This window comes from Pristiophorus japonicus, chromosome 14 (genome assembly GCF_044704955.1).
Source record: "Pristiophorus japonicus isolate sPriJap1 chromosome 14, sPriJap1.hap1, whole genome shotgun sequence".
In the NCBI taxonomy this organism is placed as follows: Eukaryota; Metazoa; Chordata; class Chondrichthyes; family Pristiophoridae; genus Pristiophorus; species Pristiophorus japonicus.
The window spans coordinates 80,418,768-80,995,483 of NC_091990.1; the positions used below are offsets into that span (position 1 = coordinate 80,418,768).

A 576,716-nucleotide genomic window follows, 5' to 3' on the forward strand; every position below is an offset into this window, starting at 1 on the left:
TTTGACATAAGGCCTTGTGGCTCGTCCCGACACTCTCGTAACACTTGAATGTCTCCTTATTGTCTCACAGAATTGGATGATTACTCAGGTATGGTCTTAACAGAGCACTGTGCAGTTTAATCATAATTTCCTTTGATTTATATTTAACATTCTATTGGCTAACTTCATGAGCTGCTGAAGGCAATTAAAAGTGATGCAGCATGCAATTTCCAGACCCTTCCTCCGAAACCAGAGCTTCCAATTATAAATATCAATACCACCAGGATATGGTCTAAAATGATTAAATTATGTTCACCCTGAAACATTGGATGAGGCCAGCGGCAAATCTGTTGGCAGGTAAAAGTCCTATCCTATCATACGTTTGCTGGTGATCATGCTGGAGAGGAAAATTCAGCTATATAATTTGGTGCTGTAAGAACACAAGAACAAGAGCAGGAGTAGGCCATACAATCCCTTGAGCTTGCTACGCCACTCAGTAAGATCATGGCTGAACTTCTACATCAACTCCACTTTCCCACCCTGTCCCCTTATCCCTTGATTCCTTTAGTAGTCCAAAATCTATCGATCTCAGTCTTGAATATACTCACAGACGGAGCATCCACAGCCCTCTGGGGTAGAGAATTCCAAAGATTCAGAACCTTCTGCGTGAAAAAATTTCTCATCTCAATCTTAAATGGCTGACCCTTTATCCTGAGACTATGTCCTCTAGGTCTACACTCTCCAGCCAGGGGAATCAGCCTCTCAGCTGTCAAGCCCGCTCAGAATCTTACATGTTTAAATGTGATCACCTCTCATTCTTCTAAACTCGAGAATATAGGCCCATTCTACTCAATCTCACCTCATAGGACAGCCCTCTCATCCCAGGAATCAATCTAGTGAACCTTTGTTGCAGCCCCCCTCCTCCACACCGCCCCACCCACCCACCCCAAGGCAAATATGTCCTTCCTTAGCTAAGGAGACCAAACCTGTAAAGAGTACTCGAGGTGTGGTCTCTGATCAAAGCCCTATATAATTGCAGCAAGACTTCCTTACTCTTATACTCCAATCCCCTTGCAATAAAGGCCCATTTACCTTCCTCAGTGCTTGCTGTACTTGCATCTTAACTTTGTGATTCATGAACAAAGAAACCCAAATCTCTCTGAATATCAACATTTATTTATCTCTCACCTTTTAAAAATATTCTGTTTTTCCATAATTCCCATCAAAGTAGATAATGTCACACTTCCTCACATGATACTCCATCTGGCACCTTCTTGCCCAATCACTTAACTGGTCCAGATCCCATTACAGCCTCTTTACATCCTCTGTCGGTAATAAATAGCTGACATTGTCTGACAAATGTGATTTGCGCACTTATTATAAAAATAAATGGCTATATTATCAGCTGGGTGTTAGAGGTGGCAACAATGCATTTGTGTTAAATTGGTGGGAAACCAGATAAAGTGCTGTAGTAGCACCTATTGCTGTTTTACAGTTACTTTGAGTGCTCCAAAGGTTCTAAATGCAACCATTAATAACATTCTGTGGAGGAAAGTAAATATTGCTTTTTAAATCCATTATTATTCCCTTGTTAATGATATGCCACAAAGATGATACCTTTCCCTGTCAGGTCAAATCAGCCCGCTGGTAAGAATTATCTCAGGAGCTAATTTAAAATTCTTCAGGAATGCAACAGCAACAGGTGTCAGCAGAGGGTGATGTATAACATTTGGAAAAATTGATTACGTATATCTTTTAGGCGACCTAGAAGGAACAAGGACATGGCGTGATTTAAACAACAACTTGTATTTATATAGCACCTTTAACGTAGTAAAACGTCCCAAGGCGCTTCACAGGAGTGTTCCAAGAGAAAAAAATAAATTTGACAGAGCCAGATAAGAAGAAATTATAGCAAATGACCTAAAGCTTGGTCGAAGAGGTAGGTTTTAAGGAGCATCTTGAAGGAGGATAGAGGGGTGACGGGGAGTTCCAGAGCTTAGGGCCCAGGCAGCTGAAGGCACGGCCACCGATGGTTGAGCAGTTATAATCAGGGATGCTCAAGAGAGCAGAATTTGAGGAGCGCAGGTATCTTAGGGGGTTCTGAGGCTTAAGGAGATTACAGAGATAGGGAGGACAACAATGAGGCCATGCAGGGCTTTGTAAACAAGGATGAGAATTTTAAAATTGAGATGTTGCTTAACCGGGAACCAATGTAGGTCAGCGAGCACAGGGGTGATGGGTGAGCAGAACCTGGTGCAAGTTAGAACACAGGCTGCTGAGTTTTGGGTGACCTCAAGTTTATGTAGGGTAGAATGTGGGAGGCCAGCCAGGAGTGCATTGGAGTAGTCAAGTCTACAGGTAACAAAGGCATAGATGAGGGTTTCATCAGCAGATGAGCTGAGGCAGGGGTAAGACGGGCGATATTACGGAGGTGGAAATAGACAGAATGTGTGGCCGGAAGCTCATTTCAGGGTCAAATAGGATACCTGGGATGCGAACAGTCTGTCGGCCTCAGACAGATGCTAGGGAGATGGATGGAGTCAGTGGCGAGGGAACACAAGGGTGTAAATTTTACATTTGAGACACTATCGTACTATGAACCACTGTAGATCTGTTAGGACAGGGGTATTGGGTGAGCAGGACTTGGTACAAGATAGGATAAGGGCAGCAGAATTTTGGGTGAGCTGGAGAGGGTGGAAGAACAGAAGAAAAGAAATAGGAGCAGAAGTAGGCCATTTGGCCCCTCGAGCCTGCTACGCCATTCAATAAGATCATGGCTGATCTGATCTTAGCCTCAATCCACTTCCCTGCCAGCTTCCCATAAGGAGGCCGACCTAGAGTGCATTGGAATAATCGAGTCTGGAGGTAACAAAAACATGGATGACGATTTTAGTGGCAGATGAGCAGAGGTGGGTGATGATACAGAGGCAGCAGCAAGAAATTTATGTAATGGAGATGATATTGGGATAGAGGCTCAGCTCAAGTCAAATAGACGCCAAGATTGAAAAAAGTCTTATTCAGCCTGAGATGGTGCCAGCGAGAAGGATGGAATGAGTAATGAGTACGAAGTTGGGGCAGAGACTAAAACTTCAGTCCTCCAATGTTAAGTTGAAGGAAAAGTACTCAAGGCTGGATCAAACAAACAATATGACAGTAGAGAGGCAACAAAGGGGTTGAGAGAAGTAATAGAAAGATAGAGTTGAATGAGGAAGCTGACCCCATCTTTGAAAATTATGTCATCAAGAGGCAGCATGTACATGAAGAGGAGGAGAGGACCAACGATGAATTCTTGGAGGACTTCACAGGTGGGACAAAAAGCCATTTTTAGAGATCCTCCTCTTCTCTTCTCAGGCAACCCTTCAGAGTCGGATCATTTGCTTCCACACTAAAAATGAGTTCTCAGGTGACTGATGAGTCAGATGCAGGAACTACAGTCTCTGTCACAGGTTGAGTAGACGGTGGTTGAAGGGGCGTTGGTTGAAGGACCGGTTTGTTGGAGTGCTTGGGTTGTCATGTGCTCCTTCTGCTATTTGCGCTTGGTCTCGCTTGCTCCCGGTGAAGAGACTCAAGGTGTTTGGCACCTTCCCAGATTATTCTCTTCCACTTTGGGCGGCCTTGGGCCAGGGATTCCCAGGTGACGGTGGGGATGTTGCACTTTTTCAAGGAGGGTGTCCTTGAAGTGTTTACTCTGCCCACATTTTTAGAGATGCCCTACACATGAATGGATACCTACATAAAGATTAGGCTACCTAAACTGGTAGCAATACTGTGGAAGAGGATTTCCTGGAGTGTTTAAGGAATGGTTTTCTAGACCAATATGTCGAGGAACCAACTAGAGAGCAGGCCATCCTAGACTGGGTCTTGTGTAATGAGAGGATTAATTAGCAATCTTGTCGTGCGAGGCCCCTTGGGGAAGAGTGACCATAATATGGTATAATTCTTCATTAAGATGGAGAGCGACACAGTTAATTCAGAGACTAGGGTCCTGAACTTAAAGAAAGGTAACTTCAATGGTATGAGACGTGAATTGGCTAGGATAGACTGGCGAATGATACTTAAAGAGTTGTCGGTAGATAGACAAAGGCAGACATTTAAAGATCACATGGATGAACTAGAACAATCGTACATCCCTGTCTGGTGTAAAAATAAAACGGGGAAGGTGGCTCAACCGTGGCTAACAAGGGAAATTAGGGATAGTGTTAAATCCAAGGAAGAGGCATATAAATTGGCCAGAAAAAGCAACAAACCTCAGGACTGGGATAAATTTAGAATTCAGCAGAGGAGGACAAAGGGTTTAATTAGGAGGGGGAAAATAGAGTATGAGAGTAAACTTGCAGGGAACATAAAAACTGACTGCAAAAGCTTCCACAGATATGTGAAGAGAAAAAGATTAGTGAAGACAAATCTAGGTCCCTTACAGTCAGAATCAGGTGAATTCATAATGGGGAACAAAGAAATGGCAGACCAATTGAACAAGTACTTTGGTTCAGTATTCACTAAGGAGGACACAAACAACCTTCCGGAAATTGATGGGATTGAAGGCCGATAAATCCCCAGGGCCTGATGGACTGCATTCCAGAGTACTTAAGGAGGTGGCCTTGGAAATAGCGGATGCATTGACAGTCATTTTCCAACATTCCATGGACTCTGGATCAGTTCCTATCGAGTGGAGGGTAGCCAATGTAACCCCACTTTTTAAAAAAGGAGGGAGAGAGAAAACAGGGAATTATAGACCGGTCAGCCTGACCTCAGTAGTGGGTAAAATGATGGAATCAATTATTAAGGATGTCATAGCAGCGCATTTGGAAAATGGTGACATGATAGGTCCAAGTCAGCATGGATTTGTGAAAGGGAAATCATGCTTGACAAATCTTCTGGAATTTTTTGAGGATGTTTCCAGTAAAGTGGACAAAGGAGAACCAGTTGATGTGGTATATTTGGACTTTCAGAAGGCTTTCGACAAGGTCCCACACAGGAGATTAATGTGCAAAGTTAAAGCACATGGGATTGGGGGTAGTGTGCTGACGTGGATTGAGAACTGGTTGTCAGACAGGAAGCAAAGAGTAGAAGTAAATGGGTACTTTTCAGAATGGCAGGCAGTGACTAGTGGGATACCGCAGGGTTCTGTGCTGGGGCCCCAGCTGTTTACACTGTACATTAATGATTTAGACGAGGGGATTAAATGTAGTATCTCCAAATTTGCGGATGACCCTAAGTTGGGTGGCAGTGTGAGCTGCGAGGAGGGTGCTATGAGGTTGCAGAGTGACTTGGATAGGTTAGGTGAGTGGGCAAATGCGTGGCAGATGAAGTATAATGTGGATAAATGTGAGGCTATCCACTTTGGTGGTAAAAACAGAGAGACAGACTATTATCTGAATGGTGACAGATTAGGAAAAGGGGAGATGCAACGAGACCTGGGTGTCATGGTACATCAGTCACTGAAGGTTGGCATGCAGGTACAGCAGGCGGTTAAAAAAGCAAATGGCATGTTGGCCTTCATAGCGAGGGGATTTGAGTACAGGGGCAGGGAGGTGTTGCTACAGTTGTACAGGGCCTTGGTGAGGCCACACCTGGAGTATTGTGTACAGTTTTGGTCTCCTAACTTGAGGAAGGACATTCTTGCTATTGAGGGAGTGCAGCGAAGATTCACCAGACTGATTCCCGGGATGGTGGGACTGACCTATCAAGAAAGACTGGATCAACTGGGCTTGTATTCACTGGAGTTCAGAAGAGTGAGAGGAGACCTCATAGAAACGTTTAAAATTCTGACGGGTTTGGACAGATTGGATGCAGGAAGAATGTTCCCAATGTTGGGGAAGTCCAGAACCAGGGGTCACAGTCTAAGGATAAGGGGTAAGCCATTTAGGACCGAGATGAGGAGAAACTTCTTCACCCAGAGAGTGGTGAACCTGTGGAATTCTCTACCACAGAAAGTAGTTGAGGCCAATTCACTAAATATATTCAAAAGGGAGTTAGATGAAGTCCTTACTACTCGGGGGATCAAGGGGTATGGCGAGAAAGCAGGAAGGGGGTACTGAAGTTTCATGTTCAGCCATGAACTCATTGAATGGCGGTGCAGGCTAGAAGGGCTGAATGGCCTGCTCCTGCACCTATTTTCTATGTTCCTATGTTTCTATCTGAATGGTGACAGATTAGTAAAAGGCAAGATGCAACGAGACCTGGGTGTCATGGCACATCAGCCATTGAAAGTAGGCATGCAGGTACAGCAGGCAGTTAAGAAAGCAAATGGCATGTTGGCCTTCATAGCGAGGGGATTTGAGTATAGGAGCAGGGATGTCTTGCTGCAGTTGTACAGGGCCTTCGTGAGATCACACCTTGAGTATTGTGTGCAGTTTTGGTCTCTTGCTATTGAGCGAGTGCAGCGAAGGTTCACCAGATTGATTCCCAGGATGGCAAAGACTGGATCGACTAGGCTTATATTCACTGGAATTTAGAAGAATGAGAGGGGATCTCTCAGAAGCATATAAAATTCTGACAGGACTGGACAGGTTAGATGCAGGAAGAATGTTCCCGATGTTGGGGAAATCCAGAACCAGGGGTCATAGTCTAAGGATAAGGGGTAAGTCATCTAGGACCGAGATGAGGAGAAACTTTTTCACCTAGAGAATTGTGAACCTGTGGAATTCTCTACCACAGAAAGTTGCTGAGTCCAGTTCATTGGATATATTCAAAAGGCAGTTAGATGTGGCCCTTACGGTTAAAGGGATCAGCGGATATGGAGAGAAGGCAGGAGTGAGGTACTGAAGTTGCATGATCAGCCATGATCATATTAAATGGTGGTGTAGGCTCGAAAAGCCGAATGGCCTGCTCCTGCACCTATTTTCTACGTTTCTATAGGTATATCAAAACCAAGTAAAGGTAGTGCTTCACAGCTGGACAACAAAGGAGAGGCGTTGAAGCCATTTACTTCCATTTCCCTATCCTTTTACACGTTTCTTTTTGAATACTTATCCAATTTTCTTTTAAATGGTTTAAATTTAGCAGTGGCGCTGGCCCTGGACATGCAAATATGGAGAGCGTGTCATGCACGCCAACTTACATCCACACTCTGTAAACTTGGATGTTTGTGTTGAGTTCAGCGGTGGATCCTAAACTCGCTCAGTGATGCGGTCAGCCCTTCTTAAATGGACACACACATTTTTCAGGTAAGTTTACATTTAAACTTTTGGACTGGATTTTTTATATTTTATAAAGTTTAAAAGATATTAAAGTGCGCAGGAAGTGCTGTTGGTCACTTACAAGACCTTGGATGGTAAAGGAAGGCCTCTGAGAAGACAGAAAATGCTGGAAATATTCAGCAGGTCAGGCAGCATGTGTGGAGAGTGAAAGTGAGTTAAAGGGCTGGATTTTCACAGATCCCACCTGCAGGTGTAGGGCCACCAGGGAGATGACAGGAAAACCATAAAGGTCGGGTTTCCCGACACGCAACGTGTGTGTGACATCACGGGCGTCTTCCCCGCCTCGAAGTCAGCCTGATTGACAGGGTGGCATCCATTTGTGCAGGGAACTTGGAGGAGACTGTAGCAACAGGTAAGTGCTGGGCCCGGATGGTTGGAGCGGGGGGGAGGGGAGGTGGGAAATCGAAGTCCAGGGGTCTGATGTCTGATTCCCTGGATGGTGGGGGTGGGTGTCCGATATCTGGGGGAAGGTCAGATCATCAACCTCATTATGTGCGGGCTGATAGTGGGGGAGCTTGGTGGGCCAGGAGAAGCACTGCTGCTCCTCCCGGCCCACAAGCATTGCTCCCTGAGGCCGAGGTTGCCTCGTTGCAGACCCGGAATCCCAGGTTAAAGTAGAGGCTTCAGGTCTCATTATAAAAGTTACATTGCCAATCCGCCTCTTAGCAGTGGGTTGGCAGCCCACCCCCTCCCTCCCCCGGCCCACCTGAGTGAAAGGTGAAAGTGGATGGGCTGGAACAGATTGCGGTAGACATTTTTTCAACTTCCACTTCCCCCCATCCCCCACACCTCCAACCCATTTGTTCTTACCTTAGAAAATTCCGGCCCATGTCGCAGGTCGAGATACTGCCTGACCTGTTGAGTATTTCTGATTTCCAGCAACCGCTCGCAGAAGAGAAAGATGCAGAAAAGGAGGAAGCAAAGAAAGGATGCAACCCACACAGCCTCTTTCTAGCCGGGATATCTGGATGGAATCATCCACCTGTAGTACCAGTGACCACAACCCTAATTCACTTTCAACATTTCTCCCACAACCTTACCTTCCCTCTGTTACTGACCATCACAGCAACCCTAATGCTGAAATAAAAACCACCACAAAAGCAAACTTTCCAATCCAACTTTATCCATCTATCCATCCAATTTTACATCAAGAAATCAGCTCATCACCCTTATACATTCCCTTAGTGACTATCTTGTGTGTGCCTTTGCCTATTCTACTGATGCAGTACTACCCCAATGTCCCAATGGCTGCACCTTGGTGGAAGGCTGCTGACTTTCAGTGGGGGCACTGCAAATGGCCTTACTGGTTGACCTGGGTGAATGAAATCAAATGATGGTGTTTCTTCTTCTTCTTCACTCTCCTCTCCCTATTATTGATCAACCACTGGCTGTGCACGCTGCATTTCTTGGGTGTGTGAAATGAGGAAGGCACAAGGCTGCAGTTGTGGTGAGGGGAGGGCAGGAAAGCAAGAGGTGCATGCGAGGAGGATAACATATGATATCAGCATGCTGTATACTTTCAGGCGCGCCGCTGGCCAAGGACTCAGCCATTCCCCTACCAAGAAAGGCCAGCACCATCTCCTCCAAGTGGGTGAGGTGAAGCAAAAATGGAGGTATGCCTCGTGTTTGTAGGTGGTAGATCGTTGGTAGGTGAGTGATTTGCGGGGGGAAGGAGTCATTGTGCATTGTGCAGTGTTCAAGGCTAGTGGTGCAGTTGGTAAGAGACGGCTTTTGAAGATGCATTCACTAACTTTGACCACTGGTCTGCGGTCATGAAGTTTCTTTGGGCACTGGAACCAGATTGTGGGGGCAACACTTCGAACATAAGAACATAAGAATTAGGAACAGCAGTAGGCCATCTAGCTCCGCCATTTAAAAAGATCATGGCTGATCTGGCCGTGGACTCAGCTCCACTTACCCGCCCGCTCCCCATAACCCTTAATTCCCTTATTGGTTAAAAATCTGTCTATCTGTGATTTGAATACATTCAATCAGCTAGCCTCAACTGCTTCCTTGGGCAGAGAATTCCACAGATTCACAACCCTCTGGGAGAAGAAATTCCTTCTCAGCTCAGTTTTAAATTGGCTCCCCCGTATTTTGAGGCTGTGCCCCCTAGTTCTAGTCTCCCCGACCAGTGGAAACAACGTCTCTGCCTCTATCTTGTCGATCCCTTTCATTATTTTGAATGTTTCTATAAGATCACCCCTCATCCTTCTGAACTCCAACGAGTAAAGACCCAGTCTACTCAATCTATCATCATAAGGTAACCCCCTCATCTCAGGAATCAGCCTAGTGAATCATCTCTGTACCCCCTCCAAGGCTAGTATATCCTTCCTTAAGTAAGGTGACCAAAACTGCACGCAGTACTCTGGGTGCAAGGGTCAAGGATGTCTCGGAGTGGGTGCAGGACATTCTGAAAAGGGAGGGTGAACAGCCAGTTGTCGTGGTGCACATTGGTACCAACGATATAGGTAAAAAAAGGGATGAGGTCCTATGAGACGAATTTAAGGAGCTAGGAGCTAAATTAAAACGTAGGACCTCAAAAGTAGTAATCTCGGGATTGCTACCAGTGCCACGTGCTAGTCAGAGTCGGAATTGCAGGATAGCTCAGATGAATACGTGGCTTGAGCAATGGTGCAGCAGGGAGGGATTCAAATTCCTGGGGCATTGGAATCGGTTCTGGGGGAGGTGGGACCAGTACAAACCGGACGGTCTGCACCTAGGCAGGACCGGAACCAATGTCCTAGGGGGAGTGTTTGCTAGTGCTGTTGGGGAGGAGTTAAACTAATATGGCAGGGGGATGGGAACCAATGCAGGGAGACAGAGGGAAACAAAAAGGAGACAAAAGCAAAGGACAGAAAGGAGATGAGTAAAAGTGGAGGGCAGAGAAACCCAAGGCAAAAAACAAAAAGGACCACTGTACATCAAAATTCTAAAGGGTCAAAGTGTAATAAAAAGGCAAGCATGAAAGCTCGGTGCCTCAATGCAAGGAGTATTCGGAAGATAGGAGAGGGCTCTGAGCTAGTTAGAATTGGTGAGAGTAGGATGAACAGGATCCCAAGAAAGAATGCAAAAGGCAGGAGGCAACAGAGCAGAGTAACACTGGGGTAAGTGTAAACCACAAGGTGATAGGAAGAGACAATATGTATGAATATAAAGGGGCTGCAGGAGGGGTCAAAACGAAAAATCATGGTTTAAAAACTAGTATTAAAACACTCTACCTAAACGCACGCAGCATTCGAAATAAAGTAAATGAGTTGACGGCACAAATCATTACAAATGGGTATGATTTGGTGGCCATTACAGAAACGTGGTTGCAGGGTAGCCAAGACTGGGAATTAAACATACAGGGGTATCTGACAACTCGGAAAGATAGACAAGAAGGAAAAGGAGGTGGGGTAGCTCTGTTAATAAAGGATGATATCAGGGCAGTTGTGAGAGACGATATTGGCTCAAATGAACAAAATGTTGAATCATTGTGGGTGGAGATTAGAGATAGTAAGGGGATAAAGTCACTGGTTGGCGTAGTTTATAGGCCCCCAAATAATAACTTCATAGTGGGGCGGGCAATAATCAAGGGAATAATGGAGGGATGTTAAAAAGGAACGGCAGTAATCATGGGGGATTTTAACCTACATATCGATTGGTCAAATCAAATCGCACGGGGTAGCCTGGAGGAGGAATTCATAGAATGCATACGGGATTGTTTCTTAGAACAGTATGTAACAGAACCTACAAGCTATCTTAGATCTGGTCCTGTGTAATGAGACAGGAATAATAAACGATCCCCTAGTGAAAGATCCTCTCGGAATGAGTGATCACAGTATGGTTGAATTTGTAATACAGATTGAGGGTGAGGAAGTAGTGTCTCAAACGAGCGTACTATGCTTAAACAAAGGGGACTACAGTGGGATGAGGGCAGAGTTAGCTAGACTGGGAACACAGACTAAATGGTGGCACAATTGAGGAACAGTGGAGGACTTTTAAGGAGCTCTTTCATCGTGCTCAACAAAAATATATTCCAGTGAAAAAGAAGGGTGGTAAGAGAAGGGATAACCAGCCGTGAATAACCAAGGAAATAAAGGAGAGTATCAAATTAAAAACCAATGCATATAAGGTGGCCAAGGTTAGTGGGAAACTAGAAGACTGGGAACATTTTAAACGACAGCAAAGAATGACTAAGAAAGCAATAAAGAAAGGAAAGATAGATTACGAAAGTAAACTTGTGCAAAACATAAAAACAGATAGTAAAAGCTTTTACTAATATATAAAATGGAAAAGAGTGACTAAAGTAAATGTTGTCCCTTAGAAGATGAGAAGGGGGATTTAATAATGGGAAATGTGGAAATAGCTGAGACTTTAAACAATTATTTTGCTTCGGTCTTCACAGTGGAAGACACAAAAACCATGCCAAAAATTGCTGGTCACAGGGATGTGGGAAGGGAGGACCTTGAGACAATCACTATCACCAGGGGGGTCGTGCTGGACAGGCTAATGGGACTCAAGGTAGACAAGTCCCCTGGTCCTGATGAAATGCATCCCAGGGTATTAAAAGAGATGGCGGAAGTTATAGCAGATGCATTCGTTATAATCTACCAAAATTCTCTGGACTCTGGGGAGGTACCAGCGGATTGGAAAGCAGCTAATGTAACGCCTCTGTTTAAAAAAGGGGGCAGACAAAAGGCAGGTAAGTATAGGCCGGTTAGTTTAACATCTGTAGTGGGGAAAATGCTTGAAACTATCATTAAGGAAGAAATAGCGGGACATCTAGATAGGAATAGTGCAATCAAGCAGACACAACATGGATTCATGAAGGGGAAATCATGTTTAACTAATTTACTGGAATTCTTTGAGGATATTACGAGCATGGTGGATAGAGGTGTACCGATGGATGTGGTATATTTAGATTTCCAAAAGGCATTCGATAAGGTGCCACACAAAAGGTTACTGCAGAAGATAAAGGTATGCGGAGTCAGAGGAAATGTATTAGCATGGATAGAGAAATGGCTGGCTAACAGAAAGCAGAGAGTCGGAATAAATGGGTCCTTTTTGGGTTGGAAACCGGTGGTTAGTGGTGTGCCACAGGGATCGGTGCTGGGACCACAACTGTTTGCAATATACACAGATGACCTGGAAGAGGGGACAGAGTGTAGTGTAACAAAATTTGCAGATGACACAAAGATTAGTGGGAAAGTGGGTTGTGTAGAGGACACAGAGAGGCTGCAGAGAGATTTAGATAGGTTAAGCAAATGGGCTAAGGTTTGGCAGATGGAATACAATGTCGGAAAATGTGAGGTCATTACCTTGGAAAAAAAAAACAGTAAAAGGGAATATTATTTGAATGGGGAGAAATTACAACATGCTGCGGTGCAGAGGGACCTGGGGGTCCTTGTGCATGAAACTCTTTTGAGTTTATCTGTGAAAACATAAAACATTAAACGGTGCCACCCGACCTGGGTGACACAGCAGACATTTGCAAGGCCCTTTTTTTTTTTCCCCCCTTTTTTGTGTTTTTTTTTGTGTTTTTTCTTTTTTTTTTGTTTTTTTTTTTGGGCACTAAAATCACAATTTTTCCCCAGTGCCCCCTATAAAAGGGAAGGGGACACTAAAAGCACCGGCAATTAAAACAAATTAACTTTAAAACGTAAAATCAAATTAAAATTTGGTTGCCGGGCGTGATGATGCACTCCAGTCCCTCCGGTGCCCACCTCTCGCGGAAGGCCGCGAGCGTACCGGTGGACACCGCGTGCTCCATCTCCAAGGACACCCTGGACCGGATGTAAGAGCGGAAGAGAGGCAGGCAGTCAGGTTGAACGACCCCCTCGACCGCCCGCTGCCTGGACCGGCTGATGGCACCCTTGGCCGTGCCCAGGAGCAGTCCTACGAGGAGGCCTTCGGACCTACCCGCTCCCCTCCGCACAGGGTGCCCAAAGATCAGGAGAGTGGGACTGAAGTGCAGCCAGAATTTCAGGAGCAGCCCCTTCAAATAATGGAACAGGGGCTGCAACCTCGTGCACTCCATAAAAACATGGAACACGGACTCCTCCAGACCGCAGAAATTGCAGGCGGCCTGGGAGTCCGTGAACCGGCTTAAAAATTTGTTGCACGGCACTGCTCCGTGCACCACCCTCCAGGCCAAGTCCCCGATGAATAGTGGGAGGACCCCTGCGTAGAGTGCCCTCCATCGGGGACCCCCGCCTCCTCCGGACGGCAAGATGGTACGCCATGGCGTGTCCGGACGGCCGGCGAGGATGGCAAAGTTGAGGGTGTGCAGGAGCAGCCCGTACAGGAAACCCCTCCGCGCGGAACTGAAAAGCACGGAGGGGATTTCCCCGAGGCGGCTCAAGTTGTGAGGCGCCGGCCCCCGAGGGAGGTTCCGGAGTTTGGCGCCGATGAGGAATTCCGTCCGGACGGGGGTCAGTTCGGACGGGATCTCCCCATGTGCTTGAGCCTCCTCGATGCACCTAACGGAGTCAGGGCCCAGAGCTGTTTTTAGCGACTCGATGGCATCGGCCGCGTGGCGGACGTTGGCAGAGTTTAGGCGCCGCGCCAGCGTGTCTGGCGCCATCCAGCCCGCTCCTCCGCCATCGAGCAGGTCCCTGACCCTGGTCACCTCACCAGCCACAGCCCTCTCTTCCGACCGCCACATGAAGCCTCGGCCGTGGAGGTACGGATTCCCGAGCAGCGGCTCTTGCAAGACGGCCGCCACTCCAGCCGGCGGAGAGCTGCGCTTGGTGGAGACTTTGTTCCAGACCCTGATGAGTTCCCTGTAAAAGACAGGCAGCTCCCGGAGGGCGGTCCTGGCACCCCCCAAGTTCACAAACAGGAGCTGCGTGTCATAATTGAGGTCGAGCTGCTGGCGGAAGAAATACCTCGCCAGAGCGCACCACCTAGGAGGGGGCTCGACGTAAAGGTATCTCTGCAGGGTCTGAAGACGGAAAGTCGCGAGCTGGGCGCTGACGCACACCAACGACTGACCGCCCTCCTCAAGCGGGAGACTCAAGACCGCGGCAGAGACCCAGTGCTTCCTGTTGTTCCAGAAGAAGTCCACCAGCTTCTTCTGTATCTTGGCGACAAACGCAGGGGGAGGGGTCAAAGTGACCAGCCGGTACCACAGCATTGCGGCCACCAGCTGGTTTATGACTAGCGCTCGACCCCTGTAGGACAGCACTCGGAGCAGTCCTGTCCAGCGCCCTAGGCGAGCGGCGACCTTGGCCTCCAGCTCCTGCCAGTTCGCCGGCCAGGCTCCCTCGTCGGGGCTAAGGTAGACTCCCAGATAGAGGAGATGGGTCGTGCTCCAGGCAAAAGGCCTGAGCTCCTCCGGCAGGGAGTCCACCCGCCACTGACCCACCAGGAGTCCGGAACATTTCTCCCAGTTGATCCTGGCGGAGGACGCGGCCGAGTAAATCTCCTGGCACTCACGCATCCTCCGCAGGTCAGCGGGATCCTCTATCGCGAGGAGCACGTCATCGGCGTAAGCCGAGAGGACGACCTCCACGCCCGGCCCTTGCAGAGCCAGTCCCGTCAACCTCGTCCGCAAGAGGCGCAGGAAAGGCTCCACGCAAACGGCGTATAACTGGCCGGACATGGGGCATCCCTGGCGCACCCCTCTCCTAAAGCGAAGGGGCGCCGTCAAGGACCCGTTAACCTTAATCAGACACTCCGCGGCGGCGTACAAAAGTCGGATCCGGGCGACGAAATGCGTCCCGAACCCGAAAGCGCGCAGAGTTCCGAGCAGATAGTCGTGATCCACCCTGTCGAATGCCTTCTCTTGGTCGAGGGATAGGAAGGCGACCGACAGACCAGCCTCCTGGGAACAATGGATGAGGTCCCGGACCAGATGGATGTTATCGTGGATTGTCCGGCCCGGGACCGTGTATGACTGGTCGGGGTGGATCATGTGGTCCAGCACGGCACCAAGGCGAGCAGACATCGCCCTGGCGAAGATTTTGTAGTCCGTGCTGAGGAGGGAGACCGGGCGCCAGTTCTTAAGGAGGCGGAGATCGCCCTTCTTAGGCAGCAGGACGATGACTGCCCTGCGCCAAGAGAGGGGCATCTCCCCGGTCGCCAGACTTTCCCCCAGGACCCGCGCGTAGTCGCTCCCCAGGACGTCCCAGAACGCCCTGTGGAACTCCACGGTCAGCCCGTCCAGCCCCGGGGATTTTCCCCTCGAGAGCCGGGCGAGGGCACCGGTCAGCTCCGCCAGGCTTAGCGGAGCTTCCAGATTTTCGGCGCCCTCCGGGCCGACCTTCGGCAGGTCCTCCCACAAAACTCTACGCGCTTCCTCGCTGGACGGATCCGGAGAGAACAGAGCCCCGTAATATTCACGGACCCTGTTGTTGACGCCCTCCGGATCCGAGACGAGAGAGCCGTCGTCGGCCAGCAGCGTCAAGAGCTGCTTACGGACACTCTGCCTTTTTTCCAGCGAGTAGAAGAAGGGGGAGCCGCGGTCCAGATCCCGCAGGAACCGGATCCGCGACCTCACGAACGCGCCTCGGGACCCGACGAGCTGCAGGTCCTTCAGCGCGGCCTTCTTCGCTTCGTACACCGTCCGCAGGGCCGGGTCCTGGACGACTTGACCGAGACGGGCTTCCAGGTCGAGCACCTCTTTTTCTAGGCGCCCGACTCTGGCCGCCCGCCTCTTGGTCGACCCCCTCGCGTACTCTTGACAGAAGACGCGGACGTGAGCCTTGCCCACGTCCCACCATAGCCTCAAGGAGGGGAAGCCCCCCTGCTTCCTTCTCCAGTCGGACCAGAATCGACGGAACGAGTCCTGGAACCGCACGTCCTCCAGCAGCCGGTTGTTAAAGTGCCAGTACGCGGACCCCGTCCCCGCGCGGAGCGAAGCGAGCTCCGCCCACACCAGGTGGTGGTCCGAACACGGCACCGGCCGCATGGAGGCTGCCGGGACGCAGGAAACGTACGCCCGAGACACGTAAAGGCGGTCGACTCTAGACCATCCAACTCCAGGCCTCACCCAAGTAAAGGCGCTGGAGTCGGGGTGGAGATTTCGCCAGACGTCCACCAAGTCGAAGGACCCGACCAGGTCCCTCAACTTCTCCATCGCCGTCATGCACTGCGGGGCACCGGAGCGGTCCCTCGCCTCGAGGGTGCAGTTAAAATCCCCCCCGAGGACAATGCAGTCGCCGACGTCGACGGAGCCAAGAAGAGCGGACACCTCTTCAAAGAAGCGCGTTTGCTGCGGGCCGGGATGAGGGGCGTACACGTTCACGAGATGGAGCGGCACGTCCCCCAGGCGAACCGTTACGTGCAGCAAGCGGCCTGGCACGGGCTCCTCGACCCCCAAGATCTCCGGCTGAAAATGCGGGCCCAGCAAGATGGCCACCCCACTAGAAATGGCGGTGAGGTGGCTCATGCGGACCTCTCCTTGCCATTCCAGGAGCCACGTGGCTTCGTCTCCCGGAACGGTGTGGGTTTCTTGCAGGAAGCACACCGCATATTTCCCCTCCCGCAGGAGCGAAAAATTGTCAAATCTACGGCGTGCCCCTCTGCCGCCGTTGATGTTGAGGCTGGCTATGGTTATCTTCATGGCAAAAGCATAGTGCAACCTCTACCTTAACCTATTGTGGGGGAGGGAGCGGAGTCTTTTGTTGAACTCCGCTCCCTCCGCAGCCCAGCGAGGAGTCCCTCGAGCTCGCGCAGCTCAAGGTGCTGCTCCTTTGTCAAGGGCCCGCCCGCGGCCAAGGTTTTAACGGCGGCGCGGACAGACCCCTTGATCAGCTCCGGCTCGGACCATTTTTCCAGGGCCAGTCGGGCTTGGTCGCGGCGACCCCGGCTCTGGGCCAAAAAGTCCCGGAGTTCCTTTGCAGGAATGAGGAGGGCCTCAGCGGCGGCCGCGAGCAGATCCACCGCCTCACTGGCGGTGGTCTCTAGGTCTTCACCCGCGTCCCCCACCGAGTCCCCGTCCTCCTGCGGGAGGTGGCCGCCAGCAGCCGGCCCATCGACCGCACAAGGTACGGCAAATGAACCGGCCGCTCCAACCGGCCCTGGCACTGCCCCGATCCCACCCCCAGGATCGTCGGCAGAGGAGTCCCCACTGGGCTCTTTTAAAAATGGTGCTGGGTCGGGAAATGACAGCGGAAGGGGTTCCCCCTCCGCCCCAGGAACCGGAGAACAAGGAGAGACCCGGCCATAGGAAATCCCCAGGCCCTCCAAGTGCTCCAGCTCCAAAGTAAGGGGCGAGGGTGGGTGTTCCTCCCCCTCCCCGCTGCCACCCCCCGGCCCAGCATCTACAGTTTCATTAAAATCAATATATTTTGTTTCTGCCGGGTCGAGCAACTCCCGGGGGAAGTTGGGTAATAGCTGGGCGGGCTCAGGTTCGGCCTTTTCGGCCTCGCCCGCCTCAGTCCCCGGGACGCCCGGCCCGGCGGCTACGCATTCCTCCGCGGTCCCCACGCCCCCCACGACAGGCAGATCTTCCACTCCATCCCCGGGAGGCAGAGGCTGGGCAGCCTCAACTGTCTCACCCTCCCCGGGGAAAGACTCCTCGCGCCTGCAGCGCAATTTGGGGGCGCTGGTGGGGGACGCGGGACACGCGGCGGGCACCGAATCCTCCGCGGAGGGATGTTGTTCCCCCTCCGCGTCATTGGGGCGGTGCCTCTTTTTGTTCCTGGGGGCGCGCGGAGTCAGGGAGACCTCCATGTCTGCCGAGGCCTCCCGCTCCGCCCCCCCCTTTTCCTTTTCTTGCCCGCGCCCGGGCCCCTCTGTGGTGTTGTTCAAGGGCTCGGGAACGGGCTCGGGGCACCCCGCGCTCGCCGGTGACGGGGGTGGGCTGAGCGCAGTGGTCAAATTATCCGCCGCACCGAGGGGACCCGCCTCTTGATGTTTTGTCTTCTTCCGCGCCTTCTTTCCGGTCGGACGCTCTCCCTCCCCCCCGCCGGAGGCCCTGAAAACAAAGGCCTCCGACGATGCCCGCGCACCCATGGCTCCCGGCACGCGGACGCAACTAGGGGGAGGGGTGGCGGCAGCGCCAGCCTTGGCCGCCTTCGGTGGTTTGGCGGCCTTGGAGGCGGGGCAGTTCTTGCGAACATGCCCCACCTCCCTGCAGGCATGGCACCGCACGCCGTCCGACGTCCAGAAGACGCGGTAGGCAGTCCCCTCGTGCACCACATTAAAGTGCCCTTCTGTCACGTCCTCCCGCGCCAGCCGGACAAAGAGCTGGCGGCGGAAGGAGAACACGTGGCGCAGGCTGTTCTCCCTGAGGCCGAGCGGTATGGGGTTGATCCCTGACCTTACCTCCCCCAGTTGTTGTAGGTGAGGGAGGAGGAGCCCAGCGGGAACAAAGGGCGGGACGTTCGACACGATGACCCTCTGCGCGGTGGCCTCGAGAGGATCCACCGGCAGGAACGTCCCGCCCACCGTGAGCCCCTTTTCGAGGGCCAGGGACACCGCCCGCTCCGACCCCAGGAAGAAAACAGCCTTCCCAGACATCTTGGAGGCTGCGACAATGGCCGAGGGGCCGACTACCCCAGCCATCGCCCGCACGCACTCCTCGATGCTCATTGTGGGGTGAGTGTAGCTCTTGACCCCGTGTTTTTTTGTTATAAGTGTAAATGGTGGCAGGGCAGCGGGTGGCGCAGGAGGTGCTGTGGAAGCGGTTGCCACCTGCGCATACGTCCTTGCTGGCCCTGCCACCGGCGTGGATGGGGTCGCCATCACGGGGTCCCTTTAAGGGCTACACCCACCCCAAAGTCACAGGCCTTAATGGTCTTTAATGGCCTCGTGTATTTAACTGAGCAGAGGAGCCCTTAACGAGGCACCTCTCCCCTCGTTGACAATTGGGGAGAGGCCTTGCTCCCTCTGCTCAGTTGTCTTAATTGTTTTTTTTTTTAAATTTGGAAGGAAAGGGCTCTCAGAGAGAGAGGGGAGAAACAGAGTAGCAGAGAAAAGAGAGAGGGGGGTGGGAAGGAGAGGGGGGTGGGAAGGGGGGGGGGCTGCGAGGGCAGGTCTCTCCTCGCAGCTGTGGGTGGGTGCACTCCCCAGATGGCAAAACACAAAAGTCTTTGAGGTGGTCTTCAGGTGGGGGGAGAAGATGTCTTCACCTGGGGTAGCTGGAGCCACCAGGCACTCCTAACGATCTTTAATTGGGTGATTGAGAAAAACAACAATCTTCAGCCTGGTAGCTCCAGCTATCCCAGGCTAGGCAAATGTGGGGGGGGGGTTCTCCAATTGTGGGGGGGGGGCCTAGTTGTAAGCAAGGCCCCCACACACACTACCACACACACACACACCCCCCGCGATGTTCCGGCCCTCAGTGGTCTTCTTTCCTCCCCCCACCGATACAACAAAGTCTGTTTGGGGAAATGCACCCACCCCCACCTGTAGAGTAGTTGAGTCTCCCTCCTTCCACACTGGATGGTTGTTGTGGTTTTTCCCCCTCTCTCCAACTCTTTGCAGAAATGGTAAAGATGTTAAAAGAGTTTTCTGCTTTTTCCTCCTCTCCCTCTGGGTTAAAGTTGAAGGTGAAGCCCCTTCCTTCCTTCTATTCCTGGGCTGGTCTCAGGGCTCTCCAGGCAGGAGCTCAAGTTGCTAGCTGCTCTCCTCACTGCTCACAGCTCCAACTGAGCAGGACACGCCTCCACAGCTCCACGATTGGTCCTTGTGCATGAAACTCTTTTTGGAGTTCACCTGCAAAAACATAAAACATGTATCCGTGCCACCCGACCTGGATGACACACACAAGACATTTACAAGGCCCCTTTTTTATTTATTTTTTTGTGTTTTTTTTTTTGGGGCACTAAAATCAAATTTTTCCTTTTTCCAGTGCCCCCTATAAAAGGAGAGGGGGACACTAAAAGCACCGGCAATTAAAACAAATTAAACTTTAAAACGTAAAATCAAATTAAAATTTGGTTGCCGGGCGTGATGATGCACTCCAGTCCCTCCGGTGCCCACCTCTCGCGGAAGGCCGCGAGCGTACCGGTGGACACCGCGTGCTCCATCTCCAAGGACACCCTGGATCAGATGTAAGAGCGGAAGAGAGGCAGGCAGTCAGGTTGAACGACCCCCTCGACCGCCCGCTGCCTGGACCGGCTGATGGCACCCTTGGCCGTGCCCAGGAGCAGTCCTACGAGGAGGCCCTCGGACCTACCCGCTCCCCTCCGCACAGGGTGCCCAAAGATCAGGAGAGTGGGACTGAAGTGCAGCCAGAATTTCAGGAGCAGCCCCTTCAAATAGTGGAACAGGGGCTGCAACCTTGTGCATTCAATAAAAACATGGAACACGGACTCCTCCAGACCGCAGAAATTGCAGGCGGCCTGGGAGTCCGTGAACCGGCTTAAAAATTTGTTGCACGGCACTGCTCCGTGCACCACCCTCCAGGCCAAGTCCCCGATGAATAGTGGGAGGACCCCTGCGTAGAGTGCCCTCCATCGGGGACCCCCGCCTCCTCCGGACGGCAAGATGGTACGCCATGGCGTGTCCGGACGGCCGGCGAGGATGGCAAAGTTGAGGGTGTGCAGGAGCAGCCCGTACAGGAAACCCCTCCGCGCGGAACTGAAAGGCACGGAGGGGATTTCCCCGAGGCGGCTCAAGTTGTGAGGCGCCGGCCCCCGAGGGAGGTTCCGGGGTTTGGCGCCGATGAGGAATTCCGTCCGGACGGGGGTCAGTTCGGACGGGATCTCCCCACGTGCTTGAGCCTCCTCGATACACCTAACGGAGTCAGGGCCCAGAGCTGTTTTTAGCGACTCGATGGCATCGGCCGCGCGGCGGACGTTGGCAGAATTTAGGCGCCGCGCCAGCGTGACTGGCGCCATCCAGCCCGCTCCTCCGCCATCGAGCAGGTCCCTGACCCTGGTCACCTCACCAGCCACAGCCCTCTCTTCCGACCGCCACATGAAGCCTCGGCCGTGGAGGTACGGATTCCCGAGCAGCGGTTCCTGCAGGACGGCCGCCACTCCAGCCGGCGGAGAGCTGCGCTTGGTGGAGACTTTGTTCCAGACCCTGATGAGTTCCCTGTAAAAGACAGGCAGCTCCCGGAGGGCGGTCCTGGCACCCCCCAAGTTCACAAACAGGAGCTGCGTGTCATAATTGAGGTCGAGCTGCTGGCGGAAGAAATACCTCGCCAGAGCACACCACCTAGGAGGGGGCTCGACGTAAAGGTATCTCTGCAGGGTCTGAAGACGGAAAGTCGCGAGCTGGGCGCTGACGCACACCAACGACTGACCGCCCTCCTCAAGCGGGAGACTCAAGACCGCGACAGAGACCCAGTGCTTCCTGTTGTTCCAGAAGAAGTCCACCAGCTTCTTCTGTATCTTGGCGACAAACGCAGGGGGAGGGGTCAAAGTGACCAGCCGGTACCACAGCATTGCGGCCACCAGCTGGTTTATGACTAGCGCTCGACCCCTGTAGGACAGCACTCGGAGCAGTCCTGTCCAGCGCCCTAGGCGAGCGGCGACCTTGGCCTCCAGCTCCTGCCAGTTCGCCGGCCAGGCTTCCTCGTCGGGGCTAAGGTAGACTCCCAGATAGAGGAGATGGGTCGTGCTCCAGGCAAAAGGCCTGAGCTCCTCCGGCAGGGAGTCCACCCGCCACTGACCCACCAGGAGTCCGGAACATTTCTCCCAGTTGATCCTGGCGGAGGACGCGGCCGAGTAAATCTCCTGGCACTCACGCATCCTCCGCAGGTCAGCGGGATCCTCTACCGCGAGGAGCACGTCATCGGCGTAAGCCGAGAGGACGACCTCCACGCCCGGCCCTTGCAGAGCCAGTCCCGTCAACCTCGTCCGCAAGAGGCGCAGGAAAGGCTCCACGCAAACGGCGTATAACTGGCCGGACATGGGGCATCCCTGGCGCACCCCTCTCCTAAAGCGAAGGGGCGCCGTCAAGGACCCGTTAACCTTAATCAGACACTCCGCGGCGGCGTACAAAAGTCGGATCCGGGCGACGAAATGCGTCCCGAACCCGAAAGCGCGCAGAGTTCCGAGCAGATAGTCGTGATCCACCCTGTCGAACGCCTTCTCTTGGTCGAGGGATAGGAAGGCGACCGACAGACCAGCCTCCTGGGAGCAATGGATGAGGTCCCGGACCAGATGGATGTTGTCGTGGATTGTCCGGCCCGGGACCGTGTATGACTGGTCGGGGTGGATCATGTGGTCCAGCACGGCACCAAGGCGAGCAGACATCGCCCTGGCGAAGATTTTGTAGTCCGTGCTGAGGAGGGAGACCGGGCGCCAGTTCTTAAGGAGGCGGAGATCGCCCTTCTTAGGCAGCAGGACGATGACTGCCCTGCGCCAAGAGAGGGGCATCTCCCCGGTCGCCAGACTTTCCCCCAGGACCCGCGCGTAGTCGCTCCCCAGGACGTCCCAGAACGCCCTGTGGAACTCCACGGTCAGCCCGTCCAGCCCCGGGGATTTTTCCCTCGAGAGCCGGGCGAGGGCACCGGTCAGCTCCGCCAGGCTTAGCGGAGCTTCCAGATTTTCGGCGCCCTCCGGGCCGACCTTCGGCAGGTCCTCCCACAAAACTCTACGCGCTTCCTCGCTGGACGGATCCGGAGAGAACAGAGCCCCGTAATATTCACGGACCCTGTTGTTGACGCCCTCCGGATCCGAGACGAGAGAGCCGTCGTCGGCCAGCAGCGTCAAGAGCTGCTTACGGACACTCTGCCTTTTTTCCAGCGAGTAGAAGAAGGGGGAGCCGCGGTCCAGATCCCGCAGGAACCGGATCCGCGACCTCACGAACGCGCCTCGGGACCCGACGAGCTGCAGGTCCTTCAGCGCGGCCTTCTTCGCTTCGTACACCGTCCGCAGGGCCGGGTCCTGGACGACTTGACCGAGACGGGCTTCCAGGTCGAGCACCTCTTTTTCTAGGCGCCCGACTCTGGCCGCCCGCCTCTTGGTCGACCCCCTCGCGTACTCTTGACAGAAGACGCGGACGTGAGCCTTGCCCACGTCCCACCATAGCCTCAAGGAGGGGAAGCCCCCCTGCTTCCTTCTCCAGTCGGACCAGAATCGACGGAACGAGTCCTGGAACCGCACGTCCTCCAGCAGCCGGTTGTTAAAGTGCCAGTACGCGGACCCCGTCCTCGCGCGGAGCGAAGCGAGCTCCGCCCACACCAGGTGGTGGTCCGAACACGGCACCGGCCGCATGGAGGCCGCCGGGACGCAGGAAACGTACGCCCGAGACACGTAAAGGCGGTCGACTCTAGACCATCCAACTCCAGGCCTCACCCAAGTAAAGGCGCTGGAGTCGGGGTGGAGATTTCGCCAGACGTCCACCAAGTCGAAGGACCCGACCAGGTCCCTCAACTTCTCCATCGCCGTCATGCACTGCGGGGCACCGGAGCGGTCCCTCGCCTCGAGGGTGCAGTTAAAATCCCCCCCGAGGACAATGCAGTCGCCGACGTCGACGGAGCCAAGAAGAGCGGACACCTCTTCAAAGAAGCGCGTCTGCTGCGGGCCGGGATGAGGGGCGTACACGTTCACGAGATGGAGCGGCACGTCCCCCAGGCGAACCGTTACGTGCAGCAAGCGGCCTGGCACGGGCTCCTCGACCCCCAAGATCTCCGGCTGAAAATGCGGGCCCAGCAAGATGGCCACCCCACTAGAAATGGCGGTGAGGTGGCTCATGCGGACCTCTCCTTGCCATTCCAGGAGCCACGTGGCTTCGTCTCCCGGAACGGTGTGGGTTTCTTGCAGGAAGCACACCGCATATTTCCCCTCCCGCAGGAGCGAAAAATTGTCAAATCTACGGCGTGCCCCTCTGCCGCCGTTGATGTTGAGGCTGGCTATGGTTATCTTCATGGCAAAAGCATAGTGCAACCTCTACCTTAACCTATTGTGGGGGAGGGAGCGGAGTCTTTTGTTGAACTCCGCTCCCTCCGCAGCCCAGCGAGGAGTCCCTCGAGCTCGCGCAGCTCAAGGTGCTGCTCCTTTGTCAAGGGCCCGCCCGCGGCCAAGGTTTTAACGGCGGCGCGGACGGACCCCTTGATCAGCTCCGGCTCGGACCATTTATCCAGGGCCAGTCGGGCTTGGTCGCGGCGACCCCGGCTCTGGGCCAAAAAGTCCCGGAGTTCCTTTGCAGGAATGAGGAGGGCCTCAGCGGCGGCCGCGAGCAGATCCACCGCCTCACTGGCGGTGGTCTCTAGGTCTTCACCCGCGTCCCCCACCGAGTCCCCGTCCTCCTCCGGGAGGTGGCCGCCAGCAGCCGGCCCATCGACCGCACAAGGTACGGCAAATGAACCGGCCGCTCCAACCGGCCCTGGCACTGCCCCGATCCCACCCCCAGGATCGTCGGCAGAGGAGTCCCCACTGGGCTCTTTTAAAAATGGTGCTGGGTCGGGAAATGACAGCGGAAGGGGTTCCCCCTCCGCCCCAGGAACCGGAGAACAAGGAGAGACCCGGCCATAGGAAATCCCCAGGCCCTCCAAGTGCTCCAGCTCCAAAGTAAGGGGCGAGGGTGGGTGTTCCTCCCCCTCCCCGCTGCCACCCCCCGGCCCAGCATCTACAGTATCATTAAAATCAATTGTTTCATTCTCTGCCGGGTCGAGCAAATCCCGGGGTAAGTTGTGTATTGGCTGGGCGGGCTCAGGTTCGGCCTTTTCGGTCCCGCCCGCCTCAGTCCCCGGGACGCCCGGCCCGGCGGCTACGCATTCCTCCGCGGTCCCCACGCCCCCCACGACAGGCAGATCTTCCACTCCATCCCCGGGAGGCAGAGGCTGGGCAGCCTCAACTGTCTCACCCTCCCCGGGGAAAGACTCCTCGCGCCTGCAGCGCTGCTTGGGGGCGCTGGTGGGGGACGCGGGACACGCGGCGGGCACCGCCTCCTCTGCGGAGGGATGTTGTTCCCCCTCCGCCTCATTGGGGCGGTGCCTCTTTTTGTTCCTGGGGGCGCGCGGAGTCAGGGAGACCTCCATGTCTGCCGAGGCCTCCCGCTCCGCACCCCCCTTTTCCTTTTCTTGCCCGCGCCCGGGCCCCTCTGTGGTGGTATTCAAGGGCCCGGGCACGGGCTCGGGGCACCCCGCGCTCGCCGGTGACTGGGTTGGGCTGAGCGCGGTGGTCAGACTTTCCGGCGCACCGAGGGGACCCGCCTCTAGATGTTTCTCCTTCTTCCGCGCCTTCTTTCCGCTCGGACGCTCTCCCTCCCCCCCGCCGGAGGCCCTGAAAACAAAGGCCTCCGACGATGCCCGCGCACCCATGGCTCCCGGCACGCGGACGCAACTAGGGGGAGGGGTGGCGGCAGCGCCAGCCTTGGCCGCCTTCGGTGGTTTGGCGGCCTTGGAGGCGGGGCAGTTCTTACGAACATGCCCCACCTCCCTGCAGGCATGGCACCGCACGCCGTCCGACGTCCAGAAGACGCGGTAGGCAGTCCCCTCGTGCACCACATTAAAGTGCCCTTCTGTCACGTCCTCCCGCGCCAGCCGGACAAAGAGCTGGCGGCGGAAGGAGAACACGTGGCGCAGGCTGTTCTCCCTGAGGCCGAGCGGTATGGGGTTGATCCCTGACCTTACCTCCCCCAGTTGTTGTAGGTGAGGGAGGAGGAGCTCAGCGGGAACAAAGGGCGGGACGTTCGACACGATGACCCTCTGCGCGGTGGCCTCGAGAGGATCCACCGGCAGGAACGTCCCGCCCACCGTGAGCCCCTTTTCGAGGGCCAGGGACACCGCCCGCTCCGACCCCAGGAAGAAAACAGCCTTCCCAGACATCTTGGAGGCTGCGACAATGGCCGAGGGGCCGACTACCCCAGCCATCGCCCGCACGCACTCCTCAATGCTCATTGTGGGGTGAGTGTAGCTCTTGACCCCGTGTTTTCTAGTAATTAATCTAAATGGTGGCAGGGCAGCGGGTGGCGCAGGAGGTGCTGTGGAAGCGGTTGCCACCTGCGCATACGTCCTTGCTGGCCCTGCCACCGGCGTGGATGGGGTCGCCATCACGGGGTCCCTTTAAGGGCTACACCCACCCCAAAGTCACAGGCCTTAATGGTCTTTAATGGCCTCTTATGTTCACTGAGCAGAGGAGCCCTTAACGAGGCACCTCTCCCCTCGTTGACAATTGGGGAGAGGCCTTGCTCCCTCTGCTCAGTTGTCTTAATTGGTTTTTTTTTAAAATTTGGAAGGAAAGGGTTCTCAGAGAGAGAGGGGAGAAACAGAGTAGCAGAGAAAGAGAGAGGGGGGTGGGAAGGGGGGGGGGCTGCGAGGGCAGGTCTCCCCTCGCAGCTGTGGGTGGGTGCACTCCCCAGATGGCAAAACACAAAAGTCTTTGGGGTGGTCTTCAGGTGGGGGGAGAAGATGTCTTCACCTGGGGTAGCTGGAGCCACCAGGCACTCCTAACGATCCTCAATAGGGTGATTAATGACTCTTCAGCCTGGTAGCTCCAGCTATCCCAGGCTAGGCAAATGTGGGGGGTGGGGGGGGTTCCAATTGTGGGGGGGGGCCTAGTTGTAAGCACGGCCCCCACGCACACTACCACACACACACACACCCCCCGCGATGTTCCGGCCCTCAGTGGTCTTCTTTCCTCCCCCCACCGATACAACAAAGTCTGTTTGGGGAAATGCACCCACACCCACCTGTAGAGTAGTTGAGTCTCCCTCCTTCCACACTGGATGTTGTTGGTCTTTTCCCCCTCTCTCCAACTCCTTGCAGAATGGTAATAAAGATGTTGAAATGTTTTCTGTTCTCCTCCTCTCCCTCTGGGTAAAGTTGGTGGTGAAACCCCTTCCTTCCTTCTCTTCCTGGGCTGGTCTCAGGGCTCTCCAGGCAGGAGCTCAAGTTGCTAGCTCCTTCTCTCACTGCTCACAGCTCCAACTGTGCAGGACACGCCTCCACTGCTTCACGATTGGTCCTTGCGCATGAAACTCTTTTGAGTTTATCTGCGAAAACATAAAACATTAAACGGTGCCACCCGACCTGGGTGACACTCCAGACATTTACAAGGCCCTTTTTTTCCCCCCCTTTTTTTGTTTTTTTTTGTGTTTTTCTTTTTTTGGTTTTTTTTTTGGGCACTAAAATCACAATTTTTCCCCAGTGCCCCCTATAAAAGGGAAGGGGACACTAAAAGCACCGGCAATTAAAACAAATTAACTTTAAAACGTAAAATCAAATTAAAATTTGGTTGCCGGGCGTGATGATGCACTCCAGTCCCTCCGGTGCCCACCTCTCGCGGAAGGCCGCGAGCGTACCGGTGGACACCGCGTGCTCCATCTCCAAGGACACCCTGGACCGGATGTAAGAGCGGAAGAGAGGCAGGCAGTCAGGTTGAACGACCCCCTCGACCGCCCGCTGCCTGAACCGGCTGATGGCACCCTTGGCCGTGCCCAGGAGCAGTCCTACGAGGAGGCCTTCGGACCTACCCGCTCCCCTCCGCACAGGGTGCCCAAAGATCAGGAGAGTGGGACTGAAGTGCAGCCAGAATTTCAGGAGCAGCCCCTTCAAATAATAAAACAGGGGCTGCAACCTCGTGCATTCCATAAAAACATGGAACACGGACTCCTCCAGACCGCAGAAATTGCAGGCGGCCTGGGAGTCCGTGAACCGGCTTAAAAATTTGTTGCACGGCACTGCTCCGTGCACCACCCTCCAGGCCAAGTCCCCGATGAATAGTGGGAGGACCCCTGCGTAGAGGGCCCTCCATCGGGGACCCCCGCCTCCTCCGGACGGCAAGATGGTACGCCATGGCGTGTCCGGACGGCCGGCGAGGATGGCAAAGTTGAGGGTGTGCAGGAGCAGCCCGTACAGGAAACCCCTCCGCGCGGAACTGAAAGGCACGGAGGGGATTTCCCCGAGGCGGCTCAAGTTGTGAGGCGCCGGCCCCCGAGGGAGGTTCCGGGGTTTGGCGCCGATGAGGAATTCCGTCCGGACGGGGGTCAGTTCGGACGGGATCTCCCCACGTGCTTGAGCCTCCTCGATACACCTAACGGAGTCAGGGCCCAGAGCTGTTTTTAGCGACTCGATGGCATCGGCCGCGCGGCGGACGTTGGCAGAATTTAGGCGCCGCGCCAGCGTGACTGGCGCCATCCAGCCCGCTCCTCCGCCATCGAGCAGGTCCCTGACCCTGGTCACCTCACCAGCCACAGCCCTCTCTTCCGACCGCCACATGAAGCCTCGGCCGTGGAGGTACGGATTCCCGAGCAGCGGTTCCTGCAGGACGGCCGCCACTCCAGCCGGCGGAGAGCTGCGCTTGGTGGAGACTTTGTTCCAGACCCTGATGAGTTCCCTGTAAAAGACAGGCAGCTCCCGGAGGGCGGTCCTGGCACCCCCCAAGTTCACAAACAGGAGCTGCGTGTCATAATTGAGGTCGAGCTGCTGGCGGAAGAAATACCTCGCCAGAGCACACCACCTAGGAGGGGGCTCGACGTAAAGGTATCTCTGCAGGGTCTGAAGACGGAAAGTCGCGAGCTGGGCGCTGACGCACACCAACGACTGACCGCCCTCCTCAAGCGGGAGACTCAAGACCGCGACAGAGACCCAGTGCTTCCTGTTGTTCCAGAAGAAGTCCACCAGCTTCTTCTGTATCTTGGCGACAAACGCAGGGGGAGGGGTCAAAGTGACCAGCCGGTACCACAGCATTGCGGCCACCAGCTGGTTTATGACTAGCGCTCGACCCCTGTAGGACAGCACTCGGAGCAGTCCTGTCCAGCGCCCTAGGCGAGCGGCGACCTTGGCCTCCAGCTCCTGCCAGTTCGCCGGCCAGGCTTCCTCGTCGGGGCTAAGGTAGACTCCCAGATAGAGGAGATGGGTCGTGCTCCAGGCAAAAGGCCTGAGCTCCTCCGGCAGGGAGTCCACCCGCCACTGACCCACCAGGAGTCCGGAACATTTCTCCCAGTTGATCCTGGCGGAGGACGCGGCCGAGTAAATCTCCTGGCACTCACGCATCCTCCGCAGGTCAGCGGGATCCTCTACCGCGAGGAGCACGTCATCGGCGTAAGCCGAGAGGACGACCTCCACGCCCGGCCCTTGCAGAGCCAGTCCCGTCAACCTCGTCCGCAAGAGGCGCAGGAAAGGCTCCACGCAAACGGCGTATAACTGGCCGGACATGGGGCATCCCTGGCGCACCCCTCTCCTAAAGCGAAGGGGCGCCGTCAAGGACCCGTTAACCTTAATCAGACACTCCGCGGCGGCGTACAAAAGTCGGATCCGGGCGACGAAATGCGTCCCGAACCCGAAAGCGCGCAGAGTTCCGAGCAGATAGTCGTGATCCACCCTGTCGAACGCCTTCTCTTGGTCGAGGGATAGGAAGGCGACCGACAGACCAGCCTCCTGGGAGCAATGGATGAGGTCCCGGACCAGATGGATGTTGTCGTGGATTGTCCGGCCCGGGACCGTGTATGACTGGTCGGGGTGGATCATGTGGTCCAGCACGGCACCAAGGCGAGCAGACATCGCCCTGGCGAAGATTTTGTAGTCCGTGCTGAGGAGGGAGACCGGGCGCCAGTTCTTAAGGAGGCGGAGATCGCCCTTCTTAGGCAGCAGGACGATGACTGCCCTGCGCCAAGAGAGGGGCATCTCCCCGGTCGCCAGACTTTCCCCCAGGACCCGCGCGTAGTCGCCCCCCAGGACGTCCCAGAACGCCCTGTGGAACTCCACGGTCAGCCCGTCCAGCCCCGGGGATTTTCCCCTCGAGAGCCGGGCGAGGGCACCGGTCAGCTCCGCCAGGCTTAGCGGAGCTTCCAGATTTTCGGCGCCCTCCGGGCCGACCTTCGGCAGGTCCTCCCACAAAACTCTACGCGCTTCCTCGCTGGACGGATCCGGAGAGAACAGAGCCCCGTAATATTCACGGACCCTGTTGTTGACGCCCTCCGGATCCGAGACGAGAGAGCCGTCGTCGGCCAGCAGCGTCAAGAGCTGCTTACGGACACTCTGCCTTTTTTCCAGCGAGTAGAAGAAGGGGGAGCCGCGGTCCAGATCCCGCAGGAACCGGATCCGCGACCTCACGAACGCGCCTCGGGACCCGACGAGCTGCAGGTCCTTCAGCGCGGCCTTCTTCGCTTCGTACACCGTCCGCAGGGCCGGGTCCTGGACGACTTGACCGAGACGGGCTTCCAGGTCGAGCACCTCTTTTTCTAGGCGCCCGACTCTGGCCGCCCGCCTCTTGGTCGACCCCCTCGCGTACTCTTGACAGAAGACGCGGACGTGAGCCTTGCCCACGTCCCACCATAGCCTCAAGGAGGGGAAGCCCCCCTGCTTCCTTCTCCAGTCGGACCAGAATCGACGGAACGAGTCCTGGAACCGCACGTCCTCCAGCAGCCGGTTGTTAAAGTGCCAGTACGCGGACCCCGTCCTCGCGCGGAGCGAAGCGAGCTCCGCCCACACCAGGTGGTGGTCCGAGCACGGCACCGGCCGCATGGAGGCCGCCGGGACGCAGGAAACGTACGCCCGAGACACGTAAAGGCGGTCGACTCTAGACCATCCAACTCCAGGCCTCACCCAAGTAAAGGCGCTGGAGTCGGGGTGGAGATTTCGCCAGACGTCCACCAAGTCGAAGGACCCGACCAGGTCCCTCAACTTCTCCATCGCCGTCATGCACTGCGGGGCACCGGAGCGGTCCCTCGCCTCGAGGGTGCAGTTAAAATCCCCCCCGAGGACAATGCAGTCGCCGACGTCGACGGAGCCAAGAAGAGCGGACACCTCTTCAAAGAAGCGCGTCTGCTGCGGGCCGGGATGAGGGGCGTACACGTTCACGAGATGGAGCGGCACGTCCCCCAGGCGAACCGTTACGTGCAGCAAGCGGCCTGGCACGGGCTCCTCGACCCCCAAGATCTCCGGCTGAAAATGCGGGCCCAGCAAGATGGCCACCCCACTTGAAATGGCGGTGAGGTGGCTCATGCGGACCTCTCCTTGCCATTCCAGGAGCCACGTGGCTTCGTCTCCCGGAACGGTGTGGGTTTCTTGCAGGAAGCACACCGCATATTTCCCCTCCCGCAGGAGCGAAAAATTGTCAAATCTACGGCGTGCCCCTCTGCCGCCGTTGATGTTGAGGCTGGCTATGGTTATCTTCATGGCAAAAGCATAGTGCAACCTCTACCTTAACCTATTGTGGGGGAGGGAGCGAAGTCTTTTGTTGAACTCCGCTCCCTCCGCAGCCCAGCGAGGAGTCCCTCGAGCTCGCGCAGCTCAAGGTGCTGCTCCTTTGTCAAGGGCCCGCCCGCGGCCAAGGTTTTAACGGCGGCGCGGACGGACCCCTTGATCAGCTCCGGCTCGGACCATTTTTCCAGGGCCAGTCGGGCTTGGTCGCGGCGACCCCGGCTCTGGGCCAAAAAGTCCCGGAGTTCCTTTGCAGGAACGAGGAGGGCCTCAGCGGCGGCCGCGAGCAGATCCACCGCCTCCCTGGCGGTGGTCTCTAGGTCTTCACCCGCGTCCCCCACCGAGTCCCCGTCCTCCTCCGGGAGGTGGCCGCCAGCAGCCGGCCCATCGACCGCACAAGGTACGGCAAATGAACCGGCCGCTCCAACCGGCCCTGGCACTGCCCCGATCCCACCCCCAGGATCGTCGGCAGAGGAGTCCCCACTGGGCTCTTTTAAAAATGGTGCTGGGTCGGGAAATGACAGCGGAAGGGGTTCCCCCTCCGCCCCAGGAACCGGAGAACAAGGAGAGACCCGGCCATAGGAAATCCCCAGGCCCTCCAAGTGCTCCAGCTCCAAAGTAAGGGGCGAGGGTGGGTGTTCCTCCCCCTCCCCGCTGCCACCCCCCGGCCCAGCATCTACAGTATCATTAAAATCAATTGTTTCATTCTCTGCCGGGTCGAGCAAATCCCGGGGTAAGTTGTGTATTGGCTGGGCGGGCTCAGGTTCGGCCTTTTCGGCCCCGCCCGCCTCGGTCCCCGGGACGCTCGACCCGGTGGCTACGCATTCTTCCACTGGCCCCACGCCCCCCACGACAGGCAGATCTTCCACGCCCTCCCCAGGAGGCAGCGGCTGGGCAGCCTCGACTGCCTCACCCTCCCCGGGGAAAGACTCCTCGCGCCTGCAGCGCAATTTGGGGGCGCTGGTGGGGGACGCGGGACACGCGGCGGGCACCGCCTCCTCCGCGGAGGGATGTTGTTCCCCCTCCGCCTCATTGGGGCGGTGCCTCTTTTTGTTCCTGGGGGCGCGCGGAGTCAGGGAGACCTCCATGTCTGCCGAGGCCTCCCGCTCCGCCCCCCCCTTTTCCTTTTCTTGCCCGCGCCTGGGCCCCTCTGTGGTGTTATTCAAGGGCCCGGGCACGGGCTCGGGGCACCCCGCGCTCGCCGGTGACTGGGTTGGGCTGAGCGCGGTGGTCAGACTTTCCGGCGCACCGAGGGGACCCGCCTCTAGATGTTTTTCCTTCTTCCGCGCCTTCTTTCCGCTCGGACGCTCTCCCTCCCCCCCGCCGGAGGCCCTGAAAACAAAGGCCTCCGACGATGCCCGCGCACCCATGGCTCCCGGCACGCGGACGCAACTAGGGGGAGGGGTGGCGGCGGCGCCAGCTATGGCCGCCTTCGGTGGTTTGGCGGCCTTGGAGGCGGGGCAGTTCTTGCGAACGTGCCCCACCTCCCTGCAGGCATGGCACCGCACGCCGTCCGACGTCCAGAAGACGCGGTAGGCAGTCCCCTCGTGCACCACATTAAAGTGCCCTTCTGTCAGGTCCTCCCGCGCCAGCCGGACAAAGAGCTGGCGGCGGAAGGAGAACACGTGGCGCAGGCTGTTCTCCCTGAGGCCGAGCGGTATGGGGTTGATCCCCGACCTTACCTCCCCCAGTTGGTGTAGGTGAGGGAGGAGGAGCTCAGCGGGAACAAAGGGCGGGACGTTTGAAATGATGACCCTCTGCGCGGTGGCCTCGAGAGGGTCCACCGGCAGGAACGTCCCGCCCACCGTGAGCCCCTTTTCAAGGGCCAGGGACACCGCCCGCTCCGACCCCAGGAAGAACACGGCCTTCCCAGACATCTTGGAGGCTGCGACAATGGCCGAGGGGCCGACTACCCCAGCCATCGCCCGCACGCACTCCTCGATGGTCATTGTGGGGTGAGTGTAGCTCTTGACCCCGTGTTTTTTCGTAATTAACCTAAATGGTGGCAGGGCAGCGGGTGGCGCAGGAGGGGCCGTGGAAGCGGTTGCCACCTGCGCATACGTCCTTGCTGGCCCTGCCACCGGCGTGGATGGGGTCGCCATCACGGGGTCCCTTTAAGGGCTACACCCACCCCAAAGTCACAGGCCTTAATGGTCTTAATTGGCCTCTTGTATAATGACTGAGCAGAGGAGCCCTTAATGAGGCACACCTCTCCCCTAGTTGGCAATTGGGGAGGGGCCTTGCTCCCTCTGCTCAGTTGTCTTAAATTGTTTGTTTTTTAAATTAAATTTGGAAGGAAGGGCTCTCAGAGAGAGAGGGGAGAAACAGAGTAACAGAGAAAAGAGAGAGGGGGGTGGGAAGGGTGGGAAGGGGGGGGGGCTGCGAGGGCAGGTCTCCCCTCGCAGCTGTGGGTGGGTGCACTCCCCAGATGGCAAAACACAAAAGTCTTTGGGGTGGTCTTCAGGTGGGGGGAGAAGATGTCTTCACCTGGGGTAGCTGGAGCCACCAGGCACTCCTAACGATCCTCAATAGGGTGATTAATGACTCTTCAGCCTGGTAGCTCCAGCTATCCCAGGCTAGGCAAATGTGGGGGGTGGGGGGGGTTCCAATTGTGGGGGGGGGCCTAGTTGTAAGCACGGCCCCCACGCACACTACCACACACACACACACCCCCCGCGATGTTCCGGCCCTCAGTGGTCTTCTTTCCTCCCCCCACCGATACAACAAAGTCTGTTTGGGGAAATGCACCCACACCCACCTGTAGAGTAGTTGAGTCTCCCTCCTTCCACACTGGATGTTGTTGGTCTTTTCCCCCTCTCTCCAACTCCTTGCAGAATGGTAATAAAGATGTTGAAATGTTTTCTGTTCTCCTCCTCTCCCTCTGGGTAAAGTTGGTGGTGAAACCCCTTCCTTCCTTCTCTTCCTGGGCTGGTCTCAGGGCTCTCCAGGCAGGAGCTCAAGTTGCTAGCTCCTTCTCTCACTGCTCACAGCTCCAACTGTGCAGGACACGCCTCCACTGCTTCACGATTGGTCCTTGCGCATGAATGACAGACGGATAGTTTGCAGGTGAAGCAGGCATTCAGGAAGGCGAATGGAATGCTGGCCTTCATTGCGAGAGGGATGGAGTACAAAAGCAGGGAGGTCCTGCATGTTAATGTTAATTAGCAAGCAGCACCAATATATGGGTGCTGCCAGTGCTATTAATTTCAGGGGCCGTTAACTGCGGCACACAGTGCCACCAGTAGGTTTCCAGCACTCTGGAATTTCTACGCCATAGTCTCCAACGCATGCCATGGCAATCCTGTCATGAGCTCTGACAACCCACAGGCTTATGGGCAGAGTGGGCAAAGAAGCTTGGAAAGAAGCAAGGTTGTAACAAACTGAATGTTGGTTTCTCTCGCTCTCTCTTTCTATCCCTTTAAAGTTTTCTCAGAAACTAAAGTTCCTATACCTCATATTTCTTGCTCAGGCCTCAGTGTTCAAAAAGCTTCCTTTTGCTAGCGTCCCCCTTTTCCATGGGTAGCCAACACATCACTTGTGAACAGTGCTGGACAAGAAATTAGGTCATTCTGGAATCAGAAACGCAACAACACTGATTAGTTTGAATACATGCACTTTCTTCAGGTGCAGCACTGCTGGGCCTTCACAGAAGTTTCTATGCAGTCCAACGAAATCCTCCCTGTGGTAAGTGTGATCTGATGCCACCTAAGCCGTATGAACACGGCCAAATGAAGAAGAATCAAAATACACATGGTAGAAGATTAATGGGTGCATATTTTTAATCAGTAAAACTCCATTCAAGTCCTGGCATCAACTGGCAGAAATAGGAGAATGGAGATAACTAAAGGGACAGACATTCTGTGCTCATCAATAAAGTGTTTCTTTGAATCAAAATGCTAAATTAGTCAGGAGTATCTAACACATACCACAACAGGGAAGAAGTTACTGTACTCCCCTTAGGTGTTATCCTTGGCTCAGTGGTAGTAGCCTTGCCTCTGAGTCAGAAAGACTGGAGTTCAGAATCTAAGCTGACACTTCAGCACTGAGGCTGAGGGAGTGCTGCACTGTTCAGCTCAGCTCCCTTCTGCTCTCAGATGGATGTAAAAGATCCCATGGAATTATTTCAAGATAAGGCATTATCCTATATTTATCCCTATACCAATATCGTTAAAACAGATTATCTGGTCATGATCATTATCTTATAAGTAATGGGATCATGCTGTGTGCAAATTGCTGATCACGATTACAAATCAATTGCAAATTTACATTCTGACCCTTTCCATCCAGTTATTTTTAAGCCATCATTTGATTTCAATGGTTACTTGCTACCAGTAGCAATTAGAAAATTCCCCACACAGTAATAAAGGAAAACAATATAGCTTTGATGATGTCTTCATCACTTTCACAACAGATTGATGATTAATCAAGGATCAATTGACACTACTTAATTCACTTTTTAAAAACATTAATGTACCACATACCAAAATATTGAGATTTTTGTCTCCGTTTTTATTACATTTGGCATGACATTTATGTAACCAACTTTACCTTCAACTTTGAAATTATCTCTGAATGATATCTGGTTGGCATCGAACTGTCCACCTGCATTAAAATAATAATGTTATAAAAATAATTAATGACAGACCAGTAAACAGTATTCCTATCACAATCTTCTCTTACCGCTATAAGCTTGGTCCATGAGATGCTCATCACGGAGAAGGCCAGCAAAGCAGAGGTAAAATTCATCTTCTGCTTTTACACTTTATTTGAACATCTATCTTATATGAACATCGAGAAGGGCAGAGTTAGGAAATGGTTCTAGAAAATTAACTGTCACTTATAAAAAGAAATAATACTTCAAATACATTTGTTGGATAGTTTTATAACTAATGTAAATACAGTTACTTTATAGTGTTGTTTGTTTGTTGTCGCCGGACTTCCCAAAACGAGGAATAAAGAAGAGGATTTAGAGAATTCTGTTAGAACCGTTAGTTTTAAATAAAAGTCGAAGTGAGAGATCCAATGTACTGTGATAGACGGACATGGTGCTTAATTGTAAACTCAAAGCTAAGATGGGAAATTCTGCCAGTTATGTTCCTGTGACTGTAAGGAACCATACCGAGCATTAGGTGAAAACAAAAGCAAAGTACAGTGGATGCTGGAGATCCTCCGTCTGTTGTGGTGAACGTTATTTTTTTAATTTGGGACTTGACAGTTATGCGCAGAATGCTGCTGCGCAATTTCTTCCGGTACATTGGCAGGAGTCACTCCGTTAATCTTTACATTTGTAATATATTACATTTTTACAGATTTTGTCATTGTAGATTTTGTTAACAATTCCTAAAAAAGGTATCTGGAGTTCTGCTGAATCCTGTCACGGTGGCCTCAATACAGAAGCACAAAATAGATTAATTACAGCAATATTTTTGCTGAAATCTGAGCAAATTACAGTTATATTGTAACATCTGTTGTATTTCAATAAATACTACTACTGAATATAATGGCCCTGAAATCCCGGCCTTTCCGGATCCGTAGGGAGTGCGTACAGACCCGGTGAGGCCTCGCAAAAGCTGTTTTTCAGCGCACAATGCACATGCGGCAAAAACCGGCTTTTCCGAACTGTCAAGATATCTCTTGACAGATCTTCTGCATCCCCACAGAAAGGACATCCACGCAGGCGAGATCGGGCTATTTACCCATCCCTTGCCCAGCAAATGTCCTTCAAACTTATATGCCTGGTAAAAGCAGCGTAAGAGTTTTAAACACATATAAAAATAAAAATTTAAATACACATTTTTACGTTAAAAACACTACTATTAAGGTAAGTTTATTTTAAATCCTATTAAACACAAAAAAAATCAAAAAATATATATTTTTTTCTAAAACATTTAATTAAACTTTAATTTCAATTAATTTTAAATGTGAGATGTTTTTTTATTTATTATGTTGTGTTTGGGTGTTTCAGGGGCTTTTTCTCAAATAATAATGGGAACTCGTAAATTCGGAGTTCCCATTACTGTCAATGAGAATACTGTACCATGATTGGTTGCCCAAGCCCACGTGACCCCAGCTTCTCCGTCCTTATCTACAAGACGGGGGCACGCTGCGAAGCCTCCGACCAGACCATCAGGTACTTTTGTAGAGAAATTTTGGGTTGGAGGCATTCGTCTGAAAGAAGCCTCCGACAGGAATTTCAGGGCCGACACTCAAGAATGCGGTGAGAATTTAGAACTCGCTGCCACAGGGAGTGGTGAAGCGAACAGTTATAGATACATTTAAGGGGTGTTAGATAAGCATATGAGGGAGAAGGGAATCGAGGGTTATGCTGATAGTTAGATGAGGAAAAACAGGAGTAGACCCGAGTGGAGCATAAACGCCGGCATAGACTGGTTGGGCCGAATGGCCTGTTTCTGTGCTGTATATCCTATATAATGTAATCCTATGTAATGCAATGGGACAATTATGTAGCTTGCTTCTGAAACCTGACCAGACATGCTAAGGGACAGCCTGCATTAGGGGTATGTCTGTAATAGGAAAGATCAGGCGTTTATCTATCAAAGAAATAGAAGGTCCATCAAGCATCCCTGTGAAAGTTACTCTAGATATACCAGAAAGCATGGGCCATAAGGAATTCTGAGGCCAAAAGAATCCTAGCAGGAATTTAGTGCAACCCTGCATCTAGCTAACATGCTTACTCGCTCCAGGGAGAATTATTTAGGTGCTGCACATCATAAAAGGGGAAATCACTTAGAATGGATTGATTTGAGCACTACTGAGCCATTAAGGGGAGTTCTCTCAGTGTTCTGGTCAACACTTATCTCTCAAACATCATCACTAAAATAGCTTAATTGGTCATTTATCTCATTGTTGTTTGTGGGAGTTTGCTGGGTTTCTCTACATTACAACAGTGACTGCACTTCAAAAGAAGCACTTTTTTGGCTGTGGAGCACTTTGGGACTGCTTTTCCCCTTGCTTTTCCTGAAGTGTGATTGTTTAAAATAATGCAGAAGCACAACAAAAGACATCCATTGATAATAATTGAGGCAGACAGAAAAGTGATGCAGGTGTTGGGAGAGGGTGGTTTATTTTGTAAAGGTGAACGAAATGTTTCAGAAGTGGGGCAGTTCAGGAACTTATTAAACGGAATCTTGTAGACTTTATCAGTCTTCCAGCGGACACTGATGTTTTGGCAGCAATTGCTCATTGCCACCACCACACTCCTTCAAGATTTTGTTCCTCATGCTCCATGTCAAGTTTTCTTTGCACAGCAAAGTTATGGAGCATGTAACAAACGTTTCCTTATAGCCACAGGGTGCCCCTTAAAAGTGCCCCTTGATCAATCAGAATATCAAACACAGCTTCAAGTTCTCCAATATATGCTTCCCAGTCACCTTGAAGACAGCAAGAGCTGGCTTCATTACATCTGTGCTTTGCTTCTGTCTGTGATTGACACATAGGCCGCGAATTTGCTGACCTCGGTGGGTCCAGTGCAGGGGGACATCAGTGGCGGGTCCTGACCCCACAGCTGGCTCCATCCCGCTGCCTGAAATTATTTCCCCTTGATTGGTTTGTTAAGCCCGCCCAGTGCATTTCCTGGCCAATTAGAGGAAGCAATTCTGATGATGTAATTTGATGATGCGTCATCAGCCAGTTTTGTTAAAGGAATCATGCCCAAATTTATTTTGACATTTCTGCTGTCAGTGTTCTACTGCATTGAGGTGCTGCAAACATTGACATTCCCTTCCCATGGGCTGTATTAATCTCCCAGGAGATTAATACAGCCCGGTTGCACATTGCAGAGGAGGTAGATCACGAAACATTAATACAAAGCCACACTCAATCTCATCCTGCTGTGCCACTCATCACATCCCCATCACTCTGCTTTCCCTACCCTACTCCTGCACATCCTTACTCACAACAACTTACCTTGCACCTCCACCCATCCCTCTCTATCTATATTATTACATCCCCATCTCAACAGCCACTCCTCACACTCGCCCTCATCCTAGTGCAATCATACCAACTAACAACACATAAGAGTAGGCACTTGTGTGTTTTATGCAATGTCGATATACATTTCTGTTAATGTCATGTCAAACATTGAAACATTTATTTTCAACACTTTGCGTTCTTCGACAGATTTGTGTGTACCTTTGGAAATGGCATAGTGAGCTGCAGTGAATGGTGAGACATAATGGTACCCCCCACAATGGTGATAAATGTGAAAGGGATGGCTGGACATTGTAGGGTTGCTTAATGGAGTTGGTGTGGGGTGATGCCAACCTGGTGCATCATGTGGCAGCCAGGGTGTACAGTGTCAAGTGAAGGAAATCTGGCAATGGTGAGGGCATCCCTGGTCTCCTGGGCAGCAACGTGGTGGGGTACTAATGCCCTGTGTCATATGCAGAATCAGTTGATCGTGGAGAAGGTTGGTGGTGTTAATGCTGCTGGCATGCCTGATGCTGCTGGTGTTGGGGATTATCGTGGTGGGATTCTGAGGACCAAAGTGAGAGAGTATAAAAGGCAACCATGCTGATGGAACAGAGAGAGCAAGAAATCAGGGAGAACTCAAAGATATCTTATAAATACATTAAGAGCAAGAGGATAACTAAAGAGTGGAGCCTTTTAGAGACAATAAAGGAAATGTGTGTGTGGAGGCAGAAGACGTGGGAAAGATTCTACATGACTTTGCATCTGTTTTCACAAATGAGGGGGGCGTGCAGACTTTGCAATGAGGGAGGATGAGTATGAAATATTAGACAAGATAAGCATAGTGAGAGAGTAAGTATTAAGGGGCATAGCAGTTTTGAAATTGGATAAATCCCTAGGGCCGGATGAAATGTATCCCAGGCTGTTAAGAGAAGCAAAAGAGGAAATAGCAGAGGCTCTGACCATCATTTTCCAATACTCTCTGGCTACAGGCGTGGTGCCAGAGGACTGGAGGACTGCTAACATTGTACCTTTGTTTAAAAAGGGAGAAAGGGATAGACCGAGTAATTACAGGCCAGTCAACCTAACCTCAGTGGTGGGAAAATTATTGGAAAAAATCCTGAGGAAAGACATGGATTAATTAAGGACAGTCAGCATGGATTTGTTAAGGGAAGGTCATGTCTGACTAACTTGATTGAATTTTTCGAGGAGGTAACCAGGAGGGTTGATAAGGGCAGAGCGTATGATGCAGTGTATATGGATTTTAGCAAAGCTTTTGATAAAGTCCCACATGGCAGACTGCTCACAAAAGTAAAAGCCCACAGGATCCAGGGCAAAGTGGCAAGTTGGATCCAAAATTGGCTCAGAGACAGGAAGCAACGGCTAATGGTTGATGGGTGTTTTTATAACTGGAAGGCTATATCCAGTGGGGTTCCGCAGGCTCAGTGCTGGATCCCTTGCTTTTTGTGGTACATATCAATGACTTGGACTTGAATATTGGGGGTATGATTAAGAAGTTTGCAGATGACACTAAAATAGGTTGTGTGGTTGATAATGAAGAAAAAAGCTGCGGACTGCAGGAAGATATCAATGTACTGATCAGGTGGGCAGAACAGTGATAAATGGAATTCAATCCAGATAAGTAAATGTGAGGTAATGCCTTTAGGGGGGTCTAACAAGGCAAGGGAATACACATTAAATGGTACGACACTGAAAAGTGTAGAGGAACAAAGGGACCTTGGAGTATAGATTTAAATTAATTGGGGGGAGTTTTAGAGGAGATATATGGGGAGATTTCTTCACCCAGAGGGTGGCGGGGGTGTGGAACTCACTGCCTGAAAGGGTGGTAGAGGCAGAAAGCCTCACCACATTAAAAAAATACTTGGGTGTGCACTTGAAGTACCGTAACCTACAGGGCTACGGACCAAGAGCTGGAGGTTGGATTAGGATAGCTCTTGGTCGGCTGGCGCAGACACGATGGGCCAAAATGGCCTCCTTCCATGCTATAAATGTCTATGATTCTATGGCAGGCGAAGTAGAGATCTGTCAATGGTGAGAGAGGTAATGAGGTTAGACTGGATGCAGACTTGTATAAAAACTTGCAGCATTGTGAATTTGTTGTGGAAATGCAGCGAGGAAGAGCTTGTGGTTGAGGGAAGATATCTCTAAGGTGGGAGCTTTTACTTGACATTTGAAGCTGTCAATTCATCAGCTGATTTAATGGCCACTGACCTCCCACCTCAGCTTTACAGATGTTGTCTAGCAACAGCATGAAACTCATGAACGAGCTCTCAAAATCCAAACGCACTATTAAAATCATCGTTAAGTGGCAGTAAATAAGCCACTAATCATTTAAATTGGCTTCCCGCCACTGCCTGTCGAGTCTGCTCAGCGCTAGCAGACCCGACATCGGGAAAGGCAAGTGAGTGTGATTTGACAGCGCTCCCAACCCACTGTCAATCAATTCACATTTAACTACCGACCCTCCACCGATCCCGAACACTGAGCATCGGCCAATTTCCGGCCATGGTTGTCATCAGCCACGTCTAGACTGTAGCCTTGGTCTCCAAGGAGCCATTCTTCCACATTTCCTTCTTCAAGTAAGGCTGACAGGGATGATTGGCATCATGGAAGCTGCCAATACCAGGGCACCAGAAGATACTGGCATTAGGCTTTGCACCTGGGTTACTGGATAATCTGTTGAAGTCAGGCAGCGAGGCAAGGGAGACTTGCTAAGTGGAACATTCCTTTATTGCCTTCCCACTGATCTTCAGGCCAACAGGCATTCGGACTGTTTTCCAAAAGAAGGCCTGTGTCAAGCATGTGACAGTGTAATGCAAATAACCGAGCTTACCAAATTCAGGTGCACATCTCTCAGTGGATTCTTGGCGTGGATTCGAGCCTCACTCCAGAGACTGGAACACATTATCTAGGCTGACAGTACTGAGAGAGTGCTACAGTGTCAGTGGTACTGTCTTTTGGATTGTAAGAAATTGTGAATTGTAAAAGACAATGATTTTGTAAAAAGCCATGGGTTTGCCTAGTTCAGCAACCAGGATAAGTTGATGACATAGTGAATTTCAGTTATGTCAGATTAAGATTTTCACAGAGAGCTCGTTTACAAGGGCACAATGCAGAAACAGGCCTTCATAAGAGCTCAAGCAAGGAGTCTTGTGATAAACAAACTGTCCAAAATAAGGTAACTAAAGGTTCAAACAAGAGCTAAGCAAAGGAGTGATCTCATGGGACGGTGGAGGGTTTTCATCTGAAGGTTGAGACAAAAAGTTCGACATACCATTGGGCCCCTTGGTTTAGGAAGAGCCTTTACAGGTTAAATGGTCCTGTCCACAATCTACTCCAGGCCCACCCCTAAAAAGAGAATAAAAGAGATATCTAAAGTGCTTTTAGCACAGACGGCGGAGGGAAGAGTTGTTCGCACCCGCCAATCGTCTGTCCAATCGGGATCGATACCAACTGCTTGCACGGTCGTATATCTACTATGTCTAGCCTAAGACCTTTTTGGGTAATCTGTGTGTGACCTGTGATCCAAATCTTACAGGACGAGACATTAAACCAAAGTCCCTTCTGCCCTCTCAGGTGATGTAAAATATCTCATGGCACCATTCAAAGAACAGCAGGAGAGTTCTTACGATGCTCTGAGTAAATTTATCCCTCAACCAACATCACTAAAATAGATTATCAGGTCATTTACCTCATTGCTGTTGGTTGAACCTTGCTATGCGCAGATTGGATGCTGTGTTCTTACATTGCAACAGTGACTAAATAACAAAACATCATTGATTAGATGTGAAGCACTTTGGGATGTCCCGAGGTCTGGAAAGGTATTGTATAAATGCAAGTTCTATCTTCTTTCTTTCACTGAAGCTGGAACAGGTGCAAAATAGTTTCAGCAAACAAATCTCATCTCACCCTCTTCCGGGTAATGGGAAATATCGGGGCTACATAAGATCATAGAATGATACAGAACAGAAGGTGACCATTTGGTCCATCATGCCTGTCCCGGCTCTTTCAAAGAGCTATTCAATTAGTCCCACTCTCCCACTATTTCCCATAGCCCAGCAAATTCTCTTTCCAATTCCCTTTTGAAAGTTATTATTGAATCTGCTTCCACCACTCATTCAGGCAGTTCTTTACAGAGCATCATAACTCCCTGCATATTTTTCACCAGCCCCACCCACCTATGTTGCCTCCAGTTCTTTTGCCAATGACCTTAAATCCGTGTCCTCTAGGTGCCGACCCCTCTGCCTCTGGAAACAATTTCTCCTTATTTGCTCTATCAAAACCCTTCAGCATTTTGAACAACTCTATCAAATCTCCCCTTAACCCTCTCTGCTCTAAGGAGAACAACCCCAATTTCTCTAGTTTCTTCACGTAACTGAAGTCTTTCATCCCTGGTACCATTTTAGTAAAACTCCTCTGCACCTTCTCTAAGGCCGTGACATTCTTCCCAAAGTGTGGTGCCCTGAATTGGCGACAACACTCCAGCTGGGGCCTAACACGTGCTTTATAAAGGTTTACATAACTTCCTTGCTTTTGTACTCGATTCATCAAGCCAAGGAGTCCATATATCTTTTTAACAGCCTTCTTAAATTGTCCTGCGGCCTTCAAAGACGTGTGTACGCCCCCAGGTCTGTCTGTTCCTACAACCCCATTAAAAGTGTACTTTTTTGCTTATATTCCCATACCTCATTCTTCCTATCAAATCAAATCACTTAACACTTCTCTGCATTAAATTTTACCTGCCACATATCTGCCCATTTCACTAATCTGTCTAAGTCCTCCTAAAGTTTGTTACCATCCTGCAAACTTTGAAATTATGCCCAGTATATCCAAATGCGGGTCATTAAATGCACCAAATAGAGCAATGATCCCAGTACTGACTCCTGGGGACAACACTGCACACATCCCTCCAGTCTGAAAACCAACCGTTCCCCACTACTCTGTTATCTGTCCTTTGATTAATTTTCTATCCACATTTCCACAGCCCCTTTATTTGGATGGGCTTTTTGCTAACAAATCTATTATTTGGTACCTTAGCAAACACCTTTTGAAAGTGCATATACACATCAACCACACTACCCTCATCCATCCTCTCCATTACTTCATCAAATAACTCAATTATGTTATTCAAACACAATTTACCTTTAACTGGCTTTCATTTGTCAACCTCTATTTTTCCAAGTTACAATTAATTTTGTCCCAGATTAATGTCTCTAAAAGTTTGCCCACTAATAACATTAAGCTTGGCTTCAGTCATACCCTCTGCCCCCACAAGATGATCTCCTGTTTGGTCCATAATCGGCTCTACCCTTCTTTTGACTATGTTTACAGAGGGCTTTTCGGTTCTCTTTTATGTGACCCACTAATCTATTCTCATGCACATTTCTATCACCGCCTCCCTTCATCAATGGACAGAAAGCAGGTTGTCACGTTTCAGGATTTTAACCATTTTTGTTCCTCAAACTTGGAAAAAGTTCTCTTCAATGCTGATTTTCTTAAAAAATGCATATTCTCAAGTTTTTAAAAAAGGGCGCATAAAGGGAAATGAATATGCTAAACAGAAGTTGTTCTTCCCCTCTGAGACTAATCAAGAAATGATTTGCTAATTTCTCTGGATAATTAGAAAACACCTATCACCCACTGTGTTAGAAAACCATTTCTCTCTCTCTGAAATGGTGGGTGGTGTCGGTAAAGTGGATCGGCACATTCACCATGAAAGATAATCCAGCTTTGACAACAGCAAAGCTGCTGAAGCAAAACATCCAGGGTATTAGAAAATCAGAGGAGCCAAGTCTGTTTAAGTCAAGTAAGATGACCCATTGAAGTTAGGTAGCATAACATGTTCATTATTTTTATGTTATTGCATGGAGATAAGTTATATCAAATAGAACAAAGGGAATTTGATAACTATTGTTGTTGTACGTTCATCTCACTATGGAATAGATTAACTGAAGAATTCGATCCAAGTCTCATTTGAACGAATGTTAACTCAGACCGTCTTGAGAGATTAAAGCCATGTGAAAGAGATGAATATCCAGTTCAAGTCATGAAGGGTTTACTGCTACATACCCCTCTCCCCAGGTCCCATTATTGTACAAGTAAATATAAGGCACAGTGAATCAACGTCGATAAAAATAAGACACAAGCTATGTACAGCCGTAGCCAACACTGAACTGAAAAAGGTATCTATGGCAGACCCAAATTCATAACACTGGCTGACACTACAGCTGCCCTAGAATGGAAAGGGCCAAATGGATAAAAAAAAACTGAAGGCTGTGGTAACCTTTATGGCCACTGGCAGTGCCATAAGGATGCTAAATCCTGTCTGGAGGTGTTCCCACTACAGGTGCAAAAGCATCCAATTTCACAGAGCTGTCTCCCGCACCCCGAAGGCACCTGAAATAGGTCAAACATCATATTGGGTCAGATGATTTTTCAGGCACCCTGCCAGCTGCTTAAAAAAGGCAATAGGCACCTTGGATGTATTAAATGTCCAGCCTGGAGTAGAACAGATACCAAAACCTGCTCCGCTCAGGTTTTCCTGGCGTAGGTGCAGCCCAGGAAGCTTGCTGTAGAGCCTAAATGAGGAATACTCCTCTTGGCTCCACAGCATTCCTTAAGGCCACTACTGGCCCACAATCATTCCTTTTCCCATTCTCCTTCGCCCCCTCCTGGGTCTGATCTGAGGGCTGCTGCTGGCGAGGCAGGCAGTCCAAATTGGAATGCTGGTAATAGCAAGCTGTCCCTGAAGATCACACATGTGCCGGCAGCTCACCCAAATTATTCAAATGAAGCCCGAGGCCCAATTTCAGGCAAGCCTTGGGCCTCCCAGTTGGGGCACGCGCTTTGTGCAGACCATTGGTTATGTGCCTGAAAACAGGGGATAATCAATTTTTACATCCAGATATCTGTGTTCAAAAGATCTATTATGGAGTTCAGCCATCTCACCATACAAATGATGACATGCATCTGCAGCTACACCAAACATATATGCACAAGGAACACATTGCATGTGCAATCTTGTGCCTTTCTCTTAAGTATTCTATGTAAATAAATTCAACACTGTAAAATAGTATAAGCTGCTTTACAACAGAAACCTTCTAGCTTACACATTTCCTGCACTTCATCAGCCCCATCCTAAGTACTACTGGCTCTCTATATCCCAGCAAATTGACTAAGATTCTTATCAAAGCTTTCAAATCCCTCTGTGGCCTCACACACCCTGTCTTGGCAATCTCCTCCAGCCTGGAGTACCCAGATGCACCCTCAGCTCCTCTGATGCCAAATTACTCCTTGCCTCCTGCCCCTGCACACCATCATTGATTGCAGATCGTTCAGCCTCTATGTTGTCCTTTGGAACTCCCTCCCTGGATTCCTCCACCTTGCCACCTCACTCCCTGCATTGGAAAACTTACAGATAATCTTCATCTATGGCCATGTCTTTGGTCTCCTGTTCCAAGTCTCTCCATTTTCCCTTCTCCCTGTTGCTGAAAATGTTCGGAACTCATGGGGCTAGACTTTCCACTTTTGCCACTACAGCTCATGTCTCGGTGGTATCCTGGCGGTATACACATCTCGACTTTTCAATACCGCCAGAATACTGCTAAGATCCAAGCTGCTAGTTTCAGCTTATTTTCCCCGGCGATAGCGGTCGGGTGGTGGCGATATTTTTCCTCATGTAAGGCCGGCGTCCTTGGCAAGGGCCTTACTGTGTATGCGCGTTTTTTTTCTTTATCCCGCGATTCGGGGGTCAGGTGTCAGCTCACGCATGCACAGATGAGGAAGGGAGGTGGAGAGAGAGAGCGAGAGATAGTAGTGAGGATCAATTGATGGTGGAGGCCAAGGTAGGAGGGAGGAAGAGGACAAAATGTTTTATGATGGATGCCCAAGCTGCCTTGGTCCACGAAGTGGAGGCACAGTGGAACCAGTTAACCCGTGATGGCTGTGGGAAACCCTTGTACCAGTGAATATAGGCAGAGATTGCTGAGGCGGTGTCCTCGGTTGCCCAGGTCCGTCGGGGGCCTGGAACGACATTGTTTTGGCTGCGAGAGTAAGTAATAACTTTAATCATGCACTGACTCATGACTTATAATGTAAATCTGCCACATTGTGATGTTGTTAATCTTGATAAGCTTGGTGTCACGCATTATTTACTAACAACGATATTATTATTTTCTTTTCCTGTACTAAGATGTGTTCATCATGCATTATTTGCATGCTAATGGTGCATTAATGGGACATTGTTGAAAGGCATTGGGGGTGGGTAATTGGGGATGTTTATCTGTGTGCTACATACTAGTACCTGGGCAATTATCTTATACCATGCTATTGTCATTGAAAGCAATTTTTTTCTGAAACAATCGCGGTAAGCGTCGGCGCACCGGAGGAGGGCTGGCAGACCTGGAAGAGCTCACTGTGCTTGAGGAGCGGGCCACAGCCCTCACAGGAGCACATGATCGCTCGGCCACCCATTGGGGTGCAGATCCGGTGTTGGCACCACTTAAGTCATGCATAATCCCTGGGCCATGCAACGTTCATGTAATTGAGAGTCATGTGAACATAATGTATAAATGATGCTAAGTGATGCAATGTAATGCTGGGACCATGAAATATTATAATGCCATGCAGTCTCTGTAAATTCTGTTCATGTTCATTGCATGGTCTCTCGTTGATATATGATGCAGTAGTGTTGTTCCTCTACATATGTCTGCGCACTGTAAGCGTTAAAATATCACCCTGATCCTCCCTCTCTTCCCCTTCTGCTTACCTCTTTGGTTATGTTTACTATCTGCCCAGGTGCATGAACATGCAGAGCCTTGTGTGTCATGTATCCTACATGGCTACTATTGGTACTATATCAAGGTGTGCAACCAGAGGGCACAGCAGTGGGAGACTCATAGGTTACCTGTACAGGTGTGCCTGGCCGAGTATAAAAGGCAGGCCACCAGATGTGATCCTCACTCTGGAGTTAACAAATAAAAGACTAAGTTCACTACAGTTCAAGTACAACACATTGCCTCGTGGAGTCATTACTAGACCATCTAAGGACGCAACATTCTGGAGCACCAATTCTTGTACAATTGGTCTTGACCGGAGAGGACACTGAGGAGGATGATGATGATGATGACAAAACCGTCCGACTTTCCGACCTCCTTCAAGATGTGCCGTTGGATGTTGCGGGGGGTGGACAGGAAATGAAGGGTCCATTATACCTGCGACCACCGCTTCCTCAGCCAAATGCATATTTTATATTTTATGGATTCGGTTTGGAGGAAGTAGCGGGACCAAGCGGTGTGAAGCAGGGCACACCAAGTGTTACAGCCCCAGTGCCGAATCCACAGAGGCTGATTCAGCAGGGGAGGCGTGCTCGAAGACAGACGCTGACCTGGACATGGTTGCACCGTCGAGGGCGAGCGTCGACATTGGTAGAGAGCTCCTCTAGGCTATTGGTGGCCCAGCCGGAAACATTGCTACATAGTCAGCACGCCAATCGGAGGACATGGCTGCGCTGATTCTATTGATGCCATGTGGCAGACGCTGGAATCGGTCTATGGCACTGAACCACAAGGTGTCGTACCACCAATGCCAACAGCACATGGGAGTCAGGAGCATGGTAATACTTCTCACTCTGAAGACGGGTCGTCAGTCCTTTCCTTTTCTCCAAATTTCCCACACATGGCGCTGCCACTGTCACCCACCCTACAGCAGCAGCGCTTGGGGCGCCCTGCTGCACAACACACTGGTCTCAACTCAGGCAGAGACAGTGGCAAAAAACAATTGGGGATAAGGTGGAGGGGGGAGAAATGCAGTGCAAATGGTGGCTGCAGGTAGATTTTTTGGCGGGTTGGGCGGGGGGGGGGGGTGAGGGAGGAGGGGTGTTTATTCAAAAATTGTTAATTTTTAATGAAAAATTGTTGACTGTTGTGGGGGGGGAGCATTGTGGGTGTTGTGGGTTTAATATTTTAAATCTTGTTGCTTTGTTTACATTTTGTTGCACCTTTACTTTAAAAGTAATTATTAATTTTAAAAGAATCATTTTTCAAAATTTATAAAATATTTTACTCAACGTAACAATTATTGTATAGTGTCTCACTCACTTTTACAAAATGAGAGGTTAACAATCAATAAAAGGGTTGCAAACAATGGCCAGGCAAGGTTTAAACTTAACTCTCACCGTTCAAGCAAAGCGTTCATTTATGAGCTGCTGACCTAACAGTTTTGCAGCTGTGTAACTACCACAGGGCTTCTCCTGCGGTATAGGGGTGGGTGGTGTCATGGGTTCATCGCCAGACTCTTCCTCGTCCTCTTCCGCTTCTTCCTCTGCCTCGTCCCCTCTATCCTTAGGTGGCACTGCAGTCCCCTGTGGCAATTCCTGTCCCCTTCTGTTTGCTAAATTGTGCAACATGTAACACACCACAATGAACTCTGTGACCTGCTCAGGGTGGTATTGTAGGCTGCCTCCAGAGTGGTCCAGGCATCTGAAGCGCTGCTTCAGCACTCCAATTGTCTTTTCGACTACATTGCGTGTGGCTATGTGGTTGTTATTGTATCGATGCTCGGCATCTGTCTGGGACTTATGGAGGTGGGGTCAAGAGCCAGGTGGCGAGGCTGTACCCTTAGTCACCAAGCATCCAGCATTGACCTTGTGGCTGACTCTTAGAGGTCAGAGACAGTGCTCTCATGCAAGATGTGCGCATCATGAATGCTCCCTGAAAAATTGTCATTTACTGCCATGATTATTTGCTTGTGGTTGACAACGAGCTGCACGTTCAGGGAGTGGAATCCCTTCGGTTCAGAAACACCTCTGCATCCTCTAAAGGTGCTCGCAGGGCGATGTGCGTATGGTCTATTGTATCCTGGACCTTAGGGAAGTTTGCTATTCTCGAAAAACCCAAAGCTCTCTCACTTTGTGCCTCCCTGGTCATGGGAAGTTTATAAAGTCAAACCTTGGTCCGCAAAACGCTTCTATCACCTGCCAAATGCAGCAATGTGTGTCATGCTTAGAGATGCAGCAAATGTCGCCAGCTGATGCCTGAAAGGAGCCTGATGCATAGAATGAAAATGCCGCAGTCACCTTAACCTCACTGGGCAGTACAGTGCGGTCCTGATGGTGCTGGCAGGCTGCAAGTCTCCCTTAATGAGCTGACATATCTCACCGATGACCTCCTTTCGGAAGCGCAGCCTAACACATGCTGTATCGGACAAGTCCAAGTATGACCCTGTAAATGCATTGGGTGTAAGGTCTCCTCCTCCTCAGCAGTCTGCCACCTCTTTGATTGGGCACATAATGCTCTTCAATGAACCTTCTTCCAGCTCTATTCCGCAGCATGTAATTAGTCAGCAATATTGGCTGAGAAATTGCAGACCCCATTCCTTTAAAAGTCCTCTAAACTGTCATATAAATTATTCAATTTTCCTTAAACAGCCAAAAACTTTATCCTGATAAGACTACAATACCCTCAGATTATGAGCATTGATTTCAAACACCCTTAAAATCCACTCACGAATGACTAATGCTCCCACCAACTTGAAGCACCCTTTCCTTCAAGTTCATCCATTTTAAAACATGGCATCCATACCGCTGGGTAAGGTCAGGTGAATGCAGCTTTTTCAGGGCGGTACTTTATTCCGGCGGCAAGTTGGTCAGTATTTGGGTGAACTGCCGAATTTAGCATTCGGCGCTAATTGGGGCGCTGCACGTTGAAGTGTTGGGAAAATCAGCAAAAACAAATGGGCTGGCAGTTTCGTTTACCACCAGCGGTAATAGACTGCCAAGTTTACCACCGGCGATATATGGACAGTAACTGGGTGTTAGTTTCCAGTTTATGCATGAAATGGGCGGTAATGGCTTCCTTAATGGTAAATGGGTGTAATATGGGCGGTAAATGGGCGGAATGTTGCCGAAAGTCTAGCCCATAGAATTTTTGATGTAAAAAACTGAGGTCATCTGCATGGCATTAACTACCTCCTCTAATTCCAACACCAAGCCTGCCCAATCCCCCAAACTCCCATTTTGCACATCTGCATTCCACTTATCCATGACTTTGTCCTTTTTCTGTTCTTTGTAGCTTCTCCCCATCTGTTATCTCATTCATTGACATTACCATTTGCTCCCTCAATCCCCATCATCCCAACTCTTGACAACCAACTCCTTTCCCATAACTGCCAACATAATCAATCGGTTTATCTTATCTGGCACTGTCCCTACCTCTCTCGAAACCACCATCATCATTCTCCTCCTCAAAAAACACAACCTAAACTGAGATTTGAGAACTGAAAAAAGAAATAAGGGTAAAGAGAGTGTAGGAGAATAGATTAGCATGTAACATAATAAAAGAGAACCCAGTAGTCTCTTATAAACAAATAGTAAACGGGTAATCGAGGACGGGTGGGACCGATTAGGGACCAAAAAGATCTTCTTGTGGAGTCAGAGGGCAATGGCTGAGGTATTAAATTAGTACTTTGCAGTGGTCTTCACTAAAGAGGATGCTACCAATGTTACAGTAAAGGAGAAGGTAGTAGAACAATTGGATAGAATAAAAATAGATAAAGAGGAAGTGCTTAAAAGGTTGGCAACATTCAGAGTAGAAAAGTCATCTGGTCAAGATGGGATGCAGATTGAACTTCTGTTCAGTCCACAAGCATGACCTCAAGCTTCCAATCGCTTCCCATGAATTCTTTTAATGTGGGGTGGCTGTTGCACACTAGCTACCACACAGAGCTAGGTCTTGATCCAGTGGCAAGGGGATCCAAGACGACCGGGAACCAGGCTCCACTACATGTGCCGAGTACATACACACAAACATACTCCTACTGTCCTCCTTCCTCCTTCCCACAGGACATCTCTCCCTGGAATTCATAGTACGCAATGTGGGCCTCACAACTTCGCTATTGGCCGGTGCTGCTCTTGGCCTCGACCCCGCTGTTGGTCCACGCTGCTTCAGCTCTGGGCTCTGACCTCTTTGCTCCTCCGCTGCTCGCCGCTTCCGATCATTGCTTCCCTCATTCCTGCTCCTGAGTCCCGACCCCCCCACTGGGCTCCACCATGCTCCAAGAAATGCCACCAATCAGCTGCCTGGATTCCGATGATATAGATTCTTGTTGCTCACTTGGTTTTGTCCTCCTTTCGAGACCGTTGTTGATTCTGCTGCTGCAGTGGCTAGTATTTTTTGATTAGCCGACAGGTCCACGCTCGAGCTGTAACTGACCTCCTGATTAATAAATCTCGACCCCAAGTGACCAACTATTTCAAGAAATAAACTACAGATAACTAACCAATAAATAGATTAATTAATAAAGACGTGGCAGTGCAGGCTGCAGAAAAGAATCTGGAAAGGGATGGGGAGGATCCAGTAGTTGTGGTTCATGTCGGAACCAACAACACAGGTAAGCTTAGGGAAGAGATCCTGCAAAGGGAGTATGAGGAGTTAGGAGCTAAGTTGAGAAGCAGAACCTCACAAGTAATAATCTTGGGTTTATTACCCAAGCCACATGCAAATTGGCATTGAGACAGATTAGGAAAGTTAACATGTGATTAAAGGAGAGGTGTGGGAAGGAGGGGTTCAAGGTAAATGTATTCCACTAAAAGCCCAAAACAATCAAACTAATTATAAGGTACCGTTGATAAATAAAGAACTAATGAGAAGGTTGAATATAAAAAGTTAAGACACAAGAAATACTTAGAAATTAAAGAGGAAGACAAAAAGGGAATTGTGAAGAACTTGAGAGTTTTAAAAAAGCATCAGGAAGGCAGAGAATTTACACAATAAAATTATCAAGGAATATAAAGGCATAATAGTGTTCCAGGCACATAATTAACAAATGAAATTGAAGTAAAGATAAATCCACTAAAGAATGAGCAACATACACTCAAAGGTAATAAGAGAAATGGCAGATGTATTGAATAACTACTTTGCCTCAGTTTTTACTAAAGCAGATAACAAAATAGATATTTCACTAGAAAATGAGCTTAAAAATAATAGAGTTCAGATAGAAAGGGAGAAAATAATTGACAAACTAGCAGAACTAAAGAGGATAAAATCCCAGGTCTGGATGGTATGCACCCACTCAAGGGGCTCAATTTTGCCCAAAGCCTTTTTTTAGCATATTGTCAGAGTTATGCCCGTTTTTGTAGGCCACAACTGCTCCAAAAATAAATGTGCCAAGTTTCCCTGGTCTATTTTTTTAAAATTGGTGCCGTGCAGCCTATCCTGTAACCTCGAGGGATGGAGCCTAATGTCTGCACCGAAAAAACAATGTCACCCCTTCTGTGCATGCGTGGGAAAAAAAGGACGTTTTTGATGTGACTCTTATGGGCGTGCATGCACAGTACAACTCCAGATTTGCAACCGTCCATTTTAAAAGAGCCAGTTGTGTGTGTGAGAATTTTAATTATCATTAGAAAAATCCGAGCTGCAATACAAAATGGAATGTGGTGCAAGGACCAAAAATTTCTTACAGGATGAAGTGGAGGCACTGGTTACTGTGAATGAGGGCAGATGGCACGAGCTGGACACCAGCAGAGGTCACATAAAAGTTCCACCCAAAGAAATGAAGAAACGCTGGAACCAACTTGCAGAAAATTACTGTACAAATGTGACCACCCCGAGGTCTGGAGACCAGTGCAAAAAGAAGTGGCAGGACCTTGGTCAAGTAGTTGGGTAAGTAATATTAAAATTTTTCAATGAAATTGCAATTGTAAATATGACCACCGATATATGTCCCACCCAACAGAAAGACACCCTCTCCAAAAAGTTATATTTTCAGCTTTGCAGAGAAAGTTGCACACAACAAATGAGAAAGAATTCGAACAGGAGGAGGTCCGGCAAATCTGCACCCACTGACAACCTTGGAAGAGAGGATCGCTGCTTTGATGGGTCCTGCTTGGAGAAAAGCAACAAACTGGGCCTACACTCGAAGGAGAGGGTAAGTCCTGCAAATTCCACAGCCTGGCTTTCCGAAATGTTAAGTACTGCACGGGCTAGTCATGCTTCGGTTCATGGGGATATCTCCGTCAGCTACACTTCGGTTGATGCAATGTGCTATCATTCATCGTGGTCCTTCAAATGAGCCTGCTGCCTGCGCTGTGTGAACCTACTCACGCCACCCACCCTGCCCCCTCCTCTGCTGCTAACCATTTGTCTGTTCTGTTATATTTTGCAAAACTTGAGGCTAACCCAAACGATACAGAATAAGATTCAGACAAAGACGAGTTTGAAGAGGAGAACATCTTCCAATCCCACCTTCCAGACCAAGAGCATGAGGGTGCGGGTGAGGGGGAAAGGATGGATGAAGACTGTTGTACTCACATTGGAGGTGGTGCAGGTTCCGCCCATTGAGGTGCTCACCCCTTCCCCGACTGGTTTGAGTGTTGATGGGACATTCCATCGTTTCCCACCGTCCGAGGCTGCGGGTCCCAGTGGAGTGCAGCAAGGCACACTCAGGGCCCCACCGTCCCAGGCTGTGGGTCCCAGTGGAATGCAGCAAGGCACACCCAGGGCCCCACAGTTTGAGCCTGCGGGTTCCACTGGGATGCTGCGAGCCACACCCAGGGTGAGGAGGGGAAGGAGAGCTCGACCGCGCTCTCCTGAGGTGCAGGATCTAACAGAAACAATGTCGGTGCACGAGGGAGGGAATGTCACAGGTAGCTGATGCAGCTTTGCTCAACATGAGGGAGGGCATGTCACAGGTAGGTGAGACGCTGTCAGCAAACATGAAGGAGGGAATGTTGGAGGTAGTTGAGACACTGTCAGGGAACATGAGGAAGGGAATGTTGGCGTCAGCTGCTGCAATAAGGGAACATGCCCAGACCCTGCACCCATTGACAGAAGCAACTGCCACTCCCACTCCAATCCCCAGACCAGCCTCTGAAGAGGCCCAAGCCAGGCCTTCCACATTACCACCTGCCCCCCCGCCCCCCGCCCCCATCAAGAAGTCCGCGTTACCCGAGATGTTCGAAAGAATAAGCTTGGTACCAACCCGAGAAACGCTGTACCACCCCCTTCGGGCAAGGTTGTTGTTACTGCTGTAACTGTTCTCAAATTAAAAGTTTTTTGTAAGCTATGTAAATTTACAAGTTTAAAAGTTAGTAAGTGATCTTAAAGATCTTAAGTGGAAACTTTAAAGTTTCATACAAGAATATGTTTATTAAAGTACAAACAAATGTGTTAAATTTTTGAATAAAATATATTTTAAATTATAACTGAATCATTTACATTATTTGTTCCATTATTAACACAACTTATTGAAGTAAATAAGAATCATTTCCATCATTTAACATAAGAACATAAGAAATAGGAGCATGAGTAGGTCATTGGGCCCCTCGAGTCTGCGCCGCCATTTAATATTATGGCTGATCTGATCATGGACTCAAGTCCACTTTCCTGCCCGCTCCCCATAACCTCTTATCGGTTAAGAAACTGTTTATCTCTGTCTTAAATTTATTCAATGACCCAGCTTCCACAGCTCTCTGAGGCAGAGAATTCCACAGATCCACAACCCTCAGAGAAGAAATTCCTCCTCATCTCAGTTTTAAATGGGCGGCCCTTTATTCTTAGATTACCCCCCCTAGTTTTAGTCTCCCCCATCAGTGAAAACATCCTCTCTGCATCCACCTTGTCAAGACCCCTCATAATCTTATATGTTTCAATAAGATCACCTCTCAATCTTCTGAATTCCAATGAGTAGAGGCCCAACCTACTCAACCTTTCCTCATAAGTCAACCTCCTTATCCCCGGGATCAACCTAGTGAACCTCCTCTGAACTGCCTCCAAAGCAAGTATATCCTTTCTTAAATATGGAAACCAAAACTGTACGCAGTATTCCAGGTGTGGCCTCACCAATACCCTGTATAACTGAAGCAAGACTTCCCCTGCTTTTATACTCCATCCCCTTTGCAATAAAGGCCAAGATTCCATTGGCCTTCCTTATCACATGCTGTACCTGCATACTAACCTTTTGTGTTTCATGCACAAATACTCCCAGGTCCCGCTGTACTGCAGCACTTTAAAATGTTTCTCAATTTAAATAATAACTTGCTCTTGGATTTTTTTTCTGCCAAAATGCATTACCTCACACTTTCCAACGTTGTTCTCCATCTGCTAAATGTTTGCCCACTCACTTAGCCTGTATGTCCTTTTGCAGATTGCTTTTCCTCCCATCTTTGTATCATCAGCAAACTTGGCTACGTTACACTCGGACCCTTCTTCTAAGTCATTAATATAGATGGTAAATAGGTGGGGTCCCAGAACTGATCCCTGCGGCACCCCACTAGTTACTGATTGCCAACCCGAGAATGAATCATTTATCCCAACTCGCTGTTTTCTGTTAGTTAGCCAATCCTATATCCATGCTAATATATTACCCCCAACCCCGTGAACTTTTGTGCAGTAACCTTTTATTTGGTACCTTGTCAAATGCCTTCTGGAAGTCCAAATACACCACATCCACTGGTTCCCCTTTATCCACCCTGTTCATTACATCCTCAAAGAATTCCAGTAAACTTGTCAAACAAGATTTCCCTTTCATAAATCCATGTTGCCTCTGCCTGACTGAATTGTGTTTTTCCAAATGTCCTGCTACTGCTTCTTCAATAATGGACTCCAACATTTTCCCACCCACAGATGTTAGGCTAACTGGTCTATAGTTTCCTGCTTTTTGTCTGCTTCGTTTTTTAAATAGGGGCGTTACATTTGCAGTTTTCCAATCTGCTGGAATCCAGGGAATTTTGGTAAATTACAACCAATGCATCCACAATCCCTGCCGTTGATTCTCTTAAGACCCTAGGATGCAAGCCATCAGGTCCAGGGGATTTATCCGCCTTTAGTCCCATTATCTTACTGAGTACCACCTCCTTCATGATTGTAATTGTGTTAAGTTCCTTCCCCCCTATAGCCCCTTGACTATCCACTGTTGGGATATTTTTAGTGTCCTCTACCATAAAGACTGATCCAAATATTTGTTCAGAATTTCTGCCATCTCCATATTCCCCATTATTAATTCCCCGGTCTCGTCCTCTAAGGGACCAACATTTACTTTTGCCACCCTTTTCCTTTTTATATACCTATCGAAACTCTTGCTATCTGTTTTTATATTTCGTGCTAGTTTACTTTCATAGTCAGTCTTCCCTTTCTTAATCATTTTTTGAGTCATTCTTTGCTGGCTTTTAAAAGCTTCCCAATCTTCTGTCCTCCTAGTAGTTTTAGCCACTTTGTATGCTCTTGTTTTTAATTATATACTGTCCTTTATTTCTTTAGTTAGCCATGGATGATTCTCTTTTCTCTAACACCCTTTCCTCCTCACTGTAATTTATTTTTCTTGAGAGTTGTGAAATATCTCCTTAAATGTACACCACTGTTCATCAACCGTCCTACACTTTAATCTATTTTCCCAGTCCAATTTACCCAACTCTGCCCTTGTGGTTGGATTTTATAAATGATATCAAGGATTTCACATCAATAATATTGGGGGAATGGAGAAGTGGTAAAGATCATTGAGGACACAATGATAGGTGAGCAGGAATTGGAGCATTATGAGATGCAAGCAGCAGAGTTTTTCACAAATTGGATTTCTGTTAGGAGTACAAGAGCCTGATGAGGTGAGATATCGAGTTGGAGGTGACAAAGGGATGGATCAGAGTTTTAGCACCAAAGGGGCAGGGGCAAGAGATATTACATAAATATAAATAGAAGACAGTTTAATCAATCGGTAGGATATGGGGTTCAAAGATCAGCTCAGGGTTAAATAGGACATCAAAGTTGCACATGTCCTGCAATTCTGCCTTTGCTTGCTCCTCCCCACCTGGTGTTCTTGTGCTTCATAAAGTCCTCCCTCCTGTAACTCACTGTGACCAAACCACCCCAAGTGGACACATTTATGCTGTTGTGTGCACTATAGGACAATTTGATGTGTTTAGTTGGGTTGCTCAGTGGGTAGTGACACCACTTTTTCTTCAGTATCTGCAGGAAGAATCTGTAAAGTCTCAAAGGCCAAGTCCTGAATTTAAGCCTACACCAGGATTTTATTCACTGGGGAAAAGGGGCATGAAAGTGCATTTAATAGAGTTCTGATATTTTCATTGGTACAGGGAATTTAGATTAGAGAATTTATTATATTGAGTGAAGGATTTAAAGTTTTGGGGTGGAAACTGAGTTTAAAATTAATATGAAGGAAAATAAATTTGAGGGGAAAAGGCTAAAGGTTGAGAGAGGGCAAGAGGAGAGACAGAGTAAGAGGGGAGAGAGAGAGTGAGAGGGAAGAGATGTGCCAAGTTTTAAGTCTTAACACCTGTTACAGGTTCAATCCAAGAGCAGGAAAAAGGACACACTTCAATCTTTCTGTCTCTGTAACCTCCTCCAGCCCTACATCCCTCCGAGACACAGAGAGTTGCCATGCAGGTACAGCAAGCAATTCGGAAGGCAAGTAGTATGTTGGTCTTTGGAGTACCAGAGTAAGGAAGTCTTACTACAATTGTACAGGACTTTGGCAAGACCACACCAGGTGTACAGTTATGGTCTCCGTACCCAAGGAAGCATATACTTGCCTTCGAGGGACGACAACGAAGGTTCACGAGGTTGATGGGGTGGATGATGACAGCGTTATCTCAGCCCTGTTATATGATCTTAGATCACAACTAATGTCATTTCAAAGGACACCGAACTTGTCGATAAAACAAACTCCCAGTGATAGTAGTAAACCAAGCAAATCGAATAGTCCTCTCCAGAACCAAGAAAACTACACGTAGGCCCAGCCATCCCAATATGCCAACTTAGCAGCGAAGGCATCTCTCATTCAAAATGCAAATACCTCGAAAGGTTACTCAAGAAACACAGCATCAAGGTCCTGGATCTTGAAAAAACACACATCGAACACATCCACCAGTTCGACACATGGGGACATATCACAGGTTTCGACCTAATCGCTTTCAATAACCATCGCAAATATGGCCTGACGTGCTAAGTTAAACAAGGCATCAAAGACTGCACTAAACTCAAGCATACCAGTATTGCCAGAGTTTTCACTCCAGCAATATGCGTAGGAGAGCTCACAATCTCCACTATCTACAAACCACCACTCTAATAGTGGCCTGACCCACTGCTTCCTCCAATCATCAAAGGCGGTCCCTCGAAACGAAGATGACCCGCTTCCACGCCAAGAAAAGGACGAGTTCACAGGTGTTTCAATGAAGGACCCGAACTACGTCCTGAAGGGTGGAAGATGCTCTGCGTGGATTTTTTTAATGTGGGGTGGCCGTTGCACACCAGTCACCACACGGGATTACCCAAGACAACTGGAGACCAGCTCTGCTGCACGGACCTAGTGCGCACACATATCGCAGTGTGGGCTGGCCCGTGCTGCCCCTGGACCCTGGGCCCCTGGCCCCGAACTCGCGCCTCCCCTGGCCCCCAGATCATGTCCCTCCACAGTCTCTCGCCGCTCCTTTGCCACGACCTCGCTGCTCCTGCGGTATCTGCCCATGCTCCAATCACCGACCTAGATCTTGACGATGTCACTCTTCACAGCCGTCGTTCTCCTGCACCAGCTCGCGCTGTAGCTTGTAGTGGCATGCCTCCATGCTGCCCATGGCCGTCGCTTGCCGTTCCTTTTGTGGCCTCGACCTGCCGCTGATGTTCCCTCTGTATGGCCCCTCCGATAGTGCGGCGCTCCCTCAGTACTGCCCCTCCGACAGTGTGGCGCTCCCTCAGTACTGCACCCCCTCAGTACTGTCCCTCCGACAGTGCAGCGCTCCCTCAGTACTGCCCCTCCGACAGTGCGGCGCTCCCTCAGTACTGCCCCCCCTCTGAACAGCCCCTCCGACAGTGCAGCGCTCCCTCAGTACTGCCCCTCCGACAGTGCGGCGCTCCCTCAGTACTGCTCCTCCCATAGTGCGGTGCTCCCTTCGCACTGCACTGGAGTGTCAGCCTAGATCTCCGTGCCCAAGTCCCTGGAATGGGACTTGAACCCACAACCTTCTGATTCAGAGGCGAGTGCTACCCACTGAGCCATGGTTGACACTATTATGTAAATTTCCTACATCCACCAATCCAGCTCAGACTTTAACAGCCATCTCACAATGTGGGGTCATGCCGACGCCAACTATAATGAAGAAGCATTTGTACAGTGGCTTCACTAGAGGATAAATTCCTCCTTTTTGACACCAAAGATCAAGGTACATTTCATTCGTCAAGGTGGCAAAGAGAATATAACCCAGATCTACGTTTCCGTTTCCTCTCTACAGACAGCAAAGGAAACCCATTCATCACCTCCAGAACCATACTTGACGATTTCTCCAACAGTCGACACAGGCTCTCAATCACTAACGTTGGCAATGAAATTCCTGTCATTAGATCAACACCGGAACCAAAAAGCAGACTGGAAAACCTTCCAAAAGTCAGTTGACACCAACGTCAGATGGATCCCACCAACAACTAATGCCTTCAACAGAGTTATAGGAATTATTAAAGCTGCCGTAAAACACACTGAGGCCGAAATTCACTTGTGCAAGAAAGCGGTTGCACTTCTCAATTGTTTGGGGCGATCACCGCCGAATAGCCCAGATTGATATTTAGCCAAAAAAGTTTTTAAAGATGGGTCTCTGCACCTCCAAACGGCATTTTGCAGCAGTGTGGGTGTGTTAATTGAAGCAGGATCAGCACAGAGAAATTCACCATGTTGATAATGTGGATCTAACAAACCAGCTGTTCCCTGACCTTCTTATAGATCAGGGTTTGCAGCTCGGCCCCGAGGAGGAAAGGAGTTTACTTTGAGGATGGCTGGTGTTAGAGAAGCAAGGAGGGCAAACCGCTTCACCGATGCTGAGCTGGAGACCCTTATGCAAGGTGTAGAGGGCAGGAGGAGACAGCTGTATCCAGACATGAGGACACCAACTCGGGAGGTCTTGACTAATTCATGGGAGAGAGAAAGCAGGGGAGGTCTCAGGCACCTCCATTCACGAGAGGATTCCCAGGCAGTGCAGGAAACGATTCCATATCATCTATTTTATGAAAGTGAGTACCTATTCCCCAACTGCTGACCTTGCATCTGCGAGCCTCTCCTTCAACATTCTCTTATTTTCCACCCTCACTGTTTCGTCACTCAAACAGCATTTCATTGTTCACACCTCTATACATGTGTCTGTTCTCGCAATGGAGGCTCCCTTTCATCTCACACTTACAGCTGCATGTCAGGGACAAACACTCGTGTACTCATTTCTGATGTATCATCACAGTGTACTTGAGAATGTGAAAAAGGATTGCGAAAGTGGTAGATGGCTAGAGAAGGTAGCAAAAAGATGGAGATCGGGAATCATGGGAAAATGGCTAAAAGAAAATGTCAAGCTGCGATATTTGCCCTGTCGACACAAACAAAGGATTACTCAGAGTTGTGGTCAAACACGAGTTACGTGAAAAAGCAAAAGTCAGACATGATTCAGACGAGGGGCTGCTATAAACAGCAGTAAAATAGGGAAGTGTGATGAGAATCGAAACAATATACACATCCCTGGAGTCCGCCCTATTTGGAGAGTTGTTAGCCTGCAATTGGGTATGCTATGGGGGAAATCGACCAATGATTGTATAAACTAAGTGTCACTCAAATGTGTTCTGCTGTAACAATGTATAAGTGTTGAGCTTTTGTACTGTTACGGGACTTGTCAGGAGAGAGGAGGACAGGCTCGAACCGAGAGTGTTCCCTTTATTCTAACAGGTCCCGGCCGGAGAATCTACAGAATAAAGGTCTTATGTTGCTAAGACTAAAAGTGTTCGTGTGTCAGTGAATTCGCTGAAACAGATTGAAGGGAAAAGAATCCAGTATCAACATTTGGTGTCAGAAGTGGGATCTCAACGGACGACTGCCGAAAACTTGCGAATTAAGAGCTAGACTAGCCTTGGACGAGACGAGAGGAAAATAGCCACTGGAGTAAGTATAATTTCAATACTGCTCCAGTTTCCTCCGGTTTCAAAAGTCTGAGGAAAGTTTAGCTGGTTCTCAGGTGGTGTCTGAACGAGATCCAAGTCAATCTGGCGAACACGTTTTAAATAGAGAATCGGGAACCTAGAAAAAGTAAAGAGTGGGTTAGAGGCCCAAGTAAAGAATTGCCGTGCGGCGTCACGAACAGGCTGTGTGGGTTCGAGGCCCCAGTAAATAAAGAATCGCGCGAACCGCGTAGGGAAACGCGGAGGTTAGGGAATTACGTAAAATTAAGCTGCGGGACTGCGCGGGACTGTGCAAATTTTAAATTGTACTTACGCCAGGTGCGGTGTCGATCTTGTATATCACTTGGTCCACCTAGGCTCTGAGTAAGCTAAACTGAGATCACCACGGCGCGGCGTGGGGGACGATTCGGATTAATTAGGACCCCGATCCAACGTGCGGCGACACAAGGATGGGTAATTTAGATAAAACTACGAATTCCCTGAAAGGTCATGGATCCAAAAAAAAAGAATCTTGTGAACGTCTGTTTTAAATGCTTGTATGATTTTTACTGTGAATGAGAAAGCTTGTGTTGGGGAAACCGGGGAGTTGTGGTTTGCTTTAGCTCCACCCACTGTTTCAAACAGTGAAAGTTTTTTTTAACCCTTCGTAGTGTTGTCCTGTATGTGGGAAATTTAAGAGTGTGAACCTTATTGAATTACATATAGTCGGATGATAAGTTACGGAGCCAGGAAATGCACAAAGGATAGGTTTGTTGAGTAAAAACAAAATCTATGGACCCGGTGGTTAAAAAAGGGATAAGGATTTAATAGCCAAATGGAGACAGTACTGTCAAAAGCTGAAAGATGAGTCCCTTCTGTCAAGCTGGCAGGAGAACGCCACTAAACTAGGGCTGTCCTTGACAGAAGGAGGACATGTTAAAACTGTAGACGTCTTAAAGAAAGAGTGCGCGCACGAGAAACATACTAAGAGTTCCCCTGGGACCTCTGAGAAGGGTACCGATAGACCACGTGGTCGAATGGTTGGTTTTGCATTGACCGAGGCTGATGATGAATTTGATGAATGGTCACTGATTCGGCGATCAACCCCAACAGCGCCTCCCGCAGCACCGGCCCCCTCACCACGGTTCCCTTCCCGCCGACCTCCACCCTACACTCCGGCGGTAGGAGGTGATGATAACCGTAACCCCACACCAATGAACCGACAAGCCCAGACGGACTCTTCCTCTTCAGATAGTGACTCAAGTCCTCAGTTCACCGACCTTGTGGCCGGTAGGACCAGATCTAAGACTAAAGGACGTAACCTGATCGTTCAGACCCGTAGTCAAGAGAGGCGATGCGGGCACTCTCATCAGCCCCGCTCTCAGTCTGAACCTCGAGGCCATCAGCAACGACCCACTCGTCATAGCCGAAGCTCCAGCATTAGTTCTACAGGCTCGGAGTGCTCTTCAGATAGAGAAACGGCCTCAGGAAATAATACTTCTGTCCAGGAAACTAGGGTAGGAACTAGGCAGTTCCCAGTTCGACCCATGCCTAATCCAGATGCAGCACAGGCTGCGGATCACCCCACCATCAATGTATATGTACCCTGGAAGCCGAATGAGATTATGGCTATCCTGGCTACAATACCAGATCGAAAGAAGGAACCTGTCAAGTTTATAGATCGCCTCCGACTCACCATTGGAGTTTATAATGCAGAATCGAGAGACTTGTGGTCCTTAGTGCAGCAGACCCTGAGCCCGACTGAACACGTCCGGTTCTTAGAAATTTTGAGGCGACCCACCCACAATGAGTTAGTGACTGCTCATCCTTTAGACCCGGATCGTCTAGACGCCATTTTCAATGCTCTCAGCAAGACCCTTCAGAAGCCCATCAGTATGGCAGCAGTATTAGAAACTAAACCCAAACGAGAAGAAACTGCCGACGAATTCATGGAAAGATTTATTGAAATATACGGAGGTCAATCAGGAAATAATGCCTTCAGGGCAGGGGACAATTCACCTCAATTCTGCGCTATTCTACTTCAGTGCCTGCCCTATTCGATTGCTCACGCTATCCGGACAAATAATATGAATTGGGCAGATAACAGTAGAGCCCAAATGGAAAGAGCAATAAAATATTATTGGCGGGAGAAGAAAGGAGGGGAAGGATGAGGCACACCCCTGACCCGGGTCAAAACCGAATATGTGACTAGAAAGGAAGAACCCCCACGGAGAGGACCCTGGTCCGACCCGAGGGGATACCAGATGGAACCACAGTACGGTGTAAAGGGATGGGTGGATAACCAAGGATACGGATATACCCAACACCCAAATGGCCCAGGGCCCTGCTAATTACGGACCGCCCTACTGTCCCCGGCCTGGTATGGGAAGAGGTCGGGGCTGCTGGGAAAGACGAGATGGATGCTTTAATTGTGGGCAAGAAGGACAGTGGAGTAGAGAGTGTCCCTCCCGTCGGCACGAAAGAGGAAGAGGAGGAAGAGGAGGGGGGCAAGGGGGGAGAGGACGGGGATCTTACACTAACTTCTCCCAGAACAACCCCTTTGGCCAACCGTCCCCCGATGACGTAGCTTGATTGTGCAGGGACCCTCCCCGGATGACGAACCAATTTGCCAGTTTCCAGTCCCGAGCACGGCCAAACAGATGCGGCAGTGGTTGGGGATGATCAATTACGGCAGATCCTGGATCCCTAACATTGCCCTGATGACTAAGCACCTTACCCCGTATACAAATAAGGAAGGCAGCTTTGAAATAAAAACTGCAGACGTTCAAGCCTTTAAGGAACTAAAGACAGCCCTGCTGCAAGCTCCGGCTTTGGGCCGACCCCTTTATGACCGGCTCTTTCAACTGTATTGCACAATCTTGAAAGACTGTGCCACTGCTGTGTTAACTCAGAAACACGGGGATAAGCATAGGCCTGTTGCCTACTACTCTTCCAAAATAGACCCCGTTGCCTTGGGGCACCCTGTATGTACCCAAATATTAACCGCTATCTACAATAGCCTTCAATCCGCTGCCAACATCACCCTCCAGCAGGATATTGTTGTGTACACCTCTCACTCCGTAGCTGCCCTCCTGGGCCAACTGCAGACTCAACACCTTACCATGGCCAGGCAAAGCAGATATGAGATCTATCTACTGAATAATCCTAAGCTGACCTTTCGGCACTGTACTGCCATTAATCCGGCCTGTTTTCTTACTGAGCCACCCCAAGATGAGGAAGAACCCAGTCATGATTGTTTATCTTTAATTCAGGAGGCCTCGTCGGTCAGGGAAGATTTAGTTGACGTACCAATGGAAGACCCAGACTGTATTATGTATGTTGACGGAAGTTCTTCTATTAATCCAGAAGGTGCACGAATCTCAGGATACGCCATAGTAAACCAGGAGAATCAGGTCTTGGAATCTGCCGCTTTTGAAACCGCCTATTCTGCCCAACAAGCTGAACTATTCGCCCTCAACCGAGCCTGTATCCTGGCCAAACACCTCAAAGTCAATATCTATACCGATTCTAGGTATGCTTTTGGGGTAGCCCATGATTTCGGACAGTTATGGAAAAATAGGGGATTCCTAACCTCACAGGGGAATGAGATATCCCATAAGCAACTAGTATCAGATTTGTTGCAAGCCCTCATGCTCCCTAAACGTATTGCTATTGTCAAGTGCACTGCCCACACTACCGGAAACTCTCCGGTTGATATAGGAAACCGCTATGCTGACAGAGAGGCTAAAAAGGCCTCTCGTGGACAACAAGTGGTAGTGCCTAGAATGATGAGTCAAACTAAAAATCCTGCCAAGGATAAGTTAGCCTCGGAAAAACCAATGCCAACCATCCAAGATGTCATTAAAGCACAGGAGGACGCTCCTGAAAAAGATAAACTGTTGTGGAAAGATTATGGATGTACTTATGATAATGTTTCTAAACTCTGGACCACTCCCGCGGAACAGACTTGCGTGTCTGACGAGTTGGCTCTATGGGTTATTGTATGCATTTTACTACTCATTGTGGAGCAAGAACAACAAGTGACACGCTTTTGGCTACTTGGTGGCACCCTAGACTCCAGATGATAGCCCAGAACATCAGTAGTCATTGCCTTGTTTGCCAACAGCATAATCCAGGGAAGGGAGTCCCCTGTGATTGGGGTAAGACGCCCCTACCAGAAGGCCCCTTTGAGACCTTACAGTTGGACTACATTGAGTTGCAAAAAGTTCAGTGTTACAATATGTGTTAGGAATAGTAGATGTGTTTAGCAGATGGATTGAAGCCTCCCCTACCCTGGACAATAAGGCTCAAACTTAATGAGGGAAATTGTTCCTAGATATGGTATCCCAGCTCGACTGATGACCACCTATGTTCTTTCTCTGACTCAGGCTCTGCGACTAGCTCACAACCAGGTTCGAGAGGCTCACCTCGACCTCCCAGTTTTACCCGAATCATCCCTCGTGGCACCAGGGAAGTATGTCCTGATTAAGAAATGGATTCGAAAGGGACTAGAGCCACGATGGGAGGGCCCTTTCAGGTGTTACTCACTACCCCCTCCGCAGCTAAGGTTGAAGGGAGAAGTGCCTGGGTTCACTTGCACCACTGTAAACTGGCTACTACATAACCCTATGTTATCAGCCGTCCTAACCCTTGTTTCTGTTCCAGACTTCCTCTCCACCATAGCTGAATAAACCACATCCTTGGGGCAGGAAGAAAAACGCCAAGAACATGGGAAAAGAAAGGAACAAACAGACTTAGCTATTTTTGATTTGTCCTTATCTTATTGTTAACTAATGTATAGTATCGTCTAAAATTATTTAAACATGTGTAAGCTAGCAGGTGTATTTGTGCTATCTTGTGCTATCTTGTGCTATCCCAGCAGAATTAGAAGGGCTACAGGATAACTTATTTTATCAGACCCATACCCGATTGCATGGCAATCGAACTGTGTGTTACCCACTAGCCCAATCAGTAGAGGCCCTGTTCGTGGCCACCCTTGGGTGGACTCCCCGCGACTTATATATGGCAGATACCTCGGACGCACCCTGTGAGAGACAAACGGGCGAATATAGAAAGGGTATACCGGGAAGATGTGTGGAATTAATAGACTCCATGAATCCTGAGTGCAGGGGATCCCAGGGAAAGAACGGAGCGGTATGCTCAGACATCTCATGCTACCCGCTTTGCTTCTCAGGACAAGGGTGGGGTTGTGTATATGCCCTGGTCCCCGGGAACGCCCTGGTCCCCTGTGTGCAGACGCAGTGTGCCCGTCAGCACTGTCGAGTGCGTAAGGGCCAGTTTACCTGTACCTGTAACGAGCAAAGATGCCTGAATGTGACCGCAGGAAGGCAAGTTATCTGCGGTCAGTGTAACGGAACTCATGTCAGCTCAGAAACATGGGCATACCCGTTTGATGCTTACCAATTGGTAGGATCAGGCTCAAATTCAAGGGAACTGAGCAATTGGTGGTATAAGCAGTTCACGAGTGTTAGCAACACTAACGTAAAGTGTTATAGAGCTAAGGAAGGATTTGTGTTCCTCCTTAATGGTACCTTTAAGACAGCCACACCGACCCTCCCGGTCCTCTTTGCAGTAGGAACTATAGGACCACTCACAGTCCCATGCCCCAAAAGGGGGCATACCCGGAGAAGGATAGTAACACGGGCCATCAGAAGGAATTCTGTGCCGATTGGGAGGATCCTATCACGCTAGGATCATCACTCGGCTATGGGTTCCTTGGGGCCCTGTCTGTAGGTGGATCGGCAGGGGTAATTAGTGCCAAAAATAGAAACTACCTTATTTGCGGATTGACCATTTTGGGCAATAGCACATCTAAGGGACTGGATGCCATTAACCGAGAGCTGTCTGAACTAAGATTGTATACGCAGCAAACCCGCTATGCCGTAGATTATCAGCTGGCCCAACAAGGAGGAGTGTGCACCATTATAGGGGACAAATGTATAACACATGTCACGGATGAATCATACAATATTACCCAAGCCATTGATGCCATAAGAAAGCAGCTGGATGAGTTTAGGCAGGGCCCAGAGAAAGGAGATGGTTGGTTAGATTGGTTACTCGGAGGATCATGGGGATCCTATTTACTCGAGAATCAAGAAGAGTATGAGAAACAAGAATGCGAACGGCTGAATGCGATACTCCTGGAATAATCACCAGAGTTATCATAGAATGATAAAAGGGGGGAATGAGAATGTGAAAAAGGATTGCGAAAGTGGTAGATGGCTAGAGAAGGTAGCAAAAAGATGGAGATAGGGAATCATGGGAAAATGGCTAAAAGAAAATGTCAAGCTGCGATATTAGCCCTGTCGACACAAACAAAGGATTACTCAGAGTTGTGGTCAAACACGAGTTACGTGAAAAAGCAAAAGTCAGACATGATTCAGACGAGGGGCTGCTATAAACAGCAGTAAAATAGGGAAGTGTGATGAGAATCGAAACAATAAACACGTCCCTGGAGCCCGCCCTATTTGGAGAATTGCTAGCCTGCAATTGGGTATGCTATGTGGGAAATCGACCAATGATTGTATAAACTAAGTGTCACTCAAATGTGTTCTGCTGTAACAATGTATAAGTGTTGAGCTTTTGTACTGTTACGGGACTTGTCAGGAGAGAGGAGGACAGGCTCGAACCGAGAGTGTTCCCTTTATCCTAACAGGTCCCGGCCGGAGAATCTACAGAATAAAGGTCTTATGTTGCTAAGACTAAAATTGTTCGTGTGTCAGTGAATTCGCTGAAACAGATTGAAGGGAAAAGAATCCAGTATCAACATACTCACCAACCATGCTTTTTGTGCAGCCCAAACTGGCTCACAATAGAACTGAGCAAAGGAGGACTGGTGGTGGCGAGACAAACCCTTGGAGGAGAGGGTTGAGGTGCTCATCGGTGAGCATGGTGCCTTCCCTGTGGGCGAGGGTACTGCTGACACCGATGTGGGTAAGTGAAGGCCCTCCTTTAATGCGCTCTCTCCTTGAATGTGCCAGCGCCTACCGTTCCTTTCCTTCGTGGAAGTCTGCTAGTTGCATCCTCCATGCTTTCATTCCCCACCTCCCCCTCACGGGAGTCCTTCTCCCATTTATGCTTGCAGATGGGACGCCCTCTGTGGCCTGCGGTACTGGCGACGCTGATGTGGGTAGCTTGGGTAAGTGAGGCTTTCCTTGAATGCGCTCTCTACCTGAATGCACCAGCGCCTACTGTGCCTTTCCTTCTGGAAATCTGCTTGTTTGTAGGCTCCATGCGTTAATCCCCCACCTTCCTCTCACAGCAGCCCTTCTCCCATTTATGCTGCAGATGACAGACCGAGTGGCAGCACACCCAGCACAGTCGCCAGTCACGAGAGATGTCGCAGGCAGCTGGAGGCCTGCATCACACCCTCCTCCACAAAAGGCCTGAAATTTCAAGTCGCAGCAGTGAGAACATTGAGTGTTCAAGCCCTGCTGAGAGCATCCACAGCACTATCGTCTGGGGATGCCACTGAGTTGGAAGAGGAAAAGAAGGACACTGATGGCACCAACGCATCACTACTTCCACCCACACGTGCCAGCTCAGATACTGGGAGTGTGTAGTGTGATATAGTTGAGGTAATACAGGGGTCTGCATTGGGTGTTGCACCGGGGGCGAGCGGGCTGCAGCATGGTGACGGGGCTAGGCAACCTCATGTGCCATCTCTCCGAGGGGTGAGTCCATGCCGGAGTTCTCCCTACGAGGACTCAGATGATGCCATCGATGTAGCGGCTTACGAAAGAAGGATGGAGGCCATGCATTCCCAGATGTTGGGGGCACTGACAAGGGTGCTCGAGAGGCTGTCGGAAATGGTGAGGAGTGTGGAGTAGTCCGCCTCCCGCATAGTTGACAGCTCTGCGCACACCATGGAGTCCATCATTGCCAGTGTGCTGGTGACGGTGAACTCCCAGAGTGACCGTGCGGATCCAGCTGTGATGCTGCAACCTGCAGGTGATGTGGCAGATGCCATTTCAGCACAGGCGCAAGTGTTGGAGAGGATGGCCACGGCCCAGGATGCTCAGAATGCTCTTATCCTCTCTGGGCAACAGGCCACGGAGCGTCTTATTGCTGCCATGGAGCGTCAATCTGCTGCCATGTCTGATGGCTTTGAGACTCTGGCTGTTCTCATACAGGCTCAGCTCGATGCCACCCGATACGTGTGTTGCGTCCACGTGGGACTTTCCGGTGTCGCACCACACCACTGACCTGACCTCCCTCAGCTTGATGGTGGTGGTAGTGTGCCGCCCCCGGGGAATGACTCAGATTCCTCGGACCAGAATCCCGATGAAGTGCTCGCTCAAGATCACAAGATTCCTGGTCCCAGACCTGCCACTCGGCCAGTGCCTCCATACATGGCCTCACCCGAGCCACGCCAGACTGCACCCTCCCAGGAAGATGCTGCCCAGTCTGCACCCAGCCCTTCCCGGGCCAAAGGTGTTCGAGGACGTCCAACAAGGACATCTGTAGCTCCGACACAACAACCACAGCAGCCTTCCCAGACCCATGATGCAGCCACATGGGAGACACTTAGGCGTAGTGTTAGGATAGGCACACATAAGAGGTGCAAATGCATGGCAGATGAAGTATAATGTGGATAAATGTGAGGTTATCCACTTTGGTGGTAAAAACAGAGAGACAGACTATTATCTGAATGGTGACAGATTAGGAAAAGGGAAGGTGCAACGAGACCTGGGTGTCATGGTACATCAGTCATTGAAGGTTGGCATGCAGGTACAGCAGGCGGTTAAGAAAGCAAATGGCATGTTGGCCTTCATAGCGAGGGGATTTGAATACAGGGGCAGGGAGGTGTTGCTACAGTTGTACAGGGCCTTGGTGAGGCCACACCTGGAGTATTGTGTACAGTTTTGGTCTCCTAACTTGAGGAAGGACATTCTTGCTATTGAGGGAGTGCAGCGAAGGTTCACCAGACTGATTCCCGGGATGGCGGGACTGACCTATCAAGAAAGATTGGATCAATTGGGCTTGTATTCACTGGAGTTCAGAAGAATGAGAGGGGACCTCATAGAAACGTTTAAAATTCTGACGGGTTTAGACAGGTTAGATGCAGAAAGAATGTTCCCAATGTTGGGGAAGTCCAGAACCAGGGGTCACAGTCTGAGGATAAGGGGTAAGCCATTTAGGACCGAGATGAGGAGAAACTTCTTCACCCAGAGAGTGGTGAACCTGTGGAATTCTCTACCACAGAAAGTAGTTGAGGCCAATTCACTAAATATATTCAAAAGGGAGTTAGATGAAGTCCTTACTACTCGGGGGATCAAGGGTTATGGCGAGAAAGCAGGAAGGGGGTACTGAAGTTTCATGTTCAGCCATGAACTCATTGAATGGCGGTGCAGGCTAGAAGGGCTGAATGGCCTGCTCCTGCACCTATTTTCTATGTTTCTATGTTTCTATGTTATAAGGAGATGCACAGGGGTAAAAATGATGGGACCGAAATTCAGGTGCACCAGAAAGCTGGCGCACCTATGAGTTTTTGACTGGTGCTTACCGCTGGAACTCCTGGTACAGTAAGTAGATCCATTTTCAGGACTTTAAAATTTTTTCAAAGTCCTACAAGAATTGGATCATAATGGGGCCCTTAGATTCAAAGTCTGGCTGAAAATGGGTCGGCTGGAACCTCCACCGCTGTCAATCAGCGGTGGAGTCGTGTGACGTCACAGCGCATGTGCGTCACCACGCTCTCTCCCCTCCGTGAAAGAGGAGAATTCAATCATTTTTTTTTTACTTTGGTCACTGGGTCACCAGGGAGGGTTTCGGCCAGGCCAGCGACCGAGCACCCAAGAGAGGGTGCCAGGCTGCCCGCTGGCGGCCCAGCCGAAAACGGGGGGCAGTATTTTGCCAGCCGATCAGTGAGTCGGCCAGCAAAAATGTTTGCATTGCGGCCGTGACAGTGGGCTCTCCCCTTTAAGGGTGGCCGCACTGCTGGGCCGCACTCAGTGCGGAGATGGCGCAGAAAAACCTGACCGGGGCACCAGGCAGCGGGGATCGAAGGATTCCGCTGGAAATGGCAGGTAAGTATTTTTTTATTCCTTTAAATTGGCGGTCTAACTACTTGGGCGGAATGGGGTCCAGGCCGAAAAATCCCTGATCTGAAATTAGGTCGGGTCGGCCTGTTGACCCCAAAGCGGCGGCCATTCGATTTTTAGGAATGGCCGCCACAAACAGACATTAGCAGGTCTCTCGGTGACCGTGAATTTCGGCCCCGATGTATGTGTGTTAGCTTATGGTAGTCTAATTGGTTCTGTTGTGTTTTTACACTGACTAGCATCATGTCATAAATCTTTATTTTTTGCACATATATCTGGCAGGTGTTTCATTTGGGAGAGGGCAATTCTGTGTGAAGGCACTCATTGCGATGGCCGTGAAAAATAGGAGCTGAAGGGTCATGTGTGGATGAGATTATGTGAATCGAGCAGCTATCAGATGTAGCTGCACCTCCCTTGCAGGGTTGCGATGGCGACGATGCCTCCTGGCTGGGTAGCGAAGGGGATCCTCCTCCTCCTCCTGCGCCTCATCATCAGGTGGTACTGCTGGCTCGACCTCCAGTGGCTGTCCCCTCATGAGGGCTAGGTTGTGCAGCATGCAGACCACCAAAAATATGGTGACCCATTCAGGAGAGTACTGCAAGGCGCCACCAAACCAGTCCAGGCAACGGAAACTCTGCTTGAGGATCCCAAAACAGTGCTCGATGATGCACCTTGTGCCAGAATGAGCATCATTGTAGGCATGCTCTGCCGCTATCCTGGGGTTCCGCAGTGGAGTGAGCAGCCAAGTGGACAGGGGATATCGCTTGTCACCAAGCAGCCATCCACAATCCTGATTGGGACCGGCGAAGAGGGCGGGCACACTGGTCTGGCACAGAATGAATGAATCACGGCTGCTGCCTGGGTACCTCGCATCAACTGCCAGGATCCTACGCTGGTGGTCACACACCAGCTGCACTATGAGGGAGTGGAACCCCTTGCGGTTGACAAAGATCTCAGGGGAGTGTTGTTGCGTCCTCAGCCCAACGTGTGTGTAGTCGATCGCACCCTGCACCTTGGGAAACCCTGTAATGTGGGAAATTCCGGCCTGCCGCTCCACCTGCTTCTCCCTGGTCATCAGGAATAAGATGTACTCCACTCTTCTTCTATACAGTGCATGCCAGATGGAGCGATCTGCAGAGAATTGAGAAATGTTGGCTACGTCTGCAGTTGCAGACTAGAAAGACCCTGTAGCATAGAAGTACAGAGCTATGGTGATCTTGGTCTCAATGGTCAGAGCAGTCCTGAGCCTTGTATGAGGCTCCAGATCTTGGCACAGGACATTGAGCACATGGGATTGGGGGTAGTGTGCTGACATGGATTGAGAACTGGTTGTCAGACAGGAAGCAAAGAGTAGGAGTAAATGGGTACTTTTCAGAATGGCAGGCAGTGACTAGTGGGGTACCGCAAGGTTCTGTGCTGGGGCCCCAGCTGTTTACACTGTAATTTAATGATTTAGATGAGGGGATTAAATGTAGTATCTCCAAATTTGCGGATGACACTAAGTTGGGTGGCAGTGTGAGCTGCGAGGAGGATGCTGTGAGGCTGCAGAGCGACTTGGATAGTCTTAGGTGAGTGGGCAAATGCATGGCAGATGAAGTATAATGTGGATAAATGTGAGGTTATCCACTTTGGTGGTAAAAACAGAGAGACAGACTATTATCTGAATGGTGACAGATTAGGAAAAGGGGAGGTGCAAAGAGACCTGGGTGTCGTGGTACATCAGTCATTGAAGGTTGGCATGCAGGTGCAGCAGGCGGTTAAGAAAGCAAATGGCATGTTGGCCTTCACAGCAAGGGGATTTGAGTACAGGGGCAAGGAGGTGTTGCTACAGTTGTACAGGGCCTTGGTGAGGCCACACCTGGAGTATTGTGTACAGTTTTGGTCTCCTAACCTGAGGAAGGACATTCTTGCTATTGAGGGAGTGCAGCGAAGGTTCACCAGACTGATTCCCGGGATGGCGGGACTGACCTATCAAGAAAGACTGGATCAACTGGGCTTGTATTCACTGGAGTTCAGAAGAATGAGAGGGGACCTCATAGAAACATTTAAAATTCTGACGGGGTTAGACAGGTTAGATGCAGGAAGAATGTTCCCAATGTTGGGGAAGTCCAGAACCAGAGGTCACAGTCTAAGGATAAGGGGTAAGCCATTTAGGACCGAGATGCGGAGGAACTTCTTCACCCAGAGAGTGGTGAACCTGTGGAATTCTCTATCACAGAAAGTTGTTGAGGCCAATTCACTAAATATATTCAAAAAGGAGTTAGATGAGGTCCTTACTATTCGGGGGATCAAGGGGTATGGCGAGAAAGCAGGAATGGGGTACTGAAGTTGAATGTTCAGCCATGAACTCATTGAATGGCGGTGCAGGCTAGAAGGGCCGAATGGCCTACTCCTGCACCTATTTTCTATGTTTCTATGTTTCTATTGCAGAGCTCCCTCAGCAGGTCCTTTCGAAATCTCAGCCTTCACAAGCATTGCTCCAGAAAGGAGAACTGACATCTGTAGACCCTTGGAGGGTAGGGCTTCCTTCCCCCAGGTCTGTGTTGGCCACCTCCCATGGCAACTAGATGGTGGCCTTCTCCCTGGTCCTCCTCATGTTCGTGAGCTTCTGCAGGCCGTGGCTAGCAAGGCTCCTGGCCCAGTATATGGTGGCGGGGGGGGGGGTCAGCGTACCTGACCCTCCTCCTGATGCCATCTCCCTCCTGGCCACCCTCTCTACGTGGAGGTCCACCCACATCTGCAGGCCATTCTGGATGTTGGGCAGCCATGGCTGCTGCTTCCCTTACCCGCTGCCTCTCTGCACTTTGCTGATGACGCTGCCTTCTCCTACATACCGCCTTGCATCTGACAAGGCGTTCCCCTACCAACACTGATCCCATTGTGTGTGAAGGCTGCACCCTGACATGCAGGCCTCTGGAGCACAGAATGAGTTCTACAGGCCTCCATTAATCAGTCAGAGCTAAAAGTCTTGAAAATTTTCAAAAAAATGATCAAGAGCACTCAGCAGGTTAAAGAAATCAACAAAACCAACAGCAAAAGTTTGCAGCAAAAATATCCCCGATCGCGGGAATCCTTTTAAAAAACCCTGTGTTTTTATAGTTGAATATGGGTGGCAAAGCAACGATGCGCACCCTAATGAAGTCACCATGGCCATAAGCCCCTTACCGCGGCAGCAATCGGTAGAAGTCCTCACCGCTGAAAAAACCCTCCCGCCCTGAATATGCGTCGGGGGGACCAATTGACCAGAACACGACGGCCAATCGATTTTGCTGAATGGCCCCTGAAAACCCGCGGTAACGGTCCTTCCTGGGATCCTGAATTTCTGCCCTACTATATCGCGGGGCTTTAGAAAGACAATTATTCCTTGTTGGATGAAAGAAAGCTAGGCTCTCTACCAGGAGTATTCGCTGGACAAGAACTCAGCCACATCCACTGCAATGCTGGTGTTCTTGAAGTCGGTGAGACGTGAAAGGTGGAGGGGCATTGTGGAGAAGACTGACTTCACTCACTCCAGCAGGAAAGCATGGGCCCTGCTCCGTCCATTTGGCGGGACAAACCTCATCTATAAACACAGGACGACCATCAGAGCGGATGCCATTGCATCCCACTTGATACAAATATCAAAGGCTCCAGTGGACAGCGAGTGCTTTCGACAACCTTGTTGGCGGCACCAAGTTTATCAACTATGTCTGATCCATTCACCTTGGACTAAGTAAAAGCAGTCTGTCGACTCAAATCTGGAAAAGCTGCTGGTCCAGATGGCGTTTACCCAGAATTCTTAAAAGCCCTGGGACCCAAAGCAAAGCAATGGTTGACCTCCTTCTTCTGAGGTACTGGTAAAATTCCACCTACCTCGAGGCAGACTAAAATAATTGCCCTCCTGAAGCAGATGAACAATGCTTGTGAAGCCTCCAACTACCGCCCGATCTCCTTACTTTGCACTTAATATAAAGTTCTGGAGAGATTACTACTCCACAGACTAGCCCCCATCGTCGAGCCAACCATTCTTAAGGAGCAAGCGGGCTTCTGGAGTGGCCGCAACTGCTGCGACCAATTGTTAACTTTAACAATGCACATTGAAGCAGGCTTCCACTGCCAGCCCAAGACTGCCGTTGCATTTGTGGACTTGTCAGCGGCATATACTCTCTGGAGTTTAGAAGAATGAGAGGTAATTTCATTGATACATACAAGATTTTGAAGTGTGACAGGGCAGATACTGAGAGGTTGTTTCCCCTGGCTGGAGTGTCTAAAACTAGGGGGCACAGTCTCAGGATAAAGGAGTAAGCCATTTAATACAGAGATGAGGAGGAATTTCTTCACTCAGAGGGTTGTGAATCTTTGAAATTCTCTGCCCCAGAGAGCTGTGGATGTGGAGTCTCTGGATATATTCAAGACTGAGATTTTGGGAGTCTAGGGGAAATCAAGGGATATGGAGATCGGGCAGGAAAATGGAGTTGAGGTTATGATCAACCATATACTCAAGTTGTGCCATATTTTTTGACGGGATGATACAAGGCCAGGAGAATGAATCTAGACTTGTGGAAGTGCAAAGCTCACCTCAGCATTTTTATCTCCTCCAGCAGGCACAATCTTAGAGACACGCTGGAGAGTGTTAAATAAGTTTCAAGTGGGAACACAAAGTGAATCACTGGCCAGGAAGGTGGCTGAAGACTGGCAACTGCTGAGTATGTGGGGCTTAACATGGCCAGGTGTCGAGCTGATTTACCTCACAATTTTGATTTCTCAGAGCCAATGATGAAGTGGTAGATTACTTCACATAGAAACATAGAAACATAGAAAATAGGTGCAGGAGCAGGCCATTCAGCCCTTCTAGCCTGCACCGCCATTCAATGAGTTCATGGCTGAACATGAAACTTCAGTACCCCCTTCCTGCTTTCTCGCCATAACCCTTGATCCCCCGAGTAGTAAGGACTTCATCTAACTCCCTTTTGAATATATTTAGTGAATTGGCCTCAACTACTTTCTGTGGTAGAGAATTCCACAGGTTCACCACTCTCTGGGTGAAGAAGTTTCTCCTCATCTCGGTCCTAAATGGCTTACCCCTTATCCTCAGACTGTGACCCCTGGTTATGGACTTCCCCAACATTGGGAACATTCTTTCTGCATCTAACCTGTCTAAACCCGTCAGAATTTTAAACGTTTCTATGAGGTCCCCTCTCATTCTTCTGAACTCCAGCGAATTCACGAACTAGTGAATGAGTCACTTGTCTCACTGCACACAATGATGCAAGGTGATTTGTATCATTCAGTTGAGCAATGAAATACAGCAAGTTCTTTGCTTGCCAAGCACAGTTTAAGTAGCATTCAATGTCAGTGGCATCTGCAGAGAAGTCAGGAAGCTAGAAATATTCCAACAGTGTTCGCTGCCTTGGCTCAGTCAAATTTTGTTTGCTAACTCTTCTGTGAACTGTCTTGGGATGTCTTACTACATTAAAACCGCTATATTAATACAAGTTATTGTTGTTAGGGTTGAGGTTCATAGTCTAAGAGAAAGGCTGATTTTGAGGTGTACTCAGGGCAACCAAGGAGGAGGAAGGTTCTACTGACAGGGATCAGTGGCACAAGCAGTCTAAGCCTCCAACAACAGAATATTTGGAAAAGCACAGGAACAGGCTTCACATGTCATCACCAGTTCCTTGGCAGCACATGTTTCTGGGCAAGTGCCAAAAGAAATATTGCAAAGCATGTAGCAGGACACTCAGCACAGTACAACTATTTCTGTCTCACAAGTAAAACTATCCAGGTCTGTCAGACATAGAATAACATGGCTTGTGGAATTTCAGATGAGTCCTCATGAGATATTTCATGAATGCTCTATGATCACTTCTTTCGATGAAAGCATTCATTAGTACTTGAGAAAATAAATCACAATACACTAGTACACAGGGATAGTACTGCTCAGTACACACAACGCAAGGGGTTTAGTATGACAGCACATAGTATAAAGCATGTCAAAGCAATGCAAATCTTAAATAACAGCAACTAATTAACACTGCAAATATTCTAAAGGAAATATTAGTCTTGACAAAAAATGGAGACCAGCCAGGCAACTTATACTAATATCATATTTACAATGTTTTGAATTCTGTCTTTCTGTTTGCAGAAAGGAACATGGATGATTGCTCTTTGTACCTGTACCACCTTACAATATAAGAACATAAGAAATAGGAGCAGGAGTAGGCCACACGGCCCCTCGAGCCTGCTCCGCTATTTAATACGATCATGGCTGATCCAATCATGGACTCGGGTCCACTTCCCTGCCCGCTCCCCATAATCCCTTATTCGCTCAGTTAAGAAACTGTCTATCTCTGTCTTAAATTTATTCAATAACCGAGCTTCCACAGCTCTCTGCGGTAGTGAATTCCACAGATTTACAACGCTCTGAAAATAAATTCCTCCTCATCTTAGTTTTAAATGGGCAGCCCCTTATTCTAAGATTATGCCTCCTAGTTTTAATCTCCCCCATCAGTGGAAGCATTCTCTCTGCATCCACTTTGTCAAGCCCCCTCATAATCTTATATGTTTCGATAAGATCACCCCTCAGTCTTCTGAATTCAAATGAGTCGAGGCCCAACCTGCTCAACCTTTCCTCATAGGTCAATCCCCTCATCTCCGGAATCAACCTGTGAACCTTCTCTGAACTGCCTCCAAATCAAGTATATCCTTTCGTAACCAAAACTGCTCGCAGTATTCCAGGTGTGGCCTCACCAATACCTTGTATAACTGTAGGACTTCTCTCCATCCTCTTTGCAATAAAGGCCAAGATTCCATTGGCCTTCCTGATCACTTGCTGTACCTGCATACTTTTGTGTTTCATGCACAAGTACCCCCAGGTCCCGCTGTATTGCAGCACTTTGCAATCTTTCTCCATTTAAATAATAATTTGCTCTTTGATTTTTTTTCTGCCAAAGTGCATGACCTCACACTTTCCAACATTATACGCCATCTGTCAAATTTTTGCCCACTCACTTAGCCTGTCTATGTCCTTTTGCAGATTTTGTGTGTCCTCCTTACACATTGCTTTTCCTCCCATTTCAGCAAACTTGGCTACGTTACACTCGGACCCTTCTTCCAAGTCATTTATATAGATTGTAAATAGTTGGGGTCCCAGCACTGATCCCTGCGGCACCCCACTAGTTACTGATTACCAACCCGAGAATGAACCATTTATCCCGACTCTGTTTGCTGTTAGTTAGCCAATCCTCTATCCATGCTAATATATTGCCCCCAGCCCCGTGAACTTTTATCTTGTGCAGTAACCTTTTATGTGGCACCTTGTCAAAAGCCTTCTGGAAATCCAAATACACCACATCCACTGGTTCCCCTTAATCCACCCTGCTCGTTACATCCTCAAAGAATTCCAGAAAATTTATTAAACATGACTTCCACTTCATAAATCTATGCTAACTCTGCCTGACCAAATTATGCTTTTCCAAATGTCTGCTACTGCTTCTTTAATAATGGACTCTAACATTTTCACAACCACAGATGTTAGGCTAACTGGTCTATAGTTTCCTGCTTAGGTATTGCTGCTGTTCTGCTGAGGATCCTGCTTCCCCCTTATCCTGTTTATAAAGGATGGCTTGCTGCTAGTCCGCTTCAGGAAGCAGGCACATGCATCCTACAATGGCAATATTATGCAGCATATTAAATAATTCTACCAACTCAATCAAGGTCAGACTGAAATGCATACCAAGGTATGCTTGGAATTCACAAGGGCCATAGGAGTTTGGTACAATGGTCAATTCCTTGCCCTGATGAGGTAGAATCTCTTCACACACTGTTTTCGGCTGAAGATCAGGTAACTGGCATAACATACTCCTGCTGATCTGTGTAACAGCTAATCCTAACGGTCCAACTCCTATGCCCCTGAATCCGCGAGGTCCTGATCTACTGCTGGCCCTGCTGCCAGGCATTGCTGCTGGACCAACAAGTGCCTTGTCAATTGCTGCTCAACAGTAACATTTAAAGCGGGTCAATGCGTTAACATTATTTACTGTGGTTCACACCGAGTGGTAAAACAGCGGAACAGAAATTCGTCTTGCGCTGGTGTCACATCGGCCACCCAGTCGGTACATGCCCCGCTCGATATTAGTATCAATGTCATATAAAGGGCAGCCAATGGCGTAACGCCCCAGGACAAATTTCTCCCCCAGAAAATCGATGTGTTTTAATCATCCAACATGTGCAAAGGCGCAGACACAGACCCTCCCATCGTCCTGCCTTGCCTGTGATCTCTCTTTCATGACTCTTGGGTTCGTTGTAGAAACATAGAAATTTACAGCGCAGAAGGAGGCCATTCCGGCCCATTGTGTCCACACCGGCCGGCAAAGAGCCGCACGGCCCTTGATCAGCAGCCCTAAAGGTTACATATAAAGCTATGAACAATGACAGAAAGGCAAAGAGCACCCAGCCGAACCAACCCGCCTCACACAACTACACCACCCCAACCGGAGCCATGTGATCTCCTGGGAGAGGCAAAAACCAGACAAAAACCCAGGCCAATTTAGGGAGAAAAATTCTGGGAAAATTCCTCTCCCACCCACCCAGGTGATCGAAATTAGTCCAGGAGATCACCATGGCCGTATTCGATTCCCTGCAGTACTTACCATTATATCTGCTCCGTCCAACAAAAGGTCATCCAGTTTAATACCAATTACCAGCTCCAATTCCGTAACTCTGCAGGTTACTGCACTTTAAGTGCCCATCCAACCATCTCTTAAAAGTGGTGAGGGTTTCTGCATCCACCACTCTTCCAGGCAGCGAGTTCCAGATCCCCATAACACTCCGCGTAAAGAAGCCCCACCTCAAAATCCCCTCTAAACCTTCCACCAACCATCTTAAAATTATGCCCCCTCGTAATAGACCTTATCCACCAATGGAAATAGACCCTTACTATCCACGATGTGCAGGCCCCTCAATATTTTGTACACCTCAATGAGGTCTCTTCTCAACCTCCTCTGTTCCAATGAGAACAAACCCAGCCTATCCAATCTGTCCTCATAACTAAGATTCTCCATTCCAGGCAGCATCCTAATAAATCTCCTCTGTGCCCTCTCGAGTGGAATCACGTCCTTCCTATAATACGGCGACCAGAACGACACGAAATACTCCAGCTGTGGCCCAAACAAAGTGTTATACAATTTAAGCATAATCTCCCTGTTCTTATATTCTATTCCTCGGCCAATAAATGCAAGCATTCCCTCCCCGTCATTCACTTTCCCTTCCACTCACTCTTCATCTCCCTCCCACTCACCCTCTCCCTCAGACATCCTCCAACTTACACTCCCCCTCCCTCCCTCACTTACACTCACTCTCCCTTCATCACACTCCGTCCCTCTCTCCCTTCCCATCACTCTTTCCCTTACTCCCACCCCCTCACTCACTCTCCCTTCCTCCCTTCCCCTCACCCTCCCTCCACTCTCTCCTACCCTCTTACCTCTCAATCTCCCTCCACGACTCTCCTTCCCCCTCGCCATCCTTACCCCTCGCCCTCTCCCTCCCTCCTTCCTTCCCCCTCGCCCTCGCCCTCCCTCCCCTCGCCCTACCTCCTTCCCCCTCGCTCTCTCCCTCCCTCCTTCCTTCCCCATCGCCCTCTCCCTCCCTCCTTCCCCCTCGCTCTCTCCCTCCCTCCCTCCTTCCCCCTCACCCTCTCCCTCCCTCCTTCCCCCTCGCCCTCTCCCTCCCTCCTTCCCCCTCGCTCTCTCCCTCCCTCCCTCCTCATCGCCCTCTCCCTCCCACCATCCCCCTCACCCTCTCCCTTCCTCCTTCCCACTCGCTCTCTCCCTCCCTCCTTTCCCCTCGCCCTCTCCCTCCTTCCAACCCGCTCACCCTCTCCCTCCCCGTCGCCCTCTCCCTCCCTCCTTCCCCCTCGCTCTCTCCCTCCCTCCCTCCTATCCCCTCAACCTCTCCCCCTCCCCCTCCTTCCCCCTCGCCCTCTCCCCTTCCCCCTCGCTCTCACCCTCCCTCCCTCCCCCTCGCCCTCTCCCTCCCTCCTACCCCCTCACCCTCTTCCCCCCTCGCCCTCTCCCTCACTCCCTCCTTCGCCCTCGCCCTCCCTCCTATCTTCCCCCTCCCCTTCCCTCTCACTCGCCCTCTCCCTCCCTCCTTCCTTCCCCCTCTTCCTCCCTCCTACCTTCCCCCTCGCCCTCCATCCTTCCTTCCCCTTGCCCCTCTCCCTCCCCCTCCTCCCCTTGCCCTCCCTCCTTCCTTCCTTCCCCCTCGCCCTCTCCCTCCTTCCTTCCTTCCCCCTCGCCCTCTCCCTCCCTCCTTCCTTCCCCCTCACACTCTCCCTCCCTCCTTCCCCCTCCCCCTCTCCCTCCCTCCTACCTTCTCCCTCGCCTTCTCCCTCCCTCCTTCCCCCCTCTCCCTCTCCCTCCCTCCTTCCTTCCCCCTCGCCCTCTCCCTCCCTCCTTCCCCCTACCCCTCCCTCCCTCCTTCCTTGCCCCTCGCCCTTTCCCTCCCTCCGACCTTCCTCCCTCCCTCCTTCCCCCTTCCTCTCACTCCCTCCCTCCTTCCCTCCCCCTCGCCCTCTCCCTCCCTCCTTCCTTCCCTCCACCTCGCCCTCTCCCTCCCTCCTTCCTTCCCCCTCGCCCTCTCCCTCCCTCCTACCTTCCCCCTCTCCCTCCCTCCTTCCTTCACACTCGCCTTTTCCCTCCCTCCTTCCCCCTCGCCCTCTCCCCCTACCCCTCTCCATCCCTCCTTCCTTCCCCCTCCCCCCTCGCCCTCTCTCTCTCTCTCTCTCCCTCCCTCTTTACCCTCGCTCTCTCTATCCCTCCCCCTCTCTCTCCCTCCCTCCTCACTCTCTCTCCCTCCCTTCTTCCTTCCCCCTCGCTCTCTCCCTCCCTCCTTCCTTCCCCCTCACTCTCTCCCTCCCTCCTTCCTTCCCCCTCATTCTCTCCCTCCCTCTTTCCTTCCCCCTCGCTCTCTCCCTCCCTCCTTCCCCCTCGCTCTTTCCCTCCCTCCCCTCGCTCTCTCTCCCTCCCTTCTTCCTTCCCCCTCGTTCTCTCTCCCTCCTTCCTTCCCCCTCGCTCTCTCCCTCCCTCCTTCCTTCCCCCTCGCTCTCTGCCTCCCTCCCACCTTCCCCCTCGCTCTCTCCCTCCCTCCCACTCGCTCTCTCCCTCCCTCCCCCTCGCTCTCTCCCTCCCTCCCCCTCGGCTCTCTCCCTCCCTCCACCTCGCTCCCTCCCTCCTACCCCCTTGCCCCCCTCCCCTCTCCCTTCCCCTCCCTCCCCCTCGCCCTATCCCTCCCCCCTCTCCCTCCCTGCCTCCTTCCTTCCCCCTCGCCATCCCTCCTTCCTTCCCCCTCACCCTCTCCCTCCCTCCTTCCTTCCCCCTCACCCTCTCCCTCCCTCCTTCCTTCTCCCTCGCCCTCTCCCTCCCTCCTTCCTTCCCCCTCGCCCTCTCCTTCCCTCCTTCCCCCTCGCCCTCTCCCTCCCTCCTTCCTTCCCCCTCTCCCTCCCTCCTTCCTTCCCCCTCTCCCACCCTCCTTCCTTCCCCCTCGTCCTCTCCCTACCTCCCTCCTTCCCCCTCGCTCTCTCCCTCCTTCCTTCCCCCTCCCTCCTTACCCTCACTCTCGCACTCCTCGCTCCCCCTCGCTCTCCCTCCCTCCTTCCTTCCTTCTCCCTCGCTCTCTCCCCCTCGCTCTCTCTCGCTCCCTCCTTCCTTCCCCCTCGCTCTCTTCCTCCCTCCTTCCTTCCCCCTCGCTCTCTCCCTCCCTCCTTACCCTCACTCTCGCCCCCCTCCCTCCCCCTCGCTCTCTCTCTCCCTCCCCCTCGCTCTCTCCCTCCCTCCTTCCCCCTCGCTCTCTCCCTCCCTCCTTCCTTCCCCCTCGCTCTCCCTCCCTCCTTCCTTCCCCCTCTCTCTCTCTCCCTCCCTCCTTCCTTCCCCCTCGCTCTCTCACTCCCTCCTTCCTTCCCCCTTGCTCTCTCTCCCACCCTCCTTCCCCCTCGCTCTCTCCCTCCTTCCTTCCCCCTCACTCTCTCTCTCTCCTTCCTTCCCCTCGCTCTCTCTCCCTCCCTCCTTCCTTCCCCCTTGCTCTCTCCCTCCCTCCTTACCCTCGCTCTCACCCTCCTCCCTCCCACTCGCCCTCCCTCTCGCTCTCCTCCCTCCCCTTCGCTCTCGCCCTCCCTCCTCCCCCTCACTCTCTCCCTTCCTCCCTCCTCCCCCCCTCCCACCTTCAGTCTCTCTCCCCTCCCTCCCACTCACACCCTCTCTCTCTCTCTCTCTATATCCCCCCCCCGCCGACATCCTCCCCCACACGCACTCCCACCCCCATCAATCACTCTCCCTCCCCTGTCACATTCTCTCCCTCCCTCCCCCACTCTCCTCCTCCCTCACTCGTTCCCATCACTCTTGCCCTCACTCCTTCCGACTCTCCCTACCTCCCCATCACTCTCCCTCCCTCACTCTCACCCCCTCGCTCTCACTTCCCCCCCCCGCTCTCACTCTACCCCCCCACTACTCTCACTCCCCCACCACCCCGCACAACTCTCTCTCACACTCTCCCCCTCATCCCCACGCTTTCCCTCTCTCCCCTCCTCTCTCTCTCTCCCTCCCCCTCCCCACGCTTTCCCTCTCTCCCCTCCTCTCTCTTTCTCTCTCCCGCCCCCCTCCCTCTCTCTCTCTCTCTCTCCCGCCCCCTCTCTCTCTCTCTCTCTCTCCAGCCTCTCTCTCTCTCCCGCCCCCATCTCTCTCTCTCTCTCTTTCTCCCCCCCACCCCCTCTCTCTCTCTCCCGCCCCCTCTCTCTCTCCAGCCTCTCTCTCTCTCTCCCGCCCCCACCTCTCTCTCTCTCTCACCCCCCACCCCTCTCTCTCTCTCTCTCTCCCCACCCCCCTCTCTCTCTCTCTCTCCCCCCCACCCCCCTCTCTCTCTCTCTCCCCCCCACCCCCCTCTCTCTCTCTCTCTCTCCCCCCATCCCCCTCTCTCTCTCTATCTCTCCCCCCCACCCCCTCTCTCTCTCTCCCGCATCTCTCTCTCTCTCCCGCCCCCCCACTCTCTCTCTCTCTCCACCACCCTCCTCTCTCTCTCTCCCCCCCTCACTCTCTCCGTCCCCTCACTCTCACTCTCTCCCCTCCCCCACCCCCACACACTCCCTCCCCCCCACACTCCCTCCCTCCCCACCTTCATTCTCCCCTCCCTCACCCTCTCCCTCCATCCCCCTCACTCTCCCCTCCCTCACTCTCCCCCTCACTCTCCCTCCAACCCCCTCACTCTCCCCTCCTCCCCCTCCCTCTCTCCCCGTCACACTCACCCTCCCTCACACTCTCTTTCCCTCTCCCTCCCTCACACTCTCCTCCTCCCCCATCCCTGACTCTCTCTCCTGCTCACACTCTCCCCTCACTCACTCTCTCCCTCATTCACTCTCTCTCCTCCCCTCACTCTCACCCTCCTGTTTTCCCCATCACTCTCACCCTCTCTTTTCCCCCTCACGCTCCCTCACTCCACCCTCTCTCACTCACTCTCCCCCCTCCTCCACACTCACCCTCTCCCTCACTCCCCCCTCTCTCACTCACTCTTCCCCCTCCCCCACTCTCACTCACTTACTCTCTCCCTCACTCTCCCCCTCCCTGACTCTCACTCACTTACTCTCTCCCTCACTCTCCCCCTCCCTCACTCTCACTTACTCTCTCCCTCACTCTCCCCTTCCCTTTCCTCACTCCCCCACTCACTCCCCCCCACCCCACCCCTACTCACTCTCCCCCCACCCCACCCCCACTCACTCTCCCCCCACCCCACTCCCACTCACCCCACCCCCACCCCCACACCCCCACTCACTCTCCCCCCACCCCCCACTCACTCTCCCCCCACCCCCACTCACTCTCCCCCCACCCCACCCCCACTCCACCCCCACTCACTCTCCCCCCCCATTCACTCTCCCCCCACCCCACCCTCATGCACCCCTCTCCTCCCACCCTCACTCACCCCCTCCCCACCCTCACTCCACGCTCACTCACCCCGCACCCCCCTCCCCTCCCCCACCTCACCCTCCTCCATCACCCCCCTCACTCACCCCCTGCCCCCACCCCACGTTCACTCACTCCCCTCCCCTCACCTCCCTCCACACCCCACCCTCACTCACCCCCTCCTCCCACCCCACCCTCACTCACTCACTCTCTCTCTCCCCTCCCCCATCACTCACTCACTCACTCCCCCTCTCCCCCCGGGCCCGCCGCCCTCCCGTGCGCGCGCTTTAAACCGCTGTCCCAGCGCGACCCCAACCGCCGCCCGGGGCAGGCTCCGCGGGGTGAGCGAGCGCGGATGTGAGCCGCCTGGTGTAATCGATGAAAAGTGCCAGAGTGAAGCTGCGAGGGTTACCTTGGAGAGGTCGCTGTTAAGAACCCTGCTCACACGGGGAGTGTTGTTCAGTGGGCTCCCGGGCGCCGGGCCGGCATGCGGTGGTGCGGTGAGCTGATTGGCCGTTGCCCGTCACATGACCAGCCGGCGGGGCGGGGCGGGGGTGGGTGACAGGGCAATGTCGGGCGGTGGGCCTGTTGTGCCCTTACTATCGCCCCATATCTCGTCCACTCAATTCAACGCAAAATACGTGATGTATAATGAGCGACTGATTCCATATTGCCATTTTGCACCATCACCCAAAATGAAATGGTCCCTCCCAGCGTATGTTCGTGTACTTTATTTACTTTATCCCGCTCACAGCTGTTCCTGCCCGGCTGACCAATGTGGGCCATCAAGCGCCGCTTCTGCTCCAAACTCAGCCTCGTAGCGTCTTGCAAAATCAGAGGCCGAGAAATTGGATTAAGCCTGAAAACAAGCAAAGCCACCGCAGGCCAGGGTTAACGGCCCGGAAAAGGAGCGCAGGGATGTTGGTGCTGCCCGCAGATTTAAATGAGCAATGTGCAACACGTTCTTTCCATCGGCAAAATTAGCAGGAGGCCGAAGGTCGGGTCTAATCTCTCTGTGTGGTGTTCTCAGGAGATCACGATTTCTTAAAGTGAAGTGCAATGTTTCGGGTTATGTTTCTCGGTTGACAAAGAGGGTGTACAAGATAAATGAAAGCATAAAACTAGACTAATGTCATTTTAAGGAATGCAACCAATATTTCCTATTCTACTCCTTAGAATACAAATAAAAGCAAACTATTACTTTAAACATATACATGTAGTAAATATGCTTTATTTTACAGAGGCTTTTCACTGTAAGTATTTTTAGGAGTATATCTCTCTAGAAAGTATCTAGATAATCATTTTGAAAGGGCAATGGTGTACTGGAATTAGATTTGTTTGTAATACTGGATGTCAGCATAGGTGGTCCATGATTCCTCCCTGAATACACCAAGAGACGTGAAAAGTTTACTGGATAAACTGAACACCGGAGTATTGATACGAGGAAATGTTCAGAACAGGAAGATAATCCTCACACGGCCACGTACGGGCTGCCCTGTCAACCTCCTCCCAATCATCAGTTAAATGATATAACAAAATGCTCAGCAAGTCAGGCAGCATCTGTATAGAGAGCAGAGTTAACATTTCCAGTTGATGTCCTTTCATCAGAACGTGAAACTTTAACTTCGTTTCTCTTTCCATAAATGCTGCTTGATTTGCTGTGTGTTTCCAGCAATTTATATCAGATTTCCAACATCTGCAGTATTTTGTTTTTGAATCAGCAGAGTGAAGGTCGGAATCAGCATTGGTGCCATCAGGCAACACCTGCACTGAGCAATGCTAAGTTCAAGCTGGCCAGGGCCCCTTCTAAAAAGTGACCCCATGAACGGGCGATGCAAGATCATGCAGGGTGCTGTAGCCATTTCTCTGAGGCTGAATTTGACAAATCCACAGCATTAACTATTTTACATAATTTGATTTGCAAGGTTGGTTGAGTGAGGCACATTTTATTCAATGAGAACAAGTGAAGATGGCGCCATTGCAAGTGACATCACTAGCAGGAACATAGATTTTTAGCATGTGCTGAGAATGACATAACCATGTGGCCACCAAAAACTGGAAGTGCCCTCACTGTCACTAATCACTCCATCAAACTAACACTCTGGGTGTGTGCTGCGCTGACTGGTGGGGCATTGTGTGAGGGTCACGGATTTTAAACAGGTTTATTGGATACAAAGTGAATAGTGATAGTGTCACTACTTCCGGATTTCGTCCAGTCCAATGATATCACTTGCCACACACGCACCGGACGTTCCAAAATTTCAACTCACTGCCATTCATGGTCAAGAGCGTAATCCAGGTCTAGGGGGGAGGAGAGAGAGAACGTGGTACAGGTGTAAAGTGGGTGGGGTTGGGGTTGGGGTTGGAAAGACGTGATCCACATCTAAAAGAGGGAGCAGCACATGATCCGTCTTCCATCTGGATCATATTCTTGCTCTCATTCCCCCTCTTGTAGATCTGGATCCCGTTCTTCCCCCATCCCCACAGTTCTCTCCATGCTGCCCCCACCTCCCCCATCCCTGAGCTCCTGACCTTCTCTCCCCCAGGGCTCCAATCAGCAAACAAAAGATGTATCTCATTATTTATAACGTAAATGTTACCCACATTAAATCCTGGAAGGCTCTAGTAATGAGGGGTTGTTTTTTTCCTTTCCTCCACTTTCTGAATGGATTTTTTAAGCGTATCCCTCCACATAGATGCAAAAAAAGCCTTCAATGCAGCAATTATTTCCTCTGAACTTTTCAAGGACAATAAATATTTCTTGTGGACAAAATCCTAAAATACTTTAATTTCCGGTCTCATATAGCTTTTAAAATTACTTGGATTTGTCAGGACTCTTACGCTGTACAAACAGGCCCTGTGCCTGTTTGCATCAGCCGTAAATTTTTCAGGCGTAAATTGCTGGGCAGTTAGTAGGCAATTAGCGGTTGGTGTGGATCATCTGTCAAGTCGGAACTTGACAGATTGCAAGTTCGGGATTTAGCACCTGCAAATCCAGAACTTGCTGTCTATTTCGAAGGTGGTATGACAGCATACTCTGAGTACGCCATCATATCCACCGCAAACTCTGGTCCATAGTTCTATGCGTTAAGTACTGTGGAATAAAGCAGTTTATAATTCAAACCAAACTTTGCCTCACCCCGTCTTAGTTCAATCTGCATTTGGAAAAATTGAAGGCATATACATGCCTAAGACATGGACATCCAGTGCAGATAACAAGGGAATTTAATTTTTATGGGCTAGACTTTTCATTTTGCTGGCTATCGCCCAAGAAATGGGCAATGTTCCAGCGATGATCGATGGCTAATGTGGAATCGGTATGGGTGGAGCTGCGGAATACCAAAGGGCAGAAAACGCTAGTGGGAGTTGTGTACAGATGACCAAACAGTAGTAGTAAGGTTGGGGACAGCATCAAACAAGAAATTAGGGATGCATGCAATAAAGGTACAGTAGTTATCATGGGGGACTTTAATCTACATATTGATTGGGCTAACCAAACTGGTAGCAATGCGGTGGAGGAGGATTTCCTGGAGTGTATAAGGGATGGTTTTCTGGACCAATATGTCGAGGAACCAACTAGGGAGCTGGCCTTCCTAGACTGGGTGATATGTAATGAGAAAGGACTAATTAGCAATCTTGTTGTGCGAGGCCCCTTGGGGAAGAGTGACCATAACATGGTAGAATTCTTTATTAAGATGGAGAGTGACACAGTTAATTCAGAAACTAGGGTCCTGAACATAAGGAAAGGTAACTTTGATGGTTTCAGGCATTAATTGGCTAGAATAGACTGGCAAATGATACTTAAAGGGTTGACGGTGGATAGGCAATGGCAAACATTTAAAGATCACATGGATGAACTTCAGCAATTATACATCCCTGTCTGGAGTAAAAATAAAACGGTGAAGGTGGCTCAACCGTGGCTAACAAGGGAAATTAAGGACAGTGTTAAATCCAAGGAAGAGGCATATAAATTGGCCAGAAATAGCAGCAAATCTGAAGACTGGGACAAATTTAGAATTCAGCAGAGGAGGACAAAGGGTTTAATTAAGAAGGGGAAAATAGAGTACGAGAAGAAGCTTGCCGGGAACATAAAAACTGACTGCAAAAGCTTCTATAGATATGTGAAGAGAAAAAGATTAGTGAAGACAAACGTAGGTCCCTTGCAGTCGGATTCAGGTGAATTTATAATGGGGAACAAAGAAATGGCAGACCAATTGAACAAATACTTTGGTTCTGTCTTCACGAAGGAAGACACAAGTAACCTTCCGGAAGTATTAGGGGACCGAGGGTCGAGTGAGAAGGAGGAACTGAAGACTATCCTTATTAGGCGGGGAAATTGTGTTTGAGAAATTGACGGGATTGAAGGCCAAAAAATCCTTGGGGCCTGATAGTCTGCATCCCAGAATACTTAAGGAAGTGGCCCTAGAAATAGTGGATGCATTGGTGATCATTTTCCAACAGTCTATCGACTCTGAATCAGTTCCTATGGACTGGAGGGTAGCTAATGTAACACCACTTTTTAAAAAGGGAGGGAGAGAGAAAGCGGGTAATTATAGACCGGTTAGCCTGACATCAGTAGTGGGGAAAATGTTGAAATCAATTATTAAGGATGAAATAGCAGCGCATTTGGAAAGCAGTGACAGGATCGGTCCAAGTCAGCATGAATTTATGAAGGGGAAATCATGCTTGACGAATCTTCTGGAATTTTTTAAGGATGTAACTAATAGAGTGGACAAGGGAGAACCAGTGGATGTGGTGTATTTGGACTTTCAAAAGGCTTTTGACAAGGTCCCACACAAGAGATTGGTGTGCAAAATCAAAGCACATGGTATTGAGGGTAATGTACTGACGTGGATAGAGAACTGGTTGGCAGACAGGAAGCAGAGAGTCGGGATAAACGGGTCCTTTTCAGAATGGCAGGCAGTGACTAGTGGAGTGACGCAGGGCTCAATGCTGGGACCCCAGCTCTTTATAATATACATCAATGATTTGGATGAAGGAATTGAGTGTAATATCTCCAAGTTTGCAGATGACACTAAGCTGGGTGGCAGTGTGAGCTGTGAGGGGGACGCTAAGAAACTGCAGGTGACTTAGACAGGTTAGGTGAGTGGGCAACTGCATGGCAGATGCAGTATAATGTGGATAAATGTGAGGTTATCCACTTTGGGGGCAAAAACTCGAAGACAGAATATTATCTGAATGGCGGAAGATTAGGAAAAGAGGGAGGTGCAACGAGACCTGGGTGTCATGGTTCATCAGTCATTGAAAGTTGGCATACAGGTACAGCAGGTGGTGAAGAAGGCAAATGGTTTGTTGGCATTCATAGCTAGGGGATTTTAGTATCGAAGCAGGGAGGTCTTACTGCAGTTGTACAGGGCCTTGTTGAGGCCTCACCTGGAATATTGTGTTCAGTTTTGGTCTCCTAATCTGAGGAAGGACGTTCTTGCTATTGAGGGAGTGCAGTGAAGGTTCACCAGACTGATTCACGGGATGGCGGGACTGACATATGAGGAGAGACTGGATCAACTGGGCCTTTATACACTGGAGTTTAGAAGGATGAGAGGGGATCTCATAGAAACATATAAGATTCTGACGGGACGGGACAGGTTCGATGCAGGTAGAATGTTCCCGATATTGGGGAAGTCCAGAACCAGGGGACAGTCTTAGGATAAGGGGTAGGCCATTTAGAACTGAGATGAGGAGAATCTTCTTCACTCAGAGAGTTGTTAACCTGTGGAATTCCCTGCCGCAGCGAGTTGTTGATGCCAGTTCATTGGATATATTCAAGAGGGAGTTAGATTATGGCCCTTACGGCTAAAGGGATCACGGGGTATGGAGAGAAAGCAGGAAAGGGGTACTGAGGGAATGATCAGCCATGATCTTATTGAATGGTGGTGCAGGCTCGAAGGGCCGAATGGCATACTCCAGCACCTATTTTCTATGTTTCTATGTCTCAGCCTTACCGATTGCTGGAACATCACCTGTTTCTTGGAATGCGATTTTCCACTCGGCCATAGGCCATTGATGTGAAGTGGACGGTGCAAAGGTCAGTGATGTAACGTGGGCCCAGCGAACATTACATCATGTGGTTGTGGAAGGCAAAAGCATCCCTAGCAATGGCCTTCTGTGCATGCGGTTTTTTTTGGTGATTGGTTTTCCCGCGTTTCGGGAGATCAGGGGTCATCCACACATGTGCAGAAAGCTATTGGGAAAGAGAGAGTGGAGAGAGAAAGTAGAGGAGAGGAGTAAAGCTGAGATCGAGAGAATAATACTCGTTAATTAATTATAATAAGGCGATGGCTTCCGGAGCAAAGCCCTTTTCCGACGAAGCCAATGAGGCCCTCGTACAAGAGGTTCAATCAAGGTGAGCTGAATTAACTCGGGGTGGCAGTGGGAACCTCCACCCCGGGCCTACAGAAAGATTCGGGCTCAAATAGCTGATGTGGTCTCCTCGGCGTCCCATGAGGCGAGGGGGCCTGACCAGTGCCGCAAAAGCTGGAACAGCCTGGTATCATCAGCAAGAGTAAGTACAGATTTTATATTGTATTGATTTAATTAATTGTTGTAAATGTTGTAAATTATTTACATACATACATACGTACACATATATATATATATATATATATATATATATTCCCTGCATGTGTCTGGACAGGGCTATGAACCTGTGCCCTTTTTAAGTCTCTCTGGCTGCTGCAGTATAGAGAGAAGTATGTGTCAAGCTGTAGCTCCTAAACATGCTGCGCTTTGTTTCAGCCGTGCATGATCCTATCTGCATGTAACGTTTGAACCTGTTGTGTTTCCATGATACTACCTAGTCAATTAGCTTATGCTATGCTCTTTTCTAGTTTGCAGAAGAAGATATCGAACAACTGCAGCGAGCAGAGGCACACCGGAGAGGGCTCTGCTCAGCTTCAACCTTTGACCGACCTGGAGGAGCGTGCAGCCGCGCTGATGGGCCGTGAAAGCCGTTCGGCCATCAGCCGCGGTCTGACGGAGCCCAGCTATGCGTCTCATGAGTAATGTGTCAAACAGTTTTAAAAAGTAATGTAACGTCGTGTAATTATAATGCAATATACGAATGATGTCATGTCATATCATGCATGCAGCCTTTGTGCATAAGAAGCAATAAGAAGCAGGGGATGCAGCCGTTACAGCTTTCTGGGGCAGTGAAATCCATGTATTAATATGTAGCGTCTCTTGTTAATGTGTACCCTTATGTTCTAATAAGCTCTATCATAAGCTCAAATGTGCTTTTAAGGTAACCTGAGACGCTAGTGGAGGTGGTACCTGCATCGAGGATGAGGAGGAGGAGCAACAACTTACGGAGGGGGATGGACCTGCGGTCATCTCAATTGAGACAGAAGAGCACCGGGACCAAGCGGCGTGCAGCCGGCAATGCCAAGGCGCATTATATTGCGCACATCGACCCCACGGAGGCTGGGTCATCGAGATCAGCAATCGCCTCCCTCGGACGATCAGATGGAGGACTTGATTTCCATGTGCTCGGAGATGGTCGCGATAGGTTGTGAGCTTCTCCAGGGTTTTACTCAGTTTACGCGTGACTTTTCAAAGGTGTCTGCTGTGCAAGTCAAACTACTGGAGGTAGCATGGCAGACCCTGAAGGGGTGCGCGAGCAGACCGCCACCATCAATGTCCTGCAGCATGCACTGTTGGCAAAACACAGCGCTACACCCCAAGGTGTCGTGTTGCGTCGGAGTATCATCCCAAGCACTCAAGCGAGTATGGAGGAACCACTTCCTCCTGACTCGAAAGATGATCCGACAGCATCATCTTCCACTCCAACACCCCCACCATGGCAGGAAGTCTTTCCATCGCCCGCTGCACGCCAGCGTTGTCTTGGTCTCTGAGGACCAAAACGGGCAGGTGGGCCTAAGATACGGGGCGGGGAAAGGGTCTGGAGGGAAACATGGGCGCAGGTCCAGGTAGGGAGGGGGGGGGGTGTTTTTGTTAAAATTGTTTATTTTTTTATTGTGTTATTTTACTCCTACTGTTACTGTTAATGTTCGTTTATAGTTGGGGGGGTGCTAAAAATAACAATAACATTCTTGTTAAAGTAATAAATTTTTTATTGAATTTAACAATTGTTGTGCATTGTCTTATAATAACATAAGTTAAGTTTAATTAAGCATTAATGCAACTGTTGTACAACAATGGCCAGGCCAGGGCAGAGCAGGCAAGGCTAAAACATGACTGTCCCCAATGTAAGTTCATGCAAAGTGTTCATTTATGAGCTGCTAGCGCAGCAGCTTTGCAGCCGCATAATTCCCACAGGGTTTCTCCAGTCTTCTGGGGTGGGGGTGGGGGGCAGGGGTTGATGGGACCATGGATTCATTGCCAGGCTGATTGTCCTCCCCGAGGTCCTCACAAGCTTCCTCCTCCTGCTCCTCGTCGTCTGCCTCTTCTGCCTCCACTTCTTCTGGAGGTGGACCTGCAGCCCCCTCTAGCATTTGTTGTCCTCTCCTAGGTTATGCAACATGCAACACACCAAAATAAACTCAGTGACCTGGTCAGGGTGGTACTGTAGGCTGCCACCAGAGTGGTCCAGGCATCTGAATTGCTTGAGCACTCCAATTGTCTTTTCGACGATGTTGCATGTAGCTATGTGGTTTTCGTTGTAACGCTTCTCGGTTTCCATTTGGGGATTACGCAGGGTGGTTATGAGCCAACTGGCAAGGCCTTCTGGCTGATTGACAAACAGGTCAGGGATAGCACTCTCACGCAGGATGTGCGCATCATGGATGCTGCCTAAAATGTAGCATTTACTGTTATGATTATTTGGTTGTGATCGACAACGAGCTGCACATTCAGGAAGTGGAATCCCTTGTTACGAAACACCTCTGGGTTCTGTAAAGGGGCTTTCAGGGTAATGTGCATGCAGTCTATTGCTCCCTGCACCTTGGGGAAGTTTTCTATTCTCGAGAAACCCAAAGCCCTCCCGGTATGTGCCTCCCTGGTCATAGGGAAGTTGATAAAGTCCATCCTGCGAGCGTCAAGGGCTTCAGTCACCTGTCGAATAGAGCAGTGTGTGGCATGCTGAGATATACCACAGATGTCGGCAACTGAAGCCTGAAAAGATCCAGATGCGTAGAAAGACAGTGCCGCAGTAACCTTTACCTCAACGGGCAGTGATGTCCTAATGGTGCTGGTAGACTGAAAATCCCCTTTGGTGAGCTGGCATATCTCATCAATGACCTCCTTTTGGAAGTGCAGCCTCCTAAGACACACGTTTTCAGACAATTTGAGGTAAGATTGTTTTTCCTTGCACCTTCGTTGGCTGTACGTTCGCCTCCTCTGTCTTTGCATTACTTTGCCGCCTCTTCAATTGACCCTTTCAGAAGCCAGCGTGTGAGCAGTTACAAGTAATAACAGAGAAGCCATAGGTCCCATCACTATCAATATTATTTTCACTTGCTATAAATGCACTTTTTAGTAAAAAAAAATGCCTAATCTACTCAGCTAATATTAGTATAATTAAATATAAGTATAAATGTGAGTGAATCTATCTGTAAAAGACCCTTAAATAACTCACAATTTATAAGCTTGAGTTTTATAGCTGCCTCCAACCTTCCTCCGAAAATTAAAATCGCGTCCGTAATGCACAGTTCTGTGAGGAAGGCCACTATTCTCCAGCATTGTTCTTGGCGAGTAATCAGCCTGGCGATGTGCAGGCAATGTGCCGAAAGTTCCACTCGGCGATGTGTGGGCGATCACCTCAACGATCAGCTTGGCGATGTGAGACGAAACTTGGGGGGATAATTTTCCAGCAATGTTGCAGCCTGAATTTCTACTTTTTGGTCAAAATGAGCGATAGCAGGCCATTTGGGTGATATGGTCGATGTTCCAGCGATGTGAAGTGGAAAGTCTAGCCCTAAATTCCTGAGTCCACTGCACAATTAGGAATAGAGTAGTCAGAGTCAACTTCCATAAAAAGTAATCACTCAGATCAGGAGCGCTTGACAACACTGCAACCAAGAAGATTCTTATGGTAGTCCTGAATTTGTAACAGCTACCCTCCATTCCCTTAAAAGAAAGACTTGCAATTATATAGCGCCTTTCACAACCACTGGACATATCAAAGTGCTTTACAGCTAATTTTGGAGTGTAGTCACTGTTTTAATGTGGGAAATGCAGCAGACATTTAGGCACAGCAAGCTCCCACAAACAGCAATGAGATAAGGACCAGATAATCTGTTTTCGTTATGGATTAAAGGATAAATATTGGCAAAGACATCAGGTAGAACTCCCCTGCTCTTCTTCGAAATAGTGTCATGTGATCTTTTACATCCACCTGAGAGAGCAAACGGGGCCTCGGTTTAACGTCTCATTTGAAAGAGGGCACCTCCGACAGTGCAGCACTCCCTCACCACTGCACTGGAGTGTCAGCCTAGAATTATATGTGCTCAAGTTCCTTGAGTGGGACTTGAACCCACCAGCTTCTGACTCAGAGGCAAGTGTGCTACCCACTGAGCCATTTGCCATTGTTTGACCCATTCCCCCCCCAGTGCATCTAAATTGTTTTACAGCAGATTGTACTCCTCGACAGTGTTAACACTCGCACAAAGTTTTGTATCATATGCAAACTTGTTGACCACACCCGTAACACTAATATCCAAGCTGTTAATGAAAATAATGTGAAGTAATGGCCCTAACACTGATCCCTGTGCGATACCACTCGTAACCTGCCTCCAGACTGATCCACAACCATTGACTACAACTTTCTGTCTGCAGGATTGGAGATAATTCTCAATCCGGTGTATCAAATTTCCAATTATACCACAAGATTCTATTGTCGAGTAACCTAGTGTAAGGTGCCTTATCAAAGACTTTCTAAAAATCCAGGTAAATGTCTACCGGATTACCCTTATCCACTTACGCACTAACGTATTCAAAAACTCAAGCAAGTTGGTTAGACATGACCTTCTTTTCCAGAAGCCAGGTTGGGTATCTCTAATGGGCCATTTTCTTTCCCAGATATCATAAAGAACATAAGAAATAGGAGAAGGAGTAGCCATTTGGCTCCTCGAGCCTGCTCCGCAAAGATCATCTCTTAAGATCCCTTCAAGCAGCTTCCCTATAATTGATATCATACTAATAGGCATTTAGTTCCCTGGCTCCAACATCCCCTTTTGTGAAAATCAGAGTGAGCTACCTTCCTATCCAAGGGAACAATGCCTGACTATTGTGTTGTTGAAGATATGGTCAAGGGTCTCCCATAGCACCTGTCCCATATCTTGAAACACTCTTCAGTGGATGTCATGGATGTGTTGGAAACCTATCATCTCAGCCCCAGAACACCTCTGTAGGAGTTCTTGAGGACAGCTTCCTAGGCCCAACCATCTTCAGCTGCTTCATTAATGATTGTTCCTCCATCAGAAGGTCAAAACTGGGGCTGTTCGCTGATGATTGCACAGTGATCAGCTCAATTCGCAATTTGTCAGATAAAGAAGCAGTCCATGGCCGCATAGAGCAAGTTGGATCCAAAATTGGCTCAGAGGCAGGAAGCAAAGGGTAATGGTTGATGGGTGTTTTTGTGACTGGAAGGCTATATCCAGTGGGGTTTCACAGTGCTCAGTGCTGGGTCCCTTGCTTTTTGTGGTATATATCAATGACTTGGACTTAAATGTTGGGGGAATGATTAAGAAGTTTGCAGATGACACTAAAATAGACTGTGTGGGTGATAATGAAGAAGAAAGCTGCGAACCGCAGGAAGACATCAATGTACTGGTCAGGTGGGCAAAAGAGTGGCAAATGGAATTCAATCCAGATAAGTGTGAGGTAATGCATTTGGGGAGGTCTAACAAGTCAAGGGAATACACATTAAATGGTATGACACTGAAAAGTGTCGAGGAACAAAGGGACCTTGGAGTGCAGGTCCACAGATCCCTGAAGGTAGTAGGCCAGGTAGATAAGGTGGTTAAGAAGGCAAATGGAATACTTGCCTTTATTAGGCATAGAGTACAGGAGCAAGGAGGTTATGCTTGAACTGTATAGAACACTAGTTAGGCCACAGCTAGAATACTGTGTGCAGTTCTGGTCACCACATTACAGGCAATATGTGATTGCACTGGAAAAGGTGCAGAGGAAATTTACAAGAATGTTGCCTGGACTGAAGAATTTTTGGCTCTGAGGAAAGATTGGAGATGCTGGTTCTGCTTTCTTTGGAACAGAGGAGGCTGAGAGGAGACCTGATTGAGATGTAGAAAATTATGAGGGGCCTGGATAGAGTGTATAGGAAGGACCTGTTTCCCTTGGCAGAGGGGTCAACAACCAGTGGGGCATAGATTTAAAGTAATTTGGGGGAGGTTTAGAGGAGATATGAGGGGAAATGTCTTCTCCCAGAGGGTGGTGGGGGTCTGGAACTCACTGCCTGAAAGGGTAATAGAGGCAGAAACCCTCACCACATTTAAAAAAGTACTTGGATGTGCACTTAAAGTGCCATAACCTACAGGGCTACAGACCAAGAGCTGGAAAGTGGGATTAGGCTGGATAGCTTTTGGTCGGCTGGCACGGACACGATAGGCCGAAATGGCCTTCTTCCATGCTGTAAATTTCTATGATTCTATGAAGACCTGGACAGGCCCACATCAGATTTAGGCTAATTAACATTTAGGTAAGTAACATTTATGTGCCAAGCAATGACCATCTCCACCAAAAGAAAGCCTAACCACTTCCCCTTGACATTCAATTACATTACCTTCATCGAGTTCCCACACCATCGACATCCTGGGGGTCACCATGGACCAGCAACTCAACTGGAACAGCCACATGAATTCTGTGGCTACCAAAACACATCGGAAGCTGGGTAATCAGCAGCAAGTGGCTCACCACTTGACTCCACAAAGCCTCTCCACCACCTACAAGGCACAAGTCAGGAGTGTGATGAAATACTCTCCACTTGTCTGGACAGGTGCAGTTGCAACAACACAAGATTCTCAACATCATCCAGAACAAAACAGTCCACTTGATCGACGTTCCATCTACTAGCTTAAACATGTACTCCTAGAAATGTTAGGGTTTATTGCCACCAGTTACTGCCAGATTTCGGCAACAAAATGGCGGCTGCTGCTCATCTGCTGCCATTTTCGGATGGCCGGTTTCATGTATTCAACCAGCATTGTAACCCAAGTATAATCTGACCTAAGTTGTACACCATGAGAACAATGACCACTAGGTGGTGAACTTGTGGGAGACACTCCTAACCTGGACCTTCAGATATAAAAGGGGAAGCTCCACCCACTTCCATCACTTGAGTGCTAAGGAATAAAGGACAGGTCACAGACTGACCTTCTCTCAAGCATGGGCCTCGTGTGCATTTATACTGCATAGTAAGGACCTATCAGCCGGAAACACTGCCAATGTCAGCGATCGCTAAAATGATGTAGATGATGCAGATCGTGACATCAGTGAATGTGCAACGTTCACTTGATGCACGATCTGCAAGTTTGGAGTTCGCCGTTCAACCTATCAGCATGCCTTAAATGCGATGAGCTGAGCAAGCATTGACAAGCAGGAAGGAGGCCCTAGAAGTGATATTTAAAAGGATCATCAGCAATTACTTGCACCTTACATGTTTGTTCAGTTTCACTGGCTCTGTGCAAAAATTGAGCCCTGCCCAAAATGGGGCGCACCAACTTTTTTGAAAGTTTTTCTCTGCCCCAGTCCATATCGGAGAAATTCACATCATTGTGTTTTTTTTTGGCTTGGGGCGGAAGTTATGGCGACTGCACTTGCAGCGGGTCCGCCGCCGCGACCAGTCAACAGCAACGCGCTGATGATGTCATGCCGTGTCGCGCTGGCCGTCACAACATTTCCCCCCCCCCCTTCAGTTAAAGGGGACGGTCACTGCAAACTCTGCAGCCACTACAGTCACCAGGGTGGGTTTCGGCCGGGCCAGCAGCTGGGCACCCAAGAGGGGGTGCCAGGCTGCCTGTTGGCGGCAAGGCTGAACCCGCGGCCATAATTGTCAGCCCAAGCTGATAGTCGGCCGACAAAGAAAAATAACATGGCGTCGACGACAGTGACACCTCCCCTTTAAGGGCGGCTGCACTGCCAAGACACAGAGAGTGTACCAACAGCAAAAGCTGTCAGTGGCACCAACCAGCAGTGGGGCCGCTCCCATGGGGCAATTCCGGTAAAAGGGCAATTTTCCGAGGGAAATTTTCGGTAAGGGGTCCCCGCCAGTCAGTAAGAGGCCGATGTATGCAGGCTGAGGTGCGAAAATGGGTGGAACAGTCCCTGACACCTCTCCAAAACTGAGGAAGGGCAACTTTCAAAATGGCGGACCCTCCGCGGAGATGCGGCGGCCATTCGGCACCAATCCATTGCCACTGCTTTCAAGCGGCCTGAGGCATTACACAAAGGGCCAATTTTGGCCCCAGCCACTCCAACAGCTTTAGAAACTTCTTTCAAGGTTTGAAGGTAACAGAGAGCATTGCAAATGCAGAACGACTTCCTTCTTATTTAAAGGCTTCTGCACACAACACTTGCTCAAAGTCATGGGAGCTCTGCTGCCAGTCCACCTCACGCTTGAGTATCTTCTGGAGAGGGAGAGGGAGTTGAGGCAGCGAAAAAAAACAAGGAGATGCGCACAAAGGGAGGAGGATGGCCAGGAGTGCTCTCAAGAGGAGGCCTTAACTGTTATGCATACAACATCTTGTAACCAGCATTCTACCACCACCAGAGGGCGCATCTGTTGGATCCCAGCATCCCTTGGGAGCACTGTATATAAGCAGGCCTCCCATGCTGTGCCAGCACTCTAGAGTCAGAATAAAGAGACTAAGGTCACACTTACTCACGTCTGCAATACTCTATAGGCACATTGCTTTATTTGAGACACAACAACTGGTGACGAGTAATAGATAATGAACCATCATGCGAAAATGCAGAGAACTGTCGGTATCCTGGAGAAATTCTCAGAAGGTGATGATTGGGTAGCCTTCATGGAGCAACTCGACCAATACTTCATGGCCAACGAGCTGGAAGGGAACTGCCAAACGAAGGGCGATCCTCCTCACCGTCTGCGGGGCAACAGTCTATGGCCTCATGATGAATCTTCTTGCTCTGGTGAAACCAACAACCAAATCGTATGAAGAACTGTGTATGCTGGTCCGGGAGCACCTAAATCCAAAGGAGAGCATTCTGATGGCAAAGTATCGATTTTATACATGTCAACGGTCTGAAGGCCAGGAAGTGGTGAGCTACGTCGTCGAACTAAGTCGCCTTGCAGGACATTGCGAATTCGATGGATTCCTGGAGCAACTGCTCAGAGACTTTTCTGTGCTTGGCATTAGCCATGAGATTATCCTTCGCAAACTACTGACTGTTGAAACACCAAATCTGAGCAAACCAATAACGATAGCCCAGGCATTCATGTCCACCAGCGATAACACCAAACAAATTTTGCAGCATAAAGATGCATCGGCAAGTACTGTACACAAAGTAACGTCGTTTTCAGGCAAGAATGCATATGGCAGAACGTACCCGCCTGCAGCTGCACCACCTCAGATGACTCAGAGTCCACCATCAAGCGTGCATGCGAGGCAAGTAACACCTTTTGGCGCTGCGGAGGTGATCATCGAGCCCATTAATGCCGCCTCAAACACTTTGCATGCAAATGTGCAGGCGAGCTGCGAACCCTGCAAACCACCACGTTGCAGGGGAAGACTGATCCATGGTGGATCAAACTGAACTAGGGACTCGAACCAAGGAAGCAGAAGTGTACGGGGTACACACCTTCACCACAAAATGTCCACCGATCATGTTAAAAGTTGAACTGAACGGAATTCCAGTATCCATGGAATTGGACACAGGTGCGAGTCAGTCTATCATAAGCAAAAAGGCCTTCGAGAGGCTGTGGTGCAACAAGGCACAAAGGCCCAAGCTGAACCCTGTTCATACCAAGCTAAGAACTTACACTAAAGAGCTGATCCCTATAATTGGGAGTGCAGCAGTAAAAGTATCCTATGATGGAGTGGTGCACAAACTCCCACTATGGATTGTACCAGGAGATGGCCCCACACTGTTCGGCAGAAGCTGTGTGGGAAAAATCCGCTGGAACTGGGACGACATCCGAGCGTTTTTGTCCGTCGACGCCGCCTCATGTGCCCAGGTTTTGAGCAAGTTCCTGTCATTATTTGAGCCAGGCATCGGAAATTTCTCTGGGGCTGAGGTGCAGATCCACTTGGTTCCCGCTACACGACCCAACCGCCACAAGGCATGTGTGGTGCCATACATGATGCGAGAGAAAGTGGAGATCGAGCTGGACAGGCTGCAACGAGAGGGTATCATCGTGCCGGTTGAGTTTAATGAGTGGGCCAGTCCGATTGTTCTGGTTCTCAAGGGCAATGGCACGGTCAGAATTTGTGGGGACTATAAAGTAACAATTAACCGTTTTTCGCTGCAGGACCAGTACTCGCTACCCAAGACAGACGACCTATTTGCGATACTGGCAGGAGGAAAGACGTTCACCAAGTTGGACCTGACCTCGGCCTACACGATGCAGCAGTTGGTGGAATCTTCGAAAGGCCTCACCTGCATCAACACACACAAAGGTCTGTTCATCTACAACAGATACCCGTTTTGGATTCGATCGGCCGCAGCTATTTTTCAAAGGAACCTGGAGAGTCTGCTAAAGTAGGTTCTGTGCACCGTGGTTTTCCAGGACAACATATTGATCACAGGTCGGGACACCATCGAACACTTACAGAACCTATAAGAGGTTCTAAGTCGGCTAGATCGTGTGGGACTCAGATTAAAATGTTGAAGTGTTTTTTCCTGGCACCAGAGGTTGAGTTCTTAGGGAGAAGAATCGCGGTAGACGGTATCAGACCCACCAACGCCAAGACAGAGGCCATCAAGAACGTGCCAAGACCACAGAATGTGACGAGCTGCGGTCATTACTGGGACTCCTCAATTATTTTGATAATTTTCTACCCGGGTTAAGCACCTTGCTAGAACCTCTACACATGTTGCCAAGCAAGGGAGATGACTGGGTGTGGGGGAAATCACAAGAGACTACTTTTGAAAAAGCCAGAAATCTGTTATGTTCCAACAAATTGCTTGTTCTGTATGACCCATGTAAACGTTCAGGGTTGGTGTGTGTTACAACAAGCAAATGAATCAGGAACATTGCAACTGGCCGCTTATGCGTGCAGGAGTTTGTCCAATGCCGAAAGTGCCTACAAAATGATTGAAAAATAAGTTCTGGCATGTGTTTATAGGGTGAAAAAAATACACCAGTATCTGTTTGGGCTTAAGTTCGAGTTAGAAATTGACCATAAGCCGCTCATATCGCTATTCTCAGAGAGCAAAGGTATCAATACCAATGCCTCTGCTCGCATCCAAAGATGGGCGCTCACACTGTCTGCATATAACTATGTAATTCGCCACAGGCCAGGCACAGAAAACTGTGCTGATGCTCTCAGTCGGCTACCATTGCCCACCACCGGGGTGGAAATGGCACAGCCTGCAGACTTGCTCTTGGTGATGGATGCATTTGAAAACGAAAAGTCACTCGTTACAGCCCGCCAGATCAGGACCTGGACCAGCCAGGCCCCTTTACTGTCCCTTTTAAAAAACTGTGTCCTCCATGGGAGTTGGTCCAGCGTCCCAGCGGAGATGCATGAAGAGATCAAGCCATTCCAGCAGTGCAAAGACGAAATGTCCATATAGGCGGTCTGTCTTTTGTGGGGTAATCGCGTGGTTTTGCCCAAGAAAGGCAGGAAACCGTTTATACGCGATCTACACAGTACCCACGCATGTGTGGTGGCCCGGCATCAACTCAGATTTGGAGTCTTGCATGCGCCAATGCAACACTTGCTCTCAACTGAGCAATGCACCCAGGGAGGCACCGTTAAGTTTGTGGTCATGGCTCTCCAAACCGCGGTCTAAGATCCACGTTGACTTCGCTGGCACATTTCTAGGCAAAATGTTCTTGGTTATTATGGATGCTTATTCAAAATGGATTGAGTGTGTAATAATGTCTGTAAGCACGTCCACTGCCACCATCAAAAACCTATGAGCCATGTTTGCCACGCACGGCCTGCCTGATGTCCTTGTCAGCGACAATGGGCCGTGCTTCACCAGCGCTGAATTCAAGGAATTCATGACCCACAATGGAATCAAGCACGTCACATCTGCCCCATTCAAGCCCACATCTAACGGCCAGGCAGAAAGGGCAGTTCAAACCATCAAGCAAAGCTTGAAACGTGTATCAGAAGGCTCCCTGCAGACTCGCCTGTCCCGAGTCCTGCTCAGCTACTGCACAAGCCCCACTTGTTTACCGGGGTTCCCCCTGCTGAACTGCTCATGAAAAGGGCACTCAAAACAAGGCTCTCTCTAGTCCACCCTGATCTCCATGATCATGTCGAGGGCAGGCAGCACCAACAAAGCATGTACCATGATCGTGCAAATTTGTCACGCGATATTGAAGTCAATGACCCTGTATATGTACTCAACTATGGACATTTTCCCAAATGGGTTGCTTGCACTGTCGTAGCCAAAGAAGGGAGTGGAGTGTTTCAGGTCAAACTTGCAAATGGATTAACTTGCAGAAAGCATTTGGACCAAACCAAACTGCGATTCACAGACAGCCACGAGCAACCTGAAGAGGACACCACCAACTTCGACCCTCCGATACACACACAAGTGGCAACCGACATCACGGTTGACCATGAAGCTGAACTCATCATCCCCAGTAGCCCAGCAAGGCCAGCTGTGCAGCAGCCCAGCGATGGCCCAACCAACTCAGAAAGCCCCAGATCGTCTCACCCTGTAAATAAGTGTACTATTGACTTTGGGGGGGAGTGATGTTATGTATGCAACACCTTGTAACCAGCATTCTACCGCCACCAGAGTGCGCATCTGTTGGAGTCTCCAGGGATCCCAGCATCCCTTGGGAGCACTGTATATAAGCAGGCCTCCCATGTTGTGCCGGCACTCTGGAGTCAGAATCAAGAGACTAAGGTCACACTTACTCAAGTCTACAGTACTCAGTCACGTTGCTTTATTTGAGACACAACATTAACCACCTATGGTCTTCAGATAGAATTTCTCTCATATCCATTTAAGCGAGGGCAGTGTATTAGGAGGCTACACTTCACCAAGGAGGTGGTCACAGAACTCTGACACCTCCTGCAACCAGATATGCAGCCTGAGAGCAGGGCGAGCACGAATCTCCCAGTGGCAGTCAAGGTCAATTTCTCCCACTTTCTTTGCCAACGGATCCTTCCATTCTGCAGCAGGAGACATAGCTAACATCTCACAGTTCGCCGTCCGTTACTACATCCCAGAGGTCACTGAATCTGTCTACATCAGGAGAAGGGACAACATGGTCTTCTCTCTGAGCAGAGAGAAACTGGATAGCGGGCTTCCCCCATGGTGCAGGGTACCATCGATTGCAATCATGTGTCTTTGCGAGCGCCATATAACGATCCTTATACACAAAGGCTACCACTCACTTAATATGTAGTTGGTGTGCGACCCGCCCAGATCTTCTTCATGGTCAATGCCCGTTATGCTGGTGGCAGCCATGACAAGAACATAAGAAATAGGAGCAGGAGTAGGTCACTTGGTCCCTTGAGTCTGCTCCACCATTCAATAAGATCATGGCTGATCTGATTATGGCCTCAACTCTATTTTCCTGTTCCCCATAACCCTTGATTCCACTATGGTTCAAAAATATGTCTATCTCCACCTTAAATATATTCAATGACCCAGCCTCCACAACACTCTAGGGTACAGAATTCCAAAGATTCACGATCCTCTGAGAGAAAAAAATTCCTCCTCATCTCCATTTTAAATGGGTGACCCCTTATTCTGAAACTATGCCCCCTAGTTTTAGATTCCTCCGCGAGGAGAAACACTCCTCTCTGCATCTACCCTGTCATGCCCCCTCAGAATCTTATATGTTTCAATCAGATCACCTCTCATTCTTCTAAACTCCAATGAGTATAGGCCCAACCTGCTCAATCTTTCTTTATCAGACAACCACTTCATCTCAGGAATCAACCTGGTGAACTGCCTACATTGCAAGTATATCCCTCCTTAAATAAGGAGACCAAAACTGTACGCAGAACTCTGGGTGTGATCTCACCAACGCCCTGTAGACTTGTAGCAAGACTTCCCTACTTTTATACTCCATCCCCCTTGCAGTAGAGGCCAACGTTCCATTTGCGTTCCTAATTACTTGCTGTATCTGCATGCTAACTTTTTGTCTTTGTACAAAGGTCCCCAGGTCCCTCTGTACTGCAGCAGTTTGTAGTCTATCTTCATTTAAATAATAATTTACTTTTTTATTCTTCCTACCAAAATGGATAATTTCACATTTTCCCCATTATATTCCATCTGCCAAGTTTTTGCCCACTCACTTAGCCTATCGATATCCCTTTGCAGATTCTTTGTGTCCTCTTCACAATTGCTTTCCCACCTATCTTTGTATCATTAGCAAATTTGGTTATGTTACACTTGGTTCATCCAAGTCATTAATATAGATTGTAAATAGTTGAGGCCCCAGCACCAATCCCTGTGGCACCCCACTAGTTTCCTTGCTATCCTAGCCATGGTCTGGAGTATATCCACGCTCGTCCTGGATAGCTGGATCATCTCCTGAATAGCAGAGAGTCCTCTGCACCCTCAGCTGATTGCTCGGTACTGATGGGTTCAGGCACCTTGGTTGCCTTCGCACCATGGCCTCTGCGCTTGGAAGCACCTTCTTGTGTGGAGTCTGTTTCAAACCTCATGAACTTGGAGCCCGACGCCAAGGTTCTCCGGACAGTTAACACATATGGCAGGAGGCTGGTGTCATCCTCTTCCAGCTCCTCGAGCTCAAGGGGCTCTCCTTTCTCTCGTCTTCTTTGTGGCTCTGGTGGCAGACTTGGGACCGGTGGATATGGGTGATCTGGGTGGGGGGGTGGGGGGAAGTTGTGGATGAAGGAGCCACTGTCTTGGGCTGGGGACGACATCCGGGTGGGAGACATTGGGGTCTGACAGCTCCTTTGCGTGCCAGAGGTGGATGGTGTGCATTGATCTGTGCTGTCCGACATCAACTGCAAGTAGAGGACATTTCCGTCTATGGGGGGGAAGAGGGTGGTGCTGTGCCATCTCACATTGTGCCCGCAAGGAGTTCCACCTTTACATGGGCACACCAATAATGGCTGACAAAGTGTGTGTAAAACCACGATTGCCTTACCATTGCATGACCTTTCATGCCATGAGCGTTACTCACACCGGAGATTAGTATAACCTTACCTTGCTGTAGCATGGGATCTGCAACACCCTTTCTGGTTGCACGGCGGTGGTCACCCACCAATGCTAACGCAAGCTCCTCCAGGCTGCTCAATTCTATGACCTCTGCTGGGCCCCCTCCCATGGCACTCAGGCTTGCTGCCTTGGATGTATTTTTCGTCTGCACTGAGAAACATTGCAGCCTTTCATCCCTTTGCTGATGCTACCGCCCCCCCCACCCCCCACCCCCCGCCCCCCCCCCCCCCGGCCACCTCACACACACACACACACACATCTGGCACAGAACCTTTTTGGAGTTGGACAGGAGGGGTGCAGTAAATTTGCACTCACTCCTGCTAACGTCACCAAATTGTTCCAACGTTTCCTACACTGGTCCCCATCCCGCACAATGTTGCTCGTTGAGGACATGGTCTCACCAATCTCCCTCCAAATGTGTCTGTATTGGGGTGGTGGAGGCTTTCCACGACTATCCCAGGTGAGGTCTTTATAACTGCACTCCACCACTGATAATAGCTCCTCCAGTTCCTCTTCATCAAACCAGCGAGCTCTGGGCCTGGTTTTGACAGCCTTCACTGAAGCTTTTTTCCCACTCATCCTCAATGATTTAAGGAATGGCAGCTGAAGACTTTGTGGCTCTCAATTTACAACACTCTCCCCTCTCCAACTCGCAGGTGCAGGAGCGTGCTGTGCCTTTAAGTGCATGTACAGATGTCCCATGAGCTTCAAACGCGGCCAAACTAACATTAGGTGGGTGAAAAGACTACAAATAAACCCAAATCTTGCGCATGCGCATTGCAGTTCTCCAATTCGAGAGGCCTGCCCCTGCCGCCCACTGATGCTGATGCCCACTCCCATCCACCGACTCCTGCTGCCTGCCACTGTCGCTGCTGCCCACATAACCTCGTCGAAAATGGCTTCCGACAGGACCCAGCGACAGACGGGGACTGCCAAAAAATGGGCGGGCCTTACTTTCAATTTCAGGGCCTTTCTTTCTCACTGGAATATATCTTTGCTGAGAGTTATGAAATATCTCTTGAAATGTCTACCACTGTTTATCTACCGTCTTGCCCTTTAGTCTATTTTCCCAGTCCGCTTTAGCCAACTCTGTCTTCATACCTTTGTAATTGCCTTTATTTAAGTTCAGGACACTAGTTTGAGACCTAAGTTTCTCACCCTCAAACTGAATTGAAATTCTAAAAAACTATGATCACTTTTCCCAAGAGAATCCTTTACTATGAGATCATTAATTAATCCTGTCTCATTACACATCACCAAATCTAAAAAAGTAGGCTTCCTGATTGGTTCCACAACGTATTGTTCTAAGAAACCATCCCGAATACACTCAATGAACTTGCCCTCAATGAACTACCTTTGCCAATTTGATTTGTCCAATCTATATGAAGATTAAAATCGCCCATGATTATTGCAATACCTTTCTTACAATCCCCCATTATTTCTTGATTTATATTCTGTCCTACAGTGCAGCTACTGTTAGGGGGCCTATAGACTACTCCCTTATTATTTCTTATCTCCACCCAAACTGATTCTACATCTTGATCCTCTGAGCCAATATAATTTCTCACTGCTGCACTGATCCCATTATTAACAGAGCTACCCCACCTCCTTTTCCTTTCTGCCTATCCTTTGAAATGTCAAATAACCCTGGCTATTCAGTTCCCAGCCTTGGTCACCTTGCAACCACATCTCTGTAATGGCTATCAGATCATACCCATTTATTTCTATTTGTGCTGTTAACTCAGCTATCCTGTTCACTATCAATCTATGCTTTCATCCTGTGCAGTCCTGATGTGTCTGCAATCTTCCAACCACCACATGAAATTCGAGGGTGGCTGCTTGGAGACAAGGGCTAGCACATGACTCCCCTCCGCAACCTCAACACTCGTGCCAAACATTCAAAATAATGAGAGCCATGCTTCTACCAGGAATGTCATCAAGCAGACCATTGGGCTACTGAAGTAATGGTTCTGCTGCTTTGACCTCTCTGGAGGAGCCCTCCAGTACACACTAAAGTGGGTGTCCCATTTCGTGGTGGTCTGCTGCATGCTTCACAACTTGGCCATCATGAGGGTGCAGCCCTTGGCACCAGGTATTGCGGGACCATTTCAGGAGGAAGATGTGGGAGTGGAAGAGGATGAAGAGAAAGAGGAGCTAGACGAAGAGGATGACAAGGCAGGCAGCCAATTCACCTACCGGATGAGCTGCCTTATCAGACAATGATTCCAATGAATGAAATACCAGACCCCCGTTGCTCACACAGCCCCATCATACCATCCCTGTGTTACGGAATATCACAGCGCCCTGCTGGGCACACAGATGAAATAAGAGGCAACATAAAAGATACCAAACATAATTAATAAATTGATCAAAATTCACTTGTCACAATTTTACACTTATGATATGAACTAATCACCCTTGTGCAATCCCTCAGTGCCTGTCATTTGCATGCCCTTTTCTATCCTTCTGCTCCTAGGAAGTGCTCCCCTAGTAGCTGCACCATGCAGCATGGCTGGTGAAAGTCTGCTGAGCATCCATGGGGGAGATTTTAGATTGCCTTGCAGGATGACCTTGAGCAGCTCTGGCCCTAGAATGCCCGGCTATAGACTGCACCACCTTGGCATGGGTGGCAGCAGTCTAGGCTGGCTTACAGGCAGCAGCAAAGACAATGGCAGAATGGCAGTGGTGCGAACAGGAATGCTGTAATTCTGAGAGTGACTGCAGGGCCCTGCTCCACTGACCCAGTGCTATTCCCCTGGGGTGGCGCCTCATGTGACAGCCTAAAAACATCAGTCAACACTGGTAAACCCAGTCACGATAGCAAAAGTCTTATCTTGGGGGTCAGCAAGCTGAGATTGCATGAGAGTAGTCTGAGCTTGGTTGTTGTCATGTATGCATGCTTGGGTTTACTAGCCACCAGGTGGCGCCACTGTCGAAGGTCATTGGGCTGTGAGCATGTGTGTGCAGCCCAGGTATAAATGGCCAGCCATCTTGTAATGTAATCACTTTGGGCCCTAATAAAGTAGAACTGGGTTTGTACCTGTTCGGAGTTTACAGTATTCAGTCTATTGAGTTATTGCATACACAACATTTGGCGACGAGGTTACAAGATCCTGCACATGCAAAAATGAGCACAATTGGAATTCTGGAGCTATTCGTGGAGGGAGAAGATTGGGCAGACTTTGTAGCCCGCTTGAACCAGTACTTCGTGTCCAACAAAATGGAGACAGAGGAATTTGCAGTTCGATACCGGGCGGTTCTCCTCACGGTTTGCGGTCCGAAAATCTATGGACTCATAAATAATCTCTTCTCGCCCTTAGGTCCAATGGACAAGGACTATGAAACATTGTGTGTTCTGGTGCATGACCATCTCAAACCAGATGAAGGCATCATCATCTCAAGATATCGATTCTATACGCACGTTCGTTCTGAGTGCCAGGATGTATCAGAATTCGTTGCCGACCTAAGACGTCTAGCTGGACCGTGTATGTTCGAAACTGCATTGACAGACATGCTGCGGGACTTCTTTGTAATCGTCATCAACCACGAGATGATCCTGCATAAGCTACTGGATCGGAGATACAGGATTTGAGCAAGGCCATCACGATTGCCCAATCATGCACGACGACGGACAAAAGCTTAAAGCAGATATCATTGAAAAATCGGAACTCGGCAAGTACTGTAAACAAGATAGTATCGTCGTTTGGCAGAGCTGCATATGGCAGGGCCTGCCCAACTGTGTACACAGGGCCTGTGGCTGCTCAAAGTCCGCCAACAGGAATGAATCCAATATCACCGTGTTGGCATTGTGGGGGAAATCATTGGCATCATCAGTGTCAGTTTAAACAGTATAATTGTAAAGGCTGTTCAAGAGTGGGACATCTCCAGCACATGTGTCCGCAACTGAGGAAGCGTGCTGTGACACACCACATGGAGGATGAGGACCAGTCAAGCATGGATCCGGATATGCAATCTGAGGTACCAGAGGAGGAAGTGTATGGACTGTATTCGTTCCTAACAAAGAGCCAACCGATAGTGATTGATGTAAAACTTAATGGTGTGCCGGTATCGATGGAATTAGACACGGGTGTGAGTCAATCAATAATGAGCCAGAGACATTTGACAGGCTGTGAGGCCTAAGCTGAGTCCAGTCAATGCCAAGTTGCATACATACACTAAAGAACTCATAACGGTGATTGGCAGTGCAGTAATCAAGGTGTCGTATGATGGTGCGGTTCACGATATACCATTATGGATTGTTCCAGGCAATGGTCCAATGCAATGGTTCGGCAGAAACTGGTTAGAAAAAATCAAATGGAATTGGAACATTATCAAAGCGTTGTCGTTGGAGGATGATACTCCATGTGCTCAAGTGCTGAGCAATTCCCCCCCGCTGTTTGAACCAGGCATCGGCAATTTCACGAGAGCCAAGGTGCAAATCCACGTGGACTCGGATGCAAGACCCATCCATCATAAAGCTCGGGCAGTTCCGTACATGATGAGGGAGAAGGTCGAAATCGGACTGAACATACTCCAGCATGAAGGGATCATATCACCAGTCGAATTTAACGAATGGGCCAGCCCCATTGTTCCCGTGTTGAAAAGTGATGGCACTGTCAGGATTTGTGGAGACTACAAGGTTACAATCAACCGAGTTTCGAAACAGGATCGATACCCATTACCGAAGGCCGATGACCTGTTTGTAACGTTAGCCGGGGGCACAAAACTGGATCTGACATATAAAATTCTGACACAGGAGCTGGTCGACACATCGAAAAAACTTACGTGCATCAACACTCATAAAGGACTGTTTATCTACAACAGGTGCCCTTTTGGAATTCGCTCGGCTGCAGCCATATTTCAGAGGAACATGGAAAGTCTACTGAAGCCCATCCCCAGAACCGTTCCAAGATGACACACTGGTCAAAGGTCGTGACTCCGCCGAACATCTGAACAATCTGGAAGAGGTTCCACATTGTCCGGACAAAGTGGGACTCAGACTGAAATGCTCGAAGTGCATCTTCATGGCACCGGAAGTTGAATTCCTGGGGAGGAAAATTGCTGCTGATGGTATCAGGCCTATGGACATGAAAACCAAGGCCAGCAAAAATGCACCCAAGCCTCAGAATGTGACAGAGCTGCGTTCGTTCCTGGGTCCACTCAACTACTTCGGTAATTTCGTACTTAGATTGAGCACCTTATTAGAGCCACTGCACATGCTGCTAAGAAAAGGCGACAACTGGGTTTGGGGTTCATAGCTAGGGGATTTGAGTATAGGAGTAGGGAGGTCTTAGTGCAGTTGTACAGGGCCTTGGTGAGGACTCACCTGGAATATTGTGTTCAGTTTTGGTCTCCTAATCTGAGGAAGGACATTCTTGCTGTTGAGGGAGCGCAGCAAAGGTTCACCAGACTGATTCCCGGGATGGCAGCACTCACATATGAGGAGAGACTGGATCGACTGGGCTTGTATTCACTGGAATTTAGAAGAATGAGAGGGGATCTTATAGAAACATATAAAATTCTGACGGGACTGGACAGGTTAGATGCAGGAAGAATGTTACCGATGTTGTGGAAATCCAGAACCAGGGGTCACAGTCTAAGGATAAGGGGTAAGCCATTTAGGACCAAGATGAGGAGAACTTCTTCACTCAGAGAATTGTGAACCTGTGGAATTCTCTACTGCAGAGAGTTGTTGATGCCAGTTCGTCAGATATATTCAAGAGGGAGTTAGATATGGCCCTTATGGCTAAAGGGATCAAGGGGTATGGAGAGAAAGCAGGAAAGGGGTACTGAGGTGAATGATCAGCCATGATCTTATTGAATGGTGGTGCAGGTTCGAAGGGCTGAATGGCCTACTCCTGCACCTATTTTCTATGTTTCTTTGTTTCTATGTCTCAAGATAGAGCTTTTGAGAAAGCTACTAACCTGCTTTGCTCTCACAAGCTGCTGGTACATTATGATCGATGTAAGCGTCTAGTATTGCCCTGTGATGCTTCATCATATGGAGTTGGTTGCGTGTTCCAACAAGCTAATGAGTCGGGTAAACTACAACCTGTTGCAAATGCTTCAAAAAGTTTGTCAAAGGCGGAAAGAGCCTACAGCATGGTAGAGAAATAAGCACTAGCCTGTGTGTATGGGGTTAAAAAGATGCATCAATACGTGTTTGGTCTTCGGTTTGAACCGGAAATAGATCACAAGCCACTCATTTCATTGCTTTCGGAAAACAAAGGTATCAATACCAATGCATCGTCCCACATCCAGAGATGGGCACTCACATTATCTGCCTATGATTATGTAATTCGCCATTACCTGGCACTGAGAATTGTGCCGATGCATTGAGCCGTCTGCAGTTGCCCACACCGGAGGTGGAAACTCCACAACCGGCAGACCTACTGTTAGTCATGGATGCTTTTGTAAGTGAAGGAACCCTTGTCACAGCCCAACAAGTTAAGACCTGGATCAGCCGGGACCTGATATTATCGGTTGTGAAACATTGTATCCTTAGTGGTGATTGGTCTGCCATATGCAAGCAAATATGTGAGGAGAGCAAACCTTACATAGAAACATAGAAACATAGAAAATAGGTGCAGGAGTAGGCCATTCGGCCCTTCGAGCCTGCATCTCCATTCAATAAGATCATGGCTGATCATTCCCTCAGTACCCCTTTCCTGCTTTGTCTCCATACCCCTTGATCTCTTTAGCCGTAAGAGCCATATCTAACTCCCTCTTGAACATATCCAACGAACTGGCATCAACAACTCTCTGCGGTAGGGAATTTCACAGGTTAACAACTCTCTGAGTGAAGAAGTTTCTCCTCATCTCAGTCGTAAATGGCCTACCCCTTATCCTAAGACTATGTCCCCTGGTTCTGGACTTCCCCAACATCGGGAACATTCTTCCTGCATCTAACCTGTCCAGTCCCATCACAATCTTATACGTTTCTATAAGATTCTCTCTCATCCTTCTAAACTCCAGTGAACAAAGGCCCAGTTGATCCAATCTCTCCTCATATGTCAGTCCAGCCATCTCTGGAATCAGTCTGGTGAACCTTCGCTGCACTCTCTCAATAACAAGAACGTCTTTCCTCAGATTAGGAGACCAAAACTGAACAAAATATTCCAGGTGAGTCCTTGCCAAGGCCCTGTACAACTGCAATAAGATCTCCCTGCTCCTATATTCAAATCCTCGAGCTATGAAGGCCAACATACCATTTGCCTTCTTCACTGCCTGCTGTACCTGCATGCCAACTTTCAATGACTGATGAACCATGACACCCAGGTCTCGTTGCACCTCCCCTTTTCCGAATCTGCCGCCATTCAGATAATATTCTGCCTTCGTATTTTTGCACCCAAAATGGATAACCTCACATTTATCCACATTATACTGCATCTGCCATGCATTTGCCCACTCACCTAACCTGTCTAAGTCACCCTGCAGTTTCTTAGCGCCCCCCTCACAGCTCACACCGCCATCCACTTTAGTGTCATCTGCAAACTTGGAGATATTACACTGAATTCCTTCATCTAAATCGTTAATGTATATTGTAAAGAGCTCTGGTCCCAGCACTGAGCCCTGTGGCACTCCACTAGTCACTGCCTGCCATTCTGAAAAGGACCCATTTATCCCGACTCTCTGCTTCCTGTCTGCCAACCAGTTCTCTATCCACATCAGTACATTACCCACAATACCGTGTGCTTTGATTTTGCACACCAATCTCTTGTGTGGGACCTTGTCAAAAACCTATTGAAAGTCCAAATACACCACATCCACTGGTTCTCCCTTGTCCATTCTGCTAGTTACATTCTCAAAAAATTCCAGAAGATTCGTCAAGCATGATTTCCCTTTCATAAATCCATGCTGACTTGGAACGATCCTGTCACTGCTTTCCAAATGCGCTGCTATTTCATCTTTATTGATTGATTCCAACATTTTCCCCACTACTGATGAAAGGCTAACCGGTCTATAATTACCTGTTTTTTCTCTCCCTCCTTTTTTAAAAAGTGGTGTTACATTAGCTACCCTCCAGTCCATAGGAACTGATCCAGAGTCGATAGACTGTTGGAAAATGATCACCAATGCATCCACTATGTCTAGGGTCACTTCCTTAAGTACACTGGGATGCAGACTATCAGGCTCCGAGGATTTATTGGCCTTCAATCCCATCAATTTCCCCAACACAATTTCCCGCTTTATAAGGATAGCCTTCAGTTCCGCCTTCTCACTCGACCCACTGTCCCCTAGTATATTCGGAAGGTTATTTGTGTCTTCCTTCGTGAAGACAGAACCGAAGTATTTGTTCAATTGGCCTGCTCTTTCTTTGTTCCCCATTATAAATTCACCTGAATCCAGCTGCAAGGGACCTACGTTTGTCTTCACTAATCGTTTTCTCTTCACATATTTATAGAAGCTTTTGCAGTCAGTTTTTATGTTCCCGGCAAGCTTCCTCTCGTACTCTATTTTCCCCTTCTTAATTAAACCCTTAGTCCTCCTCTGTTGAATTCTAAATTTCTCCCAGTCCTCAGGTTTGTTGCTTTTTCTAGCCAATTTATATGCCTCTTCCTTGGTTTTAACACTATCCTTAATTTCCCTTGTTAGCCACGGTTAAGCCATCTTCCTCATTTTATTTTTACTCCAGACAGGGATGTACAATTGCTGAAGTTCATCCATGTGATCTTTAAATGTTTGCCATTGCTTATCCACCGTCAACCCTTTAAGTATTCTTTGCCAGTCTATTCTAGCCAATTCACGCCTCATACCGTCGAAGTTACCTTTCCTTAAGTTCAGGACCCTAGTTTCCGAATTAACTGTGTCACTTCCATCATAATAAAGAAATCTACCATATTATGGTCACTCTTCCCCAAGGGGCCTTGCACAACAAGATTGCTAATTAGTCCCTTCTCATTACACATCACCCAGTCTCGGATGGTCAGCTCTCTAGTTGGTTCCTCGACATATTGGTCTAGAAAACCATCCCTATTACACTCCAGGAAATCCTCCTCCACCGCATTGCTACCAGTTTGGTTAGCCCAATCTATATGTCGATTAAAGTCGCCCATGATAACTGCTGTACCTTTATTGCACACATCCCTTATTTCTTGTTTGATGCTGTCCCCAACCTCACTACTACTGTTTGGTGGTCTGTACACAACTCCCACTAGCGTTTTCTGCCCTTTGGTATTCCGCAACTCCACCCATACCGATTCCACATCATCCGGGCTAATGTCCTTCCTTACTATTGCATTAATTTCCTCTTTAACCAGCAGCGCCACCCCACCTCCTTTTCCTTTCTGTCTATCCTTCCTAAATGTTGAATACTCCTAGATGTTGAGTTCCCAGCCTTGGTCACCCTGGAGCCATGTCTCCGTGATGCCAATTACATCATATCCATTAACTGCTATCTGCTATCGTCCACCTTATTCCGAATACTCCTCGCATTGAGGCACAGAGCCTTCAGGCTTGTCTTTTTAACACACTTTGCCCCTTTAGAATGTTGCTGTAATGTGGCCCTTTTTGTTTTTTGCCTTGGGTTTCTCTGCCCTCCACTTATACTTTTCTTCTTTCTATCCTTTGCTTCTGCCTCCATTTTATTTCCCTCTTTCTCCCTGCATAGGTTCCCATCCCCCTGCCATGTTAATTTAACTCCTCCACAACAGCACTAGCAAACACTCCCCCTTGGACATTGGTTCCAGTCCTGCCCAGGTGCAGACCGTCCGGTTTGTACTGGTCCCACCTCCCCCAGAACCGGTTCCAATGTCCCAGGAATTTGAATCCCTCCCTCTTGCACCACTCCTCAAGCCACGTATTCATCTGAGCTATCCTGCGATTCCTACTCTGACTGGCACGTGGCACTGGTAGCAATCCTGAGATTATAACTTTTGAGGTCCTACTTTTTAATTTAGCTCCTAGCTCCCTAAATTCGTCTTGTAGGACCTCATCCCGTTTTGTACATATATCGTTGGTACCTATATGCACCACGACAACTGGCTGTTCACCCTCCCTTTTCAGAATGTCCTGCATCCACTCCGAGACATCCTTGACCCTTGCACCAGGGAGGCAACATACCATCCTGGAGTCTCGGTTGCGGCCGCAGAAACGCCTATCTATTCCCCTTACAATCGAATCCTCTATCACTATAGCTCTCCCACTCTTTTTCCTGCCCTCCTGTGCAGCAGAGCCACAAAGACAAACTATCCATTCAGTCAGATTGTATACTGTGAGGAAATCGTGTTGTTATGCCACGAAAGGCAGAGAGAAATTTGTGCATGATCTACATAGCACACATCCCGATATTGTCATGATGAAAGCCATTCCCAGGTCTCATGTATGGTGGCCTGGAATTGACTCTGATCTGGAATCGTGTGTGCCATCCAAACCATCATTGCATGCACCAGCGGAATCGCCACTGAGTCTGTGGTCGTGGCCATCTAAACCATGGTCCAGGATCCACATCAACTTTGCAGGTCCCTTCCTGGGAAAGATGTTCTTAGTTGTAGTGAATGCTTATTCCAAGTGGATGTGGAAAGAGTGTATAATCATGCCATTCAGTACATCCACAGCTATCGTTGAGAGCCTTCGTGTCATTTTTGCTACGCATGGTCTGCCTGACATCGTTGTAAGCCACAACGGATCTTGCTTCACCTAGTATGGAGTTTCAAGAGTTCATGGTGTCAAATATGTGAGGTCAGCACCATTCAAACCCGCATCCAATGGACATGCAGAGTGTGCAGTCCAAACCATCAAGCAGAGTATGAAACGTGTAACTCAAGGTTCACTGCAAACTCACTTGTCACGCATATTGCTTTGTTACAGGACAAGACCCCATACGCTTACCGGGGTCTCCCCTGCTGAACTATTGATGAAAAGACATCTCAAGACCAGGCTCTCTCTTGTCCACTCTGACTTGAATAATTGTGTCGAATATTGACGTCAAAGTCAGCAAGGCTATCATGATTGCGCTACTGTGTCATGCAACATTTCTATCAATGATCCTGTGTATGTACTGAATTATGGTCAAGGTCCCAAATGGATCGCCGGTATTGTTACGGCCAAGGAGGGTAACAGAGTGTTTATCATCTTGATTTCAGCCCTAATGCTGCTGCACATTGGCTTAACACTCAACAGGTAGGCCAATATCGGGTCCAGTCTAATTCTCAGTCATGTTTGACACAGGCTTAAAGGGAAGGTGCATTGATGCTACAGCACCTCAATGTCATGCCACTCATAACTGCAGCTGGAAGAAAATGGTAGTGCAAACCCATGGCACGGGGAAAGTGCCCGTAGACTCTCAGACATGGCTGTTAACTGTGTAGAGTATTTAGGCTGCTCTCTTCCCACACACTGGCAGGAAGGCCTTGCCACACACCTCTCAAAGGCTCTGGCAGGAAATGGCCACCCATGTGATGACCAGCACTGTGCTCCCAAGGTCGGCCATCAGTGGCGAAAGAAGTTTAATGACTTCACACAGCAGGTCACGGTAAGTGAAGGCTTCCGCAAATGCTATATTTCACCTTCTGCACCACAAGCCTTACATACTACTCAATGCATTACAACCCCAGCACTCACCCAACAATCTCGCCCTATCACCACTCACACTTCACAATCAGAGCTTCACTTCACCCTCACAATGGCAGACAGGCAGGGGGGCAGACTGTGATCCATGACTTCAGCCAGCTGGTGGAGAGATTGCTGGACATCATTGGGTGGCAGATCATAGAAGCTGTGACAACGGTTAAGGTTGAACCCCTTGGGGACAACAATGGTATGGTCATTCCTAATCCTTCTTACATCCCACTTCCCCCTAATCCTATAATCTCTTCTCACTTTCAAGCTGCTGATGCTGTATGCACATATCTTGCTTCCCTCTCCCCTCACCATAACCCAACTCTTGTGCCTTCGTGCTTTGGGATAATCAAGACAAGCATCCAAGCAGCCTGTGCCCAAGATGATGTATGAGAGCAAGTGGGAGATGTAGAAGAAGAAACGGCATTACTGCATCTGTCACTCACAGACACCAACTCAGAAACTGGCACTGCGTGTACTTTAGAGGCTAGTGTAGAAGCAGGATCTGCACAGGGTGAGGCACTGGGCATGAGTGGCCTGCAGCATAGCCAGGATGAAAGGGCAGCTTGGGGGCCAACTCCCTGGAGGGCAAGTTCTGCTGCACAGCACTCAGATGAGGTGCTCAAGGGGGAAGCCGGGTGATGGGCATGCACACCAAATTGCTTGGTACAATGGCAAGCCTGCCAGAGAGCCTCTCGGCAATGTCAAGGAGCATGGAGGGGTCCACCTCCAACATGTGCAGTGCTTGGAGCCCAGGATTTCCAGGCTTGAAATGATGGAAGACTCTCGAAGAGACTGTGTAGACCCAGATGGTACATGATCGTGAGCGATGTCGTGGCTGCCATTGCAGCACAGACAGAAGACACCTGTTCCGCAGTGGAATTGCAGACTGCTCTCATGAGGTGTCAGCTTGATGCAACCCAAGCTCAGACCACTGTCATGCAGTTTCAGCTTTACAACAACTGTTGTGTATGCAATAACTCACCAGACTGAATACTGTAAACTCCGAACAGGTACAAACTTGGCTCTGCTTTATTTGGGCCCAAAGCGATTACATTACTAGATGGCTGGCCTTTCATACCTGGGCTGCACACACCTCCGACAGTGGCGCCACCTGGTGGCTAGTAGACCCAAACATACATACATGACAATATCCCCCTTTAAGATATTAGTAACGGTCTTTTTACAAATTGAGATGGTCCAGAGCTTTCCACTCCCGAGTTGAACGTCTCAGTTCAACTCCAGCCTTGGGCGAGCGTTCTAAGTCTGTTATGACTGGGGGCGAGGTAGTCGATCTGACGGGAGTGGCAATGACCACGTCAGGAATTGAAAGTCCAGATTAATTGACCATGTTAGTGATTGAAAGTCCAGATTCATTGATGACAGCGGAGTCCTCTGATGACTGAGTGTAGGTTACTTGGTCACTGATTGTGTCTTCTTCAAACTGTTCCGGTTCATCCGTGTGCAGCAGCTTTATCTGATCAACATGTTTCCTGCATGTCTGCCCATTCTTGAACTTAACGAGGGTGGCTCTGTTGCACAGGAGGTCAGGAAAAAGAGTGGGAGAGCTATAGTGATAGGGAATTCTACTGCAAGGGGAATAGATAGGCGTTTCTGCAGCCGCAAATGAGACTCAAGGAGGGTATGTTGCCTCCCTGGTGCAAAGGTCAAGGATGTCTTGGAGTGGCTGCAGCGCATTTTGGAGGGGGAGGGCGAACAGCCAGCTGTTGTACATATAGGTACCAACGATATAGGTAAAAAATGGGATGAGGTCCTACAAGCTGAATTTAGGGAGCTAGGAGTTAAATTAAAAAGTAGGACCTCAAAGATAATAATCTCAGGATTGCTACCAGTGCCATGTGCTAGTCAGAGTAGGAATTGCAGGATAGCTAAGATGAATATGTGGCTTGAGGAGTGGTGCAGGAGGGAGGGATTCAAATTCCTGGGGCATTGGAACCGGTTCTGGGGGAGGTGGGACCAGTACAAAACAGATGGTCTGCACCTGGGCAGGACCGGAGCCAATGTCCTAGGGGGAGTGTTTGCTAGTGCTGTTGGGGAGGAGTTAAATTAACATGGCAGGGGGATGGAAACCTATGCAGGAAGACAGAGGGAGGTAAAATGGGGGCAAAAGCAAAAGATAGAAAGAAGAAAAGTAGAGGGCAGAGAAACCCAAGGCAAAAATCAAAAAGGGCCACATTACAGCAAAATTCTAAAAGGACAAAGTGTGTTTAAAAGACAAGTCTGAAGGCTCTGTGCCTCATTGTGAGGAGTATTCGTAATAAGGTGAACAAATTAACTGCACAGGCAACTATTAACGAACATGATATAACTGGGATTACGGAGACATGGCTCCAGGGTGACCAAGGCTGAGAACTCAACATCCAGGGGTATTCAACATTCAGGAAGGATAGACAGAAAGGAAAAGGAGGTGGGGTAGCATTGCTGGTTAAAGAGGAAATTAACACAATCGTAAGGAAGGACATTAGCTTGGATGATGTGGAATTTGTATGGGTAGAGCTGCAGAATACCAAAGGGCAGAAAACGCTAGTGGGAGTTGTATACAGACCACCAAACAGTAGTAGTGAGGTTGGGGACAGCATCAAACAATAAATTAGGGATGTGTGCAATAAAGGTGCAGCAGTTATCATGGGTGACTTTAATCTACATATACATTGGGCTAACCAAACTGGTAGCAATACGGTGGAGGAAGATTTCCTGGAGTAGAAACATAGAAACATAGAAAATAGGTGCAGGAGCAGGCCATTCAGCCCTTCTAGCCTGCACCGCCATTCAATGAGTTCATGGCTGAACATGAAACTTCAGTACCCCCTTCCTGCTTTCTCGCCATAACCCTTGATCCCCTGAGTAGTAAGGACTTCATCTATTAGGGATGGTTTTCTAGACCAGTATGTCAAGGAACCAACTAGAGGGCTGGCCATCCTAGACTGTGTGATGTGTAATGAGAAAGGACTAATTAGTAATCTTGTTGTGCAAGGCCCCTTGGGGAAGAGTGACCATAATATGGTAGAATTCTTTAATAAGATGGAGAGTGACACAGTTAATTCAGCGACTAGGGACCTGAACTTAAGGAAAGGTAACTTCAATGGTATGAGACGTTAATTGGCGAGAATAGACTGGCGAATGATACCGAAAGGGTTGATGGTGGATAGGCAATGGCAAACATTTAAAGATCACATGGATGAACTTCAACATTTGTACATCCCTGTCTGGAGGAAAAACAAAACGGGAAGGTGGCTCAACCGTGGCTAATAAGGGAAATTAGGGATAGTGTTAAATCCAAGGAATTGGCCAGAAAAAGCAGCAAACCTGAGGACTGGGAGAAATTCAATATTCAGCAGAGGAGGACAAAGGGTTTAACTAGAATGGGGAAAATAGAGTATGAGAGGAAGCTTGCTGGGAACATATAAACTGACTGCAAAAGCTTCTATAGATATGTGAAGAGAAAAAGATTAGTGAAGACAAACATAGGTTCCTTGCAGTCAGAATCAGGTGAATTTATAATGGGGAACAAAGAAATGACTGACCAATTGAACAAATACTTTGGTTCTGTCTTCACGAAAGAAGACACATATAACCTCCCGGAAATACTCAGGGACTGAGGGTCTTGCGAGAAGGAGGAACTGAAGGAAATCCTTATTAGTCAGGAAATTGTGTTAGGGAAATTGATGGGATTGAAAGCCGATAAATCTCCAGGGCCTGATAGTCTGCATCCCAGAGTACTTAAGAAGTGGCACCAGAAACAGTGGATGCATTGGTGGTCATTTTCCAACAGTCTATCGACTCTGGATCAGTTCCTGGACTGGAGAGTCGCTTATGTAATACTACTTTTTAAAAAAGGAGGGAGAGAGAAAATGGGGAATTATAGACCGGTTAGCCTGACATCAGCTGTGGGGAAAATGTTGGAATCAATTATTAAAGATGAAATAGCAGCACATTTGGAAAGCAGTGACAGGATTGGTCCAAGTCAGCATGGATTTATGAAGGGGAAGCCATGCTTGAGAAATCTTCTAGAATTTTTTGAGGATGTAACTAGCAGAGTGGACAAGGGAGAACCAGTGGATGTGGTGTATTTGGACTTTCAAAAGACTTTTGACAAGGTTCCACACAAGAGATTAGTGTGCAAAATTAAAGCACATGGTATTGGGGGTAATGTATTGACGTGGATAGAGAACTGGTTGGCAGACAGGAAGCAGAGAGTAGGGATAAACGGGCCCTTCTCAGAATGGCAGGCAGTGACTAGTGGGGTGCCGCAGGGCTCAGTGCTGTGACCCCAGCTATTTACAATATACATCAATGATTTAGATGAAGGAATTCAGTGTAATATCTCCAAGTTTGCAGATGACACTTAGCTGGGTGGCGGTGTGAGCTGTGAGGAGGATGCTAAGAGGCTGCAGGGTGACTTGGACAGGTTAGGTGAGTGGGCAAATGCATTGCAGATGCAGTATAATGTGGATAAATGTGAGATTTGCCACTTTGATGGCAAAAACATGAAGGCAGAATATTATCTGAATGGCGGCGGCAGATTAGGAAAAGGGGAGGTACAACGAGACCTGGGTGTCATGGTACATTAGTCACTGAAAGTTGGCATGCAGGTACAGCAGGCAGTGAAGAAGGCAAATGGCATGTTGGCCTTCAGGGGATTTGAGTATAGGAGAAAGGAGGTCTTACTGCAGTTGTACAGGGCCTTGGTGAGGAATCACCTGGAATATTGTGTTCAGTTTAGGTCTCCTAATCTGAGGAAGGACATTCTTGCTATTGAGGGAGTGCAGCGAAGGTTCACCAGACTGATTCCCGGGATGGCAGCACTGACATATGAGGAGAGACTGGATCGACTGGGCCTGTATTCACTGGAGTTTAGAAGAATGAGAGGGGATCTCATAGAAACATATAAAATTCTGATGGGACTGGACTGGTTAGATATAGGAAGAATGTTCCCAATGTTGAGGGAAGTCCAGAACCAGAGGTCACAGTCTAAGGATAAGGAGTAAGCCATTTAGGACCGAGATGAGGAGAAATTTCTTCACTCAGAGAGTTGTTAACCTGTGGAATTCTCTACCGCAGAGATTTGTTGATGCCAGTTTGTTTGATATATTTAAGAGGGAGTTAGATATAGCCCTGATGTCTAAAGGGATCAAGGGGTATGGATATAAAACAGGAAAGGGGTACTGAGGTGAATGATCAGCCATGATCTTATGGAATGGTGATGCAGGCTCGAAGGCCCGAATGGCCTACTCCTGCACCTATTTTTTTATGTTTCTATGTTTCTAGCTCACAGTACTCAGCCTCATGGAGTTCTTCAATACACCACAACTGGCAACGAGTAACAGAAAACGAACCTTCACGTAAATATGTCTGCCATTGGAATATTAGAGAGATCCGTAGAGGGTGATGATTGGAAAGCCTTCATCCAGTGTCTCGACCAGTACTTCATGGCCAACGAGCTGGAAGGAGACATTAACGCGGCCAAGTGCAGAGCGGTTCTCCTCACCGTCTGTGGGTCTAAAATATACGACCTCATCAAGAATCTGCTCGCACCGACAAAACCAACGGAGAAGGAATATACAGAGTTGTGCTGGTTCGGGACCACCTCAAGCTGAAGGAGAGTATTCTCGTGGCCAGATATTGTTTTTAAGCGCACCATCGCTCTGGGGGCAGGACATGGCGGATTATGAGACGCCTCATGGGGCAAATGCTGCAAGACTTTTTCATGCTCGGCATCAGTCATGAGGTCATTTTTCGAAAGCTGCTGGCTTACGAAACCCTAGACCTGAGCAGGGCCGTCGCGATCGCTCAGGCATGCATGGCCACGGACAATAACACCAAACAGATATCTTCTCAGCATTGAAGCTCACTGACAAGTGCTGTGCATAAAATGATGTCGCTAGCAGGCCGAACTGCATATGGCAGGGCCTATACGTCTGTGGCTGCAAGACCTGATTTGACTCAGAGTCGGCCATTGGGGGTGAATGTGAATCCATTAGCACCATGTTGGCGCTGCGGGGGCAATCATCGGGCCCATCAATGTTGATTCAAGCACTACGTGTGCAAAGGCTGCGCAACGATGGGGCACCTCCAGCGAATGTGCAAACGTGCTGCGACATACCACATGGCAGAGGATGATCGATCCGGCGCGGATCACGCAGCACAGGCAACTCAACCCGAGGAAGAAGTGTATGGGGTACATACCTTCATCACCAAGAGCCCTCCTATAATGCTGAAAGTCAAATTAAATGGAGTTCCAGTATCCGTGGAGTTGGACACAGGTGCGAGTCAGTCAATAATGAGCCAGAAGGCCTTCGAGAAACTGTGGGGCAATAAAGCACAAAGGCCCAAACTGAGCCTGATTAATGCAAAGCTGCGTACCTGCACCAAAGAGTTCATACCAGTCATTGGAAATGCGGCAGTGAAGGTATCATATGATGGAGCTGGGTATGACCTATCATTGTGGATTGTTCCAGGCAATGGCCCAACGCTGTTCAGCAGAAGCTGGCTAGAAAAGATTAGATGGAATTGGAACGACATCAAAGCACTATCTTCAGTGGATGACGCCTCATGTGCTCAAGTGCTGAGCAAGTTTCCCTCGCTATTCGAACCAGGCATCGGCAACTTCACAGGCACCAAGGTACAGATCTATCTATGCCCCGATGCACGGCCCATCCATCACAAGGCTCAGGCAGTTCCATACATGGTCAGGGAGAAAGTTGAGATTGAACTAGACAGACTCCAACGCGAAGGAATCATATCGGCAGTCGAGTTCAACGAGTGGGCCAGTCCAATTGTTCCGGTGTTGAAAAGCGATAGCACGGTCAGAATCTGCGGAGACTACAAGGTAACGATTAACCAAGTCTAACTACAAGATTAACTACAGGACCAGTACCCGCTGCCCAAGGCGGATGACCTGTTTGCAACGTTAGCGGGGCGGTGGGGTGGGGGGAAGTCGTTCACCAAGTTGGACCTAACCTCCGCCTACATGCCACAGGAGCTGGCTGAATCTTCCAAAAGACTGACGTGCATCAACACAAACAAAGAGCTGTTTATATACCACAGGTGCCCTTTCGGGATTCGCTTGGTTGCAGCCATTTTCCAGAGCAACATGGAGAGTTTGCTGAAATCTGTTCCGCGCACCGTTGTGTTTCAAGGCGACATCCTGATCACCGGTCGTGACACCATTGAACATCTACACAACCTGGAAGAGGTTCTAAGTCGCCTAGACAGAGTGAGACTCAGGCTGAAATGCTCCAAGTGTGTTTTCCTGGTGCCAGAAGTCGAATTTTTGGGGAGAAAGATTGCAGCAGACGGCATCAGGCCCACGGACTCAAAGACAGAGGCCATCAAGAATACTCCCAGACCACAGAATGTGACGGAGCTGCGTTTGTTCCTAGGACTCCTCAACTATTTCGATAACTTTCTACCTGTGTTGAGCACATTGTTAGAGCCTTTGCACATGTTGCTACGTAAGGGTGATGACTGGGTTTGGGGCAAATCTCAAGACACAGCCTTTGAGAAGGCCAGGAACCTTCCATGTTCAAATAAGTTACTTGTACACTATGATCCATGTAAATGTTTAGTGTTAACTTGTGATGCCTCATCGTACGGGGTCAGCTGTGTGTTACAGCAAGCCAATGTATCGGGCAACCTCCAACCGGTTGCATACGTGTCTAGAAGTCTGTCTAAGGCTGAGATTACCTATAGTATGGTTGAGAAAGAGGCATTAGCATGTGTATATGGGGTTAAGAAAATGCACCGATACCTATTTGGACTTCGGTTTGAGCTTGAAACTGACCACATGCCACTCATTTCGCAGTTTTTAGAGAGCAAAGGTATAAACACCAACGCTTTGTCCCGCATCCAAAGATGGGCACTAACATTATCCGCTTATGACTATGTTATCCGGCACAGACCAGGCACTGAAAACTGTGCCGATGCTCTCAGCCGGCTACCATTACCCACCACTGGGGTTGAAATGGCGCAGCCGCAGACTTGTTACTGGTCATGGATGCTTTTGAGAGCGAGGGGTCACCCATCACAGCTCGCCAGATCAGGACCTGGACCAGCCAGGATCCTGTGCTATCATTAGTAAAGAGTTGTGTTCTAAATGGGAACTGGTCGGCCGTTCCCAGGGAAATGCAAGATGAAATTAAGCCGTTTCACCGATGCAAAGATAAAATCTCCATCCAGTCGGATTGTCTCTTATGGGGTAATCGCATGGTTTCGTCAAAAAAAGGCATGAAAACATTTATACGCGACCTACACAGTACCCACCCAGGCATTATCATGATGAAGGCAATTGCCAGGTCGCATGTTTGGTGGCCCAGCATTGACTTGGACTTGGAGTCATGCGTGCATCAGTGTAACACTGGCTCGCAACTGAGCAATGCACCAAGGGAGGCTCCACTGAGTCTGTGGTCATGGCCCTCCAATCCGTGGTCCAGGATCCACGTAGATTTTGCCGGCCCCTTTCTAGGAAAGATGTTTTTAGTGGCAGTGGACGCTTACTCCAAATGGATTGAATGCGCAATCATGTCATCCAGCACGTCCACAGCCACCATTGAAAGCCTCCGGGCCATGTTCGCTACCCATGGCTTGCCCGACGTCCTTGTCAGCGACAATGGACCATGTTTCACCAGCTCGGAATTCAATAAGTTTATGATCCATAATGGCATCAAGCATGTCAGGTCTGCTCCGTTTAAGCCCACACCTGACGGTCAAGCGGAGCGGGCAGTCCAAACAATCAAGCAGAGCATGAAATGCATGATGGATGGCTCGCTGCAGACCCGCTTGTCTCGCATTCTGCTCAGTCACCGGACGCGACCCCACTTGCTCACCGGAGTTTCCCCGGAAGAATTGTTAATGAAGAGAGCCCTCAAAATCAGGCTCTCCCAAGTCCACCCGGATTTTAATGATCATATGGAAACCCGGAAACGCCGGCAGAACACATACCACGATCGCACGGCAATTTCACATGACATTGACGTTAACGACCATGTATTTGTCCTGAATTACGGTTATGGTTCCAAGTGGGTTGCTGGTATTGTTTTGGCCAAGGAAGGCAATAGGGTGTTTATAATCAAACTGTTAAATGGCCAAACGTGCAGAAAGCATTTAGATCAAACCAAATTGCGATTTACTGACAACCAGGAACGACTTGAAGAGGACATCGCCATCAACGATCCACCAACACACACCCAACCAGCAATCGACCTTGCTGTCAATCACAAGGATGAACCCACTGTTCCTGACAGTCCAGTCAGACCAGCCACGGTGCAGTGCAGCAATGGTCCGACCAACTCACACATGCCAGGGTTTGAACTTAGACGATCAACCAGGGAGTGAAGGGCTTCGGATCGCCTCAACTTGTAAATAACGTACCGAAGATTTTGGGGGAGGGGGGGGCGGGAGTGATGTTATTTATGTAACTATGTAATACTTGCCAGCAGAGGGCGTGACTGTTGGAGCCCTAATGGTCACCTGCACACACATGAAGGGCCAGTATAAAAGGTTGGCTGCCATGTTGTTTAGGCACTCTGGAGTTGTAATAAAGAAGACCAAGATCACATCAAGTTTAGCTCACAGTACTCAGCCTTGTGGAGTTCTTCTATACACCACAGTACCTATACTATGCTCATGCATAGAGGATCAGGACCTGTCTATAGAATCCTGAGAGTACCTACTAAAATTTCTGATGGAAACCCTCTGCACTCTCCTGCAGCCAGATTTGGAGACCAGTTCCAGCCCAAGGATGATTTTTTCAATAGCTGTCAATTTTAGAGCTGCTTTGAATTTTTATGCTGCACACTCCTTCCAGAGAAATGTAGGAGATCTCTGTGACATTTCCCAACCATCAGTCCACATTATTAGGCAGGTAACTGACAGTGTGGATCACTGGGTGAACTTTCCTACTTTTCTTTGAATAATGCTAAAATTTGGTAGGCAGATAAATCATGAGATTAACGTCTCATCCGAAAGATGGAACCTCTGATACTACATTGCTCCCCGAGTACTGCAATGAAGTGTCAGCATAGATTATGTACTCTAGTTATGGAGTGGGGCTTGAACCTATACCCTTCTAACTCAGAGGCAAGGGTCACAACTGAACCAAGGATGATACTGGCCCTAAGTTTGGGGAAAACACATGAATTCAATCTCCCCCACTCCCTTCATTGCTTCCATGCCCATAATCTTGATGGCCCACTCTTCATGAAAAGTGGATCGTAGCTTTGATGACCGTCCAACACAACTCTGTAAACAATGTTTCCTATTATTTGCAGCTTTCTGCTGCAAGAAGATATAAAAGAGACATATGGAAGAAAGAGGATTGTGAGACAATGTGAATTCTACTAAAATGCCAAGGACAACAGCCCCTTACATAAGTGTGTGAACATGCAGTTGTAATAAACCGTGTGCTGGTACTATACTTGATGCTTCATACATGACCCATTTAATGATCAACATGGTCAGTAATTATGGTATGGTAACTTGACAGTGAAACATAAGAAAATATGCATGCTTATACATTTACAAATATCAGCAGTTTGGCTCTCAAATGGAGGGATGTACCAAAAGTTGGGAATGGGACTTGTGCCAGGACATTGAGCAGACTGGGATTTTGTGAAGGTACCAGGTGCGATTTCAATGTTTCATGGTGGCAAATCTTCATATCTTAGGCTTTTGAGGTGCTTCTCTTTAGCGTTGGCGACGCCTGGGCCTGAGTAGGAGGTAGGTCCCATGAACAAGATTAGCTCAGAGAGGCCTCCAAATACAGCTGTCTTTCTTGATATCTAAAGCCTGGCCACTGAATATGGACCATGGTGACCCAAAGCTGTTTTGCCAAGGAAACAAAAAATATTTTAAAGGCAACAATCAAAATATTTTAAAGGTGATTTTAAGTTGGTGTAGGAAATCTTGTACCCAACGTTGGAGCACTCTCAACATAGAAAATAGGTGCAGGAGTAGGCCATTCGGCCCTTCGAGCCTGCACCACCATTCAATAAGATCATGGCTGATCATGCAACTTCAGTACCCCATTCCTGCTTTCTCTCCATACCCTTTGATCCCTTTAGCCGTAAGAGCCACATCTAACTCCCTTTTGAATATATCTAACAAACTGGCCTCAACAACTTTCTGTGGTAGAGAATTCCACAGGTTCACAATTCTCTGAGTGAAGAATTTTCTCCTCATCTCGGTCCTAAATGGCTTACCCTTTATACTTAGACTGTGACCCCTGGTTCTGGACTTCCCCAACATCGGGAACATTCTTCCTGCATCTAACCTGTCCAATCCAGTCAGAATTTTATGTTTCTACGAGATCCCCTCTCATTCTTCTAAATTAAAGTGAATATAAGCCTAGTCAATCCAGTCTTTCTTCATATGTCAGTCCTGCCATCCTGGGAATCAGTCTAGTGAACCTTCGCTGCACTCCCTCAATAGCAAGAATGTCATTCCTCAGATTAGGAGACCAAAACTGTACACAATATTCAAGGTGTAGCCTCAACCAGGCCCTGAACAACTGCAGTAAGACCTCACTGCTCCTATACTCAAATTCTCTTGCTATAAAGGCCAATATGCCATTTGCCTTCTTCACTGCCTGCTGTACCTGCATGCCAACTTTCAATGACTGATGTACCATGACACCCAGATCTCATTGCACCTCCCCTTTTCCTAATCTGTCACCATTCAGATAATATTCTGCCTCCGTTTTTTCCACCAAAGTGGATAACCTCACATTTATCCACATTATACTGCACCTGCCATGCATTTGCCCACTCACCTAACCTGTCCAAGTCACCCTGCAGCCTCTTAGCATCCTCCTCACAGTTCACACTGCCACCCAGCTTAGTGTCATCTGCAAACTTGGAGATATTACATTCAATTCCTTCGTCCAAATCATTAATGTATATTGTAAATAGCTGGGGGCCCAGCACTGATCCTTGCAGTACCCCACTAGTCACTGCCTACCATTCTGAAAAGGACACGTTTATTCCTACTCTTTGCTTCCTCTCTGCCAACCAGTTCTCTCTCGACATCAATACATTACCCCCAATAGCATGTGCTTTAATTTTGCACACTAATCTCTTGTGTGGGACCTTGTCAAAAGCCTTTTGAAAGTCCAAATACACCACATCCACTGGTTCTCCCTTGTCTACTCTACTAGTTACATCCTCAAAAAATTCTCGAAGATTTGTCAAGCATGACTTCTCTTTTATAAATCCATGCTGACTTGGACCGATCCTGTCACTGCTTTCCAAATGTGCTGCTATTACGTCTTTAATAATTGATTCCAACATTTTCCCCACTACCGATGTCAGGCTAACTGGTCTATAATTCCGTTTTCTCTCCCCCTCCTTTTTTAAAAAGTGAGGTTACATTAGCTACCCTCCAATCCATAGGAACTGATCCAGAGTCTATAGAATGTTGGAAATTGACCACCAATGCATCCACTATTTCTAGGGCCACTTCCTTAAGTACTCTGGGATGCAGACTATCAGGTCCTGGGGATTTATCGGCCTTCAATCCCATCAATTTCCCGAACATAACTTCCTGACTAATAAGGATTTCCTTCAGTTCCTCCTTCTCGCTAGACCCTCGGTCCCCTAGTATTTCTGGAAGGTTATTTGTGTCTTCCTTAGTGAAGACAGAACCCAAGTATTTGTTCAATTGGTCTGCCATTTCCTTGTTCCCCATTATAAATTCACCTGATTCTGACTGCAAGGGACCTACTTTTGTCTTCACTAATCGTTTTCTCTTCACATACCTATAGAAGCTTTTGCAGTCAGTTTTTATGTTCCCTGCAAGTTTGCTCTCATACTCTATTTTCTCCCTCCTAATTAAACCCTTTGTCCTCCTCTGCTGAATTCTAAATTTCTCCCAGTCATCAGGTTTGTTGCTTTTTCTGGCCAATTTATATGCCTCTTCCTTGGATTTAACACAATCCGTACTTTCCCTTGTTAGCCATGGTTAAGCCACCTTCCTCATTTTATTTTTACACCAGACAGGGATGTACAATTGTTGAAGTTCATCCATGTGATCTTTAAATGTCTGCCATTGTCTATCCACCGTCAACCCTTTTGGTATCATTTGCCAGTCTATACTAGCTAATTCACATCTCATACCATCGAAGTTTCCTTTCTTTAAGTTCAGGACCCTAGTCTCTGAATTAACTGTGTCACTCTCCATTTTAATGAAGAATTCTACCATATTATGGTCATTCTTCCCCAAGGGGCCTCGCACAACAAGATTGGCAATTAATCCTCTCTCATTACAGAAGACCCAGTCTGGGATGGCCTGCTCTCTAGTTGGTTCCTCGACATATTGGTCGAGAAAATCATCCCTTATACACTCCAGGAAATCCTCCTCCACCGTATTGCTACCAGTTTGGTTAGCCCAATCTATATGTAGATTAAAGTCACCCATGATAACTGCTGTACCTTTATTGCAAGCATCCCTAATGTGATGTATGTAGCACTCGAATCACTGACTCCACACAGTCTGGTGTTGTAGTAACTGCTATGACCTTGGTCCTTTATTGTGTAACTCCAGAATGCCCCTCAGGTGTGGTGGGCAGCCTTTTATACTCTGTCTCGCAGGTACTTTCGGGTCTCACACCACAGTATACCTTGTGGCGCACCATAGTAACTATACATTTAATGTACATGGACAATACATAACATCTCACTCCGCGACACCCCCCCCCCCCCCCCCCCCAGTTTCAAAAGAAAATTGCCGGTAACCTCGGCCTTGTTCGTCCTGGTTGATTTGTGAGTGTGAGCCCATGACCATCCACTTCCCTCTACCCCCCCATGTAGAGATTATGCTTGCGATCCAGTGCAAGCATGTGGTGTTTGCAGTCCTTACATGGGTGATACAAGTACACAAACATAATCTCCTGTAGAAAGCAGGTACACATGGACAGTACATTTGTATGATACATATAGATGTGTTGAAGAGTTATATCAAAAGGTTGCAGGTACACTGAACAGTTATTAAATCCCAGCTCCACTGGGTGAGGTGTGGTGGCGGCATACTGCCCCTTTTTGCCCGAAGTAATGGGCTGCGCTGAGACAGGGTATGGCAACTAATGTGTTGCCTCTGTTCTCAGAAAATAGTTGCCTTTGCAGCTTGTCTGCAGCTGCTGAACAATTGCATAAATCACATAAAATCAGAAATCGCATTAATTCATTAATCATGTTAGTCACAGATCCATTAACCCATTTAACTGTGTATTTAACTGTGATATTAATTCTTTTCACCCATCATATCAATCATTTTAATCATAGTAATCATTTTAGCATCAAAATATTAACTCTTGTCATAAATCACGACATCATGCAAATCACAGTAATCATTTTGACTCACTCCTTACAAAAGTCTCTTTGTGGGGACCGCCAACGATGTAAGGCCCCTTGAAGACTCCCGGGTACATTTCCCTTTTAAGACGCCATTTTGTTTTTTCCACGAGGTTTCTACTGGGCGCCGCCATTTTAGGTGCTCTGATGGTGCCTGCCTGCCTCTCTCTGCTGCCATGAACTCGCTGTGCTGCTGGCTGCTCTCCCTCTCTCTCTCAGAGCCGCCACACTCTGAACGCACCCGGGAGCCGGAGCGCACCGACCTCCGCATCCTCCGGAGCACCCCACACAGCTGATTTTTTTGCCCGGGAGCCGCCACACACACACACGTCCTCTGGAGCCGACCTCCTCACTGCCGCAGCCGATCCTGGACGAGCCCCGCTCCTCAGAGCACCGGCCCTCACGACATCGCCGAGCGAGTCCCGCTTCCTGAACTACCGATTGACCGCTCCTCCCGCTGCAAGCCCTGCGAACGGCCGCCTCTGCCTGCGGGCCGGTGGTGCCTACTAGAGCAGCCCGTCGAAGCCCTTCTCTCTTCTCCAGCCCGGTCAGCGCTGCTGCTAGTTCCAGCGCCTCTTTCTCACTCTCAGACTTTGCAGGGGGGAGTCGACAGCCACCGCTGCTCTGCCCAACACCACACATGCTTCCTTCGCTGCCATCCGATCCGAAGGTGGAGGCCTGCTCTGCCTGTGAACACGGGGGACAGCGGTCAGTGGAGGAATGAAGTCTTCCCAGCTCCCACGGACCTTCCCCATCCATCTCCTGCCGAGTAGCGTCGGCCCATCACCTGCAATGATCACAAAGGTAAGCCGTGCGTCTCGCCACCGTGGGATACCTGCACATCTGCTCTGCCAAGAACAGTTCCTTAGTGTAGGTGCGCAGCTTCGCCGTGACCGGGACCAGCTTGGGTCGTCCAGCTGGGTTGAACCACAGTTTATCAAAAGTTTCCTGACTCACCAGCGACTGACCCAACCCCGTGTCCACTTCCATACTCACTGGAACTCCATTAATCTTGACTTCCATAATCACTGGGGCCGAATCGTCGGTACACGTATACAGTCCAAACGCATCATTTTCTTCGACCTGGGGCTGGGATGCCCGTCAAGCCAAACCACAATGCTCCTCGTTGGATAGCAGATCATCTACCATCTCCTCAGCCACAGTGAGTCATGTTTCTTTTGCACATATGCTGAAGGTGGCCTTTCGTGTGGCAGGTATACTTCGCAAACCTGCACCAGTGAGCCCCATGGCTTCTTCCGCATCGCCAGCATGGTGCTACTCGATTAGCCCCCATCGGCGGATTCTGAGTTCCAAGACCCGGTGGTCTGTGTTCTCTGCCCTGGGCAGAGCCACGTTCTGCTGTTTTGTCCGTGACAGGCGCTATCCTATGAATAGTACCTGCCGGGTTCGAGACCGTATGGATCATCTGCTTGGTGCTGCAAGTCGAGGTCATAAATACCCGGCTGATGTTGATAGCTTGCTGCAGGCTGACTGTAGGTTCAGTAGATAGCAGCTTGTGAAGGAGACCCTCATGGCCAATCCCCATAACAAAGATATCTCGCAATGCCTCGTTAAGGTGTGTGCCAAAATCGCACAGCACCGCAAGTCTCCTGATATCCGCAACATATTTTGTGACATCCTGGCCCTCAGGTCTGCAGTGGTGGTAGTTGTGCCTGTCCGTGAGGATGCTCTCCTTCGGTTTCAGTTGGTTACGAATGAGTTCAATCAGCTGCTCATATGACTTGTCCTTGGCACTCGCGGGTGCCAGCAAATCCCTGACGAGACGGTAAACCTCATCGCCACAACTGGACAGCAATATAGCCTTACGCATCTCTATCAGTGCATTCGTGTTCCCAGTCAGGTCGTTTGCTATAAACTAGTACTTGAGCCTTTCCGTAAAGGCATCCCAGTCATTACACTCTGTGAAATCCTTTAGCGTGCCCAAAGTAGCCATGGTTGCGTGAAGAGCTCATCCATGTCCTCGTCGCCAATTTGTGATGTATGTAGCACTCGAATCACTGACTCCACACAGTCTGGTGTTGTAGTAACTGCTGTGACCTTGGTCCTTTATTGTGTAACTCCAGAGTGCCCCTCAGATGTGATGGGCAGCCTTTTATACTCTGTCTCGCAGGTACTTTCGGGTCTCCCACCACAGTGCCCCTTGTGGCGCACCATTGTAAGTATACATTTAATGTACATGGATAATACATAACACCTAATTTCCTGTTTGATGCCATCCCCAACCTCACTAACACTGTTTGATGGTCTCTACACAACTCTCACTAGCGTTTTCTGCCCTTTGGTGTTCCGCAGCTCTACCCGTACAGATTCCACATCATCCAAGCTAATGTCCTTCCTTACTGTTGCGTTAATCTCCTCTTTAACCAGCAACGCTACCCCACCTCCTTTTCCTTCCTGTCTATCCTTCCTGAATATTGAATACCCCTGGATGTTGAGTTCTCAGCCTTGGTCACTCTGGAGCCATGTCTCCGTAATCCCAATTATATCATATCCGTTAACATCTATCTGCGCAGTTAATTCATCCACCTTATTGCAAATGCTCCTCGCATTGAGACACAGAGCCTTCAGGCTTGTTTTTTTAACACCTGGTTAAGATTAGTTTTGCTGATAATGGGCAAATTTAAAGAGCCAGTGACCCTGAAAATGATTATCCCCTGTATGAAGATACAGAATAAATGAGGATCCAAATGGGCCGAAATTGCCCACCGCTGGAAACAGGGTGCACCTACCCTGTTTTTGTTGATTTTACCGGCATGGTGGATGTGGTAGTGTCTTGAGCGAAATTCATTCTTTGTTTTTTTTTTCTCGGCGGACTGGAAGTTGGTCATAATGGGGGCAGATATGCAGCAGTAAGCGGAAATTTGCACACTAAAGGGGTGGAAGTTGGGGGTGGGCGGACTGACCTCCACTGTCAGTCATCAGCGTAGCACTGATGATGTCATTACAGCGCTGCGTCACAACGGCTCTCGCCTTCACATAAAGGGGAGAGCCTGCACGATTGTTTAAGTTCGATTTACTGGGCCACCGGGGAAGGTTTCGACCGGGCCAGCGGCCTGGCACTCAAGAGGAGGTGCCAGGCTGCCTGTTGGTGGCCCGGCTGAACCGGAGTATAATTGTTAGCCAACAAAAAAAAATATGGCGGTGCAGCTCCCTTTAATGGGAGCCGAACCGCCATTTTACAAGGACTACAGCCTCACTGCACCGGCAGAAAAATGCAGCTTTTGGCACCGTGCGGCGGGAGCAAGATTTTTTCGGTGGGGAACTTTGGCGATGCACGCTCTAATGAAGCACTTAAGACAGATTGGCAGCAGCGGAGCGGTGGAGGTGCGGGAGAGCGGGTCACCATCAGGATACCACAGGAGTGGAATTTTAAAAATGGCGGCCATTACATAGAAATCGGTGGCCATTGCACTCCACAGCCTGGCCGCTGATATCTGGCGGTAAAAGGCCTTAAGAGAAGAGGCCCCATGGTGTTTAAGTGGTTAATGTCTGATAAATGTTTCAAAACACCAAAACATGGGGCAACAAGTTAACATTTACAGTAATTTTAATAACCTAGAAGTTTACAGATAAACTATTGAGATGTTTATTTATAGAACTATAACAGCACAAATGACTGTAGTGAACAAACCAAAGCCCCTGAGCCAGCGCAATCTTTGTTGGTTCTTCAAAAAAGACAAAAATTGCTGGATTGATCTTATCCTAAATTTATAATCCAGGAGAAAACCAGTCAAAGGAAAATATTTTGGAACTAAGTATGTGATTGTCTTGAAAATTATTACATTGTTCACTTGGAGCCAAAGCCAGCTCCTTCTCGGCTATTGTCTATGTGTACACTTCAAGCAAAGATATCACTATTACAGTTTAAACAAAGTACTAACATTTAAAAAATATTCTCCTTCTTTAAAATTAGTTCTTTCACTGCAGTTTAAAATACACAAAAAATATTTTGGTAAAAAACAAATAATTAGTATACCTCAATATTAAATGTATTTTTCACGGAGTTGGAATTGTATAAATGTGCACCTATTCAGTACACATCACTATATTTCTGCTGTCAATCTGAAAAACACCGTCATCCTTATTTAACGACAGCATTTTTCAACTCTGTAACACTCTTTCGTGTTTTCAGTTAGACACAAGACTTTGCTTTGAAGTATTAGTAATAAAACATAGAGCGTTAATAATAAGCAGCTCACTTGAAGAATTTTTGATCATGTTTGCATAAAGGCATAAAACCAATTTAAAACTTTTAACATGACTAATATACAACAAATCTGCTGAAAATATTTTGGATTCTAGAAGTAGAGATTGGTGTGAAAAGATAAAAACAAACGCAGTTTCTGGTTGTTCTGTAGAAATTACATTGTCCATGAAGAAATGAGTAACATGCACAACACCAATGTAAATGCATTGCATTGGCTCCGCTGAATAGAACCTTCACCTAAAAGAATTGAAAACAAAATGAGGATTGTTGTGAAATAAACCTGAATAACTAAATAATACTTTCTCAATTTATTTTAACATATCAAAAGTCTTCATATCTCACATTCTCTATAAATGTAACACTTACTTCTTGTAACATTCATGCTATTTCCATCATACCTGTCTGTCACATATGTCTGTAATAGTTAAGTTTGCTATTGCTAACCTTATTTCTCACAGTTACCTCTGTTTAACTCATTCTTCCCACTTGACGCAGTTCAGGTCAGGCATCTTGCTGACTTGTCCTGCTGCTGCCTCTCTCTGCTATCCAGCTGGCTTCCTGCTGTGTCCCAGCGAATACATTCTTTGAAGCATCTATTGAACTACATTGCCGCCAATCTGACAACTTACCTGCGACCAAAAAATAAATCCCCAATCATCAAGTTCCCAGTCTCTGCTACTGCTGAGATTCTGGCTACCTCTGGCCATTTTGGGCCTACAATGATGGTGCTGCCATTGCCAACAAATTGACTGTTGGTGACTTTCATGTTTCCACTCATTAGCATTTCCTCCTTCCCTCTGAAAAGTGTTTTCCGGCCATCAGTTTTCAGTCAGTTGAAAGTGCTTACATCAGACTGAGTAATCACTTCCCTATAAGTGACGTATAAATTTACATAGGAATGAGGTCCTGCTGAAATAGTTTGAGGAGTTGGGGTCCAATTAAAAAGCAGAACGCCAAAGGTAATAATCTTTGGATTGTTAACTGAGCCACCCGCCAGTGGGTATAGGGGCACGCAGATTAGAAAGTAAAATGCGTGGCTCAAAAAGTGGTGTGGGAGGCAGGCTATTTGCTTCATGGGGCACTGGTGACAGTACTGGGAAAGAGGGAGCTGTTCCGTTCGGACGGACTCCACATGAACCAGGCTGGAACCAGTGCCCTGGTGAATCGAATAACTAGGGCAGTAGACAGGGCTTTAAACAAATGAAGGGGGGTGGGGGGCGTGGTGGGAGGATTCAGGAAAGAGTAAATTTAAAAGCATCAAGAGAAATGTCAAGACTTTAGAGCAGAGCAGAGTTTTGGGTAAAAATAAGCAGAGTGGGTCAGGAAGGGACAGAGAGAGTTATAGGGCAACACTGACAAAAGTGACATCAGGGAAAAATAGAAAAAAGTCAAAACTAAAGGCACTATATCTGAATGGGCGAAGCATTCACCACAAAATAGATGAATTAATAGTGCAGATAGAAATGAATAGGTTTGATTTAATAGCTATTACGGAGACGTGGTTGCAAAGTGACCAAGGTTGGGAACTAAATATTCCAGGATACTTAACTTTTCGAAGAGATAGGCAAAATGGAAAAGGAGGAGGGGTAGCCCTGATAATAAAGGATGGGATAAATACAGTAGAGTAAAAGGATCTTAGCTCGGTAAATCAAGAAGTAGAATCAGCTTGGGTGGAGCTAAGAAAAAGAATGGGGCAGAAAATATTGGTGAGAGTTGTTTATAGGCCCCCAAACCATTGTGGTAGTGTAGGGCATAGTATAAATCAGAAAATTAGAGGTGCATGTAACAAGGGTAATCATAGGAGACTTTAATCTACATATAGACTGGGCAAACCAAATATGCAGTAATAGTGTAGAGAACGAATTAATGGAATGTATACAAGATGGTTTTCTAGATCAGTATGTTGAAGAACCAACTAGGGAACAGGCTATTTTAGATCTAGTATTGTGAAATGAGAAAGGGTTAATGAATAACCTTGCAGTAAAGGGCCATTTAGGGAAGAGTGACCATAATATGACAGAATTTTATATTGAGTTTGAAAGTGATTTAGTTAAATCTGAAACTAGGGTCTTAAATCTAAACAAAGGAAACTACATAGGTATGAGGGGCGAGTTGGCTAAGGTAGATTGGGAAACTGCATTAAAAGATATGACGGTAGACAAGAAATGGCTAGCATTTAAAGAATTAATAAATAATTTACAACAATGTACATTCCTTTAAGGCACAAAAATCCCACAGGAAAATTGGACCAACCGTGGCTAACAAGAGAAGTTAAAGATTGTATTAGATCGAAGGAAGAGGCTTATAATGTTGCCAAAAAGAGCAGTAAGCCTGAGGATTGGAATGATTTTAGAATTTAGCAAAAGAGGACCAAGAAATTGACAAAGAAAGCGAAAATAGAATATGAGAGTAAACTAGCGAGAGGCATAAAAACAGACTGTAAAAGCTTCTATAGGTATGTAAAAAGGCAAAGATTAGCTAAAGTAAATGTGGGTCCCTTACAGGCTGAAACAAGACAAATTATAATGGGGAATAAGGAAATGGCAGAGAAATTAAACAAATACTTTGTATCTGTCTTCATGGAAGAAGGCACAAAAAATCTTCTGGAAATAGTGGAGAAGCAAGGGTCTAGCGGGAATGAGGAACTGAAAGAAATTAGTATTAGTAAAAAAAAATTGTACTGGAGAAATTAATGGGACTGAAAGCCAATAAATCCTCTGGATCTGATGGCCTACATCCTAAGATTTTGAAAGAGGTGGCAATAGAGACAGTGGATGCATTGGTTGTCAGCTTCCAAAATTGCATAGATTCTAGAACGGTTCCCGCAGATTGGAAGGTAGCTAATCTAACCCCGCTATTTAAGAAAGGAGGGAGAGAGAAAACAGGGAACAACAGAGCAGATAGCCAGACATCAGGGAAAATGCTAGAAATTATTAGTAAGGTTGTTGCAACAGGCATTTAGACAATAATAGGACTGGACAGAGTCAACATAGCTTTTTGAAAGGGAAGTCATGTTTGATAAATCTGCTAGAGGTTTTTGAGATTGTAACTAGTAGAATAGATAAAGGGGAACTAGTGGATGTAGTGTACTTGGATTTTCAGAAGGCATTCAATAAGGTGGCACACAAGAGGCTATTAAACAAAATCAGGGTTCATAGGATTGGGGGTGATATACTAGCGTGGACTGAGGATTGCTTAATGGACAGAAAACAGAGAGTAGGAATAAACGGATCATTAGAAGAGGAGAAGGGGGATTTAATAATGGGAATGTGGGAATGGCTGAGACCTTAAACAATTATTTTGCTTCGGTCTTCACACTGGAAGACACAAAAACCATGCCAAAAATTGCTGGTCACGGGAATGTGGGAAGGGAGGATCTTGAGACAATCACTATCACCAGGGGGGTAGTGCTGGACAGGCTAATGGATCTCAAGGTAGACAAGTCCCCTGGTCCTGATGAAATGCATCCCACGGTATTAAAAGAGATGGCAGAAGTTATAACAGATGCATTCGTTATAATCTACCAAAATTCTCTGGACTCTGGGGAGGTACCAGCGGATTGGAAAGCAGCTAATGTAACACCTCTGTTTACAAAAGGGGGCAGACAAAAGGCAGGTAACTATAGGCCGGTGAGTTTAACATCTGTAGTGGAGAAAATGCTTGAAGCTATCATTAAGGAAGAAATAGCGGGACATCTAGATAGGAATAGTGCAATCAAGCAGACGCAACATGGATTCATGAAGGGGAAATCATGTTTTAACTAATTTACTGGAATTCTTTGAGGATATAACGAGCATGGTGAATAGAGGTGTACCGATGGATGTAGTGTATTTAGATTTCCAAAAGGCATTCGATAAGGTGCCACACAAAAGGTTACTGCAGAAGATAAAGGTACGCGGAGTCAGAGGAAATGTATTAGCATGGATCGAGAATTGGCTGGCTAACAGAAAGCAGAGAGTCAGGATAAATGGGTCCTTTTCGGGTTGGAAATCGGTGGTTAGTGGTGTGCCACAGGGATCTGTGCTGGGACCACAACTGTTTACAATATACATAGATGACCTGGAAGAGGGGACAGAGTGTAGTGTAACAAAATTTGCAGATGACACAAAGATTAGTGGGAAAGCGGGTTGTGTAGAGGATACAGAGAGGCTGCAAAGAGATTTAAATAGGTTAAGCGAATGGGCTAAAGTTTGGCAGATGGAATACAATGTCGGAAAATGTGAGGTCATCCACCTTGGAAAAAAAAACAGTAAAAGGGAATATTATTTGAATGGAGAGAAATTACAACATGCTGCGGTGCAGAGGGACCTGGTGGTCCTTGTGCATGAATCCCAAAAAGTTAGTTTGCAGGTGCAGCATGTAATCAGGAAGGCGAATGGAATGTTGGCCTTCATTGCGAGAGGGATGGAGTACAAAAGCAGGGAGGTCCTGCTGCAACTGTACAGGGTATTGGTGAGGCCGCACCTGGAGTACTGCGTGCAGTTTTGGTCACCTTACTTAAGGAAGGATATACTAGCTTTGGAGGGGGTACAGAGACGATTCACTAGGCTGGTTCCGGAGATGAGGGGGTTACCTTATGATGATAGATTGAGTAGACTGGGTCTTTACTCATTGGAGTTCAGAAGGATGAGGGGTGATCTTATCGAAACATTTAAAATAATGAAAAGGATAGACAGGATAGAGGCAGAGAGGTTGTTTCCACTGGTCGGGGAGACTAGAACTAGGGGGCACAGCCTCAAAATACGGGGGAGCCAATTTAAAACCGAGTTGAGAAGGAATTTCTTCTCCCAGAGGGTTGTGAATCTGTGGAATTCTCTGCCCAGGGAAGCAGTTGAGGCTAGCTCATTGAATGTATTCAAATCACAGATAGATAGATTTTTAACCAATAAGGGAATTAAGGGTTATGGGGAGCGGGTGGGTAAGTAGAGCTGAGTCCACGGCCAGATCAGCCATGATCTTGTTGAGTGGCGGAGCAGGCTCGAGGGGCTAGATGGCCTACTCCTGTTCCTAATTCTTATGCTCTTATGTTCTTTCAGGTTGCAGGCTGTAACCAGTGGGGTGCTGCCAGGATCGGTGTTTGGGCCCCAGATATTCACAATCTATATCAATAATTTGGATGAGGTGACCGAATGTAATATATCCAAGTTTGCTCATGATACAAAACTGGGTGGGAATGTAAGTTGTGAGGAGGATGCAAAGAGACTTCAAGGGGCTATAGACAGTCCAAGTCAGTGGGCAAGAACATGGCAAATGGAATATAATGTGGAGAAATATGAAGTTATCCACTTTGGTAGGAAAAATAGAAAAGCAAGTATTTCTTAAATAGTGAGAGATTGGGAAAGGTTGGTGTTCAGAGGGACCAGGATGTCCTTGTACACGAATCACTGAAAGTTAACATGCAGGTATAGCAAACAATTAAGAAAGCAAATGGTATGTTGGCCTTTATTACAAGAGGATTTGAGTATACAAGTAAAGACATCTTACTGCAATTATATAGGGCCCTGGTGAGACTGCACCTGGAGCATTGTGCACAGTTTTGGTCTCCTTACCTAAGGAAAGATATACTTGCCATTCAGGGAGTGCAACGAAGGTTCACCAGACTGATTCCTGGAATGGGGGGATTGTCCTACGAGGAGAGATTGAGCAAACTAGGTCTATATTCTTTGAGTTTAGAAAAATGAGAGGTGATCTCATTGAAACATCCAAAATACTTACAGGGCTTCACAGGGTAGATGCAGGGAGGATGTTTCTTCTGGCTGGAGAGTCTAGACTCAGGGGTGACAGTCTCGGAATAAGGGGTCGGCCATTTAGGACTGAGATGAGGAGAAACTTCTTCACTCAGGGTGCTGAATCTTTGGAATTCTCGACCTCAGAGGGCTGAGGAGGCTCAGGAGCCGAAATTGCCCACCGCCCAAAATGAGTCGCGCCTACCACTCTTGAAGAGAAATTCAGCACTTTGTGCTTTTTTTTGGAGCGGAGCGGAAGTGGCCTCTTCATCGGGATGAAAGTGGGGGTGGGTCAGAGTAGCTGTCACTAGCAGGGCGAAAGTGGGGGCGCGGGTCGGAGTGACCGATGCTGCAAGGCATCAGCACCACGCTGATGATGTCATCGCGCTAGCGTGTCACAATGTCCCTCCCCTTCAGTTAAAGGGGAGGACCGCTGCAAACTCTGCAGCCACTTCCGTGGCAAACACTGGGCCAACAGGTAGGGTTTCGGCCCGGCCAGCGGCCTGGCACACAAGAGGGGTTGCCAGGCTGCCTGTTTGTGGCCCGGCCGAACTCGCGGGTATCATTGTCGGCCTGATCTGTCAGTCAACTGACAAAAAAAACATGGAGTCGCCGACAGCGCTACCTCCCCTTAAGGGTGGTGCCGCTCCCGAGGGGCAATTTTCAAAAGGGACAATTTACCAAGGGTCAATTTCGGGACGGGGTCTCCGCCAATCGGTAAGGGGTTGGCGCATGCATGACACGGCGGGAAAACCGCTCCAAAACTTAGGAAGGACAATTTATGAAATGGCGGCCCCTCTGGGTGGACCCAGTGGCCAATCCGCACCGACCTGTGGCCTCCGCTTTCAGGCGGCCACGGGCCTTATACAATGGGGAATTTCGCCTCCTCAGTCTTTGAGTATATTCAAGACAGAGATCGATAGATTTTTGAATTTTAAGGGGATCAAGGGATATGGGGACAGTGCAAGAAATTGGAATTGAGGTAGAAGATCAGCTATGATCTTATTGAATGGCAGAGCAGGTTCGAGGAGCCGTATGGCCTACCCCTGCTCCTAATTCTTATGTTCTTACACTGGTTACTTTTCCACTCTGCTGGCAGAACATGAGGTGATGTCTTGGCTTATTGAAAGGACTTTAAATATGTTTCCTTCGATCAAATAATGTTCTGCTGCATCTTGATCATATCAAGCAATGAAAATTTAATAATATTTGGTATAAAAATGGTTTCTAATGATAAGCAATGTTGAATTACTAACATTTACGTGTGATCTTATTAAATTTTAATATAACTTCCACAATCATTGGCTTACCAAGATAGCAAAGGCTTCAGTACTATCTAAAGAAAAGTCTTGGAAGCCAGGCACACCATATTTTGTGGTAGCGCAAAACTGCCGGTATTGCATCAGCAACCCGATCAAGACGAATTTCAGCCCCTTACCAAAACAGTTTGGAGTTGGCTTGGGGAGAGACACCTGAGAGGTACTCTCCCTGTCACCAAAATCAGGATACACAGTTGCTCCAGAGCCTTTTTTTGAAAAATCTTTAATCCTTTGACTGGAGGAAATTGTATTGGACTCAACTAGAAAATATAATTACAGCAAAATAAATAGCAAGCTTTAAACATCATGGACTCAGCTCCACTTCCCTGCCTGCTCCCCATAACCCTTTACTCCCTTATCGTTCAAAAATCTGTTGCTATCTCCGCCTTAAATACATTCAATGACCCAGCCTCCACAGCTCTCTGAATTCCTCATCTCAGTTTTAAGTGGGTGACCCCTTAATCTAAAACTATCCCCCCTAGTTCTAGATTCCCCCATGAGTGAAAACATCCTCTCTGCATCTACCTTGTCGAGCCCCGTCATTATCATATATGTCTCAATAAGATCACCTCTCATTCTTCTGAACTCCAGTGAGTACAGGCCCAACCTGCTGAATCTTTCTTCATAAGACAACCCCTTCATCTCAGGAATCAACTGAGTAAACCTTCTCTGAACTGCCTCCAATGCAAGTATATCCTTCCTTAAATAAGGAGACCAAAACTGTACGCAGTACTCTAGGTGTGGCCTCACCAATACCCTGTACAGTTGTACCAGGACTTCTCTGCTTTTATAATCTATCCCCCTTGCAATAAAGGCCAACATTCCATTTGCCTTTCTGATTACTTGCTGTACCTGCATACTAACTTTTTGTGTTTCATGCACAAGGATCCCCAGGTCCTTCTGTACTGCAGCATTTTGTAATTTTTCTCCATTTAAATAATAATTTGCTTTGTTATTTTTTTCTGCCAAATTGCATAACTTCACACTTTCCCACATTATACTCCATCTGCCAAATTTTTGCCCACTCACTTAGCCTGTCTATATCCCTTTGCAGATTTTTTGTGTCCTCCTCATAATTTGCTTTTCCACCCATCTTTGTATCATTAGCAAACTTGGTTACATTGCACTCAGTCCCTTCATCCATGTCATTAATATAGATTGTAAATAGTTGAGGCCCCAGCACCGATCCCTGTGCTACCCAACTAGTCACTATTTTCCAACCGGAAAATGACCTATTTATCCCGACTCTCTGTTTTCTGTTAGTTAGCCAATCCATGCTAATAGATTACCCCCAATCCCGTGAACTTTCATCTTGTGCAGTAACCTTTTATGTGGTACCTTATCGAATGCTTTCTGGAAATCCAAATACACCACATCCACTGGTTCTCCCTTATGCACCCTGCTCGTTACATCCTCAAAGTTATATCCTCAGTTCTGACGGCATTGCCCTTTTAATTCATTGCCCTTTAAATTACCCACATTTCCAAGCAAACTCCACAGCTTCGCTGCCAGGGTCTGTTAGAAGCTGGAACACCGCTTCAGGTCGGGAACCTCAACTTCCATGCCTCCACTAACACCACAAGGAGGGCATTACACAATAAGTTAGGCTGGGCTAAAAATCCTCAGCACAAATTTTTCTCTGGTAGCACTTCGTGCATTTTCGGTGGCCGTTAACACCTCTTGACCTACCTCTTTTACCAAGGTTTTGGTCATCTGCCCTAATTTCTCCTTATGTGGCTCAGTGACATATTTTTGTCATAATACTCCTGTGAGGTGCCTTGGAAAGTTTTACTACTTTAAAGGCACTATATAAATACAAGTTGTTGTTGTAAATATCTTGCAAATTTTGATCAAATCACCCGTTAATGTTCTAAATTCCGGAGAATATAATCCTAGTTTGTGCAATGAAGAAAGATTTACATTAATATAGCAACTTTCATGACCACCCGACATCTCAAAGCACTTTACAGCCAATGAAGTACTTTTTGAAGTGTAGTCACTGTTGTAATGCAGGAAATGTGGCAGCCAATTTGCCCACAGCAAGCTCCCACAAACAGCAATGTAATAATGACCAGATAATCTTTTAGTGATGCTGAATGAGAGATAAATATTGGCTAGGATACTGGGGATAACTCCTCTTCTCTTCTTTGAAAAAAATACTAAGGCTACCCGCCTGCATACCTCTTGGGGGTAAGTGGCCAATATCGAGAGGCTACTTAAAGGCAGCCCACACCTTTTAAATGAAAGGTGGAACTGGCTGCAAGTGCTCTTCTGTAACTACTTGTAATGGAAATGGCTGAAGCTGAAGGAGAGAGTGGGCACAAAGGTTTTCTGATGCAGCACTGGAAGCCTTGGTGAAGGAAGTGAAGAGGAAGGAAATCCTTTTTCCCCTGGGGACGGGAAGCTCTCCAAACATCTGGTGAGGAGACAATGCTCACAAAGTCAAAGCTAAAAGTTTAATGATTTGACTAGATTTGTCAATATAAGAAACCCTAATCATAGCTACACCACGTACAGCCTCATTAATTGCAACTCTCGCAGCACCATGCAATCAGTACAACACACTTCATTGTATGTAGTCGCAAAGCAGTTTTACTTTCTAGAGAGTGGAATCCCTTTTGATTGATAGATATGTTAGGCTGATTTTCGGGAGTACGCATGACAATGTGTAGTCACTGGCACATTATACCATGGAGAAGTCATGCGGGTGAAACTTTGTGCTCTTTCGCCTGCTTTATTCTGTCAGTAGGGAAGGAGATGTAAGTCCTTCTTCTGGTGTAGAAAGACTCAGTGACCTCTCTGACATATCAATGTACTGCAAACTGTGAGATGTGGCGTGCGACACCTTTGCAGCCTGAAAGGAGCCCGTGGCATAAAAGTTGAGGACGACGATGACCATGACAGCCACAGGCTGTGTTGTCCATGATTTGGTTTGAGGCTGTAGTTGAGGTTGGAGTGGGTGATATAGCTTGGTGACAGCTTTCTTGGTAAGGCAAAGGCGCCATATACATTGCACTTCAGTCAGGTTGAGGTCGGAGAAGTGCTCCCTGCGGATCCTCTGTAGATATGGCCTCCTATTGAGTGTCCTCCTCCTCCTCCCTATTCTGGCAGCTTCTTCTCCTCTGTGGTGTCTTACTTGCTGCTCCCAATCGTGCCCTATACCCAAAAGCAGGCATACCAGACCACCCATGTTTGCAGCCAGACAATTTATGGGGCAAACAACAACAGCTGTGCAAAATCAGCAATGGCTCTCTCTGTGCAAACAAAGTGAACTTTGAAGAGTGCTGGAACTAAGCAGAAAATGCCCAGAAGTCAAACAGTAACCAGAATTAGTAAACAAACAAGTAATCTGTAAGTACTGCATGATCCCTTTAAATACCACTGGCAAGAGGGCCTTCTTGCCAGTTAACATTACGTTGTGCTGAGTGAGGTCAGCACATGGCAGGTAAAGCACTGGGCGGTCAAAAACAGATCCTGTACGAATGCAGACCCTCATTGGGCTCAATTTTCCCCAGTGATTTGCGCCATTTTTTTTAGCAGGTTGCTTTTTTTGGCCTAAGTTAAAAAAACATAGTTTCCCCAATCAATTTGCACCAGTGTAGCTCAGTTAGTTATGATTTTTTTGGTACGTTTTTTTTTCAAAGGGGGCGTAACCTGCCACCCACGCCAATTCTGGCCATTTAGGCAAGTTTGGCCAGCTGAGAGTTACTACAGTTTTGCTTATACCAGCGCATGTGGTCTCTGCAGAAAAACCTTCTGGAGAGTTAAAGAAATCAGCTCTGATAAGGAAATCGGTGCAGGTAAGTGCAGCAGATGCCCGGACAGCAGCAGCAGGAAAGGTAAGAGAGAGAGGGTACGAGAGGGGAAGGAAGCCTTTCGGGTGTAGTTAGGTGCGGGGACCAGGAAGGAGGCCATTTGGCCTGGGCTAGGGGCAGGGGAGCGGACCGGGAGGCCATTTGGCCTGGGCTAGGGAGCGGACAGCGAGGCCATTTGGCCTGGGCTAGGGGCGGGGGAGTGGACCAAGATTCGGCCTGGGCTAGGGAGTGGACTGGCAAGGCACTGGGGGCCAGGGTCGGGCGGGAGAACGGACCGGCAAGCCCTTCGGCAAGGGCTAGGGGCAAGGGAGCGGACCAGCAAGGGACTCAGGGCCATGGTCGGGCAGAGAAACAGACCAGCAAGTCCTTCGGCCAGGGCTAGGGAGCAGACCCGCAAGGCACTCGGAACTGGGGGAGGAGGGGGGAGGACCGGCAAAACACTCGGGGCTGAGGGTACTGGCAAGGCACTCGGGGCTGGGGGGGGGCGGCTTGGCGCTTGGGGCCAGGATCGACGGGGAACGGACCGGCAAGCTCTTCAGCCAGGGTTAGGAGCGGGGGAGCAGACCGGCAAGGCACTCTGGGCTGGGGGGAGGGGAGGGGAAGCTGGAGATGGACCAGCATCTGCAAGGGGCTGATTAGGGAATCAGACTGAATTGGAGGTGAGTTGCTGCAAGATATTTTAATGTGTTTTTAAGTTGATGCAATGTGTTTTAAAGTATTTTTAAGTTAATGCAATGTGTCTTAATGTGTTGGGAGCTGGCTGTATGTTTCACTTTGCAGCCTCAGCTCGCATTGTGCCCTGGTTACCATGTCAACCTGATCTTTTTGGCGTAGATCAAAGTTCCACCCCCAAAACTAAAGGACTAGTTAGGCTGCGCCAAAATGAAGGAATCCAACGGGGAAACTTAGAAATTTTTTTTTTGCCGTACTTGGACCCCAAAAAACGGCGTAACTCTTCAAGTATTCCAAAAGAAAAGCTTTGGGGAAAATTGAGCCCATTATTTTTACTTTAAATGCCACTAGCATGTGATCCTGATGCAAGTGCTTCTTCCTGTATCAATATGGTGGGAAGTGCATTTCAAGTGAGTGTGCATGTGCTTCCTTCTTGCCAGTTTGGGGCCTTAATAGGCCGCATAGCACCTGACAATGGATGCTACATGGCCCAATTTCTAGGCCAATGTCACACAATTGGAAAGCCAAGGAAAATGATAAATCTGTATTTGTTTACTTAACTGAAGATGACTTAAGTTATATAGGATAACTATTGTTGGGGTTCTCATTCCACCGCATGACTCTGAGATCAATGGTATTTTGCTGGTGATTTTCAGGGTATAAGGCTATGAAGAATTAATTTCCGTGTGCTGTTTTTTCTTACCTCTTCTTCCAACTGGACCGATAACACACTTATAGTTAACTTTGAATCCAGGCTGCAACTGTGCCCCGGGATGATTGAATTCTATCAAAAGTGTCGTTCCCTCAATTACAGGCACTGGTGTTCTTCCACAGAATTTTCCTCGACTGACGGGAGGTGCTTCAGAGACATCATGAATTTTCAGGTAGGCGTCTGTACATTTGTCAGATCTTTGAAAGTTGTATGTTGTAACTTCAATAATTACCTGTTGAGGAACAGCAATGTTTGTAGAATATTTAAGATTTTTAGGAATTTTCAAAAATTACTATACATGTAAGATATTTTGGAGACAATTTAGAATTGTATTTAGTTGTGACTTTTAAAAAATAAGGCTCTTTCCCCCAGCGAATGGCATGCATCGTCAGATCTGTTGCCGAGTTTCTTTCCCTGCTTGTATGTCTTTCTTGCCATACAATACTGCTGTCAACAAGATCAGGCATTAACGAAGAGATCCAACACCGCCTCCTGTGTGCCAGTGCAGCCTTCGGCCGCCTGAGGAAAAGGGTGTTTGAAGACTAGGCCTCAAAACTGTCACCAAGCTCATGGTCTATAGGGCCGTAGTAATACCCGCCCTCCTGTATGGCTCAGAAACGTGGACCATGTACAGTAGACATCTCAAGTCGCTGGAGAAATACCACCTGTCATGTATGTAACTTCTATGTAACACCACTACAATACTGTATATACTTAAGCAATGCACACCTTGACCAGAGGGGGTGAACTTGTGGGAGACACTCCTGACCTGGTCATCCAGGTATATAAAGGGAGGTCCCACGCAGGGTCATCACTTCTAGGTCCCGTGAATAAAGGTTCAGGTCATAGAGTGACCTTGTCCATCGAATGTGCCTCGTGTGGGTTTTGTGCCGTTGAGTAAGGACTTTACATTGGCGACGAGAAATGGGAATCAACGAACCATGAGAATGGCCACCGGTAGCACAGAGGAACAGTACTGTGTTGGTGAGGACTGGGACGATTTTATTGAGAGGCTCTAGCAAAGCTTTGTCACGAAAGAATGGCTGGGAGATGCAGCGGCCGACAAGTGAAGGGCCCATCTGCTGACCTAAGACTTACGCGCTCATGAAGGACCTACTAGCACCTGAAAAGCCGGGGGACAAAATCTTTGAAGAGCTCAGCAAACTAATCGGTGAGCACCTCAAACCGGCGAGCAGCATACACATGGCCCGACACAGATTTTATACCCACCGACGTCATTCATTGCAGACCTCCGGCGGTTGGCCAGCCTCTGTAAGTTCACAGACGCTTGCAGGGTGGAGATGTTAAGGGATTTCTTTATTGAGGGCATCGGTCATGTGGGGATTTTCCGAAAGTTAATTGAGACCAAGGACTTGACTTTGGAAGCAGCGGCGTTGATGGCTCAGATTTCATGGTGGGGAAGGAGGAAACCAAAATAATATAGACATAGAAACATAGAAAATAGGTGCAGGAGTAGGCCATTCGGCCCTTCTAGCCTGCACCGTCATTCAATGAGTTCATGGCTGAACATGCAACTTCAGTACCCCATTCCTGCTTTCTCGCCATACCCCTTGATCCCCCTAGTAGTAAGGACTTCATCTAACTCCTTTTTGAATATATTTAGTGAATTGGCCTCAACAACTTTCTGTGGTAGAGAATTCCACAGGTTCACCACTCTCTGGGTGAAGAAGTTCCTCCTCATCTCGGTCCTAAATGGCTTACCCCTTACCCTGAGACTGTGTCCCCTGGTTCTGGACTTCCCCAACATTGGGAACATTCTTCCTGCATCTAACCTGTCTGAACCCATCAGAATTTTAAACGTTTCTATGAGGTCCCCTCTCATTCTTCTGATCTCCAGTGAATACAAGCCCAGTTGATCCAGTCTTTCTTGATAGGTCAGTCCCGTCATCCCGGGAATCAGTCTGGTGAACATTCGCTGCACTCCCTCAATAGCAAGAATGTCCTTCCTCGGGTTAGGAGACCAAAACTGTACACAATACTCCAGGTGTGGCCTCACCAAGGCCCTGTACAACTGTAGCAGCACCTCCCTTCCCCTTTACTCAAATCCTCTCGCTATGAAGGCCAACATGCCAATTGCTTTCTTAACCGCCTGCTGTACCTGCATGCCAACCTTCAATGACTGATGTACCATGACACCCAGGTCTCGTTGCACCTCCCCTTTTCCTAATATGTCACCATTCAGATAATAGTCTGTCTCTCTGTTTTTACCACCAAAGTGGATAACCTCACATTTATCCACATTATACTTCATCTGCCATGCATTTGCCCACTCACCTAACCTATCCAAGTCGCTCTGCAGCCTCATAGCATCCTCCTCGCAGCTCACACTGCCACCCAATTTAGTGTCATCCGCAAATTTGGAGATACTACATTTAATCCCCTCGTCTAAATCATTAATGTACAGTGTAAACAGCTGGGGCCCCAGCACAGAACCTTGCGGTACCCCACTAGTCACTGCCTGCCATTCTGAAAAGTACCCATTTACTCCTACTCTTTGCTTCCTGTCTGACAACCAGTTCTCAATCCATATCAGCACACTACCCCCAATCCCATGTGCTTTAACTTTGCACATTAATCTCTTGTGTGGGACCTTGTCGAAAGCCTTCTGAAAGTCCAAATATACCACATCAACTGGTTCTCCCTTGTCCACTCTACTGGAAACATCCTCAAAAAATTCCAGAAGATTTGTCAAGCATGATTTCCCTTTCACAAATCCATGCTGACTTGGACCTATTATGTCACCTCTTTCCAAATGCACTGCTATGACATCCTTAATAATTGATTCCATCATTTTACCCACTACCGATGTCAGGCTGACCGGTCTATAATTCCCTGTTATCTCTCTCCCTCCTTTTTTAATATACGCGCGCAATTCTGCCACCAACGCGGCGGGGGGATCAGGGAGTCAAGATCATATACGCGACTCAGAGCCCCGCAGGCAGGCAAGGGCAGTTCGACACACCCCAAGCAGCAATAGACCCCAGAGCAGGTTTTCAACAGAGACAATGGCAGGCTGAACGGACATTTACGCCATCATGGTGGACAATGCGGTCCGGGATGGGGCCATTGACACCCACTAACAGGGTACTCAAGGGCAGTGAAAGGGACAATCAGTGAGGAATACCGGGTCATAGCTCCTTTGTTCACAACAATGGGAATCTCGGCTCATGCAGAAGGTGTGGGGGCAAACACTCTGCCAGGATTTGCAGGTTTCAACAATTTGACTGCAGAAATTGCAACCTCAGTGGCCATTTAGCTCGAATGTGCAGGAAGCCTGAAACCAGGCTAATTTACGAGGCGGATGGACCAGAAGAGGGGTCTGTGATGCAGGATGACTCTTGAGGCAAATCAATGGACGCTGAAGTTCAGCGGGTTCATGTGGCAAACATTCACAGCTCATAAACCAAAACGCCACCGATGATGATGAAGATTTTATTAAACGGCATCCCTGTACGCATGGAGCTGGACACGGGGGTCAGCCAGTCACTCATGAGCGTTCAACAATTCGAAAAGCTATGGCCACTCAAAGTCAGTAGACCCAAACTAGAACGCATTGAGACACAACTACGGACGTATACCAAAGAAATCATTCCAGTACTCGGCAGTGCAATGTTGGGGGTCACACACAATGGATCAGTGAACCGGCTGCCGCTCTGGATTGTCCCGGGCAATGGTCCTGCACTGTTGAGAAGGCGCTGGTTAGCTGAGATGAACTGGAAATGAGGGAATGTGCACGCAATGTCATCTGTGGAGCAAAGTTCGTGCTCACAAGTCCTACAACAATTTGAGTCACTATTCCAACCTGGTGTCGGGACGGTCAAAGGTACCAAAGTAGTGATATGCATCACCCCGGACGCCAGACCAGTGTACCACAAAGCCAGAGCGGTGCTGTATGTGATGCGGGAGAAAATTGAGAGCGAATTGGACCGTTTGCTGAGAGAGGGCATCATCTCGCCCATTGAATTCAGCGACTGGACGAGCCCCATCGTTCCCGTCCTAAAAGCGGATGGTTCTATCAGGATCTGTGGTGACTACAAGGCCACTATCAATCGGGTGTCCCTTTAAGACCAATACCCGCTCCCGAGAGCGGAGGATCTTTTCGCCACGCTGGCAGGCGGCAAGTTGGATCTCACTTCAGCCTTCATGACCCAAGAACTGGCTGACGAATCTAAAATACTTGTTAAGTCCTGACTCTAATATACTGACTCACACGAGACACATGCTGAAATCAAGGTCACTCAGGACCTGCACCTTTAATTCCAGCTCTCCAGTGCTGCACTTGCCTGAGACCTCTCTTTATATACTTCAGTGGGACAGGTATGGACAGTGGTAAGGTATGCTTATTGTTACAGGTCATATCCAGCTACAGTCATGTATAGCATGGTAAGATAGTTATATACAGTAGTGTGAGATACATGACATCACCCTCCCCCAAGGTCTTATTGCCTTTATAGCATCAGTTTCGCAAGTGGTCTGCGCTCTCGCGTGGAGTGTCTTAGTTGTGGTTCAGTTGTTTGCCTTGGTGCCTGTTTTTCATTCGGTGTGATTGCTGGTATCTCGCCTGGGCTGTCTGTTTCGTTCGGTGTGATTGCTGGTATCTTGCCTGGGCTGTCTGTTGAGACTGCCCTTTCCTCAGGTTGTTCCACCTGTCTGTCCACCAGGTGTGGTGTGAGTTCCACATTGTAGTCTGTCTCTGGTTCTTCAGTGTTATCAGTGAATCTACTTTTTACTTGGTCTACATGCCTCCGGCAGGTTTGGCCATTGTCCATTTGTACAACCAGTAGCCTGTTTCCCTCTTTGTCTGTTACTGTCCCTGCAAGCCATTTGCAGGCCATAGTTTAGCACAAACACTTTGTCCCCTATCTCATTCCACCTCCCCCTCGAATTTCGGTCATGGTACTCAGTTAGCTTTTGACGCTTAGCCTCAACAATTTCATGCATGTCTGGGAGGATTAACGAGAGCCTGGTCTTTAAGGTTCGTTTCATCAATAGTTGCGCGGGGGGAACCCCAGTCAACAAATGCGGACGCGATCAGTATGCCAGCAGCAGTCGCGACAAGCAGCTCTGCAGCGTGGGATCTTGGATTCTGAGCATGCCTTGTTTAATTGGAGGCCGGCTTGAAAGGTGCCGTCTTAACGTGATTTATACCGTGGTCAACTATAAAATCGTGAAATTCTGCACTGGTGAAGCACGGACCATTATCATTGACCAATATGTCAGGAATGCCGTGCATTGCAAACATGGTTCTAAGGCTCTCCACAGTGGTGGAGGTGGTGCTCGAGTTTACAATGGTGTACTCGATCTATTTTGCAAATGCACCAATGACTACGAGGAACATTTTGCCCATGAATGGGCCCGCATAGTCTACATGCACCCGCGATCACGGTTTGGTGGACCAGGGCCAGGGGCTTAGGGGGGCCTCCCTGGGGCAGTACTGAGTTGGGCACAAATGGTGCACCGACGGACGCAGAGCTCCAAGTCCGTGTCAATGCCAGACCACCAGACATGAGATCTGGCTATGGCCTTCATAAGGACGATCCCCGGGTGCTCGCGATGGAATTCCCGGACAAATGCCTCCCTGCTTCGTAAGGGCATAACTACTCGGCTGCCCCACATCAGGCAGTCTGCCTGTAGTGAGAGTTCATGCATGCACCTATGGAAGGGTTTGACCTCCTCGGGGCAGGCATCGCGAGCCTCTGCCCAGTCACCGGTTAAAACGCTTCTTTTAACTAGAGATAACGTGGGGTCGCTGGTTGTCCAGGCTCTGATTTGGCGAGCTGTCATGGGCAAACCTGTGGATTCAAAGGCATTGATTGCCATGACCATCTCACAGTCCTGTTCGTTGGACCCTTCTGTGGTTGCCAGGGGTAGCCTGCTAAGCGCATCGGCACAGTTGTCTGTGCCTTATTGTGTAGTCGTAAGCTGCCAGCATGAGTGCCCACCGATGAATGAGCGCCAAGGCGTGGCGTTGATTGCCTTGCACTCAGATAGTAGGGACGTGAGGGGTTTGTGGTTTCCAACGCAAACTTGGCCCCGTACACGCACGCGAGCGCCTCCTTCTCAACCATACCGTACCCGCGCTCCGTCCGCGAAAGTGACCTGGAGGCATAAGCAATGGGCTGCAATTTACCCACATCATTGACGTGCTGTAAAACGCACCCGACCCCATACGCTGACGCATCACACGTAAGGACTAACTTTTTACCTGGATTAAAAAAGACTAAAACACTGTTGGAACATAGAAGGTTGCGTGCCTTATTGAAGGCGCGTTCTTGGGCGTGTCCCCCAACCAATCGCACCCTTTTCTGAGTAGCACGTGGAGAGGCTCCAGCAGTGTGCTCAAGTTCTGCATAAAGTTCCCAAAGTAATTGAGTAGCCCGATAAAGGCGCGCAGTTCTGAGACAGTCCGGGGCCTGGGTGCCAGGCGAATCGCTTCGGTTTTGGATTCGGTTGGGCGGATTCTATCAGCGGCAATCCTTCTGCCCAAAAATTCAACCTCAGGTGTGAGAAACAGACACTTGGATTTCTTAACTCTTAGGCCTATCTGATCCAATCGACTTAGTACTTCCTCAAGATTGCGGAGATGAGAGTCGGTGTCCCTGCCCGTGATGAGTATGTCATCTTGAAACACAACCGTCCCCGGGATGGACTTGAGCAGACTCTCCATGTTGCACTGGAATATAGCAGCTGCCGACCTGATGCCGAACGAGCATCGATTGTACACAAAAAGGCCTCGATGTGTGTTGATGGTGGTGAGTAGCTTAGACTCTTCGGTCAGTTCTTGCGTCATATACGCAGATGTGAGGTCAAGTTTCGAGAAAAGTTTTCCTCCAGCCAACGTTGCAAATAGGTCCTCAGCTCTGGGCAGTGGGTATTGGTCCTGTAGGGAGACTCTGTTTATGGTAGACTTGTAATCCCCACAGTTTCGCACAGATCCATCAGGCTTCATGACGGGGACGATGGGGCTTGCCTCATCGCTGAATTTCATGGGAGAAATTATGCCTTCACGCAGAAGCCTGTCCAGTTCATTTTCAATCTTTTCCCTCATCACGTAAGGCACAGCTCTAGCCTTGTGATGGACCGGTCTGGCATTCTGTGTGATTTAGATTCTAACTTTAGCCCCTTTGAAGGTGCCCACACCTGGCTGAAAGAGATGTTCGAAACGGCTTAAAACTGTTGAGCAGGAGGTCCGTTCCTCTGACGACATGGCGTGAACATCATCACATTTCCAATAAAGTTCTGCTAGCCAGCTTCTCCACAACAGGGCTGGGAGATCCCTGGGGACAATCCAGAGAGAAAGTCGGTGCACCATCCCTTTGTGTGTGACTGAGAGAATGGTGCTGCCAAGGACTGGGATGATTTCTTTAGTATCGGTCCTTAGTTTGGTGTCAATCTTTGTGAGTTTTGGTCTGTTGCTTTTGTGCGGCCACAGCTGTTCAAATTGTTGAACGCTCATGAGGGATTGACTGGCCCCCGTGTCCAGTTCCATGTTGAGTAGAACCCTCATCATAATTAGAGTTGACTTGGTGTAAGAACAGTGGACATTGATCGTGTTAACCCGCTGTACCTCGGCGTCCTGTGCACTGTTGCAACCGTCTTCTGGTCCGCTTTCCGACCCTTCCAATTCATATACCAGCCGAGCTGCTGTTTTTCTGCACATGCAAGTCGGATGCCCTGTGTAGTTGCAGTTTCTGCAAATGGCATGCTGAAATCGACACACCCTGGTTGAGTGCCTTCCCCCACATCTACAACACAGACCGTTTCCATTGTTTCCGAAGGATGAGCTACGTCTGGCTGATCTCCCTTGAGCTTCTCTCAATCTGTTGTTGATTGCTCGCATTGTGGGTTGATGAGGTGTGATCGGCCGTTCATGTAGCCCTTGATTTTGATGGCTTCTGGCGCCACTGTCTGCTGTTGAAGGCCTGCTCTCCTGTCTTTGTCTGTGTGTGGAGGTAGCGGTTTGTTTCACAATGTGAACCCCTTGTTCCGATGCCTCGTTGGTTGTCGTACCCGAAGTATAGATCAGCCTCGTTTCTTCTTCGCCTGCCAAGAACGTCTGTGCGACCAGTGCTGCTGCCTCTAGAGTCAAATTCTTAGTCTCTATAAGCTTTCGGAAGGTGCCTGCGTGGCCTATCCCTTCAATATTCAAAAAGGAGTTAGATGAAGTCCTTACTACTAGGGGGATCAAGGGGTATGGCGAGAAAGCAGGAATGGGGTACTGAAGTTGCATGTTCAGCCATGAACTCATTGAATGGCGGTGCAGGCTAGAAGGGCCGAATGGCCTACTCCTGCACCTATTTTCTATGTTTCTATAAAAAAGTCTCCGTACTTCTCTCCTGAGTTCATCGGGGAACTCACATGAACTAGCCAGCCTCCGAAGTTCCGCCACGAAGTCGGATATGCTTTTGCCCACACAGCATCCGTAGTTGTAGAACTTGTGTCTGGCCATGTGTAGGCTGCTCGCTGGCTTCAGGTGGTCTCTCACCAGTGTGCTCAACTCCTCAAATGACTTGCTTGCTGGTTTCTCGGGTGCCAGCAGGTCTTTCATTAAAGCGTATGTTTTCGAGCCACAGCTGGTCAAGAGATGGGCTCTTCTCTTGTCTGCCTTATCGTCGCCCAGCCACAAAGCTTTGCTGGAGCCGTTCTATAAAGTCATCCCAATTGTCTCCAGCATTGTATTTCTCATCTGAGTTGTTGGTAGCCATTCTGTGGATTCTGTGATCCCGTAACTCATCGCCACTGTTAAGTCCTGACTCTAATGTACTGACTCACACGAGACACATGCTGAAGTCAAGGTCACTCAGGACCTGCAACTTTAATTCCAGCTCTCCAGTGCTGCACTTACCTGAGACCTCCCTTTATATACCTCAGTGGGATAGGTATGGAGTGTTTCCTGCAAGTGCACCCCTGGTGGTAAGGTATGCTTATTGTTACAGCTCATATCCAGTTACAGTCATGTATAGCATGATAAGATAGTTATATACAGTAGTGTGAGATACATGACACTACTGACCAACATCACTATGCACAAGGGACTGTTCGTTTACAACAGGTGCCCGTTTGAAAAATCGCGGCTGCTAATCGAATACCAAATATGGAAAGCCTGCTTAAATCCATTCCTGGAACAATCGTATTTCAGGACGACATCCTCATCACGGGTCGTGACACCGAGGAACATCTCCACAACCTGCAGGAGATGCTACGCCGACTGGACTGGATCGGCCTGCGACTCAAGAAGTCTAAATGTGTATTTTTGGCTCCTGAGGTCGAGTTCCTGGGAAGAAGGGTTGCTGCAGATGGGATTCGGCCTACCGAATCCAAAACTGAGGCGATTCGACGAGCGCCCAGGCCCGGCAACACATCGGAGTTGCGTTCATTTCTGGGACTCTTGAACTATTTCGGGAACTTTCTGCCGAACTTAAGCACATTGGTGGAGCCGCTTCACGTGATCCTGCGTAAGGGTTGTGATTGGTTTTGGGGGGACTGTCAAGAACGGGCTTTCAATCGGGCGCGGAACCTACTTTGTTCAAATAAGTTATTGACTCTGTACGACCCCTGTAAGAAATTGGTTCTGACATGTCCTATGGGGTTGGGTGCGTGTTGCAGCAGAGTAATGTTGGGCCAACTACAACCTGTGGCTTATGCTTCCAGGTTGCTCTCTCAAGCAGAGCGGGGATATGGGATGGTTGAGAAGGAGGCACTCCCGTGTGTCTAGGGTGTAAAAAAAATGCATCAGTACCTTTTTGGCAGGAGGTTCGAATTAGAAACGGACCACAAGCCGTTAACATCCCTGTTGTCTGACAGCAAGGCTGTCAATGCCAATGTGTCAGCCCGTATACAGTGACGGGCTCTCACGTTGGCTGCTTATGACTACTCCATCCGGCACCGGCCTGGCACCGAATATTGCGCTGACGTGCTCAGCAGGCTTCCACTGGCCACCACCGAGGGGGCAGCGCTGAGATGGTCATGGCTGTTGATGCCTTTGACAGCGCAGGCTCCCCCATCACAGCCCGCCAGATCAAAATCTGGACAAACAGAGATCCCCTCCTATCTCTGATTAAGAAATGTGTCCTGACTGGGGATTGGGTGCCCGCACATGGAGCATGCCCTGAGGAGGTCAGACCGTTTCACAGGCGGATGGATGAGCTCTCCATTCAAGCTGACTGCTTACTATGGGGCAGCCGAGTAGTCATGCCCCAGAGGGGCAGGGAGGCATTCATCAGGGAACTCCACAGTGAGCATCCAGGCATCGTGCTGATGAAGGCAATTGCCCGGTCACGTTTGGTGGCCGGGAATTGATTCAGACCTGGAACCACTGTGTTCGCAGGTGCACGACGTGTGCCCAGCTGGGTAATGTCCCCAGGGAGGCCCCACTCAGCCCGTGGCCCACTAGGCCATGGTCACGTATTCATGTAGACTACGCGGGCCCGCTCATGGGAAAAATGTTTCTCATTGTGGTAGATGCGTACTCAAAATGGATCGAGTGCATCATTTTGAATTCGTGCACGACATCCATCACTTTGGAGAGTCGTTGTGCGGTCTTTGCAACCCACGGCTTGCCGGACATCCTCGTTAGCGATAATGGCCCATGTTTCACGAGCTACGAATTCCACGAGTTCATGTCGGGCAATGGCATCAACCATGTAAGGACAGCACCGTTCAAGCCGGCCTCCAATGGCCAGGCGGAACGTGCGGTCCAAATCATTAAACAAGGCATGCTCAGGATTCAAGGACCCTCCCTTCAATGCTGCCTATCGCGCCTCCTGCTGGCCTATAGATCCTGACCGCACTCGCTCACGGGGGTCCCTCCCGCTGAGCTACTTATGAAACGAACACTCAAAACTCGGTTGTCCCTCATTCACCCAGTCCTGACCGACATGGTTGAGGGCAAGCGCCAGTCCCAAAATGACCGAAATTCAAGGGGGAGACGTATAGAAATAAATAACCCCGTATTCGTCCTCAATCACGCCATGGGGCCCAAATTGCTTGAGGGTACTGTAATAGACAAAGAGGGGAACAGGGTCATCGTGGTTAAACTTAACAAGGGGCAGATATGCCATAAGCATCTGGACCAAGTAAAAAAAAGGTTTAGCATAGACACTGAGGAACCCAAGGAAGATCATGAGATGGTACCCACACCACCACCAGTGAACGAGCAACAAGAACATTCAGCAGCATGCACAGTCCCGGCCGTCAGCCCAGACAGGCCAGAATCACCACAAGTGACAGATACTCACGCCAAGGCGCAACTGCGGTGCTCCACGAGGGAGCGTAGACCACCTGAAAGACTTAACCTATGATCCCAATAAGACTTTGGGGGGGATGGTGATGTCATGTACATAACCTCTATGTAACACCACTGCAATACTGTATATACTTAAGCAATGCACACCTTGACCACAGGGGGTGAACTTGTGGGAGACACTCCTTACCTGGTCATCCAGGTATCTAAAGGGAGGTCCCATGCAGTGTCATGACTTCTTGGTCCTGTGAATAAAGGTTCAGGTCATAGAGTGACCTTGTCCATAGAATGTGCCTCATTATGGGTTTTGTGCCATTGAGTAAGGACTTTACATCACCAACGATGTCTCCGCAAGATCCCACAAATCCCCTGGGAGGAAAGACGCACCGTTAGCGTCCTTGTCCAGGCAACATCCCCAGCATTGAAGCACTGACCATGTTTGATCAGTTCCACTGGGCAGGCCACATAGTTCGCATGCCAGGCTTGAAACTCCCAAAACAAGCGCTCTACTCGGAACTCGTCCATGGCAAACAAGCCAAAGGTGGGCAGCGGAAATGTTACAAGGACACCCTCAAAGCCTGATAAAGCGCGACATCCCCACTGACACCTGGGAGTCCCTGGCCAAAGACCGCCCTGAGTGAAGGAAGTGCATCCGGGAGGGTGCTGAGCTCGAGTCTCGTCGCCGAGAGCATGCTGAAATCAAGCGCAGGCAGTGGAAGGAGCGTGCGGCAAACCAGACTCCCCGCCCATCCTTTCCTTCAACCACTGACTGTTCCACCTGTGACAGAGACTGTGGTTCTCATATTGGACTGTACAGCCACCTAAGAACTCATGGTAAGAGTGGAAGCAAGTCTTCTTCGATTTCGAGGGACTGCCTATGATGATGACTGCTGTCAATAAGATGAAATGGTACCTGTCCCATATCATGACTAATGCTATTCTTTAGCAGGCCATTAAGAGGCTATTTACCTGCTCCGTGTGTGGGAAGGGATTCAGTCGGTTATCTCACCTTCGAACTCACCAGCGAGTTCACTCTAGGGAAAGACCGTTTAGCTGCTCTGATTGTGGAAGGAATTCACTACCTCATCCGACCTGCTGGTACACCAGCGAGTTCAGACTGTGGAGAGACCGTTCACCTGCTGAGTGTGGGAAGCGATTCACTCGGTCATCCACCCTGCTGGTACACCAGCGAGTTCACACTGGAGAGAGACCGTTCACCTGCTCTGAGTGTGGGGAGGGATTCACTCAATCATCCAGCCTGCTGACACACCAGCAAGTTCACAAGTGATTGCAGAGTTTGGATTTTGCTGTTATTGCTGCTGTTATTCACATTGTACTGAACTGTGTTCATTCTGTTAGTTGGCATTTGTTTCTGCTGATGTTAATAACCCTTCAACTAGGCTGGAGTTTAATATTTTGATATTTCAAGTAACAGTGTTGATATTTGATGTCTCCAAGATAAGAGGAGACTAATTGATGTCCTGTTTCTGACTGCTCCATTTTTGATCGGGGCGGAGGAGCAGTGAAAGAGCGGGGCCCAGGAGAGGCGAGGGCCAGCCCACACTGCGATCTATGGATAGTAGGAGCATGCGTGCGCACTACATCCGTGCAGCAGAGCTTGGTCTCCAGTCATCTTGGTTAACCCTTGCCACTGGATCAAGACCTAGCTCTGTCAAACCCATGTGGTGACTGGTGTGCAACGGCCACCCCACGTTAAAAGAATCCATGCACAGGCATCTTCCACCCTTCAGTATGTAGTTCGGGACCTAGAATGTCAGGTCTCTCATTGACACCTGAAGCAGGTCATCCTCGATACGAGGGACTGCCTAATACTATATTACTATACAAAGAGGTATGGAAAAAGGTCCATTGAGGTAATCTTGCCCAAGTTTCCCCCGGTAGAAAACCCATTCCTATATAGCATGACTCAGATCATGATTCAAACCTATAAACTGGATATTAAAGCTAATTGCTTAGGGTGTATTGAAGAGTCTCATGAAGAATTATTAGATCGTTTACTGTCACATTTCAGAATTTAAAATAATTTTTTCCATATAGAAAGCACTTTGGGATTGAGTTTTTTTTAAAAGGATTGTGTTTTAAAACAAAATGAATTTACACAAGTTTAAAAAGGCCACATGCTGCAGGCATGAAAAATGGATATTAAAGTCAGACTAGCCAATTTGGGGATGTCACGACTCACTGCTGAGTACAAACTGATATGACAAAGATCTGTGTCTCATCTCAGGGTTATTACCAGAATGATAATCCAGACTGACGATGTAGAAGGCAATAACTTCCAAAGGGTCTACCACTGGGCTGCCCGCTCAGGAAAATCGGGGTCCTGCGACATACATAGGACCCTGATTGCCATTTTAGGACACAACTGAGCAAAGCGTATGCTGTGCATGCTCCCACAGATTACATCGAGTCTACAGCACAGAAACAGGCCCATTCAACTACAGCCTACTCTGACCATTATTACAACCCATCCAGCGGATTACCCGGCCTAATTAGAGGGAGCAGATCTGGTGACGTCATTCATGACGCGTTTTAAGCCGGGATCCTTAAAACGGCCTCATTAAATTTAAGTTTAATCTAACATAATGGGTATTGAATCTTTACGATACAATATAATAAAAGTTATATATGACTGACAAAGAAATATTTAAATAATATTATCATTAAGTAATATAACTCCATCTACAAATACGAAAAACATAATTAAAAAAATACAATCATTGTAAACTTATTGGTACTTTATTCACAAATCTATCGACTTTTGTATCAGTAACTGTTACAAGTAAAAGATGCGTGTATATACATAAAAGTTTAAATAATAATAACTTTTATTTATATAGTGCCTTTAACATAGTAAAACGTCCCAAGACGCTTCACAACAATCTTACAACACATTCGATATTGACGAGGGAGGGAAAGAGGGAGAAGGAAGTGTAAAAGAGGTAAAAGGCTCGGGTCTGAAGCGATAGCCAAAATGCGCACGTAGATAGACACAGGCAAATTTTTTTTTAAATAAATTTAAATTACATTGTAAATAATACAATAAGGAGTATACAATAGTAAAATCAGTATAATAAAGATTAATTATAATTAAACAAAATTAAATAACAGTACACTGTGAGAAAAACCTGACTAGAAACACAAACATTTAAATGGTATGTCATTTTTTATTTTTTATAGTGTAATTCACTGCAATTACTGTTCAGTTGGAAGGCAACAGCTGAGAATGGCCAGTGAAAAATTAATATTTACCAATAGCTTTTCAAGCAGAACAGAATCTCCATCAATCTGTTAGCTGATGTAATCAACATGTTTTTATTTTGGCTTGTTTTCATGCTGTGAAGTCATGCTGGAGCAATGGCCACGGACCTCACGCCTCAGGTTGACAGACGTGGATCCAGAGCTGTGTGAATCCCGTGGCCATGCAGGGAAATTTAAAAAGGAAAAACGGCTCTTATGCCTGCAAAGTACCTCATAATGATATCAATTGGGTCCCCTGCCACTGTGGGTTGGGTCGTCTCCACGCTGACAGATGGGACTGTGGGAAAGGCGCATGGGAGCAAGTTGATAGCGAGTTCCCGAACCGCTATAAAAAAAAACAACTTCCCCACCTATTGAGTCCACTACTGCCATGGAAAATTTAGCCCAATATGGTGGGTGACACATTTCTGGAGCATAATGAGTGCAAGCCTGCCATGTTAGATGCTTAGGTGCCCGTTTTGCTCCTGAATAACGGGTGACGTGGCTTCAAAGTTCTAAGCTTAAATCATCATCTGTAATCCGATCTAGATGATTGGATTATTGGAGCTCCTGAATCAAAGGATAATTCTAACCTGACCTCTCTGGTGGGAAACTCAGGATCGGATTGTGCAGCGACCGAAAGTAAAATCAAGCAGGGTTTTGATCAGTTACCCGCCAGACAGGCTAGTTTGCAATTACCCCCATTATATCTGTGGCAACATCACAGACACTTTGTGATGGAAAAACATCCCTGAATGTTTCTTGTAGGGATGTCTGAAATTAACTTGGGTGGCTCATCCTCAACCTTGAACAGAAATTTACAGATAATGTTGATCTCAGCAGAGACTCTTTAGTCACTGTAGGGTCAGAGAGCTCCCCCACATTTTCCAGACAGATCAGATGGTCTTGCTAAAACCACCCAGTGCTGAGGTAAACACAGATTTCAACTCATCGGGGGTAGAATTGGGTGTCTTTGCACCTCCAGTTAGTGCCAAATGGCTTTGCGACTTGGTGTGGTGAGATTAGCGGCTCTCGCTAAATTTGTCAGGAGTTTTGCGGTGGTGGTAAGATGTTGCACCCTAATCTGCTGCGCCCGACAATGCTGACATCATCGCCGTGCGCAGCACCCCGGATGCTAAATTGCCTCCTACACTCTGCTTGTGCGCCTTCCATTAACAACGACAGGTAGAGGAGGCGGCTTTCAGTCATATGTCTGCTGGAGGAGCACTATTTAAAGGCGCCAGCATCCGGTTTATTTTTAGTCGGCCAATATAAACAAACATGCCTTTTGATCGATTTGCAGTTGTAGAAGTGTCCTGGCTCATAAAGATTCGTGACTTTTATTGAGGGCAGATTTGAAAGTCCAACATTTGGATCCTTTCATGGGGGTTGTGCTGTCACTGGACCTTGCCCTCCAGCATCAATGTTAGAGGCAACTGAGGCACAGAGAGAGAGTGCAAAATGTGGCCAGAGGTAGGAGGGCCAACAGGGCTATCAACAGGAGGCCATAGACTCCTAGGGTTTTCCAGCAACAGTTCTCCTACATCAATTTCACTGAGGAAAAGTGTGATCAATGCAGCAGAATACCACAAAATGGGACACCCACTCTGGCATGTACTGGAGGGCGGGTTACACCTTAACAAAGCAGGGACCAATATCCTCGCGGGGGGGGGGGGGGTGGTGGGGGGTTGCTGGCGCTGTTGGGACGGGTTTAAACTAGCTTGGCAGAGGAATGGGGAGAGAAGCAAAGCTGGAATTGGAAAGCAAAGAAGTAGAAAGTTTATTTGGAAGACAGGAAACAAAGGCTAGAAAATAGACAACAAGGAAGTTTGGCAGTGCTAAATGATATATACTTCAATGCAAGCAGTATAGGGAATAAGGCAGATAAGCTGAGAGCACGGATAGACATTGTATGATATTACAGCTATTATTGAGAAATGGCTGAAAGAAGGGCAGGTATGGCAGCTCAACATTCCTGGTTACAGGGTTTTCAGATGAGATAGAGAGGGGGGTAACAAAGGAGAGGGTGTCGCAATATTGATTAGAGAAACAATTACAGCTGTGAGAGAGGGATGATATGTTGGAAGGATCATTAAATGAGGCCACATGGGTTGAATTGAAGAACAAAAAAGGGCGATCACACTACTGGGAGTATACTATAGACGCCCAAACAGTCAGAGGGAGATAGAAGAGCAAATATGTAGGCAAATTTCTCAGAAGTGCAAAAACTATGGGGCAGTAATAGTAGGGGACTTCAACTACCCTAATATTAACAGGGATAAAATTAGTGTTAAAGGTATAGAGGATGCAGAATTCCTAAAATGTATTCAGGAGAACATTTTTAGCCAGTCTGTAGAACCCAACAAGGGAGAGGGCGGTTCTGGACTTAGTTTTAGGGAATGAGGCTGGGCAGGTGGTAAGGGTATCAGTGGGAGAAAATGTTGGTGCTAGTGATCATAATTCAGTTAGATTTAGTGTAGTTACAGAAAAGGACAAAGATAGACCAGGAATAAAAATTCTCAATTGGGGAAAAGCCAATTTTGATAAGCTGAGAGGCGATTTAGCCATGATGGACTGGAAACAGCTACTTAAAGGTAAATCAGTATCAGAGAAGTGGGAGGCATTCAAGGAGGGGATCTGGAGGGTTCACAGCAAGTATGTTCCCTTAAAGAAAAAGGGTGGGACTAACAAATCTAGAGCCCACCAGATGTCAAGGGACATACAGGGAAGGAGAAAGAAAAAAAAGGGAGGCTTACAACAGATACCAAGAGGTCAATACTGTAGAAACTCTAGAGGAGTATAGAAAGTGCAGGGGTAAAATTAAAAAGGAAATTAGGAAAGCAAAGAAAGAGCATGAAAACATTTTGGCAAGTAAAATCAAGGAAAACCCAAAGATGTTTTATTAATACATTAAGAGCAAGAAGATAAGTAAAGAGTAGGGAATTGAGAAGAGAAAGGTAATCTTTGCATGGAGGCAGACGACGTGGGTATTGTTCTTAATGGAATACTTTGTGTCTACTTTCACAAAAGAGAGGGGCGATGCAGACATTGCAATCAGGGAGGAGGAGTGTGAAATATTAGATGAAATAAACATAGTGAGAGAGGAAGTATTAAGGGGTTTAACAGCGTTGAAAGTGGATAAATCCACAAGCTCGGATGTAATTTATCTCAGACTATCATGGGTGACTTTAATCTACATATAGATTGGGCTAACCAAACTGGTAGCAATACGGTGGAGGAGGATTTCCTGGAGTGTATAAGGGATGGTTTTCTAGACCAATATGTCGAACCAACTAAAGAGCAGGCCATCCTAGATTGGGTCTTGTGTAATGAGAGAGGATTAATTGGCAATCTTGTTGTGCGAGGCCTCTTGGGGAAGAGTGACCATAATATGGTAGAGTTCTTCATTAAGATGGAGAGTGACACAGTTAATTCAGAGACCAGGGGCCCAAGTTTCCACATGATTCGCGCCTGATTTTTAGGAGCAACTGGTGGAGAACGGACTATTTTAGAAATCGCAATTCTCCACATTTTTTTTTCTGCAGTTCTAGTCAGGTAGAACAGTTCTAGTTTAGAACAGAATTTTTTCTTCAAAAGGGGGCGTGTCCGGCCACTGACGCCTGATTTGAAAGTTTCCACAGTGAAAATGTACTCCAAACTAAAGTAGAATGGCGCCAGTGAAGATTTTTGTAGAACTGAAAAAACCTGTTCTACACATTAAAAAATCAGGCGCAGGTTACAAATTAGGCGCCCAGAACGAGGTGGGGGGGGTGGGGGAAAGGGAACTCATTAAATTTGACAATAAATCCTTATTTATACTTCTACAAATATTATACAAATAAATCCAACCTGAATAAACATTTATAAGCCAAGAAAAGATTAAATAAACCATCTTCCTACCTGTGTGAAAGTGCTTCAGCCAGGGAGAATTCTGCAGCTGTTCGTGCCGCTGAGCGAGAGAGGGAGAGGGGAGAGAGAGGGAGAGGGAGGGAGGGAGAGGGAGGGGAGAGAGGGGGAGTGAGAGGGGGAGGGGGAGGGAGAGGGGGGGAGGGGAAGCGGGTGTGGGGGGGAGGGGGAGCGGGTGTGGGGGGGAGGGGGGGTCGGGGGAGCGGCTGTCGGGTCGGGGGGGGAGCGGGTCGGGGAGCGGGACTCGGGTCGGGGCGGGGGGGGAGAGCAGGTCTCGGGTCTCTGTCGGGGCGGGGGGGGAGCGGGTGTCGGGTCGGGGCGGGGGGGGGGGAGCGGGTCTCGGGTGTCGGGTCGGGGGGGGTGGGGGGAGAGTGGGTGTCGGGTTGGGTCGGGGCGGGCAGGGGGCGGGTCTCGGGTGTCGGGTCTCGGTCGGGAGCTGGTGTCGGGTCGGGTCTGGTCGGCCGGGGGGGGGGAGCGAATGTCGGGTCTGGTCGGGCGGGGAGCAGGAGCTGGCTGTGGGAGGAGCCTCATTCACGCAGCCCCAGTGAGGCCATTCAGCCAGGGCTAGGGGCTGCGTGCTTCGGGCCCCTCCCACACAGTTCGGCGCCTGGAGCTACTGCACTTGCGTGCCGACTGTAGCGCGCATGTGCAGAGGTCCCGGCACTGTTTTCAGCGCAGGGACCTGGCTCCGCCCCCCCCACAGCTCGTGCCGGCTGCGCCGAGTGCCACAGGACCTGTAAGTCGGTGGAGACTACCGAGGATTTTTTTAGGCGCCGTTTTAGGCGCGAAAAACGGGCGCCCGTTTTTTTTCTTGTGGAAACTTGGGCCCTAGGGAACTGAACTTAAAGAAAGGTAACTTCGATGGTATTAGACGTGAATTGGCTAGGATAGACTGGTGAATGATACTTAAAGGGTTGACTTAAAGGGATACGCAATGGCGGACATTTAAAGATCACATGGGTGAACTTCAACAATTGTACATCCCTGTCTGGCATAAAAATAAAACGGGGAAGGTGGCTCAACCGTGGCTAACAAGGAAAATTAGGGACAGTGTTAAATCCAAGGAAGAGGCATATAAATTGGCCAGAAAAAGCAGCAAACCTGAGGACTGGGAGAAATTTAGAATTCAGCAGAAGAGGACAAAGGGTTTTATTGGGAGGGAGAAAATAGAGCATGAGAGTAAGCTTGCAGGGAACATAAAAACTGACTGCAAAAGCTTCGATAGATACGTGAAGAGAAAACGATTAGTAAAGACAATTGTCGGTCCCTTGCAGTCAGAATCAGGTGAATTTATAATGGGGAACAAAGAAATGGCAGACCAATTGAACAAATACTTTGGTCCTGTCTTCACTAAGGAAGACACAAATAACCTTCTGGAAATACTAGGGGCCCGAAGGTCTCGCGAGAAGGAGGAGTTGAAGGAAATCCTTATTAGACAGGAAACTGTGTTAGGGAATTTGATGGGATTGAAGGCCGATAAATCCCCAGAGCCTGATAGTCTGCATCCCAGGGTACTTAAAGAAGTGGCCCTAGAAATAGTGGGCGCATTGGTGTTCACTTTCCAACATTCTATAGACTCTGGATCAGTTCCGATAGATTGGAGGGTAGCTAATGTAACCTCACTTTTAAAAAAAGGAGGGAGAGAGAAAACAGTTAGCCGGACATCGGTAGTGGGGAAAATGTTGGAATCAATTATTAAAGATGTAATAGCAGCGCATTTGGAAAGCAGTGACAGGATCGGTCCAAGTCAGCATGGATTTATAAAAGGGAAATCATGCTTGACAAATCTTCTCGAGTTTTTTGAGGTTGTAACGAGGAGAGTGTACAAGGGAGAACCAATGGATATAGTGTATTTGGACTTTCAAAAGGCTTTTGACAAGGTCCCACACAAGAGATTAGTGTGCAAAATTAAAGCACATGGTATTGGGGGTAATGTATTGATGTGGAGAGAGAACTGGTTGGCAGACAGGAAGCAAAGAGTAGGAATAAATGGGTCCTTTTCAGAATGGCAGGCAGTGACGAGTGGGGTACCGCAAGGTTCAGTGCTGGGCCCCCAGCTATTTACAATATACATTAATGATTTGGACGAAGGAACTGAATGTAATTATCTCCAAGTTTGCAGATGACACTAAGCTGGGTGGCAGTGTGAGCTGTGAGGAGGATGCTAAGAGGCTACAGGGCAACTTGGTCAGGTTAGGTGAGTGGGCAAATGCATGGCAGATGCAGTATAATGTGGATAAATGTGAGGTTATCCACTTTGTGGGCAAAAACAGGGAGGTAGAATATTATATGAGTGGTGACAGATTAGGAAAAGGGGAGGTGCAACGAGACCTGGTGTCATGGTACATCAGTCATTGAATGTTGGCATGCAGGTACAGTAGGCGGTGAAGAAGGCAAATGGCATATTGGCCTTCATAGCGAGAGGATTTGAGTATAGGATTAGGGAGGTCTTACTGCAGTTGTACAGGGCCTTGGTGAGGCCACACCTTGAATATTGTGTGCAGTTTTGGTTTCCTAATCTGAGGAAGGACATACTTGCTAGTGAGGGAGTGCAGCGAAGGTTCACCAGACTGATTCCCAGGTCTCGTTGCACCTCCCCTTTTCCTAATCTGCTGCCATTCAGATAATATTCTGTCTTCGCGTTTTTGCCCACAAAGCGGATAACCTCACATTTATCCACATTATACTGCATCTGCCATGCATTTGCCCACTCACCTAACCTGACCAAGTTACCCTGCAGACTCCTAGCATCCCCCTCACAGCTCACACTGCCACCCAGTTTAGTGTCATCTGCAAACTTGGAGATATTACACTATGTATTCCATATGCCTTCTTAACCACCTTATCTACTTAGCCAATTCACGTCTCATACCATCGAAGTTACCTTTCTTTAAGTTCAGGACCCTCGGCTCTGAATTAACTGTGTCACTCTCCATCTTAATGAAGAATTCTACTATATTATGGTCACTCTTCCCCAACAAGATTGCTAATTAATCCTCTCTCATTACACAAGACCCAGTCTCGGTTGGCCTGCTCTCTAGTTGGTTCCTCGACATATTGGTTTAGAAAACCATCCCTTATACACTCCAGGAAATCCTCCTCCACCGTGTTGCTACCAGTTTGGTTAGCCCAATCTATATGTAGATTAAATTCACCCATGATAACTGCTGTACCTTTATCGCACGCATCCCTAATTTCCTGTTTGATGCCATCCCCAACTTCACTACCACTTTTTGGTGGTCTGTACACAACTCCTACTAGCGTTTGCTGCCCTTTGGTGTTCCGCAGCTCTACCCATGCAGATTCAATATCATCCAAACTAATGTCTTTCCTTACTATTGTGTTAATCTCCTCTTTAACCAGCAACGCTACCCCACCTCCTTTTCCTTTCTGTCTATCGTTCCTGAATATTGAAAACCCCTGGATGTTGAGTTCCCACTCTTAGTCACCTGGAGCCATGGCTCCGTAATCCCAATTACATCACATCCGATAGGCTGGAGTTGTCTTCTTTGGAACAGAGGAGGCCTTATTGAGGTGTATAAAATTATGAGGAGCCGAGATAGAGTGGATAGGCTGGACCTATTTCTTTAGCAAAGGGGCCAAATTGGTAAAAGATTTAGAGGGGATTTGAGAGGAAATTTCTTCACCAAGAGGATCTGGAACTCACTGCCTGAAAGAGTGGTAAAGGCAGAAACCCTCACCACATTTAAAAAGTACTTGGATGTGTACTTGAAGTGCTATATCCTACAGAGGTAAGAACCAAGAGCTGGAAAGTGGGGTTAGACTGGATAGTTCTTTGTTGGCCGGCGCGGACACGATGGGCCAAAATGGCCTCCTTCCATGCTGTAAACTTGTATGATTCTATGAAGCGGTCAAGGCAGCGGAACCATTGCTTCAGTGGACTGTGGTGGAACCAGCGAAGGTTGCAGCAGTCAGAGCTTGCATGGTATCCAGCGCAGACTGCTTGAGAGTAGTCTGAGCTTCTATGCCAGCAATCATTGTCTGCCTTAACAGCAGTAACACGTTGTGTTGCTTCCATCTATGCTGCAATGGCATCATAAGCGTCCCAACGGTCGCTCTGGGAGTTCACCATCATCTGCAGACTGGAAATGATGGGCTCCATGGTGTGCGCAGAGCTCTGTGCAATGTTGGAGGTGGACTCTTCCACGCTCCTTACCATTGCCGAGAGGCTCTCGGACGCCCTTGCCATTGCACCTATCATCTCGGAATGCATGGCCATCACCCTTCTTATGTACATCTCACCATTGAGCTCCTCATCTGAGTCCTGTGCAGTAGAATTCATGCACAAACTCGCTCTCCGGGGAGCTGGCTCCCAAGGTACCCTTTCCCCTTGGCCTTGCTGCAGCCTACTTGTTCCCTGTGCATCACCCTGTGCAGACTTCTCTCCCATGTAGTGCCAGTCTCTGAGGTGATGCCTGCAAGTGAGAGATGGAGTGACGGGGTGCTTTCCTCCACCTCCTCTTCTCCTTCCTCACTTTCAGTGGGCGGCTCAGGGACAGACTGCTCATCTGGTTGCTGATTACCTAAAAGCATAAAGGCACAAGACTCACATTAAGGTGATGGCGGGAGGCAGGAATGGAGCAAGGAATGCAGACAGTATCAGGAGCTGGAAAGTGATAAAGGCTTCTGGTGTGAGGGGGAATTGGGATGAGAAGAGAGGGAATGAGATAACTGTTGTTGCACCCAACATGGTCCATGACACCAACGGCCATGGTGCCCACCACCTGCTGTCCAATGAGTCGCAACACTCACTCCTCTAGGTCTGAGAGTTGTTGGAGCTAAATATTGCCCCTGTCATCTGCTGGTCCCTCCTATTATAAGCAATCTTGGCCTGCAAAATAAACTAATGTGTGAGTCAGAGTCCCGCTATGTGTCTGGGAGATGTCTCCCATTGTTGAATAGCTGTGATGGTAGGCAAGGCGTAAGATGGTGGATGTGAGTTGCAGTAGGTGCAGATGTTTGCTGGGCGTGTGGTGCTTTGCGCAGTGTGTACAGACAGCAGTTCAGATGCTGCTATGTCGAAACGGTTGAAGTATATATTCACCTTGACCACCCGACTGAGTTTGTTGAATTTTTTCCAACACTATCTGTTGTGTATGGAGAAAGAGTCAGACTGAACACGGTGAGTTCAAAGTAGTGTGACCTTAGTCTTTTATTGCAGGTCTCCAGAGTGCCTCTCCAACCTGTTAAGCCTTCTTAAATTCCTGTGCTCCCAAGGGATTATGGAATCCCTTGGGACGCCAGGGAATGAGCCCACTGGTGGCTATACAGAGTAAATACAAGTCCACATATATAACAACATACCCCCCCAAAGTCAATAGTGTAACTATTTACAATGTGAGTCGATTTGGGGCCCTTCTTGCCCTGGTTGATCGTCTCGGTGTGAAAGCTGGTGTTGTTGAATCATTTGCTGGGCCCTCGCTGGGCTGCTGTGCAGCTGGCCTTGCTGGGCTGCCTGGTGTGTTGGGCCCTGCAGGGCTGCTGTGGATGATGGGTTCTGCCATGGTGTCGGTTGCCAGTGGTGTGTGTGTTGGGGAATCAAAAAAGATAGGGTCCAAGGTGTGTTGCTCAGCATAGTCCGTGAATCTGAGTTTAATTTGGTCCAAGTGTTTCCGGTGAATGAGTCCATTTGAAAGTTTGACCCGAAACACCCTGGCTCCCCTCTTTGGTCGTGACAGTGCCGGGAAGCCACTTGGGACCTTGTCCATAATTTAATATAAATACAGGATCATTGACTTCAATCTCGCGTGACACATTTGCGCTATCATGGTATGCACTTTGTTGAAGCCGCCTGCTCTCTACCTGTTCGTGTATATCAGGGTGAACTAACGAGAGCCTTGTCTTAAGTGCTCTTTTCATGAGCAGTTCAGCAGGTGGGATCCCAGTGAGTGAGTGTGGTCTCGTGCGGTAGCTAAGCAGGACTCAGGATAGGCGAGTCTGCAGCGAGTCTTCAGTTACCCTCTTCAAGCCTTGCTTGATGGTTTGCACTGCTCTCTCTGCCTGACCATTGGACGCTGGTTTAAACGGGGCAGATGTGACATGTTTGATCCCGTTATAGGTCATGAATTCTTTGAACTCAGCACTGGTAAAACATGGCCCGTTGTCGCTCACCAGGATATCGGGTAGGCTGTGTGTAGCAAACATGGCCCGCAGGCTTTCAGTAGTGGCAGGGGACATGCTAGCCGACATTATCTCACATTCAATCCACTTGGAGTACGCGTCGACAACCACGAGGAACAATTTACCCAAGAATGGGCCTGCATAGTCGACGTGTAGCCTAGACCACGGTTTGGAGGGCCAAGACCATAAACTTGGCGACGCTTCCCTGGTATATTGCTTAACTGCAAGCATGTATTACATCTGTGAATACAGGACTCTTAAGTTCACATCGATACTGGGCCACCATATGTGGGATCTGGCTGTCGCTTTCATCATTATGGTGCCTGGGTGAGTACTGTGGAGGTAATCGATGAAGGTGTCTCTGTCCTTCTTGGAGACCACTACTCGATTGCCCCACAGAAGGTGGTCTGCCTGTGGTGCGCCACAGAGGGCGCTAGGGTGGGAGACCTGAAAGTACCTGCAAGACAGAGTATAAAAGGCTGCCCACCACACCTGAGAGGCACTCGGGAGTTACACAATAAAGGACTAAGGTCACAGCAGTTATATCAACATCAGACCGTGTGGAGTCAGTGATTTGTGTGCTACATACACCACATTGGCAACGAGGACGCGGACGAACTCCACGCAACCATGGCTACTCTGGGCTCGCTAAAGGATTTCACGGTGGTAATGATTGGGAGGCCTTTACGAAAAGGCTCAAGTACTACTTCACAGCAAACGACTTGACGGGGCACACGGACGCACTGAGAGAGAAGCGTAAGGCGATATTGCTTTCCAGTTGTGGCGATGAGGTTTACTGTCTCATCAGGGATTTGCTGGCACCCGCGAGCGCCAGAGACAAGTCATATGAGGAGCTGGTCGCACTCATTCGTGACCAGTTGAAACCAAAGGAGAGCCTCCTCACGGCCAGATACAAATTCTACCATCACTGTATACCTGAGGGCCAGGATGTCACCAAATATGCTGCGGACCTCAGGAGACTCATGGCGCCATGTGATTTTGGCGCACACCTTGACGAGGCGTTGTGGGACGTTTTTGTTATGGGGATTGGCCATGAGGACCTCCTTCACAAGCTGCTAGCCATGGAACCCACAGTCACTCTGACAAAAGCCATTACCATCAGCCGGGCATATATGACCTCGACTTGCAGCACCAAGCAAATGATCCACACAGTCTTGAACCTGGCAGGCACTGTTCACAGGATAGCGCCCACCACGGACAAAACTGCAGAACGTGGCTCTGTCCGGGGCAGAGAGCATGGACCTCGGGGTTCTGGAACTCAGAGTCCGCTGAGGGGGGCCAATCAAGCAGCACCATGCTGGCGCTGCGGAGGAAGCCATGGGGCTCACCGATGCAGGTTTGCGGAGTATATGTGCAATACCTGCCACCTGAAAGGCCACCTTCAGCGTATGTGTAAAAGAAATCTGACTCACCGTGTGGCTGAAGAGATGGTGGATGATCCACTGTTCAGTAAGGAGCAGGCAGAAGAAGATGAGGTGTTGGGACTGTATACGAGTACCGACGATTCGTCCCCAGTGATAATGGAAGTAAAAATTGACGGAGTCCCAGTGAGTATGGCAGTGGATCGGGTCCGTCGTTGATGAGTCAGAGAACTTTCGATAAGCTGTGGGTCAACCCAGCTGCATGACCCAAGCTAGTCCCGGTCACGGCTAAGCTGCGTACCTACACCAAGGAACTGATACCTGTTCTTGGCAGAGCGGATGTGCAGGTATCTCACGGGGGCAAGACGGCACGGTTTACCTTTGTGGGTCATTGCAGGCGATGGACTGACGCTCCTCGGCAGAAGATGGATGGGAAAGGTCCGTGCGAGCTGCGAAGACTTCATTTCTCCACAGATCGCTGTCCCCCTGGTTCCCAAAGAGCAGCACCGACCGAGCTGGAGCTGCAGTCTAAATCCACACACAGGCGACGGCAGCCCAGAACTCCTGACCTCAAACAATTCTGCAGCCTCAGCCTCCACAGACGAGCAGACCCTGGAAGAGCAAGTTTGCAGGTGCTGGCCGATTACTGGGGTGCGGGCCGATTACTAGGGTGCGGGCCGGCGGGGCGCTGTGGGCGATGAGCGGGAGGTCCATCGATGGTCGGCGGATCTGGGGGACCCACGCAGAGGAAAAGTCGGGCGGCGGTAGTGGTTGCGGTGGTGGCGGCCACAGCGGCCGCAGGAGAGGTGGCTACAGCGGCCACAGGAGGGGCGGCAAGTGCGGAGACAATGGCGGGAGCGGAGGCGGCTGGCGTGACTTGGGAGAACGCGAGCCAGAACGGCGGATGCGGCAGCAAGTATGGAGGGACTCACAGGGACTGTGACTGATCGAGTCCAGGGAGCCAATTCTGCCAAGATGGGTTGCTCTGGGCCGTTTTTTCCCCTTCCTTTCTTCCTTATCCCTTCTGTTCTTTCTTCGCCAGCGAACTCAAGATGGTGGTGAGCCTCATGGCAACGGAGCTCTGCAGACAAAGGCCAGCAGAGCACCTAAAATGGCAGTGCCCAAGGGAAGCCTCGTGGGAACCACAAGATGGCGTCTTAAAAGGGAAATGCACCCGGGAGTCTTAAAAGGACCTTACACCGTTGGTGGTCCCCACAAAAAGACTTTTGTAAGGCAAGAGCGAGTCTAAATGAGCTATGTGAATGGAGGATGACGGCTTTATGATAAGAATTAATATTTTAATGCTGAATGGTTACTGTGTTTAAAATAATGGATATGAATTACGAATTATGATAAGAGTTAATATTTCAATGCTGAATGGTCACTGTGTTTAAAATTATGGATATGAATTACGGAAAGAGTTAATACCACGAGGTTCAAGTAAAAGTGATATGGATCCGTGACCAACATTACCAATGGGTTAATGCGATTTTCGATTTAGGGGATTCATGCAATGGTTCAGCGGCTGCTAAGGCGACTACTTCATGAGAACAGAGGCAGTTGCGATACCGTCTCAGCGCAGCCCATTACCTTGGGCAAAAAGGGGCTGTGTACCGCCACCGTACCTCACCCAGAGGAGTTGGGATTAAATAACTGTTCAGTATACCTGCAACCTTTTGACATAACATTTGTACCATATATTATATGTACCATACAAATGTACTGTCTATGTATACCTGCTTTCTGTTGGAGGTTATGCTCGTGTACCTTATCACCCATGTAAGGACTGCAAATACTACATGCTTGCACCGGGTCCTCCACATGGGGGAGAAGAGGGAAGTGGATGGTCATGGACTCACACTCACAAATCAACCAAGACGAACAAGGCGAGGTCACCGGCAATGGCTTTTGGAATTGCGGGGGGAGGAGTGAGATGCTATGTATTATCCAGGTACATTAAATGTATAAGTACAATGGTGTGCCACAGAGGGCGCTGGGGTGGGAGACCTGAAAGTACCTGGAAGACAGAGTATAAAAGGCTGCCCACCACACCGGAGAGGCACTCTGGAGTTACACAATAAAGGACTAAGGTCACAGCAGTTATATCAACACCAGACTGTGTGGAGTCAGTGATTTGTGTGCTACATACACCACACATTTATTTCAACATTCAGCATTATCGGGGGACAATTCGTGGTGAATGTATGCACTCCATGTACCTCTGCCTCTTCTATCTGAGGCTCTGGTTCGTAGTGATCCTCCGTGGATCTGTCCTCCTCTGCAACATGGTGGTTTGCAGGTTTAACAGGCTTAGCAGCTCGCCTGCACACTCGTTGGAGGTGTCCCATTGTTCCACAGCCCTTGTAAACGTATCCTTTGAAGCGGCATGAATGAAAACAATGATCACTCCTGCAGCGCCAACAAGGTGTTAATGGCCTTGTATTCATCACCCTGGATGGTGGACTCTGAGACATCTGCGGACGTGTAGCTGCAGGTATGTGTGACCTGCCCTGTACGTTACGATTCGAAAACAACATCACTGTGTTTATAGTACTTGTAGCAGCAGCACTTGTGTGCTGAGAGATTTGCTTCGTATTGTCACTGGTGGCAATGAATGTCTGGGCTATCGCTATGGCCTTACTTAAGGTTGGGGTCTCTTCAGTCAAAAGCTTGCGAAGTATGGTTTTGTGGCCAATGCCAAGTACGAAAAAGTCTCTGAGCATGTGCTCCAAATGTCCTTCAAATTCACAATGTCCTGCAAGGCATCTCAGCTCGACGACATAACTCGCCACTTCCTGGCCTTCAGACCTTTTGTAGGTGTAGAACCGGTACCTCGCCATCAGAACGCTTTCCTTCGGATTCAAATGCTCTCGCACCAGTGTGCACAAATCATCGTATGATTTCTCCGTGGGTTTCGCTGGCGTGAGCAGATTCTTCATGAGGCCATACGTTAGTGCCCCATAGATGGTGAGGAGGATCGTTCTACGTTTGGCAGCGCTCTCTTCCCCATCTAGCTCGTTGGCCATGAAGTATTGGTCGAGCCACTCCACAAAAGTTTCCCATCATCTCCCTCCGAAAATTTCTCCAGGATGCCCGCTGTTCTCTGCATCTTTGGGTTCACTGTCTGTATCTTGTCGCCAGTTGTTGTGTATGGAGAAAGAGTCAGACTGAGCACTGAGCTCAAAGTAAAGTGTGTGACCGTAGTCTTTTATTGCAGGTCTCCAGAGTGCCTCTCCAACTTGTGAAGCCTTCTTAAATACCTTCTTAAAATTATGGGATTCCTTGGGACTCCGGGGAATGAGCCCTCTGGTGGCTGTACAGAGTAAATACATGTCCACATATATAACACTATCAGGCTGCTTTGCACCACACTAGTGGCCGAGACCTCCTTTGCCACTTTCTTCCATATTGCCCTGAAGACCTGGGCAATGACTGGACGGGAACAGCAGTTACCTCCCTTGCTCCACATCATCCACCAATGCCACGTCTGTGTTGTAACTGACTTTAGGATTAGACAATGCCATCACTTCCTCGTAGGTTGCCTTCAGATCTAGCAATCTGTGCTCAAACAGATGGCTAGGAATAAAGAGGTGTCGCCCCGGTAGAGTGGCAGTGGGTCAGTGGAGCAAGAACATACTGTCCTCTCTCAGGACCTACTGTCCTTTCTCTTCCTCCTCCTCCTCTCCCTCAGCCTCCTTCTGAGGTGGTCCTGCAATCCCTGCAGGCAAGGGCTGTGCCCTCATGAAGGTTAAATTGTGAAGCATGCAGCACACCACCATGAAATGGAACACCCACTCTGGCATGTACTGCACGGCTCCTCCCAAGTGGTCAAGGCAGTGGAACCATTGCTTCAGTAGCTGCATGGTCTGCTCGATGAACATCCTCTCATTATATGGGGTTGCAGAGAGGAGTCATGAGCCACGTGCAGGGCAGATAACCCTCGTCTCCAAACAGCTAGCCTCGAGTTACTGTGGTGGCTGGAAGATTGCTGGCACACCGGACTAATGCAGGATGAAGGCACCATGGCTGCTACCAGGATAGTGGGCATTGAACATCGGGAAGTGCTGGACATGGTCGCACACCAACTGCACACTAAGTGAATGGTAGCCCTTCCGGGTACAGAAGATCTCAGGACTGTTATACGGTGCCCACAAAGCCACATGCATGCAGTCGATGGCTCCCTGTACTGTGGGGGAAGCCCGCTATCCCGGCAAAGCCAGATGCGTGCTTTTCCTGCTGGGTGGTCCCTTCTACTGCTGTAGCGAGCCTCAGTGACCTCCCAGCTGTAGCGATGGACGGCGAACTGTGAGATGTTAGCTATGTCTCCTGCTGCAGACCGGAAGGATCTGCTGGCTAAGAAATTGAGGGCCACCGCGACCTTGACTGCCACTGGGAGAGCCGTGGGTGCCCTGATCTCCGGCTGCAGGTCTGGTTGCAGGAAGTGGCAGAGTTCTGTGACCACCTACTTGGTGAAGCTTAGCCTCATAATACACTGCTTCTCGCTTAAATGGATATAAAATAAGTTCTCTCTGAAGACTTTAGCCTCCTGTTGAGAGCCCTCCTGGCCCTCTTCCTCCTCCCTCTGCACCCATCTTATCTTCTTCGCTGCCTTGAAGCACGAGAGGGACTGCCAGTAGAGCCCCAAAGAATGTGAGCAAATGTTGTAAGCACTTGCCTTGAAATAATAATGAAGGCATTCTCCACTTGCAACTACACTCTCTGTTCCTTTAGAACCTTGCAAGAAGTTAGTTAAGTTGCTGGAGCTGCAGAAAGCTGCAGAGCCACTGAAACTATCAGGTGCAAGTGATTACTGATGATCCCTTTAAATACCACTGCTGGAGCCTCCTTTCTACTTGTCAACGCTTGCTCAGCTCACCGTACTTAAGGCGACCACATCTGCAGAAAGTGTTGGCGGCTCGAGGAACTTCGGCTCCAAGTTGATGAGCTGGAGTCCAAGCTTCAGACACTGCCACACATCAGGGAGGGGGAGAGTTACCTGGACACTGCATTCACATTCCAGGAGGCAGTCGCACTCCTTCGGTTAAATAATTAATATTTGGTCCGTTGCCAGGAACATGCAGGAGGATGTGATTACGAGTAAGGCAGGTATGGGAATCCAGGATGCAGGATGGAGGAGCCTCAGCCCTTGCTCTTGTCCAACAGGTATGAGGTTCTTACTCCTTGTGTCGACGAGAGCAGGGACTGCAGGGAAGATGAGCAAACTGACCACTGCACTGTGGTACAGGGGGCCATTCAATTTGGGGGAGTAAAAATAAATGTGGTAGTGGTAGGGAACAAGTATAGTTAGGGGGATAGATACTATTCTCTGCAGCCGAGAGTGTGAGTCCCAAAAGCTGTGTTGCCTGCCCGATACCAGGGTTAAGGACATCTCCTCTGGGCTGGAGAGGAACTTGGAATGGGAGGGGAAAGATCCAGTTGTCATGGTCCACGTTGGTACCAACGACATAGGTAGGATAAAGAAAGAGGTTCTGCTGAGGAAGTATGAGCAGCTGGGGGCTAAATTAAAAATCAGAACCACAAACGTAATCTTCTCTTGGAGCCCCAGAGTCGAGGATGACTTGCTTCTACACTAAAATGAGTTCTCAGATGACTGATGTGACCAATGCTGGCCAGATCCCGAACTTCATTTTAAATGGTGGAAGATACCTGTGCGTGAACTCTTTTAACGTGGGGTGGCTGTTGCACGCCAGCCACCACACGGACTTGACAGAGTTTGTCAAATGCTCTGCAAGGGGATCCAAGACGACTGGAGACCAAGCTCTGCTTACATACACACATAGTCCTATTGACCCCCTCCCTCAGGTCCTCGCTCTCTGGTTTTCAGAGATTGCAGTGAAGGTGAGCTCATTAATCTTGGAGCAGCTTGCATATTTCTGCATAAAAGATGGGCCCCCCAACTCCAGCACACTGCTCTCCATGCGCAGGCTCTGCTGTGCTTTTTCCGCTCTCTCTCCAGCCGCTCACGCTTTGCTCGTTGATTACCACACGTATTCTGGCCTTGTGTCCCTTCTCGCTGCTGGCCTTGGGTCCCGGCCTCGCTCCTGGCCTCGTGATCCGACATTGCTGCGAAACACGTGTCCCGACCTCCCTGCTGGACCATGCTGTACATTCCCTGGATCCCGAACTTGCTGCTGGTCTGTGCTGTATCTTCCCTGGCTCCTGACCTTGCTGTTGGTCTCAGCCTCCCAACTTGCTGCTGGTCCATGCTGCACCTTCCCTGGGTCCCGACCTCGCTGTTGGCCCATGTTGATCGTTTCCTGGGTCCTGGCCACCGCATCCCGTCAGCTGAGATCAGCTCACTCAGCCTCAGCTCATCCTCTGCTGAAACCCTCAGCCGTGCCTTTAGGCACTTACACAGTTGGGTGTCGGTTGGGAGCATGAGTGCTGCTCGAGGATGGTGACGCCAGAAAAGGCGAAACACTGAATACAATGTGAATGGCTCACAGCTCGAGCGAGCGAGCAAAGAGAAGTCAGTGCAGCCTTTCTCCCCCTTTCCTCCTCCTCCTTTTTTCTGCATGTATTTCTTAGTGCTGGTTTGTGGAGTTTCGATGGCGAAGAAGATGACAAAGGTAATAATCTCTGGATTACTACTTGAGCCACAAGGGTAAATGTGATCAGAGAGATGAACGTGTAGTTCAAAGATTGGTGTGGGAGAAATGTGTTTCGATTCATGGGGCACTGGCACCAGTACTGGGATAAGAGGGAGCTGTTTCACTGGAATGGGCTTTACTTGAACCAGGCTGGGACCAGTGTCCTAATGAATCAAATAACTAGGGCTGTAGATAGGGCTTTAAGCTAAATAGTGGAGGAGAGGGATCCAGTGAGTGGAAACTCAAAAAACCAAGAGAAAGGAGAAGGCAATAGTGCACGGCAATGATAGGGGTAATATTAACCAGAGTGTGACAGGAAGGAACAGAGCGTATAAACATAAGAGTGCATCAGAAAGTGGGGTCAGAGTAGGGAAAAATAGTAACAAGACAAAATTAAAAACTCTTGAACTGAATGCATGCAGCATTCGTAACAAGATAGATGAGTTGACGGCACAAATAGAAATAAATGGGCATGATCTGATAGCCATTATAGAGATGTGGTTGCAAGGTGACCAAGGCTGGGAACTGAATATTCAGGATATTTTCCATTTCGGAAGGATAGGCAGAAAGGAAAATGAGGTGGGGTAGTTCCGTTAATAAAGGATGAGATCAGTGCAGTAGTGAGAAATTATATTGGCTCAGAAGATCAAGATGTAGAATCAGCTTGGGTGGAGATAAGAAACAATAACAGAAAGAAGTCACTGGTGGGAGTAGTCTATTGGTCCCCTAACAGTAGCTACCCTGAACGACAGAGTATAAATCAAGAATTAATGGGGACTTATAAGAAAGGTATGGGAATAATCATGGGCAATATTAATCATCGTATTGATTGGACAAATCAAATTGGCAAAGGTAGCCTTGAGGAAGAGCTCATTGAGTGTATTCGGGATGGTTTCTTAGAACAATACATTGCGGAACCAAACAGGGAGAAGCCTATTTTAGATTTGGTAATGTGTAATGAGACTGGATTAATTAATGATCTCATGGTTGTCATGTATCCTGCATGGCTACTGTTGGTACTATCACAAGGTGTGCCACCAGAGGGCACAGCAGTGGGAGACTTGTAGGTTACCTGTATAGGTGTGTCTGGCCTAGTATAAAAGGCAGGCTACCAGGTGTGATCCTTACTCTGGAGGTAACAAATAAAGAACTAAGGTCACTACAGTTCAAGTACAACACATTGCCTCGTGGAGTCATTACTAGAGCATCTAAGGACACAACAATAGTAAATGATCATAATAACATAAGAAATAGGAGCAGGAGTAGGCCATTTGGCCGCTCGAGCCTGCTCCGCTATTCAATAAGATCATGACTGATCTGATCATGGATTCAGCTCCACTTCCCTGTCCGCTCTCCATAACCCTTTACTTCCTTATCGCTCAAAAATCTGTCTATCTCCACCTTAAATATTCAATGATCCAGCCTCCATAGCTCTCTGGGGCAGAGAATTCCATAGATTTACAACCCTCTGAGGGAAGAAATTTCTCCTCATCTCAGTTTTAAATGGACTATATCCTCTAGTTTTAGATTCCCAATGAGTGGAAATATCCTCTCTGCATGTACCTTGTCAAGCCCTCTCATTATCTTATAAGTTGCAATAAGATCATTTCTCAAACTTCTGAACTCCAATGAGTAGAGGCCCAACCTATTTTCATAAGTCAACCTCCTCAACGCCGGAATCAACCTAGTGAACCTTCTCTGAACAGCCTCCAATGCAAGTATATCCTTCCTTAAATACGGAGACCAAAACTGTACGCAGTACTCCAGGTGTGGCCTCACCAATGCCCTGTACAGTTGTTGCAGGACTACTCTGCTTTTATACTCTATCCCCCTTTGCAATTGGGGGTAGTGTGCTGACGTGGATTGAGAACTGGTTGGCAGACAGGAAGCAAAGAGTAGGATTAATTGGTACTTTTCAGAATGGCAGGCAGTGACCAGTGGGGTACCGCAAGGTTCTGAGCTGGGGCCCCAGCTGTTTACATTGTACATTAATGATTTAGACGAGGGGATTAAATGTAGTATCTCCAAATTTGTGGATGACACTAAGTTGGGTGGCAGTGTGAGCTGCGAGGAGGATGCTATGAGGCTGCAGAGTGACTTGGATAGGTTAGGTGAGTGGGCAAATACATGGCAGATGAAGTATAATGTGGATAAATGTGAGGTTATCCACTTTGGTGGTAAAAACAGAGAGACAGACTATTATCTGAATGGTGACAGATTAGGAAAAGGGGAGGTGCAACGAGACCTGGGTGTCATGGTACATCAGTCATTGAAGGTTGACATGCAGGTACAGCAGGCGGTTAAGAAAGCAAATGGCATGTTGGCCTTCATAGCGAGGGGATTTGAGTACAGGGGCAGGGAAGTGTTAATACAGTTGTATAGGGTCTTGGTGAGGCCAAACCTGGAGTATTGTGTACAGTTTTGGTCTCCTAACTTGAGGAAGGACATTCTTGCTATTGAGGGAGTGCAGCGAAGATTCACCAGACTGATTCCCGGGATGGCGGGACTGACATATCAAGAAAGACTGGATCAACTGGGCTTGTATTCACTGGAGTTCAGAAGAATGAGAGGGGATCTCATAGAAACATTTAAAATTCTGACGGGTTTAGACAGGTTCGATGCAGGAAGAATGTTCCCAATGTTGGGGAAGTCCAGAACCAGGGGGTCACAGTCTAAGGATAAGGGGTAAGCCATTTAGGACCGAGATGAGAAACTTCTTCATCCAGAGAGTGGTGAACCTGTGGAATTCTCTACCACAGAAAGTTGTTGAGGCCAATTCACTAAATACATTCAAAAAGGAGTTAGATGTAGTCCTTACTACTAGGGGGATCAAGGGGTATGGCGAGAAAGCAGGAATGGGGTACTGAAGTTGCATGTTCAGCCATGAACTCATTGAATGGTGGTGCAAGCTCGAAGGGCCGAATGGCCTACTCCTGCACCTATTTTCTATGTTTCTAATAAAGGCCAACATTCCATTTACCTTCCTGTTTACTTGTTGTACCTGCATACTAACCTTTTGTGTTTCATGCACAGGGATCCCCAGGTCTCTCTGTACTGCAGCATTTTAAAATTTTTCTCCATTTAAATTATAATTTGCTTTTCTATTATTTCTGCCAAAGTGGATAAATTCACATTTTCCCACATTATACTCCATCTGCCAATTTTTTGCCCACTCATTTAACCTGTCTAAAATCCCTTTGCTTATTTTTTGTGTCCTCCCCACAATTTGCTTTCCCACCCATCTTTGTATCATCAGTAAACTTGGCAACATTATACTCAGTCCCTTCATCCAAGTCATTAATATAGATTGTAAATAGTTGAGGACCCAGCACCGATCCCTGCGGCATCCCACTAGAAACTGTTTGCCAACCGGAAAATGACCCATTTATCCCAACTCTCCGTTTTCTGTTAGCCAATCCTCTATCCATGCTAATACATTACCCCCAATCCCTTGAGCTTTTATCTTGTGCAGTAACCTCTTATGTAGCACCTTATCGAATGCCTTCTGGAAATCCAAATCCACCACATCCACTGGTTCCCCCTTATCCACCCTGCCCGTTACATCCTCAAAGAATTCCAGCAAATTTGTCAAACATGATTTCCCTTTCATAAAACCCTGCTGACTCTGGTTGATTGAATCATGCTTATCAAAATGTCCTGCTACTGCTTCCTTAAAAATGGACTCCAGCATATTCCCAATGACAAATGTTAGGCTAACTGGTCTATAGTTTCCTGCTTTTTGTCTGCCTCCTTTTTTAAATAGGGGCATTACATTTGCGGTTTTCCAATCTGCTGGGACCGCTTCAGAATCCAGGGAATTTTGATTACAACCAATGCATCCACTATGGGATGAGGGCAGAGTTGGCTAAAGTAGACTGGAAACACAGACTAAATGGTGGCACAATTGAGGAACAGTGGAGGACTTTTAAGGAGCTCTTTCATTGTGCTCAACAAAAATATATTCCAGTGAAAAAGAAGGGCGGTAAGAGAAGGGATAACCGGCCGTGGATAACCAAGGAAATAAAGGAGAGTATCAAATTAAAAACCAATGCGTATAAGGTGGCCAAGGTTAGTGGGAAACTAGAAGATTGGAAAAATTTTAAACGACAGCAAAGAATGACTAAGAAAGCAATAAAGAAAGGAAAGATAGATTACAAAGGTAAACTTGCGCAAAACATAAAAACAGATAGTAAAAGCTTTTACAGATATATAAAACAGAAAAGAGTGACTAAAGTAAATGTTGGTCCCTTAGAAGATGAGAAGGGGGATTTAATAATGGGAAATGTGGAAATGGCTGAGACCTTAAACAAATTATTTTGCTTCGGTCTTCACAGTGGAAGACACAAAAACCATGCCAAAAATTGCTGGTCACGGGAATGTGGGAAGGGAGAACCTTGAGACAATCACTATCACTAGGGGGGTAGTACTGGACAGGATAATGGGACTCAAGGTAGACAAGTCCCCTGGCCCTGATGAAATGCATCCCAGGGTATTAAAAGAGATGGCGGAAGTTATAGCAGATGCATTCGTTATAATCTACCAAAATTCTCTGGACTCTGGGGAGGTACCAGCGGATTGGAAAGCAGCTAATGTAACGCCTCTGTTTAAAAAAGGGGTGAGACAAAAGGCAGGTAACTATAGGCCGGTTAGTTTAACATCTGTAGTGGGGAAAATGCTTGAAACTATCATTAAGGAAGAAATAGCGGGACATCTAGATAGGAATAGTGCAATCAAGCAGACGCAGCATGGATTCATGAAGGGGAAATCATGTTTAACTAATTTACTGGAATTCTTTGAGGATATAACGAGCATGGTGGATAGAGGTGTACCGATGGATGTGGTGTATTTAGATTTCCAAAAGGCATTCGATAAAGTGCCACACAAAAGGTTACTGCAGAAGATAAAGGTACGTGGAGTCAGAGGAAATGTATTAGCATGGATCGAGAATTGGCTGGCTAACAGAAAGCAGAGAGTCAGGATAAATGGGTCCTTTTCGGGTTGGAAATCGGTGGTTAGTGGTGTGCCACAAGGATCTGTGCTGGGACCACAACTGTTTACAATATACATAGATGACCTGGAAGAGGGGACAGAGTGTAGCGTAACAAAATTTGCAGATGACACAAAGATTAGTGGGAAAGCGGGTTGTGTAGAGGACACAGAAAGGTTGCAAAGAGATTTAGATAGGTTAAGCAAATGGGCTAAGGTTTGGCAGATGGAATACAATGTCGGAAAGTGTGAGGTCATCCACCTTGGGAAAAAAAAACAGTAAAGGGAATATTATTTGAATGGGGAGAAATTACAACATGCTGCGGTGCAGAGGGTCCTGGGGGTCCCAAAAGTTAGTTTGCAGGTGCAGCAAGTAATCAGGAAGGCAAATGGAATGTTGGCCTTCATTGCGAGAGGGATGGAGTATAAAAGCAGGGAGGTCCTTCTGCAACTGTATAGGGTATTGGTGAGACCTGGAGTACTGCATGCAGTTTTGGTCACCTTACTTAAGGAAGGATATACTAGCTTTGTAGGGGGTACAGAGACGATTCCCGAGGCTGATTCCGGAGATGAGGGGGGTTACCTTATGATGATAGATTGAGTAGACTGGGTCTTTACTCGTTGGAGTTCAGAAGGATGAGGGGTGATCTTATAGAAACATTTAAAATAATGAAAGGGATAGACAAGATAGAGGCAGAGAGGTTGTTTCCACTGGTCGGGGAGACTAGAACTAAGGGGCACAGCCTCAAAATACGGGGGAGCCAATTTAAAACCGAGTTGATTAGGAATTTCTTCTCCCAGAGGGTTGTGAATCTGTGGAATTCTCTGCCCAAGGAAGCAGTTGAGGCTAGCTCATTGAATGTATTCAAGTCACAGATCGATAAATTTTTAACCAATAAGGTAATTAAGGGTTACGGGGAGCGGGCGGGTAAGTGGAGCTGAGTACACGGCCAGATCAGCCATGATCTTGTTGAATGGTGGAGCAGGCTCGAAGGGCTAGATGGCCCACTCCTGTTCCTAATTCTTATGTTCTTATGTTATCTCTGCAGCCACTTCTCTAGGATGTAAGCCATCAGGTCCAGGGGACTTGCCCGCTTTTAGTCCCATTATTTTACCTAGTACTACTTCATTAATGATACTGATTGTATTAAGTTCCTTCCTCCCTATAGCCCCTTGATTATCCACTATTGGGATATTTGTAATGTCTTCTACCGTGAAGACCGATACAAAATATTTGTTCAACGTCTCTGCCATTTCCCTGTTCTCCATTATTAATTCCCCAGTCTCATCCTCTAAGGGACCAACATTTACTTTAGCCACTATTTTCCTTTTAATGTACCTGTGGCAACTCTTATTTTTTGTTTTTATATTTCGTGATATTTTATTTTCATAATCTATCTTCCCTCTCAGTTATTTTTTAAGTCGTTTTTTGCTGATTTTTAAAAATTTCCCAATCCTCTGGACCACATTGTATGCCTCTGTTTTCAATTTTATACCTTTCCTTATCCCTTCTCTTTACAGTCTTTCCTTCACATTGGGATATATTTTTGTTGTGAGTTATGAAATATCTCCTTATATGTCTGCCACTGCTCATCAACCGTCCCATACTTTAGTCTATTTTCCCAGTTTACTTTAGCCAACTCTGCCCTCATACCTTTATCGTCTCCTTTATTTAAGCTTAGGATCCTGGTTTGAGAACCAACTTTCTCTCCCTCCAACTGAATCTGAAATTCAACCATATTATGGTCACTCATTCCTAGAGAATCTTTTATTACAAGATCATTTATTAATCCTGCCTCATTACATAATACTAGATCTAAGATAGTCTGCTCCCTGGTTGGTTCCGCAATGTACTGTTCAAGGAAACTATCCCAGATACACTCTATGAATTCCTCCTCAAGGCTACCCTGGCCAATTTAATTTGTCCAATCAATATGAAGGTTAAAATCATCCATGATTATTGCCATTCCTTTATTACAAGCCCCCATTATTTCTTGATTTATACTCCGTCCAACCGTGTAGCTCCTGTTAGGGGGCCTATAGACTACGTCCACCAGCGACTTTTTTTGCTTTATTATTCCTCATCTTCACCAAACTGATTCAATATCTTGATCCTCTGAGCCAGTATCGTTTCTCACTAACGCACCGATCCCATCCTTTATTAACAGTGCTACCCCACCTCCCTTTCCTTTCTGTCTGTCCCTGAATATTTAGTTCCCAGTCCTGGTCACCTTGCAGCCACGTCTGTGTAATGGCTATCAGACTATACCCATTTGTATCTATTTGTGCCATCAACTCATTTATTTTGTTACGAATGCTACATGCATTTAGACAAAAACTTTAAAATTTGTTTTTTTTTTAACTTTTTTTCCTGCTTGTTTCCTCTCTCCTTCAAACTCACTTTCTATATTTTTGCTTTACAGTTCCAGCTTTACTCTCCTCCCTACTGAATGTATTCTCAGGTTCCCATCCCCCTGCCAAGCTAGTGTAAACCCGTCCCAACCCTAGCAACACCCCCCCCCCACCGCCGCCCACGAGGATATTGGTCCCGGCTCTGTTGAGATGCGACCCATCTGGCTTATTCAGATCCCACCTCCGCCAGAAGCGGTCCCAATGCCTCAGGAATCTAAAGCCCTCATTCCTGCATCATTTCTCCAACCACGCATTCATCTGCTCTATCCTCCTATTTCTGTGCTCACTAGCTCGTGCCACCGGGAGTAATCCGGAGATTGCTGTCTTTGAGGTCCTGCTTTTTAATCACTCTCCTAGCTCCCTAAACTCTGCCTGTAGGACCTCATCCCTCTTTCTCCTGTCATTGGTTCCGATATGGACCACGAATTCTGGCTGTTCACCCTCTTCGCCCAGAATGCCCTGCAGCTGCTCGGTGACATCCTTGAAAAGAGTGATCATAGCATGGTAGAATTTCAAATTCAGTTTGAGGATGAGAAAGCTAGGTCTCAAACTAGTGTCCTGAACTTAAATAAAGGCAATTACAAAGGTATGAAGGCAGAGTTGGCTAAAGTGGACTGGAAAAATAGATTAAAGGGTAAGTCGATAGATGAGTAGTAGCAAACATTGAAGGAGATATTTCATAACTGTCAGCAAAAATATATTCCAGTGAGAAAGAAAGACTCTTAAGAGAAGGATGAACCATCCGTGGCTAACTAAGGAAGTAAAAGATGGTATTAAATTGAAAACAAAGGCATACAATGTTGAGAATGTTAAAATAGTGGAAGGCCAGAGGCTTGGGAAATTTTCAGCAACCAGCAAAGGATGACCAAAAAATAATTGAGTGAGAGAATGTAGTTTAAAGGTGTAAACTAGCAAGAAATATAAAAACAGACAGTAAGAGCTTCTACAGGTATATGAAAAGGAAGAAATTAGCTAAAATAAATGTTGGTCCCTTAGAGGATGAGACTGGGAAATTAATAATGGGAAACAGGGAAATGGCAGAGACTTTGAACAAATATTTTGTATCGGTCTTCACGGTAGAGGACACTAAAAGCATCCCAAAAATTGATAATCAAGGGGCCATTGGGAGAGGGGGAACTTAAAATAATCACTATCACTAAAGAAAAAGTACTGGGCAAACTAATGGGACTAAAGATGGACAAGTCATAAGAACATAAGAAATAGGAGTCGGAGTGCGCCATTTGGACCCTAGAGCTTGCTCCGCCATTCATAAGATCATGGCTGATCTGATACTGGCTTCAACTCCACTTCCGCTCCCCCCCACCCCCCGGCTCCCCATAACCCTTGACTCCCTTATCATTCAAAAGTCCTCTGGAGCTGATGGCCTGCTTCCTAGGGTCTTAAGAGAAGTGCCTGCAGAGATAGTGGATGCAGTGGTTGTACTCTACCAAAATTCCCTGGATTCTGTGGATTGGAAAACCACAAATATAACGCCCCTATTTAAGAAAGGAGGGAGACAGACAGCAGGAAATTATTGGCTAGTTAGCCTAACATCTGTTGTTGGTAAAATGCTGGAGTCCATTATTAAGGAAGTAGTATAGCAGGACATTTAGAAATCATAATACAGTCAAGCAGAGTCAGTATGGTTTTTGAAAGGGAAATCGTGTTTGACAAATTTGCTGGATGCTTTGAAGATGTAACGAGCAGGGTGGATACAGGGGAACCAGTAGATGTCGTGTATTTGGATTTCCAGAAGGCATTCGATAAGGTGCCACATAAAAGGTTACTGCACAAGATAAAGCTCACGGGGTTGGGGGTAATACATTAGCATGGAAAGAGGATTGGCTAACTAAAAGAAAATAGACAGTCGGGATAAATGGATCATTTTCAGGTTGGCAAACTGTAACTTGTGGGGTGTCACAGGGATCAGCCTCAACTATTTACAATCTATATTAATGACTTGGATGAAGGGTCCAAAAGTAATGTAGCCAAATTTGCTGATGATACAAAGATAGGTGGTAAAGCAAGTGTGAGGAGGACGCAAAAAATCTGCAAAGGAATACAGATAGGTTAAGTGAGTGGGCAAAAATTTGACAGATGGAATATAACGTGTGAAAATGTGAGGTTATCCACTTTGGTACGAAAAATTTAAAAAAACTAATTATTATTTAAATGGGGAGAGGTTATAAAATGCTGTGGTACAGAGGGATCTGGGGGTCCTTATACATGAAACACAAAAAATGAGCATACAGGTACAGCAAGTAATTAGGAAGGCAAATGGAATGTTGGCCTTTATTGCAAAGGGGATGTCGTATAAGTGGGGAAGTTCAGGGCATTGGTGAGACCACACCTGGAGTACAGTGTACAGTTTTGGTCCCTTTATTTAAGGAGAGATAGATATTGGAGGCAGTTCAGAGAAGTTCACAAGGTTGATTCCTGACATGAAGGGGTTGTCTTATGAAGAAAGGTTGAGCAGGTTGGGCCTATACTCATTGGAGTTTAGAAGAATGTGAAGTGATCTTATTGAAGCTGATTCTGAGGGGGCTTGACAGGTAGATGCTGAGAGGATGTTTCCCCTCATGGGTGAATCTAGAACTAGAGGGCATAGTTTCAGAATAAGGGGTTGCCCATTTAAAACGAAAATGAGGAGGAATTTTTTCTCTCAGAGGGTCGTGAATCTTTGGAATTCTCTACCCCAGAGTGCTGTGGAGGCTGGATCTTTGAATATATTTAAGGTGGGGATAGACAGATTTTTGAACGATAAGGGAGTCAAAGGTTATAGGGAACGGGCAGGGAAGTGGAGCTGAGACCAAGATCAGCTTGGGCATGATCTTATTGAATAGCGGAGCAGGCTTGAGGAGCCGAATGGCCTACTCCTGCTCCTATTTCTTATCTTCTTGAGTTCTTATGTAAGTGGATCAACTAAGTCTAAACTCGACGATTGGGCATCAAGTGAGCTTTGCACACTCACTGACATCACGATCTGCTTCATTTTGATTTTCTGATTACTACCATTGGCAATTGTGCTGGCCGGCCGAAAATGGCGGTTGTCGTGAAACCCCCGTCGGCATTTTTTCACACAGTAACGGGTGGCAATAAACCAGCCAATTTCTAGCCCATAGCGTTCAAGATAAATTTCAGTAAAGACACCACATGCCATACAAAATATTTTTTGCAGCTCTTAACCATGTACACATGTGCAAAGTACCCATGTTTGAAATTCTCCATCATCGAAGCTCATTGTAACCAAGAGATTGCAGGCAGCATCCTGGCTTTCAACATGTGCTCCTATTGACTTAGTCACTTACTGCGAAGCCAAAGCGATAACCTTCTGAGCTAGGGCTTGGCTAATTTGATCAATAATGCCTTTGATAATCATCGCCATGGTCTTTAATACTACAACTAGGGGTCAACATGGCCTGGTGGGACAGATAGTCAGAGGTCAATTAACACTATTTTTGGGTGGTGACATCCCAGTTCATGTAGTGCATTTGATATTTTCTGTTGAGTACTTTCATTTTCATCAGCAGCCATGTTCACATGGGTAACTGAGAATTATTCCATGTTGCAATACATTTTAGGAATCTATTCACAGCCTGAGATTCAAAGGCTAAAATTCCTCACTTCAGTATTACAGGGATTATTACTGCACTCTCATTAAAAAAGTGTCTTCTCAGAATTAAAAACATGCATTGTTTAGTGTACTTTAAGTAGTTTTGTCATGTTTTCTGCTCTAAAGTTGTAATCTTTAGTCTTCATTTTGAAGAAATGTCTGCTTTTTAGTTCTATTACTAATTATCAATTACAACTTTCTTCATTTGTATACTCACGGTCTAAAATCAAATATCATCCTTGGATGACTCTGTCCCTTTACTCTCTGACAGTTCTTTCTTTCCAGTGATTAACACTTTTGTTTTACACAGTGTTTCCAATTGATTCCCAAGTGATCTTCCCAGATTTGGATGGATTTGATAAACGTTGTTATTTTTAAACTCTCTCCTTGTTCCTCTCACATGCATGAAACTATATTTTGTGCCACTTTGCAATTTTATGTCCAAACCTCCTATCTCTCATTTGTAATGATTTTTGTTGTCAACCCATGTGACATAACCCATCAGTTGTGATGTGGGTCCTGGATCATGTGCCTATATAAATCCTGCCAGCTGTTTGTGGCAGTTTAAGATGGGCGGAGTTAAGGCACAGATTGAGATACAAAATATACTGACAAGATAACAAATGCAACCCGTGGCAGCGATATTGTATGATCCTAACATAGGAGTTTACAATACTCATGGCAAATTAAATAGTAATGGGACTTTAGGACAGATATTTCTCGTAAAATGTCCCAAAATTGAGATGTTCATATGAAATAATGAGTCAAGGCCCCATGTGTTCTTTCACAGGTTAGAATGTAAAAGCATAATTTCCAGCCCCTCACAATATGAGGCAACAATAAGGGTCCCTCACGCCAGTAGGATAGTTTCAAATAATATGGAATGGGTCAGATGCTATTTGTATTTCACTACAAAGGATGACTACAAATCTGAAGCAACAAAATTATGAGTTCCCACATCAACTGCAGTTTAAAAAAATAAAGGGTGGGCTGACAGGAAGTAAACACTAGGAGCTATAAATTTGTTAGCCTCCAAAAAAAGGCATGGGGATCACGATGCCGATTAAACCGCACCCATCGAGTGGAATGCAGGCAGCATGCTAACTTTTTGCTGCCTGCTAATTATAATGATCTCTGTTATATAATTAGAATTATAATTATAGTGCTGCTCAGTGGCTGCATGCATCAGTGCGATCCCAATAGCGTTATTAATTTGCACTTCCTAAAGCTAACCTGCACTACTTAAAGCTAGCCTGTACCTCTTAAAGTGAGGTGCCGTGTGGCTGCAGCAGGTGCTGGAGTCGGTCTGTAACTGAATCTGATCTGGGAAAGAGATGAATAGCTGACCATGGGAGAGAGCAGACCCCAAGGTTTTCGGGCACTGCACTGGAGATCTTGGTGGAGGAGCTGGAAAGGAAGGGAGATGCCCTGTATCGTCATGAGGGCAGTAGGCCCAGCAGACAAATGATGGGAAGGCAATGGGAACAGATAGATATGTGGAGGTTTATGCTAGGAGTATAGCCCCAAGGACCTAGAAGCAGTGCAGGAAGTTTAATGACCTCACAAGAATGGTCAAGGTCAGTAAATGCATCTTCAATTGCCATATCCTACCAACTGCACGACTAGCCTCAGCCACTGCCCAATTCACTCCACCCCCATCACTCACCTACCAACAATCTCTATCAATCAGTACTCATACTTCACATTCGTATACTTCACATCACCCTCACACACTTAGCAATGTTGCAAGTCTCAAACCCACATCTCACAGCTTGCACACACTGCCAGCTATTCAACCATGACAGCCATTTCACCCAAACAGATTGCATAACACTCATTGACACTCTTCCCTCTCTATTGCAGAAGGTGATGCACAACTGCAGGAACTAACCGGAGGGGGAGAGGCGCACCTGCATGTTCTAACCCCAATGGAGAAGATGGTGTTGGCCATTATGGGATGGGGCATTGCTAAGGCCATAGTCACTGGCGGGGCTGAAGCAATTGAAGATGAAGGTATACGCATACCTAATCCTCCTTCTCTCATCCCATTTCTCCCTCATCCCACAGTCTCTTCTGACTGAAACGCCATTGATGGTGTAAGCATGCACTTCTTACATTCTTCTCTCCTCTCACCACAACCCTAAACTGCTCCCCTTTTTTTTCATACACCCAAGAACTGAGACCTGCCCAGTGGAGGAAAAGCAAGATGACAGTGAAGATGAAGACACACCGTCATGCAATTTCACAGTCGCAGACACCAGATCAGATACTGACAATGCACATAATTTAAGGGATCGGACAGAGGAGGGATCTGCATGTGGTGAAACACTGGGCACGTGTGCAATAGCCAGGAAGGCGAGGTGTAAGAAATCATGAATCCGAAGAAATTGCAAATTATAAAATAGATAATGATTTTATAAAATATATACTTGTGCTAGCTCAGCAGACACAGAGAGCTAAGATCAAGACAGAAAAGCAGGCCTTCAAGGCCTAGCTATAACGATAAAGGAGTTATCAAAGAGCCTTAAAGATATACAAGCTATCTCTTGAAAGGGCAACAAGTCATTCAGGGAGAGATAAGGAAGAAAATGACCTCATAGGTGTAATGTCTGTAAGTTTGTAATGTAGCTCCACACTGTCGATGTGAATGTATTGTGTTGCGGCAACTAAAGGGAATAAACAGTTAGCTTACAAGAACCAGGACATTCCGGAGACTTCCGAAGTTGCATTCATTTTAGGAAGCTGTGTGTGCTTGTGCTCTGTGGATATCACATTTGGCAACGAGATGGGATTTTTCGATGATTTAAAGCTGAAATTTTGTTGGTGAAGGATTCAACCAGCCGACAGAGACTTTGGAAGCTTCTCTGTATTTGGAAATAGTTACAAAATCCGAGGTAAAAGAAAAGCACACGAGTTACTGCAGAGTTTAAAATGGTGGCATGGGGCATTTGGGTGAATATAGACACGACCAGGAAAGGTTTAAGGCGTATATGGACTGGCTGGAAATGTATTTCACTGCAAATAACATAATCGAAGTTCCAGAGAATGCAGATCAGAACTGGGCTGTGTTGGAACGAAAGCGAGCTGTCTTCTTATTGAAAGCGGGTCCTGAATTGTATGAAACCCTGGTAAATCTGCTTGTGCCTGATGAGCCAAAGGACACAACGCTTAAAGAGATTTTAACAAAGCTGGAGCAGCACTATAACCCCAAACCATTAGATATTGCTGAAAGCTATTGTTTCGGTATACAAAATCAAAAGACTGATGAAAGTATCAGTGATTAAATTGTAGCATTAAAAATTTATCTATTGACTGTAATTTCGGAAAATTTCAAAACCGAACATTGCGGGACCGTTTTGTTTATGGGGTGAAAAATTATGCAATCAGAAGAAAGTTATTGACGACGGATGACTTGACTTTTGAGATTGCTTGTCAGACAGCGAGGCCGATGGCCGATCAATATTCCTGAGAATTTCACAATAATTACGGTCGTCAGTCAACCGAGGTGAATCACCTAAAGGTTCAAAGTAAAAGATGGTGGGGGCCCAAAGTCTCAGAAACTGGAAATTCTAACAGAGCACCAAAGTCGTGCCAAAGGTGCCTGGGACAACACATTGCTCAAAGTTGTCCATATGTGAAGGCAGAGTGTTTCTTCTGCAGAAAGACTGGGCATCTTGCGAAGGCATGCCGACTGAAGGGTAAATCAGCTTTTAAAGCTATGAGTAGAAATCCCCAGAGACTACATAGCATGGAAGAACAGGAAGTGGAGATGTTAAGAGTTACGCGAGGTTAACGGACATCGATTAGAAAAATATCAAAATCCATATAGATGTTGCGGGATTCAAGATACCAATGGAAATCGACACTGGTGCATCCATGAGTGTAATACCGAAGTCGTTATGCCTCGACAAATTGCGTGATTTCCCACTGGAGAAATCCAAGATGGAGCTGCGAGGCTACTCGGGAGAGAACATTCCTGTGGTAGGTCGTATCACCGAACCGGTGAAATACAAGGATCAATTTAAGAACATGCCTCTAATAGTAGTGAAAGGGGACAAGCCTGCCTTAATAGGAAGAAATTGTTGAGATCACTGAAGCTGGATTGGAATGAGATTTTCTGTGTTGAAATGAGATTTGCATCAATGGATGTTATTAAGAGTTATCCGAGGGTATTCTGCGAAACGGGCAGTCCGAACCAAGGCTTCAAAGCGAGTGTCAGGGTACAGAAGGATGCTAGATCGGTTTACTGCAAGCCACATTCCGTACCATATGCACTCAAGGAGAAAATTGAGCAAGAACTCAAAAGACTAGAGACTTAGAACATTATTTCTAAGATAGATCGAAGTAATTGGGCTACACCCATTGTTGTTGTACCCAAGTCCGATGGTAAGGTAAGATTGTGTGGTGATTATAAAGTAACCGTAAACCAGGTTCGAGAGGGTAATGTCCCCAATACATTGCCGAATATAGAAGATTTGTTCACAACACTGACAGGTGGTCAGATCTTCTCAAAACTGGATCTTACGAATGCCTACTTACAGCTTGAACTAGATGAGAGTCCAAGTCATGTTTGACTACAAATACTCATCAAGGCCTATATCAACTTAATAGGCTACCATTTGGAGTGTCTTCCGCCCCTGCCATATTCCAAGGGGTGATGAATCAGATTTTGCAAGGTATTGAAGGGGTAGTATGTTATTTGGATGACATACTAATTTCAGCACCAAATAGGCAAATTCATAATAACATATTGAATGAAGTCCTCAAATGGCTAGAAAAGCACAGAGTACGAGTGTCTGCTCGTAAGTGTGAGTTATTTCAAAACTCAGTGGAGCACTTAGGGTACAGAGTAGACAAAGATGGTTTACATCCAACCATGGGAAAATTGGATGCAATTAAAAATGCACCCTCTCCCAGGAATGTCACTGAACTTCATTTATTCTTTGGACTTTTGAACTATTATGGAAAGTTCCTACCAAATTTGACTACAATATTACATCCACTGAATGAACTATTGAAAAAACAGGTCCATTGGAGGTGGTCAAAAGTATGGGATACAGCATTCAAGGCGTGTCAAAGCAAATTGGTAGAGAGCATCATGTTCGTTCACTATGACATATCTAAGGAGATTAAGCTAGCATGTAATGCCTCTCCGTATGGAGTTGGGGCAGTAATCTCTCATGTATCAAGTAGTGGGGAGGAGACACCAATTGCTTTTGCTTCACGCACTCTCAGTGCTAATGAGAGTAATTATGCGCAAATCGAAAGGGAAGCTTTGGCATTAATTTTTGGGGTCAAGAAGTTTCACAAATAATTGTATGGTCATAAGTTTACCATCGTTATGGACCATAAGCCACTGACAACAATCCTCCATCCAAAGTCCCCAGTTCCAACATTAGCTGCAGGCCGAATGCAGAGGTGGGCTTTGATTTTGTCAGCATATGCATATGATATTGAATACAGATGATCAGCTGATCACAGTAATGCTGATGCAATGTCTAGATTGCCTTCCCCATCACAAGTTACACCTGATCGGGAAGAAGTGTTCTATTTTTCATACATTAATGAACTGCCAATCACAGCTGAAGAGATTGGTAGAGCAACCAAATGTCACCCAGTGATGTCAAAGGTGTATGATTATATTGCAAATGAATGCCCAACTGTTTGGACTTGGATAAGGAGTCAGACTAGATACTGCAAGCTCAAAGTAAGTGTGACCATATTCCTTTATTACAAATCACAGAGTGCCTCTCCAGCCTGTAAGGCCTCCTTATATTCCCTGGAGTCCCAAGGGATTATGGGATCACTTGGGACTCCAGGGAATAAGCCCTCTAGTGGTTCGACATGGTAATTACATGTTTACATACATAACAACACTCCCACCACCCCAAGACAATAGTGTAACTATTTACAATGTGAGTTGATCTGGGGCCTTCCTTTCCCTGGTTGATCATCTCAGTGCAAATGCTGGTGTTGAAGAGTTGTTTGTTGGGCCTTCGCTGGGCTGCTGTGCAGCTGGCATTGCTGTACTGTTGGGGGTGGTGAGTCTTGCTGAACTGCTGCGGGTGATGGGTTCTGCTTCGTGGTCAACCGCTGGGTTGATTGCCACCTGTGTGTGTGTTGGAGGGTCGAAAAATGTAAAGTCTATTGTGGATTGTTCTGGATAGTCTGTAAATCTGAGTTTGGTTTGGTCCAAGTGTTTTCTACAGGTGAGTCCATTTGCGAGTTTGACTACAAACACCCTACTCCCCTCTTTGGCCAAAACAGTGCCAGCAATCCACTTGGGACCTTGTCCACAGTTCAAGACAAATACAGGATCATTTACTTCAATTCCGCATGACATATTTGAGCGATCATGATATGTATTCTGTTGAAGCCGCCTGCTCTCTACCTGTTTGTGTAGATCAGGATGGACTAACGAGAGCCTTGTCTTAAGTGCCCTTTTCATGAGCAGTTCAGCGGGAGGGACCCCGGTGAGCGAGTGGGGTCTTGTGTGGTAACTAAGCAGGAAGCGGGATAAGCGAGTCTGCAGTGTGCCTTCAGTTACCCTTTTCAAGCTCTGCTTGATTGTTTGAATAGCTCGTTCTGCCTGACCGTTGGATGCTGGCTTAAACGGGGCAGACGTGACATGTTTGACCCCATTGCAGGTCATGAATTCCTTGAATTTGGCACTGGTAAAGCATGGCCCATTGTCACTTACAAGGACATCAAGCAGGCCGTGCGTGGCAAACATGGCCCGTAGGGTTTCAATGGTGGCAGCGGACTTGCTTGCTGACATTATCACACATTCAATCCACTTGGAGTATGCATCTACAACCACTAAAAACATTTTTCCCCAAGAATGGGCCTGCATAGTCGCCATAAATCCTAGACCACGGTTTGGAGGGCCAAGACCATAAACTTAGTGGTGCCTCCCTGGGTGCATTGCTTAACTGGGAACGTGTATTACATTTGTGCACATAGGGCTCTAAGTCTCCATCGCTACCGGGCCACCACATGTGGGATCTGGCTATCACTTTCATCATTACAATGCCTGGGTGGGTACTGTGGAGATCACTAATGAAAGTATACCTGCCTTTTTTTGACACAACTACCCGATTACCCCATAGGAGGCATTCTGCCTGTAAAGACATTTCATCTTTACACCGCTGGTACAGCTTTATTTCTTCCTGCATCTCTAACGGGACACTAGACCAACTCCCATGGAGCACACAGTTTTTTACTAAGGACAGTAAGGGGTCCTGGCTCGTCCAGGTTCAAATCTGTCAGGCGGTAACGGGTGATTGCTCACTCTCGAATGCTTCCATTACCATAACTAAATCTGCAGGCTTTGCCATCTCCACCCCCGGGGTGGGCAATGGTAGCCTACTGAGAGCATCGGCAGTTTTCTGTGCCTGGCCTGTGGCAGATGGCGTAGTTATATGCAGACAACGAGAGCACCCATCTCTGGATGCGGGCCGATGCATTCGTATTTAACCCCTTATTTTCAGAAAAGAGGGATATAAGCGGTTTATGGTCGGTTTCCAATTCAAATTTGAGCTCAAGCAGATATTGATGCATTTTCTTTACCCCTTAAACACACACTAATGCTTCTTTTTCGATCATACTGTAGGCCTTCTCGGCCTTGGACAGACCTCTGGATGCATAAGCAACTGGTTGCAATTTCCCAAATTCATTAGCTTGCTGCAATACACACCCGACCCCGTACGACGACGCATCATATGCTAGTACCAAACATTTACATGGATCGTACAACACAAGCAATTTGTTTGAACATAACAGCTTCCTAGCTTTCTCAAAGGCATTTTCTTGGCTTTTACCCCATACCCATTCATCTCCTTTACGCAGTAGAGTACAAGGGTTCTAACAATGTGCTAAGACCCAGTAAGAAGTTACCAAAATAGTTCAGGAGTCCTCGAAATGACCACAACTCCGTCATGTTCTGTGCTCTTGGTGATTGCCTCTGTCTTCGAACCGGTGGGCCTGATACCGTCCGCTGCGATTTTTCTCCTCCAGGAACTCCACTTCAGGCGCCAGGAAAACGCACTTTGAGCATTTTCGCCTGAGCCGCACACGATTAAGCCGACTAAGAACCTCCTCCAGGTTCTGCAGTTGCTCGATGGTGTACTGACCTGTAACCAAGATGTCGTCCTCGAAGACCACGGTGTGCGGGAACGACTTCAGCAAGCTTTCCATGTTCCTCTGGAATACCGCCGCGGCCAATCGAATCCCAAACGGGCATCTGTTGTAAACGAAAAGACCTTTGATGCAGGTGTGGCCTTTCAAAGATTCCTCCAGCTCTTGCGTCATGTAGGCCGGGGTCAAGTCCAGCTTCGTGAACATTTTCCCTCTCGCCAGCATCGCAAATAGGTCGTCTGCCTTTGGTAGCAGGTACTGATCCTGCAGTGAGAAACGACTGATAGTTACTTTGTAATCACCAGATTCTGACGGTGCCGTCTCCCTTGAGGACTGGAACAATCAGACTGGCCCAGTCATTGAATTCAATTGGCGAAATGATGCCCTCTCGTTGTAGCCTGTCCAGCTCGATCTCCACCCTCTCTCTCATCATGTAAGGTACCGCTCTCGCCTTGAGATGGATGGTTCGCGCCCCCGGAATCAAATGAATCTGCACTTTTGCTCCTTGGAACTTCCTGATGCCTGGTTCGAACAGCGAGGGGAACTTGCTTAGGACCTGGGCACATGAGATGTCATCGATGGACGAAAACGCTCAGACGTCATCCCAGTTCCAGCGTATCTTTCCCAGCCAGCTCCTGCCGAACAGAGTGGGGCCATCGCCCAGTACCACCCAGAGTGGTAAATCGTGCACTGCTCCATTGTAGGAGATCTTTAAGGTAGCACTGCCAATTACGAGAATCAGTTCCTTTGTGTACCTTCTAAGTTTGGTATGAATGGGAGTCAGGACTGGCCTTGAAGCCTTGCTGCACCACAACTTATCGAAAGTTGTTTTACTCATTGACTGGCTTGCGCCCGTGTCCAGCTCCATGGACACTGGGAGTCCATTTCATTCAACCTTCAGCATTATCGGGGACTCTTTGTGGTAAATCTGTGCACCCCACCTCTGCCTCCTTGGTCTGAGACTCTGGTTCGTCATGATCCACCGTGGATCTGTCCTCCTCTGCAACATGGTGGTTTGCAGGATTAGCAGGGTTTGCAGCTCGCCTGCACATACGTTGGAGGTGTCCCATTGTTACACAGCCCTTGTAAACATATCCTTTGAAGCATCATGAATGGAATCGATGATCACCCCTGCAGCGCCAACAAGATGTTAATTGCCTTGTATTCACCACCCTTGATGGCGGACTGAGTCATCTGCGGACGTGCAGTTACAGGCGTGTAAGTTCTGCCCTGTACATTTCGATTCAAAAACAACATTACTTTGTTCACAGTACTTGCAGCAGCACTAGTGTGCTGGGAAATTTGTTTGGTATTGTCACTGGTGGAGATAAACGCCTGGGCTATCGCTATGGTTTTACTCAAGGTTGGGGCCTCTACAGTCAAAAGTTTGCGAAGTATTACTTCATGGCCAATGCCAAGTAAAAAGAAGTCCCTGAGCATATGCTCCAAGTGTCCTTCAAATTCGCAATGTGCTGCAAGGTGCCTTAGCTCAGCGACGTAGCTAGCCACTTCCTGGCCTTCAGACCTCTTGTACGTGTAGAACCAATACCTCGCCATCAGAACGCTTTCCTTCGGGTTTAGATGCTCCTGGACCAGTGTGCACAACTCATCGTACGACTTGTCTGTGGGTTTTGTTGGAGCGAGCAAGTTTTTCATGAGGCCATACGTTGGTGCCCCGCAAAGGTTGAGGAGGATCACCCTTCGTTTGGCAGCGTTCGTTTCTCCTTCCAGCTCATTGGCCACGAAGTACTGGTCGAGTCGCTCCATGAATGTTTCCCAATCATCTCCCTCCGAAAATTTCTCCAGGATGCCCACAGTTCTCTGCATTGTTGTGTTGGGGTTCGTCATCCCATCCTCGTCGCAAGTTGTTATGTCTTGGATAAGGAGTCAGACTAGATACTGCAAGCTCAAAGTAAGTGCGACCATAGTCCTTTATTACAGATCTCAGAGTGCCTCTCCAGCCTGTGAGGCCTCCTTATATACAGGTGCTCCCAAGTGATTGTGGGATCCCTTGGGACTCCAGGGGATAGGCCCTCTGGTGGTTAGACATGGTAATTACAGGTTTACATATATAACACAAACCATGTAACAGACAAATATATTTATCCATTCTTCATTCGTAGGAATGAATTATCAGTCGATAAAGATTGTATCATGTGGGGTGCAAGAGTGGTTATACGAAATAAATTCAGGTCCAAATTATTAGGAAACCGCCATGACCAGCACCTGGGAATGTGCTTGACCAAGAGTTTTGCGCGTAGTTATATATGGTGGCCAGGTCTTGATAAAGATATAGAGTACATCATGAGTCAGTGTACGACATGTCAATCGGTAAGCAAGCAACTACGATCAGTACCATTACAGCCATGGAAATGGCCACCCAGGGTGTGGCAAAGGCTACATATTGATATTGCTGAGCTAGAAGGACAACAATTGTTCATTGTGATTGATAGCCATTCAAAGTGGGTAGAGGTGTTTCCAATGTGGAAAATAACAACAATTAAAACATTGGTCATTTTGCAAAGTTTATTTTCTTCATTTGGCCTTCCATAAGAAATTGTTTCTGATAATGGACCACAATTTTGTTCAGACGAATTTGCACAGTTCATGAGCAAAAATGTTGTGAAACATACCAAGGTTCCACCGTACCACCCTGCTTCGAATGGTGCAGCAGAGCGCACTGTACACATTGTAAAACGTTCCCTCATAAAACAAGTGTTGGATCCAAATCCAAAGAAACGACAGTTGTCATTAGATCACAAATTGGCTAATTTTCTAATTACGTATCGTAATACTCCTCACACAACTACTGGTAGAACACCAGCAGAGTTGTTTCTCAAACGACAGCTGCGAACCAGATTTTCGTTGTTAAAACCAAATTTGGCACAGTCCGTAGAAGAGACACAATTAAGACAGAAAGAGAATCATGATAGAGGTAGAGTAAAAGAGAGAAGTGTGAAATTAAGTTAGAAGATGAGAGTGAAGAACCATCATAAATAGGTAAAGTGGTTACTAGGAAGAGTAGTGAAGATATGTGGTCCTCGCACATATTTGGTCAAGATGATTGATAATGAACAGGTTAGGTTTGTTCACATTGATATTTTACCTACAGACATGGAAGGAGTTGAAGGTGGGAATGATTCAATTATTTCTGACTCATCAGATAGTTTTGATATACCAGTAGCATATCCTACATCTAGTGTACTGGAAACAAATCCAAGAGAAAATCAGAATTTAAGTCTGAGTTCGAGTCAGGAAAACAAACAGTCTGAAGTTATAGTGAGTTCAAATGAAAATCAAGGAAATCCCTCGGAGGAAAACATTCTTCAGGATGAGCCTCGAATGAGTGTAAATTCGACACCATGTTTGAAAGATTCTATTCGAGAGCGAAGGTATCCTCTTCGAAACAGAAAACAAGTGGTTAAGTTAAAATTGTAAATATGGCAAAATGAAGTCTATATCCTTTGTTATGTATGATATTTGTTATAATAACTTCTTCATTAAGGAGGGAGAAGTGTAATGTCTACAAGCTTGTAATGTTGTCGCTCCACACTGTGGATGTGGACATACTGTGTTACGGCAACTAAAGGGAATAAACAGTCAGCTTACAAGAACCAGGAGACTTCCGAAGCTGCATTCATTTTAGGAAGTTGTGTGTGCTTGTGTTCTGTGAATATATCACAATAGGTACCATTTCCCCTGTGATTGGATGATTGTATGGGTAAAAAATGATTGATTTACTGTATCCACCAGCCCACCGAAATAAGGTATAAAAATAGGCAACCGAGAGAAATAGGCAGACTGAGGAGAGAGTTTCCTCAAGATGGATCTCATGTGGGTTTCGGCCTAACACCTTGGTCAAGCTCAAACCTCTGAGATGGATCCCCGATGCTTGCTTCGGCCTAACACCTCCACCAGCTCGGGATCTGTTCACAGACCAACGTTCTGCCTCAACGTCCATCCATTCCGCGGCCGTAGATCGTTCTCATCTGTCAAGGGTTGTATGTCTACTATATCTATCTTAATCACGTGTTGTATCTGATTATGCTTAAATTGTACCTCTTTAATAAAATGCCTTACAACTCCTAAGACCCTTTGGGTAATCTATGTGTGACCTGTGATCCAAATCTTAGTGGTGTCAGAAGTGGGACTCAAAGTGTTGGGAGTTGTAAGGTTCTGGGTTGGTGGGCTGGAAAGACTTAGTCGACTACGTATGATCGTCACTTAGACTGAGTAGGGGACTCCCTGAAAGAAGGGAGCAGAAAAGAGCGCGTTAAAAAGTAAAACCAGAAAGACAATGGCGTTGGCATATCACCGGGAACTGTTAATATAAAGCCTTGCAGAAAAGGTCGGCATGTCTGCAGCAACAGGCATTCTAAAAACCCTACAAGATAGTAACAGGGACTATGATTATATTATTGACAGACTCTCTGAGGATGTCCAGAAAAAACAAACTTAAGCTGAAAAAAGGCCAAAATAAATTAACTTATGGAATACGTGTGCTGTTAAGATAAATGCGAAAAGTTAAAAGAAAAGATAGACCAGCTGCAAAAACAAAATGATGGTTGGCAGGAAAACATTTCTGATCTTCACAACCAGCTACGCTGGGAGCAAAAGAGTTATGACAAAGCACATTGTACACAAAAGAAACTAGATCAAATACTAGACCAAAATATTGAACTACAGACAGAAAATACCAGGTTGAGCGAGGAGTTAGAAGATGCAAGGGAACTAAACTGGCACCAAACCATCACCTCCCCGGAGACAGATCAGACTCCTTGTTTAGCAAAAATCCAACAGCTTCAGGCACAAATCAACTAATAGCGGGCATTAGTGGCAGCTGTGCCCAAAATCAAATCGACAGTTCCCAGTCTTTGCTGAGACAACATAGCTGAGGACCTCACTCCCTCTGCTCCCCCTGCTCCGTACAAGGATGGCGAGGCAGGTGAGGTGCTATCGGTGCATGTGGTCACCTGAGCTAAGGCAGCACACGAGCCAAAGCGCCAGCTGACCGAGACCTGGAAGGTGAGCAACCCTCCTCGACCGCAAGTAGCGAGGTAGAAAGCACTACCACAACAACGGGCGCTAAAAGCTAATCTGGGAGCAGTGAATATAGACAACAGTCCTCTCAACCTCAGGAGGATTTTTAAGATTACCCATCCGGAACTAGGAGGGGACAACCTTAAACAGGTCCTCCAGGATGCGTGTTCCACAGAATTAAAACAAAAAATGGAACCGGACATTCTGGTGGGGGGCATAATAGAGGATACTGAGTTAGAATTATGCCAAACACGAGGGGAGGAGGGCATCACTTCCACTAGCTCCTAACTAGCACTAAACCGGGCCCTACCGAAGGCCCGAATGCCTTTGCGCAAAAGCTCCATGACATCTTCTAGTGCACCAGGGGTGGTGGGGAACTACTTCAACTACCCGTGCTTCAAGACTCTCTATTTGAACGGCCTCCAACTGTTGGTCCATAATGCACTGGAGGTCTATGTCTCCAAAGACACTCCGTGGGAGCAAGTACGCACCCATGCCAGGACTGCTTGGGATCAATATCCTTAGGACACCTGCTAAAGTTACAGTAACAGCTGTCGAGGGCCCGCTGCCTAACCAGAAGTTAGGGCCATCCAAAACTCTCGTATGAGGAAAAAGTGCCTTGGTGGGCTGCTATCTCTGCCACCGTCTAGGCCACTATGCTCCTTCAAGACGGACAGACCTCGACTTGATTAACTTTTAATTAAGCTTCAGTCTAAGATTTAGGGCTAGACTTTCCCTTATTGTGCAGATTGTCCAAAAATGGGCGTTATTTCCAGCGTTGGTGGTAAATAAGGGTTTTGAGATCGCCGGATTATCGCCCATTTCAAAACCCCAACTTTCCATTTTATAAAATGGCCATTACCGCGAGCGAGCATTAAATATTTTTGATCTTCTGCCGTAAAGTGTCGCCGTCCATAACGGCATGGCAACAGTCATTTCCCGCGTTTCAGGAGGTCAGGGGTCATCAATACATGTGCAGAACAGGAGACGGAGCAGAGAGGGACTGAAAGCGTGTGTGGGTGTGTTGTGTACTTGTTTGGCTGTTTTGGGAGGCAGGAGGGAGATTTACCAGCAGCAAAAGGCCTGCTGAATACAAAGAATGTTGTTGCCACTGAGTTTCTGTCGAGAAAATAATATTTAAAATGGAATGGATACAGATGATCCAGCACGCTGTGGAGACTGACGCTGGCAAAAGCAGTGAGGTGGGAGAGGAACAATTGGGAGGATGCAAACGAGCGAGGAGATTCTCCGATGAGACAAATGCCTCCCTCTTGCAGGAGGTGGAGTCACACTGGGGTCAACTGACCCAGGGTGGGCAAGGGAAGCCCACCCCAAAGATCTACCAGAGGATATGGACCTGGATAGCCGAGGTGGTCTCGTCGGCGACCAACAAGGTGCATGAGGGCAATCAGTGCCGCAAGCGCCGGAACGACCTTGTCAGATCTGCCAGAGTAGGTATTACATTTATTTACATTTACTTATATATTTATACAATTTGATTTGTAAGTATAATGATTGATTAAAATCAGATGTGATGTCTTGCACTTATACCGGGAATGTTTTACTCAAAGCCTGCATTTACGGTGTACGTCTTTAAGTAAAGAATGATAATTATAATAATAATCATGAGTACATCTGTCGGTTATGTGTTGTATCAGTCTCTGTGACAGTACTTAGCAATGATCTCATGCAATGATCTCATACCATGTCGTGCTGGTATTACCTTTTACAGAAGAAACTTTTGAGGAATAGGGCCGAGCAGAGGCGAACGTCGAGGAGCGGGTGCTGGCACTAGTGGGGAGCCATGCCAGGTCGGCCACGCATGCAGCTGCAGATCCTGATGTAATGCCACGTGAGTAAAGTATATACCATTGCGTGATGTAAAGTTAATAGATGTCACACCCATTCATATCCGACCAATAATATATGATTGATAAAAGTGTTCTCTAAATAATGATAGCCTCATGGGAATCGTTGCAATGAAGAATTTGGTCATGGTCATGAAATGTGATGACTGTGATGATTTTGATAGCGGTGGTGCTTTTGTCGTGCATATGAAACATAGAAAATAGGTGCAGGAGTAGGCCATTCGGCCCATCGAACCTGCACCACCATTCAATATGATCATGGCTGATCATGCAACTTCAGTACCCCATTCCTGCTTTCTCTCCATACCCCTTGATCCCTTTAGCCATAAGGGCCACATCTAACTCCCTTTTGAATATATCTAACGAACTGACCTCAACAACTTTCTGTGGTAGAGATTTCCACAGGTTCACAATTCTCTGAGTGAAGAAGTTTCTCCTCATCTTGGTCCTAATGGCTTACCCTTTATCCTTAGACTGTGACCCCTGGTTCTGGACTTCCCCAACATTGGGAACATTCTTCCTGCATCTAACCTGTCCAATCCCGTCAGAATTTTATATGCTTTTCTGCGATCCCCTCTCATTCTTCTGAATTCTAGTGAATATAAGCCTAGTCGATCCAGTCTTTCTTCATGTCAGTCCTGCCATCCCGGGAGTCAGTCTGGTGAACCTTCGCTGTACTCCCTCAATAGCAAGAATGTCATTCCTCAGATTAGGAGACCAAAACTGTACACAATATTCAAGGTGTGGCCTCACCAAGGCCCTGTACAACTGCAGTAAGACATCCCTGCTCCTATACTCAAATCCTCTCGCTATGAAGGCCAACATGCCATTTGCCTTCTTCACCGACTGCTGTACCTGCATGCCAACTTTCAATGACTGATGTACCATGACACCAGGTCTCGTTGCACATTACTTTTCCTAATCTGTCAACATTCAGATAATATTATGCTGTGTGTAACGTTGGAATCACCTTGTGACCCTACCACCCACTTCTCCTTTAATAACCTCATTTATGTTTAGTAGCTCAGCCAGCAACGCGGCCCCATGCAACACCACTGAGTCCAGAAGCTGGGGGCGCGGGGCCGGAGTCAGCGGACGATGGTACATCTGGTGCTGAGGAGCCCCGATTCTCGCCCATGGATCTGTTGGGTGCTTTCTCCATGGATAGAGTGCAGACTTCGAAGAGCCTGCATCGCCAAGCTTCATAATGCAGTCAACACCCATGAAATCTAGTGCTCCTGCGGCCATTCCCTCCTCCACCATGGAGGTACCGGGCCCAAGCACCTTGCCGCAGGGCACCTGAGGTGTCTGCAGGACAGCGCCGACCACGTGGAGGGTGGTTCGAGGCAGCAGGTCTGCTCCATGAGCAACAGATCTGAGTGGCGACATGATCACTCCTCCTGGACAAGTGTTTGACATAGGTCAGCAGATCCTACAGACAATGGGGGGCATATCTCAACAGATGGCCAGCATGTCCGCCACCATGTGCAAGTACGTGCCGCGGATGGCGGAGACCCTGGAGGTGATAGCCAGGAACACTGGTGCCAGAGGACTCCCAGTGGTCTGGGAGCGCGGCACTGGACCCCGAGGTTCTGCACCCCCATTGCCAACGACACACGAGAGCCAAGACGAAGATCTTGCTTCTGGCTCGGAGCACGTTCCCACCTTGGGACCATCCTCTCCCGTATCCGACCAAGCAACGGTTCTGCCGTCATCCTCCCAATGAAGCAGCGCCTGAGGAGCTCCTCAGCCAGGCGGCTTGGAGTCAGGAGGGGAAGGGGTAAAGGTGGGGAGAAGGGGGGATGGGGACGGAAAGTGAGGTGCATGGCTGCAGGTGTTGTCTTGCTCACAGTATGTTTATGTTGTTGCTGCTATTTTTTTGGGAGGTTAGGGGTCACCTTGTTTTTTTTGCATTTGTGTTCGATGTTTATGAAGTGTGGTTGGAAATGTGAAATATTTCATGAATGATATAAATGTTATCAATTTGTTTGGGGGGTGGGTGGGGTGTTTTTTTACAGTTATAATTATGATTTCAGACAAATGTTCTCATTAAATGTTTTTTATTTAACATAACCTTGTGCATTGTCTCAGATAGCTGCACCGTTACACACTGGCGATTCCTTAACATGAAAGGGGATAATTAAACTTAACTTGAATCAACTTAAACTTTAACTGTCACCAAGGTAATGCACACCATTGATACACGAGCTGCAGACACAGCAGTGTTGCCACTTTGTAAATACCACCGTTATTTCAAGCAAAGCGCTCATTTATGAGCAGCTAACGTAAGAGTCTTGCAGCTATGTAGGCACACAGGCCCTTTCCTGCGGTCTAGCGGAGGGCGGGGGCATGGTTTCATCGTCAGCCTGATTATCTGGGCCGAGGTCAGTGTCCACCTCCTCATCCTCGCTCTCCTGAAGTGGACCGGCAGTCCCTTCTGGCAATTCTTGTCCCCTCCTGATAGCCAAGTTGTGCAGCATGGAGCACACCACCACGAATTGAGCAACCTGCCCAGGATGGTATTGTAGCTCGCCTCCTGAGTGTTCCAGGCATCTAAAACGCTGCTTAAGAACTCCAATGGTTTTCTTGACGATATTGCGTTTGGCTCTGTGGCTCTCATTGTATCGCTTCTCGGCTTCTGTCTGGGTGTTATGCCACATCCTTTATCACCAAGCATCCAGCATTGGCCTTGTGGCTGATTGGTAAACATGTTAGATACAGCTCTCTCACGCAGGATGTGAGTATCATGGATGCTGCCCGGAAATTTTGCATTTACTGCCATAATAATTTGCTGGTGGTCGACAATGAGTTGCACATTCAGGGACTGGAATCCATTTTGGTTCCAAAGAAACTCTGCATCCTGAAAAGGTGCCCGCATGGCGATGTGCGAACAGTCTATTGCTCACTGCACCTTGGAGAAGTTACCAATTCAGTAGAATTCTAGAGCCTCCTCTGTTAAGTCTTGAATAAAGAGTCAGACTAGATACTGCAAGCTCAAAGTAAGGTGTGACTGTAGTCCAAGGGATTGTGGGATCCCTTGGGATTCCAGGGGATAAGCCCTCTGGTGGTTAGACATGGTATTTACAGGTTTACACACATAAAACACTCCCCGTCAAAGTCAATAGTGTAACTACATACAATGTGAGTCGATTTGGGGCCTTCCTTTCCCTGGTTGATCGTCTTGGTGCAAATGCTGGTTTTGGTGAGTTGTTTGTGGGGCCTTCACTGGGCTGCTGCGCAGCTGGCCTTGCTGCGCAGCTGGTCTTGCTGGGCTGCTGGGAGTGGTGAGTCCTGCTGGGCTGCTGCTGGTGATGGGTTCTGCTTCGTGGTCAACCGCTAGGTCGGTTGCCACTGGTGTGAGAGTTGGAGGGTCGAAAAAGGCGGAGTCTATTGTGGGTTGTTCTGGATAGTCCGTAAATCTGAATTTGGTTTGGTCCAAGTGTATCCTCAGGTGAGTCCATTTGAGAGTTTTACCACAAACACCCTACTCCGTTCTTTGGCCAAAACAGTACCAGGAAGCCTCTTGGGACCTTGTCCATAGTTCAACAAAAATACAGGATCATTTATCTCAATTTCATGTGACACATTTGCGCGATCAAGATATGTATTCTGTTGAAGCCGCCTGCTCTCTACCTGATCGTGTAGTTCAGGGTGTACTAACGAAAGCCTTGTCTTAAGTGCCCTTTTCATGAGCAGTTCAGCGGGAGGGACCCCAGTGAGCGAGTGGGGTCTTGTGTGGTAACTAAGCAGGACTCTGGATAAGCGAGTCTGCGGTGAGCCTTCAGTTACCCTTTTCAAGCTCTGCTTGATTGTTTGAACTGCTCGTTCTGCCTGACCATTGGACGCTGGTTTAAACGGGGCAGATGTGACATGTTTAATCCCATTGCGGGTCATGAACTCCTTGAACTCAGCACTGGTAAAGCACGGCCCATTGTCCCTTACAAGGACATCAGGCAGGCCATGAGTGACAAACATGGCCCGTAGGCTTTCAATGGTGGCAGCGGATGTGCTTCCCAGCATTATCACACATTCAATCCATTTGGAGTACGCATCTACAACACTAGGAACATTATTCCCAAGAATGGGCCTGCATAGTCGACATGAACCCTGGACCACGGTTTGGAGGGCCAGGACCATAAACTCAGTGCATTGCTTAACTGTGAATGTGTGTTACATTTGTGCACGCAGGACTCTAAGTCTGCATCGATACCGGGCCACCACATGTGGGATCTGGCTATCGCTTTCATCATTACGATGCTGTGGAGATCACTGATGAAAGTGTCCCTGCCCTTTTTTGGCACCACTACCCGATTGCCCCATAGGAGGCAGTCTGCCTGTATAGACATTTCATCTTTGCGCTGCTGGCACGGCTTTGTTTCTTCCTGCATCTCTAATGGGACACTAGACCAACTCCCGTGGAGCACACAGTTTTTTTTACTAAGGACAGTAAGGGGTCCTGGCTCGTCCAGGTTCTAATCTGTCGGGCGTTAACAGATGATTTGCTCACTCTCGAATGCTTCCATTACCATAACTAAATCTGCGGGCTGTGCCATCTCCACCGCTGTGGTGGGCAATGGCAGCCTACTGAGAGCATCGGCACAGTTTTCTGTGCCTGGCCTGTGGCGGATGGCGTAGTTGTATGCGGACGTGAGCGCCCATCTCTGGATGCAGGCCGATGCATTCGTATTTATCCCCTTGCTTTCAGAAAAGAGGGATATAAGCGGCTTATCGTCAGTTTCCAATTCAAATTTGAGCCCAAACAGATATTGATGCATTTTCTTTACCCCGTAAACACACACTTAACGCTTCTTTTTTGATCATACTGTAGGCCCTCTCGCCTTCGACAGACTTCTGGATGCAAAACCAACTGGTTACAATTTCCCAAATTCATTAGCTTGTTGCAATACACACCTGACCCCGTATGACGACGCATCACATGCTAGTACCAAACACTTACATGGATCGTACAACACAAGCAATTTGTTTGAACATAACAGATTCCTGGCTTTCTCAAAGGCATTTCCTTGGCTTTTACCCCATACCCATTCTTCTCCTTTACACAGTAAAGGGTGCATGGGTTCTAACAATGTGCTAAGAGCCGGTAAGAAGTTACCAAAATAGTTCCGGAGTCGGAAAAACGACCTGTGGTCTCGGTGTGTTCTTGATTGCCTCCGTCTTCGAATCGGTGGGCCTGATGCCGTTCGCCACGATTCTTCTCCTCAGGAACTCCACTTCAGGCACCAGGAAAACGCACTTCGAGCATTTTAGCCTGAGCCCCACACGATTAAGCCGACTAGGAACCTCCTCCAGGTTTTGCAGGTGCTCGACGGTGTCCCGACCTGTAACCAAGATGTCGTCCTGGAAGACCACGGTGCGCGGGACTGACTTCAGCAAGCTTTCCATGTTCCTCTGGAATATCGCTGCGGCCGATTGAATCCCAAACGGGCATCTGTTGTAAATGAAGAGACCTTTGTGCATGTTGATGCAGGTGAGGCCTTTCGATGATTCCTCCAGCTCCTGCGTCATATAGGCCGAGGTCAAGTCCAGCTTCGTGAACGTTTTCACTCCTGCCAGCATCGCAAATAGGTCGTCTGCCTTTGGTAGCGGGTACTGATCCTGCACTGAGAAATGATTGATAGAATCTGTGGTGATTACAAAGTAACTGACGGTGCCGTCTCCCTTGAGGACTGGAACAATCGGACTGGCCCACTTATTGAATTAGATCGGCGAAATGATGCCCTCTCGTTGCAGCTTATCCAGTTCGATCCCCACCCTCTCTCTCATGATGTAAGGCACCGCTCTCGCCTTGTGATGGATGGGACGCGCCCGCGGAATCAAATGGATCTGCACTTTTGCTCCTTGGAACTTCCTGATGCCTGGTTCGAACAGCGAGGGGAACTTGCTTAGGACCTGGGCACATGAGGTGTCGTCGACGGACGAAAGCGCTCGGACGTCGTTCCAGTTCCAGCGTATCATTCCCAGGCAGCTCCTGCCGAACAACGTGGGGCCATCACCCGGTACCACCCAGAGTGGTAACTCGTGCACCGCTCCATCCTAGGAGACCTTTACGGTAGCACTGCCATTTACGGAAATCAGTTCCTTTGTGTACATTTGCAGTTTCGTACGAATGGGAGTCAGGACTGGCCTTGAGACCTTGCTGCACCACAATTTATCGAAAGTCTTTTTGCTCATTATGGACTGGCTTGCGCCCGTGTCCAGCTCCATGGACACCAGGAGTCCATTTAATTCAACCTTCAGCATTATCGGGGGACACTTTGTGGTAAATGTATGCACCCCATATACCTCTGCCTCCTTGGTCTGAGGCTCTGGTTCGTCGTGATCCACCCTGGATCTGTCCTCCTCTGCAACATGGTGGTTTGCAGGATTAGTAGCTCGCATGCACATACGTTGGAGGTGTCCCATTGTTCCACAGCCCTTGCAAACGTATCCTTTGAAACGTTATGAATGGAAACGATGATCACCCCCGCAGCGCCAACAAGGTGTTAATGGCCTTGTATTCACCACCCTTGGTGGTGGACTCCGAGTCATCTGCGGACATGCAGCTACAGCAGTGCAAGTCCTGCCCTGTACATTTCGATTCAAAAACATTACTTTGTTCACAGTACTTGCAGCAGCACTCGTGTGCTGAGAAATTTGTTTGGTATTGTCACTGGTGGCGATCAACGCCTGGGCTATCGCTATGGCTTTACCCAAGGTTGGGGTCTCTACAGTCAAAAGTTTGCGAAGTATTACTTCATGGCCAATGCCAAGTACAAAGAAGTCCCTGAGCAGATGCTCCAAGTGTCGTTCAAACTCGCAATGTGCTGCAAGACGTCTTAGCTCGATGATGTAGCTCGCCACTTCCTGGCCTTCAGACCTCTTGTACGTGTAGAACCGATACCTCGCCATCAGAATGCTTTCCTTCGGGTTTAGATGCTCCTGGACCAGTGCGTACAACTCATCGTACGACTTGTCTGAGTGTTTCACTGGAGCGAGCATATTTTTCATGAGGCCATACGTTGGTGCCCTGCAAACAGTGAGGAGGATCGCCCTGTGTTTGGCAGTGTTCGCTTCTCCTTCAGCTCGTTGGCCACGAAGTATTGGTCTAGTTGCTCCACGAAGGTTTCCCAATCATCTCCCTCCAAAAATGTCCCCAGGATGCCCACGGTTCTCCGCATTGTTGCGGTGGATTCATCATTTCTATCTCGTCACCAGTTGTTAAGTCTTGAATAAAGAGTCAGACTAGATACTGCAAGCTCAAAGTAAGGTGTGACCATAGTCCTTTATTACAGATCTCAGAGTGTCTCTCAAGCCTGTGAGGCCTCCTTATATACAGGTGCTCCCAAGGGATTGTGGGATCCCTTGGGACTCCAGGGGATACGCCATCTGGTGGTTAGACATGGTATTTACAGGTTTATATACATAACACTCTCAGTCTGAGCCTCCCTGGTGATAGGGAAGATGATAAAGTCCATCCTGCATGCGTAAAGAGCTTCAGTGACCTGTCGAATGCAGCAATGTGTGGCATGCTGAGATATAGTGCAAATGTCGCCAGCTGAGGCCTGAAAGGAACCCGATGCTTAGAAGGAAAGTACTGCAGTGACCTTGACCTCGATGGACAGTGCGGTCCTGATGTTGCTGGCAGGCTGCAGATCTCCTCTGATGAGCTGGTAACCTCTTTGCGGAAGCGCAGTCTCCTAAGGCACGTGTTATCAGACAAGTTCAGGTAAGATCACTTCTCCCTGTAAGTGTGTGGGGTGTAAGGTCTCGTCCTCCTCAACAGTCTGGCATGTCTTAAATTGAGCACACAATGCAGTTGAATATACCTTCTGCCATCTCTAGTCTGCAGCATGTGCATAGTCATCAAGACAGAGAGGCTGAGAAATGACACGTCCCATTACAATAAGTATCAGTATTATACCTATTGTTCAGAAACAATAATTTTTCCCACTCAAACACCTAAACTAAATTCCAATCATCCACAGTATGATAAGATGCTTGTTCAGATGTTCAAATCACCTTAAAAGAACTCCAAAGTCCATCAAAACTTCCCAGAGGTTGAAGCAGCCTTTTAAATGAAGCGACCTGCAATTTACAAAATGGCATCCATACTGCTGTGATTAGTTCCGGTGAGAGCAACTTTTTCACAGTAGTTTTTTCGGCGATAAATATTTTCGATGATAGGTGTGCAAAGTGCCAAAAGTCGTGCCGATATTTTGGCCGTTAGTTTCGCCCATTCTGATCTTTACACCAAAAAATAGTGGGCAGGCGGTATTATTATTTCTCGGCGTTAAGTACATGCTGGGCGATAAGTGAGTGATAAGTGGACGTTATTTTCCATTTTGTGCCTAAATGGGCGCTATCTGGGCATTATACCTCATCTCAGTGTTCAAATGGACGTTAAGTGGGTGGTATCGATGCAAAAAAGTGGAAAGTCTAGCCCTTAGTCTTGGAATTGCTCTTCCTATAGCAATTTCCAAAGCAGTTTGATTTGATTTGTTTAAATGTGAAAACTAATTTTTCTCCAGTTATATTCAGTAATTTTTAGTCATTTGAAAAGTTATCTGAAGAAAGAACAAAGAGAAATAGCATGTAATTTACTGGGTTTTTGTAATCTAAAAATGCTGTTTCCCTGATGGGAATGTTTTATTTAAAGTTAATAATGATGGTGTAGCAAGAGATCCAGCAGTTTTAAGAAGTTATCTGCAGACAATGGCAGATATAATTGCACCAAGCGAGAATGTTTGATCTATGTTTTCTATCTTAAATATTCTACTCAACAGTGAAGTTCCTCCAAGGAATGAGATAGAATGGTAATTACAATGCAGATGGAAACAGGAAAATTATACTACCAAATTGATAGCTTTTTCTTGGAGACATTTGTGTCCTTGCCTGTGAATCTTTTAAGAAAACTGCATTGATAGCCTGGCCAGTACCTAAAACATCGGGACCATTCAGTGGGAGATGAGCAAAGATCTCCAGAAAGCTACAATCTTTTGATAAGATAACTTGAAAGCCCGAGAGTGGCTTGTATCGGATAGTATAAGTGTGCAAATGTGATTTGTTGCATATGAAACAATTATCATTCGGAAATGCATGGTGAATTTGCACTGAAGAACGGGTGGCCCTTCTTAGGTGCCAGGCTGCTGGCCCGGCCGAAACCCTCCCTGGTGGCCCAGTAGACCTAACTAAAATATCTGCAGCGTTTGCAGCAGCTCTCCCCTTTAACTGAAGGGGAGAGACGTTATGACGTGCCAGCACAATGAATTCATCAGCGCAGCGCTGGATGACTGACAGCTGCGGGCACTGGGTCCCGCTCCCACTTCCGCCCCGCTAGCGATGCTGCTTCCACTTCTGCCCCGCTGGAAAAAAGAACACTTCGAAAAAGGGTAGGTGCGCCCCGTTTCTGGCGGAGGGCAATTTCTACCCCACTAAGGTGAATATGGCTTCCTGCCAAGAACCCTTCTCCCCCTCTTCCAGCAGCTTGTCCTGCATTGTACCGCCTTTGCTTATTCTCCAAGTTATGCTCAGTACCAAGAGGAAGTCTTACTAGCCACCCATGTCTGGAAGCAACTGGTTTGTACACAAACTGTTAAGTCACGAAAAAAGTACATTAACACCAGCCAGACCACTCCCTGTAGATTACTGAACCTTTTAACAAGTATGGAAAGGCACTCAAAATATGTAGAATTGCAGCAACAGCCAGAAGAAATAATCCAGCAACTAACCTGTAAGTAGCTGATGTTCCCTTTAAATAGCATTGGTGGGGGGTCATTCATGCTGTTGAACGCGTGTTCCGCTGTGGTAGGTTAAGAGGTGTAGGCTGTAGCTCCAAAATGGCAGCGCTGGCATCAAATCAGCGTTGGTGCATGATGACTGCTGTGCCAAATTAAGCAGACTGGGAGCTATACTAACTTCTCTGGCTAGAAAGCACAACAGCAAGGCTTTCTGGAAAGCTCAGGTCTTTGATGTGGGTGTGTCAGATACTGCTGGCCATCCACTGCAGCCCACTGGATTCAGCTGTAGGGAGCAAAGAGAGTGAGGCAAACACTGCAGAAATTTTTCTCTCTGAAATCAATCCCACGAGCAAGTGCTATTCATCTCATATCTCCTTCCTTCTCATCATTACCTTCAATGACTTCATTCCAACAGCTCTGCGGTGATGGGCGACCAGCAAAGCAGCAGGTGATGTTACACTGGAAGCTGTAGTTGCAGATCTGCTCAAAGGCGGCTCAGAGCATAAGGTCGTTCTTCACTGAATGAAGTGGCAGTGGAGTTCGGCAACCCCCGGTACACAGCTTTTACTAGGACATCACTGCTCACCTCCATGGCATGAGGAAAGGGCTAGAAAAGGTGCTCTAAAAACTGCCTGCTTCTCAACATGTTCCTTGGTCAGCAAGCCACAGCTGATGGGAAACCCATTTGTATGGTCGAAAACATCTGACATCAAGAACGAAATCTCTCCCTCTCAGCATTGATGCTTGTTCAACCACTCAAAGAAGGTGATTCCACTGATAGACCTGAAAGCAGAACTGCACTGATTGCCAGAGATCTAAACAAATATAAAATAGGCATTGCAGCACTAGGTGATACTTGCCTTGCTGACGTTGGTCCCAATTTAGGAAACTGGACCTGATTTTATTTTCTTCTGGAGTGGCCAGCCCAAAGAGGATTATTGTGAGGTTGGTGTTGGTTTTGCTAACAAGTCCAGTATCGCAGTCAAACTTGAGAACTTTCCCAAAAGGTATCTGTGACCACCTGATGACAATAAGATTGGCACTTACTGGGAAATGTCATACCACCAAATTCTGCACTCATGCACCAACCTTGCTCAACCCAGACAAAATCAAAAACAAGTTCTATGAAGATCTAGATTGCTGTAACTCTCAGGTACCGAAGAATTGCAAACTCATCATCCTGAACAACTTCAATGCTTGTGCCGGGTCATATGATGAATCTTGGTGCAGCCTCATTGGCAAACATGACATTGGAAATTACAATAGCAAAAGCCTCCTGCTCCTAAGGAAATCTGCCGAACGCAGTAGTATCATCTACCAGTTGCCAAATAAGAACAAGACATCTTGGGTACGCCTTCGTTCCAAACATTGGCATTTGATTGATTACATCTTGATCAGGAAAATTAACATAAAAAATGTCAAGATCACCAAAGCAATGAGAGGTCTGTTGGACAGACCATCGTCTCATTCGTACAAAACTCAATATTCACATTTAACCTCCTCGAAGGCCCCAGGATAGAAAAAGCACCCAAGAAGTTAAATCTGAGCACATTCAATCAAGTCTGTTTGCTCAAGCCAAAAACTCTAGTTATTCAAAACCATTTGATCACTGTAAATACAGCTTCTGGTGACACTGAAGCTGACTGGAACTGTTTTAGAGACGCAGTCCATAATGCAGCTTTGGAAGTCTTGGGCCAAACTGTTCGTAACCATCAGGCCTGGTTGATGAAAATGATGACATAAAAAGCTGAGCTGAAAAACACAAAACATGCACTTATCACGGATAAAGGGCAAATCATCAACCGAGAAGAATTAAGCTTATGACATTTATAAACAAGTCCAAATCAAACAAAGGAGTACGTGTGACACCTGGTGGAGCAAAAGACAGATGAATTGGAGTCCTATACTGACCAGAATGACATGAAGAACTTCCATAATATGTTTAAGACAGTATATGGCCCACCTTCTCATTGCTCAACCCCTATTTTATGAGCATTGATTAAACCACTCTTCACACAGACAAAAAAATCAGATCCTGGAAACAAGGGCTGATCTTTGCCAAAACCTTCTAAATAAGGAATTAATTATCAGTGATGTGGCTATCAACCAGCTGCCATCAATGATAACCTTGCAAAAGAACATACTATCTCAGAGACTGCATAGGTTATCTGGCTGTTCTCAAATGAGAAAGCAGCTGAGATATTCAAAGCTAGTGGCGATTGCTTAATCAAATGCCTCAACAAACTACTTCAATCTATTTGGCGCTCAGAAAAGATCCCCGAGTAGTTCAAAGATGCTTCAATTTCCCACATCTACAAGGGAAAGGCAAATTGTTTTATCTGTGAAAATCACCGTGGAAACTCTGTACATCATTGCTGGAAAGATCCTTGCAAGAGTGATGCTTATACACATTGCTAAAAAAATTATACCAGTCAACATAGGTTCAGAAAGGGAAGAGGCACAACTGATACGATCTTCACAGCCATAAAAATTGCACCAAGAAAAATATAGAGAGCAGAAGTAGACCTCTACTGTGCCTTTATTGACGTGACATAAGCATTCAACACTGTCAGTAGAGAAGGTTTCTGGAATATCTTCTCCAAGTTTGGGTATCCAGACAAATTCATTTAAATAGTCAATAGAGTAATAGAAGTTGAGGACAATTCCATTCCCTTCCCTGGAATGAATGGTGTCAAGTAAGGACGTGTTCTTGCACCATCATTCTTCAGTGTTTTGTTGCTTTGCTTCCTGTGGCTTTCAATAATCGCAAAATCTGAGTCAAGATCAGACTTAGAACTGAAGAGCAGTTCTTTAACCTTAGAAGACAACAAGCTAAAACAAAGATGCTGGAAGAACTTGTTCATAAACTCTTATTGTTGATGACTGTGTTCTCACGGCCCACTCCCAGGATGATATGCCAACAATCATGAACGAACTTGCAACAGTTTATCTGCAATATGGCATCACTATCAACTTTTTAAAAATGCTGATACTCTTCCAACCAGCACCAGGCAAGGATTACATACTACTTATCATCACGATCAGTCACCATGCACTTCAGGCTGTGGACCAATTCACATACATGGATTAGCATGTAATTAGAAGTCTATATTGATACAGAAGCATCCTGCAGAATCATCAAAGCCACCTTAGCATTTGGCAAATTCCATGAGCACATCTGGGCCAAGAGCAGTATCAGCCTGCAGACCAAGCCCAAAGTATACAAGGTTATAATTCTGATAACTTTGCTTTATGCCTGTGAAACTTGGACAACATATACATGCCACATTTAATCATTTTCACCTAAGGAGCTGACTTACACAGCTATGCTGGTAAGGCCATGTGGTGCGAATCTCTTATGCTGAAGATCTTTTATGGATCATTGACAACTGGGAAACAATTTTGTGATGGACAACAAAAGAGATTATAAAGACTGCTTAAAAGTGACTCTGAAGCAGTGCAAAATAGACATCCATACGTGGGAACAACTTGCTCAAGATAAAAAAGCATGGGGAAAAAACATTTGTGAAGGCACCTCCTACTATGAGGCCTGTCACTTTGCTGATGCTGAATGTAAATGCCAGCTGAGGCAGTCTCACCTGAAAAATCAAGATCCTAAATCTGATGTATCGGGGATCCATTGTTCACTCAGTGGACGCTTATTCCTGGCAAAAATCAGTCTCATCAATCATCAATTAACTCACTACACAAAATATTGAAGGACGAACAAAAGAGATGGAAGTGGAGAGGCAGAGGGGTCCAAAGAGCACTTTGCTGTGACATCAGAAAGAATGTCCTCTTTCTATTGTTAAAAATGGACTCTCAAGTTTTGGAACACAGCAAAATAGAGGCTGCATGACATTTTGGGGAATAGCGCTTGAACTAACAGCGACCAGCTGAATAAGAATTAACAAACCCAAATTGAAATTTCAGAGCGTAACCACTGCCAATCTTTGGCTCCCTTTCTCCCACCCAACCCCCCTCAGAGCCAGTTTCTTTCTTTCTTTTTTTCCCCTGGTCTCTAATGGCAGTTGGTCATTATCCCGTCATTCACCCCCTCTCTCGACTAATGTTTTTCTATCTCCTGGCATTACCATTTGAATTTGGGCCATCATCCCTTTTGTCTCTCTAATCTCTCCTGTCTTCCAATCCATCACAGACCTTCCCTTTTGTTCTTTCTTCCCCTCCCCTTTCAGTGCTTGTTAAGAATGTGTTCTTTCCGAACACTCTCCAGTACTGACGAAGGGTCATCGACCCGAAAAGTTAACTCTGCTTCCTCTCCACCAGTGCTGCCTCACCTGCTGAGATTTCCAGCATTTTCTGTTTTTATTCCAGCACCAGCAGTATTTTGCGTTTGTATTCTGAAATGTGTCATTGTGTGCCAGCCACCTTACTCCTCCACACCTTCAGTGGAAGTGGATGTGTGGAGCCCACATATGCTGCTCCATAAACATTGCTTCTATTCAGTGTTTGAATGCTAAATCTGAAAGGTGTGTGTTTTAGCACCTCCAGGCAAGTTCAAATTATGGTAATCACAATTAGGCCCAGAATTGCATGCTAAAATCAGACTTTTAAACAGGCGTGTCTTATTAGCACAGCACCCATTTAGTGCCTGTTTTCACCCTTTCACCAAAATAACACCCATGAAGTGTATTTGTGACTCACACTGGAGGCATCTTAGTGCCTTGGAGTGTTATTGTGGGCAGCGAATAAATCTCCAGTGGTGTTACTCAGTAAATGTATTTAAAAATGAATCACAACCGATACAAGGTACAAATATTACATGCCTTACGGGAGGCTGATCTGCTATGTCAGTTTTGTGACAGGCAGCAAATTCAAATGCTATCCAATTGTTTTTTCCCTTTATTTCTAACAATGAATTTGGAGTTCTTGCTGAACCTGTCATTTATATAGCGTTGCACTAGAATTACCCTGTTGAGTCTGTAATGAACACCTTGAACACAAAATTATTTGTCATGATTTGGGCCTGGCTGACGAATTGAATGCAACTATGGGAGCCTGTGGTGACATGTACAGGAAGTCACAATGGTCACATTGACTCATTAGGAGAAAGATTGCAGATCGCCCTGCAGGAGGAATTGCAGTAGTTATTTTTCTATGCTCTAGAAAACCACTATTACTCGTGGACATGCTCTACAATGGGAGGACATAAGGATCTCTCTGGATGGATCTGTAATTATCTTGCAATCTTGTAAATGGATACTGGTGGCTCTATCAATAGCAATGTTATGCAGAATTCAGAAAACCCTGAGGGTTAAGCATGAGGCAATTGCCAAAGCATTATAGGCACCTGAGTCACTGCTTCAGCATTCCTAAAGTCAAAGACCGGCACTCCAATCTGGGCATGGGCCTTATGGTACTGCATAAAATCATAGATGCACTTCAACTTTGAGGTGACTGAAGATCGTCAGCTATATTTCAACCCTAGCTCATCATCTCTAGCAATCAGCTGTCAAATCCTCCTCCCATGAGGTGAACTTAATATCATTGGTTTGGTGTATAAATGAACAAACTCCTGGGACAATATGCATTAACCTATACCATACAATGTAGAAGGTACCTGTAACATGGCTTTGTGTACCTAAGTCACTCGCCCCACTCCTCTTCACTATTGTGACTGCCACAGGAAATGGCACAGGTCTTGTAATCACCTCCTTGGATAGCCTCAGCCTTTTTCTATACTGGTAATCTATTGAAAACAGATAGCCGATTCTTGGCCTGTACACATGGTGGTTGATTCAAGTGGTTTGTAGGAAGCCTTCATTCTTCCTTCTGTCTCAGCAGCAATACATTGCAATACATATTGCAGCAGATACAATAACTAGAAATTATGTTTGGAACACCAAGCACTGTTAGAGAATTTATTGCACCAATGTAAATTAGAACCAATTAGCCATTAATGAGCCCTTAGTTGGTACTATTAATCAGTAGACATTAAAATAATACCAGAATATGAGTGCTAATAAGTTCTCTTTTCATAGAGTGGAACTTCCAGTTCAGGCTGCCAATACTTTTTTTTTCAGTTTTCTGACCCTTTTACCACCGAATATCAGAGTTAGCAGCTGAAAACATACCCCATTGTTTTTTCTGCATGTCATAAACAACAATAACATATATTTATTCTCAAATATAAGATTGCATTACTATGTTTCAATGTGTTACATTCATACCTTATGTCCTTTATGTGCCTGGACCAGCCAAAAACAATTTGACACTTCATTTGGATTCCTGGAACCTTCGTATATAAATTTATCTATAGTTTTGGTTGGTGAAGCGATCAACATTTCCCCACATTTAACTATAAAATGAAAGAAATAAGCAACATGCTGAAATACATGTGAATTTTTCAATTTTATATATATCTATATATATATATATATAAATAAATTGAGAACAGCACGCCAATTATTATAGCAAGGTATTACCGAATCTATACTTAGCACTGAATCCCTGAGTGTGTTTGTGTCGGCCTGAGAAAAATGCAATTAATAATTTATGTTCGGAAGAGATCACTGCTGGAGCCAGTTTGCCACAAGATGGTCCTTTAAGGATTGGTGAGTGAGAATTGGAACCATCATAAATTTTTAGATGATCTCGATAACAACCTATAAATGGCTGGATATGAAAGAAATCGAATTCCAAGATGATCTGTAATAAGGAATAAGATTTCATATTTAAATCCTGAATTTTATCTAGGAAATCATAATATAGAAGAATAATTAGTACACTATTACAAAAAGATTTGTACAGTATGAAATAAGGGCAACATCTCTAAAAAGTGGAAGTGTGTGAGTTACTTTATCACCAGAATGTGTTCTGATAATTGATCAGCTGAAGTTTAAATTTAGATGCTTTGAAGACAATTCTTATCCAAAATTCAGACTTTCTCGATTAGTTCTCAAATCTGAAGCTAAAATTTGGATCAACAGAAATCCAAACTACTCCTCATATTGTAACTTTGTGATCTGGGACAGAAAGCAAATTGAGGCTTGATGCTTCCCACTGGGGGTTATAACTGAAGCATAAAAAAGTGTGTGATACTGTAAGAGACCTCCAAGTAACTGTCTTAAGAGTAATGAACCTGGCAAAAAGTATGAATTTATTAAGATGGCAAGATTTTGTTTTCAAAAATAATTTGAAGAATTTATATCTGATAATCCGTATCACATCTGAATTTGAGATCAAAGCCAAATTCTGGAACTCAATTGTACTGTCAATACACATCAGATAACAGATATCAATGATTATAATAGATTGTAACTGAATTAGGGCCTTATGATGATTTGATTTTCTGCAGGATCAAATATTGGTCCTCAGTTCAATTACTGCCTATATCATAGAATGACACAGCACAGGAGGAGGCCATTCAGTTTGTGCTGGCTCTTTGGTCGAGCTATTCAGTTAGTTCCTCTCCCTTTCTCTTTCCCCACAGCCTTTTTCCCTTCAAGTCTGCCATGAATTTTAACTCTTTGTTTATGTATTGCTTGTTCTGAGTTGCCGAACAAGTTTTGTTTGACAACATGCATGCCTATATTTGTTGTTTATAGTGTGGCAGTGACAAGCAATCGAGAAATCCATTGAGAGTTTTGATAAATGGATGTGGTGGCAGATTATCAAATGCTTCTTGTGTAAATTGTTCCCTTGAACCAAAATTTGTAATCTTGGTCAGGCAAGGTTGGGTTCTTGCTGTGGGCTACTCCATTCACATACTTCAGGTACAGCTGACAAAATCAGCTGACCTGACTACCAGGGAAGCTATCATAGACATAGACCGACATCCGTTGCCCCATGTCTCTTGTTGATCCAAAGGATATTGGGTAGGTGGGGGGGGAGAGGGCGAAGCTGATGGGAGAGGGGAAACGGAGAAGTAATTTCCTTTGTTCAATAAAAATGAAATAATGGCACACATTAATGTAAAATATGAGCCCTCTGTTAAGATTGTGCATACTGCTGTTTTTCACTTGGGAAAAATTCGTTAATCTCAAATTTACCTCTGTGCAGCAGCCAGTCACATGTGCCATAATCAACATTTAATGTTTTAAAGCAGCTTACCAGTGACTGAAATGATGGTGACAGATCATATCAGAGAAGCTTACAGCACAGGGGAAGCTATTCAGCCCATTGCAACTCTTTGAAGGAGCTATCCAATTATTCCCACTCCCCTGCTCTTTCTCCATAGCCCAGCACATTTTTCCTTTTCAAGTATATACAATTCCCCTTTGAAAGTTACTATTGAATTTGATTCCACCACCCTTTCAGGCAATGCATTCCAGATCATAACTCGCTGCGTAAAAAAAAATTCTCTATCTCTCCTCTGGTTCTTTTGACAATGATCCTAAATCTGTATATCCTTTGGTTCGTCTACAAATTGTCTTAAATCTGTATATCCTCTGGTTCGTCTATCAATTGTCTTAAATCTGTATATCCTCTGGTTCGTCTACCAATTGTCTTAAATCTGTATCCTCTGGTTTACGATCCACCCACCAGTGAAAATAGTTTCTCTTTATTTACCCTTTTTGATCATTTTATTAAATCTCCCCTTAACCTTCTCTGCTCTAAGGAGAACAATTCCAGTTTTTCAGGTTTCTCCTTACAACTGAAGTCCCTCATGCCTGGTATAATTTTGGTAAACCTCCCCTGCACTCTCTCCAAGGCCGTGACATCCTTTCTAAGGTTTGGTGCCAAAAATTGGACACGATACTCTTGCTAAGGCCTTACCATTATTTTATAAAGTTTTAGCTTTAACTTCCTTGCTTTAGTCCAAGGATCCTATATACTTTTTAACAGTGTATCAACTTGTCCTGCTACCTTCAAAGGTTTGTGTATATAACTCCCCAGATCTGTGTGTGCGCCCCCGTAAAATTGTACCATTTGGTTTATATTACCTCGCCTCATTCTTTCTTCCAAAATGCGGCACTTTACACTTCTCGGCATTAAATTCATCTGCCATGTGTTATTTCACCAGTTTGTCTATGTCCTTCTGAAGTCTTCTCTGCGCCTCATTGTTTATTACATTTTGTAATTTTGTGTCAGCTGCAAACTATGAAATTCAGCTACCTATACCCAAGTCCAGGTTATGAATATACATCATAAAAGAGCAGTGATCCTAATACCGACCCTGAGGGACAACAATTGTATACTTACCTCCATTTTGAAAAGAAAGCATTCATTGCTACTCTCTAATTTCTGATCTCAGTTTTTCAGATCCAACTTGCTTTTAACAAATCTCTGTTGGCTGTCATTAACCCACATTTTTGAAAGTGAAAATTAATTTTGTCCCGGATTATGGTCTTTGGAAGTTTCCCATTACTCTCCTCTTTGGCTATAAATCATTTTGTCTATTAACAACAACTTGTAATTATATAGCGCCTTTAATGTAGTTAAATGTCCTAAGCCAAAACAAAATAAATTTGACACCCAGCCACGCAAGAAGAAATTACGGCAGATGACCAAAAGCTTGGTCAAAGAGGTAGGTTTTAAGGAATGTCTTAAAGGAGGAAAGAGAGATAGAGAGGCGCAGAGGTTTAGGGAGGGAGTTCCAGAGCTTGGGACCTAGACAGCTGAAGGCACGGACACCAATGGTTGAGCAGTTATAATCAGGGATGCTCAAAAGGAAAGAATTTGAGGAGTGGCGACATCTCGGAGGAGTTGTGAGGACATTACAGAGATAGGGAGGGACGAGTCCATGGAGAGATTTGTAAACAAGGATGAGTATTTTGAAATCGAGACATTGTTTAACCAGGAGCCAATGTAGATTGATGAGAACAGGAGTGATGGGTGAGTGGGACTTGAAACATAGAAAATAGGTGCAGGAGTAGGCCATTTGGCCCTTCGAACCTGCACCACCATTCAATATGATCATGGCTGACCATGCAACTTCAGTACCCCATTCCTGCTTTCTCTCCATTCCCCTTGATCCCTTTAGCCATAAGGGCCACATCTAACTCCCTTTTGAATATATCTAATGAACTGAACTGGCCTCAACAACTTTCTGTGGTAGAGAATTCCACAGGTTCACAATTCTGAGTGAAGAAGTTTCTCCTCATCTCGGTCCTAAATGGCTTACTGCTTATCCTTAGACTGTGACCCTTGGTTCTGGAAGATAGCACATGGGCTGCTGAGTTTTGGATGACCTCAAGTTTACGTAGGGTAGAATGTGGAAGTGTATTGCAGTAGTCAAGTCTAGAGGTAACAAAGGCATGCATGAGGGTTTCAACAGATGAGCTGAGGCAGGGGCAGAGACTGGCAATGTTATGGAGGTGGAAATAGGAGGTTTTAGTAATGCCATGGATATGTGGCCGAAAGCTTATTTAAGGGTCAAATATGACACCTAGGTTGCGAACAGTCTGGTTCAGCCTCAGACAGATGCTAGGGAGAGGGATGGAGTCGGTGGCTAGCGAACGCAGTTTGTGACGGGGACCAAACACAATGGCTTCGGTCTTCCCAATATTTAATTGGAGAAAATTTCTGCTCATCCAGTAGTGGATGTCGGACAAGCGATCTGACAATTTAGAGACCATGGAGGGGTTGAGTGAAGTGGTAGTGATGTAGAGCTGGGTGTCATCAGCGTACATGTGGAAATTGACACCATGTTTTCGGATGATGTCGCCAAAGGGCAGCAATAGGTGAGAGATAGGAGGTGGCCAAGATTAGATCCTTGGGGGACACCAGAAGTAACATTGCGGGAGTGGGAAGAGAAGCCATTACATGTGATTTTCTCGCTACAATTAGATAGGTAAGAATGGAGCCAGGCGAGTGCAGTCCCAGCTGGACAGTGTGGAGAGGCATTGGAGGAGGATGGAGTGGTCAACCATGTCAAAGGCTGCAGGCAGGTCAAGAAGGACGAGGAGGGATAGTTTACCTTTGTCACAGTTACAAAGGATGATATTTGTGACTTTGATGAGAGCTGTTTCAGTACTGTGCCAGGGGTGGAAACCAGATTGAAGGGATTCAAACATGGAATTCTGGGAAAGATGGGCAAGGATTTGGGAGGCGACATCACATTCAAGGACTTTGGAGAAGAAAGGGAGGTTGGAGATGGGGGCGGTAATTTGCAAGCACAGTAGGGTCAAGGGTTGTTTTTTTGAGGAGATGGGTGATGACGGAAGATTTGAAGGCGAGGGGGACAGTACCTGAGGAGAGGGAACCGTTAACAATATCAGCTAATATGGGAGCCAGAAAAATAAATTGTGTGGTCAGCAGTTTAGTGGGAATAGGGTCAAGGGAGCAGGAAGTGGGACTCTTGGACAAGATGAGCGTGGAGAGATCAAGAGGGGAGATGAAAGAGAAACTGGAGAGAGATGCGAGTTCAGGGCTAGGGCAGGGGGAAACTCAGAGGAAGTTTGGCCCAGTGGACTAGGGGAAGGAAGGGAACTGGCAGAGGCAGCTGATCGGATGGTCTCAATCTTTGAGACACAGAAGTCCATGAGCTCTATTAAAAATAAATTACACCATTATATGAAATCCAACACATGAAATCCTCCTTGGCTGTCAGTGGTGAGACAATGGGAGTGTTTACAGGTGCATGAAATTAACAATATAGTTCATTTGAGATTTTAACTGCTTCTATTCACATCAGGCTGTGAATGAAGGAATATTTTAGGTGAAGGAAGGGGTGTGAAGGGTACTTTGGTATCTCCTGCACATCGTTGTTATGTTTTAGATGATATTCAACATAGTGCAGACAAGATTTTGGAAATGTAAAACATTTATGATTGAGTCTAAAGGGTCAGTCTTGCTCCTTTCAACTTCACTGCCTGATGAGTCATTGAACATCTTCCAGAACTGAGTGGTGGAGGTGACACTGTCTGGCAAGACTACCTCCTTACTCAGATCCTGCAACATTCCTTTCTTTGATCTCCCTCTCTCAGTTCCAAATATCTGCTCCCTTATTAATGAACAATAAAACATCCACATAGAAATCTTAAACCTTGGGGGCCAGGTGCCCTGCTGCTCCACTCTCCAGCATGTTACTTTTTGTCATAATTCAATTTGTTTCTAGATTAGAAGTCTGTAATTTACCCCTTTAAGCTGCTGCATAGCAACATAGGAATAAGAGTAGCCAGTTCCTCCATTCAATTAGATCACGGCCAATCTGTATCTCAACTTTGCTCCATATCCCTTGATACTCTTACTGAACAAAACCTATTGCTCTCAGCCTTAATAATTTGAATTGACCCAGCATCCATAGCCTTTTGGGGAAGATAGTGTGCTGAAGAACGTATCATTTCTTTTGCAGCTTTTTTCAATGAAACCAAGACGGAATGGCTAATGCAAGCATTATGGGTAGGATAAAATGTAGCAACATGAGTAAGTACAGTTATCTTAAAAAAGCAGTGTGCACTTCTGCTCATAACTTTTTGAAGCTCCTAACCTTAAGCTAACACATCTTGAGCAAACCAGACAGCAAGCAGAAGTTTAACATTTTAAATAGCTTACGGAATAGCTTATAGCATATGGAAGTTGTTTGACCACCGTCTAAAAAAGATGATAATTTAGACAACGGAATAGGATCTGATAAGGATGAGGTCCCTGGTTGTGCTAGTTCAGCAATCTGTCAGCTCAAGAACAACAAGGCATCAGGAGCAGATGGAATCCCTTGCTGAGGTACTAAAGTACGGCCGAGAAGCACTATTGGCACGAATGCATGACCTCTTCTCTCTTATCTGGAAGGAGGAGAGCTCAGAGATGCTGTGATCGTGACCATCTTCAAAAAAGGGGACAAGTCCGACTACGGCAACTACAGAGGAATCTCCCTGCTGTCGGCCACTGGGAAAGTCATCTCAAGAATCCTCCTCAATCGTCTTCTCCTTGTGGCTGAAGAGTTCCTCCCAGAGTTACAATGCAGATTCCGTCCACTAAGGGGAACAACGGACATGATCTTCACCGCGCGACAACTACAAGAGAAATGCAGGGAACAGCACCAACCCTTGTACATGGCCTTCTTTGACGTCATAAAGGCCTTTGACACTGTCAACCGTGAGGGACTATGGAGCATCTTCCTCCGTTTCTGCTGCCCCCAAAAGTTTGTCACCATCCTCCACCTGCTCTACGATGACATGCAAGCCATGATCCTGATCAACGGATCCACCACAGACCCACGTCCGGACCGGGGTCAAGCAGGCTTGCGTCATCGCGTCAACGCTCTTCTCGATCTTCCTTGTTGCAATGCTCCATCTCACTCCCAACAAGCTCCCTCACTGGAGTGCAACTAAATTATATAATCAATGGGAACCTATTCAACCTTCATTGCCTCCAGGCTACATTCAAGGTCGTTCCATCCTGTCATCAAACTACAGTACACAGACTACAATTGTGTCAGCGCACATTCAGAGGCCAAACTCCAAGCCATCGTCAATACCTTCACTGAGGCATACGAAATCATGGCCTTACACTAAACATCTGTAAGACAAAGGTCCTCCACAAACCTGACCCCACCACACAGCATTGCCACCATCATCAAAATCCAAGGCGGGGCCTTGGACAATGTGGACCATTTTCCATACCTCTGGCGTCTACTATCAACAAGGGCTGACACCGATGATGAGGTCCCACACCGCCTCCAGTGCGCTAGCATAGCCTTTGGTCATCTGAGGAAGATAGTGTTTGAAGACCTGGACCTCAAGTCTGGCACCAAACTTATGGTCCACAGTAGTGATACCTGCCTTCCTATATGGCTCACAAACGTGGACCATATACAGTAGACACCTCAAAGCGCTGGAGAAGTACCACCAGTGTTGCCTCCACAAGATCCTGCAAATCCACTGGGAGGATAGACGCACCGTCAGTGTTCTCGCTCAGGCCAACATCTCCAGCATCGAAGCACTGACCACACTCTACAAGCTCCATTGGGCAGGCCACATCGTCCGCATGCCCGACACGAGATTCCCAAAAGAAGCGCTCTACTCAGAACTCCTACACAGCAAGCGAGCCCCCGGTGGGCAAAGGAAACGTTTCAAGGACACCCTCAAAGCCTCCTTCATAAAGTGTAACATCCCCATCAGCACCAGGGAATCTCTGGCCCAAGTCCACCCTAAGTGGATGAAGAGCATCCCGGAGGGCGTTGAACACCTAGAGTCTCGTCGCCGAGAGCATGCAGAAACCAAGCGCTGACAGCGGAAGGAGTGTGCAGCAAAATAGACTCCCCACCCACCTCTTCCTTCAACCACTGTCTGTCACACCTGTGACAGAGACTGTAATTCCCATATTGGACTGTACAGTCACCTGAGAACTCACTTTTAGAGTGGAAGCAAGTCTTCCTCGATTTCGAGGTACTGCCAATGATGATATGATGCATATTCAGCAATCTGTTCGATAAATGACCTAGCTTTAATTTGAAGATCATGTCCCTTTGTTCTGGACTCATTCACCAAAGGAAATAGTTTCTCTTTCAAATACATTTTAAACACCTCGATTGGACCGCCCCTCAACCTTCTAAACCCAATGGAATACAAGCCAAGTTTATGCAACCAATCCTTACCAAAAAAAACATCAAACCTGAGGACTGGGAGAAATTTAGAATTCAGCAGAGGAGGACAAAGTGTTTAATTCGGAGGGGGAAAATTGAGTATGAGAGTAAACTTGCAGGGAACATAAAAACTGACTGCAAAAGCTTCTATAGATATGTGAAGAGAAGAAGATTAGTGAAGACAAATGTTGGTCACATGCAGTCAGAATCAGGTGATTTTATAATGGGGAACAAAGAAATGGCAGATCAATTGAACAAATACTTTAGTTCTGCCTTCACTAAGGAAGACACAAATAACCTTCCGGAAATACTAGGGGACCGAGGGTCTAGCGAGGAGGAGGAACTGAAGGAAATCCTTATTGGTCAGGAAATGGTGTTAGGGAAATTGATGGGATTGAAGGCCGATAAATCCCCAAGACCTAATACTCTGCATTCCAGAGTACTTAAGGAAGTGGCCCTAGAAACAGTAGATGCATTGGTGGTCATTTTCCAACATTTTATAGACTTTGGATCAGTTCCTAACTAAGGGTAGTTAATGCAACCCCACTTTTTAAAAAAGGAGGGAGAGACAACAGGGAATTATAGACCGGTTAGCCTGACATCGGTAGTGAGAAAAATGTTGGAATCAATTATTAACGATGTAATAGCAGCGCATTTGGAAAACAGTGACAGGATCGGTTCAAGTCAGCATGGATTTATGAAAGGAAAATCATGCTTGGCAAATCTTCTAGAATTTTTTGACGATGTAACTAGTAGAGTGGACAAGGGAGAACCAGTGGATGTGGTATATTTGGACTTTCAAAAGGCTTTTGACAAGGTCCCACACAAGAGATTAGTGTGCAAAATTAAAGTACATGGTATTGGGGGTAATGTATTGATGTGGATAGAGAACTGGTTGGCAGACAGGAAGCAAAGAGTAGGAATAAACAGGTCCTTTTCAGAATGGCAGGCAGGTTCTGTGCTGGAACCCCAGTTATTTACAATATACATTAATGATTTAGATAAAGGAATTGAATGTAATATCTCCAACTTTGCAGATGACACTAAGCTGGGTGGCAGTGTGAGCTGTGAGGAGGATGCTAAGAGGCTGCAGGGTAACCTGGACAGGCTCGCTGAGTGGGCAAATGCATGGCAGATGCAGTATAATGTAGATAAATGTGAGGTTATCCACTTTGATGGCAAAAACAGGAAAGCAGAATATTATCTGAATGGTGACAAATTAGGAAAAGGGGAGGTGCAATGAGATCTGGGTGTCATGGTACATCAGTCATTGAAAGTTGGCATGCAGGTGCAGCAGGCGGTGAGGAAGGCAAATGGCATGTTGGCCTTCATTGCGAGAGGATTTGAGTATAGGAGCAAGGAGGTCTTACTGCAGTTGTACAGGGCCTGGGTGAGGCCACACCTTGAATATTGTGCACAGTTTTGGTCTCTTAATCTGAGGAAGGACATTCTTGCTATTGAGGGAGTGCAGCGAAGGTTCACCAGACTGATTCACGGGATGACATGATTGACATATGAAGAAAGACTGGGTCGACTAGGCTTATATTCACTGGAATTTAGAAGAATGAGAGGGTATCTCATAGAAGCATACAAAATTCTGACGGGATTGGACAGGTTAGATGCAGGAAGAATTATCCTGTTTTTGGGAAAGTCCAGAACCAGGGGTCACAGTCTAAGGATAAGGAGTAAGCCATTTAGGACCGAGATGAGGAGAAACTTCTTCACTCAGAGAACTGTGAGCCTGTGGAATTCTCTACCACAGAAAGTTTTTGAGGCCAGTTCGTTAAATATATTCAAAAGGGAGTTAGATGTGGCCCTTATGGCTAAAGGGATCAAGAGGTATGGAGAGAAAGCAGGAATGAGGTACTGAAGTTGCATGATCAGTCATGATCATATTGAATGGTGGTGCAGGCTCGAAGGGCCAAATGGCCTACTCCTGCACCTATTTTATATGTTTCTATAATTGTTCCCATTAAGCCCCAGTATAATCCTGGTGAATCTGCGCTGTACTTCCTCCAAGGCCAATGTAATTTCCTTCAGTCCAATGCCCAAAACTGAGCACTCTACTCCAGATGGGGTTTGACCAAGGTTTTGTGTAACTGCAACGGTGGCAAATTTGTCAATCCCGAGAGGAAAGCCCCCAATAGTTGGCTCTAATAGTGATGGCATTTTGTCCAGCACTCTCGGTCACTGAGTCACTCTTGGTTATGGACATTGAAGCTACCAGAATATATTATGTGCCCTGGCTACCTCAGTGTCTCTTCCAAGTGGTGTTCAACATGGAGGAGTACTAATTCATCAACCCTACATACATCATTAAAACTGCTTACTTACACTTATGTAACATCACCTTCCTCAGTCCACTTGCTACTGAAACCTTCAACCATCCCTTTTTCACCTCGAGACATAATGGCCGAGAAAGTGGCTACCTAAGGCCCCAAAATGGCAGGCGGAAGAGCACACACATTTCGAATCGGAAGTGAGTCACCCATCATTTTGATCGAGGAGATAGCACTCACATGAGCTGGCACCTGTGGTGTCATATTCCCCTATCCTAGTGCTTGCATACTTGTGTCCGTGAGTCACCACATGCTGATCCTTTCTCTAACCTAACCTCTAAGGTCTGCATTGTGTCAGTATATGAGCTGGTGGTTACAAGAGTGAGATCAAGTGGCGGGGCATCCTCAACTTCAGTGGGTAATCCCCTCACCGCAATCCTCATTTTCCCACACTTCTTAATTTCTAGCCTAACTACTCCAAAAAAAATTGCACAGATGCTGGAAATCCAAAATTAAAACAGAAAATACTGAGTTGGGGTGAATGAAGGTGGGGTTAACATTTCAGGCTGATAACTCGGTCAAATGCTGCCTTGATGTCAAGGGCATTGACCATCACCTCACCACTGGAATTGAGCTCTTTTGTCCATGTTTGGACCAAGGCTGTAATGAGGTCTGGAGCTGAGTGGTCAGAGTGGAACCCAAACTGAGCATCAGTGAACAGGTTATTGATGAGTGAGTGCCGTTTGATACCACTGTCAACGACACCTTCCAAAACTTTGCTGATGATTGAGAGCAGACTGATAGGGCAGTAATTTGTCGGATTGGACAGGATATACCTGGACAGTTTTCCACATTGTTGGGTAAATGCCAGTACTGCAACTGTACTGAAACAGCTTGGCTAAAGGCGTGGCTAGTTTTGGAGCACAAGTCCTCAGCATGACAGCTGGGATGTTGTCGGGGCTCGAAGCCTTTGTCGTATCCAGTGTGCTCAGCCGTTTCTTGATATCATGTGGAGTGAATTGAATTGGTTGAAGACTGGCTTCTGTGAGGACCTCAGGAGGAAGCCGATATAGATCATCCACTCGGCACTTCTGGCTGAAGATGTTTGCAAATGCTTTGGCCTTGGAACTCACCTGCTGCGCTTCAAGAAAGCTCTCTTGTACACATTTCAGGAATTCTTCCGGAGAGAGCCCCCGGATTCTGTGATCAGGCATTGGAGGCGTTGGTGATCACAGTGGAGAGATGGAGGGCGGTACTCTACCCGGCAAGTGGCAGGAGGCTCTCGCCGCAAGTCTTACGCACCATGTGGTGGGCAGCACTGTGGTCCCCAGGACCCACACAGTGCAGGAAGAAATTTAACAACCTCACTCAGGTGGTCAGGATGAGAGAATGCTTCTACAAATTATACATACCCCCATCTGAATCACGGTCTTCACACAATACCCAAAGCTCCACATCTCCAGTACTCACAAACCAACAATTGCTACCTACCACACTCACACCCACTTCTCACACCTTGCACACAATGACAGTTATTCAACTATGGCAGATGCATCACCCAAACACATTGCTCCACACTCACTCAAACACTTTCCTTTCTCTTGCAGGCCAAGGTGACTCACAACAGGAGGGAACAGGCGGGGGCCAAGCTGACACCCAACAACTGTCTCTGCTAGAAAATAGAGTGTCCCAGAGTGCACTGTAGAGAGCGAGGCGGGAGAAGAGGAGGAACAGGAACACACTGCGTCACTGCATATCTCACTTGCAGGCGGGTTAGGATGGCAGCATTCCTGCTCCCACCACTGCCACTCCCCAATAGCCCATGTAGCTGCCTGTCACCCAGCCAGCCCAACTGCTGCTGCCTATCCTGAGGTGGTGCAGTCTACAGCCAGGCATTACAGGCCCAGAGCTAGTTGAGGGCATCCTACAAGGCCATTTGAAGTCTCCTGCATGGACATTCAGCAGCCTTCCACCAGCCCTGCTGCAGCCGCTGGGCCAACACTTCGTAGGAGCACTTGAGTAGGCAAAAGTACAGTAACGGGATTGCACAAGGGTGAATATTTAATATTTTTGTTGTAAATAGGTGTTCAATAATTATTGTTAAATTTATTGATTCAGTTTGGATTCTTTTGTGGTGTGTCTCATTTCAGCTTTGTGCTGTGCTGTGATACAGGGATGAAATGATGGGAAAGTGATGAGCAACGGGGCTATGTGGTTTCATTCATTCGAACTGCAGTCTGATGAGGTGCTCATGGCCTTTCTGGAAGGCTGATTGAGTTGCTGCTTCCTCCCTCACTCCTGTTCCTCTTCCTCCTCCTGAGGTGGTCCCACAATCTCTGATGGCAAGGGCTGGACCCTCATGATGGCCAAGTTGTGGAGCATGCAGCAGACCATCACAAAATGGGACACCTGCTCAGCTGAGTACTGGAGGGCTCCTCCAGAGCGGTCAAGGCAGTGGCACCGTTGCTTCAGCTGGCCAATGGTCTGCTCAATGATGTTCCTGGTGGTAGCATGGTTCTCATTATATGAGTGCTGGGCAGGTGTGTTGGGGTTGCGGAGGGGAGTCATGAGCCAGGTGGAGACCGAATAGTCCTTGTCTGAGACCAGCCAGCCACAAGCTTGACTTGGTGGCTGGAAGAGTGCTCGCACATCAGTCTCGCGCAGGATGAAGGCATCGTGGCTGCTGCCAGGATAGTGGACATTGACATTGAGGATTCGCTGTCTGTGCTCGCACACCAGCTGCACATTAAGTGAGTGGTAGTCTTTGCGGTTAAGGAAAATCTCAGGATTATTATGCCACATGTTCCAGTCTTTCTCACTGCTTCTGCTCCCTCTGCTGTAGATGCTGGAGGGAGATGTCCACTGCTAGTACAGCCCAAATTAATGTAACCAAGTGCAACAGTTTGATTTTTTTTAAAGCAAAATGTAGCTATATTTTAGTTTCCACAACACTCTTGATACTAATAATGTTGAAATTACGGAATGAAGCTGGTAGAAAGAGTGGCTTATGCAAACCTCAGGTGAGCGGGCTTTAAGTCCGATAGATCTAAAATGTGGGTATTTTGTGATCTTTTCTGTGACCAGCTTTCCTGGGTGTGCTGTGAATTAAATGCCCAGCACACCCATGAATTAAGAAATGGAGCAGTGCTCTTTTGCATTCCTTTTGAATATATAAATGAAGCTTCTAGGGCAGAGCCCATTGGTGACCCAGAGTGGCAGATTTAAGCGTCCCGTTATCGCCGCCCAGAGGCGATAATGGTAAGCGTTAAGGAGGCCAATTTCTAGGCCACAGTTTCTGAGCTTGAACTGGAGTCACGACAGTGCACATGGGAAGCTGAGAATTTCGTGGAGAGCACGCTTCAGGAGGTGGGGTGGTCACTCAGCAGCTACAGAGAGTTCAGGAGAAGAGGGCGTAGCTGACCATCGGGTAGACTAGGAGAAATAGGTAGGCAGTGCAGGAATCCACTGGGAGTAGTAAGGGTGACTTTACCTCGTGGGAATGCAGTCAGAAGCAAATCCATGGGAGACTCAGCTGCTCAGGGGAGCACAAGAAAATGTAGAAATGTAGTTCTTATAGATGTAAATTCGAAATGCATGGTGATTGATGCAATTCCAGGTATGAGTCCCAAATGGTGTATTGCCTCCCTGGTGCTAGGTTAAAAGAAATCAGTGACCAGGCGCAGGACATTCAGCGAGAGGATGGGTAACAGCCAGAATCCATGATATAGGTAGGAAAAGGGTTGAGGTCCTACAGGCAGAGCTTCAGGAGCTAGGAAAAAGATTAACAGGACCTCACAGGGTGGGAATCTCTGGATTACTCCCAGAAAGAGGATAGTGCAGGTGAATGCGTGATTGGAAAACTGGTGCTGGAAGGAGGACTTCAGATTCCTGGGCATTGGGACCAGTTCTGGGGCAGGAGGGACCTGTACAATCCAGAAAGGTTGCTCCTGAAAAGTACTGGAACCAATGCCCTCACGGGGAGGTTAGCTGGTGGGGAAAGGTTTAAACTAATTTGGTAGGGGAGGGGTACCAGGACACAACAGAAGAGAGGATAGACGAGGTGCATAAAAACCAAGAGGTACAAAACAAAGAATAGTGTAGAAAGAGCAGGAATTATATGGAGGAAAAAAGCAAAGGCACCTGACTAGCATGGCGTTGGAAAGCATGCAATTTAATGTGACGAGTGTTACAAATAAGGTTGATGAGGTACAGGTGCAAGTGGCCACATGGGGTTAAGATATAGTGGCTACCTTGTAAATGTCTGGTGTGTCACCCAGGTCGGGTGGCACGGTTTAATGTGTTTTGTTTTGCAGATAAACTCCAAAAAGAGTTAAGATATAGTGGCTATAACAGAGACCTGGCTTAAACATGGGCAGGAATGGGAACATTCCTGGCTACAATGCATTAATCAGGAATAGGGATGGAAAAAAGACAGGAGGGGAGATGGAGTGGTAGTATTGATCAAGGATAATATTACAGTTCTAGAGTGATGATATATTAGAGGGTTCAAAGGCTGAATCTATTTGGCTAAGTTAAGGAATAGAAAAGGTACTGTTACATAGAAACATAGAAAATAGGTGTAGGAGTAGGCCATTCGGCCCTTCGAGCCTGCACCGCCATTCAATGAGTTCATGGCTGTACATGAAACTTCAGTACTCCATTCCTGCTTTCTCGCCATACCCCTTGATCCCCCTAGTAGTAAGGACTTCATCTAACTCCTTTTTGAATATATTTAGTGAATTGGCTTCAACAACTTTCTGTGGTAGAGAATTCCACAGGTTCACCACTCTCTGGGTGAAGAAGTTTCTCCTCATCTCGGTCCTAAATGGCTTACCTCTTATCCTTAGACTGTGTCCCCTGGTTCTGGACTTCCCCAACATTGGGAACATTCTTCCTGTATCTAACCTGTCTGAACCCATCAGAATTTTAAACGTTTCTATGAGGTCCCCTCTCATTCTTCTGAACTCCAGTGAATACAAGCCCAGTTGATCCAGTCTTTCTTGATAGGTCAGTCCCGCCATCCCGGGAATCAGTCTGGTGAACCTTCGCTGCACTCCCTCAATAGCAAGAATGTCCTTCCTCAGGTTAGGAGACCAAAACTGTACACAATACTCCAGGTGTGGCTTCACCAAGGCGCTGTACAACTGTAGCAACACCTCCCTGCCCCTGTACTCAAATCCCCTCGCTATGAAGGCCAACCTTCCGGATATAAAAGGGGTCAGAGGGTCTAGTAAGGAAGAGGAAGTGAGGGAAATCCTTATTAGTCGGGAAATTGCTTTCTTAACCGCCTGCTGTACCTGCATGCCAACCTTCAATGACTGATGTACCATGACACCCAGGTCTCGTTGCACCTCCCCTTTTCCTAATCTGTCACCATTCAGATAATAGTCTGTCTCTCTGTTTTTACCACCAAAGTGGATAACCTCACATTTATCCACATTATACGTCATCTGCCATGCATTTGCCCACTCACCTAACCTATCCAAGTCGCTCTGCAGCCTCATAGTATCCTCCTCACAGCTCACACTGCCACCCAACTTAGTGTCATCCGCAAATTTGGAGATACTACATTTAATCCCCTCGTCTAAATCATTAATGTACAATGTAAACAGCTGGGGCCCTAGCACAGAACCTTGCGGTATCCCACTAGTCACTGCCTGCCATTCTGAAAAGTCCCCATTTACTCCTACTCTTTGCTTCCTGTCTGACAACCAGTTCTCAATCCATGTCAGCACATTACCCCCAATCCCATGTGCTTTAACTTTGCACATTAATCTCTTGTGTGGGACCTTGTCAAAAACCTTCTGAAAGTCCAAATATACCACATCAACTGGTTCTCCCTTGTCCACTTTACTGGAAACATCCTCAAAAAATTACAGAAGGTTTGTCAAGCATGATTTCCCTTTCACAAATCCATGCTGACTTGGACCTATCATGTCACCTCTTTCCAAATGCACTGCTATGACATCCTTAATAATTGATTCCATCATTTTACCCACTACCGATGTCAGGCTGACCGGTCTATAATTCCCTGTTTTCTCTCTCCCTCCTTTTTTAAAAAGTGGGGTTACATTGGCTACCCTCCACTCCATAGGAACTGATCCAGTGTCAATGGAATGTTGGAAAATGACTGTCAATGCATCCGCTATTTCCAAGGCCACCTCCTTAAGTACTCTGGGATGCAGTCCATCAGGCCCTGGGGATTTATCGGCCTTCAATCCCATCAATTTCCCCAACACAATTTCCCGACTAATAAGGATTTCCCTCACTTCCTCTTCCTTACTAGACCCTCTGACCCCTTTTATATCCGGAAGGTTGTTTGTGTCCTCCTTAGTGAATACCGAACCAAAGTACTTGTTCAATTGGTCCGCCATTTCTTTGTTCCCCGTTATGACTTCCCCTGATTCTGACTGCAGGGGACCTACGTTTGTCTTTACTAACCTTTTTCTCTTTACATATCTAAAGAAACTTTTGCAATCCGTCTTAATGTTCCCTGCAAGCTTCTTCTCGTACTCCATTTTCCCTGCCCTAATCAAACCCTTTGTCCTCCTCTGCTGAGTTCTAAATTTCTCCCAGTCCCCAGGTTCGCTGCTATTTCTGGCCAATTTGTTTGCCTCTTCCTTGGCCTTAATACTATCCCTGATTTCCCTTGATAGCCACGGTTGAGCCACCTTCCCTTTTTTATTTTTACGCCAGACAGGGATGTACAATTGTTGTCGTTCATCCATGCGGTCTCTAAATGTCTGCCATTGCCCATCCACAGTCAACCCCTTAAGTATCATTCGTCAATCTATCCTAGCCAATTCATGCCTCATACCTTCAAAGTTAGCCTTCTTTAAGTTTTGGACCATGGTCTCTGAATTAACTGTTTCATTCTCCATCCTAATACAGAATTCCACCATATTATGGTCACTCTTCCCCAAGGGGCCTCGCACAACGAGATTGCTAATTAATCCTCTCTCATTACACAACACCCAGTCTAAGATGGCCTCCCCCCTAGTTGGTTCCTCGACATATTGGTCTAGAAAACCATCCCTTATGCACTCCAGGAAATCCTCCTCCACCGTATTGCTTCCAGTTTGGTTAGCCCAATCTATGTGCATATTAAAGTCACCCATTATAACTGCTGCACCTTTATTGCATGCACCCCTAATTTCCTGTTTGATGCCCTCCCCAACATCACTACTACTGTTTGGAGGTCTGTACACAACTCCCACTAATGTTTTTTGCCCTTTGGTGTTCTGCAGCTCTACCCATATAGATTACTGATGTTTACTATTGACTCCCAAATAGTAACAAGAGAGTAGAGAAAATCTGTAGACTAATTTCAGAAAAATGTAAAAATAATAGAGCAGTTATAGTAGGAGACTTCAATTACCCCAATATAAATAATATTGAAAGCAGATGGGGCCTCAGTTTAATGTCTCATCTGAAAGATGGAACCTCCAACAATGTAGCACTGCACTGTGGTGTCAGCTAGATTTTTGTGCTCAAGTCTTTGGAGTGGGACTTGAACCCACAACCTTCTGATTCAGGGACGAAGTGTGCTTCCAACTGAACCACAGCTGACACCTTAATCAAAAGCAGAGGGACCTGTGGGTGCATATTCACAAATCCTTGAAGGTGGCAGGGCAAGTTGATAAGGCAGTTAAGAAACATATGTGATATTTGACTTGGGAGCATTGAATACAAAAACAAGAGCATCATGCTCAACCTTTACAAATCGCTGGTTTGGCCTCAGGCAGAGTATTGTGCACAATTCTGGGCACTACACTTTAGAAAGGATGTCAAGGCCTTGGAGAGGGTACGGAGGGTTTATCAGGAAACTAGGGATGAGCGATGTTATGTATTTAACCCTTTGTAACCTGCATTACACCTGAGCACCAGAGGGCCCACCTGTTGGGAGTCCCAAGGGATCCCAGCATCCTTTGTGAGCACAGTATATAAGCAGGTCATCCACGAGGTGCCTGCACTCTGGAATCTTATTAAAGGAGCTAAGGTCACACATGCTCATTACACACAGTACTCAATCTCACCATTTATTATGGGTGCAACAATTGGTGACGAGGTAATGAACAACCGTGCGAAAATGAAAAGAACAGTTGGCATTCTGGAGAAGTTCTCAGAAGGGGACGATTGAGAGGCCTTTGTGGAGAGACTCGACCAATACTTTGTGGCCAATGAGCTAGAAGGGGACAAGAACGCTACCAAATGACAGGCGATCCTCCTAACTGTCTGTGGGACAACAACCTATGGCCTCATGAAGAATCTCCTGGCCCCGGCAAAACCAACAGAGAAATCCTACGAAGAATTGTGTACGCTGGTACAGGAGCACCTAAATCCTAAGGAAAGCGTTTTAATGGCGAGGTATCGGTTCTACACGTGTCAATGATCGGAGGGCCAGGAAGTGGCGAGCTACGTCGCCGAACTAAGGCGCCTCGCAGGACATTGTGAGTTTGAGGGATTCCTAGAATAAATGCTCAGACTTTTTTATACTGGGCATTGGGCATGAGACAATCCTTTGCAAACTGTTGACTGTAGAAACTCCGAATCTGAGTAAAGCCATAACGATAGCCCAGGCATTTATGTCCACCAGCAACAACACCAAGCAGATTTCGCAGAACAAAGAAGTTTCGGCCAGTACTGTGCATAAAGTAATGTCGGTTTTGAGCAGAAATTTACACGGCAGAACGTACACGTGGCTGCTGTGGCCCGACCTCAATTGACCCAGAGTCCGCCATCATCTGTTAATGTGAGGCAGTTAACACCCTGTTGGCACTGCAGAGGTGATCATTGGTCCCATCAATGCCGCTTTAAGCATTATGCGTGCAATGGTTGCAGAACAATGGGACACCTCCAATGAATGTGCAGGTGAGCTGCAAATCCTGCAAATCACCATGTTGCAGAGGAAGATCGATCCACAGTGGATCAGACGGAATTGAAACTGATACTGAGGAGGCAGAAGTGTACGGGGTACACACGTTCACGACGAAATGCCCACCAATAATATTGAAAGTTGAACTGAATGACCTTTCAGTATCTATGGAGCTGGACAGGGGGGTAAGTCAGTCCATAATGAATAAAAAGGCCTTCGACAGGCTGTGGGGAAAGAAGGCACACAGGCCCAAGCTCAGCCCCATTCACACCAAACTAAGGACTTACATCAAGGAACTAATCCCTGTAATTGGCAATGCAGAAGTCAAAGTCTCCTACGACAGAGCAGTTCATGAACTCCCGCTGTGGATTGTACCAAGGGATGGCCCCACGTTGTTTGGCAGAAGCTGGCTAGGAAAAATCCGCTGGAACTGGGAAGACATCCGTGCGCTTTTGTCCGTCGACGACGCGTCATGTACTTGGGTTCTGAGCCAAGTTCCCATCGTTATTTGAGCCAGGCATTGGAAGCTTCTCGAGTCGAAAGTGCAGATCCCTTTGGTTCCCGGTACGTGACCCATCCACCACAAGGCTCGGGCGGTACCGTACATGATGTGTGAAAAAGTGGAAATTGAGCTGGACAGGCTGCAATGTGAAGGCATCATCGCGCCGGTGGAATTCAACAACTGGGCCAGTCCGATTGTCCCGCTACTCAAGGAGGACGGTACGGTTAGAATTTGCGGGGACTATAAGTAACAATTAACCATTATTTGTTGCAGGACCAGTACCCGCTACTTAAGGCAGACGACCTATTTGCGACCTTGGCTGGACGGAAGACGTTCATCAAGCTGGACCTGACCTCGGCCTACATGACGCAGGAGCTGGAGGGGTCTTTGAAAGGCCTCATCTGCATCAACACGCACAAATGTCTGTTTAGCTACAACCGGTGCCCTTTCGGGATTCGGTCGGCCGCAGCGATCTTCCAGTGGAACATCGAGAGCCTGCTAAAGTCGGTTCCTTGCACAGTGGTCTTCCAGGATGACATTTTGGTTACAGGACAGGACAGCATGGAGCACTTTAAGAATCTGAAGGAGGTTCTTGGTTGGATCGCATGGGGCTCAGGTTGAAACCCTCAGTGTGTTTCCCTGGCACAGGAAGTCGAATTCTTAGGAAGGAGAATCGCAGCAGATGACATCAGACCGACCGACGCAAAGACGGAGGCCATCAAGAACACACCATGACCACAGAACGTGACGGAGCTGCAGTCGTTCCTGGGACTCCTTAATTATTTTGATAATTTCCTACCTGGGTTAAGCACCCTACTAGAACCCCTACATGCGCTACTGCGCAAGGGAGACGACTGGGTATGGGGGAATTCACAAGAGGCTGCCTTTAAGAAAGCCAGAAATTTATTGTGTTTAACAAACTGCTTGTCCTGTATAACCCTTGTAAATGATTAGTATTAGCATGCGATGTGTCTTCATACAGGATCGGGTATGTGTTACAACAGGCTAACGAATTAGGGATTTTGCAACCGGTTGCGTATGCATCCAGGAGTTTGTCCAAGACTGAAAGGGCCTACAGCATGGTTGAAAAAGAGGCTCTGGCGTGCGTTTACGGGGTTAAAAAAAAATGCACCAGTACTTGTTTGGCAGGAATGGGGTACTGAAGTTGAATGTTCAGCCATGAACTCATTGAATGGCGGTTCAGGCTAGAATGGCCGAATGGCCTACTCCTGCACCTATTTTCTATGTTTCTGTTTCAAGTTCGAACTTGAAACTGACCACAAGCCACTCATATCGCTATTCTTGGAGCGCAAAGTGATTAATACCAATGCCTCTGCCCGCACCCAAAGATGGGCGCTCACGCTGTCGACATACAACTATGTAATCTGCCACATACCGGGCACAAAGAACTGCGCAGATGCTCTCAGTCAGCTACCATTGCCCACCACCGGGGTGGAAATGGCACATGCAGCAGATTTGCTCATGGTCATGGAGACATTTGAGAACGAGAAGTCCCCAGTTACGGCCCGCCAGGTCAGAACCTGGACCAGCCAGGATCGTTTACTGCCCTTGGTAGAAAAATTGTGTCCTCCATGGGAGCTGGTCCAGTGTCCCAGTGGAGATGCAGGAGGCGATTAAGCCGTTCCACAGACGCAAAGACGAGTTGTCCCTACAGGCGGACTGTCTTTTGTGGGGCAATCATGTGGTCTTGCCCAAGAAAGGCAGAGACACATTTATTTGCGCATTGCACAACACCCATCCACGTATCGTAATGATAAAAGCCATAGCCAGATCTCACGTGTGGTGGCCTGGCAATGACTCAGATTTAGAGTTATGCGTGCGCCAGTGCAACACTTGCTCTCAGTTGAGCAATGCACCAGAGAGGCACCGCTAAGTTGGTCGTGGCCATCCAAACCGTGGTTGAGGATCCATGTACACTATGCAGGCCCATTCTTAGGCAAAATGTTTTTGGTTGTCATGAACGCTTATTCAAAATGCATTGAATGTGCAATCATGTCTGTAAGCACATCCATGGCCACCATTGAAAGCCTACGAGCCATGTTTGCCACGCACGGCTTGCCTGATGTCCTTGTTAGCAACAATGGGCCGTGCTTCACCAGTGCTGAATTCATGACCTGCAACGGGATCAAACATGTCACATCTCCCCTGTTCAAGCCCGCATCCAACCGGCCAGGCAGAACGGGCAGTTTCAGCAAAGCTTGAAATGTGTGTCCGAAGGCTCCCTACAGACCCGGGTGTCCCGAGTGCTGCTCAGCTACCGCACCAGACCCCACTCACTTACCGGGATTCCCCCAGCTGAGCTGCTCATGAAAAAGGCGCTTAAAACAAGGCTCTCTCTTGTCCACCCTGATCTCCATGATCACGTGGAGGGCAAGCGGCATCAACAAATGTACCATGACCGCGTAAATTTGTCACGCAATATTGAGATCAATGATCCTGTGTTTGTGCTCAATTATGGACATGGTCCCAAATGGCTTGCTGGCATGGTCACAGTCAAAGAGTAGGGTGTTTCAGACCAAACTGATCAATGGACAAACGCACAGAAAACATTTGGACCAAATCAAATTGTGGCTCACCAACAGCTACGAACAACCTGAAGAGGATACCACCAACTTTGACCTTCCAACACACACGCAAGTGGCAACTGACATCATAGCTGACCACAAAACCAAACCCATCATCCCCAGCAGCCCGGCAAGGCCGGCTGCCCAACAGCCCAGTGAAGAACTGACCAACCTACCCACACCAGCATTTGTACCAAGACGATCGACAAGGGAGCGGAAAGTCCCAGATCGTCTCACCTTGTAAATATGTGTACTGTTGACTTCACGGGGGAGTAATGTTATGTATTTAACCCTTTGTAACCTGCATTACACCTGACCACCAGAGGGCCCACCTGTTGGAGTCCTAAGGGATCCCAGCATCTCTTGGGAGCACAGTATATAAGCAAGCTACCCACGAGGTACCTGCACTCTGGAATCTTATTAAAGGAGCTAAGGTCACACTTGCTCATTACACACAGTACTCAGTCTCACCATTTATTATGAGTGTAGCAAAGGACTTCAGTTATGTGATGAAATTGCAGAAGCTGAGATTGTTCCCCATAGAGCAGAGACGTTTAAGAGGAGACCGAATAGAGGTATTCAAGATTATGAGGGGTTTTGATACAGCAAGTAAGCAGAAACTGTTTCCTTTGGCTCGTGGTTTGGTAACCATAGATCATAGATTTAAAATAATTGGCAAAAGAACTAGAGAGGAAATGAGCAGAATTTTTTTACACACACTAGTTTAAGATCTGGAATGCACTACCTAAAAGGGTGGTGGAATCAGATTCCATAAGAACTTGCAAAACGCAATTGGACATGTATTTGAAGAGATCTAATTTGCAGTGTTATGGAGAAAAGGATAGCGTGTGGGACTAAATTGGACAGCTCTTTTAAAGAGCCGGTACAGGCATGATGTTATCTCTGGAGTCCCCCAAGGATCTATTCTTGGTCCCCTTCTTTTTCTCAATGACACGCTGCCTCTTGCAACATCGTCTGAATACACGTCAGGTTCCACATCTATGCTGACGGCACTCAGCTCTATCTCACCACCACCTCTCTTGACCCTGCCTCTCTGTCTCTGATTTGTCGTACTGCTTGTCCGACATCCAGTATTGGATGAGCAGAAATTTTCTCCAACTAAATATTGGGAAGACCAAAGCCATTGTCTTTGGTCCCCGTCATAACCTTCGTTCTCTGGCTACCAATTTGTCCCTCTCCCCAGCAATTGTCTTTCACAACTTTGGTGTTGTGTTTGACCACAAGATGAGCTTCCGACCACATATGCACTCCATCTTCGAGACTGCCTACTTCCACCTCCATAACATTGTCCGACTCCAACCCTGCCCCAGCTTACCTGCGGCTGAAACCTTGATCCATGCCTTTGTTACCTCCAGACTTGACCATTCCAATGCTCTCCTGACCTGCGTCCCATCTTCCACTCTACATAAACTTGTGCTCATCCAAAACTCTGCTGCCTATATCTTAACTCTCACCAAATACTGTTCACCCATCACCCCTATGCCTGCTGACTTACACTTGCTCCCAGTCTGGCAACGCCTCAATTTTAAAATTTTCATCTTTATTTGCAAATCCCTCCATGGCCTCGCCCCTCCCTATCTCTTTAATCTCCTCCAGGCGGACACCTTTATGAGATATCTGCGCTCCTCCAATTCTGACCTCTTGAGCATCCTTGATTTTAACTGCTCCACCATTGGCATCCTTGCATTCAGCTGCCAAGGCTCTACCTCCGGAATTCCATCCCGAAACCTCTCCACCTCTCTATCATCCTTTAAGAAGCTCCATAAACCTAGCTCTTCCCTTCTGTGGCATGGTGTCAAATTCTGATTGATAATGCTTGTGAAGCACTTTGGGATGTTTTGCTATGTTAAAGGCACTATATAAATGCAAGTTGTTATTGTTATACAATTTTACGGGGCTGAATTTGGTGCAGGTTGCGCCCGCAGCTGCTGAGGATCCACTAGAAATGTATGTTTTCTGGGCAATTCCTCTGCAACCGCGCATCTACCGTCCAGGTTCCGTCTGTCGCGGACAGATCCACCGGCGTGACGTCATGCCACCCGCCCATGCTGGATGCTGCAAATCAGCCATTTTAGTGAGGGATGCTGGCCTCGATCAACCTGCCGCCCGCCAGAAGGACCGCTCACAAAAAGCAGGTCTGAGCTGGCCATGAGTCAGGTGGCAGGGAGAAGGGCTCCGAGTGCTGCAGCGCTGCACATCGCGAGGAACGGGCAGATGCTGGATCATCATGAGTCGGACGGCTGGAAAAAAGTTAGATGGATGTTGCTTTACTTTATCGCTGATGGTCATGTTTAATTTGGTTGTGATAAAAGCGACTGAAATGTGTCAAGGTTGATGGAAACTTTTTCTTTGACCTTGCTGAAAGACCTTCATTGAGAAGCCCAATGACGGAGGCAAAATAATTATAAGTGAAAAGTCACATTTTGTCCATCCAAGCTGATTAATTAATTCTGTGACGCAGTCCTTCAAGAAGTTCTCAAGAAAGCACTACATATCACATGGAGGGTGAGAGAATTAGAATGATCGATTGTAAGCCTGAATATCAGCGGTGCGTGCTCTAATGACGCACATAGGGCGGATCGGCAGCAGCGGAGCGTAAGTGGGGGGAGCGGGTCATCACCGGGATACCGCAGGAGCGGAATTTTCAAAATGGCAGCCATTACACAAAAAATCGGCAGCCATTCCACGCCGCAGCGTGGCCAACAGGCCTTAAGGGAAGGGGCAATTTTGGCCCCAGGAACTGATAGAACAATATCAAAATTTGCTGATGATACTGAACTGAGGGATATAGAAAATTGAGGATTGTAAAAGACTGTACAAGGTCATATATAGGCGAACAGGATGGGCAGATAGGTGTAAAAGCAGTTGTAGGCAATGTAGAAAAAGTAATACATTTGATTTTCCTCTGTGTTATGCTGAGGTGATCCTGAATGTACAAGTGCAGCAGAAGGAAAATCTATCTCATGCCTGTGTAACTTTTTCTCGTTTCTCCATTAACTGAATACTCTTTGGATTGTTGCTAATTTGTTTATGTTTCTTTTACAGTTATCACATACCTTATGCTGCAAAGGTGCCCTGATGATCCACTTGCAGTTAGCATAACTAGGATACAAGTCTGGATAATTTGGAGAGGTGAAACTTCCATAATTTTTAGTGAGTAGGTTTCCACATACATCTAAAAAAATCAAATCAGAACATATAAAAGTTATAACTGTATGTTACAAACATGAACCAAAGATTATGTATCATGTAGAGTCTTTGCGCTGAAGTGTCCAAGCTGGTAGCAGGCGAGATCAGTGGTAGGTCAGGTGGAGAGTTATTTTTGACAGCGGGTCGGGAACACGCCGTCATCTCGCTCCCACAGTCCTTTCCCACAGGTATGTCTGTCATCATGGAGCCAGCCCGACCAGCTGCGGCGGGGGACCTAATTGAGATCATTATAAGGTAGTTAACATGCACTTTAGAGCTTTTTTTCACTTACTTTTTAAATCTCCCTGCATGGCCACGGGATTCACGAAGCTCAGGAACCATATACATCAACCTGAGGCATGAGTTCCATGGCCATTGCTCCAGCTGATTATTTGACAGCACGGAAAACAAATCAAAATAAAAACATGGTGAATACATCAGCTAACAGATTGATACTTTCTACTTGAAAAGCTATTGGTAAATGTTAATTCAGAAATTCCTGAAGGGATGTAAGTGCTACACTGGATGGTGAGGGAAATACATTTTTCACTGGCTATTCTCGGCACTAATTGCAGTGAAATGATCTGCACTATAAAAAATGACATATACCCTTTGAATAAATTTTTGTGATGTTTCTAGTCAGGTTTTTCTCAGTGTACTGTAAGTGTCTATTACACATTAAATCAAGTCATGAACCATATCAATTTAATTCTCATCACACATTCCACTGGTTCAATTTACTGAATATGACTAGTTTAATTTCAGACTGAGACTTTATGGTGAATTTATTGGGAGGTTCTCTCATTTGTCTATCGTTAACTTCAACGGAAGAACTGCAGAAATTCCAGAAACACATTGTAAGCACCACTTACACTGTTTGTCAGGGATTCCGCAGCTCTTCTGCTAAACTTGCTAAGATTGTAAATCCACCCTTTTACAATTACATTTAAAATGTGCTTAATTGTATGTATTACCTATACACACACACCTTTTATCTGTACCAGGTCCTGCTACAAAAGTCTATAGATTTATGACTAAAGCACCAATAACTTCCAAGTTAATGTACTTTTTAAATTATGTTCTTGATCGTATTTGTAGATGGCGTGGTATTACTTATTATTTAAATATTTAGTTGTCACTCATTTATAACTTTTATTATACTATTGTAGAGTAAAGATTCAACACCCACTATCTTAAACTTAAAATTTAATGTAGCCAGTCCCTTCAAGGATCCTGACTTAAAATGCGACATGAATGACATCACCAGTCCTGCTCCATCTCATTGGGCTGGGTAATGCGTGGGCAGGCATAATAGGCCCGATTAAGGTAAGCTCATTTTCTACAGCTGGATGGAGCCAGCACAGGGTCACAACGCGTCACGGACGCCAGCCATGCCAAGGTAAGGATTATTCTGTAAAAAGGAAATTCTTCACACCACTGAAATGGGCTGACAGAGCAGCATGTCCAGGTGAGATCAGTTTATTAATTTGTTCCATCTTTTGTGTGTAATTGAGAACCAATGAGAAAGGAAATAAAGAAAGACTTGCATTTACATAGCGCCCTTCATGCCCACCGGATGTCTCAAAGTGCTTTATAGCCAAAGAAGTACTTATTGAGTGTAGTCACTGTTGAAAGCTGGCAGCCAACTTGCGCACAGCAACTCCCATAAACAGCAATGTGATAATGACCAGATGACCTGTTTATGTTATGTTGATTGAGGGATAAATATTGGCCAGCACACTGGGGTTAACTCCCCTGCTCTTCTTCGAAATAGTGCCATGGCATCTTTTACCTGAGAGAACAGACAAGGCCTCGGTTTAATGTCTCATCTGAAAGACAGCACCTCCTCCAGTGCGGCACTCCCTCAGCACTGCACTGGAGTGTCAGCCTAGATTTATGTGTTCAAGTTCCACAATCTTCTGACTCAGAGGTGAATGTACTACCCACTGAGCCACAGCTGCTGTAATTATTTGATAAAGAAATGAAACAATTAGTTCAGAGAATTTTAAGTGCTTTGGAAAATATTACCAGGAAGAATTTGGAATGGTGATCATCAGAGCACTGCGAAACCCAAGCATTAATGGAAAAAGAATCACTTGTATAAGCCTAATATAGAGTGATTTGAGTGGAAATTAAACAGTCAGGAATGTAACTTTGGTGGCAACTTGTTTAATTGTGTAGATTGCCAGACTCTGCTAAAGGCTTTGGAGATATTACAGGAGATGTTGACTAATCTGCAAAAATGAGTGCAGGGATCACAGTATATGAATAACAAGTGCCCGTTCACTGCATTGCAGGCAACACAGTAAATTGGTGCTGCCTGCTGCTTTATAGGATTGCTGTGTACAGTCAGCGCTCCCTGCACTGTTCATTGGCTACACACATCAGCAAGGTGTTTATAGAAACATAGAAAATAGGTGCAGGAGCAGGCCATTCAGCCCTTCTAGCCTGCACCGCCATTCAATGAGTTCATGGCTGAACATGAAACTTCAGTACCCCCTTCCTGCTTTCTCGCCATACCCCTTGATCCCCCGAGTAGTAAGGACTTCATCTAACTCCCTTTTGAATATATTTAGTGAATTGGCCTCAACTACTTTCTGTGGTAGAGAATTCCACAGGTTCACCACTCTCTGGGTGAAGAAGTTTCTCCTCATCTCGGTCCTAAATGGCTTACCCCTTATCCTCAGACTGTGACCCCTGGTTCTGGACTTCCCCAACATTGGGAACATTCTTCCTGCATCTAACCTGTCTAAACCCGTCAGAATTTTAAACGTTTCTATGAGGTCCCCTCTCATTCTTCTGAACTCCAGTGAATACAAGCCCAGTTGATCCAGTCTTTCTTGATAGGTCAGTCCCGCCATCCCGGGAATCAGTCTGGTGAATCTTCGCTGTACTCCCTCAATAGCAAGAATGTCCTTCCTCAAGTTAGAAGACCAAAACTGTACACAATACTCCAGGTGTGGCCTCACCAAGGCCCTGTACAACTGTAGCAACACCTCCCTGCCCCTGTATTCAAATCCCCTCGCTATGAAGGCCAACATGCCATTTTCTTTCTTAACCGCCTGCTGTACCTGCATGCTAACCTTCAACCTTTATATATGTAAACTTTATATATGTAAACTTTTACTTACTCTGTACAGCCACCAGAGGGCTCATCCCCTGGAGTCCCAAGGGATCCCATAAAGCCTTGGGAGCACAGGTATTTAAGGAGGCTTCACAGGTTGGAGAAGCACTCTGGAGACCTGCAATAAAAGACTATGGTCACACTTTACTTTGAGCTCAGTGTTCAGTCTGACTCTTTCTCCATGCACAACAACTGGCGATAAGATAGATAGCGAACCCAAAGATGCAGGGAACAGTGGGAATCCTGGAGAAATTCTCGGAGGGAGATAATTGGGAAACTTTTGTGGAGCGACTCGACCAATACTTCGTGGCCAACGAGTTAGATGGGGAAGAGAGCACTGCCAAATGAAGGGCGATCCTCCTCACCATCTGTGGGGCACCAACGTATGGCCTCATGAAGAATCTGCTCACTCCAGCGAAACCCACGGAGAAATCGTACAATGATTTGTGCACACTGGTCCGAGAGCAACTGAACCCAAAGGAAAGCATTCTGATGGCGAGGTACCGGTTCTACACCAGGAAGTGGCAAGAGCTAAGACACCTTGCAGGACATTGCGAATTTGAAGGCCATTTGGAACACATGCTCAAGAGACTTTTTCGTACTTGGCATTGGCCACAAAACCATACTTCGCAAACTTATGACTGTAGAGACCCCAACCTTGAGTAAGGCCATAGCGATAGCCCAGGCGTTCATTGCTACCAGTGACAATACGAAGCAAATCTCTCAGCACACAAGTGCTGTTACAAGTACTGTGAACAAAGTGATGTAGTTTTTGAATCGTAACGTACAGAGCAGGTCACACATATTTGCAGCAACACGTCCACAGATGTCTCAGAGACCATCATCAAGGGTGATGAATACAAGGCCATTAACACCTTGTTGGCACTGCAGGGGTGATCATCATTTCCATTCATGCCAATTCAAATAGTACGCTTTTGCAAGGGCTGTGGAAAAATGGGACACCTCCAACGATTGTGCAGGCGAGCTGCAAAGCCTCTTAAACCTGCAAACCACCATGTTTCAGAGGAGGCCAGATCCACGGAGGATTACGACGAACCAGAGCCTCAGATCGAGGAGGCAGAGGTACGTGGGGTGCACACATTCACCATGAATTGTCCCCCGATAATGCTGAATGTTGAACTAAATGGACTACCAGTGTCAATGGAGCTGGACACGGGTGCGAGCCAGTCCACCATGGGCAAAAAGACTTTCAAAAGGTTGTGGTGCAACAAGGTCTCAAGGCCAGTCTTAACTCCAGTTTGCACGAAACTAAGAACTTAGATGAAAGAACTTATACCTGTAATCGGCAGTGCTACTGTAAATGGAGCGGTGCACAAGCTACCACTCTGGTGGTACCGGGCGATGGTCCCACGCTGCTCGGCAGGAGCTGGCCGGGAAAGATACGCTGGAATTGGGACGACATCCGAGCACTTTTGCCCACTGATGACATTCCATGTGCCCAGGTCTTAAACAAATTTCCTTCGCTGTTCGAACCAGGCATCGGGAAATTCCAAGGAGCAAAAGTGCAGATCCACCTAATTCCGGGGGCATGACCCATCCATCACAAGGCAAGAGCAGTTCCGTACATGATGAGAGAAAGGGGAGAGATTGAGCAAGACCGGCTGCAAAGAGAGGGCATCATTTCCCCGATCAAGGTCAACGAGTGGGCCAGTTCTATCGTCCCAGTCCTCCAGGGAGATGGCACCGTCAGAATCTGTGGCGATTACTAAGTAACTATCAATCGTTTCTCCCAGCAGGACCAATACCCATTACCAAAGGCCGACGACCTCTTTGCAACGCTGGCGGGAGGAAAGACGTTCATGAAGCTGGATCTGACTTCAGCCTACATGACGCAGGAACTGGAGGAATCATCGAAGGCCCTCACCTGCATCAACACTAACAAAGGTTTTTTTTGTTTATAACAGATGATCATTTGGAATCCGATCGTCGGCGACGATATTCCAGAGAATCATGGAAAGCTTACTGAAGTTGGTCCCGCACACCGTGGTCTTCCAGGACGACATCTTGGTCACAGGTCGGAACACAGTCGAGCATCTGCAGAACCTGGAGGAGGTTCTTAAGTCGACTCAACCGCGTGGGGCTCAGGTTAAAATGCTTGAAGTGCGTTTTCCTGGTGCCTGAAGTGGAATTCCTGGGAAAGAGGATTGCGGCGGACGGCATCAGGCCCACCAACGCGAAGACGCAGGCAATCGCGAACGCACCGAGGCCACAAAACGTGATGGAGCTGCAGTCGTTTCTGGGACACCTTAACTACTTTGGTAATTTCTTACCAGGTCTCAGCACACTGTTAAAACCACTGCATGTCTTACTATGAAAAGGGGACGAATGGGTTTGGGACACAAGCCAAGAAAATGCCTTTTGGAAAAGCAAGAAAATTGTTATTCTCAAACAAATTGCTTGTTTTGTATAATCCATGTAAACGTTTGATGCTGTGTCATATGGCGTCGGGTGTGTATTGCAACAAGTTAATGATTTTCAGAAACTGCAACCGGTTGCTTATGCATCCAAGAGTCTGTTTAAGGCTGAGAGAGCCTACAGCATGATTGAGAAAGAAGCGTTAGCATGTGTTTATGGGGTAAAGAAAATGCTTCAATACCTGTTTGGGCTAAAATTCGAATTGGAAACTGACCATAAGCCACTTATATCCCTGTTCTCCGAGAATAGAAATCAATCCAGAGATGGGTGCTCACGTCCGTATATAACTACGCCATCGCCACAGGCCAGGCACAGAAAACAGCACCGATGCTCTCAGTAGGCTGCCATTGCCCACCACAGAGGTGAAAATGGCTCAGCCCCCAGATCTAGTCATGGTTATGGAAGCATTTGAGAGTGAGCAATCACCCGTCACTGCCCGGCAGATCAAAACCTGAACAATCCATGACCCCTTATTGGGCCCAAGTTTCCACACGATAAAAAACGGGCGCCCCTCCGAGCTGGGCGCCCGTTTTTCGCGCCTAAAACGGCGCCTAAAAAAAAAATCGCGATTCTGGAGCGTTCTGCAGCTCCTTCTCTGCCTGGCGCGGCGCCCTGGGGGGCGGAGCCTACACTCGCGCCAATTTTGTAAGTGGGAGGGGGCGGGTACTAATTACATTAGTTTTTTTCCTGCTGGCAACGCTGCGCGTGCGCATTGAAGCGTTCGCACACGAGCAGTGTGACAAAAACATTGGCACTCGGCCATTTTTGTAGTTCTTTGTAGCTGTTTAATTTTTGAACATTTTTAAAATAAAAGCACATTGCCATCAGCACATCAGCACTTGCAGCCTTCTCACTGTCTCCTTCCCCCCCCGCCGCCGCGAGAAGAACGGGGGCCTCCTCCCCCCCCCCCCGCGGGAAGAACGGGCACCTCCTCCCCCACCCCGCGGGAAGAACGGGCACCTCCTACTCCCCCCCGCGGGAAGAATGGGCGCCTCCTCCCACCCCCGCGGGAAGAACGGGCGCCTCCTCCTCCCCCCGCGGGAAAGAACGGGCGCCTCCTCTCCCCGCCCCCCCGCGGCAAGACTGGGCGCCTCCCCCGTGGGAAAGAACGGGCGCCTCCTACCCCCCCCCCCCCCCCGCGGGAAGAACGGGCGCCTCCTCCCCCCCCCCCCCGCGGGAAGAACGGGCGCCTCCTCCCCCCCCCGCGGGAAGAACGGGCGCCTCCTCCCCCCCCCGCGGGAAAGAACGGGCGCCTCCTCTCCCCCCCATTCCCCGCAGTAAGAACGGGCACCTCCTCCCCCCCCCCTCCGCCCCCCGCGGGAAGAACGGGCGCCTCAGGCTGACTGCAGCATTCTCCGTGCCTTCACACAGGTAGGAAGATGGTTTATTTAATCTTTTCTTTGCTTATAAATGTTTATTCAGGTTGGATTTATTTGTATAATATTTGTAGAAGTATAAATAAGGATTTATTGTAGAATTTAATGACTTCCCTTCCCCCCCACTCCCCCACCTCGTTCTGGACGCCTAATTTATAACCTGCGCCTGATTTTTTAATGTGCAGAACAGGTTTTTTCAGTTCTAGAAAAATCTTCACTTGCTCCATTCTAACTTAGTTTGGAGTACATTTTCACTGTGGAAACTTTGAAATCAGGCGTCAGTGGCCGGACACGCCCCCTTTTGAAGAAAAAATTCTGTTCCAAAGTAGAACTGTTCTACCTGACTAGAACTGCAGAAAAAAAAATGTGGAGAATTGCGATTTCTAAGATAGTCCGTTCTCCACCAGTTGCTCCTAAAAATCAGGCGCAAATCATGTGGAAACTTGGGCCCTATATCTCTAGTGAAAAGCTGTGTGCTTCTCGGGTGCTGGTCCAGTGTCCCAGTGGAAATGCAGGAAGAGATAAAGCCGTTGCAGCGGTGCAAAGATGAAATGTCTATACAGGCAGACCGCCTTCTGTGGGGCAATCGAGTAGTGGTCTCCAAGAAGGGCAGAGACACCTTCATCGATGACCTCCACAGTACCCACCCAGGCACCGTAATGATGAAAGCGATAGCCAGATCCCACGTATGGTGGCCCAGTATCGATGCGAACTTAAAGAGTCCTGCGTTCACAGATGTAATACATGCTTGCAGTTAAGCAATATACCAGGGAAGCGCCGCCAAGTTTATGGTCTTGGCCCTCCAAACCGTGGTCTAGGCTACACGTCGACTATGCAGGCCCATTCTTGGGTAAAATGTTCCTCGTGGTTGTCGACGCGTACTCCAAGTGGATTGAATGTGAGATAATGTCGGCTAGCATGTCCTCTGCCACTACTGAAAGCCTGCGGGCCATGTTTGCCACATACAGCCTACCCGATATCCTGGTGAGCGACAACGGGCCATGTTTTACCAGTGCTGAGTTCAAAGAATTCATGACCCATAACGGGATCAAACATGTCACATCTGCCCCATTTAAACCAGCGTCCAATGGTCAGGCAGAGAGAGCAGTGCAAACCATCAAGCAAGGTTTGAAGAGGGTAACTGAAGACTTGCTGCAGACTCGCCTATCCTGAGTCCTGCTTAGCTACCGCACGAGACCACACTCCCGCACTGGGATGCCACCTGCTGAACTGCTCATGAAAAGAGCACTTAAGACAAAGCTCTTGTTAGTTCACCCTGATCTACATGAACAGGTAGAGAGCAAGCGGCTTCAACAAAGTGCATACCATGATAGCGCAAATGTGTCACGCGAAGTTGAAATCAATGATCCTGTATTTGTATTAAATTATGGACAAGTTCCAAGTGGCTTCCCGGCACTGTCATGACCAAAGAGGGGAGCAGGATGTTTCGGGTCAAACTTTCAAATGGACTCATTCACCGGAAACACTTTGATCAAATCAAACTCAGATTCACGGACTATCCTGAGCAACCCACCTTGGACCCTATCTTTTTTGATCCTCCAACATACACACCAGTGGCAACCGGCACCATGGTTGACCATGAAGCAGAACCCATCATTCACAGCAGCCCAGCAGGGCCCAACACACCAGGCAGCCCAGCAAGACCAGCTGCACAGCAGCCCAGCAAGGGCCCAACATATGATTCAACAACCAGCTTTCACACCGAGACGATCAAGAAGGGCTCCAGATCGACTCACATTGTAAATAGTTACACTATTGACTTTGGGGGGGGCGGGGGGGGAGTGTTGTTATATATGTAAACTTGTATTTACTCTGTACAGCCACCAGAGGGCTCATCCCCTGGAGTCCCAAGGGATCCTGTAAAGCCTTGGGAGCACAGATATTTAAGGTGTCTTCACAGGTTGGAGAGGCACTCTGGAGACCTGCAATAAAAGACTAAGGTCACACTTTACTTTGAGCTCACAGTGTTCACGCTGACTCTTTCTCCATACACAACACAGGGGGTCCAATATTGTGAGTGGTTAGCGTTACTTAAAAGCAACCTGCATCTCTGAGAGGGAGGTGCATCGTGCCTGCAGGACGTGGTGGGAGTTATTTTGTAAACTGATTTTATGCTGTGATACTTTGAGGAATGGTTGAGCATGAACCAAGGTTTCAGACACTGAAATCGAGGTCTTGGTGGAAGAGGTGAAAAGGAGAGACCTCCTGTAAGGCAGGGGGGCGGGAGGTGGCAGGGGGCCTTTCAGGTAGATGCACAGGAGTCAATGGGAACAAAAAGCAGCGGAGGTCAATCCCAGGACTGTTGCTCCAAGAATATGATGTGTTACTGGAAGAAGTTTAACAATCTCACACGAGTTGTCAAGGTGAGTGAATTCAATCTTCAAATGACAAATCCTACCAACTGTACCATTAGGTTCATCCACTGCTTAATTCACTACACCCTATCCTCCATCTACCAACAATCTCTATCAAGACTCACACCTAACATTCATATGTTTTACCTCAAACACACACACACAATTAGCACTGTTGCAAGCCTCACACCCACAGGCAGTTATTCAATCATAACAGTCACATCACCTAAACATATTGCAGGATACTCACTGACACACGTCCTTACACGAGGTGGCAGTGCATAACAGCAAGCAGCAGGAAAGAACTGGAAAAAGATAAGCACATCTGTATGTTTTAACCCCCATGGAGGAGACAGTGCTGGCCATCATTGGAAGGGGAATCACCGAGGCCATGGCCACTGGTGGGGCTGAAGTGATCAATGATGGGGGTATCTGCTTACCTAATCCTATTTTTCTCATCCCACTTCTCCCTCACCCTCAATCTCGTCTGATTTATAAGATGCAAATGATGTAAACATGTACTTTTTACTTTCTCCTCTCCCCTCACCACAACCCAATCCTTGTACCTTTTTCATTTCAGATACTCAAGAAGTGGAGCCTTCCCAATCAGTGGAGGAAGAGGAAGACAGTGAATAAGAGACACCATCACTCAAGCTTACACTTGCAACCACCAGCTCAGATACTGACACTGCGCATATTTTAGAGGCTAGGATAGGGGGATGATCTGCACGTAGTGAGACACTGGGCTCAACTGTGCAGGAACCAGGGTGGGGGGAAAGGATAGCGTGATCCCGAGCTTCCGGTCACCTGTCATTTTATTCTCCGCTCCACTTCCACTCTGAGTTCTCTGATCTTGGCCTCTTACACTGTTCCAATGAAGCTCAACGCAAGCTTGAGGAACAGCGCCTCATCTTTCGTTTAGGCACTTTACAGCCTTCTGGGTTCAAAATCAAGTTCAACAATTTCAGACTATAACCCCTGCTTCTATTTTGTTTTCCTCTATTTTTTCTCTTTCCCATAGCAGCTGTTGATGATTTTTCCATTTCCATTTACACCCTATCCAGACTGATCTTTTGTTTCTTAACTTGCTCCATTACCATCTCCATTCGCCTTGCACCATCCCTTTTTGTCTTCCAATCTCTTCTGCCTTCCAGCCTATCACAGACCTTCCCTTTTGTTTTTTCCTCCCCTCCCCCCTTTCCCTGCCGCTACACTTGTTTAAAAAGTCATATCTCTAACTTTTTCAAGTTCTGACGAAGGATCATCAACCTGAAACATTAACTCTGTTTCTCTCTCCACAGATGCTGCCGGACCTGCTGAGTATTTCCAGCATCTTCAATTTTTACCTCAGATTTCCAGCATCTGCAGTATTTTGCTTTTGCTCTCAATTAAACCTGTCTATTTCATATCCACACTTGTTTTCCCTGTTCATCACATTCATCAACTAAAGTGGGCATTCAGAAAACTATGGGCTAAACTTTCCTTAAAGGCCCTCAACGCCCGATTGCCCGCTGAGAAGTACTGCTAACGTTTAGCGAAAAAAGCTGCCGAGAATTTCCGTTTTAAAGGTTAAAGTAAGTAAAACTAATCGCCCGGCGAGAAAATGGGCGTTGCACACTCATTGTCAGCGGTTTTCTTGGTGGGTAAGTGGAAAGTTAGCAACATGGGCGGTCGTTACCGGAATGGACGTTATGTAGTAAAATTTAGTCCGAGGCTGTGGTTGGGCCTAGGGAGGGGGGAAATGTTTTTTTTTAAAGTTTCATTAAAAAAATATAAAAACGTACAAAGCAGTCCCTTGACAGTTTTAACCCTAATCGGCGTGTTAAAATTTAAAAAAAATTAAAGGACCTTTAACATACCTTTCTTTGCAGGGTCCCCCCTTACCGCCCTGTAAAAGCAGTTTCTCGCGGCGATCTGGACGTCGGCGGTTGAGGCTGAACTTATGCCCTGGCGGTTGGTCTCGGCGTTGCACGTGGGTGGTTTGGTCCTGGCGGGCGTCTTCAGGTGTGGGCGATAACGTTGAAAAACTTACGTGGAAACTCTCGCCGGGCGGAAAACCAGCTGTAACGCCAAGAAAATTGCCGACAATGAAGCCGAAAGTCTGGCTCTATAGGTATTCGGAAGGCAAAGTTTTGCTGCCTTGACAGATATGGAGGGGCACTCAGCAGGTCTCTCATATCATTGTTTTCTGTGCATTTTACTACTTGATTCAGGAAGGACTGGAAATGGAATTCCAGGAGAAGCTGGGTCCAGATGTGGAGGAGACTGAGGAACTTGTAACTCAACCTCACAGCACTCTTCTGTGCTGATTACCAGGAAGCAGAGACCACCGCACAGTCCTTGAAGACAAAATCCTGTTTTCACACTAAGAACACTATCCATCGTGTTGCGTGGCACTACCACCGTGATTAATGGGATAGATTCAGAACAGATCTAGCAGCTCAAAACTGTGGTGCTTTGGACCATCAGCAGCATCAGAATTGCATTCCACCACAATCTGTAACATCATGGCCCAGCATATCCCTAACTCTACCATTACCTGCAAGCTAGGGGACTAACCCTGGTTCAACGAGGAGTGCAGAAGAGCATGCCAGGAGCAGAACCAGGCATACTAAAAAATAAGGTGCCAACCTGGGGAAGCTGCAACACAGGACTACATGCCTGCTAAACAGCGGAAGCAGCATGCTATAGACAGAGCTATGCGATCCCACAATCAACAGCTCAGATCAAAGCTCTGTAATCATGCCACATCCAGTCATGAATGGTGGTGGACAATTAAACAACTCATCATCACAGGCAGTCCCTCGGAGTCGAGGATGACTTCCACACTAAAAATGAATACTCAGGTGACCGATGAACTCATTTTAAATGGTAGAAGATGCCTGTGCGTAAAGTCTTTTAATGTGGGGTGGCAGTTGCACACCAGCCATCACACGGGATTGACGGAACAAGGTCTTGGTCCAGTGGGAAGGGGATCAAAGATGGCTGGAGACCAGGCTCCGCTGCATGTGCCAATACATACACATACTCCTTCTTTCCTTCTTCCCACAGGGCCACTCTCCACATGGAATTCATAGCACGCAATGTGAGCCTCACGACCTCACAACAAACTAACGGGAGGAGAAGGCCCCATGAATATCCCCATCCTCAATGATGACAGAACCCAGCATGCGAGTGCAAAACAGAAGGATGAGCGTTTGCAACCATCTTCAGCCAGAAGTGCCAAGTTGATGATCCATATTGGCTTTCTCCTGAGGTCCCCATCATTACAGAAGCCAGTCTTCAGTCAATTCGATTCATTCCATGTGATATCAAGAAATGACTGAACACACTGGCTACAGCAAAGGCTATGGGCCCTGACAACTTCCCGACCGATGTGCTTAAGCCTTGAACTCCAGAACTAGCTGCGCCTCCAGCCAAGCTGTTCCAGTACAGCTACAACACTGGCATCTACCCAATGATGTGGAAAACTGCCCAGGTATGTCCTGTCCACAAAAAGCAGACAAATCCAATTCGGCCAATTATCGCCCAGTCAGTCGACGCTCAATCATCAGCAAAGTGATGGAAGGTGTCATCGACTGTGATAATGAAAGGCACTTACTCACCAATAACCTGCTCACCGATGCCCAGTTTGGGTTCCGCCAGGACCACTCGGCTACATATCTCATTACAGCCTTGGACCAAACAGGGACAAAAGAGCTGAATTCCAGAGGTGAGATGAGAGTGACTGCCCTTGACATCAAGGCAGCATTTGACTGAGTATGGCACAAGGAGCCTTAGTAAAACTGAAGTCAATGAGAATCAGGGGGTAAACTCTCCACTGGTTGGAGTCATACCTAGCACAAAGGAAGATGGTTGTAGTTGTTGAAAGACAATCATCTCACCCAAAACATCGCTGCAGGAGTTCCTTAGGGCAGTGTCCTAGGCCCAACCATCCTCAGCTGCTTCATCAATGATCTTCCCTCCATCATAGGGTCAGAAGTGAGGAAGTGCGCTGATGACTGCACAGTGTTCAGTTCCTTTCGCAAGTCGTCAGATAATGAAGTAGTCCATGCCCGAATGCAGCAAGACCTGGATGACATTCAGGTTTGAACTGATAAGTGGCAAGTAACATTCATGTCACACAAGTTCCAGGCAATGACTATTTCCAACAAGCAAGAGTCTATCTAACCATCGCCCCTTGACATTCGCGGCATTACCATAGCCTAATCCCCCACCATCAAACATCCTGGGGGACACCATTGACCAAAAACTTAATTGGACCAGCCACATAAATACAGTGGCTACAAGAGCAGGTCAGAGGCTGGGTATTTGTGGGAAGGGGTCTGGTGAGCAGCTACCACATGCTACACTGATGTATGGAAATAAAGTTTCCTTGAGGACAGTGGGCTTTGCTGTGACCCCCAGCATTTGCTGCACGCCTTGATAAAGCAACCTCAAATGCCTGTACATATGTGATATTCATTGAAAATTTTTGTTTTCATCCATAAGATTAGTCTGCTTCTTCCTCAGCCAAGGGCAGATGTCCTTGCAATCACCACTGGAGAACTAGCAGTCACTCCCAGCTCCTGCAGTTCCCACATGTTCTGTGAATCACCAAAATATTTGTAACTGAACAAAAAGTACTGATCTTCTCCCACCGCTTCATCATCATCTTCTCCTTTTCCTACCCCAGCCCCCTTGCTGTTGTATATGGAAGAAAAGGGAATGTAGCAATAGTTTTGCAGCACCTAGAGTGGTGATGAGATAGAAACAGCTCTGGAATTCAATGCCAGCTTGTTTCTTCAAAATGCTGTATGTTCTGCTTTGACCCCACTCTTCTGCAACTGGTACTGACACACTGACTTTGCCATCGCTGACTGCTAATGTGGCTGGCCTCCCCTGCAGTTTAATTGCCTTTCCTCAAGCACACTAAGCTCTGTTAAATCTGGTCCCTAGTGACCTTCTTCTCCTGGGCAATGTGTGCCAGTTTCCCTTTGGAACAATATGAAGAGCACAAGGTGAAGGTAGGTATTTAAAGGAAATCTTCCAGGTAGCAGTAGACAGCTGATGTGACTCAGAGGACAAGTGTTAGAAGTAACCTGTAATGCAAGACATTAGTAGGGCTGGATATTCAGTTGTCTATCGCCTCAGTTGGCGGCCAGAGGGGTCGTTAATGCCAGCGTAATAGCTTACTGACTGGGTGCGCAGCTTTTAGCGCCCCGACAGAAAATTCAGTAGAGGTTTACCGGGGGCGCAAAACGCTAGGGCCTGGCTGCTGTCAGTCCTGGCGCTAAATTAGCTGCAGTCGCCTCATTTAGTGATCGCCAATAATTACGTCTGAAAAAACAGTCGGTCCAGCCTTTCAGGGTCGTTAACTGGTGGCTACTTAAAGGGATGAGGAAGCGCTTCCCTCAGAGGTCACAGTCAGGGCAATGTTTACATAGAGCACAGTGCGTGAGCCTCCTAGTTTTCAGCGGCAGACGTAACAGTTCAGCTTGAGAAAAAGTCATTTTAAGAACGTTAATGGGTGCATTACTATGCCGCCAGCTTCGCATTCTTCATGCTCTAGCAAGGCGGCGTCAAGAGAGAAGGGCTGTTGGCCAAAGGAGGAGAGCCTCTAGACATTGGGGCAGGAAGCTTTACCTGCGGCAATGCTCACATCTGGACCTGTCCGAGGAGCAGTGTGTCAGAAGGCTGCGCTTCTGAAAGGAGGTAGTTACAGAGAAATGCCATCTCCTGCAGGTAGACCTGCAGCCTCACATCGGCACCAGGATTGCGCTGCCCGTCGCAGTGAAGTCATGGTGGGACTCACCTTCTATGCCTCTGGCTGCTTCCTGGCTGCATCAGAGGACATATGCAGCGCCTCACAATTCGCAGCACATCGCTGCATCCGCGACAGGCTCTCTACACACACAGAATGGACTTCATTACCTTCCCGATGACCAGGTAGAAACAGGTTGAGCACGCATGTGGGTTTGCCAGGATAGTGGGCTTCCCCAGGGTGCAAGGAGAAATTGACTGCACTTACGTGGCCTTGCGAGCCCCATTCCAGAATGCAGAGGTCTTCAGAAATAAAAAGGGATACCACTTCCTATATGTGTAGCTGGTGTGCCACCACACGCAGCACATCCTCGCAGTCAATGCTCGCTATCTTGGAAGAGCACGATTCGTTTATCCTCCGGGAGAGCACTGTGCCTCGACTGTTTCAGTCACCACAAGAAGACCGAGGCTGGCTGCTCGGGGACAAGGGATATGGACTGGCCACCTGGCTAATGACCCCTCTCCGCAACCCTGCCACAAAGCCGGAGGAATGCTACAATGAGAGCCATGCGGCCACCCACAACATCATAGAGCAAATAATAGGGCTGCTGAAACAGCGATTCCGATGCCTGGACCGCTCTGGAGGCAGCCTTCAATACTCCCCTCAACAGGTCTTACTATTCATTGTGGTGTGTTGCATACTGCACAACTTTGTCATTATGAGGGCCCAAGCCTTGCCAGTGAGGATTGCAGGCCCACCTCAGGAAGAGGAGGGGGGGGTTGAGGAAGAGACTGGCGACGCCCCGAATGTCCAGCAAGACGACGAGGACCAGCAGCAGCCACGGAGGAGGTAACGTTCCAATGTTGGCGACGCCAGGGCTATTCGGCGGCGGCTCACAAGGGATCGGTTTGCTTAAATGGAGGGAGCTGAGGGATACAGTTAATGTGCATCTTGTGCCATGATAATGTCACATTTCCGTCACAAGTCCACAGTCATACACCAGAGGCTGAAGGAAATGGTCAAAGTAACAGTTTATTTTTCAAACATCCCTCAAAAAATCGAAAAAGCCCACACCCAATAAAATAAAATGGAACACCCGCCCCTTCAAAGAACACAAAAGATGATGACACTGCATAACATATGTGCAGAGGTCCCATGGGGACACATTTACTCAGTGGGTCTTGCGCTGGCATTTCCCACCCCTCTGCCTCATCCCCTTCTCACGCCTACTGCTCCTCCTCAATGTGGCCTCAGTGCCTGCAGCAAGACCGCTTGAGGGCTGTTCTGTGTCTGAGGGAGTCAGGACAGACAGCCTACGATGACACCCTGGACCAGCTGTGGGCATGGAAAGCCCGACTGCTGACTGCACCGCCTCAGGATGGGTGACAGCAGTTTTGGATGGCTGGGGTTCAGACCGTGGTGGGTGCAGAGGCAGACTGGCAGTGGCGGGAGCCAGAATGCTGTCATCGCGAGGAAGGATAGCACCTTCCATTTCCTGCAGCACACTGCCAGAGCACCGGGAGCAATATGTGCTACCACAGATTGCTGACCGCCTGCGGCACCATATGTTCCCCGCCCGACTGTGGGGATGACAGAAAGGATAATGGCCGACACTGCTTGCATGGCATCACTCTGAGACTGCAAAAGCGCAGCCTGCTTGAAATGCTGCAATCTAAGAGTGCATGGCAACAACCAGTGTCTGCATGACATCACAAAGACCTTGCGTGGCTTTGGCCTGTGATGTCATGGCTGCTACTACATCAACCATGGCACGCGGTATCACTCTGTGACTCCACTGTCGCTCGTTGAACCCGCTTCCTGATTTAGCCGAGCAAGGATGGGCTCAGTGGACTGCCGAGAGGAATGGGTAATGCTTGAGGCGGCCTCCGCCACACTCACAGCAAGTGCATCCATGCTCTGTGGCACCCTCCTCAATGCACCCATAATCTCATGTGCATATGCATGGACTCCCTGGACAGAGCCTCCTGATCCAGGTCCTCATCTGCCTGACTCTGAGCAGGACTCCTGGGCCGACTTAACCTCCAGAGAGCTGGCCCCCTAGCTTCCCCTCGCACAAGCCACTGGGACCAGGAGCATCAGGATCAACAAACCCCAGGAACATGGTGGTGTTCTCCACCGAGCTGATCTCCCCCTCACTGGCACAGAGGACGGGCCCTGCTCTGCGGTCACATATGTCTCCACATCCTCCCCTTTGTGTGATGATGGCGGCTGACGGTGGCTGCGGCTCATCTGGCTCATCATCTGTAAGCACAAAGCAACACAAGTGTGGGTAGCTGTTGGGGAGGGGCTAGGAAGACAAGAGAAAGGGGTATCATTATTTTGGAGCTACATGTTGTAAGGCTTGTGGGTTCAAGGGTCAGGGCTCTCACAGAAAATGGACATCTCATTCACAAACCGTCACTGTCGAGCAAGAGCTCTGCCTCACCAGCTGTCACCGTTCGAACTGGTGCACCCATGAGGGCGGGCACTCGCTCCTCGATCGCGGTAAAGTCCTGGAGGTCTGGCACCCCTTTTCTCGTCTGCTCCTGCTCTCGCCTGTTATGACTAAAACAAGAAGTTGTCAGTGAATCTGGAGCTACTCGTGTGCCACAGGTGTCTGCAGTAAGTGACTCGCTACTAATGTCGCGAGGTGTGAATCTCTGCATCACAGCCTGTGTGGCAGTGCTCAGTGGATGTGTGAAAGATGGGATTTGGGGACAAAGAGCTACAAATAAGTATGAGGCTGAAGGCCTGTGACCGCATACGGAGAGTTAAAAGGTGTTGGTGGTTGTCCCCAGGATGAGTCGGGAGCTAGAAAGTGAGACACGCTTGGATGGACGGAGCATGTCTAGTGACGCGATAGAGAGCTTTTAGGGTGTCTCTAGCAATGAGGAGCATGGCATGGTAGAGAGAAGGGGTGGGCAGTGTAAAGCCTTTGCATTGTGCAAGACAGTGAGGCTCACATGAACGCCTTGCAAGGTTAATGTAAAGTGTACTCCCCCTGACGACTCTAGTGAGGTTGTTGAATTTTTTGCAACATTGAGTCACAGTCCTGGCCACCCTGTTGCGGGCAGAAATGTGCTGGGCCACTTCCCTGAACACCCTTGGCGATGGCCTTCGTCCCCCTCCAGGATGCAGTGCATTGTTGCGCCTATCAACTGCCTCCAGCAAGACCTCACTGGCTGTGGCCAAGAAGTGGTGTGCTCTCTGCCTTCCTCCCTGCTCCTCCATTATCCTGCTCTCAGGTTAGTGAGGTGGAGCTGCGCATGTACATACTTACCTTGCCACGCCTTTAAGACTCGGCTTTTCCTGGGATCTGAATCGGAGTTCGGAGCATGCACAATGGTTCGGCAAAATTTAGCGCCACCATTTTCATTAGCACCACCCCAGGTCAGGTGTGTAACGGCTGATTTAGTGCCCCCTTCAGCTCTTGGTCCGATTCAACCAAATTTCTCAGCAGGAGGCACAAATGTTATCAAGGCACTAAAATTACCTCGCCACCTTATTAGCGCCGAAAAAGAGGCGTGTCCGAATTTCCACCCCTAGAGTTGTAAAGGGCTATTGTAGGGCATTCCAAACACTGGTTCCAGATGGAAGTTAGGGAGCCATTGAAAACAGATGCACTGATGAAATGGAGACTTGCTATTCCATGTGATAAATTTCTACTCCAGCTCACTTGTATAATTGTGTATAGCTTCTAATGTAGTTTGCAGGGAATAACTTGGTCTCTGCTGTCTTTTGGAGGGTGGCAGGGTTCCACTAGTCTTCTACAACTCTTTTAGTTGAGAAACAAGAAATAAACAGTTAAATCAAGTGCCCCCTGTTCTGGGGGACATTCCAAACATTTTTCCAGGCCCTTTTTTGATTTTTAAATTTGTTTTTTTGGTGGTTTTTTGGGGCTCTAAAACATAAATATATACAAGTGCCCCCTACAAAAGGGGAGGGGGACACTAAAACCACCAGTCTTCTACAACAGCTATGGTATGAGACCAGCAGAATCCCCAATAAATTTTTGCCCCTCCTCTATTGCTCTGTAGTGCTATGACATTGTTTGCAATTAATATCAATACCCATTCTCCCATTCTTTCTTCCCTATCCCTCCTGAAGATTTTATATTCAGGAATATTTCATTGCCAGTCCTATTCCAGCTGCAGTCACATTTTAGTTGCTGCTATAATGCCATGATTTTCTATTTTATCAATAGCTCTAGTTCTTCAATTTTTTTTAATGTTTATGCATTGATATACATAATTTAGCTTGGCTTCTAGTTGTTTAGCAAAGTTTCCTTTTTTGGCTCCCATAGCCTTTACCTTTATCACTATACTATTTTATCCCGTTTAAACTTTTTTACCTCCTAATTACCTATGCACCCAGAGCTTACTTTTCTCTCCCAGCTGCCTACTATACTTTTTTGTCTTTCCCCTCCTCTTACCAAATTAATTTAAACTCTCCCCTACAGCTCTAGTTAACATCTCCATGATGATATTGGTCCTAGCTCTTTCAAAGTATAGGCTGTTCCATCAACACTTGCATTAAGTCTTTTTATAGACCTATTTAAATGCTGCACTTCTACACGCAACAGAACCCCTAACACCTCGGTAATAATTTTACATGGACAAACTTATGATACCATTCTGGTGAAAATTGCAGGAAAGTGCGCACAACTCTAGTTATGTCATCAGGGCATCATTTACATATTGTGATTGGGAAACTATTGACTGCATACTGCACCTGCTTAAATCCTGACCAGAAAATGAACCGAGGTGCTAAATAGAAAAATACCTGGCATAACTGATTGGTCAGACCCACTTTAAACTCATTTACTGGGCACAACTGATTAGAAAATCTACATTTGGATGTTTTTGCAAGAACTAGTCAGAGGAAAATTAGTCTTCCAAAAATAAAAGAGACACTGAGCAGTACAGGATAATTAACTAATTGACCGTGTTATGAATAAGAAACACCATCACAGTTGGTAGTGGCTGTCAGCATCAGTAGTGCAACAAAAATGTATTTCAATCTCAGCATTCATAACAATGGTGATTAAAGCATATACTAAAAATGGAATAAAATAAATGTAAAATAAAGGAGTGATTGGGACTGATTTTTAATTTAATTTTCTTCTAGCTAAGTGATATGATTCATAGGCTGGGAAATTCCTTGTAGTGTAGCTGAAGCCTGGTTGATATGCATAAAGTAGGTTTTCGCTGCATTTCCAGTGAAATAACAGCAGCAGAGAGGAAGCAGCACTGAGGAATTTCCCAGTCATAGTCACCTCTCACATCACTATGATGATAGCTACTGGAAGATATGCAAGATCTCTCAGGAACAGTGCCTTCCCTCAGATTGCAGTCAGCAAGTATTAAAGGACAATACATTTCAGAAAAGTAAATCTGTACATTACACTTACCGCAGTGATACATCTTGTTTATCTTTAAAACATCCGTTTCAGAGAATCCCATTAGTTGTCCAACATCTACATTTCCATCTGGTTTTGGCACAATGGTTGGTAAATCAGGACTTTTGGAAAAAACATACCTAAAAATAAAGAGAAAAATAAAAAAAGTTTAGTTCCTTTTTAGAATGGATTGTTACTGATTTCCGACATAATGTATTAGGAGTAACAACTTATACAAACTTATCCTTTTTATAGTACAGGTCTGATAATGCAATCTAGCTCAGTATTGGCAGGATGGGTGCTCTCTGAGTGCATGCGCATGTTTGCAGTGCTATTAATTGATCTCGCACTATAATGCAAGGTCATCTCATTTGCACATAGTTCACCATGATCAAAGGGTGGGTAATTTATTATCAACAATTCTTAAAGGACTGCTAGTTGCACTTGAAGCTGTTTTGATACTGCAAGGGAGAAATGATTGGAGCTAGGCCATGAAGCAGAACAGCACCATTCCAGGATGCAGCTTTGGAGATTCTATGGAGAATGATGCTTCTTTTTGGAGCAGAGGGACATCCTTCAGATGGAGCTTTTGCAAACTCAGATGGCTACTAAATGTATCAGTGATAGCATTCTTGCTTCTGAATCAAAATGTCTTGGGTTCAAGTCCCACTTCTGAGACTTACATAATAATCGAGGCCGACACTTCAAAAACAGTACGAAGGGAGCGCTGTACTGTTGAAGATGTCGTCTTTCAGAAAAAACTTTTAAACTGAGGCCCTGTTTGCAATCTCAGGTGGAAGTTAAATATTCACCAGCAGGGGAGTTCCTGGTGTCCTGGCCCACATTCATCCCTCACCAATACATTAAAATAAAATGATCTGGTCATTTATTCATTGCTGTTGGTGGGACCTAACTCTGCGCAAATTGGGTGTGTGTTTCCTACATTACATCAGTGATTACACTTCAAAAAAGTACTTAATTGGTTGTAAAGCCGCCAGCTCTGCAGCTGTGCTCGGTTTCTGACAGGAGTCATGAGCAATGTCCAGTGGGGATATCTGTTGTTGGCAAGTAACCAGTGTAGTGTATGAATAAAGAGTCTGACCAGACACTGTGAGCTCAAAGTAAAGTGTGACCTTAGCCTGACATCAGTAGTGGGGAAAATGTTGGAATCAATTATTAAAGATGAAATAGCAGCGCATTTGGAAAGCAGTGACAGGATCGGTCCAAGTCAGCATGGATTTATGAAAGGGAAATCATGCTTGACAAATCTTTTGGAATTTTTGAGGATGTAACTAGTAAATTGGACAAGGGAGAACCAGTGGATGTGGTGTATTTGGACTTTCAAAAGGCTTTGGACAAGGTCCCACACAAGAGATTGGTGTGCAAAATCAAAGCACATGGTATTGGGGGTAATGTACTGACGTGGATCGAGAACTGGTTGGCAGACAGGAATCAAACAGTCGAGATAAACGGGTCCTTTTCAGAATGGCAGGCAGTGACTAGTGTGGTGCCGCAGGGTTCAGTGCTGGGACCCCAGCTCTTTACAATACATTAATGATTTAGATGAAGGAATTGAGTGTAATATCTCCAAGCTTGCAGATGACACTAAACTCGTGGCGGTGTGAGCTGTGAGGAGGACGCTAAGAGGCTGCAGGGTGACTTGGACAGGTGAGTGGGCAAATGCACGGCAGATGCAGTATAATGTGGATAAATGTGAGGTTATCTAATTCGGGGGCAAAAATATGAAGGCAGAATATTATCTGAATGGCTGCAGATTAGGAAAAGGGGAGGTGCAATGAGACCTGGTTCATCAGTCATTGAAAGTTGGCATGCAGGTACAGCAGGCAGTGAAGAAGGCAAATGGTATGTTGGCATTCATAGCTAGGGGATTGGAGTATAGGAGCAGGGAGGGTTTACTGCAGTTGGACAGGGCCTTGGTGAGGCCTCACCTGGAATATTGTGTTCAGTAATCTGAGGAAGGACGTTCTTGCTATTGAGGGAGTGCAGCGAAGGTTCACCAGACTGATTCCTGGGATGGCTGGACTGACATATGAGGAGAGACTGGATCAACTGGGCCTTTATACACTGGAGTTTAGAAGGATGAGAGAGGATCTCATAGAAACATACAAGATTCTGACGGGACCGGACAGGTTAGATGCGGGTAGATTGTTCCCGATGTTGGGGAAGTCCAGAACCAGGGGACACAATCTTAGGATAAGGGGTAGGCCATTTAGGACTGAGATGAGGAGGAACTTCTTCATTCAGAGTTGTTAACCTCGCTGGGCTGTTGAGCAGCTGGCCTTGCTGGGCTGCCTGGCGTGATGGGTTCTGCTTCGTGGTCAACCACTGGGTCGGTTGCCACTGGTATGTGTGTTGGGATTCAAAAAAGGTAGAGTCTAATGTGGATTGCTCAGGGTAGTCCGTGAATCTGAATTTGGTTTGGTCCAAGTGTTTCCTGTAGATGAGTCCATTTGAAAGTTTGACCCGAAACACCCTGCTTCCCTCTTTGGCCACGACAGTGCCGGGAAGCCACTTGGGACCTTGTCCATAGTTCAACACAAATACAGGATCATTAATCTCAATTTTGCGTGACACATTTGCACGATCATGATATGTACTTTGTTGAAGCCGCCTGCTCTCTACCTATTTGTGTAGATCAGGGTGGACTAATGAGAGCCTTGTCTTAAGTGCCCTTTTCATCAGCAGTTCATGAGCGGTGGAATCCCTGTGAGCGAGTGGGGTCTCATGCGGTAACTTAGCAGGACTCAGGATAGGCGATTCTGCAGTGAGCCTTCAGTTACCCTCTTCAAGTGCTGCTTGATTGTTTACACTGCTCTCTTGCCTGACCATTGGATGCAGGTTTGAACGGGGCAGATGTGACATGTTTGATCCCGTTGCGGATCATGAACTCTTTGAACTCGGCACTGGTGAAGCACGGCCCGTTGTCACTCACAAGGACATCAGGCAGGCCGTGCGTGGCAAACATGGCCCGCAGGCTTTCAGTGGTAGCACCGGACGTGCTTGCCGACATTATCTCATATTCAATCTATTTGGAGTACGCATTTACAACCACTAGGAACATTTTTCCCTGAACGGGCCTGCATAGTCGACATGGGCCCTAGACCATGGTTTAGAGGGCCAAGACCATAAACTTAGTGGCACCTCCCTGGGTGCATTGCTTAACTCTGAACATGTGTTTCATTTGTGCATGCAGGACTCTAAGTTCGCATCGATACCGGGCCACCACACATGGGATCTAATTATCACTTTCATCATTACAATGCCTGGGTGGAGATCACTAATTAAAGTGTCCCTGCCCTTTTTTGGTACCACTACCCGATTACCACACAGAAGGCAGTCTGCCTGTATAAACATTTCATCTTTGCGCCGCTGGTACGGCTTTAATTCTTCCTGCATTTCTAATGGGACACTGGACCAGCTCCCGTGAAGCACGCAGTTTTTTTACTAAGGACAGTAAGGGGTCCTGGCTCGTCCAGATTCTAATCTGTCGAGTGGCAACAGGTGATTGCTCACTCTCGAATGCTTCCATTACCATAACTAAATCTGCAGGCTGTGCCATTTCCACCCCCGTGGTGCGCAATGGCAGCCTACTGAGAGCATCGGCACAGTTTTCTGTGCCTGGCCTGTGGCGGATGGCATAGTTCTATGCAGACAACGTGAGCGCCCATCTCTGGATGCGGGCCAATGCATTCGTATTTATCCTCTTACTTTCAGAAAAGAGGGATATCAGTGGCTTATGATCAGTTTCCAATTCAAATTTGAGCCCAAACAGATATTGATGCATTTTCTTTACCCCATAAACAGACGCTAACGCTTTTTTTCAATCATGCTGTAGGCCCCCTCAGCCTTAGACATACTTCTGGATGCATAAGCAATCGGTTGCAATTTCCCAGATTCATTAGCCTGCTGCAATACACACCCGACACCATATGACGATGCATCACATGCTAGTACCAAACTTTTACATGGATCATACAACACAAGCAATTTGTTGGAGCATAACAGTTTTCTAGCTTTTACAAAGGCATTTTCATGGCTTTTACCCCATACCCATTCGTCTCCTTTATGTCGTAAAGCATGCAGTGGTTCTAACAGTGTGCTGAGACCCGGTAAGAAGTTACCAAAGTAGTTCAGGAGTCCTAGAAATGACCGCAGCTCCGACACGTTCTGTGGCCTCGGTATGTTCTCGATTGCCTCCGTCTTCAAATCGGTGAGCTTGATGCCTTCCGCCGTAATTTTTCTCCCCAGGAACTCCACTTCAGTCGCCAGGAAAAAGCACTTCGAGCGTTTTAACTTGAGCCTCACGCGATTAAGCCGACTAAGAACCTCCTCCAGGTTCTGCAGATGCTCGACTGTGTCCCGACCTGTAACCAAGATGTCGTCCTGGAAGACCACAGTGCGTGGGACCGACTTCAGTAAGCTTTCCATGCTTCTCTGGAATATCGCTGCGGCTGATCGAATCCCAAACGGGCATCTGTTGTAAATGAAGAGACTTTTGTGCGTGTTGACGCAGGTGAGGCCCTTCAATGATTCCTCCAGCTCCTGCGTCATGTAGGCCGAGGTCAAGTCCAGCTTTGAGAACGTCTTTCCTCCTGCCAGTGTCGCAAAAAAGGTTGTTTGCCTTTGGTAGTGGGTATTGATCTGCAGGGAGAAACGATTGATAGTTACTTTGTAATCACCACAGATTCTGATGGTGCCGTCTCCCTTGAGGACTGGAACAATTGGACTGGCCCACTCGCTGAATTCGATCGGCGAAATGATGCCCTCTCGTTGCAACCGGTCCAGCTCGATCTCCACCCTCTCTCTCATCATGTATGGTACTGCTCTCGCCATGTGATAGATAGGTCGCGCCCCCGGAATTAGGTGGATCTGCACTTTTGCTCCTTGGAACTTCCCGATGCCTGGTTCGTACAGCGAGGGGAACTTGTTTAGAACCTGGGCACACGAAGTGTCGTCGACGGGCGAGAGCGCTCGGACGTTGTCCCAGTTCCAGCGTATCGTCTACAACCAGCTCCTGTTGAGCAGCGTGGGGCCATCGCCCGGAACCACCCAGAGTGGTAACTTGTGCACCGCTCCATCGTAGGAGATCTTTACAGTAGCACCGCCGATTACAAGAATCAGTTCCTTTGTGTACGTTCTCAGTTTAGTGCGAATGGGAGTCAGGACTGGCCTTGAGGCCTTGCTGCACCACAATTTATCAAAAGTCTTTTTGCTCATAATGGTCTGGCTTGCGCCCGTGTCCAGCTCCATTGACACCGGGAGTCCATTTAATTCAACCTTCAGCATTATCGGGGGACACTTTGTGGTAAATGTGTGCACCCCATATATCTCTGCCTCCTCGGTTCGAGGCTCTGGTTTGTCATGATCCGCCGTGGATCTGTCCTCTTCTGCAACATGGTGGTTTGCAGGATTAGCAGGGTTTGCAGCTCGCCTGCACATACGTTGGAGATGTCCCATTGTTCCACTGCCCTTGCAAACGTATCCTTTGAAGCAGCATGAATGGAAACGGTGATCACCCCCGCAGCGCCAACAAGGTGTTAATGGCCTAGCATTCATCACTCTTGATGGTGGATTCTGAGACATCTGCGGACGTGCAGCTGCAGGCATGTGAGGCCTGCCCTATACGTTACGATTCGAAAACAACATTACTTTGTTCACAGTACTTGTTGCAGCACTCGTGTACTGAGAGATTTGCTTGGTATTGTCACTGGTGGCGATGAACGCCTGGGCTATCGCTATGGCGTTACTCAAGGCTGGGGTCTCTACAGTCAACAGTTTGCTAAGTATTACTTCATGGCCAATGCCAAGTACAAAGAAGTCCCTGAGCATGTGCTCCAAATGTCCTTCAAATTCGCAATGTCCTGCAAGGCGTCTTAGCTCGCCACTTCCTGGCCTTCAGACCTCTTCTACGTGTAGAACCGTTACCTCGCCATCAGAACATTTTCCTTCGGGTTAAGATGCTCCCGGACCAGTGTGCACAAATCATCATGTGGGTTTCGCTGGAGGAAGCAGATTTTTCAGGAGGCCATATATTAGTGCTCCGCAAACGGTGAGGAGAATCGCCCTTTGTTTGGCAGCATTCGCTTCTCCCTCCAGCTCGTTGGCCATGAAGTATTGGTCAAGTCGCTCCACAAAGGTTTCCCAATCATCTCCCTCCGAAAATTTCTGCAGGATGCCCACTGTTCTCTGCATTGTTGCAGTGGAGTTAATCATCTCTATCTCGTCGCCAGTTGTGGTGTATGAATAAAGAGTCTGATCAGACACTGTGAGCTCAAAGTAATGTGTGACCTTAGTCTTTTATTGCAGGTCTCCAGAGTGCCTCTCCAGCCTGTGAGGCATCCTTAAGTACAGGTGCTCCCAAAGGATTGTGGGATCCCTTGGGACTCCAGAGGATGATCCCTTTGGTGGTTAAACAAGGTATTTACAGGTTTACATATATAATAACTAGCCTGCAACTAGGAATAAAGGCGCAAGACGAGAGTCATACTGCTGCCAGGATGCCGGGTACAGACCAGCCTGAATGATGCTAGGCTGGTGATGGGGAACACAAAGGCAATGTGGGTGCAGTCTATGACACCTTGCAGCCTGGGGAGGCCAGCCATGCGGGCAAAGTCTAGTGCTCTTTCGTCCTGCTTCACTGTCCATGGGGAAGAATATCCAAGTCTTCCTCCTGCTGTAGAGAACTTTGGTAGCCTTCCTGATACGGCAGTAGACTGGAACATGTCATTGATGTCACCTGCTGCAGCTTGAAAGGAGCATGTAGCATTAAAATTAAGGACCATGGTGAGCTTGACAGCGACAGCCAGTGCTATCTGTGTTCTGCTGCAAGGCTCGAGTTATAGCTGTAGCAGGTGACATAGCGCAGTGACAGCCTCCATAGTGATGTGAAGGCACCTTAAGACGTTGCTCCTTAGAAATTCTCCCTGAAGAGCCGTTGTGGATATGGTTTCCGGCGCAATGCCTTCCCCCTACCTCTTATGGCAGCTGCTCCTGCTTTCCTCCTTGCTGCTGTCCCTCATCCTCAAACCCCAAACGCAGCCCTACCAGACAACCCATGACTGCTGTCAAACTATCTATGAGGCTGCCAAGAAAAGTGCAACACCCACAAAATCTTGTTCTTTGTAGACAAAGTGAACTATCCAGAGTGATAAAATATACGTCCAGAAGTTAACCAGAACTCTGAATGGCAAACCAGCAACTAAGTTGCAAGTTCTGCACAATCCCTTTAAACAGCACTGGTGAGGGCTCTTCACTGCCGGTTTGGCCCACATGTTGTTGGGCGAGTTCAGCATGTGGCAAGTCAGGCACCAAGGCCTACTAAAATTGAAAAAGTTCCTGCAAGAGTCCTCATTTAAATAACTTATTCACTTATTCAAATTCTTCTGGCGTGCGTTCTTGACGCCAGCGAAGAAGTCCGATCCAATATAGCAGACAACACATTTCTGGCTGCAAATGTGCGTGTGAATCCTGCTTGACATATTGGACGCTTAGGAGGGCGTTTAGCACCCAAAAAATGGGTGCCATGTGATAGAAATTCTAAGCAAATCTTTAAAACAACTTTTTCATAAACAAGTTTATTATTATATGCAACAGATGTAGGACAGAGAAACATGATACATTTCTGCGTCAGGATTATAATGCACTACCATGCTGCAAACTTCGCATTGTTGTGAAGTACAATTTTTTGCATTAAAAAAGCCACATTCCTGTTGGTAGCTATTGGAAGATAAACAAGATTTCCCAGGGAAAGTATCTTACATTAGTAAAATGCCTCACAGACAACTTTGACTGAGATCAGGAACTTCCCTTGATCACTGACTTTCTTTCCCCTTCTTTAATTACTGCTTAATAATCTTTCTGGCTTAACCCAACAATGTGCAACCTCGGTGTGCTATTTGACCCCGAGCTGAGCTTCAAATATTACATCCAGTCAATCACAAACTCTTGTCTATTTCACCTCTGAAGTAACTCCTGCCTCAAGCTCTATCTTATTTCCACAGATGCTGAAGCCCTCATCCAATCTTATGTTAGCTCAAGGTTTGATTTTTTTTCCAATTCCCTCCTCTTAAGCTCCATTCTATACAAACTCCAACTAATTCAGACCTGCATCCTATCCTGTATCCCCCTCCATTTTAGGTTCCTCAACCTCATTTACAAATCCATGGCCTTGCTTCATCATACATCTACAACCAATACTAGCCCCATATATCACCTTGCATTCTCTGCACTTCCAAGTCCAGACTTCTTTGTGGCCTTCACTCCTTCTGCTCCATCATCAGCAGCAGAGCCTTTAGCCAGTAAAGGTACTCCCTTTCTAAACTTCTTTTTCACTTGCTGCAACTCTTAACATCTTCAAAAACCTCTTCAAAATCTACCTCCTTGATCATGCCTTCCCTAGTCTATTTCAATTGCTGCTCGACTAATCCATGCTCTTTGTGAAATGATTTCAGATGATTTATTATGCCAAATCATTTAATCTAAGTAGTTTTTACATTATTCTTTGATTTAACTCCGTCTCTCTACTTTGTCTTTTCTTTATTGGTATATTTTTTCACTTCATTCCTTTTCTCCTCATTTACTTTCTTTGCTGTTCCATTCTTTAATATTTCACTATTCTCTCTTCCATTGTGTCCTTCTACATTTGGCATTAATGGTAATGTTCCTCCGTTCACTTGTGGATGACTGTGAATTTACGAACAAGACCTTCACTCCTTCTGCTCCATCATCAGCAGCAGAGCCTTTGGCCAGTAAATGTACTCCCTTTCTAAACTACTTTTTCACTTGCTGCAACTCTTAACATCTTCAAAAACCTCTTCAAAATCTACCTCTTTGATCATGCCTTCCCTAGTTTATTTCAATTGCTGCTCATTGACATCCATAACCTTATTGTGTATAATTGCATCAACATCACGGCCTTGATGGAAACTTGGCTCATGAGTAATGACACCTTCCCCCTTAATGAAGCCTCCACGCCTGGCTGTACCTTCTACTACCTGCCCAGGACTTTATTGCAAGGGGGTTGGAGTACAAGAGTAAGGAAGTCTTGCTACAATTTTACAGGACTTTGGTGAGACCACACCTGGAGTTCTGAGCACAGTTTTGGTCTCCTTAGCTGAGGAAGGATATACTTGCCTTAGAGACAGTGCAACAAAAGTTCACTAGCTTGATTCCTGGGATGAGAAGGTTACATAAGAACATAAGAAACAGGAGCAGGAGTAGCCCATACGGCCCCTCAAGCTTGTTCCACCATTTAATATGATCTTGGCTGATCCGATCATGGACTCAGGTCCACTTTCCTGCCCACTCCCCATAACCCCTTATTCCCTTATCGGTTAAGAAACTGTCTATTTTGGTCTTAAATTTATTCAATGTCCCACCTTCCACAGCTCTCTGAGACACTGAATTCCAGATTTATAACCCTCTGAGAAAATACATTTCTCCTCATCTCTGTTTTAAATGGGCAGCCCCTTATTCTAAGATTATGCCCCCTAGTTCTAGTCTCCCCCATCAGTGGAAACATCCTCTCTGCATCTACCTTGTCAAGCCCCCTCATAATCTTATGCGTTTTGATAAGATCACCTCTCAATCTTATGAATTCCAATGAGTAGAGTCCCAACCTACTCAACCTTTCCTCATAAGTCAACCCCCTTTTATTAGGTTGTCCTATGAAGAGAGATTGAATAGCCTAGGACTATACTCTCTGGAGTTTAGAAGATGAAACATACAAGATTCTGAGGGGGGTGACAGGGTAGATGCTGACAGGTTGTTTCCCCTGGACAAAAAGTCTAGAATTAGGAGGCATAGTCTCAGGATAAGGGGTCGGCCATTTAAGACGAAGATTAGGAGGAACTTCTTCACTCAGAGGGTTCTGAATCTTTGAAATTCTCTACCCCAAAGGGTTATACAATCATAGAAATTTACTGCATGGAAAGTGGCCATTTCGGCCCATCATGTCCGTGCCGGCCAACAAAGAGCTATCCAGCCTAATCCCACTTTCCAGCCCTTGGTCCGTAGCCCTGTAATTACGGCACTTCAAGTGCACATCCAAGCACTTTTTAAATGTGGTGAGGGTTTCTACCTCTACCACTCTTTCACGTAGTGAGTTCCAGACTCCCACCACCCTCTGGGTGAAGAAATTTTCCCTCAAATCCCCTCTAAACCTCCTACCAATTATTTTAAATCTATGCCCCTGGTTGTTGACCCCTCTGTTAAGGGAAATAGGTTTTTCCTATCCATTCTATCTAGGCCCCTCATAATTGTATACACCTCAATAAGGTCTCCCCTCAGCCTCCTCTGTTCCAAAAAAAAGAAACCCAGCCCATCCAATCTTACGTCATAGCTAAAATTCTCCAGTCCAGGCAAATTTCTCATAAATCTCTTCTGTATCCTCTCTAGTGCAATCACCTCTTTCCTGTAATGTGGCGACCAGAACTGCATGCAGTACTCTAGCTGTAGTCTAGCTAGTGTTTTATACAGTTCAAGCATAACTCCCCTGCTCTTGTATTCTATGCCTCAGCTAATAAAGGCAAGTGTTCCGTATGCCTTCTTAACCACCTTATCTACCTGGCCTGCAACCTTCAGGGATCTGTGGACATGCACTCCAAGGTCCCTTTGTTCCTCTGCATTTCTCAGCGTCCTACCATTTAATGTTTATGCCCCTGCCTTGTTAACCCTCCTCAAATGCTATCGATGTTGAATCGTTGCGTATATTCAAGGCTGAGATAGATAGATTTTTGGACACTAGGGGAATCAAGGAATATGGAGATTGGAGGGGAAAGTGGTGTTGAGGTCAATGATCAGCCATGATCTTAGTGAATGGCGGAGCAGTTTTGCAGTTTTGAGAGGCCATATGGCCTACTCCTGCTCCTAGTTCTTATGTTCTTAATATCTGTGGTAGCGGTGTGGCCCTTTTGATCTATCCCCCTACTCCTCTGCCATCTTCTCCTCCTTTGAGCACCTCACCCTGTTCCACCCTTCTTGCCTTTCCTTTAAAGTTCCACTTCTCTACAGTCAACCCAAGCCTTACCCCGAGTCTCTCATTAAGATATCCACACTGCTTTCCTCCCTCAGCCTCTGTGTCAAGCAACTTCGAATCGTCTCTGATTTCAACATTTAAACTCATCATGACCTCTCTCCTCTGAGTTCACTGCCCTCCTGTCCTTTCTTAACCTCCCCCTCCATATACATTCTCCTACCCATATTCATAGCCACTCCCATCAACTAGCCACCTCTTGCAGCTTCTATATTTCCATTGTCTGAATCACAGACCAGGCCATTTCAAATTGTTTCCTTGTATCCCTCACTACTCACATCCAAATCTACTTCATTCTGCGTCCACCCCAAGAAAAAAGCTATTCCCCAAGTCACTTGCAACAGCACTTTCAAACTCCCAACTGTCTAGCCTTTGGCCCTGCATTTGCCATGATACTTCTGCAGCTATTCTGTTGATCATACTCTCACCTTTGATGCTCTTGTCCCCAGTAAATTCTTACTTTTTCCTACCCTGGTCATTCTCTTTGGTACATCCTGCCTTCTTTGCTCCATTAAGTCCAAGAGATGCAGATTTGAATGTTTATGGCGTACATCTAGTTTATATATTCATCACCAGATCTGGCTCGACCTCATCAAGGTTATTCTCCTTGGAGCAAAGGTGAAGAGGATATTTGATAGAGGTGTTCAAAACCATGAACGGTTTTGATGGAGTGAATAAGGAGAAACTGTTTTCAGTTTTAACCAACGGACAAAGATTTAGGGGCCAAAATTGCCCACTGCCTGAAATGAGGCACACCTACCATTTTCGATGTGTTCTGGCTGCCCCAATGCATGGGATGGCCTAACCATTGAAATTCAGCACTTCGGGGATTTTTTGGGAGCAGGGCAGAAGTGGCTTCATCATGGGGGCGATGCAGCCATCACTAGAGGGTGGAAGTGGGGTCGGGGCGGAGTAGCCAACACTGTCAGTCATCAGTGTTGCGCTGATGACATCATCACACTGGCACATCACAACGTCTCTCCCCTTCAGTTAAAGGGGAGGGCCACTGCGAACTCTGCAGCCACTTTAGTGGCAAACACTGAGCCACCACGGAGGGTTTCGGCCGGGCCAGAGGTCTGGCACCCAAGAGGGGGTTGCCAGGCTGCCTGTTTGTGGCCCGGCCGAACCCACGGCCATTATTTTTGGTCCGACCTGGCAGTCGGCCGACAAAAATAATAAGATGGCATTGCCAGCAGCGACACCTCCCCTTTAAGGGCGGCCGCGATGCCAAACAAGAGAGAGAGTACCAACAGCAAAACTCATCGGGGATAGCAATTGGCGGCGGTGCCGCTCCCGTGGGGCAATTCCAGGAAAGGGGCAATTTCGCAAAGAGGTCCCATGCCAGTCATGAGGAAGGGCAATTTTCAAAATGGCAGCCCCTCCACGGAGACCTGGCAGCCATTCTGTGCTGTCCCGTGGCTGCCACTTTCAGGCGGCCAGAGGCCTTATTGGAAGGGGCAATTTCGGGCCCTTAAAATGATTGGCTAAAGAACCAGAGGAGATTTGAGGAATCCATTTTTTATACAATGAGTTGTTCTGATCTGGAATGAACTGCCTGAAAGCATGCTGGAAGCGGATTCAATAGTAACATTCAAAAGAGAATTGGATAAATACTTGAAGGGAAACAATTTACAGGGCTATGGGGAAAGGGGAGTGGGATTAATTGGATAGCTCTACCAATGACTCCATGAACTATCAGGCTCTGATCGACTCTGCCAAAACTGGATCATCCTGGAATGCAAAGATAACCCCGGCTTCTTTTCTCCATTACCCACTGTCTCCTTAAACTCCTCTCTCCTGCACCTTCCACCCTCACTTCCAACAACAAGAGTGAGGAGCTCATGGACTTCTTTGTCACTAAGATTGAAACCACCAGTTCAGCTGCATATGCCACATCTCTCCCTTTCACTTTCCCACCAAGCCAAGCTTCTCGCAAGGTTTCCCTTTGCACTACCGCTGAACATGCATCTTTCTCTAGTTTCTCTCCGGTCTCCAGTCGTGCCCTCTTCAAGCTCATTTAATCCATCCCTGCTCCCTTGACCCTATTCCCACTAAACTACTGGCTACCCAACTTCCCTTCCTGGCCCCCATGCTAGCTCATATAGTAAATTGTACCCTCTCCTCAGGTGCTGTCCTCTTCCCTTTCAAATCTGCCATCATCACCCCGCTCCTCAAAAAAAAACATCCTCAACCCGTCTGTCCTTGCACACTGCCACCCCATCTCCAACTATCCTTTTCTCCTCAAAGTCCTTGAACATGTAGTTGCTTCTCAAATCCGTGCCAACTTTTCCTGTAATTCCATGTTTGAACCTCTCTAAACAGGTTTCTGCCCCTGCCTCAGCACCGCAACATCCCTAACGAAGCTCACAAATTGCACTCTATGTGACTGTGGCCATGGTGCACTATCCCTTCTCATCCTGCATAAAAAAACATCCTCTTCCAACACCTCTCCTCCATTGTCCAGTTGTATGGGACTGCCTCGACTCCTATCAATCCAGTTGTAACCAGCGAATCTCCTGCAATGACTACTCTTCCCACCCCCAAATCATTATCTCTGGCTTCCCGCAAGGATCTATCCATGGCCCCCTCCTATTTCTCATCTACGTGCTGTCCCTTGGCAATATATCAGCCAAAGACACACCGTCAGGTTCCATATATATTGCTGATGACACCCAGCTTAACCTCACCACCACCTCTCTCCGTCCCTCCACTGCATCTGTGGTGCCTGACATCCAGTCCTGGAGGAGCCAAAATTTCTTCCAATTTAATATTGGGGACACCAAAGCCAATGGTTAGAAATTCATTTCAGGCAATGGTGCAAAACGAGCAGTATTGTTTCGGCCGCCTATTATACACTGCGCTGATATTCAGTTCCACTGACTGCATTGGAACTGAGTATCAGGTGCTGCGTAAAAAAACATGCGTTTTGCGCCACCATCCGAGACAAATTTCTAGGCCGTTGTCTTCGGCCCCTGCCAAAATCTCTGCTCCCTGGCCACCGATTTCATTCCCCTCTCTGACCAATGTCACAGGCTGAATTAGAGCTTCCGACCACATATGCTTTGCATTACAAAGACACCTACTTTCAACCTCTGTAATCTCACCTGTCTCCACCCCTGCCTCAACCCATCTGATGCTGAAACCCTTATCAATGCTTTTGTTTCCTCCAGACTCGACCATTCCAATGCTCTCCTGGCCTGCCTTCTACCTTGAGCTCATCCAGAACTCTCCAACTCACATCCTAACTCGCACCAAGTCGTGTTCACCCCATCCCTGTGCTCGCTGACCTACATTGGTTCAAAGACCATCAACAACTTGATTTTAAAATTCTCATCCTAGTGGTGAAATCCATCTGTGGTGAAATCCATTCATGGTCTCACCCCTCCCCAACCTCCTCAAGCCTTACAACCCTCCGAGAACTCTGTGTTCTTCTAATTCTGGCCTCTTGTGCATCCCTCACTTGCTTCGCCCCATTATTGGTAGCTGTGCCTTTAGCTGTCGAGATCCTAAGCTCTGGAATTCCCTTCTTAAACCTCTCTGCCTGTCTATCTCTCTCTTCTCCTTTAAGATGCTTCATAAAACCTACATCTTAGACCAAGCTTTTAGTCACCTATCCTAATGTCTCTTTCTTTGACTCGATGTCAATTTTTGTTTATTACTCTCCCGTGAAGCGCTGTGGAATGTATTACTATGTTAAAGTTGCTATATAAATGTTTGTTGTTGTTACCTTCATAGATTTTGCTGCAATCTCATTAACCCTTACACATTCAAACAATTATTTTTATGTCCATCTCAAAATTGACTTTACTATCTTGAGATACTCAAATGTTAAGAAACAACTTGTTCCCACCAGAACACTTTCATGAATGAGTTAGATAGCCTTCTCAAATGCCATTATCTCTGAAGTTGAAAAGAGTACATTTCCATGCCAAAGTCACAGTGTTAATGAATGGCCTTAATACATTTTAATGAATTTCTCTACTGTCAGAATTTCTCATTTAAACTAATGGAATCAGATAAATTGGTACTTACCTTCCATAATGCATAATTGAACCATAATCATACGCTGTCACCAAGTTATTGGATTTCTGTGCCTTAAAGTTATTCTCTGATCCTGTAAAAACATCAAATAAGTTCAAATGTTCTCATTTGCACTGAATGTTGTTGCAGAATGATTGATGTTACTGCATATAACAATATTATTTCTACAAACTATTTTTATACAGTGACATCACTGGTACCATACCACAATCAATTTAGTTACAATTTAAAATTAATTTATTGTTCAAATTTTATTTACACAACATGAATGCAAATTATTGACCTGGTTAGGAGATTGGTTAGGTGGTAGAAGACAGAGAGTAGGGATAATGGGTATGTACTTTAATTGGAATGAAGTGACTTATAAGATAATGAGGGGGCTCGACAAGGTGGATGCAGAGAGGATATTTCCACATAGTGGAAACTAAAACTAGGGGACATAGTCTCAGAATAAGGGGCTGCCCATTTAAAACTGAGATGAGGAGGAATTTCTTCTCTCAGAAGGTTGTAAATCTATGGAATTCTCTGCCCCAGAGAGCTGTGGAGACTGGGTCATTGAATATATATAAGGCAGATATCGACAGATTTTTGAGCAATAAGGAAATAAAGGGTTATGGGGAGCGGGCAGAGGAGTGGAGCTGAGTCCATGATCAGATCAGCCAAGATCTTATTAAATGGCAGAGCAGACTCGAGGGGTCAGGTGGCCTACTCCTGCTACTACTTCTTACGTTTCTAAAACTGTTTAAAGTTGGTGACATGACAGGTAGCGGTGCTCAGGTAGCGGTGCTGCATGTAGAGAAGGCCTTGGTTCTGACTTCAAGCATTCAAGTCAGACCACTTGCTTCCAGTCATGCGTGCCCCAGTTGTCAACCCACCTGGCCTGCAACATGACAGGGAGATGGAGCAGAGGCAGCGAAGAGGACAAGCTGCACACAGTGAGAGAGGAGGAGAGAGAGGGCTCTCAGCAGCAGGCCTTACTTACCTACTGTCTTCCGAGAGCAATTATCTTACCTCAGCCTGAGCCAGGAGCAGTGTGTGAGGTGTCTGTGCTTTATGAAGGAGGTGCTCACAGAGCTCTGCCACCTCTTGCAACCAGACCTGTAGCCTCACACCAGGGGAAGGACAGCACTGCTAGTGGCTTTGAAGATGACCATTGTCCTGAATTTCCTCGCGTTGGGATCCTTCGAGGTTTTAGCAGGCGACATCTGTAACATCACAGTTTGCCATTCACTACTATATAGGGGAAGTGACAGATGCTCCTTATGAACCCACCATGAAGGAATTGAGTGTAATATCTCCAAGTTTGCGGATGACACTAAACTGGGTGGCGGTGTGAGCTGTAAGGAGGATGCTAAGAGGCTGCAGGGTGACTTGGACAGGTTAGGTGAGTGGGCAAATGCATGGCAGATGTAGTATAATGTGGATAAATGTGAGGTTATCCATTTTGGGGGCAAAAACACAAAGGCAGAATATTATCTGAATGGCAGCAGATTAGGAAAAGGGGAGGTGCAACAAGACCTGGGTGTCATGGTTCATCAGTCACTGAAAGTGGGCATGCAGGTACAGCAGGCAGTAAAGAAGGCAAATGGTATGTTGGCCTTCATAGCTAGGGGATTTGAGTATAGGAGCAGGGAGGTCTTACTGCAGTTGTACAGGGCCTTGGTGAGGCCACACCTGGAATATTTTGTTCAGTTTTGGTCTCCTAATCTGAGGAAGGATGTTCTTGCTATTGAGGGAGTGCAGCAAAGGTTCACCAGATTGATTCCAGGGATGGCTGGACTGTCATATGAGGAGAGACTGGATCAACTGGGCCTTTAATCACTGGAGTTTAGAAGGATGAGAGGGGATCTCATAGAAACGTATAACATTCTGATGGGACTGGACAGGTTAGATGCAGGAAGAATGTTCCCGATGTTGGGGAAGTCCAGAACCAGGGGACATAGTCTTAGGATAAGGGGTAGGCCATTTAGGACTGAGACGAGGAGAAACTTCTTCACTCCGAGAGTTGTTAACCTGTGAAATTCCCTGCCGCAGAGAGTTGTTGATGCCAGTTCATTGGATATATTTAAGAGGGAGTTAGATATGGCCCTTATGGCTAAGGGGATCAAGGGTTATGGAAAAAAAATTGGAAAGAGGTACTGAAGGAATGATCAGCCATGATCTTATTGAATGGCTCGAAGGGCCAAACGGCCTACTCCTGCACCTATTTCCTATGTTTCTTTGTTTCTTATGCTCGGAGGGGAATCTTCATTCTCTTCACTCTGATCAGAGAGAAGCAAGCGGAACGTGCATGAGGCTTTGCCAGGATAGTGGGCGTCCCCATGGTGCAGGGCGCCATCGTCTGCACTCATGTGGCTTTACGGGTGTTATGTTCAGAATAACTCCACAAGACTGTATACTGTAAGCTCAAACTGTTGTGGCCTTGGCCTCTTTAATGTAACTCCAGAGTGAAGAAGCAGCATGGCAGACTGCCTTTTTTACGTGCTTGCCCGGCGTGTGCAGGTGACCCTTGGGTCTCCAACAGGTGCGCCCCCTGGTGGCAAGTCTTACAAACTAGTAAGGTTTACACACATCACATCACTCTCCCCGCAAAGTCTTAGATACAAGTTATTTACAAGTTGAGGAGATCCGGGGCTCTACGTTCCCGGGTTGATCCCCTGAGTTGGAGTCCTGGCATGGGTGAGTTGGTTGGATCATTGCTGCATTGCAGCACGGCTGGTCTGATCGGACTGTTGGGCATGGTGGGTTCATCCTCATGGTTGACAGCGAGGTCGGTTGCTGGTTGGGTGTGTGTTGGTGAATCAATGATCGTAATGTTCTCTTCAAACTGTTCTTGGTTGTCAGTGAATCGCAGTTGGTCTGATCTAAATGCTTTTTGTCCACTCAAAAGTTTGACAACAAATACTTTATTCCCCTCCTTAGCTAAAACAGTGCCAGCAACCCATTTGGGACCATGACCGTAATTAAGAACAAACACAGGGTCATTAATCTCAATGTCACGTGATACAGCCGCATGATCGTGGTACACATTATGCCGGTGACGCTGGGTTTCGACATGATCATTGAGATCCGGGTGGACTAAGGAGAGCCTGGTTTTGAGTGCTCTCTTCATTAATAATTCTACAGGGGGAACACTAGTAAGCAAGTGGGGTCGCGTCCAGTAGCTGAGCAGAACCCGAGATAACCGGGTCTGCAGGGAACCGTCAGTCACGTGTTACAAGCTCTGCTTGATAGTTTGGACCGCTCGTTCCGCTTGACCATTGGATGCGGGCTTAAACGGGGCAGACCTGACATGCTTGATGCCATTGCAGGTCATGAACTCGCTGAATTCCGAGCTGGTGAAACACGGTCCACTGTCACTAACAAGGACGTCGGGCAAACCATGGGTGGCGAACATGGCCCGGAGGCTTTCAATGGTGGCAGTGGACATACATGATGACATTATTATATATTCAATCCATTTAGAGTAAGCATCCACTGCTAGAAAGGGGCCAGCGAAATGTACGTGGACCCTGGACCACGGTTCGGAGGGCCATGACCACAGACTCAGTGGGGCCTCCCCTGGTGCATTGCTCAACTGTGAGCAAGTGTTACACTGGTATACGCATGACTCCAATTCCGAGTCAATGCCGGGCTAGCAAACGTTTCATCCTTGCGTCGGTAAAACGGCTTAATTTCATTTTGCATTTCCCCAGGAACAGCCGACCAGCTCCCATTAAGGACGCAGCTTTTTACTAGTGATAGCACAGTGTCCTGGCTAGTCCAGGTCATGATTTGGCGAGCTGTGATGGGTGACCCCTCGCTCTCAAAAACATCCATTACAAGAAACAATTTCCATCCCGGTAGTGGGCAATGGTAGCCGACTGAGGGAATCACCACAGTTCTCAGTGCCTGGTCTGTGGCGGATTACATAATCAAACGCAAATAATGTCAGCATATTATTATGATGAATGCCCATTATCCTGGAAGCAGTCATGATGCTTTTATTCTTTGCCAATCTGCTCCTCCCTCTGAGCCACTAAGACAAACCAGAGGGTAGCTACTGGACAGGTCTATCCACTGACTACCTGCCTCGTGACTCCGCTCTGCAACCCAACCACACGTGGGCAGCATGCGTACAATAAGACCTATGCTGCCACATGGATGATACAGCAGACCATTAGCGTCCTTTAACAATGCTTCCACTGCCTGGACCTTTCTGGAGGAGCTCTGCAATACTCACCAAAGCACGTCTCAAGATTCAAAGTGGTCTGCTGCATGCTCCACAACCTCAGCATCATGGGGGCACAGCCCTTGATACCAGGCATACAGCGACTAGCTGAGGAGGAGGAAGTGGAAGAGAGGGAAGCAGAAGTGAGGTAGCAACCCAGACTACCCCTTTCTACCTGGGTTGTGCGTGATTGACTCATCTGACTGTTGTACCAGTGAATGCAAACCCAATTCCCATTCAACTTTAGTCCCACACCTTACCTTCCCTCTATTACTGACCATCACCCAGAGTCATAGAAACATAGAAAATAGGTGCCGGAGTAGGCCATTCGGCCTTTCGAGCCTGCACCACCATTCAATATGATCATGGCTGATCATTCACCTCAGTACCCCATTCCTGCTTTCTCTCCATACCCCTTGATCCCTTTAGCCGTAAGGGCCACATCTAACTCTCTTTTCAATATATCTAACGAACTGGCCTCAACAACTTTCTGTGATAGAGAATTCCACATGCTCACAACTTTCTGAGTGAAGAAGTTTCTCCTCATCTCGGTTCTAAATGGCTTACCCCTTATCCTCAGACTGTGACCCCTGGTTCTGGACTTCCCTCAACATTGGGAACATTCTTCCTATATCTAACCAGTCCAGTCCCATCAGAATTTTAAACGTTTCTATGAGATCCCCTCTCATTCTTCTAAACTCCTGTGAATACAGGCCCAGTCGATCCAGTCTCTCCTCATATGTCAGTCCTGCCATCCCAGGAATCAGACTGGTGAACCTTCGCTGCACTCCCTCAATAGCAAGAATGTCTTTCCTCAGATTAGGAGACCAAAACTGTACACAATATTCAAGGTGTGGCCTCACCAAGGCCCTGTACAACTGTAGTAAGACCTCCCTGCTCCTATACTCAAATCCTCTCGCTGTGAAGGCCAACAGGTACCTGTATGGTAACTTTCAATGACTGATGTGCCATGACACCCAGATCTCGTTGCACCTCCACTTTTACTAATCTGTCACCATTCAGATAATAATCTGCCTTCCTGTTTTTACCACCGAAGTGGATAACCTCACATGTACCTACATTATACCGCATCTGCCATGTATTTGCCCACTCACCTATCCTGTCCAAGTCACCCTGCAGCCTCTTAGCATCCTTCTCACAACTCACACTGCCACCCAGCTTGCAAACTTGGAGATATTACATTCAATTCCTTCGTCTAAATCATTAATGTATGTTGTAAATAGTTGGGATCTCAGCACTGAACCTTGTGCTACCCCACTAGTCACTGCCTGCCATTCTGAAAAGGACTCGTTCATTCCTACTCTTTGCTTCCTGTCTGCCAACCAGTTCTCTATCCACATCAGTGCATTACCCCCAATACCATGTGCTTTAATTTTGCACACTAATCTCTTGTGTGGGACCTTGACTACAATGCTGAAATAAAAACCACCCCAAAAGAAACATTCCAATCTAACTTTATAGATCAATCCATCCAATATTCCAAACAAAGTCAACTAATCACCCTTGTGCATTCCCTTAGTGCCTGTATTCAGTGTGCCTTTGCCTGTTCTGGTGCTCCTACGAAGTTCTACCCCATTGGCTGCAGCATGGCTGGTAGAAGGCTGCTGACTTTCAGTGGGAGATATTGTAGATGATCCTGCAGCACGACAACGAGCACCTCCTGGTCTAGCAGCCTCGGCTGCAGACAGCACCATCTCGGGATGTGCAACAGCAATCTGGGCTGGCTGGTGGACTGGCAGGGTTAGGAGGACGAATGATTCCCCCTGCCCTGGTTGCAGCCTACTAGTGCCTGGTGACTCACCACATGCAGCTCCCGCCTCTGAGCTACCCTCTAAACTCCGTTCAATGCCAGTTACTGAGCTGGTGACTGCGAGTAGCAGATTAAGTGATGGGGTTTCTTCTTCAACATCATTCTTCTCCCTCTTCCTCGTGCATCACTGGCTGGGCAGTTTGGATTTCTGAAATGAGATGAATGCTTACACGATGTGCATCTTGTAAATCAGAAGAGATTGTCGGATGAAAGGGAAGTGAGTTGTGAGAAGGAGGATTACGTATGAGGATACCGGCATCTTGTACTTCTTCAGCCCTGCCGCTGGCCACTGGCTCAGCAATGCCCCTTCCAAGAATGGCCAGCACCGTATCCATCAAGGGGGTAAGGTTATGCAGGCACACCTGTCCCCATGCCGGTCCCAATTGTAAGGCCGGGGCACTTAAGGACCCAGCTAAGAGAGCTCTTTACAGTCAGCACCTCACAACTAACCTGGCGTGCCTTGATGACCCTGAGATGCAGATGTCCACAGTGCTCGGTCTGCCCACAAGGCCTCCATAACCAGTGTCTACAAGGAGACGCTCGGTCACTTAACCAGGAAACACCAGGACTGGTTTGACGAGAATGATCAGGAGATTCAAGAACTAATAGATTGCAAGCGCAGGGCATTTCTGAGCCTTAAACAGCAACCCAACTCGGGAGCAGCAAAGCAGAATTACAGACGGCTAAAGGCTAAGGTTCAACAAAAAACCCGGGATCTAAAGAATAGGTGGTGGATGGAGAAAGCACAGGAGATACAGCAGCTGGTCAACAGCCATATGTGCGAGGATTCTTCACCGCAGTTAAGGCCACATATGGGCCAAACGCCTAAGGCTCCACCCCACTCCTGGCCAAGAACTGGGAAACACTCATCAAGGCCACCGAGGCAGTCAGGGCCCGATGGAAGGAACAATTCGAAGATCTCCTCAATCGAGACTCTGCCTTTGACTTGAGTGTTCTCGACTCCATTCCACAGCATGCTACCCGCCACCACCTCAGTGAGACCCCAACACTGCACGAGCTAGAAAAGGCCATAATACAGCTAAAAAACAAGGCTACGGGAGCGGATCGAATCCCCGCTGAGGCACTGAAGTATGGCAGAGAGGCACTACTGGCGCGAATACACAACCTCATCTCTCATCTGAAGGGAGGAGAGCATGCCAGGAGATCTTAAAGATGCAGTTATCGTGACCATCTTTAAAAAAGGGGACAAGTCCGACTGCGGCAACTACAGAGGAATCTCCCTATCAACCACTGGTAAAGTTGTCACTAGAGTCCTCCTCAACGACTTCTCCCCGTGGCCGAGAAGCTCCTCCCGGAGTCACAGTGCGGATTTTGTCCCCTCCGGGGCACAACAGACATGATTTTTGCAGCGCGACAGCTGCAGGAAAAATGCAGGGAACAGCGCCAGCCCTTATACATGGCCTTCTTCGACCTTACAAAGGCCTTTGAAATTGTCAACCGCGAGGGTCTATGGAGCGTCCTCCTCCATTTTGGATGCCCCTAAAAGTACGTCACCATTCTCCGCCTGCTCCACGACGACATGCAAGCCATGATCCTTACCAATGGGTCCATCACAGACCCAATTCACGTCCGGACCGGGGTCAAGCAGGGCTGCGTCATCGCCCCAACCCTCTTCTCAATCTTCCTTGCTGCCATGCTCCACCTCACAGTTGCTAAGCTCCCCGCTGGAGTGGAACTAAACTACAGAACCAGTGGGAAGCTGTTCAACCTTCGCCGTCTCCAGGCCAGGTCCAAGACCACTCCAATCTCTGTCGTCGAGCTACAATATGTGGATGACACCTGCTTCTGTGCACACACAGAGGCTGAACTCCAGGACAGTCGACGTATTTACCGAGGTATATGAAAGCATGGGCCTTACGCTAAACGTTAGTAAGACAAAGGTCCTCCACCAGCCTGTCCTCGTCGCACAGCACTGCCCCCCAGACATCAAGATCCACAGCGTGGCCCTGGACAACGTGGACCACTTCCCCTATCTCGGGAGCCTCCTATCAATAAGAGCAGGCATTGATGATGAGATAAACACCGCCTCCAGTGCAGCCTTCGGCCGCCTGAGGAAAAGAGTGTTTGAAGACCAGGCCTCCAAAACTGTCACCAAGCTCATGGTCGACACGGCCGTAGTAATATCCTCCTCCTGTATGGCTCAGAGATGTGGATCATGTACAGTAGACACCTCAAGTTGCTGGAGAAATACCACCAGCGATGTCTCCACAAGATCCTGCAAATCCCCTGGGAAGACAGACACACAAACATTAGAGTCCTCGTCCAGGCCAACATCCCCAACATTGAAGCACTGACCACACTTGATCAGCTCTGATGGGCAGGCCACCTAGTTCGCATGCCAGACACGAGATTCCCAAAGCAAGCGCTCTACTCGGAACTTGTCCACGACAAACAAGCCAAAGGCAGGCAGAGGAAACGTTACAAGGATACCCTCAAAGCCTTCCTGATAAAGTGCAACATCCCCACTGACACCCGAGAGTCCTTGGCCATAGACCGCTCTAAGTGGAGGAACTGCATTCGGGAGGGCGCTGTGCTCGAGTATCGTCGCCGAGAGTATGCAGAAATCAAGCGCAGGAAGCGGAAGGAGCATGCAGCAAACCAGGCTTCCTGCCCACCCTTTCTCTCAACGACTATCTGTCTCACCTGTGACAGAAACTGTGGTTCTCGTATTGGATTGTACAGCCACCTAAGAACTCATGCTAAGAGTGGAAGCAAATCTTCCTCGATTCCGAGGGGCTGCCTATGATGGTTATGCAGGCGCACCTGTCCCCCGCCGGCCCCAATTGTAAGACACTTTTTTCTGCAAGAGAAAGGGAAGTGTGTTAGTGAATGTCATGCAATATGTTTGAGTGATAAGCCTATCATTGTTGAATAACTGCCAGTGTGTGCAAGCTGTGAGATCTGGGTGTCAGGCTTGCAGCAGTGGTAAGTGAGGGTGAGGTGAAGCTATGACTACGAGCTTTGAGTCTTGTTTCGTAGAGATGGTTGGTACGTAAGCGATGGGAGTGTACTGCATTGAGCAGTGTGTAAAGCTCATGATGCAAATAGTGGGATATGGCATTTGAAGATGAATTCACCGACCTTGACCACTCTTCCTGTATTCGGTACACATCCTCAGGACTACAATGCTGGCATTTTGCACAGTAGTTTCTGCTCCCATTGCAATTTACACTGTTGCATGGAGGGCCTCCTGTAAAAACAGCAACTCTCTCCTCCTATCCAGCTCCTATACCAAGGCCTCCAGTGCTGCTTCCGAGAACCTTGAAGCACGTGTTGTGTCATCATTAATTGTTGTTTACAGTCTTCCTCAGCCAGTTCCATGAGCTGCTGCTGGACGAATGCACCTCCCTTTCAAGAGGTGCAGACTGTCTTTAGGTACCAGCAGCGCACGAACTTGGGATCCATGCAGAATGCTCAGTCACTCAGCAACGCGTACAGCGCTGGGCTTAATGCCGCTATCATGGAAATGAGAAGGTAGCATGAAGTTAGCGTGCTGCCTGCATTCCTCTGAACGGAGGCAGGTTAATCGCACATTGTGATCCTGCACCGGTTTTCGGGGGCAAACCAATTTCTAAGCACATCCGACAGTACAGCTCTCCCTCAGTACTGCTGTGCCGCTTCATAAGAACATAATAGGAACAGGAGTAGGCCATTTGGCCGATCAAGCCTGCTCCGCCATTTAATAAGATCATGGCTGATCTGATCATGAAATCAGCTCGTTCCCTGCCCGTTCCCCATAACCCTTTACTCCCTTATCGCTCAAAAATCTGTCTATCCCTGCCTTAAATATATTCAATGACCCAGAACTCTATAGATTTACAACCCTCTAAGAGAAGAAATTCACCTTCATCTAAGTTTTAAATGGGTGGCCCCTTATTTTGAGATGATCACCCCTAGTTTTAGTTTCCCCTATGAGTGGAAATATCCTCTCTGCATCAACCCTGTCGAGCCCCCTCATTATCTTACATGCTTCGATAAGATCACCTCTCATTCTTCTGAACTCCAATGTGTATAGGCCCAATCTACTCAACCTATCTTCATAAGTCAACCCCCTCATCTCCGGAATCAACCTAGTGAACCTTCTCTGAACAGCCTCCAATGCAAGTATATCCTTCCTTAAATGCAGAGACCAAAACTGTACTCAGTACTCCAGGTGTGGCCTTACCAATACTCTGTACAGTTGTAGCAGGACTTCTCTGCTTTTATACTCTAACCCTCTTGCAATGAAGGCCAACATTCCATTTGCCGTCCTGATTACTTCCTGTACCTGCATACTAACTTTTTGTGTTTCATGCACAAGGACCCCCAGGTCCCTCTGTAATGCAGCACTTTGCAATTTTTCTCCATTTAAATTATAATTTGCTTTTCTATTTTTTCTGCCAAAGTGGATAACCTCACATTTTCCCACATTATACTCCATCTGCCAAATGTTTGCCCACTTACTTATCCTGTCTATATTCCTTTGCAGATTTTCTGTGTCCTCCTCACAATTTGCTCTTCCACCCATCTTTGTATCATCAGCAAATTTGGCTACATTTCACTCGGTCCCTTCATCCAAGTCATTAATATAGATTGCAAATAGTTGAGGACCGAGCACCAATCCCTGCAGCACCCCACTAGTCACTGGTTGTCAACCGGAAAATGACCACCTCAAATCACTGGAGAAATACTACCAACGATGTCTCCGCAAGATTCTACAAATCCTCTGGGAGGACAGACGCACCAACATTAGCATCCTCAAGCAGGTCAACACCCCAGCAATGAAGCACTGACCACACTTGATCAGTTCCGCTGGGCAGGCCACATTGTCCGCATGCCAGACATGAGACTCCCAAAGCAAGCGCTCTACTCGGAACTCCTTCACGGCAAATGAGCCAAAGGTGGGCACAGGAAATGCTACAAGGCCACCCTCAAAGCCTCCCTGATAAAGTGCAACATCCCCACCGACACCTGGGAGTCCCTGGCCAAAGACCGCCCTAAGTGGAGGAAGTATATCCGGGAGGGCGCTGAGCACCTAGACTCTCATCGCCGAGAGCATGCAGAAATCAAGCGCAGGCAGCAGAAAGAGCTTGCGGCAAATCTGTCCCATCCTCCCTTACCCTCAACGACTATCTGTCCCACCTGTGATGGGGGACTGTGGCTCTCTTAGATAAGGACTCATTTTAAGAGTGGAAGCAAGTCTTCCTCGATTCCGAGGGACTGCCTATGATGATGATGATGATAATATAGATTGCAAATATTTGAAGACCTAGCACCAATCCCTGCAGCACCCCACTGGTCACTGGTTGCCAACCAGAAAATAACCCATTTATCCCGACTCTCTGTTTTCTGTGAGCTAGCCAATCCTCTATCCATGCTAATATATTACCGCCAACCCCATTCTTTGCCCACAGATTCTTGCCTCCACATTTGTATTGCCTTCCTTTGATTTTTACAAACCACTTATTTTACGCATCCAACCTTTGGAAACATTGAAAAATTGTAGTTCTCAAGTCTGAAACTATTTTTAGACCCTGATGTGACCACTTACCGTAAGTGGCTGCAGCCCTTTAAGTGGCCTGCAGTCCTTTAATGGCCAATAATGTGCACAATTTCCTACTCCCGCCACCCCAACCTTCTTGTTGACATACAAAACTGGGTCAAAAGCTCAGTGCACATCGTTAATTAGAGCTAACCTTGAAAAATGTTGCAGAATCTACCCTGTGCAAATTTGGTAAGCAGAAAGCTCACTGTGCTGCATTCCTGCTGCTTCAGTGCTGGGACTGAAAAATATTCTTTATGTTTTGAATCTTCTTACCTTTTTTAATATTCTCCATTTTGACTTCTATATGATCATCACGATCAGTTCTAGAATTTTCATGATGAAAACCAAGTGCATGCATCAACTGATGCTGTATTATACCAATATGCACACAATGGGGTTTCTGCAATGATAGTTCTTGTGCTCTTTCTTTTCCTGGTCCTACATACGACCAGCATCTAGGAAAAATAGGTATCAAAAATCATTTTCTGACCTAAACATATCATCTTAAATCTATACATCAAAATCTAAGATGACAGCCAGCTCTACCTCTCCACATATTCTCAAGAAATTAGAGGAGATTGTAACAAAGGCAATGCCATGGGGATTTTAATCTTCATACAGACTGGACAAATTGGCAAAAGTAGTTTGGAGGATGAGTTCGTGGAATACATTCGAGATAGTTTCTTGGAATACACTGTGAAACTAACCAGCGAAGAGTCTATTTTAGGTCTTGTCTTGTGTACAGTGTCAGGGTTAATTAGTAATCTCATAGTAAGGGATCCTCTGGGGAAGAGTGATCATAATATGATAGAATTTCACATCGAGTTTGAAAGAGATGTACTGAAATCTGAAAACATATGAACATAAGAAATAGGAACAGGGGTAGGCCATACAGCCCCTTGAGCCTGCTCTGCCATTCAACACGATCATGGCTGATCCGATAATGGACTCAGGTCCACTTCCCTGCCCACTCCATAACCCCTTATCAGTTAAGAAACTGTCTATCTTTGTCTTAAATGTATTCAATGACCCAGCTTACACAGCTCTCTGAGGTAGCGAATTCCAGATTTACAACCCTCAGAGAAGAAATTTCTCTTCATCTCTGTTTTAAATGGGCGGCCCCTTATTCTAAGATTACGCCCCCTAGTTCTAATCTCCCCTATTAGTGGAAACATGCTCTCTGCATCCACCTTGTCAAGCCCCTTCATAATCTTATATGTTTTGATAAGATCACCTCTCATTCTTCTGAATTCCAATGAGTAGAGGCCCAACCTACTCGACCTTTCCTCATAAGTCAACCCCCTCATCTCCGGAATCAACCTGGTGAACTTGCTCTGAACTGCCTCCAAAACAAGTATATCCTTTCTTAAATATGGAAACCAAACCTGTACGTAGTATTCCAGGTGTGACCTCACTAATACCCTGTATAACTGTAGCAAGACTTCCCTGCTTTTATACTCCATCCCCTTTGCAATAAAGGCCAAGATTCCATTGGCCTTCCTGATCACTTGCTGTACCTGCATACTAACCTTTTGGTTCATGCACCAGGACCCCCAGATCCTGCTGTACTGCAGCACTTTGCAATTTTTCTCCATTTAAATAATAACTTGCTCTTCGATTTTTTTCTGCCAAAGTGCATAACCTCACACTTTCCAAAATTATATTCCATCTGCCAAATTTTTGCCCACTCACTTAGCCTGTCGTTATCTTTTGCAGGTTTTTTGTGTCCTCCTCACACATTGCTTTTCCTCCCACCTTTGTATCATCGTTGAAACTAGAATATTAAACTTAAATAAAGCCAATTACAGAGGTATGAGGGGCAAATTGTCTAAGGTCGATCGGGAAATTTAATTAAAAGGTAAGACAGCAGATAAACAAACAATGGCAAACATTTAAAGAAATATTTCATAATTCTCAATGAACATACATTCCATTGAGAAATAAAAACTCTATGCAAAAAGTGATCCATCTGTGGCTAACTAAAGAGGTTAAGAATAGTATTAGATTTAAAGAGGCATATTATGTGACCAAGAAGAGCAATAAGCCTGAATATTGGGAGCGTTTTAGAAACCAGCAAAGGATGACAAAAAAATTGACAAAGCAGGAGAAAATAGAATGAGAGTAAGAATATAAAGATTGTTAGAGCTTCTACAAGTACACATAAAGGAAGAGCGCAGAAGAAAGAAATGTGGGTCCCTTAGAGGTTGAGACAGGTGAAATTATAATGGAGAATAAGGAAATGGGAGAGATGTTAAACAAATATTTTATATTTGTCTTCACAGGAGACACAAAAACCATACCAGAAATAGTGGGGAACCAAGTGTCTAATGAGAGTGAGGAACTTAAAGTAATTAATATTAGTAAAGAAAGAGTACTGGAGAAATTAATGGGTCTAAAAGCCGACAACTTTCCTGGACCTAATGGCCTACATGCTCGAGTTCTAAAAGAGGTGGTTGCAAAGATAGCGGATGCATGGATGTATTAGTTGTGACCTTCCAAAATGTTCTTGATTCTGGATGGATCCCAGTGTATTGAAATGTAGAAAATGTAATGCCGCTATTCAAGGAGGGAAGAGAGAAAACAGGGAACTACAAGCCAGTTAACCTGACATCAGTCGTCGGGAAAATGCTTAAATTCATTATAAAAGTGGCAACAAGGCACCAAGGCACTTAGAAAATAATATTAGGCAGAGTCAACATAGTGTTATGAAAAGGAAATCATGTTTGACAAATCTATTAAGAGTTTTTTGAGGCTGCAACTAGCAGGGTAGATAAAAGGCAAACCAGTGGATGGATTTGGATTTTCAAAAGGCATTCGATAAGGTGCCACACAGGAGTTGTTACTCAAAATAAAGACTCATGGGGTTAGAGATAATATATTACCATGGATAAACTTTCAGATGCATGTGGTTCTGAGGACAAATGGCCAGACAAACTCTCAGAATATTTTTAATTGGTTAAAGGACAGACAATAGGGAGTATGAATAAATGGGTAATTTTCAGATCAACAAGGTGTTACTTATGGAGGTGCTCCAAGAATAAGTGCAGGGCTCTCAGCTAGCTACAGGAGATAAAGGGACCGAGTGTAATGTATCCAAGTTTGCTGATGATGCAAAGCTAGGTGGGAAAGTAAGCTGTGAGAAGAGCACAAAGAGCCTGCAAAGAGATATAGACAGGTTAAGTAAGTGGGCAAAAAGGTGTCCTATGAGCAGCGATCGAGTAGAATGGATATATACTCTCTGGAATTTAGAAGAATGAGAGGCAATCTCATTGAAACATGCAAGATTCTGAGAGGACTTGATAGTGTAGATGCTGAGAGATTGTTTCCTCTGGCTGGAGAGTCTAGAACTAGGGGGCATAGTCGCAGATAAGGAGTCGTCCATTTAGGACTGAGATGTGGAGAAGTTTCTTCACTCAGAGGACTGTGACTCTTTGGAATTCTCTTTCCCAGAGGGCTGTGGATGCTCAATCGTTGAGTATACTGAAGGCCAAGATCAATAGATTTCTGGGGGGGGTGAAATTCCCGTTCTTCGCCTACAGGTTGCGCAAACTGGTTTTCACCTGGGGGTGGGGGGGGCGCTACCAACTCCCATGAAATTGCGCAGGATTTAGCGGAGGTGCAAGCAGGGTAGTGGCGTCTCTTTTCCACCCTATGACAGAAATTGGTCAGCGCCCGCAAAGCTGCAGCGAGCGATGTCAGCACCAGCCTCATGGGTCGTGAACTGGGCCAACCTCTGCTCGCGGGGCTAAATTTTAAAGCGCCGCGACTTTGTTGTTTTGTGGGATCCTTTAGGGAAGAGTGACCATAACATGATTAAATTTCTTATTAAGATGGAAAGTGAAGTAGTCCAATCCAAAACTAGAGTACTAAATCTACAAAGGTACGAGGAATGAATTGGCTATGATAGATTGGAAAGACTCATTAAAAGGCATGACGGTGGATAGGCAATGGCTAATATTTAAGGAACGAATGCATGAATTGCAACAGTTATACATTTCTTTCTGGCCTAAAAACACAAACGGAAAAGTGGCCCAACAAAAGAAATTAAGGATAGTATTAGATCCAAAGAGGAGTTATACAAAGTTGCCAGAAAAAGTAGTAAGCTTGAGGATTGGAAGCAGTTTAGAATTCAGCAAAAAAGGACCAAGGGATTGATTAAGAAGGGAAAAATAGAATATGAGAGTAAACTTGCAAGGAACATAAAAACCGACTGTAGAAGTTTCTACAAGTACATAAAAAGAAAAAGATTAGTGAAGTCAAATGTAGGTCCTTTACTGACAGAAACAGGAGAATTTGTAATGGAGAACAAGGAAATGGCAGAATTAAATAAATACTTCGGTTCTGTCTTCATGGAAGAGGACACAAATAACGTCCCAGAAATGCTAACGACCCTTAGGGAACCAAGGGTCTAGTGAGCAAGAGGAATTAAAGGAAATGATAATTAGTAAGAAAATAGTGCTGGAGAAACTAATGGGACTGAAGGCAGCTAATTAGTAAGAAAATAGTGCTGGAGAAACTAATGGGACTGAAGGCAGATAAATCCCCAGGGCCTGATGATCTGCATCCCAAAGTACTAAAAGAGGTAGCCATGGAAATAGTAGATGCATTGGTTGTCATCTTCCAAAATTCTATAGATTATGGAATAGTTCCTGCAGATTGGAGGGTGGCAAATGTAACCCCACTATTTAAAAAAGGAGGGAGAAAGAAAACAGGGAACTGCAGACCAGTTTGCCTGACATCAGTGGTAGGGAAAATGCTGGAGTCTATTATAAAGGATGTGATAATGATACACTTAGATACTATCAATGGGATTAAACAAAGTCAACATGGATTTATGAAATGAAAATCATGTTTGACAAACCTACTGGAGTTTTTTGAGGATGTAACTGATAGAATAGATAAGGGAGAACCAGTGGATGTAATGTATTTGGATTTTCAGAAAGCCACTGATAAAGTCTCTCATAAGAGGTTAGCGTGCAAAAGTAAAGCACATAGGATTGGGGGAAATGTACTGGCATGGATTGAAGATTGATTAACTGACAGGAAACAGAGAGTAGGAATAAACGGGTCTTTTTTGGGGTGGAGGGCAGTGACTAGTGGGGTGCCACAGGGATCAGTGCTTGGGCCCCAGCTATTCACAATATATAAAAATGATTTGGATGAGGGAACCAAATGTAATATTTCCAAGTTTGCTGATGACACAAAACTAGGTGGGATTGTGAGTTGTGAAGAGGATGCAAATACGCTGCAAGGCGATTTAGATAGGTTGAGTGAGTGGGCAAACACATGGCAGATGCAGTATAACGTGGATAAATGTGAAATTATCCACTTTGGTAGGAAAAACATAAAGACAAAGTATTATTTAAATGTTGATGGCTTGAGAAGTGTCGATGTACAGAGGGACCTGGGTGTACTTGTACACCAGTCATTGAAAACAAACATACAGGTGCAGCAAGCAGTTAGGAAGACAAATGTTGGCCTTCATTGCAAGAAGATTTGATTACAGGAGCAAGGATGTCTTACTACAATTATACAGGGCCTTGGTGAGACCGCACCTGGAGTATTATGTGCAGTTTTGGTCTCCTTACTTAAGAAAGGATATACTTGCCATAGAGGCAGTGCAGCGAAGGTTCACCAGACCGATTCCTGGGATGGCAGGACTGTCATATGAGTAGACTAGGTCTGTATTTACTACAGTTTAGAAGAATGAGAGGGGTTCTCATTGAAACGTATAAAATTCTGACTGGGTTGGATAGACTGGATGCGGGGAGGATGTTTCCCCTGGCTGGGAAGTCTGGAACAAGGGGTTACAGTCTCAGGATACGGGGTAGGAAATTTAGGACCAAGATGAGAAGACATTTTTTCACTCAGAGGGTGGTGAAGCTGTGGAATTCTCTACCACAGAAGGCTGTGGAAACAATGTATATTTAAGAGGGAGATATAGATTTCTAGAAACAAAAGGCATCAAGGGGTATAGGGAAAAAGCAGGAATATGGTGTTGAGATAGAGGATCAGCCATGATCATATTAAATGGTGGTGCAGGCTCGAAGGGCCGAATGTCCTACTACTGCTCCTATTTTCTATGTTTTGGCCTACTCAATGATCGACCCATGATGATCCGTGGTGTGGTCCGGGCTGCCCTCGTGCAGCCCGGCACTCCATCAGAGGCCCTGCAGAGTTCGCAGCGTCCCTCCCCTTTAACAGAAGGGGAAGGGCATTGAAATGTGTCAGCACTACGCGGAGAGGCCGCGTAGCGCTTCCGATACCATCCAAGTAGTACCCAGGATACTGCCCCAGCATTGCGCTCCCCTTCCTGCGAGGGACGGTAACCTCAATTTCGTGGCTGGGTTGGGATTTCCGCACTGGGCACCGGAACTTCCTCCCCGACTGGGTTACCGTCCTCAAATGGGGCTCTGGGGAATTATTCCCGCACCCTCCCCACCCCCCGCCGCCCCTGCCGCCAGACTCTCAGGGAATCAAAGGATATGGAGATCAGGGGGAAAAAGTGTTGAGGTCGAAGATCAGCCATGATCTTATTGAATGGCGGAGCAGGCTCAAGGGGCTTACTCCTGCTCCTATTTCTTATGTTTTTATGTTCTCTTGATTCGTCCACCACATCTGTATTGTAAGATTGCTCATCAGTCATTTAGTCTTGAATGAGGCGCATGTTTACCATTTAAATATAGGTAAAAACCAAAGTGATCATCTTCAGCTCCTGCCACAAATTCTGTACCCTTGCCATCAATTCCATCCCCATCTCTGTCCATTATCTTAGGCTGAACCAGAAGCTCGGCATCCTATTTTCTAGCAGGCTGAGCTTTGACCCAAAGACTGCCTAGTTTCAACTCTCTAACATTGCCCACCTCTGCCCATTCCTTAGCCCATCCATGCCTTTGTCACCTCCAAATTCCAAAGCTCTCCTGGCTGGACTCCCATGCTCCACACTCGACTAGAATTCTGTGTTCCTCCCACTTTTCTTCAATCCTTGCCCAATTAGCTCCACCATTAACAGCCGTGCATCCAGCTGCTTAGGACTTCTGCTCTGGAAATTTACCAAAATCCTTTTCCACCTCCCTCTCCCTCCTTTAAGAGTCCCCTTAAAACCCACCTCTTTCCCAAGCATTGTTTATTTCTGATTACACTTCTGTGAAGCACCTTGGAAGGTTTTTCGATATCAGGACGGTTATAGATATTCAAGTTTTTGTTGCTGCGGTGTTACTTTCATTAGTAAATTACTAAACCAGTTCAACTCAAAAAAAAGGGTAAAAGGGAGCACTTTAAACTAATTAAGTTAATTTTTTAACAAAGTTTGTGGTCATTAAGACGAAGAATGTTTGCACTGGGGAACAATAGATTTGCTTTTTTAAGAAACTTGGGGAAAAACACAAAGCTTAGTGTGGAACGCTCCTAAAACTGAGAGTAGGATAGGTAATTCACGAAGTGTTAATGAGGTTTTGCCAAGCTTGCGTTTTCGAAACCTGTAGATTGTTGGAGAAAGAAAAAACGGAAGGAGGTGAAGAGTTCCATTGTGTTAAAATTCTGGAAAATAATTGGGTAATTTAATTTTTACTGTCTGGCCATTAAAATCACCAAGGCGGAGCGCAGAGAGGAAAATCTGGCGGGTAAGATGGTGTGCATGTTACAGGCCTCACTTTCCTTCCATTAATTTAAATGAAATGAGAATCAGGCAGGTTCTGTTAGGGACATAGAGCACAAATTTAGACTTGGTAGCTCCCATTGATTGGGCGCTACAGGTATCATTTGGAGACCAAAATGGCGTCTGTTGCACATGTGCACATTTCTGCCAATAATCGCACCAGACGCTAGCTTGGTGAAGGCGTTAACGCACGCAGCTAATGTCCACTGAAGTATGCTGAGCAGTCAGATCATAACATCAATCATGATTTGACGCCAGTAGTGCCATTTTGGTGCTCCACACGCCAGCCGGCACCAACTCATAGACTCTCACAGCTGAACATGAGTTAAGTAGCATGGAGAATCCCCCACCAATGTTTCCCATAATTTTTTTTGGGTGCACAGGCCCTTTAACTGGCTCAGCGGCCCATTCAATTTTTCGTGCATGCTCGTTTATTACCATTGTAAAGCCGATGAGTGGCCCAAGCGGGACCTCCAAACCACTGCGCATCCGATTCGGAACATTGTCTCCCCCCAGCAGCATTGAAAGGCACCAATTACCTAAAAGTTAGTTGCTGGTTGATTTTTTTCTGGCTGTTGGTACTTTTATACAAGTGTTTGGTACTTTCAAGTTGCAAAAGTCTGCAGGGAGTGGTGTGGGAAGTGCAGAAGGACCTTTTACTGATTTCAAGTTGCTCCCAGACACGGGTGCACTTGTAGGCCTTCCCCTTGGAATAGAGCATGGCTGGAATAATATGCACAGGCCACGCAAAGCAGGACAAGCTGCTGCAAGAGGGAGGAGGGGAGAAAGGCTCTCAGCAGGAGGCCATGCCCCCTCAAAGTGCTCAAGGAGCAATTCTCCTCCCTGAACCTCAGTGAGGAACAATGTGTGTGATGTCTGTGCTTCAATAAGGACTGCTGCAGCCACAACTCCAACCTCAGAACAGGGCAAACACTGCAATGCCAGTGGCTGCGACGGTGACCTTGACGATTAATCTTTATGCGTGTGGCTCCTTCCAGACTGGAGTCGGAGATATTTGCAACATCTCATTTTGCCGCCCCCTGTTGCAAAAGAGAGGTCACAGAGGCTCTCTATTCAAAGCGAGCCAACTACATTTCATTCTCCCTTGCCAGAGACAACAGGAGAAAGCATGACGGTTCACTAGGATTGCAGGCTTTCCCATGCTGCAGGGTGCCAATGTCTGGACACACATTGCTTTGTGAGCACCGCATGCTAACTTTGCCATCTACCAAAATTGCCACTCCCTCGATGTCTAGCTGGTGTGTGACCATAGGCAGCACATTGTGCAGGTCAATGCCCAGCAGTCACAACGCATGCATAATGCCTTCATTCTGCAGCGGTACATTGTGCCAGCTGCATTTCAGCCATCAAGGCAAACGAAACATGGCTACTTGGTGACAAGGGCTATCCACTGACAACATGGCTCATGACATCCGGTTTGCAATCCACGCCATGCACAACATGCACAGAATGAGAGCCATACTGTCACAAGGAATGTGACAGACCATACCATTGGCAATTTAAACAACAATTCCACTGCCTGAACCACTCTGGAGGAGCCCCGCAGTACTAAGGTGAACGGGTCTCAAGATTCTTGGTGGTCTACTGCATGCTGCACAATCTCACCATCATAAGGGGACAGCCCTTGCCACCAGCTATCAGACGAGAAGTTGAGGAGCAGGACCATGAAGAGAAGGAAGAGAAAGGCGAGAGGCAACCTTGACAGCTCCTTTCTGTCCTGGCCTACATGAAAAATTTAAAAAGGCAGCCAAAAAGCAGGAAACTACAGACCAGTTAGCCTAACATCTGTCGTTGGGAAAATGCTGGAGCCCATTATTAAGGAAACATGCTTGGAAAAGCATGTTTCAATGGTTTTATGAAAGGGAAATCATGTTTGACAAATTTGCTGGAGTTCTTTGAGGATGTAACAAGCAGCGTGGATAAGGGGGAACCAGTGGATGTGGTGTATTTGGATTTCCAGAAGGTATTCGATAAGGTGCCACATAAGAGGTTACTGCACAAGGTAAAAGCTCACGGATTTGGGGGTAATATATTAGCATGGATAGAGGATTAACTAACTAACAGAAAACAGAGTTGGGATAAATGGGTCATTTTCCGGTTGGCAAACAGTGACTAGTGGGGTGCCGCAGGGATCAGTGCTGAGTCTTCAACTATTTACAATCTATATTAATGACTTGGATGAAGGGACCGAGTGTGTGGAAGTACAGGCCATAAGGTCACTGGTCTGGACAGACAAAGCAGAGCCAATTTCCCCCAACACAAAGACCGAGTATGCACTGTCAATGTCAGCAGGAAAGAAGCTAATTACCTTAGACTTACTGACCTAATCACCTCAGACTTACTGGCACCAACTAGACTAGTTCGGCATGAAAAGCAGGGTATAAAGATAGACAGGTTCAGACAGTCCATAGTGAGGACCTAGGTGTAACACTCGAAAAAAGTAGGCACCAGGGAAGAGACCCTTGACGGAACAGTGTTAGGCCAAAGTGAGGATCTAGGAACAACACTCGGCAGAAGTAGGCAGTGTTAGGACGGACTGATCATCCAGGAACCTATTGGGTAACTATAAAGTATAAGTGGTGAGTCTTGTACTTCTTCTGCATTAAACAAACATTAATGATACCGCCATTGTCTAGTGTGTCATTTGATATTTAACTCAAGAACCGTTGCAGGCAACTACTAGTCACACGACTAGCGAAATTACAGTTCGAGCAACAGTGGTGACCCAGATGGGATGATTCTGAGTTAAAACTACAGAAAAGACATAGGAGAAATGGCAGGAAAAGGTGGAATATCCCAGTCGTGGGAAGAGCAGTTTAACCAGTTCAGGGGATGGCTTGAAACAATGGGCTCACCCGGATTTCCCGGAGGAGACTGATTCTTCGACAAAACTAAAAAGGAAAAGAAAAGGAGGGAGTCTAAATGTGTTTTACTGGCAGCATGTTATGCAGAATTACTTAAGCAGATAGACCTCAAGAAACCGTCACTAAACCAATGTGAGCACGAAAAATCAGGACGTCAGACAGACGTAGGAAAATTGACAGGCGAAGTTAAGAAATTGAGGCTCAAATTAACGGAGCAAGCCAATCAAATTGAGACTCTATAAAACGATTAAAAAACTCCATACGTTGCATCGGGCCTCTAGTATGACTATAGCAGATAATAGCAAGAAAAATGAGGAGAAAATGAGGCAAAAGTGCACAGAGGCTCAAGACCAAGTAACTAAGTCGGAAAATAAATGTTGCGAATTAGCAGCCGGCCTTAGAGTCCTTCAAGTGGCTCACATAACTGAAAGGGAAAATAGAGCAGACCATACTCAGTGCAAGAAAAGAATTAGAAAGCCAATTGATCATGCAAAAGGGTGTTATGCATGCTTTTGGGGAAGACGGCCCCCAAAGTGCTCCGACAAAATAGGGAGAACTAGGGAGGGACATGTATGTGGCCCCTGCGATGGTGATTGTAGTTCAGGTACGGACCGCTGGGAGTATCGTCCAACCCACAGGCACCTGGCCATGACCCACCCCCATACCCAGGACCCCCGAGGAGCGATCCTATCCCCATGCACCCTGTAACTACTACCCGTACTCCTGGAGCAGATGCCAATGGACCAACCACATATGTAACACCCTTCTCCATAACCCAGTTGAAGGATTTAGCTAAGGAAGTGACCCCGTTCGACTGGAAGAACTACCACTTATGGGGCCCAAGTTTCCACACGAAAAAAAACGGGCGCCCCTCCGGGCTGGGCGCCCATTTTTCGCGCCTAAAACGGCGCCTAAAAAAAAACACGCTATTCTCGAGCGCCCTGCAGCTCCTTGTCTGCCTGGCGCGGCGTGCAGGGGGGCGGAGCCTACACTCGCGCCGATTTTGTAAGTGGGAGGGGGCGGGTACTATTTAAATTAGTTTTTTTCCTGCCGGCAACGCTGCGCGTGCGCGTTGGGAGCATTCGCGCACGCGCAGTGTGAAGGAAACATTGGCACTCGGCCATTTTTGTAGTTCTTTGTAGCTGTTTAATTTTTGAACATTTTTTAATAAAAGCACATTGCCATCAGCACATCAGCACTGAGGATTCTTGCAGCAGTGAGAAAGCCTCAGAAAGTTGAGGCAGCCGTTTCCCTCCCCACCCCCACCCGTCGTCGGGAACGCACTGAACGGCTCTCCCCCCCCTCCCGCCCCCGCGGGAACGCACTGAACGGCTCTCCCCCCCTCCCGCCCCCGCGGGAACGCACTGAACGGCTCTCCCCCCCCTCCCCCCTCCCGCCCCAGCGGGAACGCCCCCCCGCCCCCGCGGGAACGCACTGAACGGCTCTCCCCGCCCCTCCCGCCCCAGCGGGAACGCACTGAACTGCTCTCCCCCCACTCCCGCCCCGGCAGGAACGCACTGAACGGCTCTTCCCCCCCCTCCCGCCCCGGCGGGAACGCACTGAACAGCTCTCCCCCCTGCTCCCGCCCCCGCGGGAACGAACGATGGCTGAAGCACTTTCACACAGGTAGGAAGATGGTTTATTTAATCTTTTCTTTGCTTATAAATGTTTATTCAGGTTGGATTTATTTGTATAATATTTGTAGAAGTATAAATAAGAATTTATTGTAGAATTTAATGACTTCCCTTCCCCCTCCCCCACACTTCGTTCTGGACGCCTAATTTGTAACCTGCGCCTGATTTTTTAATGTGTAGAACAGGTTTTTTCAGTTCTACAAAAATCTTCACTTGCTCCATTCTACTTTAGTTGGAGTACGTTTTCACTGTGGAAACTTTGAAATCAGGCGTCAGTGGCCGGACACGCCCCCTTTTGAAGAAAAAATTCTGTTCCAAAGCAGAACTGTTCTACCTCACTAGAACTGCAGAAAAAAAAATGTGGAGAATTGCGATTTCTAAGATAGTTCGTTCTCCACCAGTTGCTCCTAAAAATCAGGCGCAAATCATGTGGAAACTTGGGCCCATGGAGAGCAGCTGTAGACTATACCACAGTAACGGGTGGCTTAGATGAAATGGAGGCAGTTAAATTTATACCCCTATGTGTAGGGCCCATTATTTTTGGAGCTCTCCCCAGAGAACAACAGCGAGGCACAGGCACCCTAACTGACATGTGGGTAGCCGTGGAGGCAGCCGATGGAGTAGATAGTTAAAACCCAGTAGACGGAATGGCCCAATTTAAACAGGGAGACCAGGAACACTCTGTCGCCTATGCAGGAAGATTGTGGGTTGTATTTAAAACTGTCGTTGGGGCAGGTTTAGATAGAACAACCTTGACAGACGCCCTAAGTTCACATCGGTAAAGCATCGGTAAAGCATTTTGAAGCCTCCGATGAGACCCACACTGAAGCATGGATCATTAGGCGCATGACTAGTGCATGGAGAGAGTACCAGGACAACGCCATTCCCACAGTCCAAAAGGGGCGAGTGCATGCATATCAGACAGTCCCCAGATATGGGCACGGGTGGAGGAAAGCTGGACTAAAAACCTGCTATTTCAGTGTGAATGATAAAGTTAAAAGCATGTGGATGGTTTTTAACTTGTCTTTAAGTGTGTGTGTGTGTGTGTGTCTGTATAGTTTTTTTCAACTGGCACTGGTTAGTTTGAAATTGGTTTGAATTAATATGGAGTTATTGAGGTTAATTAACCTGTGAAAACCAAACTTTCATTATGGCCATGGTGGAATTTTGGTTGGTTTAAATTGTGTGAAAAACCTCTCGTTCCGGACATGAGGCAATCACATATATTTGGTATTTTAAAATAAACATTTTCAGACCAATTCAAGAATGTGGACCAGTGGAGAAAAGGGTGTGTACTGCTATTATGCATGAAAGAGAGAACGATTGTAATGTGTAAGCTATTGGTATGTGTGGTACCATGCAATAGTATGCGTGTTTGTTGAACTGAAAAACACTCTGTACAAGTAGAAAGCAAGAGTCAAATAATGCGGGTCAATCCCAAAAGTGTTATAACTGTGGGAATTTGGGACACTGGAGCAGGGATTGTAGGCTCCCGAAAGGAGGGAAGCCAGGTTGCGAGGGTGCTGAGGTAAAACGGAGCCACAGGAAGGCAGCTGACGACCCAGTACAAATTTTAGTGGCCGCATTACAGCAGGCTATGGGACACGGGAGGATCTAGAACCTGCCTCAGTAGTAAACACCAATTCACACATGACGAAATGAGGGATCAGAAAGTCTTACTTAGTGGCTTTACTGGCCATAACTTAACGGCAATGTTCACTAAGCCATTAGAGATAGGATTGGGACACTGGGCCCAATTTTGGCCAATACAAATTTCTGGTGCACTCACCAATGGTCCGTCGCTTTTGTGGAGCGATTAGGGCGCCATAAATCTTCAGGCCCATTGTGGCCGCTCCCCAGCCTCTCCCCGATGGTGGCGCAGCAAGGCAACTCAATTCGGGGGCGGAGCCAGGTCCCGGTGCTGAAAACAGGGCTGGGACCTCTGCACATGCACGCATGTGCAGTAGCTCCTTGCAGCCCGATGTGTGGGAAGGGCCAAAGCACGCCGTCCCGATCCCGGGCCGAGTGGCCTGCAGCACTCTCTGATATTGAAGGATCGCAGACCGGTGCGAGCATTGACTTGGTGCAGAGCCAGAATGGCAAGGAGAATTCATAGGACACCGAAGAGGAGATCATTGACAGCCAAAAGTGCCCAGTGTGTGAGGTTGTCTTCCCGCTCAACCTGGAGGACTTTGTTTTGATTTTGAGCAGCACGTTGTGAAGCACTTTGTGTGCCAAAGGACCTTTCCAGAGGACAAGCTGCCTATGAAGACCATGTGCAGTCCCATTCTATGAAGGTCAACTGAGGGGCAAACAACAAACCAGACCAGCCTTTCCTCTCCCTCCCCCCCTGCCGACCCGGCCCACTGCCTTCCCCGGCCAATTTCAACTAAAGGTAGGATTTAATACAATTTTTTAATTGATGTTCAATTGTTTATCCTATTTTTATGTAGTTATTTGAACTTTTATATTGAATGTTTGCTGCTTGGTGCTTGTCTTACCTGCGCCGATTTGTTAACTGCCCGCAAGGTTTTTCAGAGCTGGCCACATACGCTGACCTAAGTGGATTTGGAGTAACTTTTAGCTGGCCAAAATGGCATAAATGACCAAAACTGGCGTAAGTGTCTGGGAACGCCCCCTTTTGAAAAAAAAACGGAACTAAAAAAAATCGGACCTAACTGACATACTCGAACAAATATTTTGGGGAAAATGCCATTTTTTTTACATATGCCAGAAAAAACAACTTACTCCAAAAAAATTGATGCAGGTCATGGTCAAAATTGGGCCCACTATTTCTTTCAACATTCATGCCTATCCACTCCACCTGTCTTAGGAGAGACAGTTATTATAGGAATTGATTTTATGAGAATTTATAATTCAGCCTATGATCCGGCCAATAGATGTATATGGAAAATGTCAGACTTAATGCAGCAATTCGAGGTACCCACCAGAATGTATGATGCATGGGTGTGTTGCATGAAAACTTTTACTTTTAACCCTTCACAGATGACCCCTCCCTCAAACTACAGGATCAATGGGCATCAGGGAATAGATAGGACCGCGACTAAATTGAAGGAGCTATGCTGATGGCCTGAAATACAGCAAAGGAAGGGTATTGTCAAAACTGTTTGATATGTGCCCAGAACAATCCGACACAGTACAAAACCCAGGCAGAATTAGAACAGGGCAAGGGCCCTTGTACTCCACTTCAGATATACTACCTGTCCCGGTGGTAAGAAATACATCCTAGTAGTGGTGGACGTATTCTCCAAATGGATCGAAGCATTTCCAACTAACAATAACTCGGCCGCCACAACCGCAAAAATACTTATGGAAGAAGTGTTCTCCAGATGGGGATTGCCAGAGGGCATTGATTCTGACCATGTCACAGGACAAGTTATGCAGATCATGCAATTGGCAGGGGTAAAACAGAAATTCCATATCGCCTACCACCCGGAATCAAGTGGAGTGGTCGAGCGCATGAATCGGACATTAAAAACAATGTTACGAAAATTAGTGCAGCAGAACTTCACATCCTGGAACTAATCCTCCCTTATGTATTAATGGCCATCTAAAACACAATGGTAGCCTCTACAGGCTATTCACCCCACAAGCTAATGACCGGAACAGTCATGAGAGGTGTCCAAGCCTTCATGGGATTAGATTTGAACGAGATCCAAAAAACTTCCGTCCTCAGAGGAATACATGTCAAACTTGATCAAGTATTTGGAAGCTGCTCGATTGGCTGCTGCAGTGAAATTAGGAAACAAACATATGCCGGACCATTTAGTATAATGGAAAAGGCTAGCGCCTCAGTGTTCAAGGTCATGGATGGCCAAGGGAAGTGGCACCACCTTAACTAGCTAAACCTTTTTGGGAAAATAAACAGCCACATGTACCACGTCATGTTAGATTCAGAAGAGACAGGGCTCGACTCACCGGCTAACCCGTTCCCAGCCCAAGGTGTAATACCCGTCTTGCCGCCTATCCAAAATTTAGAGGCCGTAAGTAATTCAGTGGAAGCCACCAAAGCAGGTGGTAATGATTCAGAAGATGATCAGGTACTCGTCCCAGGGATACCTGACGAAGCCTGTGTCCCCCACGATGAGACGGCACCAAATCCGACAAATGGTTTGTCACGGAGTTTCGAAGCTATGAGTCTCACACCTCAAGTCACTCCCCCGGCCAGGAGACAGAAGCAAGGACGACGGTTCCCAGAGAAAGGAGCACAGTCGCATGGACTAGAAACCATCCAATACCTTTGCCTGGCTCTGCCCCGGGTTCGAGGAGATTGAGAAGACCTACTCCGTAAGGAGAGCAGCTGATACTGTGTTTTATTATTCTACAGGGTGGAATCAGAACTATTGTGTTCCTAACACAGATGAGGTTGCATACAGGGAGGTTAAAGTAACAGTGACCTCAGTCTTTAATAAGGCACTCCAGAGTGAGGAACAGGCCTTAGGGGCCGGCTTATAGACAGTGCTCCCAAGGGATGCTGGGATCCCTTGAGACTTCAGGGGATGAGCTCCCTGGTGGCAGAACATGGGAATGCATTCTTTACAGATACACATCACTCCCCCGGCCAAAATCAAAGTGAAAACTATTTACAAGGTGGATCGCCTCGGTACAAATGTCTGTTCTGGTGTGTTGGCTGTGCCCTCGCTGGGCTGGCGTGTTGTTGGCCCTGCAGAGCTGCTAGGTGAGCCTGGCCTTGCTGGGTTGCTGGGCACGATGGGTTCGATTTCCTGGTCCGGCGTGGTGTCATTGATCCTTTGGGTGTGTGTTGTGGGCTCGAAAAAGGTGGTGTCTGCTGTGGGTTGTTCAGGGCAGTCTGTGAACCGCAGCCTCGTTTGGTCCAGGTGTTTCTGCAAATTTGTCCATTGCCTAGTTTGACTACAAACACCCTATTCCCTTCTTAAGCTATCACCGTGCCCGCAATCCACTTGGGACCATGTCCATAGCTTAGCACATAAACAGGGTCATTCAGATCAATTTCCCGTGACACAGTGGCGCGACCATCATTTACATTTTGTTGCTGCCGCCTGCTCTCTACCTGATCATGCAGGTTGGGGTGAACCAGCGAGAGTCTGGTTTTAAGTGTCCTTTTCATGAGTAGCTCAGCCGGGGGCACCTCTGTGAGCGAGTTGGGTCTCGTGCGGTAGCTGAGCAGTACTCGGGACAGACGGGTTTGGAGTGAGCCTTCTGTGACTCGTTTAAGGCTCTGTTTGATGGTTTGTACTGCCCGCTCTGCCTGCCCATTGGAAGCTGGTTTAAATAGGGCCGAGGTGACATGTTTGATCCCAGTGCAGGTCATGAATTCTTTAAATTCGGCACTGGTGAAACATGGCCCGTTGTCACTGACCAGTATGTCAGGCAGGCCGTGGGTGTCAAACATGGCCCTCAGGCTTTCAATGGTGGCGGTGCTTCCTGACAGTATTTCACATTCAATCCATTTTGATAAAGCATCCACCACCACTAGGAACATTTTACCGAGAAACGGGCCCACATAGTCGACATGGATCCTCGACCATTGTCTGGAGGGCCGGGAGCACAAACTTAGTGGTGCCTCTCTGGGCGCGTTGCTCAGCTGAGCACATACGCTGCATTGCCGTACATAGGACTCTAAGTCAGAGTCGATACCGGGCCACCACACATGGGATCTGGCTATCGCTTTCATCATTACTATACCCGGGTGTGTGCTGTGGCGATCCGAGATGAACCTCTCCCTGCCCTTTTTTGGTAGCACTACGCGGTTACCCCACAACAGGCAGTCTGTCTGAATGGACAGCTCGTCCTTTCACCACTGGAACGAATTGATTGGCTCTTGCATTTCAACGGGGATGCTGGCGCAGCTCCCATGCAGTACACAGTTTTTTACTAGGGACAGCAGAGGATCTTGGCTGGTCCAAGTCCTAATCTGGCAGGCCGTGACAGATGATTTTATCATTTTCAAACGCTTCCATGACCATCAACAAGTCTGCGGGCTGTGCCACCATCAACAAGTTTGCACGCTGCGCCATTTCCACCCCCGTGGTGAGAGCATCCGCACAGTTCTCGGTGCCTGGCCTGGGTACCTGAAGCCTCATCGACATGTGATAGCGCTCGGATGTCATCCCAGTTCCAGCGGATTTTGCCCAGCCAGCTCCTTCCAAGCAGTGTGGGGCCATCGCCCGGGACAATCCAGAGTGGCAGTTCGGACATCGTGCCCTCATAGGTGACCTTGACCATGGCGCTGCCCAGGACAGTGATAAGCTCTTTGGTGTACGTTCTCAGTTTCGTGTGGATGGAGCTCAGGGCTCGTCTGACTGCCTTGTTGCACCAGTCTCTCAAACATCTTTTTACTCATGATGGATTGGCTAGCGCCAGTGTCCAGTTCCATGGCTACGGGTAAGCCATTCAATTTTACGTTTAGCATTATAGGCGGACATTTCGTCGAAAATGTGTGCACCCCGTGTACTTCAGCATCTGCCTCCTCTCTCTGAGGCTCGTAATTGCTTTGATCCACCATGGACCAATCTTCCTCTGCCACGTGGTGGTTAGCAGGTTTTGCAGAGCTTGCAGCTTGTTGGAGGTGCCCCATTGTTCTACAGCTCTTGCAAACATACCTTTTGAAGCGGCATGAATAGGCTGAATGGAAGCCTCCACAACGCCAACAAGGTGTGAATTGCCTTGCATTCATCTTTTGTTGTGGACTCTGAGTCATCTGGTTCACCCGAGGCCTGCTGGCAGTTGCAGACTCGTGGATTCTGCCCTGTACATTTCTACTCACAAACACAGTTCCAGTTAATTTATGAACATTGCTAGCACTTGTGTGCTGAGAGATTTGTTTGCTGTTATCACTGGTGGACATAAACGCCTGTGCTATCGCAATGGCCTTACTGAGGGTCGGTGTCTCTACAGTCAAAAGTTTTCATAGGATGGTCTCGTGGCCAATGCCCAGTATAAAAAAGTCTCTTGAGCATTTGCTACAGGTAGCCATCAAACTCACATTGTCCTGCAAGCCACCTTAGCTCGGCGACGTAGCTCGCCACCACTTCCTGACCTTCAGATCGCTGGCACGTGTAGAACCGATTCTTCGCCATCAGCACGCTCTCCCACGGGTTAAGATGCTCCTGAACCAGCGTACACAGCTCCTCATACGATTGATCTGTGGGTTTCACCAGAGCCAGAAGATTCTTCATGAGGCTGTAGGTCAGTGCCCCGTAGACTGTGAGGAGGACCGCTCTCCTTTTTGCAGCGCTTTCTTCTCCGTCCAGCTAGTTGGCTACAAAGTACTGGTCTAGCCGTTCGACGCTTCCCAGTCCTCACCCTCCAAGAACTTCTCCAGGATGCCCACAGTTTGCTGCATCTTTGTGTTGGATTCGTATTCTCATCGCCAGTTATTGTGTTCCTAACACAGATGAGGCTGCACATAGGGAGGTTAAAGTAACAGTGACCTCAGTCTTTAATAAGACACTCCAGAGTGAGGAACAGGCCTCAGGGGGCGGCTTATATACAGTGCTCCCAAGGGATGCTGGGATCCCTTGGGACTTCAGGGGATGAGTTCCCTGGTGGTAGAACATGGGAGTGCATGCTTTACAGATACACAAGAACATTTTTGTGTTTTGTGTGTTATTTATCAAATTACTGTAATAAACAATGTACAGTATGAGTTGATACCTGTTGTACTTAACATAAGTAATACTCAGTTGCCCAACTGGTGCCGGACAATTTAAGGTCATTGTATCAGGACCTGAGGGAAATCATGCTTGAAAAATCTTCTGGAATATTTTGAGGATGTAATTAGTATAGTGGACAAGGGCGAACCAGTGGATGTGGTGTATTTGGACTTTCAAAAGGCTTTTGTCAAGGTCCCACACAAGAGATTAGTGTGCAAAATTAAAGCAGATAGTATTGGGGGTAATGTATTGATATGGATAGAGAACTGGCTGGCAGACAGGAAGCAAAGAGTAGGAATAAATAGGTCCTTTTCAGAATGGCAGGCAGTAACTAGTGGGGTACCACAAGGTTCAGTGTGAGCTGTGAGGAGGATGCTAAGAGGCTGCAGGGTGACTTGGACAGGTTAGGTGAATGGACAAATGCATGGCAGATGCAGTATAATGTGGATAAATGTGAGGTTATCCACTTTGGTGGCAAAAACACAAAGGCAGATTATTATCTGAATGGTGACAGATTAGGAAAAGGGGAGGTGCAACGAGACCATGGTACATCAGTCATTGAAAGTTGGCATGCAGATACAGCAGGCGGTGAAGAAGTCAAATTACATGTTGTCCTTTATATCGAGAAGATTTGAGTATAGGAGCAGGGAGGTCTTACTGCAGTTGTACAGGGCCTTGGTGTGGCCACACCTTGAATATTGTGTACAATTTTGGTCTCCTAATCTGAGGATGGACATTCTTGCTATTGAGGGAGTGCAGCGAAGGTTCATCAGACTGATTCCCGTGATGGCAGGACTGACATGTGAAGAAAGACTGGATCGACTAGGCTTATACTCACTGGAATTTAGAAGAATGAGAGGGGATCTCATAGAAACATATCAAATTCCGACAGGTTAGATGCAGGAAGAATGTTCCCGATGTTGGGGAAGTCCAGAACCAGGGGTTACAGTCTAAGGGTAAGGGGTAAGCCATTTAGGACCAAGATGAGGAGAAACTTCTTCACTCAAGAGAATTGTGAACCTTTGGAATTCTCTACCACAGAAAGTGTTTGAGGCCAGTTCGTTAGATATATTCAAAAGGGAGTTAGATGTGGCCCTTACGGCTAAAGGGATCAAGGGGTATGGAGAGAAAGCAGGAATGGGGTACTGAAGTTGCATGATCAGCCATGATCATACTGAATGGTGGTGTAGGCTCGAAGGACAGAATGGCCTACTCCTGCACCTATTTTCTATGTATCTATGGCTTCACTACTGTTGAGACAAGAAATAGCACCGAATAAGATGGAAAGTAAGAGTAGGTGGAAATGACATAGGTACAGCGTACGGGGCAGGAATGGCCACAGTCAATACCTTAGATATTACTAATCTGAACGCTAAGATAAACGGATTGACCGGACAAATAAAGCAGGTTTTAAATAGTTTAAATAATAATCAGTCAGGTAACGGAGGCAGGAAAAAATGACGGTAAGCTGGAGAAAAGAATGGTCATCATCATCATCATAGGCAGTTCCTCGGAATCGAGGAGGACCTGCTTCCACTCCCAAAGCGAGTTCTTTGATGGCTGAACAGTCCGATACGAGAGCCACAGACCCTGTTACAGGTGGGACAGATATTCGTCGGGGGAAGGGGTCGGTACGGCTGGTTTGCCGCGCGCTCCTTCCGCTGCCTGCGCCTGGCCTCTTCATGCTCCTTGCGTCAAGACTCAAAGAGCTCAACGCCCTCCCAGATGGACTTTCCCCACCTCGGGCGGTCTGCGGCCAGGGTCTCCCAGGTGTCAGTGGTAACGTTGCATTTTACCAGGGAGGCTTTAAGGGTGTCCTTATAACGTTTCCGCTGTCCTCCCTTGGCTCGTTTACCATGAAGGAGCTCCGCATAAAGCATTTGCTTAGGGAGTCTCGTATCTGGCATGTGTACTATGTGGCCTGCCCAGCAAAGCTGATCGAGTGTGGTCAGTGCTTCAATGCTGGGGATGTTAGCCTGGTCGAGGACACTGATGTTGGTGCGCCTGTCCTCCCAGGAGATTTGTAGGATCTTGCGGAGACATCGTTGGTGATATCGCTCCAGCGACTTGAGGTGCCTTCTGTATATCGTCTATGCCTCAGACCCATACAGGATGGCGAGTATTACTGCAGCCCTGTAGACCATGAATTTGGTGGTAGATTTGAGGGCCTGGTCTTCTTTTCCGCAGGTGGCCGAAGGCTGCGCTGGCGCACTGGAGGCGATGCTGAATCTCCGCATCAATTTCTGCCTTTGTTGATAAGAGGCTCCCGAGATATGGGAAATGGTCCACGTTGTCCAGGGTCGCACCGTGAATCTTGATGATTGGAGGGCAGTGCTGTGCGGCGATGACAGGCTGGTGAAGGACCTTTGTCTTACAGATGTTAAGCAAAGGCCTATGCTTTCATATGCCTCAGTGAATACATTGACTATATCCTGGAGTTCAGCCTCTGAATGTGTACAGACACAGACATCGTCTGCCTACTGCAGCTCAATGACAGAGGTTGGGGTGATCTTGGACCTGGCCTGGAGGCGGCGTAGGTTAAACAGCTTCCCACTGGTTCTGTGTTTAATTCCACTCCAGCGGGGAGCTTGTTGATTGTGAGGTGGAGCACGGCAGCGAGGAAGATTGTGAAGAGGGTTGGAGCGATAACGCAGCCCTATTTGACCCCGGTCCGGACGTGGATTGGGTCTGTAATGGATTTGTTGGTAAGGTTCACGGCCTGCATGTCATCGTGAAGCAGGTGAAGGATCTTGACAAACTTTTGGGGGCATCCGAAATGGAGGAGGACACTCCATAGAATCTCAAAGGCCTTTGTAAGATCGAAAAAGGCCATGTATAAGGGCTGGTGCTGGTCCCTGCATTTTTCCTGCAACTGGAGCGCTGCAAAGATCACGTCTATTGTGCCCTGTAGGGGACAAAATCCGCATTGTGATTCCAGTAGGAGCTCCTCGGCCACAGGGAGAAGACGATTGAGGAGAACTCGAATGACAACTTTCCCAGTGGCTGGAAGCAGGGAGATTCCCCTGTAGTTGCCGCAGTCGGACTTGTCCCCCTTTTTAAAAATGGTCACAATCACTGCATCTCTGAGATCTCCTGGCATGCTCTCCTCCCTCCAGATGAGAGGGATGAGGTCATGTATCCGCGCCAACACCGCCTCGCCGCCATATTTTAGCGCCTCAGCAGGGATTCCATCCACACCCGTAGCCTTGTTATTCTTGAGTTGTTTTATGGCTTTGCCAACCTCATGCAAAGTTGGAGTTTCACTGAGTTGGTGGCAGGTGGCATGCTGCGGGATGGAATCGAGAACACTCGAGTGAAAGGCAGAGGCTTGATTGAGAAGATCTTCAAAGTGCTCCTTCCAACGGGCCCTGACAGCCTCGGTATCCTTGATGAGTGTTTCCCTGTTCTTGGCCAGGAGTGGGGTGGGGCCTTGGGATTTTGGGCCCTAGGTGGCCTTGACTGTAGTGAAGAATCCTTGCATATCGTGACTGTCGGCCAGTTGTTGTATCTCCTGTGCTTTATCCATCCACTACCTGTTCTTTAGGTCCCATATTGGAAAGTCAGGCTCAGACTATCAACCAATTAATCAATCTTGCCAAGAATGCAGAGAACCAAACTCAGGCGGAAGCTTTGGAAACTGGACGATAGAATAATTACGGGAAAATCTGCAGGAATCCAAAGAGGGTAGAATCCCCACCTGGATCAATATTACCCAAATTCAGAGTCTGACCTCGAACAAGGAACCCCATCCTCCAGATGGATGCCAGCTGCGAAAACACTGCAAAATGTGTTTCAAGAATAGCACTGCTAAGAACTGTACTCTGACCATGTGAAGGCCCAAACATTCATCAGGAGTGCCTATTTGGGAAATGGGACTTACTGTTTCACTGCCACCAAAAGGGCCTACCATTACGGAACACAAATTTGCCCAATACCCAAACCAAGCTTCTGCACTCACCCATTGAGACCTATGGGAATTGGAAACGAAGCAATTATTAATATTGAAAGAAGAGGACAAGTGCAAAGAGGACCCGTAGCGAAGCCTATTGATCCTACTGTGATCAAATCATTATATGTATATATATATATAATGTGGAAGTACAGGCCATAAGATCACTCACTGGTCTGGGCAGACAAAGCGGAGCCAATTTCCCCCAACACAAAGACTGAGTATGCACTGTCAATGTCAGCAGGAAAGAAGCTAATTACCTTAGACTTACTGACCTAATCACTAATCACCTCAGACTTACTGGCACCAACTCAACTAGTTAGGCATGAAAAGCAGGGTAAAAAGACAGGTTCAGACAGTCCATAGTGAGGACCTAGGAGTAACACTCGAAAGAAGTAGGCACCAGGGAAGAGACCCTTGACGGAATAATGTTAGGCCATAGTGAGGACCTAACAACAACACTCGGCAGAAGTAGGCACCAGGGAAGAGACCCTTGACGGAACAGTGTTCGGACAGACTGATCATCCGGGGACCTATGGGGTAACTATAAAGTATAAGTAGTGAGTCTTGTACTTCTTCTGTATTAAACGAACATTAACGGTACCGCCATTGTCTAGTGTGTCATTTGGTATTTAACCCAAGAACCGTCGCAGGCAACTACTAGTCACACAACTAGCGAAATTGCCGTTCGAGCAAGAGTGTAATGTAGCCAAGGTTGCTAATGATACAAAGATGGGTGGGAAAGCAAATTGTGAGGATACAAAAAATCTGCAATGGGATATAGACAGGCTAAGTGAGTGGGTAAACATTTGGCAGATGGAGTATAATGTGGGAAAAAGTGAAGTTATCCACTTTGGCAGAAATAGTAGAAAAGCAAATTATAATTTAAATGGAGAAAAATTACAAATTGCTGCAGTACAGAGAGACCTGGGGGTCCTTGTGCATGAAACACAAAAAAATGAGTATGCAGGTACAGCAAGTAATTAGTTGGCCTTTATTGCAAGGGGGATACAGTATAAAAGCAGAGAAGTCCTGCTACAACTGTACAGGGTATTGGTGAGGCCACACCTGGAGTGCTGCGTACAGTTTTGGTCTCCGTATTTAAGGAAGGATATACTTGCATTGGAGGCTGTTCAGAGAAGGTTGATTCCGGACATGAGGGGGTTGACTTATGAAGATAGGTTGAGCCTATACACATTGGAGTTCAGAAGAATGAGAGGTGATCTTATTGCAACATGCAAGATAATGAGGGGGCTCGACAAGGTGGATGCAGAGGAAACTAAAACTAGAGGACATAGGGCTAGAACCTCCACTTTTTTTGCATGCTTAATGTCCACTTTACTGCTGAAATGACATATAACGCCCATATATCGCCCATTTTGGCACAAAATGGAAACTGACGGGCTTTTTTTAGGAGACTTATCGGCGAGCGTTATTTTCCAAATGGATTTAACGCCGGGAAAAAATATTACCGGCCGCACACTGTTTTGGGACAGAATCAGCAGAATGGGCGAAATCAACGCACATAATATCGCCCGCGTTACTTTCCGCGCGAATTAATGCCGAGGTTCAATATGAGCGCCCACCCACTGTTTTTTGTCGTGAAGAGCATATTTATCCAAACTAGCGGTCATGGAGATCGCCCATTGTCAATGTCACCCCCTCGCACACATATTGCCCATAATATCGCTTGCTCATAAAACCGCCCACAAAAAGTGGAACTAACCAGAACGAGCGCCAGTGGCGTGGCTGGCATTTATTAAATCCCATTCTTACTTGAGGAGCTGATATCGGAAAGATTTGCCTGAAAGAACGCTGATGTGAGTGACAACGCTGACACACTGCTGTGTGTCTGCAGCTCAAACATCAATGGTGCCCATCACCTTAGTGCCAGTTAAAGTTTACATTGAGTGGTGTTAAGTTGTATTTAATCCTTTCATGGTAACGAATCACCAATGCGTGACGGTCCAGCTATCTGAGACAATGCGCAACAAGGTTATGTTCAATAACAAAAGTTTAATACCAACATTGGTCTGAAACCGTAAGTATCACAGCCAATAACCAACCCCTGCCCACACCCCACTTGTTCCACCATTGACATAAATCACATGTTCAACATGTCCACCAACAATGGCAAAGCAGGAGCGTGGTCCCCAGCCCCCATACATTGCAACAAATTGCATACACCCAGATAGAGATATAACACAGCCATCACCTATGCACATGCACCTCACGTTCCTTCCCCTCTCTCCTTCTTCTCCCCACCTCTACCCCTTCCCCTCCTTGCTCCATGGCGCCTGACCGAGGAGCTCCTCAGGCAGTGCCTCATTGGGGGGGATGGAGGCAGAAGCGTTGGTTGTACAGATATGGGAGCGAGAAGTGCTGAGGTGGCAACATTCTCTGATGCAGAAGCAGGATCTTGGTCCTTGCTCTCATCTGTCGTTCGCAGTGGTGATGCGGAACTTAGAGGTGGAGTGCCCACATAGGGACCACTAGGAGGCCAGTGGCAGCAGTGTTCCTGGCTATCGCATCCAGGGACGCCACCATGCACGGAATGGTGGCCAGCTGTCGGGATATGACCCCCAATGCTTCGATGAGCTGGTCAGCAATGTCTACAGTCCTCCTAGACAACCGTACCATCTCTCCGCTGTCATGTCGCGCTCATGGAACAGACCTGCCGCGTCCACGAGGCCTCCGCAGGGTCAGCGCCATCCTGGGGACACATGGGGGCGCCCTGTGAAGAGGTGCTTGGGGCCAGCACCTCCAGAGTGGAGGCGGGAATGACCGGAGGACCACGAGATGGCCTTGGGGTAGAATGGCTTCTGGAGCGTGGCGATGCAGGTTCTTCGAAGTCCGCGCTCTCATCTGTCGAGAACAGACCCAGCGGATTGACGGGCGACAATCGGAGCTCCTCAGCACCAGATGTAGTAGGATCGTCTGCCGACTCCTGCCCCGTGCCCCCACCTTCTGGCCTCTATGGCCTTGCGTGGGGCCGCGCTGCTGGCTGAGCTGCAAGACACAAATGAGGCTATTAGAGGAGAAGGGTGACAAGGTGAATCCAGCACTACATACTGCATATGCACGACAAAAGCACCACCGCTATCAAAATCATTACAGACATCATATTTCATGATCATCAACACATTGTGCATTGCAATGATTTTCATTAGGCCAGCATTATTTCTATGACGCTTTTAGAGATCATCTATCATATATGATTGTTCGGATATGAGTTGGTGTGGCATCTGCTGACTACATCACAGCAATGGTGTAAGCTTTACTCACATGGCATCACTTCAAGGTCTGCAGATGCGTCCGTGGCTGTCCAGGGGTGCTTCCTGACAAGTGCGAGCACTCGTTCCTCCATCTCAGTGATGTCGCTGGGGACTGGTATCCCCCCACCCGTTTGCCTCTGCATGGACCTCATCGTCGATAGCTTCTCCTGTAAAAGGTGACAGGACGACATGGCATGAGATCATTGCGTGAAATTATTGCTAGGTACTGTCACAGACACTGATACAAGACATAACTGACAGATGTAATCATCATTATCATTCTTTACCTAAAGACGTACATCGTGACTGCAGGCTTTGAGTAAAACATTCCCGTTAAAAGTGCATCTGCTGATAGTCACTCATGACTGTTACAAATCAAATTATATAAATACATAAGTACATGTAAATAAATGTAATACTTACTCTTGCGGATCTCACAAGGTCGTTCCATCGTTTGCAGCATTGGTTGCCCTCATGCACCTCATTGGTCGCCAACGAGACCACCTCTGCTATCTCGGTCCATATCCTCTGGTAGGCCTTTGGGGTGGGCTTCCCACTCCCTCCCTGTGTCAAATCACCCCAGCGTAACTCAAATTCCTGCAGGAGGGAGGCATTTGCCTCGTCCGAGAACTTCCTGGCTCTTTTGTGGCCTCCAATTTGCTCCTCTCCCACTTCACTGCGGTTTCCAGCGTCAGTCTCCACAGCGTGATGTGATGCCTCCTCCTCTCCCTCCATTATAGGGCAAATTCGGTCAAATATTTTTGTTTGCCTACTTGTTGTGAAGCTTTAAAATCTCCCTCCTTCCTCCCAAAGCAGTCACACCACACCCAGCCATGCCTTCAGTCCCTCTGAGCTTCCTCTCCCTCTGTCTCCTCTTCTGCGCATGTCATGGTGACACTTGACCGCCAGAATCGTGGGAATCGAGTGCTGCCATGCTATTGCTAAGGACAGCCACACTTTGCGGCAGAAGATCAAAAAAATTTAACACTAACGCCCATTTGATATCGCTCGAGGTAACGCCCATTTTCAAAAATGTAAACTAGGTGTTTTGAGAATGGGCGAGAAGCCAGCAATCTGAGAACCCTTTTTTACCGCCCATTTTTGGGCGATAAGCACAAAAGTGGAGGTTCTAGCCCATTGAATAAGGGGCCACCCATTTAACACTGAGATGAGGAGAAATTTCTGCTCTCAGAGGGTTATAAATCTATGGAATTCTCTGCCCCAGAGAGCCATGGAGGCTGGGTCATTGAATATAGTTAATGCGGAGAAAGACAGATTTTTGAGCGATAAGGGAGTAAAGGGTTATGGGGAGCGGGCAGGAGGGAAGTGGAGTTGAGTCCATGATCAGATCAGCCATAATCTTATTGAATGGTGGAGCAGGATCGAGCAGCCAAATGGCCTACTCCTGCTCCTATTTCTTATGTTCTTAATTAATTTAAGTGAGATACTAGGAACTGCAACCCCAATTCCTCATTCAGCAACAGTCCCACACTCCTAGCCGTCTCCTTGTCACTGAGCATCACATCGTTCTCTTGGCCACAATGCTGAAATAAAAGTTACAACTAAATAAACATTCCAAACCAAATTTCTAACTGAAATCATGCAATATTGCAGGCAAATGTAAACTAATCACCCTTGTGCATTCCCTTAGTGCATGTTCTCCATGTTCCTTTGCCTGTCCTAGTGCTCCTACAAAGTGCTCCCCCAGCTGCAGCATGGTTGGTGGAAGGCTGCTGAATTTCGGTGGAAGAGATTGCAAATGGTCTTGGAAGACAACCTGGAGCAGCTCTGGGTCTAGAAGGCCTGGCTTCAGACTGCACCATCTCAACATGGACAGCAGCAGTCTGGGCTGGCTGGCTGACAAGACAACAGTAAAGGTACCAGCGGAGCGGTAGAGGTGCAAGCATGAATGCTGTCATCCTGAGAGAGAGCAGTAGGCTCGTGCTCCATGGAACCACTGCCACTCCTCGGGGTGGCACCTCAGCAATCCTAGTAATCTGTTGGAGACAGATTGCTGGACTTATGTGGCACCCTGAAAGCCCCTTTGAACACTGGTATCCACAGCCACAATAGCTGTAGCCTGAGCTTGCATGACAGCAAGTTGAGCTTACATGAGAGTAGTCTGAGATTGCATGGCAGCAAGCTGACTTTGTATGACTTCAGTCTAAACTTCCACTGCAGCACTCAGACTTCTGGTGGAAGCTACTTTAGCTGCAATGGAAGCTGAGACATCGCTTATCAGACGCTGCATCACGGTTGGGTATGTTGATGGAGTTGCCACCACTTCCATGCTGGAAAGGATGGGCTCCAAGCTCTGAAAAAAGCCCTGTGCCAAGTTGGTGCCAGACTCCTTGAAATTGAACTCAGGCTTTCTGGCAGGCTTCCCAATGCACCAAGTATTTTCTGTGGATACCTATCAGCCTTCTTCTGTTCTGACAAAGGGTTCCTGACCCGAAACGTTAATTCTGCTTTTGTTTCCACAGATGCTGCCTGACCCAGAGATTTCTAGCATTTTCTGTTTTTATTTCAAATTCCAGCATCCACAGTATTTGGTTTTTATATTATATGCCTTCTTCTGTATCCTGGCCCATCAAAGTCCTATCTGAGTCCTCTGTAGCAGAACCTGTGTGCAACCCCGCCCTTCGCGAGCTGGCACCTGCATTATCTTTGCCCCCTGCCTTGGCTGCAGCCCACTCTCGTCCAGTGTCTCACCATGTGCAGATCCCACCTCTAATCTATCCTCTGAGATATGCACATTCTCAGTATCAGAGCTGGTGACTGCAAGCATGAAATAAAGTGACCGTGCATCTTCACTCTCTTGTTGTTCCTCCACTGCCTGGCCAGGTAGCACTTTTTGAGTATCTGAAAGGAGAAAGGCACAAGAGTAAGGGGAGAGGTAGCGGGGTGGACGGTAAAGTAAGAGGTGCATACTTACACCATCTGCAGTTTGCAAGTCAGAAGATATTGTGGGATGAGGAAGAGGGATGTGAGAAGGAGGATTCGGTATGAGGATACCGTCATCCTCAATTGATTCAGCCCCTGGCCACAGGTTCAGCAATGGTCGTTCCAATAATTATCAGCACAGGTTCCTCCATGGTAGGACATGCAGACACACCTATCCCCCTCCGGTTAGCTCCTGCTGCGTTCAGTTGTGCGCCACCTTGTTCTGTAAGAGGGAAGTGTGTCCTTGAGTGTTGTGCAATCTGTTTGGGTGATGTGACTGTCGTGGTTGAATAGCTGGCAGTGCATGCAAGCTGTGAGATGTGGGTGCGAGGCTTGCAGCAATGCTAACTGTGTGAGGGTGTGGTGCAACATATGAATGTTCCACCACACCCTCATACACTTAGCACTGCTGCAAGAGGCTGATTAGCTCAGTTGCTTACACCATGGAGCTAATAATGCCAAAGTCACGGGTTCAATCCCCTTACGGCCCATTGGAACATTGAGTACAGAAATAGGATAGCGCAAAATGAATGTGTGGCTGGAGCGATGGTGCAGGAGGGAGGGCTTCAAATTCCTGGGGTTATTGGGGCCAGTTCTGGGGAGGTGGGACCTGTATTGGTCAGATGGGTTGCAACTCAATGAGCCGGTACCAATATCCTCACGGAGAGGTTTGCTGGTGGTGTTGGGGAAGGTTTAAACTAAGTTGGCAGGGGATGGGCACCAGGATGTAGCATTATACAGTGTATGTATGTGAACGCATGAAGCATAGTAAACAAGGTTGGTGCGCTGCAGGCGCAAATAGCCACATGTGACTATGATGTCATGTCAATAACAGAGACCTGGCTGATAGAAGGGCAAGATTGGGTATTAAAATATTCTTGCATAGAGGGTGTTCTGGAAAGATAGGGAAGGAAAGATAGGAGCTGGTGTGAATAGTATTGGTTAAGGAAAATGCTAGAAAGAGAGGATGTCCTGAAGGGGTCAAGAACAGAATCTATATGGCTAGAGTTAAGGAATAAGAGGTGCCATTACACTATAGGCCACAAACTAGTGGGAAAAAATGGAGGAGCAAATTTACAAGAACTATAGAGTAGTGATAGTGGGGGACTTCAACTATCCTAACAGACTGACATAATAGTGTAAAGAGCAGACAAGGTGAAGAATTTCTGAAGTGTGTTCAGAAGAACTTTCTTGATCAGTACGTTTCCAGCCCAATGAGGAAGGAAACATTGCTGGATCTGGTTCTGGGAAATGAGGTCAGTCAAGTGCAGCAAGTGGCAGTAGGTGATCATTTAGGGAACAATGGTCATAGCATCATAAGGTTTAGCTTAGCAATGGAAAAGGACAGAGAGCAATTTAGAGTAAAATTACTTAAGTGGAGGAAGGCAACAATCTGGCCCAGGCAAAGATTGGCAGGCAAAACTGTATTGGAACAATGGACTGCCTTTAAAGAGGAAATAGTTCGGGTACAGTCGAGGTACATTCCCACTAGGGAGAAAGGTAGGGCAATGAAAGTCAAAGCTCCCTGGATGACGAAAGAGATAGAGAGTAAGGTGAAGTAGAAATAGAGGGCCCAAGTTTCGGGCCGCGCCTAGAATGGCGCAGCCCCGACCTGGACGCCCATATTTCGCGCCACAAAGTGCGCCTGAAAAAAACTTCCAGATTCTCTGGCTCCCTGCAGGATCTCTGGCCCTCGGCGCGGCGCTGATAACAGTGCTGAGACCTCTGCACATGCGCACTACAGTGGGCGTGCAAGTGCAGTAGCTCCAGGCGCCCAAAACTGTGTGGGAGGGGCCCGAAGCACGCAGCCCCTAGCCCTGGCCGAATGGCCTCACTGGGGCTGCGTGAATAAGGCTCCTCCCATGCCCAGCTCCTGCTTCCTCCGGACCGGACCCGACCCGACTTGACTCCCGCTCCCACCCCCCCCCCACCGGACTGCCCCCCACATGCCCACACCTCCGCTTCCCCCGCTCCCGACCTTCCCCCCGCTCCCCGACCGACCTCCGCTCCCGACCGATCTCCACCCCACCCGACCGATCTCCCCCCAACCCCCCAACCGACCCCCCCGCCCCGACCCGTGCTCCCTCCGATCCGCGCTCCCGACCCCCCCGGACCCCGGACCCGACGCCACCTACCTGTCAATCCGATAAGTCTAAGCTCGAAGTCTTGGGCCCGGCCGGGCCCGGCCGATTCAGCCTCCCTCTCCTTTCTTTCTCTCTCTCTTCTCTCTCCCTCTCTCTTCCCCCCTTCTCTCCCCCCTTCCCCTTCCTCCCTTCTCTCACCCCCCTCCTCACTCTCTCCTCTTTCCCCCCCTCTCCTCCCTCCTTCCTCAACCCCCCACCCCTCCCTGCCTTCTCACTCCACCTCCCCTCCCTACCTCCCTTCTCAACCCCCTCCCCTCCCTCCACTCACCCCCCTCCCCTCCCTCACTTGTCACCCCCCTCCCCGCCCACCCCCTCTTCCCCACTCTACCACCCCTCCTCCCCTCCATCCCCCTCCCCTCCACCCCTCGCTGTCAGAAACACAGACACTGACAGAGAGTGAGAGACACAGACAGACAGACAGACAGAGAGATAGAGACACTGACAGAGACACACTGGGCAGGGGGGGGACGACATCCCAGCACGCTGTTGGAGGGTTCCCGCTGCTGCAGTCGGTAAGTAGAAAATGTTTTATTTACTGATTTAAAAAAAAATTATTTATTAATTTTTTTTGATTGGTTTATTGGTTGATTTATTGATGTTTTTATCATTTATTATTGATGATGGCTCTTTATTTGTAAAACTGAAGTGTTTAATGTTTGTAAACTTCCCTTTAAACCCCCCTCCCCCCATTCCCTACGCCTGATTTGTAACCTATGCCTGATTTTCTAAAGTGTAGACAAGATTTATTCGAGCATACAAAAATCTTCACTTACTCCATTCTAAGTTAGTTTGGAGTAAGTTTTCACTACCGAAACTTTGAAAACAGGTGTAAGAGTCCGGACACGCCCCCTTTTGAAAAAAAAATTCTGTTCCAAAGTGAAACTGTTCGAACTGACTAGAACTGGAGCAAACTAAATGCCGAGAATTTGAATTTCTAAGATACTCCGTTCTACACCAGTTGCTCCAAAAGATCAGGAGCAACTGAGGCCGAAACTTGGGCTCAGAGTGGGTAGGACAGCATGTCAGGTCGAGAATACATCTGAGAATCAGGCTAAATATAGAAAGTTCAGAGAAGTGAAAAAGAAAATAAGAGGGGCAAAGAGAGGGTATTAGAAAAGAATGGCAGCTAACATAAAAGGTAATCCAAAACTATTCTATAGGCACATAAATAGTCAACGGGTAGTAAGAGCGGGGCGGGGGGGGGGCGGCAATTAGAGGCAAAAGAGACCTACGCATGGAGGCAGAGGGTATGGCTGAGGTACTAAAGGACTACTTTGCATCTGTCTTTGCAAAGGAAGAAGATGCTGCCACAGATATAGTAAAGGAGGTAGAGAAGATACTGGAAGGGATAAGAATTGATAAAGATGAGGGACTGGATTTTTGGTTGTCTAACACCTCAGTTAGAGGGATTGTAAGAGGTTACCGACCAATCAATTCATTAGAGGCTCACCAGGGATGCAAACCAGTAGCGCCTGACTGCTGACGATCAGTGTGATGCTAGTATCGATAAACAGCAACAATTTGCAATTACATGGCACCTTTAATGTAGTGAAGTGTTCCAAGACGCTTTATCGGACTGTAATGAAGAAAAAAACTGATACCAAGCCACATATGGAGATATTAGGACAGGTGACCAAAAGTTTGGTCAAAGAAGTAGGTAATAAGGAGAGTGGCAGAGAGGTTTAGGGGGCGCAAATCAGTACCGTCTGGCTGCTAATGATCAGTGCGATGCTGACCTGAGTCCTGGTGCAACACCCACGCTTGTGCCCCAGTCAGTAAATTAGGTTAAATATGTAGACAAATTGCTGTGAAATCCAAAAACCATAGGGTAGTAATTAACTATCCTAACATTAAGAACATAAGAATTAGGAACAGGAGTAGGCCATCCAGCCCCTCGAGCCTGCTCCGCCATTCAATAAGATCATGGCTGATCTGGTCGTGGACTCAGCTCCACTTACCCGCCCTCTCCCCGTAACCCTTAATTACCTTATTGCTTAAAAATCTATCGATCTTTGACTTGAAAACATTCAATGAGCCAGCCTCAACTGCTTCCTTGGGCAGAGAATTCCACAGATTCACAACCCTCTGGGAGAAGAAATTCTTTCTCAATTCGGTTTTAAATTGGCTCCTCCGTATTTTGAGGCTGTGCCCCCTAGTTCTAGTCTCCTCCACCAATGGAAACAACCTCTCTGCCTCTATCTTGTCTATCCCTTTCATGATTTTAAATGTTTCTATAAGATCACCCCTCATCCTTCTGAACTCCAAGGAGTAAAGACCCAGTCTACTCAATCTATCATCATAAGTTAACCCCCTCATTTCTCAAATCAGCCTAGTGAATCGTCTCTGTACCCCTTCCAAAGCTAGTATATCCTTCCTTAAGTAAGGTGAACAAAACTGCACGCAGTACTCCAGGTGCGGCCTTACCAATACTTTATACAGTTGCAGCAAGACCTCCCTGCTTTTGTGCTCCATCCCTTTCGCAATGAAGGCCAACATTCCATTTGCCTTCCTGATTACCTGCTGCACCTGCAAACTAACCTTTTGGGATTCATGCACAAGGACCCCCAGGTCCCTCTGCATCACAGCATGTTGTAATTTCTCCCCATTCAAATATTCCCTTTTACTGTTTTTTTCCCCAAGGTGGATGACCTCACACTTTCTGACATTGTATTCCATCTGCCAAACCTTAGCCCATTCGCTTAACCTATCCAAATCTCCCTGTAGCCTCTCTGAGTCCTCTACACAACCCGCTTTCCCACTAATCTTAGTGTCATCTGCAAATTTTGTTGCACTACACTCTGTCCCCTCTTCCAGGTCATCTATGTATATTGTAAACAGTTGTGGTCCCAGTACTGATCCCTGTGGCACACCACTAACCACTGATTTCCAACCGGAAAAGTACCCATTTATCCCGACTCTCTGCTTTCTGTTCGCCAGCCAATTTTCTATCCATGCTAATACATTTCCTCTGACTCCGCGTACCTTTATCTTCTGCAGTAACCTTTTGTGTGGCACCTTATCGAATGCCTTTTGGAAATCTAAATACACCACATCCATCGGTACACCTCCATCCACCATGCTCGTTATATCCTCAAAGAATTCCAGTAAGTTAGTTAAACATGATTTCCCTTTCATGAATCCATGCTGCGTCTGCCTGATTGCACGATTCCTATCTAGATGTCCCGCTATTTCTTCCTTAATGATAGTTTCAAGCATTTTCCCCACTACAGATGTTAAACTAACCGGCCTATAGTTACCTGCCTTTTGCCTGCCCCCTTTTTGAAACAGAGGCGTTACATTCGCTGCTCTCCAATCCGCTGGTACCTCCCCAGAGTCCAGAGAATTTTGGTAGATTATAACAAATGCATCTGCTGTAACTTCCGCCATCTCTTTTAATACCCTGGGATGCATTTCATCAGGACCAGGGGACTTGTCTACCTTCAGTCCCATCAGTCTGTCCAGCACTACCTCCTTAGTGATAGTGATCATCTCATATGCAACGTCTCAAAATTCGCAGCACATCGCTGTATCTGCGACTTCACACAGGCTCTCTACACGCGTTGAATGGACTTCATTACCTACCCAATGACAAGAGAGAAACAGGATGAGCACGCATGTGGGTTTGCCAGGATAGCGGGCTACCCGAGGGTGCAAGGAGCAATTGACTGCACGCACATGGCCTTGTGAGCACCATTCCAGAATGCAGAGGACCAGAAACAGAAAGGGATACCACTCCCTAATTGTGCAGCTGGTTTTCGACCACACGCAGCGCATCCTCACAATCAATGCTCACTATCCTAGCAGCGCACATGATGCCTTTATCCCAGGACTTTTTATTTTAATAGCGAGAATGCAAAGACAAAACAGTGTAGGAAGGGGTATTTGCAGCATAGGTGGAACAAGAGCTGGATATTCAGCAGTGATTACCTAACTAATATAGATAAACAACAACTTGCATTTACATGGCGTCTTTAACGTAGTGAAGCATTCCAAGGCGCTTCATAGGGCCGTAATCAAAAAAAAATTGATACCAAGCCACATAGAGATATTTGGACAGGTGACCAAAAGTTTGGTCAAAGAGATAGGTAATAAGGAGAGCGGTTGAGAGGTTTAGAGAGAAAATTCCAGAGCTTAGCACTTAAGCATAAGGCACAGCTACCAATAGTGGGGCGAAGGAAGTCAGGGATTCACAAGAGGGCAGAACTGGAGAAATGCAGAGTTCTCGAACGGTTGTAGGGCTGCAGAGACAGAGAGAGGAGAGATCATGGAGAGATTTCAAAATGAGGATGAAAATTTTTAAATCGAGGCGATTGGGGACCAGGAGTCAATGTTGGTTAACGAGCAGATGTGATCGGCACTATATTAATGCAAGTTCTTCTGCTATAAATTTCAGAAATACATTAAGGTGTAAGGAATTGCAATTCCTTATGCTATTAGCTAATGCTACCTCAATATTTTAAGAAAAAGCACTAGTTGAGTTTTGAAGCCAACTAATTATGACACTAGTGTTTTGTTGACAGTTAGAATTGTTAATATCTGGCTAATTATCTCATCCATGGTTTGCTCAGTTAAAAGTGTAAACATTAAGGGGTCGAAATTCAGTCGCTAACACCTGCTGATAACGACGGTGTTGGGGAGAATAAGAAACACGGAAAAAGGAGAGCAAGGAAACAGGTTCAACGGCTAGTCAAAGGAGAAAAGGTAGGCATAGTGATGGGACTGAGATGCTGAGGCCTTCAAATAAACCATAAATGAAGTTGTCCAAAATCAAAAGATAATTTTACAGTTAATAGGTACGGTAGCATAGTGGTCATGTTACTGGACTAGTAACCCAGAGGCCTGGATAAAAGATCCGGAGACAAGTGTTCAAATCCCACCGCCTGATTGGTTAACAACAACTTGTATTTATATAACATCTTTAACATAGTAAAACATCTCAAGGCAATTTACAGGAGTTTTATTAAACAAAATCTGACACCAAATCACATAAGGAGATATTAGGGCAGATGATCAAAGAGCTAAGTTTTAAGGAGCATCTTAAAGGAGGAAAGAGAGGTAGAGAGGCGGAGAGGTTTAGGGAGGGAATTCCAGAGATTAGGGCCTTGGCAGCTGTAGACATGGCTGCCAAATGTAGAGCAATTAATATCTGGAATGCTCAAGAAGCCAGAAATGGAGAAGTACAGATATCTTGAAGTGTTGTAGGGCTGGAGGAGATTACACAGATAGGCAGGGGCAAGGCCATGGAGGGATTTAAAGACAAGAATGAGAATTTTAAAATTGAGGTGTTGCTTAACCAGGAGCCAATGTAGGTCAGCGAGCACAGAAGTGATGGGTAAATGGAAGTTGGTGCGAACTAGGACACGGACAGCCGGGTTTTGGATGTCCTCAAGTTTACGTAGGGTAGAACGTGGGAGACCAGCCAGGAATGTGTTAGAATAGTCAAATCTAGAGGCAACAAAGTCATAGATGATGGTTTCAGCAGATTAGCTAAGGCGGGGTGGAGTAGGGTGGTGTTATGAACTTGGAAATAGGCGGTCTTAGTGATGCCGTGAACATATGACACAAAGGTTGAAAACATTCTGATTCAGCCTCAGACAGTTGCCTGGGAGAGGGATGGAGTCAGTAGCTAGGGAACAGAGTTTGTAACGGGAACCGAAAGATAATGGCTTCAGTCTTCCCAGTATTTAGTTGGAGGAAATTTCTGCTCCAGTATTGGAGCAGCATGACAATTTAGAGACAGTGGAGGGGTCGAGACAGGTAGTCATTTAGCACTGGTTGCTTTCAGAACTTCTTAATGATTTCTTACTGGTAACTTTTTAGCCACCTCTTTACTTTTTAGGTTTTGCTCATTTCGGGGCGGTAAAGTTTGCACCTGGGAACAGATTGCGCCTCAGTCAGCAATATTTGGTAGCTGAGCCCCGAGTGTGGGGCGGAGCGTCAAGGGAGGCATTGCACAGTTCTCTTAGGCCGGCTGAGCATGCGAAAATCACGAGCTCAACAGCTGGCTTCAGAGTTCTCTAAGAGAAGCCTGGGAGAAAAAAAATCTGAAAAAAAACCCACCAAAAACATTCCCAATAAAATAACTTACGCCACCACATTAATTTAATTTAAAAAAATTTAATTAAAAAAAAATCACTTACTTGAGGTTGATATTAATTACCTCACTGCAGCCGCTACAGGTCGGACTGCCTGCTTTCAAAGGCAGTCCCAGTACGGCGCTCTATGGAGCGCGACAGATCAGGCGGGAGCCAAAAATCAAACCGGTGTCGCAACCAGGGGCGTTTTGCACCGGCTTCGCCTCTTCTGGGCGGTAATTTTCCACGCCCCACCAAAACCGGCCCCGAAAACCACGGCGCTGGAAGCTGGCCGCCCACCTGGAAGAGCTTACTGCCACCATTGCCGTCCCTCCGGGGTGAAAACAGACCTTGTTCCTTACCACTTCATTTCTGACCACCTGCTTTTTAAAAACCTTGAGCCAATCAATAAAGTTTGACAAATAAAGTATGAAATTATAGGTGCAGCGTCGAGAATCTAGAGTTCCGGAATCCGGAACGATCGGTGGCAGGATTGCCCGGAATCCGTAAAATGTTCCGAATCCGGACCCGTCGACCCTGCCAACCTCGGAGCCCTGCCACTGCCCTTACCTCGGGGCCCCCTCGCTGGCCCGCCTAAACAACTCTTCTGGCAGGGCCACCCAACGGCAACTTCCTCGGCGGGGCCCGCCCAACGGCAATTTCCTCAGCGGAGCCTGCCCGACGACCTCCTCGGCGGGGCCCGCCCGACGGCAACTTCCCTGACGGGGTCCGCCCGACAACATCCTCAGCAGGGTCAGACGGCCCGAAAAGCTCCTTGGCAGGAATCTACCCTCCCCGCCCCTTTCTGATGCTCCGAAATCTGGAAATACACAAACCTGGGCTCGGGTGTTGCCGGATTAGTGACGTCAGAAAGCAAATCGAAAGTCCAGAAAAGCCCGGAATCCGGAAGAGCCTCAGTCCCAAAGGTTCCAGATTTTAGGCACTGCACAAGCAGAAAGTTACACAAGAAATGCACTCAGAGGCAACATTTTTAATGGCCCTGAAATTCCGGTCGGAGGTTTCCTTTGGACAAATGCCTCCAACCCGAAATTTTTTTGCGAAAGTACCTGGTGGTCCCGGAGGCGCCTTCAATTCCGGTCGGAGGCCTTCATTTCCAGCGCATCGCAGCGCGCCCCCATCTTTGAGGTACAGACGGAGAAGCTCGAGTCACATGGGCCTGGACAACAAATCACGGTACAGTATTTTCTTTGATAGGAATGGCAACTCTGATTTTACGAGTTCCCATTACTATCAATGAGAATAACCCACTAAAACAGCCAAACACAACATAAATAAAAAAACATCTCACATATTTAAAATTAATTGAAATTAAAGTTAATTAAATGTTTTAGAAAAAAAAATTTTTTTTTTGAATTTAAAAAAAAATGTGTTTTAATAGGTTTAAATTAAACTTACCTTAATGGACAGGGTTTTTACTCTAAACATGTGCATACATTTAATTTTTGTGTGTTTTAAAACTCTTTCGCTGGCAAAAGTACACTATGTGCCTGCTTTTACCAGGCTAAGAGTTTGAAGGACATTCGCTGGGCAAGGGATAGACATCCGTGGGAATGTCCTTGCTGGGGATGCGTTCGATTGGTTTAAGCCAAAACTTGACAGATCGGAAAAAAACGGCTTTTACAAGATCTTGCCAGGTCCGTACACATTCCCTATGGACCCGGCAAGGCCAGGATTTCACGCCCGATGTATAATGGATACATATGGAGCTGGATTTTCGGCTTTCGAGATTTCAAGGCAGTAATGGTGGCGGGGTGGTCCTGATACCGCCTGAAAAAGTTTGTGCCCTCGTCCTCAAAATTCGGCAGGAAATGAGGTTCCATGATTGGGGGCGCAAAATCAGATGTTACACAAGGAAGTTTTTGCGCTCAGAGGCAGATGGTGTCTCGTGTATCATTCCAATGTTCACCGGAGATGTGTCTTTATGGGGGCACATAGCCTGTCCAATTATTAGCTCCATCCCTCAGCTTCCTCCATTTAGGAGAACTGGTCCATCATGAGCTGGCGACACGCTGCCTCCCCCGTGGATGGCAAGGCTGTCCAATGGGGACCTTGCCAGGCTCCTCTTCATCGTCCTCCTCCTCCAGAGGTGGGCCTGCAATCCCCACTGGCAATGCCTGGCCCCTCATGATGGCCAAGTTGTGCAACATGCAGAACACCACAATTAACGTGAATACCTATTTAGGGGTCCAGGCATCGGTCTGGCTGTAGGATATGACATATCTCTGTCAGCACTTCCTTTTGGAAGTGCAGCCTTCTCACACACTGTTTCTCAGAGAGCTAGAGGTATGTGCATTGGTACTTGTAAACCCGTGGGGGGGTAAGCCATCCAGCCCAGACATCTTCGGCCTCTCCTCATCCGTGGGTCGACATAGCCAGGAGCTCTTCTTCCAGCTTGATGCTGCCTGGCAATAGCATGAGCATGATACGTTGTCGAATTAGTAATGCCCCCATTAAATTCTCTTGCTGAAGTTGTAAGGGCACTGTAATGGCAAATAAAAGTGTTGTTGTAAATCGGAGCTTCACGCAGCATGATGTGCACAACCGTTGCAATCCATGTGACCTGCGATGTAGGAGCCTCATCCTTTAATTTAAATATGCTGCCAATACCACCTGCTGCACCCTGGAAATGCCTGGTTTTTCAGAACTTTCCTGGGGTGGGCGTTAAATGAGCCGTTAGGGACAGATTTTGCATCCAGGGCTGTAGCGGAGAGTTGCACGACGATTGACGTCATGATATCAGTGAAACTAGACGGCTGGGCAGTAAGTTTTTGCACCATCACAAAGCATGTGCCAAATGTGCTGACCGGTAAAATCTGGACGCCTGGCATTATGCCGAGAAACACCATTTACTGCCCCTCCGAGGCACAAACGAGCTGAAAATTCAGCCCATGAGGTGGCATGTTTTACAAGGATATATAAAAAATTGAGGCCTTTAGCTTATCTTAGAATATTTCCTTAAATGCTGCCAGGCCTTTGCTATAACAGATGTTCAATGACCAAAGCTTCAGTCAAACTAAATTCAAGATACATGTATCTTTTCACTTACCCTGTCCCGTCAATTAATTGAAGATAGGTAATTTCCCTTGTTCTGTATTTAAACCTGACACATGTCAAAACCTCAAATTCATACATAGAAGCAGTTATTACTGCTTGCTGGGCTTTATCTGTGGAAAGAATAACCAATACAGTACACTTATTTTAATAATAACAAACATTCAAATTAAAATTTACAGAATAAGTTTTACAAATATGAGGACAGATATGCTGATAACTTTATTGCTCAATTACTGCCAAGAGAAAAATTGGACTGCAGGTGGTTTGGGTTACTTTCTAGTGTTATTGCCATATCCAAACAATAGTACCACATTGGACATGCAAGCAGCTTTAAAACAATTTTCAGTGGAGCCTGCAATGATAAGAGTTCCTAAGCCCAGTCAAAGTATCCAAAGTATCTCTTGGGTATGCTCAGATTGCTGCAATAAAAGCTTGGGTCCCACTATGTTGAGGGATCAGATGGATAAAGATATTTTACATGGCTTCAATTAACACTTGCAGTCTAGAGGTCTTCTCCAAGTGGAAATGCTGAAGGAGTTTCCACCAGCAAGCACGGATGAGAGCAATGCTACATCAAGCTCAGAGCCTCTCAAACAAGAGTAGATATACCAGATAGTGAACGTCACCAGATCATAGCCACTTGCAGGGCCATCTCAGGACCCATCACAATGAGAGTGTTTCTCATAGAAAGGCAGCAGCCAGCTATGTTACTTATAGAATCATAGAAAAATTACAATACAGAAGGTGGACAATCAGCCCATGTCTCCGCACCAGTTACTTACTCCTACCACGTGAGTACCACTCAAAAGAAGCACAAGGATAAGTTCCAGTGCATATATGTTTCATATCAATGGGAAGTCCCAAGCCAGAAACACGAGGCACAGACTCAATAACATAGGAATACAGCAGGCCATTCAATCTTTCAATCCTGTTCCACCGTTCGAATAAATCATGACTGATCTGTACCTTAACTCAATTTACCCATCTGATGTCCATATCCCTTGATAACCAGGTTTAGCAAAATGCTATCAATCTTTTCGTCTTGCAATTGACTTCAAATTCTTAGGCTCGATTTTTGGTTGGTTTGCGCCTGTTAGCACCCTGAAGGGGCGATAAAGGGTGTCCAAATGCTTACCGCCCGGGAATCCAGCTTCTAGCGACCTGCCGGGAAATTTGGTGCCGGTTTCGCGATGGCGCAAAATGCTACTGTCTCACTCTTTAGTTTCATTCAGATCATGACGTAAGTCGCGTGCAAAGTCCCATTAGTGCCCCAGTCGCTAAATTAGGTGGTTACTCCACATTTAACATCCGCCCCAAGTTACAACTGAAAAAACAAGCATTCCCATGGTCGATTCAGCACTATTTGCAGCATATTTAAAGAGAGGGAGGCGGATCCTAAATCAGAGGTCACACTAACTGCTACGTTTGTGCACAGCATGCTGCGTGAACCTCAGACTTTAAAGCGGCAGATTTATTTGCCATTACAGGTTCCTTACAACTTCAGTGAAATAATTTCATCGGGGCATTACTAATTCGCCAGTGTCTCCTACTCCGTGCTCTTATTGGGCGGCGTCAAGATAGAAGGGCTGTTGGCCAGAGGAGAGGCCAAAGACATCTGGACAGGGGGCCTTACCCCCACAGGTTTACAGGGGGTAATGCTCATACCTCCAGCTCTCTACGGAGGAGTGTCTGAAAAGGTTGTACTTCCGAAAGGAAGTGCTGACAGAGATATGCCATCTCCTACAGACAGACCTGCAGCCTCACATCAGCACCAGGACTGCGCTGCCCTTCGCAGTGAGGGTCACTGTGGTGCTGGCCTTCTATGCCTCCGGCTCCTTCCAGGCTGCAGCAGGAGTCAGATGCAACGTCTCTGCACATCGCTGCATTCGCCATGTCACAAAGGCTCTCTACGCCCGCAGAATGGACTTCATAACATTCCCAATGAGCAGGAATAATCAAAATGAGCAGGCATGTGGGTTTGGCAGGATTGAGGGCTTCCCAAGACCTTTTTGGGGTAGAGCGTACCACATTTCTATCCTTTGTGTGGAAAATCAACTTGCTAATTTCATTCCTGACTGGCCTAGCTCTAATTTGCAGATTATGTCCTCTTGGTGTGCATTTCCCTATCAGAAGAAATAGTTTCTCTATCAAATCCCTTTATCATTTTAAACACGCCGCAACAAACTAAGTTTATGCAAACTGATCTCATAACTTAACCCTTTAAGCCCCAATATCACTGCACCCCTTCAAGGCCTCCTTCGTAAGGTGCTGTGCCAAAACAATGTAGCACTCCAGATGGGGTCTAACCAAGGCTCTGTATCACTCAAGAATCACTTTTGTATTCCAATCCTCTTTCGATAAAGGCCAACATTCCATTAGACTCTTTGATTGTTTTTTGTTCCTGTGCACTAGCTTGTTGTGATTTATGTACATGGACATTTAAATCCCTTTGCTCCTCCATCGTTCCTAGTCTCTTCCAACAAAAGAAAACATTTTGATTTGTCTACCTTGGGTCCAAAGTGGATGATCTTCCACTTCCACAAATTAAATTCCATCCGCCATAGTTTTGCCCACTCACTTAATCTATTTCCCTTTGTAACTTTCCTCCTATCTACACAACTTACTGCCTTCTAACTTAACGTCATTTGAAAACTTGGATATATAACACTCTGACTTCTCCAAGTCATTCATATATATGTTGAAAAACTGAAACCTCAGGTCAGATCCCTAGAGAATACCAGTTGTCATATCTCACCAATCAGAGAATGTTCCCTTTAACGCTACCCTCTGTCTCCTACCTTCCAACCAACTACCAAACCATGTCACAACATTATAGAAACATAGAAAATAGATGCAGGAGTAGGCCATTCGGCCCTTCGAGCCTGCACCACCATTCATGGCTGATCATGCAACTTCAGTACCCCATTCCTGCTTTCTCTCCATACCCCTTGATCCCGTTAGTCATAAGGGCCACATCTAACTCCCTTCTGAATATATCCAACAAACTGGACTCAACAACTTTCTGTGGTAGAGAATTCCATGTGTTCACAATTCTCTGAGTGAAGAAGTTTCTCCTCATTTCGGTCCTAAATGGCTTACCTATTACCCTTAGACTGTGACCCCTGGTTCTGGATTTCCCCAACATCGGGAACATTCTTCCTGCATCTAACCTGTCCAATCCTGTCAGAATTTTATATACTTCTGAGAGATCCCCTCTCATTCTTCTAAATTCCAGTGAATATAAGCCGAGTCATTCCAGTCTTTCTTCATATGTCAGTCCTGCCATCCTGGTAATTAGTCTGATGAACCTTCGCTGCACTCCCTCAATAGCAAGAATGTCCTTCCTCAGATTAGGAGACCAAAACTGCACACAATATTCAAGGTGTGGCCTCACCAAGGCCCTGTACAACTGTAGTAAGACCTTCCTGCTCCTATACTCAAATCCTCTCGCTATGAAGGCCAACATGCCATTTGCCATCTTCACTGCCTGTTGTACCTGCATGCAAACTTTCAATGACTGATGTACCATGACACCCAGGTCTCATTGCACCTCCTCTTTTCCTAATCTGTCACCATTCAGATAATATTCTGCCTTCCTGTTTTTGCCACCAAAGTGGATAACCTCACATTTATTTACATTATACTGCATGTGCCATGCATTTGCCCACTCAGCTAACCTGTCCAAGTCACTCTGCAGCCTCTTAGCATCCTCCTCACAGCTCACACTGCCACCCAGTTATCTCCCAATTCCGTGATTTCATTTTTGATAATAATCCTGTGCAGATTCTTATTAAATTCATCTGGATAAGCATAAATACATAATTCAGTCATTTCCTTATCCATCATGCTACTGAATTTCTCAAAGAAGTCAACTAGATTAGTCAGACAAAATTTCACTTCACAAATCTACACTGACTCTTTGATCAGTTCATATTTGTCCAAGTGCTCAATCATTTTCTGGATTCCAGTAACTTCACCACAACTGATGTTAAACTGACAGATCCATAGTTATGTTTCCTCCCTCCCCTCTTAAACAATGGAGTGACATTGCTAATTTTCGAATCCTTAGGCACAATTCCTAAATCTAGAGAGCTTTGGAAAAATATGACCAACACATCTGAAAATTCCCATCTGTTGCTTTCAATAACCTGGAATGGAAACTTATAGTAATGGCACTGGCTGCGAAATTCGTCACCTCAGTACCGGTAGTTAAGGCTGTTGTGAAAACAGTGGCTTCTGCCTTGCTTCCGGCACGGACTGCGCTGTTCGCCATCTTGGTGAGTTCGATAGCGCGGGTGGGAAGCTGCGTGTGCCAGCAGAATGCAAAGTAGGCAGATCATGACATTTCTCAGCGTGTAACGCTGATTTGATATACAACCTGCCATTTTGTATGTCGCTGCTCCAATCAACGCCCTTTCCTAAACAAGCACTGCTGAATGTGTGTTAAGTTGTAAGAGGACCCCCCCATCAGCGCCATTTAAAGGGAAACATCCAACTTGCAGGTGAGTTGATTATTTTTCTTGTACTGGCTCTTGCAAAGTTGGTATGAATGCTGGGTTGCTGGAAGACATTTAAAAACTTGTTGAAGTGTGCAATGAGTGCTGCTGAACATCGGGAAGGCGTTGGCTACTACTGCAAGGTCTCTGAGTACATCATTTGCTCCCAATCATGGGGGCTCTAGTTGCTGCCCCCTCGCGCTGCAGCACAACAGGGAGATGGAACAGTAGCAGCAAAGAAGACATGCTGCTCGCAGAGGGAGGAGGAGGAGGGTTCTCAGCAGAAGGCCTTTTCCACCTAGGGTCTTCAGGGAACGCTTCTTCCACCTGCACCTAAGCCCCAACAACATCCCGGCTATAATGCTGATGACTTATGCTCCAGAATTAGCCATGTCTCGAGCCAAGCTGTTCCAGTACAGCTACAACACTGGCATCTATCCAACAAAATGGAAAATTGACCAAGTGATGTACGTCCACAAAAAGCAGGACAAATCCAATCTGTCCAATTACCGCCCCATCAGCCTACTCTGAATTATCAGGGAAGTGATGGAAGGTGTCGTCGACAATACTACAAAGCAGCATTTACTCAGCAAACACCTGCTCGCCAATGCTCATTTTGGGTTCTGCCAGAAACACTCGCTTCCAGATCTCATTACAGCTTTGCTTCAAACATGCACAAAAGAGCTGAACTGTCGAGGTGAGAATGGCTGACCTTTATATAAGGCAGCATTTGACTGAATGTGGCATCAAGGAGCTCCAGTAAAATTAAAGTAAATGGGAATTAGGAGGAAAACTCTCCACTGACTGGAGTCATACCTAGCATAAAAAAGATGGTTGTGTTTGTTGGAGGCCAATCATCTCAGTCCCAGGACATAACTGCAGGAGTTCCTCAGGGCAGTATCTGCAACCCAACCATCTTCCGCTGTTTCATTGATGGCCTTCTCTCCATCATAAGTGGCGATGTTTGCTGATGATTGCAGTGTTCAGTTCCATTCACAACTCCTCAGAAAATGAAGCAGTGTGTGCCTGCGTGAAGCAAGACCTGGACAACATTCAGGCTTGGGCTGATAAGTGGTAAGTAACATTTGCACCACACAAGTGCCAGGCAATGACTATCTCCAACACGATAGAGTCTATATACCTCCCCTTGACATTCAACGGAATTACCATCGCCGACTCTCCCACCATCAACATCCTGGAGCTCACAATGGACCAGAAACTTAACTGAACCAGCCACGTAAACACCATAGCTACAGGAGCAGGTCAGAGGCTGGGTATTCTGCGGCAAGTGACTCACCTCCTGACTCTCAAAGTCTTTCCACCATCTACAAGGGATAAGTCATGAGTGTGATGGAATACGCTCCACTTGCCTGGATGAGTGCAGCTCCAGCAACATTCAAGAATCTCGATACCATCCAGGACAAAGCAGCCCGCTTGATCGGCACCCCATCCACCACCTTAAACATTCACTCCCTCCACCACAGGCGTACCGTGGCTGCAGTGTGTTTCATCTACAAGATGCACTGCAGCAACTCTCCAAGGCTTCTTCGACAGCAACTCCCAAACGCACGACTTCTACTACCTAAAAAGATAAGGACATGCAAGTTCCCCTCAAAGTCGCACACCATCTTAACTTAGAAATATATCTCCGTTCCTTAATCGTCGATGGTTCCCAACAACACTGTAGGAGTATCTTCACCTCATGAATTGCAGCGGTTCAAGAAGCTGGCTCACCACCACCACCTTCTCAAGGGCAATTAAGGATGGGCAATAAATGCTGGCCTTGCCAGCAACGCCCACATCCCAATCTTCCAGCCATCACAGCGTACCCAAGGGTGGCTGCTCAGCGACAAGGGCTATCCATTCTACACCTGATTCCCCTCCACAACCTCATCACTCCTGGCCAGCAATCATATAATGACAGCAATGCTGCTACGAGGAATGTCATCGAACAGACCATCAGCGTGCTCAAGCAACAGTTTCACTGTCTTGACCGCTCCGGATGAGCACTCCAATACTCACCGGAACGGGTGCCCAATTCGTGGTGATTTGCTGCATCCTCTACAACTTGGCCATTATGAGGGTGCAGCCCTTGCCACAACTGGTTCCACGACTACCTCAATGGGAGAAGAAGGAAGAGGAGGAAAGGGGCGGCAGCCTGCAAATCCACGTACCGGATGAGTTGTTCGTGAGCGCATCATGAGACTCCGGTTCCCCTAAATGATACCCCATATCCCCGTAGCTCAACACGTCCCCACCTTCCCATCCCTCTGTCACGGAACATTCCACTGTCCTCTTGGCCACAATGCTGAAATGAAAGCCACCATAAATCAAACATTCCAAACATAATTTATAAATGATTCAGTCTAAAACTACTAACAAAGTCAACTAACCACAATTGTGCATTCTCATGCCTGTCGTTCGTGTGCATTTGCCTATACCAGTGCTGCTACAAAAATGCTACCTCAGTGGCTGCAGCATAGTTGTTGGAAGGCTGCTGACTTTCAGTGGGCGAGACTGCAGATGGCCTTGCAGGACAAGCTCGAGCACTTAGAAGGCCCAGCTGTGGACTGCACTAGCAGACTGCACTGGCAGAGTGACAGGTAACAGCAAGGGCACTGACCTATTGGCAGTGGTGGAAGTATGAATGCTGTCATCCTGAGAAGACAGCAGGTTCGTGCTCCATGAAGCCACTGTCATTGCCACACCCCTGGGCAATCCTAATAATCTATTGCAGGGCAGATTGCTTGACTGCTGTGATATCCTGCAAGTCCCTTTCCACACTGGAAAATGGAGCCACGATGCCACGAGTCTGAGCTTACGTGGCATGGGACGCTTCCGTTTGTGCTACAATGGTAGCTGAGACATTGCGCATTAGACCCTGCAACATGGTTGTGTCCACAAGTGCTCAAATGGAGTGTCCATCAGTCCCATCCTGGAAATCATGGGCCCTAAGCTCTGCGCAAAGTTGGAGCCGGATTCTCCCACGCTTCTCGACAGTAACAACAAGCTCTCTGGCAGGCTTGCCAATGCACCAAGCATTTCTCTGTGCATGCCCATCCCCCTTCTTCTGAAGTCCACCCCATCAAAGTCCTCATCTTGAGTCCTGTGGAGCAGAACTTGTGTGCGACCTTGCCCTCCACGAAGCTAGCACCTGCGCTATCCTTTCCCCCTGCCATGATTGCAGTCCACTGATGCCCGGTGACTCACCATGTGCACATCCCATCTCTATACTACTGACACCTGGAAGTCCCCAGCCAAAGACCGCCCTAAGTCGAGGAAGTGCATCCGGGAGGGCACTGAGCACCTCGAGTCTCATCGCCGAGAGCATGCATAGATCATGCGCAGGCAGTGGAAAGAGCGTGCTGCAAACCAGTCCCACCCACCCTTTCCTTTAGCGACTATCTGTCCCACCTGTGACAGGGACTGTGGTTCTAGTATTGGACTGTTCAGTCACCTAAGGACTCATTTTTAGAGTGGAAGCAAGTCTTCCTCGATTCCGAGGGAAGACTGCCTATGATGATGACCCTCTAAAGTACACGTGGTGCCATTTTCTGAGTTGGTTCCTGCAGAGTTCTTCCTGTACTGGCTGGGCTGATTGGAGTGCTTGGGAATCTGAAAGGAGAAATGCAGAAGTGTCGGGTTGTGGTGAGGGGGCAGGGAAAACCAAGATGAGCATTCTTACACCATCAGCAGCTTGTAAGTGAGGAGAAATTGTGGGATAAGGGAAAGTAGGGCGCGAGGAGTAGATATAGCATACCATCATCATCAATGGTTTCAAACCTCACTGATCGCCACGGCCTCAGTGACGGGCATTCCAATGATTTCTAGCACTGCCTCCTCCAGCTGGGTCAGGTTCTGCAGCCGTGCCAGCATCCCACCTATTAGCTGCTGCTGGTGCTGGTTATGCGCTACCTTGGCCTGCAAAGGAAAGGGAAGTGTGTCAGTTGAGTGTGGTACACTGTGCTTAGGTGATGTGCTTGTCATGGTTGATTAGCCAGCAATGTGTGCAAGTTGTGAGATGTGGATGCAAGACTTGCAATAGTGGTAAGTGTGTGAGGGTGAGGTGAAGCTATGATTGTGAGGTATGGGTCATGATTGATAGATTGTTGGTAGGTGAGTGATGGGGATGTGGTGCGTGAGCAGTGTGTGACGTTAGTGGTGCAGTTGGTGGGGTATAGTATTTGAAGATGCATTCACTGACCTTTGCCACTTCTTTCATCACTGGATCCAGGTCTTGGAGGAACAACTTGTGCACTGACTGCTTCAACAATCTGCTCCTACTGCCTTCTTACAGTCAGTCTGGAAGGTCTCCTGCGGGTAGAGATCCTGTCTCCTCCTTTCAATCCCTTGCACTAAGGCCTCCAGTGCTGTGGAGAACCTTGGTGCCCTTTCTTTGCCTTGTTGAGCTATAGGTACCTTCCACTTTCCTTTGCTACACGAACACGGAGGTGCTTCTTTCAGAAAATACCTCCTCTTTAAGAAGTGCAGACTGCAGGCGACCTTTAAACAGAGATCACACTTCCCACGAATTTGGGCCTCTTGCTGAGCACTGAGACAACCAGCAGCACGTTCAGCACTGGGCTTAATGCTTCAATCCTGTTAATTTGCACGACTTTCGCATGCTGCCTGCATTAATTTCAAGGGGCACAGGCAAATCGCGCATTGCGATCCCCACGCCCATTTTCAAGTTTTATCAAATTTAGCCCCACTAAGTTCCTCCCCTTGACTTATTTTTAGGTTCCCTTGTACTATTGGTATTTTGTCCTCTTTCTCCTTGTGAAAACAGGTATAAAGTACCCATTTAATAAGTTTGCCATTTCCTTATTGTCCATTATTGTCTGACTCGCATCTATCTATAGTGGGCCCACATTCCCTTTTTAATTACTCTTTCTTTTAATTTATTTATAAAAACTTTTACTGATAGCTCTGATATATATCCCTTACAAGTTTATTTTTTCATATTACATTTTTGCACCTTACTCCTTTCTTTAAATACCTTTGTTGCTTTTTATAACACTCCCAGTCCAATGGATTTCAAATCTTCCTTGCATTTGTGTAACCCATTTCCTTTAGCTTAATACTGTCTTTTACTTCGTTTGTTTGCCATAATTGCTTAACTATACGAATGGAACTTTTGCCTTTTGGGGGCACGTACTGGTTTTGTATCATACCAAATACTTCTTTGAATATTTACAACTGTTTGTAGATTTTTAATAGTTTTAACTAAACAATTTTGCCTAGTTTACTGCGATCAATTCACTTCACAGCCCTTCAAAGTTTGCTGTACTTAAATTTAAAACTCTGGCTTGGGATTCTACATTCTACCTCACAAATCTAATACGAAATTCAATCATAATGGGGTTAAAATTCCGGTATGGGACCGGCGAGGCCCTGCAAAAGCCGGATTTCGGCACGCAATGCACATGCGTCGAAAACCGGCTTTTCCGATATGTCAAGTTTTGGCTTGACAGATCGCACGCATCCCCGCAGCCAAAACATTTGCATGGGCGAGATTACTATTTGCCAATTCTTGCCCAGCGAATGTCCTTAAAACTCTTGCGCCTGGTAAAAGCAGGCGCATAGTTTTACCAACGTAAGAGTTTTAAAACACATAAAAATAAAAATTTTAAACAGTTTTATGTTTAAAAACCCTGTCGATTAAGGTAAGTTTATTTTAAACCTTATTAAAACACTTTAAACAAAAATCCAAAAACTCAGATATGGAGTTCTCATTGCTATTCTGCGTCCGAACCCCGAGGATGGGAACGCGCTCCGAAGATCGGGAAGAGAAGGCCTCCCCACCGGAATCGCAGGCCCCTCCGGGACCACCAGGTAAATTCGTTAAAAATTCTCAGGTCCAAGGCGTTCGTCCAAAGGAAGCCTCCGACCGGAGTTTCAGGCCGATTGGGGGGCGAAATTCGGTAACACCCTGTTTGGGACAGTAATTTTTTACTGAGAAATTTAGTGCCGGCGAGATGTGTTGCCAAATTGGGCGTATTCGCCCCAGGAGCGGTAAATGAGGCGCTAATGGCCTCAGTTGGGTGCTACAGGGGCATTATTCACAGCCACTAAACCAATTTCAGCTGATTTCCATTCATCAAGCAGCCTGCAATCCTTAATCAAGAGAAGGTTCATGAGGTTGATTCCTGAGATGAAAGGGTTGTCATATGAAGAAAGGCTGAGCAGGTTGGGCCTATACGATGATCTATAAGGTGATCTTATTGAAACATGTAAGATTCTGTGGAGGTTTGAGAGGGTAGATGCAGAGAGGATGTTTCCCCTTGCGGGGAATCTAGAACTAAGGGGCATAGTTTCAGCATAAGGGGTTGCCCATTTAAAACAGAAATGAGGAGGAATTTCTTCTCTCAGAAGGTCATGAATCTTTGGAATTCTCTACCCCAGAGAGCTGTGGAGGCTGGATCTTTGAATATATTTAAGCTGGAGATAGATGGATTTTTGTATGATAATTGAGTCAAAGGTCATGGGGAGCGGGCAGAGAAGTAGAGTTGAGGCCAATATCAGATCAGCCATGATCTTATTGAATGGCGGAGCAGGCTCGAGGGGCCAAATGGCCTACTCCTGCTCGTATTTCTTATGTTTCCAGCTCCATTTGGCTCTTAAGGGGGTGGTCATTTGAACCTGCTAATGCTCGTTTTCAGCTTTGCTGAAGTCATTCACTCATCTCTGGAGTTTAGGAAGGAACTGAAATAGCTGCTGGAAATCCCTCGTGAAAGGGCCACGAGTTTCAGCAATATGGTTCTGGAGGCATTGGTGGGTGCCCCAGAGATCAAGAGGGGCTCTCTGTTCCCTGCCTCGGGAAGGTGGCCAACACAGCACGCTTTCTATGCCATGTGGCAGGAGGTGGCCCAGGAAGTGTCGGCCAGCACTGAGGCGTAGAGAAGCCTCACCCAGTGCTGCAAGAAATTCAACAACCTATATCGGGTGGTGAAAGTGAGTACAAGCTTCCACACCTCCTCCATACCAGCCTCTCAACCTCTGTCTGCACACACTATGCAAACCCCCACTTCCCCACTACTCAATCACCAAGAATCTGCGGATCTTCACACTCACATCAGCATCTCACGCCTTGCCTACATTCACAGCTATTCAACCACAGCAGGCATATCTTCCACATACATAGCTGGACTATTACTCACACGAGTTTTTTTCTTTTGCAGGACAAGATGGCACATAACAGACGGGAGCAGCAGAGGACTGGAGGAGGGGAACCTGACCTGTGACCCCTCTCAGACCTTGAGGAGCAAGTGCTGCGGCTCAAGGGCTCGCAGGTATTGGGCACCATGGCCAGCGGAGATGTCAACCCTGGTGGGGGCAATGGTATCTTTACCCCATCTTCTTCTCAAATGCCACTTCCCCCCCTCCCCCCACATGCTTTATCACTTTCAGACCCCCTCTCCTTCTCTCCTATCACTTCCCACCAGCCCCACATCAGCATGCTTTATCACATTCCAGCTCCTGATACTGTCTGCATTCCTTGCTCCATTCCTGCCCCACTGCCCTCACCTTAATGCGACTCTTGTGCCATTTATGCTTTCTGAGAACCAGGCAGAAGCGGTATACCCTGCACCTGAGCGCTTTGCCCCCCCCCCCACCCAACATACCGTGGAGGGAGATGAAAAGTAGGAGGATGAGCCAAGCACTGCATCATTGTATCTCTCACCTGCAGGCACCAGCTCAGAGACTGGCACGACCAATTCGTTAGAGGTTAGCTTAGTAGAGGGGTCTGCACTAGGTGATGCACCGGGGCTGAGCAAGCTGCAGCAAGGCCAAGGGGAAAGGGAACCTCGAGAGCCATCTCCCCAGAGGGAGAGTTCGCGGGCGAGTTCTGCTCCACAGGATTCAAATGAAGACCCCGATGGGGAGGCATTCACACAAAGGGACATGCACTCTGACATCATATGTGCAATGACAAGGGTGCCTGAGAGACTTTCGGCAGTGGTACGGAGCATGGAGGAGTCCGTCTCCAGCATTGCAGAGAGCTCTCCGCACACCATGGAGCCCATCATTGCTAGTCTGCAGATGATGGTGGACTCCTGAGATCATGACTCCCAGACCTCATGACGCGTGTCATGGGAGATGTTGCAGCTTCTATTGCAGCACAGGCAGAAGCAACGCAATGTCTTGGTGCTGTGATGTAGAGCATGGTTGGTGCCATTAAGTCTCAGACTGCTCTCATGCAATCTTAGCTGGATGCCATGCATGCTCTGACTGATGCCATTGCCGCTGGATCCACCACTGTCCACCGGGGGTCGCAGTAGCTCACCAAACTGTGTTCCAGCAGATTAGTTGGGATGATGAGATTCTGCGCCGAGGAGGTGGTACTGTGTCAGTGGAGCAGGAACCTATTGTCCTCTCAGGATGGCAGCATTCCTGAACCCACCACTGCCACTCCGCCATTTTACTTGTCGCTGGTCATCACCCAGCCAGTGCTAACTGCCGCTGCCCAGCCTGAGGTGTTGTAGCCTACAGCCGGGCCTTCCAGGCCCAGAGCTGGTCAAGGACGTCCTGCAAGGCCATCTGTAGTCTCTGGCCGTGACACACAGCAGCGTTCCACCAGCCATGCTGTAGCCACAGGGGACACACTGTGGAGGAGCACTAGAATAATTAAAGCAAAGAGGGGATATAAGGAAATACACAAGGGTGATTATTAAATACATTATGAAACTGTTTATTATTGTTACATAAATTTTGATTGGACTGTTTCATCTTTGGTGTTGTCTCTCATTTCAGTTTTGGGGAAGGGAAAATTGATGTGGTGATGCTGTTCAGAGGAACCGGGATGGAATTTACCAGATGGTCATGGATTGCCCTTGCAGAATCGCGATTAACTCGCTGCCTCGTGCCTCCTCCATCGCTGGTGTTACTGCTCCTGCTCCTCGTCGTCCTCTTGCTCGTCCTCCTCTTCCTCAGGTGGTGTTGCTATGCCTGGTGCCAATGGCTGTGCCCTCATTATGGCCAGGTGGTGCAGCATGCAGCAGACGACAACGAATAGCGATACCCACTCAGGCGGGTACTGGAAGACTCCTCTCAAGCAGTCAAGGCAGCAGAACCGTTGCTTGAGCACTCCGATGGTCTGCTCAATGGTGTTACTGGTGGTGGCATGGCTCTCTTTATATGAGTGCTGGGCAGAATAGGGTTACGGAGTGGAGTCATGAGCTAGGTGGACAGCGGATAGCCCTTGGCTCCGAGCAACCAGCCGCGAGTTTCTTGTGGTGGCTGGAAGAGATCTGCATTGGATGAAGGCATCGTGGCTGCTGCCAGGATAGCAGGCATTGACGGTGAGGATTCTACCTGTGTGGTCTCAAACAGTCCAAGGGAGATAGAAGAGCAAATTTGTAGGCACAGTTCTGACAAGTGCAAAAACAATAGGGTACTAATAGTGGGGGATTTCAATTACCCTAATATTAACTGGGAGACTATCAGTGTAAAAGGTATAGAGGGCAGAGAATTCCCAAACTGCATTTTGGAGAACTTTTTTAGGTAATGCATAGCAAGCCCAACAAGAGGGTGACAGTTCAGGATTTAGTTTCAGCATAATTATGGATAAGGACAAAGATAAAACAGGAATAAAAGTTCTAAACTTGGGGGAAGGCCAATTTTGCTTGGTTGAGAAGTGATTTAGCAAAAGTTGACTGGATGCAGCTACTTAAGTTAGCGCAGTGGGAGAAATTCAAGAGGGAGATACATGGAGTTCAAGGTAAACATGTCCCCACAAAGAAAAAAGTAGAACTGCCAAATTTAGAGCCTCCTGGATGACAAGGTGTATATAGAGGAAGATAAGACAAAAAAGGGAAGCTTTTTTCGGATAACGAGGAAACTGAAACCATCCTTTCTACATCATACTTCCAACCACATGTTGGCAATCCTAATCTTCCTCTCCGTCTCTTCCAACTTGTGGTATTAGGAGTACCCTGCAGGTCTGCTCCTTCAACTAGAACTCCTTGAAATCCCTCAGCAGATTCACGGTTTCCGCGCTGAACTTGGACGGGGGGGTCCTGACTCTCTTGAAAAATTTACACGATCATGATGCTGCCAAAACAATGTTTGCCTTAGAGGGTGGCTTTCTTAAGGTAATACAGACCATTGAATTCTGCAATATCACACAACTTCCAGTCTCCCAAATGGCAAGTTCCCAAAATGCTGCCACCGGGAATTCATCTATAAACACTGAAACTAAGCTGCCTTTAGAAAATCTGTCAGGGTCAGCCACATCACTTCCATTGGGGCCAAATCGCACTCCATTTTTCCACTGAGATTTTCACCAGAGCAGAAATTCAGGGGTATTTTGTCCAACTCATTCTGTAAGTGCATGATTGCCTCTCCAGATTCAAATGCCCATCCTGATTTGTTATTGTCTGTGAATTTCATCACCTTTCACCAATTCTTGGAGCATTCCACTCAGGATTTCTCCATACCATCTCCTCAGTAGTGTTTGCTTCCTAAATGTCAGCCAATTTCTTATTCATTCTGGAGTTTCCTTTAAATTCCCACTGCTTTAAAGTTAAGTAGCAGCCTTCCATGCAGAACTTTGGCAAAGGCTTCTTGGAAGTTTAGGAATGCCACACTGTAAGGCTTTCCATAACCCACTTGGCATGTGAATTTTTCGAAAATATCAAGGAGTTTGGTTATACTGGATAGAAACATAGAAAATAGGTGCAGGAGTAGGTCATTCGGCCTTTCGAGCCTGCACCACCATTGAATAAGATCATGGCTGATCATTCCCTCAGTACCCCTTTCATGCTTTCTCTCTATACCCCTTGATCCCCTTAGCCATAAGGGCCATATCTAACTCCCTCTTGAATATATCCAATGAACTGGCATCAACAACTCTCTGCGGTAGGGAATTCCACAGGTCAACAACTCTCTGAGTGAAGAAGTTTCTCCTCATCTCAGTCCTAAATGGCCTACCCCTTATGCTAAGCCTCTGTCCCTTGGTTCTGTACTTCCCCAACATCAGGAACATTCTTCCTGCATCTAACCTGTCCAGTCCCGTCAGAATTTTATATGTTTCTATGAGATCCCCTCTCATCCTTCTAAACTCCAGTGAATAAAGGCCCAGTTGATCCAGTCTCTCCTCATACGACAGTCCAGCCATCCCTGGAATCAGTCTGGTGAACCTTCGCTGCACTCCCTCAATAGCAAGAACGTCCTTCCTCAGATTAGGACACCAAAATTTAACACAATATTCCAGGTAATGCCTCACCAAGGCCCTGTACAACTGCAGTAAGACCTCCCTGCTCCTATACTCAAATCCCCTAGCTATGAAGGCCAACATACCAATTGCCTTCTTCACCGCCTGCTGTATCTGCATGCCCACTTTCAGTGACTGATGAACCATTACACCCAGGTCTCGTTGCACCTCCCCGTTTCCTAATCTGCCGCCATTCAGATAATATTCTGCCTTCGTGTTTTTGATCCCAAAGTGGATAACCTCACATTTATCCACATTATACTGCATCTGCCATGCATTTGCCCACTCACCTAGCCTGTCCAAGTCACCCTGCAGCCTCTTAGCGTCCTCCTCACAGCTCACACTGCCACCCAGTTTAGTATCATCCGCAAACTTGGAGATATTACACTCAGTTCCTTCATCTAAATCGTTAATGTATATTGTAAAGAGCTGGGGTCCCGGTAGTGAGCCCTGCGGCACTCCACTGGTCACTGCCTGCCATTCTGAAAAGGACCAGTTTATCCCGACTCTCTGCTTCCTGTCTGCCAACCAGTTCTCTATCCACGTCAATACATTACCCCAATACCATGCGCTTTGATTTTGCACAACAATCTCTTGTGCGGAACCTTGTCAAAAGCCTTTTGAAAGTCCAAATACACCACATCCACTGGTTCTCCCTTGTCCACTCTACATTCCAGAAGATTCGTCAAGCATGATTTCCCTTTCATAAATTCATGCTGACTTGGACCGATCCTGTCACTGCTTTCCAAATGCGCTGCTATTTCATCCTTAATAATTGATTTCAACATTTTCCCCACTACTGATGTCAGGCTAACCGGTCTATAATTACCCGCTTTCTCTCTCCCTCCTTTTTTAAAAAGTGGTGTTACATTAGCTACCCTCCAGTCCATAGGAACAGATCCAGAGTCGATAGACTGTTGGAAAATGATCACCAATGCATCCACTATTTCTAGGGCCACTTCCTTACTGGGATGCAGACTATCAGGCCCTGGGGATTTATCGGCCTTCAATCCCATCAATTTCCCTAACACAATTTCCCACCGAATAAGGATATCCTTCAGTTCCTCCTTCTCACTAGACCCACTGTCCCCTAGTACATTCGGAAGGTTATTTGTGTCTTCCTTCATGAAGATAAAACTGAAGTATTTGTTCAATTGGTCTGCCATTTTTTTATTCCCCATTATGAATTCACCTGAATCCGACTGCAAGGGACCTACGTTTGTCTTCACTAATCTTTTTCTCTTCACGTATTTATAGAAGCTTTTGCAGTCAGTTTTTATGTTCCCAGCAAGCTTCCCCTCATACTCTATTTACTCCCTCTTAATTAAACCCTTAGTCCTCCTCTGTTGAAATCTAAATTTCTCCCAGTCCTCAGGTTTGTTGCTTTTTCTAGCCAATTTATATGTCTCTTCCTTGGCTTTACTTTCCTTAATTTCCCTTGTTAGCCATGGTTGAGCCACCTTCCCCGTTTTATTTTTACTCCAGACAGGGATGTACAATTGCTGAAGTTCATCCATGTGATCGTTAAATGTTTGCCATTGCTTATCCACCGTCAACCCCTTAAGTATCCTTTTCTAGTCTATTCTAGCCAATTCATGCCTCATACCGTCGAAGTTACCTTTCCTTAAGTTCAGGACCCTAGTCTCTGAATTAACTGTGTCACCCTCCATCTTAATAAAGAATTCTACCATATTATGGTCACTCTTCCCCAAGGGGCCTCGCATAACAAGATTCTCATTGCACATCACCCAGTCTAGGATGGCCAGCTCTCTAGTTGGTTCTTCGACGTATTGATCTAGAAAACCATCCCTAATACACTCCAGGAAATCCTCCTCCACCGCATTGCTACTAGTTTGGTTAGCCCAATCTATATGTAGATTAAAGTCGCCCATGATAACTGCTGTACCTTTATTGCACACATCCCTTATTTCTTGTTTGATGCTGTCCCCAACCTCACTACTACTGTTTGATGGTCTGTACACAACTCCCACTACCGTTTTCTGCCCTTTGGAATTCCGCAGCTCCACCCATACCGATTCCACATCATCCAGGCTAATGTCCCTCCTTACTATTGCATTAATTTCCTCTTTAACCAGCAATGTCACCCCGCCTCCTTTTCCTCTCTGCCTATCCTTCCTAAGTGTTGAATGCCCCTGGATGTTGAGTTCCCAGCCTTGGTCACCCTGGAGCCATGTCTCCGTGATGCCAATTACATCATATCCGTTAACTGCTGTCTGCGCAGTTAATTCGTCCACCTTATTCCGAATATTCCTCGCATTGAGGCACAGAGCCTTCAGGCTTGTCTTTTTAACACACTTTGCCCCTTTAGAATTTTGGTATAATGTGGCCCTTTTTGTTTTTTGCCTTGGGTTTCTCTGCCCTCCACTTTTACTATTCTCCTATGTTTTGCTTCTGCCTCCATTTTATTTCCCTCTGTCTCCCTGCATAGGTTCCCATCCCCCTGCCATATTAGTTTAACTCCTCCCCAACAGCACTAGCCAATACTCCCCCTTGGACATTGGTTCCGGTCCTGCCCAGGTGCAGACCGTCCGGTTTGTACTGGTCCCACCTCCCCCAGAATCGGTTCCAATGTCCCAGGAATTTGAATCCCTCCCTCTTGCACCACTCCCCAAGCCACGTCTTCATCTGAGCTATCCTGGCACGTGGCACTGGTAGCAATCCTGAGATTAGTACCTTTGAGGTCCTACTTTTTAATTTAGCTCCTAGTTCCCTAAATTCGTTTCGTAGGACCTCGTCCCGTTTTTTACCTATATCGTTGGTACCGATATGCGCCACGACAACTGGCTGTTCACCCTCCCTCTTCACAATGTCCTGCACCCGTTCCGAGACATCCTTGACCCTTGCACCAGGGAGGCAACATACCATTCTGGAGTCTCGGTTGCGGCCGCAGAAATGCCTATCTATTCCCCTTATAATCGAATCCCCTATCACTATAGCTCTCCCACTCTTTTTTTCCTGCCCTCCTGTGCAGCAGAGCCACCCACGGTGCCATGAACTTGGCTGCTGCTTCTCCCCACTGATGAGTCATCCCCCTCAACAGTACCCAAAGCGGTGTATCTGTTTTGCAGGGGGATGACAGCAGGCGACCCCTGCACTACCTTCCTTGCACTGCTCTTCCTACTGGTCACCCATTTACTATCTGGCTCTGTACCCTTTACCTGCAGTGAGACCAACTTGCTAAACATGCTATTCACGTGATATAGCCTCTCTGAATTCTTGCTGGCTGTTGTTTACTATGTTATCATGCAATTTATTTCCAATTTAATGGGACGACCCCAGCATTCATCAAGTCTCTCATGTTGACCATCAACACATCAAAAATATAATTTCTCGTGTTTCTAGCACCGTATGATCATTACATTTTATCCTTGGGAACCTATTTTGAGGTCTTTTAGCTTTCCATGGATTTTCATTAAATTCATAACAAAGTCATCAAGCACTAACAGATCCTGAGCAGTACTGTGTACTTTAACATTCACATTAAATACTAGAAAAATTAGAATAAGAGTGTTGAATCTACTTTTATCCATCACAAGCGTCTATTTATTAGTCAGTTATAAGATTAATAACAATCTAATATCCCATTAGGAGGACAATAAAGTCAAGTAACTTACTATAATTTGATCTGAAAGTATAAGGTACATAAATTTTCTTATTTATTGATGAAGGCCATAAGCAACTCTTGTCACCGCCAGAACAAATCGTATTAAGGTGCTCTCGATAATCTCCACCTATAATGTACTGCGAGGCACTGGTATTTACTATAAAAAGAGAAAATTAAACGTCAAGCAAGACATATCTAATGCTGTTAAAACATTGCTAAATGAAAAGGAAGGTTCAAGTTAAAATTCTGTATGAAATAATTACTATACTTTTTGTATTTGTACATTTATCTAGTACATGTATTTAATTATAAGAAAATAAGAAATAGAAGCAGGAGTAGGCCATTTGGCCCCTCGAGCCTGCTCCACCATTCAATAAGATCATGGCTGATCTGATCTTGGCCTTAACTCCACTTAACTTAACTTAACTTAAGCCCGCTCCCCATAACCCAAAAATCTGTCTATCTCCACATTAAATACATTCAAAGAAGCAGCCTCCACAACTCTCAATTCCAAAGATTCACACCAGTCAGAGAAAAAATTCCTCCTCATTTCCATTTTAAACTATGCCCCCTAGTTCTAGATTCCTTCACGAGGGGAAACATCCTCTCTGCATCTACACTGTCAAGTCCCCTCAGAATCTTATACGTTTCAATAAGATCACCTTTCATTCTTCTAAACTCCAATGAGTATCGGCCCAACCTTTCTTCGTAAGACTACCACTTCATCTCAGGAATCAACAAGGTGAACCTTCTCTGAACTGCCTCCAATGCAAGTATATCTCTCCTTAATTAAGGAGACCAAAACTGCATGCAGTTCTCCAGGTGTGGTCTCACCAACGCCCTGTATAGTTGTAGCAAGACCTCCCTACTTTTATACTCCATCCCCCTTGCAATAAAGGCCAACATTCCATTTGCCTTCTTAATGACTTGCTGTACCTGCATGCTAATGTTTTGTGATTCATGTATAAGGACCCCCGGATCCCTCTGTACCGCAGCATTTAGGAATCTCTCCCCATTTAAATAATAATTTGTTTTTTTATTTTTCCTAACAAAGTGGATAACCTTACATTTTCCAAGAATCAAGAATTATTATCCTTACCATTACTTGCTTGAAGGCATTTTTAATTTGAATTACTTCCCAATCTATATATTTTTTAAAAAGGTACCTACCCTAGCCTACACCAGCTAGAGGTAAATTTTCATCTATTGGCATTCCCAGCACACAGCTTAATGTGCTGGGACATATCGGTTTCTGGCATTCACCTGACATGCATGAAATTCAGTAATGGGAATGTCGAAAAACAAAAAAAATTACCCTTTGGTGTTCAAGATCAAATTTTTTTTAATTGTATAAAAGCAGAAAAAAAAAGCAAATAATTCAGACGTGTAATTTCAACTGTGGTTGCACACAGCTGGAATGGCATCTCTGAGTCGCAACCTCTAGATCAAGGCTTATTATAGATGCAGAGAACGCTCTTGCATGACCTGAGTCTACCGCTGGAAATTTACACTGCTGAGGAGGGTTATCTGCTTTATAGGTGCAGCAATTATTAAAGAGCTACACAATGCATTTAAAAGGTAAAAAAAAAATAGTACTGGAGAAATTAATGGGACTGAAAGCCGATAAACCCCCTGGACCCGATAGCCGACATCCTAGGGTTTTGAAAGAGGTGGCTATAGAGATAGTGGATGCATCGGTTGTCATCTTCCAAAATTCCAGATTCTAGAATATTCCCGCAGACTGGAAGGTAGCTAATGTAACCCCGCTATTTAAGAAAGGAAGGAGAGAATAAACGGAGAACTGCAGACCAGTTAGCCGGACAACAATAGTAGGGAAAATGCTAGAATATATTAAGAATATTGTAACAGGGCGCTTAGAAAATAATATTAGGATTGGGTAGAGTCAACATGGATTTATGAAAGGGAAGTTATGTTTGACAAATCTGTTAAGAGTTTTTGGAGGTTGCAACTAGTAGAATCGATAAGGGGGGACCAGTAGATGTGGTGTATTTGGAGTTTCAGAAGACATTCAATAAAATGCCACACACGAGGTTATTGATGATTAGGGCTTGTAGGATTGGGGATAATATACTAGCATGGATTGAGGATTGGTTAACAGACAGAAAACAGAGAGTAGGAATAAATGTAGGACTCCAGGATGGTATGCTGCCTCCCTGGTGGAAGGGTCAAGAATGTCTCGGAGCGGCTGCAGGACATTTTGGAGGGGGAGGGTGAACACAGCCAGTTGTCATGGTGCATATAGGTACCAACGATGTAGGTAAAAAATGGGATAAGATCCTACAAGCTGAATTTAGGGAGCTGGAAGTTAAATTAAAAAGCAGGACCTCAAAGATAGTAATCTCAGGATTGCTACCAGTGCTAGCGTAGGAATTGCAGGATAGCTAAGATGAATACGTGGCTTGAGGAGTGGTGCAGGAGGGAGGGATTCAAAATCCTAGGACATTGGAATCAGTTCTGGGGGAGGTGGGTCCAGTACAAACTGGATGGTCTCGGCACCTGGGCAGGACCGGAATCAATGTACTAAGGGAAGTGTTTGCTAGTGCTGTTGGGGAGTTAAACTAATATGGCAGGGGGATGGAAATCTATGCAGGGAGACAGAGGGAAGTAAAATGGGGGCAGAAGCAAAAGATAGAAAGAAGAAAAGTAAAAGTGGAGGGCAGAGAAACCCAAGGCAAAAATCAAAAAAGGGCCACATTACAGCAAAATTCTAAAGGGGCAAAGTGTGTTAAAAAGCAAGCCTGAAGGTTCTGTGCCTCAATGCGAGGAGTATTCGTAATAAGGTGGACAAATTAACTGCGCAGGCAACTATTAACCAATTATGATATCATTGGCATCACGGAGACATGGCTCCAGGGTGACCAAGGCTGGGAACTCAACATCCAGGGGTGTTCAATATTCAGGAAGGATAGACAGAAGGAAAAGGAGGTCGGGTAGCATTGCTGGTTAAAGAGGAAATTAATGCAATAGTAAGGAAGGACATTAGCTTGGATGATGTGGAATCTGTATGGGTGGAGCTGCGGGATACAAAAGAGCAGAAAACGGTAGTCGGAGTTGTGCACAAACCACCAAACAGTAGTAATGAGGTTGGGGACAGCATCAAACAAGAAATTAGGAATGCCGTGCAATAAAGGTACAGCAGTTATCATGGGCGACATTAATCTACATATTGATTTGGGCTAACCAAACTGGTAGCAATACAGTGGAGGAGGATTTCCTGGAGTGTATTAGGGATGGTTTTCTAGACTAATATGTCGAGGAACCAACTAAAGGGCTCGGTGATGTGTAATGAGAAAGGACTAATTAACAATCTTGTTATGCGAGGCCTCTTGGGGAAGAGTGACCATAATATGCTGCAATTCTTTATTAAGATGGAGAGTGACACAGTTAGTTCAGCGACTAGGGTCCTGAACTTAAGGAAAGGTAACTTCGATGGTATGAGACATTAATTGGCTAGAATAGACTGGCGAATGATACTTAAAGGGTTGATGATGGATAGGCAATGGCAAACATTTAAAGATCAAATGGATCAACTTCAACAATTGTACATCCCTGTTTGGAGTAAAAATAAAATGGGGAAGGTGGCTCAACCGTGGCTAACAAGGTAAATTAAGGATAGTGTTAAATCCAAGGTAGAGGCATATAAATTGACCAGAAAAAGCAGCAAACATGAGGACTGGGAGAATTTTATAATTCAGCAGAAGAGGACAAAGTGTTTAATTAGGAGGGGGAAAATAGAGTATGAGAGGAAGCTTGCTGGGATCATAAAAACTGACTGCAAAAGCTTCTATAGATAAGTGAAGAGAAAAATATTAGTGAAGTCAAACATATGTCCCTTGCAGTCAGAATCTGGCGAATTTATAATGGGAAACAAAGAAATGGCAGACCAGTTGAACAAATACTTCACGAAGGAAGACACAAATAACCTTCTGGAAATACTAGGGGACCGAGGGTCAAGTGAGAAGGAGGAACTGAAGGAAATCCTTATTAGGCGGGGAATTGATGGGATTGAAGGCCGATAAATCCCCAGGGCCTGATAGTCTGCATCCCAGAGTATTTAAGGAAGTGGCCCTAGAAATAGTGGATGCATTGGTGATCATTTTCCAACAGTCTATCGACTCTGGATCAGTTCCTATGGAGTGGAGGGTAGCTAATGTAACAATACTTTTTAAAAAAGGAGAGAGAAAACGGGTAATTATAGACTGGTTAGCCTGACATCAGTAATGGGGAAGATGTTATAATCAGTTATTAAAATGAAATAGCAGCGCATTTGGAAAGCAGTAACAGGATCGGTCGAAGTCAGCATAGATTTATGAAAGGGAAATCATGCTTGACAAATCTTTTAGAATTTTTTGAGGATGTAACTAGTAGAGGGGACAAGGGAGAACCAGTGGATGTGATGTATTTGGATTTCAAAAGGCTTTTGACAAGGTACCATACAAGAAATTGGTGTGCAAAATTAAAGCACATGATATTGGGGGTAATGTACTGACGTGGATAGAGAACTGGTTGGCAGACAGGAAGCAGTTGGGATAAACGGGTCCTTTTCAGAATGGTAGGCAGTGACTAGTGGGGTGCCGCAGGGCTCAGTGCTGGGATCTCAGCTATTTACAATATACATCAATGATTTAGATGAAGGAATTGAATGTAATATCTTCAAATTTGCAAATGACACTAAGCTGGGTGGTGGTGTGAGCTGTGAGGAGGATGCTAAGAGGCTGCAGGGTGACTTGGACAGGTTAGGTGAGTGGGCAAATGCATGGCAGATGCAGTGTAATGTGGATAAATGTGAGGTCATCCACTTTGGTGGCAAAAACACAAAGGCAGAATATTATCTGAATGGCAGTAGATTAGGAAAAGGGTTGGTGCAACGAGACCTGGGTGTCATGGTACATCAGTCATTGAAAGTTGGCTTACAGGTACAGCAAGCGGTGAAGAAGGCAAATGGCCTGTTGGCCTTCATAGCTAGGGAATTTGAGTATAGGAGCAGGGAGGTCTTACTGCAGTTGTACAGGGTCTTGGTGAGGCCTCATCTGGAATATGGTGTTCAGTTTTGGTCTCCTAATCTGAGGAAGGATGTTCTTGCTATTGAGGGAGTGCAGCAAAGATTCACCAGAATGATTCCCGGGATGGCAGGACTGATATATGAAGAGAGACTGGATCGACTGGGCCTGTATTCATTAGAGTTTAGAAGAATGAGAGGGGATCTCATAGAAACATGTAAAATTCTGATGGCACTGGACATGTTAGATGCAGGAAGAATGTTCCAGATGTTGGGGAAGTCCAGAACCAGGGGTCACAGTCTAAGGCTAAGGGATAACCCATTTAGGACCGTTATGAGGAGAAACTTCTTCACTCAGAGTTGTTAACCTGTGGAATTCTCTACCGCAGAGAGTTGTTGATGCCAGTTCATTAGATATATTCAAGAGGGAGTTAGAAATGGCCCTTACGGCTGAAGGGATCAAGGGGTATGGAGAGAAAGCAGGAAAGGGGTTCTGAAGTGAATGATCAGCCATGATCTTATTGAATGGTGGTGCAGGCTCGAAGGGCTGAATGGCCTTCAGTTTTGGTCTCCTTACCCAAGAAAGGAGATACTTGCCATTGAGGGAGTGTATTGGAGATTCACAGACTGATTCCGAGGATGGGGGGGTGGGGGGGATTGTCCTATGAGGAGAGATTGATTGACTAGGCCTATATTCTCTCGCGTTTCGAAGAATGAGAGGTAATCTCATTGAAACATACAAAATTCTTACAGGGCTTGACAATGTAGATTCAGGGAGGATGTTTCACCTGGCTGGGGAGTCTAGAACCAGGGGTAACAGTCTCAGAATAAGAGGTCAGACATTTCAGACTGAGATGAGGAGAAACTTCTTCACTCAGAGGATGATGAATCTTTGGCATTCTCTACCCCAGAGGGCTGTGGAGGCTCAGTCGTTGAGTATTTCAAGACAGAGATTGATAGATATTAAGGGATAGGGCAGGAAAGTAGAGTTGAGGTAGATGATCAGCTATGACCTCACTGAATGGCAGAGCACGCTCGATGAGCCAAATAGCCTACTCCTGTTCCAATTCTTGTTATGTATCTCAGATGATCACAAAACGTTACCGCAAAGTCACACTTAGCCTCAGCCTGCTGCACCACTCATCATATCCCTATCAATCTGCTTTCCCTACTCTACCCCTGCACATCCTTACACACACCAACTTATCTTGCACCTGCCCTCATCCCTCTTTCTATCGATAGTATCAGTTCCTATTTCACTAGCTACCCATCATACTCACCCTCATCTGTGCCCAATCATACCAACTAACACACAAGAGCAGGCACTTAGCTCCTTTAGCCAAAGTTCATGTTTAGTCATACAGTGAAATTTTTATTTTCAGGACTTTGTGTTCTTAGTCAGCTTTGTGAACACCTTTGGAAGTGGCTTAGTGAGTTGTAGTGAATGCTGAGACATAAAGGTATCCCCCCCCCCCCCCCCCCCACAATGGTGATGAGTGTGAAGGGAATGGGTTGGACATTGCAGGGATGCTTTATGGAGCGGGTGTGGGGTGGTGCCAACCTGGCACATCATGTGGCAGTCAGGGTTTGCAGCGTGAAGTGAAGTAAATGTGGCCATGGGGAGTGTTGTGTATGGAGAAAGTCAGACTGAACACTGAGCGCAAAGTAAAGTGTGACCTTAGTTTTTTATTGCAGGTCTCCAGGGAATGAGCCCTCTGGTGGCTGTACAGGGTAAATATAAGTCCACATATATAACAACATTACCCCCCCCCAAAGTCAATAGTGTAACTATTTACAATTTGAGTCTATCTGGGGCCCTTTTTGCCCTGGTTGATCATCTCGTTGTGAAAGCTGGTGTTGTTGAATCATTTGTTGGGCCGTTGCTGGGCTGCTGTGCAGCTGGCCTTCCTGCTGTGGATGATGGGTTCTGCTTCGTGGTCAACCGTGGTATCAGTTGCTACTGGTGTGTGTGTGTTGGGGGATCAAAAAAGGTCGGGGTCAAGTTGGGTTGCTTAGGGTAGTCCGTGAATCTGAGTTTGATTTGGTCCAAGTGTTTCCGGTGAATGAGTCCATTTGAAAGTTTGACAGTGCCAGGAAGACACTTGGACCAAATCAAACTCAGATTCACGGACTACCCTAAGCAACCCACCTTGACCCCGACCTTTTTTACTCCATAATTTACTACAAATACAGGCTCATTGACTTCAATCTCGTGTGACATATTTGCGCTATCATGGTAAGCACTTTGTTGAAGCCGCATGCTCTCTATCTGTTCATGTAGATCAGGGTGAACTAACGAGAGCCTTTTCTTAAGTGCTCTTTTCATGAGCAGTTCAGCAAGTGGGATTCCAATGAGTGTGGTCTCGTGCGGTAGCGAAGCAGGACTTGGGATAGGCGAGGCTGCAGTGAGCCTTCAGTTACCCTTTTCAAGCCTTGCTTGATGGTTTGCACTGCTCGCTCTGCCTGACCATTGGACGCTGGTTTAAACGGGGCAGATGTGACATGTTTGATCCCGGTACAGGTCATGAATACTTTCAACTCGGCACTCGTAAAACATGGCCAGTTGTCGCTAACAAGGAAATCGGGTAAGCCATGTGTGGCAAACATGGCCACAGGCTTTCAGTGGTGGCAGCAGATATGCTAGCCGACATTATCTCACATTCAATCCACTTGGAGTACGCGTCCACAGTCCACAACCACAAGGAACATTTTACCCAAGAACGGGCCTGCATAGTCGACGTGTACCCTAGACCACAGTTTGGAGGGCCAAGACCATAAACTTAGCAGCGCCTCCCTGGGTAAATTGCTTAACTGCGAGCATGTATTACATCTATGAACGCAAGACTCTAAGTCCACATCGATACCGGGCCACCACACGTGGATCTAGCTATCGCTTTCATCATTACGATGCCTGGGTGGGTACTGTGGAGGTCATTGATGAAGGTGTCTCTGCCCTTCTTGGGGACCACTACTCGATTGCCCCACAGAAGGCAGTCTGACTGTATAGGCATTTCATCTTTGCGTCGCTGGAACGGCTTTATCTCTTCCTGCATTTCCACTTGAACACTGGACCAGCTCCCATGAAGCACACAGCTTTTGACGAGAGATAATAAGGTGTCCTGGCTTGTCCAGATTTTGATCTGCCGGGCAGTGACGGGTGATTGCTCACTCTCAAATGATTCCATAACCATGGCTAGATCTGCGGGTTGCGCCATTTCCACCCCCGTGGTGGGCAATGGCAGCCTACTGAGAGCATCGGCGCAGTTTTCTGTGCCTGGCCTGTGGCAGATGGCGTAGTTGTATGCGGACAACGTGAGAGCCCATCTCTGGATGCGGGCCGATGCTTTCGTATTTATCCCTTTACTCTCGGAAAACAGGGATATAAGTGGCTTATCGTCAGTTTCCAATTCGAATTTTAGCCCAAACAGGTATTGATGCATTTTCTTTACCCCATAGACACATGCTATTGCTTCTTTTTCAATCAGGCTGTAGGCTCTCTCAGCCTTAGACAGACTTCTGGATGCATAAGCAACTGGTTGCAGTTTCCCGAAATCATAAGCTTGTTGCAATACAAACCCGACGCCATATGACGACGCATCACATCCTAAACGCTTACATGGATCATACAACACAAGAAATTTGTTTGAGCATAACAATTTTCTCGCTTTTGCAAAGGCATTTTTTTGGTTTTTGCCCCAAACCCATTCGCCCCCTTTTCGTAGTAAGACATGTTGTGGTTCTAGCAGGGTGCTGAGACCAGGTAAGAAGTTACCAAAGTAGTCGAGGAGTCCCAGAAACAACCGCAGCTCCGTCACTTTCTGTGGCCTCGGTGCGTTCTCGACTGCCTCTGTCTTCGCGTTGGTGGGCCTGATGCCGTCCGCCGCAATCCTCCTTCCCAGGAACTCCACTTCAGGCATCAGGAAAACGCACTTCGAGCGTTTTAACTTGAGCCCCATGCGGTTCAGTCGACTAAGAAACTCCTCCAGGTTCTGCAGGTGCTCAACTGTGTTCCGATCTGTGACCAAGATGTTGCCCTGGAAGACCACGGTGTGCGGGACCGACTTCAGTAAACTTTCCATATTTCTCTGGAATATCGCCGCTGCTGATCGGATTCCAAACGGGCATCTGTTATAAACAAAAAGACCTTTGTGCATGTTGATGCATGTGAGGGCCTTCGATGATTCCTCCAGTTCCTGCGTCATGTAGGCTGAAGTCAGATCCAGCTTCGTGAACGTCTTTCCTCCCGCCAGCATTGCAAAGAGGTCGTCGGCTTTTGGTAGTGGGTATTGGTCCTCCAGGGAGAAACGATTGATACTTTGTAATCGCCACAGATTCTGATGGTGCCGTCTCCCTTGAGGACTGGGACAATAGGACTGGCCCACTCGCTGAACTTGATCGGTGAAATGATGCCCTCTCGTTGCAGCCGGTCTAGCTCGATCTCTACCCTTTCTCTCATCATGTACGGTACTGCTCTCGCCTTGTAATGGATGGGCCGCGCCCCCGGAATTAGGTGGATCTGCACTTTTGCGCCTTGGAATTTCCCGATGCTTGGTTCAAACAGCGAAGAAAATTTGTTTAAGACCTGGGCACATGAAGTGTCGTCAACGGGCGATAGCACTCGGACGTCGTCCCAGTTCCAGTGTATCTTTCCAGCCAGCTCCTGCCGAGCAGCGTGGGACCATTGCGTGGTACCACCCAGAGTGGTAGCTTGTGCACCACTCCATCGTAGGAGACCTCTATGGTAGCACTGCCGATTATAGGAATCAGTTCTTTAGTGTAAGTTCTTAGTCTCGTGCGAACTGGAGTTAAGACTGGCCTTGAGGCCTTTTGAACCACAACCGTTTGGAAGTCTTTTTGCCCATGATGGACTGGCTCGCGTCCGTGTCCAGCTCCATTGATATCAGAAGTCCATTTAGTTCAACATTTAGCATTATCGGGGGACATTTCATGGTGAATATGTGCACCCCATGTACTTCTGCCTCCTCTATCTGAGGCTCTGGTTCGTAGTGATCCTCCATGGATCTGTCCTCCTCTGCAACATGGTGGTTTGCAGGTTTAACAGGCTTAACTGCTTGCCTGCACACTCGTTGGAAGTGTCCCATTGTTCCACAGCCCTTGCAAACGCATCCTTTGAATCGGCATGAATGGAAACGATGATCACCCCCGCAGTGCCAACAAGGTGTTAATGGCCTTGTATTCATCACACTTGATGGTGGACTCTGAGACATCTGTGGACGTGTAGCTGCAGCTATGTGTGACCTGCCCTGTATGTTACGATTCAAAAACAACATCATTTTGTTCACAGTACTTGTAGCAGCACTTGTGTGCTGAGAGATTTGCTTAGTATTGTCACTGGTAGCAATGAACGCCTGGGCTATAGCTATGGCCTTACTCAAGATTGGGGTCTCTACAGTCAAAAGCTTGTGAAGTATGGTTTCGTGGCCAATGCCAAGTACGAAAAAGTCTCTGAGCATGTGCTCCAAATGTCCTTCAAATTCGCAATGTCCTGCAAGGCGTCTCAGCTCGGCGACATAACTCGCCACTTCCTGGCCTTTAGAACTTTTGAAGGTGTAGGACCGGTACCTTGCCATCAGAACGCTTTCCTTCGGGTTCAAATGCTCTCGGACCAGTGTACACAAATCGTTGCACGATTTCTCCGTGGGTTTCGCTGGAGTGAGCAGATTCTTCATGAGGCTATACATTGGTGCCTCACAGACGGTGAGGAGGATCGCTCTACATTTGGCAGTGCTCTCTTCCCCATCTAGCTCGTTGGCCACAAAGTGTTGGTCGAGTCGCTCCACAAAGTTTCCCAATCATCTCCCTCCAAAAATTTCTCCAGGATGCCCACTGTTCTCTGCATCTTTGGGTTTGCTATCTATATCTCGTCGCCAGTTGTGTGTGGAGAAAGAGTCAGACTCTCTTCCCCATCTAGCTCGTTGGCCACAAAGTGTTGGTCGAGTCGCTCCACAAAGTTTCCCAATCATCTCCCTCCAAAAATTTCTCCAGGATGCCCACTGTTCTCTGCATCTTTGGGTTTGCTATCTATATCTCGTCGCCAGTTGTGTGTGGAGAAAGAGTCAGACTGAACACTGTGAGTTCAAGGTAAAGTGTGACCTTCGTCTTTTATTGCAGGTCTCCAGCGTGCCTCTCCAACCTGTGAAGCCTTCTTAAATACCTGTGCTCCCAAGGGATTATGGGATCCCTTGGGACTCCGAGGAATGAGCCTTCTGGTGGCTGCACAGAGTAAATACAAGTCCAATATATAACAGAGAGGCCATCACTGGTCTCCCAGGCAGCAATAGCAGCAATGTGGTTGGTTGCTGATGCCCTGTGCACTGTGCAGCATCAGGTGATTGCAGAGAAGGTTGGTGTTGTTAGTGGTGATGCTGGTGTGTTTAGTGACGTTGGGGCTGATCGTGGTGGGATTCTAAGGACCAAGGTGAAATTGTTTTCAAGGGCACTGATCCTGCTGGAATAGTGGGCAGGTGGGGTTGAGATGACTGAAGCACCGTGTCACTGGTGAGAGAGGTTGCTCTAAGGAGGTGACAAGTGAATAGAGAATTCACTGCAAACACTTCCAAAGTACACACTGCTCAAAAATCTCTTCCAAATCCTGAAGGCTTCAGCTTCTGACATTAGAAAGAGAACAGTTGTGAAATGGTAGCTTTTATATTACTTTTGCAGCTGTCAACTAGCCAAAGCAATAGGGAGTCACTGAGAACCCAACTCCAATTACCTGGCATCCCAATAGTGGATAATCAAGGGGCCATAGGTCGGGAGGAACTTAATACGATCGCTATCACTAATGAAGTAGTACTAGGTAAAATAATGGGACTAAAGGCAGACAAGTCCCCTGGACCTGATGGCTTCCATCCTAGGGTCTTAAGAGAAGTGGCTGCAGAGATAGTGGATGCATTGGTTGTAATCTACCAAAATTCCCTGGATTCTGGGGCGGTCCCTGCAGATTAGAAAGCTGCAAATGTAATGCCCCTATTCAAAAAAGGAGGCAGATAAAAAGCAGGAAACTATAGACCAGTTAGCCTAACATCTGTGGTTGGGAAAATGCTGGAGTCCATTATTAAAGAAGCAGTAGCGGGAGATTTGGAAAAGCATGATTCAATCAAGCAGAGTCAGCATAGCTTTATAAAAGCGAAATCGTGTTTGACAAATTTGCTGGAGCTCTTTCAGGATGTAACGAGCAGGGTGGGTAAGAGGGAACCAGTGGATGTGGTGATTTGGATTTCCAGAAGGCATTCGGTAAGGTGCCAGATAAAAGGTTACTGCACAAGATAAAAGTTCACGGGGTTGGGGGTAATATATTAGCATGGATAGAGGATTCGCTAACAAACAGAAAACAGAGAGTCGGGATAAATGGGTCATTTTCCGGTTGGCAAACAGTGACTAGCGAGGTACCGCAGGGATCTGTGCTGGGTTCTCAACTATTTACAATCTATATTAATGACTTGGATGAAGTGACCGAGTGTAATGTCGCCAAGTTTGCTGATGATACAAATTGTGAGGAGGACATAAAAAATCTGCAAAGGGATATCGACAGGCTAAGTGAGTGGGTAAAAATTTGGCAGATGGAGTATAATATGGGAAAATGTAAGGTTATCCACTTTGGCAGAAATAATAGAAAAGCAAATTATAATTTAAATGGAGAAAAATTGCAAAGTGCTACAGCACAGAGAGACCTGGGAGTCCTTCTGCATGAAACACAAGTTAGCATGCAGGAACAGCAAGTAATCAGGATGGCAAATAGAACGTTGGCATTTATTGCAAGGGGGATAGAATATAAATGCAGAGAAATCCTGCTACAACTGTACAGGTTATTAGTGATGCCACACCTGGAGCACTGCTTACATTTTGGTCTCCGTATTTAAGGAAGGATATACTTGCTTTGGAGGCTGTTCAGAGAAGGTTCACTAGGTTGATTCCGGTGATGAGGGGGTTGACTTATGAGGATAGGTTGAGCAGGTCCGGCCTATACACATTGGAGTTCAGAAGAATGAGAGGTGATCTTATTGAAACTTAAGATAATGAGGGGGCTCGACAAGTTGGATGCATAGGGGAACTAAAACGAGGGGACAGTCTTAGAATAAGGGGCTGCCCATTTAAAACTGAGATGAGGAGGAATTTCTTCTCTCAGAGGGTTGTAAATCTATGGAATTCTCTGCCCCAGAGAGCTGTGGCGGAGATAAACAGATTTTTGAGCAATAAGGGAGTGAAGGGTTATGGCGAGCAGGCAGGGAAGTGGAGCTGAGTCCATGATCAGATCAGCCATGATCTTATTGAATGGATGAGCAGGCTTGAGGGGCCAAATGGCCTACTTCTGCTTCTATTTCTTATGTTCTTAAGCCCGAGGGATGGCAAAGCCATTAAAAGGTTAGTAAAATTGTAAGTGCCTGCTTTTAAGCCTCTTAACTAGTACCTTTTAATTATGTTAAATACCTGTTCCGCCGCTTGCTGTCGCATCTGCTACCCGAATGCCAACCTAACAGTTAAGAAAATCATTCAGAGGCGGGTTCAGAGCGGTATCCCGACCAGCTGTCCATCAAAGCCATTTTGACAGCGGGCCCACCTCTGAACCTGCATTCACAGGGCTGGGAAGATTCCAGCCAAAGTGTGCAGTTGCACTCAGGCAACCATGCAGCTATTCAATTGCTTTGTATGAATACATACTGCAAGAAGGCACACTTTCCAAACATAATAATTGGAAATCTTATCACACTACTTTTTAAAAATATATACCCTGAATGAATTCTTCCAATATAATCTATCTGCGTGGTCATTTTTCACACACACACTGGGGCTTGGGTTTAACATCTCAATATTATTTTTATGTTTGCTGGACAAATTGGCTCATAAATAACAGAGAAATATGGTGATAGTCCTGAGCATGAAAGAAACCTTCCCCACTCCTTCTATGCTCTCAGTGCCAGTGATATCCTGAGCGGCCTCCTGCTCAATTCACAAGGCATGAAACTTGAGGTCTATCCATATTTCATCGACAAAGGCTTCTAGCCACCTCAATCCCAAGTGGCTCTAGGCAGCCAAATGACTTATTCCTCCCACTGGAAACACACCCAGAAAGAGTACTAGAATATGTTATAAAAGAGACACATCATACACTATCAAGAGGAAGCATCAGGGTAAAATGCAACAGACACAAAATTGAACACTTATACAGTTATAAACCAGTTTAGCTTTATTACAACTTTATCCAGAAAGTTTATTGTGGAAAATAAGGTAGTAGATCAAAAGAAATTAATCCACAATAGTTCAGAAAGTATAGAGAGCAATGTTAGTAATGGTTTATTGGTCTACTACATAGTGCAAATGTACACACAATTGTTAAGTTCCATGGTTGGCTCAGGAATTTAGATAAATGCGCTACTTTTTCCACCCATTGACAGATGTTAGTAAGTGCCTCCTCTGTGAAAGCTTGATATAAATTCTTGCAGCTGCACAGGGTATATTATCTGGGTCCCTGCAAATTTCCTGATCTGGCCTTGCCTGTGGATGGGCCTCTCCATGGGTGGGTCTCTTATGTAGGCAAAGGTGTTGACTTTGCAACAGAAGTGATTATTCTGGAAACTCTTGTAGATTTGTACTGAAATAGGTCTTCTAATCTGTCCAAGGATCTAAAGGGCTGCTTCAAGATGATAATATTTTATCCATTATCAGCCTCATCAATTCAAAAAGCTTGCCATATCTACATTCACCTTCTGTGCATGTCTCGAGTTACATTAGCCAAAGCTGCAGAAGGAAACTATGGTCTCATAAGAGCCACCCTTCAAGTCTGCCTTCTGTTTCAAATAAAAGTGTTAAAGAATTATCTAACACTGCCTAGGAAGCAGGCATTAATCTACATGACTTGGCGTTCCAAGTTACAATCAGTACCATCAATAATCCCCTACATTAACAATTCTAACCACACAAAAACATTGCGGTGCCCTCTCATTCAGTCATTGCATTTCTATTGGAAAAGTAATGAAGGCTTTTTCCCTGAACAAAGCAGTCATTTGCTCGATGCATCTATGCCCTGTACATTAACTAATGTTGCAGAAATCCTTTGTGGTAGCTTGGAAGGAACTGGAGGCTAAAAAAGCTAAGGGATTCCACTCACTACCCCTCGCACTCTGAACTTATAAGGGCTCCAAGTGTGAGGATGTGAGGAGAATGCTGTTAGGACGTGTGTTGGTGTGAAGAGAGCAAAGGAAGAGATGAGTGAATTTGGAATGAGGTCCACAGAAATTGCCCGGAGTAGATGGGTGATTCATTTCCCAACACAATCAGGTAGACAGCCCATCAATCATATTAAAATGAGGCCCAGGCATTAAAATCACCTGGACCTTATGCTGGCGTTATCATGGGGGCTTCCCGCTTGCCCTATCTCCCACCCGCCTGTTTTGCCCCGAGTTAAAATAGGGGCTATGCTAAGATGCTCTTCAATCTTTCCTCAGGTTATGAGGGGAGATCAGAACACCAGTGGTGCAGGACTTCCTTCCACCCGGTGGTAAAGATCCTGCTGGAATTCGTGGAAACAACTCATTTGTACAACAGGAGTGAAATACTGGGGCAGGATCAGGGTGGGGAAATTTTAAAGAGGATTTAAAAGCCTACAATAACTAAAAGGGCAACAACTTCTTAAAGGGTCAGTAGGTAACTGATTTTTCTTCCAGCTTTAGTCAGCATCTTCAACTGCAGTGAATTTTTACCCAAGTATCTTTTTGCTTCTTCAAAAATCTTTCCAGAACAGGCAGCAGATTGTTCAGATGCTCAGTCACTTTATTACAGCAACCCCACTCAATTTCCTGGCAACAAAAAGAGCTGAATTTTTTTGATGTACACCTCAAACTCAGGGAAAGCATGCTGGAGGGAGGTCGCAATGGAACCAAGTACCATCTCTTACCCCGCCGGACAGCAGACCAGTGCCAGAGAAAAAGCACCCTCGCTTCGCAAAATGAAATTGTAAAGACATCACGTACAGTGCACCATGGTTCAATAGTTCTCTAACTCACCTGGAACCTGTGTTTCGAACCCCTCTTACAAGCCTATTTTGCATATTGCTCCTTACTAGTCCATCCTCACGCTACAAGCCCTTCTAGCACTTGTGCACCCTATTTTATCAGCTGGCACTTAGAAATATCCTATTTACACTTGCCTGCATCTAATCTTGTTAATATTGTTCGAGGAGAAAATTGCACACAAAGCATGGGAGACACAGGTAGAATCCCTGACATCAGGCAGCACATTCCATTAAAGGAGGTAATGCTGCTGTGGGGTAGGCTGTTAGTGATGGAGTAATCAATGATTCAGTGGCTGCTGCAGGTGAGTGGGTGCAAAGCAGTGCTTACATTTATTATCATAGAATATAACACAGAAGGCCATTTCATAGAATGGTTACAACACAGGAGGCCATTCGGCCAGTCGAGCCTGTGCCGGCTCTCTGCAAGAGCACTTCAGCTAGTCTCACTCGCCCGCTCTTTCCCTGCAGCCCTGCATCTTTTTTTCCTTCGGGTACTTATCCAATTCCTTTTTGCAACCTACAATTGAATCTGCATCCACCGCCCTCTCAGGCAGTGAATTCCTGATCCTAAACACTCGCTGCGTAAAAAAGCTTTTCCTCATATCGCCGTCGGTTCTTCTGCCAACCACCTTAAATCTGTGTCCTCTGGTTCTCAACCCTGCTGCCAATGGAACAGTTTCTCCCCATCTACTCTCTCTCGACCTCTCATGAACACCTATCAAATCTCTTCTCAACCTCCTCTGCTCTAAGGAGAACAATCGCAGCTTGGAGAGCAGGCTCGAGGGGCCGAATGGAGCCTCCTGTTCCTATTACTTATGTTCTCCAGTGTATCCACGTAGCTGAAGTCCCTCATCCCTGGGACCATTCTTGTAAATTTTTTCTGCACCCTCTCTAAGGCCTTCACACCCTTCCTAAAGTGCAGTGTCCAGAATTGGACACAATACTTCAGTTGAGGCTGAACCAGTTTTTTTTATAAAGGTTCATCATAACTTCCTTGCTTTTGTACTCGATGCCTCCCTCTATTTATGAAGCCCAGGATCCCATATGCTATTTTAACCGCTTTATCAAACTGCCCTGCCACCTTCAATGATTTTTGCCGATGTACCCCCAGGTCTCTCTGCTCATGCACCCTCTTTAGAATTGTACCCTTTAGTTTATATTGTCTTCCTACCAAAATGTATCACTTCGTATTTTTCTGTGGTAAATTTAATCGGTCACATGTCTGCCCATTTCACCAGCCTGTCTATGTCTTCTTGAAGTCTATCACTATCCTCCTCACTGTTCACTATAATTCCAAGTTTTGTGCCAACTGCAAATTTTGAAATTGTGCCCTGCACACCCAAGTCTAAGTCATTAATATATATCAAGAAAAGCAGGGTCCTAATACCGACCCCAGTCCAAAAAACAACCGTTCACCACTACTCTGTTTCCTATCATTTATCCAATTTTGTATCCATGCTGCCACTGTTCCTTTTATTCCAGGGGCTTCAACTTGCTGGCAAGCCTATTATGTAGCACTTTAGCAAACGCCTTATGGAAGTCCATGTACACCATATTAACCACATTGTGCCTGTGCAAGCTCTTTGAAAAAACTATCTAATTAGTCCCACTCCCCTGCTCTTTCCCTATAGCCCTGCACATTTTCTATATATCTAATGCCCTTTTGCAAGTTACTATTGAATCTGCTTCTGGTACAGATCTGGTACTGTATAATGAGACAGGATTAATAAATTATCTCTAATATGTCTCTACTTATCTGTAGAATAACCACGAGACCTAGTGCTATGCTTGAACTGCTGTGACCTTAGTCTCTTTATTGTAATTGCAGAGTAGCCTCACTGCATGGTGACCAGCCTTTTATACAGCTCCTGCCTGGGCCTCCCACAGTTGCACCCTCCAGTGGTACCAGCATAGTATATACACGAGTATACATATGACAACATTTCCCCCCCCCCCCACAAAGTCTTTGATGCGAATTAGTTACAGGTTGAGGCGATCCAGAACTCTGCGCTCCCTGGTTGATCGTCTGAGTGTCACTTCTGGCATGGGTGAGTTGGTCGGTCCACTGCTGTCTTGCAGCGCTGTTAGTCTGATTGGACTGTTGGAGATGGTGGGATCTTCCTCGTAGTTGGCAGCTAGGTTTGTTGCTGATTGGGTGTGTGTAGGTGGATTGCTGAAGGTAAGGTCCTCTTCCGGTAGTTCGTGGTTACCTGTAAATTGTAATTTGGGGGTCTTGTCCAAATGCTTTCTGCACGTTTGTCCGTTAAGCAGTTTGACAACAAAGACTCTATTCCCCTCCTTGGCTGAAACAGTGGCAACGACCCATTTGGGGCCATGACCGTGATTCAGCACAAACACCGGGTCATTTAGTGATGTCGTGTGATACAGGCGCGCAATCATGGTACATGTTTTGCCGATAACGCCTGGTTTCCACCTGATAGTTGAGCGAGGTGCTCAACCCTGGAAGAAAGTTACCGAAATAGTTCAGGAGTCCCAGGAACAAGCGCAGCTCCATTACATTTCATGGTCTGGGTGCATTCTTGATGGCCACTGTCTGAGTCCATGGGCCGGATGTCGTCTGCCGCAATCTTCCTCCCCAGGAATTCTACCTCTCGCGCCAGAAAGGCACACTTGGATCGTTTCAGCCGGAGTCCGACTCGGTTTAGTCGACTTAAAACCTCTTGCAGGTTTGTGCAGTGTTCGGAGGTGTCGCGACCAGTGATTAGGATGTCATCCTGAGATGCAACGGTGCGTGGAACCGATTTCAACAGACTCTCCATGTTCCTTTGGAAGATGGCTGCAGCCGAGCGAATCTCGAATGGGTACCCGTGATACAAAAACAATCCCGTGTGTGTGTTAATGCACGTTAATTTTTTCGACAACTCAGCCAGCTCCTGGGTCATGTAAGCGGAGGTTAGATCCAGCTCAGTGAAGATCAGCGGCTTTGGGTAGCGAGTACTGGTTCTGTAATGAAACTCAGTGATCATTACCTTGTAGTCACTGCAGATTTTGACCGTGCCATCGCTCTTTAGTACCGGGCCCACTCGTTAAATTCGACTAGTGATATGATTCTCTCACATTGAAGTCTGTCCAATTCGATCACCACTTTCTCCCTCATCATGTAAGGGACCCCTCGAGCCTTGTGATGAATAGGCCGTGCCTCGGGGACCAAGTGGATCTGCACTTTGGCGTCTGTGAAGTTGCCGATGCCTGGTTCAAATAAGGATGGGAACTTGCTCAGCACTTGAGCACAGGAAGCATTGTCCACTGAAGGTAAGTGTTTTGATGTCTTCCCAGTCCACCGAATCTTCCCCATCCAGCTTCTGCCAAGCAGCGTTGGCCCATTGCCTGGTACAACCCACAGTGGCAATTCGTGTATCTCTCCATCATAGGATACTTTTACATTCGCACTGCCGATAACTGGGATCAGTTCCTTGATGTAAGTGCGCAGCTTTGTCTGAAATCGGGCTCAGCTTCAGTCTTTGTTGCTCCACAGCCTCTCAAATGCCTTCTGGCTCATAAGTGACTGACTTGTCCCCATGTCCAACTCCATGTAAACAGGAATGCCATTTATCTTGACTATCATCATCATGGGGGGACTTTTGGTAGTGAAAGTGTGCACCCTGTGCACTGCTTCCTCAGGCTGAGTCGCCTCTCTAAGTTGTACTTTGTAATCCTTGCTGGGTCGGTAACCGCCTGCCGACTCCTCTACCACGTTTTGAGTCGCAGTCCTTCTGCACATTCACTGTGGGTGGCCCTTTTGGCCGCAGCCTTTGCAGTGTCTGAATCGACACAGACGGGCCCGATGGTTACCCCAGCAATGCCAGCATGTTAAACGATTCACATTTACACCCCTTGACAGACTCTGAGTCGGACTAATTCTTTGATCAACAGTTACCTTCTGCACAGTATTTGCCAGTGAGTTTTGATTCTGGGAGAATCGCAACGTTAAGGTCGTGAAAGCCTGGCTTAAGGTGAGGTCTGCTTCATGTCCCGTCCCATCGTGAAAACATCACGTAACACATTGTTGAGGAGTTCGCCAAATTCGCACGGTTCCGCGAGCCTCCGTAGGTCTGCGACATATTCCGCTAAATCGTGGCCCTCGGTGCGTCAGTGTGTGTAGAAGCGATACGTGGCTAGCGAAACCCAAGTAAAGGCTTCACCCTCTGTAAACTTTTCTAAACTACCAACGGCAGCCATCTCTGAGTGTAAGTCCGTGATCTGTACTCGTCGCCAGTTAATATGTCTCTACTTAGTGCTGTGCTTGAACTGCTGTGACCTTAGTCTCTTTATTGTAACTGCAGAGTGGCCTCACCGCGTGGTAACCAGCCTTTTATACAGCTCCTACCTGGGCCTCCCACAGTTGCACCCTCTAATGGTACCAGCATAGTATATGTTGCTGGGATCCCTTGGGACTTCAAGGGATGAGCTCCCTGGTGGCGGAACATGGGAGTGCATGCTTTACAGATACACAACATCACTGCCGCCCCCCCCGCCCCCCAAAGTCAAAGTGAAAACTATTTACAAGGTGAAGTGGTCGGGAGCCTTTCTTTCCCTGGTGGATCGCCTCGGTACAAATGTCTATTCTGGTGTGTTGGCTGTGCCCTCGCTGGGCTGGTGTGCTGTTGGCCCTGCAGAGCTGCTAGGTGAGCCTGGCCTTGCTGGGCTGTTGGGCGTGATGGGTTTGATTTCCTGGTCCGGCGTGGTGTCGTTGATCCTTTGGGTGTGTGTTGTGGGCTCGAAAAAGGTGGCGTCTGCTGTGGGTTGTTCAGGGCAGTCTGTGAACCGCAGCCTCGTTTGGTCCAGGTGCTTTCTGAAAATTTGTCCATTGTCTAGTTTGACTACAAACACCTTATTCCCTTCTTTAGCTATCACCGTGCCTGCGATCCACTTGGGACCATGTCCACAGTTTAGCACACACACACAGGGTCATTCAGATCAATTTCCCGTGACACAGTGGCGCGACCATCGTTTACATTTTGTTGCTGCCGCCTGCTCTCTACCTGATCATGCAGGTTGGGGTGAACCAGCGAGAGTCTGGTTTTAAGTGTCCTTTTCATGAGTAGCTCAGCCAGGGGCACCCCTGTGAGCGAGTGGGGTCTCATGCGGTAACTGAGCAGTACTCAGGACAGGCGGCTTTGGAGTGAGCCTTCTGTGACTCGCGTTTAAGGCTCTGTTTGATGGTTTGTACTGCTCACTGTGATGCTGGTTTAAATGGGGCCAAGGTGACATGTTTGATCCCATTGTGGGTCATGAAGTCTTTAAATTCGGCACTGGTGAAACATGGCCCGTTGTCACTGACCAGTATATCAGGCAGGCCGTGGGTGGCAATCATGGCCCCTCAGGCTTTCAATGGTGGCGGTGGCGGTGCTTCCCGACATTATTTCACATTCAATCCATTTTGAAAAAGCATCCACCACCACCAGGAACATTCTACCGAGAAACGGGCCCGCATAGTCAACATGGATCCTCAACCATGGTCTGTCTGGAGGGCCAGGAGCACAAACTTAGTGGTGCCTCTCTGGGCGTGTTGCTCAACTAAGCACATACGCTGCATTGCCGTACACAGAACTCGAAGTCAGAGTCGATACCGGGCTACCACAGGTGGGATCTGGCTATCGCTTTCATTACTATACCCGGGTGTGTGCTGTGGAGATCCGAGATGAACATCTCCCTGCCCTTTTTTGGTAGCACGACGCGGTTACCCCACAACAGGCAGTCTGCCTGAATGGGCAGCTCGTCCTTTCGCCGCTGGAACGGCCTGATTGGCTCTTGCATTTCAACAGATATGCTGGCCCAGCTCCCATGCAGTACAGTTTTTTTTTACTAGGGACAGCAGAGGATCTTGGATGGTCCAAGTCCTAATCTGGCGGGCCGTGACAGGTGATTTATCATTTTCAAACGCTTCCATGACCATCAACAAGTCTGCGGGCTGCGCCACCATCAACAAGTTTGCAGGCTGCGCCATTTCCACCCCCGTGGTGGGCAATGGTAGCCGACTGAGAGCATCTGCACAGTTCTCGGTGCCTGGCCTGTGGCAGATAGTATAGTTATACGCTGATGGCGTGAGTGCCCACCTTTTTATGCGGACTGAGGCATTCGTATTTATCCCCTTGTTTTCAGCGAACAGGGATGCGAGGGGCTTGTAATCGGTTTCAAGCTTAAATTTGAGGCCAAACAGGTACTGATGCATTTTCTTTACACACGCTAATGCCTCTTTCTCAATCATGCTCTCGGTCCTCTCGGCCTTCGACAAGCTCCTGGAAGCAGAGGCGACAGGTTGCAACTTCCTCGCAATGTTAGCTTGTTGTAATACACACCCGACTCCGTACGATAATGCGTCATATGCTAGCACAAGTCTTTTACACGGGTTATACAAGACAAACGGCTTGTTGGAGCATAAAATGTTTCTGGCTTTCTCAAAAGCAATTACTTGTTTTTTTTCCCCATACCCAGTTCTCAGCTTTGTGCAATAACACATGTAGGGGCTCTAAAAGTGTGCTTAACCCTGGTAGGAAGTTACCAAAATAGTTGAGGAGTCCCAGGAACGACCGCAGCTCCGTGACGTTGTGTGGCCTGGGCGCGTTCCTGATAGCCTCTGTCTTGGCGTCTGTGGGCCGAATGCCGTCTGCCACGATCGTTCTCCCCAAAAACTCCACTTCTGTTGCCATGAAGACGCATTTCGACCTCTTCAGCCGCAGCCCTACGCAATCCAGTCGCTGGAGGACGTCCTCCAGGTTTTGTAGGTGCTCGGCAGTGTCCCGACCCGTGACCAATATGTCATCCTGAAAGATCATCGTGTGTGACACCGACTTGAGTAGGCTCTCCATGTTTCTCTGGAAGATCACTGCAGCCGACCGAATTCCAAACAGGCATTTGTTGTAGATGAACAGTCCCTTGTGCGTGTTGATGCAGGTGAGGCCCTTCGAAGTCTCCTCCAGCTCCTGCGTCATGTAGGCTAAAGTCAGGTCGAGCTTGGTGAATGTCTTGCCTCCTGCCAGCGTCGCAAATAGGTCATCTGCCTTAGGTAGCCGTTATTCGTCCTGTCGCGAGAAACGATTAATAGTTACTTTATAATTGCCGCAAATCCTGACCGTGCCATCATTTTTGAGTACTGGAACAATCGGGCTGGCCCACTCACTGAATTCCACTGGGGAGATGATGCCCTCGCGTTGCAGCCTTTCCAGCTCGATTTCCACTCTCTCCCTCATCATGTGAGGTACCGCTCGCGCCTTGTGGTGAATGGGTCGTGCCTCTGGGACCAAGTGGATTTCCACCTTCGCCCCGGAAAAGTTTCCAATGCCAAGCTCAAAAAGGGAAGGAAATTTGTTAAGAACCTGGGTACATGAGGCCTCATCGACATGTGATAGCGCTCGGATGTCATCCAAGTTCCAGCGGATTTTGCCCAGCCAGCTCCTTCCAAGCAGTGTGGGGCCATCGCCCGGGACAATCCAGAGTGACAGTTTGAGCACCGTGCCCTCGTAGGTGACCTTGACCATGGCGCTGCCCAGGACAGTGATGAGCTCTTTGGTGTACGTTCAGTTTCGTGTGGATGGGGCTCAGGGCTGGTCTGAATGCCTTGTTGCACCACAGTTTCCAGTTCCATGTCTACAGGTGAGCCATTCAATTTTACATTTAGCGTTATACGTGGACATTTCGTCGAAAATGTGTGCACCCCGTCTACTTTAGCATCTGCCTTCTCTGAGGCTCGAAATTGCTTTGATCCACCATGGACCAATCTTCCTCTGCCACATGGTGGTTAGCAGGTTTTGCAGAGCTTGCAGCTCGTTGGAAGTGCCCCATTGTTCCACAGCTCTTGCAAACATACCTTTTGAAGCGGCATGAATAGGCGGAATGGAAGCCTCCACAACGCCAACAAGGTGTGAATTGCCTTGCACTCATCCTTTGTTGGGGACTCAGTCATCTGGGTCACCTGAGGCCTGCTGGCAGTTGCAGACTCGTGGGTTCTGTCCTGTACATTTATGCTCGCAAACAAAGTTCCAGTTAATTTATGAGCATTACTAGCACTTGTGTGCTGAGAGATTTGTTTGGTGTTATCACTGGTGGACATAAACGCCTGTGCTATCGCAATGGCCTTACTGAGGGTCGGTGTCGCTACAGTCAAAAGTTTTCGTAGGATGGTCTCGTGGCCAATGCCCAGAACAAAAAAGTCTCTGAACATTTGCTCCAGGTAGCCATCAAACTCACATTGTCCTGCAAGTCACCTTAGCTCGGCGACGTAGCTCGCCACTTCCTGACCTTCAGATCGCTGGCACGTGTAGAACTGATACCTCACCATCAGCACGTTCGGGTTAAGATGCTCCCGAACCAGTGTACACAGCTCCTCATACGACTTATCTGTGGGTTTCACCGGAGCCAGAAGATTCTTCACGAGGCTGTAGGTCAGTGCCCTGCAGACTGTGAGGAGGACCACTCTCCTTTTTGCAGTGCTTCCTTCTCCGTCCAGCTCGTTGGCTACAAAGTACTGGTCTAGCCGTTCGACATAGGCTTCCCAGTCCTCACCCTCCGAGAACTTCTCCAGGATGCCCAAAGTTTGCTGCATCTTTGCGTTGGGTTCATATTCTCGTCGCCAGTTATTGTATTCCTAACATGTATGAGGCTGTACACAGGGAGGTTAAAGTAACAGTGACCCCAGTCTTTAATAAGACACTCGAGTGAGGAACAGGCCTTAGGGGCCGGCTTATATACAGTGCCCCCAAGGGATGCTGGGATCCCTTGGGACTTCAGGGGATGGGCTCCCTGGTGGCAGAAAATGGGAGTGCATGCTTTACAGATACACAACAGTAAGAATCAGGAGAGAGTTTTTTTCCGGGCAGACACAGAAGGTAGTAGGGTTTGGGGGCAGGAGGATGTGGGTGAAGAGCGATACGAGGAAATGGTCAGAGATGGCCTTATCTGCGATTGACACAAAGGGAGTAACGAGGCCTTGAGAGATGGCAAGGTCAAGTGGATGGCCGTGAATATGGGTTGGGGGTGTTTATATGAAAGGGAGAGATTAAGGGAAGATAGGAGGCTATTCAACTCAGGAGAGAGCATGATGAATTGAGATGGAGATTGAAATCACCAAGGTTGAGAAGTTGCTCAGTACAGAGGCTGAGGGAGCAGTGAAGATATCTCAGTAATACATTTTTTTATGGTACTTGGGTAGACAGTAGAGAACGAGAATTTTAAATAAAAGGGGAGAGATGTGTAATAAGGGGAGATGATCAAAGGAGGAGAAAGTGTCAGAGGAGTAGAAGAACAGACCAATGTGTGATTTGGTAATGAGTGCCACACCACCACCTCAGCGGTCTGGGCGGGGCAAGAGGTGGACGGAGAGCCAGGCGGGGAGGCTTCATTTAAGGGTAAGGTGTCATCACCCCTCAGCCAAGTTTCTGTCAGGGTGATAATGTCGATGCAATCATCCACGATAAGCTCCATCATGGCAAGGGCCTTATTCGCAAATGAATAAACATTATGGAGGGAGATGCGAAGTGGGTTGGTGAAGGCTGACCCACTGCCAGTGTCAATAGGGTCAGCGCTGGTAGTGGTGAGTTGGACGGGGAGGAGATTGGCAAGCACTGATGTTCCATCTTCTAGATTGTGTGGCTGCTGCCTTCATTTTCAGGAAACATAAGATGATTTTCTTTTGCTGCAGACATCAACAAAGGATACGGCAGATTCATTGCAGTTTGTGGACATCCTGCACCAACAGAAGTGACCCAAGATGAGTCGGGCCTCAGTAGCGGAAGGCATGGCCAACAATGGTGGAGCGATTAAAAATCAAGGGAGACGCAAGAGGCCAGAATTGGAGGAATGCAGATATCGTAACGGGTTGGAGGGGTTACAGAGAGAGGGAGAAGGGATTCGAAAACAAAGTTGAGAATTTTAAAATTGAGGCGTTGCGAGACCGAGAGCCAATGTAGGTCAGCAACCACAGAGATGATGAGTGAAGGAGACTTGGTGTGAGTTAGGATACGGAAGCAGAGTTTTGGAGGAGCTGAATTTATGGAGGATGGAAGTCCGGCCAGGAGTACGTTTGAACAGTCAAGTGTAGAGGTAACAAAGGCATGGATGAGGACTTCAATGGCAGATGAGCTGAGGCAGGGGTGAAGTCAGGTGATGTTACAGAGATGGAAGTAGGCGGTCTTAGTGATGACAGATATGTGGTCGGAAGCTCATCTCGGGGTCAAATACAACACCCAGGTTGCCTCAGACAGTTGTCAGGGAAAGGGATGGAGTCGGTGGCTAAGGAACGGAATTTGTGGCAGGGATCGAAGACAATGGCTTCGGTCATCCCAATATTTAGTTGGAGGAAATTTCCACTCATCCAGTACTGGATGTCAGCCAAGCAGTCTCGACAGTGGAGGCGTCAAGAGAGGTGGTGGTGTGTTAGAGCTGGGTGTTGTCAGCGTACATGTATGGAACCTGACATTGTGTTTTTGAATGATGTTGCCAAGGGGCAGCATGTTGATAAGAAATAGGAAGGGATCCAAGGATAGATCCAGAGGAAACTGTGCTGCAATGGGAAGAGTAGCCATTGCAGATGATTCTCTGGCTACGACGGGATAGATAAGAATGGAACCAGGCGAGTGCAGTCGCACCCAGCTGGACGACAGAGGAAAGACATTGGAGGACGATGGTGTAATCAACTGTGTCAAAGGTTGCAGACATGTCAAGACTGCTTTGGTTAAAAAATATCCATTGGCAGCCCAGGCTTTTGAGAAAGGCTGAGGCATTGAAGAAAAAACCTTTAAGATAGACAAAAACGTTTATTAATTGAATTGTCTTTATCAGATTATGAAATAAAAAAGCCTGACTCAAAGATTTTGACGTTGGAAGTAAGGTTAATATATGCAGGAAATAAATAGGACTTACAATACATGTGTCTATATTGTATATGGCATACACCATTGTGAACTGCTGGTAACCATTTTAACGGGAATTCCAATTTTAATCTCATCACTAAACTGTAATGGCTCCCACCATACAATCAAAATAAATAATTCATTTGCGTTAAACTTTACCAGGAAAGCAATGATGGAGTTGTGCCATTGCTGCGAGTATACCTGAACGCAGGTTAAAAGGTACTTGTGGGTGCCCTTAACTTAGCTATTTTCTTCAGGTGCAATTGTATCTTTCAGTTTTTGCAGACTGAATTACTGTTATGTCAACCATTTCTAGGCACTGAAATGCCAAACAGGGCAGTCCTCCCTACTCCCACTTTTTGCAGGACCACTGTTCTACTGCTAAGGGCTCATTCTTATCAGTGTTCTATTATCAGTCAGTCAAATGCAAACAAAAATCAGAAAATCTTCTAAAGGTTCGCTATAAAAATTTCCTTCCCTTTAACTGGTCACTGCAGCCCTTTGCAAAGATATCTCATACCTGATTTAGCGAGCTCCCTTTGAAAGGGCAATTGCACGCTGGGAGCTTGTTTTATATGTGCAATTAATCATGCCCCAGAAGACTTATCAGAATCGATTATGCTTCGCTTGGCTATGCATAGAACCTGCACTAAAACATTCTATTACCATCCATGGTCATTATGGAAAATCAAACCCAATGGGAGAATGGGATTGAGAGAGGGTAAAAATAAGACAAGGAAGAAAGAAAATGAGAGTACAATTCTTTTTCAAGGAATTAATTGGCAACAAACCAGTCATCAAAACCAGAAGTCGCATAGATGGGCTGGATTTCAAAACTTCTTCCAGTGTATACTTAAAGTTAATGACATTATTAGTGGGATACTATATTTAAAACATGTAGCTCTTTATCAGTATAATGATTTGTTTTTCTGTACTCAAGCTTTGAACCAGTGTTCATTGCAGCATTACATCATAACAGCATCATGAAAACATCTAACACAATTTATGAATTACACAAAAATTTTAAGCCAGCAATTTTCTTACCTAGTTGTTTGTTAACTGCCATGATTTTGCTAACTACATCATTGAAGTTCACTCCTTTTTCTTTAAAAGCATCTGGAAATCAATAACAATTTCAAGTATTTAAGTTTAGAATTTTCCCTCCATTTACATCATTTCTACCTTCCCTTTCGATCCTCAGAGCCACCTGATCCTTCAGTTGCCACCCACACAATTGATTAAAGGAAAGGACAATCAAATGATCTGCTAAAATACGTCTGGAAACCCCTCGATCCCTGCAAGGTGTAGAATAAAAAGTACAAGTGATGCTTCATTCAATTTTCCTTTCCTTCTGGAGCAAAAAAAAACTTTTGTCCATCAAAGGCTCCTCCTTCAGCATAGTCAAGATCAGGAACTTGCTATTTGGAAACTCAGACACCAGTCTATGCCTTAGTCACTGTATTGCACAATGCATTGCAGCAAAAAGTTTCAAAATCTTCGACTTTACACAAATGATTTGAAAGTACTCCTCCAGTGGCTTAGTAAAAGCATTTGCGATGAGTCAATTATTTAAAAAAGGATGGGAGATAAACCATGAAATTATAGACATATTAGCCTGCTGTGGGAAAGATACAGAAATGTGTCATTAGGGGCAGAGTGATTGAGCACTTGGACAAATATGAACTGATCAGAAAGAGCCAGTATGGATTTGTAGAGGGCAAGTAGTGTATAACTAACCGAGCTGAATTATTTCAGGAAATCACTAATGTGGTAGATAAGAGAGTGTCTATGGATGTTATTTATACAGACTTCAAGAAGGCATTCAATAAGGTTCTGCTACTGTTAACAAAACTAAAAGTGCTTGGAATTCGAAGCAACCTTTTGACATGCATAGGGAATTGGATAGGAGGTAGGACAGAGAGAGTAGGGGTAATTGATTTGTACTCCAGTTGGCAGGATGTAACAAGTAGTATGTTCCAGGGATCTGTACTGGGTCTTCGGCTTTTCACTGTATGTATCAATGACTTAGATAAAGAAATAGAGAGCCACATATCCAAGTTCGCTAATGTCACTAAGTTAACTAAGTAGTTTCGATGTTAGCAGGCATATGCGAAGGGGCATTGATAGATTAAGTGAGTGGGCAAAAGTGAGGTAATGGTGCGGGAGCGGGAAGAGAAGCCATTGCAAGTAGTTCTCTGGCTCCGACTGGATAGATAAGAATGGAAGCAGACCCACCCAGCCGGACGATGGAGGAGTGGCGCTGGAGGATGATGGTGTGGTCAACCATGTCAAAGGATGCAAACACGTACAAGGAGAGATAGTTTACCACAGTCAGAGTCACATAGGATGTTATTGGTAACTTTGATAAGGGCTGTTTCAGTACTGTGACGGGGCAGAAACCTGACTTGAGGGATTCAAACACTGAGTTCTGGGAAAGATGGGCCCGGATTGGGGAGGTGACAGCACATTCAAGGACTTTGGAGAGGAAAGGGAGGTTAGACATGGGGCGGTAGTTTGAAAAAACAGAGGGGTCAGGAGTGGATTTTATGAGGAGGGTGGTGATGATGGCAGGGGACGTAGACAGTACCTGAGGAGAGCGAATCGTGAACAATATCAGATAACATAGGGGCCAGGAAGGGAAGTTGGTGGTCAGTAGTTTGGTGAGAATAGGGTTGAGGGAGCAGGAAGTGGGTCTCATGGACAAGCTGAGTTCAGAGAGGGCATAAGGGCAAATAGGGGAGAAACTTGAGAAAGATGCGGGATCAGGGCAAGGGCAGGGGGAATCCTCAGGGGAGGTTTGGCCCAGTGGGCTGGGGAAGGGAGGAAAAGAGGTACAGGCAGCTGAACAGACGATCACAATGACAAAGTCGTCCATGAGGTTTCTCGCACCTCTTGAAAGTGAGGGCAGAGGAGGCAGGGGAGAAAGAAGGCTTTAAGAAGACAGTTTTGTAATGGAGCAGAGAAGCTGGGAATTATCTTTGCATTCAAGAATGATCCTGGAACAGTGAACAGTTTTGACAGAGGAGAGTAGAGCCCGATAGTGCTTTCTGCAATAATCTGTAACCTGGCCCGGTATATTCCTCACTCTACCATTACCATTAACGCTGGGGACCAACCCTGGTTCAATGAGGAGTGTAGAAGAGCATGCCAGGAGCAGCATCAGGTGTACCTAAAAATGAAGTGCCAACCTGGTGAAGCTACAACACAGGTCTACATGCATGAACAACGGAAGCAGCATGCAAAAGACAGAGCTAAGCAATCCCACAACCAACAGATCAGCTCAAAGTTCTGCAGTCATGCCACATCCAATCATGAATGGTGATGGACAATTAAACAACTAACGGGAGGAAGAGGCTCCATGAACATCCCCAATGATGGCGGAACCCAACACGTGAATGCAAAAGACAAGACTGAAGCATTTGCAATCATCTTCAACGAGACGTGCCGAGTGCATGATCCATCTTGACCTCCTCTAAAGTCCCCAACATCACATAAGTCACTCTTCAGCCAATTCGATGAACTCCACGTGATATCAACAGCTGAGAGCATTGGAACAGCCAAGGCTGAGCTCTGATAACATCCCGGCTGTATGCTGAAGACTTGTGCTCCAGAACTAGCCACTCCTCTAGCCAAGCTGTTCCAGTACAGCTACAACTCTGGCATCTACCTGACAAAATGGAAAATTGCCCAGGAAGTTCCTGTTCACAAAAGCAGGACAAATCCAATCCAGCAATTACTGTCCATCAGTCTGCTCTCAATCAGCAAAGTGATAGGGCAGAGAATTCCAAAGATTCACAACCTCCGAGTGCAGAAATTCCTCATCTCAATCTTAAAAGGCCGACCTTTTTCCCTGAGGCTATGCCCCCTAGTTCTAGACATTCCAGCCTGGGGAAACAATCTCTCAGCTTCTATCCTGTGAATCCCCCTTAGAATTGTGTATGTTTCAATGAGATTACCTCATTCTTCCAGAGTATATGCCCAATCTACTCAATCTCTCCTCATAGGACAACCCTCTCATCCCAGGAATCAATCTAGTCTTCACTGGCTGGAGTGATATCTAGCACAAAAGAAGATGGTTGTGGTTGTGGCCCCAGAATATCACATTCTAGAGTTCCTCAGGGCAATGTCCGAGGCCAAACCATCTTCACTTGCTTCATCAATGACCCTCCCACCATCATAACGTCAGATGGGATGTTCAATGATGATTGCACAGTGTTCCATTCCATTTGCAACTCTTCATATAATGAAGCAGTCGTATCTGCTTTCAGCAACCTGGACAGCATGTAGGCTTGGGCTGATGAGAACATAAGAACATAAGAATTAGGAACAGGTGTAGGCCATCTAGCCCCTCGAGCCTGCTCCGCCATTCAACAAGATCATGACTGATCTGGCCGTGGACTCAGCTCCACTTACCCGCCCGCAACCTGTAACCCTTAATTCCCTTATTGGTTAAAAATCTATCTGTGATTTGAATACATTCAATGAGCTAGCCTCAACTGCTTCCTTGGGCAGAGAATTCCACAGATTCACAACCCTCTGGGAGAAGAAATTCCTTCTCAACTCGGTTTTAAATTGGCTCCCCCATATTTTGAGGCTGTGCCCCCTAGTTCTAGTCTCCCCGATCAGTGGAAACAACCTCTCTGCCTCGATCTTGTCTATACCTTTCATTATTTTAAATGTTTCTATAAGATCACCCTTCATCCTTCTGAACTCCCAACGAGTAAAGACCCAGTCTACTCAATCTATCATCATAAGGTAACACACTCATCTCCGGAATCAGCCTAGTGAATCGTCTCTGTACCCCCTCCAAAGCTAGTATATCCTTCCTTAAGAAAGGTGACCAAAACTGCACGCAGTACTCCAGGTGTGGCCTCACCAATACCCTATAAAGTTCCAGCCGGACCCTCCTGCTTTTGTACTCCATCCCTCTCGCAATGAAGGCCAACATTTCATTCGCCTTCCTGATTACCTGCTGCACCTGCAAACTAACCTTTTGGGAGGGACTGGAGTGCATCGTCACGCCCGGCAGCCAAATTTTAATTTGATTTTATGATTTTTTTTAAGTTCATTTGTTTTAATTGCCGGTGCTTTTAGTGTCCCCCTCCCCTTTTATAGGGGGCACTTGGGAAAAAAAATTTGATTCTGTGCCAAAAAAAAAAATGGCATTGTAAATGTTGGTGTTTCCCCCAGATCGGGGAGCACGGTTTAATGTTTTTCTGTTAACTCCTAAAAGATTTTCATGCACAAGGACCAATGGTGGAGCTTTGGAGGCGTGGCCTATTCAGTTGGAGCTGTGCTGTGGTGAGAGAAGGAACTCCCTGCTTTAGCTCCTGTCTCGAAAGCCTGGAGTGAGCCCTGAGAACAGCCCAGGAAGAGGAGGAGAGGGCTGGCTTACTACACATTCAACGTCCAGACGGAGAGGTGGAGCGCAGAAAAATTTATCATTTATTACAACTACAGAGAGTTGGAGAGGGGGGGAAAGAACAACCTGAGGAAACACCATCCAGTGTGGAAGGAGGGAGAGTCGTTTGTGCAATATTCGACAGGTGGGTGTGTTTTGGTGCATTCCCCAAAAGACTTTGTTGTATCGGTGGGGGGAGGAAAGAAGATAACTTGAGGGCCGGAACATCGCGGGGGGTGTGTGTGTGTGGAAATGTGCGTGGGGGTCTTGCTTACAGCTAGGCCCCACACACCACTGAAGCACCCCTCCCCCATTGCCTAGCCTGGATAGCTGGAGCTACCAGGCTGAAGAAACAATTAATCCACCCTAATTAACATCGTTGGGAGTGTGTACCTGTGTGGCTCCAGCTGCACCAGGTGAAGACATCTTCTCCCCTCACCCGAAGACCACCCCAAAGACTATTTTGTTTGCCATCTGGGGATTGCACCCACCCACAGCTGCGAGGGGAGACCTGCCCTCGCAGTTTCCCCCCTTCCCACCCCCCCTCTCTCTTTCTCTGTTACTCTCTGTTTCTCCCCTCTCTCTCTGAGAGCCCCTTTTTTCTTAAATTACAAAAACAATTAAGACAACTGAGCATAGGGAGCAAGGCCCCTCCCCAATTGTCAACTAGGGGAGAGGTGTGCCTCGTTAAGAGCTCCTCTGCTCAGTCTTTTGAACGAGGCCATTAAAGACCAGTAAGGCCTGTGACTTTGGGGTGGGTGTAGTTCTTAAAGGGACCCCGCGATGGCGACCCCATCCACGTCGGTGGCAGGGCCGGCAAGGACGTATGCGCAGGCGGCATCCGCAACTACGGTGCCTCCTGTGCCTCCTGCTGCCCTGCCACCTTTCAGATTAATAACGAAAAAGCACGGGGTCAAGAGCTACACTCACCCCACAATGAGCATCGAGGAGTGCGTGCGGGCGATGGCTGGGGTAGTCGGCCCCTCGGCCATTGTCGCGGCCTCCAAGATGTCTGGGAAGGCGGTGTTCTTCCTGGTGTCGGAGCGGGCGGTGTCCCTGGCCATCGAGAAGGGGCTCACGGTGAGCGGAACGTTCCTGCCGGTCGACTCTCTCTCTCTCTCTCTCTCTCTCTCGAGGCCACCGCGCAGAGGGTCGTTCTGTCGAACGTCCCGCCCTTTGTTCCCGCTGAGTTCCTCCTCCCTCACATACAACAACTGTGGGAGGTAAGGTCGGGGATCAACCCCATACCGCTCGGCCTTAGGGAGAGCCGCCTGCGCCACGTGTTCTCCTTCCGCCGCCAGTTTTTTGTCCGGCTGGAGCGGGAGGAGACGACAAAGGGCCACTTTGATGTGGCGCACGAGGGGACTGCCTACCGCGTCTTTTGGACGTCGGACGGCGTGCGGTGCCATGCGTGTAGGGAGGTGGGGGACGTCCGCAAGAACTGCCCCGCCTCCAAGGCCGCCAAACCACCGAAGGCGGCCAAGGCTGGCGCCGCCGCCACACCTCTCCCAAGTCGCGACCGCGTACCGGAAGCCGTAGGTGCGCGGGCATCGTCGGAGGCCTTTGATTTCACGGCCTCCGGCAGGGGGGAGGGAGAGCGTCTGACCAGAAAGAAGGCGCGGAGAAAAGCGAAACAACTCAAGGTGGGCCCCCTCGGTGCGCCAGACAACCCGATCACCGCGCTCGGCCCAACCCAGTCATCGGCGAGCGCGGGGTGCCCTGAGCCCGTGCCCGAGCCCTTGAACAACACTGCAGAGGGGCCCGGGCGCGGGCAAGAAAAGGAAAAGGGGGGAGTGGAGCGGGAGGCCTCGGCAGACATGGAGGTCTCCCTGCCTCCGCGCTTCCCCAGTAACAAAAGGAGGCGCCGCTCCAAGGAGGAGGAGGGGAACAACACCCCCCCCGCGGAGGAGTCGGTGCCCGCCGCGCGTCCCGCGTCCCCCACCAGCGCCCCCAAATCGTGCAGAAGGCGAGAGGAGTCTGTCCCCGGGGAGGGTGAGACAGTCGAGGCTGCCCAGCCTCTGCCTCCCGGGGTTGGAGTGGACGTGGGGTCGGCGGAGGAATGCGTTACCGCCGGGTCGAGTGTCCCGGGGACTGAGGTGGGCGGGGCCGGAAAGGCCGTACCTGAGCCCGCCCAGCCAATATCCAACTTCTCCCGGGATTTGCTCGACCCGGCAGGAAATGGAACACGTTAACTTTAATTTAAATTTTAGTTTTGAAGAAACCGTACACGCTGGGCCGGAGAGTGGCAGCGGGTGGGGGAGGAACACCCACCCTCGCCCCCGACTTTGGAGCTGGAGCGCTTGGAGGGCCTGGGAATTTTCTATGGCCGGGTCTCTCCTTGTTCCCCGGTTCCTGGGGTGGAGGGGGAACCCCTTCCGCTGTCGTTTCCCGACCCAGCACCACTTTTTAAAGAGCCCAGTGGGGACTCCTCTGCCGACGATCCTGGGGGTGGGATCGGGGCAGAGCCAGGGCCGGATGGAGCGGCCGGGTCTTTTGCCGTACCTTGTGCGGTCGATGGGCCGGCTGCTGGCGGCCACCTCCTGGAGGAGGACGGAGACTCGGTGGGGGATGCGGGAGAAGATCTTGAGTCCACCGCCAGTGAGGCGGTGGATCTGCTCGCGACCGCTGCTGAGACCCTCCTCATTCCTGCAAAGGAACTCCGGGACTTTTTGGCCCAGAGCCAGGGTCGCCGCAACCAAGCCCATCTAGCCCTGGGAAAATGGTCCGAGCCAGAGCTGATCAAGGAGTCCGTCCGCGCCGCCGCTAAAACCTTGGCCACGGGCGGGCCCTTGACAAAGGCGCAATACCTTGAGCAGCGCGAGCTCGAGGGACTCCTCGCTGGGCTGCGGAGGGAGTGGAGGTCAACAAAAGACTCCGCTCCCTCCCCCACAATAGGTTAAGGTAGAGGTTGCACTATGCTTTTGCCATGAAGATAACCATAGCCAGCCTCAACATCAACGGCGGCAGAGGGGCACGCCGTAGATTTGACAATTTTTCGCTCCTGCGGGAGGGAAAATATGCGGTGTGCTTCCTGCAAGAAACCCACACCGTTCCGGGAGACGAAGCCACGTGGCTCCTGGAATGGCAAGGAGAGGTCCGCATGAGCCACCTCACCGCCACTTCTAGTGGGGTGGCCATCTTGCTGGGCCCACATTTTCAGCTGGAGATCTTGGGGGTCGAGGAGCCCATGCCAGGCCGCTTGCTGCACGTAACGGTTCGCCTGGGGGACGTGCCGCTCCATCTCGTGAACGTGTACGCCCCTCAGCCCGGCCCGCAGCAAGCGCGCTTCTTCGAAGAAGTGTCCGCTCTTCTTGGCTCCGTCGACGTCGGCGACTGCATTGTCCTCGGGGGGGATTTTAACTGCACCCTCGAGGCGAGGGACCGCTCCGGTGCCCCGCAGAGCATGACGGCGATCGAGAAGTTGAGGGACCTGGTCGGGTCCTTCGACTTGGTGGACGTCTGGCGAAATCTCCACCCCAACTCCAGCGCTTTTACTTGGGTGAGGCCTGGAGTCGGATGGTCCAGAGTCGACCGCCTTTACGTGTCTCGGGCGTACGTTTCCTGCGTCCCGGCGGCCTCCATGCGGCCGGTGCTGTGTTCGGACCACCACCTGGTGTGGGCGGAGCTCGCTTCGCTCCGCGCGAGGACGGGGTCCGCGTACTGGCACTTTAACAACCGGCTGCTGGAGGACATGCGGTTCCAGGACTCGTTCCGTCAATTCTGGGCCGACTGGAGAAGGAAGCAGGGGGTTTTCCCCTCCTTGAGGCTATGGTGGGACGTGGGCAAGGTTCACGTCCGCGTCTTCTGTCAAGAGTACGCGAGGGGGTCGACCAAGAGGCGAGCGGCCAGGGTCGGGCGCCTAGAAAAATAGGTGCTCGACCTGGAATCCCGTCTCGGTCAAGTCGTCGAGGACCCGGTCCTGCGGACGGTGTACAAAGTTAAGAAGGCCGCACTGAAGGACCTGCAGCTCGTCGGGTCCCGAGGCGCGTTCGTGAGGTCGCGGATCCGGTTCCTGCGGGATCTGGACCGCGGCTCCCCCTTCTTCTACTCGCTGGAAAAAAGGCAGAGTGTCCGTAAGCAGCTCTTGACGCTGCTGGCTGACGACGGCTCTCTCGTCTCGGATCCGGAGGGCGTCAACAACAGGGCCCGTGAATATTACGGGGCTCTGTTCTCTCCGGATCCGTCCAGCAAGGAAGCGTGTAGAGTTTTGTGGGAGGACCTGCCGAAAGTTAGCCCGGCGGGCGGTGAAAATTTGGAAGCTCCGCTAAGCCTGGCGGAGCTGACTGGTGCCCTCGACCGGCTCTCGAGGGGAAAAACCCCGGGGATGGACGGGCTGACCGTGGAGTTCCACAGGGCGTTCTGAGACGTCCTGGGGAGCGACTACGCGCGGGTCCTGGGGGAAAGTCTGGCGACCGGGGAGATGCTCCTCTCTTGCCGCAGGGCAGTCATCGTCCTGCTGCCGAAGAAGAGCGATCTCCGCCTCCTTAAGAACTGCCGCCCGGTCTCCCTCCTCAGCACGGAATACAAAATCTTCGCCAGGGCGATGTCTGCCCGCCTCGGCGCCGTGCTGGACCACATGATCCACCCCGACCAGTCCTACACAGTCCCGGGCCGGACAATCCACGACAACATCCATCTGGTCCGGGACCTCATCCATCATTCCCAGGAGGCTGGTCTGTCGGTCGCCTTCCTATCTCTCGACCAAGAGAAGGCGTTCGACAGGGTGGATCACGACTATCTGCTCGGAACTCTGCGCGCTTTCGGGGTCGGGACGCATTTCGTCGCCCGGATCCGACTTTTGTACGCCGCCGCGGAGTGTCTGATTAAGGTTAACGGGTCCTTGACGGCGCCCCTTCGCTTTAGGAGAAGGGTGCGCCAGGGATGCCCCATGTCCGGCCAGTTATATGCCATCTGCGTGGAGCTTTTCCTGCGCCTCCTGCGGACAAGGTTGACAGGACTGGCTCTGCAAGGGCCGGGCGTGGAGATCGTCCTCTCGGCTTACGCCGATGACGTGCTCCTCGCGGTAGAGGATCCCGCTGACCTGCGGAGGATGCGTGAGTGCCAGGTGATTTACTCGGCCGCGTCCTCCGCCAGGATCAACTGGGAGAAATGTTCCGGACTCCTGGTGGGTCAGTGGCGAGTGGACTCCCTGCCGGAGGAGCTCAGGCCTTTTGCCTGGAGCACGACCCATCTCCTCTATCTGGGAGTCTACCTTAGCCCCGACGAGGAAGCCTGGCCGGCGAACTGGCAGAAGCTCGCCTAGGGCGCTGGACAGGACAGCTCCGAGTGCTGTCCTACAGGGGTCAAGCGCTGGTCATAAACCAGCTGATGGCCGCAATGTTGTGGTACCGGCTGGTCACTTTGACCCCTCCCCCTGCGTTTGTCGCCAAGATACAGAAGAAGCTGGTGGACTTCTTCTGGAACAACAGGAAGCACTGGGTCTCTGCCGCGGTCTTGAGTCTCCCGTTTGAGGAGGGCGGTCAGTCGTTGGTGTGCTTCAGCGCCCAGCTCGCGACTTTCCGTCTTCAGACCCTGCAGAGATACCTTTACGTCGAGCCCCCTCCTAGGTGGTGTGCTCTGGCGACGTATTTCTTCCACCAGCAGCGCGACCTCAATTACGACACGCAGCTCCTGTTTGTGAACTTGGGGGGTGTCAGGACCGCCCTCCAGGAGCTGCCTGTCTTTTACAAGGAATCTGGAACAAAGTCTCCACCAAGCGCAGCTCTCCGCCGGCTGGAGTGGCGGCCGTCCTGCAGGAGCCGCTGCTCGGGAATCCGTACCTCCACGACCGAGGTTTTATGTGGCGGTCGGAAGAGAGGGCTGTGGCTGGTGAGGTGACCAGGGTCAGGGACCTGCTCGATGATGGAGGAGCGGGCTGGATGGCGCCAGGCACGCTGGCGCAGTGCCTAAATTCAGCCAACGTCCGCCGCGCGGCCGAAGCCATCGAGTCGCTAAAAACAGCTTTGGGCCCTGACTCTGTTAGGTGCATCGAGGAGGCTCAAGCACGTGGGGAGATCCCGTCCGAACTGATCCCCGTCCGAACAGAATTCCTCATCGGCGCCAAACCCCGGAACCTCCCTCGGGGGCCGGCGCCTCACAACTTGAGCCGCCTCGGGGAAATCCCCTCCGTGCCTTTCAGTTCCGCGCGGAGGGGTTTCCTGTACGGGCTGCTCCTGCACACTCTCAACTTTGCCATCCTCGCCGGCCGTCCGGACACGCCATGGCGTACCATCTTGCCGTCCGGAGGAGGCGGGGGTCCCCGATGGAGGGCACTCTATGCGGGAGTCCTCCCACTATTCATCGGGGACTTGGCCTGGAGGGTGGTGCACGGAGCAGTGCCGTGCAACAAATTTTTAAGCCAGTTCACGGACTCCCAGGCCGCCTGCAATTTCTGCGGTCTGGAGGAGTCCGTCTTCCATGTTTTTTTGAGTGCACGAGGTTGCAGCCCCTGTTTTATTATTTAAAGGGGCTGCTCCTGAAATTCTGGCTGCACTTCAGTCCCACTCTCCTGATCTTTGGGCACCCTGTGCGGAGGGGAGCGGGTAGGTCCGAGGGCCTCCTCGTAGGACTGCTCCTGGGCACGGCCAAGGGTGCCATCAGCCGGTCCAGGCAGCGGGCGGTCGTTCAACCTGACTGCCTGCCTCTCTTCCGCGCGTACATCCGCGCCAGGGTGTCCTTGGAGATGGAGCACGCGGTGTCCACCGTTACGCTCGCGGCCTTCCGCGAGAGGTGGGCACCGGAGGGACTGGAGTGCATCATCACGCCCGGCAACCAAATTTTAATTTGATTTTACGTTTTAAAGTTTAATTTGTTTTAATTGCCGGTGCTTTTAGTGTCCCCCTCCCCTTTTATAGGGGGCACTGGAAAAAAAAATGTGATATTAGTGCCAAAAAAAAAACCAAAAAAAAAAGAAAAACACAAAAAAAAAACCAAAAAAAGGAAAAAAAGGGCCTTGTAAATGTCTGGTGTGTCATCCAGGTCGGGGGGCACGGATTAATGTTTATGTTTTTCAGGTAAACTCCAAAAGAGTTTCATGCACAAGGACCAATGGTGGAGCTTTGGAGGCGTGGCCTATTCAGTTGGAGCTGTGCTGTGGTGAGAGAAGGAACTCCCTGCTTTAGCTCCTGTCTCGAAAGCCTGGAGTGAGCCCTGAGAACAGCCCAGGAAGAGGAGAGGGCTGGCTTACTACACATTCAACGTCCAGACGGAGAGGTGGAGCGCAGAAAAATTTATAATTTATTACAACTACAGAGAGTTGGAGAGACGGGGGAAAGAACAACCTGAGGAAACACCATCCAGTGTGGAAGGAGGGAGAGTCGTTTCTACAATATTCGACAGGTGGGTGTGTTTTGGTGCATTCCCCAAAAGACTTTGTTGTATCGGTGGGGGGAGGAAAGAAGATAACTTGAGGGACGAAACATCGCGGGGGATGTGTGTGTGTGGAAGTGTGTGTGGGGGTCTTGCTTACAGCTAGGCCCCACACACCACTGAAGCACCCCTCCCCCATTGCCTAGCCTGGGATAGCTGGAGCTACCTGGCTGAAGAATCTTTAATCACCCTATTACACATCGTTGGGAGTGTGTGCCTGGGTGGCTCCAGCTACCCCAGGTGAAGACATCTTCCCCCCCCCCCACCCGAAGACCATTCTACAAAGACTGTGTTTTTTGCCATCTGGGGAGTGCACCCCAAGAAACACCCACCCACCGCTGTGAGGGGAGACCTGCCCTCGCAGCTTCCCTCCTTCCCAACCCATCTCTCTCTCTCTGTCTCTCCCCTCTCTCTCAGAGCCCTTTCCTCCTAATTTCTTTAAGAAAAACAATTAAGACAACTGAGCAGAGGGAGCAAGGCCCCTCCCCAATTGCCAACTAGGGGAGAGGTGTGCCTCTTTCAGAGCTCCCTCTGTTCAAATATTTAAACGAGGCCATTTAAGACCATTGAGGCCTGTGACTTTGGGGTGGGTGTAGCCCTTAAAGGGACCCCGTGATGGCGACCCCATCCACGCAGGTGGCAGGGCCCGCAAGGACATATGCGCAGGCGGCGTCCACATCCACGGCGCCTCCTGCTGCCCTGCCACCATTCAGGCTTATAACCAAAAAACACGGGGTCAAGAGCTACACTCACCCCACAATGAGCATTAAGGAGTGCGTGCGGGCGATGGCTGGGGTAGTCCGCCCCTCGGCCATTGTCGCAGCCTCCAAGATGTCTGGGAAGGCCATGTTCTTCCTGGGGTCGGAGCGGGTGGTGTCCCTGGCCATTGAAAAGGGGCTCATGGTGGGCGGGGCGTTCCTGCCGGTGGACCCTCTCGAGGCCACCGCGCAGAGGGTCATTCTATCGAACGTCCGCCCTTTGTTCCCGCTGAGCTCCTCCTCCCTCACCTGCACCAACTGGGGGAGGTAAGGTCAGGGATCAACCCCATACCGCTCGGCCTCAGGGAGAACAGCCTGCGTCATGTGTTCTCCTTCCGCCGCCAGCTCTTTGTCCGGCTGGCGCGGGAGGAGACAACAGAGGGCAATTTTAATGTGGTGCACGAGGGGACTGCCTACCGCGTCTTCTGGACGTCGGATGGCGTGCGGTGCCATGCCTGCAGGGAGGTGGGGCACGTTCGCAAGAACTGCCCTGCCTCCAAAGCCGCCAAACCACCGAAGGCGGCCAAGGCTGGCGCCGCCGCCACCCCTCCCCCTAGTTGCGTCCGCGTGCCGGGAGCTGTAGGTGCGCGGGCATCGTCGGAGGCCTTTGTTTTCACGGCCTCCGGCGGGGGGGAGGGAGAGCGTCCGACCGGAAAGAAGGCGCGGAAGAAGACGAAACATCTAGAGGCGGGTCCCCTCGGTGCGCCAGACAATCTGTTTACCGTGCTCGGCCCAACCCCGTCACTGGCGAGCACGGGGTGCCCCGAGCCTGTGCCCGAGCCCTTGACCAGTATCACAGAGGGGCTCGGCAAGAAAAGAAAAAGGGGGGGGTGGAGCGGGAGGCCTCGGCAGACATGGAGGTCTCCCTGCCTCCGCGCCCCCCCAGAAACAAAAGGAGGCGCCGCTCGAATGAGGCGGAGGGGGAACAACATCCCTCCGCGGAGGAGTCGGTGCCCGCCGCGTGTCCCGCGTCCCCCACCAGCGCCCCCAAACTGCACCGTAGGCAGGAGGAATCTGTCCCCGGGGAGGGTGAGACAGTCGAGGCTGCCCAGCCTCTGCCTCCCGGGGATGGCGTGGAAGATCTGCCTGTCGTGGGGGGCGTGGGGCCAGCGGAGGAATGCATTGCCGCCGGGCCGAGCATCCCGGGGACTGAGGCAGGCGGGGCCGAAAAGGCCGAACCTGAGCCCGCCCAGCTATTAACCAACTTCGCCCGGGAGTCACTCGACCCGGCAGAAACTGAAATTATGAATAATTTTAAAGATTCTGTACACGCTGGGCCGGGGGGTGGCGGCGGGGAGGGGGAAGAACAACAACCCTCGCCCCCTACTTTGGAGCTGAGGGACTTGGTGGACCTGGAACATTACTTTGACCAGGTCTCTCCGTGTTCCCCGGTTCCTGGGGCGTAGGAGGAACCCCTTCCGCTGTTGCTTCCCGACCCAGCACCAATTTTAAAAGAGCCCAGTGGGGACTCCTCTGCCGACGATCCTGGGGGTGGGATCGGGGCAGAGCCAGGGCCAGATGGAGCGGCCGGGCCGTTTGCCGTACCTCGTGCGGTCGACGGGCCGGCTGCTGGCGGCAACCTCCCGGAGGAGGACAGGGACTCGGTGGAGGACACGGGTGAAGATCTCGAGTCCATCGCCAGTGAGGCGGTGGATCTCCTCGTGCCCGCCGCTGAGTCCCCCCTCATTCCCGTAGAGGAACTCCGGGACTTTTTGGTCCAGAGCCAGGGTCGCCGCAACCGAACTCATCTGGCCCGGGAAAGATGGTCCGAGCCGGGGCTGCTCATCGCTTCCGTCCGCGTCGCCGCTAAAACCATGGCTGCGGGCGGGCCCTTATCAAAGGCGCAAGGCCTTGAGCTGCGCCGGCTTAAAAAGTTCCTCGCTGGGCTGCTGAAGGAGTGGAGGTCAACAAACGACTCCACTCCCCCCGCCACAATAGGTTAGGTAGAGGTTGCACTATGCTCTTGTCATGAAGATAACCATAGCCAGCCTCAACATCAACGGCGGCAGAGAGGCACGCCGGAGATTTAACAATTTTTTGCTCCTGCGGGAGGGGAAATATGCGGCGTGCTTCCTGCAAGAAACCCACACCGTTCCGGGAGACGAAGCCACGTGGCTCCTGGAATGGCAAGGAGAGGTCCGCATGAGCCACCTCACCGCCACTTCTAGTGGGTTGGCCATCTTACTGGCCCCGCATTTTCAGCTGGAGATCTTGGGGGTCGATGAGCCCGTGCCAGGCCGCTTGCTGCACGTAACGGTTCGCCTGGGGGACGTGCCGCTCCATCTCCTGAACGTGTACGCCCCTCAGCCCGGCCCGCAGCAAACGCGCTTCTTCGAAGAGGTGTCCGCTCTTCTTGGCTCCGTCGACGTCGGCGACTGCATTGTCCTCGGGGGGGATTTTAACTGCACCCTCGAGGCGAGGGACCGCTCCGGTGCCCCGCAGAGCATTACGGCGATGGAGAAGTTGAGGGACCTGGTCGGGTCCTTCGACTTGGTGGACGTCTGGCGAAATCTTCATCCCGACTCCAGCGCCTTTACTTGGGTGAGGCCTGGAGTAGGATGGTCCAGAGTCGACCGCCTTTACGTGTCTCGGGCGTACGTTTCCTGCGTCCCGGCGGCCTCCATGCGGCCGGTGCCGTGTTCGGACCACCACCTGGTGTGGGCGGAGATCGCTTCGCTCCGCGCGAGGACGGGGTCCGCGTGCTGGCATTTTAACAACCAGCTGCTGGAGGACGAGCGGTTCCAGGACTCGTTCCGTCGTTTCTGGGCCGACTGGAGAAGGAAGCACGGGGGCTTCCCCTCCTTGAGGCTATGGTGGGACGTGGGCAAGGCTCACGTCCGCGTCTTCTGTCAAGAGTACACGAGGGCGTCGACCAAGAGGCGGGCGGCCAGGGTCGGGCACCAAGTAAAAGAGGTGCTCGACCTGGAGTCCCGTCTCGGTCAAGTCGTCGGGGACCCGGCCCTGCGGACGGTGTACGAAGCGAAGAAGGCTGCGCTGAAGGACCTGCAGCTCGTCGGGTCCCGAGACACGTTCGTGAGGTCGCGGATCCGGTTCCTGCGGGATCTGGACTGCGGCTCCCCGTTCTTCTCCTCGCTGGAAAAAAGACAGGGTGTCCATAAGCAGCTCTTGACGCTGCTGGCCGACGACGGCTCTCTCGTCTCGGATCCGGAGGGCGTCAACAACAGGGCCCGTGAATATTACGGGGCCCTGTTCTCTCAGGAGCCGTCCAGCGAGGAAGCGCGTAGAGTTTTGTGGGAGGACCTGCCGAAGGTCAGCCCGGAGGGCGCCGAAAATCTGGAAGCTCCGCTAAGCCTGGCGGAGCTGACCGGCGCCCTCGACCGGCTCTCAAGGGGAAAATCCCCGGGGCTGGACGGGTTGACCGTGGAGTTCCACAGGGCGTTCTGGGACGTCCTGGGGGGCGACTACGCGCGGGTCCTGGGGGAAAGTCTGGTGACCGGGGAGATGCCCCTCTCTTGGCGCAGGGCAGTCATCGTCCTGCTGTCTAAGAAGGGCGATCTCCGCCTCCTTAAGAACTGGCGCCCGGTCTCCCTCCTCAGCACGGACTACAAAATCTTCGCCAGGGCGATGTCTGCTCGCCTTGGCGCCGTGCTGGACCACATGATCCACCCCGACCAGTCCTACACGGTCCCGGGCCGGACAATCTACGATAACATCCATCTGGTTCGGGACCTCATCCATTACTCCCAGAAGGCTGGTCTGTCGGTCGCCTTCCTATCCCTCGACCAAGAGAAGGCGTTCGACAGGGTGGATCACGACTATCTGTTCGGAACTCTGCGCGCTTTCGGGTTCGGGACGCATTTCGTCGCCCGGATCCGACTTTTGTACGCCGCCGCGGAGTGTCTGATAAAGGTTAACGGGTCCTTGACGGTGCCCCTTCGCTTCGGGAGAGGGGTGCTCCAGGGATGCCCCATGTCCGGCCAGTTATATGCCGTCTGCGTGGAGCCTTTCCTGCGCCTCCTGCGGATGAGGTTGACGGGACTGGCTCTGCAAGGGCCGGGCGTGGAGGTCGTCCTCTCGGCTTACGCCGATGACGTGCTCCTCGCGGTAGAGGATCCCGCTGACCTGCGGAGGATGCGTGAGTGCCAGGAGATTTACTCGGTCGCATCCTCCGCCAGAATCAACTGGGAGAAATGTTCCGGACTCCTGGTGGGTCAGTGGTGAGTGGACTCCCTGCCGGAGGAGCTCAGGCCTTTTGCCTGGAGCACGACCCATCTCCTCTATCTGGGAGACTACCTTAGCCCCGACGAGGAAGCCTGGCCGGCGAACTGGCAGGAGCTGGAGGCCAAGGTCGCCGCTCGCCTAGGGCGCTGGACAGGATTGCTCCGAGTGCTGTCCTACAGGGGTCGAGCGCTAGTCATAAACCAGATGGTGGCCGCCATGTTGTGGTACCGGCTGGTCACTTTGAACTCTCCCCCTGCGTTTGTCGCCAAGATACAGAAGAAGCTGGTGAACTTCTTCTGGAACAACAGGAAGCACTGGGTCTCTGCCGCGGTCTTGAGTCTCCCGCTTAGGGAGGGCGGTCAGTCGTTGGTGTGCGTCAGCGCCCAGCTCGCGACTTTCCGTCTTCAGACCCTGCAGAGATACCTTTACGTTGAGCCCCCTCCTAGGTGGCGTGCTCTGGCGATGTATTTCTTCCGCCAGCAGCACGGCCTCAACTACGACACGCAGCTCCTGTTTGTGAGTGTGGGGGGCGTCAGGACCGCCCTCCGGGAGCTGCCTGTCTTTTACAAGGAACTCATCAGGGTCTGGAACAAAGTCTCCACCAAGCACAGCTCTCCACTGGCTGGAGTGGCGGCCGTCCTGCAGGAGCCGCTGCTCGGGAATCCGTACCTCCACGACCGAGGTTTTGGGTGGCGGTCGGATGAGGGGGCTGTGGCTGGTGAGGTGACCAGGGTCAGGGACTTGCTCGATGGCGGAGGAGCGGGCTGGATGGCGCCAGACACGCTGGCGCGGCGCCTAAATTCTGCCAACGTCCGCCACGCGGCCGATGCCATCGAGTTGCTAAAAAGAGCTCTGGGCCCCGACTCCGTTAGGTGCATCGAGGAGGCTCAAGCACGTGGGGAGATCCCGTCTGAACTGACCCCCGTCCGGACGGAATTCCTCATCGGCGCCAAACCCCGGAACCTCCCTTGGGGGCCGGAGCCTCACAACTTGAGCCGCCTCGGGGAAATTCCCACCGTGCTTTTCAGTTCCGCGCGGAGGGGTTTCCTGTACGGGCTGCTCCTGCACACTCTCAACTTTGCCATCCTCGCCTGCCGTCCGGACACGCCATGGCGTACCATCTTGCCGTCCGGAGGAGGCGGGGGTCCCCAATGGAGGGCACTCTACGCAGGGGTCCTCCCACTATTTATCGGGGACTTGGCCTGGAGGGTGGTCCACGGAGCAGTGCCGTGCAATAAATTTTTAAGCCGGTTCACGGGCTCCCAGGCCGCCTGCAATTTCTGCGGTCTGGAAGAGTCCGTGTTCCATGTTTTTTTTGAGTGCACGAGGTTGCAGCCCCTGTTTTGTTATTTAAAGGGGCTGCTCCTGAAATTCTGGCTGCACTTCAGTCCCACAGTCCTGATCTTCGGGCACCCTGTGCGGAGGGGAGCGGGTAGGTCCGAGGGCCTCCTCGTAGGACTGCTCCTGGGCATGGCCAAGGGTGCCATCAGCCGGTCCAGGCAGCGGGCGGTCGAGGGGGTCGTTCAGCCAGACTGCCTGCCTCTCTTCCGCGCATACATCCGGTCCAGGGTGTCCTTGGAGATGGAGCACGCGGTGTCCACCGGTACGCTCGCGGCCTTCCACGAGAGGTGGGCACCGGAGGGACTGGAGTGCATCATCACGCCCGGCAACCAAATTTTAATTTGATTTTATGTTTTTAAGTTAATTTGTTTTAATTGCCGGTGCTTTTAGTGTCCCCCTCCCCTTTTATTGGGGGCACTTGGAGAAATAATTTGATTCTGTGCCAAAAAAAAAAGCCTTGTAAATGTTGGTGATTCCCCCAGATCGGGGGGCACGGTTTAATGTTTTTTGTTTGCTCCTAAAAGAGTTTCATGCACAAGGACCACCAGGTCGCTCTGCACCACAGCATGTTGTAATTTCTCCCCATTCAAATAACATTTCCTTTTACTGTTTTTTTTCCCCAAGGTGGATGACCTCACATTTTCTGACATTGTATTCCATCTGCCAAACCTTAGCCCATTCGCTTAACCTATCTAAATCTTTTTGCAGCCTCTCTGTGTCCTCTACACAACCCGCTTTCCCACTAATCTTTGTGTCATCTGCAAATTTTGTTATATAACACTCTGTCCTCTCTTCCAGGTCATCTATGTATATTGTAAACAGTTGTGGTCCCAGCACCGATCCCTGCGGCACACCACTAACCACCGATTTCCAACCCGAAAAGGACCCATTTATCCCGACTCTCTGCTTTCTGTTAGCCAGCCAATTCTCGATCCATGCTAATACATTTCCTCTGACTCTGCGTACCTTTATCTTCTGCAGTAACCTTTTGTGTGGCACCTTATCGAATGCCTTTTGGAAATCTAAATACACCACATCCATCGGTACACCTTTATCTACTATGCTCGTTATATCCTCAAAGAATTCCAGTAAATTAGTCAAACATGATTTCCCCTTCATGAATCCATGTTGCGTCTGCTTGATTGCACTGTTCCTATCTAGATGTCCCGCTATTTCTTCCTTAATGATAGCTTCAAGCATTTTCCCCACTACAGATGTTAAACTAACCGGCCTATAGTTACCTGCCTTTTGTCTGCCCCCTTTTTTTTTTAAACAGAGGCGTTACATTAGCTGCTTTCCAATCCGCTGGTACCTCCCCAGAGTCCAGAGAATTTTGGTAGATTATAACCATTGCATCTGCTATAACTTCCGCCATCTCTTTTAATACCCTGGCATGCATTTCATCAGGACCAGGGGACTTGTCTACCTTGAGTCCCATTAGCGTGTCCAGCACTACCCCGCTAGTGATACTGATTAACTCAAGGTCCTCCCTTCCCACATTCCCGTGACCAGCAATTTTTGGCATGGTTTTTGTGTCTTCCACTGTGAAGACTGAAGCAAAATAATTATTTAAGGTCTCAACCATTTCCCATTATTAAATCCCCCTTCTCATCTTCTAAGGGACCAACATTTACTTTAGTCACTCTTTTCCGTTTTATATATCGGTAAAAGCTTTTACTAACTGTTTTTTTTGTTTTGCGCAAGTTTACTTTTGTAATCTTTCCTTTCTTTATTGCTTGCTTAGTCATTCTTTGCTGTCGTTTAAAATTTTCCCAATCTTCTAGTTTCCTACTAACCTTGGCCACCTTATACACATTGGTTTTTAATTTGATACTCTCCTTTATTTCCTTGGTTATCCACGGCTGGTTATCCCGTCTCTTACCGCCCTTCTTTTTCACTGGAATATATTTTTGTTGAGCACTGTGAAAGAGCTCCTTAAAAGTCCTCCACTGTTCCTCAATTGTGCCACCGTTTAGTCTGTGTTTCCAGTCTACTTTAGCCAACTCTGCCCTCATCCCACTGTAGTCCCCTTTGTTTAAGCATAGTACGCTCGTTTGAGACATTACTTCCTCACCCTCAATCTGTATTACAAATTCAGCCATACTGTGATCACTCATTCCGAGAGGATCTTTTACTCGGAGATCGTTTATTATTCCTGTCTCATTACACAGGACCAGATCTAAGATAGCTGGCTCCCTTGTAGGTTCTGTGAGATACTGTTCTAAGAAACAATCCTGTATGCATTCTATGAATTCCTCCTCAAGGCTACCCCGTGCGAGTGACAAGTAACATTCGTGTCACACAAATGCCAGGAAATGCCTACCTCAAACAACATTCAGTCTAACCACTTCCCCTTGACATTCAATGGCATTACCATTGCTGAATCCCCCACCAACATCCAGAAACTGGACTAGCCACATAAATACTTTAGCTACAAGAGCAGGTCAGAGGCTGGGTATTCTGTAGCGAGTGTCTCACCTCCTGACTCCCCAAAGCCTTTCTACCATCTACAAGACACAAGTCAAGCATATGATGGAATACTCTCCACATGCCTGGATGAGTACAGCACCAACAACACAAGAAACGAGACACCATCCAAGAGAAAGCAGCCTGCTTGAGTGGCACCCCATTCACCTTAAATATTCATTCCCTCCACCACAGGCGCAACGTGTCTGCAGAGTGTAATATCTACAAGACGCACTGCAGCAACTCGCCAAGGCTTCTTCGGCAGCACCTCCCAAACCCATGACCTCTACCACCTAGAAGGACAAGGGTATTAGGCGGATGTGAACACCACCATCTGGAAGTTCACCTCCAAACCATCCTGACTTGGAAATATATCACCGTTTCTTCATCGTCGCTGGGTCAAAATCCTGGAACACTCTACATAACAGCACCGTGGGAGTACCTTTACCATACAGACTGCAGCGGTTCAAGAGGTGGCTCACCGCCACCTTCTCATGGACAATTAGGGATGGCAATAAATGTTGGCCTTGCCAGCGACCAATGCTCCCTCTAATTTTTTTTCCTGCGCGAGCGTTTAAATTTGCTGCACAGCAGCACATGCATGGGACCTCACGATTGATGCGCAGCCCCGCACCTTAGGGGGAACATTGCCAGTAAAGCTCACCTCCCGTGAATGGATTTTTAAAAATATGGTCCAGCCAGATCTCGCTATGAATGACTAAATCAGTTATGCACCATAAACGTTCAAGTCTGCGCCCCTTGCACTTAAGGGAGTGGAGAGGAGGGCTGTACCAAGGGGAATGGCCAGAGCAAGAGTGTAATGGTTTTAATGGGGACTAGGGCTTCGCGTGTGAACGTGAGGGTGTGATTGAGCAGATTGATAGCTACAGAAATGTCCTGGTGAATGGAGGGCCAAAGGCTGGAAAGATGGGAATTCACAGAGAGGATAGTGGAAACCTGAAACCCATTCCGGCTAGGACAACTGAAAAATTCAACACTGAGATTGATAGTTTTTTGTTAGGCAAGGGATTTAAGGGCTATATATGGAGCCAATTGAAATGCACTGACTGGTTCTATACAGAGTCTGAAAATGGACCAGAGGCAAAAAGGCTGAAAATCTTTGGAGCTGGATTTTCAGCTTTTGAGATTTCGAAGCAGTAATGGTGGCAGGGCGGTCCTGATACTGCCTTGAAAAAGTTTGTGCCCTCTACAAAATTCGGCAAAAAATGAGGTTCCATGATTGGGGGCGCAAAATCAGGCACTATACAAGGGAGTTTTTGCCTCCCAGCCGAAATTCGCGGAGTAAATGCGCGTTCTAATCTTCCCGGGCACAGGAGAAACTTTAGGCGCACCCAATTCCTTTGCGCATGCGCAGAGGAACCGGTCAACTTCCAACACGGCAGGATAGATGACGCAGCAGGAGGGTAGACAATGTGCATGCCGATTCTCTCCTGCAGCTGTTGATGTGGAGGTGGAGAGTGGAGGTGGCCTGCACTCCATCTGGTAGGTGGACTGAGGCACGCACCCAGCATCTTCAAATGGATATGGAGGGAGATTGCCCAGGAGGTGTCAGCAGCGGACATGGTGGCCAGAACTGGCACACAATGGCGCAAAAAGTTCAGCGACCTCATGAGGGTCATCAGGGTGAGTACCCTTCACATTTATGTAGGACTGCGATGGTTGCAAGATCATAGTCTCACACAATGTTAAGTCTTTCTTGGAGCTGTTCCATCTCTACGTGTTACAGGCCATGGTGTGGGTTGTTGAAGACACCTGAAAGCTGGAGGCTCACTTCTCCAGACAAACCCTCCACATTAGGAGGCACGTACTCTCTTGTCCCCTAAACATTGTCAACCCTGCTCGCACTCCCCTTCCACTGTTGATATGCATTGTCCAAGCATCACCCTGAGCAACTATGCTTTCTGGCCCTCACCTAAGAACATAAAAAATAGGAGCAGGAGTAGGCCATTTGACCCCTCGAGCCTGCTCCGCCATTTAATAAGATCACAGCTGATCTGATCTTGGACTCAGCTCCACTTCCCTGCCTGGTCCCCATAATCCTTTATTCCCTTATCGCTCAAAAATATGTCCATCTCCGCCTTAAATGTATTCAATGATCCAGCCTCCATAGCTCTCTGGGGCAGAAAATTCCACAGATTTACAACCCTTAGAGAGAAGAAATTCCTCCTCATCTCAGTTTTAAATAGGCGGCCATTGATTCTGAGACTATGCCCCCTACATCTAGTTTCACCTATGAGTGTAAATATCCTCTCTGCATCCACCTTGTCGAGCCCCCTCATTATCTTGTAAGTTTCGATAAGATCACCCCTCATCCTTCTGAATTCCAAGTATAGGCCCAACCTATCTTCAAGTCAACCCCCTCATCTCCGGAATCAACCTAGTGAACCTTCTTTGAACTGCCTCCAATACAATTATATCCTTCCTTAAATACGGAGAACAAAACTGAACACAGTACTCCAGGTGTGGCCTCACTAATACCCTGTACAGTTGTAGCAGGACTTCTCTGCTTTTATACTCTATCCCCCTTGCAATAAAGGCCAACATTCCATTTGCCTTCCTGATTACTTGCTGTACCTGCATACTAACGTTTTGTGTTTCATGCACAAGGACCCCCAGGTCTTTCTGTACTGCAGCACTTTAAATGGAGAAAAATTGCAAATAGTATTTTGCTTTTCCATTTTTTCTGCCAATGTGGATAACCTCACATTTTCACACATTATACTCCATCTGCCAAATTCTTGCCCACACACTTTTCCTGTCCATATCCCTTTGCAGATTTTTTGTGTCCTCCTCACAATTTGCTTTCCCACCCACCTTTGTATCATTAGCAAACTTGGCTTCATTACACTCGGTCCCTTCATCAAAGTCATTAATATAGATTGTAAATAGTTGAGGCCCCAGCACCGATTCCTGCAGCACCCCACTAGTTACTGTTTGCCAACCGGAAAAAGACCCATTTATCCTGACTCTCTCTTTTCTGTTAACCAATCCTCTACCCATGCTAATATATTGCCCCCAACCCTGTGAATTTTTATCTTGTGCAGCAATCTTTTATGTGGCACCTTATTGAATGCCGTCTGGAAATCTAAATACATCATATCCACTGGTTCCCCCTTATCCACCCTGCTCGTTACATCATCAAAGAACTCCAGCAAATTTGTCAAACATGATTTCCCTTTCATAAAACCATGCTGACTCTGGACCAAATTGTGCTTTTCCAAATGTCCTGCTATTATTTTGTTAATAATGGATTCCAGCATTTTCCCACAACGACAAATGTTAGGCTACTGGTCTATAGTTTCCTGCTTTCTGACTGCCTCCTTTTTTTAATAGGGGCGTTACGTATGCGGTTTACTAATCCGCTGGGATCTCCCCAGAATCCAGGGACTTTTGGTAGATTACAACTAATGCATCCACTATCTCTGCAGCCACTTCTTTTAATAGCCTAGGATGCAAGCCATCAGTTCCAGGGGACTTGTCCGCCTTTAATCCCATTATTTTACCGAATGCTACTTCTTTAGTGATAGTGATTGTTTTTAGTTCCTCCTTCCCTATAGCCCCTTGATTATTCACTATTGGAATGTTTTTAATGTTTTCTACGGTGAAGACCGATACAAAATATTTATTCAAAAGTCTCTGCCATTTTCCTGTTTTCCACTATTAATTCTCCAGTCTCATCTTCTAAGGGACCAACATTTACTTTAGCCATTCTTTTCCTTTTTGTGTACCTGTAGAAACTCTTACTGTTTTTTTAAATATTTCTTGCTAATTTACTTTCATAATCTATCTTCCCCCTCATTGTTTTTTTTTTTAAGTCATTCTTTGCTGGCTTTTAAAAGTTTCCTAATCCTCTGGCCTCCCACTAGTCTTGACCACTTGATATGCCCTTGTTTTCAATTTGATACCATCCTTTATTTCCTTAGTTAGCCACAGATGGTTATCCCTTCTCTCAGTCTTTCCTTCTTATTGGGAATATATTTTTGTTGCGAGTTATGAAATATCTGCCACAGCTCATCAACCATCCCTCTCTTTAATCTATGTTCCCAATCCACTTTAGCCAACTCTGCCTTCATACCTTTGTAGTCACTTTTATTTAAGCTTAGGACACTGGTTTGAGATCCAACTTTCTCTCCCTCCAACTGAATTTGAAATTCATCCATGCTATGATCACTCATTCCTAGAGGATCCTTTATTAAGAGATAGTTTATTAATCCTGTCTCATTAAACAGTACCAGATCTAAGATAGCCTGCTCCCTGGTTGGTTCCACAACGTACTGTTCAAGGAAACAATCCCGATACACTATGAACTCTTCCTCAAGGCTATCCTAGCCAATTTGCTTTGTCCAATCAATATGAAGATTAAAATCGCCCATGATTATTGACATTCCTTTTTTACAAGTCTCCATTACTTCTTGATTTATACTCCATCCAACAGTGTAGCTACTGTTAGGGGGCCTATAGACTACACCCACTAGTGACTTTTTCCCTTTATTATTCCTTATCTCCACCCAAACTGATTCAACATCTTGATTTTCTGAGTCACTATCGTTTCTCAATAACGCACTGATCTCATCCTTTATTAGCAGAGCTATCCCAGCTCCTTTTCCTTTGTCTGTCTGTCCTTCCGAATTGTCAAATACCCTGAATATTTAGTCACCTTACAACCACGTCATTGTAATGGCTATCAGATCATACCCATTTGTATCTATTTGTGCCGTCAACTCATCTAATTTTGTTACGAATGCTGTGTGCATTCAGATAAAGAGCTTTTATATTTGTTTTTGTTAAAAACCATTTTTTCCTGCTTTGACCCCACTTTCTGATACACTTTTGTGTTTATACATTCTGTCCCTTCCTGTCACGCTCTGGTTTTCATTTCCCCCAGTGCAACCCTGCTCTATTGCCTTCTCCTTATTCTTTGACTTTTTAAATTTCCGCTCACCCTCCCCTCCCCTCCACTAATTAGTTTGAAGCCCGCTCTACAGCCCTAGTTATTTGATTCACTAGGACCATGGTCCCAGCACGGTCTAAGTGGAGCCCGTCCCAACGGAACAGCTCCCTCTTACTCCAGTACTGGTGCCAGTGTCCCATGAACCAAAACCCATTTCTCCCACACCAATCTTTGAACCACGTGTTTAACTCTCTGATTTTATTTACCCGATGCAAATTTGCTTGTGGCTCAGGTAGTAATCCAGAGATTATTACCTTTGTGGTTCTGCTTATGAATTTGGCCCCTAGCTGCTCATAATCCCTCAGCAGAACCTCTGTGTGTCCTACCTATGTCGGTGGTACCCACGTGGACCACGACAACTGGATCTTCTCCCTCCCACTCCAAGTTCCCTTCAGCCCAGAGATGTCCTTAACCCTGGCACCAGGCAGGCAACACAGCCTTCGGGACTCACGCACTCGGCTGCAGAGCACCTTATCTATCCCCCTAATGATACTGTCCCCTACCACTACAACGTTTCTTTTTACTCCCCCCACTTGAATGGCCCCTCCCAGTCTTTCCAAAACCTCAGTTACCAACCACACAGATTGAATTTAACACTTTTGCACTTCCACACAGTGGCAGCTATTGAACTATGTGGCACAAGAAGAGGTGGACACTTATTCAAACCTTCCTCTTGTTCTTAATGCAGGCCAAGCTTTCGCATAATAGGAGGGATCAACATCACACAGGAAGCAGACAGCCTTAACTGCTGGAGCCGCAGAGGTTGAATAGAGTGTGTCGGTCTTCATATGCACCCCAGTTCACGCGGTATATGAATGGCACTTGCGATTGATAACTTTTTTGACCCCTATTATCAAGTGGCCTCACCCCTTTACATATACTTGTCCAATGCCACCTTTCTCTTATCTGCCTGCCCCCTCCCCTGCTGCTAACCACAAGTCTGTTGTTTTGTGCTTACAGATGACCAGCCAGAAGCGCACCAGCCTTCCCATGAGCTACTGACATCTTCACAGGGGGGAGATGATGAGGGAGGGGAGGACAGTCTGCTACCTGAGCGTTACAGCCCATCAGTCCCACCGTGTGAGGACACAACATTGTGGGAGGACGGTGACTTCGAGGAGTTTGAGGACTCTGAAGCTCCTGGCCCTAGAGGCCTACAGCAACGATCAGCAGGAGGGGAAGCTCGGAGGCCAGCTCCCCGGAGGACGAGTCAGCACAGTATACCTGCTCAGGGAAGGTAGACATGCACTTGGTGACAATGTCCAGGGAGAACAGAGAAATGCACCACAAGCTCATGGGTGCATTGGGTAAGGTCCCCGAGCATAGACGCACTTGCTGCGAGTGTGGCGGAGACCTCCTCACGCATTGCACGGGCATCTGAGGACTCCAGTGAGCCTATCCTTGCCCACTCAGAGGCAGATGGACTCCATCAGTGACAGTGGCGTTCCAGAGTGTGTGGCGCGTGCCAAGGGTGACATTGCAGCAACGATCGCATCACAGGCACAAGCTACACCAGCTTGCGATCACTGTTTGCTGCCATCCTCTCTGTATTCCTCATTGTGCAATGGGGACGTGACGGTGCTGAAGCAGGCCAGCAAGTTGTGGTGATTCATCGTGCTCCAGATGCTGAGGCCCAGCCCCGTGTGTGAGTGGTCCCCAGGAAATAGAAGGTGCTGTCCTTCCTCAAGTTGACAGCATTCCAGCTCCCACCGACTCTCCAACCGCGCACCTAACGGCGTCATCCTAGGCCGTCTGCACTGCCTGCTCCCCTAGCACAGCAGCCCTCAAGCGGCGGCGGCGGCGGCGGCGGGAGGAGGGAGGAGGGAGGAGTAATGCTGGGAGGAATCCCAATAATGTGTAGGACAAGGTTGTTGAGATGCCCTGATTTTTATTCATCATGCTTGTAAATAGTTACATTGATTTAATGCACTTCATTGCTGCTCAGGTGACTTGTTGTATATTGTATGGTTTTCTTTTGGTGGGGTGTTTCGGTGTTTCTACTTCGTTGCAGTAAAATGTCTCTCATCCTTTGCCAATGGCGTCTTGTGCATCATTCCAATGTTCACCGGAGATGTGCCTTTATGGGGACACATAGTATGTCCAGTATTAGCTCCATCCCTCAGCATCCTCCATTTAGGAGAACCGGTCAATTATGAGTTGGCGATGTGCGACTCTTGGTCCGGCAGCATCTCCACGGTGCCCACCCTCCGGTAGATGAGCAATGGGTGCCTTGTCAAGCTCCTCTTTGTCCTCCTCCTCTGGAGGTGGGCCTGCAATCCCCATTTGGCAATGCCTGGACCCTCGTGATGGCCAGGCTGTGTAACATGCAGCACACCACAATGAATTCAGATACATGTTGAGGGGAGTATTGAAGACTGCCTCCAGAGCGGTCCAGGCATTGGTCTGCCTGTAGAAGATGGCATATCTGTCAACATTTCCTTTTGGATGTGCAGCCCTGTCACACACTGCTCCTCAGAGAGCTGGAGGTATGAGCGTTGGTGCATGTAAACCTGTGGGGGGGGGTAAGCCCTCCTCCCCAAACGTCTTCGGCCTCTCTTCGTCCGTGGGCTGACATGGCCAAGAGCCCTTCTTCTATCCTGACACCACCAAGCAATACCATGGAGGATGATACGCTGGCGAAATAGTAATGCCCCCATTAAATTCATTCACGAAAGATGTAAGGACACTGTAATGGCAGATAAAAGTACAGAGCTTCATGCTCTTCTCTTAGGCAGTCCCCCGGAGTCGAGGATGATTTGCTTCCACACTAATATGAGTTCCAAGGTGACTGATGAGACGAATGCGGGATCGACAGTCTCTGTCACAGGTGGGGCGGGTGGTGGTTGAAGGGACGGGTGGTGGGGTGCTTAGTTTGTCGCATGCTCATTCCGGTGTTTGTGCTTTGCTTCCGCGTGCACCTGACGCAGTGTTCTGCGCCTTCTCCGGTGGTTCTCCTCCACTTTGAGCGGTCTTGGGCCAGACATTCCAAGAGTTGGTGAGGTTATTACGTTTTTTCAAGGAGACTTTGAGGGTGTCCTTGAAGCATTTTCTCTGCCCTCCTGGGTCTCACCTGCCATGATGTAGCTCAGAGTAAAGTTCTTGGTTCTGGAGTCTAGCATGGGGCATGCGGACAATGTGGCCCATTCATTGGAGCTGATCGAGCGTGGTCAACGTTTCGATGCTGGGGATGTTGGCCTGAGAGAGAACACTGGTGTTGTGATGCCTATCCTGCCAGTGGATTTGCAGGATTTTGCTCTTCTCTAGTGCTTTGAGTTGTCTACTGGACATAGTCCATGTCTCTGAAGCATATAGAAGGGCGGGTATCACTACTGCTCTGTAGACCATGAGCTTGGTGCCGGATTTGAAATCCTGGTCTTCAAACACTTTTCCTCAGGGGACCGAAGGCTACACTGGCACACTGAAGGCAGTGTTGGACTTTGTCATTGATGTCTGTCCTTGCTGACAGTAGGCTCCCGAGGTATGGAAACTGGTCCATATTGTCCAAGGTCTCGTCATGCATCTTGATAATCGGGGCAGGGAGGCAATGTTGTGTGGTGGAGGCAGATTGGTGGAGAACCTTTGTCTTACGGATGTTTAATGTAAGGCCCAGACTCTTAGGCTTCAGTGAAGGTGTCAACTATGGTTTGGAGTTTGTGGCGTGCTGTGCACAAAAGTTGCAGTCAACGTGACCTGTGATGTAGGATCCTCCTCCCTCAAATTAAAAACATCGCAAATACCGCCTACTAGACCGTGAGACGGCCTGATTTTTCAGACATCTCCTCGGGTGGGCATATAACGCGGCGTTAGGGCCTAATTTTTCAACCGGAGCGCTAGTGAAGCGTTGCACGACGATCGACGTCATGATCTCAATGAAACTAAAGGGTAGGGCAGTAAGTTTTTGCTCCGCCGCAATCCCCGAGCCGAATTTGCCGACCGGGTGGTAAAAGCTGGCCTCCTGCCATTACGCCTTAAAACACTCTTTACCACCCCTCCAGGCACTACCAGACTCACAAGGGGCCCTAAAATGCAGCCCTTGGAATTTTAATCCCAGTGTAAAAGCTCCTTAAGTGTTCTGGTCACATCAGAGCCTTGACGGGAGGGTTTGCAAACTCAAAATGGAGAAAGTGCAATGATCCAAGCTGCTGAGGGGAATTCAGCTACTTTCAAAAATTAAATAAATATAATTTAAAAAAATAGGCAGTTCTTGACCCTTAGAGCTCAATTGCCTTCTGAAAAAATTTAAAAGAATTCTATAACGGCAGTTTTCAGCTCTTAAAGCTGTATTGACTGCTGCACCTAAAAAAAAATGGGAAAAGTGCTTGAGCACCATCACAAATGGCTCAGCAAGCCAGGGAGGGGGCACCCAGGTGAGCTTTATGCAGAGTCAACACTGCAAGAGAGGTCCTCTACCCACAGGGGCCAGGAGGCCCTCCAGAAGGAATGATGTCGGACCAGATTACCGAGGCTGTCATTGCCAGCAGTGTCGCCACCACCCCACCAACAACCTAGTGCCCAAACACAAGGCACACCTCCCATTCCTACCTTCACCTCACCCCCTTGGAGGAGACTGTGCTGGCCATTCTTGGTAGGGTCATGGCTGAGCACCTGGCCAGCGGCAGGACTGAAAGAATACAAGATGCTGGTATCCTCATACATTATCCTCTTTCTCGCATGCACCTCGATTTCCCACCCTCCCTTTACCACAACTCCACCCTTGCGCCTTCTTCATTTCACACACTCAAGAAATGCAGCCTTCCCAGCCAGTGATTGACAAGAGGGAGGAAAGTGAAAAAGAAACACCATCACTCGATTTCACACTCCTAGCCACCAAACCTTTAAAAACTCGTCTGCAGATCATAATGTTGCATTTTCTTCATGTGGTGAGAGTGAGTGGAGGGGTGGGGAAAGGGATGGACAAGTGCAGCCTGTTCTGACCACTGTGTTCCTAACACAGATGAGGCTGCACACAGGGAGGTTAAAGTAACAGTGACCTCAGTCTTTAATAAGACACTCCAGAGTGAGGAACAGGCCTTAGGGACCGACTTATATACAGTGTTCCCAATGCTGGGATCCCTTGGGACTTCAGAGGATGAGCTCCCTAGTGGTGGAACATGAGAGTGCATGCTTTACAGATACACAACTATGACTAATCATCCATACATGTGGAATTTCTAGAAGGTTTACTAAACCATCCGTCATTGTCTTGGGACATAAGCCAATTATATAGTGGCCATTGCTGCCAAAGGATTGGGGGAAGAAGGTTGCATTTTTCACAGTAAAGTGTTGTAAAGGACATTTTAAAAGATAGGAGTTATACTATGTCTGCCATTCTTACTGGCTACTATATTTATACAGCGTTGAGCTGCAAGAAAGATTATTGATGATCATGTTGAACATAATCAAGGAGGTCACAGATGTATGGGGAGCAGGCCTTACCCCCAACAAGTTTACAGGGAACAGCGCTCATACCTGCAAGCTACCTGAGGCACAGTGTGTTACAAGGCTGCGCTTCCGAAATGAAGTGCTGACAGCAATAATGCCAGCTCATAAAAGGCAGACTTACAGCCTACCAGCAGCAACAGGACTGCACTGCCTATCGATGTGAAGGTGACTGCGGCACTTGCCTTCTATGCCTCCAGCTCCTTTCAGGCATCAGCGAGCGACATATGCTCCATCTCCCAGCATGCTACACATTGCAGCATTCACCAGGTGACCACTGCACTGTACGAACACAGAATGGACTTCATAAACTTCCCAATGACCAAGGAGGCCCAGAATGAAGATTTTCTGGACGATTTGCTGGCTTCCCCAAGGTTAAGGATGCCATTGACTGTACGCACATCACCCTGCAAGCACCTTTACACAATCAAGAGGTTTACCGAAACCGAAGGAATTCCACTCCATGAACGTTCAGATTGTCTGTGACCATACTCAGTGCATGATGGCAGTCAATGCCCAATATCCAGGGAGCATCCACAATGAATTCACCTTGCGTGAGAGCACGGACTCAGGTCTGTTGCAGCATCAACCACAAGGCAAGGGCTGGATGCTGGGAAACAAAGGTTATGGCCTCGCCACCTGGGTTCATTAACCCCCCCACCCTCTGGAACCCTCAGACAGAAGCCGAACATCGCTATGGTTATATATGCAGACTATAGATATGCAACTATACAGTGACTGCAAAGAGAGTATAGATTGGAATCGTGTTTACCTGATGTACAATCAATAAAGTTTACACTGTGTATATACATGCTGGCACCACTAGAGGGTGCAACTGGTGGAGACCGGGGTTTCCTGCCCTGGTGACAGGGGCTGTCTAAAAGGGGAGCCACCATGTGGCTGCCTCACTCTGGAGTTACGAGTAAAGGACCAAGGTCACTACACTTTGAGTACAACACATTGCCCCGTGGAGTCATTCATAATAGCTATAATGAGAGTCATGCAGCCACACGCAACATCGTCGAACCGACAAATGGAGTGCTCAAGCAGCACTTCCGATGCCTGGACTACTCTAGAGGCTGCCTGCAATACTCCCCTCAGCAGGTCTGAGTTCATTGTGGTATGCTGCATACTACACAACTTGGCTATCATTAGGGGACAGGAATTGCCAAAGAGGATTGCAGAACCACCTGAGGAGAGGGAGGAGGAGAAGGAGGATGAGAAGCCTTGCGAGGAACCCATGCCACCACCACCATCACAGGGGAGGCATCGCGGAAATTTTGCCGCTGCAAAAGCCTTACGTCAGCAGCTGATAACTGCATGGTTTGCTTGAAGAGTGAACGGCACGCTTGACCGTTGCCTGGCCACTCTATCCCACCATGTTAACTATTCCCTCTCTTATTCTGCAAATGAGACACTACACAGGAATGGTTAAGGTAAACAACAGATTTTATCAAAAATGTAAACTTTTCCAACTTTGTAAACATTAAAACAAACTTTAATAAACATTGAAAACGTCAATAAAATAACAGGAACAAGAACACAACAACCCGTACCCAAACGTCTTTTAACACAGGGTGTTTTTCCCCCCACCCCCCCTTACCCCTCACACTCTCCCACCCAAAGTGGCACCAGTTCATGCAGCAAAGTGGCCAGAGTCCTGCTTATTTGGGAGGTGGGGGGGGAAAAAGGGGGAAGAGAGACCATGGAGACACGATGCGGGGATCAATTGGAGAAGCTTAGGATATGGACGGCCTGGCACCTGACCCGCGAGTTGACAGCCATGCAGGTTTCGCGGCTCGCTCGGACAATCTCTGACCCTATCTCCGTAATGGTCGCAGTGAATGTTGTGATGCTCACGGGAATCCAACCAGGGCCACATTACACCAAAATTCTAAAGCGGCAAAGTGTGTTAGAAGGACAAGCCTGAAGGTGGACGAATTAACTGCGCAGATAACAGTTAACGGGTATGATGTAAAATTGGCATCATGGAGACATGGCTCCAGGGTGACCAAGGCTGGGAACTCAAAATCCAGGGGTATTCAACATTTAGGAAGGATAGACAGAAAGGAAAAGGAGGCGGAGTGCCATTACTGGTTAAAGAGGAAATTAATGCAATAGTTAAGAAAGGACATTAGCTTGGATGATGTGGAATCAGTATGGGTGGAGCTACGGAATACAAAAGGGGCAGAAAACGTTAGTGGGAGTTGTGTGCAGACCACCAAACAGTAGTAGTAAGGTTGGGGACAGCATCAAACAAGAAATTAGGGATGCATGCAATAAAGGTGCAGCAGTTATCATGGGCGACTTTAATCTACATATTGATTGGGCTAACCAAACTGGTAACAATGCGGTGGAGGAGGATTTCCTGGAGTGTATTAGGGATGGTTTTCTGGACCAATATGTCGAGGAACCAACTAGGGAGCTGGCCATCCTAGACTGGGTGTTGTGTAATGAGAAAGGACTAATTAGCAATCTTGTTGTGCGAGGCCCCTTGGGGAAGAGTGACCATAACATGGCAGAATTCTTTATTAAGATGGAGAGTGACACAGTTAATTCAGAAACTAGGGTCCTGAACTTAAGGAAAGGTAACTTCGATGGTTTGAGGCGTGAGTTGGCTAGAATAGACTGGCAAATGATACTTAAAGGGTTGACGGTGGATAGGCAATGACAAACATTTAAAGATCACATGGATGAACTTCAGCAATTGTACATCTGGAGTAAAAATAAAAAGGGGAAGGTGGCTCAACCGTGGCTAACAAGAGAAATTAAGGATAGGTTAAATCCAAGAACGAGGCATATAAATTGACTAGAAAAAGCAACAAACCTGAGGACTAGGAGAAATTTAAAATTCAGCAGCAGGACAACAAAGGGTTTAATTAAGAGGGGGAAAATAGAGTACGAGGAGAAGCTTGCGGGAACATAAAAACTGACTGCAAAAGCTTCATATAGATATGTGAAGAGAAAAAGATTAGTGAAGACAAACGTAGGTCCCTTGTAGTCGGATTCAGATGAATTTATAATGGGGAACAAAGAAATGGCAGACCAATTGAACAAATACTTTGGTTTGGTCTTCACGAAGGAAGACACAAATAACCTTCCGGAAGAACGAGGGGGCCGAAGATCTAGTGAGAAGAAGGAACTGAAGGATATCCTTATTGGGCGGGAAATTGATGGGATGGAAGGCAGATAAATCCCCAGGGCCTGATAGTCTGCATCCCAGAGTACTTAAGGAAGTGACCCTAGAAATAGTGGATGCATTGGTGATCATTTTGCAACAGTCTATCGACTCTTGATTAGTTCCTATGGACTGGAGGGTAGCTAATGTAACCCCACTTTTTAAAAAGGGAGGGAGAGAGAAAGCAGATAATTATAGACCGGTTAGCCTGACATCAGTAATGGGGAAAATGTTGGAATCAATTATTAAGGATGAAATAGCAGTGCATTTGGAAAGCAGTGACAGGATCGGTCCAAGTCAGCATGGATTTATGAAGGGGAAATCATGCTTGACAAATTCTCTGGAATTTTTTGAGGATGTAACTAGTAGAGTAGACAAGGGAGAACCAGTGGATGTGGTGCATTTGGACTTTCAAAAGACTTTTGACAAGGTCCCACACAAGATTGGTGTGCAAAATCAAAGCACATGGTATTGGGGGTAATATACTGATGTGGATAGAGAACTGGTTGGCAGACAGGAAGCAGAGAGTCGGGATAAACGAGTCCTTTTCAGAATGGCAGGCAGTGACTGGTGGAGTGCCGCAGGGCTCAGTGCTGGGACCCCAGCTCTTTACAATATACATCAATGATTTGGATGAAGGAATCGAGTGTAATATCCCCAAGTTTGCAGATGACACTAAACTGGGTGGGGTGTGATCTGTGAGGGGGACGCTAGGAGGCTGCAGGGTGACTTGGACAGGTTAGGTGAGTGGGCAAATGCATGGCAGATGCAGTATAATGTGGATAAATGTGAGGTTATCCACTTTGGTGGCAAAAACGCGAAGGCAGAATATTATCTGAATGGCAACAGATTCGGAAAAGAGGAGGTGCAACGAGACCTGAGTCATGGTACATCAGTCATTGAAAGTTGGCACGCAGGTACAGCAAGCGGTGAAGAAGGCAAATGGTATGTTGGCCTTCATAGCTAGGGGATTTGAGTATAGGAGCAGGGAGGTCTTACATCAGTTGTACAGGGCCTTGGTGAGGCCTCACCTGGAATATTTTGTTCAGTTTTGGTCTCCTAATCTGAGGAAGGACATTCTTGCTATTGAGGGAGTGCAGCAAAGGTTCACCAGACTGATTCCCAGAATGGCAGGACTGACATATGAGGAGAGATTGGGCCTTTATACACTGGAGTTTCGAAGGATGAGGGTATCTCATAGAAACATAAGATTCTGATGGGACGGGACAGGTTAGATGCGGGCAGAATGTTCCCGATGTTGGGGAAGTCCAGAACCAGGGGACAGTCTTAGGATAAGGGATAAGCCATTTAGGGCTGAGATGAGGAGAAACTTCTTCACTCAGAGAGTTGTTAACCTGTGGAATTCCCTGCCGCAGAGATTTGTTGATGCCAGTTCATTGGACATATTAAAGAGGGAGTTAGATATGGCCCTTACGGCTAAGGGGATCAAGAAGTATGGAGAGAAAGCAGGAAAGGGGTACTGAGGGAATGATCAGCCATGATCTTATTGAATGGTGGTGCAGGCTGGAAGGGCCGAATGGCCTACACCTACACCTATTTTCTATGTTTCTAGGGCCTTGAGGAGTTGTTGGCTGAGCTGGACACTCTCCGTCGACAGTGACACCACTCTGACAACCCTCGTGAGGTCGTTAAATTTTTTTCTGCACTGGTCCACCATTTTTGCTACAGTTCCAGAGGAAGAGACCTCCTCTGCAATCTCCGCCCAGATTTTTCTGAATATTGCTGGGAGGGGGCTAGTTCCATCCCTCCTACTTAGATCTCCCCATCTGCTCTCCACAGTAGTAACCAGTGTGTCGTTTGCCTCCATAGTGAACCTTCTGGCCCGATGCCTGTCTTCCTCGATATCTCTGTGCTGCTATATGGTCGAAATCAAAACTCAAATGGCTGATTCAGTCTCTGGTGTACTGCGCATGCGCGACGCTCCCTGCAATCGGACAGTTGACAAGCACGGGAAGAAAAAAAACATTCGAAAAAAAATTGTGCATGCGCAGAAGGGATCTTTTTTTTTAAAACACGCATGCGCAGAAGGATCCTTTTTTTTCCCCCACAGCGGAACTTTTGGCTCCGCCGCACAAAATCTAATACGATAGTTAATTGCCGTTTGGTGAAAGTTGCATGTCTTAGTGCTGAAAAAAGTCTGTGAATAGCACCCAAAAACAGGCGAAATCACAAAAACCTGAAAATCTAGCCCATTACTGATAATTCTACAATACTTCTATTGATTACTTCTTCACCAATGTCAAACATTTTACTTTCCACTTTCTTCGGCTTCCTATCTCTTACCCCTACTATGTGAACCTCAGCAAACCAAAAGTTAAAATATAACTCTATATAAAGAAAAACTAAAGAAAAATGAACTGGACTTACATCTTCAGTAGTTTCAGTTAATAAACATTTCCTTATTAAACAGCTATTTTTCTAATCGAGCCAACATTAGTATAACTCCCTTATTTTGTTTTGTTATCTTATCAAAAATTACTCTCGTTACATTTAATAATAAGTCTGTCTTTGATTCTGTACCATTCAGCATCGGCTGACTCCCCCCATTCTACAAAAATGTTAAGTAAAAAGATATTTATCCAGGTGTTTTCCTTTTGCAGGACTAACTGTTGCTCTTGCATCCATATAATTTATTACAGCTCCCTGAAACGAAGGAACCACGTCTTCATTAATTTATTTACTAAGCAGGTAGTTACATTATACGAAAACCTAACCAGTGCTGCAAGGATCTGTCACAGTTCAAAACTTCAGTGGTCACTAACTTAAATTGCTGTTTACTTGTAAGTATTTTAAGATGTTACATATTTCTCTGTTTAACAAAGGTGAAAAAATAGCATTGCAATAATGAAAAGAAATATAAATAACAGTATTACGTGAATAACCCTTTCCTTACACTATAATCACGAGGCTGCCATATAATATTCCAACTGCATCTTATCCAATGATTTGTATAGAATAACCTCTTTGCTTTTGAACTTTATAGTCCCAACCAAAAGCCTAACATCTCATGATTATTTTATACTTGTCTTTCCAGTTTTAAAGATGTGTGCCAGAGTCTCTCCGCTCCTCTATTCCTTTTAAAGTTTTGTCAGTTAGTGTATATGGCCTCTCCATATTGATCCTCCCAAATTGTATCATCTCTTATTTCTGCACGTTAAATTTTATTAAAGATCTATCTGCCCAATCTACTAACCTGTCTATGTCCTCCTCAAAATCACTTAGTCCTCTTCAGTTAAGCACACTCCCTATTTTTGTATTAATTGCAAATTTTGCTATGATGTCCATTCACAAAAGTCCAGACCATTTAGAAATATTGATAAGAGCAATGGTTGCTAAACTGACCCGTAGGAGAAACCACTGTTTACATCCCTTCAATACAAAAAAAAAATCCATTACCACTCCTCTCTTTTCTGTCATTTAACCAACTTCCTATCTATGCTGCCACACTTCCTTTAATAAACAAGCACTTTCATTTTAATCATAAAGTCTCCTATGTGGCATCCTATCAAACACTTTCTGGAAATCCACATAAACAACATCCACTGCATTTCTGTTAACAATATATTCTTAGCTCCTCCAAATAACTTATGAATTTAAACCTTTTGGATGTAAAATTTTTCTGGTGACTTTTAGAAGGGAATCTTCAGCATCACATTTCCATTCCATGACGACATTGTCTTGGCCACGCAAAACACAATCTGTCCACCACTTGATCGCACCAAGTCATATAGACAACATCTCCAGAACCTTGGGAAGAAACTAAAGAGTAGGGTCAACTTGATCCAGAAACTCGTCGGATCCACAGGGCAGCACTCGCCCCAGTGTACTCTACAGTGGAGTACTGCTCTCCGGCATGGCTATCAAGTCCGCATATCAAATCCATTGATGTCCAGCTGAATTTTATGAGAATTATCACCGGTACGCTTTTATCGACACCAACACCTTGGCTGCCCATGCTTGCAAACATTACACCATCATCCCCACGCCGTGAATATGCAATCTCCAGAGAATACAGCCACTACACCAGCAAAGACATGCCGATCCAGGCCGACTTGAACAACCTTTCAACCAACCCGTCTCAAATCTTGAAGGCCATCAAGTCCTTCCACGATCTCCTGTAAGCCTTGATGACCGATGGTGAAATGCTTAGAAGAACTGTGACATACGAATGGATTCCTTAGGGACCCCACAACACAACCTGAAGGATCAAACCTTCCTTGCAAACAGTGAACAACCATCAACCACCTCTGAACTGGTCATGGTAGATGCTGCCACTTCGCCATAGATGGAAGTTTAAAGCACCCCATCATGTGACTGTGAAGCTCCTAATCAGACCATGGAGCACATCATTGAGCACTGCCCTTAAAGGAAACTTGCAGGCAGCCTACAAGACATTCACACTGTTACATGCTTTGGCCTGGATATCTGACATCTGATTTGCCACTACCATACGAAAGACGACATTTCCCATTTCAGGTATTTTTGATTTTAAAATGTTTACAATTAAACCAACTGGCTCACAGTTGTAAATAAACCAATGTAATGTTGTCAATTAGAAAATTGGACACTTTGCAACACAATAACAATGACTTTCAAAAATATACTGTAAAACAAAATATTGAAAAATCTTTATATTTCCTTTTCTTTCAGTTTTGGATTAAGCATGCATCAGATTATGTATCCAGTTATACCACCAAATTTGAAAATACCTGGGCTTGAAATTCTGTACAAGAAACGAACCTTGAAATGTGGAGGTCAACAAATGTTCTACCTGCATTAGAATAATAATGTGTTACAAAGTTGTTACATAATTAGGGACATAAGTAACAATGTTAATATCTCATTCACTTCTTACCGCAACTGCATTGTTCCATAAGGTGCTCTGCAGAGAGAAGGCCAACACTACTCCAAAGATAAAGTCCATCTTCTGCTGTTAGCGACACATCTACCTTATACGAAGAGAGCAAGATCAAGGTGGAGAATTGTTCTAGAACATGGCTTGCATTATATCACTTTAAAAAGAAATGACATTTCAAAAATACTTGATTACAATACCTAGGTATTACAATTACTGTACTCATAACAGTGCCAGTGTCTTACTATGGTGAAACTCAACTGTGGCCCCAGCTATTTACACTGTACATTAATGATTTAGACGAGGGGATTAAATGTAGTATCTCCAAATTTGCGGATGACACTAAGTTGGGTGGCAGTGTGAGCTGCGAGGAGGATGCTATGAGGCTGCAGGGCGACTTGAATAGGTTAGGTGAGTGGGCAAATGCATGGCAGATGAAGTATAATATGGATAAATGTGAGGTTATCCACTTTGGTGGTAAAAACAGAGAGACAGACTATTATCTGAATGGTGACAGATTAGGAAAAGGGGAGGTGCAACGAGACCTGGGTGTCATGGTACATGAGTCATTGAAGGTTGGCATGCAGGTACAGCAGGCGGTTAAGAAAGCAAATGGCATGTTGGCCTTCATAGCGAGGGGATTTGAGTACAGGGGCAGGGAGGTGTTGCTACAGTTATACAGGGCCTTGGTGAGGCCACACCTGGAGTATTGTGTACAGTTCTGGTCTCCTAACCTGAGGAAGGACATTCTTGCTATTGAGGGAGTGCAGCGAAGGTTCACCAGACTGATTCCCGGGATGGCGGGACTGACCTATCAAGAAAGACTGGATCAACTGGGCTTGTATTCACTGGAGTTCAGAAGAATGAGAGGGGATCTCATAGAAACGTTTAAAATTCTGATGGTTTAGACAGGTTAGATGCAGGAAGAATGTTCCCAATGTTGGGGAAGTCCAGAACCAGGGGTCACAGTCTAAGGATAAGTGGTAAGCCATTTAGGATCGAGATGAGGAGAAACTTCTTCACCCAGAGAGTGGTGAACCTGTGGAATTCTCTGCCACAGAAAGTTGTTGAGGCCAATTCACTAAATATATTCAAAAAGGAGTTAGATGTAGTCCTTACTACTAGGGGGATCAAGGGGTATGGCGAGAAAGCAGGAATGGGGTACTGAAGTTCATGTTCAGCCATGAACTTATTGAATGGCGGTGCAGGTGTTGATTTCCGGATTCTTTTACCTCAATCTGGTTCAGCAAAATTACTGAAACGAATACCGTTTGTGCTTTAAACAAAGCAAGCTTTTATTTAAAAAGCAAATCCCAATCGGGGACTTTATCAGACAGAAGGAATGCAAGTCTGTTCGAACGCACTCACTTCCTACGGACAAAGTGACGTTACATTGTAAAGGGACGATGGTTATACATTTTCGGCAAAAGATAACAAGATAGGGCTAGAGTGACATCCTAGTTCAGCCTATCCTCTTAGATTCCTCTTTCCCTTTGTCCACTCATAAGCCGACCTAAGTTTGGTCTGATTTTAAACAAAGACCATCTGTTAATGTTTCAGGTTAATAACATGATTTAATAAGACCTTGAGGTTTTTCTGCAAGCTGTGGGTTTTGTTTCAATACACGTTAGTGTTGTAACATTTCGCAGTCTCGAGTCTGAGATGTCATGGCTATTCCTCCATGAATTCTTTGTTAGCTTATACTGTCCCTATACAATTCCCACGTTCTCAACTTCAATGTCTCTATACATTTTTAAACATTCACACAGGCTAGAAGGGCCGAATGGCCTACTCCTGCACCTATTTTCTATGTTTCTATGTGGCATAGGTAAGACTTAACATTTTGATAGAATTTTGAAGTTTTGAAACAAAGTAACAAAAAAGTACATGCGGTTATGATCAATCTTGCCACTGTTCTCCAAATGTAGAAAAATCAAAAGGATGAATTATAAATCAGTACTTTTACTGAAAGAACAAAGTAAAAGATTGACCACTTTTTAGAATAGTCTTAATTTTTCAAAATAAAGGTCACAAAACAGGAATCATCCACAAGGGATAATGTCCAATTAAGTAATGCTTTAATATAGTAATATCACAACACTGCAACTGTCAATATGTTCCTCCTTGGTCCCAAAAGTATACAAGTAAAGCCAATGTCAATTCATTTTTAACTGAAGGGTCTCATTCAATGTACCTGCTCTCCACTCAAGACTCACTAAATATTAATTTTGTGGCAAATAGTAAATCCAACCAACACAATATTTGTTCCGAGGTGTACATTGTGTACAGCTAAGTGCACGGCAGTGTTTGGTGATGGTATGAAGACTGTTACACATATGGTTTACAGATATGGAGAATGGACACTTTATTTTGCCATGAGACATGACAACAGTGACTAAACTCCAAAAGTACTTCATTGAGACGTCCGGCGGTCGTGAAAGACACTATATAAATGTAAGTCTTTCATTTTCTTGATGAGTTTAACAAAAAACAAGCTCCTAATGAGGGTGAAAGTAAGATAAATTTTTTGTAGGAACCTGCGACGTGGCCAAAAGAACACTCCTACAGTATGCCACAATGGGTATTGTCAGTGAATTGTGTTTTTCATTTGTGCTGCAAAAGATAATCCCCAGCTTCTTTTCTGTACTGAGAATGCATACTGAACATGGATATTAAATGTATACAGACATTAAAGTCAAGAAGTTGAGAACGTGGGAATTATATATGGACAGTATAAGCTAACAAAGAATTCATGGTGGAATAGCCATGACATCTCAGACTCAAGACTGCAAAATGTTACAACACTAACACATATTGAAACAAAACCCACAGCTTGCAGAAAAACCTCAAGGTCTTAGTAACTCATAATGGGCCTTTGTGTAAAATCATACCATTCTTTGATCGGCTTATGAGTGGACAATGGTAAAGAGGGATCAAAGAGGGTAGGCTGAAATAGGATGTCACTCTAATTGTATCTCGTTATCTTTTACCGAAAATGTATAACCGTCGTCCCTTTACAATGAAAACTCACTTTGTCCATAGGAAGTGAATTCAATCTATCACAGTGCATTCCTTCTGTCTGATAAAGTCCTCGATCGAGACTTGTTTTGAAATAAAAGCTTGCTTTGTTTAAGGCAGAAACGGTATTTGACTCAGTAATTTCGCTGAACCAGATTGAGGGAAAAGAATCCACTTTTATCAGTACTAACACACCTCTTCCCTGCCTCCTCCACCCTCATCTCCAAGTGTAACAAGCTCATAGACTTCCTTGTCACTAAAACTCAGACCATCCATTCAGCTGCCGCTGTTGCTTCCTTCTGCCAACCATGCCAAACCTACCCCTAGGCTCACAGCTGGCCTAGTGCTGAATCTGTTTCTCTAGTTTCTCCTACATCTTCCCTCCTGCTCTCTCCAAGGAAAGTGCTAACTCTCCAAGAAAAGTGCTAAAAGTGCAGCACCAGTAAATATTTTCCAATTAAATAGTGTAGGCTGTTAGATGTTTTTTCTGGAAGCTAAGTTGCACGAGACAGACCACTCAAAAGAAGACCACTAAAAGAACCTAACTAAATAAAGAACCTGACCAGAGAAATAGAAGTGGAGATCTCCATTGTGAGGAAGCGAGATTACCTAATCCCTGCTTTACTCAAGTATGCCCAAGAATAACAGCTTCTGAAACCAATGCAGAGTTACCAAAAATCTGTATTTTTCTAAAAAATCGCAGAAAGCAGAGAAACAAGAGGAACAGTGTATAGAAGCATCCATTTTCAAAAGAAGTAAACCGCTTAGCCTCCATGGTGTTTCTAGACCTTGAGCAGAAATAAGAAAGTCAATGATCATCTTGTGACACAGTGAGATTTACCAGTGAGTACAAGTCCTGAAAATGACTACATGATGACTAATTTGTCACTTCCAGACTCTATTTCTCTAATGCTCTCATCAGCCTCCCTTTCTCCAACTCATCTAAAGCTTTGTAACTTGCATATTATCTTGCACTTGTTCGGCTTCCCGATCACTCCTGGCCGACCACCATTGGGCTTCATGGTTCCCAATTCATTGAATTCAAAATGTAAATCCCTGCACAGGGTTTCTCCCCCCATTACTGAGACATGGCTGAAAGATGGGCAGGTCTGGCAGGCAACCGCAAGTGTAATGCCCCTATTTAAAACAGGAGGCGGACAAAAAGCAGGAAACTATAGACCAGTTTGCCTAACATCTGTGGTTGGGAAAATGCTGGAGTCCATTATTAAGGAAGCAGTAGCGGGACATTTGGAAAAGCATGATTCAATCACGCAGAGTCAGCATGGTTTTATGAAAGGAAAATCATGTTTGACAAATTTGCTGGAGTTCTTTGATAATGTAACGAGCAAGGTAGCTAAGAGGGAATCAGTGGATGTGGTGTATTTGGATTTCCAGAAGGCATTCGATAAAGTGCCACGTAAGAGATTACTGTACAAGATAAAAGTTCACAGGGTTGGGGTTAATATATTAGCATGGATAGAGGAGTGACGAACAGAACAGAGTCAGGATAATTTTCCAGTTGGCAAATAGTGACTAGTGGGGTGTCACTGAGATCTGTGCTGGGTCCTCAAATATTTACAATCTATATTAATGACTTGGATGAAGGGACCAAGTGTAATGTAGCCAAGTTTGCTGATGATACAAAGATGGGTGGGAAAGCAAATTGTGAGGGGGACACAAAAAAATCTGCAAAGGAATATATAGACAGGCTAAGTGAGTGAGCAAACATTTGGCAGATGGAGTACAATGTGTGAAAATGTGAGGTTAGTTATCCACATTGGCAGAAAAAATAAAAAAGCAAATTTTAATTTAATTGGAGAAAAATTGCGAAGTGCTGCAGTAGAGAGAGACCTGGGGGTCCTAGTGCATGAAACACAAAAAGTTAGTATGCAGGTACAGCAAGTAATGAGGAAGGCGAATGGAATGCTGGCCTTTATTACAAGGGCGATACAGTATAAAAGCAGAGAAGTCCTGCTACAACTGTACAGGGTATTGGTGAGGCCACAGTTTTTGTTATGTATGAAAAACCTTGTAACCAGCATTCTACCGCCACCAGAGGGCGCATCCGTTGGAATCCCAAGGGACCCCAGCCGGCACTCTGGAGTCAGAATAGAGACACTTACTAAAGTCACATTGCTTTATTTGAGACATAACAACTGGCGACGAATCATAGATAACGAACCATCACGCGAAAATGCAGAGAACTGTTGGTATTCTGGAGAAATTCTCAGGTGGTGACGATTGGGAAGCCTTCGTGGAGCGACTCGACTGAGAACGCTGCCAAACGAAGGGCCATCCTCTTCAACGTCTGTAGGGCAACAACCTCTGGCCTCATGAAGAATCTTCTTGCTCCGGTGAAACCAACAAGCAAATTGTATGAAGAACTATGTATGCTGGTCCTGGAGCACCTAAATCCGAAGGAGAGCGTTCTGATGGCAAGGTATCGATTTTATACATGTTAACGGTCTGAAGGCCCGGAAGTGGAGAGCTACGTCGTCAAACTAAGGCGCCTTGCAGGACATTGCGAATTTGGTGGATTCCTGGAGCAAATGATGAGACTTGTGTGTGCTTGGCATTGGCCATGAGGTTATCCTTCGCAAACGATTGACTGTTGAAACATCGAACCTGAGCAAAGCCATAACGATAGCCCAGGCATTTACGTCCACCAGCGATAACACCAAACAAATTTCGCAGCATAAAGATGCATCGGCAAGTACTGTACTATGGCAGGAATGCATATGGCAGAACGTACATGCCTGTAGCTGCACGACCTCAGATGACTCAGAGTCCGCCATCAAGTGTGAATGCGAGGCAATTAACACCTTGTTGGCGCTACGGAGGTGATCATCGAGCCCATCAATGCCGCTTCAAACACTATGCGTGCAAAGGCTGTGGAACAATGGGACACTTCCAGCGAATGTGCAGACGAGCTGCAAACCCTGCAAACCACCACGTTGCAGAGGAAGACCGATCCATGGTGGATCAAACTGAACTAGAGACTCGAACCGAGGAGGCAGAAGTGTACAGGGTACACACCTTCACCACAAAATGTACACCGATCATGTTAAAAGTTGAATTGAACACTGGTGCAAGTCGGTCTATCATGAGCAAAAAGGCCTTCGAGAGGCTCTGGTGCAACAAGGCACAAAAGCCCAAGCTGAGCCCGATTCATACCAACCTGAGAACTTACACTTAAAGAGCCGATCCCTGTAATTGGCAGTGCAGCAGTAAAAGTCTCCTATGATGGAGCAGTGCACAAACTACTGTGAATGTATGTGGAAGAATCGTGAAAGGGTTAATAAAATGGTTCTAGGAATCAATAAGAAAATACGAAAAGACAGACTTACTTTCCCGTGAGAAAGTAATGGGCAAAGTAGCTTGTGTGACCATCACTGATAAACAAGGGTTTATGGCCATGACTTGATAAGGTGCACATCTGCTTCGCGTGATTAAGCTAAGCTATCCTAATACGTAGGAGGTCTTGGTGTCCCTGAGCAATTCTGCTTGTTGCAATTCCGCTTGTAAAAGCATAAAATGTTCTAAAGATAAACAGGCTATCAATCCATGAAGCCCTAGTAACACACTGTGATTGATAAAGCGGGCCATACCTCCTGCGGTTTGTAAGAATAAAAGGATGCGTCTGTGAGGGTAGGCAGACCTTTTGTCTGCTTGCCCCGGAATCTGTAGACTCTGTGCTGGCGGCTTGGCAACAGGTCCGAAGCCGCTTCAATAAAGACGTAAAGATTGAAGGTGTCTGACTCGATTATTGTCGAATGCAGCTGACCACCCGAACTAGGACTTAACATTACCACTATGGATTGTACCAGGAGATGGCCTCACACTGTTCAGTCGAAGCTGGCTGGGAAAATTCCGCTGGAACTGGGACGACATCTGAGCGCTTTCGTCCGTCGGCGACGCCTCACATGCCCAGGTTTTGAGCAAGTTCCCGTTGTTGTTTGAGCCAGGCATTGGAAATTGCTCTGTGGCGAAAGTGCAGATCTACTTGGTTCCCGGTACATGATCCAACCATCACAAGGCACATGCGGTGCGATACATGATGCGACAGAAAGTGGAGATTCAGCTGGCAGGCTGCAACGAGAGGGCATCATCGCACCGGTTGAGTTCAACGAGTGGGCCTGTCCAATTGTTCTGGTTCTCAAGGGCGATGGCACGGTCAGAATTTGTAGAGATGATAAAGTAACAATTAACCGTTTTTCGATGAGGACCAGTACCAGCTACCCAAGGCAGACGACTTATTTGCGACGCTGGCAGGACGGAAGACGTTCACTAAGTTGGACATGACCTCGGCCTACATGACGCAGCAGCTGGCGGAATCTTCCAGGTGAAAGGCCTCACCTGCCTCAACGCGCACAAAGGTCTGTTCATCTACAATAGATGCCCATTTGTGATTCAATCGGCTGCGGCTATTTTTCAAAGGAACATGGGAGAGTCTGCTAATGTCGGTTCCGCGCACCGTGGTTTTCCAGGACGACATATTGATCACAGGTTGGGACATTATCAAACACTTGCAGAACCTGGAAGAGGTTCTAAGTCGGCTAGATCGTGTGGGACTCAGGTTGAAACGCTCGAAGTGTGTTTTCCTGGCACCAGAGGTCAAGTTCTTAGGGAGAAGAATTGCGGCAGATGGCATCAGACCCACCGACGCCAAGACAGAGGCCATCAAGAACGCGCCGAGACCACAGAACGTGACGGTGCTGCAGTCGTTCCTGGGACGACTCAATTATTTTGGTAATTTCCTACCCAGGTTAAGCACCTTGCTAGAACCTCTACATGTGTTGTTACGCAAGGGAGATGACTGGGTATGGGAGAAATCACAAGAGACTGCTTTTGAGAAAGCCACAAATCTGTTATGTTCCAACAAGCTGCTTGTTCTGTATGGCCCATGTAAACTTTTAGTGCTAGCTGATTTGAAATTGTCTCACTTAATGAGTCCATCAAAACGTTGAATACATAGGTTAAGATAAGTTATGTCATGGGTAATATACTTGATACAACGACAGGCTCAAGTAGCGTTTTGCAGAGGTTGTGTGATAAACACCCAGATAAAAACGAGCAACTCAGACAATTGTCGGGCGGTTTGAATCAGAAATTAGGTTCAGACATATGGCCATTAGGGGGTTCAAGTGATTTAGAAACAATTAAACGCGCCCAAGAATTAATTTGGAAAAAGGGAATCGGGAAAAAGAGTAAGAAATTGATTGAAATTTGGCGCCAACATTGTCAAGATGAAAAAGATAAGAATATTCTGGCGAGTTGGCTGGAGAATGCTCTCAAGGCAGGAATTAAATTAACCGATGCGGGAATCCCTAAGCCATTGGAAATTTTAAGAAAGGAATGTGCACAGGAAAAGAGAAATAGAACAAACAAGGAATCTTTAACTGAACTACGTAGTTCAATGGCTGGTCTTGGCATGAATGGGGCTGACGAGGACGATGAATGGGATAATTGGAATATGACTCCAGGGGCTCCCCCGCCTCGTCCGATGGCACAACCCGATGTTAATGCCTTGGCTGACGCGGCTGTGGCAGTAAATGTGCCGGTGCCGAATTTACAGACGAACGGAGTTCTACCACCCCCTTACTCCAGTCCTAATGTCCCAACACCGGGCGCCACTGCTGCTATAACACTTATTTATCCCAGTTTAGACGATGTGTCTAGAATAGAACGACAGTCTCGGGGAACTAAGTCTGATGATGAGGTTTTCTGTCGACCCGTTGCAGAGGGGACTAGAAGCCATGCTCAAAGACGGCGTCAACTTGAACAGGAAATAAGGAGATTACAACAGCTTGAAATAAATCAACGACGTAGTGGTAAAGGGAAAAAGGGGAAATCAACCCCGAGGGATGAGGATGATGTGATAGTGTCAGGATCAGATACTGGGACAGATTCAGAGTCGGGATGGGTTGACGATGTTGAAGGGGACAATGACGAGGAGACACCAAGACCCCTGAAGAAACGCGCGCCGAAACAGCTGCCCGTCAGAACTGTCCCTAACCCTCGCGCGTTGGCACCGGCAGCGCCTGTTGAGGATGGGGGCCTGAATGTGCCACCACCTGCTATGATACAAGTGTGGTTACCTTGGAAACCCCATGAATTAATGTCCATATTAACCAGCGCCCCGAATAAAAATACCTGTCCTCAACGGTTCATTGAATTTTTGTCACGAACCATCAGAGTCTATCAAGCAGACTCAAGGGACCTTTGGTCTCTGGTACAACAGGTACTTACTGGTCCTGAATGGACCAGATTTAAGGAAGCCTTAGGACATCAAACTTACGATGCCTTAGAAACAGTGCACGTGAATAACGAGAACAGAGACGATGCTTCTGGATGCTGTACACGTAGTTCTGCGAAAACCTGTCGATATTACCAAAGTCTTGGACATGAAACCAAAGAAGGGCAAGACAGCCGAGGAATTTTTAGAGAGATTTAAGGAAGTATATGGAACCCAGTCAGGAGACCAGGCGTTTTCTAGGGGACAACCCTCTCCTCAGTTTTGTTCTATGTTAATGAACTGCCTTCCTGGATCAGTTGCTACTGCAATAAGGACCAATAATCTTGACTGGTGTGACGCCACAACTCAGGCAATGTCTCGAGCGGTAAAAGCTTTTTGGAAGGACGGTCCGACGGTTGAGCTAAAAGATTCATTGCTGACTAAAGTAAAGACAGAATATGTTGTTAAGGACAGACCTCAAACCTTGGTTTGCGTGGCATACCAAATGGAATCTCAGTTTTGTTCACCTGGATGGGTGGACGTACACGGACAAGGATACCTGACCCACCCTAACGGGCCAAGAGCGCCCAGTTACGGATCCCCATATGCTCCACCCGCCTATTACCAGGGACGGGGACTAGCTCAACAAAGTCAGAGGAAAGGAGCTACCTGTTATGGTTGTGGCGGCATTGGACACTTTAGGCGAGATCTACACTGACTCCCGTTACGCCTTTGGGGTTGTCCACGACTTCGGCCAGCTCTGGAAAAACCGAGGATTCCTAACTTCAACCGGTACGCCAATCTCGAGCCAAGTGCTTGTGTCTGACCTATTACTTGCTCTTCTGCTCCCTCGACAAATCGCTGTTATTAAATGTTCCGCTCATACTGCCGGTTCCTCTCCAATCGACATCGGAAACCGCCGTGCTGACGAGGCGGCTAAGTGTGCTGCAAGGAGTCAGCAGATTGTTGTGCCCCGAATGATGAGGCAGACGTCCAGCTCTAAACCGAGCTTGTCGGCCCCTGAAAAGCCAATGCCAACCATCAAAGAAGTACTTCGCCTACAGGAGGACGCTCCTGCTGTACAAAAACAACTTTGGAACGATCTTGATTGTAAATATGATACTGCCTCCGGGTTGTGGATCACACCCGCTGGTCAAACTTGTATGTCCGATGAATTGGTCCTTTGGGTAATTGAATGTGTTCATTATGCCACGCATTGTGGAGCAAAAGCCACTAGTGACCTGCTCCTCCAGACATGGTGGCATCCTAGCCTCCAAATGTTTGCGCAGAATATTATTCCTTGCTGCCTTACCTGCCAACGCCATAATCCTGGAAGGGGGGCACCATGTTTATTAGGTAAAACACCCTTGCCAGCCGGACCCTTCGAGACTTTGCAGATGGACTATATAGAATTGCCACGCTGTCAGTGTTATAAATATGTGTTGGTTATTGTTGATGTTTTTAGTAAATGGATTGAAGCTTATCCTACTACGGATAATAGAGCCTGTACTGTTGTTAAGATATTGCTGAAGGAAATTATCCCTCGCTTCGGGGTTCCCGGTCGCCTTAGTTCAGATAACGGACCCCATTTCATTGCAGCTGTAAACAAGGAATTGTGCCAACAGTTAGGGATACATCAACAACACCATTGTGCCTATCGCCCCCAGGCGGCGGGTCTGGTCGAGCGAACCAACCAGACTCTTAAAAACAAGTTAGCTAAACTGACCTCTCAAACAGGGTCAACTTGGTTAAAATTGTTACCTGTAGCTCTTTTTCAGATTCGCTCCACCCCCACAGGGACGACGCGTCTCACCCCAGCCGAGATCGTGTACGGCAGACCTCTTCGCACCCCTTGGGACCACCATTCTCCAGTTGCCGTTCACTTTCATCACATGACTGAGGAGATGACTACCTATGTGTTAGCCCTAACTAAGGCATTGCGAGCCTCTCATTCACAGGTTCGCGCCGCTTATGATGACCGTCCCTCTTCTCACGGATCATCCCCTATCGAGCCCGGATCCTTCGTCCTCATCAAAAATTGGACGCGATGTCATCTCCAGCCCCGATGGGATGGTCCATTTCAGGTCTTACTCACCACCCCCACCGCTGTAAAGGTGGAAGGTAGAGACGCGTGGGTGCACATGCATCATTGCAAATTGATTACCGGCGGTAATCAAAAGGGGGAGTGGAAATAGACGTGGACTAATAATTGAAGTGCCATAATACGTTCGTTCCCGACGTTCCGTAACCGTTTTAGCCGTAATTTTAAGCCATAATTTTAATTAATCTAATTATCATATGATTGCTTGTCCTGCTTTTAGGTATTTAGGCATAACACGAGTCCTTGGTAGCCACGATAGTAACATGACGGTTTGCAAGCCCTTTTGTCTTTCAGGATTGAAAGAATGCACGGAACCCTGCTGCTAGGAGTCGTGATCCTGCTGATAACAGTAACAAAAACAGGGGGATGACTACTCAGCTGCCCAACCGACGACTCACGAGAGCAAATTCTCCGTCTCTGCACGGGAGATATTGTACAATGTGGAACCAGGACACCAGACAATCTCGAATCATGGACCATGACTAAAATAAAATCCCGTACGGGTATACTCTCACAGGTTGATCGACAGGTGACTCTACAGGGCAAAGACCGATGGAATTTGCCGTGCCGGTTCAGGGAATGTGAAATGGACTTTGTTTGCCCTGATCAACCTGAAGATGACTTAGTTGATTCAAAGGACCAATCCCTGGAATCAGTAACAGGGCAAAGGAGGAAAAGGAACGTGCAAGGGCAACTGGGGAACGATCATAATATATTCCTGAGGACTCATAAGATCTTATTCGCGCCAGAGTCGGTTGTATGCTACCCTGTTATGTCGGTCACCGAATTGTTTACCCCAACCCCGGTTATGGATCTCAGTCTTTACATACGAGGATACAATGATACCCCGCCCGCCGAAAACATTACATTCACATATTCCGATGGCCGACGTCCCCCGGCCACCTGCCTAAACACCACAGGGTCTGGGAAGGATGGGTACCCACAGTGTTGGAATGGTACAGGATTTGGGTGCGCAGAAGTGGACGTGCCCGTTAACCAGACCTGTCTCACAAAGCAGTCCAATTATTCCTGTCTTCACGACTCAAACACGGGTATCACCTCTTGTCAGAGTGTGGATACCTGTGTAGAAGTAAGACAAGGGACCCAAATTTTGTGCGGATCTACGAATAAAACACATCTCACAGTAGAAGGGGCAGCATTCGCCAGAAGGTCAAATTTCGGACCAGAAGGGACTTCCCTCGAGCCCTACCTATACCCTCTGGTTTGTAAGGTCAATGGGTCATTTGCCCCTTGTGACAACAGTTGGGAACAGGGAACCCCAGCCGAGGGCGGAACCCCACCGGTACTCTACACCAAGCCCGGGTACTTTTTCCTAAGCAAGGGTAAAGGAAGTAACATCTTGATTCCCGGTGCACCAGAAACCCCCAAGTAGCAGTTGGATTTCTCACTCCTACCACAGTCCCTTGCCCTACTCAGTGGTGGTCTGGGCCGAGGAGAGGAAGGAAAAAGAGGACTGTGAGTAAGGAATTTTGTGCAAACTGGGAGGCACCCAATGCAATAGGAAGTACAGGTCACTCTATAGGGTGGGGAGTATTGAGCGCCCTGTCACTAGGAGGATCGGCTGGAGCCATGGCTGCCAATAACCGGAACTACTTGGTATGCAGGCTAACAATATTGGGCAATCAGACTAAAAGCGCGATTAAAATAATCAAGGACGGATTGTCAGATATTAGACTTCATAACCAACAGAATCGTTTCGCCTTGGACTATATACTAGCGAGAGAAGGGGGTGTGTTTGCAATAGTGCAGGGAAGAGGGAAAGGTAAATGTGTCATGGGAATAAAAGATAGAACTCAGGAATTGGAGGAAATAGAGAAAGGATTAGAACATTGGTTGAATGGGATGAACGAAGGACCCAATTTGGGAAACTGGGATTTCGGTGGATGGAGGGATTGGTTTATTAACATTGCTATATACCTTGCCATTATAGCCTTGTGCATTTTCGTTGCGATCGGTGTAGTTAAATGTTTGTTAGCACGACTGATGGCCATGATAAGTGGACTGGGGAAAACACAAAGAATGATGTTACAATGACTTGAGATTTCGAGGGAAGAACTAGAACCGATGTTAGGTGAAGGAACAACTGAACGGATAAAGGACAGAATAAAGATAGAACTTGAGGAGGAGGAATGTCAAAGACAATTGAGAGTAAACATTTATGAATGAGAAGTTATCATGAAATGATAAAAGGGGGGAATGTGAATGTATGTGGAAGAATCGTGAAAGGGTTAATAAAATGGTTCTAGGAATCAATAAGAAAATACGAAAAGACAGACTTACTTTCCCGTGAGAAAGTAGTGGGCAAAGTAGCTTGTGTGACCATCACTGATAAACAAGGGTTTATGGCCATGACTTGATAAGGTGCACATCTGCTTCGCGTGATTAGCTAAGCTATCCTAGCACGGAGGAGGTCTTGGTGTCCCTGAGCAATTCTGTTGTTGCAATTCCGCTTGTAAAAGCATAAAATGTTCTAAAGATAAACAGGCTATCAATCCATGAAGCCCTAGTAACACACTGTGATTGATAAAGCGGGCCATACCTCCTGCGGTTTGTAAGAATAAAAGGATGCGTCTGTGAGGGTAGGCAGACCTTTTGTCTGCCTGCCCCGGAATCTGTAGACTCTGTGCTGGCGGCTTGGCAACAGGTCCGAAGCCGCTTCAATAAAGACGTAAAGATTGAAGGTGTCTGACTCGATTATTGTCGAATGCAGCTGACCACCCGAACTAGGACTTAACATTACCACTATGGATTGTACCAGGAGATGGCCCCACACTGTTCGGTCGAAGCTGGCTGGGAAAATTCCGCTGGAACTGGGACGACATCCGAGCGCTTTCGTCCGTCGGCGACGCCTCACGTGCCCAAGTTTTGAGCAAGTTCCCGTCGTTGTTTGAGCCAGGCATTGGAAATTGCTCTGGGACGAAAGTGCAGATCTACTTGGTTCCCGGTACATGATCCAACCACCACAAGGCACATGCGGTGCGATACATGATGCGACAGAAAGTGGAGATTCAGCTGGCAGGCTGCAACGAGAGGGCATCATCGCACCGGTTGAGTTCAACGAGTGGGCCTGTCCAATTGTTCTGGTTCTCAAGGGCGATGGCACGGTCAGAATTTGTAGAGACGATAAAGTAACGATTAACCGTTTTTCGATGAGGACCAGTACCTGCTACCCAAGGCAGACGACTTATTTGCGACGCTGGCAGGACGGAAGACGTTCACCAAGTTGGACATGACCTCGGCCTACATGATGCAGCAGCTGGCGGAATCTTCCAGGTGAAAGGCCTCACCTGCCTCAACGCGCACAAAGGTCTGTTCATCTACAATAGATGCCCGTTTGGGATTCAATCGGCTGCGGCTATTTTTCAAAGGAACATGGGAGAGTCTGCTAATGTCGGTTCCGCGCACCGTGGTTTTCCAGGACGGTATATTGATCACAGGTTGGGACATTATCAAACACTTGCAGAACCTGGAAGAGGTTCTAAGTCGGCTAGATCGTGTGGGACTCAGGTTGAAACGCTCGAAGTGTGTTTTCCTGGCACCAGAGGTCAAGTTCTTAGGGAGAAGAATTGCGGCAGATGGCATCAGACGCACCGACGCCAAGACAGAGGCCATCAAGAACGCGCCGAGACCACAGAACGTGACGGTGCTGCAGTCGTTCCTGGGACGACTCAATTATTTTGGTAATTTCCTACACGGGTTAAGCACCTTGCGAGAACCTCTACATGTGTTGTTACACAAGGGAGATGACTGGGTATGGGAGAAATCACAAGAGACTGCTTTTGAGAAAGCCACAAATCTGTTACGTTCCAACAAGCTGCTTGTTCTGTATGGCCCATGTAAACTTTTAGTGCTAACTTACGATGCATCTTCGTATGGGGTCGGGTGCATGTTACAAGCAGCAAACGAATCGGGAACATTGCAACCCGTCGCTTATGCGTCCAGGAGTTTGTCCAAGGCCGAAAGGGCCTACAGCATGATTGAAAAAGCAGCTCTGGCATGCAATTACGGGGTAAAAAAAATGCACTAGTATCTGTTTGGGCTTAAGTTCAAGTTAGAAACTGACTATAAGCCGCTCATATCGCTATTCTCAGAGAGCAAAGGTATTAACACCAACGCCTCTGCTCGCATCCAAAGATGGGCGTTCATGCTGTCTGCATGTAACTATGTAATTCGCCACAGGCCAGACACAGAGAACTACGCTGATGCTCTCAGTCGGCTACCATTGCCCACCACCGGAGTGGAAATGGCACAGCCTGCAGACTTGCTCTTGATGATGGATGCATTTGAAAACGAAAAGTCACACGTTACGGCCCGCCAGATCAGGACCTGGACCAGCTAGGATCCTTTACAGTCCCTTGTAAAAAACTGAGTCCTCCATGGGAGCTGGTCCAGTGTCCAAGCGGAGATGCAAGAAGAGATCAAGCCGTTCCAGCGGTGCAAAGACGAAATGTCCATACAGGCGGACTGTCTTTGGTGGGGTAATCGCATGGTTTTGCCTAAGAAAGGCAGAGAAACGGTCAACGCGACCTGCACAGTACCCACCCAGACATAGTAATGATGAAAGCTATAGCCAGATCCCATGTGTGGTGGCCCGGCAACGACGCAGATTTGGAGTCTTGCATGCGCCAATGCAACACTTGCTCTCAACTGCGCAAAGCACCCAGGGAGGCACTGCTAAGTTTGTGGTCATGGCCCTCCAAACTGTGGTCTAGGATCCACTTTGACTTCGCTGGCCCGTTTCTAGGCAAAATGTTTTTGGTTGTTGTGGATGCTTATTCAAAATGGACTGAGTGTATAATAATGTCTGTAAGCAAGTCCACTGCCACCATTGAAAGACTACGAGCCATGTTTGCCACACACGGCCTGCCTGATGTCCTTGTCAGCGACAATAGGTTGTGCTTCACCAGCGCTGAATTCAAGGAATTCATGACCCGCAATGGGATTAAGCACGTCACATCTGCCCCGTTTAAGCCCGCATCTGACGGCCAGGCAGAACGGGCAGTCCAAACCATCAAGCAAAGCTTGAAACGCGTGTCGGAAGGCTCCCTGCAGATCCGCCTGTCGCGAGTTCTGCTCAGATACCGCACAAGACCCCAAATGAGAATGCATACTGAACATGGATATTAAATGTATACAGACATTAAAGTCGAGAAGTTGAGAACGTGGGAATTATATATGGACAGTATAAGCTAACAAAAAATTCATGGTGGAATAGCCATGACATCTCAGACTCGAGACTGCAAAATGTTACAACACTAACACATATTGAAACAAAACCCACAGCTTGCAGAAAAACCTCAAGGTCTTAGTAACTCATAATGGGTCTTTGTGTAAAATCATACCATTCTTTGATCGGCTTTTGAGTGGACAATGGTAAAAAGGGATCAAAGAGGATAGGCTGAAATAGGATGTCACTCTAATTGTATCTCGTTATCTTTTACCGAAAATGTATAACCGTCGTCCCTTTACAATGAAAACTCACTTTGTCCGTAGGAAGTGAGTGCGATCTATCAGAGTTGCATTCCTTCTGTCTGATAAGGTCCCCGATCGGGAATTGCTTTTTAAATAAAAGCTTGCTTTGTTTAAAGCACAATCGGTATTCGACTCAGTGATTTCACTGAACCAGACTGAGGGAAAAGAATCCAGAAATCAACACACTCACTCACCGGGGTTCCCCCTGCCGAACTGCTCATGAAAAGGGCACTGAAAACAAGGCTCTCTCTAGTCCTGATCTCCATGATCATGTTGAGGGGCAAGCGGCATCAACAAAGCATGTACCATGATCGTGCAAATTTGTCACGCGATATTGAAGTCAATTACCCTGCATTTGTACTTAACTATGGACATGGTCCTAAATGGCTTGCTGGCACTGTCATAGCCAAAGAAGGGAGTCGGGTGTTTGACGTCAAACTTGCAAATGGATAAACTTGCAGAAAGCATTTGGACCAAACAAAACTGCGATTCACAGACAGCCATGAACAACCTGAAGAGGACACCACCAACTTCTACCCTCCGATACACACACAAATGGCAACCGACATCACGGTTAAACACGAAGCTAAACTCATCATCCCCAGCAGCCCAGCAAGGCCAGCTGCGCAGCAGCCCAGCGAAAGCCCAACCAACTCACCTGCACCTGTGTTTGTACCGAGACGATCGACTATGGTGCGGAAAGCCCCAGATTGTCTCACCCTGTAAATAAGTGTATTATTGAATTTGGGGGGGGGCGGGGGGGGGGGGGCAGGGGAGGAAGAGAGTGATGTTATGTATGCAACACCTTGTAACCAGCATTCTACCACCACCAGGGGGCGCATCTGTTGGGAGTCACAAGGGATCCCAGCATCCCTTGGGATCACTGCATATAAGCAGACCTCCCATGCTGTGCCATCACTCTGGAGTCAGAATAAAAGAGACTAAGGTCACATTTACTCAAGTCTACACTTAGTCACATTGCTTTATTTGAGACATAACAGTTTTGGTCTCTGTATTTAAGGAAGGATATACTTGCATTGGAGGCTGTTCAGAGAAGGTTCAATAAGTTGATTTGGAGATGAAGGGGTTGACTTATGAAGGTAGGTTGGGCCTATACTCATTGGAGTTCAGAAGAATGAGAGGTGATCTTATTGAAACTAATAAGATAATGAGGGGGCTCAACAAGGTGGATGCAGAGAGGATATTTCCACTCAGAAAACTAAAACTAGGGGACATTGAATCAGGGGGCGCCCATTTAACACTGAGATGAGGAGAAATGTATTTACTCAGAGGGTTGTAAATCTATGGAATTCTCTGCTCCAGAGAGCTATGGAGGCTGGGTCAGTGAATATATTTAAGGCAGAGATAGACAGATTTTTGGGCAATAAAGAAGTAAAGGGTTATGGGGAGCGAGCAGGGAAGTGGAGCTGCGTCAATGATCAGATCAGCCATGATCTTATTGAATGTGGAGCAGGCTCGAGGGGCCAAATGGCCGACTCCTGCTCCTATTTCTTATGTTCTTATGGCAGCTCAATATTCCTGATTAGAGGATTTTCAGATGGGATAGAGGGGATAAAAAGGAGGGGGGGTGCGCAGTATTGATTAAAGAAACAATTACAGCTATGAGAAGGGATGATATGTAAAAGGGATCATCAAACGAAGCCATATGGGTTGAATTAAAGAACAAAAAAGGGGCGATCACACGACTGAGAGTGTACTTATAGACCCCTAAGCAGTGAGAAGAAGATAGAATAATAAATGTTTCGGCAAATTGCTGCGAAAGTGTAAAAACTGGAGAGCTGTGAGGGATTTCAACTACCCTAATATTAACTGGGAAAAAGGTAGTGTGAATGGCACAGAGGGTGCAGAATTCCTAAAATACATTCAGGAGAACTTCTTTAGCCAGTATGTAACAAGCCCAACAAGGGAGGGGACGGTTCTGGACTTGGTTTTGGGGAATGAAGAGGGGCAGGTGGAAGGGGTATCAGTGGAAGAGCATTTTGGTGCTAGTGATCATAATTCAGTAAGATTTAGGATAGTTATGGAAAAGGACAAAGGGGGACCAGGAATAAAAGTTCTCAATTGAGGTAAAGCCAAATATGCTGAGCTGAGAAGTGGACTGGAAACGGTTACTTGATGGTAAATCAGTATCAGGGCAGTGGGAGGCATTCAAGGAGGAAACATAGAAAACATAGAAACATAGAGAATAGATGCAGGAGTAGGCCATTCAGCCCTTCGAGCCTGCACCACCATTCAATAAGATTATGGCTGATCGTTCCCTCAGTACCCCTTTCCTGCTTTCTCTCCATACCCCTTGATCCCTTTAGTCGTAAGGGCCATATCTAACTCCCTCTTGAATATATCCAATGAACTGGCATCAACAACTCTCTGCGCTAGGGAATTCCACAGGTTAACAACTCTCCGAGTGAAGAAGTTTCTCCTCATCTCAGTCCTAAATGGCCTATCCCTTATCCCAAGACTGTGTCCCCTGGTTCTGGACTTCCCTATCATTGGGAACATTCTTCCCGTATACGAATTGGAAGGGTCAGAAAGCGGACCAGAAGACAGTGGGGACAGTGCCCGGGATGCCGGGGTACAGCGGGTCAACACGATCAATGTCACTGTTCTTACAACAAGACGCCTCCAATAATGATGAGGGTCCTACTCAACGGGATACTCATCAACATGGAACTGGACACGGGAGCTAGTCAATCTCTCATGAGCATCCAACAATTTGAACAGCTGTGGCCGCACAAAAGCAACAGACCAAAACTCACAAGGATCGACACCAAACTAAGGACCTATACCAAAGAAATCGTCCCAGTCCTTGGCAGCGCCATGCTCTCAGTCACACACAAAGGGACGGTGAACCGACTTCCCCTATGGATTGTCCCCGGAGATCTCCCAGCACTGTTGGGGAGAAGCTGGCTGGCAAAACTAAATTGGAAATGGGATGATGTTCACGCCATGTCGTCAGAGGAACGGACCTCCTGCTCAACAGTTCTAAGTCATTTTGAACATCTCTTTCAGCCAGGTGTGGGCACCTTCAAAGGGGCTAAAGTTAAAATCTCTATCACACAGGATGCCAGATCGGTCCATCACAAGGCTAGAGCTGTGCCTCATGTGATGAGGGAAAAGATTGAACACGAATTGGACTGGCTTCTGCGGGAAGGCATTATCTCACCCGTGGAATTTAGCGACTGGGCAAGTCCCATCGTCCCAGCCATGAAGCCTGATGGATCCGTACGAATCTGTGGGGATTACAAGTCTACCATAAACAGAGTCTCCCTACAGGACCAATACCCGCTGCCCAGAGCGGAGGACCTATTTGCCACAATGGCTGGAGGAAACCTTTTCTCGAAACTAGATCTCACATCTGCGTATATGACACAAGAACTGACCGAAGAGTCTAAGCTACTCACCACCATCAAAACACAGAGGCCTTTTTATGTACAATCGATGCCCATTCGGCATCATTGGAGGGGTGGGCCTGGGGGCTCTGTGCCTCAGTGCGGGGAGTGTTCAGAGTGGGGTGGACGGGTTGACTGCGCAGATGGCGGTTGGTGGATGTGGTGTGGTTGGCGTCGCGGGGGCATGGCTCCGGGGTGGCCGGAAGGTTATTTGTGTCTTCCTTCGTGAAAACAGAACCAAAGTATTTGTTTAACTGGTCCACCATTTCTTTATTCCCCATTATAACTCCACCTGAATCTGACTGCAAGGGACCTACGTTTGTTTTCACTAATCTTTTTCTCTTCACATATCTATAGAAGCTTTTACAGTCAATTTTTATGTTCCAAGCAAGCTTCCTCTCATACTCTATTTCCTCCCTCCTAATTAAACCCTTTGTCCTCCTCTGCTGTGTTACAAAATTCTCCCAGTCCTCAGGTTTGCTGCTTTTTCTGGCCAATTTATCTGCCTCTTCCTTGGATTTATCACTATCCTTAATTTCCTTTGTTAGCCACGGTTGAGCCACCATCCCAGTTTTATTTTTACTCCAGGCAGGGATGTACAATTCTTGAAGTTCATCCATGTGATCTTTCAATGTTTGCCATTGCCTGTCCACAGTCAACCCTTTAAGTATCAGTCGCCAGTCTATTCTCGTCAATTCACATCTCATACCATCGAAGTTACCTTTCCCCAAGTTCAGGACCCTAGTCTCTGAATTAACTGTGTCACTCTCCATCTTAATAAAGAATTCTACTATATTATAGTCACTCTTCCCCAAGGGGCCTCACACAACAAGATTGTTAATTAGTCCTTTCTCATTACACATCACCCAGTCTAGGATGGCCAGCCCTCTAGTTGGTTCCTCGACATATTGGTCTCGGAAATCCTGAGGGTACAGAGCAAGTATGTTTAAAAAAAAGGGTGGGGCTAACAAATCGAGAGACCCCTGGATGTCAAGGGACATACAGGGTAAGGTAAAGAAAAAAAAGGAAGCTTATGACAGATACGCAAGAACTCAACACTGCAGAAACTCGAGGATTATAAGAAGTGCAGGAGTGCAATTAAAATAAGTGTTATTTGGACAGCAAAGAGAGAGCATGAAAGAATGTTGGCAAGTAAAATCAGGGAAAACCCAAATATATTTTATAAATACATTAAGGGCAAGAGGATAATTAGAGAAAGAGTGGGCCCTATTAGAGACAATAAACAAAATCTGTGCTTGGAGACGGAAGACGTGGGTAGGATTCTTAATGAATACTTTGCATCCATTTTCACGAGAGGGGTGATGCAGATTTTGCAATGAGGGAGGATGAGTGTGAAATATTAGATGAGATAAACATAGTGAGAGCATAAGTATCCCAGGCTGTTGAGAAGCAAGAGGAAATAGTCGAGGCTCTGACCATCATTTTTCAATCCTCTCTGGCTACAGATGCGGTGCCAGAGGACTGCTAATGTACCATTATTTAAAAAGGGAGAAAGAAATAGACCGAGTATTTACAGGCCAGTCAACCTAACCTCGGTGGTGGGAAAATTATTGGGAAAAAATCCTGTGGAACAGAATAAATCTTCATTTGGAAAGAAATGGATTAAATCAAGGACAGTCAGCATATATTTGTCAAGGGAAGGTCATGTCTGATTAACTTGATTGAATTTTTCGAGGAGGTAACCAGAAGGATTGATGACAGCAGTGTGTATGATGTAGTGTATATGGATTTTAGCAAAGCTTTGTATAAGGTCCCACAAGGCAGACTGGTCACGAAAGTAATAGCCCATGGGATCCAGGGCAAAGTGACAAGTTGAATCCAAAATTGGCTCAGAGGCAGGAAGCAAAGGTAATGGTTGGGTAATGGGTGTTTTTGTGACTGGAAGGCTATATCCAGTGGAGTTCTCCAGGGCTCAGTGATGGGTCCCTTGCTTTTTGTGGTATATATCAATGACTTGGACTTGAATGTTGGGGGAATGATTAAGAAGTTTGCAGATGACACTAAAATAGGCTGTGTGGGTGATAAAGAAGAAGAAAACTGCAAATTGCAGGAAGATATCAATGTACTGATCAGGTGGGCAGAACAGTGGTAAATGGAATTCAATCCGGATAAGTGTGAGGTAATACATCTGGGGAGGTCTAACAAGGTAAGGGAACACATATTAAATGGTAGGACACTGAAAAGTGTAGAGAAACAAAGGGCCCTTGGCGTGCAGGTCCAGAGATCCCTGAAGGTAGCAGGCTAGGTAGATAAGGTGTGGTTAAGGCGGCAAATGGAATACTTGCCTTTATTAGTCAAGGTGTGTAATACAAGAACAAGGAGATTATGCTTGAACTGTATAAAACACTGGTTATGCCGCAGCTGGAATACTGTGTGCAATTCTGGTCACCACATTACAGGAAAGATGTGACTGCACTGGAAAGGTTGCAGAGGAGATTTACGAGGATGTTGCCTGAACTGGAGAATATTGGCTGGGAGGAAAGATTGGAGATGCTGGGTCTGTTTTCTTTGGAACAGAGGAGGCCGAGGAGAGACCTGATTGAGATGTATAAAATTATGAGGGGTCTGGATAGAGTGGCTAGGAAGAACCGGTTTCCCTTGGCAGAGGGCTCATCAACCAGGGGGCATAGGTTTAAAGTAATTGGGGGGAGGGTTAGAGGAGATACGAGGGAAAATGTCTTCACCCAGAGGGTGGTGGGGGTCTGAAACTCACTGCCTGAAAGGGTGGTAGAGGCAGAAACCCTCACATTTTAAAAATACTTGGATGTGCACTTAAAGTGCCATAACCTACAGGGCTACGGACCAAGTGGGATTAGGCTGGATAGCTCTTGGTCAGCCGGCGCAGATACAATGGGCTGAAATGGCCTCCTTCCATGGGGTCCTTCCATAAATCTCTATGATTCCATGAAAGTTATGTTTTTGTGGTCTCAGAAGGAGGAGTGCATCTCCTGGCTCCACAAAGATACTATGGGTCACTGCCAGCCCAGGCTTGTATCCTCAGCTTTGCTTATCTCCTCGCCCCAGACCTAAATCCTGGTCAGCTCGGACCTGGATTGAATATTTCATGCCCAGTCGGTGAGCTGCACCGGATGCCTATTTGGCGTCTGCAGACCATTGCTTCATTTTAAATGAAGCCAGATAGCAAATTTGACATTTGCTGGTACAGATGGCGAGCAAATCAATCGCTTTGCCGACTTATTGACCGTTTTGTGCACAAATCAAATTTCTCTCCCCGAGTGTCTACGGGCCACCTTTTCTTGTGAGAAAGACAACAGTATTGCAGTAAAGAGTCTTTTGTTTCCACCTTTTGTGTTAAACTGTTGTAAGAGAGACATAGAAACATAGAAAATGGGTGCAGGAGTAGGCCATTCGGCACTTTGAGCCTGCACCGCCATTCAATAAGATCATGGCTGATCATTCCCTCAGTACCCCTTTCCTCTTTCTCTCCATACCCCTTGATCCCCTTAGTCGTAAGTGCCATATCTAACTCCCTCTTGAATATATCAGAGTGGTGAAAGGGCACATGGGGTGAACTAAAGAGGCTGTTTATGCATAGCACACTGCATTTGTAGCTGGCAGATGAAACAGAATGGGAGAAGGGAAATGTCTCTCTACATTTTCAAACATTCACATTCTCATAGTGTGAAAGTTATAAAGGGAGCATAATTCTTATAATGCATTCAGGAGAACTTTTTAGCCAGTATGTAGCAAGCCCAACAAGAGGGGGGGCGGTGGGGGGTGGTTCTGCAATTAGTTTTAGGGAATGAAGCTGGGCAGGTAGAAGGGGCATTAGTGGGAGAGCATTTTGGTGGTAGTGATCATAATTCAGTTAGATTTAGGGTAGTTATGGAAAAGGACAATAATAGACCAGGAATAAAAGTTTGCAATTGGGGAAAAGCTAATTTAATTTAGTATTCACTCTGGAGAAGCGTGAGTTAATGCGTTTGGAGAGGGCTAATAAGGCAAGGGAATACACAGTAAATGGTAGGACGCTGAAAGGATAAAAGGGGGGAATGTGAATGTTTGAAAATGTATAGAATATGAATGTTTGAAAATGTATAGAGACATTGAAGTTGAGAATGTGGGAAAATGTATAGAGAAAGAGAAATTGAACAAAGAAATCATGGGAGAATAACTAAAAGAATGTCAGACTGCAAATATTACATCATCAGCACAATTAACAGACTTGCAAGGTCTAAGTTACTAGTCATGCCAGTAAAATAGTAACATTTAGAAGCAATGCCTGAGAAAGTTCTTTGAGCAAAGTGTGAGAAAGTTTTTTGAGCAAAGTATGAGAAAGTTCTTTGAGCAAAGTGTGAGAAAGTTCTTTGGGAAAAACAGCTCATATAGATGTCAGCTCATGAGTGGACAAAGGGAAGGAGGGATCAAAAGGGATAGGCTGAACTAGGATGTCACTCTAATTGTATCTTGTTATCTTGTACCGAAAATGTATAACCGTTGTGCCTTTACAATGTAATTTCACTTTGTCCGTAGGAAGTGGGTACGCTCTATCAAGAGAGCATTCCTTCTGTCTGATAAAGTCCCGGCCGGTAAATCTTTATAATACAGACTGCTTTGTTATAAGCTTCTTTGGTGTTCGCCTCAGTGTATTCGATGAAACAGATTGAGGGAAAAGAATCCATAAATCTACATTTGGTGTCAGAAGTGGGATCTCAACGGACGACTGCCGAAAACTTGCGAATTAAGAGCCAGACTAGCCTTGGACAAGATGGGAGGAAAGTGGCCACTGTAGTGAGTATAATTTAAAATACCACTGCAGTTTCCTTCAGTTTCAAAAGTCTGAGAAAAGTTTGGCCACTCGCTGGTTCTCAGGTAGTGTCTGAAGGAGATCCAGGTAAATCTGGCGAATATCTTCTAAACTTAGGAAATAAGTGTCCAAGTCAGGTGTGACGTTGACCTTGTAGATCACTTGGCCCGTCTCGGCACTGATTGGATTTAAACCGCGCGGCGACACGGAAGGTAGGGATAGTTAGAGCTAGATAGGGATAGATCAAATCGCGGGGCGACGCGATCCGTGCGGCGACACGGAAGGTAGGGATAGTTAGATCTAGATAGGGATAGATCAAATCGTGGGGCGACGCGATCCGTGCGGCGACACGGAAGGTAGGGATAGTTAGAGCTAGATAGGGATAGATCGCAACCACGGGGCGAAGCAATATCGCGCGGTGACGCGAACCGCGGGGCGATGTGGGATCGCGGGGTGATGCAAAATCGCGCGGTGACGCAGACCGCGGGGAGACGCAAAATCGCGCAGTGACGCAAAATTGCGCAGTGACGCAAACCGCAGGGCGACGCAAAATCGTGTGGTGACGCGAACCACGGGGCGACGCGGGATCGCACCGTGACGCAAACCGCGGGGCGACGCGGAGAAAAAAACCGCACAGCGACGCGGAGGTTAGATAATTACGTAAGATTAATCCGCGGGACTGTGTAAATTTTAAATTGTACTTATGCCAGGTGTGGCGTCGATCTTGTATATCACTTGGTCCGCCTAGGCTCTGGATAAGTTAACCTAAACCACCGCGGGGCGATGCGGGGACAATCGGGACTAATTAGAAACAGTTACGATATGAGGGGCGACGCGAGAATGGATAATCAGTTGGATAAAACTACGGATGCGGGTAGTCCGCTACAAAAGTTATGTGAGGAATTCCCTGAAAGATCTGAACAATTTAGACTATTATCTGGAGCCCTGAACAAATTATTAGATGACCAATGGCCCCTAGGTGGCACTAGAAGCGTGGGAAAAAAAAGGCACAGGGATTGATTTGGAAAAGGGGACGAGGAAAAAGGGACAAGAATTTAATTGCCACGTGGCAACATTACAAAAATAGAGCCGGCCAAAACAATTAATAGGAAAGAAGAGACTTTTGTGAACGTCTGTTTTGAATAAGGAGTACTTGTGTGATTTAGTACTTGTGTGATTAATAGGAAAGAAGAGAGACTTTTGTGAACGTCTGTTTTAAATGAGAACTGCTTGTGTGATTTTGACTGTGGATATGAAAGCTTTGTGAACGTCTGTTTTAAATGAGAAGTGCTTGTGTGATTTTGACTGTGGATAAGAAAGCCTGTTTGGGAAACCGGGGAGTTGTGGTTTGTTTTAGCTCCACCCACTTTTTCAAATAGAGTGAAAGTTTTTTTAACCCTTCGTAGTGTTGTCCTGTATGTGGGAAGTTTAAGAGTGTGAACCTTATTGAATTACATATATTCGGATGATAAGTTACGGAGCCAGGAAATGCACAAAGGATAGGTTTATTGAGTAAAAGATTTTAAAAAATATACATGGTCCCGGTGGTTAAAAAATAATTTATTTGACATGCTCACTTACTTGTCGAAAGAAAACATGCAATGATTGATTACATTGGGTTGAAAGACATAAATTTAGTCTCAGAATGAGATAAAGAATGCCTTAAAAAAAAAAGCTTCTAAGCTCAAAAAAGTTTTAAATAAAGATTGAAATTACAAAGTTTGAATTGGGATTTTGAGATATTCAGAGAAGGCACAGCAAAATACTGAGATGGATTCAAAAGGATTAAAAAAAAAATTATTATTATATTAAATCTGCAGTTTAGAAGAGACAGTATAACATGACCTTGAGGCTGGAACAATTGAGATAACGAAAAGCAGCCCTCAGTCTACGTGCCAGACTTCCCTCTAGTTATGGAAAAGACGGGAAAAAAAGACGTAACGTACTAAATAGGTGCTGAAAGAAAAACAAATGTTCTGAGATTTTAAATTATGAGAAAAGTTCCACTGCAGTTTGAAAAAAATGCATCACTTCTGTCGAGTTGGCAGGAAAACTCCATTAAATTAGGGCTTTCATTGACAGAAGGAGGACATATTAAAAACCGTAGACGTCTTAAAGAAAGACTGCGCGCACGAGAAACGTACTAAGAGTTCCACTGGGACCTCTGAGAAAGGTATCGATAGACTACGTAGTCAAATGTTGGCTTTGCATTGACCGAGGCTGATGACGAAATTGAATTTCAGTAAACAAATAGCTATTAAAAATGTGTGGTCTCGTTTTAAATCAATTTTTAAAAATATATATCTTTGGCAAGTACTTGAATTAGAACTTTAAAAAAATTGGGAGTTTAATCAAATGCTGCCTTTCCTGATGAGAAGACTTTTTTTTCAGATGGTTACGTGAAGTCACATAAAGACATCAGGTCTTCTTACAAACCTGGAAAGGAGTTAACCCTTTCCATTGACAGCCGTTTCATACTGAACATTATTAATTTGGATTTCTTAATAGAAAAAACTCACCTAACAGAGGAAATGGTGCGATAGTCAGAATAAAAATAAAAACAGAACTAGCTTATGTAATAATACTTGCCTGATACAATAAAGAAATAGATACTCAAACAAAACAAATTGAAGAGTTAAAAGGCTAAGATAAATAAGCTGAAAGAGATCCACAAACCCAACTTAACCCTGACCTCCGATTTCACGGAGTGACCTTGTGAATGTTTAAAAATGTATAGAGACATTGAAGTTGAGAACGTGGGAATTGTATTGGGACAGTATAAGCTAACAAACAATTCATGGAGGAATAGCCATGACATCTCAGACTCGAGACTGCGAAATGTTACAACACTAACACATATTGAAACAAAACCCACAGCTTGCAGAAAAACCTCAAGGTCTTATTAAATCATGTTATTAACCTGAAACATTGACAGAAGGTCTTTGTTTAAAATCGGACTATGCTTGGGTCGGCTTATGAGTGGACAAAGGGAAGGAGGGATCAACAGAGATGGGCTGAGCTGGGATGTCACTCTAGCCCTATCTTGTTATCTTTTGCCGAAAATGTATAACCATCGTGCCTTGACAATGTAACGTCACTTATCCGTAGGGAGTGTGTACGCTCGATCGAGAAAGTATATCTTCTGTCTGATAAGTCTTGCCGGCCGGTAAAATAAAGACTGCTTTGTTTAAAGCACAAGAGGTATTCGACTCAGTAATTTTACTGAACCAGATTGAGAGAAAAGAATCTACATTTACAACCTCGACATGCATGGATAAAAGATGAGTCAGACTACCAGTCGTGAAAGGCAAGACAAACACTCCCGCCGATCGGGATGCGGAGCTGCTGCGCAGTCAGACAGCTCCGAACGACCCCACCATAGATGTCTATGTGCCTTGGAAACCGAACAAAATTATGGCCATTCCGGCCACTATGCCAGATCGAAAGAGAGAACCTGTCAAGTTTATAGATCATCTTCGAATTACCATTACAGTTTATAATGCAGAATCAAGGGACCTGTGGGCCCTGGTACAGCAGACCCTGAGCCCAACTGAGCATGCCCGATTTCTAACTCACCTAGGACGTGCAACCCATGATGCATTGGTGGCTGCTCACCCTAACAATGCCCAGGACCGCCTAAACGTTGTCTTTAATGCCCTCGGCACGACCCTTCAGAAGCCCATCAGTATGGCCGCAGTATTAGAAACTAAACCCAAACGAAACGAAACTGCCGACGAATTCATGGAAAGATTCATTGAAATATACGGAGGTCAATCAGGAGATTATGCCTTCAGGGCGGGAGAGGATTCACCTCAATTCTGCGTTATCCTACTTCAGTGCCTGCCCTATTCGATTGCTCACGCTATCCGGACAAATAATAGTAAAGCCCAGATGGAAAGGGCGGTTAAATATTATTGGCAGGAAAAGAAAGGAGAGGGGGGAGGTGCGCCCCCAACCCGGGTCAAGACTGAATACGTGACTAGAAAGGAAGAGCCACCTCGGGTGGAAGGACCAAAACCCGACCCAAAGGGGATACCAGATGGAACTGCAGTATTGCGTGCAGGGTTGGGTGGATAAACAGGGATACGGTTATACCAAACACCCAAATGGCCCGGGCCCTGCTAATTACGGACTGCCCTATTGTCCCCGACCTGGTATGGGAAGAGGTCAGGGCTGGGGAAGACGAGTTGGATGCTTTAATTGTTTGCAAGAAGCACATTGGAGTAGAGATTGTCCCTCCCGTCGGCACAAAAGAGGAAGAGGAGGGGGGCAAGGGGGGAGAGGACGGGGATCTTACACTAACTTCTCCCAGAAAAACTCCTTTGGCCAACCGTCCCTCGATTATTCTTGATTGTACAGAGAACCTCCCCGGATGACGAACCGATTTGTCAGTTTCCAGTCCCTAGCACGGCTAAACAAATGCGACAGTGGTTGGGGATGATCAATTATGGCAGATCCTGGATCCCTAATGTCGCCCTGATGACTAAGCACCTCACACAGTATACAAACAAGGAAGGCAGCTTTAAAATAAAAAACGCAGACGTCCAAGCCTTTAAGGAACTAAAGACAGCCCTGTTGCAAGCTCCGGCTTTGGGCCGGCCCCTCTATGACCGGCCCTTTCAACTGTATTGTACAATCCTGAAAGACTGTGCTACTGCTATCTTAACTCAGAAACACGGGGATAAGTATAGACCAGTTGCCTACTACTCTTCCAAAATAGACCCCGTTGCCTTGGGGCACTCTGTACGTACTCAAATATTAATCTACAATAGCCTTCAATCTGCTGCCAACCTTACCCTCCAGCAGGATATTGTTGTATGCACCTCTCACTCCGTAGCTGCCCTCCTGGGTCAACTGCAGACTCAACACCTTACCATGGCCAGGCAAAGCAGATATGAGATCTACCTACTAAATAATCCTAAGCTGAACTTTTGGCACTGTATTGCCATTAATCCGGCCTGTTTTGTTACTGAGCCACCCCAAGATGAGGAAGAACTCAGTCATGACTGTTTATCTTTAATTCAAGCAGCCACATCGGTCAGGGAGATTTAGTTGATGTACCAATGGAGGACCCAGACTGTATTATGTATGTTGACGGAAGCTCTTCTATTGATCCAGAAGGTGCACGAATTTCAGGATACACCATAGTAAACCAGGAGAATCAGGTCTTGGAATCTGCCGCCTTTGAAACCTATTCCGCCCAACAAGCTGAACTATTCCCACAGGGGAATGAGATATCCCATAGGCAACTAGTATCTGACTTGTTGCAAGCCCTCATGCTCCCCAAGCGCATTGCCATTGTTAAATGTACCGCCCACACCACCGGAAAATCCCCGGTTGATATAAGGAACCACTGTGCTGACGAAGAGGCCAAACAGGCCTCTCGTGGACAACAAATGGTAGTGCCCAGAATGATGAGTCAGATTAAAAATCCTGCAAAGGGTAAGTTAGCCTCGGAAAAACCAATGCCAACCATCTAAGATGTTATAAAAGCACAGGAGGACGCTCCTGAAAAAGATAAACTGTTGTGGAAAGATTATGGATGTACTTATGATAATGTTTCTAAACTCTGGACCACTCCCGCGGAACAGACTTGCATGTCTGACGAGATGGTCCTATGGGTTATTGAATGTATGTACTTTGCTACTCATTGTGGAGCAAGGACAACAGGTGACACACTTTTGGCTACTTGGTGGCACCCTAGACTCCAGGCGTTGGCCCAGAACATCAGTCGTCGTTGCCTGGTTTGCCAGCAGCACAATCCAGGGAAGGGAGTATCCTGTGATTGGGGTAAGACGCCCCTACCCGAAGGTCCCTTTGAGACCTTGCAGTTGGACTACATTGAGTTGCAAAGAGTTCAGTGTTACAAATATGTGTTAGTAATAGTAGATGTGTTTAGCAGATGGATTGAAGCCTACCCTACCCTGGACAATAAGGCTCAAACTGTTGTTAAGGTGTTAATGAGGGAAATTGTTCCTAGATATGGTATCCCAGCTCGACTGATGACCACCTATGTTCTTACTCTGACTCAGGCTCTGCGAATAGCCCACAACCAGGTTCGAGATGCTCACCTCGACCTCCCAGTTTTACCCGAATCGTCCCTCGTGGCACCAGGGAAGAAATGGATTTGGAAGGGATTAGAGCCACGATGGGAGGGGCCTTTTCAGGTGTTACTTACTACCCCCACTGCAGCTAAGGTTGAGGGGGAAAGTGCCTGGGTTCACCTGCACCACTGCAAGCTCACCACCCTCTAACGAACCTATTTTACTGGTTATTCTAACTCCTGTTTTTGTTCCAGACTTCCTCTTCTCCATAGCTGAACAAGGTCCTCTCTTGCAACGTCCTGATTAAAAGAGTGGGTCCCGAGGAGACCAGTTTGAACTTCTACCCGTAGTGATAGACAACCAGCTACACCGACGGTGACCTGAGAAGAGAGGCGAGAAAACCGAACTCTTTTAATCAGCAAAATAATCGGACTATTTATTTGATTCCCGAGCAATAAGATGAAACTGTGTCTGTGTGCCACAGTCTGTATAATAGTGTTGATATACGAAAGGTGCGGCGCATGGGAGGGGAGACAGAGGCGAGAGCTCCATGTGAACACCTTTTTGTACATGTCTTATGTTTATACATTCCAAAGGGGGAATGACACAGTAACAAGGGACATACAGGGTACAGCAATTGCCCACACAGTCTCAACATCACCACAGGTGCACGGGTCACCCTCCGTGGGCCCAGTCTTGGGACCCGGAAGCAATATATCAGAAAGCAGCTTTTAACGGCACGTATTTCGTGTGCGGGCATAGGGCATATCCCTGGTTGCCTAGGCGATGGACAGGGTCCTGCTATCTGGGATATGTGGTGCCATTTGTGCGGCAAATACGTACCCTGGCGGAAGCACATGCCTCCAGCCGACACAGGCAAGCCCTCACCCCCGCCGAAAGGTTCTTTGGGGTCATGATGTTCGCATTCGGGATAGGACGCACCATGGATGAAGTACAGAACCTAGAGAGGGTATTGGAACAGATAGCTAACCATACTGCTGAAGCTCTGGAGGACATCACGGCCGAAATAGTAGCAATGCGGACCATAGCATTACAAAACAGAATGGCCCTCGATTACCTGTTCGCTGAGAAAGGGGGAACGTGTGCCCTGATAGGATCTGAATGTTGCACTTACATCCCCGATAATTCAGAAAACATAACCAATCTCGCTGATCACATAAGAAGGGAGGTAAAGAAGTTATCCACCCCTGCAGGAGGAGTAGGCTGGTTTGACTGGCTGTTAGGTGGATTTTGGGGATCATATATAATGCATGGAGCGATTATTCTCATCGTAGTAATAATTACCTGTTGCTTGATTATTGGTTGCTTTAACCTTTGTTGTAAAGTCATGATGGCAAGGTTAGCAAACCCTCTTGTGACCAGGGGCTCCCGGGTTATGATCCAGCAAACTAAAGACCTACTCGACAAAGAGGATCAGGAAAAAGAGTGCCAACGGTTGAATGCGATACTCCTGGAATAGTCACCAGGGTTATCATGGAATGATAAAAGGGGGGAATGTGAATGTTTGAAAATGTATAGAATATGAATGTTTGAAAATGTATAGAGACATTGAAGTTGAGAATGTGGGAAAATGTATAGAGAAAGAGAAATTGAACAAAGAAATCATGGGAGAATAACTAAAAGAATGTCAGACTGCAAATATTACAACATCAGCACAATTAACAGATTTGCAAGGTCTAAGTTACTAGTCACGCCAGTAAAATAGTAACATTTAGAAGCAATGCCTGAGAAAGTTCTTTGAGCAAAGTGTGAGAAAGTTCTTTGGGAAAAACAGCTCATATAGATGTCGGCTCATGAGTGGACAAAGGGAAGGAGGGATCAAAAGGGATAGGCTGAACCAAGATGTCACTCTAATTGTATCTTGTTATCTTGTACCGAAAATGTATAACCGTTGTGTCTTTACAATGTAATTTCACTTTGTCCGTAGGAAGTGGGTGCGCTCTATCAAGAGAGCATTCCTTCTGTCTGATAAAGTCCCGTCCGGTAAATCTTTATAACAAAGACTGCTTTGTTATAAGCTTCTTTGGTGTTCGCCTCAGTGGATTCGCTGAAACAAATTGAGGGAAAAGAATCCATAAATCTACAAGAATGTGTAAAGAAGGGTTGCGAATGTGGTAGATGGATAGAGAATGTGGCAAAAGGATGGAGATAGGGAATCATGGGAAAATAGCTAACAACTGCAGACAACTGCAGAATCGACAAAAAAAAGGGGTTACCAAGAGTTGAAGTTGAGGTTAAACACGGTCATGAGAAAGACGCAAGGCGGCACAAAGAAAGCAAGCAATCCTAGATAGGAGGGGAAAAAGTAATAGCTTTTACTGATAAGGAGGAAGGGAAACTAATTGGGTTCTATACTGATAAGTGTAGCGAAGCTATAACTAACCTGACTCTGACACCAGCCTTAATTGGGAGACTTTCTTGCCTGCCATTGGACGGACTCGGGTGGGTGGGGGTGGGAGACAGAAAGGGATTGGATAGACCAAGTGCTAATCAAATGTGTTCTGTTTTGAAAATGTAAAACTACTGTGCTTTTCGCACTGTAAAGGGGCTTGTCCAAGGGAAGGTAAACAGGCTCTGATTGAGAGTGTCCCTTTGTCTTGACAAGTCCCGGCCGGAGAATCTTCAATAAAGGTCCTTTACAGAAAAGGCAAGGTGTTCGTGTCAGTGTATTCGCTGAAACAGATTGAGGGAAAAAGAATTCGTATTAACGTTTGGTGTCAGAAGTGGGATCTCAACAGACGGCTGCCGAAAGCTTGCGAATTAAGAGCCGAACTAGCCTCGGACAAGATAGGAGGAAAGTGGCCACTGGAGTGAGTACTTTTTAAATACCAGTTCGGTTTGCTCCAGTCCCATAAGTCTGAAGAATACTTTGCCACTCACTGGTTCTCAGGTAGTGTCCGAACGAGATCCAGGTCAATCTGGCGAATACCTTTTAACTTAGGAAACCGCGGGGCGACGCGGCCAGAAAAGGAAATCGCGGGGTGACGCAAGAAATAGACTATCGGGCGGCGACGCGAATACGAAAACCGCGCAGTGACGCGGAGGGATAGGGCAATAGACTATCGCGCGGCGACGCGAATAGGAAAACCGCGCGGCGAAGCAGAGGGATAGGGAAATAGACTATCGCGCGGCAACGCAAATAGGAAAACCGCGGGGCGACGCGGAAGAAAAGAGAAATTGTGTAAAACTAAATCGCGGGGCAACACAAGGAATTGTGTAGAACTAAATCGCGGGGCGACGCGAGGAATTGTGTAAGGATAAAAGGAATTGTGTAAGGATAAAATATTTCTTTACCGCGGGGCGACACGGGATTGGGTAATCATGGATCCAAAAATAGAGCCGGCCAAAGAAAAAAATTAATTAATAAGCTTTGTTGAATGAAGAGAGACTTTTGTGAATGTCTGTCGTTGAGTGAGAGTCCTTGTGTGATTTTTTGACTGCGGAATAAATTTTTATGTTTTCATGTTTTTTTAAGAAGCCTGTTTGGAAGAGTGGAGCAGCTGTTTGTTTATTTTAGCTCCACCCACTTCTTCAAACAGAGTGAAAGTTTTTTCAATCCTTTGTAGTGTTGTCCTGTATGTGGGAAGTTTTAAGACATTTTAAGTTAGAAACGCAGGTGTGGATTTATTCGGATGATAAGTTACGGAGCTAGGAAATGCACAAAGGATAGGTTTGTTGATTAAAAGATAAAAAATACATGGTTCCAGTGGTTGAAAAAAAAATAATTTATTTGACACGCTCACTTACTTGTCGAAAGAAAACATGCAATGATTGATTACATTGGGTTGAAAGACATAAATTTAGTCTCGGAATGAGATAAAGAATGCCTTTTAAAAAAGCTTCTAGCTCAAAAAAAAGTTTTAAATAAAGATTGAAATTACAAAGTTTGAATTGGGATTTTGAGATATTAAGAGAAGGCACAGTAAAATACTGAGGTGGATTCAAAATTTTTTTTTAAATTAAATCTGATCTCTTAAAGAAAAAAGGAGATACAAAACTAAAAGGTTTGAAAAAAGATGTAATGTACTAAATAAGTGCTGAAAAAATGTGTTTGTGATGGAAAAATACATAACTTACTAAATACTAGTTGATGTTTGCTGTGAAAAAGATATTGGTTTAATTAGGAAAAGGAAAAAAAATTGGAAGAGGTAAAAGACACTCTACAGTGATAATGATTTTAAATTATGAGAAAGTTTCACTGCAGTTTGAAAGATTTCCAAAATGGACGTTGTTTATCAAGAAAAGTCCAGAACAGTCTTACCAAGCAGGAGGGTTTTGAAAATAACGAGGAGAAAAGATCTAAGCTATGCGAACTCAGCACTGAAAGAACTGGGAATTAGAGAATCTTACTAAATTTTAAAATTTTTATAGAAAATGGAACTGGCACAGATTTTTAGATTTTGTGCTGAGAGAGAAATAAAACACAAGATGTGCCCAGTGAACGGGACCATAAAATAAAACGAAATGTTCGAATGTACACAGCGTGTGTGAAAATTGGATTTCAGTAAACAAAAGAGCTATTAAAAATGTGTGGACTCGTTTTAAATCAATCAAAAAAAAAATCTTTGGCAATTAGATGTGAAGAAAACATTGGAGTTTACTCTAAAATGCCGTCTTTCCTGATGAGAAGCCTTTTATTATGACGGCTTTACTAATGATTTCTGCTGTTTTAACGGATTCCTAATTTCTAAGCAAGTTTTGAAGGCACAAAGACTTAAAAAAGAATTTTTCGGATGATTACGTGAAATCACGTAATGACATCAGGCTTTCTTACAAACCTGTAAAGGAGTTAACCCTTTCCATTGACAGCTGTTTTATACTGGATATTATTAATTTGGATTTCTTAATAGAATAAAAAAGACTCACCTAACAGAGGAAATGGTGCGATAGTCAGAATAAAAATAAAAACAGAACTAGCCTATGTAATAATACTCGCCTGATACAAATAAAAGAAAGATACTCAAACAAAACAAGTTCAAGAGTTAAAAGCTAAGATAAATAAGCTGGAAGAGATTTTAAAAAAAACGGGGCCAGACGGATAATGCAGTGCGCAGCCATAGCACCATCACCTATGGCAATAGAGCCAATGTACCCCACGGTGGGTAAGTGTAGTCTACAAACCCAACCTAACTTTACCTCCGATTTCACAGAGTGACCGCAACATGCATGGATAAAAGATGAGTAGACCAGAACCTAACACCTGGTGACGACCAGGCTATCTGTTTAAAATTTGCAGATAAAACACTCACCGAGATGGGACCGCAGCGGCTACTTCGACTCTGGAGACTCAGGATACTGGGAACCTTAAGGCCCACGTAAGCAGTGGATAATACAGATGGACTACGAGAGTTATAGCACACGCAGGAAAGACACAACTACATGAACTAGCTTTGTTTAATTTGACTGCCGAAATATGCATCCCAGCAGCCAAGGACTGGAGCAAGGACAGAACTTATTTTAACGCATGGCTATGTATAGTGTATTAAGTAAGGCTGTAATGCAGCAGGTTGCCGATGCCATGGGCGCCAGTAGATTCCGAGGACAGGAGCAAGTTCATAGGACCAAAAGGGGAAGGGCGGAGAAATCCAACTGGACGGAATTTCAGTTCTAGAAGCTCATGCCTGGGCAAACAAGCAGCCAAATCCACACGCAAGAAACAGAAGGGTGGGAACAGAAGGGAGCAAAGGGGTGGGACCCCAGGATGTTTAGGGAAACTGGCCAGTGGGATAAAATAATGACCAAGGGAGGTCTCTGGAATATAAGGTGTATGTCCTGAAGCGTGACACGGTTATAACACGGAGAAGCCGGTATTGATCATGCGCAGCGCAAACAAGAAGGAATACAACCTAAAAAGGGGGGCTAGTAATAAAATAATCTGAAGAAAGGATATAATTTGGGGTGCGTCAGCGACTACTTATCCTAAACCTAATGGATATCATTTTTCCTAGCTTCTGTGGGAATTAAACTATAAGTCTACACCAGAACCTGACACAACGGATCCTTGAAGGCCCGGAACCCACTACCCTGAGATTTAATGTCAGAAATGGAACAGGGCAAGGTCGAACAAAAAGGGGAATACTGGAAACACTAGGCACGGGTTATGCGGCAGGGGTTACGACGATGAATTCCATAGGCCTGTATGCAATATACGACCGGGTTAACAACTTAATGGCGTAGTCTTGAGTGGTTTAATGGGGAGGGACTTGGATAACCGAGCCCTACAAGCGTGGTTGGGAGATGGCGCGGAAGGGGAACTGTTACAAGTGGCCCATGCATTGCCGAAATGCCAAGACAATAAAATTGATCCACGCAATAAGGAAAGATATAAGTAAACGATTACAGGCTGAGATAGTTTGCTTCGGGTATGGGGTCTAGATATTAAGTGAGGTACAACATAATTTGGAGCAACTCCAAAATGGAGACATACCAGATTGGATTCCGAACAGCATACTTAACAATTGGACTCTCGATAAAAAAATGAACACATGCGAGGTACGAAGGAATAGTCATGCATGGGTGCCGAAATTCAGATGTATTACTGGGTGGGTGAATATGATCAGATTTATGTTATCCATACCACAGTATGATGTAACAAAGGGAGACCCCTTATATCAGATCGATAATATTGGTGAAGTGAGAAACCAAACTCGGTTACGTTACCATCAGCCTGCCAGACGGGTGACTAAAATTAACAATAGTACCAAAGGCATTGATATAACTGACTGCTATAAAATTAACCAAGTGGTTTTATGTCGAGATACGCCACGAATGACGAATAATGATTGCAAATTCCAGAAACAAACGGATGCATGCTGAGTATCACTCCTCTCAAACAAGATTCCGAAACAATCGCTGCTCCACAAGGGAATGGAGCACAGGAGCAGCCAACCCGACGATTAAGACCAGGGGAGGAGTCACCCCCTGTGTCATCACCAACCCTAACTTGTGTTTCAGGCCCATGGGAAAAATAGATGTAAATGGACACCACATATATCCCGAGACAACGGAAATCATCCACGGAACAATCAGATACCCTCCGAGAAGGGTACGGAGAGGCGGTATGGGAACCGCAAGGCAAACAGATACCGGAACTAAATGAGGAACAATTATGTCTTGTGCAAGGAATCCAGAATCAAAGACGACAGTATGTCCGGCTGATGGAAGAAATAGACAACTTATAGAGAGACACTAACGCAATGCTGGCTGATCAGTCCTGGTACTCAAAGCTGTGGGACATTGGACTTAATATTCAAATTCACCCATGGATAAGAATAATATCACATGTGCTTGTAGTAATACAGGGTCTGGTTCTGATGGTCATGATGGGATTAACATGTGCACGAATTAAACAGGCCAAACGATAAGTCAGGGCACGCACTATGATTAAGGCCATAAGGGATGAAAATTTAAGCAGTCCTACAGGAAGGATTTACCTTATATAACTCTGTGGGAAGGTTTCAGGAGGTCCCGAAGCTTGGGAGATGGCCACCCAGGTGAACGAATCTATCTGGAACTTGCCTACAGGGAGATAGTTATTGGGAAATATGGCCAGCTTGGCGTATAGCCAAGGGCCAAAAGTGGGGAAATGTAAGAGAAAGATTTGGCATTAGGGGTACCAGTGGGACAAGGGTTAACGTGCTGGTTCCTGCACTGGCCCATAAGGAGGTAAAAGGCCTCTCTTCGGCCTTGTACCAAGGCTCCAGAAGTTATCAATTCAATAATATTCTGACAGGATACGATGTGAGAACCTAAACAGACATTGATAAGACCTTGCGAAGAGGCTCGAGGCGTACTCACAGATAACAAGGAGCATCAGGAAAGAGAATGCGCACAGCTAAACGCGATACTCCTGGAATAAACACCAGGGTTATCATGGAATGGTAAAAGGGGGGAATGAGAATGTGTAAAGAAGGGTTGCGAATGTGGTAGATGGACAGAGAATGTGGCAAAAGGATGGAGATAGGGAATCATGGGAAAATAGCTAAAGAAATGTCAAGATGCAGACAACTGCAGAATCGAAAGAAAAAAGGGGTTACCAAGAGTTGAAGTTGAGGTTAAACACGGGTCATGAGAAAGACGCAAGGCGGCACAAAGAAAGAAAACAATCCTAGATAGGAGGGGAAAAAGTAATAGCTTTTACTGATAAGGAGGAAGGGAAACTAATTGGGTTCTTTACTGATAAGGGAAGACAGTGTAGCGAAGCTATAACTAACCTGACCCTGACACCAGCGCTAATTGGGAGACTTTCTTGCCTGCCATTGGACGTACTCGGGGGGGTGGAGGCAGAAAGGGATTGGATAGACCAAGTGCTAATCAAATGTGTTCTGTTTTGAAAATGTGTAACTACTGTGCTTTTCGCGCTATAAAGGGGCTTGTCCAGGGGAAGGTAAACAGGCTCTGATTGAGAGTGTCCCTTTGTCTTGACAAGTCCCGGCTGGAGAATCTTCAATAAAGGTCCTTTACAGAAAAGGCAAGGTGTTCGTGTCAGTGTATTCGCTGAAACAGATTGAGGGAAAAAGAATCCGTATTAACATCATTAAATCTATCCTAGTTAATATTTGGGTAGTTGAAATCCATACCATTACTGCCCTATTGTTTTTTGCATCTCAGAAACATGCTTACATATTTGATCTTCTATCTCCCTGTTTGAGGGTCTATAGTACACTCCCAACAGTGTGATTGCCCCTTTTTGGTCTTCAATTCAACCCTTATGGCCTCATTTGATGATCCTTCAAACATATCATCCCACCTCACAGCTGTAACTATTTCTTTAAAATCGATATTGTGACACCCGCACCCCCCGCCCCCATCTCATCTGAAAATCCTGGAACCAGGGATGTTCAGCTAACATTCCTGCCTCTTTCAATCATGTCTCAGTAATAGCTATAATATACTCCCATGTATCTATCTGTGCCCTTAGCTCATCTGTCTTATTCCGTAGACTCTTTGCATGGAAGTATATACCATTTAGCACTGCCAAACTCCCTTGTTGTCTATTTTCTAGCCTTTGTATCCTCTGCCTTCCAAACTCGCTTACTAATTTTCTGCCTTCCATTTCCAGCTTTTCTGCTCTCCCTTCTGAATCTAATCTCAGGTTCTCTTCTCCCTATCAAGCTAGTGCCCCCACCCCCACACGCGGATATTGGTCCCGGTCCTGTTGAGGTGCAACTCGTCCGGCTTGTACAGGTCCCACCTCCCCAAGAAACGGTCCCAATGCCTCAGGAATCTAAAGCCCACCCTTCTGCACCATCTCTTCAGGCACGCATTCATCTGCTCTATCCTCCTATTTCTGTACTCACTAGTATGTGGCGCCGGGAGTAATCCAGAGAATAATATCTGAGGTCCTGTTTTTTAACCTCTTTCCCTAAAATCTGCCCACAGGACCTCATCCCTTTTTCTACCTATATCATTGGTGCCGATATGGACCATGACCTCTGGCTGTTCACCCTCCCCCCTCAATGTCCTGCAGCCATTCAGTGACATCCTTGACCTTGGCACCAGGGAGACAACATACCATCCTGGAGTCACGTCCGTGGACGCAGAAGCGCCTGTCTGTTCCCCTAATTATCAAATCCCCTACCACTATTGCTCTTCCACTCCTCCTCCTCCTCATCCCTCCCCCCACGGGGAGCTGAGCCACCCATGGTGCCGTGGACTTGGCTCTGGCTTCACTCCCCAGAGGAACCATCTGAAACTAACCAACTGAAAAGCGGTTAGCAAGTGAGATGCAGTCAGGGGACCCTGGTCCTCCTCGTCTGTCTGGCAGTCACCATTCCCTCTCTGCCTGCACACTCAAGCTGTGGAGTGACCACCCCCTGAAATGTGCTATCTACAAAGCTCTCAGCCTCACAGATGCAGTGAGGCCAGCCACCGCTCAAGCTCCGAAACCCGGAGCTCGGGCGGCTCTAGCTGGCGACACTTCCCACACACGTGGTTGTCCAGGCCACAAGAAGTGTCTTGGCCTTCCCACATGGCACAGGATGTGCATTCCACAGGACTGAGCTACCCTGCCATGCTTCTATTTATTAGATTATTAACTAAAGTTTTTAGTATACCGCTCTGCCCTAACTTAGAGAAGAAAAGACAATAGCTTCCATGAACTAGGGAATGTCATCATAATTCCAAACAATATGCACCTGTAATTATTTGTTTTATCCCTAATGAGTATCATCAGGGTGTGATAAAAAATGTTTGACCTCATTCAGTACCTCTGTATAGTGCTTTCCTTCAGGTAAAAAATCAAACCAAAATCTTATTAGTCAGTTCAGCAGGACTTTAAAGATCATGTGGCATCTATTCAAAGATGTGTTTTCCTGTTGTCATGGCAACATTCCTCCCTCAGCAAATATCACCAAGAACATTGATCTCATTATTGTTTGTGGGATCTTGCGGTGCACAAAACATTTTTTGCGCTTGCCTACATAAGAGTCTGGGCCTCTTGTATCTCATATAAGGCGCTATATAAACGTACATTTTTTTTTACATACAGAAGGAATTAACACTTACTGAAACATAGATTCACACCTACACAGATGGGGAAGCCTACCCCTATCACTCCTGCGGCTGGGGACAATCCCAATTGCTCCACTCGACTTTTTCTAAATGCTACCAATAGCCTGGCAGGCACATTGCTAAGTTCCTCTTTGGTAGACCAACAGTCACAAATATGTTTCAGCTGCCTCAACTCCCCAGTTCAAGGCAGGAATAATCCATTCAAACCTTAGATGCTGCTACTGGATGGCCAAACTTAGGGGAGGGTCTGGAACAATAGACTTGCCACAGAACTGGCTGGGTATGGGGACTGAATTCTCCCGACCAATTTCCCACATCTAACCTATGCTGGCAATTTACGGCGGGGTCGGATACAGCCAGTTAGCTCAGCTTAGTGTAGTGCCGCCATGGCTCAGTGGCTAGTACAGAGGCCTCAGAGTCAGGTGGTCGTGGGTTCAAGTCCCACTCCAGGGATTCGAGCATCGAAATGTAGGCGGACACGCAAGTGCTCAGTACTGCACAGTCTTTTGGATGAGATATTAAACCAAAGTCCCGTCTGCTCTCTCAGGTGGATGAAAAAGATCCCATGGCACTAGTTCAAAGAGCAGGGTAGTTACCCCCGGTGTCCTGGCCAATCCCTCATTCAACATAACAAAAACAGATGATCTGGTCATTATCACAATGCTGTTTGTGGGAACTTGCTGTCTGCAGATTGGCTGCTGGGTTTCCCACATTACAGCAGTGACTACATTGCAAATTGGCTGTAAAGCGCTTTGTCTTGCGGTTATGAAAGGCACTTTCTCAATCCTTTCATTGAACACTGAAGTGACGCCACGAGGTCAGGCACAGCAACACCCTCAGAGGAACGTTAGTTCCCAGAGATGGGAAGGGCCTCAACAGATGGAGCAGGAAGGCTAAGGGACGGATGGTCCACCCAGCGTCCAACAAACAACAGCCCCGGCACAAACCCGGGCCAGGCCCGGCCCGACCTCACTCACTTGACCATTTGCGGAAGCCGTACTTCAGATAGAAACACACGGAATGTATATGTACATTCCCCGGAGCAGTAGTCAATTGTACATCGCTATTGTCACTCACAGATCTTCGATATTTGATTTAATTTCGCGGTCTCTCGGCTGCGCTGGGGGATTTATACAGCGCGCTCGCTCGCTCGCACTTCGCTTTTCTCCAGAACTTTCCTTCCAACCGCCTTCCCACCGCACGCGCTATTCAAACCGCCTTCACACTGCGCACGCACCATTCAAACCGCCTTCCCTCCGCGCACGCGCTATTCAAACCACCTTCACACTGCGCACGCACCATTCAAACCGCCTTCCCTCCGCGCACGCGCTATTCAAACCGCCTTCACACTGCCCACGCGCCATTCAAACCGCCTTCCTTACGCGCTCGCACTTCAAACTGCCCGCCCAGGCGAGTGGCGGCTCATCACTTTTGATTGACCTTATCTCAATCCAAAATCCTTCTCTTTTCCCATCCATCATTTGCCAAGCACAGAAGCTCCATTCTTCTTGCCAATCATGAAATCTTCCATTAAAACTAAAGCACAAAACCCAAGCAAAGAACACATACTTTTGAACATTAAGAGTTCATATCACAAAGTGTTTTCATACAATCATAGAAGTTTACAGCACAGAAGGGGTCCATTTTGGCCCATCGTGTCCAGACCGGCCGACCAAGAACTATCCAGCCTAATCCCACTTTCCAGCTCTTGGTCAGTAGCCCTGTAGGTTACTGCACTTCCTCTCTAAACCTCCTACCAATTACTTTAAATCCATGCCCCCTGGTTGTTGACCCCTTTACTAAGGGAAACAGGTCCTTCCTATCCACTCTATCTAGGCCTCTCATAATTTTATACACCTCAATAAGGTCTCCCCTCAGCCTCCTCTCTTCCAAAGAAAACAGACCCAGCCTATCCAATCTTTCCTCGCAGCATCGACCCAAAACGTTAACTCTGCTTTCTCTCCACAGATGCTGCCTGACCCACTGAGATTTCCAGCATTTTCTGTTTTTATTCCAGATTCAAGCATCCGCAGTATTTTGCTTTTGTAAACTCGTAAATCTCTGTACCCTCTCTAGTATAATCTTTTGCCTTATCTTCCCCCAATCTTCTTCCATTACTTAAGATACACTGCCTCTGATAGTGAAGGCATTTCAGCCCAAACTACTGGTTCACACTACAAGTTTAAAGCTATCCCTGCAGAGTCCACTGCCCATCCCGGCATGTCTTTGTTCTCACTGAGCTCTTTCAACTGCTGGATCTTTGCTGAAACTTGATTTCAATCACTGGATTCCTTGCAAGCAGGACTTTGTTGTTCTACTGACTACATTGTTTGACTCAGCAGCTGTGGCTTTGCTCTGCTTTCAGTCGCTTCAAGTCTTTGCTGCTGAATTTTTTGTGTCATATTGGTTTCCAATCTTCTGGAGTTCTCTGGACAACTTGACTACGCTTCTGCTTTGAACTGCACTGGATTACATCACTACCTTTATACACTGGACTACACTGGATTATACTGTATGTCTGCATCTCTACCGTTAAAAGATTTGTTTTACCTTTTAAACAGCGGCTGTGTCTCACTGAACTGGTTCTACTGGTTTATCAGCTCTTCTGGCTTCTAGCTAGCAGCTGCTGCTTCACTTGCTATCCAGTGACTCGTTCTACCGGTTTTCAACTTTGCTGGCTTGAGGTTTTACTGTTTGTCTACCACTTTGATCTACGGTGACCTCCAACTTGTGACAATTTCACCATCATCTTTCTGCACCGCTACCGACTTTCATTCCTACAGCAACAACCTCCATCCTTGAACTCGCTACACTTCAACTAGCTTCTCGACTTCACTCGCCTGCTTTAGACAGTGGTTCATCAATGCTCTGTTCCAGCCCCATCCTGCTTATAAGAACATAAGAACATAAGAAATAGGAGCAGGAGTAGGCCATACGGCCCCACCTCTCTGCCCGCTCCCCAAAACCCCTTATCCCCTTATCGTTTAAGAAACTGTCTATTTTTCTTAAATTTATTCAATGCCCCAGCTTCCACAGCTCTCTGAGACAGTGAATTCCACAGATCCACAACCCTCTGGGAGAAGAAATTTCTCCTCATCTCAGTTTTAAATGGGCAGCCCCTTATTCTAAGATTTTGCCCTCTAGTTCTAGTCTTCCCTATCAGTGGAAACATCCTCTCTGCATCCACCTTGTCAAGCCCCCTCATAATCTGATACACTTCGATAAGATCACCTCTCATTCTTCTGAATTCCAATGAGTAGAGGCCTAACCTACTCAACCTTTCCTCATAAGACAACCCCCTCATATCCGGAATCAACCTGTGAACCTTCTCTGAACTGACTCCAAAGCAAGTCCTTTCGTAAATATGGAAACCAAAACTGCACACAGTATTCCAGGTGTGGCTTCACCAATACCCTGTACAACTGTCGCAAGACTTCCCTGCTTTTATACTCCATCCTTTTTGCGATAAAGGCCAAGATTCCTTTGGCCATCCTGATCACTTGCTGTACCTGCATACTATCCTTTTGTGTTTCTTGCACAAGTACCCCCGGGTCCCGCTGTACTGCAGCACTTTTCAATCTTTCTCCATTTAAATAATAACCTGCTCTTTGATTTTTTTCTGCCAAAGTGCATGACCTCACACTTTCCAACATTATATTCCATCTGCCAAATTTTTGCCCACTCCCTTAGCCTGTCTATGTCCTTTTACAGATTTTTTGTGTCCTCCTCATACATTGCTTTTCCTCCCATCTTTGTATCATCAGCAAACTTGGCTACATTACACTCGGTCCCTTCTTCCAAGTCGTTAATATAGATTGTATATAGTTGGGGTCCCAGCACTGATCCCTGCGGCACACCACTAGTTACTGATTGCCAGTCCGAGAATTAACCATTTCTCCCGACTCTCTGTTTTCTGTTTGTTAGCCAATCCTCTATCCACGCTAATATATACCCCCAACCCCGTGAACATTTATCTTGTGCAGTAACCTTTTATGTGGCACCTTGTCAAATGCCTTCTGGAAGTCCAAATACACCACATCCACTGGTTCCCCTGTATCCACCCTGCAAGTTACATCCTCAAAGAATGCCAGCAAATTTGTCAAACATGACTTCCCCTTCATAAATCCATGCTGACTCTGCCTGACCGAATTTTGCTTTTACAAATGTCCCGCCACTGCTTCTTTAATAATGGACGTCAACATTTTCCCAACCACAGATGTTAGGCTAACTGGTCGATAGTTTCCTGCTTTTTGCATGCCTCCTTTTTTAAATAGGGGTGTTACATTTGCAGTTTTCCAATCTGCTGGGATCTCCCCAGAATCCAGGGAATTTTGGTAAATTACAACCAATGCATCCACAATCCCTGCCGCTACTTCTCTTAAGACCCCAGGATGCAAGCCATTCGGTCCAGGGAATTTATTTGCTTTTAGTCCCATTATCTTACTGAGTACCATCTCCTTAGTGATTGCAATTGTATTAAGTTCCTCCCCCTCTATAGCCCCTTGACTATCCACTGTTGGAATATTGTTAGTGTCCTCTACCCTAAAGACTGATACAAAATATTTGTTTAGAGTTTCTGCCATTTCCATGTTCCCCATTACTAATTCCCTGGTCTCTAAGGGACCAACATTTACTCTAGCCACTCTTTTCCTTTTTATATACCTATAGAAACTCTTGCAATCTGTTTTTATATTTCGTGCCAGTTTACTTTCATAGTCTATCTTCCCTTTCTTAATCATTTCTTTAGTCATTCTTTGCTGGCTTTTAAATGCCTCCCAATCTTCTGTCCTCCCACTAGTTTTGGTCACATTGTATGTATTGTGTTCCTAACACAGATGAGACTGCACAGAGGGAGATTAAAGTAACAGTGACCTCAGTCTTTATTAAGACACTCCAGAATGAGGAACAGGCCTTAGGGGCTGGCTTATATACAGTGCTCCCAAGGGATGCTGGGATCTCTTGGGCCTTCAGGGGATGCGCTCACTGGTGGCGGAACATGGGAGTGCATGCTTTACAGATACACAACATCACTACCCCCCAAAGTCAAAGTGAAAACGATTTACAAGGTGAGGCGGTCAGGAGCCTTTCTTTTCCTGGTGGACCACCTCGGTACAAATGTCTGTTCTGGTGTGTTGGCTGTGCCCTTGCTGGGCTGGTGTGTTGTTGGCCCTCCAGGGCTGCTGGGTGAGCCTGGCCTTGCTGGGCTGTTGGGCATGAGGAGTTCGATTTCCTGGTCCGGTGTGGTGTCGTTGATCCTTTGGATGTGTGTTGTGGGCTCGAAAAAGGTGGTGTCTGCTGTGGGTTGTTCAGGGCAGTCTGTGAACCGCAGCCTCGTTTGGTCCAGGTGCTTTCTGCAAATTTGTCCATTGTCTAGTTTGACTACAAACACCCTACTCCCTTCTTTAGCTATCACCGTGCCCATGATCCACTTGGGACCATGTCCATAGTTTAGCAAATAAACAGGGTCATTCAGATCAATTTCCCGTGACTCAGTGGCGCGACCATCGTTTACATTTTGTTGCTGCTGCCTGCTCTCTACCTGATCATGCAGGTTGGGGTGAACCAGTGAGAGTCTGGTTTTAAGTGTCCTTTTCATGAGTAGCTCAGCCGGGGGCACCTCTATGAGCGAGTGGGGTCTCGTGCGGTAGCTGAGCAGTACTCAGGACAAGCGGGTTTGGAGTCAGCCTTCTCTGACTCGTTTATGGCTCTGTTTGATTGTTTGTACTGCCCACTCTGCCTGCCCATTGGAGGCTGGTTTAAACAGGGCCGAGGTGACATGTTTGATCCCATTGCCGGTCATGAATTCTTTAACTTCGGCACTGGTGAAATATGGCCCGTTGTCACTGACCAGTATCTCAGGCAGGCCGTGGGTGTCAAACATGGCCCTCAGGCTTTCAATGGTGGCGGTGGCGGTGCTTCCTGACATTATTTCACATTCAATCCATTTTGAAAATGCATCCACCACCACCAGGAACATTTTACCGAGAAACGGGCCCACATAATGGTCGTGGATCCTCGACATGGTCTGGAGGGCCAGGACCATAAACTTAGTGGTGTTTCTCTGGGCGCGTTGCTCAACTGAGCGCACACGCTGCATTGCCGTACACAGGACTCAAAGTCAGAGTCGATACCGGGCCACCACACATGGGATCTGGCTATCGCTTTCATCATTACTGTACCCGGGTGTGTGCTGTGGAGATCCGAGATGAACGTCTCCCTGCCCTTTTTGGGTAGCACTACGTGGTTACCCCACAACAGGCAGTCTGCCTGAATGGACAGCTCGTCCTTACGCCACTTGAACGTCTTGATTAGCTCTCGCATTTCAACGGGGATGCTGGCCCAGCTCCCATGCAGTACACAGTTTTTTTCTAGGGACAGCAGAGGACCTTGGCTGGTCCAAGTCCTAATCTGGCGGGCCGTGACAGGTGATTTATCATTTTCAAATGCTTCCATGACCATCAACTAGTCTGCGGGCTGCGCCACCATCAACAAGTTTGCAGGCTGCGCCATTTCCATCCTCGTGGTGGGCAATGGTAGCCGACTGAGAGCATCCGCACAGCTCTCGGTGTCTGGCATGTGACAGATGGTATAGTTATACGCTGATAGCGCGAGTGTCCACCTTTGTATGCGGGCTGAGGCATTAGTATTTATCCCGTTGTTTCCAGCGAACAGGGATATGAGGGGCTTGTGATTGGTTTCCAGCTCAAATTTGAGGCCAAACAGGTACTGATGCATTTTCTTTACCCCGAACACACACGCTATTGCCTCTTTCTCAATCATGCTGTAGGTCTTCTCAGCCTTAGACAAGCTCCTGGAGGCATAGGCGACAGATTACAACTTCCCCACAACGTTAGCTTGTTATAATACACACCCGACTCCTTACGACAAGTCTTTTACATGGGTTATACAATACAAGCAGCTTGTTGGAGCATAAAATGTTTATTGCTTTCTGAAAAGCAATGACTTGTTTTTTTCCCCATACCCAGTTCTCACCTTTACGCAATAACACATGTAGGGGCTCTAAGAGGGTGCTTAATCCTGGTAGGAAGTTATCAAAATAGTTGAGGAGTCCCAGGAACAACCACAGCTCTGTGAAGTTCTGTGGCCTGGGCGCGTTCCTGATAGCCTCTGTCTTGGCGTCTGTGGGCCGAATGCCGTCCGCCGTGATCTTTCTCCCCAAAAACTCCACTTCTGTTGCCATGAAGACGCATTTCGACCGCTTCAGCCGCAGCCCTAAGCGATCCAGTCGCTGGAGGACCTCCTCAAGGTTTTGTAGGTGCTCGACGGTGTCCCTACCTGTGACCAATATGTCGTCCTGAAAAACCACTATGCGTAGTACCGACTTGAGTAGGCTCTCCATGTTTCTCTGGAAGATCGCTGCAGCTGACCGAATTCCAAACGGGCATCTGTTGTAGATGAACAGTCCCTTGTGCGTGTTGATGCAGGTGAGGCCCTTTGAAGACTCCTCCAGCTTCTGCGTCATGTAGGCCAAAGTCAGGTCGAGCTTGGTGAATGTCTTGCCTCCTGCCAGCGTCGCAAATAGGTCGTCTGCCTTAGGTAGCGGGTATTGGTCCTGCAGCGAGAAACGATTAATAGTTACTTTAGAATTGCCGCAAATCCTGATCGTGCCATCACTTTTGAGTACTGGAACAATCGGGCTGGCCCACTCGCTGTATTCCACTGGGGAGATGATGCCCCCGCGTTGCAGCCTGTCAGCTTGATTTCAACTCTCTCCCTCATCATGTGAGGTACCGCTTGCGCCTTGTGGTGAATGGGTCATGCCTCTGGGACCAATTGGACCTTCGCCCCGGAAAAGTTTCCAATGCCTGGCTCAAAAAGGGAAGGAAATTTGTATAGAACCTGGGTACATGAGGCCTCATCGACATGTGATAGCACTCGGATGTCATCCCAGTTCCAGCAGATTTTGCCCAGCCAGCTCCTTCCAAGCAGTGTGGGGCCATCACCCGGGACAATCCAGAGTAGCAGTTCGTGCACCGTGCCCTTGTAGGTGACCTTGACCATGGCACTGCCCAGGACAGTGATGAGCTCTTTGGTGTATGTTCTCAGTTTCGTGTGGATGGGACTCAGGGCTGGCCTGAGTGCCTTGTTGCACCACAGTTTCCAGTTCCATGGCTATGGGTAAGCCATTCAATTTTACATTTAGCATTATAGGTGGACATTTCGTCGAAAGTGTGTGCACCCCGTGTACTTCAGCATCTGCCTCCTCTCTCTGAGACTCAAAATTGCTTTGATCCACCATGGACCGATCTTCCTATGCCACGTGGTGGTTAGCAGGTTTTGCACAGCTTGCAGCTCATCTGAAAGCTCATTGGAGGTGCCCCATTGTTCCACAGCTCTTGCAAACATATCCTTTGAAGCGGCATGAATCGGCTGAATGGAAGCCTCCACAACGCCAACAAGGTGTGAATTGCCTTGCATTCATCCTTTGTTGTGGACTCTGAGTCATCTGGGTCACCTGAGGCCTGCTGGCAGTTGCAGACTCGTGGGTTTTCCCCTGTACATTTTGATTGCAAACACAGTTCCAGTTTATTTATGAACATTGCTAGCACTTGTGTGCTGAGAGATTTGTTTGGTGTTATCACTGGTGGACATAAACACCTGTGCTATCTCAATGGCCTTACTGAGGGTCGGTGTCTCTACAGTCAAAAGTTTTCGTTGGATGGTCTCGTGGCCAATGCCCAGTACAAAAAAGTCTCTGAGCATCTGCTCCAGGTAGCCATCAAACTCACATTGTCCTGCAAGTCGCCTTAGCTCGGTGACGTAGCTCGCCACTTCCTGACCTTCAGATCGCTGGCACATGTAGAACTGATACCTCGACATCAGCATGCTCTCCCTTGGGTTAAGATGCTCCCGAACCAGTGTACACAGCTCCTCCTATGACTTATCTGTGGATTTCACCGGAATCAGAAGATTCTTCATGAGGCAGTAGGTCGGTGCCCCACAGACTGAGAGGAGGACCGCTCTCCTTTTTGCAGCGCTTCCTTCTCCGTCCAGCTCGTTGCTACAAAGTACTGGTCGAGCCGTTCGACATAGGCTTCCCAGTCCTCACCCTCCAAGCAGTTCTCCAGGATGCCCACAGTTTGCTGCATCTTTGCGTTGGATTCGTATACTCGTCGCCAGTTATTGTGTTCCTAACACAGATGAGACTGGATACAGGGAGGTTAAAATAACAGTGACCTCTGTCTTTAATAAGACACTCCAGAGTGAGGAACAGGCCTTAGGGGCCGGCTTATATACAGTGCTCCCAAGGGATGCTGGGATCCCTTGGGACTTAGGGGATGCGCTCCCTGGTGGCGGAACATGGGAGTGCAGGCTTTACAGATACACAACAGTATGCCCTTGTTTTTAATTGGATACCGTCCTGTATTTCTTTAGCCAGTCATGGATGGCGATCTTTTCTCTTACACCCTTTCATCCTCACTGGAATATATTTTTCTTGAGAGTTGTGAAATATCTCCTTAAATGTATACCACTGTTCATCAACTGTTCTACACTTTAATCTATTTTCCCAGTCCACTTTAGCCAACTCTGCCCTCATGCCTTCATCGTTTCCTTTATTTAAGCTTAATACGCTGGTTAGAGATCCAACTTTCTCACCCTCCATCTAAATTTGAAATTCAATCATGCTATGATCAATCATTCCATTGGGATCCTTTACTTGGAGATTGTTTATTAATCCTGTCTCATTACACAGGACCAGATCTAGGATAGCCTGCCCCCTGATTGGTTCCGTTACATACTGCTCAAGGCTTATGCACTCGATGAACTCTTCCTCTGGGCTGCCCTGACCAATTTGATTTGTCCAATCAATATGGAGGTTAAAATCACCCATGGTTATTGCTGTTCCCTTTTTACAAGCCCTCACTATTTCCTGGTTTATGTTCCGACCAACAGAGTTGCTAGTGTTAGGGGGCCTATAGACGACGCCCACCTGTGATTTTTTTTCCCCCTTATTATTCCTTATCTCCACCCAAACTGTTTCAACATCCTGATCATTTGAGCCAATATCATTTCTCACTATTGCAGTGATTCTATCAATAGAGCCACCCCACCTCCTTTTCCTTTTCCTTTCTGTCTGTCCCTCCGGATTGTCAAGTACCCCATAATATTTAATTCCCAATCCTGGTCACCTTGCAGACACATCTCTGTAATGACTATCAGATCATACCCATTTGTGCCGCCAACTCATCCATTTTGTTACAAATGCTACGTGCATTTAGACAAAGTGCCTTTAAATTTGTTTTTTTTACCCTTTTTTCCTGCTTGTTTCCTCTCTCCTTCAAACTCACTTTCTTTATTTTTGCTTTCTAATTCCAGCTTTACTCCCCTCCCTACTATTCTCAGGTTCCCATCCCCTGCCAAGCTAGTTTAAACCCTCCCCAATAGCACTAGCAACTCCCCCCGCCGCCCCCCCCCCCGCCCCCCGCCCCTGCAAGGATATTGGTCCTGGCTCTGTTGAGGTTCCTACCTATGTCATTGGTACTGATGTGGAACACGACCTCTAGCTGTTCACCCTCTCTCCCCAAATGCCCTGCAGCCGCTCATTGACATCCTTGACCCTGGCACCAGGGAGGCAACATACCATCCTGGAGTCACGTGTGCGGCTGCAGCAACGCCTGTCTGCTCCCCTGACTATCGAATCCTCTACCGCCCCCCCCACTCCCACCGTGCAGCTGAGCCACCCATGGTGCCGTGGACTTGGCTCTGGCTGCACTCCCTGGAGGCCAATCGCCCCCACCGGTACTCAGAACAGAGTACCAGTTGGCGAGCAAGATGGACTCAAAGGACTCCTGCACTACCTGCCTAATCCTCCTCTTCTGTCTGGCGGTCACACACTCCCTCTCTGCCTGCACACTCTTTAGCTGCAGGGTGACTGCCTCTAGAAACGTGCTATCTGCGTTGCTCTCAGTCTCGTGGATGCACCGCAGTGACCCCAGCTGCCGTTCAAGCTCCAAAACACGGAGCTCGAGTTGGTGCAGCTGGAGACACCTCCTGCACACGTGGTCGTCCAGGCTGCGCGAAGTGTCCAGGATTTCCCACATGCCACAGGATGCGCAATCCATGGGACTGAGCTGCACTGCCACCCCTCTAGTTACACACGCTACGATCGAGTAGAACTAAATTCTGAACATTAGCACAACACACCCAGCCGCTACTCAGCAAACAGCTGATTTAGTCAACTGGTTCTCCTGAGATAATAAAGATCGCATATATTTAATTGTTGTTCCTAACTTACAACAATGTCCAAGGTTTCTTAAAGAAAATAAAAATACTCACCAATCCACCAGCCAATCACTTACTTGCTTGGCTGTGACGTTACATTTTGATTTTGATTTTTTTTTAACTTTTTCTTTTACCCTGTCACAGCTGGCTGCTCCTGATCTGCCGCTGCTCCAAACTGCTGCCCCCTTTTATATTTGCTCAGGTCTCATAAGAACATAAGAACATAAGAATTAGGAACAGGAGTAGGCCATCTAGCCCCTTGAGCCTGCTCCGCCATTCAACAAGATCATGGCTGATCTGACCGTGGACTCAGCACCACTTACCCACCCGCTCCCCATAACCCTTAATTCCCTTATTGGTTAAAAATCTATCTATCTGTGATTTGAATACATTCAATGAGCTAGCCTCAACTGCTTCCTTGGGCAGAGAATTCCACAGATTCACAACCCTCTGGGAGAAGAAATTCCTTCTCAACTCGGTTTTAAATTGGCTCCCCCGTATTTTGAGGCTGTGTCCCCTAGTTCTAGTCTCCCCGACCAGTGGAAACAACCTCTCTGTCTCTATCTTATCTATCCCTTTCATTATTTTAAATGATTCTATAAGATTACCCCTCATCCTTCTGAACTCCAACGAGTAAAGACCTAGACTACTCAATCGATCATCATAAGGTAACCCTCTCATCTCTGGAATCAGTCCAGTGAATCGTCTCTGTACCCCCTCCAAAGCTAGTATATCCTTCCTTAAGTAAGGTGACCAAAACTGCACGCAGTACTCCAGGTGTGGCCTCACCAATACCCTATACAGTTGCAGCAGGACCTCCCTGCTTTTGTACTCCATCCTTCTCGCAATGAAGGCCAACATTCCATTCGCCTTCCTGATTGCCTGCTGCACCTGCAAACTAAATCAAGGATCCCCAGGTCCCTCTGCACCGCAGCATGTTGTAATTTCTCCCCATTCAAATAATATTCCCTTTTACTGTTTTTTTTTCCAAGGTGGATGACCTCACACTTTCCGACATTGTATTCCATCTGCCAAACCTTAGCCCATTCGCTTAACCTATCTAAATCTCTTTGCAGCCTCTCTGTGTCCTCTACACAACCCGCTTTCCCACTAATCTTTGTGTCATCTGCAAATCTTGTTACACTACACTCTGTCCCCTCTTCCAGGTCATCTATGTATATTGTAAACAGTTGTGGTCCCAGCACCGATCCCTGTGGCACACCACTAACCACCGATTTCCAACCCGAAAAGGACCCATTTATCCCGACTCTCTGCTTTCTGTTAGCCAGTAAATTCTCGATCCATGCTAATACATTTCCTCTGACTCCGCGTACCTTTATCTTCTGCAGTAACCTTTTGTGTAGCACCTTATCGAATGCCTTTTGGAAATCTAAATACACCACATCCATCGGTACACCTCTATCCACCATGCTCGTTATATCCTCAAAGAATTCCAGTAAATTAGTTAAACATGATTTCCCCTTCATGAATCCATGTTGCGTCTGCTTGATTGCACTATTCCTATCTAGATGTCCCGCTATTTCTTCCTTAATGATAGCTTCAAGCATTTTCCCCATTACAGATGTTAAACTAACCGGCCTATAGTTACCTGCCTTTGGTCTGCCCCCTTTTTTAAACTGAGGCGTTACATTAGCTGCTTTCCAATCCGCTGGTACCTCCCCAGAGTCCAGAGAACTTTGGTAGATTATAACGAATGCATCTGCTATAACTTCCGTCATCTCTTTTAATACCCTGGCATGCATTTCATCAGGACCAGGGGACTTGTCCACCTTGAGTCCCATTAGCCTGTCCAGCACTACCCCCCTAGTGATAGTGATTATCTCAAGGTCCTCCCTTCCCACATTCCCGTGACCAGCAATTTTTGGCATGGTTTCCACTGTGAAGACCGAAGCAAAATAATTGTTTAAGGTCTCAGCCATTTCCACATTTCCCATTTATTAAATCCCCCTTCTCATCTTCTAAGGGACCAACATTGACTTTAGTCACTCTTTTCCGTTTTATAAATCGGTAAAAGCTTTTACTATCTGTTTTTATGTTTTGCGCAAGTTTACTTTCGTAATCTATCTTTCCTTTCTTTATTGCTTTCTTAGTCATTCTTTGCTGTCGTTTAAAATTTTCCCAATCTTCTAGTTTCCCACTAACCTTGGCCACCTTATACGCATTGGTTTTTAATTTCCTTGGTTATCCACGGCTGGTTATCCCTTCTCTTGCCGCCCTTCTTTTTCACTGGAATATATTTTTGTTGAGCACTATGAAAGATGTTAGCGTTAGTGTTTTCTTAGAAGAATCACTCAACACTCAGGGTCGGTTCCAATGCTGAAGCAGCTTTTATTACGCTCAGCGGGAAGGAAAAACTCAGGACCGTATCCAGGTTTCTCTTCACAGAACAAAGAGTTACATGTACCTTTATATGTTTCACAACAGTTACAAAACAGTTTACTACAGTTACACAGCCCATCACGGCTGGACACAAGCCAATCACAACGATTATAGATTACATATAGGTTCTTTTAACCCAATAGAATTCTCCTAGTATCCAGGGAACCATTGTCAACTTGGGCTGATTGGTTTGTAGCCTTGTTTACAGCAAATGGCTTCCCTCTTATCTTTCTTCCTGGGGAATTAATTGGTTTATGGCCTTGTTCACAGGAGATGGTTTCCTTCTTATCTCTGTCTTCCCAGGCATTCCTACAGTGGGCCTCACAGGGTTATTGCTCGGTCAGTGAACGTTCAACAGTTCACAGTTTGACTACCTGGTTTCCCATCATGCCTGGGCAGCCATTTTATGTGTGTGTCCATTTAAGCTTATGTGAGTTTTAAATATCCAGCAGGTGCCTAATGCCTAAGTCTATATATATCTTTCTACTCTCTACAACAATTCCCCCTTTCGGTAAAGGGACTAGTCCTAGTCCCCTTTTAACCGAAATACTGCCTTTATCTGATATTTGTGCACGGCCCGGTATTCCTTGCCTCAACGTGCTGGCCAGTCACGCGGTTTCAGGAGTCCCGGTTGCCTAGATCAAATTAACAAAGGCTAGCTCCTCCCGTCCCCTTATCAAACAGGCTTGTTTAATATCCAGGGAACGGTGATTAGTCCGTTTCCGCCGTTTGTGGCGCCTGCATATCTGGCAGGCCATCACGCCCCATGTTATTGCTAAGATTAATTGTATACCGACCAGTGTGTGTGAAATAATTCGGATCCATGGGTGGATGTTCACATTTATTCCCCAGTCCCAGACCTTTCTCCACCAACTCTGACTTTGTAAGTCTACCTCGGTATCTTCTTCCAGTTCTTTGATTTTAGTTTGTAGCTGGTGATAGAGTTCTACGGATTGCCCCACTCTGAGCCTTAACTCCCGTAATACCTCGGTGAGATGTGGGATAGGGACCTGCTCTGGCTCGTCATAATCCTGCAAATGATCATGGAGCTGATCAGTTACTTCAATAACTTCGGACTTCCGGCGCCTAACTTGTGTGATATGCGCTTGCCCAATCGCGACAGGTCGTCGTGGTGTAAAGCAAAAGTTTGGCTGCGGTATAGGGCACTGCAGGTCATTATACTGGTATGAACGCTCTGTGGTAGAGACGCAGTATCTTCCCCTCCCTCCGTAGCCTGCCCTCGCGAAGTGCATGTGTGCGGGCACTATTTCTAGTACACACCCGTTGGTTCGGTTAAACCCGCACTCGTCTAGTTCCCCTCAGCCCACCGGGTGAGGGCATACTGTGATTTCCCCCCTTTGCTTGCAATCTGCTAGGGAAATCCCAGTAAGTATGTTGTTTCGACGAACAGCAGAGGTGGTGGTTAGGTAGTAGCATATGGAGACATTTTCCCGTATTACTCCGATATTCTCTAGTTGGTATAAGGGGAACGGCCCTGAGTCCGCCGTTGCTATAGGGATCAACAGGACTATCCCTATCCCGGTCGTCCTACCCATCTGGCAATCTGGAATTGCGGGGTATACTCGGGTCAGTCCCTTCAGAGTACAATTATCCAGTGTCCCCCTTTGGTTCGCCAACTGAGCTAAATGTGAACTGTCTATCCAATCGGGTACTTCCCCGCGTTGGATCTGGTCGAGGTTGTGGCGGATCTGTCCCACCATCCACAGACCATAAGCATGACAGAGTTGCCCCTGTCTTTGCTTTATTGTATCTTCTTGTTCTCTATCAATGAGGTGATTGATGGTTTTGGCGTGAGCTTCCAGGACTAAGATGCCATCCAACTGGATTTCGGCACCCTCCTTTCCTAGGTTGGCCTGGTCTTCCTGGTTTTACTCCTCCCTCTCCAATAACCCCTTCATCACCCCTTTAAGCTGTTCTACCCTCTCGTTTAACCCTTGTATGTCTATCGAGTTCACTACGGAGGTTCCTGTATTGAAAACGGTAGCAACATCATTTACTATTTCCCTCTTCATCCTGGGGGCTAACCCCTGTCCCCGGAACCTACTGGCACCCATTGCATCGGCAGCCTGCTGCATTACAACTTTACTTAATACATTGTACATCTTCCTTGACTGTTCTGTACAGTATTCCAGCATCTGGATGCCTGAAATATTGATCAGAACAGGCACAATTTCATGTCTAACATTATCATACAACAGTTCCCCCTCGCTGTACATTACAATCCCATTCTCTGGTCCCTTCGTAGTTATGGGGCAAGGCAGTTCCTCGGGCAATGTAGTGATTCTTATGGGGCGCGGTGTTGGAGGGGGTGAGAAACATACATACAATGATATTGCAGCCGCCCCCGCCTCCTCGTAATACCCACACAGCCCCATTCCCTTCTTGCGGATGACTGATTGCTGGGATTGTCCCGGAGGCGCACAAATTATGCCGAAAGTACATTCATCGGGCCCTTTGACATCCCTCCGTTTAATGCATCTGCTCCTTATACCCGTGGAGCACTGTACACATACCCGGTCCTTATTAGGATTCACTTGTAACCATGCATTAAAATAAGTTCTGTCCTTGCTCCAATCCTTAGTCGCTGGAACACATATTCCGTCCGTCAAATTGAACAACACTCCATAGTTCATGTAATTGTTTATTTCCAGCGTGCTCTGCTGTCCGTCGGTGTTGCCCAGGGTTCGTGTATGTCGCAGGGCTATCCATATTACGAGTAGCGCCGTTCGTATTCCCATTCCGGTAAGTATTATCTGTAATTTTAAACAGACGGCCTGGTCGTCACCAGGGGTTAAGTTTTTTGCTCTACGAGTGTCCCTGTCACCCTGCAAAATCAGAAGCACAAGGTTATAATCGAACCATTTCGAGCTGAATCTGTAGGGCGTGCGCCCGTGTCTTTACCCACTTAAATATTACCCAAACTCCTATGACCAAGGCCAAAGCTATTCCTCCAAACATCGCTGTCTGCTTTACCGTTAGGTTGGGTTTGTGGACTACACCTACCCACCGTGGGGTACATTGGCTCTATTGCCAGAGGTGATGGTGCTATGGCTGCGCACTGCACTATCCGTCTAGTCCTGTTATCTCTTCCAGCCTGTTTATCTTAGCTTTTAACTCTTCAATTTGTTTTATTGAATATCTATTTCTTTATTGTATCAGGCAAGCATTATTACATAAGCTAGTTCTGTTTTTATTTTTTGTTTCCTCTGTTAGGTGAGTCTTTTTTTTTCCTATTAAGAAATCCAAATTAATAATGTTCAGTATAACACGGCTGTCAATGGAAAGGGTTAACTCCTTTCCAGGTTTGTAAGAAGACCTGATGTCATTACGTGACTTCACGTAATCATCTGAAAAAAAGTCTTTGTGCCTTCAAAACTGGCTTCGAAATTAGGAATCCGTTAAAAACAGCATAAATCATTAGAGTAAACTCCAATGTTTTCTTAACTTCTAATTCAAGTACTTGCCAAAGAATTTTTTTTTTAATGGTTTTAAAACAAGACCACACATACAATAGCAATTTTGTTTACTGAAATTCAATTCTGTTTTTTTTTTTATTTCTCTCTTTCTCCTCGTTATCTTCAAAACCCTCCTGCTTGTTTAGACTGTTCGGGACATTTTTGATAAACACTGTCCATTTTGGAAATCTTTTCAAACTGCATTGAAACTTTTTCATAATTGAAAATTCGAATCCATGTAGAGTGTTTTTTACTTATTCCAATTTTTTTTTTTCCTCTTCTAATTAAACCAATATCTTTTTCACAGCAAACATCAACTAGTATTTAGTAAGTTATGTCTTTTTCCATTTAGTCCGTTACATCTTTTTTTCCTTTCTTCAAATTAGGTTTTGTATTTTACACGGAGGGTTCGTAACTCCATAAAGTTGTTAATTTAAAATCATTTGTTTACTTTCAAAGTGGCGTCTTTATCTTTTTCTTTTTCTCCATAACTGGAATGAAGTCCATCTTTGAGAGTTTGAGTGCTTTTTCGTTATCTCAAAATGCTCCAGTTTCAAAGTCGTTACTAAAGCTTGCTGTTTTTTAACATTTTCCAAAAGTTCCTTTTACACCTTCGCAGATAGCTCGCCACTTGCCCAGGAGTTTGACCTGATCAGATTTAATTTAATCTTTTTTTTTTTAAATCCACCTCAGTATTTCCTGTGCCTTCTCTGAATATCTCAAAATCCCAATTCAAACTTTGTAATTTCAATCTTTATTTAAAACTTTTTTTTTTAGAAGCTCTTTTTTTTTAAAGCATTCTTTATCTCATTCCGAGACTAAATTTATGTCTTTCAACCCAATCAATCATTGCATGTTTTCTTTCGGCAAGTAAGTGAGCATGTCAAATAAATTTTGTTCAACAAACCTATTCTTTATTTGTTTATTCTCCTAGCTCCGTAACTTATCATCCGAATAAATCCACACCTGCGTTTCTAACTTAAATGTCTTAAAACTTCCCACATACAGGACAACATTACAAAGGGTTTAAAAAAAGACTTTCACTCTGTTTCTAAAATAAACAGACACTTGCATTCCTCTTCCAACCAGGCTTTCGGAACATGAAAACATAAAAAAATTCATTCTGCAGTCAAAAATCACACAGACACTTCTCACTCAACGATCAGACATTTACAACAGTCTCTCTTCTTGTTTTGGCCGGCTCTATTTTTGGATCCATGAAATTTCAGGGAATTCGTAGTTTTATCTAAATAATTCCTCACATAACTAATTCCTGAGGATTCCACCCTGCTTTAATCATTTTTTTCAATTAGCTTCTTTTGTTTTTCCGCCAGGTGGCGGGTAAGCGACCCTTCTGGTCCCCACTCGAGTTTACTTGTTTTCATGGCCATTCCTGGGTAGGACTACTACCGTTAGGAATCTACTCTCAGAGGTCCGCTTTCTTTCTAGCGCGACTTGTAGTAAACTGTCTCTTGGCTACTGTCAGGTCACAAGTTCTGCTGTTGCACAAACTTATACAATTCTTAAAAATGCGTTTAAGCAATTCCCGCAGTGCTCTACGTATCCTTAACGACTACCTACCACCGCTCAGCCCGTTGGTCCGACCCTGTTCACAGGTTTGGATTCCGTTAGCCGCTGTACACCGCTTGGTTCTATCCCGGGGTATTTCAAATTACACTACTGGGTCCGGAAGATGTCTCTCGGTATCACGATCCCACGGTCTAAGTGTGTTCCCTACGCCTACTTGGTTCCTGGCCGTCACGTGGGACAAAAGTCCTCTTAATTCAGGCTCAGGCTAGGCGTTTGAGATATTAGACCGTCTCCTCATGTCGATCAACCAGCTTCCACCTTCCGCACCCTTTATACTTAAAAATTGTTTTTTATACTCACCCGGGTTTTTTCCAAGGGCGTCCAGCGACTCCGGGAAATCCCGTCGACTACGCCATTGTTAGCGTTAGTGTTTTCTTAGAAGAATCACTCAACACTCAGGGTCGGTTCCAATGCTGAAGCAGCTTTTATTACGCTCAGCGGGAAGGAAAAACTCAGGACCGTATCCAGGTTTCTCTTCACAGAACAAAGAGTTACATGTACCTTTTTATGTTTCACAACAGTTACAAAACAGTTTACTACAGTTACACAGCCCATCACGGCTGGACACAAGCCAATCACAACGATTATAGATTACATATAGGTTATTTTAACCCAATAGAATTCTCCTAGTATCCAGGGAACCATTGTCAACTTGGGCTGATTGGTTTGTAGCCTTGTTTACAGCAAATGGCTTCCCTCTTATCTTTCTTCCTGGGGAATTAATTGGTTTATGGCCTTGTTCACAGGAGATGGTTTCCTTCTTATCTCTGTCTTCCCAGGCATTCCTACAGTGGGCCTCACAGGGTTATTGCTCGGTCAGTGAACGTTCAACAGTTCACAGTTTGACTACCTGGTTTCCCATCATGCCTGGGCAGCCATTTTATGTGTGTGTCCATTTAAGCTTATGTGAGTTTTAAATATCCAGCAGGTGCCTAATGCCTAAGTCTATATATATCTTTCGATAATCTCTTTTATTTCCTTGGTTATCCACGGCTGGTTATCCCTTCTCTTGCCGCCCTTCTTTTTCACTGGAATATATTTTTGTTGAGCACTATGAAAGAGCTCCTTAAAAGTCCTCCACTGTTCCTCAATTGTGCCACCGTTTAGATTGTGTTTCCAGTCTACTTTAGCCAACTCTGCCCTCATCCCACTGTAGTCCCCTTTGTTTATGCATAGTACGCTCGTTTGAGACACTACTTCCTCACCCTCAATCTGTATTACAAATTCAACCATACTGTGATCACTCATTCAGAGAGGATCTTTTACGAGGAGATCGTTTATTATTCCTGTCTCATTACACAGGACCAGATCTAAGATAGCTTGCTCCCTTGTAGGTTCTGTAACATACTGTTCTAAGAAACAATCCTGTATGCATTCTATGAATTCCTCCTCAAGGCTACCCCATGCGATTTGATTTGACCAATCGATATGTAGGTTAAAATCCCCCATGATTACTGCCATTCCTTTTTCACATGCCTCCATTATTCCCTTGATTATTGCCCGCCCCACTGTGAAGTTATTATTTGGGGGCCTATAAACTACGCCCACCAGTGACTTTTTCCCCTTACTATCTCTAATCTCCACCCACAATGATTCAACATTTTGTTCATTAGACCCAATATCATCTCTCACAACTGCCCTGATATCATCTTTATTAACAGAGCTACCCCACCTCTTTTCCCTTCTTGTCTATCTTTCCGAATTGTCAGATACCCCTGTATGTTTAATTCCTAGTCTCGCGATGCTGGCCGCTGCTCCCGATCGGCTTTGTCCTTCCATGGGACTTCTGACTTTGCCCAGGTCTTCCTACTGTTGGCACCAACCTATTCCCTGCTAAATACAACATTTAAACAGGCCTAAATAACCTGAGCATTTCCCCTGTGTCCATTCGCGTATGCACTTTGGCTGCTGCTCTGGACCCGAGCCAGTCAATACTTTTCCACTTTCCCCCCTTCTTTTCCTATTCTCTGCATCCCTCCATGACTGTTCTCTCCTGTCGTCATACCTCCTCTCGATACTCTGCCCTCCCAAATTCCTACCCCAATCTTTCATTACGCTTCGACCGTCTCAGGCTTGACTCCCTTTTAGATAAGCTTAAAGCTTTCCTCTGTGCCTCCCTTGGCATCCTAAGAAGGGCCCATCAAGGCACTCATCGCTGCCTCCTAACAAGCAGCAACCCCAACTGTAATGTATGTACATAGGGTCTGCCCAACAACAAGGGGCACTAGCGTCGGAGGTCCTTGGGTCGTGCTGGGCCCGGTATATAACCTGAACTTCACCTTTGTATCTTCACTTCTGGAAGCCATTAAAGACTGACCAGATTACACCGAGTCACAGGCTCACAGTCCGACGTTCATTGTATCATTTCACACACCACAACTGGCGACGAGGAAAATATGAACCCACGCAAAAGTATGATGAGCACAGCACGATCGAGTACTGTTGGAATTCTCGAGAGATTCAATGAGGGAGAGGATTGGGGAGATTTCACGAATTGTCTTGACCAGTATTTCGTGGCAAACGACCTAAACAAAGACTAGGATGCAGAGAAGCGCAGGGCAGTTCTTCTCACCATCTGTGGCTTCACAATCTATGCACTAATCAAGAATCTGCTCTCACCCACTCTTCCTACAGAAACGAATTACAAAGAACTGTGTGCTCTAGTTCGGGAACACCTTAAATCCACAGAAGGAATCCTCATAGAGATATCACTTCTATACGCACGTTCGTCCAGAAGGCCAGAACGTAGCCGCATTTGTTGCCGACCTGAGATGTCTCATAGAAACATAGAAACATAGAAAATAGGTGCAGGAGTAGGCCATTCGGCCCTTCTAGTCTGCACCGCCATTCAATGAGTTCATGGCTGAACATTCAACTTCAGTACTCCATTCCTGCTTTCTCGCCATACCCCTTGATCCCCCTAGCAGTAAGGACCTCATCTAACTCCTTTTTGAATATATTTAGTGAATTGGCCTCAACAACTTTCTGTGGTAGAGAATTCCACAGGTTCACCACTCTCTGGGTGAAGAAGTTCCTCCGCATCTCGGTCCTAAATGGCTTACCCCTTATCCTTAGACTGTGACCCCTGGTTCTGGACTTCCCCAACATTGGGAACATTCTTCCTGCATCTAACCTGTCTAACCCCGTCAGAATTTTATATGTTTCTATGAGGTCCCCTCTCATTCTTCTGAACTCCAGTGAATACAAGCCCAGTTGATCCAGTCTTTCTTGATAGGTCAGTCCCGCCATCCCGGGAATCAGTCTGGTGAACCTTCGCTGCACTCCCTCAATAGCAAGAATGTCCTTCCTCAGGTTAGGAGACCAAAACTGTACACAATACTCCAGGTGTGGCCTCACCAATGCCCTGTACAACTGTAGCAACACCTCCCTGCCCCTGTACTCAAATCCCCTTGCTATGAAGGCCAACATGCCATTTGCTTTCTTAACCGCCTGCTGCACCAGCATGCCAACCTTCAATGACTGATGTACCATGACACCCAGGTCTCTTTGCACCTCCCCTTTTCCTAATCTGTCACCATTCAGATAATAGTCTGTCTCTCTGTTTTTACCACCAAAGTGGATAACCTCACATTTATCCACATTATACTTCATCTGCCATGCATTTGCCCACTCACCTAACCTATCCAAGTCGCTCTGCAGCCTCACAGCATCCTCCTCGCAGCTCACACTGCCACCCAACTTAGTGTCATCCGCAAATTTGGAGATACTACATTTAATCCCCTCATCTAAATCATTAATGTACAGTGTAAACAGCTGGGGCCCCAGCACAGAACCTTGCGGTACCCCACTAGTCACTGCCTGCCATTCTGAAAAGTACCCATTTACTCCTACTCTTTGCTTCCTGTCTGACAACCAGTTCTCAATCCATGTCAGTACACTACCCCCAATCCCATGTGCTCTAACTTTGCACATCAATCTCTTGTGTGGGACCTTGTCGAACGCCTTCTGAAAGTCCAAATATACCACATCAACTGGTTCTCCCTTATCCACTCTACTGGAAACATCCTCAAAAAATTCCAGAAGATTTGTCAAGCATGATTTCCCTTTCACAAATCCATGCTGACTTGGACCTATCATGTCACCTCTTTCCAAATGCACTGCTATGAAATCCTTAATAATTGATTCCATCATTTTACCCACTACCGATGTCAGGCTGACCGGTCTATAATTCCCTGTTTTCTCTCTCCCTCCTTTTTTAAAAAGTGGGGTTACATTGGCTACCCTCCACTCCATAGGAACTGATCCAGAGTCAATGGAATGTTGGAAAATGACTGTCAACGCATCCACTATTTCCAAGGCCACCTCCTTAAGTACTCTGGGATGCAGTCCATCAGGCCCTGGGGATTTATCGGCCTTCAATCCCATCAATTTCCCCAACACAATTTCCCGGCTAATAAGGATTTCCCTCAGTTCCTCCTCCTTACTAGACCCCCCGACCCCTTTTATAACCGGAAGGTTGTTCGTGTCCTCCTTCGTGAATACCGAACCAAAGTACTTGTTCAATTGGTCCGCCATTTCTTTGTTCCCCGTTATGACTTCCCCTGATTCTGACTGCAGGGGACCTACATTTGTCTTTACTAACCTTTTTCTCTTTACATATCGCAGGGCCTTGCAAATTTGGGCCTGCATTGGAATACATGCTGCATGACTTTTTCGTGATCGGGGTCAACCACGAGGCGATTTTAAGTAAGGTGCTGGCTGCGGAGACGCCGGACCTCAGCAAGGTCATCACCATCGCCCAACTTGCATGTCCACACAGAAAAGCACAAAGCAGATACCGCAACAAAACAGGAACTCCACGGCAAGTACTGTGTACAAAATTGTATCGACGGCCGGCAGAGCTGCACATGGCAGGGCCTGCATCTGCAAGACCGGGAGCCGCTCAAAGTTCACTATCGAGGGCCTACTCGACTACGTATGCGAGAACGGGAGCCGCTCAAAGCCCACCATCAGGCGCAAATCCGAGCTCAATGTGTTGGTGTTGCGGGTGCAATCACCGACCCCATCATTGCCGCTTCAGGCAGTATGTATGCAAAGGGTGTGCGAAGACGGGGCATCTTCAGTGGACGTGTCCACAGCAGAGCAAGTGAGCTGCGACACACCACGTGGATGATGTTTAATTCAGCGTGGATTTGGTGATGCAGCCCGAGGCATTTGAGAGCTCCGAGGAGGAAGTGTATCACATATCACGTTAAAAAAGGAGGGAGAGAGAAAACAGGGAATTATAGACCGGTCAGCCTGACATCGGTAGTGGGTAAAATGATGGAATCAATTATTAAGGATGTCATAGCAGTGCATTTGGAAAGAGGTAATATGATAGGTCCAAGTCAGCATGGATTTGTAAAAGGGAAATCATGCTTGACAAATCTTCTGGAATTTTTTGAGGATGTTTCCAGTAGAGTGGACAAGGGAGAACCAGTTGATGTGGTATATTTGGACTTTCAGAAGGCTTTCGACAAGGTCCCACACAAGAGATTAATGTGCAAAGTTAAAGCACATGGGATTGGGGGTAGTGTGCTGACATGGATTGAGAACTGGTTGTCAGACAGGAAGCAAAGAGTAGGAGTAAATGGGGACTTTTCAGAATGGCAGGCAGTGACTAGTGGGATACCGCAAGGTTCTGTGCTAGGGCCCCAGCTGTTTACACTGTACATTAATGATTTAGACGAGGGGATTAAATGTAGTATCTCCAAATTTGCGGATGACACTAAGTTGGGTGGCAGTGTGAGCTGCGAGGAGTATGCTATGAGGCTGCAGAGCGACTTGGATAGATTAGGTGAGTGGGCAAATGCATGGCAGATGAAGTATAATGTGGATAAATGTGAGGTTATCCACTTTGGTGGTAAAAACAGAGAGACAGACTATTATCTGAATGGTGACAGATTAGGAAAAGGCGAGGTGCAGCGAGACCTGGATGTCATGGTACATCAGTCATTGAAGGTTGGCATGTAGGTACAGCAGGCGGTTAAGAAAGCAAATGGCATGTTGGCCTTCATAGCGAGGGGATTTGAGTACAGGGGCAGGGAGATGTTGCTACAATTGTACAGGGCTGTGGTGAGGCCACACCTGGAGTATTGTGTACAGTTTTGGTCTACTAACCTGAGGAAGGACATTCTTGCTATTGAGGGAGTGCAGCGAAGGTTCACCAGACTGATTCCCGTGATGGCGGGACTGACCTATCAAGAAAGACTGGATCAACTGGGCTTGTATTCACTGGAGTTCAGAAGAATGAGAGGGGACCTCATAGAAATGTTTAAAATTCTGACGGGGTTAGACAGGTTAGATGCAGGAAGAATGTTCCCAATGTTGGGGAAGTCCAGAACCAGGGGACACAGTCTAAGGATAAGGGGGAAGCCATTTAGGACCGAGATGAGGAGGAATTTCTTCACCCAGAGAGTGGTGAACCTGTGGAATTCTCTACCACAGAAAGTTGTTGAGGCCAATTCACTAAATATATTCAAAAAGGAATTAGATGAAGTTCTTACTACTAGGGGAATCAAGGGATATGGTGAGAAAGCAGGAATGGGGTACTGAAGTTGCATGTTCAGCCATGAACTCATTGAATGGCGGTGCAGGCTAGAAGGGCCGAATGGCCTACTCCTGCACCTATTTTCTATGTTTCTATGTTTCTATGTACGTGCGTTTCTAACAAAGAGCCAACCGATAATGATGGAGGTAAAATTACTAACAAAGAGCCAACCGATAATGATTGAGGTAAAATTGAACGGCGTGCCGGTATCCATGGAATTAAACATGGGTGCGAGTCAATCGATATTGAGCCAGAGGACTTTCGAAAAGCTGTGGGAGACCAAGGCAGAGAGACCCAAACTGAGTCCGATAAATGCGAAGTTGCGTACCTACATCAAAGAGCTCATACCAGTGATCGGTAGTGCAGCAGTAAGAGTGTCGTACGAGGGAGCGGTTCATGATCTACCATTATGGATTATCCCAGGCAACGGCCCATCGTTATTCGGCAGGAGTTGGCTCGCGAAAATAAAATGGAAATGGTATGATATCAAAGCTTTGTCATCAGTGGATGAAGATTTATGTGCTCAAGTGCTGAGCAAATTTCCCTCACTGTTTGAACCTGGAATTAGCAGCTTCAAGGGAGCTAAGGTGCAGATTCACCTAGGCCCAGACAAAAGGCCCATCCATCACAAAGCCAGGGCAGTCCCGCACATGATGAGAGAAAAGATCGAGCTCGAATTGGACAGGCTACAATGCAAGGGGATCATCTCACCAGTTGAATTTAATGAATGGGCTAGCCACATTGTTCCGGTGTTAAAGAGCGATGGCACGGTCAGGATTTGTGGAGACTACAAGGTCACAATCAACCGAATTTCAAAACAAGATCAGTACCCCCTACCGAAAGCTGATGACCTGTTTGCAACGCTAGCCGTGGGAAAATCGTTCACCAAATTGGATCTAATGTCGGCCTACATGACACAGGAATTGGTTAAATCATCAAAGAAACTTACATGCATCAACACACACAAAGGACTGTTTGTTTACAACAGGCGCCCTTTTGGCATTCGTTCGGCGGCAGCCATATTTCAGAGAAACATGGAGAGCCAATTGAAATCCATCCCCGGACTGTGGTATTCCAAAACAACATCCTAGTCACAGGTGGTGACACCACCGAGCACCTGCACAATCTGGAAGAGGTTCTGCGTCGCCTGGACAAAGTGGGACTCAGGCTGAAACGTTCGAAGTGCGTTTTCATGGCACCAGAGGTTGAATTCCTTGGACGGAAGATTGCTGCAGACGGAATCAGGCCTACAGACACGAAGACAGAGGCCATCAAAAATGCGCCCAGGCCCCAGAATGTGACGGAGCTGTGTTGGTTCCTGGGTCTTCTAAACTACTTCAGTAACTTCTTACCAAATTTGAGCACAGTATTAGAGCCTTTGCACAAGCTGCTCAGGAAAGGAGACGACTGGGTGTGGGGTGAACTTCAAGACAGAGCCTTTGAGAAGGCTCGAAATCTGTTGTGTTCCCATAAGCTACTGGTACTGTATGACCCATACAAGTATCTAGTTTTGACCTGTGATTCGTCGTCCTATGGGGTCGCTTGCATACTCCAGCAAGCCAATGAGTCAGGGAAACTATAACCAATTACATACGCGTCTCGAAGCCTGTCCAAGGCGGACAAAGCCTACGGCATGGTAGAGAATGAGGCTTTAGCATGTGTTTATGGGGTTAAAAAAAATGCACCAGTACCTGTTTGGGCTTCACTTCGAGCTGGAAACTGATCACAAGCCGCTATATCATTGTTCTCGGAACATAAAGGTATCAATACCAACGCGTCGTCCCGCATCCAGAGATGGGCGCTGACATTATCTGCCTATGATTATATCATTGACCATAGACCAGGCACCGACAACTGCGCTGATGCATTGAGCTGGCTACCGTTGCCCACACCGGAGGTGGAAACGCCAATGCCCGCAGAGCTACTCATGGTCATGGATACCTTTGAGAGTGAAGGGTCGCCTCTCACTGCTCAACAAGTTAAGACCTGGACCAGCCAGGATCCGACCCTATCGGTTGTAAAACGTTGTGTTCTTAATGGGGACTGGTCGACCATCCCCAAGGAAATGGGTGATGAAACCAAACCGTACAGCCATCACAAAGATGAGCTTTCCATCCAATCTGACTGTTTACTGTGGGGTAATCGTGTTGTAAAGGTAGGGCGAGATTTGTATGGGAGTTACAATGTACGCATCCCAGTATTATCATGATGAAGGCCATCGCCAGGTCTCATGTTTGGTGGCCTGGCATTGACTCGGACTGAGAGTCATACATGCATCAGTGCAGCACTTGAATGCAGTTAAGCAATGCCCCAAAGGAAGCTCCGCTCAGTCTGTGGTCATTGCCATCCAAACCATGGTCTAGAATCCACATCGACTTTGTGGGCCCCTTCCTCGGTAAAACGTATTTTTTGTGGAGGTGGATGCATACCCCAAATGGATAGCATTTGCGGATGACACTAAGTTGGGTGGCAGTGTGAGCTGCGAGGAGGATGCTGTGAGGCTGCAGAGCGACTTGGATAGGTTAGGTGAGTGGGCAAATGCATGGCAGATGAAGTATAATGTGGATAAATGTGAGGTTATCCACTTTGGTGGTAAAAACAGAGAGACAGACTATTATCTGAATGGTGACAGATTAGGAAAAGGGGAGGTGCAAAGAGACCTGGGTGTCATGGTACATCAGTCATTGAAGGTTGGCATGCAGGTGCAGCAGGCGGTTAAGAAAGCAAATGGCATGTTGGCCTTCATAGCAAGGGGATTTGAGTACAGGGGCAGGGAGGTGTTGCTACAGTTGTACAGGGCATTGGTGAGGCCACACCTGGAGTATTGTGTACAGTTTTGGTCTCCTAACCTGAGGAAGGACATTCTTGCTATTGAGGGAGTGCAGCGAAGGTTCACCAGACTGATTCCCGGGATGGCGGGACTGACCTATCAAGAAAGACTGGATCAACTGGGCTTGTATTCACTGGAGTTCAGAAGAATGAGAGGGGACCTCATAGAAACATATAAAATTCTGACGGGGTTAGACAGGTTAGATGCAGGAAGAATGTTCCCAATGTTGGGGAAGTCCAGAACCAGGGGTCACAGTCTAAGGATAAGGGGTAAGCCATTTAGGACCGAGATGCGGAGGAACTTCTTCACCCAGAGAGTGGTGAACCTGTGGAATTCTCTACCACAGAAAGTTGTTGAGGCCAATTCACTAAATATATTCAAAAAGGAGTTAGATGAGGTCCTTACTGCTAGGGGGATCAAGGGGTATGGCGAGAAAGCAGGAATGGGGTACTGAAGTTGAATGTTCAGCCATGAACTCATTGAATGGCGGTGCAGGCTAGAAGGGCCGAATGGCCTACTCCTGCACCTATTTTCTGTTTCTATGTCTATGTTTCTATGTCATCCAGCACTTCCACTGCCACCATTGAAACCCTGAGAGCCATGTTTACTACACATGGTCTGCCAGACATCGTTGTCAGTGACAATGGACCGTGTTTCACGAGCCTGGAGTTTCAAGAGTTCATGAAACACAACGGCATAAAACACGTGAGGTCAGCCCCGTTCAAACCCGCATCCAATGATCAAGCGGAGCGGGCAGTTCAAACCATCAAACAGAGCCTGAAACGCGTAACTCACGCTTCCTTGCAGACACGCCTATCACGCATACTGCTCAGTTATAGGACAAGGCCACACACACTCACTGGGGTCCTGCCTGCGGAACTATTGATGAAGAGAGGCCTCAAAACCAGGCTCTCTCTAGTCCATCCTGACCTTAAAGATCATGTTAAACCCGACGTCAACGCCAGCAGTGGTATCACGATCGCGCCACAATGTCACGTGACATATCTGTAAATGACCCAGTGCATGATCAATGGCCCAAGTGGCTCCCGGGCAATGTTACGGATAAGGAGGGTAACCAGGTGTAAATGGTTACGCTCAAGAATGGGCAGATGTGCAGGAAACACATTGATCAAATCTAAGATACACTGACGACCGGAACAGTTGGAAGAAGACACCGCGAGCTTAAATGAGCAACCAACTCACATCCAGCCATCAGAAGAACCCACTGTGGTCAACGCCCAGCCCCAAGTCGTGAGAGACTCAGAAAGCACTGGGATTGTACTGAGACGGTCAACCAGGGAGCGAAGGTCTCCAGACTGTCTGAACTTGTAATATGGACCTGTGCCAAGAACTGGGGGGAGAATGATGTCATGTATGTACATAAGTTCTGCTCACCAACAGGGGGCACTACCATCAGAGGTCCTAGGGTCCATCGGTACACTCGTGCTGGGCCCAGTATATAACCTGAACTTCACCTTTGTATCTTCACTTCTGGAAGCAATTAAAGACTTACCAGGTTACATCTAGTCACTGGCTCACAGTACGGAGTTCATTGTATCATTTCATACACTACACCAACTGTCCCATCCTACTGTCTCGCTGACCTTCCTGCCCAGTGCAGCCACTGAGGGCTAATCTTGCCAATCTCCTCCCCATCCAACTCTCCCGCCCAGCAATGACCCTGTGGATGCTGGCAGTGAGGCAGCCATCACCAATCCAGAATGTCCGTTCGCTTGTGAACAAGGCCCTTGCCATCCACGAGCTGGCCTGGCTATACCGTCCACCTCTTGCCCCGCCCAGACCGCCGTGGTGGTGGTGTGGCACTCATTACCAAATCACACATTGGTCTGTTCCCCTACTCCTCCGACACTTCCTCCTCCTTTGAGCATCTCACCTTATTCCACCCCTCTCACTTCTAATTTAAAATTCTCGTTCTGTACCACCCACCCAAGTACCATAAAAATGTTCTCACCGAGATATCCTTACTGCTTTCCTCCTGCAGCCTCTACACTGAACAACTTCCCATCCGCGGTGATTTCAACCTCCATTTCCATTCATCATGCGCTCTCTCCTCTGAGTTCACTAGCCTCCTATCCTCCCTTAACCTCTCCCTCCATGTTAACTCACCAACCCTTATTCACAGCTATCCTCTCGACATTGCTACCCGCATCGTGTCAATCGCAGATAAGGCCATCTCTGATCACTTCCTCATATCGCTCTCCACCTACATCCCCCTTCCACCTCACGACCTTACCTCCTTCTGTGTCCGCCCCTGGATAAAACTCTCTCCCAACTCTCTTACAACTGCACTTATGAACACCCAACAGTTCAGCCTTTGCCCCTCCATTCACCATTGCACTTCTGCAGCTACCAATCTGCTCAATCATACCCTCACCACCATCTTTGAAGTCCTAGTCTCTATTATAACAATTATTTTCTCTCACTCTGGCCATTCCCGCTGGTATAGCCCTGATCTTCACCCCCTTAAGTCCAAGGGATGCAGACTTGAATGAATATGGCGGACAACTGGTTTAGCCATTCAACGCCAGATCTGGCTGGACCACATAAAGCATTATCGGATCCTGCTCTCATCTATCAAAAATGCTCACTATTCTAGAATCATTCTGGAATGCAAAGATAAACCCTGGCTTTTATTCTCTACTGCTAGCTGTCTTTTTAAACCCGTCTCGCCTGTCTCCTCCATCTTCACCTCCAACAAAAAGTGTGAGGAGCTCATGGACTTCTTTGTCTTTAGGATTGAGACCATCTGTTCAGCTACCTCTGCCTCTTCCCTTCCTTCCCCTAGCCCCACTGGGCCAAACTTCCTCTAAGGTTTCCCCCTGCCCTAGCCCTGAACTCCCTCACATCTGCTGTCATCACCCCTCTCCTCAAAAATACAACCCCGTCCTTACAAACTCCTGCCCATCTCCAACCTCTCTTTTCTCTCCAAGTTTCTTGAGCATGTAGTCGCCTCCCAAATCTGAGCCCATCTTTCCCGCAATTCCATGTTTGAATCCCTCCAGGTTTCCGCCCCTGCCACAGTACCAAAACGGCTCTCATCAAAGTCATAAATTATATTCTTTGTGACAGTGACAAAGGCAAACTGTCCCTCCTCGTCCTTCTTGACTTACCTACAGCCTTTGACACAGTTGAACACTCTATCATTCTTCAACGCCTCTCCACCACCGTCCAGCTGGGTGGGACTGCACTCGCCTGGTTCCATTCTTATCTATCTAATCGTAACCAGAGAATCACCTGCAACGGCTTCTCTTCCTACCCCCGCATCATGATCTCTGATGACCCCCAAAGATCTATACTTGGCCCCCCTCCTATTTCTGATCTACATGTTGCCCCTTGGCAAAATCATCCAAAAAACACGGAGTCAGTTTCCACATGTATGCTGATGACACCCAGCTCTACCTCACTACCACGTCTCTCGACCCCTCCACGGTCTCTAAATTGTCAGACTGCTTGTCTGACATTCAGTTCTGGATGAACAGGAATTTTCTCCAATTATATATTGGGAAGACTGAAGTCATTCTTTTTGGCCCCCGCCACAAATCCCGTTCCCTAGGCATTGACTCCATCCCTCTCCCCAACATCTCTCTGAGGCTGAACCACACTTTGCAACTTTTGTGTCATATTTATCCCTGAAATGACCTTTCAACCACATATCCGCAGCATAACTAAGACCTACTATTACCACCTCCGTAACATCGCCGATCTCTGCCCTTGCCTCAGCTCATCCGCTGCTGAAACCCTCATCCATGCCTTTGTTACCTCTAGACTTGACTATTCCAATGCACTCCTGGCTGGCCTCCCACATTATACCCACATAAACTTGAGGACATCCAAAACTCAGCTTCCCATGTCCTAACTCGCACCAAGTCCCACTCACTCATCACCCCTGTGCTTGCTGACCTACATTGGCTCCCGTTTAAGCAATGTTTCGATTCTCATCCTTGTTTTCAAATACCTCCATGGCCTCGCCTCTCCCTATCTCTGTAATCTCCTCCAGCCCCACAACCCACCGTGATATCTGACTTTCTCTAATTTTGGCCTCTTGAGCATCCCTGAGTATAATTGCTGAACCATTGGAGGCCATGTCTTCTGTTGCCTAGGCCCTAAACTCTGGAAATCTGTCCTTAAACCTCTCTGCCTCCCTACCTCTCTTTCCTCCTTTAAGACATTCCTTAAAACCTACCTCTCTGACCAAACTTTTGGTCTCCTGTCCTAATTTTTCTTTACATGACTCGATGTCAACTTTTTAATCTTATAATACTCCTGTGAAGCCCCTTGGGACGTTCCACTATGTTAAATGTGCTATATGAATACAAGTTGTTGTTGTAGTTCTTTTGGCAATTATTAAGAACCTAAGAAATAGAGCAGAAGAGGCCATCTGGCCCCTCGAGCCTGCTCAGATTGACCATCTGCCCGACTATCTCCTTATGTGACTGGGTGTCAGATTTTGTTTGATAACACTCGCTGTGAATTGCCTTGGGACATTTTACTATGTTCAAGATGTTATATAAATACAAGTTGTCATTGACCAGCCAAGTGGTGGAATTTGAACTCATGTCTCTGGATCTTTTATCTAAACCTCTGGGTTACTAGTCCAGTAACATGACCACGATGCTACCATACTTGTTTAATCTATGACCGCTGGTTATTGACTCACTTGCCAGAAGAAATAGTTTTTCTCTACTGCTCTATCAAAACCCCTTATAATTTGGAATGCCTCTATAAGATCCCCCCTTAACCTTCTCTTCTCTGAGGAGAACAATCCCAGCTTAGAATCCTAGAACCATAGAATGGTTACAGCATGGAAGAAGGCCATTCGGCCCGTCGAGCCCATGCTGACTCTCAGCTAATCCCACTCCCCTGCCCTTTCCCCACAGCCCTGCAATTTTTTCCCCTTCAGATACTTATACGACTCCCTTTTGAAAGATAAAACTGAGTCTGCCTCCACCATCCTTTCAGACAGTGTATTCCAGATCCCAACCACTCACTGCATAAAAAGGTTTTTTCTTACATCAACTTTGCTTCTTCTGCCAATCACCTTAAATCTCTGTCCTCTGGTTCTCGACCCTTCTGTCAATGGGAACAGTTTCTCTCTTTCTACTCTGTCCAGACCCCTCATGATTTTGAACACCTCTATCAAATCTCCTCTCAAACTTCTCTGCTCCAAGGAGAATAACCCCAGCTTCTCCAGTTTATCAACGTAACTGAAGTCCTTAATTCCTATAAAGGCCCAGCGGCAGTGAGAGGCGGCGTCAGCGAGAGGCGTACCTGTGCAGCTGCAGCGGGGAGAGAAGGCAAAAAAGAAGTAGAAAGAAATCAAAAGGTGACGTCACAGCCAAGGGGGTAAGTGATTGGTGAGTAGTTTTTCTTTTTTCTCTTCTATAACAGTGAGTAAACTTTAACATTGTTGTTGCCAATTTAAGTGTATCTAAGGGTTAAGTCATGGCAGGAGAGCTCAGTCGGGTGTTATGCTCCTCCTGTACCATGTGGGAACTCAGGGACGACTCCCAGTGTCCCTGACGACTATGTGTGCAGGAAGTGTATCCACCTCCAGCTCCTGACGGTCCGCGTTGCAGAGTTGGAGCTGAGGGCGGATTCACTCTGGAGCATCCACGATGTTGAGAATGACGTGAGTATCACGTGTAGTGAGTTGGTCTTACCGCAGGGAAAGGGTCCACAGCCAGATAGGGAATGGAAGACCAGCAGGAAGAGCAGTGCAAGGAAGGTAGTGCAGGAGTCCCCTGTGGTCAACCCCCTGCAAAACAGATACACTGCTTTGGGTACTGTTGAGGGGGATGACTCATCAGGGGAGGGCAGCAGCAGCCAAGTTCATGGCACCGTGGCTGGCTCTGTTGCATAGGAGGGCAGGAAAAAGAGTGGGAGAGCGATAGTGATGGGGATTCAATTGTAAGGAGAATAGATAGGCGTTTCTGCGGCCGCAACCGAGACTCCAGGATGGTATGATGCCTCCATGGTGCAAGGGTCAAGGATGTCTCGGAGCGGGTGCATGACATTCTAAAAAGGGAGGGAGATCAGCCAGTTGTCGTGGTGCACATTGGTACCAATGACATAGGTAAAAAAAGGGATGAGGTCCTACGAAACGAATATAAGGAGCTAGGAGCTAAATTAAAAAGTAGGACTTCAAAAGTAGTAATCTCGGGATTGCTACAAGTGCCACGTGCTAGTCAGAGTAGGAATCACAGGATAGCGCAGATGAATATGTGGCTTGAGCAGTGGTGCAGCAGGGAGAGATTCAAATTCCTGGGGCATTGGAACCGGTTCTGGGGGAGGTGGGACCAGTACAAACCGGACGGTCTGCACCTGGGCAGGACCGGAACCAATGTCCTAGGGGGAGTGTTTGCTAGTGCTGTTGGGGAGGATTTAAACTAATATGGCAGGGGGATGGGAACCAATGCAGGGAGACAGAGGGAAATAAAAAGGAAGCAAAAGCAAAAGACAGAAAGATGAGGAAAAGTGGAGGGCAGAGAAACCCAAGGCAAAGAACAAAAAGGGCCACTGTACAGCAAAATTCTAAAAGGACAAAGGGTGTTAAAAAAACAAGCCTGAAGGCTTTGTGTCTTAATGCAAGGAGTATCCGCAATAAGGTGGATGAATTAACTGTGCAAATAGATGTTAACAAATATGATGTGATTCGGATTACGGAGACGTGGCTCCAGGATGATCAGGGCTGGGAACTCAACATCCAGGGGTATTCAACATTCAGGAAAGATAGAATAAAAGGAAAAGGAGGTGGGGTAGCATTGCTGGTTAAAGAGGAAATTAAGGCAATAGTTCGGAAGGACATTAGCTTGGATGATGTGGAATCTATATGGGTAGAGCTGCAGAACACCAAAGTGCAAAAAACATTAGTGGGAGTTGTGTACAGACCTCCAAACAGTAGTAGTGATGTTGGGGAGGGCATCAAACATGAAATTAGGGGTGCGTGCAATAAAGGTGCAGCAGTTATAATGGGTGACTTTAATATGCACATAGATTGGGTTAACCAAACTGGAAGCAATACGGTGGAGGAGGATTTCCTGGAGTGCATAAGGGATGGTTTTCTAGACCATGTCGAGGAACCAACTAGGGGGGAGGCCATCTTAGACTGGGTGTTGTGTAATGAGAGAGGATTAATTAGCAATCTCGTTGTGCGAGGCCCCTTGGGAAAGAGTGACCATAATATGGTGGAATTCTGCATTAGGATGGAGAATGAAACAGTTAATTCAGAGACCATGGTCCAGAACTTAAAGAAGGGTAACTTTGAAGGTATGAGGCGTGAATTGGCTAGGATAGATTGGCAAATGATACTTAAGGGGTTGACTGTGGATGGGCAATGGCAGACATTTAGAGACCGCATGGATGAACTACAACAATTGTACATTCCTGTCTGGCGTAAAAATAAAAAAGGGAAGGTGGCTCAACCGTGGCTATCAAGGGAAATCAGGGATAGTATTAAAGCCAAGTAAGTGGCATACAAATTGGCCAGAAATAGCAGCGAACCCAGGGACTGGGAGAGATTTAGAACTCAGCAGAGGAGGACAAAGGGTTTGATTAGGGCAGGGAAAATGGAGTACGAGAAGAAGCTTGCAGGGAACATTGAGACGGATTGCAAAAGTTTCTTTAGATATGTAAAGAGAAAAAGGTTAGTAAAGACAAACGTAGGTCCCCTGCAGTCAGAATCAGGGGAAGTCATAACGGGGAACAAAGAAATGGCGGACCAATTGAACAAGTACTTTGGTTCGGTATTCACTAAGGAGGACACAAACAACCTTCCGGATATAAAAGGGGTCGGAGGGTCTAGTAAGGAGGAGGAACTGAGGGAAATCCTTATTAGTCGGGAAATTGTGTTGGGGAAATTGATGGGATTGAAGGCCGATAAATCCCCAGGGCCTGATGGACTGCATCCCAGAGTACTTAAGGAGGTGCTCTTGGAAATAGTGGATGCATTGACATTCATTTTCCAACATTCCATTGACTCTGGATCTGTTCCTATGGAGTGGAGGGTAGCCAATGTAACCCCACTTTTTAAAAAAGGAGGGAGAGAGATAACAGGGAATTATAGACCGGTCAGCCTGACATCGGTAGTGGGTAAAATGATGGAATCAATTATTAAGGATGTCATAGCAGCGCATTTGGAAAGAGGTGACATGATAGGTCCAAGTCAGCATGGATTTGTGAAAGGGAAATCATGCTTGACAAATCTTCTGGAATTTTTTGAGGATGTTTCCAGTGGAGTGGACAAGGGAGAACCAGTTGATGTGGTATATTTGGACTTTCAGAAGGCTTTCGACAAGGTCCCACATAAGAGATTAATGTGCAAAGTTAAAGCACATGGGATTGGGGGTAGTGTGCTGACATGGATTGAGAACTGGTTGTCAGACAGGAAGCAAAGAGTAGGAGTAAATGGGGACTTTTCAGAATGGCAGGCAGTGACTAGTGGAGTACCGCAAGGTTCTGTGCTGGGGCCCCAGCTGTTTACACTGTACATTAATGATTTAGACGAGGGGATTAAATGTAGTTTCTCCAAATTTGCGGATGACACTAAAGTTGGGTGGCAGTGTGAGCTGCGAGGAGGATGCTATGAGGCTGCAGAGTGACTTGGATAGGTTAGGTGAGTGGGCAAATGCATGGCAGATGAAGTATTATGTGGATAAATGTGAGGTTATCCACTTTGGTGGTAAAGACAGAGAGACAGACTATTATCTGAATGGTGACAGATTAGGAAAAGGGAGGTGTAAAGAGACCTGGGTGTCATGGTACATCAGTCATTGAAGGTTGGCATGCAGGTACAGCAGGCGGTTAAGAAAGCAAATGGCATGTTGGCCTTCATAGCGAGGGGATTTGAGTACAGGAGCAGGGAGGTGTTGCTACAGTTGTACAGGGCCTTGGTGAGACCACACCTGGAGTATTGTGTACAGTTTTGGTCGCCTAACCTGAGGAAGGACATTCTTGCTATTGAGGGAGTGCAGCGAAGGTTCACCAGACTGATTCCCGGGATGGCGGGACTGACCTATCAAGAAAGACTGGATCAACTGGGCTTGTATTCACTGGAGTTCAGAAGAATGAGAGGGGACCTCATAGAAACGTTTAAAATTCTGACGGGGTTAGACAGGTTAGATGCAGGAAGAATGTTCCCAATGTTGGGGAAGTCCAGAACCAGGAGACACAGTCTAAGGATAAGGGGTAAGCCATTTAGGACCGAGATGAGGAGAAACTTCTTCACCCAGAGAGTGGTGAACCTGTGGAATTCTCTACCACAGAAAGTTGTTGAGGCCAATTCACTAAATATATTCAAAAAGGAGTTAGATGTAGTCCTTACTATTAGGGGGATCAAGGGGTATGGCGAGAAAGCAGGAATGGGGTACTGAAGTTGCATGTTCAGCCATGAACTCATTGATAGCGGTGCAGGCTAGAAGGCCGAATGGCCTACTCCTGCACCTATTTTCTATGTTTCTATGTTTCTATGTTCCTGGAATCATTCTCATTAATCTTTTCTGCACCTTCTCTGAGGTCTTCACATTCTTCCTAAAGTGTGGTGCCCAGAATTGGACACAATACTCCAGTTGGGGTCATCCAGTGTTTTATACAGGTTCATCATAATTTCCACGCTTTTGTACTCTATGCCTCTATTTATGAAGCCCAGGATCCCGCAAGCCTTTTTAACTGCTTTCTCAACCTGCCCTGTCACCTTCAACGATTTGTGCACATATACGCCTCGGTCTCTTTGTTCGTGTAGAATTGTATACTTTTCTACGTTAAATTTTATCTGCCATGTGTCTGCCCATTCCGTGTCCCATCTAAGTCTTCCTGAAGTCAATCACTCTTCTCCTCATTGTTCACTATACTTCCAAATTTTGTGTGATCTGCAAGTTTTGAAATTGTGCCCTGTACACCCACTTCTGCAATCTCTCCATATAACTGAACTCCCTCATCGCTGGTATCATCCTCTGTGCCCTCTTGGTGGTAAAAAGACGGGTGTTTTCTTTTTACTTGAGTACAAAACATAGTCGATTCTGAGAGGTTCAGTACCTTTATTTCTTCCTTCAGCAAAACAAGCAATCTACAAGCAGAGCAGATTTACAGATAGAGTACAATGAATGTAAGCATGCATTCGTACATTGTACTACTTTTAATACAGAAAATATCACCTTTTATACCATTCTTTCTCTCTTTAGTAGGTTTGAATCCACCTCATTTCACTGATTGGCATCCTTCTGCCCCCTGACCTACCTGGGTCTTCCCTTTCAGCACTTGTTCACGAGGCCTCGCATGATCTGAAACCCTGTTACCTGCACATACACTTTTCCTTCTCTGTCTTCTTTTTCTTTGTTATCTGCCTGTTTTTTTCTGTGTGAAAAAGCAAGTGCAGCTGCATGTTCAAACGTCAGAGGAGTCTTTCTGGCAAGTTGTTAAGGTCCAGCTACAATGCTCTATTCAGTTCACTGTTGCTAACAAGTTCACACCCATAAGCTAAAAGTAGGATTTATATTCTGTACGCTAAGCTAAGTTTTAGTTTCCCATGAACATCTCTGCCTTGTGGGTACTCCATGGTTCAAAATGCACCATGTTCCAACACCTCTCCAGGGCCTTGACATCCTTCCTAAAGTGTGGTTTCCAGAATTGTACACAATACTTTTGCACCCCCTCACAATAGTATCATTTAGATTATAATGTTGTTTCTCCCAAAGTGCATCACTTCACACTTATCTGCATTAAATTGCATCTGCCATGTGTCTGTCTATGTCCTGAGTCTGTTGTTCACTATATTGTTCACTTTTTGCCACATTGCCCAGTTTTGCATCATCCGCAACCTTCAAAATTGTACTTCCTGTATCCAAGTCAAAAGCAGAGGGACCTGGGGTGCATATTCACAAATGCTTGAAGGTAGCAGGGCAAGTTGATCAGGCAGTTAAGAAATGTATGGGATACTTGGCTTTGTAAATCGGAGCATTGAATACAAAAGCAAGGAAGTTATACTAAACCTTTAAAAATCACTGGATCGGCCTCAGCTGGATTATTGCCATTTATACATAACAAGAAAAGCAATGGTCCTAATACTGACCCCTGGGGGACCCACTACATATTTCCCTCCAATAAGTAAACCATCCATTCACCACTACCCTCTGCCTCTTATCCCTTAGCCAATTTTTTACCCAAATTACTAGTGTCCCTTTAATACCATGTGCTTCTATTTTACGAATAGGACTGTTATGTGATACCGACATGATATTATCGAATGCGTTTTCAAAGTCCATGGGCTAGAAATTGCATAGTGCCCCGTTTGTGGGTGAGCAAAAGTATTGCCGGGCGCTACACAATTCAATCCAGCGCGAACTTCCAGTTTAACACTCCAGGAAGGAAGTGGAGCATTAAATCAAGCGTTACCACTTCCCTTGGAGCGCTAAACGGAGCAAGAGGGGCGATATTGGCAGAGCGTTGAACAATGTTCAGTGCAGCACTGCCAAATTCACAGTCTCCTTCCCTCCCTTAAAGAGAAGGACCAATGCTGAGGTGATTTCAAGATAAGGCCGGGAATGGTGGATGACGATACCTGCGATCCGCGAACTTCAGCCCCAATCACTCTAAGAGAGTGCTGGGCTGCTCAATCACGGGATGGAAAAAATGGAAAATCAGCACACAGGGGTGAGAATAAAATGTTGGCGTACCTGACCATCACTGCCTTTAATTACCGCTCCCTAAGCAGCCGGCCGAGATCACAACACCTCCTGCAGCTGCCATTGTTGACGCCCAGCGATGCTGCAGAGGGCGGAAGCGAATTTAAGATCCGGGGCGGTAACGGGGCGCTGCGCACCGGATGACATTACGATCTCCGGGTGCAGGAGATTGAGGCAGTAAGTTTTAGTGCCAGCATTAAACCGCCATACAATTTCACTGCGCCCGGTCGGTAAGCTGTTAGCCTCCTGTTTTTGCCCACTAGAGGCGCTAATGGGAGACGCAAAGGAGGCTAATCATATGTATAACATCTAGTGCATAACCTTCAGCAACCCTCTCTTTTACTTGATCAAAGAACTCAATTAGATTAGTCGACACGATTTGCCTTTAAATCCCTGTTGGCTGTCCCTTATTAACTAATGTTTCTCCAAGTGACAATTAATTTTATCTCTAGTCGTTTTCCCACCACTGATGTTAGGCTGCCTGACCTATAGTTACCAGATTTATCTCTCTCGCCTTTTTTGAGCAGGAGGATAACATTTGCAATCTTCCAGTCCTCTGGCACCACTCCTATATCCAACGAGGATTGAAAGATTGTTGTTAGTGTAATATAGCTCCAGCTAATGGACTACTGCTCCACCTAGTGGGCTATCGTGGTAGTGCAACTGCTGCTGTAAATACAATAAAAGTTACATGATGTATTGGAGCCATCTTGTAAGTCTGTGGGCTAGAACCTCCACTTTTTTTGCATGCTTAATGCCCACTTAACACCCATTTTACCACTGAAATGACATATAATGCACATGTATCGCCCATTCTGGCACAAAATGGAAACTGACGGGCATTATTAGGAGACTTATCGCCGAGCGTTATTTTCCCAATGGGCTTAACGGCGAGAAAAAATATCACCGCCTGCCCACTTTTTTTGGGTGGAATCAGCAGAATGGACGAATTCAACTCCCATAATATCGCCCAGCATTACTTTCCGAACGGAATTAACGCCGAGATTCAATATTAACACCAGCGATTGTTTTTTTTGTCATAAAGAGCATATTTACCCAAACTAGCGGCCATCTTCAATTTCACCCCCTTGCACACATATTGCCCACAATATCGCTCGCTCAAAAAACACCTCTCAAAAAGTGGAACTAACCAGAATGAACGCCAGTGGTGTGGCTGGCATTTGTTAAATCCCACTCTTACATGAGGAGCTGATATCGGAAAGATTTGACTGAAAGAGCGCTGATGTGAGTGACAACACTGACATACTGTTGTGTGTGTGTAGCTCAGACATCAATGGTGCCCATCACCTTGGTGCCAGTTAAAGTTTACGTTGATTGATGTTAAGTTGTATTTAACCCTTTCATGGTAAGGAATCACCAGTGTGTAACGGTTCAGCTATGTGAGACAATGCGCAATAAGGTTATGTTCAATAACAAAAGTTTAATTCCAACATTGGTCTGAAATCATAAGTATCACAGCCAATAACACCCAACCCCGCCCACATCCCACTTTTTCCATCATTGACATCAATCACATATTCAACATGTCCAGCAACACAGAATACAAAGGCAAAACAAGAGCATGGTCCCCAGCCCCCATACATTACCATAAATTGCATACACCCAGATGGAGATATAACACAGCCATCACATGCTCACATGCACCTCACTTTCCTTCCCCATGCTCCTTCTTCTCCCCAACTCTACTCCTTCCCCTCCTCGCTCCATGGCGCCTGGCCGAAGAGCTCCTCAGGCGGTGCCTCATGGGGGGAGGGGGATGAAGGCAGATGCGTTGGTTGGACGGGTACGGGAGCGGGGGTGCCGAGGGAGCAACATTCTCTGATGCAGAAGCAGGATCTTGGTCCTTGCTCTCATCTGTCATTCGCAGTGGTGGTGCGGAACTTAGGGGTGGAGTGCCGCGCTCTGGGACCACTGGGAGGGCTGTGGCAGCAGTGTTCCTGGCTATCACATCCAGGGATTCCGCCATGCGTGGAATGTACTCGGTCATGGTGGCCAGGTGTTGGGATATGCCTGCCAAAGCTTCGATGAGCTGGTCAGCAATGTCTACAGTCCTCCTGGACAACTGTACCATCTCTCCGCTGTCATGTCGCGCTCGTGGAACAGACCTGCCGCGTCCATGAGACCTCTGCAGGTCGGCGCCATCCTGGGTACAAATGGGGTGCGCTATAGAGAGGCGCTTGGGGATGGTACCTCCAGAGTAGAGGCGGGAATGACTGGAGGACCACTAGATGGCCTTGGGGTGGAATAGGTTCTGAAGCGTGGCGATGCAGGTTCTTCGAAGTCCGCGCTCTCATCCATAGAGAACAGATCCAGCGGATGCATGGGTGACAATCGGAGCTCCTCAGCACCAGATGTAGTAGGATCGTCCGCCGACTCCTGCCCGCGCCCCCACCTTCTGACCTCTGTGGTCTTGCCTGGGGCCGCTTCAAGACACAAATGAGGTTGTTAGAGGAGAAGGGGGTGCTAGGGTGACAAGGTGAGTCCAGCGCTACACACAGCATATGTACGACAAAAGCACCACCACTCTCAAAATCATCACAGACATCACATTTCATGACCATCAATACATTGTGTATTGCAATGATTTTCATTCGGCCAGCATTATTTCTATGACATTTTTAGAAATCATCTATCATATATGATTAGTCGGATATGAGTGGGTGTGGAATGACTTTACATCACGCAATGGTGTAAGCTTTACTCATGTGGCATCACTTCAGGGTCTGAAGATGTGTCCATGGCTGTCCGGCGGTGCTGCCCCACGAGTGCTAGCACTCGCTCCTCCATTTCTGTGATGTCACTGGGGACTGGTGTCCCCTCACCCGTTCGCCTCTGCATGGACCTCATCATCGATAGCTTCTTCTGTAAAAGGTGACAGGATGACATGGCATGAGATCATTGCATGATATCATTGCTCGGTACTGTCACAGAGATTGATACAACACGTAACCGACAGATGTAATCATGATTATTATGATTATTATCATTTTTTACCTAAAGACGTACATCGTGATCGCAGGCTTTGATTAAAACATTCCCGGTAAAAGTGCAAGACCTCATATCTGCTGATAGTCACTCATGACTGTTACAACTCAAATTCTTGCGGATCCCATAAGGTCGTTCCATCGTTTGCGGCATTGGTTGCCCTCATGGACCTTGTTGGTCGCCAACAAGATCACTTCTGCTATCTCGGTCCATATCGTCTGGTAGGCCTTTGGGGTGGGCTTCCTACGCCTTCCCTGTGTCAAATCACCCCAGCGTGACTTGACCTCCTGCAGGAGGGAGGCATTTGCCTCATCCGAGAACCTCCTGGCTCTATTGCGGCCTCCAATGTGCTCCTCTCCCACCTCACTGCTCTCTCCGGCATCAGTCTCCACAGTGTGCTGTGATGCCTCCTCCTCTTCCTCCATTATAGGGCAAATTCGGTCAAATTTGTGGCTGGTAACACCTACTTTTAGTTTGCCTACTTGCTGTGAAGCTCTAAAGTCTCCCTCCTTCCTCCCAAAGCAGCCACACCACACCCAGCCACGCCTTCTGTCCCTCTGAGCTCCCTCTCTCTCTGTCTCCTCTTCTGCGCATGTAATGGTGACCCTTGACCTCCAGAATCACGGGAATCGAGCGTTGCCATGCCGTTGCTAAGGACGGCCACACTTTATGGCAGAAGGTCAAAAAAATGTAATGCTCTGCCCATTTGATATCGCTCACGGTAATGCCCACTTTCAAAAATGTAAACTAGGTGTTTTGAGAATTGGCGAGAAGCCGGTGATCTGAAAATCCTTTCTTACCATCCACGCCGAAAATAATGCCCATTTTTGGGTGATTAGCTCAAAAGTGGAGGTTCTAGCCCTGTGTGTTAGTGATGTCGTAAAGAATATATCACATTGGCGAATGAGGATAGGATAATTGGATTCCCAGCTGAAATTTCTGTTGGTGAATGATTCAACCAACTGACAGAGATACTTTGAGAGGTTCCTTGTTTGCAGAACAGCTAAACATCCAAGTTAATTTACAAACACACGGCTGAACTGAAGAGTGAAGATGGCTGCACCTATGGGAATAATAAGGCGTGTGGTGATTTCCATCGTGACCAAGAGACTTTCGAGAGACTTTTTTTTATATGTGGAGCAGCTAGAAATGTTTTTCATTGCAAATAGTATCGTCGAAGTCCCCGATAATGAAAACCGTAACGGGGTGGTGTTAGAAAGAAAACAGCCGATTTTCCTGACTGAAGCAGGCCCCAAGGTGTATGAAACTCTGAAAAATTTGCTATTTCTGTCAAGTCAAAGGACATGCAACTGATGGAGATTCTAACCAAGTTAGAAAAGCACTACAATCCTGAGCCCCTGGAAATTGCAGAAAGTTATTGTTTTGGAATACGAGATCAGTTAATTGACGAGGGTATCAGTGAGTACATTGCAGCTTTAAAAAATCTATCCATTCACTGTCATTTCAGAAACTTTCAGGACCGAGTATTGCGTGACCACTTTGTTTGTGGGATAAAAATGATGCAATCAGAAGAAAGTTGTTGACAACTCCGAACTTGACTTTTGATTTTGCTTGTTAGACAGCTATAAAGGCCAGTGGGAGTCGAGCAGTTCGAGCAGTCAGTCGAGGAGGCGGGAACTCGGAGCAGCGCGAGTCCGGGGTCGGCGAGAGGCCTATAAAGGCCAGCGGGAGTCGAACAGTTTGAGCAGTCAGTCGAGGAGGCGGGAACTCGGAGCAGCGCGAGTCCGGGGTCGGCGAGAGGCCTATAAAGGCCAGCGGGAGTCGAGCAGTTCGAGCAGTCAGTCGAGGAGGCGGGAACTCGGAGCAGCGCGAGTCCGGGGTCGGCGAGAGGCGTGCCGGTGCAGCTACAGGGAGAAGGCAAAGAAAGAAACAAAGGTGACGTCACAGCCTAGGGGGTAAGTGATTGGCTGGTGATTGGTGAGTAGTTTTTCTTTTTCTTCTTATATTAGTCAGTAACTTTTAACATTGTTGTTGTCAATTTAAGGGTATCTAAGTGTTAATTCATGGCAGGAGAGCTCGGTCGGGTGTTATGCTCCTCCTGTACCATGTGGGAACTCAGGGACACTTCCGATGTCCCTGACGACTATGTGTGCGGGAAGTGTATCCACCTCCAGCTCCTGACTGTCCGCGTTGCGGAGTTGGAGCTGAGGGTGGATTCACTCTGGAGCATCCACGATGCTGAGAATGACGTGAGTATCACGTGTAGCGAGTTGGTCTTACTGCAGGGAAAGGGTCCACAGCCAGATAGGAAATGGAAGAGCAGCAGGAAGAGTAGTGCAAGAAAGGTAGTGCAGGGGTCCCCTGTGGTCATCCCCCTGCAAAACAGATACACTGCTTTGAGTAATGTTGAGGGGGATGACTCATCAGGGGAGGGCAGCAGCAGCCAAGTTCATGGCACCGTGGCTGGCTCTGTTGCACAGGAGGGCAGGAAAAAGAGTGGGAGAGCAATAGTGATAGGGGATTCAATGGTGAGGGGAATAGATAGGCGTTTCTGCGGCCGCGACCGAGACTCCAGGATGGTATGTTGCCTCCCTGGTGCAAGGGTCAAGGATGTCTCGGAGTGGGTGCAGGACATTCTGAAATGGGAGGGAGAACAGCCAGTTGTCGTGGTACCAACGACATAGGTAAAAAAAGGGATGAGGTCCTACGAAACGAATTTAAGGAGCTAGGAGCTAAATTAAAAAGTAGGACCTCAAAAGTAGTAATCTTGGGATTGCTACCAGTGCCACGTGATAGTCAGAGTAGGAATCGCAGGATAGCGCAGATGAATACGTGGCTTGAGCAGTGGTGCAGCAGGGAGGGATTAAAATTCCTGGGGCATTGGGACCGGTTCTGGGGGAGGTGGGACCAGTACAAACCGGACGGTCTGCACCTGGGCAGGACCGGAACCAATGTCCTAGGGGGAGTGTTTGCTAGTGCTGTTGGGGAGGATTTAAACTAATATGGCAGGGGGATGGGAAACAATGCAGGGAGACAGAGGGAAACAAAAAGGAGGCAAAAGCAAAAGACAGAAAGGAGATGAGGAAAAGTGGAGGGCGGAGAAACCCAAGGCAAAGAACAAAAAGGGCCACTGTACAGCAAAATTCTAAAAGGACAAAGGGTGTTAAAAAAACAAGCCTGAAGGCTTTGTGTCTTAATGCAAGGAGTATCCGCAATAAAGTGGATGAATTAACTGTGCAAATAGATGTCAATAAATATGATGTGATTGGGATTACGGAGACGTGGCTCCAGGATGATCAGGGCTGGGAACTCAACATGCAGGGGTATTCGACATTCAGGAAGGATAGAATAAAAGGAAAAGGAGGTGGGGTAGCATTGTTGGTTAAAGAGGAGATTAATACAATAGTTAGGAAAGACATTAGCTTGGATGATGTGGAATCTATATGGGTAGAGCTGCAGAACACCAAAGGGCAAAAAACGTTAGTGGGAGTTGTGTACAGACCTCCAAACAGTAATAGGGAGATTGGGGAGGGCATCAAACAGGAAATTAGGGGTGCATGCAATAAAGGTGTAGCAGTTATAATGGGTGACTTTAATATGCACATAGATTGGGCTAGCCAAACTGGAAGCAATACGGTGGAGGAGGATTTCCTGGAGTGCATAAGGGATGGTTTTCTAGACCAATATGTTGAGGAACCAACTAGGGGGGAGGCCATCTTAGACTGGGTGTTGTGTAATGAGAGAGGATTAATTAGCAATCTCATTGTGCGAGGCCCCTTGGGGAAGAGTGACCATAATATGGTGGAATTCTGCATTAGGATGGAGAATGAAACAGTAAATTCAGAGACCATGGTCCAGAACTTAAAGAAGGGTAACTTTGAAGGTATGAGGCGTGAATTGGCTAGGATAGATTGGCGAATGATACTTAGGGGGTTGACTGTGGATGGGCAATGGCAGACATTTAGAGACCGCATGGATGAATTACAACAATTGTACATTCCTGTCTGGCGTAAAAATAAAAAAGGGAAGGTGGCTCAATCGTGGCTATCTAGGGAAATCAGGGATAGTATTAAAGCCAAGGAAGTGGCATACAAATTGGCCAGAAATAGCAGCGAACCTGGGGACTGGGAGAAATTTAGAACTCAGCAGAGGAGGACAAAGGGTTTGATTAGGGCAGGGAAAATGGAGTACGAGAAGAAGCTTGCAGGGAACATTAAAGTGGATTGCAAACCTTTCTATAGGTATGTAAAGAGAAAAAGGTTAGTAAAGACAAACGTAGGTCCCCTGCAGTCAGAATCAGGGGAAGTCATAACGGGGAACAAAGAAATGGCGGACCAATTGAACAAGTACTTTGGTTCGGTATTCACTAAGGAGGATACAAACAACCTTCCGGATATAAAAGGGGTCAGAGGGTCTAGTAAGGAGGGGGAACTGAGGGAAATCTTTATTAGTCGGGAAATTGTGTTGGGGAAATTGATGGGATTGAAGGCCGATAAATCCCCAGGGCCTGATGGACTGCATCCCAGAGTACTTAAGGAGGTGGCCTTGGAAATAGCGGATGCATTGACAGTCATTTTCCAACATTCCATTGACTCTGGATCAGTTCCTATGGAGTGGAGGGTAGCCAATGTAACCCCACTTTTTAAAAAAGGAGGGAGAGAGAAAACAGGGAATTATAGACCGGTCAGCCTGACCTCAGTAGTGGGTAAAATGATGGAATCAATTATTAAGGATGTCATAGCAGTGCATCTGGAAAATGGTGACATGATAGGTCCAATTCAGCATGGATTTGTGAAAGGGAAATCATGCTTGACAAATCTTCTGGAATTTTTTGAGGATGTTTCCAGTAAAGTGGACAAAGGAGAAACAGTTGATGTGGTATATTTGGACTTTCAGAAGGCTTTCGACAAGGTCCCACACAAGAGATTAATGTGCAAAGTTAAAGCACATGGGATTGGGGGTAGTGTGCTGACGTGGATTGAGAACTGGTTGTCAGACATAAAGCAAAGAGTAGGAGTAAACGGGTACTTTTCAGAATGGCAGGCAGTGACTAGTGGGGTGCCGCAAGGTTCTGTGCTGGGGCCCCAGCTGTTTACATTGTACATTAATGATTTAGACGAGGGGATTAAATGCAGTATCTCCAAATTTGCGGATGACACTAAGTTGGGTGGCAGTGTGAGCTGCGAGGAGGATGCTATTAGGCTGCAGAGTGACTTGGATAGGTTAGGTGAGTGGGCAAATGCATGGCAGATGAAGTATAATGTGGATAAATGTGAGGTAATGCACTTTGGTGGTAAAAACAGAGAGACAGACTATTATCTGAATGGTGACAGATTAGGAAAAGGGAAGGTGCAACGAGACCTGGGTGTCATGGTACATCAGTCATTGAAGGTTAGCATGCAGGTACAGCAGGCGGTTAAGAAAGCAAATGGCATGTTGGCCTTCATAGCGAGGGGATTTGAATACAGGGGCAGGGAGGTGTTGCTACAGTTGTACAGGGCCTTGGTGAGGCCACACCTGGAGTATTGTGTACAGTTTTGGTCTCCTAACTTGAGGAAGGACATTCTTGCTATTGAGGGAGTGCAGCGAAGATTCACCAGACTGATTCCCGGGATGGTGGGACTGACCTATCAAAAAAGACTGGATCAACTGGGCTTGTATTCACTGGAGTTCAGAAGAATGAGAGGGGACCTCATAGAAACGTTTAAAATTCTGACGGGTTTAGACAGGAAGAATGTTCCCAATGTTGGGGAAGTCCAGAACCAGGGGTCACAGTCTGAGGATAAGGGGTAAGCCATTTAGGACCGAGATGAGGAGAAACTTCTTCACCCAGAGAGTGGTGAACCTGTGGAATTCTCTACCACAGAAAGTAGTTGAGGCCAATTCACTAAATATATTCAAAAGGGAGTTAGATGAAGTCCTTACTACTCGGGGGATCAAGGGTTATGGCGAGAAAGCAGGAAGGGGGTACTGAAGTTTCATGTTCAGCCATGAACTCATTGAATGGTGGTGCAGGCTAGAAGGGCTGAATGGCCTGCTCCTGCACCTATTTTCTATGTTTCTATGTTTCTATGATATGGCCGACCAATACTCCTGAGAATTTTGCACCATTTCCAGTCATCAGACAACCGAGGTGAATCGCCTGCAGGTTAAAAGTAAAAGGCAGTTGGGCCCCAAGGCCTCACCAACTGGCTAAGGTAACAGTACATTGAAGTCATGCTATCGGTGCCTGGGACAGCACATTACTCAAAGCTGACCATATGTGAAGGCAATGTGTTTCTTCTGCAAGAAAACAGGGTATCTTGTAAAGGCGTGCCAGGTGAAGATGCTATACGTAGAAATTGCCAGAGACTACATAGCATTGAAGAAAAGCAACATGATGAGGAGGTTTTGGAGATACACGTCATCAGGAGCACAAGGGTACTTAACAACGATTCGCAAAGTATTGTCATCCAAGTAGACATTGCAGGAACCAGGATACCCATGGAAATCGACATTGGTGCATCTAGAAATGAACCCCAGTGCGTTATTTGCAACTTTATGGCTTTTTGAACCTGTGTTGCTACTTTTAATGATTTGTGAATCTATACTCCATCTCCCAGTCTCTCTCTCCCCCCCAGTCTCTCTCTTCACCCAGTCTCTCTCCCCCTCCCAGTCTCTCTCTCTCCCCCAGTCTTTCCCTCCCTCCCAGTCTCTCTCTGTCCTCCGGTCTCACTCTCACTCCTCCCAGTCCCTCGCTTCCCAATCTCTCTCTCTCCCCAATTGTGCATTGGGCCCCTCCCCCTCTCCGGGGACATTGTGTATTGGGCCCCTCCCCCTCCTCGGGGACATTGTGTATTGGGCCCCTCCCTGGGGACATTGTGTTTTGGCCCCTCCCCCTCCCCGGGGACATTGTGCATAGGGCCCCTCCCCGGGGACATTGTGCATTGGGTCCCTCCCGCTCCACGGCGACATTGTGCATTGGGCCCCTCCCTGGGGACATTGTGTATTGGGCCCCTCCCTGGGGACATTGTTTATTGGCCCCTCCCCCTCCCCGGCAACATTGTGCATTGGGCCCCTCCCCCTCCCCGCCAAGATTGTGTATACCTGGCGCTGTTTGCACCCCATCCCTCCGATATTGCCGCCGCCCAGCCTGAGGTGTTGCAGGCCCAGAGCTGGTCGAGGGTGTCCTGATAGGCCATCTGAAGTCTCTGCATCATAGTCAGAGTAGCCTTCAAGCAGCCTTGCTGCAGGCATGGTGTTCACATTAAGTAGGAGCAATAGGCGTGGGAGGGGGCAAAGGGAAGGGACGGGAAATATGGGCAGTAAGTCCCAATAAATATTTCTCACAACATTACTGCATATTGTTGGTGTTTCATGGTTATTGTGTTTGGAAAGTTGTTTTGAGAAATATCATTCATGACCGTTGCGGTTTAATTTCAGATGGGAGGGTTGTTTGTATATATATTGCTGCACTTGCTTGTGGGTTATTATGTTTCCAGGGGCGTTGGTTTATTGATAATTTGTTGGTGATAATGTTCTGTGTTGTGCTCATTGAGGGCGCAATCTTGTTGAAGTCAATAAAGTAATAATTAGTCTTTGAATTATTGTGCTCTGATATATATACTGTGAGATTTACAGGGTGCTGTGCAATGAGTTCAGCACATGGCGATGTGACTATGATGGGCACTCGCCATGTGTTGCATGATTCATTGGAATCGCTGCATGATGAGGCCCGAACGTGCAGCTCCTGCAGTGGCAACAGACTCACGTTGCCTCCTCCATGGCTGCTGCACCTCCTCCTGGTCTGCATTGCCATGCTGCACCTCATGATCATCCTCATCGTCTTTCTCCTCCGGAGGTGGAGTGGCCATCCCCGGTGGCAATGCCTGGCCCCTCATGATGGCCAGGCTATGTAGCATACAGCAGCCAATGGTAAACATGGAGCCTCGATCAGGGGAGTACTGAAGGTCTGTAAAAGTGGTCAAAGCAGTGGAACCGCCGCTTCAGCACCCCCGATAGTCTGTTCAACAATGTTCCTGGTGGCGGCATGGCTTTGGTTGCAGCGCTGCTCACCAGGGATGGTGGGGTTGCGGAGGGGTGTCATCACCCAGGTGGCTAGAGCATAGCCTTTCTCACAGAGCAGTCAGGCATGCCCTGCATGTGATGGCTGGAACAGTCATGGCACAGGGCTCTCCCGCAGGATGAAAGAATTGTGGCTGCTGCAAGGATAGTGGGCATTCACAGCAAGGACGATCTGCCTGTGGTCGCACACCAACTGACCTCCGCATTCTGGGGAGGTGCCCGCAATGTCACGTAAATACAATCAATGGCGCCCTGAACCATGGGGAAGCCCACAATCCTGGCGAAGCCACATGCGCACTCCTCCTGTTTCTCCCTCAATATGCTAAAGTTGATGTTGTCCATTCACCTGCTTTATAGAGTGTCTGTGACCTGGCGAATGCAACAATGTATAGCAAACTGCGATGTGTTGCAGGTATCCCCTCCAGGAGCCTGGAAGGAGATGGTAGCGTAGAAGCTCAGCGCTACTGTCATCTTCACTGCCACTGACAGCAAAGTCCTGGTCCCGATGTCAGCCTCTCGGTCTGTGTGCAGGAGGTGGCAGAGCTCAATGACTACTCCTTGTAGAACCACAGCCTTCTTGGGCACTGCTCCTCTGACGTATTGATGTAGGAGAAATGCTCTCAATAAACCCTGGGGGGGTAAGGTCTCCAGTCCCGACGTCTGCAGCCTCTCCGCATGTGTGGTCCCACATTGTCCAAATGCCGTATCTGCAGCTTACCAATTAATCGCCGCAGCTCAACGTGGTGTGCCATCATGCCCCAATCAAAATGCAGAGGTTAAAACTGCTATGTTACTGGTAAGTGTAACTAGTCACCAGCCGCAGCAAGCCAAGACCTACGCACTCTGCTAGCAGAATGAGTAGCACTCACTGTGATCTCTGTGAACTGATTGTCCAGGCTAACACCCCCAGCATCGAAGCACTGACCACACTCGATCAGCTTCGCTGGGCAGGCTACATAGTTCGCATGCCAGACATGAGACTCCCAAAGCAAGTGCTCTATGCGGAGCTCCTTCATGGAAAACGAGCCAAAGATGGGCAGCGGAAACGTTACAAGGACATCCTCAAAGCCTCACTGATAAAGTGCGACATCACCCCTGACACCTGGGAGTCCCTGGCCAAAGACTGGCCGAAGTGGAAAAAGTGCATCCGGGAGGGCGCTGATCACCTTGAGTCTCAACGCCGAGAGCGTGCAGAGGTCAAGCGCAGACAGCGGAAAGAGCGTACAGCAAACCAGTCCCACCCACCCCTTCCCTCAACGACTGTCTGTCCCGCCTGTGACAGAGTCTGTGGCTCTCATATTGGACTGTTCAGCCACCAAAGAACTCACTTCAGGAGTGGAAGCAAGTCTTCCTCGATTCCGAGGGACTGCCGATGATGATGATCCATTTAAATACCGAGCAGGCATCGCCCCACTCAGATATGAAATGCTTGCTTTCTCTGGTGAGTTCAGCGCCAGCTGGCAAGTGAGGCGCAAAAACCAAAGTTCGCGTCCAGGGCACTATCGAGTCTTTGCACGTGTACTCACATCACGATCTGCCTGGCGATAAAGGGGAAGGCAGTAATTGTTAGCACCGCTGCTAAAAGTCAACCGAAGTTCACAGTAGGCGCTAAAATCGCCGAACCCAAGCGCTAACCCGTGAGCGGCGCATTACCGGCACTCCGGGACGCTAACAAGTGGCACTAACCAACCGAATTTTACACCCTAAGTTTTTTTATATACTAAGCGCATGTGCAAATTAGATATTGTTAAGAAAAGTCACTATTTCCGAACAGTCCGTTGGTATGGAGGCAATTGCAGGATTATCACTATAAGAGTGAAGGGGGAAGCTGAAAGAATATGTTTTCATAAAGAAGTCATTAGAACATGGCAGACTTTATCTCAGGTGGTTATTTAGTGTGTTAAGTGTTAGTATAATAACATCACAGTAAGTAACTTCAACCGATCTTCTCTTTAAACCGAATAATCATTGGAGATGTAATTATTATTCTCATTAATTTTTGATGTTTGTTATGCAGTTGTCACATACCTTAGGTGCCTTAACATAGAAACATAGAAACATAGAAAATAGGTGCAGGAGTAGGCCATCCGGCCCTTCTAGCCTGCACCGCCATTCAATGAGTCCATGGCTGAACATGCAACTTCAGTACCCCATTCCTGCTTTCTTGCCATACCCCTTGATCCCCCTAGTAGTTAGGACTACATCTAACTCCTAACAATCCACTTGCATTCTATATATCTAGGATATAAAGCAGGAAAACCTGGCAAAGTAAAAATTCCAGCATCTTTCGTGAACAAATTTCCACATAACTCTGAAATAAAAATCAAATAAAGAAAAAAAATTGGATTTATATGGCACCTTTGATGATCTCAGAATATTCCAAAGTGCTTCACAAGCAATTAAGTACCTTTAAAGTCGAGTCACTGTTGTAATATAGGGAAACATGGCAGCCAATTTTACATAGCAAAGTCCCATAAACAGTAATGAAATAAATGACCAAGTAATCTGTTCTAGTAATGTTGGTTGAAGGATAAATGTCTGTCAATACTTTGGGAGAACTCTCCTGTTCTTCTTCAAACAGTACCATTGGGATCTTTTACATCTATCTGAGAGGAGGCCTTGGTTTAATGTCTCATCCAATAGTCAGCACCTCAGATAGTGCAACATTGACTCAGTACTACAGTGAAGTCTCTGGAGTTGGACGTAAACCCACGACCTTCCAACAGAAGCTAGGATGCTTCCACTAAGCCAAGACAGATATCTTAATTAGAGCAGCAATAGTAATAACTGTATGCTGCAAACCTATTATTGTATATGAAAGAAACTCAGTTACTGGCACCCAACGCAGACCTAAAATGTCCTGCGTATTTGCTCCCTGAGACATAGGCAATCCTCCTCCTCCTCCTCTTTCTCCTCCTCCTCCCCTCCTCCTCCTCCTCCTCCCCTCCTCCTCCCCTCCTCCTCCTCTTCCTCCTTCTCCTCCTCTTCATCCCCTTCTCCTCCTCCTCCTGCTCCTTCTCCTCCTCATTCTTCTCCTCCCTTTCTCGTCCTCCTCCTCCTCCTCCTCCTCCTTCTCCTCCTTATTCTTCTCCTCCCCTTCTCGTCCTCCTCCTCCTCCTCCTCCTTCTCCTCCTCCTCATTTTTCTCCTCCCTTTCTCGTCCTCCTCCTCCTCCTCCTCCTCCTTCTCCTCCTTATTCTTCTCCTCCCCTTCTCGTCCTCCTCCTCCTCCTCCTCCTCCTTATTCTTCTCCTCCCCTTCTCGTCCTCCTCCACGTTCTCCTCTTCCTCCTTCTCCTCTTCCTCCTCCTCCCCCTCTCCTTTTCTTCCTCCTTCTCCTCCTTCATATCCTTCTTCTTCTCCTTCTCCTTTTCCTCATTATGCTTCTTCCCTCTCCACTCCCTCTTCTTGGCTGGGCAAGTTGCATTTCTTGGGTGTGTGAAATGAGAAAGGCACATGTGTGGAGTTGTGGTGAGGGGAGGTCGGCAAAGAAAGATGTGCATGTGAGAAGGAGGATAACAAATGAGTTTACCAGCCTCTTGTATCCAAGGGCTCAGCTATGCCTCTAACAGGAATGGCCAGCACCGTCTCCTCCAGGGGGATGAGTTGACGGTAGGAATGGGAGGTGTCTCTCGTGTTTGGTACAGATTGTTGATAGGTGAGTGATTGGGGGGGGGAGTCATGCATTGAGAAGTGTGTGAGGCTAGTGGTGCAATTGGTAGGAGATGGCTTTTGAAGATTTATTCACTGATGTTGACCAGTGGTCTGAGGTCATGATGCTTCTTTGGGCACAGGACCCAGGTGGAAAGGGCACTAACCCAAATAGCTCAATAGGCTAGCAAAAGGCAGCCAGGGTCTTGGACGCAGCGCTTGGGCTTTGTGCAGGAAGTGAACATTGGTAGAGAGGTACTTTACCCACAGGGGCCAGGAGGCCCTCCAGAAAAAAGGATGTGGGATAGATTTCCAAGGCCGTCACTGTCAGCATTGTCGCCCCCACCACCTGGCTCCAGTGCCCAAAGAAGGTTCATGACCTCAGATGAGTGGTCCAGGTCAGTGAATACATTTTCAAAAGCCATCTCCTACTAACTGCATCACTAGCCTCACACACTGCTCAATGAAGAGCCCCCCTCAATCACTCACCGACCAACAATCTGTACCAAGCCTGAGCCACACTGAAGGAGACGGTGCTGTCATTCTTGGCAGGGGCATGGCTGAGCCCTTGGCCAGCAGTGGGGCTGAAAGAATAAATGATGCTAATACCCTCATACCTTATCCTCCTTCTCACATCCCGCTTCCCCCTCATCCCAGAATATCTTCTGATTTATAAGCTGCAACTTGGTGTAAGCATTCTTCTCCTCCTCATCCTTCTTCTTCCCTCTCCACTTCCTCTTCTTGGCCAACCACAACCCTCCCCTCTTTGCAACCCTGCTCTTGTGCCTCCCTCAATTCAGGCACCAAAGAAATCCAGTCTGCCCAGCCAGTGGTCAATAAGAAGAGGGAGATGAGAGTGAAGAAGACAAAGAATTTCACACTTCCAGACAGCAGCTCCTCGAGGTCGTCCTGCTAGGCCATCACAATCTCCCCCTGAAAGTCAGCAGCCTTCCACCAGCCACGCTGCAGCCACTGGAGTAGCACTGTGTAACAGCACAAGGATAGGCAAAGGCATGCGCAAGACACTCACTCAGGGAATGCACAGGGTGATGAGTTGATTTTTTGATGTAATATTGAATCATATGGATAAAGTTGGTTTGGAAAGTTTTCTTTGTGGTGGCTTTTATTTCAACATTGTGGCCAAGATGACGCTGTAATGGTCAGTAATAGAGGGAAGGTAAGGTGTGGGAGAAATTTTGAAGGGGGAATTGGGGTTGTGTTCATCCTTCAGATAAGTCAATTCCGGAAAGAGGCTGTCTGGGTTGCCTCCTTCCTTCCGCTTCCTCCTCTTCTACTTCTTTCTCTTCCTCCTCCTCTTCATCCCTCTGCACGCAACTTATCTGCTTTACTGTCTTTGCTCCATCTCCATGTCTTTCTACAGCCCAAGGGGGACTGTTACTTGAGCCCTCAGGACTGGGCGCAACTGCTGTTCTCAGAATCCTTCTTTTAAGAGCCAAAACCATGAAAATTTCCAGCAGCATTCTTTGCACTCTATTTATACCTTAACAACGTTTTAACTGACTTACACCAAGCCAGTTCTCCTTTGAAATGTAAATAAACCAGTACAAAAGCAGTTATCTAAACTTAGCTGAAATTTATGTGTGTCCCTTTAAGAAGCGTTGCTAGGGGTACAGTTGAACACACGTGGAAGGTGGCATAGAAAAATAGAAACATAGAAAATATGTGCAGGAGTAGGCCATTCAGCCCTACGAGCCTGCACCACCATTCAATAAGATCATGGCTGATCATTCACCTCAGTACCCCTTTCCTGCTCTCTCTCCATACCCGTTGATTTCTTTAGCCGTAAAGGCCATAACTGACTCCTTCTTGAATATATCCAATGAACTGGCATCAACAACTCTCTGCGGTAGGGAATTCCACAGATTAACAACTCTCTGAGTGAAGAAGTTTCTCCTCATCTCAGTCCTAAATGGCTTACCCCTTAGCTTTAGACTGTGTCTCCTGGTTCTGGACATCGGGAACATTCTTCCTGCATCTAACCTGTCCAATCCCATCAGAATTTTATATGTTTCTATAAGATCCCCTCTCATCCTTCTAAACTCCAGTGAATAAAGGCCCAGTCGATCCAATCTCGCCTCATATGTCAGTCCTGCCATCCCGGGAATCAGTCTGGTGAACCTTCACTCACTCCCTCAATAGCAAGAATGTGCTTCCTCAGATTAGGAGACCAAAACTGAACACAATATTCCAGGTGAGGCTTCACCAAGGCCTTGTACAACTGCAGTAAGACCTCCCTGCTCCTATACTCAAATCCCCTAGCTATGAAGGAAGATGGCGGGGTTCGTCCGGGATGTAGTCCCCATTGCTAAAAGTCATCAAGCCTTTCTCTCCCTCATGCGTCCCTTTTCCAGTTTTGAACAGCTCATCCTCTTCAATGCTCCATGTCCTTAAAAAGAAACCCTCATTGTTTACTACTCACTGTGCCTCTTATCAACATTTATATATCAACTTTAATTTAGAAAAATATTACAAGGCACTTCATGGAGGTTTAAGCAAAATGGACACAAAGCTAAATAAGAAGTGATTTAGAGGTGTATCAAAAGTTTAAAGGAGGGTCTTAAAGTAGAGGAGGAAATGCAGAGACAGAGGGATTTAGGGAGGATTTTCCAAAGAGCAGAGTTCAGACTGGTGACGGCACAGCCACCAATGGTGGGGTGAAATGTCTAAGAGATTAAAGTCAAGCATTAGAGAGTGCGGGGAATTGTAGGGTGGCAGGAGGTTATGGCGATAGGGATGGTCGAAGCCATTGAGAAATTTAGACAAAGACAAACATTTTAAATCTGAAATGTTGGGTACTAGGAGCCAAGGTAGATAAGCAAGATTTTGGTGGCTGTGCCTTCTGTTGCCTAGGTTCCAAGCTCTGGAATTTCCTGCCTAAACCTCTTCATCTCTCTACCTCTCTTTCCTAATTCAAAATGCTCCTTAAAACCTACCTCTTTGAACTCTCAGTGTCAAATTTTTAAAATCTCATAACACTCCTGTGAAGCGCCTTGGGACGCTTCACTACATTAAAGGTGCTCTATAAATACAAGTTGTTGTTGTTGTGATAGGTGAGCAGGACTTGGTGCATGATAGGATGCCTGCAGCAGAGTTACAGACCAGTTGGAATTTATGGAGGGACGGGGATGGTAGGTCAGCAAGAGTTGGAGTAATACAGTCTGAAAGTTCCAAAGGTATGTAGGGTTTCAGTTATGGATGGGCTGAAGTAGGGGAGTAGGTAAGCAAATTTACAGAGGTAGAAGTAGGCAGGCAGCATATGGGGTTGGAAACTCTGGTCAGAGTTGGAAACAAGATGCTAAGCTTACGAACAGTCTGAGTCAGCCTGAGACAGTGGTATTATTGTCAAAGGAATGGTGATGTGGCTGAATATGTTGAACATGTTTGTTTCGGTTTTCCAATATTTCGTTGGAGGAAGTTGAGAGTCATCCAAGATTGGATGTTGGACAAGGAATCTGATGGAAGAGAGAGTGGAGCAATTGAGTGAGGTCGTGGGAGGTAAAGCTGGGTGTCATTGGCATACATGTGGAAGCTGTCGTTATTTCTGTAGATAATATCACCAAGGGGAAGTATGTAGATATCAAACAGGAAAGAGCAAAGGATAAATCCTTGGAAGACACCTGAGGTGATGCTGCAGAGTGGGGGAAGAGAAGCCTTTTCTCGAGATGCTCTTTCTATGATAAGATAAGTAAGAAAGGAAACAAGTGCGTGCAGTTCAGGGTCAAAAAGAATGCCAACATTTTGAATCATCAACTTGAGTGAGTGACTGTGGAGAGGATGAGATCAGTAGTGTTGAAGCAGAGTTAATGATGGGGGCCAAAAACGATGGCTTCAGTCTTCCTGATGATCAGTTTGAGAAAGCTGTGGGTCATCCATGACTGATGTCAGAAAGGATGGGTAAGTATGTGTTGTGTTAACGTTATATAGAACAACAAGAAAAATACACAGCTGCTTCTGCAGTGCTGTACTCAGGAAGTGGCCTTCAGCGGCAGTGCAAATGATGCAAAGAATTGGGGAGGTAGACCTCAGCACATTTGCTACTAAAACCTTGGTTCTGTCGGAGCAAAGATTTTTCAGATTTAACAGAAGCTACATTATGTAAATAGTTGCAAACTGGTCCCGTGTCAAATTTCCATGATATTTTGCAGTGTAGCTCTTAATTTGTTGTGAGCCGATATATATGGCTGCTGGGAGGCCTGCAAGCTGTTGGTTGAAGAATTCCACCAGTTAAAGCGAGGTAGCCATATTTGTGAGACTGGATTTGGACCGAGTGGCAGTGGAGGAGTTATGAATGGGAAGGACGTACTTTAGTTTATAACTACGTCATTTTAAAATAATTTTCAGCAGGTTCCCACCTGACAGGCAAAGCCTGCAGTCGAAGGATGCATTGGAGCAAAGAGCAGGTAGGGAGTGTAAGAAATCATGAATTGGAAGAAATTGTGAATTGTAAAAAACATAATGGTTTTGTAAAAGGTCATGGGTTTGCCGAGCTCGGCAGCCAGGAGAAGTTGATGACACAGAAGGATTACAGTCATGTCAGATTAGGAGTTGCACAAAGAGCTCGTTTACAAGGGCATAACACAGAAACAGGCCTTCATAAGGTCGAGCAAGGAGCCTAGTGATAAACAAACTGTCTAAGAGAAGGTAACCAGAGGTTCAAACATGAGGTAAGCAAAGGAATGATCTCATGGAATGGGGGAAGGTTTTCATCTGAAAGTTGAAACAAAGAACTTGACACACCACTGGGCACCAAGGTTTAGGAAGAGCCCTTATAGGTCAGACAGTCCTGTCCAGGCCTACCCCTAAAAGAGAATAAAAGAGATTTCCAAAGAACTTTTAGCACAGACGGTGGAGAGAAGAGCTGTTCATACACACCAGCTGTCTGTCCGATCGGAACCGATACCAGCCGCTTGTCATGGTCATATGTCCACTATGTCTATCTTATTTGAATGTTGTATTTGATTATATTTGAACTACCGCTCCTTAATAAAATGACCTTGACTCTTAAGACCCTTTTGGGTAATCTGTGTGTAACCTGTTATCAAAATCTTACAGTGGTGTCAGAAATGGGATCACAGAGCAGGAGTCATATGGACTTCGGTTTGTGAAAACCGCGAAGATCTGGTTGGCCATATGTGATCATCACCAAGATTGGGTAGGGAACTCTGAGAGAGGGAGCATGTCAGATAAGTGAAACCTAAAACAAAATGGCGGGTGCTTATTATCGAAAAAACATCACGAACAGGATAAATGAGCAGGAGAGAGAGTTGGAGATAGAAAGGGGAAAAGATCTAAGCTTCATGCTAACCCATATTAGCAAAGGAAGGAAAATAATACTGGGATATCGGGAATAAGTTGCTGAGAGGACAGTCTAAAAAGTGAAGGAAAAAAAGAAACAGAGTTGAAACTGACACGGAAGGTTCAGCTCCTGTGCTGAGAAAAATAAAACACAAGGGGGCCGAAATTGCCCTCCACCCGAAACAGTGTGCTCCCATCCCATTTTGTGTGTTTTTACCGCTGCGGTGGTCGAGGTCATCTCCTGAGCGACATTCCACTCTTTGTTTGTTTTTTTCACTTGGATCCAGAAGTCGCTCTTAATGGGGGCGGTGACTACACTAGAGAGGCGGATACGTGGTAGTGGCAACACCTGAGGGGCGGTGCAGAGTGGCCGCCGCGATGACGTCATCACGGTGCTGTGTCACCACGGCTCTCCCCTTCACTTAAAGGAGGGGAGAGCCTCTGCAATTTTAAAACTTCGGCCCCACTGGGCCAGTGGCCTGGCACCCAACAGGGAGTGCCAGGCTGGCTGTTGGTGGCCTGGATGAACCCAGGGGTGTAATTGTCAGCTCCACATGGCAGTCGGCCAACAAAAAAAAACATGGTGTCAGTGGCAGTAGGTCCACTCCCTTAAGGAATCGCAGCGCCATTGCAGAAGGCCGCGGCCTCACTGGACCAACAGGAAAAGCAGATTGTGGCACCGCCAGGGGGGCCGAAGTTTTTCAGAGTGGAATTTCACCGGCGGGGCTAGGGTGGAATAGATCGGCGGTGTGCAATGTGATGACGCACTTAACGCAGATCAGCAGGAGAAGAGCGGTAGGGGGACCACAGGCACCACCAGGTTAACACGGGAGCAAAATTTTGATAATGGCGGTCATTACACGAAAAGTCGGCGACCATTATACTCTGCAGCTTGGCCGACGCCAATGAAAGGGACAATTTTGGCCCCAAGATTTGCTGAGGTAAAGAAGGCTGGAATTTCCGTTTATGTGCAAGTGTGTGTTAAAGTGTGGAAGGTTCCCTGTCTATGAATGTTTAAGAAGTTACAGTATTCCTTTTGTCTGAAAGTCTGTCTTTAAAAGTGTCTGTTATGTTTGTTTTAGCTCCATCCATTTCTCTGTGCACAGAGCTAAAAACCGTTTAACCCTTTGTAATCTTGTCTTGGATTTTGAAAGTTTTATGAATGTCTGAATATGTTGAATATATTCATTATAATTTAAGATTGTGCACCCAGAATTGGGGACAAAAACATTGAACTACAATTTGATTTGAGCTCGTGTGAAAAAGCTGAAAAGCCCCTAAAAGTTTGACAGAAGAATAAGGGGGCGAAATTTCCTCTTTGGGAAATGACCATTCGGCATTAATGGGGCACAAATTTTTTATCGCCCGGGCATGGTGTCCTAGGCACCCCCGGAATTCTCCGGGATACTGTGGACAAAAACGGGTTTGCGCCACGCCCCTTGCTTTTCACCCCAAGTGGTGGCGCACAAGGCGATGATGTCATTGCTGTGCATGCTGACTTCTTATCGCCCTGTCGGGGAAATTGCTCCGTGGGAAGCTGTCGTGGCTGGGCGCCCCAGCCGCCCTTAAAGGGGAAGGCCTTGCACCGCGATCGGCATCTTTTTTTTCCGGACGACTTTGCAGTCAGCCTGACAATTTTGGTTCATCTGGGCCGCCAACATGCAGCCCCACACCCCCTCTTGGGTACCGAGCCGCTGGCCTGGGTGAAACCCTCCCTGGTGGCCCAGTAGGTGCCACAAAAGTGGCTGCAGAGTTCGCAGCAACCCTCTGCTTTAACTGAAGGGCAGGGACGTTGTGACACATCAGCGTGTTATCAGCACTGCGCCCTGCTAACACCCTGGCAGCACCTTGCGGAGGCCATTCTTGCCTCTGATGCCGCCTGCAATCTTTCCTCTTTCTCGCCAGGCACTAAATCTTCACTTAATTCAAATTGTGGGCCCCAAACGAGGCACAGGGCAATTTAGCCCCTTAAGTTTTTGTCTAAAATTTAACCTTGGAATTGCATTTACTATGGTGAAATTTCCGAAGCAGTTTGATTTGATTTGTTTAAAGGTGAAAATTCATTTTTCTCCAGTTATATTCAGTATTTTTACAGTCACTTGAAAAGGCATCTGAAGAAAGAACAAAGATAAATGTGATGTCATTTACTATGTTGTTGTAGTTGAAAATGCTGTCTTCCCAGGCGGGACAGAATTGGAACATCAGGACAGTGAACTGAATTTGAGTAAGGGGTCAGAGATTGCACCTACCCTCAAAGGAATGGACTGTAAGAAAGAGGGAGATCTTCATTTCTAAGTCTCCCTACTAACTAATGCCCAGGTTGAGAAAGCAATAAGTAGATTTGGGGACCATAGGTGGTGGGAGTAGCTTATAATGCCAGCCAGCAATCCTAGGCATGAATTGTATCAGCGGGCCAATAATGTAGAACTAGCTAGATTAGTCAAAAACCGACTATGAAAAGTCAATAAGGATATTTCTGTCTTAAAGAGGGGATTTGTAAGAAGTCGTGAATTGGAAGAAATTGTAAATTGTAAATGACATAATGGTTTTGTAAAAAATCCTGGGTTTGCCTAGCTCGGCATCCAGGATAAGTTGATAACACAGAAAGAGTTGCACAAAGTGCTCTTTGCAAGGGCTTAACGCAGAAACAGGTGGAGCAAGGAGCTTTGTGATAACCAGAGATCCAAACAAGAGTTAAGCAAAGGAATGATCTCAAGGAATGGGGGAGGGTTTTCACCTGAAAGTTGAGACAGAGAACTCGACACACTACTAGGCACCTTGGTTTAGGAAGAGCCCTTACAAATTAGATGGTCATGTCCATAGTCTACACCAGGCCCACCTCACAAAGAGAATAAAAGTGAAATCTAAGGAGCTTTTAGCACAGATGGTGGAGGGAAGAGCTATTCATGCACACCAGCCAATCAGGACCGATACCAGCTGCTTGTCATGGTCGTATGTCTACTATATCTACCCGGATTGTGTGTTGTATTTGATTATATTTGTACTACCCACTCCTTAATAAAATGACCTATGACTCCTAAGACCCTTTTGAATAATCTGTGTGTGACCTGTGATCCAAATCTTACAGGAGGCTGGGAGAGATAATGGTCGAAGGGGAGGTGAGATGGTGATTGAGGGGGACAAGATGGTGGGGGAGAAAAGCTGGTGAGTGCAGGGAGTGAAACAGGTAAGCTTCTTGAGTCAGGAGGAAACATTCTCCTGGCCCACAAGCAGTGCTGTGATCCTTATGGATCTGGCCGTTCTCATCTTTATTTCTTCCAGGTTTCCTGAGGCCCAGGAAACACGGCTGTCATTAGTTAAAATTAAAAAGCTTGTAAAAATGGAGGCACACAGCCTTCCTAAAAGCTATTAATGACCGACCCACTTCCTGAAAACAGAATGGCTGCCCACCCTCTGTTCTGCCTTCCTTAAAAACAGAAGTGGGCAGGTTCAAGGGTTTGAAAGTTTTAAAATGTTAACTTCTCATCTGACCCAAAACTACCCGTTTTTGGAGAGTAAAATGACCCCCTTCAATTATGACTATGGCTAATGACTTGATGAACTTCACTTTGCTTAATTTTACTAGTTCATTTTGTTTCTCTTGTTTGTGGCTATTTTCCTTCAAGTCAGCACTTGTTCAGCGCAGGATTCTTCTTGCCGAATCTTCATAAGATCACAAGAGCATAACATAAAAAATAGGAGCAGGAGTAGGCCATTTGGCCCCTCGAGCCTGGCCTCAGCTCCACTTCCCTGCCCACTCTCCATAACCCTTGACTCCCTTATCATTCAAAAATCTATCCATCTGCACCATAAATATATTCAATGACCCGGCTTCCACAGCTCTCTGGGGCAAAGAATTCCAAAGATTCACGACCCTCTGAGAGAAGAAATTCTTCCTCATCTTAGTTCTAAATGGGCGACCCCATATTTTGAAATTATGCTCCCTAGTTCTAGATTCCTCCTTGAGAGGAAATATCCTCTCTGCATCTACCCTATCAAGCTCCCTCATAATCTTATACATTTCAATAAGGTCACCTCTCATTCTTCTAAATTCCAATGAGTATAAGCCTAACTTGCACAATCTTTCTTCATAAGACAACCCCTTCATCTCAGGAATCAACCGAGTGAACCTTCTCTGAACTGCCTCCAATGCAAGTATATCCCTCCTTAAATAAGGAGACCAAAACTGTACGCAGTACTCCAGTGCGGTCTCGCCAATGCCCTGTACAGTTGTAGCAAGACTTCCCTACTTTTATACTCCATCCCCCTTGCAATAAAGGCCAATATTCCATTTGTCTTCCTGATTACTTGCTGTACCTGCATACTAACCTTTTGTATTTCATGTACAAGGATCCCCAGATCCCTCTGTACTGCAGCATTTTGTAATCTCTCTCCATTTAAATAATATTTCACTTTTTTATTTTTCTTACTAAAGTGGATAATCACCCGATTACTCACATTACCAGATCTACAATAGCCTGATCCCTGGTTGGTTCTAAGAAACCATCCCAAATATACTCCATGAACTCAGCCTCAAGGCTATCTTTACCAACTTGATTTGTGGAATCTATATGAAGATTAAAATCGGCCATGATTATTGCAGTACCTTTCTTACAAACCTCCATTATTTCTTATTTATACTCTGCCTTACAGTGTATCTACTGTTAGGGGGCCTTTAGACGATGCCCACCAGTGACTTCTTCCCCTTATTATTTCTTCTCTCCACACAAACTGATTCTACATCTTGATCTTCTGAGCCAATATAATTTCTCATTACTGTATTGATCTCATCCTTTATTACCGGAGCTACCACATCTCCTTTTCCTTTCTGCCTATCATTACGAAATGTCAAATACCCCTGAATATTCAATTCCCAGCCTTGGTCACCTTGCAACCATGTCTCTGTAATAGCTATCAGATCATATCCATTTATTTCTATTTGTTCCGTCAACTCATCTATCTTGTTATGAATGCTGTGTGCATTCAGATAAAGAGCTTTTAATTTTGTCTTTTTACCATTTACCTACTCTGACCCCACTTTCTGATACACTCTTATGTTTATACATTTTGTCCCTTCCTGTCACACTCTGGTTATCATTACCCCTATTGCTACCCTGCACAACTGCCTTCTCCTTTCTCTTTGACTTTTTAAATTTCTGCTCACCTGAACCCTCCCCCCCATTATATAACTTAAAGCCCTATCTCCAGCCCTAGTTATTCGATTCGCCAGGACAGTAATCCCAGCATGGTTCAAGTGAAGCCTGTACCAATGGAACAGCTCCCTCTTACCCCAGTACTGGTGCCAGTGCTCTATGAATCAAAACCCATTCCTCCCACACCAATCTTTGAACAACACCTTCATCTCTCTGATCTTATTTACCCTGATGACAATGATTTTACCACTCTCTGGGAAATGTCATTCCACTTATGCACCAAACATGACCAATGCAGACAAAATCAAACACAAGTGTTCTAGAGCGAGGTCACGTTGTCTCTCAGGTACCTAAGAATGACAAACTCATAATCCTGGGCAACTTCAATGTTCATGCCAGGTCATACGATGAAACTTGCCGGGATATTATTAGTAAACATGGTATTGGGAATTACAACAGCAACAGTCTGCTGCTAAGGAAGCATGCCAAACGTAGTATTATCATCACCAACACCAGCTTCCAGCTGCCAACTAAGAACAAGGCACCCTCTCCAGACACTGGCATCTGATTATATTTTAGTCAGGAAAAAGGACATCAACGATGTCAAGATCATCAAAACAATGAAAGGTACTGAATGTTGGACAGACCATCATCTCATTCACACAAAACTTAACATCCACATTAAACCTCCTCAGCGACCCCAGGGCAAAAAAAGTTGTTAAATCTGAGCAAATCCAAGTCTGTCTGCTCAAGACAAGAACTCTGCAGTTATTCAAAACCATTTGATCACTATAAACACAGCTTCTAGAGACACTGAAGCTGACTGGAACTGCTTTACAGATGCAGTCCGCAGTACAGCTTTGGAAGTCTTGTGCCAAACTGTTCGTAACCATCAGGACTGGTTTGGTGAAAATGATAATGACTTAAAAAGCTGAGCTGAGAAACATAAAATGTGCATCATGGATAAAGGATAACATCAACCAAGAAGAAGCAAGCTTACAACTACTTTCGGAAACAAGTCCAAATCAAACTAAGGATTATGGAGGGAATTCTTCCTGGATACTTTAGGAGCTAAACATAGAAACATAGAAACATAGAAAATTGGTGCAGTAGTAGGCCATTTGGCCCTTCGAGCCTTCACCGCCATTCAATAAGATCATGGCTGATCATTCACCTCAGTACCCCTTTCCTGCTTTCTCTCCATATCCCTTGATCCCTTTAGCTGTAAGGGCCACATCTAACTCCCTTTTGAATATATCTAACGAACTGGCCTCTACAACGTTCTGTGGTAAAGAGCCTCTGAGGTGACCAAGACGGGGTTTAAAGCTGCACTGCCGGTTTTAGACCACATTTAGCACATGACGCCATTTAGGAGTTGAAACATGTGCAAGGAACAGCTGCCTGGAAGATCATTAAGGAGCTGGTTGACAATTAAATTGCCTGCTAGTGCTCATGAAAGCGACGCCATAGCATGGTTTGTGCTTCAGTTAACCCCTCTTAACAGAGACCAGCTGAACAAGTCATTGCTGAGGATTTTAAGTGCTACTTAAGGGCATGGAAAGCTTTAACTATTCACTTGTTGCTAGAGATCGACTGACTAAATTGTGTTTGAAGAGGACTTTTCAGACACATCGGAGACTTTCTGGGACACTGTCAAGACTTCACCAGCAATCCATCAACATTTTTCCTGGAAATTCTCTCAGGACTTCACCTAAAATGAATAAGTGCTGTGCAAATCTACCTTACTGGGCACCCTACAGGAGTCCCCGGGAGAAAGGGAGTGCTTTGTCATAGCATCTTGCTAGGTGTCCACCTTGGGAGCATGAGCAATGGGAGGAGGAGATGAGGTCAGGCAGAGTGGCACCAGCTGCTGCAGGAGAGAGGGACAGGAAGGCTCTCAGCAGGAGGTCCTATACACCCAGAATCTTCAGAGAGCACCAATCCTACATTCGCATGACCCAAGAGCAGTGCATCATCAGCATAGGTGCTCCCTCGTATCGAGGATGACTGACTTCCACGCAAAAAAGGGATGAGTTCACAGGTGTTTCAATGAAGGAACAAATATTCCAGATCCTGAACTACATGTTGAAGGTGGAAGATGCCTGTGTGGGGATTTTTTTAACGTGTGGTGGTCTTTGCACACCAGCCACCACATGGGCTTGAGCAGTGCATGAGGAGGTGGTCACAGAAATCTGTAGCCTTGTGGAACGAAGAAGCTCAGCCACGCCTGTACTGCCTGTGGCAGTCAAGGTCACAGGCCCCGATATTGGTGGCAGTCCCGCCCACGCCGCCGAGGTTCCGCCGGTGCCGCCCATCTGCCGTTCACGTTATGCCCGCTGAAAGATTGGTCCCGGCGGTTCCCCCGGCGTGCCGGCCTGCCGCCCGTCCATGCCAAAAGCTGGAATCCAGCTTTTTCCTCATCGAGGACCATCTAAGATCGCCCTGCCGCCCACCAGAAGGACCGCTGGGGAAAAGCTGGTGTGAGCTGGCTGTGAGTCGGGCAACAGGGAGAATCGCTCAGGGTGCTGCGGTGCTGCACTTCCCAGATATCATTCACATCCTGCAGCATTATCAGTGGGACAGAAAAAGTGAGGTAATGGACCTTAACGCACCCAGCGAGAGTTCAGATATCTTACTCTCTATGACTCCATTGAAGGGAAGGTGTGGTAGAGGAAGCGGCAATGAGTTGCGGCTGATGGAATGGAGATGCTGTGTAAGAGTTTGGAGACCATTTCATGCAGAACCTATTTAGTGACTGATGTAACTGCGCAGATGGCATGAGCTTATGCCAGAGTTATTATGCGAAAGTGACAAGACGTCAAGCGATGGCCCATAGCTGCAACTGATACTGAGAACATCATGACATGAGGTGTGGACGAGGAGAAAATACATATAATGTACTGCAATGTAGCTCATGAACATGTCATCTCAGGGCTGGCACTCCGCCATGTTTGGCGTCTTAAAAAGTGGCTTGACCTGCAAGCATTAATGTGTGCCCTGCAAGTAGCTCAAGTGACTCTGATTGAATGGCAGCCTTTCTGCATTGCTCGACCTTACTTGTCGTGCCGCGATGCCCTGATGACAGGAGCCATTATACAGTGGAATCATATGTGGAGCGCAATATATTCCTGATGCAGCAGAACCCCTGAGGGACAGCTGTGTGTTTCTCACAAGGCATCACACATTATGTGGAAATGAGATACTGACCGAGAGAAGGTGAACACTGTGACTGTATTTCAAAGTGCATAATTACAAAAGTGGCATAACCTTACAGAATTTACGAACATCTCCACCACCAAGACCCATCCCTCTACCCGCTACCACCACCTCTCTTCCCCCCCTTGATGTGAGGCCCATCATCCTCTTCTTTGCCACGGCTTCATGTTGGCGTCCCGCACCCCTCCCCCACCTCTGCTTGAGCAGGTTGTGCAGGAGAGCAGCTGGATCTCTGCAGACACGTATGTCTTGGAGAGAAGGTAGGGGGCGTCACGGTAGGCACCGGCATTTCCGGCTTCTCTGGATCTGTGTGCCTTGAGGGTGTGAGGTCGGGGGCTTGCACTATATGCCCAGAAGCCATTGCCTGCCTCATCGCCTCAGCAGACTGGGTGTTGTGCTCCACCGCACTACTGAGCCGCTCCATGCTGTCAGTATGGTGCTGAGCGAGAGATTCGATGCTGGCACCTATCCCAGCCATGGTCTGCAGCAGCTGGCGACATAGGTTGACACTCGTTCTCAATAGCTAGACCACCTCATGAATTGCTGTGAGCCGTCCTGCAACCTCAGCAGCTTGTTGGGTTGGTGTGGGTTGACGCACCTTGGCTGGGTCAGCTCCATGGCCTCTGCGTCTGGCAGCGCTTGGAGGTGTTGCATCTGGTTCAAGTCCCACAAATTCTGAGCCCAACGCCGAGGTTCTCCGGATAAGTGGCACACATGGCAGGAGGGTGGTGCCATCCTCTTCCAGCTCCTCGACCTCAAGGGGCTCAATCGGGGTCCTTCTCCCTCCTCTCTTTCCTCTTCTTCGTGACTCTGAGTGGCGGAGGTGGGTGCGGTGGAAATGGGTGATCTTGCGGGGGGGTGGAGGAAGGAGCCCATGTCTTGGGATGGGGACAATATTGGGGTGGGAGACACTGGGGTCACACTCCTCCTTTGAGTGCCAGAGATGGAGGGCATGCATTGATTGGTGGCTGTCCGACTCACCATCTGCAAGTAGAGGACATTCCAGTCTATGGGGTGGGGGTAGGGCATGCTGACATGTGAGCCGTCTCATCTCACAATGTACCATCAAGGAGTTCTATCTCTACATGGGCACACCAATAATAGGCGACAAACTGTGCGTTAAAACGCATTTGGCTTGATATTGCATGACCTTCCATGCTATGAGCGTTACTCACACCGGAGATTATACCCTTACCATGCTCCAGCATGGTATCTGCATCACCCCTTGTGGTTGCATGGTGGCGGTCACCCACCAATGCCAAGGCACGCTCCTCCAGGCTGCTCAACTCAATCATCTCTGCTGTGCCCCCTCCCGTGGCACTGAGGCTTGCTGCCTTGGAAGTTTGTTTCTTCTGCAGAAAGAAACATTGCAGCCTTTACCCCCTTTGCTCGTGTCCCACACACACACCCACACACACACGGTCACAAACACACACACACACACACACACACATACACACACACACACACACACACACACACATACACACACACACACACACACACACACACACACACACATATATAGGCCGTAACCTTTTTCAATTGCACAGGACGGGTCCCATAAATGTTTACTCACTTTTGCTGATGCCACCACATTGTTCCAATGTTTCCTGCACTGGTCTCCATCTCATTCAATATTGCCCATTGAGGACATGATCTCACCAATATCCCTCCAGATGCATCTGTATGAGGTGGTGGAGGTTTGCCACGACCATCCTGGGTGAGGTCTTTATACCTGCGCTGTACCTCTGCTACAAGCTCCTCCAGTTCCTCATCATTAAACCAGGGAGCTCTGGGCCTGGTCTTGACAGTTTTCTTTGAAGCTTTTTTTGCACTCATGATAAATCACTTAACGAATGGATAATGAAAAATTTGCAGCTCTGTGTCTCCAACACTCTCCCCTATACAACTGGCAGGTACAAGAGAGTGTCCCAACAGATGTCCCAGCAGCCTCAATCATGGCAAAAATGATGTTGATGTGATGAAAAAAACTACAAAAAAATCCCCAGATCTCGCGCATGCGTGGTGCAGCACTTCCGAAGTTCTCCAATTCGAGAGGATTGCACCTCCCGCCCACTGATGCCGTTGCCCGCTGATGCCTGCGACCATCCGCCGACTCCCGCTGCCTGCCGCTGCCACTGCCGCCCACAATACCGAACCGAAAATGGATCCCGGCGGGACCCAGCGGCAGCGGGCACCAAAAAGGTAGGTGTCGCCTGGGGACCGCCGAAGAATGGGCGGGACTTGCAGCTCATCAGAATCGGGGCCACAATCTTCCAGTTTGCCATCGGTGATATCAGTTATATGTCTCAATCCTCCATGCATTTCTGCATAAGGGAGGTCACGGTAACCCTATACGCTCTGAGGAATGACAATATATCATTCCCTATTGGCAAAGAAGACCAGAGGCAGAGAGCTCTAGGATTCAACAGGATTGCGGGATTTCCAGTGGTCCAAGGAGCCATTCACTGCACATATTTGGCCTCATTTAAATTTGGAAGTGGTCAGGAACAGGAAGGGTGGCCTTCCCTCAATGTTCAGCTTGTCTGCGACCGGCAACACATCATGTAAGTGAATGCCTGCTATCCAGGGAGCTGCCACGATGTATTTATAATGAGACAGTTATCTGTCCCACAGATCTTTGGACCCCAACACAATGTACATGGCTGGCTACTTGGTGGCAAGGGATAGAGTCTGATGCCATGGCTTGCACTGAGACACCCCCAGACACCAGCTCAACACTCATACAATGAATACCACTCAACCACCAGGAATATTATTGAGCAGACTATTGGGGTCCTCAGGCAGAGGGTTAGATGCATTGAATGGTTAGGAGGTGCCTTGCAGTACTCGACCGAGAAGCTGGTGACCGATTGCATGCTTCACAATCGGACGATCATGAGAGACCAGCCGTTACCAACAGAAATTGTGCCAGAGGGTCAATTTCAGGAGCCACAAGTGGAGGAGGAGGAAGAGGACAATGAAGAGAGAAGGAGGAGGAAGAGGAGGAGGAGAAAGAAGAGAGGGCTCGGGTGAGCACCAGCGGTTCCAGGTAGACGGCCAACTGAAGAGCGCTTTTGAGAGACGTGCTCCACCGTCAGACTCCAGAGCACTGTTGCCACATTATGTACCTTCCACGACTTATTATCCATCAGGCAGTCCAGCATCTGCACTCAATCCTTTCATCCCTTTCCCCAGGAAGATGGCAATAAAAAAGACCATCAATTCCACCAGTACCCAATAGAGATAATCAATCTCTACCTGTAGCAAAAGCTAATAAATATTAAACTATTCACCCCAGTGCTTCCCTTTAGTGGCTATGCTATAACTGCTCTTGCCTACTCTAGTGCTTCTACGGAGTGCAACACCACTAGCAGCAGGCAAGATGGATGGCTGTTGAGATTCTGAAGAAAAAAGACTTACAAGGCAGTTCAGATGTGCTCCTGTTATCCCCTGGAGATGCTGTGGGCCGTGATGGCTCTGTCTCAGACTGCACCATCTCAGCATGGGCTTGAGCAGTCTGGGCCGCCTGGCTGACAGCAACGGCAAGGGCAATGATAAAGTGGTGGAGGAGGGAGCAGGAATGCTACCATCTGGAGAGAGAGCAGTAGATTCCTGATCCATGATTCTCTCGCCACTATCTTGGGGCATTTGTTCAACCAGCCCAGTGATCTGCTGGAGGATAGGTTTTTGGGCACCAGAGACACACTGTAGGCCACTTTCAACCGAGGAGCCCACAGCCACTATGCCAGCTGCCTTAGCTTCCATTTCAGCATTTAGCCGTTTCATGGAAGTGTAATGGAAGCTGTTTGGGCTTCTATTACAGCACATTGGGGGAAAAATCCTTTGACTTAGTGCCTCCCGGTAGCCCCAGCAGATGGTGCCAATGGGGCACTAGAGCAGTATCGTTGGGGCATGTCGAATCCAGTGCCGCACGCCGAATCCCACGCCCCCGTAGCGCCGCTGGTAAGAGGTCTCGCCATCATATGGATCATGACATCCATTACCTTAGCGCCTGGAATAAACACCGACAGGGAGAGCTGGCGTGAAGCATCAGGAAGCCGGCCCCAGGGACGTTATTTAAAGCGATCATCAGTACTGACTCACAGCTCTCAGGTTCGGGCATTTTCTGTGGTTTTTCGATAGTTTCACATATTGAAACAGTTTCATTCGGTACTTTCAAGGGGTGAGAACTTGATTATCGCCTCGTTTGGGGGCGGTAAATTTTGAGAGGCAGGAAACTTAGCGCAGGCGCTACTGTTTAACTCTTCTCTGAAAATTTGCTTTAGCACTCCAAGAAAGAAGTGCAACATTAAATCAAGCATTCCACTTCTTTCTTGGAGTGCTAACTCTGAGCCTTGCAGCCTTGCATCGTACAAAGGGCCCTTCCCTCCATTGAAGGGAACGGCCATCGCTGCAGACTCTGCAATTAAAGAATCACCTATCTGGATCACCAAGGGAGTGGGGGACCCGCACGATCAGCGTCAAGCACTCATGAAGAGAGCTGAGCTGAATGATCACGGGCCGGACCATGAAGAAAATGGAGGAACACAGTGAAAACAAAGGTAAGTCTTTTTTTACTTACCTTGGCCACCTCGCCTTGAATCATCGCCCCAGTATTGGCTGGTCGCCCGATCCACGCCTCCTACAGCTGTCAGTGTTTTCCCCCGGCGCTGCTGCAGGGGGCAAAAGTCAATTTCGGGGCCGGGTTGCTAATGGGGCGATACACACGTCGATGACATCATGATCTCCGAGCGCAGGGGATTGGGGCACAACGCCATAGTGCTGCCATTAAACTCCCGCTCAATATGGGCGCTAATGGGAGGTGCAAGTGCAGCGCATTTCTCGGCCAAGTTTCTTTTGTATCAGGAGTCTTATGGCAACTTAAAAGTAGCTACATTTATTCTTCAAAGAATCAAGCTGCTACACTTGGCAACATTAATGGGGGCTGTACTGGCAGTCAACCTCACCCTCCAGGATCTGTGGCGGAGGGAGTGGAGGCAGTGAGAAAGACTGGAACACGTGCCCAGAGGGAGGAGGAGAGCCACCAGGGCTCTCAACAGGAGGCCTTGCCCGCCGAGGGTATTCGAAGAGCCTACCTCCAATTAAGTGAGGAGCAGTGTATTAGAATGCTTCGCTTTATTAAGGAGGTAGTCACAGATATCTGCCAACTCCTGCAACCAGACCTGTAGCCTGAGACCAGGACAACCACGGCTCTCCCAGTGGCAGTCACGGTCACTTTCGCCTTCAATTTTTTTGCCAGTCTGCAACAGGAGACATAGCTAACATCTCATAGTTCACTGTCCATCTTTGCATCCAGGAGGTCACAGTAGGAGGAGGGACTACATTTCCTTCCCCATCACCAGAGAGAAGCAGATCGAGTGTGCATGTGGTTTTGCCAGGATAGCGGCATTCCCCATGGTCAGGGCGCCATTGACCACACCCACGGTACTTTGCGGGCACCACATCACAATCCTGAGATCTTCCATAACTGCAAAGACTACCACTCACTTAATGTGCAGATGGTGTGCGACCACAGTTAGCGAATCCTCAATTTTAATGCCCGCTACCCTGGCAGCAACCTCGATGCCTTCATCCTGCGCCAGACAGGTGTGCCAGCATTCTTCCAGCCACCACGTCAAGCTCATGGCCAGCTGCTCGGAGACAAGGGCTATCTGCTTTCCACCTGACTCATGACTCCTCTTCGCAACCCCAACACTCCTGCCCAGCACTCGCAGCACCAGGAACATCATCGAGCACTCTATCGGCCTGCTGAAGCAACGGTTCTGCCTGTGGTGCAATTGAAGCTGCCAGATCGCCCATCACATACAGCATCAGGTCTGGGTCACCACAGTCTCTCTGAGAGTGTACCATCCTTTCCAAACTGGAAATAATGGGCTCCATGGTGTGTGCAGAGCCTTGTGCAATGTTGGAGGTGCACTGCTCCATGTTCCTTATCATTGCCGAGAGACTCTCGGGCACCCTTGCCATTGCACCTATCATCTCCGTGTGCATGCCCATCACCCTTCTTCTAAACGCCTCTCCATTGAGGTCCTCATCTGAGTCCTGCGCAGCAGAACTCACGCGCGAACTCCCCCCTCCGGGGAGCTGGTCCCTGAGCTACCCTTTTCCCCCTGACCTCACTGCAGCCCACTCATCCCCGGTGCCTCACCCTGTACAGATCCCACTACCATACTAGTCTCTAAATTATGTGTAGTGCCACTGTCTGAGCTGGTGCCTGTGGGTGAGACATGCAGTGATGCTGTGCGATCTTCTTCCTCCTCTTCTTGTGTCTCGCTCTCTACCGTGCCCTCAGGGGCTTGCTGAGTATCTGACAGCAGAAAGGCACAAGAGTCCGGTTAAGGTGAGGGGAGAGGAGCAGGAAGGGAGAAATACCTGCATACAGCATGAATAGTTGGAAAGTGCAAACCGCTGGTGGCGTGAGGGGGAAGTGGGATGTGAGAAGAGGGAGTAGGGATGAACATACTCTTATCTCTCCTTTCTTGGCCTCTTACATTGTTCCAATGAAGCTCAACGTAAGCTCGAGGAACACCACTCTCTCTTTTGATTATGTACTTTGCAGTCTTCTGCATTCAACATCGAGTCCAACAATTTCACACCATAATATCTGCCCCCCAAATTTTTCCATATGGCAACTGTTGATGATTCTGCCATTCCCATTTACACCTCATCTAGACTCATCTTTAATTCTTAACTTGTCCCATTAAAATCTCCTTTTGTCTTGCATCATCATCCCTTTTGTCTTTCAACCTCTCCTGCCTTCCACCCTATTGTGATATATTCACGGAGCACAAGCACACACAGCTTTCTAACATGGTAGGCAGCTCTCTCGGAAGCCTCCAGAACCTGCTACTTCTGTTTAATTATTGACTCTGTAGTTGCAGTACACAATACGTCCACATCCACAGTGTGGAGCTACAAACATTACAAGCTTACATACATTACACCTATCACAGACCTTCCCTTTTGGTCTTTCCTCCCCTCCTCCTTTCCCTGCCCCTACAATTGCTTAAAAACCTGTTACATCTCTTAATTTTTCAGTTCTAACAATGGATCATTGACCTGAAACATTAACTCCGTTTCTCTTTCCACAGATGCTGCCTGATCTGGTGAGTATTTCCGGCATTTTCTGTTTTTATTTCAGATTTCCAGCATCCGCAGTATTTTGCTTTTGTATATAGTGGATGGAGTGTGTGGAGGTTGTGATGCTGGTGGTGGCGGTGCAGTTATTGAGCAGTGTGTTTCTGACATGGGATCTTACCTTGACCACTCATTTCAAGTCATTGCGTTTCTTGTGGCGCTGGAGCCATGTCTTCCCACATGCGGCACATTAGCTGCCTCTTCTCCCCCACTCAGACCGTGGGTACAGGACCTCACTCCTCCTCTGGACCTCCTCGACCAGGACCTTCAGTGTCACGTCTGAGAACCTGGGCGCCCTCTCTCAGTAGCTGAGCCATTCTGCAACGTTCGCTTGACTGCCAGCCAGCGCACTCCACACCTTGGCCATGATTTTGCCAACGGTTGCGAATTTGGTGTGGGTGGTTGCAGCCCGCCTTCTAACAACAGCCTACCGTTTGGGATTCCCAGCCAATTAACTGGAAGCAGCTCTGATGTCATCTGATGACACTTCATCAGCCAGTTTCCTTAAAGGGACCATTCGCAACTTTTTTTGATAGTTCTTCTGTCATTGTCTTGCAGTATTGAGGCACTGCAAACAATGACAAGCACTGCACAAAGATGCACAGCTTCACCCAAGCTCTCCCATGACTCCCTCCAGCTGCTTACGTATGGAGTCACAGCACACAGGGAGGCTCTCTTCCATTCCAATGGACAGAAGAGACCTCTCCAGGGAACCAACGCAGCCTGGTTGCACATTGCACAGGAGGGCACAAACAGGGATGTCATCAGGAGGACCTGGCTGCATTGGCGCAAACTTTCAATTATCTCAGTAAATCATAAAATGTTACTGCAAAGCCACAGTTAACTTTATCCTGCTGTGCCTCTCATCACACCCCCATCACTTTGCATTCTGTACCCTGCTCCTGCACATCCTTACTCACACCAACTTACTTTGCATCTCCACCCATCCCTCTCTATCTCCATTAGCACTTCCACATCTCACTAGCCATCCCTCACACTCACCATTATTCTTTGTCCAATCATAACAACTAGTAATATGCAAGGGTAGGCACTTGCCTTTCAGCCAATGTTCATGTAGAGTATTTGCTGATGTGTTGTCAAACATTGAAATCTTTATTTTGAACACTTTGTGTTCTTGGACAGATTTGTGTGCACCTTTGGAAGTGGCTTAGTGAGTTGTAATGAATGGTGAGACATAAGGGTATTCTGCACAATGGTGATGAGTGTGAAAGGAATGGCTTGAGCATTGCAGGGATGCTTTATGGTGCTGGTTGGGGTGGTGCCAACCTGGCACATCATGTGACAGCCAGTGTGCACAGAGTCAAGTGAAGTAAATGTAGCCATGGTGAGGCCATCCCTGGCCTCCCGGTCAGCAATGTGGTCAGGTACTGATGGCTTGTGTCCTGTGCAGCATCAGATGATTGCAGAGAAAGTCGATGTTGTTGTTGCTGATACTGGTGTGTTTAGTGAAGTTGATGTTGGGGCTGATCGTGGTGGGATTCTAAGGATCAAGGTGAGTCTTTTTCCAGGGCACCGATGCTGGTGGAACAGGTGGCAGGTGAGGTTAAGATGACAGAAGCGATCTGTCAATGGTGAGAGTGTTTGCTGCAAAGACTTCCAACCTGTATACAGCTCAAAATTCCCTTCCAAACCCAGAAGACTTCAGCTTCTGACATTGGAAAGTTAACAGGTGTGAAATGGTAGCTTTTATACCACATCTGCAGCTGTCAACTTGCCATAGCAATAGAAAATCACTGAACCCGACACACTGACCTGGCAAGTTCCAGGAGAGACGGGACACCCAACAAAAAGGTGGTAAAATTGTAAGTGTCTGCTTTTAATCCTCTTAAATACCACTAAACTACCTGTTAAGTACGGTAATGAACTGGCTCTCCACCTGCCGTCGGGTTTGCGATCGGCATGCAGACCTGACAACTGAGAAACTCACACGGAGGCGGATTTAGAGCGGTATCCTGACCTGCTGCCAATCAAGGCCATTTTGACAGTGGGCCTGCCTCCAAACCAACACTTGCAGGGCTGGGAAGATTCCGGCCCTTAAGTAGAAGTGGGTGCATGGAGGCTACATATACAGCTCCAGGAAAATTGCTTCTAATCAGTGCTCGAGAGTTAAACGTGCAGTTGTCGTTTTTTAGCGCCTGTAGGCATGTTTAAATCATGGTAATTATCAATTAGCCCCCAAATTGCATGCTAAATTCACACTTACAAATGGGCCTTTCTTACCCTTTCACGAAAATAACCTCCAAAATGTGACACCTGGTGCAGTAAATCAACAGATGAATTGTAGTCCTATGCTGACCAGAATAACATGAAGAACTTCTATAATAAGCTTAAGATTACTTCCGACCCACAATTGTTATGAACACTGATGAAACCACTCTTTTGACAGACAAAATTAAGATCCTGAAAAGATGGGCTGACCACTGACAAAAGTTTCTAAGTAAGAAATGAGCTATCAATGATGAGACCATTGATCAGCTGATTCAGCATGCCACCCTTGAGTTCTTACAAGAGAACGTACTACATCAGAGAATGCAATGGTCAAATGGGACGACATCTGCTATCAAAGCTAAGATATCATCATCATCATCACAGGCAGTCCCTCAGAATCGAGGAAGACTTGCTCCCACTCCTGAAGTGAGTTATTTGGTGGCTGAACAGTCCAATACGAGAGCCACAGACTCTGTCACAGGTGGGACAGATAGTCGTTGAGGGAAGGAGTGGGTGGGACTGGTTTGCCGCACGCTCTTTCCGCTGTCTGCACTTGATTTCTGCATGCTCTCGGCATTGAGACTCGAGGTGCTCAGTGCCCTCTCAGATGCACTTCCTCCACTTAGTGCGGTCTTGGGCCAGGGACTCCCAGGTGTCAGTGGGAATGTTGCACTTTATCAGGGAGGCTTTGAGGGTGTTCTTGTAGTGTTTCTGCTGCCCACCTTTGGCTCGTTTGCCATGAAGGAGCTCCGAGTAGAGCACTTGCTTTGGGAGTCTCGTATTTGGCATGCGGACTATGTGGCCTGCCCAGCGGGGCTGATCGAGCATGGTCAATGTTTCAATGCTGGGGATATAAGCCTGAATGAGGACGCTGATGTTGGTGCACCTGTTCTCCCAGGGGATTTGCAGGATCTTGCGGAGACATCGTTGGTGATATTTCTCCAGCAACTTGAGGTGTCTACTGTACATGGCCCATGTCTCTGAGCCGTACAGGAGGGCGGGTATTACTACAGCCTGTAAACCATGAGCTTGGTGGCAGGTTTGAGGGCCTGGTCTTCAAACACTCTTTTCCTCAGCCGAAGGCTACACTGGCGCACTGGAGGCGGTGTTGGATCTTGTCGTCGATGCCTGCTCTTATTGATAGGAGGCTCCTGAGATATGGGAAGTGGTCCACGTTGTCCAGGGCCGCGCCGTGGATCTTGATGACTGGGGGGCAGTGCTGTGCGGTGAGGACAGGCTGGTGGAGGACCTTTGTCTTACGGATGTTTAGCGTAAGGCCCATGCTTTCATACGCCTCAGTAAATACGTTGATTATGTCCTTGGGTGCGGAGGCTCTGATCATCATTTGTCATCATTTGTCATCATTTGTCAATCCTCCCTGCCGGAGGATTGGAGAACTGCTAACGTTGTACCATTGCTTAAAAAGGGAGGAATAGATAAAGCAAGTAATTACAGGACAGTTAGTTTAACCTCAGTGGTGGGCAAATTATTAGAATTAATTCTAAGGGAAAGTATAAGCCTTCATTTAGAGAGCCACAGATTAATCAAGGATAGTCTGCATGGATTTGTTAAGGGAAAACCGTGTCTAACTAACTTGATTGAATTTAAATTCTTTGAGGAGGTAATGAGGAGGGTCGATGAGGGCAGTGCATTTGATGTAGTCTACATGGATTTTAGTAAGGCTTTTGACAAGGTCCTACATGGCAGGCTGATGGAAAAACTAAAGATCATAGGAGCCAAGGTAAAGTGTCAAATTGGATCCAAAATTGGCTCAATGGCAGGAAGCAAAGGATAATGGTTGACAGGTGTTTTTGTGACTGGAAGGTTGTTTCCAGTGGGGTTCCAGAGCTTGGTCCCTTGCTTTTTGTGGTATATATTAATGATTTAGACTTAAATGTAGGGGGTATGATACAGAAGTTTGCAGATGATACAAAAATTGGCTGTGTGATTGCCAATGAGGAGGAAAGCTGGAGACTGCAGGAGGATATCGATCGACTGGTCAGTTGGGCCAAAAAGTGGAAAATGGAATTCAATCCAGAGAAGTGTGAGGTAATGCATTTGGGGAGATGCAACAAGGCAAGGGAATACACAATAAATGTGAGGATACTGAACAGAGGGGCCGAGAGTGTATGTACACAGATCCTTAAAGGTAGCAGGTCAGGAGGATAAAGTAGTTAAAAAGGCATACGGAATGCTTTCCTTTATTAGCTGAGGCATAGAATATAAGAGCAGGGAAGTATGCTAGAATTGCATACAACACCAGTTAGGCCACAGCTTGAGTACTGCGTACGGCTCTGGTCATCGCATTACAGGAAAGATGTGATTGCACTAGAGGGGCTCCAGAGGAGAATTACAAGGATGTTGCCAGAACTGGAAAATGTTATCTATGAGGACGGATTGGATAGGCTACCACCTCCTTCTGATTCTATTACCATTTTTCTCGCGATTACAGACACTGGCCACACTGCTGACCTGCCAAACATGGTGACCACTGCTGCCAGTGGAGAAATTCTGTCCAGACAAATTTGTTGGAATAGTCAAACAAGTGATGGAAGATGGGGACAATTCCATCTCCTTCCCCACTGCAAATGGTGTCAAGCAAGGATGTAGCTATGCACCATCACGCTTCAGTGTTTTGTTTGCTGCAATGCTTCTCACACAATTATCACTAACAGTGATCACACACTTCAGATTGTGGGCAGCTTCACCTACCTCAGCAGCACCCTGTCTAGAGAAGTCCATATCAATACACAAGCATCCTGCAGAATTGTTGTAGTCAGTTTAGCTTTTGGCAAACTCTGCGATTCCCTCTGGGACGTTGGCATCAGCCTACAGACCAAGCTGAAAGTATACAGGGCTGTCATTCTACCAACGCTGCTTTATACCTATGAAGCTTAGACAACATATATATCTCATTAAGAATGGAATTGATTTTCACCTAAGTTTTTAAAACAGCTGCCATTTCTATCATACATGATCTGATCATGAAGGTACGACGACAATCAGCTCATATGGTGCAAATGTATGAAGAATGAATTGCGAAAAAGATCCTTTATTGACAAAGGAAAAGAGATATAAAAACTGCTAAAAAGAATGTCTGAGAAACTTCAAAATAAATGTCTATAAGTGGGAAGAACTTGCTCAAGATAGGAAAGCATCATGAAGAGTCATCTGTAAATAGTCAAGTCGAATGTGGAGAAAAGGGGAAGCTTATCATTTCTGTGTGAGAAAACGAGTTGAGCCATGAATCAAGCACCAAGATAAGATGGCAGTTGCTAAGACATCAATGCCACATTAAAAGATAGCAGTCAGAACTATTGACTTATGCATTACTGTAAAATAAACAAAGCTTGTAAAACAGAGGTGGAGGCCGAAAAGATTAGAAATAGGGTAAACACCTCAAGCGTGACATTAGCTGAGTGGAATACTGTTATGTGTCGGTGCAGCCCAAGGCAGCCAATAGTATAGGACCTGATCCTTCCAAAAGTTAGAGTGCTCGTGGGACAGTTGGAAGTCAATTCAGTGTAAAGGTGACCCATTTTATGGGATAGAAATTCATTATAGCCCAGGAATGGGCGGTACAATTATAAAAATTGGAGAATTAGCACTAGACGCTAAGGCTTTAGACTGCACGCAAAATTCATGCTCACGGCTCAAAGAAATGATTGGAGTCCTAATTCAAGTCTTTCAGCTAGAAATTCCATAGTTTGCGGGCTTCATAGCATTTGCCACGCCCGTTTGCTAACCCCTTAGCACCCCGTTACCGCCCCCCAGGCACTAATGGAAGGTGCTAAGCAGTCACATTTCTAGCCCTTTAAGCGCGAGCTCATTAGTGTTACACTCAAAGGCTGGACCAATATCAGATGCAGTCTAATTGCAAGCCATAATTGCCACACTTTTTCCAGTTCCTAAGGGGGAGGTTCATTGATGCTGTAGAACCTCATTCTCAGCATTGCTGGCAGTGCAGCTGCCTCAGTGAGCAGCAGCAGGACAAGGAGAAGGAGCCGAAGGACTGAAGCAGATTCACATCCCGGTAGAGAGCCCACAGATTCCGTGATGAAGCATTGGAGACGTTGGTGTTCGCTGTGGAGAGACAGAGGGTGGCGCTCTACTCAGCCAGTGGCAGGAGGCCCTCACCGATAGTCTTCCACACCATGTGGAGGGAGATAGTGCAGCACGTCTCAGGCAGCATTGTGGTCCCCAGGACCCACACATAATGCAGGAAGAAACTTAACGACCTCACTCGGGTGGTCAGGGTGAGTGAATGTACCAGTGCTATATACCACCATCTGAACCACAGTCTTCACACACTTCCCAAAGCACCACATCCCCAGCACTCACCCGTCAACAATCTCTACTTACCAAGACTCACCCCACCTCGCACACCTTGCAACAATGACAGCAATGACAGTTTTTAAAAAAGGAAGGAGAGAAAAATGGGGAATTATAGACCAGTTAGCCTGACATCGGTAGTGGGAAAAATGCTGGAATCAATTATTAAAGATATAATAGCAGCGCATTTGGAAAGCAGTGACAGGATTGGTCCAAGTCAGCATGGATTTATGAAGGGGAAATCATGCTTGACAAATCTTCTAGAATTTTTTAAGGATGTAACTAGTAGAGTGGACAAGGGAGAACCAGTGGATGTGGTGTATTTGGACTTTCCAAAGGCTTTTGATAAGGTCCCATACAAGAGATTTATGTGCAAAATTAAGCCACATGGGATTGGGGGTAATGTATTGACGTGGATAGAGAACTGGTTGGCAGACAGGAAGCAAAGAGTGGGAATAAATGGCTCCTTTTCAGAATGGCAGGCAGTGACTAGTGGGGTGCCACAAGGTTCAGTGCTGGGACCCCAGCTATTTACAATATATATTAATGAGTTAGACGAAGGAATTGAATGTAATATCTCCAAGTTTCCAGATGACACTAAGCTGGATGGCAGTGTGAGCTGTGAGGAGGATGCTAAGAGGCTGCAGGGTGACTTGGACAGGTTAGGTGAGTGGGCAACTGCATGGCAGATGCAGTAGAATGTGGATAAATGTGAGGTTATCCACTTTGGTGGCAAAAACAGGAAGGCAGATTATTATCTGAATGGTGACAGATTAGTAAAAGGGGATGTGCAATGAGACCTGGGTGTCATGGTGCATCAATCATTGAAAATTGGCTTGCAGGTACAGCAGGCAGTAAAGAAAGCAAATGGCATGTTGGCCTTCATAAAGAAAGGATTTGAGTATAGGAGCAGGGAGGTCTTCGTGCAGTTTTACAGGGCCTTGGTGAGACCACACTCTGAATATTGAGTATTGTGTGTCTCCTAAACTGAGGAAGGACATTCTTGCTATTGAGGGAGTGCAGCGAAGGTTCACTAGACTGATTCCTGGGATGGCAGGACTGACATATGTAGAAAGACTGGATCGACTAGGCTTATATTCACTGGAATTTAGAAGAATGAGAGGGGATCTCATAGAAGCATGTAAAATTCTGATGAGATTGGACAGATTAGATGCAGGAAGAATGTTCCCGATGTTGGGGAAGTCCAGAACCAAGGGTCACAGTCTAAGGATAAGGGGTAAGCCATCTGGGACCGAGATGAGGAGAAACTTTTTCACCCAGAGAATTGTGAACCTGTGGAATTCTCTACCACAGAAAGTTGTTGAGGCCAGTTCGTTGGATATATTCAAGAGGGAGTTAGATGTGGCCCTTACGGCTAAAGGCATCAAGGGGTATGGAGAGAAAGCAGGAATGGGGTACTGTAGGTGCATGATCAGCCATGATCACATTGAATGGTGGTGCAGGCTCGAAGGGCCGAATGGCCTACTCCTGCACCTATTTTATATGTTTCTATTCAGCTATGGCAGGCACATCACCTAAACACATTGCTCCACACTCACTCACACACTTTTCTTTCTCTTACAGACCAATGTGGCTCACAGCAAGAGGGAGCAGGAGCGTACAGGGGGGGACAAGCCGACACCCAACAACTGTCTGCGCTGGAGAATCGAGTGCTGCAGATTATTGGGTGCCAGGTGATAGGCGCCGAGGTCATCAGCGTCGTTGACCCTTTGGGGACAATAATGGTATGTTCATCCCTACTACTTCTTCTCACATCACTTCCTCCTCACCCCTCAAGCGTTTCGCACTTTCCAGCTAATCATTCTGTATGCATGCATTTCTCCCTTCCTGCCCCCCTCCCCTCACCTTAACCCCACTATTGTACCTTTATGTTTCAGATAATCAGCAAGCACCTGAGCAGCCTATCCCGTCAGAATTTTATATGTTTCTGAGATCCCCTCACATTCTTCTAAATTCCAGTGACTATAAGCCTAGTCGATCCAGTTTTTCTTCATATGTCAATCCTGCCATCCCAGGAATCAGTCTGGTGAACCTTCGCTGCACTCCCTCAATAACAAGAATGTCCTTCCTCAGATTAGGAGACCAAAACTGCATATAATACTCAGGGTGTGATCTCACCAAGGCCCTGTACAACTGCAGTAAGACCTCCCTGCTCCTATACTTAAATCCTCTCGCAATGAAGGTCAACATGCCATTTGCCTTCTTTACTGCCTGCTGTACCTGCATGCCTACTTTCAATAACTGATGTACCATGACACCCAGGTCTCGTTGCACCTCTCCTTTTACTAATCTGTCACCATTCAGATAATAATCTGCCTTCCTGTTTTTGCCACCAAAGTGGATAAACTCACACTTATCCACATTATACTGCATCTGCCATGCATTTGCCCACTCACCTAACCTGTCCAAGTCACCCTGCAGCCTCTTAGCATCCTTCTCACAGCTCATACTGCCACCCAGCTTAGTATCATCTGCAAACTTGGAGATATTACATTCAATTCCTTCATTTAAATCATTAATATATATTGTAAATAGCTGGGGTCCCAGCACTGAACCTTGTGGTACCCCATTAGTCACTGCCTGCCATTCTGAAAAGGAAACATTTATTCCCATTCTTTGCTCCTGTCTGCCAACCAGTTCTCGAGCCACGTCAGTACATTACCCCCAATACCATGTGCTTTAATTTTGCACATCAATCTCTTGTGTGGGACCTTGTCAAAAGCCTTTGGAAAGTCCAAATACACCACATCCACTGGTTCTCCCTTGTCCACTCTGCTAATTACATCCTTAAAAAATTCTAGAAGATTTGTCAAGCATGATTTCTCCTTCATAGATTTATGCTGACTTGGACCAATCCTGTCACTGCTTTCCAAATGCGCTGCTATTACGTCTTTAATAATTGATTCCAACATTTTCCCCACCACCGCTGTCAGGCTAACTGGTCTATAATTTCCTGTTTTTTCTCTCCCTCCTTTTTTAAAAAGTGGGGTTACATTAGCTACCCTCCAATCCATAGGAACTGATCCAGAGTCCATGGAATGTTGGAAAAAGACCACCGGTGCATCCACTATTTCTAGGGCAACTTCCTTAAGTACTGTGGGATGCAGACTATCAGGCCCTGGGGATTTATTGGCCTTCAATCGCATCAATTTCCCTAACACCATTTCCTGACTAATAAGGCTTTCTCTCAGTTCCCTCAGTTTCTCCTTCTTGCTAGACCCTCGATCCCCGAGTATTTTCGGGAGGTTATTCGTGTCTTCCTTAGTGATGTAACTGCTCTTACTGAAAGTCACATGTGAATTTTGTTTCTCAGAAACCTATTCTAATCTCTCTTTATCTTATTCTCATCAAAGAAGCAGCAGATAAGGAAGAACCAGATACCTCTGCTTCTAGGTCTGCCGAACTTCTGTGCATATGCTGTTAATCATTCTCTCCATCCCAAGCACCAGCTAAGAGAAATCCATTTGGGCACTAGAAAGAATGCCAGAAGAGTGTAACTTCAAAGAGCATGAGTAGGCAGGATGAGTCTGATGAAGAAAATGCTGACTAGAGGGTCAGGAGATGTCACTCCTGTAATGAAAAGTCAGGATACCTGGATCTCATGGGAGTTGCTTTTAAAAATGTTTGCTTGAAGGGTATGAAACATTTGTGCAGGCAATGTGAAACCTAAGCTTTCTATGAATTATTTTTACTGGTGTCTTTCCTGTAATGTCTAGAAATGCTGGACACCATTTTAAATAAAAATGGGAATTATGATGTCATATCATTTCTGCCTCAGTTAAATCTTCATACCCATTTTAAGACCCATTCACTGTCAACTGTAAATGGCAGTGGAAATATGGGCACAGTTAAAATTGCAGAATTTTACTGCAAAGAAGGAGCCCATTTGGCCCATTTTGTCTTTGCCAGGTTTCTGAAAGAACTACTTACTTACGAACTATATATCCATTTCTCTCTTTCAAAACTATTATGAATTTTGTTTCCACCACCATTTACACCACCTTCTAACAACCTGCTACATTAAAAAAAAACTCCTATTCTTTTCCTCCATTCCTTTGGTGCTGGTGATAAATTTATCCCTTCTAGTTACCAACTCACAGATCAGTGGAAATAATATGCATCTGAATCCCTAACTCTCTCTTACGCCGTTTATGCTTGTATTGTTTAATGGAGCCATCTTGAATTGTGGTTCCCTTTCTCACTTCCACTCACCTGAATACAACCTGAAAGTATTCATTCAAAATTCTGGGCTGACATAATTTTTAGGAAATGTCACAAATTATGGCCAGGAGTTTCCTTAGAACCGCTTCCACATAGCTGCTGTAACTTCACCAGAACTGTGCCAGAAATCCCGTTTACCCCCATTGCACTTCCAGTGAAGTTACAGTGACAGAGCAGGAGAACCTATAACTAAATTCCTGGCCGATGACTCATAGTAGTTTATTTCTGTTTTAATATTGTAAAAAATATGGCTAATCTAGTACTTACCTTCCATAATGCATAACTGAATCATAATCATACGGTGTTCCCAAGTTATTGTAATTCTTTAGTTTGAAATTGTAAAAATGACCTGTAAAAATAAAGCACCAAATTTAATTGAATTAATCTCTTCTAGTTACCAACTCACAGACCAGTGGAAATAATATGCATCTGAATCTCTTGCACTGTATTGCAATGTATCAAAAGTATTACTATATATGAAAATATCATCTCCACAAAATATTTTTATACTTATCAAGAGACATCACTAGCACCATTGCACAATTAATTTCTCATTTAGGGGGTTGAAATTCTATAAGGTTTTTGCGTTTGTTGTTGGACTGCCCACAAAATTTCCTTTCCAGCTAATTTGGATACTTTTGCATAGCTACCAAAGCAATGTTGCTCTTGTGCAGGGAGCCAACTGAATGAGGAAAGTGGATTATCTGCCATCAAGTCCATATTAAAGGTGTTGTGTATGTAGCACTCAAATCACTGACTCCACATGATCTGGTGTTGTAGTAACTGCTGTGACCTTAGTCCTTTATTGTGTAACTCCAGAGTGCCTCTCAGGTGTGGTGGGCAGCCTTTTATACTCAGTCTTGCAGGTACTTTCAGGTCTCCCACCACAGCGCCCTTTGTGGCTCACCATTGTACTTATACATTTAACGTACCTGGACAATGCATAACATCTCACTCCCCCACCCCCCAATTCCAAGAGCCATTGCCAGTAACCTCAGCCTTGTTCGTCCTGGTTGATTTTAAGTGTGAGTCCGTGACCATCCACTTCCCTCTTCCCCCCCAGTAGAGATTATGCTTGCGATCTGGTGCAAGCATGTGGTATTAGCAGTCCTTACATGGGTGATAAAGTCACGAGGATAACCTCCAACTGAAAGCAGGTATACATGGACAGTACATTTGTATGGTACATATATTATGTCAAAAGGTTGCAGGTACACTGAACAGTTATTTAATCCCAGCTCACTGGGTGAGGTACGGTGGCGGTATGCTGCCCCTTTTTGCCCGAGATAATGGGCTGCGCTGAGACAGGGTATCGCAACTAGTGCAGTGCCTCTGTTCTCAGTAGTCAACTTAGCGGCTCATCTGCAGCTGCTGAGCCAGTGCATGAATCACGTAAAATCAAAAATCGCCTTGGTCCATTAGGCATGTTAGTCACGGACCCCTTAACCCTTTTACTTGTACCTCGTGGTATTAACTCTTTTCGTAAATCATTCATATCCATCATTTTAAACACAGTACCCATATAGCATCAAAATATTAACTCTTATCCTAAATCATGTCATCATATAAATCACATTACTCAATTAGACTCGCCCTTGCCTTACAAAAGTCTCTTTGTGGGGACCACCAATGGTGTAAGGCCCTTTTAAGGCTCCCGGGTGCATTTCCTTTTTAAGACTGGCTTTGGAGGGGGTACAGAGACGATTCACTAGGCTGATTCCGGAGATGAGGGGGTTACCTTATGATGATAGATTGAGTAGACTGGGTCTTTACTCGTTGGAGTTCAGAAGGATGAGGGGTGATCTTATAGAAACATTTAAAATCATGAAAGGGATAGACAAGATAGAGGCAGAGAGGTTGTTTCCACTGGTAGGGGTGACTAGAACTAGGGGGCACACCCTCTAAATACGGGGGAGCCAATTTAAAACCGAGTTGAGAAGGAATTTCTTCTCCCAGAGGGTTGTGAATCTGTGGAATTCTCTGCCCAAGGAAGCAGTTGAGGCTAGCTCATTGAATGTATTCAAGTCACAGATAGATAGATTTTTAACCAATAAGGGAAGTAAGGGTTACGGGGAGCTGGCGGGTAAGTGGAGCTGAGTCCACAGCCAGATCAGCAATGATCTTGTTGAATGGCGGAGCAGGCTCGAGGGGCTAGATGGCCTACTCCTGTTCCTAATTCTTATCTTCTTATGTTCTTAAGATGCCATCTTGTGGTTCCCACGAGGCTTCCACTGGGCGCCACCATTTTAGTTGTACTGCTTGCCTTTGTTCTGCTGAACTTTGCTGCTCTTGAGATCGCTGGCATGGCATTTTAGGAAGAACTAGAAGGGATAAAGAAGGAAGAAAGAAGAAAAACGGCCAAGAACAATTGGATCTTGAATCGTTAGAAATGTTGGCCATTATATTTTCCTCTGTTGAATGTTAGTCACTCTTCCTCTGCAGTCTGTCAGGCCTGTGTCTGTTTTTGACCTGGTGTGAGGGAGATTACAGGAAATGCTCTCAGTGATTGTTTGAGACAAGGTGAACACTCGCAGCACAAGGACAAAATATAACGTGATCTTAATGAAGGAGCCCCAGGCAGAGTTAGGGTATAAACTGGCAGAAATGGTTCTGTGGATTCGATCAGTCATAGTCCCAGTAGCCTCCGTAACTGCCGTAACTGCTGCCTAATCCACCGCTCTGGCTCTTGTGCCCACCCGAGTAGCTGTGGCGTTCTCCCGGGTCATACCTGTCCCCCGCTTTAGCCTCCGCTGCTGCTGTAGCCTCCTCTCCTGCCATTGCTATAGCCACCACCACCGCCGCCGCCGTCCCGGCCTCCACCGTTGCCGCGACCGCCGCCCGACTTTCTCTCCATGTGGCTCCCCCGATTTGTCGTCCGTTGATGGATTTCCCGATCAACGCCTGCTCTTCCAGTGTCTGCTCGTCTGTGGAGGCTGAGGCTGCAGGATTGCTTGAGGTCAGGAGTTCTGGGCTGCTGTCACCTGTGTGGGGATTTAGACTGCCGATGAACGGCTTCTTTTTCCTCCAGCTCAGTCGGCGCTGCTCTTTGGGAACCCGGGGAACAGCAGTCTGTGGAGGAATGAAGTCTTTCCAGTTCCCACGGACCTTCCCCATCCACCTCCTGCCGAGAAGCGTCGACCCATCGCCTGCAATGACCCACAAAGGTAAACCTTGCGTCTCGCCCCCGTGAGATACCTGCACATTGTGGAAATGTATTTTTATCTAAGCTGTATCACACTGTATTTTTGTGCCCTTTTTAATATAAAACAAAATGGAGTCCTGGTCCTTCCAGAAATGTCTGCAACAAGCAGTCGGTTTGCATAAACAGCTAAACCTGGCTTGAAATGGCTGATAGCCACCAGACACCTAGGAGGCAAGTCCTGCTGAGACAAGTACCACCTACGGTGCTCTCCTATTGTCTATACGACACCAGTTCCACTCCACCACACCTTTTTCAAAGTACTCAAACCACCAGCCATCATCTCTTGTAGAGACCTCATCCATTTGATGCAAAAAGATAACTGACAAGGAAACTGGACAATCCTGACACAATGCAATGCAGGTAATAGCTCATTACCACACTCTCATCGAGTAATGGCCGGCTGGCCAACTAATAACCCTGACAAAAGGAAATATCTGAAAACCATGTCAGGACAAGGATGTAGTAATTAATTCTATATCTGTATTCACTGACTGCGAGACAGAGTCAATACACAGGGAGAGGCCATAACTTGGGTTTTACTGTATAAATATCTCGTGAAATTGTACCATTTTGGGGGTTCTCCACGTAGCCTTTGACTGGGTGAGACCTTTCCCCTTGCTGCAAGTAAATTAAAGAAACTTCTGCTGGAGCTGAAGGTGTCTCAGTCGTTTATCGGGAGTCGAGATTTCGACAGTTACTTCTTGGAGGTTCCACCGAGATGCATACTCTCTGCCCTGTGAGTAAAACGGATACAGGCATAGTGCCTCTTCAGTGAAAGGCATCAGTGACCAAAACAAGGTGAGCCTTTTGCTCACAAGAGGTTTCTTCACTGTTGAATCGCATATGTAATCTGTTGTCCACAGGGGAGGTACTGCGATCTACGAGACTCGACATTTAAAAGCTAAAGTTATTTTTTGTGATCATTTCTTTCTCAGCTCGCAGGCAGAAGAGATCTGATCCTGGAAATATCTTGAAACAGCCCAGGGAAGGTTTCAGTCGGAAAAGGTAAAAAGAGCGCTAGTCGAAGGTTCTTATGTGATAAGAGTTAAGGTAATGGGACCATAAGTTTTATAAGTTTTATTAGGATAAGTTAAGGACTCGGTCTGTAGTGGCATACAACGCAGGTTGAGAATTGATTATTTGTGTAGATAGAGTTTAAGGTTATGATTTGTATACTCGCGTGAATGTTGTTTGTCCTAGTTGTCCTTGTTATATTGTTGTGTTCAATACCTTTGTGCGACATTGCAATTAGAGAAACAGGAAGAGTCACGAGGAAAAATTGTGATTCGGAAAAACAAGGATTGATTGAGAAAAGAAGCAGTAACTGATTGATCAACTACGGTTGGTTCGTGCCAACATCTCACATACCCAGACTGAGCCTGAATTAAGAGCCTTTTCCGGCCATGTGACGGTCAGGAGAAGTGGGCGTAGAGAACTCGGTTGGCCGAAAGGATTGTGAGATCAGAAACTGTGGAAAATCTTAATCATCCAGAATGGGTGCCGGAGCAAGTTAAAACACCACCAAAGGGCACACCAGCCTATGTTATGCTCCAGAATTGTGGTCAGTCTTCAATTGACCACCTAAAAAAAAAAATGGGTAAAGTGGACTAAGGGTGAAAACAGGCCATTTCCACCCGATGGTTCATTTAATTTAGAGAGAACAACATGTCTAGAGGAGTGTATTATAAACAGAGATCCAGGTAGAAGAGGTAAAGAAAAAAAAGGAAAGGAATAAAAAAGGCCTGGGTTCTGATTCTTCAAACCCACGTAAAATTAACAGAGGAAGTAAATCAATAAGTAAGGAAAAAAAGGAACCCGATAGTGACTTATGGATCAAAAAAAAAATAGAGCTGGCCAACAAAAAGCTTTATTGAATGAATAGAGACTTTTATGAATGTCTGTCTTTGAATGAGCGTGCTTGTGTGTTTTTTTTCCCTCTCATGTCTGGAAGCCTGTTTGGAAAGGTGCTGCAACTGCCTGTTTGTTTTAGCTCCATACACTTTTTCAAACAGAGTGAAGGTTTTTTTTTTAACCGTTCATAGTGTTGTCCTGTATGTGGGACGTTTAAGACATTTTAAGTTAGAAACACAGGTGTGGATTTATTCGGATGAGAAGTTACGGAGCTAGGAAATGCGCAAAGGATAGGTTTGTTGAGACATGGTCCCGGTGGTTAAAAAAAAAGAGAATTTATTTGACACGCTCACTTACTTGTCGAAAGAAGACACGCAATCATTGATTACATTGGGTTGAAAGACATACATTTAGTCTAGGAGTGAGATAAAAAAACAGGGAAGGGAAGTTGTCATGTATCTTACATTATTGTATATAACTGTATCCTAACATGCTATACATCAGTATAATAAGATATGACCTGTAACCACCAGCATACCTTACTGCCAGAGGTGCACTAGCAAGAGAGAGGTATATAAGCAGAGGTCTTAGGCAAGTGCAGCATTCCAGAGCTGTGAAATAAAGGTGCAGGTCCAGAGTGACCTTGACTTCACTACATGCCTCGTGTGAATCTGTACTGAGGCGACAGGACTTTACAGTGGCGACGAGTTACGGGATTACAGAATCCACAGAATGGCGAACAATGGATCAGATGAAATGTACAATGCGGGAGACAATTGGGAGGACTTTAAAGAAAGGCTTCAGCAAAGATTTGTAACCAAAGAATGGTTAGGCGACGATAAGGCAGACAAGAGAAGAGCCCATCTCTTGATCAGCTGTGGCTCGAAAACATACGCTTTAATGAAGGATCTGTTGGCACCTGAGAAAACAGCAAGCAAGTCGTTTGAAGAATTGAGCACATTGGTAAGAGTCCACCTGAAGCCAGCGAGCAGCCTACACATGGCCAGATACAGGTTCTACAACTACAGACGCTGTGTGGGCCAGAGCATACCCGACTTCGTGGCGGAACTTCGAAGGTTGGCTAGTTTATGTGAATTCTCCGATGAACTGAGGAGAGAAATGCTGAGAGACTTTTTCATTGAAGGAATAGGCCACGCAGGCATATTCCGAAAGCTCATAGAGACCAAGAACCTGACCTTAGAGGCAGCAGCACTGGTTGCACAGACATTCTTGGTAGGGGAAGAAGAAACGAGGTTGATTTACAATGCAGGTACGACAACTAACGAAATATCGGAACAAGAAGTTCACAGCACTAAACAAGCTGCTACCCCCACACACAGACAAAACCGGGAGAACAGGCTCTCGACAGCAGGCAGAAGCCATCAAGGGCCACAGGAACGGTCGCTCACACCTCATCAACCCACAATGCGAGCAATCAACTACAAACTGAGAGAAGCTCAAGAGAGATCAGCCAGACGCAACTCATTCTTTGGGAACACTTTGAACAATGGAACAGGTCTGTGCTGGAGGTGTGGGGTGGGTACTCATCAAGGGGATGTCGATTTCAGCAGGCTGTTTGCAGGAACTGTGAATATATAGGGCATTTGGCCCGCATGTGCAAACAAACGGCAGCTCAGCTGGTATACGAATCGGATGGGTCGGAAAGCGGACCAGAAGATGGTGGGGACAGTACCCGGGACACCGATGTACAGCGGGTCAACACGATCAATGGCCACTGCTCCTACAACAGGACGCCTCCTATTCAACGGGATATCTGTCAACATGGAGCTGGATACGGGAGCGAGTCAATCTCTCATGGGCGCTCAACAATTTGAACAACTGTGGCCGCATAAAAGAGACAGACCAAAACTCACAAGGGTCCACACCAAACTAAGGACCTATACCAAAGAAATCGTACCAGTCCTCGGCAGCATCATGCTCTCTGTCACACACAAAGGGACACTGAACCGACTTCCCATGTGGATTGTCCCCGGAGAGCCATCAGCACTTCTGGGGAGAAGCTGGCTGGCAAAACTAAACTGGAAATGGGATGATGTCCATGCCATGTCATTAGAGGAACGGACCTCCTGCTCAACAGTTATAAAGCGATTTGAACATCTCTTTCAGCCAGGTGTGGGCACTTTCAAAGGGGCCCAAGTCAAAATCTACATCACACAGGATGCTAGACTGGTCCATCACAAGGCCAGAGCTGTACCCTATGTGATGAGGGAAAAGATTGAACACGAACTAGACAGGCTTCTGCGGGAATGCATTATATCACCTGTGGAATTTAGCGACTGGGCAAGTCCCAGTCATGAAGCCTGATGGATCCGTACGAATCAGTGGGGACTACAAATCTACCATAAACAGAGTCTCCCGACAGGACCAGTACCCTCTGCCCAGAGCGGAGGACTTATTTGCCACATTGGCTGGAGGTAAACGTTTCTCAAAATTAGACCTCACATCTGCGTATATGATGCAAGAATTGACCGAGGAATCCAAGCTACTCACCACCATCAACACACATCGAGGCTTTTTCATGTACAATCGATGCCCATTCGGCATCAGGTCGGCAGCTGCCATATTCCAGCGCAACATGGAGAGTCTGCTCAAGTCCATCCCGGGGACGGTTGTATTTCAAGACGACATACTTATCACGGGCAGGGACACCGACTCCCATCTCCGTAATTTGGAGGAAGTACTAAAGCGGTTGGATCGGGTAGGCCTACGAGTCAAGAAATCCAAGTGCCTGTTTCTCGCACCCGAGGTTGAATTTTTGGGCAGAAGGATTGCCGCTGATGGAATCTGCCCAACAGAGTCCAAAACAGAAGCAATTTGCCTGGCACCCAGGCCCCGGAATGTCTCAGAACTGCGCGCCTTTCTCGGGCTACTCAATTACTTTGGGAACTTTATGCAGAACTTAAGCACGCTGCTGGAGCCTCTCAGCCTCTCCACGTGCTACTCAGGAAGGGGTGCGATTGGTTTTGGGGGGACGCCCAGGAACGCGCCTTCAATAAGGCACGCAACCTTCGGTGTTCCAACAGTGTTTTGACTTTCTTTGATCCAGGTAAAAAGCTAGTTTTCACATGCGATACGTCAGCATATGGGGTCGGGTGCGTTTTACAACATGTCAATAGTGCGGGCAAATTACAACCCATAGCTTATGCCTCCAGGTCACTTTCGCGGGCGGAGCGCGGGTACGCAATGGTAGAGAAGAAGGCCCTCGCGTGCGTGTACGGTGTCAAAAAGATGCACCAATACCTTTTCGGGGCCAAGTTCGCGTTAGAAACTGACCACAAGTTCCTCACATCCCTCTTATCCGAGAGCAAGGCAATAAACAGCAATGCCTCGGCGCGAATTCAACGGTGTGCACTCATGCTGGCGTCCTACGACTATACCATAAGGCATAGACCAGGCACAGACAACTGTGCCGACGCACTCAGCAGGCTACCCCTGGCGACCACGGAAGGGTCTGACGAACAGGACTGTGAGATAATCATGGCAATCAATGCCTTTGAGTCCACAGGTTCGCCCATGATGGCTCGCCAAATCAGAGCCTGGACGGCCAGCGACCACACGTTATCCTTAGTAAAAAGATGTGTCCTAACCGGTGACTGGGCAGAGGCTCGCGATGCCTGCCCCGAGGAATTAAAACCTTTTCACAGGAGCATGCATGAGCTATCACTCCAAGCAGACTGCCTGATGTGGGGCAGCTGAGTAGTCATGCCTCTGCGAGGCAGAGAGACATTTGTCCGGGAGCTCCACTACGAGCTCCCACTTCTCATGAAGGCCATAGCCAGATCCCACGTCTGGTGGCCTGGTATTGACGCGGACTTGGAGCTCTGCGTCCGAGGTGCACCATTTTTGCCCAACTCAGCAATGCCCCCACGGAGGCTCCACTGAGCCCCTGGCCCTAGCCTTCCAAACCGTGGTCGCGGGTGCACGTAGACTATGCGGGCCCATTCATGGGCAAAATGTTCCTCGTATTTGTAGATGCATTTTCAAAGTGGATCGAATGCATCATTTTAAACTTGAGTACAACCTCCACCACTGTGGAGAGCCTCGCAACCATGTTTGCAACGCACGGAATTCCTGACATTTTGGTCAGTGACAATGGTCCGTGCTTCACCAGCGCAGAATTCCAAGACTTTATAATTGACCACGGCATAAATCACGTCAAGACGGCACTGTTCAAGCCGGTCTCCAACGGCCAGGCAGAGAGAGCAGTGCAAATCATTAAACAAGGCATGCTTAAAGTCCAAGGTCCCACGCTGCAGGTTCGCCTGTCGCGACTGCTGCTGGCATACAGATCTCGTCCGCACTTATTGACTGGGGATCCCCCGCGCAACTGTTGATGAAAAGGACTTTAAAATCAAGGCTCTCATTAATCCTCCCAGACATGCACGAAATCGTTGAGGCAAAGTGCTGTAAGCTGACTGAGTACCATGACAGAAATTTTAGGGAGAGATGGAATGAGATAGGGTCAAAGTGCTTTTACTAAACTATGGCAGGGGTCCCAAATGGCTTGCAGGGACAGTAACGGGCAAGGAAGGAAACAGGCTACTGGTAGTATAAATGGACAATGACAAAACCTGCCGGAGGCATGTTGACCAAGTCAAAAGCAGATTTACCAACAACACTGCGGAACCAGAGGCAGACTACAATGTGGAACTCGCACCACACCTGGTGGACAGACAGAGGGAACAACCTGAGGAAAGGGCAATCCCAACAGACAGCCCAGGCGAGTCAACAACAATCACACCAATCGAAACAGACAGCCCAGGCGAGATACCAGCAACCACACCCAAAGAAAAACAGACACCAATGCAAACAACTGAACCACAACTAAGACGCTCCACGCAAGAGCGTAGACCACCTGAGAGACTGAACCTTAAAGACAATAAGACCTTGGGGGAGAGTGATGTCATGTATCTTACATTATTATATATAACTGTATCCTAACATGCTATACATGACTGTAATAAGATCTGACCTGTAACCACCAGCATACCTTACCACCAGGGGTGCACTTGCAAGAGAGAGGTATATAAGCAAAGGTCTCAGGCAAGTGCAGCATTCCAGAGCTGTGAAATAAAGGTGCAGGTCCAGAGTGATCTTGACTTCACTATATGCCTTGTGTGAATCTGTACTGAGGGGACAGGATTTTACAGAAGTTGTAATGCCTTTTAAAAAAAAAAGCCTTTGTGGGTCTCTCGAGGCTGCCGGCTGGGGGAGTACGCTCCCATTGTCCTTTGTGTAAAACCTTGATGCGAAAGCTTCTAGCTCAGTAAGAGGATTTGTTTTTTTTAAATAAAGGTTGGCAGTACAACATTTGAATTGGGATTTTGAGATATTTCAGGTGATTCTCCTTGATCAACATTTTGGGTGTTTTGGAAAAATCTTGGGTTTGGAAGCCTTTTCATAAAATTATAAAACAAATACTTTACATTCCATGATCTGTGAATCGCTATAAGCATAAATGAGAAGTCAGTGTAACACACCGATTCTTCTGGTTCAGAAGCCCAATAGTGACAAATGGAGGTTTGTCCAAGACCTACGAGCTGTGAATGAATTTACTATATTCTCACAATGCTTAAAGAAGGATTTGGAATGAAGTATCCCGGAATGCTTTCCAGAATCTTAAGCAGTCCCTCACTTCAGCACCAGCCTTGGGATTACCAGATTACACTAAGACATTCAACTTAATTGTTCATCACAAGTCGGGTTTTGCACAATCTGTTTTGACCCAGGTGCATGGGGACAGGCAGCGACCGGTAGCGTATTTCAGTGCCCAACTGGACCCAGTGGCACGCGGACTACCAGGATGTCTTCCTTCAGTGGCAGCAGCTTATTATGCTGTACAACAGGCTCAGACAATAACTCTAAATCATCAAACCATTTTATATATCCCAAACTCTGTCGAGATTTTACTTACTTAATGTGCCACCCCACACTTAACTTCTGCAAGAACCACTAAATATGAAGTCGAAGTGTTATCAAATCCGAACCTTATCATTAAAAGATATACTACCTTAAATCCAGCCACTCGACTCCCCATGGAAGAAGATGGCGAACCCCATTCATGTGAAATGGTAACCGAATTAGTGACTAAACCACGTATCAATTTAACAGATGTACCAATATGTAACCCTGATCTTGTGTACTATGTTGACAGATCAGCCTTACGAAATGATAGGGGCCAACCTAGAACGGCTTATGCAATTGTAACCCAGTTTGATGTTGTCGAAACAGCCTCTCTTCCAGACTCCTTTTCAGACCAACAAGCCGAATTGTTTGCGTTAACTCGAGCCTGTATTCTGGCTAAAGGACAAACAGTTAATATCTCCACTGACTCCAGGTATGCTTTTGGGCTATCACATGACTATGGACAAATTTGGAAATTTCGCAGGTACCTGACTTCTTCAGGAACCACTATCAAGAATGCAGAACAAGTAGAAAATCTCCTGCGAGTCACCCAATGCCCCTTAAAACTTGCCATTATCAAATGCCAAGCACATACAGGCCAGTCGAATGAGGTAGCACTTGGGAACGCCAGAGCTGATAATGCAGCTAAGTCAGCAGCTCTGTCAAAAGGGGGGATGCAGGTGTCATTGTTCCCACTAAGGAAAAATAATTGCTCAGACCCGCCACCCACTATTAATGATGTGCTGGCCTTTCAGACACAGGCCAGTATGGAGGAACTATTGACCTGGATGAAGGATCAATGTTATAAAAATCCAGAAGGAATATGGGTTTACCATGACGGCCGTGTGGTGGCGCCCGAATCCTTACTTCCATGGATTGCCCGATGTGTTCACACATTCATACATGCGGGCAAAGGGGGGGGGGGGGTGGTGTCAGATTATATTTTGGCAACTTGGTATGCTCCAGGTATTTCGGCAATTGCAAAACAAATCTGTAAAAATTGTTACCTGTCAGACAATGAATCCGGGTAAGACGGAAAAAGTGGAATCTGCCTCTCACCCAAATCCAATGGGGGCTTTTGTACATTTACAAATGGATTTTATTGAATTCCCTATGTGTATGGGATTCAAGTATGTATTAGTTATTGTCGATGTATTATCTAGATGGTTTGAAGACTTTCCATGTGAAAAGGCCAATGCCACTACTGTTGCTAAATGTTTGTTAAAGGAAATCATACCGCGCTTCAGAATCCCTGCTAAGCTTTCTAGTGATAATGGGTCACGTTTCACGGGAACTGTTAGAAGAGAAATGTGTAAAACTTTACAGATTAATCAACGTTTTCATCGCAGTTATCATCCACAATCAGCTGGACTTGTTGAAAGATATAATGGAATGCTTAAAAATAAGCTGGCAAAATTATGCAATGACACTGGACTGAAATGGACAGAACTGCTGCTCTTAGCTTTGATGGTAATGTGATCTGCAACCAACAGAACAACAGGCCTCTCACCGCATGAGATAGTTATGGGACGTCCCCAACGACTACCTTTTACAGCACCATTTACTGCAAAACAAATGGACATCCACAAAATGGAGGAAAATATGTTTAATTATTGTATTGCACTAACCAAATGTATTTCCAGCTTTCATTCACAGGCAAAGGAAGCTCAAGTCAAGCCAGCGGAAGGGAAGTGTAATAACCTGGAGCCCGGGGAATTCATTTACATCAAAATCTTCAAATGAAAAAGCAGTCTACAGCCAAGATTTGAAGGACCATACCAGGTCTTGCTGGCGACTAATACTGCAATCAAAGTAAAGGAAAGACCGACAGGGATCCATGCGTCCCATTGCAAAAGGGCACCCGACCAGGAGGAAAGGAAGAAGGAACCAGAGGAACAGAAAAAGGAAGACTGAATAAGGAACTGTCCGGACTATGGGGACTGATGGTGGGCTTGACAGGGTTTTACTTTGCATTATTGATTATACCAGGGGTACAGACACGCCACCAAAGGGAACTGCAAGTAAACGTATTTATGGCACTGAGTCAAGAAAGAAACTTGTCTGGTTTTTGGATATGTTCCCATGTACCTGTCCACTCCGAAGGGGGTATTCTCCTAAGATCTGTCCCCTTTAACGAATCAGAAATGGTAGAATGGTTGATAGTGCAAAATAGGACAAACCTAACCAAGGTGTCAGAAACGAAGGATCAAACAGAATGGAGGTTAGCAGGTTATAAAGTTACAGCCTTCCAGGGATGGTGAGAATGTGTAAAGAAGGGTTGCGAATGTAGTAGATGGATAGAGAATGTGGCAAAAGGATGGAGATAGGGAATCATGGGAAAATAGCTAAAGAAATTTCAAGATGCAGACAACTGCAGAATCAACAGAAAAAAAAGGGTTTACCAAGAGTTGAAGTTGAGGTTAGACACGGGTCATGAGAAAGACGCAAGGCAGTACAAAGAAAGAAAGCAATCCTAGATAGGAGGGGAAAAGTAATAGCTTTTACTGATAAGGAGGAAGGGAAACTAATTGGGTTCTTTACTGATAAGGGAAGCCAGTGTAGCAAAGCTATAACTAACCTGACCCTGACACCAGCCCTAATTGGGAGACTTTCTTGCCTGCCTTTGGACGTACTCGGCGGGGGGGGCGGGGGGGGCAGGAGGCAGAAAGGGATTGGATAGACCAAGTGCGAATCAAATCTGTTTTGAAAATGTATAACTGTTGTTGTGTCGCGCTGAAAAGGGGCTTGTCCAGGGGAAGATAAACAGGCTCTGATTGAGAGTGTCCCTTTGTCTTGACAAGTCCCGGCCGGAGAATCTTCAATAAAGGTCTTTTACAGAAAAGGCAAAGAGGTGTTCGCATGTCAGTGTATTCACTGAAACAGATTGAGGGAAAAAGAATCCGTTTTAACATTTGGTGTCAGAAGTGGGATCTCAACGGATGGCTGCCGAAAGCTTTCGAATTAAGAGCCAGACTAGCCTTGGACGAGATGGGAGGAAAGTGGCCACTGGAGTGAGTACCCTTTAAAATACCACTTCAGTTTCCTTCAGTTCCAAAAGCCTGAGGAAAGTTTGGCCACTCGCTGGTTCTCAGGTAGCGTCTGAACGAGATCCAGGTCAATCTGGCGAATACCTTTTAACTTAGGAAATAAGTGTCCAAGTCAGGTACGACATCGACTTTGTATATCACTTAGTCCGTCGAGGCGCTCATTGGACTTAAATCGTGCGGCGACGCGAATAGGAAAACCATGCGGCGACGCGGAGGGATAGGGAAATAGACTATTGCGTGTCGACGCGAAAAGGAAAACTGCGTGGCGACGCGGAGGGATAGGGAAATAGACTATCGCGCAGCGACGCGAATAGGAAAACAGCGGGGCGACGCAGAAGAAAAGGGAAATTGTGTAAAAACAAAATTGCGGGGTGACGCAAGGAATTGTGTAGAACTAAATCGCGGGGCGACATGAGGAATTGTGTAAGGATAAAAGGAATTGTGTAAGGATAAAATATTTCTTTACTGCGGGGCGATGCGGGAATGGGCAATCATGGATCCAAAAATAGAGCCGGCCAAAGAAAAAAATTAATTAATAAGCTTTGTTGAATAAAGAGAGACTTTTGTGAATGTCTGTTTTTGAATGAGAGTACTTGTGTGATTTTTTGACTGCGGAATTAATTTTTATGTTTTCATGTTTTTTTGAAAGCCTGTTTGGAAGAGTGGAGCAGCTGTTTGTTTATTTTAGCTCCACCCACTTGTCCAAACAGAGTGAAAGTTTTTTCAACCCTTTGTAGTATTGTCCTGTATGTGGGAAGTTTTAAGACATTTTAAGTTAGAAACGCAGGTGTGGATTTATTCGGCTGATAAGTTACGGAGCTAGGAAATGCACAAAGGATAAGTTTGTTGAGTAAAAGATAAAAAATACATGGTCCCGGTGGTTGAAAAAAACAGAATTTATTTGACACGCTCACTTACTTGTCGAAAGAAAACATGCAATGATTGATAACATTGGGTTGAACGACATAAATTTAGTCTCGGAATGAGATAAAGAATGCCTTTTAAAAAAAGCTTCAAGCTCAAAAAAAAAGTTTTAAATAAAGATTGAAATTACAAAGTTTGAACTGGGATTTTGAGATATTAAGAGAAGGCACAACAAAATACTGAGGTGGATTTAAAAAAAAATTATTAAATTAAATCTGATCTCTTAAAGAAAAAAGGAGATATAAAACTAAAAGGTTTGAAAAAAGATGTAACGCACTAAATAAGTGCTGAAAAAAATGTGTTTGTGATGGAAAAAGACATAACTTACGAAATACTAGTTGATGTTTGCTGTGAAAAAGATATTGGTTTAATTAGGAAAAGGGGAAAAAATTGGAAGAGGTAAAAGATACTCTACAGTGATAATGATTTTAAATTATGAGAAAGTTTCACTGCAGTTTGAAAGATTTCCAAAATGGACGTTGTTTATCAAGAAAAGTCCCGAACAGTCTTACCAAGCAGGAGGGTTTTGAAGATAACGAGGAGAAAAGATCTAAGCTATGCGAACTCAGCACAGAAAAAAAACTGGGAATTAGAGAATCTTACTGAATTTTTAAATTCTTATACAAAATGGAACTGGCACGGATGTTTAGATTTTGTGCTGAGAGAGAAAAAAACCCACAAGATTTGCCCAGTGAACGGAACCGTAAAATAAAATGAAATGTTAGAATGTACACAGCGTGTGTGAAAATTGGATTTCAGTAAACAAAATAACTATTAAAAATGTGTGGTCTCGTTTCAAATCAATGAAAAAAATCTTTGGCAATTAGAAGTTAAGAAAACATTGGAGTTTACTCTAAAATGCCGTCTTCCCTGATGAGAAGACTTTTATTATGACGGCTTTACTAATGATTTCTGCTGTTTTAACGGATTCCTAATTTCTAAGCAAGTTTTGAAGGCACAAAGACTTAAAAGAAATAATTTTTCGGATGATTACTTGAAGTCACGTAATGACATCAGGCTTTTTACAAACCTGTAAAGGAGTTAACCCTTTCCATTGACAGCTGTTTTATACTGGACATTATAAATTTGGATTTCTTAATAGAATAAAAAAGACTCACCTAACAGAGGAAATGGTGCGATAGTCAGAATAAAAATAAAAACAGAACTAGCCTATGTAATAATACTCGCCTGATACAAATAAAAGAAAGATACTCAAACAAAACAAGTTCAAGAGTTAAAAGCTAAGATAAATAAGCTGGAAGAGATTTTTTTTTAAAACGGGGCCAGACGGATAGTGCAGTGCGCAGCCATAGCACCATCACCTATGGCAATAGAGCCAATGTACCCACGGTGGGTAAGTGTAGTCTACAAACCCAACCTAACCTTACCTCCGATTTCACAGAGTGACCGCAACATGCATGGATAAAAGATGAGTAGACCAGAACCTAACACCTGGTGACGACCAGGCTATCTGTTTAAAATTTGCAGATAAAACACTCACCAAGATGGGACCGCAGCGGCTACTTCGACTCTGGAGACTCAGGATACTGGGAACCTTGAGGCCCACGCAGGCACTAGATAATACAGATGGACTACGAGAGATATAGCACACGCAGGAAAGACACAACTACATGAACTAGCTTTGTTTAATTTGACTGCCGAAATATGCATCCCAGCAGCCAAGGACTGGAGCAAGGACAGAACTTATTTTAACGCATGGCTATGTATAGTGTATTAAGTAAGGTTGTAATGCAGCAGGCTGCCGATGCCATGGGCGCCAGTAGATTCCGAGGACAGGAGCAAGTTCATAGGACCAAAAGGGGAAGGGCGCAGAAATCCAACTGGAAGGAATTTCAGTTCTAGAAGCTCATGCCTGGGCAGACGAAGCTGCAAAACAAGCAGCTAAATCCACCCTGCAAGAAACAGAAGGGTGGGAACAGAACGGAGCAAAGGGGTGGGACCCCAGGATGTTTAGGGAAACTGGCCAGTGGGATAAAATAAAGACCAAGGGAGGTCTCTGGAATATAAGGTGTATGTCCTGAAGCGTGACACGGTTATAACACGGAGAAGCCGGTATTGATCATGCGCAGCGCAAACAAGAAGGAATACAACCTAAAAAGGGGGGCTAGTAATAATAGAATCTAAAGAAAGGATATAATTTGGGGTGCGTCAGCGACTACTTATCCTAAACCTAATGGATATCATTTTTCCTAGCTTCCATGGGAATTAAACTATAAGTCTACACCAGAACCTGACACAACGGATCCTTGAAGGCCCGGAACCCACTACCCTGAGATTTAATGTCAGAAATGGAACAGGGCAAGGTCGAAAAAGAAGGGGAATACTGGAAACACGAGGCACGGGTTATGCGGCAGGAGTTACGACGATGAATTCCATAGGCCTGTAGGCAATATACGACCAGGTTAACAAGTTAATGGCGTAGTCTTGAGTGGTTTAGTGGGGAGGGACTTGGATAAACAAGCCCTACAAGCGTGGTTGGGAGATGGCGCGGAAGGGGAACTGTTACAAGTGGCCCATGCATTGCCGAAATGCCAAGACAATAAAATTGATCCACACAATGGGGAAAGATATAAGTAAACGATTACAGGCTGAGATAGTTTGCTCCGGGTATGGGGCCTGGATATTAAGTGAGGTACAACATAATTTGGAGCAACTCCAGAATGGAGATATACCAGATTGGATTCCGAACAGCATACTTAACAATTGGACTCTAGATAAAAAAATGAATAACACATGCGAGGTACGAAGGAATAGTCACGCATGGGTGCCGAAATTCAGATGTATTACTGGGCGGGTGAATATGATCGGATTTATGTTCTCCATACCACAGTATGATGTAACAAAGGGAGACACCTTATATCAGATCGATAATATTGGTGAAGTGAGAAACCAAACTCGGTTACGTTACCATCAGGCTGCCAGACGGGTGATTAAAATTAACAATAGTACCAAAGGCATTGATGTAACTGACTGCTATAAAATTAACCAAGTGGTTTTATGTCGAGGTACGCCACGAATGACGAATGATGATTGCAGATTCCACCAAACAAATGGATGCATGCTGAGTATCACTCCTCTCAAACACGATTCCGAAACAATTGCTGCTCCACAAGGGAATGGAGCACAGGAGCAGCCAACCCGACGATTAAGACGATTAAGGAGGAGTCACCCCCTGTGTCATCACCAATCCTAACTTGTGTTTCAGGCCCATGGGAAAAATAGATGTAAATGGATACCACATATATCCCGAGACAACGGAAATCATCCACGGAACAATCACGGATACCCTCCGAGAAGGGTACGAAGAGGCGGTATGGGAACCGCAAGGCAAACAGATACCGGAACTAAATGAGGAACAATTACGTTTGGTGCAAGGAATCCAGAATCAAAGACGACAGTATGTCCGGCTGATGGAAGAAATAGACAACTTACAGAGAGACACTAACGCAATGCTGGCTGATCAGCCCTGGTACTCAAAGCTGTGGGACATTGGACTTAATATTCAAATTCACCGATGGATAAGAATAATATCACATGTACTTGCAGTAATACAGGGTCTGGTTCTGATGGTCATGATGGGATTAACATGTGTATGAATTAAGCAGGCCAAACGATATGTCAGGGCACGCACTATGATTAAGGCCATAAGGGATGAAAATTTAAGCAGTCCTGTTAAATGTGGATTCTTTTCCCTCAATCTGGTTCAGCGAAATCACTGAGTCGAATACCGTTTCTGCTTTAAACAAAGCAAGCTTTTATTTCAAAAGCAAATCCCGGCCGAGGACTTCATCAGACAGAAGGAATGCTTTCTGATAGATCGCACCCACTTTCTACGGACAAAGTGACGTTACATTGTAAAGGCACGACGGTTATACATTTTTGGTAAAAGATAACAAGATACAATTAGAGTGACATCCTAGTTCAGCCTATCCTCTTTGATCCCTCTTTCCCTTTGTCCACTCATAAGCTGACCTAAGTACGGTCTGATTTTACACAAAGACCCATTATTCTCCTTCTGTTAATGTTTCAGGTTAGTAGTATGATCTAATAAGACCTTGAAGTTTTTTGCAAGCTGTGTCAGTATTGTAACATTTTGCAGTCTCGAGTCTGAGATTTTCATGGCTATTCCTCCATGAATTCTTTTTTAGTTTATACTGTCCATATATAATTCCCACATTCTCAACTTCTCGACTTTAATGTCTGTGTACATTCAGCTATGGAGAAGAGGAAATCTGGAACAGAAACAGGAATTAGAATAACCAGTAAAATAGGTTCGTTAGAGGGTGGTGAGCTTGCAGTGGTGCAGGTGAACCCAGGCACTTTTCTCCTGAACCTTAGCTGCAGTGGGGGTAGTGAGTAACACCTGAAAAGGCCCCTCCCATCGTGGCTCTAATCCCTTCCGAATCCATTGCTTAATCAGGACATACTTTCCTGGTGCCACGAGGGATAATTCGGGTAAAACTGGGAGTTCAAGGTGAGCATCTTGAACCTGGTTGTGAGCTATTCGCAGAGCCTGAGTCAGAGAAAGAACATAGGTGGTCATCAGTCGAGCTGGGAAACCATATCTAGGAACAATTTCCCTCATTAACACTTTAACAACAGTTTGAGCCTTATTGTCCAGGGTAGGGTAGGCTTCAATCCATCTGCTAAACACATCTACTATTATTAACACATATTTGTAACACTGAACTTTTTGCAACTCAATGTAGTCCAATTGCAATGTCTCAAAGGGACCTTCGGGTAAGGGCGTCTTACCCCAATCACAGGGGACTCCCTTCCCTGGATTATGTTGCTGGCAAACCAGGCAACGACTACTGATGTTCTGGGCGAGCGCCTGGAGTCTAGGGTGCCATCAAGTAGCCAAAAGTGTGTCACTTGTGGTCCTTGCTCCACAATGAGTAGCAAAATACATACATTCAATAACCCATAGAGCCAACTCGTCAGACATGCAAGTCTGTTCCGCGGGAGTGGTCCAGAGTTTAGAAACATCGTCATAAGTACATCCATAATTTTTCCACAACAGTTTATCTTTTTCAGGAGCGTCCTCCTGTGCTTTTATAACATCTTGGATGGTTGGCATTGGTTTTTCCGAGGCTAACTTATCCTTTGCAGGACTTTTAGTCTGACTCATCATTCTGGGCACTACCATTTGTTGTTCACGAGAGGCCTGTTTGGCCTCTTCGTCAGCACAATGGTTCCCTATATCAACCGGGGATTTTCCGGTGGTGTGGGCGGTCCATTTAACAATGGCAATGCGCTTGGGGAGCATGAGGGCTTGCAACAAATCAGATACTAGTTGCCTATGGGATATCTCGTTCCCCTGTGGGAATAGTTCAGCTTGTTGGGCGGAATAGGCGGTTTCAAAGGCGGCAGATTCCAAGACCTGATTCTCTTGGTTTACTATGAGATTCGTGCACCTTCTGGATCAATAGAAGAACTTCCATCAATATACATAATACAGTCTGGGTCTTCCATTGGTACATCAACTAAATCTTCCCTGACCAATGTGGCCTCTTGAATTAAAGATAAACAGTCAATACTGGGTTCTTCCTCATCTTGGGGTGGCTCAGTAAGAAAACAGGCCGGATTAATGGCAGTACAGCGCCGAAAGTTCAGCTTAGGACTATTTAGTAGGTAGATCTCATATCTGCTTTGCCTGGTCATGGTAAGGTGTTGAGTCTGCAGTTGGCCCAGGAGGGCAGCTACGGAGTGAGAGGTGTTAAGACAACGGTAGCACAGTCTTTCAGGATTGTACAATACAGTTGAAAGGGCCGGTCATAGAGGGGCCGGCCCAAAGCCGGAGCTTGCAGCAGGGCTGTCTTTAGTTCCTTAAAGGCTTGGACATCTGCGGTTTTTATTTCAAAGCTGCCTTCCTTATTTGTATACGGTGTGAGGTGCTTAGTCATCAGAGCAACATTAGGGATCCAGGATCTGCAGTAATTGATCATCCCCAACCACTGTCGCATTTATTTAGCCGTGCTAGGGACTGGAAACTGGCAAATCGGTTCGTCATCCGGGGAGGTTCTCTGTACAATCAAGTTACGTAGTCAATACGAATAATCGGGGGACGATTGGCCAAAGGGGTTGTTCTGGGAGAAGTTAGTGTAAGATCCCCGTCCTCTTCCCCCTTGCACCCCTCCTCTTCCTCCTCTTCCTCCTCTTCCTCTTTCGTGCCGACGGGAGGGACACTCTCTACACCAATGTCCTTCTTGCCCACAATTAAAGCATCCATCTCGTCTTCCCCAGCCCTGACCTCTTCCCATACCAGGTCGGGGACAATAGGGCGGTCCGTAATTAGCAGGGCCCGGGCCATTTGGGTGTTTGGTATAACCGTATCCGTGTTTATCCACCCATCCCTGCACGCAATACTGCGGTTCCATCTGGTATCCCCTTGGGTCGGGTTTTGGTCCTTCCACCCGAGGCGGCTCTTCCTTTCTAGTCCAGTGTTCAGTCTTGACCCGGGTTGGGGGCGTACCTCCCCCCTCTCCTTTCTTTTCCTACCAATAATATTTAACTGCCCTTTCCATCTGGGCTTTATTGTTATCTGCCCAATTCATATTATTTGTCCGGATAGCGTGAGCAATCGAATAGGGCAGGCACTGAAGTAGGATAGCGCAGAATTGAGGAGAATCCTCTCCCGCCCTGAAGGCATTATCTCCTGATTGACCTCCGTATATTTCAATAAATCTTTCCATGAATTCATCGGCAGTTTCTTCTCGTTTGGGTTTAGTTTCTAATACTGCGGCCATACTGATGGGTTTCTGAAGGGTCGTGCTGAGAGCATTAAAGATAGCGTTTAGGCGATCCTGGGCATTGTTAGGGTGAGCAGCCACCAATGCATCATGGGTTGCACGTCCTAGGTGAGTTAGAAATCGGGCATGCTCAGTTGGGCTCAGGGTCTGCTGTACCAGGGCCCACAGGGCCCTTGATTCTGCATTATAAACTGAAATAGTAATTCGAAGATTATCTATAAACTTGACAGGTTCTCTCTTTCGATCTGGTATGGTGGCCATTCTGGCCATAATTTCGTTCGGTTTCCAAGGCACATAGACATCTATGGTGGGGTGGTTCGGAGCTGTCTGACTGCGCAGCACCTTCGCATCCCGATCGGTGGGAGTGTTTGTTTTGCCTTTCACGACTGGTAGTCTGACTCATCTTTTATCCATGCATGTCGAGGTCACTCCGTGAAATCGGAGGTCAGGGTTAAGTTGGGTTTGTGGATCTCTTTCAGCTTATTTATATTAGCCTTTTAACTCTTCAATTTGTTTTGTTTGAGTATCTATTTCTTTATTGTATCAGGCAAGTATTATTACATAAGCTAGTTCTGTTTTTATTTTTATTCTGACTATCGCACCATTTCCTCTGTTCGGTGAGTCTTTTTTCTATTAAGAAATGCAAATTAATAATGTTCAGTATGAAATGGCTGTCAATGGAAAGGGTTAACTCCTTTACAGGTTTATAAGAAGACCTGATGTCATTACGTGACTTCACGTAACCATCTGAAAAAAAGTCTTCTCATCAGGAAAGGCAGCATTTGATTAAACTCCAATTTTTGTAACTTCTTATTCAAGTACTTGCAAAAGATATTTTTTAAATTGATTTAAAATGAGACCACACATTTTTAATAGCTATTTGTTTACTGAAATTCAATTTCGTTATCAGCCTCGGTCAATGCAAAGCCAACCATTTGACTACGTAGTCTATCGATACCTTTCTCAGAGATCCCAGTGGAACTCTTAGTACGTTTCTCGTGCGTGCACTCTTTCTTTAAGACATCTACGGTTTTTAATATGTCCTCCTTCTGTCAATGAAAGCCCTAATTTAATGGAGTTTTCCTGCCAACTCGACAGAAGTGATGCATTTTTTTCAAACTGCAGTGGAACTTTTCTCATAATTTAAAATCTCAGAACATTTGTTTTTCTTTCAGCACCTATTTAGTATGTTACGTCTTTTTTTCCCGTCTTTTCCATAACTAGAGGGAAGTCTGGCACGTAGGCTGTGGGCTGCTTTTCGTTATCTCAATTGTTCCAGCCTCAAGGTCATGTTATACTGTCTCTTCTAAACTGCAGATTTAATATAATAATAATTTTTTTTTGAATCCTTTTGAATCCATCTCAGTATTTTGCTGTGCCTTCTCTGAATATCTCAAAATCCCAATTCAAACTTTGTAATTTCAATCTTTATTTAAAACTTTTTTTTTGAGCTTAGAATCTTTTTTTTAAGGCATTCTTTATCTCATTCTGAGACTAAATTTATGTATTTCAACCCAATGTAATCAATAATTGCATGTTTTCTTTTGACAAGTAAGTGAGCATGTCAAATAAATTATTTTTTAACCACTGGGACCATGTATTTTTTTTTCTTTTACTCAACAAACCTATCCTTTGTGCATTTCCTGGCTCCGTAACTTATCATCCGAATATGTGTAATTCAATAAGGTTCACACTCTTAAACTTCCCACATACAGGATAACACTACGACGGGTTAAAAAAACTTTCACTTTTTTTGAAAAAGTGGGTGTAGCTAAAACAAACCACAACTCCCTGGTTTCCCATACAGGCTTTCTTATCCACAGTAAAAATCACACAAGCATTTCTAATTTTAAAACAGATGTTCACAAGAGTCTCTCTTCTTTCCTATTAATTGTTTTGGCCGGCTCTATTTTTGGATCCATGACCTTTCAGGGAATTTGTAGTTTTATCTAAATTGCCCATCCTCATGTCGCCACACGTTGGATCGACTTTAATGTCTGTATACATTCAATATCCATGTTCAGTATGCATTCTCAGTCCTACAGGAAGGATTTACCTTATATAACTCTGTGGGAAGGTTTCAGGAGGTCCCGAAGCTTGGGAGATGGCCACCCAGGTGAACGAACCTATCTGGAACTTGCCTACAGAGAGATAGTTATTGGGAAATATGGCCAGCTTGGCGTATATCCAAGGGCCAAAAGGGGGGAAATGTAAGAGAAACATTTGGCATTAGAGGTTCCAGCGGGAGAAGGGTTAAAGTGCTGGTTCTTGCACTGGCCCATAAGGAGGTAAAAGGCCTCTCTTCGGCCTTGTACCAAGGCTCCAGAAGTTATCAATTCAATAATATTCCGACAGGATACGATGTGAGAAACTAAACAGACATTGATAAGACCTTGCGAAGAGGTTCGAGGCAGACTCACAGACAATAAGGAGGATCAGGAAAGAGAATGTGCATGGCTAAACGTGATACTCCTGGAATAAGCACCAGGGTTATCATGGAATGATAAAAGGGGGGAATGAAAATGTGTAAAGCGGGTTGCGAATTGGTCGATGGATAGAGAATGTGGCAAAAGGATTAGATAGGGAATCATGGGAAAATAGCTAAAGAAATGTCAAGAT

At 47.1% G+C, this 576,716-nt stretch overlaps 1 protein-coding gene across 14 annotated transcripts; it reads right to left on the reverse strand.

Annotated features, from left to right (window-relative positions):
- Positions 1-136,755: 136,755 nt before the first annotated feature.
- On the reverse strand, positions 136,756-467,517 carry LOC139279420 (hatching enzyme 1.2-like). 14 transcript variants are annotated; one of them, XM_070898533.1, is made up of 14 exons: positions 467,496-467,517; positions 424,636-424,725; positions 424,521-424,551; positions 385,699-385,770; positions 357,745-357,891; positions 338,391-338,508; positions 297,378-297,559; positions 285,510-285,591; positions 270,437-270,564; positions 249,840-249,958; positions 224,480-224,702; positions 224,225-224,352; positions 149,669-149,909; positions 136,756-137,670 (listed from the first exon to the last, which is right to left on the reverse strand). In XM_070898533.1, exons 2-14 carry the CDS (start codon positions 424,702-424,704, stop codon positions 137,588-137,590), a joined length of 1,623 nt encoding a protein of 540 aa, XP_070754634.1. In that variant the 5' UTR covers positions 424,705-424,725; positions 467,496-467,517; the 3' UTR covers positions 136,756-137,587. The 14 variants fall into 14 exon arrangements, with proteins under 14 accessions (XP_070754634.1, XP_070754632.1, XP_070754633.1 ...); XM_070898531.1 differs by lacking the exon at positions 467,496-467,517 and adding an exon at positions 467,336-467,472; XM_070898532.1 differs by lacking the exon at positions 467,496-467,517 and adding an exon at positions 467,336-467,472 and having other exon boundaries at positions 424,636-424,729.
- Between the last annotated feature and the right edge of the window lie 109,199 nt (positions 467,518-576,716).

What these genes read in the sequence shown, in the direction of transcription:
- LOC139279420 (XM_070898533.1), bottom strand. Translation starts at nt 424,704, where the DNA reads ATGGACTTTATCTTTGGAGTAGTGTTGGCCTTCTCTCTGCAGAGCACC. An exon ending in GGCAGTTAACAAACAACTAG is followed by an intron (nt 357,892 to 385,698) that starts GTAAGAAAATTG and finishes CTCTTTTTATAG; the next exon opens with TAAATACCAGTGCCTCGCAG. An exon ending in AATGGAGAATATTAAAAAAG is followed by an intron (nt 285,592 to 297,377) that starts GTAAGAAGATTC and finishes ATGTTTTTACAG; the next exon opens with GATCAGAGAATAACTTTAAG.